This window comes from Ischnura elegans, chromosome 6 (assembly GCF_921293095.1).
Source record: "Ischnura elegans chromosome 6, ioIscEleg1.1, whole genome shotgun sequence".
NCBI lineage: Eukaryota > Metazoa > Arthropoda > Insecta > Odonata > Coenagrionidae > Ischnura > Ischnura elegans.
In genome coordinates, this window is record NC_060251.1 from 110,011,156 (window position 1) to 110,587,871 (window position 576,716).

A 576,716-nucleotide genomic window follows, 5' to 3' on the forward strand; every position below is an offset into this window, starting at 1 on the left:
TTGACCTAGGCAGTGGCAGCCTGTGACTTAGCCAGTGATTCTTGATTTTAAAACAAATCACTGGTCATTTTCAAATAAGGCGAGATAAACTATTCTTAAATTGACTGATTTGTTCAATTTTTGACTTAATATATCTATGTTTTAACTTAAAATATCAATTACATATTGATCACTGTCAAGCCCACTGGCCCAATGTCACTGGGCAAATCACGGTCTCACTGAGTAGTCACTGAATTCACTGTGTACATCACTGAAAAGTCACTGTATATTTTTGCCAGGGATAAGAAAAATAGTGCATGGGTATTTAGGTATCCTTGAACATTACTTCCACTCATTAGTGCAATCTAATTATGTCTTGATAAACTTTGAGGTGTACAGTTGACAGAATTTTGTTCGACAAAAATATTAAATAAGTAATCAACATTATTAATGAATACATTTCAATGACCCGTTGAACTTACCTTCTCCTCCGAGGTCTCCATCAATGATAACAAAGTCTTCAGGGCCGCTGGGTGCTTCCATCAATCGATCACTATCCCCAACTGACAACAGATGGTGATCGATCGATGGAATTGCCACTTCCAACTCTGGGATGGTGCTGTCTTTCGACGTGGATGGGCAAGGTCCTCCGCCTGTACCCATCCGACGTCGTGCTTCCTCTGCTAGCACCCTTTTCCTCCTCATTTTTATATTATCCCACGCCTTCCTCAATTGTCTACAGTTTCGCTAAATAAATGGAAAACAAAGAAACATTTCGTGAAAGATATAACGGCTAAGTAATACCAAATTATAAGTTACACGAATAAAATAAAACCGAAATACATCATAAGATAAGCACAGTTGAACTGATTTACATATATATTCCAGAACCGATCTCGAAAGCGTTATATATCAAAAACTATTTGATTATTAGATCATTCTATATGATGTCGACTTACCTGTCTTACACATCCGTGATTATTAAATTCTTCAGTTAATTTCTGCCAACATCTTGCCTTGCTCAAAACGGACTCCGCATCCGTGCGCTTGCACTCAATTACGTCCTTGTACTTGACCACCAAATTGCACAAAATTTCCTGCTCCTGCCTGGCCATCCGCTCCGACTTAGCCATTTCTGTTTATATTGTTGATATTGGCGGGTATATCCCCGGTCGCATTCGGTGTATCGCTACTGCGCATGTCTGCGAAATTACGATTCGAAAAATTTAACGTGGAACAATACTGGAAGACTGTCAACTCTGAAACCCGAAACATCGTCGACAACAATGCGTCATTTCCGCTGGCTCAAACCCCTCCTCCTATGAACCGAGCTGGAGGAGGGTTTTATGATATGATGCGATCGAGGGATCTCCTCGTCGAGCTAGGCCGGCTTCAAACGAGGCCCTCCTCAGCTCAAACTTCGAGGGGACTTTTATGATACGGGCCTTAAGATTGATGAGTTGGAAATAGGCGCTCCCCATCCTGTCAAGACGATTCCCTCAGACGCATTTGACTCTCGGAGAAATCATGACAGTGTATACATACATTTGCGCGCCGGTTGGGGATGGGGGCCCTCCTTCTGCAAAGACCCTAGATAGTTTCCCTAACCCCCGCTAAAGGAAGAAGGGGAGAGTAGCACTATATGCCATTGTAGTGACCCAGACCTTCCCTTAAAGCATAGCGTGGTCATGCGATACGTCTCCGCGCCACGTCATAATTGACATGCGAACAGGAGCAAGGGGACCACGGAGAGATGGCTCCGGTTCGTTCCAGGGAAACTTGATTTCTACTGCCCTTTTCTCTTGCTTCTTAATCTTTTTAAAAAAATGTCCCAAGCGCGGCGGTGAGTTAAGAGCGATGCGCTTATTTTTAATTTTTGGAATTGAGTGTTTGTACTTGCCAGTTGTACTGCTGAATATTTATGAATTCGTTGGATTATATCATCATGAGTAGCTGTAGTTTCCAGAGAAATCCGTTCCCGCAAAAATATAGATGAACTAACGAGTGACCTTGCTGCTATCCAAGCTTGGTGCGATGCTTGGCAGTTAGAATTAAATTGGAAAAAATTCGTCGTATTGAATTTCTGGAAGAAGAATAACTTCCTACAACGTAGCTATATAATTCGGGGTACCCAATTGGAGACTGTTGAATCCGTGAAATATCTAGGAATTAGATTCAATAATGATCTATCGTGGAATAAAAATATTCGAGAAATAACCCGTCAAGCTAATCGTAAAATGGGTTTTGTTAAAAGAATATTAGGAAAGTTCGACGACAAAGTGAGAGAAATTAGCTACTTTTCCCTCGTTAGGCCACATCTGGAATACGCTGCCAGTGTTTGGGACCCTCATGAAAAAGGCTTAATAACAGAGTTAGAACGCGTGCAAAGAAGAGCTGCAAGGTATGTGAAAGGTCGTTACGATAGTCTTATTAGTGTAACTGACCTCTTAGATAAACTCGGATGGGAATCTCTGTCGGACCATAGATTGAAAAATAGACTAAACCTTTTAGATAAATTCAAAAGCAGTGTCTTTTCTGATGGAGTTAACCACATCTTGCGGACGCCAACATATTACGGAAGATCAGATCAGATGTAAATAAAATAAGAGAGATAGATTGTAGAACAGACGGATTCAGAATGTCATTTTTCCACGATCAATAAGAGACTATAACGGCAGCGATAGAACTCATAAATAAATTGCATGACTTGTGGTGTAGCCAACTAAGCTCTGTAAAACTTAATGCATGTTTCTTAATTTTATTACTATTTCTAACATCATATAGTACCTAGTATAATTTGCTAGTATGCGTAACGTTTTTTGGGCTGTGTGGTGTGCATGTGGGAGTCCAATTGCATGTTGCACGCTGGTGATTGATCACCCCCTGCCAAACACCCCAGTGGTGGCTCGCACGTATTAAGTAGATGTAGATAATGAGTAGATATTTCGGATGAAATATTTAGTAATACCAGGGTTGTTTCAAAAGTAAGGTTCCCAACTCTTTAACTTTGCCGCATGTGGTGCTAGGAAAAATCTGGCTACACTGCCGTGTTCGCCGGATCCTCTACCACCGATTCAAACAATTAGCGTGGCTCTGCGACGCTCATTGCCGGCCTGACAGCCAAACGTGATGGCCTCCGTCATCTCCGTCACCTCAAGGTGCGAAATTCGTGCGGTTATCCGATTTTTGCTCGCAAGAAGGTGAACACATGTGGATTTTCATCGACAATTAATTGAAGTGTCTGGGAAACATGCTTGAGCGTTCAGTATGCCCGATATTGGTGCAGGGAGTTTGCCGACGGCCGCACGGACGTCCACGACGAACAACTAAGCGGGAGGCCGTCGATCTCCGGCGAAGTTGCGGCGAAAATTGAGAAAATCCTGCTTGAAGATCGGCAAATCACCATTCGGCAACTGGCTGTTCAAATTCCTAAGATTTCTGAAGCTTCAATTGACAGAATTTTTAATGATAAGCTAGGTAGGGCGAGTAGTTGCGAGAGGAAGTTTTCAAGATTTTGAACGGGTTGGCGGCCGACTTCTTTGAGGCCGGAATGCAAAAGTGAATTACGACAAAAAATGCATAGAAAAAATGGCGACTCTGTAGAAAAATAGCTGAATGATCAAAGATTCCATTGGTGTAATCGTTTTTTCGAATAAAAATTTCCTTGTGTCTAAAAAAATGTGGGAGTCTTATTTTTGAAACAACCCTCGTAGCTTATTTCCCCTTGAAATCCAGATAGATCTGTGACACGATTGGCTTTTTGTTAAAAACATTAAACCTGCGCGGTGGGTGACGAAAAATGTAATATTCGACTGCAAAATCCTCCGCAGCTATATTTGTAGCCGAGACTTAAGATTGATGACTCGGTAAGAGGCGCGACGCCGTTCTGTCAAGACGATTCCCTCAGCCCTATTTGCTCCTCGGAGAAAACTCCCGAAGTCAGAAGAAGGGCCGGGCGGGACGCACTATACGCCATACAGCAGTGATCCCTCACACCCCCTGCCATGCATATCGTGGTCATGCGATACGTCTCAGAGGGCCACGTCATAATTGACATATGAAGAGGAGAGTCAGTGGATCGTGTCGACACAGGGGGAAATCGCAGAAAGCTTTCTCTTACTGCGACGACTCGAGCAGGGGGGCGGGGGGATGACTCTTCTCTCCCGAGGAGGTCTCCCAGTCATTCGAAGGGGTGCTTTTTGTGTGAGTTTTACTGCTCTCCCGAATGCATGCTGACGTTTAATGCAGTCTCAGGTAATGGATGGGTAATGGGGATGACAACCGTGGAGGGATGCTCGTCTACTAAATACCCTGCATGGCACCTCTAGCGTAACAAGGATTTTATATTTTCCCGGTGAATGGTGGCTGTGAAGGTTTTAGGGGTGAATATGGTAGAGAAGATCAACTATTATTAGCGATTTAGAAACATGTTCATGTGCTCACTCTTGATATGGCCCACCGGACGAGGCAATCCATTTCTGCCCATGCACAGTGGGTTAGAATCGAAAAAAGCTGGCCAAAACCTCAAAAACGATTTTTTTGAGCTAGGAAGTTGAAACTTTGCATACAAATAATTCTTCGAGGAGGTGGTTTTTCCAAGAGACCGCTGTGGTAATGTCATTAATGTAAAGAAGTGGCAAAATAGGACCTCATCTCTTTCTTGTTCATGGACTTCAAGTTGTCCAACGCAGTTCTGTTCCTTTTGATCATACTGTTGTATTTGTTCTTCTCCAAAGTTCTTCTTAAAAGTTGTGCTGGTTCACTTAAAATTTCGTATATTAAAGTAGCTAGATTCTTAACACCGAAATTAAGTAATGTTTTCACATAATTCCTTTTTATCCAAATGGCTTCACCTCTACATTTCAAACCAGAATGTCAGGATTTGAAGGATTGTGTTTTGTCTTCTCTGCATGAGGCCTAGGCTGGAAGCTTTTTGACCACGTGACCAATTTCCACCTGTCCGTATTAATTATGAGATCAAAATCAGTGATTGTGGAATCCTGTGACACCATTTCTTGAATTGAAGCGCTAAGCTTTTAATTCACGGCGAAAATTCATTTATTGCTTACTTAGAACCTTGCTTGATTTGGATGTATCTTACAATACCTACTTGAAATGTCTCGGGCGAAATGTCTACGCATTGGAAGAAAAACGCTTGGCTGAATTACATAATCCGTCGTAATTCGACGAATTCAGAATTTGAATAGCAGGTGGAGTTCTGAGTTTTTATTACTTTCAGCAAGATATTACTTGGAATTAAGCTTTACCTTCTATTGTGCTTCTGTCAAAATTTTGGGATGTTTCAATTGTTTTATTCGGTTCCTGATTTTATTGGCTAAAAACTTGCTTATATTTATTCTGATTTCCTGAAAATTCTATAAATTCAGCGTATTAATCATTAATCTTTCATTATTTAAACTTTCTTGGTTGTGGTTATACCAGGCCACTCAATGGTTTTCCTATTCTGGTCGTGTATTCAGAGGCCTGGCGTATTTTTCCCTCCACGTACACGAAAATTTCAGTTGAGTGGGACATTTTTGACGGTTCTACTCCAAATGTTTGGCCACCACCCCACCGCGGTCTTCTTCTGTTTTCGCTCAGAATACGTCGGGAGTCGCATTACTTTGATTCGGGAGTTTTTGTGTGTGGCGCGCGTCGTCTTTGTTTGGGCCTAAACAAACAAGGTGTCGCCCGTCACTAAGGGACGCCTTCAACTGTTTGCTGATGGGGAAAAGGCCCAAATGGGTAGAACCACGGATTTAAATGGGATTTGCTCGCGTCCCTCATTTGCGCGGAGCTCGCGGGGATTTCGCAGTTCTTGCTGAAAAAACACCTCTTAACTAAACTGGAAATTTGGAAAACTCCTTTTGTGGCCATTTTCTTACCTAAGTTATATTTGAAAGCCTAAAGCATTAGAGAATTAAATACGACCATAATCTGTTTTGATTGCCATTCGCAGTACGAGTTGATTTCGTTCAGAAACTGAAAAATTGTCAATGTTATATCAAATTTTTGTGTGGAATGATTGTTATAACTTACACCTAAATCTCTTTTCCTACAACAAACTCTTATCTAGATGTTTTTAATTCCTATAACTAAGCTTTTAAATATCGGCTGAACACTATTTTTTCTCTCAAAACATTGATGTAAGTGTTGGAAAATCATCTCGTTTTTCATGTTGAAGGACTCCTAGGAAAAATGAGATCTATTCAAAGTGAATGACTAAAAATCCTTACCATATCCTATCACTAAAAAGATCATTCCGTTCTATTCTCGCTGATTTCAGCGGCAGCGTATACAACTGTAGTAGATGTCAGCAAACTTTATTTAGACAATTTTGAACAATGACTGCAGGGTAACGACCCCATTCCTCCCGCAGAAGGCTGATTTATATTTCCACTTTTTCTGTTATGAACTCCGTTTTAAAGAATTTCCGTAGCGCGTAGATTAAGTCGGAGCAATCCCACATCCTTTTTTTTTCGAATATTAGGCACAGTACTTTTATCAAACGCAAGAAATGGCATGGACAAGTTAGGAATCTCATTTGTAAAATTATCAATTACATAATTTTAATTCAGCAGCCCTAATAGGGTAGTTTCCTTCCTCAAAGAAAACGAAAGGCATTGATTGCGATTAGTTACCCACAATTAGTGTAATCATAATATGCAAATTATTTGGTTTTAAAAATACCGGTTTAGACGAATGGCAATTGTCAATTTTATCCTCATTTGAAAGAGGCGAGATTGGCACCCATGCGATGCCACTCCACGTGACGTCACAGGGACCTAGTTTCTATACGAGTAGATAGGAGTTTTACATCGTCTGAGATTACCAAAGCATGCATGAGGCACATAGCTCTGGGAAACATGTCTTAATAATCACCAATTAAAACTGCCTAAGGTCGGAAAGTTTCCTTCGTTTGATAGGGTATTTATTAATAATCCTTAGTTAATCCAAGCGCTACCAGCTAGCAGGGTACTCTGCTACCTGCCTGCATCGTATCAGCGCTCAAACCCTCGCCCCAAGGTCACCTCACACGCTGACAGTGGGAAACAGAACGACGTAACACGGAGTTTTCCCGTCATTCATACTTAGCCGTCGCGTTTTCGCGCGCTTGAAAATTTTCACTTTTCATTTAATCGCGAAAAATAGATATCGTCATTTAAAAATCTAAAAGCGTGGAATACGTACTCCAGGAGTGATAATCTTTCCATTTACGTAATAAAAAAATATTAGGAATCCACCCTATTGGCCTTGGTGTTTTGAGAAGCACAATCTTCTAAGTAGCTTTAAAAAGTGTTTTTATCCTAAAATACTTCATTTTATTGCCGGAAATTTGATGTGTCTGCTTAGTGGCGGATCTATTGGGGGGGGGGGCCTAAGGAGGCTATAGCCTTGGACATGCACTAGATAGAATGATATTTTTTTGTTTGGACCCGCATTACTTCTGGGAGTTCACCCCATACTTAGCCCTCCCCCCCTTGTCCCTATCCTGGATTCACTGCTGTGTCTATCACGTGCCCTGCATTTTAAAGCTTGAGAAACTCAGGGACTTGAATAAAGCTATGCTGCCGCAAAAACTGCGCTTTGATTAATTGAATCTTTGCCAAGACGGTGAATTAAATGTCATTTTTTATTTTTAATGAGGGGAAAACATCTGAATTGGTGAGAAAATGGATTTATCAATTTGCTAAGAATGTGCAGTTTCCTCTAGTTTCTTCTGTAACTGGTGATACCCTTTTTGCGTCTATGTAATACATTCCTTGAGAAACATCCATTAATTAATATCTGCAGTGAAACTTTTTTGGGGAATGTTGGTTCCTTGAGCGTTTCCAGTATGTAAAGCATTTGAAATTCCTCTCGTAAGTGTCAGTAATTGAATTGCTTCTTTGCTTTGAAGGCCCAACAAAGTCCACGAGTTCTCAAACTTCGTTGCAGGAGTTGAAACTATTCCTATCCCATTCATCTGCGAAACTGAAGACTTGAACTCCGCGATCTTGCAGAATTAATTATACCGTGAAGCATAAAGCCCTTTATATTGTCTCTGTCGTATACTTTGTTGAATCATTTACCTAAGATTATTTGATTATTTCAAGCAATTCCAAGTACTCCCTATCGTAAACGCTAAAGGTTAGTACATATGTATCGTTTTTCTGTGACAAAACGTAAGACTTTAATGTTCTCGACTGATATTCAAGAAGAACCGGCATGGATGAACTTTCTACGATGAAGTTTAGTTTACTCTTCTTTGTTTTCGTAAGGAACAAATTCAAAATTAATACTGTATAGAGGAAACTAGAAGCATTCATTTTCCATATGTAGGTGGTATGTTTGGGTGGTGAATTGAGTTTGGAATATTTCTATTGAAAACAGAACAGTGATGACCGGTAGCTCCTTGATCAGAACTTTTGGCTGTATTACGTTTGAAGGCATAGCCTATCATTTAATCGGACAGGAATATGCCAAATACATCTACATCTACATAATACCCTGCGAGCCACCTCTAGGGTGTTTGGCAAGGGGTGATCAATCACCAGCAGGCAGCATGCATTTGGACTCTCACATGCACACCACACCGTCCAAAAACGTTACGTATAATAACAAATTATACTACCACATGCTGTCAGAAATAATAAAATTGAGAAAGATGCAATAAGTTTAACATAGGTTAGGAGGCAACACTACAAGTCATCTAATCTATTTATGAGTTCTATCGTTGCCATTATAATCCCTTATTGATCGTGGAAAAAAATACATTCTGAATCTGTCTGTTCTACAATCTATCCCTCTTATTTTATTTATATGATCTGATCTTCCGAAGTATGTTGGCGTCCGTAAGATATGGCTAACTACGTTATAAAAGACACTGCTCTTGAATTTATCTAAAAGGTTTAGTCTACGGTCCGACAGAGATTCCCATCCGAGTTTATCTAAGAGGTCAGTTACACTAACAAGACTATCGTAACGACCTTTCACATACCTGGCAGCTCTTCTTTGCACGCGTTCTAACTCTGTTATTAAGCCTTTTTCATTTCATGCATAACGAACCGGTTAAAGTGTTATCTCCTAAAAAAATTAAACCCTTAGTGGCCATTCCAAATTTGAGTTGGTATATTGAAGATATATTTGCTTTCGTCTAACGAACTCAAGCCTCAACCTGAAGTTAACCTCGACGGTTAAGTCATTTGCATTTGGCGTATAGGCTTCAGCGTATCACATCCAACTTACCGGGTCATGAAATATTTTGAGAATTTGTTAAGAAATAACCTCGTAGCTATTTCCACGCAGGGCCTCAAGGACAAAAATGGAATCTATGACTGAAAGCCAGGTGCAGCGGCAACAAAGCTTTCATTGTGACCTTTTGCTGTTCTAAATTTTACTTAATCTATGCAAGAAATGATTTATTAATGTAATTAACCTGAGGCCTTATAAAACATTAAGCTGACATAACATTCAAGTCAATGTTATCAATTCTTTATTTGCCGCATGGCCTTTCTCTTGGGGCTTCGTTTCTAGTTTTTCTTCTATTACATCCTTCAGAAATCAATAGTGCCACCGGGTGTCAGTTCTTCTTTTCTTAATAGAGTTCCATTCCGTATCTTCTTCCGCTCTTCTATATAATTCTTCGAACCTTATTTTATCCGTCATTTCATATACAGGTAAAAGTCCGGAGATCCGTCCATCTTCAGAATTCTCCTCCAGCGCCAGGATTCCAAAGCTTCTTTTTTGTCTACTTTTCTGATGGTTCATGCTTCTGATCCATCTGGTCACCTTAACACTAGAATGTCCGGCTGGGTCAAATTGACCCAGTCAGAGTATATTTATGTTGGTAATTTTGAAGCGAAGAAAAATTTTAAGACTCATATTTCGTGACTTTTAATTACTTAGTTTGGTTTCCACTGTGCAAAAGTTAGGCCTGATGTTATTATTTTTTCTATTTTTTCTCATCACTTACACCTGCCGTGCCCGGATGGGTCATTTTGACCCAGACCATCAAATTTATTTTAAGCCTTTCTAATGATCCTTGGTATTCATTGTAACTGTGTGTTTTATGCTGAATTTTTTGTCAAAATATAATTGTAAATTTTTTTAGTCCTGACGCCATTGATATTTGATATACCTCCCAAAACACATCAGAGGAAAATTGTTGGTATTCACAAAGTTGTGGAAGGTAGTTTCCCATAACACCATAGAGATTGTTGAACAACTAAAATTTTAACAATTTTCGTCTAACTAAATAATCTACTGCCTTCCAAAATGCTTTATAAACAATATTAACAAAAATAGTGGGAAGAAATAAAATATTTTAAGTAAATTATGCAAACCTGGTAACATTGGGTCAAATTGACCCACTCGGGCATAAAAGGGTGTAAGGATTGATCGGGCATGATAGTGTTAAGGGATCTTACGTTCCATATTCCTAATCTGCATCTGTCATTTCTGCCCGTTGTTCTCTTCCCAGTTGTTCCAACCCCGAGATCTGATTGTGGGATTTCATTACCGCGGGAATACATTATCGGGGAGAAAGCCATCAAGTCATATTTATAGTGAGTGCAGGGTAGCATCCTCTCTGGAGGCTAATGTGGTGATATCCCTTTGCCTTCCACATAGTATTGCTTCGACCGATTCCGTGAAATTCTTTGTCACTCGAAACTATGACTTTTGAAACCGGATGGATCTTCTTCGTGTGCGCCATCAATGCATTCTGCTGCGACTTCTGCATCTCAGAAGTGGGGTCATTTCGCGTAGTATGTAATTGTTTGTGGCGAAAGCCATAAATTTTTTCTGCCTTTTTGCTCGTACCTGCGACCAACGAAATGGCATTCGAATTCGCTACAACTAGTCTACCTCGATTGGCCAAATAAATTGAAGAGAAATATTATACGAAAAGATAGGTAGTTTTTATTCGCTTTTACTGGTAGATCATTATTACTTCATGCTAACATTTTCCACTGGCTAATGCCTACATTAACATAACATTGAATTAAGTCGGTAAAAAGGCAAATTTCCAAATTTCTCATTCTAAGAACATACAAAATTAACCTGAGGCCTAATAAAACATTAAGCTGACTTAAATTACGAGTCAATGATATCAATTCTTTATTTGTCGTGTGGCCTTTCTCTTGGGGCTTCGTTTCTAGTTTTTCTTCTATTACATCCTTCAGAAATCCATAGTGCCTCAGGGTGTCATACATGCTTTGGGGAGCGGGTGGGTGGATGAATCATATTGACACCACACGGAGTTACAAAGTAAAGAAGTAAATTTCAAGAAAGTTCGTCATCCCTCTTTCAAAATTTTATGCATAGCTCATGATGTTTCTAAATATTTACGCTCATGAAAGCCCTTTTGTGAAGAGTGAATGAGCCTTTCGTCGGAGCGAATATTTTTTTTTACAACTAGAAACCTCTTATTTTGAATAAACACATGGGTATATATACTTGGCTAGATTTTCTCTGTAAAAGTGTAACCGGAGCACCAGCCTGTCTTTAAACGGCCACTAATGAGCACATCCGAGAGAGAATTGTCGATGAGATTCTTTTTATTTTCCTCCTCACTCTACCATAAATCAGTTCCAGAAAATTACGTGCCGTGAATTTTAACGAGGAGAAAAGGCCAATTAAAGCCCTAAATAATTCCAGAGAATGAATCAATGAAGCCGTAAACACTTCGCTTTTTGCTTTCCACCGCTCATGAATCAGCTTTTAAGCACTTTTGTGCTGTCGGTGGGAGGGGATCGCGATATTGGTGTCCAACGGCCACTTTCCCAATTACCAAGGCTCGGATCAAAACCCCATTGAATAAAATAGATACATATATATATATACATGCCGACAGACGAATTGGATCCCAGCGCGCGGACTGGGAATTTGCAGGTCATGCGGTATGACGCGACAATTGTTTAATCAACTTTTATTTCAACTTTGTCGGAATTGTATTGACTCTCGTGTAATTCTCGTCGTAACAGAGTGAGCTGTTTTCGAGGCTCGCATTTCGAGGAATCGATGCCATCCGTATGAAATGTTGCTGGCATTTCGCCTTTCCAAAATGTTTAATCGTTTTTGTATGACAGAGTCATTTTAGCAAATATTGTTTTTGGCTATGCCTATATAAATTTTATTATGCATTAAATTCGTAGCATTAACTTCATGTGTCATTGCGTTAGGTTAGTGATTGATTGTGTCAACCTGATGATAGTTAATTAATGTATAAAGGCCGTTTTACACGGGGCACGGAATTGCGCAGGTTAATGCAGCATTAATTTCTAAAATGGCGTGGAATTGCGCGAATGCATGAACGGAAATAGAACAGGGGCTATTTTGCCGTCTCGCATCCACGCATTCTCGCATGTGTTCCAGCAATTCACCGCTTTACACGAGGCCATTTTGATTGCGCCTTCGCACGTGCGTCAGATTGCGCAATTCCGTACACCGTGTTCAATGGCCTTAATTGGCAAAAATGTTCTATGTTTCATGTTAATTTTATCGGGTTGATTGTTAGTAATATCTATAAAGCGGAGCGCTTGACCAATAAAAGTGTTCACAAATTTATCGCCACTTTACATGGATAATTTTTCTCACCAAATGATTTATCCTACGAGCAGCCTAGTAAATTTAAGTATTAAAACTGCCATATAAGAGTAATGGCGTTGATGCTCAATGCATCGCGATTTATCGAGCGCAAGTATAATTTAGGAATTAAAAAAATGTCAATCATGAAGTTTTCTCGTATATTACATACGGAGCAATAAATTGCTTCATGATTTGAATTCATCGCAGTGGCTTGTATAATGTTAACTGATACCTAGCAATAAAAAGAATAACCTAACCTATTGCTCTCAGAGCGTACAGATGACCAATAGAAAGGTAAAGGTGGACCTTCCACAAAAAATGGTAATTCTTTGGCACCGTTGAGTTATGCTATAGACTTTCACGAGAATTATTCCATAAAAATGCATTTAGAAAATTAAACTATTAATAATACGTGTCAGCATTACTTGAAATGATTGACCCCGAAATGGATTCGTAAAATTGCTGAATTGGTTGATTCGTGGAGTTGCTTGTGTGAGCACCCAGCGATTCCCGTCAAATTGAATAAAAATGCAATTAAGGAAAGAAAAAATTTGTTCCAAATTGGGGTGGCTGAGAGAAATAAAAAATTTCAAGTATTCCATGAGTGTTTATCTTTCGTAATTCGCTACAAAAAAGGTTACCCGGTATTTGCTTAGAGCGATGTGTATGAAGCATGAGACGCAGAGAAAACTGATGAGTAGAGAGAACGATTTCAGTTGGAAATAACATTTTCCGATGGTGAAATGTTTCATTGACTCGTTGGCATCACGAATTCTGCTGCTTTTTGCGCTGCTTTGCGATTATTACGCTGATTTTTGAGCCGAGTAAACTTGACTGACCATCTAAAGGCTCCAGTATTTTTTAATTCGCAATGATGCAGTTGATACTAGCTTACAGTGTGTTAAAGACAACTGAATTACATTAGCACTGGCTGCATTTACCAATCGTTTTAGTTACCATTTGGGTTGTTCATTCCGTCAAAAATCATGGAAAACAGGAACTATATCTTATCGTAAGACTCAGCCTTGCTGTAACTTAGCTGTGTAATTATGAAGAATATTTTTCAATAGTTTCAGCTAAATATTTATGTCGATAATTTGAAAACGCACTTGTTTCAGTTTTCGGCAACATTTATATTTCGATTAACCTCGTTGTAACGGCTACTCATTTGGTGGTTTAAAGGCGAAGTATGTTCAATTTCTGACTAGGATGAATTTTAATGATTTGCTTTTGTGGACTTCATTGTTTTCGTGAAGGCAGCTCTCCCACAGGTTTTTTAAATTATTTTTAAGTAAAAATTAGTAATTTTAGCATTATTTATTTTGATAGTCTCGTACAGTAGTTGCTAATAAAAATTAGTTAATATTTTATTGACCAATATTCATACTTTTTTGTAGTCTGAGAAGAATCATCCGATTTTTTGTCACAACGGTCGTTATGTCTAGCTGAAATATGGGCGTACTATTTAGTGTTTATGTAACTCCGTAGTTAGGTCGAACTAGTTCCTTTTACTTAGTTTCATATAATACGTTATAAAAATAATCTGTGTTGTGAGTTAATTCAATGCACTGACTTGGTACGCTGATAGATAGCAGAAATATTAGAAAAAAATTATGAATTCCGTTATCAATGATTATTCATTGCATATTACTGGTAAAAATAAATTCATGGTGTCCTGCAGGCACATAATAATTTCCAATTTTCTCCATTTTGGTTTGAATGAGATCTAATTCCAGACATCGACCCTAATAATGAGTGAAATTACTGCTATTGAGCAAATACTATACGTATGAGGTTGATACGTAGGAATAATACGAAAATACCCAGAAATATATCGTTAGTCAACAAGCCAGTTTATCATAGTAACTTTTTTCCTAGCTTTTTGAATCCGAACTCATGGCGTATTTGTTTTCATGATTACATACGTACCTACGACCAATGTAGGTAATGATCGACTGAAGACTGCAATTTGTTACTGGTGTCCTAGCGACAGACTTACAAAAAGCATCGATAACAATTGATTACGTCACAACGTACTCCCACAAAGAACAATTTTAGAAATTCTTCACTGATATATGCGAATGTAAAAGGCCTTTCACTAAATGATATTACTAAGAGTAAGACTTCTAGATAATTTCCGAATGATTTAATATGTATTCTGATATAGTTTCGAGTATTTATATGAATGCGACTCATTCAGTGCGTCTTCTCATTCAGCGATAATTCTGGCATTCTTTGTTGAAATGTATACAAGTCATCTCCCTTTCGCAGGAAAACTTCCCTCTTAAATGATCGTCTTTTCTTCGACTATGTATGTTTTGATTATTCTAGAATCACAATCATACCGAGAGAAATAAGTCCAGTAGTGAATTGCGGATATTTGTTTGTTAATCTAATTCATTGGAGATTAAAGTAATTTTAGGTGACTTATTTGAAGATTTCAGATTTAAATATTTTGAAAAAATATGCGCATAAATAATTTTTATCCCCCGCACAGAAATTAATAAAGAGCAACTGATGATAGCAAAAATTGTCAAATGTGATTAGGCCATGGAGCAGTTTATATATTATGGGAATACTTATGGCAAAATATAGCGCAGCAAGAAAAATCACATTTTTAAACATTACAAAAAAGGGAAAATATAGGGATGAAAAGACAAAGCCTGCGTCTTATCTATATTTTGATCATGGATCATTTTTTCCTGCTGAATTCTTCCTTTCGCGTTCTGTTCCATGCCCAATGGTTTACTGTGCTCCAGCATAAGCTGCCATAGCGGGTAGAACCATCAGAAAATGAAACTTCAACTTTTAGCATAAAAAAGTTCCTCTTTCTCTTTTTCCACATCACCTTCTCCATTTTCCTCCACCACAAAATCACAAACTCCGTCAGCCTTTCCTCGTCCGCTTCCCTCATCGCCCACGCTTTCGCTCCTCAAGGTACTCGAGGTACGTTTATATCTACATCTACATCATTATAATACCCTGCGAGCCACCTCTGGGGTGTTTGGCAGGGGGTGACAAATCACCAACATGCAGCGTGCAAGAGGACCGCCACATGCACACCGCACGGTCATAGAAACATTACGCACACTAGCAAAATATACATGCTTATTCATAAAAAAATTGCTAATGGTTAGTAATTCCTAGAGAAAATACATGCAAGGTTAGAACTATGAAAAAACATGCAATGAGTGATCCTAGCGAGCGACGCCATTAATCCTATCAATTGAGACAACGTTGCTATCCCTAATAGTTCGAGGGAAGAATGACATTTTAAATCTCTCTGTTTTGCAGTCTATTTCTTTTATTTTATTCTCATGATCGCGTCTACTATAGTGCGATGGTAAACGAAGGATATGATTCACGTCGTCTAAGAAAATATCTTCTTCGAATTTCCTTAGTAGGCAAGTTAAGCCTACACTTTGATCTACGCTCCTGTAAAGATTCCCATCCTAACTCGTGCAACATACTTGAAACGCTGCACTTTATGTCGTAACAACTCATCACAAATCTGGCCGCCCTGTGCTGTACTCGATTGATTTCAGCCATTAGTCCTATCTCGTAAGGGTCCCACACGCTAGCATGTTGCTTTACGCTAGCACGCTAGCATATATATGTTGCATTTGCTAAATTTTAATCTGTTGAGCGTCCGTTCATTTTGCTGTATCTGGCATTATGTGATTGGCGTGCCAAATGAGCGTGCACCTGGCCACGCGTGCTCTTAACGTCCTATCCCGTTCCGCCCTGCAGCCGACGCACGTCCAAACAGTCTGCGAGCGTGCGCGCGTGTTTGTTTGTTTGTTTTCTCGACGACAGAGGGACCGCTCGCTCTGTGCATGGATGAGAAAACAAGGGCGCTAGTGTACGGAGAGAAAGATGCATGGCTGACTCTCGATCAGGGTTACATTTCGGCCTCAAGAACGTGCAACGACTCCTTTTAGGTATAAATCCTTCATGAAAAGCTCAGGTGTTTCCTCTAATTAACATTTGTGAAAATGTGACTTTGTGAAAATACGAAACGAGAAAAGAAAATTAACTTCCAGCATTCCACGCTACTATTCCCGACAATGATTTCGACATAATTTTTAGTTTATTTCATAATAATCTTAAGTTTATTTCATATATATATTAATACTATTATGATTGTCAAGGCAATGCCTTATACCTAGTATCGTGATTCCTTGATAAAAACACAAATGGCAATTTCATCACTATTTAATTTAGCACTTAACGACCGACCAATGGTTTCGACACTTTGTGTCATTTTCAAGGTAATCCAACCAACACTCTCTCGGTATTTATACCCAGACCAAGGTAGGAGGTGGGGGAATATGGAATTGAAGTGAGGGGAGTGCGAGGGGGATGAGTTAAAGTGAACAAATGAATGAAGGCCGAAACCAGAAGACATACAACAAGAGGAGCGTGAGTGAAGGTCAGGGTTTTGACGTCATTGAGAAGCTTAACTTTAACAAAGGTGAGTCAGTACAATATAAAACATCATTACAAAGTCCATCCGGGCTATTGGAAATTAAAGATTTTTCCATGATATACCATTTGTGTTTTAATCATGGATATAGCAATATTCCTCTAAATTAAGCCTGAATCGATTTTATATAGTATCATGAGAAATCATCACCAAGGTAATCCTTTGTAAAAATGATAATTCACAGTGACGGCGTGTGAAACCATCGTGAAGGATGGATTAGTTTCGTGTCATTTACTGAGGTAATGAGTTAATATTCGTTTTCTATGAAGGTTCTCATTCACAACGGAGCAAATCAAATCGTATTTGATGTATGACATGCCATGCACATTTTTCATTTTAAATTCTCTCTCTTTAAATTCTTGCACACTTCAGAAAAATAGCGTTCGCGAATTCTTCTGAAGTGTGCGATTAGTTACTGGTGTCTTAGCCACAGATTTACAAAAAGCATCGATCACAATAGAGGATATGAGAAGTCAAAGGGTACAAGTGATTTTTTTCTCAACAAAGTTAGGTATACGAGTGAGTCTCAGTTCTATGCTGACATAGTATGGAAAATCAAATGCACTACGAAACATCTAATTGATCTCTTTTGTTTTCTATACCCAATATCTGTACCTAACTGTGTGTAGAAAAAAGAAATCACCCGTACCCCTTGGCTTCCAACCCACTGAATTGATTACGTTACAATGTATTCCCTTCAACGAGCAATTTTAGAAATTCTTCGCTGATAGATGTGAATTTAGAAGGCCTTTCACTCAATGATATTTGAGCAAAGTGATATTTTGCCCTCGTGAGTTGATAAAAATCCAACATTTTAGGGCAGAGGCTCCCAACCTTTTTTCCTCCCGTACGTACGTGCATAATTTATATTGTACCCCCAAAAATGTAACGTGCACATTTAATGACATAAATGCACAATGGGTAGGTGACAATTTTAGCTCTAAATAATTTTGTAAATTGTTTTAAAATCCCCATGTGTTATGAATGTATATTTCCTGGTTAAGAGATAAATAGTTCCTGGCTTCCGCCATTACCGATTATTTTCGGCGTACCACCGACTGGTTCGTCACCTACCCCCAAGGTATACGCGTGCCACCGGTAGGAAGGTTTTAGAAGATCGAAAATGTGATCTGTGCAATAAGTGTAGAAATACATTAAGAAATATAGTGTCTATTTATAGTTTTTATATTATTATTATATCATCTATATCATGATATTTATAGCAAATATTTATTAAAAGTGCCTTCCTTTTGCCAATTCTGGTCCGTATTTGGAGAAGTAAGTTTCTCTCCACTAAAAGAGATAACGTGAAGAAAGGTAACTTTCGCAAAGAAACGAAAAACGATGCTAAAAGATGCGACATGTCTTCCAGCTGCCATTAAAGATTTAAGTACCCGAAATACCTCGTTGATGCATTTAATAATGCCAAGCCATTCTGTATGAGTTACGCGAGAAATTATCCTCACCTGGTGTGCTTATGCCTTTAAGTGTTTAATCTCCTTACGGCTCAGTCAAGTCGTGCAGAATGAATCATTAAGATTGTTATGATTGAAAATTGTGAAAAGAACACGTCTACAAGATGAAGTACATTGAAGAAGAAGTGACCGATTAGTCATAGGACACAGCGAAGTAGAGTTCCCGAATAGAGGTTCCCGCTTCCCCTGTGCTGCACCTTCAACATGAAATAGAATACGCTATTAACTAGTCATGAATAAAATGATTTAGCATATCTTGTCTTTTATCTAAGCCGTCGAGGGATTAAACGCCTACGAGTATATGCACATCAGATGGGGATCATTTCTCTCGTAAAACCACTTCAAATATTATTGTCTATGATGCATTTATTTTTTCGAGTAGGACGACCTTTTGCTCAATTTACAGAGTTTTCTCGTATTTCTACTCTCTTTTTTTTGCGGATTAGGTATCGTAATATTTCACGAGACCCTTTGCTGCAGACACCACTTCAACTTTTCCGTGTAGCACGGCCACCCATCTGTAGACATTGCAACTACACGAGATGTACTTAGCGGGAATGTTTGGAAAATGTTTCACGAGAAATACCAAGTTTTTTCCGCCAAAACTGCCCGTGAAAAAAAAGGTGTTGCATTACTTCTTGAACTCATCTCGTATGTGTCACAACGGGAATTTAATTGATCGTTGCTAGTAAATTGAGAATAAATATTCTTGTATCCCAAACTAATTTTAGTTTTTCAATATTTGCAGGTCTAAGCTTTTCAAATACAAAAACCAGCATTGTTGTGAGATCAATTGGTACCACGAAATGTCAACTAGATGAACTGAAAATTACCAAAACGAGCGTCTATCACAGACTATATTTACTTTTCATTGGCGAAATTTAGTTTAAAAACGAACTTATGTTACCAACAGTGAATTTAGTGTGAGTTGCGGAACAAATGAGGAAATGCGTGCCAACTTGTTCCATTAGAATAAGTTAATTAATTCACCAATCATTGGTAAACATGGGGCTTTGATGACTGCATTTGCATGTCTAGTGGATTTAACGTTCAAAGTTTACGACGCCAAAAAAAATTAATCAATTTCCGACATCCTTTGTGGAGAACTGTGGCGTCAGTTAGGAAGGAATGGAGGAAGAAAAGGTCGCCTTTGACGCTATCTTGATACTGACTGATATGAATTCAAGAGATTGCGGAATCCTCGGCGTCAGCGCAAAAGTTCACGCAGGCTTGCGAGGCAGAAGACGAGAGGCAGCAGTAGCATCTGCTCCCAAACTTTTCCCCGTTGACCCAAAATTCAAGTTTTCCTTCACGGAAACCCCGTCGAGTCGTCTCTCGCGGTGCAGCCGCGGGGGCAACGCGAATTTTGGGAACAAAGCGATTCCTGTGCTGCGGGGATCTCCAAGGATTCAAATGCAGACGTGAATATCTCTCTCTCTCGCATCTAGAACGACCTGTGACGTGGGATTACCCAAAAAGGAAGAAAAAAATGAAGCAGGCGACAAAGGAGAACGGTGGTGGCTCGAGACAGTGGCTAGAACAAGCGAATGTTCAGCTGAGGACACAGTTTAAAAAGTGCAATACTTCCGTATCCTTGGAAAGAAAGATTAAATTACGGTTAATGAAATGGAAAATGCCTTAGAAAACTTTTCAAACTAAATCCATTAACGCCTAGTGGTAACATTTAGTATCGGCTGGTAGTGCAATTCACAAGGCGCCTTCATTGTCATTTATTGTCATTCATTTGCGTTTCACAGAGTTTCAAATTGATAAGCAATTTTTTGTTACATTTTCCAAAATTTTGATATATTAAATCTAAACTAAACAGCTAAAAAGCTATTTTAAAACTTAACCTTATGTTGTACTAAACTATTTACTGCCGTTTTAAAATTGAGAATTTTCCATTGGCAAAAAAATTTTAATTCAAAAACGTTGGGCCTATTAGATATTCTGCTGTGCTACATGGATGACTATACATAGAAAATAAATCGGGTGGCAAAACATCAATTTACAATACTTCTCTTCCCGCATTCCATTTCGCGTATTTTTAATCAACACTATATTTTAATAGCTATGTTTCTAGCTTCATCGGGCGTTATGAGAGGCGTTTAACGATAGAAGGAGTCAAACTGCATATCACCTAATCTAACGCGAGGAAAATATTTCCTAAAAACGGGCAGTGATTGATTTTTCTTTTAGCGGCAAATCAGGGCATCACAGGCATTCATAGGCGCTTGCAAAATGCCTTTCGTGATCTCAGTCGATTCACATTATACACTGCGTAGCGACTCAGAATAATATGAAGCCGAAAAATGGCTCCAGAGTAGGATAGGAGTCCAACAATAATTAATCGTTCAAGATGAATTCTCCCATAATTTAAAGATTTACGTTACGTTTGGTGGGGCTACGCTACGCTAATAGCGTTTAAGTAAAAGACATAGTCCTAGAAACTCTGAAGTTCCCCAAATTAAAATTATAAATATATAATATAATAGAATAAATAAAATTATAATATCGGATGTTTTTTTTTCTTCATGTGGCTAAAAATCCACATGTCGTAGTGTGCGTGAAAATTTTGTCTGTAAGGCTGGGTTTCAGGGCTTGATATTATAAAGGAAAGTGTACTTATGCATGGAAAAGGTATCGAAATAATCTGACGAATATTCAGCGATCAGTCTTATCCAGCGATATTTGGTGGATCAAGAAGTTTAACTATACATGCGTGTTAACCCCATGTTCAACTTTAAGCGCTAAATCCTAGGCTTCACAAAATTAAGACCTCCGAATTGAATGTATCTTTTATATAATCTAATATTTGTATAATTCAAAGAAGTGATTGGTAGTATATCGTTAATTAGTAGAATACCAATTTTTCTTGATTACCTATCACCGAAACTATGCGTTACATGAATACTATAATTTACCTACTAATTTTATCTGACTATGGTCAACTGGGGTAACTTTGGCCCAGAGTCGTAAAAAGATTCATAATTCTGTATTTTACCATTTCCATTGAGCTTATCAACTTAGTTTTTGCAGCAGTTGACAGGTAGCAGACCTGGCTTCACTCCTGAATTGGCTTGAGCTTTAGTTCCGAGGAACAGAAAGAATTTTTAACGTTAACTTTAACGTTAACGTTATATACATTGGTACATTGCAATATAATATGAATTATCCTAGCAGAAATGTTGTATATTTTATTTTTCATTTTTACCCGAATAAAATGAATTCACAGGTTAAAATCAAGGTAATCTTGAAAGCAGTATTCTAATAGATATTTTGTGTTGGTCATCTTTACTCCAACTCATGGTTTAGAACTAGATTTTTATGATGTTATTAGATTCGGCCAAATTTACCTCAATTCATGATAACTTTGGCAAAATATTAAAAAAAAATGAATCCTTGTTTTTAAAATATGTGTATGTTAGTTAGAGAAGAGATAGCTTCAAAAACAGCCTGTAATTGAAGGTACATGAATTTTTAATAATTTTAACCACTTTATATGCATTTTTTATCAATTTTAAAATTAAAAAAAGATTTTTCATTTCCAAGAACTCATGAAAAGTTGGGCCTAGGTTACCCCAGTTGACGGTAATTCTTTTTTCTATTCACGTCTTCTCTTGCCTTGTTTCTTTTCCTCTTTCCTCTCTCCCCAACCTCTCCTTCCCTTCTTTATTCCAACTGTCTTGAGCACACCACAGCAGCACCGCTTGCGACGACATCTACCCGTGACGGTTGGCCTACTCGATGACAACGCCGCATTCATGCGCGACACCTCCACGAAGCTGCCCGTCATCCAACCCCCCCGTAAACTCAGAGGCGCCACCTTCAGGCGAAGAAAGAAGGCTTGCCGGCGGGAGGCCAACTTCTTCCTACCGATCTCATTTGACACATCCACCTCGCCTCCCTTGAGGCCAATCCTTTCATACCAACCCCGCAGTGCTTCCCTCTTCTTCTTTTTGGAAATCAAGAACAGTTGCCGCGCGCAATTAGGTCTGTTGTGAATGTGGTCATCGTATAGCCTTCCTTTTCCCATTTTCGTCTCCAACTTCCCTTGGGGAGAAGCGTTTCGCCCGCAGGGACCACGAAGCCCCCGGATACAATCCCATCAAAACCCAAAAGCAGTGCCTCCCTTTGTTCATCACGTCACTCACACTCCAGATGTTTCTGCAGCATCCTGCTGTGCTCGCCACGAGTGTCACTCTTTCATTATGCGATTGCCGTGCCCGTGTTGTGGGGAACACATAAGTTTCTGCGATTTTTGTGTTAATCCTGTATCTAAATGTCAATGAAATTCTGAGTCATTAGGTGCAAAATTAATTCTTTTGCCACTAATAGTTACGCCTATCGGTACCATATTGTACCACCAAAATATTTTGCATCATAAATATTAGGGTCACATCAAATGACCATACTTTATATGGTATAAAAATGTTATAAAAATCATAATTACATAGTAAAACTTTTGTATTAACAGTACATAAGGCGAAAGTAAAGAAAGTTGAAATGCTTGCTCTAAAAATTCCGTTTTTTGTGGGCTAGTTAATTCTCAATTTTCAAAACGGCTCCAAATGCGTTAATTACAGCTTTAAAATAGCAAACTTTTCGGAAAAATTTTAATGCAAATATTTTTATTAATTTAAAACTCTCAAAAACCCTAACAAATTACGATAGATGACAGAAAAGTTACGTTTAGCACTGCACTACCAGCTGGCACCATTTGGTTCCGCTAGGCGTTAACGGGTTAAGGCAGGGGCGCAGCTAGGAATTAAGGCTGGGGGGGTTTAGATGCAACTAATACCGGGGTGTGTGGGGGTATAGAATACCCACCAGGATAAGCGGTAGGTATGAGATTAATAAATTGTGGAATTTAAGATAAATGGTTCAAAATGGTGAGTTTTATAGCTTTTTGAGGGATAATTTATTAATCCTTACACTATTCTATTAGTAATATCAATCCCATTAAGTAAAATGGATTAAAATTAAAAATTTCTCTGAGCTCTGGGGGGGGTGGGGTTTATCCCCCAAAACCCCCCCTCGCTGCGCCACTGCCTTAAGGAAGTCAGTTCGAATGCTTACCTTACCACTATCGTGAAGAAAGTGATTGATGAGAAAAATTTTATTTATTTATTTTCACTACCCAGCCCAGTGACCTCACTAACAATGCAGTGAGGTCTCATGAAAAGGGGATTTATAAATAAAAAGCACGATATGGACGATCGCAAACACCGATAGGTGGATTAGGATCACTTACCCACGCTGGACTCGCCGAAAACGGGCGGTATGGTGAATTAATAATAATAATAATAATAGCTTTATGGGCCTTTTACATCGGGATTTCTCAACGCGTTAACAATTATACATGAACAAAAATAGCCGTAGCCATGCACAAAAATAGCCCTATAGTAACAACCTACCCAGCGGGACTTGAACCCACGATATCTTGTGTTTTGCAAGCGAGGACTTTACCCTATCGCCACTGCCGACAAGCCGATTGATTGTTATTTGAAGTTAGCCCAAAGTAGAAACTGTAATTAAAAATTTATTTTCCACATCATGATAACTTTAATTTATACGAAGGATGTAAGGGAAAACATAATTTCTTTTTTAGACTATTTTTTCGAATTTGAATCGGAAGAATTGATAAAAAGGAGATGAAAACCATTTCTAAGTGGTTAATTGATTTCTTTAAATAAGATATTTGTTACCTTTTTTTCCATTTTGAGGAAGAACTTCAGAAATTGAGAGTTATCTCCCTCCAATTTTCAGTTTGACGTAATATATTAATTATAAATATCGAGTGGTTATTTATCTTATATTAATTTGCTTTCATTTATTAAAATATGAATGAAATAGACCGATAAGTACGAATTATGAAATGAATAAATTCTTCTGAAGAGCTAAACTTCTGGATTTCACAAGAATATCTCGGCCATACTTTATAAAACTCTTTTCCTCAAAAGAATTTCCTTTCTTTTTCAAAAGAATTCATCAGTTTCTTGAGGCTATAAGAAGGAACCTAAACAACTATTTAGACCGAAGATACGCAGATACGCTCCCATGATAGCTCAGGAAGCTACTTTGGTAATTAATGACTTTAATCTCAAAACTCTGAACATGAAGGAAAAACTGGCGTGAAAGCAAATGGAATCTTTTTAATAATTCAAAGGCATAACTTAATATTGGGATATTAAGTTTTTTTGGATATTTAAAACCAAGGGCATCATGATGACATGTTCTTCTATTCAAGCACGTTTATCGAAGGCTAATGACTTCATGATGCTAATATTTGAATTTTTACGTTGCTTAAATGTTTTGTAGGTATTTCCTTCAAATTTAGCTTAAATCGATGGCTATGGATATTGTATTACGCTTTAAAACTTTAATGAAATAAGTTTAAAACTTAAATCACATTGTTAATGGTTGGATACGTAGCGATCAAATTTGGCGAAACTATTTTTAACATCTCCTGCTGGTGCCGAACAATCAACAATATTATTTCACGCCATTTCATAAATTTCAGGATTGGTGAATTTATAACACTTGCTTTTTCAATTCCATGAGAATTATTTTCTCCACTCATCGATTTTTGATTTTTAAAACTGTAGGAAGAAATATAGAAATAAATGAAAAGTACCCACTCAAATAAAAAACGCTATTTCGTTTCGCGGTGTCAATAATAAAAAATATGCAATTTAAAGGAATATGATATTACAAATCCAATGTTAAAAATGTTATAAAATAGTTTTCAGTTGAAATATGAAACTTTCGTTTTGATAAATTTAAAGATTCTTTGAAACAAAAATATAGCTACAAGATGGCAACATGCATTTTTCTTTTTTATTTGTATTTATTTTGAATACATAGGAAGGAGGACGAGAGAAGAATGGAGGCGTTCGAGATGTGTGTGTAGAAAAGAATGGAGGAGGTGAATAAGGTGGTTTCCTATTATTTTTTTATTGTCTAAGTCGAAAGATTATTACTCCTGGAGTGCGCATTTAACGCTCTTAGATTTTCGAATGACGATATGTATTTTCCGCGATTAAACGAAAAGTGAAATTTTTCAAGCACGTAAAAACGCGACGGCTAAGTAGGAATGCTGGGAAAACACCGTGTGATGTATTTCTGGTTCCCCCTGCGCCGTGTGAGGTAACCTTGGGGCGAGTCTTGAGTGCTGATACGACGCAGGATGCTAGCGCTTGGCTTAAATAAGGATTATTAATACCTTATCAAACGAAGAAAACTTTCCGACATTAGCCAGTTTTAATAGGTGATTATTAAGACATGTTTCCCTGAGCTCTGTACCTCATGCATACATTGGTAATCTAAGACGATGTAAAACTCCTATCTACTCGTATATAAACTAGGTACCTGTGACGTCACGTGGAGTGGCATCGCATGGGCGCCAATATGGCCTTTTTCAAATGAGGTTAAAATTGACCATTAACATTCGTCTAAACCGGTATTTCTAAAACCAAATAATTTGTATATTATGAATGCACTAATTTTGGGTATGGAATCGCAACCAATGCATTTCGTTTTCTTTGATGAAGGAAACTACCCTATTGGACGGAGAGGATCAGGAACATCGAAATGGTGCACATGGTGGGTGGGGAGAGGTATCTTCTAGATGAGATACCGAAGAGACAGAAGGTACGAATGGAGCGAGTAATAAGCGGGGAGGGGATTTTGTAAATATTGTTAGAGGGTAGAATGGTGGGTAAACGAGGGAGAGGAAGGAAAAAAATAAGTAGGATTTTTGAGTATGATACTATGTAAATATTCCATGGAATCCTACCTTAATCGGTAGAATACTTTAATAATAATAATAAGATACTGAATATAAGCTATCTGGAAGGAATATGATAGCGGCTATACCTGGGCAGTGCCTGTACTGACTTACTCCTTCGGAATTTAAAATGGTCTGACACGCATCTAAATGAGCTGGACCAACTGACTAGGAGACTTTTGAATAATTTCCGATGTTTACATGATAAGGCTTCAGTAATCATGTTATAAATCCCAAGAAATGAAGGAGGTAGAGGCCTAATAAATTTTCTTCGTCAATGCCGATCTCAGGAACAGTCAATGAAATCCTCCTTAAAATCATCAAAAGTTGAATTAATGAAAGAGGTAATAAAGGCTAACGTGGGATACACACCATTGAATTTTGGAGAGAACCAAAATCGGATCCAAATACCAGACTTAAACCAACAAAAGCAGGAATGGAAGTCTAAAATCTTGCATGGAAAGTTCCCAACAGTCATACAGGAGGATTGGGTTGACAGAAACGCATCTCTGAAATGGCTCCAAAATGGCTATTTATACCCGGAGACTGAAGGGTTTGGATGGCAATTCAAGACAGGGTTAAATACGAACTCACAACTATGACAAAAACATATTAAAACTTGAAATTGCAGATAAATGTAGAAAATTTGGGAAAACGGGTGAATCCATTGAACACATAACTTCGGGGTTCTTAGCTCTTGCTGGTAATGACTATCTCAATATGCACAACCAGTTGGCCAAAATTATCCACCAAAACCTAGCAACTACCTATGGACTTAAAAAAATACTCCACCATGTTACAAATACCATCCACCCGCCGTACTAGAGACAAATTCACACATTTTATACTGGGACAGACCGATACTCACAGATAAAACCATATATTACAATTGGCCTGATATTTTATTGATCCACAAATTACAGCAAAGAGCAAACATAGTCGATAGCAGTGCCACTAAATCACAATGTTGAGACTACGGAAAGAGAGAAAACACAAAAATATCAGAATTTGGCCGGTGAAATAAAATATTTGGAAGTTGAAATACGTCAGCATTCACCCACTGATAATCTCTGCGGAGGGAGTCTTGCCTAAAAGATTCAAAAACGAAGTCGAAGACCTGAGAATTAAAAAAAAAAATGATTAACCTCGGGCAAAAAGCTGTTTTACTACAGACCTGCCAGATCGTGAGAAGATTCCTGGGTCGGGCATGATCGGACAGTGTAGGATAGGGTGAATTCTCTTCCTTAACATCCGAGCCTAATCCTAATTTGCCCTAAGGATAGGTGAATATTACCGTTTGGTATAACCAGCTGAGAAAGTGCATGAAATAATAATAATATTAACAAGGAAAAAGGCTGTAATAATTTCAACTTATCATATCACGAGAAAATTTCCCGACGCAATTCAATAGTAGTGTTACCTTGGTGAGAACCCGTGCTCTTTACACTAAAACAACTCAGTGAAAACTGAAGAAAATTTTAAGGGAAAAAATAATAATAATAAGTCAATTTTATTATAGTGTATTACGAAAATTTAAGTAATACGTTGTTCAAGAAACAAATATTTTCTCGGAAATGACCCAGAAACTTCCTTAATGCCAGTTGGCTTTGATAATGGCTAGTCACTGTTCAGTGGTCACTGGTCAGTTCAAATAGTAAGCACACAAAGGTGAAATGTAACATCATCAGGAAATACAACCATCTGCTTCCTCAATTGTTTTGTATTTCGAGCGTCGGCTCAATCAATATGACATTTACGTGAAAATGATTTCTTCTTAATGCCACGCAACAGATTCTGCGTTCTCTGATCTCATTCATACGGAAATTTCGTCTTTGACTGCTTTCACATGATTGGATAGTCGGGAGGTATTTTCCGGAAGCTGATATACAGAGTGTTTGGATCTGGAGGAGGAGGAATCTGCAATACTTCAGGAGGTGTTAAGGGAGACAATTTGAAGTACTTTTAACCCATAAACATGAGACCGCAACCCCTAAGTTACTAAGCTAAGGCAACGCTAGCATTTTTAGGATCTATCTGCATTTACATTGAAAACGCTTTTTCTTGCATATTTAGACTTTTTGACATTTTATTTAATTCGTATTTTTAAGGACATTAATTTTTAAGGGTAGACGAAAATATGGTGTTGCAATCGTCTGAAACAATTAATTTTTAAGCATAAACAAATGAGAGATTTTAGCGAATATCAATAAAACGATTTCGCAATCTATACGATTCTGAGATTGTTTCGAGCTATTATTATCGCATATTTTCGTCTAACCTCAATTATTTACTGTCCTTAAAAATCCCGAGTATTATATGAAATGTCGAAAAGTCTGGAAACCCAAGAAAAAACGTTTTCATTGTAACCGGAATGTGCATCGGAAAACGTTTTTGCAGTTACTATGGAGTTGTACCCCATTTTTATGGACAAAAGATACTAAAATATTGTCTTTCCAACCACCTTCTGAAGTATTGCAGATTCATCCTATTATGTAACCAAATATGAATTCTTAACTGTTTTGCATCTAGATATTCCTCTGATATGTTCTAATATAATTTTTTTGCGAATAATTGCTTCCACTCTTGTGATATTTCTTTCCCCCCTTTGAAATATTAAGATCAAAAGAGGATACGATAACAGATTATCCTGAATTCATGATATGAATTCATGAATTCAAATATTTTTAGCAGGCATCCTTTTCAGCCAAAAGAACCTTGTAGTATACACCTCGAAAATGCTTTCAACATTTCTGCACAATCCATGGAGCATTATCAAAGAACAAAGGTATATCAGTTGATTTTGCGTGCTGTAAAATCAGTTCTGGTGGTTCAATCGTGAGTGTGGCTGTTCTTTGATAGATCTTCAGAGCATCCTTATTTTCCATTTCGTGCCTTATTCGTACATTTCGATAATGGCTGATTGTGATATCACGCATTGCTTTATCATTTCATTTTTGAATCTCATTTGTCGATGATAATACGCGTTGTTCCTCATATTATTTCCCTATGCTGGCTGCCGAACCCGGCCAAAGACCTCTCTTTTGGAGAGAAACCCCCAATTTGTGCGTCGTCGCGACTCGATACACCTCGGGACTCGAAGAAAAAAGAACGCTTGGGATCTTGGAGACGTTTTTTCTCTTCGCATTGTTGTGGGAAAGGAATATTTGAGGGGGAGGTTGGGAGGGGGAAGGTTTTCAAGGGTTGTGGGGAGTTATTTTGGCGATCATTAAAAGGATCCAATCTTTTTTTTTCCCCTTCCGCCCTTCAGCGAAACTGACTTGGTCGTCGTCGATGCGACTTCCTTCCCATAATCTTAATGGTGCTCCTCTTATTTCAAATGTATTTCGGTTTTCCGCGACTCACTCATCAAGTTCCTTGATACCTGCTGCGTCCTTTTGTCAGGTTGTGTTCAAATTTCACATCATTAACCGTTGTAAGTACAAACATTGAATATTTGAGGCGTGACTGAGTGAAATTGAAGAATAAAAGTAAGAAATACAAATTTAAAATCGTATTAACATGGAAATAAATAGAAACTTCCCGGTTTGTTCTTGTTATGTATTCAGATTTTTATCTGCTACAAAAAAAATTTCATATTCTGTTGATTAGGTATTTCATATTATATTATTTTAGAATTTTTTCGGTTAGGCTACCACCTTAACTGAAAGATATGTTTTTATTATCATTATCTCTTTGGTAAGTTTTATTTCAATTTACTGTATTACGTCAAGGGTTATGTATTTTAATGGTGATTATGAATTATGGTACCGTTGAGCTGAAATGTGAAGTTAAAGTAACGTGGAGTTTTTTATTATTTTATTTAAAAACTATATTTGCAATCAGTTGACACCAGCGTTGATCCACGAGATATCTCTCTCCTCCTCTAATTCCTCTGGACCTCTAATTCTTAATCTGATCCCGCCGATTTATTTTCTTTTTTACACTTGTATTTTCAAATAGGTGTGTACATTGGCGCCAACTCCATGGAGCCTGAGGGGGCCCGAGCCCCCTCAAAAATTCGTTGTGGTGTGAGGAAAAAATGTGTAAGGCTTGTCGATTTTCCCCGGAGTGTCCAGATATCGAGATTCGTGTTATCAGGGTTCCAATGCTGATCCTATGACTCTTTTAAAATGCTTAAAAAACTTAAAACTCACCACTTGTTAAATTTCCCGGGGTAAGATCCACGGTTTTGGCCCCCCCAATACTTTTTTGTAAGTCGGAATCCCTGGGTGTGTACCATAGATCATGTTAGCTCAACTTAAGTTTGTTGGTGGCACACTAAAAATCTATATTCTATCCAACTTTTAAAAGAAGCTGTATCACCATAGTGAAACCTACTCATTTCCCTATAACTCCTAGATGTGAGCTATTAGCAACTGACATTTCGTCGTGCAGGTGATACTTTAACGCACTTTAAATCATGTACCAAAATTCCATGATACAGCGATTTTAGGCAATGGCGCACCCAGGATCAAAACTAGGGGGGGGGGAAACCATGGCTGTTCAAGTTGTAGGTAAGATTCAAGCATGGAAAAGGTGAATGAAATCAACATTTTAAGGAAACTGTAACAGATATTTATTAGTTTTTAAAATTATTTGCTTGAAAAAAGTATTATTTTCCTTAAAGACATTGCTATTTTGGCTTCTGGGGGGGAAGAAGTGTCAAGTGTTCGTGAGCCAACACAGTTCTGGGGAAAGATAACTTGTACCTTTGGTGACATTTTTTCAGATATACCTGGAGTTGGTTATGAGAGGAAGAAAATAGCTTGACAACAGTCCATGTAAATCATTGTAGATTTTCGTGGTGGAATGAAAGCAAAAACGTTTCTCGAGGTTGGCTCTGGTTTTTTAGTAGCGGAGACGTTACGAGAAATGACTTGTTTTTCATCATAGGAGATGTTCTCCCTGCTCTTTCAGAATTCATATTTATTCAAAGTTTTTTATTTCCGATGGGGAATGGGCATTCAGCTAGGTAAAAACAGGAGATTTATGGAGAAACAGGGAAATTTATGCAATAGATGCAAGACTGATGAAATAAGTAGTCACGAGTAGTAAAGAAAGTCAGGAAAATATTCCAGCTGCTAGTGGGACTCACCAGCCTTTTGGGTGGTTTATGACCACCCATTGTTGGGAATAAAAAACGTTTACCATAGTAACGTTAATACAAGGTAGACCGTTGCACAACTAGTGGTAATTTTATTGGAGTATATTTACAATTTTTTATCAACTGGTGTGTACGAATAGCTTAGTAGCCAAGGAAGCCCTGAGTTCTGTTTATTTTCACAATAATAGCGTAATTGTATTTCCCTCCGATCAATCGACCTCATAATGGAACTGGTGAGGATATCAAAGTCATTCGACATTATTTTAGGCTTAGAAGTAGTCGTGCAACCTACTTTTTATTCAGCCATAGGATGTGTGAGGAAAATAATAATATTTACGCAGTATAAACATGAAAATGCTTAGTCAGCTTCTTAACCTAAATTTTTCTTTGATAAATTTCTGGAATTAATTGCAATAGGAATTACTTTACGTCTTCGTTATTTTTTTAGTTCTAGAAATGCAGCTGGAAAATTAGATATTGAACGGTCACTATCGCAGGAAGTAATAACTGGTAATTAATGTATCACATCACTGGGATGATAAGGGACAGAGTGGCCGGAATCAGTATTAGTCTGTAACGAGTGGAGCCGAGGATTGGCGACTAATGAAATAAGTAGTTTCGAGGCATCAACTGTGATTTCAGCTGCAAAGTGGAATACATGTCTAGCCACTGCCATCTTCTTCTATCAAGTAACGAACGATCTTGGAATAACGCTGATGAACGATTCATTTTTAGAAACGTAGATGCCATTAAAAAACATCACATAGTACGTATGCGTTAGTCTTTGCGTTAACAATTCCCTACCTCGCTCTTCAAAGGACACACTTGCGATGAGTATAATCAACTGGCATGGAACCTTTCAGGGTTACCTTTGCCATCCCTTTGCCTTTGAGAAAAAAATTATCGAGCATATACAAAGATTCGAATCGTGGCTTGTCTTTTACTTTTTGTGTGCGATGCGATGGCAAATGAAAGGAAGTCTAAGAACGGTACTTTGATATCGTCTCTTCCGTAGAATCATTCCCCTTTTCCTCTCCTTCCCCATAGCACATAATTCCACCTCGATCGCCTCCCCCTCTTTGAATTCCGATTGCGAGAGGGTGGTCTGGGGGGAAATTATGCCGTGGTTTGACTCTCTCCCAAGGGGCGGTTCGGAATATGAGGGGCAGGCGAAGAATGGAAGGATTGCATAATGGCTGTGGAAGGGAAAGAGGGTATAAGGAGTGCGGGGAATGAGACTAGTGTACAATGGTGGGAGGGGAACAGCCGTGGAAAAAGGAGGAGGATGGATGAAGCGGTCGCAGCTTCGATTTCAGCTACAAAGTGGGACTTGTCTATCAACATCTTCAGCCAAAAATCGAGTGATCTTGCAATATTGCCAAGGAATACAGTCGACTCTTGGGATTTTGAGCAATGAATTCATAAAATGTAACATCATATGATTCAACTCTGATTTGTTTGGTCTTCGTGATATTCACCCTAACGGCAAGCTTCTTATAAAGAAAAAGAAGTGAGGAACCATAAGATATTATATTGATAATGACAATAGATTTTTTCATGACGGATTTGCTGATTACAGCCTTACCTTATAAGAAGATTTTTATGCGTTGAAAAATAAAATGAGATCTTTTAACCCTTCAACCAATGTGTTTTGAAGAATTTATGTCATTCCTAAAATATTATTCCTAGAAATTACATTTGTATTGGATATTTATCTATTCTCTCTCAGCCATTTTTATTGCACACATTTCCATCTCTAGACAAATTCAATAATCATAATGCTAATCCACCTTTCTCAAATCAATTTTTCTACATTCATCACTATCTGATGGGATTACAAGCAAAAATGCAGTTCGAATGATATGCAGGCAATTTTGAAAAAAGATAAGACTTCATATTATGAGCATTATACTTTTGGAAATTTGTTACATAAAAAGTTCTTTTCAACTGACAGTTACCCTCTAAATATGAACTATATTGTGTGATGTGACCAAAATAAACGAGAAGGTTTTTATTTTGGCTAAGGAGTACTACTTATGAGTTAAATGTGGAGGGGAAAGGATAGAAGGGTAAAGCGAAGTGGGATGGGGTGAGTAGGAAGGGTTTGCAATGCGCAGAGGGGAGCGAAGGACGGATTGAGGAGTCACGAGATGGAAGCTTAAGCTGCAAAGTGGAACGCTATTTTGGCCATAGGGTAGTTTCCTTCATCAAATAAAACGAAAGGCATTGAATGCGATTCGTTACCCGCCATTGATGTACTCATAATATACAAATTATTTGGTTTTAGAAATACCGGTTTAGACGAATGGCAATGGTCAATTTTATCCTCATTTGAAAAAGGCCAGATTGGCGCCCATGCGATGCCACTCCACGTGACGTCACAGGTTATATACGAGTTTATATACGAGTAGATAGGAGTTTTACATCGTCTTAGATTACCAATGTATGCATGAGGTACAGAGCTCAGGGAAACATGTCTTAATAATCACCTATTAAAACTGGCTAATGTCGGAAAGTTTTCTTCGTTTGATAAGGTATTAATAATCCTTATTTAAGCCAAGCGCTACTAGCTAGCAGGTACTCTGCTACCTGCTAGCAGCCTACATCGTATCACCGCTCAAAGCCTCCCCCCAAGGTCACCTCACACGCCGACAGCGGGAACCAGAATGACGTCACGCGGAGTTTTCCCAGCATTCATACTTAGCCGTCGCGTTTTCACGCGCTTGAAAATTTTCTCTTTTCATTTAATCGCAAAAAATAGATATCGTCATTAAAAAATCTAAAAGCGTGAAATACGTACTCCAGGAGTAATAATCTTTCGATTTAGGCAATAAAAAATAATAGGAAACCACCCTATTATAATTTTCAGCTATCAATTAAAGAGTGTTAATAGAATCACTAAAAGGGCGCTTTCCTTTTCTCTCATTCCCACTAGAGGAATATATAACATACAGCAATATTACGTATACGACTACACGTAAAATAATCTATTTTGACATAAAATTTAGCTTCATCAACACCATTCCACTATCTTTATGACCTATGTATATCTTTTCCAATGATGGTGTCCTCCAGAACGACAGTCACGTGGTACTATTTTTAACACTCATCTCTTGGAATCTCCCAAGCATTTTATGCGTCGTTAATACGGGATGATATTTTCGGAATACCATCTTATCTTTTGTTCCACCAATACTAAGAGCTAAGTTGCCATTAAAATAACTTTATAAGGTGCAATACATGCGTGACTATTTAAATTTGAAACAAATGTTTTCTCACCATTAGGAAATTTTCCTATCTTTTTTAATCTCTAATTTTATTTTTAAATTGTTTTTTTTAGGCTGTAAATATTCCATAATTGTGGAGTTTTAAATATGCGAGCGGTGTTCAAAGGTACTTGGGGCGGAGCGAGACACAGATCCTCATGAATGTTCATGTTAATGATGATTACCGCGCTTCCCCGCCGCGGGTGCTTTTGGGTACCGTGAATATGGGGCTTAATGGAGGAATCACATGGCCTCATCGTCGTTCTGAATGGTTAAGCGGGCCTCGATTGGATCGGGGGAAAAGGGGGATCAACAAGGGGTGATCGCAGAAGTGCTGCTCCTCCCCTGATGCGGCCCAAGGGGGAACTACTTTGACACGGGAACACTGCGGGGAATATCTAAGGGAGTGATGGAAGAGAACGTTGAACATGCAAGTCTTCAACATATCAACATGGACTCTTTTTCTATTTTTTTACTATCGCCGATCCATTGTGGTAGTATTTACTATTTTCGCGCCACAGGAGTTAGAAAAACTTAGAAGAATCAACTTTTAAAAAAATTAGTGGACTGTATTGTACACGTAAATTAAATGTACAAGTTGACTCGACAGAAACATGAGTATCTGCAACAATCTGCGCTCCTTGGTTACCACCAATAGGATTCAAACAAATCAAGTGACAAACGGAAAGTTTGCTCCATCCAAGGACAGAGAAAGGGGCGCAGTATAAATGTCTTGACGCCAACACTTATAGAAGAAAGATACCTGAATATAGTAATACTCCGATACGTCGCCTTCTTTTGAGCTTTTCGCGGCGAAAACTTGAAGTCCTCAACCCTTTCTGAAATAAGTTGATGATGTCACGAGCTCCTGCCGAGAGTTCGTCGCCGTAACTCAGCTACTCCTCAGCCTGCTTGCTTGGTTCACTGTTGTTTACACTGTTGTGAGCGATTCCTTACCTTATTGATAGATTCTCCCTGAACGAGAATAAGAACCAGAGCTATAATGACGTCACCCATTAATGACAGGTGGGCGGTAACTTTTGTTCTTTTTTTGTTTCAAACTTATAAAACAATACATCTGCATACTTACGCGCAAGCAGCCTCAAAAGGTGCGTGGCGGCAGGTGTTAGAAGGCCAGCGCGTTTTACCCCTCGGGTTTATTTATTTTTGGTTTTGTTTCTACATTTCGCTCCCGGGAAAGTATTGAAATTTTACTGGTTATGACTTTCGTTATGTTTTGATTGCCATCCCCGGTTTAAGGGGCCTCGCTAGGGCTGCTTTCGTTCAGTAATCACACATATTCACTCACACACACTCAACCAACACTTACTACGCGGGCTAAACTCTGGGAAAATTTCTCGGAATCGAGCGTTTCTCGGCAAAGTCACCTAGGACATGGGTGATGCGTTTTTTAAAATATTTTTACCGGTTTTGGAAACCAATATTCCCTTCTCGACGCAGCTGAGGGTGTAAGCTTCACTTCAACACAAAGTTGAGTTGAGCTATTGATACCAACATGGAAAAGAACTTGAGTGATTTGTGAGCTGGTATAGTTAGGTAAGAGTAGATCTCACCCCAATTTAGCCTCAGGAATATGAAATTCACACACTCAGAGTCAGGGGGGGGATTCATTTCCCTGTAGAACCTCACTTTTTCACGATTTCTGTATGGGAGGAGTTGGACACCTTAACTGGCTATTGATACCAATATGGAAAAGAAAAGAGTATGAGTAGCAACGCAAGATTATCCTTTTTTAGTTATGACCTTCAATCTCAATACCAGACAATGTTTGTCTAACTACATCCGTATGGAAATTGGACGCAAATGTCAATTGAAATGTTTGGATGCAGCGCCAATGCTCAGTGAGGCAGTTTGTTTGTTGAAAGGGATCAAAAGAAGGAGAGATATGCAAATGTTGATTACAAAATATGGCTGCGTCGTACGCAATGCACCTCGTCAATAATTTTTATTTCTGCTTCACCGTTCAAGGGCACATATTTTCGGCGAGAAATGGGTTTTAACTTTCGTACTACCGGCTCCAGAAACAAATAGAACGAACTTCAGAAACTCTCTCGCTTGTATTGGCATAAAATTCCCGTTAAACTATCAGGTATTGATGGAGTCCTTTCAATTCTCCAAAAAAGCAAAATGAAACTCTTGGCCGGAAAACGAAAGCATTTTTGGAGTTGTAAAATGTTTTTATTTACTTTTTTAGTGCTGTGACTAGTAAACAGTGGGAATATTCGCTGGGGTAGTGGCACACTACGGGTAAAAACCGGAGACATGGGAATACAGTAATGTATCTGATCAGGATAGCATCTTTTGAGGCATGTTACTGGTAGAAAGAGTTAAAGGATAAATGAACAGAAAAGGTGAGTATTGAGGGAGTGTTACATTGATTAGAAGAAGGGAAGAAACCATGGAGAACTATAAGCCAGAGATATCTACCTCGCGGTGGATAACCCATCTTATGGAGGCCCTGTGACTGAGTGTGAAATGTAATAGATGCAAAGAAAAAGTCCCCCTAAGTAGAGAAGAAGGAAAAATATTTGAATCAGACGAAGGAAACAAGAAAGAAGTACATTTAGAAAGGATCCGGCTTGGGAGCGATAAAAGGGGAGGACTGCACTATATCAGTATTAGGACTTGAGCACTACAAAAGAATGGTGCCGCGCGCTCAGTGGGAATAGTCCCCTTTGCTAAAAATGTCCTGGGCTTTATTTTTATGTCACACCATGTTACTTGAGTTTTAACTAATAGTTAGACAATTAATTTTTTGAAGGCGAAATTTGAGACGCGGAAGAAATTTTTCCTGTTTTCCATTCATGCAGGCATGGAATGAAATGAAAATCTAACGTGTTGAAGATGGTGTGAAGTCAAAATTAGTAATGTAAAATACAAGACTCGAAGCACTGCGTCTGAAAAGGGGCGAATATGAAATGGTGGGAACCAATGAGTCGGGCCCAAATCAGTTAAATTGTAAAGAGGAAGAAGGTCGACGTAAGAGCCACGAAAGAGGAGAAGAGTGAGGGTGATTGTCTGAAACTGGAGATCCGATTCTCTCCATTTTCTCTCTCTCTCTCAATTTCTCACTAAGAAGATGATGGCGGTGTGGAGGGTGTAAAGGAAGAAGCAGGAGAATTGTGTACGAGGGAAAGACGGTCTTATGAGAGAGCGGGAGGGTGGTTTTGGGGGCTACAAGTGCTTGCCTGGGAGGGAGACAAGTAAGAGGGATTATGTGTGGGGGTTGGAGATTATTTGGGGCCTCTTTTTGAGGGGTCACGGGGGTGCGGAGAAAGGGCAAGAAGGCAGGGGTCGAATCGAGGAATAAAAGAACGAAGGTCGAACGGAGGAGGGTGGAGTGGAGGGAATGGAATGGGCCGATTAGAAGACAGACTACTATAAAGAATCCTCACAAGGAATAAGGAAAGAGGCGATAAAAGAAATGATTCTCTGAGTATCTTCATGTGGCGAAAATTGCTAAAAGGGTAAGAGGCTAAAAAAATCAAGAGATTGGATCATTCATGCATTCCTTCTTGTTATGTTCTCCGATTCATTCGATGGCTCAATCATTTCTTCATACTGCTTCAAACTATGTATTGGGAAAGATATTCCTTTTAAATTGAAATTCACCCTGTTTCACTAAAATGAATTTTCCATACGTCCGCAACGTATGCTTATTCTGTTGAAATGCCATTCATTCCATAAGGATATGTTTTAATGTGAAATCATCATCATTAGTCAATAATCCTAAGATTGGTTTGACGCAGCTATCCATTCCTCTATCATATCCGCTAGCTTTTTCATAGCGAGGTATTTTTTACATCCTTTTTCAATTGTCCCATGTATTTCATTCGGAGCCGTTTCTTCCCTTTCACCTGTCCTTCTACATTATTATCATAGGATGTCATGCCTCATAATGTGGCCAGCTGAACTGCCCCACCTTCTCCCTGAGGTTTATAGAAGACTTCTCTTTTCTCCCACACTTCTTAGCAGTCCTTCAATACTAACTGGGTCGATCCATTCTATCTTCACCATTCCTTTGAAATAATCTAGAAAGTGCTTTTTTCTCTTAGTTCATAAATGTCCTCCATATCAACAAGCATTTAATCAATCGACTTTTCAAAAATATGACAAAATTTCTCTGTAGTATTCGGTTAACAAATTTTGCTGTCATTTAATGACTATGTTGTTCTGTCGGTTTGGATATGAAATACTTAGAGAGTGAGCGTCCCACTATTGGCAGGGACAATTTACATTGGAGTGCTCCACAGGCAATAACACATAAGGCAGTGCTAATCGAAAGAGTCAATTTTGAAAGATTTTAGAAGAATAGGGTGGTTTTCTATCATTTTTTTATTGTCTAAATCGAAAGATTATTACTCCTGGAGTACGTATTTCACGCTTTTAGATTTTTAAATGACGATATCTATTTTTCGCGATTAAATGAAAAGTGAACATTTTCAAGCGCGCGAAAACGCGACGGCTAATTATGAATGCCGAGAAAACTCCGTGTGACGTCGTTCTGGCTCCCGCTGCCGCAAGTGAGGTGACCTTGGGGCGAGGCTTTGAGCACTGATACGACGCAGGATGCTAGCAGGTAGCAGAGTACCATGCTAGCTGGTAGCTCTTGGCTTAAATAAGGATTATTAATGCCCTGTCAAACGAAGGAAACTTTCCGGCCTTAGGCAGTTTTAATAGGTGATTATTGAGACATGTTTCCCTGAGCTCTGTGCTTCATGCATGCATTGGTAATCTTAGACGATGTAAAACTTTTATCTACTCGTGTAGAAACTAGGTCCCTGTGACGTCACGTGGAGTGGCATCGTAGGGGCGCCAATCTGGCCTTTTTCAAATGAGGATAAAATTGACCATTGCCATTCGTCTAAACCGATATTTCTAAAACCAAATAATTTGCATATTATCAATACACTAATGGTGGGTAACGTATCGCATTCAATGCCTTTCGTTTTATTTGACGAAGGAAGCTACCCTATTATTAAGCCTTTGGAGCAAATATATCCCATAATTCTTCGCAAGAGTAACTTTTTCTCACTCGCATACATTTATATCAGTCTGATAATCTCTAGGAGTGCGATTTACTCTCATTTCTACAACTACCGCAATATCGTTAACATAGGATTTAAGATGGGTGACGGAGAGCGAAATCAAATTGTTTCCTCTTTGTTCCTTTAAGAAAATAATATGTAAGTAATAAAATATCGATTCTATGTTCTGGTTGAAAGAGCTTTTTAATGGGTTCATGCATTTGAGTGACCCTAAGTAATAGCATTTAACGCATGTCTTCCGAGGTTTACAGGTGCTCATGTGTAAATTGATGCTGTTGCTCTTGATTCGTATGAAATATTTAAGCGTTCCTAAAATTTGTCGGACGAACAATAATTCCTGTGGATAATTCCAATTCTTAGCGATGATATAACATTGGAAACCGGCAATACATCACTATCCCTTGATACAAATTTCTGTGGTCACCTTCAATTTCACATCAAAAAGAGCAAGGCTAAAACACTTGTATTCATACATTTCTTGACAAGTACAAATTAATCAATATATTATATAGGTTTTGATAACTACAGTTTCAAAAATTTTTCGTGAATTACGACTTTAGCGAAACTGCGAAAATACTTTATGGCGTAAGCAGATACTTTTTGCCTGACGAAGCCGTAAGATGGCGAAAAGTGTCAAGCAGAATGAAGAAATGAACGAATGAATGTCGGCCCTGGCGGCTGTGTGGTAATGTTCTCGCCTGCCAAGCAAGAGGTTGCCGGTTCGAGTCTATTGGAGTTCTGGGAGATTGCTAGGGCTTGGATGTTATTGTACATTTAATGGTCAACTTGTTAAACACCGATGAGTGAAGGTCAATATGTGCCGTTTGTGGTGGTATGGGAATAAGTACACAATAAAAATTCTGTTTTGATCATACGTTTACACTTTGTTCAGATTAATTAAGATCATACTTGATTCATATGTGCTGGGCTGTACTCGCCTTCAAATGAATAATGCCGTCATAAAAATAAGGTCTGTGTCACAAAAAAAGAAATCCTTTGCACGCCAGCCAACCCATCCATATGGATCTCGTTGCGTAGGCAATGCATCGGTTCGCGGCGACAAATATTAGTCTAATTGCGCATTCATGAAAATTGCTGGGACGGAACGCAGATGGGAGCGGGCAGAGGTCCGAGGCATTTGTGAGTGCTTGTGTACACACTGGGGGGAGGGGGTTGGAGCAGAGGTTTTGTGGCAAGGGGAGGGGAAGAATTGTTTCTTTTTTTTTATTCTGCTCTCCCCCGCCGAAGAAGAACAGCCGGGGTGGAGTGTCCCTGAGGTCTCCCCGTGCGTGGAGGGGATGGAAGGAGACGAAGGGTGAATTTTTTTAATCAATTCCTCCCTTTCCAAGACGCGGGCAACCCCTATTCCTCCCCTATTCCACCCCTTCTTTCCTTTTTTCTGCCATTTATCCGCTTCAAGGTTTTTCCTTTTAATTTCGAAATTCGCCCTTTTTTTGCCCGTTCGCTCTCGTATTCCTCCTCCCTCTCTCTTTTTTTCCCCTTTAAAAAGTAAGAAGAGAGAGAATTCGGATACATATATTTGCGTATATCTAACTGCGAAACTCTCCCTCTCTCTCTCTGTCCGCGCCCTTGAATTCCCTCATTTCTTTCTTTCTCTCCTTTCTCCCTTTTTTCTCTGTAATCTCAGACCCGTTATTTTTTGTTTGTTCCTCGAGGTCTCTCTTTGCGTCCTCAGTTTCTATCCGCTCCCTCAGATTTTAGCCTTGACTTTATAGTTCGGTGAAAGTTCCCTCGGTTGCGGTCGGTCGATGAGGGCTGGTGAAAGCAAGTATTGAGATTCCCATCTCATTTTTCCCTGCAATTGGATCGTATTCGCGTGAATGCCGGCCTCGGTGGCGGCGGGGTAACGTTCTCGCCTGCCAAACAAGAGGTCGCGGGTTCGAGTCCCGCCTGGGTAGGTGTCCCCGGTCCAGGGCATGGTCGTTTGTGTACGTTTACTTGTTACATTGGTTGAACACCCCGGTGTAAAATGGCCAATAAGAGCTGTATCCGGTGGTTTAAGAATAAAATTTTAAAAAATAAAAAAAAATTAAATAAATAGTGTGTAGCCAGATATGTAAAGAACTTATGTGTGCTATTTTGCATTTATAGTTGGGGAAATTATCTACATAATACCCCGCAAGCCGCCTAAAAGGCGTGTGGCGGAGGTGTTAGGACATAATCCGTTTACAGCTTAAAAAAAAAAAAAAAAATTAAGTGCTCTAACAAAGTTGGGACTAGCGTTTATTACAGTCCTTTATGGTTCGGGGGAAAAACGAATTCCCATATCCATCCGTTCGAAAAAAAATCTCTCTCAATTTATCGCTTCTATCGGACCTGGACATATAGTGTGGCTCTAATATTATGTTCTCTGTGTCGCTCTGAAAGACATTCATTCTCAATTGTTCAAGCAATCTAAGCCTAGCGCGCAGCCTCCGAGTCTCCAGCGGCTCCCAGCCTAATTCGCTTAACATCTGGGTAAAAAGCCAAATTATAACCAACCCTGACATCATATTACAGCCCGAGATATTTTAATTAATGTTATTACAACTATTAGTCTAAGTTACTGTTAGTGTACAACTATTGATTTTACTCGTTGCATCCAGTTCCTAACTTTAGCGCCGATGGCTTAATATAATTATAGGGGTTTAAAGCAATCCTTTTTAACAATTTTAAATTTTTGTTTAACATGATTTGCCATCACCTCCTGAAAAGACCAATATCTTCATATTTATGCATCGTAAACTTCAGAGTTGTCTTCATGTCTTGCTAAATTTCTTATTTTATAGCCGCCAGTGAAGCATAATAAAGCAGTTTTCCATGCTGTGAAATTCCTTGTAAACTAAAAAAAAAAAATTCACAGAAATTTCAAACTGCCACCACGTGCTGGATTATTTTTACGAATAAAATTCTTTGGTGCAAAAGCGTTATTATTATTCTCTATTTTTATCTGTTTTCTTGGAATGAAATTTCGTAATCAGTCCTAGACATTAGTAGATAGGCTTTAAATGTTCGGTAGGCATCACTCGGAACATAATGCAATTGAAACCTTAGCATGAATGTGTATTGCACAAAATAAATAAAGCTGTAAAGGCTGTTTTCTATCGTCATTGCCTTTTTTAACTCGTACGCTGAAGAGATAGTAAAGGGGTCTTGGGATGAGTTGGAAGGAGGGGATTAAGTGGAAGGAACGATGTTTAAATCAGTGACGTTCGCGGGTGATCAAGTGATTAGCCAGACGGAAAGGGGGCTGTAGGCTTTAGTGGATGAGTCAAACAAGCGCTGCGAGGAGTATGGCATGAGTATTAATGAAAAGAAGGCCAAAGTAATGCCATTTTGTCGCTAGTTGGAATGTGAGACTCAAGGTAAAAATGTATTTTTAACTGGATGTATTCTTATCGTGGATATTACCCACCCTTTTTTCCCGAAAAAAAGAATACGTAGAGCAATTTAACTGTTTGGGAAGCACTCCAAAGGAAAATGGATACAGAAGTGAGGATGTCCAGAAAAGAATGTTGTTAGCAAAGGAGGTGTTCATGAACAGGAAGGAGCTCGTGAGAGGTTCGCTGTGTAAGAATTTAAAGATAAGGTTATTGAAGAGTCTGATCTGGAGTGTAGCACTTTAGGATGCAGAAACGCGGACCTTTGGGATGGAGGACGAGAGAAGACTCAAGGAATTCGAGATGTGAGTGTGGCGAAGAATGGAGAAGGTGAAGTGGACGGAGAGGAACGAAGTGCCGGGCATGGTGGTTGAGGCGAGGCAGCGTCTAGACGATACTACGGAGGAGACAGAGGATATGGATGAAGCGAATACTGAGCGGGGATGGGATGTGAAAACAGTGTCAGATGGTTTGAATGTTAGGTAAACGAGGGAGAGGAAGGAAGATAATAGGATTGGTAGATAGAATGAAGTGGTGTAAGCCTTATTATAATTTAATAGGGAAGTCCATTAAGGCATTGGAGATACCAAGAATACTTTGTGAATACTTCATGGAAACCAAGAATCGTTGAATACTTTAGTAATAATAATGAAAAGTAGTAATTAATAAAATTTAGTGTAATTTATGACCTTAAATGGAAAACTTTATGTACTCCGGTTTTCTCACAATCCGTAATATTTTAAGGAGACATTATAAAGCGGAGAGAAGTACTCAACACTGAAAATGATGGAGGAATTCATTTCCCTATTCCCCAGAGTATTCTAATCATATCTACCCGCATATTTTAATGAGATAGTATAATACTCTGAGTAATGCAACAGTCATCGCTGACGCAGGTTTTTGTCTTTCATATTTAGCAATATGAAAACCCCCCTCGTCTGCGTTCAGATCCATTTTCTGAGGTTGCATTTGACATCAAGTGAGTCACGTTTCCATTCCGACTTCATTTCAATCCGACTCATCAAAGTGACTCCTCCATCCTTAAAACACTGTCTGCTTTTTTGTTCCCGCAGCTCGAGACTTCATCCTAGACGCTGCTTTACCCATTTTCTTCTTTTTTTTTTTACTGCGAATGCATTATTTTCCGCAAAAATACTGGTGAGATAAATAGAATCCTGCTACCTTTTGCTCTAAATGTGTGCCATGCGATGTTCTATTCTTCATATAAATTGAAATTATGGAATAAATACCACGTTCAAGTGATCTGGTAGTTGGCATATGAAAATACCAAGTGTTGAAATGACAAAATTCTGTATCATTGTTTTCATCAATACTTCCAGGAATCCCTATTATTCTGAGGTAACCATGAGAAATGGATATTTACTTTACTTGGGAAACTTTCAACTGCGTATATAAATTTTCTAGTCTCATTTGGAAAAAATGAGAAAAAAATGAACAGGGAAGATAAAAGAGGTTGTGAATGGAGGAAGATAATACAAAAAACTTTGAAGGAAAGGAATAAGGGGGATGTAGAAACAGAGTTTGCGGATTCAATGAAAAGTGATAGGCCTTATTGCGAGATTGAAAATGAAATAAAACTTTGAAATGGGGAATAATTAGTCAACTAGGTGACTCATATTGCAAGTGACTCACCTTCATCGATAGATGAAAGATTACTTGTAGTAATGATATCTAATTGTTTTATTGATAGTAAAATAAGAATTTCATTGCCAGTTTGAGAGCTTTCATTTTATAGGTATCTGAGTCTAAAACTTATTTAAATGGAAGCCAATTTCTTTTACGAATGTCGATGGCTGCAAACCCATATGTACAAATATGGAAGAAAATTTACGCACTCTTTAGTTTACGTGAATAATGTTTGCTGTATTTCTCCAAATCACTGGACTGGAGTTAAGGTTGGTGGAGACAACGAATTCATGTTTAAGGTTTGATTGATCTAGCTGGCATTTTAACGTAAATGACAGCCCTTAGAATTTTTATGAATAACGTTAAACTTCTAATATTATTGGGAACAACAATTTTTTGAGAGCATGGGCTGAAATATCACCTAAATTTAGGCATGGATGCATGTTAAATAAAATAATGGGTTCATTCTATAATTTATTTTGCTATCGATTGTGAAAGAGTTTTAAAGACTAAGAAATATTTATTCCTTTTTTCGATACGCTACACAGTGGGCTGAAATGGAAAAGAGCTGACCGAAATCTATTTGCTGCAATGCTGTTTTGAGCATGGAATTTCAAACTTTTTTATTTTCTGTGAATATCGCATGCTTTGAGGCGTGTCATTTTTCATAGGTTGCATCTTTTTACAAAATATATGCCCTCAAAGTAGACAAATTTCCGCAAAAATTGCCCGTCTTTCATTGTTTTTTCGAAAATCAGCATTTCAAACTTTGCACCTTTTGCAGTGTTGCAATGCAAGCAAAAATTCACCGTATGTTTTAAAGATTTGTGTAAGTGAATCTTCACAATTTTTAACGATTTAGTAGTTGTATTTGTGACCACAATGCACAATGGTGGACCAAGCATTTCGTCCAACTTTTGTGTTTACGCAGGATTATAAAAATGGGTCACCAAGTTAACTCAAAATTCGCAACACATTAACGGCGAGGCCCCTGACTCTATTCGCGGCGAAATATTGACCTGCTGCTCTCCGCCTCACGAAGCGTTTGATTCGTTGTAGCCAAAATTTTCCCACAATTGTTGGTTCTCCGTGAGCGAGTACATTAATCAGACCTCTAATAACGTCATCAACTCATGCAATCGGGCTACAATGTTCACGTCTGTTTCACACGGGCTGAACGATGAAGGTTATTTTTCTTTATGATAATATTTTTATCGTTCGAATAATTTTTATAAATTAAAATTTGCGATTTAACGACGCAATTGGATTGGTATTGAAAATTATGGCGGTAAAATTTGACATGTGGCAATCGGAGGTTTGATGGCAGTTAATAGATCCAGCCATTACGTTTTATCGCAATTCGTTCTTCACTGTCTTCACCCCATTTCCCCATGATCGGATTCTTCTTAAAGGGTGCCTTATCTCTAAGGTGGCCTTTTCAAAGGTTGCCTCTGCTGGGGACTCGAAGGAGCAGAGAAGAATGGATTGACGGTCCTTTTCGTAGTCTCCTTGGCGCTACGACGTGACATTTCACCCCCCTCCCTCCCCTGGGGAGGAGGGTAAGAAACATTTCCCCCACCCCCTGGCGTTCGCCCGGGCTTTACGAACCGGAAAATCACAGCCAACCTACTCCTCCTCAGCTCCAAATACGCGCTCATGCATTTAACGCGCACGAAATTTGCGATTCGTTCTCATAATCTCTCTCTTTCTTCCTTCGCCTTATTTTCTTTTTCCTTTTTATCATCATCATTTACTTACCTATTCATTCTTCTCCTCGAAGTACATGAGGTCCCCTAGGGAGGTCGTTAAGGTCGCTTCTCGAATGGAAATGATGGAGGAATCTTATTCTCCGACGTTTTCTCCGCTCGTCTGCGCAGATGCAACTGCGCAGGTCTTCCCCCACTTCCCCACGTGGCCTCCCCCCCCCAGGACCCACCCCCTAGCAACCTTCCCCCTTCTGCCCCCCTGACGACGTCTCCGCGTATGTTAACTACTTCCCAGTCCATTGTTAGCCGTGGATCCGGAATAGGGTTCCATGTCCCTTCATCAATGCCAAGTTCTCTTTTTCAGCAGGGCCGGTCATGCGGACACACGAGGATCCGCTCTAGCCCCCCCTGGCAGCCGCCCCCGTACCACCCCATTGGACCACCCCAGGGCCCCACTCTCGCTACACTATCTCCCTTCCTCCTCTTTGTAATCTTCCTCCACCGCCTCTTTTCTTCTACCATATCCCTATTCTCCATCTTTTTAACCCCTTCAATGGTGTCGTAAAAAAACAAGATCTATATGTATTTTTTAACCATGAATAAGTAGTCATGCATATTGTAGGCATCACGATGAAATTATTATTTCTTTTTTTCACTAGCGTTTCATGAGTACATATATTCCCATATGGATGGAAGAAAATTCCCGAAATAAGAAAATACCCATTTCCGAGGCATCAGCAAAATTAACGTTATTTCAATAAATGATCCTCATTTAAAAAAATATCGTTGTCTCATGAAGTATATTGTCGAGGCTGTGAGCTACCGAAAATCATTGTATTGTTCACTACTGCAAAAATTACTTTGTCGTTCGGCTCACAAAATCATTAATACCGTGGCTGGCTTTCCTCCGCTAGGCCAATCCCTGCAGCCCTTCTATCGCTATTCGGCCTTCCTCCTTTGCGCCTGCAATCTTCATCTTCTTCCTGGTCCGTCTCTTCCTTCCTTGCTTTCTCCATCTTACCTTCACCATTCACCATACAGGTTTAATGAACTTGGGTAAATAAATATGTGTCGTGTAACGCGGAGATATTTAAACAATTACTGGTTGCAATGAGTGGGGATTTTTCATGTACTAGAGAGTTTGCATGTGGGCGGGATATTTTTTGTTTCGACGATTTATAAAACTTTCATTATTAAGAAGATATTTTTTATACCCGGGGTCAAGTGGCGATTCATTTTTCACTTAACCTTGGAATAAATGTCTCTGTGTGTTTTTTTGCATGATTTCTGTCCTAATCTTAAGTATTTTCCAGGATATGGGTGCTTATTAGTATAAAAATTAAAATTTACTGGGCTTTACCTGTAGCTGGATTGTGAAATTAAATCTACTCCATGAGTCCATATGAGTGTATTTTATCCGCCACAGATCACTGCTATTCTTTTTATCTTGGAACTAATCGTCCTTGCCTGCTCCTTCGTCTAATCCTCGGAATACATACTGCGGGATTCAATTTGAACTTTTCCTTTACTCTTATGAATATGATTCCTTGGAACAATCATGCAACTTGTAGGGTAGTTTCCTTCATCAAAGAAATCGAAAGGTATTGATTGCGACTCGTTACCCACCATTAGTGTATTCATAATATACAAATTATTTGGTTTTACAAATCCCAGTTCAGACGAATGGCAATGGTCAATTTTAACCGCATTTGAAAAATGCCACATTGGCGCCCATGCGATGCCACTCCACATGTCGTCACAGGGACCTAGTTTCTATACGAGTAGATAGGAATTTTACATTGTCCGAGTTTACTAATGCATTCATTAGGCACAGAGCTCAGGGAAACATATCTTAATAATCACTTATTATGACTGTCGATGGACACACGGACTTTTCCCATCACTCATACTTAGTCGTCGCGTTTTCACGCGCTTGAAAATTTTCATTTTTCATTTAATCACTCAAAATAGATATCCTCATTTTAAAAACCTAAAAGCGTGAAATACGTACTCCAGGAGTGATAATATTTCTATTTAGGCAATAAAAAATAATGGGAAACCACCCAATTGTAAATATTTCAATTGTTGAAACTGTCAACCAGCCTACATCATTAGCAGAACCTTACGCTATCTACTTGGCCCCTCGACTGTAGTTCCTCACACACTGGTTTCTTCAATTTCTTCCTCCCTCTACGAGTAAACCAATCCATACTGGCCACAAGTTAGCGTGACGCATACGAATATCACAATGGACCGCAATCGAAGAAGTGTCCCGCCGAGCGAAAGGAATAGTTGGTTCTTGATAGAAATGGTGCCCATGGAGTGAAGTAATTTTCTTTCCCCGCGCCGTGGATGTAGGGCAATCCGGCTATTTTGTGTCTGGGGGAAGGGAATGAAGAGAATGGATCAGTAGCGCGCCCATTCATCGCCATTCATGGACGAAACATTCAGGGGAAGGAAAGGATTGGAAAAGGTATCCCAGATTACAAATCCTGCTGCTTATCGTATTTTTTACATTCATCTTCATTCACTCTCCACAGAAAGGAATATGTTCACGGTGCAGGAAGACGATGTGATTTCACTTTATTTCATCTGTCTGAATCTGAATTTTGAATTATTGTGGAGAGATATCTTCCGTGATATGGTCCTAAAGATATGTATCATTTAAGGTGGCTTGCGAGTGCAGCATTCTTATTGAACGACTGTTGCCCATACATTTTCGTTTGGAAGGCCACTCCAGTCGTGAGAAAGCTTGCTGAAGTAGAAGGAAAATGTTTTGCTTCCAAGATGATCAAGCGGAGAAAAGTATTAATATATTTTCATTCCATGGCATATAACCATCAGATTCACCCTGCTTTTTGTAAAAGGAAGCTCATGATCTCCTTGATTTTCGTTTGAATGGCGCCTCATTCTCTGATCAAGTTCATAAAAAACCGATAACTTATTTTTAGTGAAATTATTCCAAAGGTGAAACGAATTGACTAAATTCCAAACGATGTTCTAATTCCATCGAGTCGAGTGTATCTATTTAAATATGTACGTATTTACTCTGGAATATTTGAACTTTTATCCACCGATCAATTATCCAACGACAAAAATTCAAATATTTCGTCAAAGTTTCAAAAACTTTTAATTTTCACAAACTTTTCTTCGAGTTCGAGCCGAACTTCGAGTTTTAAACTTCCAGAATAATCATTTTTATGAATTCCGGAGCTATAACCTAGTACTACGAGAGGGGTGCAGCGTATATAAAGACTTCCTTCGGAAACCAGGGTGGTTATCTTTAAACTAATTGGTAACTATTCAGATGGGCACAAATTTTCATGTTGTGCCAGTTTTGTTTCACTAACATTGGCGGCATCTTATGGGAATGGATGTAGGTATGCGATTTTCGAATCTAATCCTATTTATTTTCTCATTGTTAATGGAGATTCCACGCAATATCTATTGCCTAGCTCATCCTAAAGTAAGGTAGCGTATTGTAATGCTTAGTGTGCCAAATTGAATTATAAAAAGGTCAACGCTCGTTAATTCTCCTCTGGGCCTGTTCTACCGTGATACATGAAAGAAAAGGAACTATTCGACAGAGCAAGCGTTATGGCATAAAAATAAAGTTATTTCTTTGCGATAGACTGAATTTAATCCAGTCTATCATTTATTTCGCCATTTCTGAACGCCCACTGCATGGTTATTGTAATGCTCCTTCCCTTCATTTGCTCCATTTTGCACCCACCCCTTATTCATGAGTCGAATCAACCCCATCCCTATCCAGAAAATAGAGTCATCGTCATTTCTTCCGCCTCTCTCTCTCTCTCTCCAAAAGCACCCCGCCCACGCAACAATACGCACTGGATCACGCATTCATATTCTCATGCATCTCGCTACCCCACCCACCCTCCCAACGGGGGGGGGAGGGGTGCGGGGTCCCCCCGTTATGCCCCCAAGGGGCCTTGAATCCAGATCCAGACATTAATTCGTGTCCTTCGGAGAAGGCAGTCTTTTCAGTCATCGTGGTTTAGGGGGTGAATGTAGCTTGATCATCAATTTGATATCTCGGCCAGACCTTTTGCCTTTTTCCACCCGCTTGATGAGTGCGGCTGGAAATATTCCCAAAATGATGGAAAGTGCGGTACTGATGAAAATTCTCTCATTCAAACACATTCTCTCGCAATAATGAACGAAAAAGATGACTTTGGAACCTCCGTTATTAAAAGTGTAGGAGCTGTGCCCTAAGGTTTTTGATTATTCATTTTTATTTTTGGCAGTCGCATGAATGGCTCATAATGAGGCATTGCGTATGTTGAAAATGGCGGTCTTTTACTAAGCCAACCCTAAATGCTGTAAAGTTCCACAGTCCGCAAGAGAACTAAAAATAAAATTTATATTTGATGCGATGTCTGAAAAATGTTAATCAAATGAACAACAAGAAAACTGCTTCCTTAAAAATTCTTTGCATTCCTAGACGACGCCCTGTATTAATAATTTTTCTCGAGTTACGGCAATGAAAGCGTAAAATTAATTTCCCACGTAATTTTTTATCAAAATCTGTTCTATTTCGTAATAATTTCAATGTTATTAATTTTTTGTGCCATTTTTCCCGGAAAATACTCCGCATTTAAAAAAAAATCCTTTTTCCCTAACGCAACTATACATTGAGATTCATCTCACTGTAGGATATTATGTCATTTTAAATGAATACCTAGTAGCCATAGTGATAGTATAAGATATAACTGTGAAGAAGAAGGAGCTATGAACAATGAAGTAGGTAAGAGATTCACGATAGAATTTTTTTAAACTATTCTGTAACATTAATAGATTTTAATTAATTTTGATTCCCAAATTTTAATATTTTAGTGTGCCGAATAAAAGGTGTTTGGTCGCTTAAACAATAACTTCTTTACGATCCTGTTTCTGTCGACGCGATGCTGGGAGTGGAATAGATCGGCAGTTAATGGAGGAAAGTTATGACAAATAACTAATCTCAACTTCGCCTATTTTATATTGAGCACTATGGGTTAGGTGAAAGTCATTTTTTATAGAAAAATCTTATATATCTATTTTAAATATTACATATGATCGAATTTGATGTATTTTCACATCTGGCCGGTACTTTAATTTTTAGTAAGAGATGCCTTAGGAAATCGTAAAATCAGTTATGATATCATATTTTGTTAGTTATTGCTGTCGTGCTCAGTAAATATTTTAAGTAAACATTTCCTGCACCTTCCAAGTTAATGTTACGCGGTACTGTTTCCAGTATTACCTCAAGCCTGCCGCCAGATGCCTGTTACATTATCTAATAAATAATGTCAATAAAATACTGTTCTGCGTATTAGGAAGGATAAACTTGATTTAATAATCAGCTTTGTTTGCCGAAAACATCCTATTTGTTTGCCAAGTAATTAAAACTCATTTTTTTGGCAGACGTTATCCTACTAGTTTTCAAAAACAGTTCTTGGCTTCGCCTGTTTTAGAATATGTAAAACAAGACATTAATTAATAAATTGGCTAGCGATGAAGAAAATGATGTCACAGTTAATAATTCCCATGAAAAAAGGTACCTTAACTGCGCTAGAAGTTTAGGGCTTCCTCAATTGCAATTTCTTTGTGCAATTGCCTCAATATGAAAATTCGAAAGAAAGAAGTTGAGTGGATGGCGGAAGTAAAGGCTTAAGGAAAGTCATCGTAGTCTTCTCTCAATCTTTTTAAATGAAAGAGAAGTTAGGGAGACCACGCTACATCCTTTGGGTGCGTTCCAAATATTTAATATCCGCTCAAGTTGAGTTATTGTCGACCACTTCATCTTAATTCCGTAATTCCAGAAGAGGAGCAGTCGTGTCCACAACCGGGCCAACTTTTCGGGAGAGAATAGATATTGCTCGGAGGGTGAAAGGAAGTGGGAGTTGCGTATTACTCGCCGGACGCTAATAAGCGGTTTAAGTCCCGGCCAAGGAGCTTGTTTGCAGATTGGCTTTGTGGGGCGGCAGCGGTTTGAAATTGCCTCAAGGACTTGGGAGAGAAGAACAGAGAAGTTGACTCCGGGCCTTGTCTGCGGCCAGTGGCGGCCTCCGTATGGGAAGAGTAGGCTCTCCCTTCGTAAGAGACTGGGGTTGAATGGCGTCCCTTAAGAAAGAGTTTCGAGGAGAAAAGTGTCCCGATAAGACGCCAGTTAGTAGCTCCTCCCTGGGGCAGCAGAAAAAACTCACCAAGAAAACTGTTGAGCATTATGACTTTTAGTGTCAAAACGGAATAAAATATATCCAGTCTGGCTTTTTATAAAATATGAGAATGAAGGCATGTGGAATATACAATCCAAGTCTAACCTCGAGCGAAAATCGATTACTTTCCCTTGTTTTTCCTTAGATGGGCAGAAGCTGATTGTCTTGTTGCTTCCCTAAAGCCTTCTCAGAACGAATATGGCGGCAATTATAGGGTTAAAAAAATCACGTAAAAATGAATCTACCGCCGTTGAATAACTGTAAAGAACGCGAATCGGGCAGTCATTTATATTTTTTTTAAATATCCCTTCGGTGACATTGTAGACAAGGGATGAACAAGACCCCTTCAGGAAAGTATGTCAATAATAGTTTTCGTATAAGACTTAGGTCTTCCATAAAAATGTAAAACGCTTCCTAGAGAAAAATTGAGTTCTGCAGCAAATTTTGAATTTTAAAATTAGAAGGAAAAAATTCCAAAGTGACTTTGATTACTAATTATAGCTAGTAACCTTGAGTTGAATTCACTCCTACCTTCTTCCTAAGAGAGGAGCCTGCTGTTTTTCTCGGCGAACATTTGGAACGAGAGATTAAACGACTTCCTTAAAGCACTCAGATCCTTGGTGACTTTTAAGTGAAAAAACGGTTAAATCTGAATCAACTACCGCCAAGCAATCGCAAAGAATACGATTGTTTTTCCCATGAGGGAAGATACACAATGCGGTACAGGATGGACCCGTAATGACCGAAAATATTAAGACTTAAAGAATCAAAAAGAAATTTCATTTATTGAAATTTATTTATTTTTTAAATAAATTAGCCTGGATTATGTCTAATAAAGCTTTACAGAAGGGTTTGAGTATGATCATTTTTTTGTGTTTGGTGGAATACCAAGATATAATTTTTTAATATATTTTTTATAGCCTTTTTAATATATTCTTTGGAGCGCGCTGACTGATAGAACATATTAATTTACTGGCGGAAAATTCATGTAATTTAAATATTCCCCTGCAGAAACATTGTCACGAGGAGGAAATCTGGATCACGTTGGCCCAACATAATGACTGAAGCCAAACGCGAAAAATACTTTACATCACGTGAGATTTGCGACGAAATAAAATTTAAGTTCTGACATGTTGCAAAACTGTGCTTATACTCATTACTATTGTTCATGCTCATAGTTTTCTCGTCAGGAATATATTACGTTTAGGAGTCGATATAACCTAGCCTTAAAGCGGTTCAATTTCACCTTTTAATTCAATTTACTTTATATACTTTCATTGTGCTAGGGAAGGTAAAATTTCTTTCCAACTTCCACGTTTTTTCCTGCAATAATTCTTTTTCCTTAAAATAAAAACTATTTTGCGATGACATTAATCTTTCTTAATGCTGCATATAATGAATGATGGAAGATTTAAATCGTGTTATGAAACTTTTCCTTGAGAAGTATCTGGTCTCAAATATCTCTTTGCTAATTTTCATAGGACATGGTTCAAAATATTATTTCCCGGTCTTATATTTTTTATAGTCAACCAGTAGCTATAAATGCGCCAATAGCTTCAGAAATGTCCTTTTGGGTTCCTGGTTTACAAAGTTTAATCGGAACAAACTGAAATTCCCGGCAAGCCAAGGAAGTCTTGGGAAAGTATTGTCAATATGAGTCAAATGGATTGAAAAGACACTTTACTGCGTCATAGATGCCTATGAAGTATGGGGATGATGAAAATAAATGAAAATTGCCTTGCCCCGTTACTGTACGTCCGGTGAATTTCACACATGTTGTATTTCATGTCCGGAATCTTTTCCACAAATTCAATGTAAGTCTTTGTTAATCATGCTTTCATCATTGTATTAGGTCATTTTATCGATAAAAATGGACATATGCATTTTTAAATGTAAATGTTTTTGCCAATAAATATGGTAAGTAACCATTACAGAAAAATGGAATTTTACCTTTATTTTGATAAAATTCCTAAACCTTAAGTAAAAATCTTTGAGAAAATATAATTATATTTAGAATGGATTCTTGGTTGAGATGCCGCTTTTAAATTGGCAATTTAGCTATCTCTAAAGTTTTCTCAGATAAAAAGTAAATATTGAGGAGGTAAAATACTACGATACTCATTGCGCATTTAGTTGTCCCGTGGTATTTCTTATGTTAGCATTCGTTTTAGGTTTGTGCGACAGTCTGTGATCGTTATAATGACACGGCCATCCCGTTGTGACTCACAATGCGCTTTTTTTCTAACATGGCAATAATAGCCACGGCCTTAGTAATGGTATTGCTGGTGATTACCCTATTCTATCTATTTGAATAATCACCTCATTTCCTTATCCTGCCGTTTTTTAGTCACAATCACTGAAAAGCACCACTTAATTATCGAAATAATAGGAATCATAACAGGAATATTTCTATAATATTGAAATTACAATGGCAAATCATAGTAAAGTCAAATCAATCATATTCATATGTAACCAAATAATGTCTCCATGCCTAAAAACATGGCCAGCTTGACTCTAAAATTTTAAATTACAATACTGATATTCCTTGTTAAAGTATGGAAACTTCTGGGCAAAATGAAATTATTTTCTTCCGCGTCAGGTTGTTGGTTGATTGACAACAGTTTCGCTGGCTGTCCTGCCAGCGTCTTCAAGGACAGCCAGCGAAACTGTTGTCAATCAACCAACAACCTGACGCGGAAGAAAACCCTGGAGACATGCAGAGATCAGACCATCGCCGCGGAAACCTACGATCTAAAAATGAAATTAATTTATAAATTAATGCTAACGATGTTATCAATAACTCTGCCAACTTTTTCCCCTGTTACAGTGCTCCTATGCAAAAATGTGGCAAAGGGACGTACTGTAGTAACGCCAAGATACGCTACTGATCGCTTTCCGACTCTATTTCTCATTTCGATTCCCCCATTCGGCTTGAGTGATAGACTGCGCGTAGAAAAATGAGACGATGAACTCGTCTCTGATTGAAAATCCGCATTTTGTTCTAGCATAGCCTGAAGGGAGCAGTGGTTAGCTTAGCGATGATCATGGCGGTGGTGGACAATGCGCGGTGCGTTGGATCGTTGTTGTGAGAGGGTGGTTGAGCGTCTCATGGGGATTATGTCAGCGTTGGCGTCAAGCATCTGAGACCGATGACGTGGAAAACGCAGTGAAAAGTGGGAGGGAACGCTTTTTCAGTCGGTCCGTTTGTATACGCTTCCCTCCTTTGCGAGCGACTGCAGTGCGTCGGCGAGGGAGAATAGAAAACAAAACCCAATCAGTTCACGCTGTCCTGGTCGCGTGGAAACATGACCGGAGCAATCAAGGCTTTTGGTTTGGGTTTCAATGGCAGCCAATGGGGATAAACCCCAAATCGCTATCCATTTGAATAATTCGGGGGAGGTAAGAATATGAAAATAGGGGTAAGACGAAAATAAAATTCTCCCTCATTCAGCCATTTTATTGTCAGTAAGTACGTAAGAAAACGCGAAAATTAAACATATCGGCCTTTTTTCATGAATTGACGTAGTCGTTATAGTCGTGGCAATTATTTAGGTTATCGGTTTTAATACACGTATTTCCCGAATATCGATATATCAATGCCAGTATTCACCATACATGATGCCTGTTTGCCTATAAATATGACGTAATAAATACCTTAAATAAGCCATGTATCATGACTCCACGACAATTTGGTGGTGAAATGTAAGGGATTGTATTATTCAGTGAACGATTTTTTAGGATAAATGCGAAAAAATTAAAATGGGTACAAAATGAAAAATAAAGGTCTCTTTATTTTTCAAACTCTTAATCTCAATCGATGAATTAAAAATTGCGGTGAATGAGCTTTCCATTCCTCCGACATTTGTTCCCCCTGTCCCAATCACATGGATACGTGACCGGAGGAATCAAGGCTTTTGGTTTTTGGGTTCAATGGTCAATCAATTCAACCCTTCTTCGTCTTCGTTCGAAAGGTTGCCGTGAGTAGCATTTGGTGGGGATTAAGCCCAACTCTATTCGCGCTGTCTTTCGCCTCCGCGGGGGCGTTAGCTCGTGTGGCGGCGGCGGTCAGATTCATCCCCGTGGGAAATCCCTCCTTCCCCATCGCTAAACACGTGCACACTCAACGCCTCGGGAAATGTGCTAACGAGCGCACTTCTCAAAGGACACCTTAATTACCCTTCTGCCATCACGCTTTGCCGACCTCCGACTAAGCTTGCCATCGCCCTGAGTTCTAATCGTACCACGAAGAGGGATTCGCCCCTCCGGAAGTTCGTGTTTAGTTAGTTTATTTATTCCCCGGTTTTGGTTCAATGCAACTCCATATTTTTCCACACTTATGACTTTCCAGATAAATTTTGATTATTTTAGATTTATTAGTACGATAAAGCTATAAAGTCACCATCCAGAAATATAGTTGAGAAATAGTTTTTTATGGTTCTATTTACTTATGTATTTATTTATATAACGCCACAAAAAGCACCAAGGCCTTTAAATTGGGTTTATTAACAAAATACATTATATAAATATAATTAAAAACATATATAAAAATAATCTCATAAATAACAATCATTTTCAAGGCATACAATACATACAAAAGGTGGGTGTTAAAAAGATAGTCTTTTCAGTTGTTTGCTAAAATTGGTGCGGGAGGCAAAGTGGTCAAGAGAAGTATTGGCTATTTACAGGAGAACAAAAGAAAAATATACCTCGTTATAGTTTCATAAATATATCATTATGGTGTTTACTTTTTTGGAGTGAAAGTTCACCTAGTCTTTAAGTCCAAATTTCATAAATTCTAAGTATATCGGTAAATATTTCCATAGGAAACGAATGAAACACGGCCTTCACTATGTGGCTGAAAATCCAAAAGTATATTAAATCTTTGGCTTCCTATATTGTTCTAATGGGACTGTGTTATGTTCCTAAATTCATTTATGTATTTATAGTAGGTCAAGCAATAGCAAAACGTATAAAAAGAGAAGCAATAAATAAGATTGGTAATTTCAAAGTAATATGAACTATTCGCAACAAAAAGGACATTTTATTTCCGGAATGAGTTATTTCCAAAACAATCACGACATTATATTTTGTCGTTGTTTTCTTTGATTTGAAGTACGACGGAGTGGATTGTGCTTGAGGTTTGAACTCTCCTTTGTTCTTTCCCTCGGTTTAGACGTGGTGACCCAGTTCAACCAGTTTACTACCATACAAGAATGTGAATTCACCCTCAACGCTTAATGAGCGCTCTGGGTTTAGGTCATTGGGATGTGAGTGACGGACCGAAATTGTCATTTTCCTGAGGATAGCATTTTTTACCGCCTCACAAATTCCTAAATTTTAACGAGGACGCATTCGCTGACCAACAATTGCACGATTAGATTGCTGGACGCAGAGAGAGAGAGGCCTTGGGCGGTAAATGCGCCTGCATGCTATACGACCCTCGCTACGGCCAACTTGACGGATGCCCATAAGCGCCAGGATAAATGGCGAGGACATGCATCTTGCTGCCGAACGCTTGATGGCCGCCCTTCACGAACGTATCGCAGCCCTGGAACAGAGAACAGGGATAACCTCTACCCCGATTTCAGCTTACCAGCCAAGCATGCTACAATAGGATGGCTGCTAAGGATACGGGAAAATATTTTTACGCCATATCATTCATGGAAGTTGCCAGTTGGATATAAAAATGAGGTTGACTAAGCTGAGCTGAAAAATGAGCTTAGCCTCATAATGCTGACCCGTGCCTCAATGGGGACAAATTTTAGGAAAATATATTGATGAATGGTAAATCCCCCGTTAAAAAAAACTTAAACACTGATTTATTGTGAATGCCATAACTCTACAGCCCTCTTAATAATTACTATGGGGCTAGGAATTCCATTCCAATCCTTAGATTCTAGTTGGCCAATCTACTTAAATTTGATAACATTTCTCTCTTTCCTTTTCACTTATACCATCAATCACTTAGTTCATATTTCGGTTTTTTTAATTTGAAGGCGATCGTTCAATCAAAGTTCGTTTGGTAGAAGTTTGTAATAATGTTTATAAAAGAATAATAATTAATAAGAACAATGTTTGGAAAAGAATCCAGCCTTTATCCCGACTCAAACTCGACTAGGTTGCTATTTAATTTGGCAAAAGGTGAAAAGTGGACTGTATAGGAATATAATGCCGCCGAATGTTACTTGCGAAAATTCGGAGGCATCAATGCCATGGCGAGCTGGCGCGTGGTCTCTGAGGCAGGTTCTCCTGGATGCTCGAAGCATACACGTACCTTTTTACTACTTGCCAACTACTATTGATGATTTCAAATATGATAACCAACGAAATGATTACGATGTGGATTCACCAAATGGATCCAACCGACAAAATGTGCGATCCGGTTAGCCGAATGCGGCCCGAATGACCAAAAAATGCTCATTATTCAAAAGGTGAAAAGTGGACTGTATAGGAATATCAAGGGAGCTGCACAGAAGAGGCCAAATTCTTTCTCATAGAAGGCTAATTTCTGTTGCCTTTTCGGTCGCATTTTAATCAGTTTCCAAATATGTCCGCGGCGCGGTGATGAGTGCAATGCGATCCACTTTTTCCCCAATATTTTGCAGTATAATGTTTACAATGGCGAGGAATAGCATTGGGCTTTTATGAATTTGATAGGTCACTTTATCATGTATGTAAATTTCGATTAACACCACTAATTATGCCTTATTTTACCCTGAAGCTCGGATCACTTTGTCCATCAGCAATGCGAGTGGCGACTTTTGAAAACTATTTAAATGTGCGGTGGTTGACAACACATTTGTAGGCGAGTTGAGGATCATCTTTTGTAATATTCCTGAGGAATATAATGCCGACAGGTGGTGCACTTTGTTTTACTTTTGTTTTTTTTTGTGTGTGTTCGCCGTAAGAAAAAAAAGTAAAACAAAATGCACCACTCGGCGGCAAATACGAAAAAGAAGTTTACCGAACAGTTGCTTTTTCCGTTACTGCTAACCGTTCTCTAAAACACCCTTTTCACTGTTCATGAAGGCACTGCACAATTGCGGCGTACTCGGTACAGTAGGTATGATCATCAAGAGGCATTTTGAACTGCAGCTTACTCGAGCAAGTGCGTTGTGGGTACAACAGACGGCGGTTTCGAACCGTTCGAAACAACTAATATTTGAACTGATATTTAAAATATCAGTTCATTCGAACCGTTCGAAATATTAGATCAAATATTAGTTTCCTCGGGGCGTTCAGTTGGGATATCGCGTTCATTTTGATTTCGTATTTTGAACATTTGTGGATTTGTGGATACATCTCCAAAAATGTTGTTTAAAACGCGATTCATGAACTTAAGAAACAGTTAAAGTCTTTGGACTTAGTTTTTTCAGGTGCATCATCTAACTAGGAGTTTAATCGTTTCTTAAGTTCATGAATCGCGTTTTAAACAATATTTTTGGAGATGCATCCACATTTCACATCACATCGCACTTAAAAAAATTCATCTTAGGCGCCAAAAACTAAGTCTATAGCTAAAAAAGAGTATATGATGACAATATAAAATGTGTACATTGTATCCACTATTTATGTTTTTCTTAGGTTGGTCGTACAGATATTTACTTTTAACTGGTTTAATCTATATTTTACCCTGCGTCGCTTAAGAGTTCTCAACTGTGGATAGTGGGAATGGCATGGAACGCCAGCTGATGGCTCGTGCCAAGAAGGAGAATTTGTTTTTCAACAAAAGGAGCACGTTTCCTCCCCTCCGCAATACTTTGTAGCAAAGGATAGTAACTGCACTGAGGCGGCGTGTCAGAAAGTATGTACTCAAAACATTTATATAGAATCGCTAGCTGTGCAAAAGTCAAAGTTTCTTATAAAAGGAGCATTTTAAAACTTTTCTGGCGCTAGATATGCGAATAACGAGAACGGTTACGTTAGTGTCGATTAAACAAATTTCTGGTAATGCCTTGGAAATTTTCAACCCGGAGCAGCTGTGAGCAGTACCTACTATTGTCAGTTGTACAGATTTTCAGATTTTTCAGATGATATTGTCAGATTTTTTTATTAGCTGTATTTATCCTGTTATACTTTTTAGTATATATTTTACATTCTAAGTATTTGACGCCACGAGATAAGTGTTTTTTTAAAGAAACTACAAATAATTACACTGTATTTGCCATTGCTGCGTACCTACATTAAGATTTCCTATTCATGCTTTTTCAAGTGCTCATATTTTAAAGGTGAGGAGAGCTTTGCATCCCTACGTCATTGGCCATTTTTTTGGCCATAGTTTAATTGGCCATTAGTGTAAGAAAAAACTTTTCTTCGGATTGCTCATTAGGAGCACCATCTAATGCAGATTACAATAAATCCTAATTAAATTAACTTTAAATTCTCTATTTTGAGTTCATACACGTTGAATTCGCGAATATTTTTATATTTTACGTCAACATAAATTAAATTTACTATTTGGCTACTAAGCATTTTTATTTTGATGATGGTGAGGGAAATTTTTCGTTTGCTGCGCAATCTAATGCAGATTATGAGAACACGGTCGGAATAGATTATGGCTTAACACGGTCTTAATTTCATATTGACTTAATATAATGCACGATCCCTATGGTGAAAATGCAGTTACCTCTAATTAGTTGCGAAGGCGTGAGGAAAGACGCGCGGAGCCGGTCATGAGAAAATAATTTGTAATTAGGAGCAAGAAGTGGTTCCCAGCGAGTTTGAAGAGATGCAAAAAAAAGATTTTTATTCGCTGCACTCTTTCCTCGCAGCTGCGCAGCGGGGGAAACTAATTAAGATTGCAACTTTAGCCGAAAAAACTGAGTTAGATCATTAGCCTAGTTTTAGGCTTTAACTACCTCTCACGTGTCTACCGCCTTTGAAGGCCCTGGCAACGCACCACCAGCCTTCCACCTCAGCGCCTCCGACGATGGATCACGAATATTTCGTCGCACCGCCGAGCAGATGTGCGTCCCTGCAGTCAGTGAATGATTAATGGCGAACGTGCGAATATCATTATCCCTACGTCTCTGCTCCTCCTCCTGCTTCGGCATCTCTTCAGTCCTCCGTAAATTTCGTCATCAACTCTCTTCCCGATATGGTATGTAGAGAAGGCGATCAACAGCTAAGGTCATTCACTCCACGAAGGAAGGGGAGGGAAAGAAGTGTGGAGAGAAACCCGGCGTAGGCATTACACTGCTCTTAACAAAGGGGCGCCAAAAGGACCAAGGCTTAACGTCCCATTCGACGGACGGTGTGCTGTACGTGAAGTGCCCACCACAAAGCAAAGCGCTGAAGCGTGCACTATCTAAAAAAAAACTCTCCGCCGACGCCGGGATTTGCACCCGGACTCTCAAGGTGGGAGGTTAGCGTGATAGATACCACACAGACCCGCTACCTTATCAATCGCCAAATAATAATGAACATACCCTTGAAATTTATTATCTCTTTTTTACATTTCTTGATCATCTATGATAGACTAAATTCAATAGGTAATTGATAATAAGCTATAAAGGAGAACTATTTTTACGATAGTATTCCTTGTATCGATCACGCTATTTAACCTTATATTTAATGTGAAATGAATACCTTTCACTCTATAACCTCCATTCTTTATGTATTTAGTCTATTTTTTCATTGAATATTAATAACGGCATAATCAAAATGGATAATTAAAAATTGCCATTTCAGCAATCATTTCGTAACAATTGCGATTATGCTATATTTATATACACTTCATTTTACATGTTTAATTGATGTTTTTTTGGCGAATCAAACACAACCTGCGTTTACAATGGTATTTGTTGCAATCACCTTTTTATTCTTGCACTGTAGCCTTATTACTTTGCCTTTCTCCCTGCTGTTGTGAATCCATAAACGTTTCATGATGCGTGCGCATATTATTCAAAGTGCAGGTGCATGTTTAATTTATTAATAACTATTATTTTTCATGATCCCGCTATTGCCGATTGTCACGAAAAATTATATTTTTACTTGAGTTTACTGTTTCAGTAAAAGAAATACATTACAAGATTCCTTTTTATGCATTTATTTCATCAAATTAACCCTTAACCCTGGACGTGCAATTCTCGTTACACTACCAGTGACGTGCGGTCTGGGAGACCGCAATAAAACAAAAATTCATGTAACGTTGCAAAGTCATATTTATTGCTTAGTTTAATGTTTCTTTGAATTCTCAACTATTATAAAACTTATATTTAATATTATTCAATCCAAATGCGAACCAATACTTCGAGTCAAAATTGTAAATTGAAACGATATCAAAAAACTGATATCAAAAACACTTGAGTCGTTGTTATTATCGTACTTTTTTAATTAAATACTTTATTATCCACGTTATTCAACAAAATATTATTCCTTACAAATGACTTTGTATTATTATTCCTGAATAATCACTAGGAATTGTTTTTATCAACTTTTCGAATTATTTCCACCAGCGTTACGTTTAATGGTTTTTCCTATTTACTGACGTGAGGTCTCACAGACCGCTGCTAAAATTAAGTTGAAAATTTTCAGAAATAAATTATGAGAGTGATAAATTTTTAAGAGTGCTAAGTCCTTATTTTACAAAATTAAGACGCTCACGAGTATTATAGATATTTTGAAATAGCAATTTTGAAAATATTTTTGAATAATAATTTTAGAAACGCCTCCCTCAGACCGCACGTCACCGGTTAAGGGTTATGTATAAGTAAGTTAAATTTATTTAATAAGCTATGAATATTTGGAGCTTTCAGCGGGCGGGTCATGAGTGTACTCGATAATCCCTTTCCCTTGTACAGATTCCCTGATTCTTCACTTCACCTCCCTGTGCATCTCGTCAATCGACGCGTCCTCTCCGCTCATCTAGCTTTAAACGTACGCCCTAGTCTGTATCCTCTTGCTTTTCCTACCCTCTGAATATTATGACGTCACTTCTTATCTCCTTACCTCCCATTCTTACGACCGTTATTCTCCAGTATTACAATTTTCTTCTACGTCTCGATTTGCCGCCGACGTATAGCAATAATTTGTTATAACAAATTCCATGAGGGCCGTGGCATCAATTTTTGGTGTCCTAAAAAAAGGCTGGTGTCCTAACACCCCTTGCCACACGCCTTTTAGGAGCCATGCGGGGTATTATGTAGATGTAGATGAATTTCAGGTGTACTAATTGAACGAGCGGCAACGTTATCATCCATTTTTCTGATAACTGAAACATACGAAGTGAAACGCTTGTGCTTCATCATCCCGATGTTTCATTGTTAATATCCCAAGTAATAATTGTGGCACAATAGCAATAGGAAAACTTGCCCAAGAATAACAGAACAAAATAAAGTGACGATGAGCGGCTGAATACTCCCCCAAAACAAATTTTACAGCATGCGCTCAGCGTATTTCCCAATTCCTTACGGTTGTTTAGACACCTATGACGTCGAGCCTGGCCTCGGCAACGTTCGGGTCTCTTCGCGCAGTGGTCGGCACAGAGGAATTTTTCCCGATTTTAAAGTCAATTTTTTAATTTCTTTTGATGATGGATGGATAAACTTTAGGAATTTTTGCGAGCTAATGTATCCACTTTATTTATTCAAAATAGTTTTTAGAGCAATCGACGACCCATGCAAGTTCCCCATTCTTAATATCAACACCGATTAATCATTTCAAAGCGACACATTGCTATCTTTTGCCCTAGCTGTGTTTGTATTGAATATTTTTAATGATCAAATCCTGTGTTTAACGTGCCAGCTAAATGTTTATTTCAAAAATGTATTATTCGGTCATTTGTTCTCGTCACAACTACATGAGAATTCTCGATTTATGCAATTAAGATAAAAAACCGTATCTGCCTCATTATCAAACGCTATCGAAATGGCTCACTCAACCAACTCCTTCCGAAACCATGTAAAAACCTACAAAAAAGAATAAAATTAATCTATTTAACCAGGAAATTCCCATTGCTTTTTCATGGGCTTTTATTGTTCAATGTAAAATTAATCTATAAATTATATTTTTTAAATGGCTAACTCCAGCTATCATCATAAGCATGAAGAGATTCACTGTGACCCAGTAGCGTCTGTAACTCGAAATTCACTTCGTAAATAAACGAATTAAATAGCATATTTGCTGAATTTACTAGATTTTCCATTTCATGTCCCTACGATAATAAATAAATATATCGCTAAGCGGAACATTCGTAGTAGAACATTTTAAAATTGTAGAAATAATTCTTTACAATACACATTTTCTATATTCCAGGTGCTAATTTACTGATTAACATCATATATTTATGTTTGTTTTATGGTTTTATTTCTATTCGTTATCATTCACTCTTTTCGGTTTGTTTCTTTGCTATATTCCTTCAAAAATGATTTTTTCTATTGTTTAAGTACCTAAAAAGCAGTGTCACTGACCAATAATCACTGTATTCGAGCTGATATTATTTTTAAAATTGTAGGTCATGTTTTAGTAACCTTTAAGTGCCTTTAACTAAAAAAGAACTAAAGAAAACTAAGTTTTATGTTTTTGAACATATTAAGTAGGATAATTCATGTTTATGTGCGCGTTACAATGTGATTTTTAGCATAATCACAGGTACACAGTCGATAATGATTAATGCAGTGATATAGCCGTTCTATTATCAGTTACGGGATATATATATTTATCGTTGAGGTTGCTATAATGGAGGAGCAATTGAAAAGAGATAAAAACGCCTTTAAAAAGCTGTTCCTTTGTGATCTATGCGTAACGCCCCCTCCGACCCTCCCACTTCTGCCTATCTAACCCTCCCCCACATCCTCCCTATGCTCCTCTGGGACCACCGTGACAACCCACCCTCCCCCTCCCTCGTCTGTCTCCCGCCAGGGGGAACAAATTGGCGTTTCTAATGAGAGCACGGGACGCTCCAATGAGTGGGAGACAGTGGCAAGGGGGGTTGAGGTGAGGTGAGGGGTGGTTAGGGGGGGTTGGTCTTGTCTCCGTGGGTGGCCCATCTACATCCTCCTCACCCCCAAATGCCTTTTTCCGCATTTTCCCTCATTTATTCCGTTCGACTCGCCCTTCCAATTCCACCGTGAACCACGTTCGTCAAGCCAATATTTCCTCGAAAAATTTTAAATAGCTAATTTTTTCCTTCCAAAGGAGACTGGTAATATGACTCGTAAATACCATTCCTACCTAGACTATTTCAAGAGTGATAAATAAATGGAGTTACTAAAATAAATAGTGCCCTAGCGAGAGGAAACAATTGTCGATTTTAAACCTTCCCCCTAAGTTTAGTGAGCATTCATTTTTTGTGGATTGTTATCTCTTCTCAACCTCTATAATAAAGTGTTCCTTTTGAGACATAGGTCTTCAAACGAAAACAACAACGGCACAACAACGTCTAGAAAATTTATTGCTCTACCTCAATGAATAATGAAAAACCTTCTAATGAAATATTGTGAAAAGGTAGATGATCAAATATTTTAGCTCAAAGTAAATGCGAGTAATATTATAAAATTGAACTTTATTTATGTAAATATGGTAAGCTGTATTTTATGAACATTTTGAGTGGTATATAAATGCACATACTGTAATTCAAATATCTTTGTTCTTTATTTTTGTTTTTCTCTCTACTTTTTATTATTAAAAATTAATACAGGTAATTGCAATTACTTTTATTTAACTTCATTCTGACTTCTGTTTTTCATTTCCAGCTGTTGATATTTTATGAAACATAGACCATATCTTCAAATAACCTTCTAGTCGAATGATGTTCTGTACCTGGAATTTGGTGTTTTCATACCGAAAATTAGTTTCCGGTCAAAGTTTTTTTATGCCTTGATCTAAATAATATTTTCAATTGATCGTTTCTGCTGGGAAATTCAATTTTTTCATTAATGGGACGTCTGTGGTTCAAAGCTTTTATCGAAGTCGTGTTATGGTATTGATACTCCCAATTGCTTCTGAGAATTCCAAAGGAATCCAAAATTAATTTGTAACAATATAATATGGAAGGAGATAGCTAATAGCTTAAATATATTTTAACAATTAAACTGATGCAGATTCAAGGTGGAAGGCAATAACGAGTGAAAGAGCGTGTCAGTAGAGTCAAAGTAAATGCGTTCAATTGTTATTCCTTCGTTTTCTATTTCCTCGTTTGCCTTGATAATCGAAATGAATCACTTCAATTTTGTTAGCTCACGATTCTAGGTCATCTTCCGGCCCATTATACTTCTTTTTCCGCTTTCTCTCTCATTTACTCCATTCGACTCGCCCTTCCCAATTCCACCGTAACCGTTAACAACATTTTTCAAGGCAATGTTTTCTCAAAAACAGTTAAAAGATACTTTTTCTTCAAAGAAGACCCCTAGATGATTCCTAAATAAAATATTATTTCATACCCCTCCAAGAGTAATGAATAGATACGTTTACTAGTCACATAATCCTAATCCAGGATTTTGGAGCGATAGTTGTCGAGGGGTCCAAACCTTCACGATATGATTTGGTGATACAGCCCTTGGTGAATCCCATCCAAATGCCCCCCCTCCCCCCCCCCCCGTCTGAAATGTATTCTCCGTCCAAATTAATTTCTCCCCCTCTCTAAAAATCATTCTGGCTACAGTCTTGGCCCGATATGTTTGGCATTGTATGTTAACATTTATACCTATTTTAGCCATTTAAACCATGTGAAAATTTAACAAAGTTGTTGACGTGAATGTAATAGTGAGCAATCAGTTGATAGACGCTGAAGGTTGATGGTTGGTTTATCTGGATTAAATGTTGCAAACAATATTCTTTGAACGTCTGTGACGTATTCATGATATTTCAAATTCACCTCCTTTTCTTAATAACTCCTGATCTTCTGATCCTCTATCTTTATGATTGTAATGCGGTGGAAAGCGGGCGAAAAAAACTGTAATTAACAGGCACATGACTTCATAAGGGCTCCACGTCTTTCCATTTTTCCTCTGATTTTAATGATGGATATCAATCTCACTGCTTTCAATTTGTGCATCTTAGGATTTTTTGACCTTACGCACGCATTAAATATATCTATCTCGACTCTTTACGGGTTTCGATGCTCTCATGTAAATTGTGTAATGCAAGCTTTTATCAAGGTAACATTTGTATGAGGTGACCTACAACTTAGACCAGTTACTATGATGATCGCTAACGTTTATTGTTACACCAAAATTTTAGCTGTATCTGCCACAAGGAATTATTATTTATTTTTATTTTGGTTTCCTGCGGTGCCTTTTACCCATATCCCCGCTGAAGAAAGTTGCTACTTGGTGTAAGAAACTCCTAGGATTATTATCGTGTACGTATCATTGAGTACCAGTCAACGTTATTCGTCATATCTGCAGTAATTTCTCTTCAAAGAATGACCCCTCTTCCCTTTCTTTTACCTCTCATCTCTTATTTAATAACCCTAAAAATGAAATTTCCAAAACTTTGGCAAATAATTTTTAATAAATAGAAACCTAATGAGTTTATATTGACATATAACCTTGTACCATGCACTCGTTTTAGTTAAAAGTGGTTAAAATGTTCATATTTAATCTAGCCAACTGAAAAGTTAACGTACCTTAAGTGAAAAACGGCAGACGAAAAGTGTAAGTCCTTCCATTGTCACCATAAGAGGCCGCGGGCCTTTTGCGGAGGGTTTGGGGTCGCAGGGCCCCCCCAACGAGCAAAATCGAGTATTAACAAACGAGCCAGATATCAAGAACAAAATAAATATATTAAGACTATTGGTCCCATCTTAAAAACGTTATCATGAAGAGTGATGAGAAAATTCTTCCAAACCGCTTTCGTCATACGGCTCATAAGTACTTTGCATGCGTGTCCCCAGAACTACCTGCTGAATATCGTTTCATGAACCTCATAGTCATCTGCTCGGGTGAAAATCTGTATCAAGATTGGAGTAAAGGAGACCCAGTATCCATATATTTGGCATAAAAGTAATCAGTTTGTATTTTTGGAGTGTTGTTAGAATGTTATTTCCGGACTAAACCATGATAATATTAAGTTATAATGCATATAACTACTCCATTATTCACTCTATTCGAAATCTATTATTCAAGTAATTGATTAATCTATTAATTAAGGTACGACAAATCGACAAACCTGATAACAGTGCACTTATCACTCGTGGAGAACATGGTCGCCTTCCTTAAGTTCAATGCTTAAAAGCTGCGATGGAAAATGTGGTAAATAAATGATCAATTATTCTTTATAATTTTACTTAAGATTTCTACATTGCTAATAACAATCGAGAAACGGTAAAAGGCTAAATTTTAATGCTTTCAGATAAGCCATAAGGGTTCGTGTGGAAAAATAAACAGGTGACCAGCAACCTGTGACGTCACGGCCTTTTCAGTCAATAGTGCGAAGTTTTCCTGTTACACAGACGGAGCAGCGTCTGAAATAGATTCCTGCATTCCAAATTCAACGTGAGAGGAGAGAATTCTTGGGCTAAAGTGCCTTTCCCGTTTCCTGGGAGAAGAAGATTTAGAATGGGTCCCCATATAAGTTCTCTTGCCATTCCAATGCAGCTGCAAATCTTGCACAGAAAAGGGTGGCTGTGAATTAAATGTGAATGAGACAGCAAAGAGTACCAATTTCACATGTTTTATTTCAACATGTAAGTTAGCATACAAGTCTAAAGTTGAAATGGAATAACATTTAATGGAGTAGAATTTTGTTTCTGTAGGGCGTACTTAAGGAAATTGCTTCAAAATAATTGGTTAGGAAACAAAAAATGTCATTTTATTTCTCTGACGCATATAGCTGATTACCTAATAAATTATCTAGCGGATATTTTCTGAATGAAGATTATTGAAAAATTATGAAAACTACGTCCTAAATTTAATTGAATTAATTGGTTTGATTTAGCTTAGCTATAATTTGAGTTATATAGCATTTAAATTACTAAATAATATCGATGCGTTTAAAGTATTCGATAATGCACTGTGAAAAAGTCATATCGATTTTATTAAAATCGAATGCTTATTTAATTTCCAGGAAAGTAGGTGTATGCATAAATTATTTTCATTGAAAAGCATTAAAATTAGGTCTTACGCTACTTTGAATATTTTTCCTGCCTTAAATTTGAGCTAAAATTTGCACTACAACCTACCATTATGATATATTTCATTTGATATTTCCAAGTTGGATGAACTTATATTATTTCATTTTACTCTACACTCAAAGCTATGCTAACGACAGAGTACCTACAACTCTATACAATCCGCTGCTGAAAATTTTAATTTTCAAATATGAGCGGAAGAATTCTGATGCCTATGATTTTAGGCACCTACATTATTGCAATATCCTTTTCGTTGCTTTTCCATTCAGAGTTATTTTCGGAGGAACGATCTGCCGAATTAACCAAATTACTTTTGAATCACTCAGAAGGCCATTTAAAATGCCCGTTTCGTCCCAATGATCGGATTGCGTCAATATTCGCCTCTAAACCTCGCCACCAAATTGAAGCAAAGAGATTAAGCTCACTAATCGGCTAAATGACACGTGGATACACCCCTTAACTGAAATGCAATTTTTTATCCTTCAACTATCGACATATAATTTTTGAATTTCTTTTCGCCACAAGGATTCAAGGAAGTAGTTTAGGTAGAAAGGTAGGTAGGAAGGAGTTTGAAGACGGATTTGCGGTGTTTGTACACTTTATTTTTGCGACATGTTTCAAAAAGGACTTTTTACTAGCTCTTTTCCTTTCCAACATTCCCCTATTACACTATGCTAAATTGTATTTCTTTGACCAATATGAAGATGGAGATATTATCGTTGAAGCAAGAAAAAATTCAGCAGGAACTATATTCTGAGCGTTGTTCATTTGGCATTGAGACATGGACGACGATAGTGGCCGAGAGTTTACGTTCGAAGCTTCTTAAATGCAGTGTCGCATAAGAATAGTGGAAGTGAAATTAGGAAACATAATAATGATACACTTTTGTATGTTTCACAGAAGTTTTAATAACCGACCCAGGTTTCGACAGTATACTATGTCATTATCAAGGTGAATATACACAAATTTGCGATCTTATATATACCTTAGGGAGGAGGGGTTAAGACAGGGAGGAGGTGGTAACCACCCCTCCCTAAGGTATATATAAGATCGCAAATTTGTGTATATTCACCTTGATTATGACATAGTATACTGTCGAAACCTGGGTCGGTTATTAAAACTTCTGTGAAACATACAAAAGTATATCTTTATTATGTTTCCTGTCACCAAGTTCCACCAAGTATCGCCGTCCAGTCTTAAGTTGAGGTGAAATTAATCGGTCATGTGGGAATTTGGGAAATTCTAAGAAGAGTAGGAAAGAAGATACGTCCATGAAAAGAAACCAAAATTAGTCACATTATGAGACACGATAGTCTAATGATAGTAATTGTTGAAGGGCAAGTAGTAAGGTATAAGGCAGGTACAGCTGAATAAGGCTTCGAATGAGATAAATAGTACAGGTGATGAAGGAGGTAAAACAGTTGATTGACATGTTTTAAATGGTTGGCTGATGGGATAACTGAGTGGAGAGCTGCCTCAAACAAATGTTCGGATTGATTCTAACGCCATGCTGTGGCCAGTTTGATAGTCTATCAAAATGGTTTGGTCATTATTATCGAAATTTTCAATGTTCCATTTGAACCGGAAAGTTTGATAAATTTCATCGGATTAAAAATAAGTCACATACAGGTGTATTCCACGTGTCGCACTGGAGATTGCCCCGACGTTTCGCGACCGACTGCTGGTCACTTTTGGCTCGTATAATGAACGATGTAGAAACCCGTATAGAAGAGCACAAGCGTCTGGGTTACCCTTCAAAGTCAGCCGTAGCGTAGCACGAAGCCACCGGACATGCGATCGACTTCGAAAAATCAAGAGTCATCGCGAAGATAAAACATTTTTATGCCCGACTCATCCGCGAGGCCATAGAAATAAAGAAGAACAACTATAATAGAGATACCGGATTAGGAATCAGCAGTACTTGGAACCCAGTCATCCGCAACATTTCGTTATCTTCCCCCTCCAGTCCTAACTCCCCACACCCTCCGTCCACCCCTCCCACCTGAAATATAAAAAAAAGGCAGCAAAAACCAATCCCAGCATTATTCCCTTGAAAACGTGACCAGCAGTCGGTCGCGAAACATCGGGGCAATCTCCATTACGACCCGCGGCATACACCCGTATGTGACTTATTTTTAATCATCATATGCCGCGAAATCTTCAATCAAGAAATTTCATCGGAATTTGATATTTCTTACGAACTTTTTTTCAGTGTTGGCATTGGGGTTTATAAAACTTAATGCAATGGTAATCGCGGAATATCACTGTGCTGTATTTCATTACGCCTTCTGAACGGTATAGTCAAGTAGGACACCTTTTCAACTGGAATACCCTAGTCCGGGGTGTAAAGTGCTTGCATTTTACGCAAGAGTTGGTCGAATGTAACTCCCCTGTTGATAGTCGCGCCGTAGATTGGGTTTTTTCCGCCACAGATAAAAAGGACGCTCGAAAGGTAGAATGTAAAATGGGTGTGGGGGAAAGAGGTGTTAGCGATAGAGGAGTGTGGACGACCTCTGCTACCTATCGGCGAGGAAAGGAACCATGGGGTAAGCATGGGGGGGGGGGGGGGAGTTGTTGCCGCAAGCGTCTCCAAGGCAGCAAAGGGAGAGGGATTGTTATGGAAATCGAAGGATTTGCATGCATCGAATAGGACCCCTTACCCCCTCCCAAGGAATTCTCGCCGCCCTTACATTTTAAGAGCCTCCCGAGTTCACCTTTCGTCCTGTTTACGAACCTTTTTCCGCCTCCAGTCGTACATAAACACGTCAAATGTCAAGACGTCGAAGGCGCAAATGAATGGGGGGAGAGGTGTGGGGTGGGGTGGCCGTGATAAGAGATTCCAGGGCATCGAAGTCTTTTCCAAGCGACTGTCTCCCTCCCAATCCAGCACTCACATTTGCCTCCTTTCGTTAGACCCCTTTTAATCCCTTGTCTTTCCTTTCGAATGAATTTGACTCGAGCGGCGGATGACGCGTTTTGATGAAGAAGGAGAGGCTGTCATGGACCAGGAAATGGATTTTGAAGGTTCCCCTTTCGTTTCAATCGTCAAAACGTTTCTACAGAGCGTTACTATTTTATGTACGATAACAGATTCGAACAATAGGGTAGTTTCCTTCAACAAAGAAAACGGAAGGCATTGATTGCGATTCGTTATCCACCATTAGTTTATTCATAATATACATACAAAATATTTGGTTTTAGAAACCCCAGTTTAGACGAATGGCAATGGTCAATTTTATCCTCATTTGAAAAAGGCCAGATTGGCGCCCATGCGATGCCACTCCGCGTGACGTCACAGGGACCTAGTTGCTATACGAGTAGATAGGAGTTTTACATCGTCTGAGATTACAAATGCATGCATGAGGCACAGAGCTCAGGGAAACATTTCTTAATAATCACCTATTAAAACATGTAAGGTTGGAAAGTTTTCTTCGTTCGATAAGGTATTAATATTTAAGTCAAGCACTACCAGCTAGCAGGGTACTCTGCTACCTGCAAGCATCCTGCTTCGTATCAGCGCTCAAAGCCTTGCCCCTAGGTCACCTCACTTTCAGCAGCGGGAACCAGAACGACGTCACACGGATTTTCCCAGCATTCATACTTACCCGTCGCGTTTTCACGCGCTTGAAAATTTTCACTTTTTATTTAATCGCGAAAAATAGATATCGTGATTTAATAATATCTAAAAGCTTGAAATACGTACTCCAGGGGGGTGTTTCAGAGTCTCGTAGGATTGGCGGCGTCGGAAACGGATTCATTCCGAGTCGATCGGGAACCTATCCTACGCTCGTCTTCCGTGCGTTTCACACATACTATCGGAAAGCGTTCCGCTTTTGGTATGACGTCAACAGTCATCCTCCTCCGGGAAACGAGAAAACGTCACAATTTTCAAGTGACAAGTGAGCAGCGAAAATAACCTCCCGCAAGATTTGATACTTCACAAGGTAGGCGAAAGGTATATACGGGCATAAATACGTGCTAATTGATACATTGTCACATAATTGACGCTGTTGCCGGGTAAAATAATTTTAGAATTGTTCGTATGTAGTTTTTTTTAACGTAATACCCTGTCGTTTTGAGCAAATTACGGGAATGAAGGAAAATTTGGAACGAGTTTGTTCTGTCATTCTCGTGAGAGCATAGTTGATTGTTTTTTAGAACTAAACTACAGGCAGTCACGAAATCCATAATTGTTTCCAACAACATATGGTTTACTTACTCAATTGTTTAACCAAATTGTCATATTTTCATTCAGTATCTCAATTAAATATGAATATTGATCATCATAAATGATGTTGTGGCCTTCATGATATGCCGTAAACGTCTTACAAATTTTCCGTGAAAGTGGAGCTACGCTGGAAGAAAATACAGTGATTACATTAGGTTGAATAGTGTCCATTAATAGTAATGGCTCGAGTTACGTACGCTAAAATGACGCAAAATAATTTTGTTAGTTTGTTATCTGTTTTGCACGTTATCGGTTATTTCTATAACACCATTTTATTTGGTACGAAAATGACAAATTGTTGCTATTGATGCACCTTGAAATACATCCTCTAAATTATATTTCAGTGAGCGATAATTCCACAAAGAAAAAAATATTCGCTGCAAAAGGGAATCGAACACACAATCTTAATCAATCAATCCTCGCTGCCCTCGCTGCATACTGCCTTAACCCGTTGCGCCACCGTCAATTGTTGATAGAAGGCTGAAATTTGTAACGTATAAATAAAAGGATGGCATGAAGGAGCTTCGGTATAGTTGTTATTGTGGCTATTCCTGTTATGCTTGAACTAATATTTCGTATTAAAATGAATATTTAGAATGTACATGGAATGTACTGATACCATGTACCCCATGTACCATGGAATCAACTGAATTAGGTACATAACCACGTCTAATTTCGATGTGACTACGATGCCAAGTCATACACACAATCATTTCAAACTATACAAATTGTTATACTTCCTAACCCACGGACACGTATTCAATGCATTATGCTACCTGCATATTTGTAAGTCATTACGCCATGCATTCCAACTTGTTTCACGTTCTTTTTGCCAAATTACTCGTCCAAATAACAACGCAAACGAACTTGTGCCGTCAGTGATACAGTCTGCCTATTTATCGCCTAATTTACACGAGAATTAAAGTCACTTGCACTTATATTACTCTATCATAATATCCACATACATCAGCACTCATGAAATAAAGTGGTATGATTTTATTATAGCCAAATACTTAATAAAAAACAGCAATATAACATATCTCCACTCGCCACCGGAATGAGTTTCCGGCACCTCTAGCCCACTCGACTTCTATCCGATAGGAAAGCCGGCCTTGAGTCGATAGGAAGCCAGTCTGAAACGCACGGATTGCCTGGCCGATAGTAAGTGACGCAGAATCCGCGTCAAGTCTCCCGATCCGCTCGGAAAGGGAGACTCTGAAACACCCCCCAGGTGTAATAATCTTTCGATTTAGGCAATAAAAAAATAATAGGAAACCGCCCTATTATAGAATGATGATATTCAAAGCCATTATTGATACTCAGTTGTACCTACTTATATTTCGTTAGAATATTTAGTTTACTACGTTAGTTTACCTACTAGAAGTTTACTACTTCGTTTTTTCTCTACGAATCAGTGCTAAGGGGTCTCCTTTTAATGAATTTATGTATTTAATTTAGAACGCTTTTTCTACATAGTCATCCATGCGACGATAGAAGACTGGACGCATTCAAGATGTGGGTATGGAAGAGAGTGTTGAAGGAGAAGTGGACGTAGAGAAATAGAAACGACGAAGAGCTGGGCATGGTGGGTGAGGAGAGGCTTCTAGATGAGATATGGAGGATACAGAAGGTATGGGTGGATCAAGTACTGAACTGGGAGGGGATATTTAAAAAATGATCGGGGCAAGGATGAAAAACTTATTTGGCCACATTATGAGGCATCATATCGTGATGAAAATAGTCTTAGAATGAAAAAATAGGAGAGAAAAAGGGTAGGTGACGGCCCTAAAATGTTTCGTGGGACAGATTATATTGTAAAGGGTGTAAACGAGAAGAAATGCGTCACTGTGCTATGGCTAGTGGATAGGAGAGAGGAATGAAGAGCTACGTCAAACAAGTTTTTGGATTGTTGAAGTTGCTTCGGGTTTCCCACCGAATGAGGCTCTCCATCTCTGCCGACGTTTCGATGATCGTGTCGTCCATCGTCATCAGGGCCAAGCGGGTTTTAAAGTTCACATCTGACATTCCCTAGCTTTATTCGTGTTAAAATACATCGTTGGGAAGAATTGCATCGATTATTATATACTGGAAAAAGTACTCTGGTCACAGAAGTATTCTAATTTAGATTATTTAACTTCATTAGCTTGGATCTTAGCACCAAAGTGTGAATGAGGAACAGTTTATCCCTCCGTTGGTCCCATTGAAATGTAACGATCCCACTGCACTTCCTGGCCAAGCCCTTATGACGATGGACGACACGACCATCGAAACGTCGGCAGAGATGCAGAACCTCATCCGGTGGGAAACCCGATGCAACTTCAACATCATCATACGCCAGGAAAACCTCAGATCTTTCTTCAAGTCTTTGAATTGTTGACTTATGATTCCGATGAATGTACAGGATGTAAGATAAGCAACTTAAGGGGCAGTAAAGAATGGGATGTATAGAATGAATGGGATTAGTCCTTAGGCTAGAATAGGTTGAAATTGAAACTTTGGTTGGTACCTGAGAGTTTCGTCTGCGGATGTGAAAATTCCTTCCGCCCCTCCCGCTCGGGAGTCCGTGGTTCAAATCCGAGTGGAGTCCATTTGGGGCACGTCCGCCTTAATGCGAGTTCCCATGCACCGTCAGCACTTCCCCGTGGAACCGCAGTGGCACTGCGGTGACGCCGAATTCAACTCCCTTCCGTTCTATTATGCAAATTTCACTCAGCGCTGGAATTGCCGCATTTGGAATCGCACCGACAACCACTAAAGTCTCTTTTTCAGTTTCTTTTTCAGGAAAATATTTTTTTTTCGAAATAGTTCGCGGGCGATAGTGAATAGGAACTGTTCATGCAAGGAATTGATGGGTTTTATGTTGTTTTTTTATTTTTTTTGACCTATTGAATGACGATTATAACTATGCTTGTGTATTAGAAAATTTCAAATAAATTTAGGTATTTCTACGTTAAATCTACGTAATCAGTATTTAAAATATTGAATAGGAGGATGTCCCATTTGAGCGTGCAATTTTGTATGAATGTGTCCTGTTGAGAAGCTTGCAATGAAAAATAATAGATTCAAAGTAATGAAATTCAAATAGGTATGTGCTAAAATTTCAGAAACGGGTTACAGTACCGTTGTGCCAGCAGATGGCGGTTGCTTGTGGCTTAGCGAGGAGGAAGTTCCGGGGGTTCCGGACGATCCCCCTTCCGAAATATAAAAACACAATAAATTTGCTTCATAAAAGAAAACAAAATATTGAAAAATCACAAATTTAAAAACTATTTCTATAGAAAAATGAAGTTTTTTCGATTATAAAAGTCTTATTAGTTAAAAATCCTCTACTTAGTACCCTGTTTTTCGAAAAAATTCCCCTGGTTTTGAACCCCCTCCAAACGAAATTCCTGGCTACTCCATTGACCGTTGAACCTATCTAGATCATGGCACAAGTGTATTGAAATCAGTGGTGGTTTTGTATTGAAAGTGTGGGTCCAAACGGGTTATTTTCATTTTGAATCTGTCTAGAAACCACAAAATAATGATAATAAATAATAAAGAAATTACATATTATGAAAATATATTGTGTAAAGCATCTATAAACCTTAGGGTGGCATAATGTGCTAATGTGAAAAATTGTCCGTGGTGTGGCGATTGGAAATATGCGAAATTTTATTCGAAATATTGGAAATTATGAGCATATGGCAGAAGTAGCTAGGAAACCTGCGAAGTATCTTCAGCAGAAGTGGCTAGGAAACCTGCGAAGTATCTTCATCTAGAGACTAACCATTCAGCCATGGGCGTGTGGAGGTAGGTGTTAATTGTAAAAATAAATTATTGATGGCAAGAATTGATTACCAAAGATTTTAGCGTTAACAGTAATTTGATTACTTTTACTTCATTGCAGCACATCACCGGTAATATTGGTCGTTTGAATACTCATGTATTAGGTTAATTTTCTTAGATTTCTACGAACAGATACGAGCACACAGCTCCCGTTAATGCGAGAGAAAGGATGGAAGACGTGAAGGATATCTTGGCGGCGGTTGACCGAGAGGGACTGATCTTCGTGCACCTCCGCACCATTTGGGGTGTGAGGTGGGTAGGATGAGGGGGTGCAATTGGTGGTGCGCGGTGGTTGCTCTTCACCCTCTGCTTCTAATCCTTCCTTCCCTGCCCTTTCCTTTTATTTCGTGGTCGGGGGCCCCGTGGAAAATTGGGTGGTCACCATGGGAACCCTTCGCATCTGTCGGGTGTCACTCCTCGCCCCCCCCCCCCACCCCTTTCACCCCGTGAATCCAGCCCCCTTATCCCTAATCCCTCTCCCCTCCCGCCCCTTCCTTTATTTGCATTTCGGATCCAGTTTCCATGGATGCGTTAGTGGATCCTAATGGCACGCACGGAGCTACGGGAGCGCCTTTTTCCCTCACTATCCTCTTGCTTCTTTTTTTTTTTTTGCTTTCCGACGTAATCTAGTTTCCCTATCCTCCCTGCCTTCAACTCTCCTACTGCCATATCTTCCTAGGCTCTTTCCCTATCAATTCACTCCCTTTCCCTTCAATAGGGAAGGCTTCGCAGCAGGTTTTTTTTATAATTCCCACGCATAATTTTAAAGTATTTTGTGGCTGTATGTGATGGCTTTCTATCTCATGCGTTTTTTAAATGCTAACTCACATATTGCTGAAGCCTACACAAGTATTAATATGTAATGTGTTGGTTTCCGTTCCCATTACTTATTCTAAAAATAATGTTTACGTTGTTGCCAATATATGACATTCAAGTAAATATTATGTTGCCATATGTAATTAATGATACTTGATGATGCCATATTATCAGCCGCATTTGAAATGAATTGTGCAATTTTTTTAAATATAAATTTTATTATTCCAGTACCTCATCAGTGTGTTATTCGCAGAATGTATGTCAATATTCATTGATGAAGCCGTAAAATAGTTGCATAGCTCCAATTTATCGTTTATTACAATTACAAGTTGCCTTTTGTTTAATGGTAGAAAGGATATAACTGAAGACACGAAGGGGGAGGAATGGCAACGATCTTTTCGTTCAAAGAATTGCAATTATGTTTGGAAAATTGCAAGCCATTTCTAATAGTCTACATGGGTATCAGAATTTATATGCTGGAATTGGTTACCCAATTAAAATAGGTATAGAATATTAGAAAGTCTTTGATTTTTAGTGATGCCATTCCACAAGATTTCGGCCGAAACACTATATTCGGTCGAAAAAATTTCCCTAACTGTATATAAAAAAAGTCGAAAATCGTGTTAGTTAGAACACTTATAACTCGAGAACGGCTGCACCGATTTTAGTGATATTAGGCTCTTTGGATTCGTCTCAGCCCCGGATAACATATAGGACATTAAAAAATAGGAAAAGTTCATAAAAAAATTCAAATTTATCTTATTGTTCGAGATGTTTCTAGGAGTTGATTGTTAAGGCGGTCAAAAAAATTAGATTTTTTTCGTTTTTACTAATGTATTGAATGATCTTTTTAACAATATTAAAAAAATTTAAATGTTCAAACATGTTAAAAATATCAAAGTAATATTAAAATAGTATTAAAATAATTGAATTAGAGGTAAGCTCACCTGAAATTGAGTTGTCAACAAACACATAACTACCGTGTGTGTAAACAAATCTTCAAGCAATTGTTGATTATCAGTAATGTCCGTGTATTCTGCATGAATTCAAATCTTTTAACTTTGTAATAAACGAAGACGAAGTCACCAACTATCTATCTGAATATTTAAAGTCCGTGGACGCACCTGGCTTACCACGGCACGATTTACAGCTAAAGGTAGGCTCTGTGTTCATGATCTTTCGAAACCTAAACCAACCAAAACTATCCAACGGAACGTGTTTGGTTATTTAAAAAACTGATAATGAAAGTGATTCACGCCACTATACTCAAAGGAAAATTCAAAGATGAGGAAGTTCTCAATCCGAAGATTCCATGATCCCAACTTATATGCCCTTTTGAGCTTAAACGTATTCAATTTCCAATTCGTATTGCATTCGTGATAACGATTAACAAATCGCATGGTCAGTTTTTCAGTTTTTGTGATGTTTGTTCTCATGTGCCAGTGAAAACCCATGATTTTCTCATGGTATATAATATGTGGTATGTTTACGAGTCGGTAAACCATCCGCTGTATTTCTTCCTTCGCTTCAAGGGCGCAGCTAATACTGGCGGGTCTGTAGCGTTTAGAAAACTCGCCAAGGTAAGCGAGAGGTGTGGGGGCCCTCCCCAGACTTTTTTAGGATAAAATGTTCAAAATGGTAGGTTTTGCAGCTGTGTGAACAGTTAAATATTTTGTGACTCATCCGTCCCCCTAATATTAATAACAAAATGTTTTATAAAAAGATTCTCTGAGCTTTTGGGGGGGTTTTAACCCCCAAAAACCCCCCTCGCTGCGTCCCTGCTTCGCTTCGCTATTTTTATTTAGCTTCATTCGCTTTATCCTGCGCCTGATAACAAAACAAAAACTGTTGTTTATCAGAAGGCGCTTGACGCAAGACATTAAACCCGAATGTGTGGGGCACACCGTGGTGCGTTTACGCATGCAGCACGTTTACGCAGTGCATTTTTTCTAAACAGAGATACTATAACTGGCGCGCCTTAAGTCATTTGATACGAATGCTGCTTAATAGGGGCTTTTCTTAGACTATTTTCAGCATCAGTCAAGCGTCGGTCTAGAGCTGCGTTAACCTGCTTCGTGAACGAGCCAAGTTTACGCTGCGGACTTAGACCTAAAAACATTTTTTTACGGTTAATAACACTAATAGCCAACAACTGAATGCGCATAATTTTTATTTCATCAATATTTTCTCATTTAATTTATAATAAATCAAATATGATTAAAACGATACAGCCGCTCTTTATTTATAAATGGTACAACTAAACTACAAGTTCATTGAATGTTAGGCGGTACGAAGTTCGCCGGGTCAGCTAGTTATTATCATAAAACAGTAAATTACGCGGCTTCTTAGATATAAGGCCCGGTTGATAGATAAAAATAACGAAAAAAATTTACGTCATTAAAATGAAAAAGCGTCACAGGTCTAGAGCGTTTTATAGATAGCTTAACGCGTAGTGGACGTCATATATCACTATTCTGAGAAATGTCAACCACATATATATTCTAAAAAATTGGTAATGCTGTTCCTCAGCTGTCTTGATGCCTTTCATTGAGTTTCCTTGGCGATAATATGTGTTTGTTCCTTCAGAGATGTCTTCGTGCATCATTCACGGTGAGAAAAGAAGAGTGGAGATTAGATAGAGTTAGAAAAAAAATTGGATATGAGGCTTGATGCAATTGATTGCGGCAATTTGCACTCAAGTAATTGCACGCTATTTCAAAATCGATCAAACAATACACTAATTTTTGAGTTAATTATGTTTGGATATGTTTCGTCTATAGCTAAGTAGGTGGGGGGTATTAGGACAGTAGCCGTAGAAAAATAAAAAGGAAATGGTCCTACGAAGTTCCTCCTAGCATTCATTAAAGTCCTTTACTGCTCAGAGGAAAAACAAAGTCCCATACCAAGCCGTTGGGAAAATATCTCTCTTAATTTAACGTTTTTGTCGGGCCTGGACATATAGTGTGTCTCTAAGATGATGTTCTCCGTGTTCCTCTGAATGATATTCATCCTCAATTGCTCAAGCAATCTAACTTAGCTCAGATTAAAAATGTTGATGCTGTAGCAATTCTTTAGCCTTTCCATCATTTTCCTTACGGTTGAATGTCAACGGGAGTGCTAAATCCTCGTTCAGAACTTCCCCCGTTAGATCCCACGTGATCGTCTTTTCCTTCGATTATTCATGTGAGAGACTACGTTTTAGTGGTTGGGAGGGCTTATATGACCTATTTTGGAACCCACGTGAAAAATTCCTAAAAACCGAAACATATCCGTAAAGTAATTAATTAATCGTAGCGGGCGTAACTTGGTGGAAATCCATAATCGCAGGAATAGAAGGATCAACAGCTTTGCTATTTCCACATAGTAATTTATTGACACCGACCATGGTTTCTTTACAGAGTAACATTATCAAGGTGAAAAATTCAGGCAAATGGATAGTATATATAGCAGAAGGTTGGGTAGGGAAAATTACCGGGAGCCGTTGGTTAAGAAGGAGGTAAGGGTTGGGGTTGGAGCTGGGTTTGGCGTCACTGTGGGTGGGGTGGGTGGAGGGGTGGACTAGTACTCCTTTTTCTACTACTTTCTTTACTCCATGTTTAGTACTCTTCCTCCCCTCCACCCACCCCACCCACAGTGACGCCAAACCCAGCTCCAACCCCAACCCTTACCTCCTTCTTAACCAACGGCTCCCGGTAATTTTCCCTACCCAACCTTCTGCTATATATACTATCCATTTGCCTGCATTTTCACCTTGATAATGTTACTCTGTAACGAAACCATGATCGGTGTCAATAAATTACTATATGGAAATAGCAAAGTTTTTGATCCTTCTATTCCTGCGATATCCGTAAAGGTTCCGGCCGTTTCTCTGTCTCGTCTGAGCAGCAGTGGCAAGGGTACCCCGTTAGTCTCCGCCACCGCCTCTCTTCCTCTGGGCCGAGCGATGCGCGCATATGCATGATGCATAATGTGGCGGGAAGGAAGGACTTTTTCTTCTCTTGTTCCCCAGAATCCCTTTTTCCCGTACGGGGAATCCGATGGGATTCCGCCGCCCCTTAATGCGGCCCTGAGTGAGTTATGAGCGCCGGCGCCTCACCTGTCTGTCGACTTCCATTTTCCCCACTTTTACCCCTGTCCGCTCCTCTCTCTCTCTCTCTCTCCGCTGCGGATGAGGAAATGGAGCTGATCGCCTCTTCCCTCCTCGTGCGCCGGATATTTTCCCTAGGTTTTTGCTGACAGGTTCGCTGAGATCTCGTTTCCCCGTCCCTCTAAGAGCGCGGCATAAAATCTGATCACCGAGCATGCTATACGTCTGTCTGTGGGCTTAGATCTTGGATCATATTGGCAGAGCATCATTCTATTCTCTCAGTGGCGTGTTTTTCTTAGGCACGGTTTGCGTACTGATCTGGGGGTCGCTGCCAAATGTTTTATCAGATCGTTCACTATCGTAGACCTTTCTGATCGAGATGACGTTATTGCGTAGAAATACAGGGTGTCTCACTTTTTTCTTGACCACCCGAAATAACTTTTTGTCCAGATGTAAATTCAAACATGTGTCAAGCAATGTCCATTAGCCGTCAGGGGGACATTAATTAGCATGGTTTCCTTCCTTGTAGCTTTGTTATTTACAAAGATATGAACAGCGGTATTTCTTGCGTAAATGGCATCATTTATTTTTTATTGGGCAATTCATTCCCTCCATTTAAAAAACGCATACCGCTGTTCATATCATTGTAAATAACAAAGCTACAAAGAAGGAAATCATGCTAATTAATGTCCCCCTGACGCCTAATGACCATTTGCTTGATACATTTTTGAATTTACATCTGGATAAAAAGTCACTTCGGGTGGTCAAGATAAATGGAACACCCTGTATATCATGCGTATAGAAAGTAAATATATATAAAATAAATATATAGATAAGATTCAAATAATTCGTTTTAGGAAACAGTAACTGATAAACTTTTGAGAATGTAGAATAAACGAGGAAATAAAAATATAAATGTCATCATTAGTAGAATTCAAAATAAGTAGACCTCTCATTTACTCACTCGATAGATTAGTTAAGTCATCATCATTCAAGTGATTTTCTATTATTTTCCGACTTGTACGTTGAAAAAGGGAAGACAATGGGCTGTGCTTGTATTTTTCTGGTCCGGATTAGCATTGAGAATTAGAAAGAAAACCGATTTTCTCACGAACATACGGTGACAATTCTTCTGTCACTTCCAAACGAGCGTTCGAAAATATACCTACTTCGATTGTTCGATAATTTTGGGAGTAATTTTGATTTATCGCGGAATAAAAGTAGACCGTTATCAGTGAAGTAGATAACTTGCTATAATGCTAAAGGTGTGCCAAATCTAACCAATTACTTATTCTAAAGTCTTTGGTAGGAGGTGGAAAACTAGCGTTTGGAACCGAAACCATGATTTTTACCATCATTTTGTCGTTAGATTCAGATATCCAGCGTCATGTCTATTTTGAAAATGTTAATTTTTATTTCATAGTTTGTATTTTATCAACAAAACTTCATTAGAGTGTAATAATTAACGTCGATGTTGAGCTGACTCATAAAATAATAATTACCGAACAAATCAAATTGTCATTTTCCACTTGCTTTCAAATCATAAGGATGGTCCCTACGCACCGTGATCTATTGCTGACCTTACTCTTCGAAATCAAACGAAGGCAATTATGTGATCGTTACGTCGCGTCGTTGACCCAGATCAAGGCGCGTATTGCCCCACTCCTCCGGTCAATCAGTGCTGCGCCTTGTCTCTCTTCAACTTTCGATTGCTTCGAGAGGGCATTAAATAACAAGGGAGGGGACAATCTGAAACACGTGTCTCACGATCGTCTTTTTTTCTGTCTTTCGCTGCTCAATTGTCACGCTGGGTGGATTTCCTCTTTTAGTACCCTTTTTCCCCGACAATCCCGTCCTTGAACCCCTCTTCCGATGTGTCATACCCTGAGGGACAAATCGAACCCCCCTCAGTGCATGTCCCAGATTGAGCGCTTGAATGAAGACAGGATACAAGCAAGCCCAGAAGCTTGGGCTGGGTTCACGATTCTCTCATTCGCTGAAGTGCCTGTCCGAGGTGGGAATGATTCCACTCTCCAATTTTAAGCCAGTCCCTTTATTTCTCTGACGCTCTCTTTCCCCATTTAATTTTTAATACACCCCAAGTTTTATCTCTTAGCCTTCATTCTTTTATAGTAGGTAATGCACTCCTAAGGTTGATATACTGCTTCTTTCTATTTTCCCTTCACAAACTAGCAGCGTTTTAGTTTCCTGATGTTCTTTTTTATTCTATTCCCCATCTGTCCATCGTACGTATGCCTAAGCCTTCATCGTTTCATTTCCCTGCAATCTTAATATTGCTTTACTTCAAACCCTTAATTAATCCATTTCAACTGCCGGCTCTATTAGTTCGCGAATTTTCTTCTTCCTTTGCCTGTGGTAGCATACCCCAACTGCTCCTTCCAAGGACTTCATTTATACATTGTAGCAATTCTGGAGTTTATACTCCATATCCTAATTTGGGCTCTGATTCGGATGACATCACAGAATTATCCAATCACGGCTATTGTCGCGTAGGGGCGTAGTTAAGAATTAAGGCTAGGGGGGTTTTATACTCAACTAATATTTAAGAGTGTGGGAGGTATTGCATACCCGCCAGGGTAATCGGGAATTGCGGGGCCATCCCCAAGAAAAATTTTAAGATTAATGGTTCAAAATGGTGAGTTTTACGGCTTTCTGGGGGAATATTTGATTAATCCTAAATCTATTCTATAAGTAATACTATTACAATTCAGTAAAATTAAACTTAAAAATTTCTCTGAGCTATGGGGGGGGGGGTTTCTCCTCCTAAACCCCCCCCCCCCCTCGCTGCGCCACTGTTGTCGCGGTGGGCGAGGAGAGCCAGCTTCTAGATGAGATGCGGAGGAAACAAAAAGTATGGATGGAGAATAGCTCTGAGCGAGGAGGGGATGTTGATAAAATGAGTTAGAGGAAGAATGTTGGATAAACGAGGGAGAGGAAGGGATGGGAAAAGGCATTTTAAATAGAACGAAAGGTAATGCTCCGTATTGTGTATAGGGTGGTTTCCTATTGTTTTTTTATTGCCTAAATCGAACGTTTATTGGGAATGCTTGGAGTACTTATTTCACGGTTTTAGATTTTTAAATGGCGATATCTATTTTTCTAGATAAAATAAAAAGTGAAAATTTTCAAGAGCGCGAAAACGCGACGGCTAAATATGAATGCTGGGAAAGGTCCGTGTGACGTATTTCTGGTTCCAGCTGCCGCAAGTGAGGTGACCTTGGGGCGAGGCTTTGAGCGCTGATACGACGCAGAGTGCTAGCAGATAGCAGGGTACCCTGCTAGCTGGTAGCGCTTGGCTTAAATAAGGAATATTAATACCTTATCAAACGAGGGAAACTTTCCAACCTTAGGTAGTTTTAATAGGAGATTATTAAGACATGTTTCCCAGAGCTCTGTGCCTCATGCATGCATTGGTAATCTCAGGCGATGTAAAACTCCTATCTACTCGTATAGAAACTAGGTCTCTGTGACATCAAGTGGAGTGGCATCGCTTGGGCGTCCATCTGGCCATTTTCAAATGAGGATAAAATTGACCATTGCCATTCATCTAAACCGGTATTTCTAAAACCAAATAATTTGTATACCATGAATACACTAATGGTGGGTAACGAATAAACTCCTATAGGAGTTATACGTCGTCTGAGGTTACCATTGCATGCATGAGGCGCAGAGCTCAGGGAAACATGTCTTAACAATCACTTATTAAAACTGGCTAAGGTCGGAAAGTTTTCCTCGCTTGATTAGTTATTAATAATCCTTATTTAAGCCAAGCGCTACCAGCCAGCAGGGTACTAGGCTAGCCGCTAGCAGCCTGCGTCGTATCAGCGCTAAGCTTCGCCTCAAGGTCACCTCGCAGGGCGGGAGGGGGAACCAGAAATACGTCACGCGGAGAGACTTCCCGACATTCATACTTAAGCGTCGCGTTTTCGCGCGCTTGAAATTTTTCACTTTTCCTTTAATCGCGAAAAATAGATATCGTCATTTAAAAATCTAAAAGCGTGAAATACGTACTCCAGGAGTAATAATTTTTCGATTTAGGGAATAAAAAAATAATAGGAAACCACCCTATTAATGTTTTCGTTCCTTCCCACCGATCACTCCGATTATGGCAGAAAAATGACCGTTTCACGCAATCGCTTACCGAGATAGCTCCAAGGATCCCATCCCTTTTTCCAACACTCCCTTTTCACGTCGCCGAAACCATCAATGGTACGTACTTTCTTTCGGACAATCAGAAAGCACAGCAGGTGACAGCGATTGTAACGCCACGCTTGGCTATTAATGGAACGACAGTTGTAAATGCGGAAAGAGACGGAGTAAGCGATGCAAAAAGGGAAGGTGATTAAGGGCGGTGTGGGGTGCGGTGTCGGCTGGGGCTAATGAAGGGGCCCACCTTACCGGGAGAACCCCCGCCCCCGGGCAAATTTTAGAAAATGGCATGAAATGGATTTTGACGACATTCTGGCTATAAAATTAGATCAATTTTAAAAATATATAGCAGTTTCGTGCGAGGAAAATTCTATGAAAAGTGAGAAATTCGCAGCTTAAATAATTTATCAAGCTGAACCGGAGAATGCCGTACAGCCTAATTATCATTGAACAGTTTAGTTTCACTATTTATAAATCAAAATAGGCTGTACTGATATTTTTTGATTTGTTATAACAAATTAAGAAAAAATGTCATGAAACTACAAAAATAAACATTTTAATGGCTAGTGTAGCATTTTTTGGTGTACCCCCCTAACATTTCTGGCACATCCCCCGGAAATTCGTCCGGAAATCCTGCGAACTTTTCCCTCAGGCGAGTGCGACGTGTAACGTAACCCATACATTGTAATCTGATATTTTTTCTCGTTGACCTAATTGGGCTCTCAACTATCCAGAAACTCAGCTGCGGCGATATCCGGTTTCCCTAGGTATCTATAGACTTTGGGAAGAGAGAAAAAATGGCTAGGCGTGGGACAGGAGAGAGGGAGGTAGAGAGAAGAGACGCGACCAGCGCCCCAGCACATGCTGGCTGCTTCATGATAGAGTTTTGGTGGGGTACCCCTGACCTTGGGGCCCTCGGCGATCGCCGACTAGCCGACCTGGCCAGACCGCCCCTGAGTCGGTGATTAAAAAACTAATGGGTCGAGGGACCCTTATTTCGTTCCGATAAAACCTATCAGTTGAGTTATCACTCTAAGGGACGGAGAGAATGATCGTATGATTCTGGCTTTCTGGGATTCGTGGGATTCAGGCTCTGATATATTTGGTCAGAAAGGAAAACATTTTTCCAGCAGGACAATATTGGCGGTACAAATTTTGTTGGGATGCTGTTTTCCCCTCATAGAACATGCTATAGTAGAGTAGATTCCCGTTAATTGGGGAATATCGGGACTGGTGCACTTTGCCCCAATTACACTAACTATCCTGTATATGGGCATAAATAAGGTTGAAAGGATAGTAGAAGACTAAAGAATGTTTATAATGCAACATAGGTAAGTTTGTTAAACTATTAATTTTATTAATAAATCAGCGAGTTTGGTTAATTTATTATCATTTAAGTAATTGCAACAATTTAGTTAAAAATATTTTTCACAGCCTCGGGCGACGCTGAATGAATGTCTTTAACTAAGTCCTATGAAAGAGAAGTCATGTCCTCTTGCGGATAGTATAACTACGAGAGCTTTCAAAATAGAGCAAGAATAGGATCGTTTGTAAAAAATAAGAGTAAATCAAAGGAGAAAAATATAAAAAATAGTATTCTGAAAACAAAAAAATTTAATGTCGTCGCGAGTATAGAGTCTATGTCGCCGACTCATGTCCCAATAAAGCGGCATGCAGTACCAATTAAGCGGAAAATGCTCTGGGATATTCTTCTATTGGGTTCTGTTCTTCAAGATCTGCCCCAATTAAGCGGCTGCCCCAAGTAACCGGTGGACTCATTAAACGGAATATACTGTATATTATGTTTTTTACATCCATACTTCACTCACTTCCTTAACTTGCTACTTTCTCTCTTCATCGTATTCGCCCCTATTTGTCCCCCTTTTCTGACGTGAGATATTCAAAATTTCTTTTTCGGCGCGAGGGGGCGTCATGCGTCAATTCGCCGGCACGCGGCTGCCCTCGCCTTTCGGATGAGCAACTCGAGGGCTCTCGAGGCGTCGCCGCCGCGGGAGGGCGCGCGGGTTCGCATGCCCGATGCTCATTTGTCATCCCTCCCCCTCTCCGTCGATGCTAGTGCCGCGGGCGCCCGTTTCGGAGCCACCGTCGTCTTGCTCGCCTGCCCCAATTAGCGGATTCCCCGAACACGGCCACCTCCAAAGACTCACGCGCTCAAGTGTCCCTTTTGATCCGTTCCATCTACCCAACCCATGTCACACCTCTAGCCGACACCTTTGGGGGGGGGGATTCACCTTAAACAAATCTACATACGGAACAATGTCCTATGGTTGGCACCGACCTCCCAGTTGTTGGTACTACGTAATAAACCGTGCGATATTAATATTATAACGGAATTGCAACGTTGCAAATTGTAAAGGGATTTTACGTAACGTGAATCAGACATTCTTTTCACCATTCGAAAAGTGACTGCGGACCGTATCAACATTTGCTACATTTTCTTCGGAGAAATTGGAGGTTTCCAAAGTGGTAAATTAAGTACTTAACTTCATTTGTATATTTTATTATCCATACCAATACATTGACTTTTATGAAACATAGATATTCGTATTGATTGTAATTCCTTAATGACTATGTTTTTGACTTAGCGTCTGTCAACGAAATGACATGGGTTTCCAAATCTTGGAATTCTCAATAACTACGGCTACATACGTATCCTCCACCAACCATGCAAGCCCCCTAAATAGACCTGTGACGGAAGATGTTACGAAACCTGCTGAGAGTACAGAAAAAGGAAATATTCTAACGAAATTATGCCTTGCATTTAAGAGTCTTTTATCGTGCGGGGGTAAAACGAATTCCCATACCTATCCAATGGGAAAAATATCTCTCTTGACCCATCGTTTCCGTCGTACCTGGAATTAAACGGAGAAGGTAGTTTTCATTCCTATAGATAATTTAAAAATGTTTACTTTAACCGCCTTGGTCCTGGGGTATATATTGTATACAAAACGTCGACGATTGAATTTTATACCGCTTGGCTAAGTGAATAGGGTAGTTTCCTCCATCAAAGAAAACGAAGGGCATTGATTGCGATTCGTTACCCACCATTAGTGTATTCATAATATACTAATTATTTGGTTTTAGAAATCCCAGTTTAGACGACTGGCAATGGTCAATTTTATCCTCATTTGAAAAAGGCCATATTGGCGCCCATGCGATGCCACTCCACGTGACATCACAGGGACCTAGTTTCCATACAAGTAGATAGGAGTTTTACATCGTCTGAGATTACCAATGCATGCATGAGGCACAGAGCTCAGGGAAACATGTCTTCATAATCACCTGTTAAAGCTGCCTATGGTCGGAAAGTTTCCTTATGATAAGGCATTAATAATCCTTATTTAAGCCATGCGCTACCTGCTAGCCTCCTGCGTCGTATCAGCGTTCAAGTCTCGCCCCAAGGTCACCTCACAAGGCGACAGCGGGAACCAGAACGACGTCACACGGAGTTTTCCCGGCATTCATACTTAGCCGTCGCGTTTTCGCGCGCTTGAAAATTTTCAATTTTCATTTTATCGCGAAAAATAGATATCGTCATTTAAAAATCTAAAAGCGTGAAATACGTTATCCAGTAGTAATAATTTTTCGATTTAGACAATAAAAAAATAATAGGAAACCACCCTATTGTCGTTGTTGCAATTAATTCAGTGCTTCCTGACAGATGACAGCAACATACACAAGTATATGTCGCAAAAGTTGCTAATGTTGTTTGTTTGATTAACAAAAAAAAAATGAAATTCAGAGAAAAAATAACGATAAATATAATACTGAGGAAATTGAAACGATCACTCATCCACAGTTGTTTAAAACAAATTAACTGTCAATCATTTCACTTAGGAGTCTCAAACTGTCCTGATGTTGCATTGAAGATGCAATAATTCATTCGGAGAAATATTTATTCGTATTTTAGAAGTGTTGAGAATGTTTTGGGTTAATTGAAAATTTTTATATCGTATTTTTGGTAGCCTCGTCAAGGGATTCCATGAAGTTGACTGCTACAAGCAAACTTAACTCGTGGTTTCGTTTTTTGTCCTTTGTCTTTGCTCTGCTTCCGCAATACATTTCAGTATGTAGTTGCTCATTTCTCTTGCCTGTAAAAGAATATGTACAGGGCTAGTGTACGGAATGTAACGTCATACTACATTACTGATATTGACTTCGATCTCTTGGTTAATACTCACTGATTAGTTATATTCCCTGGTTATGGAAACTATCTTAAGGTCCTTATAATAATCCCATGAAATCGCTGAGTTTCTCATTACCCAAAACGAAATAGGCGTTTCTAAATTAACAAACATCCAATTTTCCAATATGTTGCTGATTATTTTGCAAATTTATGGTACATTGGATCTAGGATATTAGTTCTTTAAAACAGCTAATATTTTTCTCATGTTACCTGGAATAATAGAATTAGAGCATTCAATCGTCACTTTGGTTGACGTTCATTGAATCAATCACAATACATTGAAATAATCCGGTGGAAAAGGTCAATATAGGATTTTTTAGGCTTTTTTTCAAATGCCCGTGTACGTTATGCTTAAATTACTCTAGATGTTTTTCTTGTTTCATGGTTGAACTGGAAGAGAGTTCAGGGATAAATATATATTGGAGGTATAGGATCAATTTTCGTTTTCGACTCAGGGCCCCCAGCATTGGAGCGACTCTCGTTATAATGAAGTGGGTTGGGTGGGCATGGGAGCGTGGTTGCTAGGGTGAACGTTGTTTATAAATAAAAATAGTGAATGGACGGGTGAGTCGCCTGCTTTGACGGTCCTCTCCCACGACGCGTGGTTCCTGAGTGTCGCCCGATTGGAAATGTAAAATAACAAGGAGGGTGGCTTCGCTCGAGGAATGCCTTTGAAGGTCCGTGATTCATGGGAAAGAGCGAAGAATGGCTGTTATCCGGCACGGCTCAAGTGGAATGTCCTTTAAGAGCGAAGAGGCGACGTCAAATTAGATTTTGGCGCGATTCCAACCCTGATTTTGCCAATATATTCAAATGTGAATCACCAAAAGTTCTTACTCGGCATGAGGGGATGTTGAAATGAATAACTAAGCCGCAGACCTCTGCAAAAAAAGTAAATTAAATATCTGCTGGGAAATGAGGTATTTCAGTTCTTGTTACAAGCTTCATAAGTAGGTCTGCCGCAGTTAAATATGATAAAAAGGGCGTGTCCAGTAATTCAGGCCAATTAGTATACTTTTTTTCTTTTGTTATCTAAATTATATTTCGCCTCATTAATTTTATTGACGTTTGACTTAAAGTTGATGAAATGATTTATTATTTCTACGTATTGGCCCATATGATATTGAGTTAGGCGCCATAAAATCATGGGTGGGCTAAATATGTACTTCTCTTCAAGGAGTAGATGTAGTTATTGTATTAATGCTGAACTTATTTTTTTAAATAATTCTGAGAGAAGAAATTGAATTTTTCTTCAAATATTTACGACTGCCACATTAGCCTTGTTTCGGTTAAGATCACTGCTTATCAAACTATTCTTTTACATTCCCAAAAACCATGAAAGTCAAGAGGTCATTGATTCTTTTTATTTAAAATTATAGTGAATGAAACATTGCGGAAGTAAATTAAGGAGTGTTTGTCTAAATTTGTTCCCCATCACTTTCCGCAAATGAAACTCGTAGCCTGGATTGCAGTTTCCAATTGAATTTTTAAGTAACTGTCAAGAAATCGAGGAATCATTGATTTTTTTACTGAAAATTGATGTCCAAATGATTTAAGTAAACTTTTAAGTCTTTAGCGCAAATTTACCGCAATTTTTCTACGTTACCTAAGGGAAAATTTTTATTAATTTATTTCTATACTCTCTTGTTTGTTTATTTCATTTTATTGACCAATGATAGAAAATGATTTTTTTTTCAAATATTGAATTCACCCGTGGAAGACGCAGAGATAAGGACGAGTAATTGCAATATCTGGGAGTTGAAATGACTAGCTGGAGGAGAAGAAAAATGTGGGGCTGCGGTAGGCCATTCATAGGATTGAAGTTAAACGCATTCAATTTCCTTTTGAGCTTAAACGCATTCAATTTCCAATTCGTTTTGCATTCGTGATAACGATTAACAAATCGCATGGTCAGTCTGTCAGTTTTTGTGATGTTTGTGCGCATGTGCTAATAAAAACCCATGATTTTCTCATGGTTAATTAAACGTGGAATGTTAACGAGTCGGTAAACCATCCGCTGTATTTTTTTCCTTCATTTCAAGGGCGCAGCTAGGAAATAAGGATAGGGTCGTTTTAGGCGCAGCTAATACTACGAGTCTGTAGGGTATAGAAAACTCGCTAAGGTAAGCGAGAGGTATGGGGCCCCTCTCCCAGACATTTTTTTGAGATAAATGGTTCAAAATAGTGGGTTTTGCGGCTATGTGAATAGTTACATATGTTTTGTTTGTTACTCATCCGTCCCCCTAATATTAGTAACAAATTTTTCTATAAAAAATTCTCTGAGCTGTTGGGGGGGTCTTATCCCTCAAAAACCCCCCTTGCTGCGTCACTGCTTCGATTTTCAATATTTATTTAGCCTCATCCGCTTTATCTTGCGCCTGATAACAAAACAAAAACTGTTGTTTATCAGGAGGTGCTTGGCGCAAGACATTAAACCCGAATGTGTAGGGCACACCGTGGTGCGTTTACGCAGTGCATTTTTTCCAAATAGAGATACTATAACTGGCGCGTCTAAAGTCATTTAATACGAATGCTGCTTCATAGGGGCTTTTCTTACACGATTTTGAGCATCAGTCAAGCGTCGGTCTGGCGTTGTGTTAACCTGCCCCGTGAACGAGCCAAGTTTACGCTACGGACTAGGACCTAAAAACTTTTTTACGGTTAATGACACAGATAGCCAGCAACTGAATCCGTATAATTTTTATTTCATTAACTGCTTTATAAAACCACAATGCCCAAAATTGCTTAAGCTAAAACGTAAGGAAATTCATTGAAAAAAATCCGCGTAAACGTGCTCCGATCCACCCAATATAGATTCAATAAAGAAAATGTTTTTCTGACATGCAAGTTTGATACTCATTTACGCAGATAGTGTAACTAAACTGTAAGTTCATTGATTGTTAGGCGGTACGAAGTTAGCCGGGTCAGCTAGTTACCTGATATAAGGTAAATATTTGCCATGCTAAAATTATTATCTGTTCTGGTTTCATAGAATCTTTTTTGCACCTTCCAAAATATTCTGGCAAATGTACACTCGCTTTCAAAAGCCGGTCCACATACGCGGCGCAGCCGTCACCACAATGTTCCGACCTTATCGTATTGCTTACGCGTTCCTCGCCCACTCCCCTGATTTGACTTGATCAGGTTGAGAGAATGGTACAAATTGACTATTTTACCCTCGCAAAGAGCCCGAAGCACGATTTTAGAGGCATGAAGGCCCCTTGAATACGCCCGCCCCTCAGCCAAACAATTACACCATCGAAGAATGCCGAGAAGAATTTAAGGTTTTTCCGGCGAGTAATCCATCTCGTGGATTAACCACAAGAAGACCAAGGTTATGCGGTTTTGTAAAGCCTCACGAGAGAGGAATGTTAGACTTAAAATAAAGGTGGGTGGTGAAAAACTTGAGGAGGTTGAGCAGTTCAACTATTTAGGCAGTACGTTAGAGGAAAACGGATTCAGTAGCAGGGACATTAGGAAGACAATTGCATTAGCAAAGGAGGCGTTCATGAACAGGAAGGAGCTTCTGAGAGGATCGTTATATAAGAATTTAAAGAAAAGGTTAGTGAAGAGTTTGATCTGGAGTGTCGCGCTTTACAGTGCAGAAACGTGGACACTTAGGAAGGAGGACGAGAGAAGACTGGAGGCATTCGAAATGTGGGTGTGGCGAAGAATGGAGAAGGTGAAGTGGACGGAGAGGAAAAGGAACGACGAAGTCCTGGACATGGTGGGTGATCAGAGGCAGCTTTTAGATGAGATACGAAGGAGACAGAAGGTATGGATGGAGCGAGTACTTAGCGAGGATGGGATATTGAAAACAGTGTTGGAGGGAAGAATGTTAGTTAAACGAGGGAGGGGAAGGAAAAGAATAGGATTTTTAGATAGAATGAAAGGAAGTAGGTCTTATTGTGCATTAAAGAGGGAAGTGCATGATGTAAGGAGAGGCTACCGGAATTATTCTTAAGCACTCCGTGGAAACCTACCTTAATCGGTTGAATACTTTAATAATAAAAAAATCCATCCCGTGAGGAAGAGAGAGGAACATCGGAGTCGCCTGGTAAACCTATGCAGGGCAAATAGTACAAATAATTTTTTCGGAGTATTTCGTGGATAATAATCCAATAATATTCCCCTGCATCTTATTGTGAAAAACACGTAAATACATACGCCAATGTTGATATTATCGTTTGCTTCATGCCTACCTTCCGTGATTGCGTTCACCTGTGTCGGCGGCGAAAGATCTTAAGTAATTTTTCAATGTTTTTGAGTGAAATATCGGTTGCTCCTTAAGTTTGAGTTTATTCAGAATACAAGTAGTGCCTGCATTTTGAAACCCTAAACCTACTGACATACTGAAAATTGATAATTCGAAGAGTTATTTTAAGGACCGATAAGGAATTTTTTTACGAGACAAGATAAGTTTTGCATTATATTTTTCAGATGAGCAAACTGTTTGAATTGCATTGTAGAAAAAAATTAATTTTTCACTGGAAGAAGTTATTTATGGGCCTTGAGAAAAATGGCAAGTTTTTAAACCACAACGCGTCTTCGGAAGTTGTGTCCATTTGTTACTTCAGAATACTCGAACTCGTACTTTTCAATATTTTTAATAAAAATAGTGTGAACAAGCTCAAATCTCTCCTCCAAGGAGAACACTTCTTTATTTCATTTACTCTCCGTCCATCTCACCTTTTCCGTTCTTTTTTATGCTCACATCGCAGAAGCATTCATTATTTTCTTGCCCCTGTTACTTCGTCGTCTAAGTTTCCACACCGTCAAACGATGCATCCTAAGCAGTATCTTTGGTTGGTGATGAATATAGTTTGTATTAATTGTGCAGAAACAGTCATCAGGTACCCAACACGATATATTTTTATCGTATGAAAATTATGGATAGGTAGAATTGTGTTTGTAGACATATGGTCAGTATTTGTTCACCCATAAGACTAAATCAGGGTATTCGTTACGTGAGTGCAAGTTCTATTATTGCAGTGAAACCACTAACATATAAAAATATGGAGGCCAATTACAACGGATTCTCGCAGAAAAAAGAAACGGAAAAGGGAAAACACTTAGTTGGAGATCTCAATGAAAAGAGTAAAGATAAAATACACACTAAATGTGCCTGAAACTGGCAATAAATTCGCAAACGAGTCATGTAATTAATGTTTCCAATGTTTTTTAATTATTGAAAATATATTTATGATAATTATTTAAACATCAAAACTTTCGATGAACATGAAAATGTTATTAATTATAATTAACCCACATTTTCATGTTCAATAATTCACAATAATTATTTACTGATACCCGGAGTATACAAGCAATATTTAAATTTGTGGATAGGGAAATGTAGGTAACGACTGAAATAAATAACGTGCCGAAGTAAGCATAATTATTTAGCGTACATTAGTATTTTTTTATTTACGTGTGATGATACAGGCAGAAAACTGTAGTATATAACATATATTCAAAGTAAATGCTCTTGAAATTATGAATGCGCCTATCCCAGCGCCGTTAAAGAGTGTTCAAAGTACTTAAAAATAGAGTAATATGCATTGATGGTGATTACTAAGCATGTGTTAAAGACATAATGCATAGAGCTATTTTGTTGGCAACTTTTGGAATTCGCTTTCAGACGTAAATTCCCATTTTCGTTTCTAATATCCTCCTCAGTCCCGGGAAATACCTACCGTTATTTTTCGTATGAATTTCTTGTTTTCTGGACAATTAGCTATTAACCAACAACATTACCGATTTCTGTGAATCACGCTTCTGAAAGATGCTGTCGTCTATCAGGAAGCGCTAAACTAGCTGCAATAACGACATTTCACTTCGCCTACAGGGAAAAAATTCAAACATCGATGTATTGTATACATACAATACACCTGGACCGAGGGGGATATATGCGTTGCCACACAGATACGTCTCGGTATTTTTTAGTACAAGCCAGACAACTCAGACCATCTACCTCCGACTACTATCTGGGTGAGAAGGAGGGAACTCATGCTTTGCCTTTTGTTCTGGCGCCGGGAGTCAGAGAGGTCTCGAAGAATTTAAGGATAGTGAATAGGTAATGCCTCGGTAAAGCTTACGCGGACGACGAGAGTTAGTCAAACTGACCTTTTCAAGGCACAGAAGACAAAGGCAATACCCGAAGTTCGAGCGCAGCGGAAAACGTAATAGCTCGCGCTGCCCGTGGGGACCGACCTTAGAAAGTGACTGCACAACTCGGTATTATTGAGTATGATTATTCGCCGTCTTCTTTAAAAATAATTTAGCTATCTTTCAGCTGTCTAATATCCGTATACATTCTAAGCTTCTTTTTAAGATTTTTACTATCTGCCATACCTGAATTCATCAGTGAAGTACTTGATTGACTCTAATGATTGATGTATCGAATTTATCCTGAATTCGTATAATGCATTCGCACATTGGAGGGTGCGAAAACTTGGAAGCAGAGGAAAGGAGACGAACCAATTTTCGATGGAAGTCTAGCGCGCTGCCTCCGAATATCTAGCGGCTCCCAAACTAATTTGTTTAACATGTTTGTAATGCTTTCTCCACGATCGTAGCTGTTGCAATGACTCGCGCAGCTTTCCTTCGTATTTTGTGCTCACGGATTAAGTCTTTTTACCCAGGATCCCATATGTTCACTACACATTCAAGGTGTGGCCGCATGAGTAAGAAACAGCACCACTCATTTATTTTTCATCCGGAATTCTTCCCACAATTTGCTTAACGAATGCTAGTTTCTTTAGAGCGATGCCACAAATATTTCTTATGTGTGTTTCGAACGATGGGTTCAAATTGATCGTAATTCCAAGGAGGAGCTTACCGCCGCATTATCGTAAGTTATGAGGAGCTTGGGAGCCTCGTGGGTTGAGCCTTTGATCTTTGATCGATGATGATTTGTTGAAATGGACATCCCCAAATCTAAGTCATCGAAGTGAGAGTGACAGGAATAAAAAATTGGTCCACTCACTTTCAACGCATAAATTTCACGCCCCTGGCTAGGGCGAGCTCTATCCTACCTATCCAAACCGAAAATCATTGAATTACTGATAAACTTAATCGTGTCAGACGAAACATGATGGAACTCCTTCATGATGAATCAAAAAAAGGAAAGAAAATGGCAGGTTCAAATGGCAGGTATCAAAAGTGGCTGATGATGATACCATGTATTCGACACCGGTCGCAGTATTTATTAAATTGTGGAACCAGCCATTGTCTTTCCTTTTTTGATACATTGAATTACTGAGTCAGTGTATGTAATTATTACAGCATTGTGTTCCAATTTGCATTTTAGTTTGCTCTCTCTTAACTGTTGAAGTATGCCTTTCCAAATTTATGTTTGTTCTCATTTTGAGCGTAATTGCTGCATTTACATCTAAATCAGGGTCGCTCTTATAAAAAACATTTAATGAAATTTTAGTGATTCAAGGTAAAAATATGTAATTTTTACGCCGCATTCTCTTTTAAACCAAGGAAATATTTTTAAAACTGACATCGGTATTCATGTGGTATGGTGGTATTTTTATTCAACATCATGTTATGTTCATAGATTAAATTTGTCGGTGTACCTCCCATGAGTCGCTTAAACCACACGATGCTCCCCATTCCTCAATCTCATCTTTGGCACCCCCCTTCATACACCAGCCACTGAAGGAAATCACTCGGCCACCCTCACCGCAAACACGGAAGAGCGCGCCTATTCCGCTCTCCTCTCCTCCATTTCCTTTCCATCCTTATCCTTCACTTATTCCTCGCGTTTTTTTTGCGCCGCAAAGAAGAGAAGAGAACAAAAAACGGAAGGAAGAGGTCTCTGGGAAGATTGGGAAGGCATTTTGAAAAAGGGGTGGTGGGGAAAACACTCCCAGGCAAAAGGAAATATGGGAGCGTATTTATCCTCCACTTCCACGATGAACCGAAGAAAAAACTCTTGGCATGGAAAAATACGCCGAAGCGGTGCGATCGTCAAATTTATTATTATCATATATATTTTTTGCTCTCTCCTCCGCTCACCCCTCCCCCTTCTCGACTGCCACTTTTAAATGCCTCCCCGGATGAAGAATTTATTCATCCCTCTCTGCTGCCACAAAAGGGCGTCTCCCTTCGCGACAGAATCGGAGAGGGAGGGAATTGTTGGTGCGAGCCCGGAGGAATGTGAATATTCGGGAGGAGACGTCCCCATCATTTGCGCACGGCAGATTAGCATCTTCAGGCGCCGCAAACTCCAAAAATACGCAAACGGAATCGTCGTTTGAATGGTGAGTGCACAAACTCAGAGGAGTTGCAGGTATGGGCCCCTGTGTATTTGCTCATCTTCTTTATATATAAACGGGAATATAAATATAGAGGAAATTAAATATAATAAATATTCCATGTTCGAGCACATCGTAGAAACACGCATATTAAACGAAACACGTACGAAATAAATTTGTGGCAGGGCCCTGAATAAGCTAGGAGTCGTTAAGTGTATTGTGGGAAGATTATCGGATAAAAAAGTAAACGAAAGGTGCTATTTTGTACTTGTGTGACCTTGAATGTGCAGCGAACATATGGAATCCGGCGCAGAAAGACAGATCCGTGAAAACTATGTGACTCGCCACAGCCTGAAATGGGCGTAAAGAAAGCTTCACACCGGTTTTAATCGAATTAGGCTGGAAACCGCTGGAGACTTAGAGGCTGCGCGCTAGGCTTCGATTACTAGTAATATTAAAAAAAAATATTTTTAGAGCGACACTGAGAACATCATCTTAGAATGGAAAAATGGATATTTGAGCTTCTACGGCCTCAATGGATTACAGAAGAAAAGGAATATCTCAAATGGCCGTATAGAATATATCTATACGGCCATTTGAGATATTCCTTTTCTTCTGTAATCATCTTAGAACCCTACTGAACCCACCTGAAGATGTAATTACGTGACGAAACCCGGGTCGTGCCCATATTATTTTATGATAGTGAACCTAACAAGTTTTATTCCTTTATTTCAAATGAGAAACCTACTATTTGTTTCTGTAAACAATAATTTAAGGAAGACATATTTGCCTAACGGATAGGAATGGTAATTAGTTTTTTCCCCAATCAATAAAGGACATTTATTAATGCTAGTTGGAACTTCATTTGAGTATTTCCTTTGTTGAGTTTAGTCTGGGGTGATATCCACCCTCACCTATCTAACTCATTCCTTGGAATGAATCACTGAATTAGTGAGTGATCCAATAATAATTTCAATATTGTGCTAGTTTTAAATGCATTCTTGGATTAATACGACAGATGACATCGGCAAAGTGCCATTTAACCTTAATTTTATGCCTAAATTATTTATAGAGTATGAAGTGTCTCATTTCCTTCCTGCTAGCCGGAGTAATAGGGAGACATGGTTGTATACTAGCTTTCAAAATACCCATATCCATCTCTTTTCCTGCACTGTCTTGTGATGGCTGCTTCAGGGACTCCGTATCCTTCGCGCAGAGGCGTCTAACGCTTGTCCCGTCGACCGGATGCCCATCTGATGGTGACGCGAGTGGTTTTGAAATGAGGAATGCCTGAGTATGCGGCGCCTGACGCTGTCTTGGGAATCCAAACAGATTGCTCCGCTTCCATATCCGCCTTCTTTTACAGCCTTTTCCATGCTGTACTCCCCACCATTTCCTCATCCCGGCGTATCAATGGCGCTTTTCTAAGCGTAGCGAATGGGCGAGATTCAAAGTATTATTCCACCCCCCTCCTCCGTTCGATAGGCACTTCCGTCTTGCTTCCGAGCGAGATGTAACCGGTCCATTTTCCGGTTCGAATGATGGCAAAAAAAAGAGAAGGAATAATATTCCAGTTCCTTGAGGTATCTTATGAAAGCAGTTTTTTTCTCGCCCGAAAAGGGATTGGATTGATATTCGAAGGTTGGATGAGGGGCGTGCGATTCGTAACCAGTGAGCCTTTATACGTTGGATGGATGTGATGGTAATGGCCCAATGGAGGAGGGAATATGCTCAAGAAAAAAACCGTTGAAAAAGGGAGTTCAGGTCGGGCTCATGGATATTTAGCTGGGTAATATTACTGCTATTATTTTCACTTTTTTTACGAATCCGAAGCTGGCAAGAGTGGTTGTCTGTAACGTTTCAACGAGTTGTCTTGGTTTAAAGCAAGCAAAAGCTCAATCTCTCACAATTTTAAAACTCGTCCTGTTTTGACCGCTAAATATCTCATAATTTTGGTGACTAATTTGATATTTTGAAATATATTCATTGCATTTTTTTCTTCTGCATTTAAGCAGAACTTATTTCATTGATCATGGTTTATCAAGATATGGCAGGGCTAAGAAATGTAGGTCGTGTCGCCATATCACCATTATTATGTAGATTTATATCGAAATAGGTTTTCAGGATAGTAGAAAAAAATATATACAATTTTAATTTAGAATTTTATCGATTTTTTAACTTATTTTTCCGTGTTTTCCAAGGCCAAAATACGTGTGGACCGCAGGCTTTCATGAAAACTAAAGACATATTAGTTTTCAGCTGAAGTGGAGGTTTAACACCATGTTACACTTCCTTCCCCTCTTCCGAGGCCAATGCTATGGGAGACAATTATTTGTCAGTCGTCCTCCGTCCCTGGAAACGCAATATGGGGAGGGTGGCGCCCGGGTGGCGCCTCAGGGAGGCACGCAGTGGCGCCAATTTCTCACCAAACTCGGTCCAACTGTGGCTCGGGGGTGCGAAAAATTCGATTGTCATATTTTTCCCGCTCCACCCCTTCCCTTTGTCTCTTTCGGAAACTGTGGTTTTAACGAGGAAACAGATGGAGGCAGATGCCTTGGGGGCGGAAACGTGACCAATTTGCTTCGTTAAACTCTCTCCAATCAGCCACTGCACCTGAATAATCCCGCAAAGCTTTCAGTCCCTTCCATGAAAGAGGGATTCGACATCAAAATGTATTTTCTCCGCTTTTTTCCACCTCCAGATTTATATATTTTGCGGAGAATAACCAGGGCCACCGAAAAGTGACTTTTAAGCTGGATATATCCACATCACCGATGAATGCAATGGGCTAATTAACAATTTTTGTAAACTTTCGCTTGTGATTGAGATTAAAATATAGAGAGACGCGTACATTTCCGTTTTTCGAGCAGTCGCCTACCTCTCGAGCTACTCGCCGCATAACCGACGGGCTTATCCCTTTAGCAAGTAAATCGATGACGTCAAGAACTCTTGTCGAGCAGAAAAATTCAATGTAAAAACTTTTTCATAAAATTAAGACACCCATTATATGTGGTTATTGCTTAAATAATGCTGCTATCTATAAGGTAAGTACAATATTTTACTTGGTTGTAACATTGATGGTGGTTCCATAGGTATAGAAACAAGTGCAGTTGCAGTAGTGTAGGAGAAATAATTCCATCTCCTCGCCTTTGTTAGATTGATTCCTTGTATGCAAAATTAAAAAAAGCAAATTGTAATGCGGTCATTGCCTACATAGTTAAATCAACAATTGCGGCTTGCGGTGTGTCCATGGCGATTATCTACTGCGCTCAAAGTTGAACCGCTTCGACTTCTCTGATAGATCGAATCAAGACCCAAATCGATTCGTGCTCCCTTCGCAGTCGATGTTCACACGACTAACTGTGGAGCCTAATTTGTCGACTGTTTTAGCTGTCAGCTTCAACTTGCAAACGCAGCTTTACAAGTCTATCGCAATAAATATAGATTTTGCACTAGACTTGAACTTGCAAACTCAGCTTTCGTGACGGTTGAAATCGACTCTCCCATTAATCTGCAATGGTATGAGGTCAAAGATCTGATTGGTCCCAAAGTGGCCTATATTCACCGGATTTGCGGTTTTGTTTCCTGGGAAAACGATTTTTGGAATCTGCGAATTTGTATATTTTTCCTGTTGTCCAATTATAATTATTGTTCAATTATTCGAGGACGCACGGCAGCGGTCGCTGTTACGTTGCATGGGCACAAAGAGACTTGGTACAAAATGGTATGGTATGGTATTTGGAGGAGGCGACCGACAGCTGAGGTCATTTGCGCCATGAGGGAAGGGTGTGGAAGGAAGGGTGGAGAGAAACCCGGCGTCGGCATTAGCCTGCTCTTGACGTAAGGCGCCAAGGGGACCACGGCTAACGTCCCATCCGACGGACGGAGTGTTGCGCTTGAAATGTCTCCACACAACATTCAAGCAGGGATCGGGCAGTCTCTGAAAATTCTCTGTCACTGCCGGGATTTGAGCCCGAGCCCGCCAGGTGGAAAGCCAACACTCTAGCCACCACACCAACCCGATCCCCTTCGACAAAATTACACGCATTCCGACGGCATGGCTGCAATTAATTTGAACAAATGTGGATGCGAAATGTGGGTAATTTCTCGTATTGCTATGCAACTATTATTTATTTCGATTTTCCTTTTTTTAACTTAATGGCTCTGGAATAATCACTTAGTTATGTCTGACATGAAAATTGAGCTGTTAGCGGAAAAATTGAGCAAATATTCTCCCATCTAAGTATTAAGGTCGTAGCTGATGGGGGGTAGTTCATTTCGCTGGAAATGCTCAATGAATTGGCTATGCGCGCTAAATTGAATGCGGAAGTATATTTATGGCAGTGAAAAATTTTTGTGCGTAGATGATGTACTGTTGTGACAATGCGACGACTCACCATTATCCAAAAATCTTCTAAAATCGTAGTACAATATTAAAACTAGCATTTTACATTTAGACCAGGGGCTTAGCGATCTCTTGAGTAAGATTGAATTTAAAAGGTTGTCGAATACAAATAGTTTGAAAATGGCTGACTGATTGATCCCAAAGTAACTAATGGTCGTTTTATATGCAGGGATGCCGACTTACAAAAAATATTGGGGGGGCCCAAACCGAGGATCTTGCCCCGGGAAATTTTGTAAGTAGTGAGGTTTCAGTTTTGTAAGTATTTTAGAAGAGTGATATGATCAACATTAGAACCCTGATAACCGCAGAGTCCAGATATCTCTATATCTTTAAAATCTAGTTATTTATGGTCTGAAAATAATAACTATCTCGATATCTGGACACTTCGGGGAAAATCGACAAGCCTGACCAATTTTTTCCTCAGACCCATTAAGAAATTTTGAGGTGGCTCGAGGCCCCATGGATTTGGCGCCACTGTTTATATGTCTGAATTCAATCCTTTCACAAGAATATCGCTTCTCAACTTGATACACTTCGGTGAATAGGAGTACACAAATTAAACACTCTTACTCCTCAAATTGACTCTGTCGCACTGTTTATTGATAGAAATTTCAATAGATATAAAAGTGTGCAAGGATAGGTTGCGATCATTAGAGTTACGAGATACTAATTTGCGAAATCACAGTATTATCGAACAATAATATCACAGTGGCACTTCTACTATTTGGAGTGTTAAAGAAATTGGTTCGTAGTGCGTTGTAGGTGTCAATAAATATTTTGTGGTAACATAGGTGTACTATTCATGGTGAAAAGCTCTTTCATTTAATTCAACCTCTTCTGCGAGCAAGCTGATTTCGACACATTTCAACCAATCGGTGTTGTGCTGGAACTCAAGTCGGTAATACGTCCTCATGGATATTGCTAACTCCAAGTTAAGCCTAAAGTGATTAAAAATATTTCCAAAAGTTAATCGCTTATACTTGTGGTATTGTCGAATGTATTCATTGATCTATTCTCAGCCATATATGTGCCTACATATGAAACCACAATATACTTTTTTTTGGATCCTTAAAAATTGCGCGTGTCTTCTCTCCTGATACGGGTTGAAGAAACGGATTACCCAATGCAGGCACTAAGTCATAAAAATACATTTCGGAGGGGAGCGGGAGCGAGATATTCTAATAAAAGCCTACAATTCCCTTCAAATAGACCATTATTGGTACTGAGAACTCTACGCAAATTGTTGAAATATGCATTCGTAAACAGTAAGAGTTAAATTATATAAATGTCTGAATTTGAGTTTAGTCAGTGGCCCACGATATTTTTCGGAGAGCTGGAAAAATTTCGGGGGGTGCTTTAAAGCGCCTGTGGTACCCTCCCTGGCTACGTGCCTGGCCTGAGGGCCCGCCCGTCCAGAGGGTCGCCGTTCGATCATGACGTAACAAAGGACAAACTTCTCTTCCCCCGCTGAGCGCATCCCTATCTGCCGCCCGCAGTGGCCATTTCCCTCTGAATCTCAATCCTCTCCCCCTCCTCACCCTCCCCATCCCCCCCAACGGAATACGAAGGCTCACGTTCGCCGGACACAGCGTGGCTCGGGCCGTCCCGTCTGTGCCCCCAGGGCGGCGGGGCGAGGCTGGGGGATGGGAGGGAGGGGGTGGACTTGTGTGCCGTCTCACTCCCAAATTGTGCCAATTACTCAAAGCCCCTCCCTCGCTTCTTCTCCCTCTCCCCCTTCCTCTCCTCAAATTTACCCCCTTACCCTCACACCTCCCCCGACAACAATGGGAAACTATGGCGAAATATCGGAAGCGAATAGAAAACATATCCAACATGGAACCGTATTAAGCTTTGTTTTGTGGAATCACCTGATAACCATTTTGCACTGAAAATATAATTATTATTTTTTTTCCTTTTCTTGACCTCGTTTATTTCATGTTAAAATAGTTCTTGGAGCGTAGGTCAACGTATGTTATGCAAAAAAGTTTTAGCCAACGTTTCCTTTTATTTTAAACTAGCATCAGGGCTTAACTTTGTACATATTTAAACGATTTTACATATTTATTTATCAATATCAATAAATTTCTAAAATCTTTTAAATATGTACAAAGTTAAGCACTGATGATAATTTAAAATAAACAGAAACGTTGGCTAAAACTTTTTTGTATAACATACGATGACCTACACTCCAAGAACTATTTCAACATGAACTAAAAATATATTAAAATATTCACACTAAACATCGCTAAATATGTCTTGGTTGAAGATTTCGCGGCTCATGGAGTTTATAGGAAACGTCGGGGCAATCTCGTAAACATCGCTAAATATGAATTAATATACGAGGTGCATTAAGTTCAACGGCCTCTGATTTTTTTCTCCAGACTGGAAACAAATAGGAACATCTGTATCGTTTTAAAATGAGCCTGCTCTCTTTGTCAATACGTGACAGAGATGGCTGAACTGCACGACAGATAGAACTCTTTAGGAAGCCTCTAGAATGAGAACTGTTTCGTATACTTGAAATGACGACGTTTTCCAGACACGAACAGCGTGCGATCATTCGTTTTCTTGAATTTACATGGTGTGACACCATTTTAAATCCATCGACAGTTGAACATTTGGTTGAAGACGTTGAAGACATTTGGTGATAAGGTTATGGATGTGTCGAAAGTGCGTCCAAGGGTGCTACATTGTAATGAAGGTAGAACATCGAGTGGCAACAAAACCTTGACAACCTCGTGTTCAACACAGACCCCTAAAACAAGGCTTCGCCGCGTCCATGAAATCATGGCGTCAACATTGTAAAAAATGCGTCCGTCTGTAGGGAGATAACGTCGAGAAGTAACGCGTTTCATATTTTTCGTGTGAGACGCAAGTTTGAATAAAATCGGAGGCCTTAGAACTTGAACGCATCTCGTACAGGATGGAGAAAAACTGCGTCATGAAATTTCAAGCCTAGAGAGCTGATGCCGTTGTGAACCAAAATTACCAATAATGTTTTGGTGAAAATCGAACCATCTTTAAACTACAGAAACCTTGAGCCAAGATATCCGTCGCGAGTTTGCCCAGTTGCTGTATGCTCAGAAAAACTTATGACATGAATACTTTGCCTGCCGGGGATCGTTGGAGACAGGTGAAGTTTGTTTTGTTCATCTACATCTACATAATACCCTGCGATCCACCTCTGGGTGTTTGGCAGGGGGTGATCAATCACCAGCATGCAATTGGACTCCCACATGCACACCACACGGTCCAAAAAGCGTCACGTATACTAATAAATTATACTACCATATGCTGTTAGAAATAATAATAAAATGAAGAAACATGCATTAAGTTTTACATAGGTTAGTAGTCTACACCACAAGACATGCAATCTATTTATGAGTTCTATCGCTGCCGTTATAGTCTCTTATTGATCGTGGGAAAAATTACATCCTGAATCTGTTTGTTCTACCATCTATCTCTCTTATTTTATTTATATGATCTGATCCTCCGTAGTATGTTGGCGTCCGCAAGATATGGTCAACTTCGTCAGAAAAGACACTGCCCTTGAATTTATCTAAGAGGTTAAGTCTACTTTTCAATCTACTATCCGACAGAGATTCCCATCCGAGTTTATCTAAGAGGTCATTTACACTAACAAGACTATCGTAACGACCTTATACGTACCTGGCAGCTCTTCTTTGCACGCGATCTAACTCTGTTATTAAGCCTTTTTCATGAGGGTCCCAAACACTGGCAGCGTATTCTAAATGGGGTCTAGCTGTGTAGCTAGTGTAGCTCTCTACGGTGCGGAAACGTGGACACTGAAGAAAGAAGATGAGAGAAGATTGGAAGCATTCGAGATGTGGGTATGGAGAAGAATGGAGAGTGTGAAATGGACGGAGAGGAAAAGGAACGACGAAGTGCGGGACATGGTGGGTGAGGAGAGGCAGCTTTTAGATGGGATACGGAGGAGACAGAAGGTATGGATGGAGTTAGTGCTTAGCGGGGAGGGGATGTTGAAAATGATGTTAGAGGGTAGAATGTTAGGGAAACGAGGGAGGGGAAGCAAAAGAATAGGATTTTTAGATAGATTGAAAGATATTAGGCCTTACAGTGAATTAAAGAAGGCAGTGCTGGAAGGAAAGGGAGGCTCCCAAATCACTTCTTGAACACTCCATTGAAACCTACCTTAATCGGTAGAATACTACAATAATAAATAATGTATATCATACGTATTTTCCGTATCGGTGGTGGTGGGATAAAGTCTTCTTCATGGTGAAACAAAACCCAGTAGTTACGGTTCCACAAAATTTTTAGTATTAGCTGTCAACTAGTTTCGACGTCTATACCGTCATTATCGAGACAAGCAGAAATATAGCATACAACGTCCAGCCTTGTATTTCCGACAACAGTGCGAGGGAGGAAGGGGGGACCCAAATGAGGAAGGGAGGGGAGGGCATGTTAGAGATATAAAGTCTTCGCCTGCTCGATTGTATCCCGTCTGAGTTAGTTACTTCCATCCAGGGCATGGGTTTTCCTGTTTTCATAGTTACTAATTGGTGCGATTCTCGATGTAAAGTACAATGCGAGCTGCTTTAGAGGTATGTGGAAATAAATAAATTGATCAACTGACCATAATTTCGGCATCAAAACAAGTCATAATCTAGGTCACATAATTTCACGCTAACGTGTCATTTTTTAATTAGTGTGTTCTTATAACGAAACCATGGTCAGGTAAGTGCAATATACATCGAATGTGGAAAGTATTTCTTTTTTTAATATTATATGGATATAGGGACCGAAATCATGGGGAAATATTCTAGTAAAAAGCTGTCCCGCAAAAGGATGGCGTGGCAGGTCCGAGCAGTTGTCGAAATATTCTACCTTCCTGATTTCATGCGGCGAAATGTGATGTTTAGAACTCATGTGCTTGGCACTCGGGAAAATGCGAAACGAACAACTGCATGCATGATATAAGCCTGTGAAGGAAATATCGCAAACGGAAGTATGCTGAAATATTCGTGCAGTCAAATAATCATGCTTAAGACTGGGCTCACTGCACCGAAGAAAAATTTCGACTTCACTATCGCTCCAAAATTGTGCCAATTACTCCCCCTTACCCTTCTTCACTTCCTCTTGCCATCCCCAGCAACAATGAAAAACTCTGCCCGTATTTAGGACGCACAGTGGTCCCAAATAAAAAATAAATCTGGCCACTATCACAATTTTTTACTTTTAACTAAGAAGTTCATAACTGAATTCGTGTTATGCAGAATATGACCTGCAGAATTGCGTATCTGATTTTAGGTGCCACGGATTGTTGTGTTGGCCTGCGTAACTCTTCAAAATCAATGGGAGACCGCCTTTTTCGTTGATAAGTCGGGTAACATAACATCATCACTGGTCAGCTATCCTAGGATTGGTTTGACGCAGCTCTCCACTCAGTTCTCTTATCAGCTAATCTTTTCACACCTACGTATTTATTCTCTTTCACATCCTTCCTTACTGGTTCCATTTATTTTGTTCGAGGGCTTCCTTTTCCGTTCTTGCCTTCCACTTGTCTCTCGACGATTGTCTTCATCAGGCCATCATGTTTCAAGATGTGGACAATAAGGTTATTCCGTCTTCTTGTTAAGGTTTTCATGAGGTTTCTTTTCTCTCCTACTCTTCTTAGGACTTCTTCGTTACTAACTCGGTCGATCCATTTGGTTTTCATTATTCTTCTGTAGCACCACATTTGGAAGGCCTCTATCCTTGCTTTCTCCGCTGCGGCCATGCCTCACTTCCGTATAGGAGCATACTCCAAATGTAGGTTCTTTTAAATTGTTTCTTTACTTCTATATTTAAGTTACATAACGACGCCATTAATTTTAGAAAGAATTTTTCCATTTGGACCGCTCTGCATCGGATCCGATTGTTTGCAGTTTCATTGCATATCGGATTGAATCGAGTTGGCCGTGTCTTCGGCAGCATGTGGTCGTTTACACAATTGAGCGAACAGTATCTATAGTGAGGATCTTTATCATGAAACGACTGAAATTCCAAGTTCAGTATTTTTCATTCGAGATCGCATATTGAATAAGATTTATGGGAATTATTGTCTTCAATGAGTGCATAAAGCCATGATTTTAATTTCGATCGGCACAGCTCGCTCAAAAAACTATAATTCGTCACTCGTGAGAGTATAAATAACAACAAACACATGAGTGGAGATATTTAGATAAATAAAAGATCGTAGCACTTTTCCACAGAATTTCTTACTGCGTTCAACGCGTAACGGGGGTTAACCCATTTTTACTCTTTTCAACCCCCCACGTTTTCTTTGGTTTTTCCCACGTGTAATTTTTTACAGTTATGACTAGAGTCCTCCTTCCAACGTGGGTTCCCCGCATCCCGTAGCTGTATCTTTTCCCACTGTCTCCACTCTGCACGCCCGTTCCCACCCCCTTCTTGAAAGATGTCAAATTTTCCCCAACCTCCTTTCTCAAGGGTAAAAAGGTGATTTTCAAATGCTTTGCAGTGTCTTGTACCAGAAGATGGCTCAGTGAGCCGAAATGCGTTGTACGCAGTAAAACATTATGCGGTAAAGTGCTAAGATCTTTTATTTATTTAAATATGTCCAACTTCTACCAATTGAAGCCTGAATCTGTTGAACTGACTTGAGTATATACATAAGAGAATTACTTGAAAAGATAGAGTAGTAAGACATAGAGTAGCAAGATACTGTTCTCCAAATTGTGACTTTGGCGAGGAAGAATGGAAAAAAGCTGATGGATGCAGAGGAAAAAATAAAAGAAGGAAAAAGTAAACTGCGTAATCGGATAGAATATTGAAGGTATTATAAAAAATCCTTGACACGAGGGACTCTTTTTTTCTTCAGGAAAATACAAGAGAAATAAGAGTTATGGATAGAGAAAAGAAAGGTAAGCGTAATGGGAAGAGATGAGGGAAATTGAGCGCGAGTTTATTCCTCCGTCTATAAATGCTGATATCACAGAGTAGAGCTATAATTGAACCTAGGTTAGCCAGTAATTACCGTGAAATACGAGTAGAATTTTGGCATTACGTATTTGATTAATTTCTAAATCCTGGAGATAAATCTTGTAGATAAGCGTCTGATATCGGGTAATAACGTCCATTAATGCTTAATCGAGTTAAAAGGTATTATAAAATTAGGTTAAGCCTTCCTACAAATGCCTGTATTGTGCGCGCAGCGTACTATCTGAATGTAAAAATCTTTCTGAGTCACATATCCCAAGCTATTGAAGTCTTTGTCTCAGTGTTCGCGTAGGTATATCTTTAATCTCACAATCTTGGAATGATTGATGCTGTAATTACGAAATTAATACTTTCCTGTGATGCTCAGCAGTCCTTTCCTATTTTATTCACTTTGAGACTGAACGTCATCTATAGATGACGCGCCGGACTCCGCCCAGATCCGAGCATCATCAATAGATGACGGCTGACTACGCTACTAAAAATATTCGGATCAGGGTAAAGTTAAAATTTTAACCTTCCGGCTGAAAGTGTTAAGATATTCTCTATTTTACCCTTATTCTTTATGACTTTAATCAACATAACCGTTATATTCCATAAGTGGCACTATGAGGCACATTTGGAGAATGATAGTCAATATTCATTATGAAATTATAAAAAAAATTTGTATTTTTGGCAGAAATTTATAATTATTCCATTATGAATTTTCTATAATCTTCTTGAACTTCTTGAACACTCCATGGAAACCTACCTTAATCGGTAGAATTCAATAATAATAATAAAAGATGAATCCACCACCAGTACCACACCCGGTGGGAATCCCGAGAAATTTTTCTTCAATCTATACGCCGGGAAAACCTAAACGTTTTTCATCGTACGCTTGTATTTGGGAGTGAATATCCATGGAGAAAAGATTTGCCGATGACATAGCCGTTATAGCAGAAACAGAGAAGGATTTGAAAAATATTCTGGTTAATATCGGTAGGGTAATGAGTAGATATCAGTTGAAAATAAGCACAAAGAAAACCAAGATCTTAGTATGCAGCAGAAGAGAAGAAGTCAAGACCAACATTAAAATAGGGAGGCAAAAACTGATGGAGGTGGATGAATTCTGTTATTTGGGAAGCAAGATAACTAGTGACGGGAGAAACAAGAAAGAAATTATCAGCAGAATAGCCCAGGCGAAGAGAGCAATCCACCAAAAGAGAGACCAGCTTACAGCGGGAAACTTAAATATGGAAGTAAAGAAACAATTTATAAGAACCTGCATCTGGAGTATGCTCCTATACGGAAGTGAGGCATGGACAATGACCGCAGCGGAGAAAGCAAGGATAGAGGCCTTCGAAATGTGGTGCTACAGAAGAATGATGAAAATCAAATGGATCGACCGAATTAGTAACGAGGAAGTCCTGTGAAGAATAGTAGAGAAGAGAAGTGTCATGAAAACCTTAACAAGAAGACGGAACAACTTTATAAGCCACATCTTGAGACATGATGGCCTGATGAAGGCAATCGTCGAGGGATAAGTGAAAGGCAATAACGGAAAAGGAATACCTAGAACAAAGTATATGGAACAAGTAAAGAAGGATGTGAAAGAGAAGAAATACGTAGGTGTAAAAAGATTAGCTGACAAGAGAACTGAGTGGAGAGCTGCGTCAAACCAATCCTAGGATTGTTGACCAGTGATGATGATGATGCTTGTATTGCAGAAATCTAAACTATTTAAGGCAGAAATCTAAACTACGTTTCCGTAGTTTAGATTTCTGCCTTACAGGCGTGGCATATCGCGATTTTTTGTAGAACCTTTACTTTGAACAAGTGACCAGGGAACAACCAGGTTTGGCCGCCATTTATCTCAGGAACCGGATCTTATTGGCATCGATTCTGGTCACGGTTTCAACGGTTCTTGAGGACGAAGGACGAAACCGACGCATCCCTAACTTTATTATTTACATACACTAATAAAAGATGAATCCTAGAAAAGCCATGTGTCAAACTAAAAAAACGTGGTTATGTATGAGCTTCTGTTGCTTGTTGTTTTCTTGGGGGGGAGGTCTTTTTCCATTATGATATGCGTGGGTATTTTTTTCATCGCTCATTTTTTAACGTGGCGCCTCATTCCTCCGCCGTCATTTTTTCTCTCATGGATTCTCTCCTGCTCTTTTTTATACAACTCTAAACAATCCCTTTGAATGGAAGAAAATGAGTCCTCGCCCCCTCGATCACCCACCCCACCATTTTCATCCCCCCCACCTCCTCCCCACCCCTTCCTCCCCCCCCCCTGAACCAAAGCGCCCCACCCCTCCAAAGGGACACCCCCTTTCCACCCTCTTTGTGCCATTTTAATCCGCCCGCACCCATTGTCTACTCCTCCCTCTCAGCATAATGCCTTCCAACCCCCTCTCCCTCAGTCTCTCTCCACCCTCGCGATATTATTAAAGCGACATCTCCCTATTCCAACACTTGCACGCACTCCTGATTGCGGAGATATTGATGCATAAAGAGAAGACACCCATCGTGCGATACATGGATACGGGGGTGCGAATGCCGAATTTTAGCGCTTAGTTCCGGGTGAAACGCGCTGTTATTCGCGGCATGGTTAGACATACTCTAATGGTGCAGTTCCCTAAATAGTTTTTTTTATCCTCAAGCCATCAGAATGCTAATAACCGTGCTTTAGGATGTCGAAAACTCTGAGGTACACTGGGAAGATCGAAAAAAATGAAACCATAAGGAGAAGAAAATTTGAAGAATGAGATAGAAGAAGAAAGCATAAGAAAATAGTATTGATTGGTAGTAAAGGACATTTTATTGGTTGAAGAAAATTAAGTTGAGTTGCAACTATCCTTCGCATTTCAAACATTAATTTTTTAATAATATTAAATTTATTCCTACCATAATATTAGACAATTAGAAAGTATTACAGGTATTTGATTGGAATAAAGGTAACCCATTAGGAAAAAAACTCGCCGTTGGGGTCACCGAGTCCGAGCCACCTTCTCAAAAATAGAATTCACTTGCAAAGAAGAAATCCAGTTGCTATTTTCATCGATATAAATACCCAGATATGTTATATGGATTACTTTTATTATTAAAGCAAAGACAATTTATGTCGAATGCATTACCTGTACATAAACACTTATCTTATTTTCCTGGAAAATGTACCGATCCAAAAACCTTTAGGCTGCAAAAATTGAGCGTAAAACAGTCGAAGAAATATGAACGTGCTACTACTCGTAGAGCTCAGTTAAGCCTTGATGCGCTGTTGTATTAAATGCAATTTCTTTGATATATTAAAAGACAGGATGAATTTTACCTGTCGTGATTAATGCTGGTACGCAATCGCAATTTTTATCACAAATTCATTTAATCAGGAGTTTGGGTCCATAATCAAGACTTTTATGTAAGTTGCATGTAATACTGTTACTTCCATCCTGTATCCGTGTGACTTTGTGGATTCTGTCTTGAATTTATGATGTTACCGTGTTGATTATGCTGAAAATAAAATCTATAAAACGTCGGCCAAATTGCCTTTTTTATTAATTTTTAAGAAGGACCTAAAACCTGTTAAAATAATATTTAAAATAAGAGGTCCAAATATCTGCCAGCCTAATTTTCATCATGATCTTACATCAATTAATTATTTTTTTAAATGGTACATGCAAATGATGGTACGAAATGAATAATAGTGGGTATAGTATAATTAAATCAGAGTGGGCCAGATCATAGGAATCACAGGTATGCCATGTTCCTTGTGAACTTTTAACTGCTTTCCATAGAGGAGGAGATTCTTTAGTAGAATTATTTTTTGGATGAATACATTTCATTAACATTTTATGTGCAGGTAGGTGCGGACCTCAAACATTATTTTATGATTCTAGAGAAAACTGCTGCAGAAGTTTTGCTTGAGTTAGTATTGTTTGTGAATCTACCTGACATACAGCAGCGCCTTATTAAATTTTCTTATCTTCTAATGGTGTTCACGCACCTATTTCACTCATTGCATGACGTTGTAACACATTTAGCAAACGATGAAATATTGCATAGTAACACCATATTCCCCCAGCATTCCATACCCAAAAATGACTTCTTTTTCGTACAATTACTCGCATGAGAGTAAAAATTACTAAAGAAAGACATGAATTTTGCCACAAAATGATCGTTATGGTGGATCAAGGTAGATGCATCCAGTGACACACCTTGCAGCTGACCTGAATGCTAAAGTTTGATATCCGGTCAAGTGAAATGATTCATGTTGGTGGAATTTCATCCGATGGTGCATTATCAAAGTTTTAAAGCCGCTTTCAAAGGAAACATAAAGATATGCGTAACTTTTTGTCCTGAATGATTATACCAAATATGCTTGCTTCTTTTTTCTTTATCATGTTGTGGTATTTGATAAATCGCAATATCGCGCATCCTTCGCTTCTCCTTATTTCCACCCCACCGAAGGAATCTCTTCCCACACCCCCTCCTGCAATTCTGAGGAGCAAGCAAGCAAGCACCCCCTTTTGCACATCCCCGCAATCATTCAACCCCCTATCAAACAAAGCAGGAACACATTCACCCTCCCTCCCTATGCATATATAAGATCCCTTTCCCCGCAACAATCCGCTGCATCGCGCTCCTCGCCTCCTTCCTCGGTGGAAATCCTCGTTGCGTTGCTCTGCCACTCGAACCGGGAGCAGCGACACGGCCCGTCAAAAGGGAGAGGCATGAAGGGGGTGAGAAGCACCCCGATTCGAGAAGAGAGAGGCCTTAAGTAGGAAATGAAAGTGGTTTCGGCGGTATTATTATGGATATATTATACGGAGGGTGAACGGAGGCCATATATACGTAGATAGTGGCACTGCGATGGGGTTTAAGACCGGTCGAGGGTGTGAAATTCGTCAGGTATTGTCCTCGACTGCTTTGTGAATCCCAGATAATGCCACGCTGCGAGTTGATTGCGTGCAAGGCTGCGTAAAGGGACTCTGGGGGCGCGGAAAATCCTCGCTCGCGCATAAATTCCATCAGGAGCGAAGAAAGCAAACAATAACATTTTTGCATTGATGAGAGGGGCACAAGTACTCGTCTTTCTCATTACATTCTTGCGTTCGAATTCCGGTATCAAATTAATTAAGAGACTTGTGAACGTTGTGAATGTTCTTAGAAAACACATACATCCTGGTTTCGTCACGATTCGAGTTTATAACGTCACTTGCAATGACGCTTCGATTGTGAAATTTCGCACACGTAAGAAAATGCGTCGTGGATGTCGTAGCGGTTACTAATTGGCCTCAAGTTTGGTGACCTCAATACCTTTGGGTAATTAGGCACCAATTTGAGGTACATTTTCGTTTTATATTCCATGCATTGCCTTGTGCTGATGCTTCAGCTATATCTTTGACGAATAAGATCAAGTATTATATGAATGCTTTTATGAATTCATAAGTACACCAAACGAGTGAGCAATAGACTGCATATTTTTTGATGCATCACGTTTAAAATTAGAAAACCGCTTCAAATACATTTAAATACAGTATTGGCTTTGCATTAAGTTGAAAATACTATCTTAAAATGATGTTTAATTTAATTTCAATAATTACGAGGGTCGTTCAATAAATAATGCCCCATATTTTTATTATCAGAGCATATCTATTGTTAAGAGCCATAATTTGGTGACAATATGCATCGACATGTCTTGCCCGTATTTTATTTTTCTACGTAGTCCCCATTATGTTTTATGGCCAAGCGCCAACACTTTTAGGGAACATGTATTCCATGATGATGAAAGCTCTTATCTTGTAGGCCGAGCGTGGCTGATCATGGAGCTCTGTTTCTGCATCTCCTCAGGCTGTAACTTTCTATACCTATCGCCCAACTGTACTGCTACCAACTGCAGTATCGCTACACTGCACACAAATATTTATGGATGTTCACCATGGTTTCTTTTTCTGCACACTAGAATGCAATAACAGCACGCTGCTACTAACTTGAGCCAGATGTAGACGCAATTTTGATGCTACATTACGGTTCTTCCATCTGCTGGAACGGTGCCAAACCTCACCAGCGCAGAGAAGAAACATCAAATATGAAGCGCCAACTGTGAAGACATTGACGTATGTCTATCAATAGATTTTTAGAAAAATATGGGACATAACTTATTGAAAAACCCTTGTGTCTCACCAAAATTATATAGTGAAATATATTTAAAATAAATTTGGCATATCTCATATTTTATTTTACAGCTTACAATTTATACTGAAATAAACGGTCGAAAGAAGTAAACTATGAAAAAATTATAGAGTTATATACCTCTTAATTATGCTCAGAATGTGACCATAACTGACGTATATATGCGCAAAACCACCCGAGAGTAAAAGTGAGCGTCACGAACGAAAGAAATCCACTGTTTTAAGGACGCTTACCGAAGCTATACGATACATATAAATTTTTGACCATTGACATTGAAGCACCTTTATAGCTTTCCTATTTCCTTCATATTCTTTATGCTGTAGCAATGATTGGAATTATTTCCTAGTAATCACTATTCTTATTCCTCAATCATACTTTTAACCCATTGATGCATTCATCAGTAACCCCCAGCAGTTTATTATTGTTTCAGTTCCTTAACGTAGCCGCAATTCTTCGCAACTGCTAACTTGATTTTTCAGTTCCATGACAACAGCGTAGCTTACCCAAATTTCGTAGGTCTTTCGGATTCTTATGGTAGACGTAGAGATGCAGTTGTACAGACCAGTTCATATGTCTAACCCATTTGTGTGACGTCTTTTCTTTTTGGCAAAAGTGATAATCACTTCTACTTTCAAAAACATGTTTCTATAGTTTTAAAACTCCTACAACCAACAGTGAATTATTTTCGGGAACACCAATAGGGAAAACCTTGGCTTTTCATCTTTTTCATAGTTTATCTAACAAAATTGAAAATGTGGAAGTGTTATGGAACAGTTAGATACTTCAAATTCCTCCAGGCTCGAACTTAGGCCAAACTGGAAATGTTCACGATAATATTTATATTTTCATTTCATCCCCTGCATTTGTATCTATTGTATTGATTTATCATGTTTGACACAAGTGCTATAAGGAGTGACATGAAAGCTTTGGCCATTCAAAGACTTTAATTCCCTTTTTTCAATGTTGATATGCTGCGAAGAATAATATTAAGATATAGGTGACACCATGTAAATTATATACGAAATTTACAGGCCTACAGATCCTGTATCTGTCAATTTATATATAATGGATCGGCCCAGTACTCTTAACAAACAATTGCACTGTCAAAATTTTGGGATTAGAAGTATTACTAACAATTTTTCTTCAAAGTAAGAAATTGGACATAAAGAACTCGTATAGTGACTGGTATTTTAAACAATCAGTGGGTGTTTGCTTTATTTTCAGAAAACAATTTCTTTCTCAGTAAATTGATTGATTGTTTACAGTTTATTGCATTGGTAGGTCGAAATGCGTCATTGAAACATTGCCATTTCGAAGTCTTGCAATTACCACGCTAACGTTTCGGTTATTTCTGATTGAAGACGTCGAAGCTCTGATGTAGCTTTTAGTATTTCGAATTTCTTTTCTTCCACATCCCTTGATGCAATTAATCACGATTTGAGGACCGAGTTCTTTATACTCAACCGTTTGTCATTATACGGGATCTTATTCCCAGAGACCTAATGTGCTATATCACTATTATAACTTAGTATCTTCCTCCTCATTTTCCAGCAAAATCGGCGTTTTTAGGACGTCGTGGGCTTGCCTATCTTTTGCTTTTAAAAAAATCGTTTTACTGTTTCACTTGAAATGAAAAGGGTGGAGAATGACAAAGGAAATCAATTGATTTCAGAAAAGGGAACTTCGTGTAGTGCGTGCTCGATCAAAGAAATCGGATAGTCTATGAAAATCCTCGAAGCAATCAAATTTATGTTCTGTTTGTGGCTTGAACACTCCTCTTACCCCCTCCGAAATTCCCTTTGTTCTCTCTCTCCCCCCTTGCCTCCCTCCTCATGCGGGCGATTCCGACGAATGGAGTGGGGGTGGGTGGGGGGCTCATGGGGGAACACATCCCCTTCTTAAAACTCCTCCCTCTCCGTACACACGCACTACATGCAATCCGTGGGATGTTAACTGTCCTAGCAGTCTTCGCCCCTCTTACCGAAACTCTAACTATCTCTCTGGTGTACTCACTTCAGCGTACATATATAATCGCTATATATTCGTTTCCTGTCCCTTCCCACGCCTTTTCCCACAATTTAGAATTTGATGATTGTTTCCACATAGGAATACTTGCCTCCCTCCCACCCTCCGCCTCACCGCTACAATTGAAAACTTTAGAACAATCATGCATATGGCTACACCAAGCTTTCAACCCGCCTGGTCTTAACAGGGCCCACTAATCTTTATAGCCCTCTCCTCTTTCCCCTCCCCCATTCTCCACCCGCTCCCTACCACCTTCTTATCCTAATCTCCTCATCCTCTGGTCATCCTCTGTCATCCTCAGGCCCGTATCATAAAAGTCCCCTCGAAGCCGGCCTCCACCTCATTGTCGTCAGAAGGAGGAGATGCGATATCATAAAACCGACCTCAACCTCAAAAACGTCGAATTTTGAGGCCAGCCTCGGCTCAAACTTTGAGGTTAGATTATTGTCGGCTCAAAGCGTTTGAGGTGACTTCCGCCATTGCGAGAAGATGATGATTATTCATCCATGATTATTAAACTCTTCCGTTATTTTCTGCCAACATCTTGCCTTGCTTAAAACGGACTCCGCATCCGAGCGCTTACACTCAATTACGTCCTTGTACTTGACCATGAACATACATACATGAATGTTCATGTACTGTACTTGACCACCAAATTGCACAAAATTTCCTGCCCCTGCCTGGCCATGCGCTCCGACTTACAAGGGGAATACACGACCTTCGGGTGGCCGATTGAGCTCAAATTTTCTGATTCGGTAGATCACGGCTATCAATTTAATATGCCGAAGCAAGAAGACGCCGAAGCAAAACGGGTCTACGGTACATATTCGGTATTTCCTTGCCTTTCATTCAAGGCAGCGGTGGCCCAGTGGTAACGGTGGTTGACTGTGGATGTAAGGACGGCGAGTTCGATCCTCCCTCACGGTACTTTTTTTATTTTACTAAATTCTTCGTTTGCAAGTTTCGGGATACTACTCGAACAAACGGAGATCGCGTTCTTTCCTCCGCCGCATCGACTGCCCTGTATTTTTGACGGTATACACGCGTCATTCACGCTTACGAATAATTTTCTCAATTAAACTCCCAATGAAAGCATAATCCGTGGGTGGGTAATAGGGTGGATTTCCCTCCCAATTAATAATTTAAATGTCATTATTCTGACCCCACCCCTACAGAAGACAATTTACACTCGCAATACCCTAATATACCTATAGCCTCGCCATCCTTTTACATCCACAGCCAACCACCGTTACCACTGGGCTACCGCTGCCTTGTATAAGGTAAGGAAATACCGGATATATATCGTAGACCCGTTTTTTACGATTTTTAATTGCTTTTTTCTCGAAAAGTTTTGAGAAGTGCGTCGCCTTGCTTCGGCATATTTAGTTGATAGCCGTGATCTACCGAATCAGAAAATTTGAGCTCAATCGGCCACCCGAAGGTCGTGTATTCCCCTTGTTAGCCATTTCTGTTTCTATTGTGATATTGGCGGGTATATCCCCGGCCGCATTCGATATATCGCTACTGCGCATGTCTGCGCAAATACGATTCGAAAAAATGAACATGGAACAATGCTGGAAGACTGTCAACTCTGAAACCAGAAACATCGTCCTCAACAATGCGTCATTTCCGCTGGCTCAAACCCCTCCTCCTATGAGCCGAGCTGGAGGAGACTTTTATGATATGACGCGGTCGAGGGATCTCCTCGTCGAGCTAGGCCGGCTTCAAACGAGGCCATCCTCAACTTCAACTTCGAGGGGACTTATATGATACGGGCCTCAGTCCTCCTCCTTACTCCCTACTTGTCTCCTTCCAGATGAAGACCTAAACGGGTCGAAAATTCGAAACCTCGCGTGTGAGTGTCCTTTTATTTGTGTTTAAGTTTTTTGTTGCCTCTCATGGCATTTTCTTATATTTATATCACCTCTGGTGTCCTTCAAATGTAACATATATATAGTGACGATTTGTGAATTATTACTTCAACTCATATTGTATCTGTAAATTAATTCTCTTATTGCCACCGAAATGTGATGGTGCTAGCGAAAAGGGCCAACATAAATTCAAACCTTTATGGAAAAAAACACAATATGAATTTAAATATCAGTTTAATGAAACAGAAAATTGTCTCCAATCACCGTAAGGAAGGGATCACATCGCAGGTACAAAGCAAAACACCGTTTCAGGATTGAGGACGTAGGGCTCACTTACCTGTTCCTTCAATGTTTTCTTATTTTATCAAAAGGGCTAATTTTTCGGTTATATTACTCTAATGCATAGGATCAAGCACAATCGAGTTGATACATCGCACAATAGCTCTAACAAGAGGGTGAATGTCTTCATGCTGTAAAACGTGATAGTCAATCAAAACAAACTGGCGATTTTCCGCCGTTTATTAAGTTTTCCTTTTTTAATTTCTCTTTGATTCACGACCCGTTTGGGAATTCGGGAAAACTCTAAGAGATGGGGTTAGTTTACTGGACTGGTTCTTTATAGGACGTGTTTCTTCAAAGATACGTTGCCGTTGCGGAGAAAAATTCGTGATCTCTCATGTAAGCCAGGTTGAATGGTGTATCCCTCAATATGCATTGGGTAATAGTGATTTAATGCTCATATGTAATATCCATGCTTAAAATGGGATTAGGATTAGACGACTTGTTTTCATAATAATATAATTTTTATTCATCGGGCGAAATGAGTCCTTTTGAAGTCCTTTCTCACAATTACCTTTTTTAAGATTCATATGCATCCTGGCCTGTGAGGTGAAAAACCCAAGCAGGAGGGATTCAAATCCGCGATCACTGAGTTAGCTGGCAAGAACATCACCACGCCGGGCGACCATATTGTGCGACATATTGATTTGGAAATTTGAAATTGGAATTCTTGGAATAAGGATGTGAGAGACTCGATCCCGGGTCCCCTACTCAAAAGACGACGATCTTTATTTTATTTTTATTTTATTTTCAAACTACCGGTTACAGCTCTTATTGGCCATTTTACACCGGGGTGTTCAACAAATGCAACAAGTAAACATACACAAACAACCATGCCCTGGACCGGGGAAACTCGAACTCGCGACCTCTTGTTTGGCAGGCGAGAACGTTACCCCGCCGCCACCATCTTCGAACTGCATTGCGCCGGAGCATGAATGCTGGGATGGTTGTGGAACATGGTTGTTGGGATCTTGCAGAATGGGAAGAGTACGAGGCACAATTGAAAGAACTTAAACAGAAACGTTGGGTTATTCCAAGATGTGTGCTTGCTGGGTCCCCCATATGCTGACTGACGGACGCATGCAGCAACGCCTTGACTGTGATCGCAAATTTCTTCAACAAGGAGAAGTTGTTGGTCTATATCGTCACCGGAGTTGAAGCGTGGGTATTTCATTATATCCCCGAAACAAAACTCTTGGGTGGCAAACGCTTCAAGAGCGACGATGAAGTCCGTGCAGAGGTCACACACTTCCTCAACGGGTTGGCGGGAGACTTCTTCGACTTAGGGATAGAAAAGCTGGAGCACTGTCTTTAAAAGTGAGTCGAAAAAATTGGAGACTACGTTGAAAAGTAAGCAAAAGTGTAAGCTTTTGAACGATGTGAAAATAAATATCAATAAAAAAAGTTTTGTATTTGTAAAAAATATGGGAACCTTACTTTTGGTGCAACCCTCCAGTGGCGTCGACTCCATGGGGCCTGAGGGGGCCCGAGCCCCCTCAAAAATTAGATTTGGGTGTGAGGAAAAAATGTGCCACGCTTGTTGATCTTCCCCGTAGTGTCCAGATATCGATATTCGAGTTATGAAGGTTCTAATGTTGATCATGTGACTCTTCTAAAATTCTTAAAAAACTTTAAACTGACTACTTATAATATTTTCCGGGGCAAGATCCCCGGTTTTGGCCCCCCCCAATATTTTTTGTAAGTCGGCGTCCATGCAACCCTCGTACGATGGAGCAGCCCCGTAAATACTCTCCGTATTCCACATATTATATGGACATTCACATACATATGTTCGTCGTCCCCCTGTTTCTGTCTGTTCCAGTTGCTGCACTCATGCAGGGAAGGCAAGATGGGCCGAGGAACCCACACGCACCGTGCAGCGGTGAAGGAGAACACGCACACCACCCCATACATACATACGACAAACCGCCGACGCACGGAACTCTTTCGGGGAAGATAGAAAATGGACTGCAATCAAACCCTCCGAGCGTCACTCAGCCCCAAATCTTTTGTGCTCGCGGATATATATTTTTTGCTCCGACGCACGCATTTTCATCCCTCTCTCATCATTATTCCCTCATCCTTCTCCAGTTCACTCTACCCTTACCATCTCCTCTTTTTTTCCGAGGGCTTTGAAACGTGAAAAAAAAAGAAAAACGCGAAGAAGCAATGAAGAGTCTCCGTTCTGCGATGTCTCCTTTTTTTTATTTTCCGTTTGCTCTTTTTATTTGTGGTGCGAGAACTTCCCTCCCCCGATATTTTTACTCTGCGCACGAATCTCTACGTGTATGCTCTCATACAGCATATCTTGCCCGCATTGGAGGCTCCTATGATGACGTACAAAGAGTTTATCCGATCCGCGCCGTGTTGGCCATACAGTTCCCGTTTGCTATCAATGCAGAATGGTTTGCATAGTTACAGGCCACAACTGATCTCACCAATTTTCGCTTTCTGCTAGAAAAGTCTCACTTTGAAATAACTTGATATTTTGCGATGTTGCCCACGATATATTATATAAATAAAGTTAACCACGTGCTAATAGTAATGATTTTAGTTAAATGGCAAATTGAAATATTTCCAATTCAGTGGAATTTTGATGAATTACTCATCATCATATAAATGAGTAATTCTTCAAATGAGTATAAATGAGTAATTGATCAAACTTCCACCATTTCGTACCTCAAATCACACTAGGTAATAGTAATGATATTTACTGTCCTGATAATATCTTATGCACCATCCAATAGTGAATAACTCATAATGAACAGCATGAATATAAATGATCATATGTACTTAATTATGCTACAACAGTTTGCACTAAATATTCCTTCTATTAATGATTGTGAGTGGAAGTGGAGTCTTTACTCAGTTTCACAGTCAGTATAATTCATTGGGATAATCAATGGATCTTAGTCAGCAAATATCTTTTCAATTTGAGTTTAAACATATGATTGCTGTATATCATTACTAAAGGTGCAATACAAATGGCATTTCATTATGTCGCACTTGCTCCATCTCCTCCATTTTACTCGCTTCCCTTCCCATTCAGTCTTTGAAACGAAGAAAAATAGAAGTCTCCGTCCTCCGATATCTCCTCCTTTTTTATTATTTTGCATTTACTCTTTTTATTCGTGGTGCGAGGACTTCCCCAATTCCTCCCCCCGGTATTTTTACAATACGCACGAATCTCTACATGAATGCACGCATTCCGCCATCTTGCGTACAATTGTAGCTCCTGTGACAAAGAAAAAAGGGTTTGTCCCATCCGCTTAGAGTAAGCATGGCGTAGGTATCCATTTTCATGTACTTGTTCGCCAAGATATTTTTTTCTCCGTTTTTTCGATCTAACGCCTACATCTCGAGTTATGCGCGGCGAAAAGTAGACAGTATCCCAAAGTAGTTTATGTCGTCACACGCTTCCTCGCATCGTTTTCGCGTAGTTCGCTGTTGTTCACATTCTTGTGAGCGATTGATTCCGTCACTGAAATCTTCTCCCGGAACCAGTAAATTGAACTGGACTCTTGGCGTCACCAACTCATCGAAATTGGGCGGCAACTCTCTATTTTTTTTATCTCAAAATTAGGGAGTAATTGAGAACAACTGAGGAAGAAATTCCTTTTGTCGTAACTTATTTTTTCCTTCCTACTACCGAAATATCTATATGAATTGTTATTTCAGGTATGACTGTAAGGTCCAATGTCACATTAACATCAATTTAAAATGGGTTACAAAGTTTCGGGCAACATCTCATCTCAAAAGTTTTTACTCACTGTTTGAGAAATCTTACTTTTAAATCTTTTCATATTTTTAAGATTTTGCTGGTCATATCATAAGAAAATTTCAATGTCAGTGTTTGCCAACAGTGTTCGCATTAGTGACGGCCAATTTTTACAAAATTTCATTGCTTTGGTGAATATTCCGCGGAAGAGATCACTCATGTAAGGGAGAGTTGCCTAAATCGTACCGCTTCTCAAATCGCACCAACAACCTAAAAACCAATGTATTAGATATATATGCAATTTAATGGCTGCATTTGGAATTTCCTGTATCACCAAGCACATCACACTTCAATTGTGCCCACTAGTGTAGTGACAAGTCAGGAGCGTAGGTATTAAGAAAAGAAATGTCTCTTCTGTTACTTATTTCGTCTTTCACTAGAATATTAAAAACAAACAAGTAGTTTTACACATTTTAGCTACATGTCATATTTTTAAGTCTATTGTGTTTCATTTAGTGCAATTAACAGCGTGGTATGATTACGTTTTCAGGCAGCGGAAATAATTTCATGTAAAATTAAAGTCCCTCCCTAATCGCTCCACGTCTCTCTGTACCTGTGCGAAGTAAGAAGTCTGTTGAAGGAAAAGTTATCTATACAATAGAAATAATATAGAAGATAGTTTGCCAGTTTCTTCTCAAAATATCCTAAAAATATTAAGATAAAAGCATATTTTTTTAAAGCGAGTAATCGATAAAAACCGGCCGAGCGGGCGGTGCTATGCGTCGTTGCTTGCTATGTCCACTGCATTGAGAATCTAGAGAGCACATGATAATGATGAAGGAAGTTTTAACGAGGAGAATAGTTCTGACGCAGTGGAGAAGGTGATATGGGCAATGGCTGGACGAAATATCGCTTAAGAGAGTCTCTGATTAACTCATCAAACTCGTTAGTTTGAAATCTAAGGCTCAAAGTTTCAAATTATCAAATAGAAAATAACCTTCCCATAAGGTGAAGTTTTCTCTTCCTAGTTATTCTGTATTACCGAGTATTTATACGAGTATGACCACATTCGCAGAAATTAATCCTTCAATGAGTAATTCATTACTCGAGGCAACACTAAAAAGTGAAACGTTCCCGTGAAAGTGGGGTACCTAATAATTGTTTCTCTTCCCACTTCGTCATATTCCGCTTTAATCATCACATTTCCAAATTAAATCCGTATGACTACGTTTTTGCGTTCTATCATATTTGTAGTTGCTTCTGTGGAATGCGCTTGACGTCACTGATCATATCGATGGCTAAGTTCTAACAACACGTATCTCAAAAATTTGGCCGGTTAGAGACAGGTATCTTAAAGGAAAATACCAGCTGAAAATACCAGCATAGAAGTAAGGAAACAATTCATCAGATGCTACATATGGAGTATGTTTATCTATGGAAGCGAGGCTTGGACGTTGACGCAGCAGAGAAGTCAAGAGTGGAAGCATTCGAAATGTGGTGCTACCGAAGAATGATGAAGATAAAATGGATTGACCGTGTGAGTAACGAGGAAGTGCTTAGAAGAGTGGGAGAAAAGAGAAACCTCCTAAAAACCTTATGCAGAAGGAGGGACAACTTAGTTGGCCACATTTTGAGGCACGATGGTCTGATGAAGACAATCGTTGAAGGACAAGTGGAAGGGAAAAAGGGCAAGGGATGGCCCCGAATGAGTTATATAGGACAGGTTATAAAGGATGTAAAAGAGAAGAAATATGTAGCTATGAAGAGATTAGCGGATAGGAGAGAGAAATGGAGAGCTGCGTCAAACCAATCTTAGGATTGTTGACTAATGATGGTGATGATGATCTTAAAGGAAGTGTAATGACACTTAAATGATTAAATTCAAGCAAAAAACAACTCTTAGTTTGCAAATGTATGCTTCTTTTTCAGTTTTATGAATTTTTAGTTTTTAATTTTTGTGTGAAACGAGAAATATAAATCGTTTCTTTTGCTCTCCTGAAAATTTGCTATTTTTTAGATACGTGTTGTTAGAACTTAGCCATCGATATAGGTTTCTGTGCTGCCATCTCCCTTCCTTTATTCGGAATGACTCATGGTAGTGAGTCGTTACTCCCTTACCGTAGACGATTACATATTGAACCTCCAACTAATTCCCGTACATGGCTAAGTCTGTGACGTCATCCGAGTTTGAGCCTAAATTTGGCAAAACAGAAAATTCTTCCCCGACGAAGACGGTGCATGCGCTATTTGGTTCATTTGGCAGAAGGGACTAAAAGGAGCTGATGTAGGGGGTTAATTGGGGGGGTCGGTCAGTGAGCAGGGGGCGGTAATGGGGGCGAATGGGGGATGGCATGTGGTTTTTGGCGAATCAGAGGCTGAAGGGTGTCAGGGGATGAAGAGGGATAATGAGCGAGAGAAGTGGAAAGTATATCATCCATCCATCCCTCTTTCGTGTGATTGCCTCTCGCAATGTTTGCTGAGTGTGCGAATCACCGCCAGGAGGCAGTTCGGGCGTCACTGTGGAAACGAAGGGGATGGGGCGATGGAGACAGCCCCTGAGGCTGAGATAAAGAGTTGGTTGTTGTGGGCTTTTTGGAGGGGGGGGGGTTGATATTTGACCCCCTTTGGTAGGGCACCGGGGAGATGTCACCCTGGATGAGTCAGTGTCCGCGTGATTGGAAGGGAGGCGTGCGAAAAGTGTGACCAGGCTCATTTCGCGAATTAATAGGGTAGTTTCCTTCTTCAAAGAAAACGAAATGCATTGATTGCGATTCGTTACCCACCATTAGTGTATTCATAGTATACAAATTATTTGGTTTTAGAAATCCCAGTTAAGACGAATGGCAACGTTCAATTTTAACCTAATTTGAAAAAGGCCAGATTGGCGCCCATTCGATTCCACTCCACGTGACGTCACAGGGACCTAGTTTCTACACGAGTAGATACGGTATGGTATTTGGAGGAGGCGACCGACAGCTGAAGGCATTTGTGCTCTGATGGAAGTTTAGGTAAGGAAGGGTGGAGAGAAACCCGGCGTCGGCATTAGCCTACCCTTAATGAGATGCGCCAAGGGGATCACGGCTTAACGTCCCATCCGACGGACGGAGTGTTGCGCTTGAAATGTCCTCCAAAAATTATTCAAGCGGGGATCGGGCAGTCTCTGAAAATTCTCTGCCACCGCCGGGATTTTAACCCGAGTCCAAGGGATGGGAATCCAACATTCTAGCCACCACACCAACCCGATCCCCCGAAGTCTAGATAAAGGGAATGAAGCAATAGCGTTCGCTCAGACGCAGCAGTGGGATGGGATGGGAAGGTTTAGGGAGGTGGAAATCCTTTGAATAAGGAATCGGAGGCCGTGAGAAGGGTGGAGTGGACAATGGCGCCGTTGGGAAGGTAGTTTCGTGGGAGAGGGAAAGTAATTTAGGCCGTAATGCAAACCTCCGGGGCAGTATTTGCATACGACGGATAGAGGGAGACCCTTTGAATCTCAAGGACTGTAGGTCGGACGAAGCCCTGCATATATACATGTACCACGCGCCTATGTATCGCACCACACACACGCGTGGACAATGTTTATATACTTATATGCTAGGGAGGCGTGTGTGTGTATTTTGCACAGGATGAAAGAACGACACTTGGGCTTCGAATTTCCCATTTATAGCGTCCCCGGGATTCAATTATCTCCGCATATTCCTTAAATGAATGCCAACAAAGCGTCCGTGAAATTTCTAGCGTCGGGAGGGAGGATCAACTATCCCAGGCTATATCATCCTTCCCCTCAACCCCTTCATCCGCGCAAACCCTTTGGCTTGTTTATCCCTGGCGGGATGATAAATAATGCGGATCGAGGACTTTCAGATTAATCAGTTAAGTGACGTCTGCACTTCCAAAGAGTAAACTGCAGCAGAATGCGGAGAATAAGATTGATTTTGTTTAGAGAGTTTCGTAAATAAAATGCAGTCCCATTTTGTACTATCGTTTTGCATTGAAATCTGTCGAAAAAATGATTTTTTTGGAGTGTGGGCCTCTAATAATACTAAAAAGTTGCGTTGTCATTCTAATTAACGAATATTAATTTTTTTAATCCTAAGATAGGTCTTTTTTTTGCGAAGAGCCATCAACCACAAGAAAAATTTAAAAAAAATATATATATGTATTTCAATTTGCACTCTTGGCGCACTGGTATCGATTTATTGCTTGTTCGCAGCGTATAATAACTTTATTTCAGATGTTTAATGAGAGAAAAAATCATAGTTGAACTAAAAATGCTACCATTCGAGTAGTGAGATTTAGTCACATATCTTCCAATTTCAAAGGTTGTTTTCATAAATTTCCTTAAGTCAGTTTGGAGAGACGCAGATTTTGAGTGGTACAACAACAGTAACACTCCTTGATATTGCGTGATATATCTAAGATAATGCACGAGTCTAGATTAATGATGCATTAACACTTGACGAGGAGGCTCTTCAAAGCCTCCTTTTCTAACTCGTTCATGGACGCGCTGCTTTTATATTTAAGAATTATTTCATAGAAACGTAGGGAGATTAGTTAAGTTGAGTATGATAGAGATCAGAAAATTAATAGGATCCTCATAATAGTAACTGCTGTGTCACTATTGGTTTTATCTTTATATTATATTTAGAGCGCCAGGTACGTAGTTAAGTCGATGCATTAAACCAGTATTCAGCTCAGAATATGAAGCTTCAACATATAAATAGACGTATTAATTCCAAAATAAATAAGCTATTATACCTGAACGGAGAAACGCCATAGCTTCAGAAAGTAATAAAAAGTGAAGCATAGCCCATCGATCAAATATAATGTTAGAGGGGAAATTTTTCGCCTACTTCCTTTAGAACTAGTGAAAGCATTTACGATGACAAAAGTTTTTCCTCAATTTATCGGTGGTTGGTTGCCGTCACTTACAAAAATTTAATTCAGCGTGAGTCCAGTCGATATCATGAATATATGTGCGATTAATATTGGAATATCCTTGCAGCTTGCTCTAAAAAAACTATCGATGTAAATTGAGTTGAAGCCAAAGGTCTGTGGCTCGATTTCCGGTCCAGGGGAATTTTTTCTCATGGCAATTCTTGTAAATTGAGTTGAATAATAAGGCAATAATGACTTTTTTACCGACTTGAATTCACTGCAAGTTCACGAACCTCGGGCCGAATCCTGTAATGAACTGTTCTCTTTTAGATACTCCTTCACGGTGAACTGCAAGCGTGACCTTTTTTGATGAAAACATTTTTCTTACAATTTATTTTAAACTTATCACGCTGAAGACTATTCTGGAACGAATTAAGGATCGCATTATCCGGAATAATGAGCAAGTTTGGATGTAAGGTACTCATGCACATACTACCCCCGTCTCGTTACAGGTGTGGAGGGGGTAATGGGACAAAATCTAACTACCAGGAAAAATAGGTGCTCGTTGGGGTGATTTGGGTTCTAAGTTCCACCTGTTAATTACTATTGTTTGGGGGACAATGATTTTATTTACCTATCTGTTAGGCAGACTTTCTCTATTAATTTATCATTTCTATCACACTTGGATATGCAGTGAGGGTCCATTACGATGTTCTGGAGAGCCGCTAGAGACTCGAAGGCTGCGCGCCAAGCAGATGATGCTTGAGCAATTAAGAATACATACCTTTCACAATGTCCATGATATCAGAACCCCTCTATATTTCCAGGTCCGACACAAATGATAAATTAAGATAGATGTTTTTTCGAACGGGCGGGTATGGGAATTCGTTTGTCTCCGAATAAAAAGGACTTTAATAAATGCTTTGCGGTACTTCGTAAGAGCATTTTCTGTTTACGAGCGTGCTGCGCCCGCTCCCAGCGGGCTTCCCCCGCTCTTTTCAATGCAGGTCCACAGAGGGATAGGTGCGTTTCTAATTTTAAAATGTAGGAAAAAAGGCAGGGTCTTATGTACAAATTTAATAGGAATGTTCATGTACAAATTGAAGTCAGCGAACCCCTTTAAACACAACATTGGAAGTAATTACACTATCCACTATTAAACGCGCATGATGGCTCATACTTACGTATCAATAGGAGACTTGAATGTGGAATCAGCCGCATTTTGATAAAAGTTATTTAAAGAATGCAAAATATTGTTGCAAATGAACAAATGTATCAGTTTGTGCGCCGTTAAAGTCAGGAATACTTATCGGTTTTTTATTATTATTTAAAAACCAATTTTAGGAAACGATAGCAATATTTAGGAAGTAAGATATGCCGTCGCATGTTCTCTGATAAATTCTGTGCATTGTGGTACCTCATTTGTAGAGTTTTGGTTGCGTATAAGTTGAGAAAAAGGCATCTATACAGTAGAAATAATATAGAAGATTCGTTGACGGCTGGTGTCCTAACACCTCCTATTAGGACGGCCTGCGGGGTAGTATGCACTACGTGTGGATTAATGAAGGCCTAGCACATAGCCTCCCAGTTTCTCGCAGTTCCCAGGCATATTCACATGAAAGCTATGTTACGCTCTTTCCCCGCTTATATCACGTCAGTATGTCTGCTCCATAAATGGACGATGTAATACAAGTTTTCGAAGAGATGGAGATCATTTGAGCGGCATTTTGAGGTTCTGATGTTTCAAGTATGATTACCACTGCTGCCACTGTCAGCCACATTTCGAAAAATATCTGAATTTTGATTTTTGCGGCATTGTTGTGAACCATTGAATTAGTTACTGAGTGTCGTCTGCGTCTTCAGGACAAGGTCAGGCACTGAAACAGTGGCGCTGACTGCATGGGGCCTGAGGGGGCCCGAGCCCCTTAAAAATTCGTTATGGGTGTGAGAAAAAAAATTTGTCAGGCTTGTGGATTTTCCCCGGAGTGTCCAGATATCGAGATTCGAGTTACCAGGGTTCTAATGTTGATCATATTACTCTTCTAAAATGCTTAAAAAAACTTAAAACTCACTACTTACAAAATTTCCCGGTGCAAGATCCCCGGTTTGGGCCCTCCCAATATTTTTTGTAAGTCGGCATCCTTGTCTACTATCACGGCATTTATCAATTTTAGGCGGCGGAAACAACGAAGTGCTGTAAACGGAGGGCGAGGGGAGAAACCTCTGGACGAGATACGGAGAAAACAGAAGGTACGGATGGAACAGTGGCGCCAACTGCATGGGGCCTAAGGAGGCCAGAGACCTGTCAAAAATTCGTTATGGGTGTGAGGAAAAAATGTGTCAGGCTTGTCGATATTCCCCGGAGTGTACAGATATCGATATTCGTGTTATTAGGGATCTAATGTCGATCATATGACTCTTCTAAAATGCTTAAAAAAACTTAAAACTCACTATTTATAAAATTTCCCGGGGCAAGATCCTCGGTTTGGGTCCCCCCAATAATTTTTGTAAGTCGGCATCCCTGCACTAAAACGAATATATTCTCCAACAGAAAAGTAGGAGAAACATTACCATCACCACGATATGAACGCGGATGACCCCCGAGCATCAATCAGAGATCACCACTATCATCAGGAGTCAGCGAGACAAAGATTGTATCGACACATTTCTCCACTCAATTCTGAAATCAGCTTATCATTTAATACTTACATAACTACCATTTTTTCAACCTTCATCACCTGCCCTGTGCATATCATCCGAGGCCTTTCTCTGCCATCTTTGTCTTCCAGGTGTTCTTTAACGATTACTTTCGTCATGCCACATGATGTGGTCCATTGAGTAGCCCCGTGTCCTTAACAAGGCTTCCTAAAAATTATCTTCTCTCTTAGTCCTCTAAAACACTTCGGTACAACTCATACTATTTATTATTTGAGTATCATTATTATTCTATAAAACCACTTTAAGAAAGTCTCAAACCTCGATTTCTCTGCTCTTTGATCCATTGATATTTCAATTTAATTCAGGATTTGTGCTAAGGAAGAAATTTGGAGAATTTTATTTAAATTTTTACTACAGTAATTCGGCGCAGTGAATTCTGAGGCAGGCATACTGTGGAATATTCTCCTCTTATTCTTGTGGGCCTTAAAGGTGTAGGAAGAGCCCAAGGGTTGATTTCTGCCGACTTCATTCCCTCAATGTCAGTCACGGTCGTAACTGCGCCCTGGAAATATCGGATTAAATCTACCCTTTGACCCTGTGGTAAAGCCAAGATCTATTCCTATTTCGGCAGGGGAGCCCGAGAACCGTTAAGGCTTGACGAAAGATATTATGCTTTCGGCTCTCCCGGAGAATGGACTGAATAAAGTTTTCTCGGGTCTTCATCCGGGTGAGTCCATTTTCTACAAGTCTTCAAGGTCCGCAACGTTCCTCGTCATCGTGGAATGATTCCCTGATGACGATGAACGTGTTGCACTTTGAAACGTTAGAGAATATGTACACTCTCACCTGGCTGAAGACCCGAGAAAACGTTACTCCGTTAAGGCGTTTTAATGCTATGCATTTTTCCCCGCGGGTAGATGTGAGAACACATTCACCATCAAAATTTCAACGTGTAAACACTCAAAATAGCTTAAAAGCAAGAATGCGTCTCCAGGAAATAGCCCTTGTTTTAAAATCGTGCCTTTTTCCTAGCATTTGTCCGGCCACGTACTTGCGCGGGTAAATTCGTGCGAACACGGCTTCGGTGGGTATGAATGGCATACCCATACTGCTAGCCCTTGAGCTTGGGCGAATCCTCTGCCGTTCTAAATAGGGACGGAGAAACGGTTTTGAAAAAAAAGGAGACATTTTAATGCGGGGAAGAAAAAGACGCCCTTTTTTCAGAAATGCGCAGCGCTCTCTTAAAGCCCCCCGCTCACCGCTGAGGGCGTTTGGCTCTTTAGAAGTCTCCCTTTTCACGAGAGAGAGCGGCGGCGGCGCTCTCTTTTGGCAGGGAAGGGAAACATCCCGGACTCGGGTGAGCTTTCTTGAGTCTTTGTGGGAGCGCGGTGTGAAGGGCCGTTCTGTCGGCAGCCCGGCCGCTCACCACCATATCATAGTAGTACGTGTGTATATGGTGGTGGAAGCGAAGAAGAAGATATACTTGGGGTTGAGCGGGGCGTTTTGTCTGCGGCCTTAGAAGTCCTCACCGAGACAATGGAGCGACCGGGCCCCTCAACAAAGCACTAGTATCAACAATGGATGACTCCATCCCCCGCCTCTCTCCCTTCCCCAACAATGGGCCTCCCACCCCTTTCCCTTCCACCCCCTTACATTATTCCAACTTTACCCTCCCCCTTTCACATTTCGTGGTTCTTCACGAAAAATTTTTCACCCCGTCACCATACGATGCACTCGGGACGTGTTCATGAATATGAAAGATTTCAATCTCGGTAGTTTTTGTTTTCAATTGGGAAATGCCTTGGCAGCAAAAATATTATCAGTGCGTTAAGATGAATATGGTCTACCCTCCGTTACTGTTTACTTGTTCTCCGCGTTGTCATCAGTATAGCCAAGTTAAATCATGAACTGAATATTCCATTTGCCACCAGGTGATATAGATATTTTCTTTGTGATACCCAGTGTGTGTGGAGTATTTCAACGACACTAAATAACTATCCAAATCGGGTTTCTATTGTTCTAATTACACCAGTGTTATCTGTGTATATATATTTATGTGCCGCTAGATTATATGGAATTCATACAGATTTTCCTTCCCAGGAGAAGTCTTTCCGCAGCAATTCGCACTCTATCAAGTTGGTTTCAATATATGTCTCCCATTCTGATGAGAAGTCAAATCAATCATTCCATCGAAACTTGAAGTTTTTGCTTGGTGGAAGTGCTCCATTTCGTAACGAAAACACTTCTTTCCTATTCGTACTTCGTTACACGTATTAACGAAATGCCTTCTATTGCTAATATCAAATGAATGGAATATGGTTTCCCGTAGCGCATGCGATATATTTTCGCATTCATTATTGCGTCTGTAAATTTAAAACTGAATTTTTACGTGTTTAATACGCGGTGCAACGAGCCCTTAAAAGTGCAGCATTCATTATGTTCCCACCTGCCCTTCAGCACACACTTATTCGGCATTTTGAATCTGCGTGCGACTCTGCGTGTCATCGTACATTAGCCCATTAAAATGAGAATTTACTGGTAATAACGGGCACGAAAATATCTCTAAATACTTTGGCAGACTGAGCATTAGAAAAAATTGTTCATTCTCTGATTCAATTCCACCAGGAATTCTTAGATACGCCCTATTCTAAAACGGGCTCTATTTGTTTTCTTTATGCATAGGATTATATTTATGGTCACCCTTCAAATAACAGTCCATCTCATAATGGAGGCTTTTCATAATAATAATTATCTATTATTGAGTTTCATGGGCATACTAGTATTTGTTTACTGTTGGTGTGATTCCGATCTTACTATTACATTTAAATCAACCTACTACCGCGCAAGCCGCCCAAAAGGCGTGTGGCAGGGGGTGTCAGGACACTAGCTGTTTACACATTAAAAAAATGCGAAATTACAATTAGATTTATTAAAGTCCCTTATGGATCGAATGGTAAAACGAGTTCCCATATATACTGCTAACTGCAGAGAGGTATGGTGTACCATTTGGCTAACTTTTCTGGAGAGAAATAGAGAACCTAGTAAACCCATATGCACCACGTGTATTAATTGTTTAATATTTTTGTTTTATATGACTGGGCATTTGGAACTTGCATGTACACTAATAAGTTAAGTAAAATATTTTAAGATAGTTGACTAGAGATTTTTTTCGTGTTGAGGACATGTTTCTTTTCTGTCGTATACAAGATTGCTTTAGGACATTTCATGGAGAACAATTAGTATACAAACAAATAATTTTGTAGAAATTTATTTGAATGAGGAAAAAAATTGTTTGACTACATTATTTCAGTTTTAATACTCTTTGGATGCTATTGCCGTTCGCCATGACGAAATTAGCTCCCAAAAGCTCCATTTTTATTCTTGTGCATATATCTTTGTTTCATTGAGATATTCCAGTTTTTATGTTAATAATTGGAAGCACTGTTGAATAGGCTTTTTTGGTAAGAGCCCGTATCAACTGTTATGCCTTCCTAAGTATGAAATAATCCATTGTCAAGACGGCAATGTTCTGTTGCACTGCACCGTGTGGTGCTCCTCGGATGAAATAGCCATTTCTCTGTGTTTTGATGTAAAAAAAGGCTTTTTTTCTTTTTTGTTTTGTAATAATCTTTGTGATTTTTTATGTGCCAGTTCAACATTGTATGTACACACTTTTTAAGCCATCTTACCGCTAATACCCACATGATAGATACAAGTTGTACATTCCTTAGTTGAGAGACGAAAATAGCGAGCTGTCTGAGGAAATGGGTGTCTTAGACAGGAATACAAGCGATACAGGATGCAAATCAGGTGAAGTGGATGTTAGTTCACGCGTCTGCCACAGCTAGCAGGCAGCTGTTTATCGCTGGAAGGGAACTAGTCCAGGACTACAAGACATGGAAGGCCTTGTCACGCTAATAATACCGCGCGGACGAGTTTCCTTCTTGTAGCAAACGTTGAGTCTTGCACCTAGCAACAACTAATATAAAAAAAATAAAAATCGTCCTACTTGGACATGATGCCTTTCTGCAGTTAGCGATTCATATCCATCCGTTCGGCTTAATATCTCTCTTCTGTCGGAACTGTTATAAGCATATCTAATACGTGTTCTCAGTGTCGCTATTAAATATATCCATTCTCAATTGTTATAGCATTCTAAGCCTTCGAGTCTCCAGCGACTCCCAGCCTAATTCGCTTAACATCTGGGTAACGCTGTCTCTACGACTGTAACAAAAAGTTAGTAAAGTTCATTCAGGAAATTAGGAGCGTAATGGTAGGATTCAGTTACAAAAATTAATTCGCTAGGTGATGAAGGTGATTGGAAATGAATGTTATTCCAGTGAAATAAATCCAGAGTAAATCCAGTTTTAATGACATTAATTGCTTTTAAGTCCCCAGTCGGTGATTCAACTTACTCAGCGTAAATTTCAATTAGCGAAACAGAGTTGAAAATTGCTGAAACCGAGTTGCTTTTCTCTCTTTATTTAAGTCATTTCGTATTTACTCAATTTTCACGAATGGTTTACAGCATATTTCCTGTTCCAGTCGAACTTATAATAACACTTACTTCAGAGGACTGCATTATTCAATTCGGCCGATATTTATTTACATTTTCTGGTTGGAGTTTGAATTTATTTGTATCACTAAAGATAGCTCTGCTGTCATTCCCAACAGCTTTATCGCAGAACGATTCAGTCGTGATGAATGTCTTCCTTTTCTAATTCTCGTTAAAAAAATTGAGGGCGGCACATTGATTTGATATGCGCCAATATTCCGAATGATCGCATTAATGCGATGCGGTTGCTTCATTTTGTTTCCGACATCAGCATTGTTCCTTCCTCTTATCTCTTCCATTAAGAAGCTCCCCTCCGGCTTTTACCCATTTCTTTCTTTCGTCAGAACTGTTTTCCCGGCGCACATAAAGAGATGAAGGGCTAATGTAAACATTAGATGGACTCATCCTGCAAGACAAGGGAACGAGGCTGAGGAAAATCGAGGACCGCCCGCCAGCCAGCCCTCGGCACATTGTCCCAGGGCTGGCGATGGGTGGAAGTGGGGAGCGAGTCTCTAATGCCTTCATTCCTTTTGTTTTTCGCCTTGGTCTCGGCGGGGGAGGGAAAACTCGAGGAAATTAATTTAATCCGGAAATCGGCCCGAGTAATCTCTTCCCCTTTCCCCGCCGTCATAAACGCGGCACATGCGCCGAATTCACCCCCCTCAGCAACGGACTTTCCTAAAAAAATAAAACCTCCCCTTTGGCTCATAAAAAAAAGCTGAAAAATCCTCACACCCCTCCACAAATCCTCCCCAAAGCAGCCATTTCTCTCTCACTCTCCTTCCAAGCAACTCACATTCTCTTGTCTCTGCACCTTTATCCGTAGGAAGAACTCCAAATAAAATTAAAATAAATGCTTCTCCCTCGAAGGCCCCACCAAAAGGCAAGCATTATTATGGGATTTGTGTTATATTACCAGATTTAATACCTTGCATCTTTAATGGTACTTACTCTGTACTGTAGAGTATGGCCATCTCTCATAATGATCCGTCAGGAATAGTACCCATGAGCTAAGTGGCAGTAATGAAAATCATGTGAAGAAAATGTTTAGTAAAATATATTTTTCCTTCTAAACATGCGATTAAAAATGTTTACATTAGTTACTTTGGGCAAGCAAGTAAATTAATTTCTATACTTAACGTAATACACGTAGGACAACAGCCATAGAACTGTAGATCAACCGTAGGCCTTGTTACAGCTGGTGTTTCAGGAAACTGTGAATAACGTTTAGATTGGAGGCAAGGTGAAAATGACTCGAAAGCACTTATTATTAACAGTGTTTGGTTAAGGAGCGGATTTTGAAACTATCAATTGCTTTTATTTCCGAACATTAACTATCACACTGTTAATATGGCTGAAAGTAAATTCCCAAGTGCTATTATTTCTTTGAAATTCTGCTTCAGTGAACGCTATGTACAGGGAAAAATACCACTCGGTTAACCTATCTTGGTAATAATTAGTATGCAAATATAAATAATAATTTTAACGACTTGTTTTTCAGAAATTTTCTGCTGAGTCTCTGTGATAAAAAACTATCAATTTTCGATTCGAAACAAGCAACGACTATACCCACTTCTAACATGTCAAAAAAAGTTAGGTACTTAATTTGTGTAAATCCTCTATAATTTCCTATAAATCCTTGTTAAAACTTTAACAAAGAGCAATCCATTTCTCGATTGATTTATAATTTATAGGCTCATGATTTTGTGTGGAGTGATATTCATGTTTAGGAGCTACAAGTTGTAACTCGGCCTACTAATGGATACCTCTGCTTTGGCATATCAGGACCTCTGTTTCCGTCTCTGTTCTCAGTTTTTCATTACATAAATTATTGACCTCGTATCCTGTATAAGGTGTGGAATCTGGTCATTTGGTGACGATTTTGTGGAGGTGGGGTGGAGAAATGAAGAGTAATGTATTGAGTTATGCGAGAAGAATACTAAAATATCTCTGATGCGGGGCACCATAGGCCAGATAAGGACTCGGTGGATAGGGTATGTCATAAGGCAAAGCAATTAATTTATTGATATAATGGAGAGAACATTTAAAATAAAAGTCACCCGAGGAAGATAAAAGAATGAATGTAATATTTCAATCAGGCCGTTTGAACGGCGATGATATTCACATGAATTGTTGCGGGAAAAAAATATGCCTGGATCGTAAATCGAATCACGAACCTTGGGCTTCATAAAAGTCCTTTACTCCGCACGTTGCCATCTTGGATGGTCCGCAAGGCCCCAACAATCACAAGGGCCTAGTACCATGAACATTGGTACAATTTCCATGGGAATTCAGTCATCTGGATAGCGTAGTGGCGCGGAAATTTTGTTGAAATTCATTTCCATAGAGGTGAGTATTTAGGGGAGTTAAAGAATGACTCGAGGAAAAGAATACTAGATAACTGAAAGAGCTACCTTGGGAAAAAGTAAAGTTCGTAGCACACTCATCTAAATGTATGTGCTACTATTATGAATGAATAAATGATATAGTATACGAATCATACATGAAATGGTCTCATACCTGAGAATAGATACAACGCACAGAGTTTATATATCAATGGAAAAGGGAAGGTAATGCCACAAGTTGAGGTTTTCTGAATTGGTAGTCATCTGCTCTTCAGTTATTATCCTTCAGGGACAGTAACCTGCAGCTGAGTGGCAATAATGAAGCCAGTATAAAATTATTACTTCTTGAGTTTTACGGAAAAAATATTTCTGCTCTAAAATACGAATGACATTTTCGTAAAATTTGTTATTTTGTACTGCATGTTTCTTTCTTTATTGTTAACTTTAAATATATACATAGGTGAATCCGAGTAACACCTTTGAGAGTGTGCGAGAAAGCTCCAAATATCATCAAATAACATCCATATTGAGGAGAATGTGAACATGAGGAGACAAACAGATATAATGCTAAGGGTTCGGTTTAAGAATTTAATTTTGTATTTCCATTCCTGGGTATTAGCTGGCACAGCATTTCTTAGTATTGAAGTGAAATTTCAGGGGCTTTATTCCCTTAATAATTTTGCTTCAGTGACAGCTGTGTCTTGAATTTTGAAGTGGCAGCACCTATATCAGGGCAATAGATGTGTCTTCTTCCTTCGCATGAGTTCATAAATTTCAATCTGGAGCATTCACGTTTCATTTCTTCCGAATTTTTGCAAGCGACGCACTCTTTGCGGATGGAAAAATGCTTCACTCTCTCTCTCTCTGTATTGCTTTAAAAAGACGAGATTTAATGCTTGGAAGGAGTCTCGCCCCTCGAACAAAAAAAAAGACGTTTCAACCTCCCGTCGATGGAGCACTTCAAGGAAAGCGGTGCGTGCTCCTTCTCTCCTTCCATTCCGTTCCCCTCCATTTCCTCACTCGACGATCATCCCCCAACCCCTCCTGAAACTGCTAAATCATCCCTCTTCTCCTCCTTCTTTCGCCACAAACGGATTTCTCGTCATCCCCATCCGGCAAACACCCGCCCTCGTGTGCCCTCTTCAAGTGGGGGAGGGAGGGTTGCATCCCCTCCCTTCCCCCCCCCCCCCCCCGGTGTGTCCTGGGGGTGGTGGGCGGGGTCCCGATCCACCCCCTCCCTCCCAAAAATCCTTCTCGCGCCTCCAACCCCCTTGGAACATCATCATCCCCTGGTCTCTCCATCATCCCTCCTCGTCTGCGGTGGTGAGCCGCATTAAGTCTCATAAAAAGTATATTCATCGGAATCCATCGACCACCCGCCGAGATGGGACGCCCCTGCGAGATGAGTATAGTTCCTCCAACCGACGCCGGCTGGTTACAGAATTCTCCCTTGGGGACAATTTAATGAAAAAGCTGTGGACAGAGGCTATGGTTACCGTTCTATACATGATAATATACGTATGCTGTGGACTTTCAGCTTCATGTTGGGACTTAAAATAATTAATAATCATATACACTAGATGGATTCAGTCTCAGTTTAGTAACGTTTTACGCGACCAAACTTGAATTACAATGAATTACAATTGAACAGAGTGGCGATAACTCCTTAATTTTCTGTACATGGCAATTTCACTAGATTAGTCACGTGGGAATGACTATTCTAGTGTAATAGCCAACGCGTTTAGTACAAGACGTACCAACTAGCAGGTGATATGCACGTAGTAGTAACAGTACTTCACAACTGCGCTTGGGATTCTAGGGCGGAATTGATGAATGATTACTCGAAAGGCGAACTTATGAAATCCAAGCTAGAAATTTTTTGGGAGATCAATAAATTTTTAGTTCCAGCTTAATATGAGTGAAGATTAATATTGCACTCCAGGTTTTCCAGATTACCAGCTGGACTCATTTCATCCGAAGTCGTTTGCCCCCATCCTTCTCGTCTAGTTTTTATCTTCTCAAGTTTTTGCCTAGTAGTAATAATGGGAAGTCAACTGAAAGAGAATATTCATCGGAATCTGTGGCCCGTCCGCCGACATGCGCGTCTGGTGAAACGTGCATACAATCATCCGTCCAACGCCAGCTAGTTACATAATTCACCCTCGGTATATAATGCTTATATTGAATTTGACAGATACTAAACCCTATTGAACTCGAGAGAGGAATTAAAAATATAATTTTTGGGTGGATAAAATAGATAATTTGCGTTATAATATCATGATAAAATGGACTTTTTGGTATTCAGTGAAATCTGAGTTAGTGACATTGTTTTTACAGTTTGGTAAGCTTCCTCTGTGTGTGGTCACTCGTCCAAATTGTTATCTGGTTGGATAAAGAACTTACCATAGGTAAATACAATAATATAACTATACAATAGTCATTGATAGCCGTTTGGTGACTAGATGGTTGTATAGAATGTATAATTATACGATATTCGGTACGAAAAGGAGGCTTCTCATCTTCCGAGTTTGCATAATATTTTTCAGCTGATCACAAGCCTCTTGCGATCTTGTAAATAGCCACTCTAATATACTTGCTATCACTAAAAGTACCCGTCGTACTGCCGAGCAGCCTATCCGAGGAAGTACCTTACACGTACTTTTTAGATGTCAGGGCGACACTCGGCAACTATTACTCCTAAGAAGTCTGAGTGAATCCAGCTTTAGGCAGCTTGCTGGAGGTTCAATTCAGTTTTGCATGCAGGTGAATTGCAGAATGAATAAAAATGTTTTCGAGATTTTTTTGGTTACCAGTTACGTACCTTGTCTGATGTCTTGTGTCTCTATCCTTCCGACGTCGTTTGCATCTTCGCACATCTGTTATGAGCAGCAATTTTGTCCCATAAAAAGGATATTTATTGGAATTTGTGGCCCATCCGTAATCTCAAAACACCAAAGGAATTCCGTTTAATGAGAATTTAACTTCCCGCGTTGCATGTTTATTGTGACCTAATTTTGATTTCAATTGTTCATTGTCCATGGGAAAAAATCCTTTACCAATCAGTCTGACAGTTTATCAACCCTAAATAATCATGAAATGAGTTAGCAAGGATGTTTGGGCGGACTCTCGTGTTTTATTAATATTAATGTACCATTGTACAAAATAATTGTTTTTTTCCCTCTAAATGGCAATAATAACATACCGGGTGTTTATAAATGAATATCGGGGTTTAAACGCTTTATAATATTTATTACATTTTACTTACAGTTATAAATTATATGTCAAATGAAAGTGTAACTCAAATAGTTTTGTTTTTTAGCAGCAATACACATGTGCGTGAAATGTATCCGCTAGAAAGAGTTGCTCTTTCATTTGGCATATAATTTATAACTGTAAGTATTATGTAATCTTCTATATTATTCCTACTGTTTAGATACCTTTTTCTCAACTTATACGCAACCAAACTCTACAAATGAGGTACCAAAATGCACAGAATTTATCAGAAAACATGCGACGGCATATCTTACTTCCTAAATATTGCTATTGTTTCCTAAAATTAGTATTTAAAGAATTAAAAAAAAAAACAAAAAAAAAACAAAAACCGGTAAATATACCTGACGTTAACAGCGCAAAAACTGATAAATTTGTTAATTTGCAACAATATCTCGCATTCTTTAAATAACTTTATCAAAATGCGGCTGATTCCACATTCAATTCTCCTGTTGATACGTAAGTATGAGTCATCATGTGCGTTTAACAAAGGATAGTGTAATTACTTCCATTGTTGTGTTTAAAGAGGACCTCTGACCTCAATTTGTACATTAACATTCCAATTAAATTTGTACATAAGACCCTGCCTTTTTTTTCTACATTTTAAAATTAGAAACGCGCCTATCCCTCTGTGGACCTGCATTGAAAAGAGCGGGGGAAGGCCGCTGGGAGCGGGCGCAGCACGCTCGTAAATATTATAAAGCGTTAGCACACTGATATTCATTTATAAACACCCTATATAATCGAGAGTAGGGATATTCCTCTTCTCATGGTCATGTGATGTACTCCTTCCTCTATAGCTGTAACTTTGATACAAGACGAATTTTCGCACAATTTGATACAAGAGTCGTCCTCAAGGGCATTCAAACACGTTTCAGCCTCAGTCTTGCTTCCTCACGGCTCTCCCATTGCGCTCTGAGGAAGAAGCGACCCTTTTGTTCGTCCCGTCGCTAAACTGTTAACATCCGAGCCCATTGCCTCTCCCACGCACAGCACCCCTCTTCCCACCCGACAACCATCCCCTTCCTTCACCAGTGTTCCAACCAAGGGGACTGCATAGAGGAGGCCCAATTCCATCCTAGAGAAGGTTGATTTCTGTTGTCACTTCGGTCGCATTTTAATCGGTTTTCAAAAATGTCCGCACCGTGGCTATGAGTGTAGAGCGAACCACTTCTTCCCAATATTTTGAATTATAATGTTTGTAATTACGAGTAATAGCATTGTAAAGTCATAAATTATATAAATCACATCATCATGAATATGCATTTCAATAAATACCCCTAATTATACCTTATTTCCCCGAGAAATTCGGATCAATATGTCCGTCAGCGACGCGAGTGGCGGCTTTTGTAAACCCATTTAAATGCGCGGTGGGTGACAACACATTTAGCGGCCGACTTGGAGATCCTCTTGTGCAATATTCGTGGTTCCAACTTACGCGCGATCACCTTCAAGAGAGAACCGAACACTACGATAGCAGTGCGAAGTCATTTATCCCTCATCTACCTCAGCAATGTTATCATGAAATTTGGAAAATAACTGTATATTTGACTATGCGAAGCATTTTACCCGCTTCTATTACATTGATTTAATAATACTTAGCATTTTTAAAGCTCTTATTAGCACCAAGACATACAGATATGAAGCATCCCTCGAATAGTTGCTAAATATTTATTTTGTGCCAATTAAAATTAAGAATCTACTACCACTCCCGTTCCCAAGAGTGGTCTAAATTTCCAGAAATGCAAACAGGTATGGACATCATGATGAAAAAATATTCATCATAAAATTGCTTTCCGTAATATTATGTAGGAAAACTGCTCATCTTTATGTAGTATTGACGAAAGCAAGGAATTTGCCTTGATATATCATACTGCAGGTCAATATTTAATCCCAAGTGCCTGTACGACGCGGACGTTTTCAACGAATACAAACGATTAAATTCTCTGTCCCACTCAGAGCTTCAAACACAAATTTGTCCTTATTAAGGCCATTTTAATAGATAAAAACACAGCATTTTGGTAGGTATTTTGCGTCAGCTCAGTAAAATAAATATAACCACCTTTCAAAACATATTTTGAACGCTTTTGAGTGATCTTGAAACTATTATCGAGAAAGAGCCCCTCTTAAAATGAAATATCAATGTATTCATTTTTCACTTATTTTGTCCCAAAATGGCCAAGTGCTCTTCTTAATGCTTCTTTATTTCCCTTATGAGTTATTTTTTATTTTAAATTAAAAATATTCGTCTTTGAATACTTTTAGTAATTTTTCACCTAATATAAATATCATTTCTTGTAGAGATGTGCGATGTACCTTATGCCTTAAGTGTGATGGACTTCGGTGATATCTGAAGGTAAAAGTCATAAATTCAAAATATCTATCTTATTCTATTACTCCAAATTGATTCCTATATCGGTTCGAAAATTGATGAAATTGATGGTTAGAAGCGTGACTATGTGAAAGCGATTCAATATGAAAAATGAAAAAGAAGAAACTTCGTGCTTTCACATGAAATATGAGAAGTACCTCATGAGGAGTGCCATATTGCCTTCTCAGTATTTGAATCGAAATTTCATAGTAAAGTAAAAATTGGACGCAAACAGATTTCTGAATGAAGCGTAAATTCACTTCCATAGTTTTTTGATAGACTCATAAAACTGAAAAGAAGGAGCACTGGCATTAGGTGAAAATTTGATTTCAGACGTGCGATACTGCTTCCAATGACTGACTCACTGCGCACTTGTTTTTTATCGACTGGAATTCAGTTTCCCGTATTTTCCATCCGTCGGGGCCACTCCCCTTTTCGGCGTCATTCTCTTCTGGACCATTTCCCCCGACGCTGACGCCTTTATAGATTGATTCTTCCACCACCCCCACCCCCTCCTCTATATTGTTTTAACGACTTGTGGGGGATTCAGGGAGGGTTCATCATAACCCCCTCTCGCCCCTCCTGTGACTTTCTTGAGGGAGGAAGACGAAAAAAAAGACTTTGGGCTATACGAGGAGAGGGGTGCATGCCGGGACGGGCCGCGCCCAATGCGTTTCTTTTATTTTATTTTTCAACTTTATCGTCCCGTCTTCCATCGCAACCGTTATTATGGAAACCTCCTCCTCCGCTCTCTTCTTGCCAAACCTCAAAACATCTCCACCGCCTGCCATACTCCCTCCCCCGCTCTATCCTCTCCCCTTCCACTCTCCCCTGGGAACAGGCATGATCCAATGATGAAGGATGTAGTAAGGATGCTGTTACGAATGGCTCCGTGGAAGAGAGTGTGATGATTTACCCGCGGAAGCAAATAAAACATACACAGAGCTTGTATCGGTCTGGGAATTTATGGAAATGTCAAGGAAATAAAAATCGAGAGATCCTTCCCCTCTTGAAATTGCGTGTTCACGTATTTTTATTTACTACCACGTATGTACTAGGCTACCACATGTGGTATTTTCGATTACTTCGACCCTACCATGGGGAACAGATAATAAATATGTGCGACACAGCCCTTAAGGAGCTAGGATTCGTCAGGCGTGTTGGGGAATGATTTTCGGATGATGGAGTTTACTCCTGAAGGTGAAATTTCGCACTCGTCCGGCCACTCCTTAAATGTGGGGCGATCATATGGGATCCGGTGTAGGAAATTTTAATATGTGATTTAAATAAAATGTACTATGTAATGCTGAGCGATTCATCAATTCGATTGCTACGATCGTACATAAAAATAAACAGACGTATAGCGTATTAGGCTGGGAACCGCTAGAGACTTGGAGGCTGCGCGGCACGCCTAGATTGCTGGAGGAATTGAGAATAGGTATCTTTAAGGGTGACACGGAGAGTATCATATGAGTGGGTTGGAAGCCAAGGGGTACAAGTGATTTCTCTTTTCTATACAGAGTTAGGTACGGAAATTAGGTAAAGGAAACGAACGATATCAATTAGGTACTTAGTAGTGCATTTGATTTTCCACTCGATATCAGCACAGAACAGAAACTCACTCGTTTCCCTTGGCAACCAGGTTTTTTTGCATTTATTGTAACAATTAACTTTACCTAAATCTGCTGAGAAAAAAATCACTTGTACTCCTCGTCTTCCAACCCATTCATTTGAGAATCCCGCTCTATTTACAGTTCCGACAGATTCGATAAATTACGAATGATACTTTTCCGAACGGATGGGTATGGGAATTCGCTTCCATCTCGAAAAATGAAGGACTTTTTTTAATTAATTTCGCCTGAGCATTTCCTTTTTATTTGTCGACGGGTGGTGTCCTGATTGCCACTCAAAAATTGTGACGGCTTGTGCGGCAGTATTTAAATAAGCTCATTGAAATTTCGATGGTGTTCATATCGCTTTGTGCAATGCTATCTTGATTCATTAACGTGGTAACGGGGTGGTTTCCTATTATTTTTTATTGCTTAAATCAAAAGATTATTACTCCTGGAGTGCGCATTTCACGCTCTTAGATTTTCGAATGACGATAACTATTTTTCGCGATTAAACGAAAAGTGAAAAATTTCAAGCGCGCGAAAACGCGACGGCTGAGTGGGAATGATGGGAAAAAGTCCGTGTGACATATTTCTGGTTCCAGCTGTCGGCGTGTGAGTTGACCTTTGGGCGAGATTTTAGCGCTAATACGACGCAGGCTGCTAGCAAGTAGCTGAGTACCCTGCTAGCAAGTAGCGCTTGGCTTAAATAAGGACTACTATTCCCCTATCAAACGAAGGAAACTTTCCGAACTTAGTTAATTTTAATGTGTGATTATTTAGAGATGTTTCCCTGAGCTCTGTGCCTCATGCATGCATTAGTAATCTCAGACAATGTAAAACTCCTATCTACTCGTATAGAAACTAGGTGCCTGTGACGTCACGTGGAGTGGAATCGCATTGGCGCTAATCTGGACCTTTTCAAATGAGGTTAACCGTTGTCATTCGTCTAAACTGGGATTTCTAAAACCAAATAATTTGTATAATATTAATTCACAAATGGTGGGTAAGGAATCGCAATCAATGCCTTTCGTTTTCTTTGATGATGGAAACTACCCTATTTTGCAACTGCTCGATCAAAAAAAATCATGTGATTACATATATTTTCATTATTATTTTCACTCATTCAAGTTCAAGCTGAAGGTTGGTTTCGATCGGTGAGGTTAGAGATAATCCGCACTGAGCCAAAGTTGTGTAAATTGCACATCGGGGTGGGTTAGCCAGTCCATTTCCCTGGACCACCTCGAACTTTGAGGACTTTTGTATGGGTGTGTCCGAAGTCTTCACCAGAGATCTGAACCCGGAACTTATTGAAAGGCAGCCAAGCAATCTATCCACCAGGATACCGTACTGTGACATTTTTTATACCTGTGCCTCTCAAATCGTCAACATGTGACTAACTTAGTTTGAATTCAATTTCTTCTTGTGCTAATAACTCAATAAGAAGGGTCGCCAATGGAGGGTCGCCGACCTCGGTGGCGGCGGGGTAACGTCCTCGCCTGCCAAACAATAGGTTTGAGTCCCGCCAGGGTAGATTTCCCCTGGCCAGGGCATGGTTGTTTGTGTACATTTAGTTGTTAAATTTATTGAATACCCCGATATAAAATGGCCGATATGAGCAGTATTCGGTGGTTTGAGAATATAATAAGTAAAATAAAATAAATAAAGAAGTGCAATAATAGGTCTGAGTTTTCTTGTGTTTTTCTATGCCATGAGGTGGAATAGGCCCCCAAGCTTTAAGCACCTTTATTTTTATGGAGTGAGCTCTATCCTCACCTATCCAAGCCAACCTTAGGAATGAATCACAGAGAGACTGATGGAGTAGGTAAGAGCCGACCCTTGCCAATTGTATCCTGTATGCAAAATACTTTCCTAAATGGAAAGACAAAGGTAACAGTTACATATGTGAGAAGTAGCCAAATGTTTCAGGACCCATCTCTGGACTCGACTTGGATTTAACGAATGAAATTCAGTTTCCCGGAAAAGGGGGAAATTTAATATCAGTCGATAAAACCACGCACGCATCGATTCATTGGTAGCGATATCTTAAGTCTATAATCAATGATTCACCTGATACTCGGACTCCTTGTTGAAGTTACATGAATTCCTACTCTGTCTCATAAACCTATAAAAGTGAATTTACTTTCATAGAACTGTGTGCGTACAACATATGTACATTAACACGGTCTTTTGATTCAAATGATAGTAAGATAATGTGGCACTTTTCATCAACTATTCATACGGATATTGTATTCAAATTTTAGTGCTTATTCGAAAGATATTTTGCATTTTACCCCATGAAATACACGTACTGAAATGGTTTGCAGGGAAGACTGTAGTTTGAGATGAATTGCGGAATAGTGTAATGGACCCTCGAAAACAAGTCAGTGAAGCCACGAAAATGAATCAGCGGAACGGGAGTACACATAATTACCACGCATGTGCCAGATTCGTCAAAGAATAAGAATAGAAAAGAAACACTCAATTACTAGAGCGCAAATTATGTGCATGTTATTATTATTCACTATGTATTTACGGTCATATTTTTTAGTGATTCGTCCTCTTAATATGATTTCCTATCAAAGATCGTCCATATTCCCTTTCTTGCTAATGTTCATGCATGACGAGAGCATGGGGTTGGAGGGGGTTGGTGGCATCGCTGGGGTTGGAAAAGGGACGCGCCCTTAGTAATAGGTGTAGGGAGAGGTGTCCTCCCCTCCTTCAATGGTAATGCTGCTATCTTTCTGCTCCGATGAGTTTTTTCCCTTTATTTTAACCTCCTGAGGAACTTCCGATGGTTAGATGCGTCGCCCAATACTGCGTGAGAGGGGAGTGGAGGTTGTAAGTGCCGATAAACGTGGCGTCGCGGCGGTGGAGGAATACTATCGGAAGTTTTTCTTCTTTTATATTCAATGGGTGAGGAAGCCATTAGTCCACGCGAGGGTGGAGGGAGAAGATGGAATGAACACCTCGGAAGTCTCACCCAGTGAACTCTTTGTACCCTTCTATGCTGTAGACAATGGGTCTCCAACTAAGGCTCTCTCATGCAGCCCGTTGAAATATTCATCTACATCTACATAATACCCCGCAAGCCGCCTAAAAGGCGTGTGGCAGGGGGTGTTAGGACACCAGCCGTTTACAGCTATTTAAAAAAAAAAAAAAGAAGTGCTCTAACGAGGTTGGGACAAGCGTTTATTAAAGTCCTTTATTGTTCGGGGGAAAAACGAATTCTTATATCTATCCGTTCGGCTAAAAATCTCTCTTAATTTATCGCTTCTGTCGGACCTGGAAATATAGTGTGGCTCTAAGATTATGTTCTCTGTGTCGCTCTTAAATATATCCATTCTTAATTGTTCAAGCAATCTAAGCCTAGCGCGCAGCCTCCGAGTCTCCAACGGCTCCCAGCCTAATTCGCTTAACATCTGGGTAACACTGTCTGTACGCCCGTAGCGGTTTTTGACGAAACGCGCAGCCTTCCTTTGTATCTTATTCAGCTCGCAGATTAAGTCTTTCTGTACTGGATCCCATACACTCGCTGCATATTCAAGGTGCGGTCGGACGAGAGCGAAATAGCACCTTTCTTTTACTTTCTCATCCGAAAATCTTCCCACAATACGCTTGACGAATCCTAATTTCTTCAGGGCTATACCGCAAATATTCTTTATATGAGTTCCCCACGTGAGGTTCGAGGTTATCGTAACTCCCAGGTACTTCACTTCGTCTGTTGCCTTTATGTTAATGCCATCCACTGCATAAACATTGTTAGTGTTGGGCGAATTCCGCAAAAAATGTACCGCCATGCATTTGCTCAGATTAAGTTCGAGTCCCCACTCTTGACTCCACAAATGAACGTTGTTTAAGTCCGATGATAGATTTCCATAGTCAGAGTGATCACTAATTTCGCGATAGATGACAGCGTCGTCAGCAAATAAACGTATTTTACTGCTAATGCGGGAGCACAGATCGTTAATGTATATAATGAACAACAGGGGGCCGATTACGCTACCTTGTGGAACACCTGATGTAACTTTTACAACATCAGAGCTAATTCCGTCAAGAACTACTTTTTGTTTACGATCTCTGAGGAAGTCGCGTATCCAGTTTACAACTGTTTCGTTTAATCCGCATGACTGTAATTTGTATAAAAGTTTGTTGTGAGGTACAGTGTCGAAAGCTTTCTTAAAATCTAGAAATAGTGCGTCAACTTGTCTTTTCGATTCACCAGATTTTATAACGTCGTGAAGAAAGAGCGCGAGCTGTGTTTCGCAGGATCTATTTTTTCGGAATCCGTGCTGACAGTCATGGAGGAAGTTACGTCTGTCCAAGAAAGTCATGATATTACTAACAACGATATGTTCAAGTATCTTGCCTATAATTGATGTTAGGGAAATTGGACGGTAGTTGCCTGGGTCATTTCTGTTTCCCTTTTTGAAAATGGGTGTAACACTTGCAATTTTCCAGTCGGGCGGTAACTTCCCTTCGGAGAGTGACTTCTTGAATATGATCTCTAAGTAAGGCGCGATCTGTGGAGCTAACTCTTTGAGGACACGCGCGGGTATTCCCTCCGGACCCGGAGATTTACTATTCTTAATCGATTGTAGTTGTTTAGTTATCCCATCACGTTTTATACATATTTCTTCCATCAAATCCTCAGTATATGGGATGTCTAAATTGAATTGAGTATCGCCAGTAGTGTATACACTTTCGAAGTGGGCATTTAAAGTGTTAGCTTTGTCAATATTTTCGGTGACAAGTTTACCATCTTTATCAAATAACGAATCTACGGTTGAATGTTTTCCCTGAAGCTCTTTCGCGTACGACCAAAAGGATTTCGGATTTTCTTCGAGTAATTCACCAAGTACTTTTTTCTTAAACTTTCGCATTGCAGTTCGCATTGATTTCTTGGTTATTGAGCGTTGAGCAGCGTAACTTTCTTTAGCTTCAAGTTCCTTCGATTTATTACGAGACGTGATGGACTTTCTGTACAAGTTGTATAGTTTTCTCTGTTTCCTAAGTTCTCTTCTGACATCGTTGTTGTACCAGCGAGGTTCCTTATTATCACATTTCAGTTTTTGCGGAATATGTTCGTTGATTCCTTGGCGCAGAATTTCTAAGAAACGTGTCCATATTACATCTGTGCTTTGGTCCTTTGATGTAACAACGAATTTTTTGTAGGAGTCATTAAGCATCTCGCCAAATTTAGTGAAGTTACATTTATCGAATAGGTAAATATTGCGTTTTGGTTTTACGGCTGACACCACATCAACTTTTAACGTTGCAAAGATTACTCTGTGGTCGCTTATACCGTCAATAATATCGACTTGTTTTATCAACTTAGGATCGCTTACTGCTAAAAGGTCTAATAGCTTGTTTCCTCTCGTAGGTTTGTCAACTACTTGGGCGAGAGAGTGATTTGCAAGTATGTTGAGTAATACCTCGCCGATTTCTTTATTCCTTGAATTCGGTTTTACAGTGTAAGTATCCCAGTTTATGGATGGAAGATTAAAATCTCCCCCGATTACTATTACACCTTTACTGTCTCTCTGAGTAAATGCGGATATTTGATTTTCTAGAAGGTACATAATATCGACTTCGGAGTTCGGCGGTCTATAAAAAGAGCAAACATGAATACTCCTTTTGTTTCGTTGTTTAATTGTACACCATACGCTTTCAATTTCGTTGTCAATTATTTCGTGGGCGGCGCTTTGTAAATGGGATTTAACTGCAATAAAAACTCCGCCACCTGTTCTATTGCGTCGATCGCATCTGTAAATTTTATATTCTGGAGGAAAAACTTCGCTGTCGCTTATATCTTCCGTAAGCCAGCTCTCTGTCCCCATGACCACGTCTGCGTCCTGAAAAATATGCTCGATTTCGGCGCGCTTGTTTTTTACGCTACGGCAATTAACTACAACAAGGTTAATGTCATATATTGTAGTTAGAGTTTCGGTTGGTTCTTTTCTAGGCTTTTGTATACTCAGCGGGAGAATTTTATTGGCAGTACTAATAATATTTGATATTTTTTCTTTCTCTGGAGCACGCGTTTTGGGAATAATGACGCTATTGTCCGGCGTTAACGCTTCTAAGCTTACTTTCTTGTATATTTCGCATTGCGGATTTCCTCGGAGGCTACGTTCAATTAAATCTTTGATAACCCCGCTAGATGACCTACCCTCTAGTCTAAAAAATACCTACAGTGCTCAAAAATCCTACGAGCCACCCGTTCCGACGCCTCTTTGGAATAATGCACCCCAGACGAATTGAGGGGAGCCCGGCACGATCTAAGCACCGGCCGAAGATCCACGAACTCTGCCCCAATGCTCACACAGAGTTCCCACAACCTCTTGTTGATCCAGGAAATCCTGTCCCAAACTCGAGGGCCGCAGTCCGTCCGTGGAACAATGCTACAGATGGACAGTCGCATATCAACACCAGTGCCCCTCCGAACGCGTTCCACTTCCGAGCTTAGATCCCTGAAGGAATTTAAGATCTCATCAGCTCTGCGTTCGGAGGCATCATTAGTGCCGACATGGGCCACCACCCGCAGTCTAGAACAGCCCGTGTCCTTCACCGCTGCTTTTACCGCCGCCGTAGTGTGGGATACAAGACCTCCTGGGATACACCAGGAAGAGACCCGTTGGTCCGCTCCGTCTCTCCTTGCCCTCTTCTCCAACTGGGGGAAAATCCGCCGGACGTTGGAACTCCCTAACAGAACTATTTTATCAGCAGAAAATAATTACGGAAATCAACGAACGAACTCCAAGATCAGTCATCGATATTTCCAATATTTTGTAGTATAGTATTTTAAATTTCTGTGAATAACCCTGAAAAGCTATTAATTTGACATAAATTATTAGGCTATTAACTTGTATATAACATTTTTAGTAAAATTTATGGTCAAAAATCCTGATTGTAGTTTATTTCTCCATGCAATATGGGTCACTATGAATGAAAGCGACGCTATTAGCCACGTATGTAAACTCATTTACATGCGCAGCAAGGTGATAACAAAAGTAGAGGCCGACTTGAGGATCCTCTTTTGTAATATTTGTGCCGCAAGCAATTAAGGAAAGAATAAATAAAATTCGTCATTCAGCCTGCATTTATGAAAAAATATCGCTTACGCACACTATTTTCTAATGAACGGTTGGTGTCCGAACACCCCCGGCCGTATGGCTATTGAGACGTCTTGAGGGGATTGTTTGTAGATGCATGAGAAATACCAATTAATAAATGTAATGGTAGCATGGAAGAAAAACTAGTTAATCAAAGCTTTACCAATAGTTTCCGTTCAACGCCTAATATCTACATTTTATACAATACAATGTAATGAAATTAACATTTCCTGTTAACATAAACTAATTCACCACTTCCACTCCAGTTGTTCCATTCGTAGAATCGGTCAATCAGCGATAGTTAATGATAATTAAGTTCCAAACAACATGAAATATCCATCGATGTCACCGAGTCTCCAAGCCTTCGCGGCGCGGAGTAGGGACGTGAAGCGCGATCGAAAAATTGCGTTCATTTTTGCAGCTGCAAACTTTTTCACAAGATTTTTGCTTTATAATCTTAAGCTATCTTCAATTAGTACTCTCAGTAAAAATTGGAGAACTATTATTTCTTAAACTAAAGATAATGTCTACTTGATGTCAGGTTTTGCCATAGAAATCGAGCCGCCATTTTGCGACATTATGCCACATCGTTATCAACCAAAATATTAAAAATAATGGAAAATGTAGATAAAGTACCATATTACTGGAATATACTGTTTTTTACTTCATTAAAATCCTTCCAAAACTCTACGAGCAGCTTAACTTCCAAGTTTTTCGAAGAAAAATGAGATCGGGCGTGTTTTTGGAAATTTGGTCATTTTTGGTTCTCTGTATCTTAGCAACGGATGAGATCTATGAAAAACAAGTTATTGTTTCATGATTATCAATTATGTTTTAGAATACACTTCAAGTTTCAAGTCCCTACCTCAAAAAACGCCATTTTGGACTTTTTTCCGGCTTTTTCCGATTTCGGTCCACTGTGCTACGCATGAAGTTATGATCCACCGAATCACAGGCGAAGTTATGTTATGAAGTTATGATCCACCGAATCACAGCAAGGCGTATTCACAACGTCGGTTGTGAAGGAGAATATGAGAGATCGGAAATCTTTATTATTATGATTAGCAGCAGAGACCATTGAATAGTTCATTCTTATTCTTAAGCTGAGGTTAGTTTCAGGGCTTCAGACATAGGTCCGATGAAATAATGTGCAAATTTTACTCTCATCTATATATTTGACTAGTGGAGTAGGTTACTGATACGGAAGGCTTAAAAAAGAAACCTCTTCGGTATAGCTTCAAAATATATATTTGAGTTATGAAAATGAGAAAAAGTATATCCATAGTTATTTCACATATTTTCGCTCATAAAGGTGAGATCTGTCGAATGATCTGAAACTTAGCTTACTCGGTAGGTTACACCAAACGCTAACGTTGAAAAATCTGGAATAGGATCTGATTATCGGATGGAAATGAGGGAATTTTCTCAGGCGATATTGGCTTTATTTCCGTGGTGATCGTAAGATATCCTTTCGAATGATTATTATAGTGCGAAGAGACGATGTGGAGTACAGGATATCTCCTCTTTCCAAACCCCTGATTTTTCACGCTCGGTTTTGAAGGCCAATACACTCTTATTTCCACCTCAGATGCGCGTCAACATATTCGCGTCTTCGTCGCACTTGTTCAAATCCTGATCCGTGAAATCCAATGGCTATCATCCCTCCGATTTCCTCTCAAAAGCAGTTTTTCTCTCGTAAAATATTATGTCCATTCTTACTCCCAATTCAACTGCTTTTTCCCCAACATTTCTCGGTAGATGCAGAAAAATATTGAATTACTTCTTGATGATCTTTTTATGACAATCCATATCCATTCGGAATTCTGATGAGGCCAAAAATGTTGATTTCCTTAATTTCTGTCTTCATGCGGATCAACTGCGTCAAAACAATGGACTGGGATGCTTCGTCTGCAATTAATCCTAATATATCATGGATTTTATTGAAAGATGGTATTTTACTGGCTTTCAGGTGGCTCGAATATGAGTATCAGTTTGGGAGAGTTTATTTAGCTGTCAATGTGTTGGGAAAACGTAACGTGTATAAATTCGAATCATTACAACTCTCTTGAATTTACTTCGTTTTAAAGTTAAATTAGTAGCTGGTGTTTGCAGAATATTTCACTCTTCATATATTTATTATTCACACAATAATAGATGTTTATCTTTTTATTACGCTGGTAATTTTGAGAATTATCTATTTCGTTTCATCACAAGATTTTAGGTGTCATAACTTCAATATTAGACCTCACAGGATTATACGTTTGCTTACATCCATACATTGCTTAAATTTCAAATAGGAAAATATATTTTAATAAATGATGATGTGTACTCCGAAAATGCACTCCATGGTAATTAAAAACTGCAAAATTGTTCCTACAAGCGTGGTAAATCTAATCAAGTATCTAAACAATGCTGCAATGAAATCCTTCAATATTTCTTTCCAGAAATGATTAGTTACTACGAAAATAAACTATTCTTTGCATATTAGAAGTAAGAAACACGATTTGAAGGCGGGATCCTAAAATCATCAGCCAATCGCTGTCCACAATGTCACCTCTCTCATTTACTGTAAAAATGGTACCTGGCCATTTCTACATGTTTCCCACTTGCCAAAAATGTACGGGTATCGTTTTAAAGGAAACTATTATAGTAACAGGTTTATGCAGACAATTTCACTCTTCATATATTTATTATTTACATGATAATTGATTTGAATATTTTTCATTATATCGGTAATTTGAGTATTAACTATTTCATTTCATCGCAAGATTTTAGGCGTCATAACTAAAATAGTAGACCTCAGAGGCTTTTTCCTTTTTCTCAAATCCGCACATTCCTTAAGGTTCAAATCGGACAATATATTTTAATGAATGATACTCTTTACTCGGAAAATCTTGCTGCATTCCATGGCAATTCAAAACTGCAAAATTTATTTTACAATCATCGTAAATATTATTAAATATCTTAACTATGCTATAATGAAATCCTTGGATAATTCTTTCCGGAAATAATTATTTGCGACGAAAAGAAACTATTCTTTGCGTGTTAGAAGTAATCAACATGATTGGAACGCGGGATCCTAAAATAAGCTGCCAAGAGCTTTATCCACAATGTCTCATCTCTCATTTACTGTAAAAATGTTACCTGGCTATGACTACATGTTTCCCACTTGCCAAAAATGTACAGGTATTTGAAGATGTTCGCTCCTCTCTCCCCCTCTGGTCGTCATTATCGGTTGAGATCTGTTGAGAACGACCTTAGCAGGCTTTGAGAGGCCTTCCACTCAAACTTCGGGTGAAGGAGGCGAGGGGCGGGTGCCAAACCCTTGGATTGCCAACGGAGCAGACCCCCTCAAATCCTCCTCGACTTAAGTCTTGAGCCTGCCTCACTGCCGATGAGGCGGCGAAGGAGGATTAGGCCAAAGGAGGATCAGACGCCGTATCACACACCCACCCACCATCACAGTGGGGAGGATGGCACGTTTCAAATGGTGAACGGAAATCACGCCAACACTTTATTCCGTCCCTAACGAGTGATAGCTCCAATGATGGCGTACTAAGTACCTCTCCATTATTTCCTCTCGACTTATTATTTATTACTCGACTCTCCAGGGATAGAAGTCCCATCCCTTTTCCCATCAGTCGGCGCGTAATTTGATCCGTCGCTTTAACCACCGCTGGTACAGTCTTTCAGCCAATCAGATATCACGGCCGCTAATAATGATTGTGACGCCACGCTTGGCTTTTAAGTCAATTACCACGAATATTACAAAAGAGGATCCTCAAGTCAGCCTCTAAATATGCTTTAAGATTGGAGTAATAAATTTAAGTTTGGAGCAATAAATTCGTTCATTCATGCTGTCAGCCACCGCGCATACGAATGGGTTTACAAAAGTCGCCACTCGCGTCGCTGACAGACAAATTGATTCGAGTTTCACGGGGAAATAGGGTATAATTGGGGGGGTCAACAAAATTTGCACTAATGATGATGTCACTTATGAAATTCATAGCTCTTCAAAGCTATTCCTCGCAATGACAAACATTATGCCACAAAATATTGGAATAAAGTGGACCACATTACATTCATCAAAGCGCCGCGGTTATTTTTGGAAACCGATCAACATGGAACCGAAGTGGCAGCAGGAATCAGCCTTGTATGGAATAGCATCGGGCCTCCTATATGCAGTCCTCTTAAGAATGACGGTTGTAAATACGGAAATTGACGGAATTAACAATGGAAAAAGCGACGGTGGGAATGACCGTATGTTCCAGAAGATGATGGGCCGAGTGATCGCTGTTTTCGTTCCTGAAAACTTATCGCAGGAGCCGTCACTCTGAGAGATGAAAAATTATCAAGCGATACAGCTTTTACATAACGTCGCGAGGAATTTAGCGTGAAATCAATCACAAATAGAGCAAGAATTAAACGGCTTCGTTGAGCATCGCAAACCATAAGGGCACGCAAAAGAGATTTATGCACTTGATAACCCCATGAGAACCAACTTTCAGGTTGAGAAAAGGGACTGTGGGGCTTTCGCTTAAACCGGAAAATGCCATTCACCCTGCCGCTGCGGTCGGGGCCAAAAATCGGGCAGTTAGCCGAAGCCGTTATTGACTTCCTGGGAGCTTGCAGAGATTTGAGAATGCCAAGGCGAGAGATAGGCAGATAGAGGGAGGAGGGGACTGGAGGATTATGGGTGAAAGAGGGGGATGTGAGGGAGGGTTTCTTCAAGGGGGTGAGATGGGCTCATTGTTGGAGGGTGCCGAGGAAGTGGAGAGAGGGTGGGGGAAGCGAGGGAGTTGATTCCGGTGTGGAAAGAGTGGAGTCAGCAGAAAAGACGGCAGTATCTCTTGAGGAAGTAGCAATGGCGTGCAGCAAGTGTGAAAAGGACTTTTTGATACTGCTGACCTTCAATTTTTCGCCCTTTCGCGGTCATTGATATAGCCACTTGGAACACTCATCACCAAAATCATGAAGGTAATGAATAGCGAATATTATCTGACGCATAAGTTACTCTCTGCCACGAGAAGTCGCATCGATTAGCCATTTACTACTCCAGGATTAAGCAGTGAGTGCTTTGGGTAACCTAATTCAGCGTGGAATAAATCGTAAATGGGAGTGAAGGAAATAAATGGACTTCTTGGTGCGGGAAGCGACTTCTCTCTGAACTGAGCTGGAATATGTAGTCTTTCTATCGTAACCATAATAAACAGTACATGAATAGTAAGATATTATGCAAAATTTTGGGATTGATATTAATAAAATAACGCTAAACAACTGAAATAGGTTTCGTCTACCCAAACAGTGAAAGAAAATGGTCTGATACAGGATTGTAAAATAATGATAATCTGTTTAAAAATGCAAATAAAAAAATATGATACGTGAAATGAAAATTAAAAATATGATCGCGTTATTAAAATTGAAAGCAAAATGTGCTTACATAGACAAAATTTACTTGACCAGCAGCTGTTAATGGAAAACGAAACGCATGGGGAGTGACTAGGTAAGATATTTCAGGAATAGGAAGTGGAAGGGGTGTTTGTCGTGGTTGGAGGTTGAGAAGGAAGTGGGCGTCTTTTGGGAGGAGGTGGAAGGGAGAGAGGAGGGGGGTTTACGGGAGAAATCGATCTTCATAACAGGCTTCACGATTTTTTTATTCCAAGTTGATAATTTAGAATATCGACGGCTAAGTTCTAAGCACACGTATCTCAAAAATAGCAGATTTTCTGGAGAACAAAAAAACGATTAATATTTGTTACATGCACACTGAAATCAAAAAGCAATAGTTCATAAAATTGAAAAAGAAGCATTCATTTGCAAACAAAGAGTTTTTATTTTATTTTTTTAATGTTATTACGCTTTGTAGAATAAATAGTAAATCAAAGCGAGTTGATGCGGCAGAAAATGACTTTTCTTTGAGGTGAGCAAGAATGTGGAGACATACTACACTAACGTTATGCGCCCCATAGCTCATAGCGCATTATTATTATTCATGTAATCAATAGTAAACCGTGTAGGACGTTATGAGTTGAGACTTTTCAGGAAGTGGAAATGGGAGGATAAAGAAGCAGTGTGTTTGTCGTGATTGGAGGTTAAGAAGGGCCTGGGGGAATCTTTGGGATGGGAGGAGGGTGGGAGGAAGAGGCGATGGGGGTTTTGTGTACGTCTTGAGCCGCTGCGGGCAGAGGTACTACTTGCATTGGGTCTCTTGAGAAATCAGTCGAATGGCGCCGAGAGCTTAAGCGGCCTCCTGTGTCGTGTGCGCGCCTACTCCTTCCTGGTTCCGCAGCCGATTCGCGCAATTTGTGCGCCATTCAATCAGGGGGGGCTTTCATCATCGAGAGCGTCTCTTCTTGCCGTCAAAACGCATCGCAGTGTGAGGGAAGGGGAAAAGGCGATAATAGAGACTCGATAAGGAGGGCATATGCGGGCTGAAGGTGGAGTGTAGCACGATATTCAAAAAGGCGTTCTTGCCCCAAGGAAGCATTTTTATCCGCTTAGAGCGACCTACTTCATTTTACAACACCATAGTTTTACTTACTATTAAAAAAATACTTACTTATTTGTCGTAAAAAATATTGAAAGTTAGAGGGAAATATTTTTTTACACTTAATAGAAATTTTTATGAGGCTACAATTGCCCGTAGTGTAGAGGAACGTCCGTTCAATTTTATTAGGCTCAACTGTGTGGAAATTAATGCTCGAAAATGAAAAGGAGACTTCGTTGATTTCCACTGATTTATTTCGTCCAAACGACATGTTTCGAACCATAGAGGTCATTATCAAGTACAGGTTTTTTTGTACTTGATAATGACCTCTATGGTTCGAAACATGTCGTATACGGGCGACATAAATTAGTGGAAATCAACGAAGTCTCCTTTTCATTTTAGAGGAACGTCAATCCTCGCAATAAGTTGTTCTTTGAGGATCCTTTCCATGTCACAATTTGTAAACTATTGCAACACTATATGCTCCAAGTTCACTTTAAAGATATCAATGGGAGTCTCGTCTGAGCTTCGTAAGTACCTACCTTCAGTAAACAGTGGCTTTTAGGTCTGTTTTGAATTTATTTGTTTATGCAAAATAATTTAACTAAGCAAAACCTCTTTTTAAAAACTTATTCTATGAATGTATACTAAATATTTTTAGTTCAATTTATATGTGTATCATTTCCTAGAATTTGAGATAAAAATCCGTATTGCTTGGTGAAATTGTCTATGCTTATACTTACTTGTTATTCGTTTCATTGAAATTGCATGTTGGGGAATATGACGTATAATTAAGTTATCTGCACCGGGTAAAAGATACGTTGGTGGAGGGCCATGCTGTTGAAGTAATGCTTCTTTCGAGTTCCACCCCTCATTTATCTATTATATCGGATTTCGCCGGCGATGCGGTCGATTACTTCAGGTGAGTGGTGAGACAATGATTATCAAAAATTAAAGGAAGGCAGATTTCGCACTTCACATTTGCTGAATCTATCCGCGGCAGGGTGCCACCAGTCCACGTGAGACTACTAACAGACGAATTTTATGCAAACTTACCTTTAAGATAGTTGGGGGTAGATAAAATCAAGACGAACCCCGCAAACGTTAACGCAAGCTGTTTTTCTTCCTCCAATTTTTCATTTTACGGACTTATAGAGGGATTTTAATGTTTAAGAGAGAAATTTTGTTTACAGAATAGGGTGGTTTCTTATTATTTTTTTATTGTATAAATCAAAAGATTATTACTCCTGGAGTACGTATTTCATACTTTTAGATTTTTCGCGATTAAATGAAAAGTGATAATTTTCAAGCGAGCGAAAATGCGACGGCTTAGTATGAATGATGGGAAAACACCGAGTGACGTCGTTCTCGTTTCCGCTGCCGCAAGTGAGGTAACCTTGGGGCGAGGCTCTGAGCGCTGATACGACGCAGGATGCTATCAGGTAGCAGAGTACCATGGTAGCTGGTAGCGCTTGGCTTAAATAAGGATTATTAATACCTTATCAAACGAAGGAAACTTTCCGAGCTTAGGCAGTTTTAATAGATGATTATTAAGACATATTTCCCTGAGATCTATGCCTCATTGGTGCATTGGTAATCTCAGACGATGTAAAACTCCTATCTACTCGTATAGAAACTAGGTCCCTGTGACGTCACGTGGAGTGGAGACGCATGGGCGCCAATCTGGCATTTTTCAAATGAGGTTAAAATTGACCATTGCCATTCGTCTAAACTGGAATTTCTTAAACCAAATAATTTATATATAATGAATACACTAATGGTGGGCAATGAATCGCAATCAATGCCTTTCGTTTTCTTTGATTAAGGAAACTACCCTATTGGTTCTCCCGCCTAGTGTTAACTGTGAAGTGACTGCAACGTAACTCGACGAATGGCCTACGCTTTGAAATTTCTTGACCTCCGCGCTGAAAAAATAGATTTTGGTTTAAAATAAGACGGATTCAATGTGACAACCCTGCAACAAAGCAACAATCACAGCAATGGATGCAGCAAATGTCACCTAGCAAACAGAAAATTCAAGCGATGCTTCAACAATCGAAAATTTACAGTGCCGTGTTTTGAAATCCAAAAGGTGTGTTGCTTGTGGATCTCAAGTTTCTTGTGGGGGCAACGATAAATGCAGCAGCAAGTGTCACTAAGCCGATTGTGCGGAGTTATTCAAAACAAAAGAAGAAACATGATGACCTATGGAAGTGTTCTGATCCATGGAAATGCTCTTCCTCTAAGCGCTGGTGCAGACCAACTCCTTCCTGAGCGATTGCACTGGCACCTTTACTATGACCGTCCGTGCAATTCTGAACTAGCGCTTTTTGACTTCCATTTTTCGCTGGAGTGAGAATGTGGCTAGAAGGGAAGCATTTTCAAACGGATGATGAGCTTTAGGATTGCGGTAAAATTTATCAAAGCCAGTCGCAGAAACGTACTATGAAGAAGGTATCGTGAAATATGTCCAGACCTACTTATAGACCTAAAATAGACCTACTTTTTCTAGAAAAAATCAATCGGGGCTCTAATTAGGTCACAGGGGTGGTCTCCACCGATGTCAAAGGGGTGGCAAAAGAGCAGCTATGCTGCACAAGTGTCAAATAATAGGTTTTCAAGGGTGGTCAAGTCAATGATACACTCCACTTACCGAAATTTTGAATTTGTTGACCTCCAGCGATTATAATTGCCTACATTAGAATAAAACCACGCTTGGTGTTAGCTTGGTGGAGGCTTGATGCTTATTCATGGATGGAACTCTCAAGGATGGAGCGTAAATTATTTGGCCTATAGAGCCTAAGGGAGGCTTATTGCAGTCGTTCATTAGGTTAACTGTTATGAGCTCTGCTGTTTGCAGAGGTACCCAAGCTATGAATCCTTCGTGGGATTAGAGCAAACGGTATGCCATTATCATATCCGTTAATGAAAGCGGCTACCTTTATTTGAAATTATGTTCTTAATGAAATATATCTCACTTATTTTTTTATGTTATTAGTCAGGTTATATTGATCGTACGTGAAATAAGTGGTGCTTCAGACAAACATTAACGAAAAAAATGCTCACGACCATTCGATGTACTCTGAAGTATTTATGATTTTATTCGTTTCAGCTTAACATGAAAAACATACCCTTCATATAATTAAACAAAAACAGCTAGAAATACACCAAGAAAAATAAAATAACCAAACAAGCCATAAAGTATTCCTTCATTTATAATAAAATAAATAAAACTTTTAACTATTTTTTTGTGTTACGGTTGGTAGCGTAGGATGAGTGGAAAAGATTGTTTATTGCTTAAGGAAATAGTTCTCGGGTTTTGTACCGGTTACCGGCAGTTAGACATTAGGCACCGACACGTTGTCTCTATGGCCAAATGTTCCAGCCCTCGCCATCATAAGGGTAAGTCAGAACGTCAAAATACTATTCGGAAAATGCCATCTGCGTTACATATGCCTTACACATAACCTTGCGCATATTACAGTAAATGTGTGGGTTTCACCCCCGTACTCATTGATTTAACACCAATGATAGTTTGGATAGGTCGTGAGAGAAGAGGTTATATTCAGCTAAGGCATAGACATATGATTAAAAATGTTTGGAGTAGATCATACGATACTGTTCCATGGATCTACTAGCTCTCCCGCGAATTTTATTTTGTGGTGTCCGAAGACTTCACTGGGGGTTTGAACCTGGGACTCTTCGTTCGATTCCCTTTGCTATGTAAGTTAAGTTTTCTACTTTATTGAGATAATAATATAAACTTATCGTCTTCATATTATTACATCCGAGAGGAAAAATGATTTTAAACAGTTGAAATTTCAGCATTTCAAGAAGTAACACAGCTAACTCAGTTACTAAAAATAAATTTGTGAACACATTTTGGGGTAGTAACCGCGACAGTGATGACACTGTTCTGTCGCTAATTATGTCCTTCTTTTGTAATCTGAAACAAGACTTTGTTTAGCTTCCCTATATAGGTCTGCATTTGCGTTTCGAATGTTAGGTTCTGGGAACATGCAGATTAATGAAACCTTACCCTGTACGGTACCTATTATTGAGGTCTCTCGTATTCTACAACTTTTCCAACACCTTAAATCATTAATTATTTGCACTATCTTCAAAAATATTTGTATTATTCAGTCCTCTAAATCATGGTGAACTCTGTCTCAATGCTAAATAAATCTCTTTAAATATCGTTGATACGGCTTTTTGGCAGTCGATGAGTCAATATTGATTTCTCTGAGCTTGAATAAAAATTCATGAAACTGAAGTAATTTCATCGCCCCTGGCTCATAATACACTACACGAAAAAATGAAGGGTGTCAAAGGATTTAGTCCAAATATCCTCGTCAGCGCTCACGAAAAAAGCTATGAATACGTACGAGAAAATTCAGGTATTTAGTCCATAAAATTTCTTTCTGTAATTGAGTTAAATACTTTCCATTCAGATATCTCTGGAAAGGGTTTCATAAAAAAAACAAGGGAAAAGGAAAGTGATTCGGTGAGTTATAAAAAAAATGAGAAGTTTTTGGCACGGAAATGGGATAAAGATTATGGTCTAGTAAAAAAAGGCGGAATAGGTTATAAAAAGAAAAAAAAGTGAGTGAGGAAAAGTTGGAATTTGGGAGTTATAGAGGCGTGGGAGGAAGAGAGGAAGTGGAGGATTGGTGAAAGCGATGATAACGTGATAATATCGCTGAATCGGCATTGGAGAAACAAAAGGTTGGAGGCCTAATGGAGCGGACGAAGAATTGCATGAATCTTTTTCTGCTGGAAGGAGAGGAGAGGAAGCGATAATGGAGAAAAAGAGTAGTGGGAAAGGCAGGGAGAAGTTCTTGCTGGCTCAGTAATTGTTGGGTGGTGGTCCGCGGTATATATCGGCGAAGGCTGTCGACGGCAAGAGTTATTTGATTGAGATACCCACCGCTATTTCTTGGATGAGTGGATTTTTTGCCTTGGAAAAAGCCTACTCATAGGGTTCCCCGTCACTAATTCTGAGTTCCACGGACCAATGCTTAACTCTTAACCAGTGACGTGCAATTCTTTTTACACTACCAGTGACGTGCGGTCTGGGGGACCGCTATAAAAAAATTCGTAAAACGTTGCAAAGTCATTTTTATTGTTTATTTTAATGTTTTTTTGACTTATCGACGAATATAAAACTATTCAGAAATAAATAATAAGAACGTTAAATTTTAAGAGTGCCATGTCCTCATTATACAAAATTATGACGCTCACGATTATTTTCGATATTTTGAAATAGCAATTTTGAAAATATTCATAATTTTAGAAACGCAGCGGTCTCTCAGACAGCACGTCACCGGTTAAGGGTCAAAGTGATGTAATGAAGTATGCACAAGGTGAATGATTTTTTTCTTGGTAAGGTGGATTTTTGGCACATTTAAGTGATGTGGTATTAGATTTCGCGAACGCAATGGACGAACGAATTCATGGGAAGAAATTAACAGTGGGCAGCATCAATGATAAGTTGATATCATTTTGGACTTAAAATATTGTAATTTGTTTATTTTTTATCGTTAACTTCGAGAATATTCCCGTATCAAGGTGAAATGTTTGTATTTTATTTTTAAGGAAATTCGCGAATTCACCCGCAAATCATAAGCATCTTGTGCGGTAAAGTCCAAACATTTCCACTGAGCTGAATAACGCCTCTGTTGTTCAACCGATTCAAAATTTCTGCGTACGAATTCCTGTGAAGAAGTATGATTTTTTCTCTGTATAATTTGCAGGCGTAATTAATATCTTAAACTCGGCATTTTTCCTCCCATCGTATTGTATTTCTTCATAAAATATGGCGTATGAGAGAAAATAGCCGTCACACAGTTATATATTTTATTTATTTCATTTTTGAAACATCAATAATGACTCTTCTGCTCGTCCATTCTATTGCTTTTAATTCATACTTTTCAGCTTTAGAAAATTATTGGAGCGTTGATTACAAGTATCTTGTGTATATACCTTTATACCTATTTTTTTCCTTCCCCGACGTTATATAGCATATGACAGTGCCTTAGCACCCGATCCATCTCTTGTCTGCAAGTCCAAATGCTTTGGCCTCCCACCCAATGTCACACAACCCCCAGAGAACTGCATGGAATAGATTCGCAGCACCTTTTATGGGCACATAACTCATGCGCTGCTCCCTTTCGGCGCCTGAAAGCAGGAAGGGTTGTAGGGGGTGTTTGTTAGGGGTTTGGCCGGTTAGTGCGTGGGGTTGTTCCTCCCTCCAAGAATCCTCGGGCCACGTGCACACTCAGCGACTCCATTCAGCATCTCCTTCCCTTCGCAATGGCTGCCAACTGTGAGGTGGTTGGGGGATTTTTTTGTGCGTGTGTGTGGTCGCGATAAAGGGGAAGAGATTCCAAAGGAAGAAAGGAAAGAAGATGAATACAGTCGCTAGCCCGTTTTTTTGCGGCCGGAAGTTTAGGGGGTGGGGGGAAGGGAAGGGTTATTTGGGACTCGTGCAAAAGGGTACCGCATAAAAAAAGGACCCTTTTCGGGGCCTAAGTGATAATAAGTCTTTGCGGTCGCTAAACGGGGGTGGGGGAGGGGGAGACGGGAGAGAGGGTTGGGGGGAAGTGTGTGCGTGTGTACCTAGGGCGAACGCACGCACAACTGGTGCGGAATAGAGGGCGTACCTCAGAGCATGGTTTCAGTGCCACCTCTGTTTTTTCTTCCATACAATCTTTTAATTAAGATAACGCGGGGTAAGGAAGTCATTTGAATCATGGTTTTCATCAATGGAGGGGGTATGCTCCACGCGGGGGAAGGAGGTGTAGAGATGCTCCACTCCCGTCTTCCTTTGAGGGTCAATTTTTTTGCGACCTGGGAGCAAAAGTGATTCGGACTGCAGTTTCAAGTGCGATAAAAAAAGCGCAAGATTTTAAGTGCTCAGGTTTGTGGGCATACTGCGTTTTACCGATGACAAAGCAGTTGCAGCAGGGAAAGAGGAGAAAATCCTATGGAAAAAATAATGGCTGGATATCAGTTTAAAATCAAGGCGAATAAACCAAAAGTATTGGTCTGTAGACCAACCTGATACTAGAACACCATAAACATGAGAAGTTGGAAGCTTCGACGATCGTAAAAAGATTAAATGTATCAATTTTTGTCTCTATAAACAAATTGAAGATTTTTTTGAGGATGACCTTTACACAGCATTGCCTCTCTTGCATGTATTCATATTTAAAATGGGTTTTATTATGGAAACATCATTGATGAAGTAGGTAAATATAATAAATTTGAAGGCTCATGTATTTAATATCGGTGATTATCGTCTCCTCACACCGCTCATTGCTATAAATATCTCATTTTTGTAACGATTTGTGGTTTCCGATATTTGCAATGTAGGGGTCAATCATTTCACCGCCTCATGAGCCGTGTTTATCTAGAAACCAATGCGGCATGACCACTTTAGTTACTTACCTGACTTCACGTAATTACAGTGTAAGTGCGTTGCAATTATGTTTAATGCAGAAATTAGAGTTTTCATTTGCTATTGCGACATGAGTTATATTTTTAGGCTATTTGAAAGTTTTTATGTACATTTTTAAAGATATGAAAGACCTCGTATTGAGTTCTAATCCTCACATATTGCTCTCATTGGTGGCTTTAATATATGTATCAAGTGGATTTTCGAGAACGTATCCATGATTGGCGGGATCCCTCTACATCCTTTCCACGGGCCAAAGAAGCGGAGAGTCAATCCCAGGGAAAAGAGAGAGCCTTATTTAATGCAGAGGGGTGGGGGTAATACGTGTGCATTAGGGGCAATATAGCTTCGGTCATCCCTTTGTGGGGATTTTGGCGATATTCTCTTCTTTTATGCTTGGATATTTATTTTAGGGATCAGGGAGACATTGGAGGGGGCTGAAGTGGAGAGACTTATATTCTGGAGAGAGAGAGAGAGGGGGTTTAGAGCAAGGGGTTGAATGCAGGGTTAGGGTGAATAGGAGACGTAGTGTAGGGTGGGGATGTAATTAAACGTGGCGAAACGAGTTGAAGGCCCTCTAGGATTGAGAGCGAGGGGAGGAATGGTTGGCTCATTCGCAATTTTTATTTTGTTGCTGATTGTGACGTTGAAAAAGAAATAAACGCATGTTTATCCGGTTTTAGATACATTTCCTACTTATTGAGCTTAATTCGTTCAATTGTATTAGGCTCAGCTATGTGGAAGTTAATAGTCGAAAATGAAAAGGAGACTTCGTTGATTTCCACTAATTTATTTTGTCCGTACGACATGTTTCGAACTATAGAGGTCATTATCAAGTCAAGGACTCTATGGTTCATTCATTCATCCATAGAGGTCATTATCAAGTCCTCGACTGTGGAAATCGACGAAGTCTGCTTTTCATTTTCGACTACTTATTGAGCTATTCGCGACGAAACATCGAGGGCTTTAACCCTTTCGGAAATAAGTTGATGACGTCAGGAACCCATGCCGAGCCAAACATCACTTCTAAAATACTCCATCTCGGCCGACGTTTCGATGAACGAGTTGTTAATGCATGATGCCCTGATGACGATGGCCAACTCGTTCATTGAAACGTCGGCAGAGATGGAGTTGGAGAACCTGACCCGGTGGAATGCCCGAATAACCTTCCTCGATTCGATGCACCGGGAAAACCTGCGATCATTCTTCACTTCTCAACTACTTCTCGTTCATTGGCATCGGTCTCGCACGTTGTCTTAATTCATGCGCTGTAGTAAGCAATTGTTTCCTTCAAATGAAACATTATCCCTTAACGACAAAATGAAACAGTACATTAACGGAGTCACCGACTCATGAAAAACGGGAGGAAATTTTGCTCATTCCTTTTTTTAATATATCGAGAGAAGGGCGTAGTGGGTATAAATTGTTTTGCGGTCAACTTAAGAACATACGTTGATGACGTCACGAACTCATGCCGTGCGCGTCACCGCTTCTCAGGTACTCTGCAGTCTCGCGCATACATCTCGTGCGGTTCATTGTCGTTGCCATTCGCTCTTGTGAACGGTTCCTTGACTCGAGGAGCGGCTAACCCGGGACGAGACAATGAACCAGAACCGTAATGACGTCGGCAGCTCATGAAAAGTGAGAGGCGAATTCATTCTAAAAAAATATATTAAGAAATATTGATCTTCCTCATCATCATCATCATCAATATTCATCAATCATAAGATAGGCTTGACGCAGCTCTCCACTCAATTCAGTTACTCAATTCTCAGTTCAATTACTCAATTCAGCGACCAGCAGCGGTCGGGAAACGTTGGGTCCACCCAAGAATTGACGCGGCGACATAGCCCAAAAGTTTTTATTCATAATGGGTTCTTACCGTCCCCTCCCCTCTTTTCATATATAGACTCCCTTCAAGAGCATATCCACAACTGCAACAAATATTACTCGCAAGCCGCCTCGATGGTCTTGTGGCTGGAGATTCACTAAAACCATCCGCTAACAATTAAATAGGCCCACAAAAAATTTTGTTTGAAAACTTTTTTTATTTTAATAGCTGATCTTTATAGATTTTTATGTGCCAAATCCAAACCTGGCCTTAGTTTTTTTGTATCACCCATAGTTTACAAGCAATATGTATTTAATATTTAGTCTAATACCCCTATACGGTATACAGGGAAATCAATGAAACACTGTGCTACATCATAAAATTGTTTGTATTTACTGTTCACTACATCGTGATAAAATTGTTTGTATTTACTACAGCGTGATAATACAGGGTTCACTTCTCAACTGGAATTGGTCTACATTTTCTTTCCCTTTTTTCCTTGTGGCCTCTTGGTTAACTTTTCGGTACCAACAGTAGTCCCCATTATCTTCGTTCATTAGACCTACTTTTGCAACTTTATTATAACTATAAAAAAGCTGTTAAATTCTAAAAATATTGCTTGATTTCATTAATTTAACTGTAAAATGTGAATAAGTAGTGGGTGACACAACTTTAAAACCATCCATCATATTTGGATTCAGCAACTTTAAAAACATAAGAATAAGGTATTTTCAGTAAAAAAGTTTTTTCATTGTTGGCCTGTGTTATAGAAAGAAAAGGGCACGCACTTACTGATTCTTACTTAGCATTTATTAGTCCTTGATCGTTCCTATTCCTCTTAAATCTATCCCAAAATACATCTCTTAACTTATCGTTTCTATCGATCCTAGGGATGTAGTGAGGCTCTAAGATGTTATTCTTCGCGTCGCTCTGATACGCATCTATTCTTAATTACTCAAACAGTGTAATGCTAGCGCGTTGCCTCCGAAACTTTAGCGGCTCCCAGCCTAATTCGTTTAAAAGGTATGTAGTGCTCTTAGGAGCTTTAACGAGTCGTGCTGCTTTCCTTTGTATTTTATTCATTTAACTGATTATGCCTTTCTGCGCCGGATCCTATATGCTCGCAACGTTTACTGTCCGAAAGGATTGGAGTTGTACTACTTAAAGCGACACAGTAAGTTCTCGCGGTGGAATCTTTAGCGTAGCCAGGCTGATGGGAGGCCAATTGATTCCCGCACTTATCCTTGCCTGGTCTCAACTCTACGATTGGATCAAGTGCATCAAACCTTTTTTTACTTAAGTAAAATACTAGGGCGTTTACACAATACATGTGTATTGATAGAAACACATGCAGTTTTCCACGCGGAAACTTGAAACGTGGAAAATTGCATGTTTCTTTCAATATGGAAAAATTCCACTCTATCGCGCTTAATCTGGCGCTTTCTCAGCGTATGTAGTAAACAAAACACTCTCGGGTACTCCTTTGAGTGATTTCTTCGATCACTGCTAATTTCACGATGCCCAACTCAGGGCTGAAGTGTCTTAAGAAGTCATGATAACGCTCGAATCGGGCGTAGAAACGTTGGAAGTGATGAAAAATATCACCAGCTGGAGAACCCGAAAGAATAGATATCTGAAAGCGAACTCAGCAATGTGAAAAAAATTTTCCTAACGTTTCCTAAAAAAAATATCAAACCGTTTTAGATGGCTAATGGTGGTGAAAGATTTCTATTTGTAAAATAAACATTAACGATAAATAGTAGATTGACATAAATATGATTTAGGGTACTAGCTTTGAGAAATATCTCTGTCTTTCGGCCATTCCTGAATTCTTTCTTTCCCTCTTAAATAAGCCACGCTAATGACTCTACAATGAAAATAAATCTTCCTCATCGACTGCTTTTCACAGTCAAAGAAAATTAGCAAGTTATTAAGTTTAAAGTCATCACATCATGCCCAAATATTCTCATAATTCAATTAGTGACGACCGCTTCAGCATAATTGTCCTCGGAGGGGCTTCATCAGCAGGAGCTTCAGTTTTTACGCGACGGGAAGAGACAATATACGAAAGGTTAACGATGCAAATTCGGTGATTTCCCATCAATCCTCCCATCCATTCACATTATTAACGGGGCCAACTTCGAAGAATAAGTCTCCAACTGTCTCTAAAGCGTTTTCTTCCCGCGGTGACTTTCTCATCTCCTTTTAATCTCTAAAGACTTATTTAATCCATTAAAAAAGAGGCCCTCAGTCATTCACGCCCCTACCTACAGGCCAAATTAAACAGACCAAACGCCAAACCCTTTTAACCTTAATTGCCCGCAAGAGCATTAGGGGGAGAACAATGAAAAGGGGCGGACGATTTGGGATAATTCCGCTCCTTAGACTCACGCCGAATATTTGAATGAAATTTGAAACGGGCGTCGCAGAAGCCGAGTAAAATGAACACGTCCCAGCCATTCTCACGTCGTTAAAAGCGCTCTTCATTTGACGCCCCAACTGCGCCCCGTTGTGGCGAGTAATTAGAAGAGATTTGAGGCCTTTGCCGCTCCCGCAGACGACCGCACCCGCGGCTAAGGTCAAACAATCCGCGCCTCGAACAATCGCCCTGCAGCAGCAGGAACACCCTGCGGGATTGCCGAGTTTCATAACTTTGCGCGTGACTTAAGCCCCATCAGGATTCGATGCTTGGCGATCCAATGAGCCAGTTAAGACCTGCTGTGGGTTACTGCAGGAATTTATCGATCTTTGATCCACCTGAGCGCTCTGAGGGATTAATTCCAGGGCAGTAGGCTAGTGGGGCTAGCACGACGACGACTCCTCTCGCCGAAAATTTATACCCGGGGATCCTATTCGTATTGAAATGAGGAGATATGTAGATCTCGTACTTTTTAATGAATCACTTATCATGGAACAATGATGGCTAATAAAATGAGAATGCTTTATTATTCCGACTTTTCGGACCCTTAACCATTGACGTGAAATATTTGATACACTACCAGTGGCGTGCGGTCTGAGAGACCGCAATAAAATAAAAATTCGTAAAACGTTGCGAAGTCATTTTTATTGCTTAGTTTACTGCTTCTTTGACTTCTCAACTATTATAAAACTTATATTCAATATTATGCATTCCAAATGCGAACCAACTTTTTCAGTAAAAATTGTTATTTGAAACAGGATCAAAAAACTGATATTAAAAAAATACTTGAGTTATTATTTTTACTATGGTGCTTTTCTCAATTAGGTACTTAATTATCCACGTTATGCAACTAAAAATGCTTCCTTTTAAATTGTTAATTATTGTTATTATTCTTGAAAAATCACTAGGAATTGTTTTAACAACTTTTTTAATCATTTCCACCAGCATTACGTTTATTGGAAATCCAATTTAGTGACGTGAGGTCTCACAGACCGCTACTCAACTTCAGTTGCGAATTTTCAGAAATAAATAATAAGAACGTTAAATTTTAAGAGTGCCGCGTCCTTATTATACAAAATTATAACGCTCACGAGGATTATGGATATTTGTTAATATTTTCTTCATTAGGCCTTTAATGATGAATTATGAATGGGGAAAACAAATTCGGAAACTTGACCAGAAAATGTACTTCATCGCCCTTTCAAATCAGAGTTTGTGTATTTGATACGGCAAAGATGTACTTTGTCAATTGCTTGCGAGCTAACTATTCGGATCTCTGAATGCTTCGTTAAATGCTTTCCCTTTTTCTTTCGAGTGAATACTGAATTTCTCCCAACCATGCACAACAAACGACTGTTTTGATCAGACACGTTTCATTAATTGAAATATCAGAATAAATAGTATAGATATTTAATGCTTGTGCGCTTCATGCATGAAAACTATGCGCTTCATTATACTTATAGTATATACTTGCAATATTTAATGAACAAACGCGTAGAGTTTGTCGATAAATCGACGCAAATGTTGGGAATTCATCCAGAAAAATCGGTAAGAATTGAGTAATATTGCTATTTAAATAAATTAGTGCATGTTGTGTAAATTCTTCGATGATATCACGTAATAAAAAACCAATATTTTCTGCTTTTGCGTTATATCATCATGGTACGGTATTTGGAGGAGGCAAAAGACAGCTGAGGCAATTTGCGCCATGAGGAGAGAGTAGGTAAGGGATATAATCAAAAAACATTACATTTTCAATGTAGAATTAAAAGATTTCTTTTCATAAATATTTGAAAGTATAATTACTATAATTACAGCTTCAATGTAATTATATACACTTAAGCTATTCAAACATAATTAAACTAAAATAATCAATAAAAAAATATAATAATTAAATTTTAACTTAATTCAATTGAAGAAGTTGAACAATAATTGAATTTTGACGAAAGAAACGAAATAATCCCTGGCCTCCAAAAAATTCATATCATCCTTGATCAAAACTCTTAATTAATCCTCTACCAAGCTTTAGGAAAGTTGGACTCACACCGCGAGTTATAATATAAGGTATAAACCATATACTACCAGCAAAAAACGTTAATAAAAGTCAATTCATTGTTAATGAATTTTCATTATAAGAGATTAAAGTTAAAGTATAACCAATAAAAGCTCCTACCAAAAGGAGAGAAACACTGCGTCTGCGGTAGCATGCTCTTAACATCAGGAAACTAGGGGAACACAGTTTAACTTTCTTTCCGACGAACACTGTGCTTTCCTTGAAATGCCCTACACAAAATACTGAAGCAGGGATCGGGCAAATCCAGAAAAATCTCTTTCCCCCGCCGGGGATGTAACTCGGGCCCATGTGGGCGTAAGTCAACACTTAAGACACCTCACCGTTCCCCAAAATATAAAATTGTGAGTGAAATAGGGAACATGCACAATTTTTTACTCTAGTAGAATGAGAAGGTACCTCATCATCATCACTGTTCAACAATCCTAGGATTGGTTTGACGCAGCTCTCCACTCAGTTCTCCTATCAGCTAATCTCTTCACACCTACGTATTTCTTCTCTTTCAAATCCTTCTTTACTTGTTCCAAATATTTCGCTCGAGGTCTTCCTTTCCCGTTCTTGCCTTTCCCTCAACGATTGTCTTCATCAGGCCATCATGTGTCAAGATGTGGCCTATAAGGTTATTCCGTCTTCTTGTTAAGGTTTTCATGAGGCTTCTCTTCTCTCCTACTCTCCTTAGGACTTCCTCGTTACTAACTCGGTCTATCCATTTGATTTTCATCATTCTTCTGTGGCACCACATATCGAAGGCCTCTATCCTTGCTTTCTCCGCTGCGGTCATTGTCCATGCCTCACTTCCGTATAGGAGCATAATCCAAATGTAGGTTCTTATAAATTATTTCTTTACTTCCATATTTAAGTTTCCCGCTGTAAGCAGGTCTCTCTTTTGGTGGAATTCTCTCTTCGCCTGAGCTATTCTGCTGATCATTTCTTTCTTACTTCTCCTTACCTAAAAGAAGGTCCCTACCTAATATTAACCTATTGGGTCGGAATACAATACTCTAGCCACTACACTAATCCGATCCCCGTGGCAATAATTATCATTATTTTTGATGTTGCACCTGCTAGATCATATATTTTAAAACATTTGAGAAACGCATTTCTCCTAATTGTATTGTTTGTCGCTGAAAACGAGCAAAATCTCTCAACGACTGCACATACAAATCCATGCAAAAAAAAAATGATGAGTGTTAATGAAATTTAAGTGAACCGATTCCCGTTATTAGTTTCGGAATGTAAAATCGTGATGGTGTCCAGCAACGCATTTTGCTGAAGTGAACCCCCGTAGTATCATTTAAAAGTAATTTTTATTTTTAACCATTGTTTGTATTTTAGTTTTTTTCGCATTTTATTTTTTCTGTAGTGGTGTGTTGTACATATTTACTAGCTTGGCAGGGACTTACAGCTGCCCCCAGATATTTATATAGAAAATGTTTTCTTACGATAGCTCTGAAAAAAGAAGAGTTGTATGTTGTTGAAAAATAGCTCCCAGCTTAGCAATATTTATATTGATCTTAGGGTATGGTTATTATCGGTGCATTAAAACAAAATTTATGTGATGGATCATGAATGGCTTTAAAGAGCGTCGGAATGCGCTATTGTCTTGGAGGCTGTGATGCGTGTACGAATTTAACAGTGGAAGGGTGTGGTTGCGATAGCGATCAAGTCCGTTTCACCCTCGGGATGTCTGCGACGAGGGAGGATCTTGAACGATAAGGACTGGTCATTGTATTCAAAAACAAGTGAAGCAGAGGGAGCGAGGTGTGCCCAATGGTAACCATAGCAATCGAAATTGCATTAAGTACCTTTAAAAGATTTTAGCCATTTGTTTTACTAGATACGATAGAATTCCTGACTTTGAATTGGAAGAGAGCACAAGGATATCCAGTAATACTAAACGAACGCAATGATAACGGGACCGTATTAAAAATGTTGCATATTTTTTTAAGAGTCTGGGGGGGGGGCACGTGCCCCCGTGCCCCCCCCCCCTAGATCCGCCTATGGTCAGTGCATCTTCAAATGGTTATAGAATGTATCAGCAACCAGCAAATGTTCTATTTCTGGCAGTCGAGTGTTGTAAGGGCCAAGGGCAATCAATTGCAATTATACCGATGGATATAATTGGGTGGTTTCCTTCATCAAAGAAAACGAAAGGCATTGATTGCGATTCATTGCCCACCATTAGTGTATTCATTATATATAAATTATTTGGTTTTAGAAATCCCAGTTTAGACGAATGGCAATGGTCAATTTTAACCTCATTTGAAAAATGCCAGATTGGCGCCCATGCGTCTCCACTCCACGTGACGTCACAGGGACCTAGTTTCTATACGAGTAGATAGGAGTTTTACATCGTCTGATATTACTAATGCATGCATGTGGTACAGAGCTCAGGGAAACATGCCTTAATAATCACCCATTAAAATTACCTATGTTCGGAAAGTTTCCTTCGTTTGATAGGGTAATAATAATCCTTATTTAAGACAAGCGCTACCTGCTAGCAAGGTATTCTGCTACCTGCCAGCAGCCTGCGTCGTATCAGCGCTCAAAGCCTCGCCCCAAGGTCACCTCACTTGCGGCAGCGGTAACCAGAACGACGTCCACATGGGGTTTTCCCAGCATTCATACTTAGCCGTTGCGTTTTCGCACGCTCGAAAATTTTCACTTTTCATTTAATCGCGAAAAATAGATATCGTCATTCAAAAATCTAAAGGCGTGAAATGCGTACTCCAGGAGTAATAATCTTTCGATTTAGGCAATAAAATAATAATAGGAAGCCACCCTATTGAAATTATAATTTGTACCAGGGCAGCGAAGTGCCCTGCGCTGTGGCCCAGGAAGCCAATGGTTAGTGGTTCGAATTCTCAATCCACGGGATATATTTTGTCGTGATAATTCATGGGAATTTCACCGCCGTTCATGCAGCAGGAATGAAGTATTACGCATTGTTTTTATTGTCAAGCGGATTTTTTTTCGCCTCATTTTCCTGTTCCTTCTACTTTTAATACAACCCCTATCGCAGAAAGAGAGGAAACTAACGCCAATATGTCAATATTTATTTTTCAGCATGGACTTTAGAACTTGATGTTAATGTGAACTTATGTCGATCCACCCAGTGCGACCTAATACAGAACACAAATATCCGCAGCTTCCAGCCATTTCACTCTTTCGTACTGTCCTTGTCTTACATCCATGTGTAGGCACACTCCAAGATAGACTCTCAGGAATTTCCTCTAAACCGCATTGCATATTCCGTCATTTACTGTGAGTCTCTTCTTCAATAGAATGGCTTTCTTTCGTAGCCTTTCTTTCTTTAGAAGGGACGGGCCTCATTGTTGAGATTTAGCCTCCACCCTCGCGAATGTTGAAGACCTGGGCTTTGAATCACGACAGGAACAATCACGAAATCGCAACCCCTCGCGGGCGTGCCACTAGAGGCGTCAGTGATACGTCTCAGGGGCGGAGGTTTGACGTCACTCCCGCCAGCAAGTGGGCAAATGGGTTGGCTTGATAAGAAGGAGGAGGGGCAGGAGGTGCGAGGCACCACCGAGGTTAATCACGGATATCGATACTCTCTCCTCTCATTATCCTGTCGCCCCGCGGTGGCGCATCGAAGCGGTGGGAAGGTCACTTAATCATGTCACTATCGAGAAGTCCACGCCCGGAAGCGAAGGACGCACCATCTGGTGCCGAAAATCGAATCACACCGAGGCCCGAAAAGTGTTGAGCCCCTATTGGCCCTCCATTTAGCGATTTTTGTCATTGTTAAACGATTCGGGGCACCAAGGATAAAGGCCTGTTTCCTCTGCCATAAGTCCTCCCCTCCCACATATGTATCGGGTTCGGTTATTGGGACACAGGGCTAGTAGTCGACTCAAGGGGAAGGCCTGAAATATTTAATCAGTAATAAATGAAAAAATAATATTTATTCAACCCTGGACCTTATAATAAACACATAGGCAACAAAAATCGTGGTAGTAAAAATAAATAGAAATGGAAATATGACGAATATATGTACTGGCGGAATGAGTTTGTAGAGTAGACAGTTCATCTACTCGAGTAGCATATAAGTGAATAATAACAGTTGGGGTCATGAGAATCAAGAAAGGAATTCAATTGAAGGAGAGTTTCATAGTTGATAATGGTATTAGTATTGCGACTAGTAAGAATTTTCTAAATATTATTGCATGAAGTTTGCTGACGCATGGGTGTGAGAGAAAGACAGTAATGAGGAGTGAAATGGCCTGATGAGTTGCATAGATTTGGATATGGTTGAATGTGACAAGCGCTGGTTGGATGGATATGAAAAATGGCGAGCAACCTCATAAGTCCCTCCGACTACAATAAGTAATAAATGCAGTAGCGGGTGTGGGTGCTCAACTGTGCATATTCGTCGCTATGTATATTTAAGAGCACTTCCCTACTCCACTCATCAGTTATTTGACGATGGCAGTCTTCCAGGTTGTAAGTGATATTTCAGGAATGCAGCACTAATTTAGCATAGAAACCTTCAGCCATAAGCAGGGATGCCTACTTACAAAAATTATTGGGGGGGCCCGAACCGGGGAACCTGCCCCGGGAAATTTTATAAGTAGCGAGTTTTAAGTTTTTTAAGCATTTTAGAAGAGCCACATGATGAACATTAGAACCCTGATAACTCGAATCTCGGTATCTGGACACTCCAGGGAAAATCGACAAGCCTGACACATTTTTTCATCACACCCATTACGAATTTTTGAGGGGGGCTCGGGCCCCCTAAGGCCCCATGGAGTCGGCACCCATGGCCATAATTAGACGCAATCGAAAAATCTTCCAGTAATAATTGGAACGGTTGATTAATCATCAATATCAATGACCAAGATGGTCATCTGAATAGCCGCTGAGTTACTTACGATGACTCATCACTTCCGCTCCACCTGTCTCTTTTCCTGACGCATGACTCGTATAACACTTTCCCTACGCCTTGAAAATTTCAGAGTATGTATTCTACATACTCGTGAAAAGTTGCCTTATTACATGTGAAAACAATAACTATTTTCTCTGAGTTAAAAATTCCTATATAATATGTAGGTATGCATATTTTGATAAAATACTAATTTTAATCATGTATGCAATTTATAAATACACTGAAAACATCTATTGAAAATTTCTACTGTATAAAAGGTGAAAGCCGAGCATTTTAATCTATCTATATAGGTAAAAGAAAGTCGAAAATCGTGTTAGTTAGAACACTTATAACTCGAGAACGGCTGCACCGATTTTAATGATATTAGGTTCTTTGGATTCGTCTCAGCCCCGGATAACATATAGGACATTAAAAAAAATTATAATTTCACAAAAAAGTTCATCTCTTTCTTAGGGATATGTTTTTAGTAGTTAGTAACGCAACAACAATTAATAAGTCGGTCAAAACTACAAATTAAATTATTTGTTTTGTTTTTACCAATTAAATAACTGAACTTCGTAGCAATATAACATTTTAATTACTAAATATATTCAAAATATTAAAATTGTATTTAAAAAATGTAATTCGAGCTAGTAGGAAATAAATAAGGCAAAGAAAGGAAATAAATATAGGTAATAGAAAAACACAGCGTACTTTTATTTTTTTTAAATCCTAACATAAGGAGTGGTGCGGCAATCGCAATCGCTGAAATTCAGCTTCATCTCTATTACTCCTCTGTTATTCCTGGTATTATTCCTTCATTCAGCTGCGACGCCATAAGGAAGGTTTTTGGAATCCAGTTAATTGACTTACTGAAAATCGTTTAAGACGAAGCGAAATAACTCTCTCCCGCTCACCTGTGATCATTACACGATGAGTGTAAGATAGTTTCATTTACATAGCATGACTTCTTAGTAATTAGTGTGTTTATTTATTTTTCACTCAAAGTAATGAAGGTGAAGCAGGGTACTTTTACGTATCTTATTTAAAATTTATTCTTAGCGTTATTTTCCTTCAGCGGAGGACGTCAGTGATCACCACATCTACATCTACACAATACCCCGCAAGCCGCCTAAAAGGCGTGTGGCAGGTGGTGTTAGGAAACCAGCCGTTTACAGCTAGAAAAAATTGAAGGGCTATAACGAAGTTGGGACTAGCGTTTATTAAAGTCCTTTATGGCTCGGGGGAAAAACGAATTCCCATATCTATCCCTTTGGCATAACATCTCTCTTAATTTATCGCTTCTTTCGGACCTGGAACTATAGTGTGGCTCTATTATTATGTTATTTGTGTTGCTCTTAAAGATATCCATTCTCAATTGTTCAAGCAATCCAAGCCTAGCGTGCGGCCTCCGAGTCTCCAGTGGCTCCCAGCCCAATAAGCTTAAAATTTGAGTAACGCTATATGTACGCCCGTAGCAGTTTTTGACGAACCTTGCAGCCTTCCTTTGTATTTTATTCAGATCGCGGATTGTCTTTCTGCACCGCATCCCATACGCTCGCTGCATATTCAAGGTACGGTCGGACGAGAGCGAAATAGGACCTTTCTTTTACTTTCTCATCCGAAAATCTTCCCACAGTACGCTTGACGAATCCTAATTTCTTCAGGGCTATGCCGCAAATATTCTTCATATGTGTTCCCCACGTGAGGTTCGAAGCAGTACTTGCACGAAGCACTATTTGCAGCGCATGTCATTGCGATGTTTGAATTCCGATCTTGAAGGGCATGGACTTACATGGAGTAACATACCGCAAGAGAGGAAATCAAATTCGTTCAGGCGCATATGTGGCGCCACTCCATTCGTGATGGGACTTCTTGCAGCCACAGTACTTCCGGTCGAGCGGAGGTGATGCGTCCTCTTAAAAATTGGACCCTTTCATGTGCGAGAAGAGAAATTACTTGCTACTCAGGCCAACAATGAAAAACCTTTTTACTGAATATAGGTACCTTATTCTTATGTTTTTAAAGTTGCTGAATCCAAATATGATGGTTTTAAAGTTGTGTCACCCACCATTTATTCACATTTTAAAGTTAAATTTATGAAATCAAGCAATATTTTTAGAATCCAACAGCTTTTTTATAGTTATAATAAAATTGAAAAAGTAGGTCTAATGAACGATGGTAATGGGGGATAATGTTGGTACTTCAAAAGAAGCTTCAAGGAAAAAAGGGAAAGAAAATGTAGACCAATTCCAGATGACAAGTGAACCCTGTATTATCACGCTGTAGTAAATACAAACAATTTTATGATGTAACACAAGTGTTTCATCGATTTTCCTGTATACCTTATAGGGGTATTAGACTCAATATTAAAATACATATTGCTTGGAAACTATGGGTGATACAAAAAACTAAGGCCAGGTTTGGATTCGGCACATCAAAATCTATAAATATCAGCTATTAAAATAAAAAAAAGTTTTCAAACAAAATTTTTTTGTTGGCCTGTGTTATCGCTTGGCTAAAATCACTGCCTACATCACGAATATTTTATTAAAAAACAGCCGTAAATGGGGTGCCTTGTGGAATACGTAACAGAAAGAGTTCCAACTCCGACTGAGGCTAACGGCACGTTAATATTGGAGCCTCAGTGTTTTTGGCTATATCTACACAAGAAAAATTTGTTAAAATACCTAAAATTGTATTACTGAATGATTGAACGCAAGAGACAAGGGCACTGCATCATAGAGGAGGCCCAATTCCAATTCGAATATTAGGCTGGATTCTGTGGCCACTTCGGTCGCATTTTAATTGGATTTCAAAAATGTCCGCGGCGCGGTGATGAGTGCAATGCGATCCACGTTTTTTCCAATATTTCCCAGTATTATGTTGTGAAATTGCGAGGAATAGGATTGAGCTTTTATAAATGCGATAGGAGAAATAATCATGCATATAAATTTTGGTTTACACCCTTAATTATACCTTATTTCCTCGTGAAACTCGGATCACTTCGTCCGTCAGCGTCGCGAGTGGTGACTTTTGTAAACCCATTCAAATGCGCGGTGGGTGAAAACGCATTTAGAGACTGACTTAAAGACTTTTTAATGTTCGTGGCAAGAGAATACAGGCACGGTAGCGTTTATCAGTTGTGGTGACTTCGGTCGCATACAAGGAATAAAGTGCTCGTCTTCCATAACGAAGGTTGTGGGTTCGAATCTTATCTGGGTAGGTTGTCCCTGACGAATATATGGACGAATTATCCTCGACTACAGCTGAGTCTGAACAAATTTTCGCATTTAACCGCGTCGGGCGGTTGGACATTCACGCACATAACTTGATAGGAGAGACGGGGTGGTAAATTGGGGCAGGATTTTTCAATTGATAACTAAATTTGACACTTTATTTTATAATGTGGTACAAAACACTTCGTGAAGAATAGTGAAAAAACAAAGTTTTTCTCTACATTATGTTAAAAATACGTGAAAAATAGGATATTTTAATTGTTTAAACATAAGTAATAAAATTATCGCTATAATAAAAACTTTTACTACAAATGATTCTAAAAATGTTCATTTGTATTATGTAGTGATTTAAATTTAGGCAATTTTAAACATAACGCAACGGTAGCAAAAAACCTTCAGTCAATTTTTTCAAAAAATGGGAAAAAAATTTTGAGATCATTTTTCATTAAATTGACAGTCTCCTGCTTTAAAAAAAATGAGTTGTAAATAAAATTATTTCAGTAATGTGGTCACTGATCATTCTTTAATGTGAAAATATAATAGTTTTTTCCAAATTAAAAAGTGAAAAAAAAATCATTTTTGGTCAGCTTTTTTCGATTTCAGTCCACTTAAAAGGACTTAAAAGCGCTGCTTACGGGGTGATGAAGATGATTAATGTTGAAGAACGCAGAAATGAGAAAAAAAACTATTCAAAAAACTATGATGAATAAATACACCAACGGCTCACCCGAGCGCGTAACTGCGTACCAAGCCACTAGCTCCTGCAGTACTATGATATATGTTAAGAGGACCTAGCCTACCTGAAGACCCAGTCTTGGAGGGTACTGTTATGTATTGGATTTTCGCACCTTTTCAGTGGATGAGGCAGGTTTTAAATTGCCTAAGCAATTTTATTTATATTGAATTACTCTAATGGAAAACTTTGAAACAATTGAAGATGAGGGGAACTAAATATAATTCATCTGTTAATGGATGGTACCGCAGCAATGGGCATAAAAGTTTTAAAAACTTTTAAAAGGTGAAGCAATTACAACTCTAGTCGGCCTCTCTATTTCTCCTCCAACGAATTGTTAACTCCAATGAGTCCAAAAGAAAGTTACACGGGAAGTAAGGATGACCCACTTAAAGTCCCCTTTATGAGGGAAACATTGATTCTCGTAAAGAAAAGTGAGTTTATGGGATACGCGATAATTTCGTTCCATCCCTGGGCGACAGGGTAGTCACATGATTCCCAATTCAATTCAGACAGTACAAATATGACGTTTTCTCCGATCTTATCTTATCCGTTCATGAGGTTCTTGTTTGATATCGCTGTTCTTCGCGCCCGACTCTAATGAAACGCGAAAGTGGAGTGGTGTGAGGACATTACAGCCATAGCAATGCCTACTCCGTAACGAAAAACCCATTCGCAGCCATGTTCGAGTCTCGCCTTCCAGGCAATGAAGCCGGTTAACAAGGGGCGTATATCCGCACGGCGTGGAGCTGGCCTTGTTCGAAAGCATTTACCGAAAAGCCCTTTATTATTGTTATCATCTGATCGAGAGGGTAGGTATTCGATTGTGTTTTGTTTTCAGTTCCCGCCCATTCCAGGGGAGGCGCCCTCGCCTGGGGACTTTTTAATATACCCATCCCCGTGGAAGCCTTTCTCTTGCTGCCACCGCGTATCTGGCGGGTGAGAGATGTTATCTCGGCGAGTCCGATTATCCCGAAACTGGCCGCGACCCATCCGCTGTGTGCCCAACGGCGAACATCCTCCTTAATTGGAACGGAAGGAAAGAACATCTTCCTCGGCTCGAATGGAATTCGAGATCGCCATAATGTGATCCAGCCATAGGAGAGAGATTCTTTTTGTGAAACCGAGTATCTCCGGCTTGAATCTCCATTCTTAGCACGCTTTATGGACACCCATAAGCGACCTCCTACTTGGAACTCTCTCTTCGCCCACCTACCAACCCACCTGCTGCTGCGCCGAGCATGTGTTATCCTCGAGTTGAGATAATACATCGTGTGTACAGTTTGAATTAGTGAATAAAAAGGGAGAAAACGAAATGAAAAAGTTACCATCTCGTTCGTTTGAAGCGAGCATATGGCAGCGGGGGTCTTTGAAATTTATTTGCTCCTACATCGCTTTATTTACTTAATAGACCCATTACGGAGCTTTGAAAATTCCGTTTTTTTCGTCGAGCTGAAAAAGAGATCCGAGCCATAAAACGTGTCTCGCGATGTCGGAACGATCAAAGGACACGTTAAAGCATCTTTCTAGTTAATAGTCGGCGGGTACAGCTCTAATTGGAAGGACGACCGCTGCTCTATTAATTAAATTGTAGAATTTAATATTTTCGTAGAATATGCCATTACAAATAATCTTTTAATAAGAATATTTTACATTAGTTTATTTCGCGTGAACTTTGTTTAAAATATCCAAAATGAGTGATGGAGATAAATTCTTGAAATATTTTGATATTATGTGTCATTACGGGTCATAATTCTATCTGATGTAATACCCTTACATTTTTACTCCGAACACTTTTTTTCACTTTGTCGTTATTACTTCTTGTGGGATTCGAGAGAAATATTTTTATGCTAGGATAAATAGTAAAGCCAGAGCACTCATATTTTTAATAATTTTGTGTTAGTTAGGTTTTCCATCAAATACACTGAAATGGATTCTGCGAAAAAAAAGAATCCTCATTTGCCTCACTAGGTTAATTAAGCTAAAAGTTAATTATAGTATTTACTCCCTTGTCATTTTTCATTTCTAGAGTACTTATCACAGTAGCGTTTTATTCTTCTCACTTTACTCTCAGTCCATTTGAGATTATTGGATTCAAACTTGGTTATATTTTCATCTCGTCTGAACTTTCTTTTTATCTAATGAATATATTCAGGAGCTGTGAGTTTTTTTTGGGAAGGTTAAGCCTACTGTATTATTCTGAGTTTTTTTCAGTTATTTTTATGATTGAGCATGGCTGTGTTTGACATTTGACAGCAAAGTCCAAGTCGGCATTTCATGACGTTTTGGTGTTATTTTGCATGGAGAATAAACCTTTTAATAGGGTAGTTTCCTTCATCAAAGAAAACGAAAGGCATTGATTGCGATTCGTTATGTATTCATAATATACAATTTATTTGGTTTCAGAAATCACAGTTCAGACGAATGGCAATGGCCAATTTCATCCTCATTTGAAAAAAGCCATATTGGTGCCCATGCGATACCACTCCACGTCACGTCACAGGGACCTAGTTTCTATACGAGTAGATAGGAATTTTAATTGTCTGAGGTTACCAATGCATGCATGAGTCACAGAGCTCAGGGAAACATGTCTTAATAATCACCATTTAAACTGCCTATGGTCGGAAACTTTCCTTGGTTTGATAGGGTATTAATAACCCTTGTTTAAGCCAAGCGCTACCTGCTAGCAGGGTACTCTGCTACCTGCTAGCAGCCTACATCACAGCGGCGCACATATCGTCGCCCCAAGGTCACCTCACTTGCGGCAGTGGGAACCAGACTGACGTCACACGGGGTTTTTACCAGCATTCATACTTAGCCGTCGCGTTTTCGCGCGCTTGAAAATTTTCACTTTTCATTTAATCGCTAAAAATAGATATCGTCATTTAAAAATCTAAAAGTGTGAAATGTGTACTCCAGGAGTAGCTAAAATTCTTTCGATTTAGTCAATAAAAAATAATAGGAAACCACCCTATTAATATGGAGAGTAAGGGGGAAGATGTACGTTTCAAGATGTATGATTGAACCGTCTGAGAAAACAATTAATCTGAGATGCTAGGCGTAAAGAATTACCTCAAAGAGCAGTCATTCTAGCTATTATCATCGAATTTATTCTGGAAATACCAGGTTGAAAATACCCCTTCCTATTACTAGGGTAATTAGAAGTCAATAAGATCGGAGCTTTCCGATGGAAAATGGGTTGGAAGCTCTTCAAATGAAAGAACTTCATAGTCGCAGTTGTCATAAAATTTTCATACCATCAACGGATATCTGGCACGAATTCTGTAATCATATAATGCTAACCACAAGATTGGAAAGCTCATTTACACACTGATTTGTTTTCTTTTTGAAGAAATTTTTCTGCAAGGATCCAGTGACATAGTTACACATTAAGACATTTCTCGGCGTTCTCAACTGAGCCATTGGACCTCAACAGTTCGTTATCAGGTTCTATGTAATTAGATCGACCATCACATTTTCTGTTGTAACCATATGAAAAATTCTAAATTTAAATACTAAGAATTGAACCCGAGTCAAAAGTGTGTTACTGGCTTCTGGACGCTGTAATGAGGTAAAGTTTATGGATTGCATGTTGGCTTTGAGGCTTAATCATAAGGTTGGTAGACGAATGGTCTCGGATTTTACATCTCAAGTGAAACCCATTATAAAAGTCCTAACATTGCGAATAGAATACGGGATTTACTCCCCGGCATCTTGCATTTGTGATGTTCATTTATTTAGCTTTGTATGGAGTGAACTCCACCCTCACCTATCCTATGTGAACTAATTCAGTTAGACTCATCAATTCACGTAATTTATCCACTGCGCAGGACGTATCCCGTTGCCGTCTCAACATTTTCAAGTGCATTCACTATTTCTGTGGCCTAAAAAAAAACGCATCGATCCTGGTAATTATGTTCTATGGAAAATCATTCGCAATATCTAATATGCACCTTGTTACTGATAATTCAAAGTCTAACGATGTTAGACTTTGAATTAACAAAGTAAAAATCGGTAGCAAAGTCGTGTCGTTAACAATGCTTGGCACATTATTCGAAGTGAAGCTTTAAGGATTGAGTGTATGAGAAGTGTTTTGAATATTTTACTACTAAAAATTAATTGACTGGACCGATTGTTAGACAGATTATGGTATTAATGCCGCCTAAAGTGAGGAATAAACCGATGATTTCAAGTTCACTGCCCATAATATCCTTCATAATAATCCTAGACAGCTGTCTGTGTACTATTGAATAGAGGAAAACTTAAATTAGTGTCAATAAGATGGTTTTTGCCACAGTGCGAGTATGAGAAGAGAGTTATTTCATTTACTACTCTCCTAGTTTCCTCTATTTCAATCTTAATTCCTTTGGATTTTCAACTTCGTTTTGTTCAATGCATTTTATTCCACTGAAATTTATTTTCCTGTGCTTTATTTTCACTTGCAATTCAATTTTTTTCATTCTCTACATCCAGTTTTTTTAATATTCATTTATTTGAGTTTTATTCTCTCGAAGTACTTCCTCAGGCTTTCAATTCAGCGCTTTGACTACATTTCATTATCCCATATCGTTGCTTTCAGCGGTATTCTGTGATAAAATTGATGGCAATAGTTAAATTGTATTGTTGGGAGGGGTAAAAAGAAAATGGGATTATTGTACGGAATGAAAGAGTTTGGACTCTATTGTGAATGGAAGACAGACGTCGTAAATGGGAATTGAATTGATAAGTGATTGTTAAAGATACATAATTACTCATGGTCAAAATGCAGCAAACGATGATAAATGACGGAGTGAGAAGCCGAGGGGTACCCACAGGTGATTTTTTTTCTAAAAAGAGTTAGGGACAGAAATTGATCAAAGAAATGTACAGAAACTTGGCGGCCAAGGGATACGGGTGAATATCTTCTCTGTGCATACATGGAGTAAAAAATAAAATGCATTATAGCCCGGTCAAAATAGACATTGACCCTTGTATAAATTCCCAACAAGTTGAAAATTTACAGGAACGTTAGTAATACCATTCTAATGAAATCCTGAAAAGTCCCCATCGATCCCGTGTATGCAAAAAGTTTTATTCAATGTCAAAGTTCACAAAAAGAGTTTTTTGCATTTTGTCGGCAAAAAGTAATTTTTACGATAAAAATTTCTCACACTAAAATTGTAGATCAAGAAATTATCAACAAAATTTTAACCATACTTTTTTCTCTAAGATTTACCATTTCTGAGAAAAAGTAATTCGAAAGTTAGCTGGAGCTGTATTCTCCATATTTTTATGACTATATTGTTGCGCTCTCAGAACATTATTGGACAACTCCAGCTAACTTTCGAATGGCTTTTTTTCAGAAGTTGTGAATCTTACAGAAAAAAATATGATGACGATTTTGTAGATAAGTTCTTCATCTAGAATTTTAGTATGAGTAATTTTTATCGTAATACTTACTGTTTGCCCACAAAATGAAAAAAAAACATTTTTGTGACCTTTGACCTTGAATAAATTTTTTTGCATACACGGGATCGATGGGGACTTTTCAGGATTTCATTAGAGTGGTATTACTAACGTTCCTGTAAATTTTCAGCTTGTTGGTAATTTATGCAAGAGAACCCCTATTTTTTAGGCTAATTTGACCGGGCTATTACTAAATATCTTGTTTGTCTTCTTTACGTTATTTTTGCTCCCAACTCTATTTAGAAAAAAAAACACTAATACTCCTTGGTTTCTAACCCCTTCGAATGATATTGTTATTATTTTGAATTCTTACTCTTGATAGGAAATTCTTCAACATAGTTCTTTTTCTACTAGATATCACCGCAGACATGGCGCTGGTCAAGCAACCTGTCCGACATGAGAAATTTGCATCGCGATATCTTTTGTCCTGCACCAATTTGGACCTGCTCCAGAATTACCCGGCCGCCGCAAAAGCGACCAATCATTACATCCTTTCCGTTCTCTCTTCCTTTGTTCCTCTCTCCCGCCAATCTATCACGCCACGACTCCGCTTCGATAGCAGAGGGCGTTCGTTACTCACCCAAGAGAGGCACTTCCTACCTATCTGGACTGCTTGCTTCCTTGGCTCCCCGCCAGCCGCTTGTAACTCGCGCCCAGCCCGCTAGGTGGCGAGGGCTCCGACGTAATCTCTTGTCCGCGAGGAGGCGAGACGTTGTGTCGCAGAGGAAGGGATGTTGAGTGTGGGGGTGAGTTTCCTAGCATCCCCCATTAGCCTAATGGCCTAAAGCGATGGTGTCGCATTACTACTATGCGGGTCCCATAGACGGCTAGCGCTGTGTGGAGGGATTACTATCTTCGATTTAATTCCTCTGATAAAGGATCTTCCGCGGTGTCTCGTATTCTTCCGTTATCTCTACTCCGGTATTGAGTGACATTTTCCATGTAATTTATTGTATTTGTAGGCACCCAGGTTAACATTAGCTCTCTCAGTAGGTTTTCGCAAGTTTTTCACGTCCCCCTTCTTGTGTGGGCGTTTTCCTGCAGAGGGTTTTTTCCAATAAGGACGACAGTCAATATCCTTAGGTTTTTCCCACGTTCACTAGCGTCTTTTTACGCTTGGTCAATGGTAACTTTGTTAACTTATAATTTTATATGTTGATTGAAAATGGAACTTCAATTTCTTTTTACGTAATTTCTCTGCATGTAATTTCATGAGCAACTTGACAATGTATTTAACCGCATATACATCATGTTTGACGAGGGGTTAGATGGAAGATGGGACTTTCTAGTCCCATCTTCCATCAGTCGTTCAAGTCGTGTATCTACGTGAGATTAATTCAATTCGAACCTTTTGAATTGCCACCCTCTTATTTCAGCTGGGAGTGACTACAAATTGCCACCGTAAATATTGAGTGGCAAATACCATTTTTTTACTAAAGCAATTTGCATGAATCGAATTTTAACCTGATTTCGCAATCACTACACAAGATTTAAAATTAATCCACTACGTTTATAATGTATTAGGTTGTATTAGAATGTAGGATGTTTAAATAAAAATGCGTTCACTCTCTTCTTTTTCCATTCTTCCCACCTAAGTATCCCTCGACGATTGTCTTCATCAGCCCATCATGTCTCGTTCGAACTATAAAAATCGTACACTCTTCAATCTAGTTTTCTTTTCGTCGAAAACGTTAGTCATCAGCTCAATGGTGTCACAGGAAACCCAATACGTATTAAATGCGCCATAAGCTAAAACTTAAGTCGTATCACCAGATTTTAATTGCTTAGGAAATTAATTTTCTTTGGATACACGGCTTAAGAGATTTTATAATCTAGTAAAAAATAATATTGTAAAAAATCGGTGAGTACAGGATTGATTTCTTCGTTCCCCTTTTTCAACTCATCGGCTTTTTTTTCCTGTTTTACGTAATTGCTTTCTCTCACTGCTCTGATCTATATACCGTCACTTTATGAGACGAGCGTTGCTGGAGCCGTCATTTAGTCGATTGTAACAGTTGTGCCGCGGGTTAAGCTGTGAGTCTAGGTTCGTCGGAATTATCGGGCGCCAGTACGGGATGCTGAACAAGAGAGAAAAATTATTCCGCCCGTACTTGGAAATATACCAACTGTATGTAAATACTGTATATATAACTGTACTGTATATACTATATACTATACACTATACTATACTGACTATATACTATACTGTATATATACTGTATATAACAACAAATGTAGGGGAAAGTAATTCCCTCAGTAAGTTGGGAGGATCGCGCTAGTGATCAAACCACTCCCTTTTCATCACCGAGAATATGGGGAAGGGAATTGGGATTTTAAAAATAAGGTATACACTGGACTTTAACTCACTTAACTTCTGGTATTAGTCTCGCCAAAAAAAAACAACGCTATCAAAAATTAATATCTCGCTGACTGGAGCAATCCTCGCCCTAATGCCGGGTCTACACTAGTAACTTAAGTGACTACTGAAGTTGGCTCTCTATTTAAGGTGGTAGTGTAGGTGTCACCAGCTTCATTTAAGTACACCTCCACTTAAGTCATCTTAGAACCCAACTTAAATTGCGTAGGCAACTGTTTCCGCACGGTTGAAGCTCTTCAAGTGTTGTAAATGGCACATAATACCCATCTCACTCCTGAATCATCCCGTTGATTATGTTGTAAGTTTTGCTGTATTCTATGATGCGGATATTGAGCGTTCTATTTCGTTAGTTAATTTCTAGTGTTGGGGTTATTAAATCGACGAATTTATTTTGTGGAGTTTCTCATCTTATTGTTGGTTTTATTTCCGTGAAAACTAATTACTATGCCTGTTGCTCACGGTGAAACTCGATTTATAAGACTTAGAAACGTTTTAAGGAATTTTAAGACTGACAATGAGACGACGGCAGAAGATCCGGTGAAACAGTTAAATTTCCATGGTGTCATAATCGAAAATAACGTAAACGAATGCACTCAGTAACATCCCACACACTGTTTTGAAACCATTGCATAGGGCTTCAATTTTAGTCCAAGGGATGCCGAGGGGGATAAGATATGGCGATTTCATTGGACGTCGGAGGAATTAAAGGTTGAAATTTAACATCAATGGTTTTAATAAAGCAGTGGAATTTGAATAGCAATAAGTGTTTTCGTTTACGTAATGAATATGTCATTCCACGAAGTCACGCTTAGTAATTCTAAATTCCTCTGGCTCCATCACCTCTCGCCATATAGCGTTCCCTCAGGAACTGAAATCGGTATTTCCTTTTAACCTTCTAAATCCAAAATGGTTAATTCACGGAGTTTGGAAGTTTATTTCAAATAACAGTCGCTTTGGATCAAAGAATCACTGATTGCTCTCCTAGACCTTCATCTGTCAACATAACTGTTTCCCGATGTAGACAATCACGGTGCTGAAGTCGACTTAAAGCTCAAGTGTAGCTACCGCACCAAATTTAAGATTATATTTAAGAGAAGTCACTTAAGTTAAGTCTGAAGTGTAGACAAGGCATAACGTCTCCTCGGAACGACTACCTTCCCTTCTGCCTCACTGTCTCACCTTCTGTTCACCGCCTGGTGCGCCACCTCCGCGGTCGGGGGTGGAATACAATGAGGACAAAAGAAAATCGGCGAGCGCAGTAGTGTTAGGACAGGCAGCCGTCACACGATCACGCGGAATTTTGTTCCGTGATTGGCTATATCGCCTTTCATACCTAATATTCCAAGTCTTCATTTATCATGATGTAATTGTATCTCGGCTAATTATTTACGTGAACCCTTCTCGGGATTTTCGCCTGTTTAAGCCGATTTATATCACCAACGTTTCAACGAACGACACGTTCGTCTTCATCAGGGTAAATTAAATTTTGGTCATATTCAACGATTTAAACCGGTGGAAATCCGGAAATACTAATTTATTATCAATATTCATCAATTTATTATTTACATGCAGCAATTTACTGCATGTTTCCTTCCGTTCTCTCTCGCAGGCCGAGGGGATTGCACACATTTATGATACCACGCCTTGTCCTGAAAACTCTATCATCATCTTCATCATCATCATCATCACTGGTCAACCATCCTATGTTTGGTCTGACGTAGCTCTCCCATCAATTCTTCTGTGGTTTTTTTTGTCATGCCTAAGTATTTCACATCCTTCTTTCACATCCCCCTTTCACATCCTTCTTTACTTGTTCCATATATTTTATTCCAGGTCTTCTCTTTCAATTCTTCCAATATAACTATCCCTTTTCGATAGTCTTCATCATGTCTCAAGGCATGGACGATTTGTTTGTTCCATCTTCTTATCAAGGTTTGCACGAGACCTCTCTCCTTTCCTTATCTTGTTTAGACTTCCTTAATACTCGGTCTATCCATTTGAACCTCATCATTCTTCTGTAGCACCACATTTCGAAAGCCTTTACCCTTGATTATTGATTTGAATCGCCTCCCGGTGTCGAGTGCCACACCTCCCGCTCCATTGGTGCGATGGTCAGTTTTTTTCGCACCTCGTTCGCGTGAGTGCTTCAATTCAGCAGAGGAATATGCTCCAAATGCAAGTTCTGATAATTTGTTGCTTTACTTCTTAGCTTAAATTTACTGAAATGAATACATCATGGTGGTATGCTCTCTACATAAGAGAAGAGTTGATATTTTATGCAAAAATCATCGAACAAAACGGAAATACGCCCAACAGGAATAGTTTCGTAATTAAGTGGCCGTGAATGCATTTGCATTTCTGTTTCCCCAAGAGTAGGGGTACTGGGAAGGAATATCTTTTTTGACAAAGTTGTAGTCCGTGTAAATAAGCTCAGATTCCAGAGAAATTCCGTTTAAGTATTTTATTGTCGCATTTCCCGGTTTGAGCCAGTATTTTGCCTCAATTCTATGCAACATCAATTTCGTTTTATGTTTTATTATTTTTTCGGAGAACTGATACTTTAAAATAACTGTCGTAAACCACATATAAAGTTACTATTTTTATTAAATTATTCTACCAGTTAAGGGGCTAGGTTTCCATGGAGCATTTGGATGTCTTCCCCTTTCAAATCACGATAAGGCCAACTCCCTTTCATTCCGTCCATTGAGTCTATTTTCTTCCTATCCGTTCACTTCACTTTCCCCGCAAATATGATATCTGAGTCTAGTAAGGGCCCATTTGGAGGATGCTGCTAGTGTGTGGAACCACTTTGAAGTAGGGCTGACAGCTGTAATCAATCATAATCAGTATAGTAAAGCAAACATAGCCTGAAAGTACCTAGTGAATTTGAATAAGATTTGTTTCTCCGACGACGTGTAAAATTTATCCTTCGTTTACTGTCGATCTGTGCGAAACGGTTTCACGGGAAGAAATTACAGGGAATAAACAGCCAATCGGAGGGATTTGGAATTTCATTATATCCACGTAATATCAGGATGGGAACGGGGCTCTTATTTTAAATTAAATAAAAGGCTTCCCTTGAAAAAAACGACTCATATTATGTTTATCTTTTTCATTGGTTCTAACCTCCCACGGATTGATGTTATGCTTTACCGTTGGCGAATTTTACCTTTGAATGAATTTGCATTTTATATTATAGTGAGTAATATGTTTATGACCGGGGGCAGTGCATGTTGGCATACTCTTGCATGCTGGTGATTGGTCACCCCCTGCCAAATACCCTAGAGGTGGCTCGCAGGGTATTATCAGCCGGTATTATGCAGATGTAGATGGTTCGAGGGTAGAATGACATTTTAAATCTCTTTGTTTTTATGTCTTTTTTCTTTGCCTTTTTCCCATGATCCTTTCTAGCATAATTCGACAACTATGAGTGCTCCTCAGCTTAATTTATCAGTTCCCAGGATTATATTGAAGTTGAGGAGTGCAACGTTGTCCTCTTAACTTAGCTACACCGCAGTCATCTTGAGCGCTCTATTATTTCATTTCTATCGTTTAAATTTCCTCTGACAAGTGAGTGCGAGGACTGTGGCCCCAATTTCGATGAGGCTAGACTCCCTTGCCGTTTGCTTGTGTTCAATATAGATATAAGTCATTATTTTTCCAACAATTTGACAGCCAAAATACACGCTCCCAAGCTAATTCACATTTTCAAGCCACCAGCACAATAGCATCTTTCGATAAATCCATGGTGTAATATGATTAGATGCAGATAAAGCATCCCAGTCCATTGCTTTGATGCAGTCAATCCGTATAAAGACAGAAATTAAGGAAATCAATGTTTTTATCCTAATCAGAATTTCAAATGGATATGGATTGTCATAAAAAGTTCTCTCAAGAATTAATGCAATATTTTTCTGCATTTACCGAGAAATATTGACCAAAAAGCAGTTGAATTGGGAATAACAATGAAGATAATATTTTACGAGAGGAAAAACTCCTTTTGAAAGGAAATCGGAGGGCTGATAGCCATTGGATTTCACGGATATAGGTTTGAATCGGTGGGATGAAGACGCGAATATGTTGACGTGCAGATGAGGTGGAAATGGAGTGTTGTGAGCTTTGAAAGTGAGCGTAAAAAATCAGGGGTTTGGGAAGTGGAGCTATCCTACCCTTCACATCGTCTCTTCTCTCCATAGTAACGGTTTGAAAGCACCACCACGGAAATAAAGCCATTATCACCTGAGAAAATATCCTCATTTCCATTTATTAAACAGATCCTATTCCATATTTTTTGCAACTTGAAGCATTTGTTGTAGCCTACCGAGTTCGCTAAGTTTCAATTTCTATGGAGATCAGTTTTCTCAATTAAAATATTTTAATTTATCATATTTAACCCATTTGCGCCCAGAATACTTTCTGCTTGCGATTGCGAAGATATTTAGGTACGTTGATCCTATGATCGTCTGTCGCATTCCATTGAAATATTTTGGTGACACTCGTACTTGATTCCTCAGAAAGAGCCGTAGCTATATAGATAGACTAGATGGAAATGGGGTCAGAATCTAATGTTCTTAAATTTCTACAAGTGACCTTGATAGAATAGATGAATCTTCTGGGTAAGGATATTTTTGGATGAAGAAAAGTTAAAATAATCTCTACAATGCCATTTTCTAACATTAATTTCAATGATACTTGCATTTAATTTACCGGCAGCAGGCGCCCATGTTGAATTACCACTTCGCACCCGTCCCTTTTCGTCCATGGGTTCATTTTGACCAGCTCAAAAAATAAACTAATCAGTTTATTAAGTTTTTTCAAGCTTCAGTGTCATATTGGTGACATTTTGCTAGCAAAAAGAAGTGCGGTTTTTCTTCAACAGTCTCATGTCCTCAGAATGGTAAGATGTAGCCATTTGGCTGCGGTGGGCAGAAATGGGTTAAAAAGCGAAGGGCCAGAGATGCGTAAATTTTTAGGAGCCACGCTCGACAAAAAATTACTTTGGAACCAACGAATCACCAACTCCATAGGAAAGACCAAAGCCGCAGCAGCAGCTCTTGGCCCTCTGCTGCAGAAAAATTCAAAATTATCTCTGAAAACCAAAATCACTCTTTACAAAACCATGCTGAAACCACTTCTGGCACATGCATCTCCGGTCTGGCTGATGGCTTCGAAGACACACCTCACAAAAATCCAGAAAACTGAAAACGTCCTCCTAAGAAAAATACTCGGCGCTCCATGGTTCATCAGAAACAAGGACGTACGAAAGGACCTTCACATAACACCTATCCTTCACGATTTAAAAGAAAATTTAACCCATTTCAAGAAATCCCTCAGCCGCACCGGAAATGAAAAATTTGCCAACCTCTGGAACTATACACTAAATTCAACCCTTAAATACCGAACTCCTAACTCTGCATTCCTCCCAAATCATATCCCCTCCCCTTAAATAATCACACCACCAGATATACTAAAATGACATAACGAAAAATCACACCAGAAACGAATTTTCCTGAAACACACTGGAAACAGCCAGTAGGCTGGGACTAGTGGCCACAATTAAAACCAGAAATTTCGGCGAGGCGAGATGCGTAGCAAGTGAGATACGAGGCGAACGCAGAATGCCGCCTGCGATCTTTAGCCTGTTCATTCATTCACCTGGCCGGACACTTCCCGTTTTGCCCGACCTTCGCCGTGGGATGCACTCGGCGAGGTGCCGCGTTCGACCGCCTGAATGGCGGGGATTCCCCGCTCGCGAACTGCGATGGGCCCTTTTGACCCGCTGGTGTCGTTTGCCGCACCTCCACAAGTGTGACGGTCAGTTTCCGTCGTGCCTCGGTCGCGTGAGTTCGCTTCCTTGCCGTCAATGCCATCTGATGGTCTGCCTTGATTAATTTTCGTGTCTCTACGAAAACGGTGCCTGCGAAAAAGTGTGTTCTTCTAATTAGTAATCAATCGTGTCGTCTTTCATTTCGCTTATTTTCTTCGGCATGGAATGAAGGGGGGGCGTCGTAGTGCACTGCTCATCGCAGTAGTCGCATCCACCGAAAAAGAGATCCTAGTTTCCTTTTGAGCTCGCTGAGTTCCTGGTGTCTTGGTGAACATTTCACGTGTTCTATTAACGCTACTCCGAAGACAGTGGAAAAGTCGAGAACCGAGATATGTGTGGAAGTGTGTACGATGTAACACAGTGACAAACGGGAGAGGCTTTTGCTGGTGTTAAGCCATTGCAAGTGATCACGATTCCAGGTAATTTAACAACCCAATACAGAAATCCCTGTGCTTGCGTACCAGTGCTCAATTTCCTGAACTACCTATATCCTGTCATTTTATCTCTTTTGCTACCCCGACATCGTATTAGGCGGTATTCCAAGATATTCTTAATGCTGTGCCTGACTGCAAACAATCGACATGTTTGGTCTTCCTGGGAACACCATTACAGCGAAAGGATTCAGTGGATTTGCAAGCTTAAACTCGGCAGCCTTCTTTTATTTCGATTGGTGATCTTGGTGAGTACTTACTTTTCTATTCCACCTTGTGTTCGTGAGGGTCTTAGCTCGAGTTATTGATTCTCAGGATTGTTTTTGTATTTATAATCGCTGCGATTTTGAAAGGCTGAAAACCTCGAAACAACTCGAAAATGAAAAGGAGACTTCGTTGATTTCCACTTATTTATTTTGTCCGCACGACATGTTTCGAACCGTAGAGGTCATTATCAAGTACAAAAATTGAAAGGTAAGCAAATATATATACTCTTTGATGGGGATGGGGGAGAGAGTGGAAGGAGTGGGTGTCAGGAGGGGGAGGGGAAGGTGTTGACATCTATGGTTCGAAACATGTCGTACGGACAAAATAAATTAGTGGAAATCAACTAAGTCTCCTTTTCATTTTCAATTATTAACTTCCACATAGTTGAACCTAATACAATTGAACGACTCAAAACAACTATTTCCACTTTTTAGTCAATTGAAAAAAATTCTTCCACTAACGGTATCCAACAGCAACAGAACGCTGAATAATTGCTTGCATAAACTAAGGTACTAGGGTCAGCTTTATGAGCCGATATAAATCACTTATCGTCTCACGAGCAAGTCAGAGCTTGAGTTTCGTGTTCATAAATTTGAATCACAAAACCTAGATGGTATGGTAACGTTCCTGCGTCTAATTTTAATTATGATGTTCTTAGTATGACCATGAAGAACTGTTTCAGTTTTGTTTACGACAACAACGTTTACATAGGCGGATCTAGGGGGTGGGCACGGGGGCACGTGCCCCCCCCCCCCAGATCCTTAAAAAATATGCAAGATTTTTCATACGGTTCCATTATCATTGCGTTCGTTTTGTATTACGAGGTATCCTTGTGCCCCCCCAGACCAAATTGCTGGATTCGACCTTGCTTGTGCCCCCCCCCCCCCCCCAGAAAGAAATCCTGGATCCGACCCTGAACGTTTATATTCCAGTCGCAACAAATATTATTCCAATGATAACGACATTACCACCATTAGAGAATTCACCAAAAGTTCATGATTTTTGTTTGAAGTAATTTTTTCGAATGAAGTTTTTCCATTCAATTAATATTGTCCACTTTACTGCTCCCATAACTTTGCCAAAGAATTGGCTCTTTGAATTTCCGTAACCATGAAATTGGATGTTTTCGCATCAGAGATAAATGGACTCCAATGACGTTTCACCAATCCCCATGATAATTCGTACAGTTTTGTATTTTTTTGAAGGAGTAGGATTATATGCTGTATTTATTAATTAATTGTTCTTCAGAGTCCAATAAATTATGCCATACACTCTGTTGGAGGCTTGCACTTACGTCGTAGATGTAGAATCCCTACCACACCAGTTTGTCCTTGTGTTAAGGGCTCATCTACATCTACATAATACTCCGCAAGGCGCCTAAAAGGCGTGTGTTTTAGGCAAGGTTGGGTTTTGGGCATCGATTTTATTTTTGCTTTTGAAAAGTACTTTCACTGGCATTACATGACTTGTTTTTTTTCTTCGCATGTGTGACTAAAAATGTGTATATGCTCTTGTTATTTTATTTTACTATCCGCGTTTGTCTCGGGTTCATGTTTTCAGCTGAAAAAAAAACTCAAATTTTCGCCAACATTATCTACAGAATGTTTCCTTGACTACCAGTCATGTTTGTGATGATGAATCATGTCAGTAATTGGTAAGGTAGCCTGAAATGTGAAACTATTTCTGCATTAATTACTTTAATGTTAATAACTATTTTCTTAATCATATTCGTCTTCGAACACTGCATCGTGATTAATAAGGGAAGAAAAACGTATGCCGGGTGCTGTTTCTTCAGAATAAACGTCTTGAAAAGTATAAATATCGACTCATGTCTTAGTTTGTGGAACTCGATCATAGCGGTAAAAAAACAATCACTGATGTGTTCCTCACCTGGGATTTTAACTTAAAAGGGATCAATACTTCGATTACTGACCATCATTTTTAAGGTAAGAAGTGAGCGCACTAGTGCATGTATATCTCATGAGTGTTAGGGAATTATTCTGCAGTAGGGATAAAAGCTGGTGAAGAATAAAAAACCGAGGGATCTGTATGACGCAAACCAAGGTAGCCAAATATCTATAAGTCAAAGCAAACTTAAAAGCATGGTAAATGGCAAATAAGGTACAAATGTTGGGCGGAGGAGGAGGGGGTAATGGAACGAAGCAATTCAGAAAATGGCATCCACTCCATTTCTCTGCATTGCGTTGAATCGTATTTATTTTTTTTGGAATTCCGCTCAAATTTACCGTTAGCACACGATTAGTAACTTGATATTTCATCTAATCCTAAGGCCATGCCGGCAAAGATGTAGTGTAAGTTTAGTACCTATAAAATAGTTTCCAGGTGAAAGCGTTTTTAAGTCAACGATTGGGAACATCATGCATAGATTGCGATGGAGATGTTTTTTTTACCCCTTAGAAAGTACACATAACTAGGTCAAGATTCGTGCGTGGGAGTTGCTCATGCTGAAACACTCCTTACCTACTCGTTATCCGCTGCTGATAACCTGTTCGGTTCCTCATGGACACCGTCTCATTTATTGAGTATTGTTTCATGCCCATTGGCTGCTGTCGAATGTAATCGTGATTTTCCGATATGGAAAGATTTAGTGAATTGCTCTCAGGGTCGACCCCGCAGGGTCCTGCTCTGCATCTATTCGCTTCGTGGTGAAGTCGCACATGCATCGCGCTCTCTGAGCTAAGCGCTAATCCATGTCTTCCGTGCACATTCGCCTCTCGCCGCCGTGTTTATGGGAAGTGGCGATGTTTCCCCGCGATAAGGACCTCAATTGATTCAACACCTTTTACGCGTACAGTGCTGTACCTTGTTCCTTCTGACCGATATTTATGGGCAGCATGCAAAAACAAAGCCGAGACTAAAGCATATTTTATACCAACAACACCTCCCAGCATTATCCGTGACGCCTACAAAATATCCGTCCCTCGAAAGGCCGTGATGTTAGATGGAGTGATTTCATATTAAAATTATCGTAAAAAAAACTTGCTCTTAATCCGGCTTTATGGTGATGTCCTTTCACATCAGTATTTTTTCTCCTTACGTAACGGTGCAGTTGTAGTGTGCAATAGTTTCTTTTGATAATGAGCTGAAAATAATTTATTATCTCGTTACAAAGTGGGATTATCAATAGAGATAGCCATCCTAATGTCTGGCATGTAGTTCATACATGTATTTGCCTTACGACGATACTAATTTACTGACAGTCGCAGTAGAAAATGATTCAAGTAATTTCCATTGCTGAGAAAACCCCACTACCAGTGGTTAATTGACGCAGGGATTAGGTTTTCTTTGCTTGCTAATGAAGACAGATGACGTAACGTCTGTGCGAGTGTAAGGAGGCCTCCATAATTTCGAAGTTAGAATTATGTTGGAATGAACCTAATAGAATATAGCATTGATTTATCATAGTATATGGCTAGGGATGGAAAAGTATTGAATATACGTTTGATTTAGGCGATACTTTAAGCATACATAAATATGTTGTACCAAAATTTACGTCTACGGGTGAATTTAATGTAGAATAACTATTTATCAGTGAGCGTGGAGTTCAAATTTTTACTTTCGATTGCTAAAATGTAACGATTACTCGTATGAGCTATGGAGTAGATTAAGAGTAAAAATTAATTTAAAAACATCTATCGATAACAAGGAAAATTTTAACAAAGATATAGGTGATTGAACGATCGACGGCCGTGTAACAGATTAAAGAAAATAAATTCCCCAAGGCCGTACTGTTTGCTGGGCAAAAAGGTGTTGAGGTGGGAGAGAATGGAGATCATTCTTGGGCACTTGCAACCCATTCCGTGTGTTTGACGGTCACTGTCGTACGTATGGATGGACGGATCCGGGATTTTTTTCGGATTCGGATCGGATCCTTGATTTTCGGAGCCGTATCTTTCGCATCGGACATTTTACGATCCAAATGCATTTTCCAATTCCTGCAATTAAACGAAGTAATTATTGAAGTTTATTCTGGGTGCGTACAATCGTCGGAATGCTTTTTAGATTTTCATACATTTTTTTATATTTTTATAAATTAAAAATCATTTTTATAGGCTTTCAAGTTGTTTTTTTAAACATCCTTACATGCTCAGGACGTAAACTGTTACGCTTGGGTTTGGAAATGAAAATAGGAAAAATCTTCGGATAAACCACTGACCAGTGGCGTAGGGCAAGAATCGCATGCGACGGAAAATTCGAAGAGGGAATCGGAAATATTTCCACACTTATTGCATTCACTGAAGCTATTATTTAAAATTTCGTATACAGATCCGATGACTTCCGCGACTTTGGATCCGATGTATCCGACGAAGGGCAATATCCGCGGATATTTGAATCCGAGGTATCCGATCCGACCATCCCTAGTCGTAAGCGATAGCTTAACAAACCTGTGTGTGTGTGAGTGCGTCTGTCCCACGCGGGCATTTGTTCCTTAGAACAAATCCGCGAGGTGCGTGAGTGTGAGCGTGTTCTTTCCTAGTTTTATATTTTTTCATGGTGAGAAAATACCAAGGACCGCTCCACAAACTTTTATTTATTTGCTGTCAATTAGTTTCAACGTCTATGCCGTCATCATCGAGACAAACAGTCTTGCTAATTACTGTATAGACTGCTTGGCTTGATGATGACGGTTGAATATAGTTGACAGCAATTGAAAAAAAGTTTGTGGAAGAGTACTTGATTTTTGTGTTACCATGAACATTTCATCGTTCTATCAAGTAACGCCCAAATCAGTTGATTTTATTTATATTTTTGTCTACTTCTTTGGTGTGAGTGGGTCACTGGCGTAAGCGGAAGGTTCGCAAACCTGATTGCGTGTGTCATAGAGAACTACGCAGAAGTTTGTTCCTTTGAGAAAATCCACGAGGAGCGTGAGTGTGACCGTGATTTTCCTAGTTTTATATTTTTTTCAACTTCTTTGGCGTGAGTGGGTCACGGGCGTAAGCGGAAGCTTCGCAAACCTGAGTTTGTGTGTGTGATTGATACCTACGCGGAAATTTGTTCCTTAGAGAAAATCTGATAGGATCAAAATTAGTCGTATGCACCCTTTGTTGATGAATCCTAAACTATCCGGTCCCGAGATTATGTTTGATTTTCTCATAGCTGATATTCCCAATGGTTGGCACGCCGCCATATGCATGTTGAATTTGTCAGAGAGAAATACTAAAATAATATCGGAGAGAATCAATGAAGGCAAGGAGTAATTAATTTGCTTTAGAAGTTATGCAATGTCATCCAAGCGTATGTATCAATCCAAGGTCGATTATTTAGCGCTGCATAAATATCACTTTGCGGTAAAAATGAAAATAGATTTACGTCAGAATTCGAGCCATTGCAGTGCGAGCCCAAACGTCATATGGCGAGTAATGCAGTGGAAGGTTTAATGTCTTGCAACTAATATTACAATGGAGTTGCTCAGTAGTTGTCCTGCTGTCTACGGCGCATTAAAACGGACTTACTAATGTCACCAGTTGCGTTGCTAACGGCAGAGCAAAATGAACGAAAAAAATCTACAATAAAGGTTGGCAACCATGATGTCTATTCGAGATGGTATGTTCATCGAACACATCATTTTTCATTGCCATTCATCGCGAGTGCAACTACCGAATTTCAAACACTAAGAATAAAGGGAATGATCCGCACACGTCGCCGCGCTTAGGGCGCCTACGAAAATCGATGAAAATACACATTATGTGACGAATTCAAGATTGTTAAAAATATTTCCGAAATCAAATGAACGGATATTAGATTTGCTACAGAATTCTATACATTAACACAGAGAAAACAATATCATAAAATGTTTTACGATGATTTGCTTGAGTAATGAGTAAGTATTCCCATTATTAATTCTAAATAAAAATTTTGTTAATTTACTTTACTTATTGCTAATAGTCAAGAAATTGCGTTGGTTATTTACAATATCTCGCATGTTGGATTTTAAACTTATACATCGTGACTTATATGGTGTAAACTTCAGATGATTTGGGGTTTTTCTTCTATTTATAATTTTAATAGTTCAGGAAGGCTTTTCGGTAGCTTGCTTTATTTCGTGATTAATCTGTAATCAAGGGGAATGCTATTTAAATGCCAAATTACGTCAATCAAATAAAGACTGGATTCCTACGGGGAATAATGTCTTCATTTAATTAAATTGGTTGAGAGATTAATGCTTTTGGACGTACTTCATTTAAATCTCCACGTTGATATCCGTTGTTGAATTCAATATCAATTATCGATGCCGGAACGGGCATATTTGGCGTTGGGAATAACTTTTGTTTCAATCTGGAAATGAGACGAATGTGGAATCGTAACACACCAGTTCCCGAGGTGATTATGTGTTACCCCCCCAATAGTATGCGCATTATGAACTTTGCCATTATATCTTTCAACTCATCCCTTATTGAATTCTCTCTGTTAATTATAGCCCCATATAAATCGGACCTCACATATGAACTAATGAACGACTTCAAATCCATGATGGGAGATACGTGCCTGTTAATCTTTAATCTTCAGTAATCTCCTAGATCATTGGGTAACCTTGAAAAATGAATTGAAATTGTACAATTATTTTTTTCTCCTTATCTTGACTTCGTTTAATTCATGTTAAAATATTTCTTGGAGTGTAGGTCAACGTATGTTATGCAAAAAATTTATAGCCAACGTTTATGTTTATTTAAAACCATCATTAGGGCTTAAATTTGTAAATATTTATTTATATATTTATCTGGTTTATTTATTTATCAGGTTATTTAGTCTGGTTTATCAATAAATATGTACAAAGTTAAGCCCTGATGATGGTTTAAAATAAACAAAAACGTTGGCTATACTCCAAGAAATATTTCAACTTGAAATTGTACTAAATCTATCATTGATCAACTCAAAAAATTATTAAATTTACCGCGAGGGTGGCTCTTCCGAATTTTTCATCACGTATACAGCATTGGAAAGCGTCATCGATGATGTTCAATGTCGAGGAGTGAACTTCGCTTTGAACATCGAATGTTATTAAATACCGTTATGGACCACTAAGTATGCTCCATCTGTATATGTGGCCTTTAGCAGGGTTGCTTGGCATTCAGAAGGGGCACGCACTATTGTTTGCGTCGACTCATCTGCTCGATTGTTGAGGATGACTGCCCACGCACTCCTACGACTTACGGTGGTATTTCAAATTATCCCTTCCTCCAGCGTTCTGCTTCGCGGATTTTAGTTCCACGATCGGCCGATTGGAGGAGTCATTACTTCCCCACTCACAACTCAAAATTGCCTTCCTCCCGAAATGAGGGGGCCCGTTTTTACTCGGACCGTAATCCACCGCTTGATTTGCGGTTTTCAAGACTATTTCAACCGTACGATGAGAGGATAGCTTATGCCGATATTAGTCATCGTTTACCCCAAATTAGCCCCCGTGAGTTACATTTAGAGGTGGAATTTCTTATTTTATCATCGATGGTGAATTAAGACTGGTTTAAAGAAGCCAATTAGATTGATTTCGAGTAAAACTTTTGAGAGAGACGTTAAGAGCGCACATACTACCCGTGAATTGGTCGTACCTTGCCTCTATTTTGGTGGTGAATCTTTAAATATCGAATTGTTTTGAAATTTTCATGTTAAGAAAAATAGAACTTTTCCAATGGTATCCTATGCCTCTAAAATGCAATCGAGAAAATAGTGAGGTGATATTAAACTAAATTCTATTGATAATTCTGTGTAATTACGTTATTTTCACTTCATGTCTGGTCCCAGAATGATTGTATTTATTCCTTTAGCTGTTGTAAAATGTATTGAACCAGTGATGAAGTGAAGTATTTCTGGAAATTTTCTAGTGACTTTAAATTTTATAATTCGTTAAAAATCTGTCAGATTAAGCCTGAAACAGCTCTCTGTTCCGTGAAAATTTTTCAAAATTGTTATTGAGGAATAAAAACAAGGTTTTGCGTGAAATAAAAAAAGACTAAAATCCAGGCCGTCCGCAGGGTGTATCTTGAATATGGCTAAAATCTGTTATCATCTCTTGGTGGACATTGCTTCTATACGAAAGCGTGGCAAGAAAAATGATCGCAGCGGAGAAGTTAAGGGTTTGTGTACCTTCAAAATGTGATTCTACGGAAGAATGATGAAGATCAAAAGGATCGATCGAGTTAGTAATGAGTAAGTGCTAAGAAGAATGGGAGAGAAGCCTCATAAAAAATTAGACAAGAAGACGTAAAAACCTTATAGGCCACATCTTGAGACATGATGGCCTGATGAAGACAATCGTCGAGGGACAAGTGGATAGCAAGAACGGAAAAGGAAGATCTCGAATGAAATATATGTGGAACATGTGAAGAAAGATTCGAAAGAGAGGAAATACGTAGGTGTGAAAATATTAGCTGATAGGAGAATTGAATGGAGAGCTGCGTCAAACCAATCCTAGGATTGTTGACCAGTGAAGATGATGATGAGGAAAACTGCGTTTTCTAGACACCCGGACTCCAACATCTATATCATAGTGTATCGTTTCTGTTTGGCGTGGTGATATAGTGAGATTTCATAGTGCTGAAATACGCCTGACCTTAATTTTTCAACCAATCCAAAACAAGAACTAACGTCCGAGGCAGTAGCGGTACCATTCCTTATCCATGCAAAAATTACGCAACATCATTTTTTGATCCATAGCAGTTCTTAATGGGTCTCGCAATTTTTTATTTGTTCTTAATTAGTTTAAAAGACGTTGATTTTTTCATATTTAATGAGAATCATTTCGTGTAATACTTATCTTCATCTCTCTCTATTCGTTACGGCATTCTAAGTGGAAAAGGAAGCCTCTGGGTAAAGTACCAGCGTGATAAGTTATGGTTTTTTATTCTTTGGAGACAAACATCAGTGGCCAATAGTGTTTTATGGTGCGGACAAGTTACGTTTCTGATCTCACCATCGATCATTCCTCTCCCTTTAATTGCTTCGTCCAAGAGCATACCCTCCCCTTGTCCACCTCATATTACTCCTAATTTCCAACCCCTTCTAATGAAAGCGGCTTCTTTCTGTGCGCCTTCTGTCGTGAGCGGCATGAAGGAATTCTCCCTCTCACAGTCACCGCAATCCAACGCGTTCTTTCCTTTTCGTCCCCAGTTCCGCTGCTACAACAATCCCTCGCCTTGCTTGCTATTCGGGAATCCGGACCAGGGAGACGCCAACTATCGGCCGAATTCGAAAGTAGAGCTTCGAGGGAACCAACGCATTGCAACGGAGGCTAGGCATATGCCGCAGGTCGATCAAGTGTTGGTATTGTTAGTTAATTTCTGATTTTCTTAATTTTTTGTTGACATTAAGCTATCATTACGTCGTAATATGTATATTTTATCCATTTATATTGTGTATGAGGATTTTAAGTTGCTTTTAATTGCTACAATGCGTCACTGTACTGTGACGTAGGTTATACTGAAACCACGTTGCGAAGTGATAGGCATTGTAAGGTGTATTCAGTTTTCTCTGGATAAATTTTTAGTATCAAGCTTTGATAACTTCGTAAGTAATGTATTTTATGCATTTGTATATAAGTGTGAGGTTCTTGAATTGATTTTGACCACTGCAATTTATCATTGCCCTTGACGCTAAACCACGACGATTGGAAACCACGTTGAGAAATCATTGGCATTGTTGGGTATATTGAGTTTTCTCTAATTATTTTGTTATTCCTGTGATAACGTTGTAAGTAATGTATGTTATACATTTATTATTATCGTTGAGATATATTGATTGCTTTAATCGCTGCAATGCATCTTTTCCTGTGGCGGTGGTAGTAAAGGAAACCACGTTGAGAAATCATTGGCAATATTGGTGTATTCACTTTTCCGTTGTTATTTTGTTGGTATCAAGCCATCATAACGTCGCAAGTAATATATTTAATGTATTTATATTTGTGTTTAAGGTTTATTGAATTTGTTGTAGTCCCTACAATTCCTCCTTTCCTCTGACGCAGCCAATTTAGGTTTCAAGCATTTTTGATAACCAACGTATTACACTTTTTCATTTCTACCCTGCTGAGATTAGTGTTATTTATCAGAGCCTCGCTTTTAGATTCGTAAAGAATCCATAAAGCATCTCCGTCGGCGAATAGTGGACGTTTCCTTAAATGTTATTCTGAAATTTTTTAGTGAGTTAGTTTTTTGTTCATTTCAGACCGAACAGGTGACCGAGGTGGAAGAATCGATTACAATTTTCACTACCCAAACTATTTTCGCTAATTTTTATTTTGCTCTTTCTCATGTACACGGTTACTTTAGCTTGAAGCCAGCATGCAGCAACCGGCGACATTTTCCCCCAGGAAAAACAATTCCAATCGGTTTTGTTGTGTGCCTCAATGCTCATCAAAAGCCAGGAGGGATATTACCGCTCGCTTTCATGAGTTCCCGAAGGATGGAGAGACTGCTGTAATTCAGAACATCTGGGGCGAGAGAGAGAGAGAGTTAACCGGCGTAAGGCGTGGATTCATCGACTCAAAATTGGGAATACTGTGACTAAGAGCATGGTCGTATGCTCCAAGCATTTTTTAAGGAGTGATTACATACTTCCAGGTAATTAAATGTGTTCAAATTATTCTTCATTATCATAACTGTATCAGTTATTGCCATGAGAAAGTAAAGGGTGCGTGATTGTTCAGGTCTAAAAAGTTAATTATATTCTTTGTTCTTTTTACAGATGTACCGGCGAAGCAGAGGCATCTGAAAAAATCGGCAATCCCTTCCTTAAATCTGCCCATTGGATCTACTCATGACCTGACAGTTAAAAAGCCCTCTCGTCAGAGACCTCTTCAATCTTTGAAGGTGAATTTCATTTCATTTTTTGGTCCGTTCTAGCTCCAAATTGGCATCACTATTTTTTCACTGTATTTGTCTTTGGCTTTTCTTGAGACTCGTATATATGTCCAAGTGCTTAAGTTTGTATTTAAAAGACCATCTAAATATGGTCCATTGCCATTGCGTATCTAATTTGGGATAATGATTTTATAAATTGAGGAGACACTCAATTGCACTGGATATAGGATTATACGGAGGATTATGTGCTGACAAAATGGAATTATTTGAAGCATTCATCAACACTTAATGTAATTATAATTTAAATGGTGGACTACCTCCAAGTTCTATGCATAGGGTTTAAGGAACTGAGATTTTTAGCTTAAAATATTCAAGTTTTACATGATGGCATTTTTGTAATATTTCCATTTCCCCCTTTCCTTTGTAATAGACTCTTGTTGAGCACCATGACATTGGCTGCGGAGGTGATGTTGAAGGGGAGACAGAAGAGCATCCTGTGATATCACCTGAGGAGCATGAGGCTGCCCAAGTCCTGGTTTCTTTGGGAGAAACCTTCCCTGCTGTTAAGGCTTCCATTGAGGTCCAGGCAACCCCAGAGACAAGAGAATTTGGGTGTCAGGTCTCAAGTGGGGAATTTAAGAGGTCATTCACAGATATAATTGCGACTCCTAAAACTCTAATAACATTTACAGGCATAGACACATTTTTTAAACTTTTTTGTATTGTCAATATTTTTTCTCTGAAATGTCCAGAGAGTAATCGCTCAAGTTTCAGCAACCAGGAGAAGGTTGTAATGACGTTGATGAAGCTGAAACTTAACTGGTCGTATGCAGTCCTCTCGGTGCTTTTTGGCTGTACAGCAACAACTTGTAAGAACATTATATGTACCTCTCTCCCACCTCTGGCCAGCATACTTCAGTGTGGGATTGTTTGGCCCTCCAAGGAAAACATTCTAATAAATATGCCCAAATGTTTTGATAAATTTAGAAAGGTTCGCGTAATCCTTGATTGCACGGAGGTATACTTGTCAAAATTTAAGTGTTTGAAGTGCCGTATCCTGTCGTACTCTCAATATAAAGGGCAGCACACAATTAAGTACCTGGTAGGTGTCACCCCTGGGGGTATAATAAGTTTTGTGAGTGCTGGATATGGAGGCAGAGCTTCCGACAGGAAAATATTTGAAGAGAGCAACATCCTCAATTTGTTAGAGCCCTATGTGGATGAGATAATGGTAGATAAAGGGTTCCTTATTAAATCTTTGTGTGAGGAACAAGGGATAGGGGTGATCCATCCTCCATTTCTGAGAAAAAAGAGTGTGTTCTCTAAGGCAGAAGCTGTGCAAACAGCTGAAATAGCGAAAGCTAGAGTGCATGTAGAGAGAGTCATTGAGAGACTTAAAAAATTTAAAATAATGAGTGATGGCTTTCCTATGTCAATGGTTAAATATAGTGATGAGATAATTAAAATAATAAGTGGGCTTACCAACTTCTCAAGGCCTATACTTTCAGAAGAAAGATTCAGAAAGGTATAACTATTTCTATTAAAGAATTAATTCTACCCTTATTGTCAAACAACCTTATTCAATTTGTAGCCAAGCCTGTATCTTATGAATATATTTTGTGTGAATAAAAGTGTTTAATCATACTCAAATGGATGTTTTCATTCCCTTAATGTCTGCTGCATGACTGGCCTCAGCTCTTTCTACCTTTAATGCTTTGTTTTCACAGGTTTTGCTTACTCGTGATTAACTAAGTACAGACAGAATTATTTAGCAGAAATTTTGTCATGAAAGAGGCCTATTTCAAGGGGTTGGCATACTGGGAATTTGAATATAATGAAGCTACTATATATTAGGGAAGAGACTTGTACATATGGAGGTGGGTAATGTAAAGAAAGTTTGTGGTGTTATATTTGTAAATGCAACGGCAGTGAAAACTTTAATCAGTGACTTAATTTCAGGATTGACCTAATGTGATAATGTTAAGGCTTTTTTCACTTACCATAAACAAAGTTCCATAACGAACCATAAGATACAAAAGGTATTCACTTTCCCTTCGCTTCATTTTTCTCCTCTCGATATCCTACTAATTCAAGCTGTTGGCTAACTCAAAAGGAAAATTATAATAAATGAAGAAATGGGTCAATTATTTTTTTCATACGATAAGGGGTACTAATATTGTGTGTGTTGGTACTATTGAGACCAACTGTTAAGACTACCTTTTGGTAATGATTTGATGAGTTTTTCCTGGATACACACAATTACTTATACCACTTTTTTATATAAGAGCGCGACCCAGGTTTCAATGAATAATCAACATCATCAGGCGCTAAACAACTAGCGCATGATGATGATTATTCATTGAAACCCGGGTCACGCTCTTATATAAAAAAGTGGTATAAGTAATTGTGTATATCCAGGAAAAACTCATAATGGAATACCACAAGGTTAACCAAGAGTTAGTGAATTATGATGATTTGATGATTTACTTGCCACATGCACTTATGAATTTTTTTCTTGAGCTCTTAATATCTTCAATCTATTAAATTTTTTAATATATGTAAGGAGCAGCGGATAGGTTTGAGGGATACGAACCGCGTGTGTCCATCTTCGTTAACAGCAATGTCAATGGCATTGCAGATGGCTCCTTTGCGTCAACCCACGTAAAACTTCGATAAGCTATCCAACTCGTGCGAAAGAGTTCTCAAACAAACTCGGGAGAGAAATGAAATGGAAAAAGCCTTGAAAGACGGAAAAATGAGAAGTCTCTGGACTCCTAAATGTATCTATGCAAAGGCACCTGACTTCAAAGGATTTTTATTAACCCTTAACCGGTGACGTGCTGTCTGAGAGACCGCTGCGTTTCTAAAATTATGAATATTTTCAAAATTAAGATTTCAAAATATCTATGATCCTCGTGAGCGTCATAGTTTTGTATAAGGAGGACATAGCACTCTTAAAATTTAACGGTTTTATAATTTAATTCTGAAAATTCGCAACTGAATTTGAGTAGCGGTCTGTGAGACCTCACGTCACCAAATTGGAAAAACCATTAAACGTAATGCTGATGGAAATAATTCAAAAAGTTGCTAAAAACAAATTCCAAGTGATTTTTCAAGAATAATAATTATATTACAATTTTTAAGGAAGCATTTTTAGTTTATAACGTGGATAATTGAGTAGTTAATTAAAAAAAGTACTATAGTAAAAAATAACTCAAGTATTTTATATCAGTTTTTGAATCCTTTTTCAAATAAAAATGTTTACTGAAAAGTTGGTTCGTATTGGAAATGCATCATATTATAAGTATTATAATAGTTGAGAAGTCAAAGAAACATTTAATTAAGCAATAAAAATGACTTTGCAACGTTTTATGAATTTTTGTTTTGTTGCGGTCTCCCAGACCGCACGTTACTGGTAGTGTAACAAGAATTGCACGTCACTGGTTAAGGGTTAATGGCGGTTGAGACCACCTCTTTACACTCCATCTACCTGTAGTATTCAGCTGCAATGCCGGCGAAACTTGCCTGCGAAGATGTACACACGCGCTGCATATCCCGTAAGCCTCTCCGCTGAATAGGGTGGTTTCCTGTTATTTTTTATTGCCTATATCGGAAGATTATTACTCCTGGAGTACGTATTTCACGCTTTTAGATTTTTAAATGACGATATCTATTTTTCGCGATTAAATGACAAGTGAAAATTTTCAAGCGCGCGAAAACGCGACGGGTAAGGAAATCTCTCCGTGTGACGTATTTCTGGTTCCCCCTCCCGTCTTGTGAGGTGACCTTGATAGAGACTCTGAGCGCTGATAGGACGCAGGATGCTAGAGGGTAGCTGAGTACCTTGCTGGCTGGTAGCGCTTGGCTTAAAAAAGGTTTATTAATACCTTATCAAACGAAGAAAACTTTCCGACCTTAGCCAGTTTTAATAGGTGATTATTAAGACATGTTTCCCTGAGCCCTGCGCCTCATGCATGCATTGGTAATCTCAGACGATGTATAACTCCTATCTTCTCCTATAGAAACTAGGTCCCTGTGACGTCACGTGGAGTGGCATCGCATGGGCGCCAATCTGGCCCTTTTCAAATGAGGATAAAAATGGACCATGGCCATTCGTCTAAACCGGTATTTCTAAAACGAAATAATTTGTATATTATGAATACAGTAATGGTGGGTAACGAATCGCAATCAATGCCTTTCGGTTTCTTAGATGAAGGAAACTACCCTATTGTCACCACTCCTAGAAAGCCTACAAAAGGGCCTACAAGGAGCAGCATAGCCAAAAGTGTGTAAAAGATGAAGCGACATATTAATGCTTTATTGTTCTTATACCAATGAAAAATTCTCAAACGCACCTTGGAAAATTTGTCGGAGGTCACAGACACAATCAGAATTTAATTCATGTCTCATGGAGAGCTGCACTTTATTTGCGGCACCATCTGTACCTTTTTTGCCATTCTTATCAGGCATACCGTTCCAGTTCATAATACTTTGCTCCTTCGACCATTACACGGAGTCCACCCTCGAACAGTCATTCCTTGGGGCCTTCCATTCCGAGCCAAACCCCTCGTTCTGGTCCCATCTCACGTCTCCCACCTCATCTGGTACTTATGTTCCTCCTGAGTACTTCCTCTCCAATTAACCTCGCCAGGGGGAAAACCCTTTATTGAGAGGAACCCGTTCCATTTGCTGCCTCTTCCTCCCCACCCCTCACTTCAAATTCCACCCTCTCATCCCCCGCGCCTTGCCCTCATCCCACATCTGATATATCCAACGCGACTTCCTCTCAGCTTAATCTTTGATGTTGCTGCAGTCAACGGATCTGGTTGGTGGTGACTTACGTTAACGAATAGGGTGCTTTCCAATTATTTTTTTATTTCCTGAATCGAAAGATTATTACTCCTTGAGTACGTATTTTACGCTTTTGATCTTTAAATGACGATATCTATTTTTCGCGATTAAATGAAAAGTGGACATTTTCAAGCGCGCGAAAACGTGACGGCTAAGTATGAATGCTGGGAAAACTCCGTGTGACGTCGTTCTGGTTCCCCCTGCGCCGAGTGAGGTGACCTTGGGGCGAGCCTTGAGCGCTGATACGACGCAGGCTGCTAGCAGGTAGCTGAGTTCCCTGCTAGCACTTAGCGCTTGGCTTAAATAAGGATTATTAATACCTTATCAAACGAAGGAAACTTTCCGACCTTAGGCAGTTTTAATAGGTGATTATTGAGACTTTCTTTTCTTTCTTTCTTCTCGGGAAACTCCCTCCCCTCATCTCCACTTGCTTTGGCCACATCAGCTTACTTGCAGAGATAGAATGAACAGACTATAAGCTTTTATTGCCCTGAAATTCACCCGTTCTCTCTTCGGCTTGCGGCGGAATGTAATGAATGTGGTGAGCCTTAAATTGTCAAGTCCATTAAGCCTCTCTGGGGATTACTCATGATTTGCATAATATTAGACGACGGTTCCGGACGTGGTGTTTTATTTCCCCGCGCCGCCACAGTGAGTGTAGCCTCCGAAATGGCCGAGGATCTCTCCTATCCCAGTCCAATTTTATAACATTGGAAGAGACCCTGTGGAGAGGAGATGGATGACGAGGATGGCATTTACATGATCTGTAGAAATGTCTTTGTTCTCGACGGGCCTTGGGCCATCCGTTTCTTTAAAGTATACCCATTGGAAGGCTCCAATTTCCTCTGGTGGACTTAGCCTTCGAACTGTTGTTTCCACTTCATTCGTGTGGAATATCAAGAATAAGCGTTTTTGTATGGACATAGATTGCACTCTTTTCATCTCTGCGAATCTGCAGTTTTTAATCAACTGCCTGCGAGCTATTTGTACATGATCATGGTTGGTGTCACCATTTGATCATGGTTGCTGCCATCATATATCATCAGCCCATTCAGGGGCGCAGCCAAGAATCAAGGCTAAGGGGGGCTTTGGGCGCAACTAACACTGGGGGGTCTGGCAGTGTGGAATACCCGCCAGGGTAAGCGGGAGGTGCGGGGGTCCTGCCCAAGAAATTTTTTCAGAATAATGGCACTAAATGGTGAGTTTTACGGCTTTCTGAGAGATATTTTATTGATCCTTACATTCTATAAGCAATATTAATCAAATTAAGTGAAATGGATTAAACTTAAAAATTTCTCTAAGCTCTGGAGGGGGGGGGTTATCCCCTAAAGCCCCCCTCGCTGCGCCACTGAGCCCATTGGCCGCTTGGCTGCTGCGCTTCAATAGGGTAGTTTACTTCATCAAAGAAAACGAAAGGCATTGATTGCGATTCGTTACCCACCATTAGTGTATTCATAATATACAAATTATTTGGTTTTAGAAATCCCAGTTCAGACGAATGGCAATGGTCAATTTTATCCTCATTTCAAAAATGCCAGATTGGCGCCCATGCGATGCCACTCCACATGACGTCACGGGGACCTAGTTTCCAATCGAGTAGGTAGGAGTTTTACATTGTCTGAGATTACCAATGCATGCATGAGGCACAGAGCTCAGGGAAACATGTCGTAATAATCACCTATTAAAACTGGCTAAGGTCGGAAAGTTTCCTTCGTTTCGTAGGGGAATAATAATCCTTATTTATGCTAAGCGCTACCTGCTAGCAGGGCACTCAGCTACCTGATAGCAACCTGCACCTCAGCGGCGCACACATCCTCGCCCCAAGGTCACCTCACTTTGCGGCAACAGGAACCAGAAATACGTCACACGGACTTTTCCCATCATTCCTACTTAGCCGTCGACTTTTCGCGCGCTTGAAAAGTTTTCATTTTCATTTAATCGCGAAAAATAGATATCGTCATTCGAATATCTAAGAGCGTGAAATGGCACTCCAGGAGTAATAATCTTTCGATTTAGGCAATAAAAAAATAATAGGAAACCACCCTATTCGCTACATATCTCTCCCATCCTCTAATCCTTTCATATTTTCGTATGACTTCTCTATCTTTTCCTTCGCAACTTGTCCCGTTTAACTCATTCGATGTCGTCCTCTGTCCTTTTTTGCGTCCACTTGTCCTTCAAATATCGTATTAATCAAGCAATCATCCCTCACGACGTGGCCGATTTAGCTGTCCCGTCTTCCTATTAGTGTGTTCAGAAGGTGTTGGCTTAGGGTGTTGTTTTCTCGCACGCTTATCCAAACTTCTTCATGTTCATAGTTTCCTAGTTACTTGGTGTGGAGTGGGAATAGGTGGCGTTTTAGCGTATTGAAATATGTATTAGGATTACATTTTGCCTAGGGTATCATTACTTCTAAGCTATAACTGATAACTTCAGACTTTACTTAGTGAAACCTCTCCATATTGGAAGTAAAAAAAATACAACTTTGTAAGGTTCACTATTATTTTAATATGGCAATACCCGGGTTTCGTAACGTGGTTACAACGTCAGGTCATCATCCTGAAGATGTAACAACGTTACGAAACCCGGTTCGTTCCCATTTTAAAATAATAGAGAACCTTACTAAGTTTTATTTTTTTCTTACTTCTAAGCATTAATGTTGCGTAAGATTTTAATTATTGGGAAAATAAGTAATATAATGTCTTGTGTCACACCGTTTTCACGGTCAATAGTCCTAATAATTATTACATAGTTTGGTATAAGTATATGTCCTTCCGGGTAAAATCTTGTAATTCAGAAGGCGACCTCTACCTTATTAGCTAGTGCGCTGACATTTTCAGAATAGCACAAAACTGGATTGCATTGCGATGTTGTTACACTTTTACCATCATAGAATTAGTGTCTCGAGTAATATTCAGAAATAAAAATTAAATATGGTGATTAATTCCTAAAATGGCCACCAAAATCCAATGGAAGTGCCTCAATCATTTCAGTTACAATGAGCTCTCTTCAGAACACTGGTATGTCAGCGCCCGCCGCTGCGCAGTTGCAGAGTCCTCTGGATGGCTGTTTTCTACACTACTCCCTCACAGGGTCGAGTCGTTCCATACACTTCCACTATGGGAATTGAGAAATCCGCCATTTTAGTTCGTCCGTCTCTACAGATTCTTATGAGGGAAAGTGATATGAACCCAGTTTTTTCATAAATGCGCGATTCCCGTCGCATATTCGGAAATTATAAATTATAATTTATTCGGTCTTGATGTAGTAGGAAGATTTTACTATCAATTTGTGAATTTTAATCCTGAAAAATAACAAATAATCGCGCTTCAGACAAGTTTTGATTCTTTTCACAGGACGTTTTTCTGGATATGAAACTCTCAATTTTACGTCTGAAACAGGGCAAATTATTTCCGAAACTACTATTCTTGCTCCCAGGGCTACTATATAGCGATGCGTTCTTGTCAAAGGAATAATTTCAGATTTTGAAAAGTCCAATATCAGCTGTGAGAGAATTGTTATCTTTAGATCGGATGAATTTTCGCATGTAATATCCGAGTAAACTTCCATGAAAACGGCACAATGGATATTATCCGAGGAGTTTGAGGACGAGTCTGGTCAATTTTAAGTGCCGAAAAATCGGAAATATTATCCTTCCCGAAAATTAGCCAAGAAAAACTGGAAACCACAAGCTGACATACAGTTTATGTACTTTTCACAAGAGTTGCAGATCATAAAATATATCATCGAAGGAGGTATGTAAAGGAAAAAAATCACATTTTTCCAAAGTATATAATGTACACACGCCACAAATGTTACACTATGTAGTGTATTATCAACAATCCAGAGGACTCTGCGCAGTTGTTACAGTGGGCGACCCCTGAGCGGGGGATCCCGGAATGAGGGCCTCTTGTGCAGCCGTTTTTACCATCATATTCAATATTGCTCTCCGTTTTCAAAAAAGGTTACCTTTCCCACCATTAATAATTTTCAACTTAATTAAAACCCATCAGGAAGTAGTATTGTATGTTTTGCGATGTACCTGCGCTTTCAAACGAAAAACCTTTTCACATTAACTAGTTGTTTAATTTAAACTCCAAATTAACTATGTGATTGTATAAACAGGTTGGAAAAAGGTTTTTATTTCAACGAGATAGACAGAATCCTGAATGTTAAATACCGAAAATTCCCTAATTGGACATTTTTAACGCATTATTCAAAAGATATTTCAAAATTAAAGATAATTAATTTCGTATTTTATCGTTAATTTGACTTCAATATGCATTTTAAAATTAAATAAAGGGATTGGAGTACATACTAAGTATATTTAAAAATCACATTCATAATTAATACTTGTTCATTTCGCTGTTTCCAATCGTAATTAGCTCATTTATAAATGAAAATAAAATCCTATATTTAAATTCGAGGCATATAATGATTAAACTCAATTTTTTTGTACAAATATCTACTTACTAGTCCATATTGAGTGCACTTGACCATTACTCCTGGCTTATAATATTTTAGAGTTTAAAATCGTTGCTGGAATGTTGGTTTTTGAAAACTATAAATAGATGTTTTAAATCCTCTTGTCGGTTATAGATCGTTTATTCAATGGCGCCAGAAGAACCACCTCTAATAATATATTCACTGAAATGCAATTCGAGGTTTTTACCCCTAATGAATTAAATTTAGCTTTGATTTATAAGACTTAATATTGAAGCGTGTTTTCTACTAATGATTTAATGGTATCGTTTAATGATTTCAACAAGCTGCCTAGTCTTGTATTTCATTAAACAATGCTTTGAGCTTCGAAATTCGAGTCGCCACAGGGTATGATAGTGGCGCCGTTGCTTGTAGGTGTAAAATTCGCAGGCTAATAGCTTAAACAGGGGCGAGCTCAACCCATCTCCGTCTAAAGCAACTCTAGGGGAGGAGCACTGAGTACTGAGCGATTGATAACTAATTGTAGCGTTCTTGCAGATTTTTAGTTTCGTTGCAATGCGGTGGCAAGTGTGAAAGATTTTTTTAAATTGCTGTTCTGTCATCCAGGCTTCTTTGAGGGTGTAAAGAGAAATGATTTCCCCACAGACAACCATCAAGCTTTCTATTTATCAGAGGTCATTTCCTAGCGGCTTGCGAATGGCAGAAAGAGGGACTAATCCTTCAAAGGCTAAAAGTCTTTCTCCTCCACATTCATCTCGAAGGAGCGTGTTCCTTTTCCCGATTCCAACGCTCTCTTCCGGATATTTTCTTTATTCTCACCCTCACACGAGGACACTTCCCTAGCTTGGAAACAGATTCGCTTTTCGTCACTCATGGGTGGTGTTTCCACCCTCGCAATTCCATCGCCATGGCAGCAACGGCGGAAGGGTCGCCTATTCCCTGCTAGTAGCCTCAATGCGAATCCATCCTTTCACACCGCCCTCTTTTCATCGCGGAAAGCTTTAATTTCTGCAGAGAGGAGGACGAATTATGTTTCGGAATAAATTTTTATTCCTCTCAAGGTGAAAAATGGCATCCTTGGGAGGAAAAGAGACCGTCAAACGGAATAAAGACTTAACCGGATTGAACGTGGAGCGTCTGAAAGACTCGCTTCCCTTTTCATATTTCCGCCTCACGAGTGCACACATAAATAATGTTTATCTCTGCTGCGGATGTGTGTCTGGTAGTCTTTGCACCATGGTGGTACATGGAGTACTGTACTCTTCGCTCTCTGTAACAACCCATCGGTGGGTTGATAGTGTTTTTAATTTAAAAGTGGTTTTTGTGATACCAGTATGTATGAGGAATAACTCATAAATCACCCGTTACAGTACTAATGCGAGACAGTGCATTTTTCGTTTGAGTGATCGCAGTGTCACCATAAGTTAAAGAAGCACTCAGATCCGCAATAGTGAATTTCTTTCAAGAAGCCTAAACAAATTTTAACCTGGAGAAATGAGAATAGAAAAGGAGATTGCGTAATTAGAGACCTGCTTCATAATCTAACTGAAGTAGAGAAATCGCGACAATTGGAGATGCAGTTGTGTCGACTGATGGAAAATATTGAAAGGAATGTGTAGGAATACATTTTCTTGATAAATACCTGTATATGTGAAAAAGTGACTTTGAGTAGACAGTGGAAACGAGACTCCAAGGCGGGCTCGCAAGGTTACACTCCTGGGGCAGGGACCGTAAGCTCGAGGTTTTCTCCTCTGCACCCAGAAGGGGAAGGACGGGAAGGAACAAGGAAGGAGGCGCCGCCGCGATAGGAGCCCGACGACGCCTCCTGGGATTGGATAGGGAAGGAAGGGAAGGGACGAGGAATCCCGCACCGTCACAAAGGCGGGCGGGTCCTACTATTAGCGGAACCAAGCATAAGCAATTAATGTGCCAGCGATTTTAGTGCATTTTCCTATGAGGAAGAAAATCCATTGATCAAATCGCTAGATGCTTTGAGTAGACAGGGGTTTCAACAGGTATGAAAAGAAGATAATTAAAACCCCTCCGAGCGCGAATCGGAAAAATGAAAAGTATTATTTGCGTCCGTCGCCCGCGTCGTCGTCATGTTGGCTTCTTTGTCGGTCGCATATGAAAGGGTCTCAAATTGATAACATCTAAGCACCCTAACTTCTCCCTCTCAAAGGCTCGGTTGGATGTGTCACACATCGCGTTCTTCCGGGGGTAGCTGGCTGCGTAAAGGAGGAAGACGTCGGTATTGCATTTTCCACCTCTAAGAATATATATATTAAATTAATTGTTTTTATTACTCCTAAATAGAAAAAGAACAGGATATAATCGATTAAATACAACAGAGTTACTATAGTTGGCCATTAAGGAGAACCTGTTTTATGGCTACCATCATTTATAAAAGGTCCTGCTAACATAGAAACATTTAGACACAGCATTTGAATTTAAGTAGGTACATACATGTATCACAAGGTATTACATCAAAGAAAAATATCCTCCATACTTTGCATTCTAAACAACCAAGACTGTATATTTTTCATAATTTAGTTATTATTTTTTGATTTCAGACATGACTCACATAATAGATTATACACTTATGGGCCTATAAACAAGAAACAACGTTTATAGAGCGTAAGGTTAGGTCTAGGTAAAGAAATACGTGATCTTCGGAGGGTGAAGGAAGGAGGGTTGTATAATAATAACCCCGTATTTCCACTTCTCATGAAAAATCGACGCAAAACCTTGTAAATAAAAAGATGTCTTAAAGGGAGCAAAGTTATGCTACAATATAAAGGAAAGGAACTTCCAAGACGGCTCTTTTTTTAAATCACTCTAAACTCAACTCTTTACCATTTTTTATATACCATGTTGCACATCTACGTGCAAAAGAGGAACTGCAGTAAATGTTACATGAGCTAATACAAAGTTATCACGGATACTCATCTAATGACTCAGTCACAAGTAGGGCTCATTCATACGAAAACAACTTGTCGAAATGTAATTGTTGTTTAGCAATCGAACGGTTTCAGGATTAGTTTTGTGAAATTTCTCTAATGACTCAGTCACAAGTAGGGCTCATTCATACGAAAACAACTTGTCGAAATGTAATTGTTGTTTAGCAATCGAACGGTTTCAGGATTAGTTTTGTGAAATTTCTCCATGATTGAAAAAGGTCAAAGTTTGTGAGTGTAGCTAGGTAAGAAAATTTATTTGATTAAAGAAGTTTGATGGTAACATAACGTGTTGAAAATTGGGTCGCAATAATTCTTCTTTTGTGGCAAAATTCGCAAAGTTAGTCTTTTTTCCATCATTTTAATGTGTAGTTTTTACCGGAGAGGGTCGGATCCAAAAACTACTCTGCATCATCAAAAAACGTCTCAATATGAATTGGGCAAAAATTACAGAGAATAAAAATTGAAAACCAAGTATTATATCACTCATGTATGAGTGATATAATACTTGAGTGTATGTAACGGCAAGTAAATAAAAAATTGCAAAACATAAGTTCTATAATAGTGCTAATGGGACACCTAATACTCCCGTAACTAAAAAACCGTGCTTTTGAACGGTAACTGAAAGAAAAGTGAATATTTGGAGTTCAGGATGTGGTGAAAATAGTCGTTTTGTCCTTATTGTGATTAAATCTTAGATTATGCAGCCTTTTTAGATTTAGAGTCTATCTTTTACCGAAGGATATTATGTCCTGTCCTTTTTCCGTTCTTTACCATCAGTTGACACAACTGTATCTCCGACTGTCACGGTTACTCTACTTTAGTTAGATTATAATGCAGTGATCTAATAAAACTCTGAATCCCCAACAATGGAAACATTCTCCGAATAACCACCAAAAATGTGCGGAGAATGGGTAATAGAAAATTTGTATTTTTCACTTAATTCTGGTATTTGCACCTTGGTAGTATATTTAGTACCGTACTTTTCGCTCTCTGTAACAACCCATCGATAGTGTTGATAGTGTTTTAAATTTAAAAGTGGTTTTTGTGATACCAGTATGCAAGAGGAACAACTCATAAATCACCCTTTACAATACTAATGCGAGGCAGAGCATTTTCAGTTTGAGTGATCGAAGTGTCACCAAGAGTCACCACCATGTTCATCCACAGGGGATCTTCTCATGCTCAGAAGATCCCCTAAGGATAAACAGCATGTCACTGCTCGAGACTCCGGCAGATATGAAGAACATCAAACGGTGGAAAACCCGAGAAACTATTCCGCACCTGATACGCCGGGAAAACCTAAAATCATACATCGAGTACACGAGAGTTTTACATCGTCTGAGATTACCAATGCATGCATGAGGCACAGAGCTCAGGGAAACATGTCTTAATAATCAACAATTAAAATTGCCTCTGGTCGGTAAGTTTCCTTCGTTTGATAGGGTATTAATAATACCTATTTAAGCCAAGCGGGCTGCAGGCTGCTAGCAAGGTACTCTGCTACCTGCGAGCAGTCTGCATCGTATCGGGGTATCGGCGCTCATAGCCTCGCACCAAGGTGGACTCACACGGCGGCAACCGGAACCAGAATGACGTCACACGTGCTTTTCCCAGCATACATACTTAGCCGTCGTGTTTTCGCGCGCTTGAAAATTTTTAACTTTTCATTTAATCGCGAAAAATAGATATCGTCATTTAAAAATGTAAAAGCGTTAAATATGTACTCCAGGAGTAATAATCTTTCGATTTAGGCCTTTAAAAATAAGGAAACCACCCCATTAGCGATGATTAAGAGCTTTAGTTAAAATGGAGTTGACAATGGTAATCACTAATTCCATCACACTAGAAATTTCATCTGGAAATGTTTGCGCAAAAAACGCTTTTTGGTGAATGATACAATGGTAAACAAGTATCTTTTGATTTATGTTTCTTGAAAAACAGCAACAAACCCTTTTCTTACGCCGGCCATACTTTTTGCCCCATCTGTTGAAATCGACACAATTTTATCGGGGGGAATATGATGTTTATCCATACACTCGATTACATCATTTACGATATCATTTCCCCTCGTCTGACCTTTGAGTGGCTAGAATCGTAAAAGTTTTTCTTTAGGGCCTGAATGAGACATAAATCTTACAAAAAGTGAAACTTGCGCTTTATAATCTATGTCACCAGACTCGTCAACTGCAATTGATAAAACCGTAACCAATTTCATATCTTCGATTTGCTGGGTGGTTATATTCGAACACATTTTAATAGTTCTTTCTTTAATGGTTTTGGCAGACAATGGTAACTCTTTTATTCTTTTCAGAAGATCTGCTTTGCTCTTAAAATCCCGATACAGCTCTTCGGATGCATTTATTCCTAAAACTATTTTTTATGTATTCGCTGTCTGTGTACGGTTTCCTCCTCTCAGCAATCTCTTGGCTAAAAACAAAACTTGACATATAAATATTGCTGGGAGATTGAAACCAGTAATTAAACACAGAAGTTGATGACTCTTGACTATTCTGAATTTCCTCAACTGCTTTCTTCCTTGCATCACCGGTAGGATATTTAGTGCCAAATGACGCGTGCTTTCTTGTAAAGTGTCTCTCTAAATTTGACTTCTCGTTATGCGCGAATTTCTCTTTACAATTAAGGCATGACGGAGGTCCATTCAAGTTTTAAATAAACGCAATATTCTCGGTCCACTCAACTTCAAATTTGCGGTTTCGTCTTCCGTTTTTCTTTTCTTTTTTTGGTAGACATGTTAATTGGGGTGCCTATAGAAGTTATCGAAAAATCAATTACAAATTTTGTACCGGAACCACAAACACATATAGCACGTGTAATAAAATCGTATCCAAATGCCTGTATGATGCGCAGCTAGATTGAAAAATACAACATTTTTTTTTAATAAGACAGGACAACGCCAGACACGGTAGATAAGACAAAACTGTTCACGCTGAAACTGCTGGTCTGTGATGCCAATTTGTACCCCCATTACTTTAGAAAACGTATCCGCGCGCGTGCTTGTGGTACCTCTGTATCACACCGGAGTATACAACATGCGAACAGTTTCAGCCGGTAGCTTGAACATGCTTTGCGCATACGTTTACGAAAACTAATAAAAGTAAACTCGGTGTTCGTTACGTATTTTTGCAACAATATAAAATTTTTATTACCGATCTATCTTTTAACTTAAACAAAAAATTATACATGTTCTCAATTAATAAGGGAATTTTAATTTATTTATATACAATGTAGTATTTAATTTTTTACTTACCAAGCTTTTTTTAATGCAAATATTATTGCGCCTTCCGTGGTTGTTTGGCCAGAGCCGCACTTAGGGAGCCAAAGATATAGCTATAACTGGAAGGACAGCCAGCGAAACTGTTGTCTATAAACAAGCTGACGCAGAAGAAACCCCAGAAGAAATGCAGAGATCAGACCATCGCCGCGAAAACCTACGTTCTAGAATTAATTTTCCTTTATCCACAAGAGGATTATACCGTCTATTAAGTTTTTGGTGGGGTGTGAAACGACGTGTAGCAGTCTCAACGGACAGTATACTAGAGCCTGATACTACAATGAGCCTATTTAAGTCCATTCCGTTGATTTATTTTTTGTTAGGAACGCATAAAGCAGACCATTTTTTAATTACTTCCTTGTTTTTGTGTTCAGATTGTAAGGATAGGAAATAGACAAAGGATAGAGAGAATAATAGCTGAGTGAAGAGGAGAATAGGCGAGTATTTTTTCTTTCACGGAGTTAGCTCCTCTTTTGAGGGTGTGGTAGGGGGAGAGGAATGAGGAGGAAAGGGAAGCTGTTCGACAAAGAAAAAGAGGAAAGCAGTCTGAGGCGTGTGGCAGGGGGTGATCTGGGGGGGGGGGGAGGGAGGTTAGAGGTTAGTCCCGGAATGATACGAATGAGTCTGAACACGCGAAAAATGCGGCCGGCAAGAAGAAAAAGGAAGTTTTTTTTGGTGAGGGTGGGGGAGAGGAAGAGTTTCCTTTTTTCATCCTCAGCGGCGCTCCAGGCACGAGTTGTAGGCAAGGGGTGGGAGGTTTTTAGAAGGAGTGGATGGGGGGTGGTTTCCGTGGAGGGTGGGTAGAAAGGGGGAGATATTCTTCTTTCTTTTTTTTTGTTCGTTGTGTTCCTGTGTGCTCGAGCCGCCGCCATTCCTTTTATTGTTTTGCTCCTTCCGTAGGATGGATGGTGTGTGACTGGGCTTTGTTGGTGGACTATGGCTCAGAGACCCTCTCTCCTATCGACACGTAGGATGTTTAGTGACTCCACCTTATAATAATTATTATATCTGCTTAAATGCTTAGTTGGTCAATAATTCCGGTTTCGATATGAAAATATTCTTCAAAATCTAAACATAGTTAGTATCAGGGGCGGAGCTAGGAATTAAGGCTAGGGGAGGTTTTAGGAGCAACTAGACCTAAGGTGTGTGGTATACCCGCCAGGATAAGCGGGAGGTGTGAGGCCCCCCCCTCAGAAATTGTTTAAGATAAATGGTTCAAAATGGAGAGTTTTATAACTTTCTTAGGGATATTTTATTAGTCCTTACACTCTTCTATAAGTCCATTAATCAAATTAAGTAAAATGGATTAAACTTAAAAGTTTCTCTAAGCTCTGGGGGGGGGGATTTATCCCCCAAATCCCCCCCTCGCTGCGTCACTGGTTAGTATAACATAAAGGATACTACATACATAGTTTATTTGTATAGATTTTGATTATTTATTAAGTAATTCAATGTATTTCAAGAGATAAATTGTACATTTTCGTTAAATAATAAATTTTTACAGGTGAAAAAGAAATTCATAAGTGACTACAAGATAAAAATAAGACAGATTGGTATGCTCTTCCTTATGGCGCTAAATAATATATTTTAATTGCATAAAGTTGCGTAATATAAAACTTACTAACGATTCACATGATTGTAATTGTGATCAGCTCGCTGTGAAATTCATAATGTATCCAAGTAGTTCGGGAAAACTCTAAGAGATGGCGGTGGAGTAAAATACCTTTGCAACACTTGTTCCTTCCGATATACATCGTCGGAAGTGCAAAGTAGGCTTGGTAATTTTAACTTTTTTCCGTATTCAATTTTTTAGTTGCTATTGCTATTCAAGGAAATGACTGCGGAAAAAAAATTCAGCGGCATAGCTGCACTAAGAAATCGGAATTTATTCCACTTAGAGCTATTAACATCACAGTTGGGGATGTAATGCAGTGGAATGTATCAATTGTAGTTATAGAAATCAGATCACTCACACGTAACAGAAAGGAATATTTCCTCCTCCTCCACCTGTCTCCAGAACAACCCATTTCCTCCAACTTTTTGTACTTGAATTATTTTGTCCTGATTTGTAAAGTATGCGAAAATTTATGTCTCTCCATGTAGTGAGTGAAAACCAACTACATTTTGACAAAATTATAAACGTGGTGCTTCACGCTAGAGGTTTAATTTCTTTCGGGTATCTATCTGGGCGATAAAATACATATGGACCAAAAGGGTAGTTTCTTTCATCAAAGAAAACCAAAGGCATTGATTGCGATTGGTTACCCACCATTAGTGCATTCATAATATACAAATTATTTGGTTTTAGAAATCCCAGTTTAGACGAATGCCAATTGTAAATTTTAACCCCATTTGAAAAAGTCCAGATTGGCGCCCATGCGATGCCACTCCACGTGACGTCAGCGGGACCTAGTTTCTATAGGAGTTGATAGGAGTTTTACATCGACTGAGAATACCAATGCATGCATGAGGCACAGAGCTCAGGGAAACGTCTCTTAATAATCACCTATTAAAACTGCCTAATGTCGGAAAGTTTTCTTCGCATGATAAGGTATTAATAATCGTTATTTAAGCCAAGCGCTACCTGCTAGCAGGGTACTCTGCTACCTGCTAGCATCCTCCATCGTATCAGCGCTCAAAGCTTCGCCCCAAGGTCACCTCACTTGCGGCAGTGAGAACCAGAACGACGCGACGTCACACGGAGTATTTCCATCATTCCTACTTCGCCGTCGCGTTTTCGCGCGCTTGAAATTTTTCACTTTTCATTTAATCGTGAAAAATAGATATCGCCATTTAAAAATCTAAAAGTGTGAAATACGCACTCCAGGAGTAATAATCTTTCGATTCAGGCATTAAAAAAATAATAGGAAACCACCCTTTCCAGGTGCGCCTCTTTTTTCATCCTCATTGAGTGAGTCTCCTCGGGGAACATGATGGATCTCTCGTAAAGTTTGACGAGGTGGATTCTCTCACCCGGAAAAAATCTCGAAAGAATTCGATACAGTTAATTTTTTAGGGAATAATAGTTCACAATGAACGGTGGAAGTGCAAATATGGGTGCAATAAATTGACTATAATTACAGTCTTCTCTAACCTACCGCCTTATTTTCCTTGCCAGTTTACTTTCTTCATGCAATGTGGCCAACCAAAATGATCTCTTTGGGCCACCTTGAAAGTGCATTGTTACTCCACGGGGAGCATTTTATGAATTTACATCCCAATTTGTTACAAATTAATGCACAAAAAATATTTTTTATGCGTGGGTTAGTTTTCACTGCTATGGGTCAAAATAAAATATATTACTCAGAGAGAATATAGTGGCTCAATTTAATGGGAGCGTGTGGTTTCAAGAGCCCTTTTATGCTCGATACTTCATGCACTTTAACACTAGAATGCCCGGCTGGATCAATTTGACCCAAAAAAGAATATTTATGTTGATCAATTTGAAAGGAAGAAAAATTTTAGACTCATATTTGGTGACTTTTAATTATTTAGCATGGTTTACCACTGTGCAAAAGTTAGGCCTGATATTATTATTTTTTCTATTTTCCCTCCCCACTTACACCTGCCATGCCCGGATGGCTTATTTTGACCCAGACTATCAAATCCATTGGAAGCCTTTCTACTGCTCCTTTGTATACAATGTAACGGTGTGTTTTATGATGATTTTTTCTCAAAATGTTACTGTAATTTTTTATTCAACCCGATACCATTGAAATTCATTGTAACTCCCAAACCCTTCAGAAAGGTAAGTGATAGGTATTCACAAATTTATTGAAGCTAGTTTCCCATAACAGAAATTTATTGAAGCTTGTTTCCCATAACACAATAGAAATTGTTGAAAAACTACAATTTTAATATTTTTCGTCTAATTGAGTTTTCTACTACCCTACAAAATGCTTTATAAACAATTTTAATAAATAAACTGGGAATGAATTAAGTATTTTGAGTAAAATATGCAAACATGGTCATAATGGGCCAAATTTACCCACTCGGTCATAATAGGGTGTAAGGATTGGCCGGGCATGCTAGTGTTAAATAAATTTTAATGGCACTTTTCATCGTAAAATCATGAATACTACATTCACTGTTACTACATACTGTTCATTTCTTTATTCACTGCTTCAACACAATGGTTCTTGTGGATTGGTGAAGGTAGACCGATTCCCGAATTAAGTCTAGGACGAAGTACAATCACGCAATCAGAAGCGCTACCCAATAGACCACCTGGCCATCCATAATTATATAGAATACGAGCGACACGGAGAACATCATAATAGATCCAGGTTCGACTGAAGCGATAAATTAAGATATATATTTTGCCGAACGGATAGGTGCAACAAATCGTTTTTCCTTCGAGCAATAAAGGGCTTCAATAAATGCTAGGCGAAACTTTTTTCGTGCATTCACTTTTTTTCCTTAACGGCTGCTTCCCCAACGCTACCGCCACACGTCATTTGAGGCGCCTTGCGGGGTAGCACTTAAATTTTGGAATATATTTTGTAAAAGTGCGACAGGTCTTGCGAGCCAAAATGATGAAACTGCTTTGAAAATTATGAATTGATGAAAGCGTCCACGACATGCCGGTTGGTCTAAAACTTAGGTTGGAAACATTTGCGCTTAGCTTTGAAGAGTTAAAGTTTTTTGGTTAGAGGTGGACTAGGGGTTTATTGTCTTTCTCTCTTTTTCGTTTCTTCTCCTCCATTCCTTTTATTGTTCCGCTGTGTGCAGGGGTGGGGGTGGGGCCGTTTCATTTTCTCCTTCTGGGGGGTAGACGGGGGATGGAATGGCGGTTTGAGGGGGATGGGAGGGGGAGGTCTAAAAATCCGTGCGCGGTGTCTCTTCCATCGCTTGGCGCTGCAGTCACTGCGATCCAATCCGATGCCATTCCGGCCTCTCCTTCCTTTGATGACCTGACTGAGGAATGTCATTGTGGGAGGATTCGCGGGGTGGTTAGCCCGGAATTGTAGGGGGTGGGAGGAGGAGACGGCATTGTTGGAGTTCTCCTCTGTTATAAGCACCCCTCATCCCGCTTCGTCCGTGGCAGAAGGCCCTCATCTCGGTTGCAACACAAAAGGAGACGAGCGAGACGTAAACACATTGGACTCCACTGCGGTCCTGGGGTCAACAATCCGCCTCCCTTACTACATGCCTTTATGCCCCTTGATTTCATAAACCGCGGTATTAATTCCTTCCTCGAGCTGCTCTTTCTCTTTCCCCGGTTTTTGTTTTTTTATACTTTTTTTCGATTATGAATCGACGATCCTCTTTCTTGCTCGCGTCTTTCAGGTTACCAGTAGTTAGAGAGAGCGAGTAGTGGAAGGGATTAAACGAAAAAAAACTATATTTCTTTAGTATTTGAAATCGATCAAATCGCATTTATTCAAGTCTTATTCTTTTTCTTCTTTCTCTTCAGCTGTTCTCGTGAGGGGTTCCTCACTAGTCGCCTCCTAATCACTAGATCCTGCATTGTGCATATTTCAGTGTATATTTTCCCCAGGTTGTTATCCCTCATTTTTTTAACAAAAACTTACGCTATTGGAAACAAATTCTATAGCAGTTGCAAAAGTTTTCTAAATGTCGCAGATAATATTTTGTCGCAACCACAAAGATAAATGCAGGAAGATTAAATAGGTGCAGGATTCAGACGGCGCTATAGATTTGTGTGAATGAAGCATGAAACATGTTTCTTGTAGTAATCTGAGAAATGAGATGAGAAAATCTGTATTTAAAGTAAGTGGCTATGCTCCAAAAATGTAGCGCTGCGTAAATTAAATTAGCCATGTAGGAGGCATTTTCCTCGTGTGCACGGATGAATCACGCTTAGAAGCGGAGCAGTGACTCTCTCGGGCCAAACTCCATTTCATTCGAGAGACAAAGATAGAGAGGGCAAGCGAGGGTGTCAAAGAGGGTGGCGTGGGCACATGACTCATGCTGTTGCTCCTCGGAGTCGTCGCAGCTGTCAAATTATTCTCGTCGAGTGGTAAAAACCCCTTTAAGGGACCTCTTAGCGGAAGAAAGAGAAGAGGCCGACTGGCGACTGACTCGGTTGGGAATGCACCGTTGAGTGTCGCTGTGACCGATTTAGATTGTGGAGGTGGAGAATGCACGGCGTGGAAGTGGGGGGGCGGTGGGGGTGAAATATTCGGCGGGGGTGGGAGGGGGCGAGGAGATCGCGAAAAAGACGCCAGGGGTAGCTTCGATTACACAGGCCAACAAAAAAATTTTGTTTGAAAACTTTTTTTTATTTTAATAGCTGATCTTTATTAATTTTGATGTGACGAATCCAAACCTGGCCTTAGTTTTTTGTATCACCCATAGTTTCCAAGCAATATGTATTTAATAATTAGTCTAATACCCCTATACGGTATACAGGGAAATCAATGAAACACTATGTTACATGATAAAATAGTTTATATTTACTGCTCACTACATCGTGATAAAATTGTTTGTATTTACTATTACGTGATAAAACAGGGTTCACTTGTCAACTGGAATTGGTCTACATTTTCTTTCCCTTTTTTCCTTGAAGCTTCTTGTGTGGCTTTTACTGCGATGAATCGCTTGCTGAACTTCTCGGCGAAGTACCAACAGTAATCCCCATTATCTTCGTTCATTAGACCCACTTTTTCAATTTTATTATAACTATTAAAAAGCTGTTTAATTCTAAAAATATTGCTTGATTTCATAAATTTAACTGTAAAATTGAATAAATGGTGGGTGATACAACTTTAAAACCATCATATTTGGATTAAGCAACTTTAAAAGCATAAGAATAAGGTATTTTCAGTAAAAACGTTTTTCCATTGTTGGCCTGTGTTATTTTCTCTCGCAACTGTGAATGCGGAGCGGAATGAGAAGGGCTTGGAAGGAGTTGAAAGTTTTATTCCGTCGTTGTTACTGACAAATTATTTAAATGATTTAATTAGCACGAGAGTATATTAACATCTTTATAGAATAGGGAGCATTAATTTAAGTATTTTACCGATTAAGGTAGGTTTGCATGGAGCATTTTAAGAAGTATTCTTGCAGCCTCCCCTCCCTTCACGGACTTACCTCTTCAATTTATAATATGGCCCACTCCCTTTTATTCTATATTAAAATCCTATTCTCCTCCTTCCTCTACCTCGTTTTCCCAATATTCCACCCTCTAAAACTGTTTTAAATATCCCCTTCCCGCTCAGCACTCGCTCCGTCTATACCTTCTGTCTCCTCGATATCTCATCCGGAAGCTGCCCCTTTCTCACCCATCATGTCCTGCAAATCGTCCTTCCTACACCTCTCCGTCCAGCGTGCATGGATATTGTTTACCCTGCTACTATGTCTTATTCGATAGCAAATTTTCTAACGGATCCGAACATGTGGGTCAAAACTCTCTCAGTATGCCACAAATGTCATTGCATGCTAATGAAAAGCTTCTGGAAAATCGCATGAAGTCACGTGACCCGTAACGCCTTTTCCGTATCGGTCCGCCCTAGTCTAATTATAAATGAACATTGCCCGCTTTTTAACAAAATTGCCCGCCTTAATTCAATAAAATTGCCGAATTTATTTTAACCCCTCAAGCGCGGCAGGCATTTAATTAAATCCCATCTCAGCGGCCGGATGAGATTTAAAAATCTTCGCCTTTTTGGTATACTATCATTCAATAATTTATATCTTTCATAATATACGATCAGTATCGTTGAAAATTTTTGTAAACTTGCGTATTATAATGCGCTACTATATAATAATTTTTCGAGCGATTGAAAAAAATATTTATTGTTTTATGTATCTCTTTTTATGAACTAATGAATAAATTTTCAATGTTGAAAGATTTTTATTTGGTTTCGAATAAGCTACGAGATCTCTAACATTCCATGCATTTAAAAAATACAATTACATGATGTAATTTAGTTATTTGGGGTTGAAAATTTCATAATAGATTGGATACTTTCGATAGGATTACCCGTTTCGCCTACTTGAAAATTTACCACTCCGCCCACTTCTCTGACTTTGTTCCATTATTACCGTATCATTTCATATAGGTAATCACATGCTAATGTTTCAAACGTCAATATCCAAATATTCAAATGATTTACCTTAGAAAATCTGCTCTGACATGATTTGAAGCAATCCAAACATAATCCCACTGCACATTTTTCACAACAGTACACGCAAACTCTTCATTTCCCATGTTACGCACAAACTGCACACCTCCTTTGAGACTTTGATTTCTTCCCAGCTGCAGGAATTGTCTTTAGGAAATCAATTTTTGTGAGTCTTGGTACTAAATTGTGCAATGAGTGACGGCCAAGTCCAAACAGTTCGTATGACGTTGGATATTTCAAAAATATTATCTCGCCCTAATGGCACGCGAAATGATAAGTCAAATTTTTATACGTGTTTTTCCTGTGAACAACATATGAATTTAGGACTGCCTCATTCAATAGTCTCCTAAATAACTTATACATCAATTGTAATGGCGTTTTCTTTCCATTACGTACGAATGTAATAACAGGTCCTTGAAATTCACCCCACCAATGATTTTACTATAGCCTAACACACAAACAGACTTCCGAGTCTCTTTTATGCCTTTCAATACTATTCCCATTTCGTAGGATCCCCAATTATAAAAAAATACCACACACAGGAAGTACACCCGATGAGAATTTCAGCACACTGCCTGAACGAACACCACACAGCATGAATGACTCTGGTGGACTGGGTGGACTGAGGCTCGTGGTTTAGAAGCTCCCTCAAGAGACGAGAAAATATCTCGAAGGGGCCCTGGTATACGCTGACTGTTTAGATGGAATCTTATCTTCGTTGATTACTGTCCAGAAAAAAAAAATTAAAAAAAAATGCAGAGCGAAGCACATGGCCCCTTCGCCTAGGACGCTTAGGACTAACGAGGCGGACCAAACACACTTGGGGCTCGAGGTGACGACAAACAAGGAGAAGACGGAGAGATGGCATTGAGTTTAGAAGATACCGTATCTCAAGCTAAAGTAGCTGACCCTTCTAGACGTCTCTCAAGCAGAATAGGCGGAAGTTTTCATGATAGAACAGCTGAAATAGGGCGATGAGTTTTTGGACCGAAGTCGTCAAGGCGCTGGTTGAAAATGGAATTTTATCGAAGCATTTTTTAAAAATCTTGATGGCATAAAACCGCTATGAATATTTTATTAGAAAGGAAAAACATTTCTTCAAAAGATAGAGTTATTAGTTTAAATTTAACATACAATATCTGGCGGAGAAAAAATATTATAAACAGTAGGTCAGGAAGCGTACTGGGTACGCATGACGGCGGCATACGAAATTTAAAGGGCGCGTACTGGGTACGCATGACGGCGTTGAGGGGTTAATCAGTTCAGCGGTATTGTTCGCATCTGTTGGCTGATGTGTTCTTTAGGATTGGTATCGTGATTAGAGATGCGTAAAAATCGCAAATGCGATGTGCGCAAATAAATGCGAAATAGATGCGATGACTGAAATTATGTGATATTTTTAGGCTAATTTGCCTTTTCATCGGCAAAATTCGTACATTTTGTGCCGAGCGCAGTTTAAATGCTCCACCGACACTCACCGCTTAAAGCATGTGAGCGACTGACCAGGTGCTAGTTGGCTGGGACTCTACGTGGCTGCGAACTACACGTGGGCGCGGGCATGCTACACCTCCGCCACTATATGTCTTATTCATTAATTTATTATTGTTCTACAATATAATTATTAAAATATTCTGTATTTTGTCATCACTACATTTTATCGTCACCTATCTCATTATGAAAATAAAAAATAGACGCTACAAAATGCGATTAACAGTTATTGAAAGTGCGATAAAATAAAAATGAAAGTGCGATTTTCACTTATCTCTAATCATGATACACTTTTGGTAGTCTGAGGGAATGGCACCTGTTTCGTAAAGCTCACTCACTAGTTGATATAGTGCATTATGTATTTCCTCTCCGGCCATCTTCGAGAGTTCTGCTGGTGTGTCATCTGTGCCAGGCGCTTTATAATTCTTGAGTTTTGATAGTGCTTCCTCAAATTCTCCCGTCAGTATGCTGTCTTCTTCATCTTCTTGCATGGCTTCACCTTCGTTCTCTATCACTGTGCTTGTACCAACTGTCATATGTCCATGATATAACTCCTCGATATATTGATTCCACCTTTTTCCCAATTCATCTTGTTCATAAATTATGTTGCCATTTTCGTTAATTTAATAAAATTGCCGAATTTAGTTTCATCAGTTCACGGGTAGCTTTTATTATATTTTAATAAAGTATGTTCTAATTAATTGTATTAATCGATGCACACCGAGGTGAGATTAGGTAGACGCCCCCAAGTCAACTTAATTAGATGCGAATGAATTATCCTGTTGCAGATATTTGCATAAGTAGTCACTCCAAGTGCATTTTTCTTCGTAGAGGGATCCCATGTATATAACGCTGATAATAAATGAATCTATATTTCATCCTTTTGATGCTGGCGAGGATGTTTGAAAGATATGGACCGTACTTGGAGAGCGAAACCGACAGATAAGGCCATTTTTGCCATGAGAGGAATGGTCATCTTCATCACTGGTCAACAATCCTAGGACTGGTTTGACGCAGCTCTCCACTCAGTCCTCCTATCAGCTAATCTTTTCACACCTACGTATTTCTTCTCTTTCATATCCTTCTTTACGTGTTCCATATATTTTGTTCGAGGTCCTCCTTTTCCGTTCTTGCCTTCCACTTGTCCCTCGACGATTGTTTTCATCAGGTCATCATTTCTTAAGATGTGGCCTATAAGATTGTTCCGTCTTCTTGTTAAGGTTTTCATGAGGCTTCTCTTCTCTCCTACTCTTCTTAGGGCTTACTCGTTTTTAACTCGGTGGATCCATTTGATCTTCATCATTCTTCTGTGGCACCACATTTCGGAGGCCTTTATCCTTGCTTTCTCCGCTTCGGTCATTGTCCACACCTCACTTCTGTAAAGGAGCATACTCCAGATGTAGGTTCTTATGAATTGTTTCTTTAGAAAGGGAAATGGTAGTGAGAAACTTGCTTCGGCATTACCGTTTTCTTAACGAAAGTCGCCAAGGGAACTGGCCTCGACGTCCTATCAAACGGACGGAGTCCTAAAACTTCACCCCTCAACCAGGGATCGGGCAGTCTCTGAAAATATATCAGCCATTTCACGGAGTTGAACTCATTGATTGAATATTTTTCAAAAACATGTTAATTTAAAAAGAGCAATGAAATTTTAACTTCGTTACGTTGCGTTGGTGCTTGGGGGTTTGGGGATAATTAAACGGACGCACGGAATCCAATTCCCTCAACTTCAGACACATAAACTTGAAAATTATTCTTCCCCTATTATCCGCTCCACTTCCTCTTGGCATGTTCTTTGTGTTTTACAAGATGTCATACTTATTATAATATTGACTCGTGCCTTTAAAAAATATGCATTTCAATTTTTTCATGGGAACGAAATCATGCTTTGTAGAATATGCATTGTTCATTTGAACGTTTTAAATATAATAAGTAATTATAATAGGGCGACTTTCATCCCTGTAAAGATCGCTGAGACCAAAAATTTCAGAATTACATGCTTTTTTGGTAAAGTCTGCTTATATCTTTGCTAGTTATTGCCACGTGATGTTTTTTCTTCTGGAAAAGAACTCGCATTAATTCTTTGGAACGTATAACTAAAATGCCTTCAACGCTCAGCTTTAACTCAGGCCTTATGCTTACTTTTGTTTAACGCATTATAACCCAATGTTGCTTCTAAGCAACATCAAAAATGTATAAATGTCCTGTCCTATTCAATAAATAATAAAACTACGCATAATTTTGTGGTGTTAATTGTAATAATTTAGCTACCATGATATTTATGATTGAGTGCAAAAATTTTCAAGTTTTCATAATGAAAAGTCTTGATATTTGAAATCTCCCAAAAGTAGCTCTGGATTAGAAAGGCTTAATAGCTCTGATATACGTGTCTTACAAAGTTGTAACTAGAGTTGTGCGAGGCATTTTCAATGCTGAGTTATCGTGAATGGAGAAGAATAAAAAATTTATTCCGTGTGTCGCGGTGTGTTGCATTGGTTTTTTGGAGAGGGGTGAGGGGGCAAACGCACCGGAATGCTCTCTTCCCCCCCACCCCCCGCCACCCGTCAAAGTGTCACTCACTACAACCCCCCTTCAACCCCCAATGCCAACTCACCCCCTCCCCCTTCCACGGGAACACGTCACGCGTCAATCTCCTCGGTTGGAAGGGAGGGGCGCGTGTTATCGCCGAGACGCGTCCAGATCCGGTCGTCATGGCAACCCATCCCTCTCTCTCTCTCCCTCTCTTATTCCGTCTTCCTTTCCATTTTCTTCTTCCGTATTCGGGGCGGGCGAGTGGAAGTTTTAATTTCCGGCATCCAAGGGTGGGGAGAGGGGGTGATGGAGGGGAGGGGGCGAAAGTTGGAAGCAAGATATGTTGCATTGTGAGTCTGGGAAGCGAAAAGATTCACGGTCAGGAAAGGAGAGACCAGGGGTATCAATCCAACCCCTCTCACAAATTTCACCCTCATGTACCCCTCTTCTTCTCCTCCCAAGTTTCCCAAATCCGTCGAAAGAGGGATAAACTTTTGGAGTGGCGCGATTTTTCGCATATAACGTAGATATATATATATACAGCAATGCCTTCGAAAATTGTGAGGAATGCTAAGTTTTGAGCTAAATATTCGTTAGCAAAATATTTAGGCATTTTAACTCGTATCTCCTCTTTATGTATGCCAGAAATATGATTATAAATAATTAAGCCTTTACAGAATTTTTCTGCAAAAAAAGTGGCGGAATTTTGCACATTTGACTAATTTCCTCCCTTTAATTATGAGTAAATATATTTAAGGCTTGTTTTTTGTCTTGGAATAAAAGTAGAGAAAAAGATACCAGTGCTCGCCTTTGCATATGACGTAGTTTTGCTTGCGGAAAATAAGGAAGACTGATAATGAAGGAAATTCTGCTAAAAGAAACCCGTAAGGTTGGACTGATAATCAATGACGATAAGACCAAATTTATGTCCTTTGGTCGAAACCATGATAACTCGAGCAACATTACAATTGAGGATTACATTTTTGAAGGAGTGAATGAATTTAAATACCTTGGTGCCATAATCAGCTCAAACAATAGTGAAGCATGTAGATACAGAACAGAATTATCGACAAAAGAACGGAAAAGAAGTTAATTGTCTTCGAAAATAAAGTGTTATTTTGGTCCAACAAGAGAGAACGGAACCTGGAGAATAAAATACAATAGGGAAATCAGGAACCTTTACAACTCGCCAGACGTAGCAGCCGAAGCCAAGAGCCTCAGATTGCGATGGGCAGGGCACATAATGCAAAGAGAGCAAGAGGCCCTCTTAAAACAAGTCTGGGCAGAAAACGCTAATGGAAGACGATCTCCAGGAAGACCGAGGAAAAGATGGAAGGATGAGGTGCTGATTGATATGGGGAAAATGGGAGTCAGCGAGGCGGATGCAGAAGTTAGAAAGAGTAGGGAGGCAGACAGTTGGCGAAGCTAAATATCAATTGCGGTATCAATGGCCATGGGAGTGTTTTTTGTCTTTGGCCACTCAATTACATTTTAATTTATACCTTATAGTGATTATTAATGTGTTTTTGTAAAATTATCATTTTTGTGCGAGGTAGTATTGACATTTTGTCAGAAAATTATGGCGCTTCGTGCGACTCTTGGAGCTCCTCTCTCAATTAAGCATGAAAGCATTAAACTAATCTTAAAATATTATGCATTTCAAATTTTCACTGACCGATGGCTATTGCTTATCAAGGATCGGTATTTATCATAGAACATTGATGACGCTAATTACAATTTTTTATTCAAGTACCTATATCACCGGTTGAGGAAGGTTTACATGGAGCATTTGAGAATCATTCAGGCCATCTTCACCCCCATCATAGATTGCCCCCTTCAAAGCGCAACGCCTAGCCTCCCCTATTTCACTCTTGTCTGTAAATCATATTCTCTCCTTCCTCCCCCTACCCCGCTTACCTAGCATCAGACTATTCAACAGTCCTTTCTTTAACGATAACAACCCTGTCATAACCTCCTTCCTGTTTATGAATGCCTCCTTAGCTAACGCAATACTATTCCTGATATCATTACTGCTGTATCCATTTTCTTTTAATGCTCCACCCGAATTGTTGAATTATTCTACCTGATCAAGCTTTTCCCCACCTACTTTTACATTGAACTTCCCATTCCTATCTCGCGTTGCTTTACAAAACGGGATAAGCTTGGTCTTCTTATGAAAAAAGATAGAATAGTTATTATAGTCTCATTAAATTGTGGATTGTATATTTTCTTTAGAACCGTAGACATTTTTTTTAATTTGAAGATTTTATTTCTATTTTAATTTTTTTGCTATAAAATTATTATTTGTAAATAGTTTCGTCATAAGAAGTGGCTTATGGTTGATTCGTGAAAACTCCTTAACTGAAAAAAAATCGAGACTTTCGAAAAACATTAAATATACCTATCTCAAACCGTATTTAAGAAATGTTAGTCCCGTACGGCATTTGTTCATATGATACTGATTGCCTGTATTGTTAGAGTATATATACATTGAAAGTAATCCTTGAATCAATTCTGTAACCCCGCTCATATCTCAGGATACTTTCCGCAGACAACCCTCGCGACATCCAACAAATGGTTGGACAATGATTTATTTCTCTTGCTGGTTCGCTTCTTACTCTTGTTGTCCTATCTTATGCGGAAGATTAAAATCTAAAACTAAATAAAACAACACGTGAAGAAGTCATTTGCCTCTAAACATAACGGGATGAATTTCCTCTTTAAAAAATGAAAGCATGCATGACACTACTTGCTACAAATGAGTCGTCAACCGTTTACTTAGCTAAGTATATGAGTAATATACGAGAAATTAATTTAAGGAATGTTCAGATGTAATTGACCATAAATATCTGAAAACGTAGCTCTTCTCATCCTTCTCGACAACGACCGACAGTCGTTTACAGATTCTTGTCACTAAGTTTCTTTATTAGCCCATAGATTACTTTGTTTCGACCAGTATTTTCCTTCCGTCGTCCTCCAGATAACAGCACTGTGTCAGCAGTTTTTGTAGTAAAACGGAAAAAGTATTTCAATACCGTTTTAGTCACTTTTCAATTATTATAATCCTTCAAAACGTACAAGAATTTCTAACTTTCGAATTTCTTTTTATTTATAACAACATTTTTTGTGTGTTATAGCTTTATTGACAGATAACCTTGATGAGTAGTTCGCAATTTTTAACTCTGCATGAATTTGTTAGTATGCGCAACGTTTTTTGTACCATGTGGTTTGCATGTGGGAATCCTGTTGCATGCTAGTGATTGATTACCCCCTGACAAACACTTTAGAGGTGGCTCGCGGGGTGTTAAGTTGATGTAGATTTAGATAGATGTTTTGTCACCCAACAAGCATTTAACGGAAACAATTGATGTAACAGTGCCGGGCACGGCGATCCGAATTTTACTAAAAAATATCGGAATTACAAATTTACATCGGAAATGAAATAACGCCTCATAGATGCCTCTATGGTATTCATAACTTTTTAAGGTTATTTCTGGCGAGCCCTAATGCATTGATGGAGATTTAGGTAAAAAGGTTTTCTCAGGACTCCTCTAAGCAGTGCGAACACTTTTGAAGACCAATTAGAGATGAATTGGCTCTAAGAATCAGACTTCTACAAGACGAACTCAGGCCACGTGCAGTGGGCTTGCACCTATCCATCGTGCTTAGCACGCTATTCTTAAAACGAACATTTTATAGGAGAAACACATCAAAAATATGCATGAATGGGATGAGGTTATTTCGGTCATAAATTCAATCTTCCATGGAAACACTCAGACTTCTACATGTAGGTGGAAATAGTTGCGGAGTGATATGGAAAGATCACAAAGGACCATATCTTCACAGCCTCCGGTTTCCGTGGCTCCTGAGAATCTCGCTGGTAATCGTTTGGAAAAAAAACAATCAATTTCCGCACGCCATTTTAAGCGTTTGGACCCAAGGGGTCGCCAATTCAACATCTGGCTCCGCCTCCAACAATCACTCCTGCGTCAAGTCGCTCCAAATTCTTGGAGCACACCTCTTGATTCCACCTTGAGTTCCCCTCGCTCAATTTCCAGCTTGACTCCGCGCAAATGTCGCGAAATGAAGGGAAAGAGGCATTAGCAGAGCGTGCGGGCGCAAACGAGGGCCGCGGACCAAGCCAACTTCGGACGTGACAAGCGAAGTTTCTCCGAATCCCCTCCCTTGGATTTCATTTCCTCCAACACCTTCGACGAAGAGAACGAAAATGTTTTCATGGAAAATTTCATCCGAAGTTAGGAGGAGGCCGAGAGAGTCCTGACTGCGGGAAGATAACCAACCGCCCCTATTCATAATTTGGCGGAGATGTGATGCGAAATTCAAACTTTGTCATTCGAGCTGGTTCTCCTCAAGAGATGGAAAGTTTTCAGATTTCAACACTCATTTTATTCATCAAGCAATCTTCTAAGTCTTTTCAGTCCCTTTCCAATCAAATTCCAGGGAAAGTGTTCCCTTACTCTTACCGCCCCAGTTAATGTTCACATTGCTATATCCTTTTTAAGTATACTTATGTATTTTCTCCGCTACGAGTGTCTAAGGTCTTTATAGCGGGGAATTATAAGGAACGATAACGAACATCACAAACACCCATGCCCTGGGTTGGGGCAATCTATCGAGGCGGGACTCGAACCCTCGAACTTCGGTTTGACAGAGAAATTTACCCCGTCGCCACCGAGGCTGGCGACATTGTTTTTTTATTCAAATCTAATATCATTAAGAAAAAAAATATTTTTAAAATATTTTATAGTCAAATCATCCGTCAAATAGGTACCCGGTAGTTTTATTTTAATACGCTTAATAAAAGGATAGATTTTATGCAGGGGTAAATAATTTGTTGTAGACGATCGCCGAAGAAGTGTCAGGAACTTCATTTCCAGTGTTTTTTCTTCTCTCGTATGAATCTTTTTGTCGCCAGAATATCAACAGTAGAAGTATGTGTTAGACTTTTACTTCAATAGTACTATTTATTTATTTATTTATTTAAGGAGTTGCTCACATACAGCATTTCTGCCAATTTATAGTGACGCAGTAACAAACATAAAATTTTAACATAAAAAAATCTGAATAAAGAGCATAGGCATAAGATAGTAGAGAACAAAATAGAAGGCACGAAGAAAGGGAGGTGTAGAACGAGGTTTATTTATTAGCCGAGGAATCAATAATTATGTCATAAGTACTCAAAAACTACTTTTCTTTAGCGTGTCACCGGAAGCTCGTTCACAAATCTCGGTGCTTAGTTGAATTCGTGAAAAACAGCGTTAGCTTTGGAAAATATACATATATTTGGCGCCTACGATCACCAATAATTAATACGTACCCGCCCACCCGCAAATTTCCTGGATGTATTTCCTGCAGGATAAGTCCTGGAATCTTAGTCTTTCCATTACATATTTTGAATTTGCTATTAATGCGCGAAGTTGAACATCTTTCGCACATTTCAGTTTATGATTCCTCACAAGCATACTCCATCTTTAGTACTATGCTGGAGAAATGTATGAGGTTTCGTCTCATGTGAGAAAAATTCAACCGTCCCTTTCTTGATGATTTCAGCGTTTTCAACAGCACCGCATTAAAATGTCTTGCAAGATCATGTGCATCATTTACGTGGAAACGATAGCCCAAGAGACGAACTTTCACCAATCAACTGATATGCGACGGACGCATGGCAGTTCGCCATGTGATGGCGACAAGGATTGCAGTGTTTTGCAGCAGAGTTTGAAGGTGTGAGCATTATGCATTACGCATTATGAAAGTGTGAGCTAAGTTTCTTTCACTAAAGATCGTCGATCCAACGTGCATTTTCTGAACCATAATCATCTCAGGAGATGTTTGAAAATTTACGTGTCAAAAACTCGATCGTTCGACATCTAGTTGTCATTAAAAACTGAATTCAGCCATCCTTGAAACATTAAATTAGGTACCTTGTGATTAAGTTTCCGTAATTATCATTATAATAAATAAATAATTCCTCATTGGTGCTGTTTGAGGTAGTAATCGAATTCCGCGTATGACAAACTTTATTCAAGTAACCCAAAAAATGCTGCCTCAGGAGGTTGTTTACGACTTCAATTCATTTTTGACGTCTGCGCGGCGTCCCGCTCGGAATGAGTTCGCGACGTCATCAACAAATCTGCGGAAGGGTTGAGCCCGTTCACTTATGGTCGCTTTTGGTAATTCGAGGGGTAGGCGGTAGCAGTTGTAACGAAATAGCGGAAAAATACGAGTTTGATCATATTTCAGTCTATTTTTAACACAAATTGATTAAAATGTCTTATAAGCCCACACAGTATGTATCATAATTTAAAATTTAAATGAATAAATAACATATTTTAATGGTATATTTTACATGTATTTCGCCCCGCATGTCATTACTTAAGTGTGTTTTATGAAGAAGATTTTTCGGGTGTCCCATCGGGAACATGGTTAGATTTCCGTCGACGTTTCGGGGGCGTAGTCTGCCATCGTCCAGGGTGCATCCGTGTTCCGCGCATTTTATGACCGTCAGCAAGTGTAAGAAAAATGATCCGCATTCTGCAAGTGACCTAGTTGTACGCTTTGTTGATAAAATTTCGGGAAGTGCGAGGACTAAGTAAGTAAAAAGGCCTACTTTTCCCTCATGAGATCTCATTTAGAGTACGCTGCTGGTGCGGTGTATGGAATTCTCATTAGATATGCCTAATCAACGAGCTGTAGCACTCGCAGTTCGTTTTTTGTTTGGTCACTTATGTCTAATGAATGCCTCAGCCGGCTAACAAGTACATTTGCAAAAATAAAGATATGTTTTTGCCTATGGATACCAGGCATGCATTACTGCTATCCATATATATCCACTTAAGATCAGAGAGACGTCTTATTTCCGTTGGCACATGAGTAATATGCTAAGTTAAAGCACGCTCACGATCCGGGAAGTTGGGGAGGTGGTAATGTGTGGAGTGCGGATAGTCTCGGTCAAGACCGCTTTGGGCACTGTGGGGAAAACAGGCAAACAGGCATATCTACCAATGCAGGTATGAGCTGCATGCTCGTAACATGTGTGGTCCGACCGCACCTTGAATATGCAGCGAGCGTATGTGATCCGGCGCAGAAAGACTTAATCCGCAAACTGAACAAAATACGAAGGAAGGCTGCGCGGTTCGTCAAATACCGCTGCGGGCGTACAGACAGTGTTACCCAGATATTAAGCGAATTAGGCTGGGAGCCGATTGAGACTCGAAGGCTGCGCGCTAGGCTTAGATTGCTTGAATAATTGAGAATGGATATCTTTAAGAGCGACACGGGGAACATAATATTAGAGCCACACTATATTTCCAGGTCCGACAGAAGCAATGAATTAAGAAAGATGTTTTGCCGAACGGATAGACATGGGAATTTCTTTTTCCCCTGTCCCTACTTAGTCCCACTTAGTCCCTGCTGTACTTAGTCCCAACTTCGTTAGAGCACTTCATTTTTTATGTGTATATGTCTGGTGTCCTAAGACCCCCTGCCACACGCCTTTTGGGCGGCTTGAGGAGTATTATAGAGATGTAGATGTGCGGGATTCGAATGAGTCTACGCTACGCTATGCTGTGTTAGGTAACTGCTTAGCAGTTATTCACTCCATGTTCAGCCGTTGCTGGTAATCGACGCATTGGCGTTATTTGTTGACTGTGGCGTTATTGTGTTAAGTGGCTATATTTTTTATTTTATTGCTTTGGGCGTGTAATTGCTGTTTTGGATCTTGGGTATTTGAAGTGTGGATTGTCTTTGTAGTTCCATAGTGGAGTCAGTAAAGTGTTTTGGGTTTTGTCGAGTGAATGTTGGAATGATTTTGCCATGTCATTGAGGCATTGTGTCATTGTTTTTATTTTTATGTTTTCGTGAATGTAAGTGTTTCGGAATCGCCCTCAGGGTGTCCAAATGAAAGATTGCACATCACGGCCGGTGGGAAACACAATAAATATTTCTATCATAATTTCCTAGAAAGGCCTTGAGAAACTGTGAAGTTGTATTCGAGTGAGTTGTATTCGTCAGTCTGGTTATGAATACGTAGAAGTTCGTCCATTCGCTTAGATTTGTAATCAGAGCAATGACCATTCGACACGTGGACTGGACGCCGGGCCGTAGTCGACTCTCCTTCTCTGCTTTGCGTACCGTCGGGAGTGCGGCCCGCGGAGAAACATCATCTGCCAAACACACACGCGACCTCCTTTCACACGCCTCCACCCGTCACCGTTATTTCGTTGTAAAAAATGTCCTCTTCCTCCATTCCAATTCACTCCCCCGGAGGCAAACATGAGCGTGGTCGTCCGCCTAGCCCTCCCAATCACACAAATGGACTCTAATAATAATGGAAAGGATTTGCCTTCTCTCTCTCTTTCTCTCTCCGCGTCCCGCTGTGAGCTCGGAGAGGAAGAATGATGCGCGGAAACGAAATGCGGGAAAGTCCGAAAGACGGACGCCGCGACGCCGCGCCGGAAGACAGACGAGGGGCCTGGGGGAGGGACTGCGGAAAATTTTTCATTGATAAACGAATAAAGTCGCATCGCCTTAATGTGGCCATTTAGTACTGCTAAAATATGCTTTAAAAGATATGACTGCATCATTAGAATTTAATATGCTCATCATCATCATGGGGAACATATATCATCAGTAACGTCAGTGATGCAGATTAAACGAAACAGTTGTAAACTGGATACGCGACTTTTCCAGAGATCGTAATCAAAAAGTAGTTCTTGATGGAATTTGCTCTGATGTTGTAAAAGTTACATCAGGTGTTACACAAGGAAGCGTAATCGGCCCCCTGTTGTTCCTTATACACATTAATGATCTCTGCTCCCGCATTAGCAGTAAAATACGTTTATTTGCTGACGACGCTGTCATCTATCGCGAAATTAGTGATCACTCCGACTGTGAAATTCAATCATCTAACTTAAACAACGTTCATTTGGGGAGCCAAGATTTGCAGCATAGCCCTGAAGAAATTAGGATTCGCCAATCGTATTTTGGGAAAATTTTCGGATGAGAAAGTAAAAGAAAGGTTTTATTTCACACTTGTCCGATCGCACCTTGAATATGCAGCGAGCGTATGGGATCCGGCGCAGAAAGACTTAATCCGCTAACTGAATGAAACACAAAGGAAGGCTGCGCGTTTCGTCAAAAACTGCCTCGGGCGTACGCAGACAACGTTACCAATATGGAAAGAGAATTAGGCTTGGAGTCGCTGGAGAGTCGGAGGCTGCGCGCTAGGCTTAGATTGCTTGAACAATTTAGAATGGATATCTTTGAGATATCCACTCTAAATTGACACAGAGTACATAATATTATAGCCACACTATATTTCCAGGTCCGATAGAAGCGAAAATTAAGAGAAATATTTTGCCGAACGGATAGATATGGGAATTCGTTTTTTCCCCGAACCATAAAGGACATTAATAAACGCTAGTCCCAACTTCGTTAGAGCACTAAATTTTTTTTATAGCTGTAAAAGACTGATGTCCTAACACCCCCTGCCACACGCCTTTTAGGCGGCTTGCGGGGTATTATGTAGATGTATATCATCTCTGGTCAGCAATCCTAAGAGTGATTTGACACAGCTCTCCACTCAACTCATATATCGATTGTATATTCTCACCTATTCATTTCTTCTCTTTCACATCCATCTTAACCTGTTTCATATGTTTTTCAATTCGAGATTTCCCTTATCCATTCTGACATCTAATAGGGTAGTTTCCTTCATCAAAGAAAACGATAGGCATTAGATAGGTTAGAATTGAGATTCGTTACCCACCATTAGTGTATTCATAATATAAAAATTGTTTTGTTATAGAAATCCCGGTTTAGACAATATTTATAGTTGCAGGCTCAACTTTGTGGAAGTTCATTTCCAATGAGTAAAAGCGAACAAAACTTTGCTTTAATCCTCCAATTTAAAACAAAGTGGATTTCTTTTAATCCACCAATTTAAAGTAATTGGTGGATTAAAACAAATTTTTGTTCGTTTTTACTCACCGGTTTAGACGAATGGCAATGGTCAATTTTATTCTCATTTGAAAAAGGCCAGTTTGGCGCCCATGCGATGCCACTCCACATGACGTCACAGGGACCTAGTTTCTAATCGAGTATTTAGGAGTTTTACATCGTCTGAGATTACCAATGCATGCATGAGGCACAGAGCTCAGGGAAACATGTCTCAATAATCACCTATTAAAACTGGCTAAGGTCGGAAAGTTTCCTTCGTTTGATAAGGTATTAATATTCCTTATTTAAGCCTAGCGCTACCCGCTAGCAGAGTACTCTGCTACCTGCTACCATCCTGCATCGTATCAGCACGAAAAGCCTCGCCCCAAGGTCACCTCACACGGCGACAGCGGGAACCAGAACGACGTCACACGGGGTTTTCCCATCATTCGTACTTAGCCGTCGCGTTTTCGCGCGCTTGAAAATTTTCACTTTTCATTTAATAGCGAAAAATAGATATCCTCAATTAAAAATCTGAAAGCGTTAAATGCGTACTCCAGGACTAATAATCTTTCGATTTAGACAGTAAAAAATAATAGGAAACCACCCTATTGTCCCTCAGCGTTTGTCTTCATCAGGCTATTATGTCTAAAGCTATGGCCGATTACGTTATTTCGTCGTCTTATCAAGTTTTCCACCAGACATGTCTCCTACTCTTCTTAGCACTTCCTCATTACTTATTCGGTCAATCCAATTGATTCTCATCATCCATCTGTGGCACCGCATATCGATAGCCTCCAGTCTCATTTTTTTCACTGCTGCCCTTGTACTTGCGCATGCTCCGCATTGCAGGTATGACAGACTTCCGTATATTAATGTTCGCCTGGGCTATTCTGATGATGATTTCTCCCTTGCTTCTTTCGTCGCTAGTTAGCCTCCGAAAAAGTAGAAGTCATTCATTCCTTCCAGTTTTCTCCCTTAGTTAATATTAATATTGTCTTTCTTCCTTGTGTTATAAACTGTAATACCTTCTCATCGAAACAGATTGAATATGTGCATTGAAATTCTCCCTCCGACGTGACCTTCCTATTTCATATTATGTTTTCCGGGATTCAACCGCGATGTTTGACAAGAGATGACGACGCTTCCACCAGAGATCCCGCCAGTACCCTCAGTCCTGGAGTTTAGTATTTAGCACACTGGGCCTATAGACATACATAAGTCCAAGCCCGTATAATTAAGTCCGGAAATAATGACAGCATTGCAAGTATGTATTTTTTTCCAATTAATTACTCCTAAAACATCCTCTCTACTACCACATAATATTTCAATGTAATTTTAGCGCGGGAAATTTACAGTTTTACTACGAGATAAATTTAAAATCTAAAATTAATTAATTAAATTCACATGCTACCACTACTATACACTCATTCATACATGTTCCGTTATGATATCTTTTTATTTTCACCGTTAATTGTAGTACCGATTTACAAAGCATGCACTACTTAACCTCATAAATATTGCTTAATTTTGGAAAACCTCATATGTTTCTCTGAGTCACCCATAATATTTTTTGTTTAACTAAACTCTAGGATTATTTGACTTCTAAATTTTCGACGTTGTTTTTTTACATATCTTAATTTCTTCCTCAATTTATTCTCTGGTCCAATATATTACCTTCCCTAATTTATTTTGGATTCGAATACTGTAATTAAGGTATTAGGTGGATATTATTAACATTTTTTGCCTCAATAGGTGCGAATTAATTAAAATTAGGTTTTTTCTTTTCTCTTCTACGAGCGAAACAGAAACCTGTGTGTCTTATCGGAGAAGTTGAAAGCGGCCGACATCGCCTTTGAAGTTTCTCTCTCTCTTCTGTCAGTACCCCTTCTTCTCTTCTTCCCATTCTCTCTCTCACTTCCATCCCTTTCTTTCTCCTTCCCCTTCCCTGAATATTGGAATCCGTTGCTGAAATTGCATTCCTCCTGCTCCCTATAGTTGTCACCTCTATCAGCTACTATATGGAAACAAAAAATGTATGACTCTCGTGTAATATTTATCTATTATTTTTCAAATTTCGAGTGTTACCATCCTTAATTAGCCACTCATGGTGGCTATGGTGACTATCAATATTCCTAAGGATGGCTTAAGGGCGTTATTATTATAAAAATACTTTTTAAAAAAAGGCCAAGAGGGGAGGGATCATTACAATATGACAAAATTTTTTTAATCAAAATTGTTTTCAAGCAGACTATGGGATAACTTTTGCGTCCATGATAAAAAGAACACAATGGTAATTTCCACACTTTTAATGTCACAACTCAGCAACCGACCATGGTTTCAACACGTAAGTGTCATTTTCAAGGAGAAAAAACCCAGTACTCTCTCGGTATATATACCCCTTGGCCTGGGTATATATACCGAGAGAGTACTGGATTTTTCACCTTAAAAATGACACTTACGTGTTGAAACCATGGTCGGTTGCTGAGTTGTGACATTAAAAGTGTGGAAAATACCATTGTGTTCTTCTTTTTATCATGGACATAAAGAAATTCCACAAAATCGAGCCGGATACGATTTTATAACTTTTGCGTGTTGGTAACTATTATGGATTCAGAAAGTTGGAAAAACGATACCCCATGGGATGCTAAAATTGAATCCCACAGTCAACCAAAACTGAAATAAAGGAGAAACCAAACGACGAGAACTGTAATACTTAGTTTTTCATCGAAGTGGAAAGAGATGCCGAATGTAATATTTGCGTGAAATCCTAAGCTTGTAACTTAGATCACTTTGGTTTTCGAAAATAAATCACTCCTATAACTCGTGTAAATATATCCTAATTAGTAAAATTTATTTGTCTAATTGAAGAGAGAATAATAATGTAAGAATGAGAACAGACGGAGAGGACGAGTGATATATGTACTTTGTCTCCTTTGTTGGTAAACGGCTGAATTAGGTTTCCCAAAAGTAGTATTTCTCCGACAGTGGCTTGGTAGACACGAGCTCCGACTTCTGCGCCAGAGCGTGGATTTGAACATGTTGTTCGGCAAATCGAGTCTGAGAATCACTTTGGAAGAAGACGCCTTTGTAGCTACAGTGGCAGAATACCTGTCCGGCAATCGGGAGATTCGATTTCGAATCCCGGCTAAGCCAATTGATTCTTTTCATGGTGAGATTCATCCTTGGTGTGCATGACTTTGCATCCGTTAGCCTGAAGACGTTTAATTGTACTTTTTCCATGCTTTTAGTGGTATTGGTATGCGAAGATCGGTTTAACGCAGTAGTCCACCGAGTCTCAATTCAGCTGATAGATACGTCCGAGCTTTCGTAATTATTCTGTTTTGCCCACGCACGGGTTCTACTACGAGTAATACTAGGTAGCTCAATACCTGTCCTATATATACGTGTTATTTTTCAATACATAATTTAATTTACAAATTGGCAGTGACGTCATGGCAAAATTAGCAGTCCCGGAACGCCGTTTCCTTAACTTTATTTATAAGTGAAATTACTCTGTTGTTTTATTAATTACAAGTTATTGTTTAAATTTTATTGCACTTTTTTGTTACGAATCTATTTATTAGAAATTTTGTGGCAACAAAATTGATAAAAGTGTTATTTGACAACTATGTCTTTTGTTAATCAGTGCCGGAACGGCGTTCCGGCTAGTTCCGTCACCATGACACCACGTTATATTAATTTCCCAATTAATGGTATTGGCAGCTTTTATAGGCTGTTTTGTATCGGAAAATTTCAGTTCCTCATTTATTGTACCATATCGTGGATAGACCAGCATAAACATGTTTGTGCAATCGAAATATCATAATGTATTTTTTTTGCACGCATTTCATGATTGTATTCAAAATATCTTTCACTATTGGTTATAAATCTTAAATTATGTAGCATAACTTTGACGTCTTCGTTCGTCCCCTTAATAGTGTGCCTTGACCAGAGAATAGCGGAAGGAAATATAAATCAAATTTATTTTGTACTCTTGAAAGTGAACTGAAGAAATCAACACTCCTTGGCTATCAAGCTGTTGATAAGCATCTGTAAATACAAATTTTTAAGTATATACACTTTAATGAATTGTCATTGCATATCTCTTGATATGCAACAACCTGACTTGTATTAGTAGTGCCATGACCTACATAATTTATCATCTGTGTCATTTATGAATGGGTTGGAAGCAAAGGGGTACAAGTGATTTCTTTTTTCTACGCAGAGTTAGGTAAAACAGAAATTAGGTAAAGAAAACAAACGAGATCAATTAGATACTAAGTAGTGCATTTTATTTTCCACTCGATGTCAGCATAAAACAGAGACTCACTAGTTTCCCTTGGCAACCAGGTGTTTGTGTATTTATTCTAAGAATTAATTTTACCTAACTCTGTTGAGAAAAAATCACTTCTACCCCCTGGCTTCCAACCCAATCATATTTAATTTGAGTCTTCGTTACCTGCTCTTTCCTTCCGCTTGCCCTCAAAAGACATCTATTATGTCTCATGATGTGGGCCGATTAATTTTTGTCGTCTTCTACATGTTTTCCAAGGATTTCCCCCCTGATTTTTGCTGTACTTTCCCATTGATTGCACGACCAATCCATTTTGTCTCGACCATCCTTTTACAGTGATCGTCAAAGTGCATCTAAATGGATGAAGAATCAGAGTGCATCGAATGCCTTAACGGTTAACTACAACACAACTATATGCACTGCAGTCACATTCATGTTGACAGTGGGTAATTTCAGAGGAATTATATTATTTTGTTCCGATTTAAATGCCATTCGCGTAGCGAGTTGCGTGAGGGAGCATTTAATCATTTTCATTTCCAAATTCAATCGCAATTGCGCCAAAATTGCCGTTTCTCATCAAAGGGATGAGCGCATTTAAAAATTGCATGCATAATTTGCGATTGAAAATTTGCGTTTGGCAAGTGAAACCGGATGAAATTAGACCGTTTGTGGGATTTATCTCTTGGGTCACGTGACCGCATTGAATTTCGACTGTCAATTATCCGAGTTTAATTTACCCAATAATTTTTCGGTAATAGCTTTGGATTCCCCACGTGATACTTAATTCTGTTATTCATTTGTCTGGCGATTAATTACCTATAAGCCACTCGAATGGGGAATGCAAAATGATAAGCTTGCGGTACCTGAGCGTATTTTCTGATTTGGAGCCAAGCGACTGGAATGGGGTGTTTGCATAGATTTTTTTAGCGATATATGCGGAAACTTCACTTCATCCTAGATACAGAAATGCTATTTAAACTTAGATTTAGGGTAATTTTGGCCATTTCTGGCAGCGTTAAAAATTACCCGGTTTGAACGTCCGCGAAAACAAGAAAAATGAACATGGCCGCCTGTGACGTCACGTGCCCGTAACTTCGAGTACTTTCCGTACGGGTATGCTGTAGTTAATAGTTACGCGCTCTCTTGAACGAAAGTTAGAGATAAACTGTGCGCAATGTCGGCATATAAATGATGTTTTGTATCAGAGTGTACAAATACAAGCAGCAGGAACCCTAGCAAAGTGTTTTTCGCGGTTCCGAAGGAAGAGAAACGGAGGAAGAAATGGTTTAGAGCTGCAAGAAGGGACTTCAATGTCTCTCTGGAATCAACCCTTTATTGCTGCGAGGACCATTTTGAGGTATTTTAATATTTATTACTGACGCTTATTGAATAGATACTAATGTATGTATATGACACGTAAACTATTCATGATGAAGAGCCTTTAACATCTGCTGAATGAATCCATTAATCGTACAAAATAGCCAACGTAATGAAATGGAAAATAGATGCTTCCAAAAAACTGCAATTCAAAGGATGTAAATTGTTGACGAAGAAAACCTTGGAAGAAGCATCTAGTAGATCAGAAGTAAACATTTTGAGCTATGATTTTGGTATGTACAGTTAAAAATATATACCTAATGCTTTTGTTTATAGATGGAGGACGACATGGGAAATTTCATGAGGTGCAAAATGGTAGGAGGGCATAAGCTATTGAAAAAATGTGCTTTTCCCCACGTATTTGGCTGCCAGGAAGATCGGTAGAGAGCATTTGCGTCAACCACCCGAAAATTACCCATGAAGAGGACTCAGCAGAGATTAATAGGAGACGCACTGAGTGTAAGTTATACATATGCATCCCTCCCTAGGCTGGCTCTAAAGATATTTGTACCCTCAATGTGAATTGATGAATATTACAGTCTTATTATGGGAACTCTTTATAGGTACCTACTTTAAGTGTAGACTGCATTGTTTATATTTGCCCTTTAAATAAATTAATATTTTAATAAATGAATAAAATAAATGATAATCACTAAATAGAAACAGTTACAGAGACATAAATGTGTTCTACATGTATAGATTGACTAATATATGATATGCTGCCACATCATAGGCGGATCCAGGGGGGGCACGGGGGCACCTGCCCCCCCAGACCCTTAAAAATGTGCTAGATTTTTAATACGGTCCCATTATCATTTCGTTCGTTTTGTATGACGAGGTATCCTTGTCCCCCCCCCCTGAACACAATCCTGGATCCGCCCCTGTGCAACATTGAAGCCTAATAGCAACAGAACAGTTAATATTTCTGAAAAATATTTCATATTAAAATGTGGCATCCATACTCTTGGCTTCTAACTATTGGCTATACTTGGCTTCGAACCCCATCATATCTGAAATAAAATGGGCAAAATAATAAGCTTGAAAGTGAAATAAAATGTTGTTAATCATATATTTAATTCTATACTTATATGCCCAGTAGGAGTTTGAATATTTTCATATAAGCTCAAGTGATTATTGAAAATTTGAAGTGAAGAGTTTGGTGCTGCTCAGGTACTCAAATTTAAAAAAAAAATCAACTTGGTACTATGGAGATAAGGGTCTCGTTAAATGTATGTCAGTTACTTGCAAATTATTGCCTGAATTATACAACTCATAAAACATATGCTTTTCTTTTAGGTTGATAAACATATCCCTCCCCATGTAACCAGTCATGATTTGGATGAGAAGTCAGTGGACATTGACCTAGACTGCTCTGAAGCTCATGAGGGTGGAAATGCTGCATCCAACTATGAGCCATTGACTCTTACTAAGACATTTAGTGATGCTAGTGTCCAAACTTCTGTTTCTCACAGGAGTAAGGGCTTTAATTGCAATATGACAAAAAAGGAAGTACTTAACATTACCACATCACCCATCAAGTTACAGAGAGATGTGTCGACATCTCCACTGAAGAGAATAGGTGGGGCTGTGGATGAAGAGGAATTGGAGTCTGTCACAACAACTGAGGGTGTGGAAAATGGCAGTGGGAGTGAATATGAGCCATGATCATCTGAGAGTGATGAGTCTGCTCATGAATTTCAGGACCCTGATGCAATTCTCTCTTGTGTAAATAGGAAATCCAAAATGTATATAGGCGTGCCAGATGAGTGGTTTCCTCATGCAATGTCTTTGATAATGAAATACACTAAACTTGGCCAGAGATACATTGTATTTACTCTCATGAAAATCAAGGTAAATGATTCTTTTGAAAGGCTCGTGGATCAATTTTGCATATCATGTGGCCATGCATGTAAAATTTTTAACAGAACTGTGCCAATCCTGGCACACATATTGAAGGAACTATCTATTGCCTTATAGGGTGACTATAAAAAGGCAGCTTCCCATACCTTTCATTGTACTATGGAGATGAAATCATCAGGTAACTTACCGAAGTGCCTTCGTTCCTCTAACTTCCGGAATGCTGAAGCAGTCATTTACCTTCAATTACTCCGCCACCATTAATACATCTACTTTTGGTAGATTATTTGTATTTCCTTTATCAAAATTTACCTCTAATGCCATGTTTTCGACAATTTTCCCAGTCGCAATGAGGCCTCATACCGGTAACTACGGGCAAGTGACGTCACCAACCGTATCTTCTCCCGCTGATTTCCTTGACATTTTAGCGATTTTATTATTCATTTAATAATATATTTCTCCATTTTACTGCATTGAAACCTATGTTTTCTTCATCTACTTCCTTTCCTCTGTACGATGAAGAAATATTTAAGCGCAAAAGATTTTTATGCAAACACCCCATTGCAACGAGTAAAGGCAACATTTTTGCTTGAGTCACATAATCTCTCTCTGGCCTGACTGTATTGTTCTTGCTGTTACAAACATATTCTCACACGGTTGTTTTTAATGTCGAGTACGTATTTTACACATTTCTTGGTTTTCTATGCCCTATTATTCAAACAACAGTTAAAAAGGAAATAAATTCCTTACTTTAGAGAAAGAGTGCATTGCGATGCAATTTTTGCATCATGATAAATTACATTCTATCGCATCATTGATAAGCTAAAAGCGGGTCTATTACAGTGAAACACTAATGCGGGGAACTGGCACTAGTGTGAGTGATACGTTATACTAAATTCTGCATAATAGGTGTTAGAGGCACAAATTTTTGGCTATGCCATAGTTTTATTAAGGAATATGGCTATATTACAAGGGCTGAAGTTTCAATTTTAAATTCGTTGTAATGGTTCTTGCAACGATGAAGAAAAGGGTATTTTCAAATCCCCATAGCATAATGAGCACCTTAATGTCGTATGAAATCAGTTCGTTTGTAGTTTCCATTTGCAGTTTATTTTTTATCATGGGTATGCCTTAAGGTCCATCCATTTTACCAACCGTTTTGTTTAGACCTAATACATAATATGGGATAACTTTTCTGAACTTCTTCTCCGCCATTTACATAGCTCTTCCTCTTAAATAACAACATATAGGACAAGTTCACTGTAGGTAGAAAATAACGAACATGGGTTAATTACGTATAAAAATAAATAGCTAACCTTTATATAATAAATAGCTAATAACACAACTTTTCCATGAAGTTCCCTATTAGGTATACGGAGCTAACCCTTCCAAAATGAGTGCTAAAGCTATCTTCACATTATTTACCCAACTCGTAAACGGTCGAACAGATTGGGCGATAACATTAGCGGATAGTGATGGATCCTCTGTACAAGTATCATTACGCAAATCGTATGGATATTGTCGGCATCATATTGTGGGTACAACTGAATTCGTCGATTGTCATTCGTTTTATTCCGCTCCGAAGAGTCAGGTGTAATAACCGGTGATCATTTCAATATCATTTATGATAACATTATAATGGCGCTTTGCGGAATATCCTCTACAGGTGTTTATTAAATCATGTATTTTCGAGCTGCTCCTTCAGTGAAAATGCGATATAGTTATGTGGCATTATACATCAGGTTTTCTGCTGTTTCTATTCTGATACCCGCGATAAGTACCTACGTTAAAAATAACGACTAATTTCAAATTTACGGCTAGCTATCAGAAAAAAAGACCAACAAAAGCTGTGTTGTTACTCCAGGCCTTTCGATAGTGTAGCATTACGAAAAGAATAGGATTTTTGATAGAATGAAAGAGAGTAGGCCTTATTGGTACTTATCCTAAATTCCCAATTATAATGCTCAGTCTTGCATAACGTGTACCTAGGTCAACCTTTGGCTTTTATTCGCATGTCTCCAAATTTTTAAGTATAATATTCACTCATGTACAGTCACTTTCAAAAGTCGGTCCACATAGCCGGCGTAGCCGTCTCTGTTATTCTCCGAAGTCGGCCTTCGCGTATTGCTTACGTGTTCCTTGTCCACTGGGGATCGATTTGACTTGATCGTGTTGTGCAAATGGTGCAAATTGACTACTTCAACCCTCGCTAAGAGCCCCAAGCACAATTCAGAGCTAGCAAGGCCCCGTGAACCCCACCCTCCGCAGCCAAACAAATCCACAATCGAAGAAAGCAGAGAAGAAGTTAAGGATTTTTTCCGGCAAGTAACCCATCGTGTGAGAAAGAGAGAGAAACATATGAGTCGTTTGGTAAATTTATACAGCACATATAGTTCAAATAAAATTTTCTGAGCATTTCGAACATCCTACTACAATATTTTTTTCTCCACATCGTCTTGTGAAAAATACGTAAAGATATAATACGCCAATGTTAATACTGTCGTTTGCGTCACGGTTACTGCCCATGCTCGCGTTCACCCGTGTCGGCGGCGAAGGATTTTCAGTCATTATTCAATGTTTACAAGTGAAATAGCAGTTACTCCCTAAATTTAAGTTTATTCGAAATAAGAGTGGTGCCTACATTTTGAATACCGAAAGTTACTCCCATCCTGTAAATAGAAAATAAGACCTTTCTATTTAAAGTATTTTATTTTTTTGCCTGAAAAAAACTACCGGTAAAGCAATTATTTTATGAGAGAAGATAATTTTTGCTTTATATTTTTCTGATGTGCAATAGGATTGCCTTGAATTTCTTTTAAGATAAATATAATTTTTAACTGACGGAAGTCGGGAGATATTTACGGGAATTGAGGAACATGGCAGGTGTGTTAGAAAGCAAGAATTGTCAGGACTAGAGTGTGTGTTATAAAGTATATTTGATGGTCATTAAAATTATCATGATAATGTTGGATTAAATGGAAGATTTAGCGAATTACCCCTCCCAACCAGAACTTACCACTTTAATTAACAGTGAAGTCCATTCGCAGTAGGCCCTTTCATTCTATTCATGCCCTAACTTTCATCATTCGCAATCCCCCTTACCTCAAATCTCACCACTATGGATAGCCCTTCTTCATTTCTTTTCCTCTCCGTGCATTTCACCTTTTCCGTTGTTTTTATGCTCTCATCTCGGATGCCTTCATTCTTTTCTTGTCCCTCTTTCGTCGTCGTCTAAGTTTCCGCACCGTAAAGCGCTACATCTCAAGCTTTATATTTTAGTAGCTAATATATATCGTTCGCATTAATTGCGCAGGTGCAGGTGGTTAGGATGGAGATCAGTTTTCCCTTTGTAAATCGTATCAGATTACTTTCTGTATTGGTTTACATTCGCAGACGCGTTGATGTATTGAGTGGAACCGAATTTTCTTTTTGAAAAACGTATCAGATTACTTTTCCTTGTTGGCTCACAATCCCGGAACTCTTGGAATAGTGGACGACCATGTTTTCCTTCAAATGGTGTCATATTACCTTTCCATATCGGATATTATTTTTGGAGACGCAGACAGGTGGAAGGTTATATCGTAAGACTTACGAGGTCAAAGCATTCCAAACTTCAAAGATGTTCAACCAAAGAGCGCTTATTTTTGTCCATTCCTTCCCCATCCCAGTTGAGAATCTTGACTGAACTCTCCCCCCAATCAAAATATTTATATCACCGTCTTATCTTTGATGGATGTTGCCTGTCAATCTTTAATTGCTGTGTTTTCTTGAAATTTTAGGGGAGACTGGGGTAATGACAGTCACCAAAGGGAAAATGAGATAAAGCTTCACTTTGTTTTAAATTTGGAACGCAATCGTGCGTATTCGCTTACATATAGTATATTTTACCTATTGCAGACCCCTATTGAGTCCTAATTAACCCTAGCTAATGATAAAATTAAAAGCATTGCAAAAACCAGCTTTGACCGGTATAATCCTTCCCTGGGGTAATGGCAGTCGGTAATGTTATGTTCCACTAAATGGTTGTAAAATTAGAAATATGAGGATTTTCGATGGCACAGTTACGTTAAAATGAAATATTTATGTTTATTATATTAAATATTTCCGCATTTAATAAATTACAACAAAGTAAATGGAAGAATGGACATAATATGAAGTCAATGATTTGAAAAGATATATTTCCATGGCAAAAAAGGGGCTGAAAATTTTAGAAGCACTGCCAATATGCTTACATAAGTTGATGAGCTTTTGGAAGCTTAAGTTAATTTTACATTCCGGAGCACATGTTACATAAATACCCCTCAGGAGTGTTCCATCTAGAACATTCTTGATTGGCCATAATGCACAAGTAGTGCACCGATACCACATTTCTCCATCTTTTCCTGTGTGTTCGCAACAGAAAGAGGTCTCTTTACCCATTTCCGTTAAATGTAACTCACTTTCTGATTCGTCTTCACAAATCTTTTTCTCGTTAATAGAATTGTCCGAGTCAGATTCAAATAGTTTCCTGCTCATTTCTTTTGCTTCTCTTCTTGTGTTTTTCTTTTAGAAATATCAGCCGTTTTCTCATGACTTTTTATTGAAGATCTCTGCTACACGCTACTACCTTTATTAGTTTTCCTTGTTATTTTCTGGACTTCTAAAGCATAAAATAAAAATATATAAGAGTACTAATGGGGTAATATCGGTTAGTTGCCAAAGCGGCTGCCTTTACCCCAGCCACATGCTTTCATTCAACGGCTAAAAAAATATATATCAGTGCTTAAAACCTTAATAAAACGCTATGTGGTAGAACAATATGGCTTACCTTGTTATTGCGAGGTCAGTCTCGTCCTATGAAAAGTAAACGGTAAGAGCTGATAGTGGGTTAAAGTATTGTCTTTCCTGTAAGGCGAAACGTCAAAACAGTCTTTCTTACACAATAGGCAATTTACGGTTGGCAAGATGGGGAGCACTCCAGAGGTATATCCAAGTGTGGTGAGCTGACAGCACCAATCAGTTTGACTCTGAGTTTTCAACTTAACGAGTAATCATAGTGACCGACTGCAGTGATCCGAAAATGGAAGATTTCCATTTCCAAAATATGCATACGCATGTTGTTGTGTTACGTCTCAGAATAGCCACCGTCCTATGACAAACTATGCCTGGGGATTTGTACTCTTTTCACTTTCAAGAACGGCTAAACTTCCTTTTCCCCTTCCTCACTCACCAGTGGTCAGTCAGCAATGTAGCCGTCAGTTGGAGTCGAAGCGCGGGCCGTATGGCCCGTGCGACCGAAGCGCCTCGCTATCCACCTGTGTCATCACCAGCAGCTCCTCTCCTTCCCGAGACTTTGGTAATATCCTATATTTTGGCTATTATAGACGCTCAAATTCATCATCACTTTGTGTATATTCATTGAATTTATTGGGTAACTGGGATTTTAAAGGGAAATTGACTTTGGGTTAAAAACATTAAATACTTGTGTGTGATTATTCACTTCCCGACACCAAGGGCAAGAACCCACACGCAATTCAAAGCGTACGACCCGCGACTTTGAGGTGGCGGGTCGATCGCATTACACGACATTACCCGCTGACCGCCATTACCCCAGTCTCCCCTGATCATATATGCTCGATTTTTTAGGATGACATATTCATTGTGTTTACGGAGTTCTCATAACTAAATTCAAATGGCGGAATTCCTGAGCTTCACTGGATTCCATGTCAATAGCCAAGAAATTTAATAATTGTAACAACGGATCAGGTGAATCCGTTGTGGAAGGCTGGTCAGACTGAAATCATTCCACCACCACTGTCTATCTGTCTCCGTCCTTGTCTTTAAGCCATTTGGTAATGCTATAATGATAGCAATGCTAATTATTTTGCGCTCAATTTGATTTTAAGTACATTATACTATTTTAATTTGTCACTGGACCGTAGGCTACGTGAAGGTCTTGTTTTTTTGAGTTGCTAAATGATTTTTTCGCGCAAAAAATCTTTATGTCCGTATATGACTGCATTATTCTCGATTACAGTGGCGCCGACTCCATGGGGCTTGAGGGGGCCCGAGCCCCCTCAAAAATTCGTTATGGGTGCGAGGAAAAAATTTGTCAGGCTTGTTGATTTTCCCCGGAGTGTCCAGATATCGAGATTCATATTATCAGGGTTCTAATGTTGATCATATAACTCTTGTAAAATGCTTAAAAAACTTAAAACTCACTACCTATAAAATTTCCCGGGCCAAGATCCCCGGTTGGGCCCCCCCAATATTTTTCGTAAGTCGGCGTCCCTGCTCGATTAGAGTTTAAAACATTCAATTATCTCCTCAGAAGGAGCATGGAGGTTTTTGGTATGACATTTAATCGTGTAAAATGAGTTAGCGGTGAAATCCGTACTCCGTGCGAGGTAAGTTCGTTGCTCACCTTTATGAAACTTAGATGGGAGCGAGTGGAGCACGCAATGTGCAGAAACGGAGGAGGATATTCGGTCGAGGAGGATGGGGTGGGCAATTTCCTACCACTCTCCTGCTATTATGGAGAGAGGGAGGAGGAGTGGGAATTATTCCGGCCAGTAAAAGCGAAGGAGAGGAAAGAAGGAGAGAGAGAGAGAGTTTTCTTGACGCGTGCGGGCCGCCATTAATCCTTCCCGGCATGCCTCGCTCTTTCCCATTTCCTCCTACTTCCGCTCCTCCCCACACCCCTTCCCTTCTCTCTTCATTTCTGCGAGAAGCAAATCCACTTCTATTCGCTCCACATTTCACTCTTACGTCTTATCTCTCACCATCCTCTGTTGCATTTTCGTACTATTCGTGTCAAAAATAAGTGTACCAATCGTCAAAAGTCTGCGAACCTCGGTATCAAAAATAAATATTCCAAGTATAAAAAATATGTGAAAATTGAGTCAAAAAGAAATTTTCCATTTGTCAAAAATGCGTGAACCTTGTGTCAAAATATGTGAAATTATTGTAAAAAAATATGCTGTCTCCCGCTGGGAACGTCGTCAGGAACCTGAAGATGTAAATATTTACTAAGTTATGAATTAGAAGGTGATTCAAGAAACATAAGAGGAAATAAAATTTAAGAAATGATGGCAGTTGTTGAACGAAACGTTGAGTTTTAATATTGAGCACGCAGACGTACACCCGGAAATGGATTTAATAGTACATATTTATTCATATTTTGGGAAATGGAAATGGTCCATTTCTGGGTCGCTGCAGTTCAAACTTCCTCGAATCACATATAATGCATAGAGATACCTGAAAATCGCACTTTCATTTTTATTTTATCGCACTTTCAATAACTGTTTATCGCATTTTGTAGCGTCTATTTTTTTATTTTCATAATGAGGTAGATGACGATAAAATGTAGTGAAGCACAGTTATATGACCAAATACAGAATATTTTAAATAATTATGTTGTAGAACAATAATAAATTAAGAAATCCAATCTATATACAGCCCTTGTGGTGACTGACTGACTGATGGATACAAATTCCTGACAACTTCTAGAAGTGCTGGAGAGCTGAAATTTGGCACGCGTGCGAGGAACCTGAAATGATCCGGAGGAAAAATCCGAAAACCGGAAGTTTCCGCCACGTGTCGTCGCTAGGACGACAAAATGGCCGAAATCGCGCTTTTTCCGGGGACCGTCTTTCGGTTTTAATTTTACTGCACTCGAACCGTGCGTGCCACTTGGATATTTAACACATTTTTTGAAAGCTGATAAACGTGTGCACGTAATATTGTAACATTATCAGTTTCTTTTTAAGAAATTTGCAGCCAAAATGGCGTCCAAAAATTGGTTTTTCGAAATAAATTTCATACCTTCCGCTCCCCTCGACTTAATTTAAGGTGTATGATAACGAAAATGATTATTATATATGCTCATAACATCTTCTACGAAATGTAGTTAACAATTTTCTTTCGTCGGCCTTTGTTACTCTGAAAAAAAATAAAATATTCCGAAAATCACCGAAAATAACGATTTCCGAAAGATTAACACAGGATTTTTCAATTTTAACCCGACCGATATCTTTCAAACCTTGTAGTTTGATACAACTATGCATTATCTTTCAGAAAACATAAACATTTAATAAATGATTTAATGAATTTAACCGCGAAAAAATAAAAATGGTGGGCACTACCAACTTTTTTTGGGGTTTGGTTTGCTTTTTATTGTACTACTTTCGAAATATGGGTGTCATAGGGCATAGTTCCGTTAGATATCACAGTAAATGAATATGACCATATAATATCGTCATCTTTAAACCCCCCGAAACCCCCTAAGAAAATTAAAATTTGCATATAAGTAGCCTTTTCGGGTATTTTTCGTCACAATTTCGCCGCTTTCCCAAGCTTTACCAGTCATCGCTACGGAATTGATGTGGTCGTTTGATGACCCCTGGTAGTAAAAACCTATAAACCCCCGGTAAACCCACATACACCCCAAAAAAAATTGTTTCACATAAGTCTACCTTTATGGATCTTTTCGTGACTATTCCTATGCCCCCAACGGAATTTATGTGAACGGATGGTGACCGCAGGGAGTACACAGTTATAAACCCCCGGTATCCCCCTGAAATTCTCCCAAATGTAAAATGTGCCATTAGGTCTCCTATTTGGGAACTTCTCGCGAGCATTACGCCGCACTACCCGTCCCCTCTGAGCTCTAGATCCGGAATATTTGGTGAGGGCGAGCCACTGTAAACCATACGGGAAAAAAGATCAGAAAACCCCTGGAACCTCCTGGAACATAGCCGAAAAAAAATAAAAATATTTCAAAGTCGCCTTTCCGAGTAGTTTTCGTCACAATTTAACCGGTGCCCCTACCACCTATTAAAACCCCCGATAAACCCGTAAAACTCTCAAAATATTTCTAATAAATCGCCTCTCCATGTAAAAGAATCGTCAGACCACTGTTTTGGACCCCTAGGACTTATCGGCACCGAATTTATGAGAACGATTTGTGACCACTGGCTTAACTCAAGTATAAAACCCCCAGTATTCCGTTGGAACCCCCCGCAAAAAAATGAAAAACTTGCCATTAAGTCTTCTTTTATGGGTGCTTGTCGCCACTATTACTCCGCATTGCACTACCCTTTACAATCATCGCTACGTGATCACTGTGGACGATTGGTGACCGCATGCATAACACATTAAAACACCCGAATCCCCCTGGGCACCCCTATCGGTGGAGAAGAGAATTAATGAGGACTAAGCGGAGCAGCCGCGGGGGGCTCCTCAACCCCAAGGCGGCGAAGCCGCCCCACAACGAGGAACGCCAAAGCCGTTCCAAGGAGTAACTGGAGTAGGCAAGGAGGAGCTTCAGTAACCCTCGGGCGGCGAAGCCGCCCCGACGTTCAAGCGGCGCAGCCGCTGTAGACTCCCCCCATCTCAACTCACACTCAACCCCTGGGCGGCGAAGCCGCCCTTCAGCGAGGAACGGCGAGGCCGTTTCGAGGAATGAGTGGGGCGCCTCCCTAACCCCTGGCCCCTTGCTGAGGTGAGATTATTCGAACTTTAAAAGGCTTCGAGCGACCACAAATGTAGACGGCGAAGCCAGAACCGGGGTTTTTAAGGGGCAGAGCCCCTTAACGAGCGCGCGGAGCGTGCGAGTAAGACATATAGAGGCGGAGGCGTAGCTTGCCCGCGCCAACTTGTAGTTCGCGGCCACGCTGAGTCCCAGCCAACTAGCAGCTGGCCAGTCGCTCACATGCTTTAAGCGGTGAGTATCGGCGGAACATTTAAACTGCGCTTGGCACGAAATGTACGAATTTTTCCGTTGAAAAAACAAATTTGCGTGTAAATATCACAAAATTTCAGTCATCGCATCTATGTCGCATTTATTTGCGCGCATCGCATATATACCGTGTTTGGGACCCTCATGAAAAAGGCTTAATAACAGAGTTAGAACGCGTGCCAAGAAGAGCTGCCAGGTATGTGAAAGGTCGTTACGATAGTCTTATTAGTGTAACTGACCTCTTAGATAAACTCGGATGGGAATCTCTGTCGGACCGTAGATTGGAAAATAGACTAAACCTTTTAGATAAATTCAAAAGCAGTGTCTTTTCTGACGAAGTTAGCCATATCTTACGGACGCCAACATACTACGGAATATCAAATCATATAAATAAAATAAGAGAGATAGAATGTAGAACAGATAGATTCAGAATGTCATTTTTTCCACGATCTATAAGAGATTATAACGGCAGCGAAAGAACTCATAAATAGATTGCATGACTTGTGGTGTAGCCAGCTAACCTCTGTAAAACTTAATGCATGTTTCTTAATTTTACTATTATTTCTAACGGCATACAGTAGTATAATTTGTTAGTATGCGTGACGTTTTTTGTAGTGTGTGGTGTGCATGAGGGAGTCCAATTGCATGCTGCATGCTGGTGATTGATCACCCCCTGCCAAACACCCTAGAGGTGGCTCGCAGGGTATTATATAGATGTAGACTCGCACGCTCCGCGCGCTCGTTAAGGGGCTCTGCCCCTTAAAAACCCCGGTTCTGGCTTCGCCGTCTACATTTGTGGTCGCTCGAAGCCTTTTAAAGTTCGAATAATCTCACCTCAGCAAGGGGCCAGGGGTTAGGGAGGCGCCCCACTCATTCCTCGAAACGGCCTCGCCGTTCCTCGCTGAAGGGCGGCTTCGCCGCCCAGGGGTTGAGTGTGAGTTGAGATGGGGGGAGTCTACAGCGGCTGCGCCGCTTGAACGTCGGGGCGGCTTCGCCGCCCGAGGGTTACTGAAGCTCCTCCTTGCCTACTCCAGTTACTCCTTGGAACGGCTTTGGCGTTCCTCGTTGTGGGGCGGCTTCGCCGCCTTGGGGTTGAGGAGCCCCCCGCGGCTGCTCCGCTTAGTCCTCATTAATTCTCTTCTCCACCGATAGGGGTGCCCAGGGGGATTCGGGTGTTTTAATGTGTTATGCATGCGGTCACCAATCGTCCACAGTGATCACGTAGCGATGATTGTAAAGGGTAGTGCAATGCGGAGTAATAGTGGCGACAAGCACCCATAAAAGAAGACTTAATGGCAAGTTTTTCATTTTTTTGCGGGGGGTTCCAACGGAATACTGGGGGTTTTATACTTGAGTTAAGCCAGTGGTCACAAATCGTTCTCATAAATTCGGTGCCGATAAGTCCTAGGGGTCCAAAACAGTGGTCTGACGATTCTTTTACATAGAGAGGCGATTTATTAGAAATATTTTGAGAGTTTTACGGGTTTATCGGGGGTTTTAATAGGTGGTAGGGGCACCGGTTAAATTGTGACGAAAACTACTCGGAAAGGCGACTTTGAAATATTTTTATTTTTTTTCGGCTATGTTCCAGGAGGTTCCAGGGGTTTTCTGATCTTTTTTCCCGTATGGTTTACAGTGGCTCGCCCTCACCAAATATTCCGGATCTAGAGCTCAGAGGGGACGGGTAGTGCGGCGTAATGCTCGCGAGAAGTTCCCAAATAGGAGACCTAATGGCACATTTTACATTTGGGAGAATTTCAGGGGGATACCGGGGGTTTATACGTGTGTACTCCCTGCGGTCACCATCCGTTCACATAAATTCCGTTGGGGGCATAGGAATAGTCACGAAAAGATCCATAAAGGTAGACTTATGTGAAACAATTTTTTTTGGGGTGTATGTGGGTTTACCGGGGGTTTATAGGTTTTTACTACCAGGGGTCATCAAACGACCACATCAATTCCGTAGCGATGACTGGTAAAGCTTGGGAAAGCGGCGAAATTGTGACGAAAAATACCCGAAAAGGCTACTTATATGCAAATTTTAATTTTCTTAGGGGGTTTCGGGGGGTTTAAAGATGACGATATTATATGGTCATATTCATTTACTGTGATATCTAACGGAACTATGCCCTATGACACCCATATTTCGAAAGTAGTACAATAAAAAGCAAACCAAACCCCAAAAAAAGTTGGTAGTGCCCACCATTTTTATTTTTTCGCGGTTAAATTCATTAAATCATTTATTAAATGTTTATGTTTTCTGAAAGATAATGCATAGTTGTGTCAAACTACAAGGTTTGAAAGATATCGGTCGGGTTAAAATTGAAAAATCCTGTGTTAATCTTTCGGAAATCGTTATTTTCGGTGATTTTCGGAATATTTTATTTTTTTTCAGAGTAACAAAGGCCGACGAAAGAAAATTGTTAACTACATTTCGTAGAAGATGTTATGAGCATATATAATAATCATTTTCGTTATCATACACCTTAAATTAAGTCGAGGGGAGCGGAAGGTATGAAATTTATTTCGAAAAACCAATTTTTGGACGCCATTTTGGCTGCAAATTTCTTAAAAAGAAACTGATAATGTTACAATATTACGTGCACACGTTTATCAGCTTTCAAAAAATGTGTTAAATATCCAAGTGCCACGCACGGTTCGAGTGCAGTAAAATTAAAACCGAAAGACGGTCCCCGGAAAAAGCGCGATTTCGGCCATTTTGTCGTCCTAGCGACGACACGTGGCGGAAACTTCCGGTTTTCGGATTTTTCCTCCGGATCATTTCAGGTTCCTCGCACGCGTGCCAAATTTCAGCTCTCCAGCACTTCTAGAAGTTGTCAGGAATTTGTATCCATCAGTCAGTCAGTCACCACAAGGGCTGTATATAGATTGGATATATCGCATTTGCGATTTTCACGCATCTCCAATAATGCATAATCCTCCCTTAGTCGAGGAATAGTCTTTGTGAAAATTATTTTTAAAAACAGTCTAGCGGGGAACCGTGTGTTCGTCGACCCCGCCCAAGTTGCCTCATTAAACTGGCCGCCACGATGCCTCGCGAAGCAGTCCGACGGGCGTGGAATACGGCGTGGGCGTGGATGAACCCGCTTCGACCCCTCCTTTGAGACGCCACCCCCTTCCGGTCACTCCTACCCCACCCTCCCCTCTCCATGGGAACGCCCACGCGAACGGACTCGCGACTGGGAGGCACTGGGTTCGTGTCGTGACTCACCGTTTTTCCCCTGGACGTCTGACTCGACCCGCTGCGGTTCGAGGGAAGGGGGAAGGAAGGCGTGCGTATTGTGGCCGGCAACTGTTCTCCCCACCACACGTGAAAAAGAAGCAAAGGAAGGCGAGGTTTTGTTTCCTCTCTTTTAATTCACTGCCATCGCCCGTGGGAACGATGCATCATCTTGGTTGTGCTCGCTGGATGTTCCTTATCTAGATGTGCACCCACCCAAAACGAGCTTTGGTCAGGACATGCACCGTACTTCTTTTTTTAATACAGCGATAGCAAAAATCAACTCCAGGGGCCGTAATATAGCCTTTATGATAAATACCTATGAGGCAAGTGTTTCGTGAAAGGACATTGAAGAGCCAAGATATTTTTTTTTTTTGTAAATATTTTTGTTGTCCTAATAGACATCTAAGATCAAATTTTTAAGGCTGGGAGACCTCATTGTTAACACCAATTGGCATAAGAAAAGTATGGGATGGCACTACGCAAGCTTTTACAGGATTCGAAAAAGTTGTAATCCAATCAAATTTCTTTGAGGAAGCGTATCAGTGGCGGCGACTCCATGGGGCCTGAGAGGGCCGGAGCCCCCTCGAAAATTCGTAATGGGTGTGAGGAAAAAATGTTTCAGGCTTGTTCATTTTCCCCAGAGTGTCCAGATATCGATATTCGAGTTATCAGGGTTATAATATTGATCATATAGCTCTTCTAAAATGCTTAAAAATCTTGAAACTCACTACTTAAAAAATTTTCCGGGACAAGATCCCCGGTTTGGGCACCCCCCAATATTTTTTGTAAGTCGGCATCCCTGCTCATGGTCTCTGTAGGGGATAAACTCATGTAGAAATTGGTAAATAGTAAATTTAGAAAGTAAATATTAATAATTATGTGGAGAAATTATGGAATTAGCCACCTAATCTTAGATTTGAAGACAAGATTTAACGCATGCTTCTGAGTTTCTGTCGGGTATTAATATACTAGCAGTGATCAATATTGACTTGGGTAGTTATACTCCTGATTTAGATATCGTATTGTAGGAAACCTCTAGTTAATTGAATAGAGGCCGAAATAAAGTCCATCTGTGCAGAAAATCCTAAAAGTCACTTACATGGTGTAAGGCAGGGAGTGACTTCCAGCCAGCAGGCAGTAAGCTAAAGAAAATATTGTTACGGATAAAATTATGTGAAGGTTTAGGCAAGGAAGCGGCTGCTTATGGTATCACCCCAAGATTTGATCGTTTCATCTTCTGTAATAGAAAGCTTTGGTGCAAGAAAAACTAATGGCTATTCCTAATCGATTTTAAGGTCAGAACAAAATTTACTAGATTAGCCAACATTGTAAAATTGAGAAATATCAACTTTTCAGGGTACAAAGAGTATGAGGGTTCTGGGCGAACCCTTCGAGGATACAACACACCGGGGCCGGGAACCATGCCCGTGGCTTATATGCCAGATCACCCGGGGAGGGGGAGGAGAGGAAGGGAAAAGGAAAGAGGCGCCGCCGCGATAGGAGCCCGACGACGCCTCTGGGAAAGGATAGGAGTGGAAGGAACGGGACGTGGGAAACACCTCAGCGCTATAGAAGCGAAGATGGCCGTAGTACCAGCGAAACCAAGCAAAGCTATTAATGTTCTAACGACTTTGGAGAATCATTCTATGAGGAAGAATAATCCAACAATTTTAGGGTACAATTGGTCAATTTCACTCGTCCCTGAGTAGGAAATACGTATTTCCAGATCCCTCAGATTTTTAATCTATTGAATTATTTTTTCAGCCGACAGTTTTGGTACCTAGAAATTTTTATTTTTCATATTTAATTCTGTGGTACTAGAATATTTTCTATGCAAATGGAGCTCTTTTCGTCAATTCCATTTCTTTTAGATGGATGATTGCCATCGAACCCGGGAAGACTAAACCTTCCCCAGGTAAATCAGGCCAGTGCCTAAATTTCTTCTTCATTATTGCATCCAAGTTCTGGCATTCATCACCGCCCTCGATAATGTGCTTCTCCACATCGGAATAATTTAAGAGGAAATTGTCAAGCTAACCGTAAAATGGGTTTTGTTAAAAGAATATTAGGAAAGTGTGACGACAAAGTGAGAGAAATTAGCTACTTTTCCCTCGTTAAACCCCATTTAGAATACGCTGCCAGTGCTTGGGATCCTCATGAAATAGGCTTAAAAACAGAGTTATAACGCGTGCAGAAGAGCTGCCAGGTTCGTGAAAAGTCGTTACGAGTCGTTTTTTGTACCATGTGATACGCATGTGGGTATCCATTTACATTATGCATGCTGGTGATTGATCACCCCCCTACCAAACACCCAGAGGTGACTCGCATGGTATTATATACATGTAGATGTACCAATATTAAAAACGTAGCACTCTTTTTTTTTAATGTAAGAATGTACGCGCTGATTAATTTGATCTTTGTTTGATTCTTTGAATAAACTCACTCTTGTTTTTATGCTATGCTCTTTTCATCCTGATTGTATTTTGAGCAGAATATTACTTTCCTTAAGTTTTTGCTCCCATGAGTTTCCGAGAGCATCAATAAACCATTCATTCATTCATCAGTGTCGCCTACGCACATACGTTCCGGAGTATTCCGATAAATATCCTCCCCCACCTCTACCATTTTGAAGAGTAAAAATTCTCACTGCCACACTCTCTGACGTGTTCTCCTTCCTCCTTAAGCGACCCCTACTAACCCTTCAAAGGGCAAAACCCTTCCAGCGACCCCGTCAACCGTTTCCCCCGCGAATTTATTTCCACTCGTTTCCTTGTGCGACGGTTTATGAGGCGAGGTGGCAAAGGCCTTACGTCTTCCGCGAACAAAGCTCCAGCCCATCCCATCTGCTTATCTCTCTCTCCATTCCCGTATTCCACTCAAACTCCCTCTCTCCTTGAAGCGCGTTATGACTCGTGTAACTCCCTCGATTTAGAGGCCTGGTATACCCGTCAGTGTGTGAACGTGCTCAGAGAGTACATGCATGCATAAATAGGGGTGGGCGCGGTACATCCGAGTGAACATTTCTAGTTCCGCAGGGCGCGTACCTCATTCGGCGAAGGAAACGATATAAGTTGGGGAATTTTTCATTCTGCCCTCTCATTCTCCATCCACCGTCTGCTCTGTAGTATTGCCCAACTCACGCAAGAGTCGTTTTCTCTCTCTTCGCTATTCATGCGAGTCAATTCATGAAAATGCTTCTATTTCGTTTCATCTCCCTGCTATGACCACTCGTGTTACAATAGCGGATTCTCCAAATTGCTACTAAATGCGCTCACACCCTCCGCGCATTTAAATGTGCTTGCCTAAGTCGCCACTCACGTCGCTAACGGTAGAGCGATCTTTACTTTACGGATGAATGTGCTAGAGCGAACAATACCGAAATGAGCATTTTTATTGCAGCTAGATGGATAGAAGAGTATGCAAATGCCATTACTATCTCAGGTGCTGATTTCCAACGCTTAAATTCAGATGATCAGAGAAGCCAACATGATTTAGATACTGGGTGGCGAAAGACGTCAAATACTTGGATTCTTCGTACTAAACTTCTTACTCGATACCTCCACTGGACTAAAGCTCAACAATCGCCCGCCGAATCACATCCGCTCATCTAGTACTACTGGAGGAGTGGATTTTGTTCGGTGGGCAATTGTTGAGCGTTTGTGGAGTGGAGGTATCGTCCTGGTAAATTGTTTTTTTAAACTACCAAACCTGCTAAATAATGTTGCATTCATTGCTATCAAAGCCAGGTGGCAAAGCTCGGTAAGGTTAAGATTGCTTGAATAATTAAGAACGGGATTCGGTAATCACATCACTTTCTGAGTGGCATTGTCTTGGAACCGCCGTATATTTCCAGTTCCGACCGAAATGATAAAATTAGAGATAAATTTTGCCGAATGGTTTGGTGTAGGGAGTAGTTTTTCCGTGGAACGCTAAATGAATTTAAGAAATTCTTGATAGAACTTGATGGTCAAATCACTTCAAAGGGCACATTTTTTGTGGTCTAGTGTCCTAACACACCCTGAGACACGCTTAATGAAGTGTTTTGCGGGGTTATAGGTCGATTCAGGCCTCGTTTCGCAATATTTCCATGACGAACGTTATATTCCCGACTGGCGTCCCGCAGCGGAGAGTAGCAATTACCTTCCCCGTCCCTCTCCCCTTCCGCCCATAATAATCCTCCCCCGCCCCCTCCGCAAGCCCTGCCCGCGGCCGTTGGAAGTAACCGCTCGTTAAGAAGAGGAAACTCTTTGTGAAAGCTGCGACTCCGTCTTACTCCCTTAACGACCCCCTTGTTCGATATTCCTCCATTTACGAGCGGGGTGCAATACCAAATACCCCCCCTCATCCTACAGTGATCCGCCCAGTTAGCCAGCGTAAACAAGAGAAGAACGATTTTACATTTTTTCCCGGGCATGTGGACTACATTGAATGAGCTCCATTTTGTATCAAAGAGGCATTAATTCTGCCGCGACTTCGCTTACTTATTTGCATCAAATCCAAAAATAATCAAGAAAACCTTTTACCTTGGGTATTTCGAAATGTTCCTCGACGAGGTAAATAATATAAAAATACCCCAGTTTGGGCAGAATCACAGGACACAAAAAAGATAAAAAACCCTCACAGTACTAAATTTTCGGTGGCACATTACCACCTTCCTCAGAGTTAGGTAGGAGACGCCTCCTACCTAATTTTTAATTACCAGTATTTTGATGTTTATTACCTTGGATATATGTATAAACATAGGGTTCAATCATTGAGTGCATTAGTGAAACATCTAGATCATATAAATAAAATAAGAGAGATAGATTGCAGAACAGACAGATTCCGAATGTCATTTTTTCCACGATCGATAAGAGTTTAAAACGGCAGCAATAGAACTCTTAAACATATTGCATGACTTGTAGTGTTGCTCACTAACCTATGTAAAACTTAATGCATGTTTCTGAATTTCTATTCTATATTCTATTTCTAACAGCATATAGTAGTATAGTTTGCTATTATACGGGACGTTCTTTGGACGGTGTGGTGTGCATGTGGGAGTCCAAATGCATGCTGCATGCTGGTGATTGATCACCCCCTGCCAAACACCCTAGAGGTGGCTCGTAGGGTATTATGTAGATGTAGATGAACACTAAAACACAAGTTAAATAAACTCAGATTTCAGGTATTATATGAGTCAGATGACCGCTTCATTCGCTCTTTTTGCATTGTTGGGAGGGGCGGGAGAAGGAGGAGGGACTTAGAGAGGCGGTCGTATATGATAAAAATTGGTGATGCTATATCCACAGGAGTTTTGGTGGAATTGTAGGTAAGGGATCTCTGAGTCACAGATTAGACTCCGTTGGTGGTGAGGAAGTGGGGTTGTTTGTAGATGTATATTTTAGATTTTTGCTGTAAACTTTAATTTTTTTGATGCTTACGATGAATTTTAATAGTTACCAACTATCTCTTTTTCCTAGAACTTCATAAATTGTGTTTCTGTTCTGTAGATCACTTAGTAATTTTTATTTTTGCTATTTGACCCTTTCTACGGTACTTACAAGACATGGATTACTCGATGTATAGAAGAGTCCTCTTTGAATCAAATCAATTGTACTGGTTAATGTTTTATCTTCGCTCAAATACAGATTACACGGCTTGATACTATATCAATTTGTAAACGTTACTCTGCATAAAATTGCTGATCTTCGCAAATCTAGCCGATGTGTTATACATTCCTTTCATTTCTGAGTCGACCCCTGCATATTAAGGGATGCATAAGTCAGTGTAAAACTCCGTTGAAGAGGCTTTCCTGGAGTCATTGTGCTTACCTCGCAAGCTCAAATCGTGCGTGTTCTGTCTTTCAATGGTGGGCATATATGACGTCACCTCGCGGAACAGATAGCGCCCTGGCGGGGATACGCGAAACACAGTGATTACGGGCAATACTCGATAACGAGCGGCAATTTCGCCTCCGACCCCACCCCTAATAATTCCCCATAATCCCGCGGGGTAAGTGGGGCGCTGGTGTCCCCTCCCCCTCCGCGCAGCCTTGCGTCTTCCTCCTTCCCCCCACACCCCACCCTCGTATTAACCCTTTCCTATCGGAAACGAAAACCCCATTCCATCTACTTTTGCGAAGCTGGGCTTTTCCATTACCACACGCGGCCACTCGCTGACTCCCTGGTGGTCACCAAGGGAACCAAAGTCTAGGAGAAGAAAACATCGCATGAATCCAGCTGAAAATTATTTCATGGCCATTTGAATCTGTGTCCGGAAAAATATTTTATTTGTTGAGATTATACATAATTTAATGATCACGTCAAAAAATACGCATGTAGATAAGCTGGACAATTTGCGGGATATGAAAACCTCTATATATGATGCCTTTTCATCATGCATAGTTGAAGATGGTGTTGCAGCCTCCTTTCGCATTATGTCATATTTAATACTTGGTATAACTGTGAAAGCATATTCCTTCATAGTTTTTCATATCGTATTAGTTATAGTCATTACTGTTATAAAAGGCATTAATGTGAGTTTACTTCACTGTGATTCTACAACTACATTTCTCCCACCTCTCCAAATCAGATTTAACATGTATTTCTACAGTATGTATTCATTCACTAAGAAATCAGAGGATTGAACTAAACTACACTTTTTAATATTCATATTTTCAAATGCCAATAGCAATGGATTTGTATTTATCCAAGAAAACAGAGAAATACCTTATAAAGACAAATTTGGTCTTTTCAACGACGAAATAATTAAATTGATGATTTTTTCGGGTTAATACCACTCCTTTTTGTTGGACGACAGTTTCAGCTTGGTGGAGGTTGGTTATAGTCGACGCGGCATTTACCCGAAAAATAATCATCAATTTAATCACCGCGGAATGCTCCGAAACTACAAATTACTTATCTTAGTTAGTGCTATAAATTCCAGCAGTCTTGAACAAACAAGCAATGCCGCCCTTAGTACTAGTCCCGCAAGCGGTGATATACGAGTAAAAATTAAATACACAGGCCAACAATGAAAAAATTTTTTACTGAAATTACCTTATTCTTATATTTTTTAAGTTGCTGAATCCAAATGTGATGCGTAAAAAGTTGTATCACCCACCATTTATTCACATTTTAAAGTTAAATTTATGAAATCGTGCAATATTTTAGGAATTTAATAGATTTTTTTATTGTTAAAATAAAATTAAAAAAGGAGGTCTAATGAACGAAGATAATGGGGCATTACTGTTGGTACTTCACCGAGAGGTTCAGCAAGCGATTCATCGTAGAAAAAGCTATACAAGAAGCTCCAAGAAAAAAGGGAAAGAAAATGTAGACCAATTCCAGTTGACAAGTGAACCCTGTATTATCACGCTACATTACTATTGTGAGTAATTTAACAGTAAAATCAAACAATTTTATGATGTAACACAGTGTTTCATTGATTTACCTACATACCGTATAGGGGTATTAGACTAAATATTGAAATACATATTGCTTGGAAACTATGGATGATTAAAAAAAACTAAGGCCAGTTTTGGATCCGGCACATTAAAATCTATAAAGATCAGCTATTAAAATAAAAATAGCTTTCAAAGAAAAATTTTGTCCGGCCTGTAACGTGGACCTTCGTACTCCAAGATGATAATTTCTTATCTGTTTTTGATTATTTTCGGTAATGCATATAACGTTATTGAGAGGTTTGCAAGGAATATTCGCTCATGACCAAAGCTGTAGATCCATGAATCACCGGTTCCAACTCTGACCTTAGGACACCCCAAACACTAAAATCTTCAGAGACTGAGGTAATACCTATACTATTCGGCTGACGATGGCGGGCTAATAAAGCCATAGAAAAGTTCGTATATTTACTCTCATCCAATCTCACAACTCCATGAGCGTATAATCATACAATAAAGACTCACAAACGAGGAAAGAAAGGGCTAGAGACGCACAAAATAAAATGAACAAGGACAACGCTACTGCAGTAGATGGAAAATGCCAGAGCCTTTCCATAGTATTTTTATGAGGAGTTTTTATCCAATATTTATAATTTGGTGCTCACTATCACTTTTCTCCCATTTAAATTTATCGCTTTCCTGTAGACGATTTCTTTCAGTTGTCAATAAAATTGTTATTTTTTAAAATCTTGAAATAGACTACTCAAAATAAGGCCTCCGTGATCATGAGCGAGTGCCCTTCGTTATACCATTCCATCCGAATGCACCCTCCTCCTAAAAGCCGCGAACCCTCTCTGTCCCTGTCCGCTTGGCCATCGCAATTCGGATTTCATTTGTCCGCCCCAATATGGGGTCCCATCTCGCCATCAAGGCACAAACAATGGCTCTACTAAGGAGAGCAAACGTCATCACAAGCGCTAATAATATCGGCCACAATGCTTACGCCAACGCCACTACGGACGTCGCACGAATCACGGTTGCAGCAAATGGCAATGTAATACATGATAAATCCCCCGCGTGGTCACCATGTGTTAACTCAAGGATTTGCGTTCTATACACCATGGATGACATTCGCAATAAAAAAAACATTTTCCTTTGCCTAAATTCCAACCCGCATCTCCTTTTTGCCGGTAAGGGATGCTGACAGTAGCACTGGCGTACTTTACCGGCAATCGGGAGATCCAGGTTCGAATCCCAACAAAGGCAAGTGATTTTTTTTCATGTTTTCGAATTTAATCTCTGGTGTATGCATGTACCTTTTCCCCCTTGCGGGTGAATGCGAGTTCGTGCGTGCGTGTAATGAAGTTACTTGCATCATGCGGTGATTTGTAATTTAGCTTCAATTTTATGAATCCATGAAAATCCGTGAAAATGATCTTGGTGGCGATGGGGTACAGTCGTTGATTTCCAATCCGAAGGTCGCGACTTGAAGTTCCCCTTGGGTTGATTCACGGCATGGATTTTCGAGATCCGTCATTATTATTTGAACATATATTACAACGGACCATTTTCCGTAACTGTGGGTAGGAATTTTACTCAACGAAGATTTGAAAGCAATAAGCCGCAAGAACATGAATATACAACCACTGCCACTTCCCCAAATTATTTTCACTCTGTGAACAAATCCCCTGAGAAACATTGGGGATAACGTAGATAAATAAATAATTTTAATAAATTTATTCGATAAAAAAACAGTATGAAAATTGTCATGAATCGTATTTATAGATTGTGTTAATGATAAAAATACATGTTTTACAATTGCAATGTAAAAATTAGGATAATTTCAGATTAAAACCACTCCAGACTGCACCGCAATTACCACGATTATGAAACCTTAAAGAGAAGAAGGCAAGACTAACATTAAAACAGGGAAGCAAAAACTGAGAGGTGGATGAATATAGTTATTTGGGAAGCAAGATAACTAGTTACGGGAGAATTAAGAAAGAAATTATCAGCAGATTAGCTCAGGCGAAGAGAGCATTCCATCAAAAGAGAGACCTAATTACAGCGGGAAACTTAAATATGGAAGTAAAGAAACAATTTATAAGAACCTACATTTGGAGTATGCTCCTATACGGAAGTGGGGCATGGACAATGACCGCAGCGGAGAAAGCAAGGATTTGCCTTCGAATTGTGGTTCTACAGAAGAATGATGAAAATCAAATGGATCGACCGAGTTAGTTACGAAGAAGTCCAAAGAAGCGTAGGGGTGAAGAGAAGCGTCATGAAAACATTAACAAGATGACGGAACAACCTTATAGGCCACATCTTGAGACACGATGGCCTGATGGAGACAATCGTCGAGGGACAAGTGGAAGGCAAAAACGGAAAAGTAAGACCTCGAGCAAAATATATGGAACAAGTAAAGAAGGATGTGAAAGAGAAGAAATACGTAGGTGTGAAAAGATTAGCTGATAGGAGAACTGAGTGGAGAGCTGCTTGACGTGAATCGTATTTCGTCATCTATCGTCTCGTTATCTATCGTCGTCGTCGTCGTTAGTAGTACCCTCGTCAGCTCTAGAAAAAAATTATAGAATCTTTTATTTTTTTTATGTAACGTCGGCTAACTTAGATTTTCATACCCGCTTGCAAAGCCGATAGAAATGTATTCATTATACTCGCCGGGAAAGTGCTCATCACATAATTTATTTTTGTTTGTTTATTTATTCATTTTTTATCGAATTATTCACAGAAATCATAGATGCAAAGGATTTTGTTTGCCTCATTAATTTGGCTCCAAAGAATTGAAATCCACGCGAATCAGATCTCAGAGAAGTTTAATGACTGAGATTTGTGGTGATTTTACAAATGTAACTGCGACGGGCACGCACACCCCGTCGCTCTCGTGTCTACCCTCAGACTGCCCCGAATTCCGGCGCTCGTGTCGTCAGGGCACAGGTCACCTCCAAATAAATACACAATATGACACACAATCATTATAATGCACTTGCAGGCTAAGGCCACGATTAGGTGAGAGGATTAACCAGTGTGAGGCTGTGTGTGTTTAGCTACGATATAATATTCGGGGAATATCCTTTAGCGGGTGCTAGGTGGCACCAACGCATCATTTTCGCTTAAAATAGCGGTGGCCGGGTGGAGGGGGTGAGAGGTCAGCTGTCAATTACAGCGCCTCGTCGTCTGGGACGTCTCCATGTCAAGTGGTTTTTGTTCGGGATCATCGCCGCGTGAAATTCATCGCTTTTAATTCAATCTTTTCCCTCGCGAGGGCGACTCCTCTGTCATGATCACAGGACGGGGTGTGTTTGGGTCCGAGGTTAATGGCCACTGCGTAATGAAGTCCATTCTAGCCGTTCATCCCCGTATCAAAGGCACGGCAACCTCTCCAGCGGATGGAACAGAGCGCTCAGACCCGCCCCCGTCACCATGGCGATATGCCATGACAGGTCCCTCCTGCACAATAGCGCGAAATATATACTGGAAATCTGCATTCCTTTTTTTACTTTCCCTCATAGACTGTTGAATGCTTTTATATGTTGTAAGTCTTAAGCCTTGAACAAAACTGTGGAGATTGCTTGTGAGCAAGTGTACAAACTAAATTCATTGGAATAGCATATTAATTAATTTCTTTAAGTTTATTAGTGTAAACGTAATGCATAAAATTGTCTCCGTATCGTTTATTTTTGCTTCCGAATGTGAAAGTGTGAAAATTAAAGATGCCTTTAATCATATGATTGTATTTTCTATTATTAACTTAGCTATAAAGTAAGTCGTGGGAAGGAAAAATGGACACTCTCAACTAATTAAAGGAAGATCTTGCTTAAAGTACATAGACAATATTTTCTATTCTCAACCAACCACCATGGGAGGTATACTGCTTTTTTCTCCCCGCTATGTCAAGGTGAATGATTCAGAAAAAAATGCTAAGCAAAAAGTTAAAATGCGTTCTGAAAAATTGCCTTAAAGACATGTAGTAAAAGCGTTGGGAATTCTGGTCGATTCAATATTAACTCTTCTGCACTCCCGTGCGAAAGATCCACAGAGAAAAAATCATTCGCCTTGACCGGGTTCGAATCCCGGTCAAGGCGAATGATTTTTTCTCTGTGGATCTTTCGCACGATTGTGCATTGCGGGTGACTCCCGTAAAAGTTATCACCGCGGCTAGTCCCGGTATACTTTAAACTCTTCTGCACTCGTTTTATTGCTCAAAAATTGTTTGGAAAATAAGCACAATCTCAAAGATAAAAAACCAGTGAGGGGATTGACGAAAGCCTAACGATGGTAAGACAGGCCTAGATGCGGAAAATAATAGTTCTTTGGAACCAATGAGTTTCTACGGAAATTATGCTGAATATAAGTTCAGTGCAGTTTCCACATGTGGTGTTGAACTTTCCAAACATGTGCAACTTGGAGAATGAATATCCCGTTTAATCCTACACACTCCTCAAACGCATCTTTTACTTTGATACCATGAATTAGGAGCTTCGGTCCCTCGTAATTCTTTCCCCCTCAAAATTTTTCCCTTGTGGCGACTACCCTCTGTACCTTGTGGTGATAAACTGTGCCACGTAATTTGATGGTCGACAGCGCACCATTTTTAAACTTAGGAACTTAGAGGCAAGCGCTCCGATATGCCGCGAGTTTGCGCTGTCGTCGGATGCCCTGGACAACTCTTGACTTCAAATGTTTTGTCCGCCAGAGACCACGGTGTATCCAAGGCAACCGGTAACAGGGAAAGCTTGCGGCCAATCAGAGCGCTTTGCAGAGTTTCGGTAGCTTAACCCCTTGCACTGTTATGACGAGTCTAGCTCGTCATGAACTTTCGACGCCAAACCGCGCAATGACGAGTGTATCTCGTCATCGGATTTTCACATTTTAGCACTATTTAGAGGAACAGTATAATTATTTTGAAAGCTTAACAATGTTAAAACATACAGAGTATACACAATTAATTCATATTTCATGAAACATGATGCATTGGAAGGATTAAAATGATTTTATTGGACTAGCGATAGCTGTGTTATTCATGTTTAATAATCACATTTTATTTCACGGTTCTACGTTGATTACAAATCACAAAATATCATTTCATTACCAACCATTGAAAAAGGGCCACAGAAAACACAAAGAGGGAATAGGAGCTCGATATTCAGAAAATCAATCGAATAGGGTAGTTTCCTTCAATAAAGAAAACGAAATGAATTGATTGCGATTCCTTACCCACCATTAGTGTATTCATAATAAACAAATTATTTGGTTTTAGAAATCCCAGTTTGGACGAATGGCCACGGTCAATTTTAACCTCATTTGAAAAAGGCCAGATTGGCGCCCATACGATTCCATTCCACGTGACGTCACAGGGACCTAGTTTTCATACGAGTAGATTGGAGTTTTACATCGTCTGAGATTACCAATCTATGCATGAGACACAGAGCTCAGGGAAACATCTCTTAATGATCACACATTAAAAAACCTAAGTCCAGAAAGTTTCCTACGTTTGATAGGGGAATAATAATCTTTATTTAAGCTAAGCACTACCTGCTAGCAGGGTACTCAGCTACCTGTTAGCAGCCTGCGTCGTAGAAGCGCTCAAAGCCTCGCCACAAGGTCACCTCACACGCCGACAGCTGGAACCAGAAATACGTCACACGGACTTTTCCCATCATTCCTACTTAGCCGTCGCGTTTTCGCGCGCTTGAAATTTTTCACTTTTCGTTTAATCGCGAAAAACAGATATCGTCATTCGAAAATCTAAGAGCGTGAAATGCGCACTCCAGGAGTAATCATCTTTCTATTTAGGCAATAAAAAAATAATAGGAAACCACCCTATTGGAAGGGGTTAAAAATGGTTCGTGTTCGACCCTGACATCACCAGTAACTTTGGTTCCTGCTGGCATCAGCTACCTATGGTTAAAATTTCGAGACACAATTCTTCTCTACCCTGCATATCTGTTGAGGAGAGCTCTAGCCTCACTCACACGATGAAGCTATGGATGTATTTTAAGCCATGTGCTGCATGACATGGGTTTTGTTGAGGAGTGGGGGTGGGTATCACGCGTCTGCGAAATCAGAGAGAGAATGGAGGTCTTCTGCTGATTAGTGCCCACCCACGGACCACACCCCCGCCGTTGTGGCGCCACTCCATAGAGGGCGCCGCCGCCGCTTATGCGTCGAGAGAGTGAGTATTCATCGTCCTCTCAATTGCGTCCCTGTCATCCGCCATCAAGCCCCTCGCGCCAATCCGACTCAATCGAGCGCCCCTTGTTTGGTGCAGACGAAGAGCTCATTTCTCCTCTAACGCCCTCAAATACACTCGCAGTGGTGATATGACCACGGCGCGCGGCGGTGGCGGGTCGCTGTGGACACCCACCACGCAGTCATTATCATCCCATGACAACAACACGCGCGAATGAAAGCACGCTTCACAAGTACCCTCTTTGGTCCAATCACTTGTGTTGCTTAGTGATGGGAAAACGAAAAAAATAGGGGCCAATCGATAGGACAAAAAAATGTTTGCATGGGATGATATAGGTTATCAAAATGTACAAGTGGCACAATATACATGTGTTTTGTATGTGATTTTCAGGGACGCATTCCAGAGCATCGCTAAAAGTCGCGATGGTAACGTGAGTTTTAAGCAATTAACACGTCTCAAACTAATTAATCGCCCAATAGGGTAGTTTCCTTCATCAAAGAAAACGAAAGGCATTGATTGCGATTCGTTACCCACCATTAGTGTATTCATAATATACAAATTATTTGATTTTAGAAATCCCAGTTTAGACGGCAATGGCCAATTTTAACCGCATTTGAAAAAGGCCAGATTGGCGCCCATGCGATAAAAATCCTTCAATTTAAGTCTTACGGTAACTATTTGAACGGAAGAATGCAATGATGAGCAAAGGAAAGTTTTGAGGAATGATGAAAGTTTTGGAAAAATTTATGTTATTCTGTCACTAAAGTTAGGATCATCTAACAAAAGCAATCTAGCATGAAATAAGATAAATGATTCTCATTTTAATTATTTGCAACTAATTCTTACGTGGATGAAATTTATTCTATCTAAGCCTCAGTATATTCTGATGATTTTGAATCAATAGTATGTAAACTTATGAGTCAGCCTAAGTACCGTAGTAGCATTTCTCCACGAGGTAGCCGAAAGCGGCTAGAGTTTTGTCCTTGATTAACCTTTGTCACACGTGTATTTGCGTTCCTTTAGGGAAAGTGAAGGTTTCAATGGAGCTCTGAATCCATTTAAATGTGAATAGCTTTTAGTTTCATTGGTAAATAAAAATATTTTCATCGTACTCTACAGTTATTTGCTTTTAAAGAGCAATCGTGAGCTAACCAAATGATAATATTTCTATGTGACTTGCTTATAAAATGAAATACGTGTTCACTGACTGACTGATACATTCAGAAGAAAAAAATACTCTCATTTGTTTGAAAAATATATTCAAATAATTCCTTGGTGCCACTGTAGGATGTCATTTAATCGTGACAATTGTGACATTTTCTCTCATTTGGTACTATGGGCTATATTTTGTGATATGTATCGCTTAATTTTGATAAAATTTCTTTTATGACCACCCCTAACGTACGGAGAAATGAAGTAAAGCCTAGGCGGACTCATATAAACCCAATTTCTGCCTAGTGACAAGACAGGACAATTAAGCATCCAAAACGGCATGAGTCTTCATTTTCCACCATTCCATCATTGAGCCTGTCCTTGACAGGAAATGGTGCATGACGAAGGAATGTAATGAGATGAACACTTCTCATTAGTTCGCCGGGTAGGAACAAAAAAGGAATGTAATATTCTCAAATTAATTGAGTGAATGTGGACGTACGCTTCTATTTAATCGTTGCGTCACGATGGCACACCATACGGAAACCTTGTTTCAAATTAAATCTCTTTTGTTGTGCACAATGGCATATTTTGTTCCATGATTCTTCCTCTCTCTCTTTAGGCAATATATGGCCTTACACCGGAAAACAATGCTGCAATGATGAATTCCTGGATACCGTGCCAATTTGTGAGCTTCGCAATTAGTGTAGTATTTAATATGGAGATAATGAGAACGAAATGACAAATTCTTGGGTAATCGTATTTGTGTTTGCTCTCCTTTGGATACTCAATGGGAAAATAGAATTGTCTGTTTTTCCTGCTAAGTATTTTTGCCACTTTTAAGTGTGTACTGGAGATTTTAAGGTGGAATTCCTGTCATACGATTATTCCTGCTATTAATACGTACAGTAGTTTCGCATGAAATACTCAACGGTCAGAAATTTCATTTTAATTATACATCAGGCATGGGATTAAAAAAGGGATGTATATACCCTGTGGAGCTTGTTAGCCTAGGGTTGAAACCTAGTGAAGAGGATTTTGGTCAAACATTTTTAAAATCAAATATTATTGTGGCAAAAATGAGGAAATACTGATTGAATGCAAAAACTTCTCCAAAGTTTTCCCTTCGTATAGTTACTAATGTGTAATAATAATTTTTTTTATGCAAAGAAAATTATAATCTTCGACATATACGCTGGTCATGATTATGTCTGGTGTTTTGTTGGTTCTGCAGGTATTTTTTGGATAAATAATCTTGAATATATTAATAGATGAAAATTCGCATGAAAGATAATCCACTGTAAAAACTCCGTTACTCACTTCTAATTGACACAAATACTTTGAAGGTAAAACCACATAGCAACTGGGTGTCATTCAATAATTAAAGTAAAATGAAAGACTATACTTTGTTAGGTTCACAAAGATATTTGAAAAAACAAGACCTGGGTTCCATAACATAGTTACATCGTCTGGTGTTAAGTTACGAAACCCTGGTCGTGCTTTTTCAAATTTATTATTGAACCTAAAAAAATTATTCTTTGATATTCCATAATGGAAAGTTTTCACTCTATTGAGCCTGAAGTTATCAGTAAAATAATTAAAGTATTCACATTTTCTTTCGTTTGGTTCTGTGGGCTACATTTTCGAACCATATGCCGAACTTAGAATGCAAAAAAGGTGTTTCATGACCTTCCCAAAAAGAATATCGTTGTTCTTTACTGAATACCTGACAAACCTGCGGCAGAGCCGTTGTAAATGATATTTCATAATTATATCAAATAGTCTGGCGGCTCATCCAAAGCGAAATTCCGAGACGGAGAAGGAGGTAAAGGCGGAAGAACGGGTCTCTCCGTCGTCGCACACTGTGTCATTTGACGTCGGCGTCTTTTGAGATCTGCCGCCCCATCAACCATCGTCGAAGAGCTCCCCCTCAAGTCCCATCCTCCCCAATCAGTCGGTCGTAATCAAGGGGCGACTCTTCAATGAGCCATTAGCGCGCTCATGAGTGGGGAGTGACCGCACAGCCCCCAACCGCCCTCCAATCCACTTCAGACGGAATGGTTTAATGTTCTCCCGCCAACATAATAAGGACATGGGTGGAGATGTAGTTCATGTCTTTAGAGGGCGTAACGTCATCAAAGATGGCTTCTCCCTTTGTCTCTCTCCGTAGAAGGGGTTAAAGCAGTGGCTGCTCGTGAGTCAAATGCTGGGAGGGGCACACTCCACCGGGGAGATCAAAATATTTTTATATTTTTAGTATTTTAGTGAGTTTTTCAGGCAATCTAGAGACCAATAATACACAAAACAATCACTAAAACCAAAACACTAACATTAAATATCTCGATTAACTCAACTACAACTAGGGCAACATTAAAACAATTTACATATAATAAGTCAACTGGTCACCGAAACAAGCTATCCTGCGACACTGCAACACCAAGATTATACGGCCGGCGCAGCGATGTCAACTCACTCGTTTTGCGCATGCTCGGGCGGCGAGCATGTTGCCTACAAGAACATTTTTATATTTAAACCATTGAATGGTAGTATTTACCACGTATATTGTATTAGCTACTTCAAAAACAGATAGTGACGGGATGAATGGTCGTGCTACCATTTGGATGTTTCCTAGAATTTTCCATTTTTGTCGAAAGGATAAACTCAGTGGAGAGATTGTAAATGGTACACATTGAAATCTTCTTTAGCCGGTGATTCCTATACTCAATATTTCCTCCTTATCACTTAATGGAGGTCTCTTATAAATATACTAGTGCTATATCCCCTTTCGTTTTTTACGCGATTCCTGTTTTTCTAGAAGACTAATAATATTAAATCATAAATAGGCATGATTTTCCTTACTTTCCCCCCATTCATGTTTTCAGAAAAAAATTAATCTGTGAATGATACTATTCTGAAAATATATCTTCCATAATCATGCACTTTGAATATTCTTTAACATTCTTTGTTTACTCTTCCGGCAGGTATAACACAAAAGCGCATTTTTGGTTCAAATGGAAATGACTATGTACTATGAGGTTGATTTACTCAAAACGTATTTTCTGGACTCGTGTACTTTGGATCAACTAATATTGATAAAAGTCAAAGGAGAAATCAGTGAAAGGAGTAGACTTTGGAGTAAGAACCGTAATGAACCAAATTGGATTTTGAAATAGCATTTGATGTTGTAAATGAAGAGCGGACATCCTTCTGCTCACGTATTCTTTTTATTCGGCAGAAAAAAAAAGCATATTTACCTCTCCATATCGGATGTAAATGGAAGACGAATTGTCTAATTAATATTCCGAGGGCACCTCTTTTCTTCTTCTGCTATATAATCGTCGTTCTGCTAAAGGTGAGGCATTATGAATCGTCAATCATGAAAGGCAAATCGGGCGATCGCAAACTGATGGCCCAAATGGAAATTGATACGTGCCCCGAAATCGGAATGGCGGGACGCTTGCTTAAGAATTCCGCCCGTAGCCAACGTATCCCGGCCAAACGCTCGTAATTCCACCCCGAAATGGACCCGACCCGTCTAATTAGCGAAAACGCAGAGAGGTGGACCATTGAGAGGACCAATAGCTCGACTTTAATGCAGCTTTGACTTTGGCGAAGATCGTGGCGTACCGCTCGTTGCCGTGTTGTTTCAGGAAATTAACGTTCGCTTGAAAATTGTCCTCTTTGCCTTTTCTATTGCGCAGGAATTGCATTTGCGAAAGCCATCCTTTCGATTCCAATTAAAACGCGTTCCTTTTATCGCAATGCGACATTATTTTTTTTTCTTTCGCGAATGCACCGCAAAAAGCTATCAAACGAACGAGAGTGTGCAAAGGAACAAAAAGAAGAGGATCGAGACTTAATCTAATTTCACGCATATTGACCGTAAATTCGATATTAGCTTAGCCAAATACCAAAGCGTCATTTTGCGCTTATTTTGGCGCTAGCAGTGAAATTGAATTAAGCCATGCTTTCGTTAAACTTTTTTTATCGCCCCATTAATTATTTTGCTAACAGTGGATTACTTACTGAGTAACCAATTCTCAAATTTATGAGTGCTAAAGAAATACAGCCAATTGGCTCAGCACCGATTTATTTTTGCTTCCGAATGTGAAAATTAAAGATGTCTGCAAACATATCGTTTGTATCAGTAACTTAGGTGTTAAGAAAGTTGTGGATAGTAAAATTAGGTTTTCTCAATTATTTCAAGGAGTGTCTTGCTAAAAGCAATGGAAATTACTTGCTGCTCTTATCCTATACGGAGATACGCTACTTTTATTTCCCTGATATTTATACGAAGTGAATGGCTCAGAAAAAAATGCCTTACAAAAAGTTAAGGTATGTTATGAAAAAACATCGGAAAAATATATTCTAAAAACGTTGTAATTTTAGGAGATTCAAACATTAACTCTTCTATACTCGTTTTATGGCTCAAAATTTGTTTGAAAAATAAGCAAATTCTAAAATAGCAAAACCATAGTTAAAATAATATGGGGAGTGATGGAAATCTAACGACGATTATTTTGCCCTAGATCAAGAAAATTGTAGTTCTTTTGAAACGATGAATTTCAATGAAAATCATGCTGACGAATAAGGCCAGTGAAGTATTTACTTGTGGTTTGAAGGTTCCCAACCATGTGCAAGTTGGAGAAATATTACTCTGAATAAATATCACGTTAAATCCTGTTGACTTCTCAAAACGGATGATTTGATTTTGTGCCATTCATTGTTATATCGTATATACGCCATTACTATTTGCTGGAGGCTATTAATTTTAACTACAGGATTCAGTCGAAAAATGATGACTAATGAACTGAAAATATAATTTTCTTAAATCAAGAGGAACCCCCTAAATCTAGCAGTTGACTCCTCTTTAATAGGCGCCCAGAATATTTTTTACGAGGCGTCAGTCTAGAACAGTAGCCTCAAGAGAGTTCAGTTAAGAGTATCTCTTAACATAGAAATGTACAATCTATCCGGAACTGAAGAATGCCCGCGTGCAATACAAGTTTAAATAATACTTACAATGAGGGTACTCTTTGAACCCAGCAAATCGTAGTCTGCGAACGTTTTAGTTATGACTCATGGAGATCAGAAAATTATCTAAAATCTAGAACCACCTGCTACTAAAAGTTAATATCGGTGATAGGAATATTGATGTCTTAAAATAAGATAACTCTTTTCATTTTTTTTTTTTTTTGTTCAGAGGGCTTGTGTGTAATGGTCAGAGGACTGGTGAGGACTGGACTGGTGAGTGAAAGGAGATTTTGGCAGTGGACGATTCGAAGACTTCGTGTACCTCTGCTAATTTTTATAAACTTCACCCGAAAAAAAATTTAATGGTTGATTTGGCTCCCAAATTGCTTGTGTTAAGCATTACAGACTACTTGGCTGAAACCCGAGAAAACCTTTCTCTGAACCAAGGTTGTCTATTAGGGAACTTTCCACTTTCCGCACAACTCAAGAATTAAGCCTTTGGCATGGAGTAATGGAGTTGGGTCCACATGCCAACCTCAATATTCGTCCGAGAGAGTGAGCTGCGAGCGACCTTCAAGTCTTCAGCGTTGCCTTTGAGGTGGTTTCTTCATCCGTGATGAAAGTAAAACAAACGCGCTGCAGTACGGAATGAGTTCACGGTTGTGTGGGCAGCGAGAATGGACCTTGTGGCTAAGAGATGGACCAGCGCACCCAATGAACAGGAAACATCTTTCGGTTGCCAAGGCGATTAGCCCCTCCGAGTTTCGCCATTTCATTATTGGGCCGCCCGCGAAGGAATCCTATCCGAGTGACTTCCACCCCTTTCCCATATTGGGAAGCAAATTCCTTTTACCCTTGGTGGGAAGGGAAGTCTTCCTTCCAGGCGATCCATTTTCAGATATTCGGGGAATCTTTTCGGCGGACCTCACCGCGCCACAATTGAAGCATTCATTGCGAAATGGTAAAAATGTTGAGGGGTGAAATATGAGACCTTGGGGGTAAAATGACCGGTCTAGACTTATAAAAATTTACAACTCGGAGATAACAGAAAATTCTCTAAAATCGGCTTTAAGAATGTATCCAACTTTATTAAAGATTTTTCTTCTCTTGCGAGGCATTTTAGCAGTAATGGGAAAAGCATTGAAAAAAATGTAGCATCATACTGTCCAATTTGTAATTAAATGCAATCAAAAATTACTCTTTGAAAAAGTAATCAACAGGATTACAATTACTTTGAATTTTGCTCCTTTACATGATGAAATCGCTGTCAATATAGTCTAAAAGAGAGAGTACTTGCATGAAAACCATCATTTTATTTTTATGCAATGCCTCAGCATAAAATTAATGTTTGACGTTGACAAATTAGGTATAAATAAATGTGCTAGCAAAAGTTTACACTTGTGGATGAGGTTCATCTACGTCTACATAATACCCTAAAAGGCGTGTGGCAGGGAGTGTTAGGACACCTGCCGTATACATATAAAAATGAAGTGCTCTAACGAAGTTGGGACTAGCGTTTATTAAAGTCCTTTATGGTTCGGGGGAAAAACGAATTCCCATATCCATCCGTTCGGCATAACATCTCTCTTAATTTATCGCTTTTATCGGACCTGGAAATATAGTGTGGCTCTAATATTATGTTCTCTGTGTCGCTCTTAAAGATATCCATTCTTAATTGTTCAGGAAATCTAAGCCTAGCGCGCAGCCTCCGAGTCTCAAGCGGCTCCCAGCCTATAATTAATAGTAGCGGGCGTAATATGGTGGAAATCCATAATCGCAGGAGTAGAAGGATTAACAACTTTGCTATTTCCACATAGTCATTTATTGAGACCGGCCATGGTTTCGTTACAGAATTAAGATATCAAGGGCATTATCAACATTATCAAGGTGCCCTTGATATGTTACTCTGTAACGAAATAATGGTCGGTATCAATAAATTACAATGTGGAAATAACAAAGTTGTTGATCCTTCTATTCCTGCGGCTCCGAGCCTAATTCGCTTAACTTCTGAGTAATGCTGTCTGACAGGTGTAAAAATGTAGCTGGGACTGCCTCTGGAACAGCTTGCGGGAATCGGGTTGGTGTGGTGGCTAGAGCGTTGGCTTCCCACCCCGTGGGCTCAGGTTCAAAGCCCGGCGGTCGCAGAGAATTTTCAGAGACTCCTCGATCCCTGCTTGAATGTTGTGTGGAGGACATTTCCAGCGCAACACTCCGTCCGTCGGATGGGACGTTAAGCCGTGGTCCCCTTGGCGCCTTTCGCTAGGAGTAGGCTAACGCCGACGCCGGGTTTCTCTCTACCCTTCCTTACCTACCCTTCCCCCATGGCACAAATGACCAAAGCTGTCAGTCGCCTCCTCCAAATGCCAAACCATACCTGGAACAGCTTGCGTGGAATTCATTTGTTCACTTTTCATTAGTAAAATGTGCGATAGCTCTCACGAACTTGGGGTGGATTACTAGTAAAAATCACTTCTCTAAAATGCATCAATAACAGTAAAAAATCACCAAAAACACTGGAGTATGCATTTCACGATCTTAGGTTTTCCAATGACGATATGTATTTTCCGCGATTAAACGAAAGTGAAAAATTTCAAGCGCGCGAAAACGCAACGGGTAAGTAGGAATGCCGGGAAAAATCCGTGTGACGTATTTCTGGCGCCAGCTATCGCCCTGTGAGGTGACCTTGGGGCGAGGCTTTGAGTGCTGATACGACGCAGGATGCTAGCAGGTAGCAGAGTACCCTACTAGCAGGTAGCGCTTGGGTTAAATAAGGATTATTATTCCCCTATCAAACGAAGGAAACTTTCCGAACCTAGGTAAGTTTAATAGGTGATTATTAAGAGATGTTTCCCTTAGCTGTGTGCCTCATGCATGCATTGGTAACCTCAGACGATGTAAAACTCCTATCTACTCATATAGAAACTAGGTCCCTGTGACGTCACGTGGAGTGGCATTGATTGGGCGCCAATCTGGTCTTTTTCAAATGAGGATAAAATTGACCACTGCCATTCGTCCAAACCGGGGTTTCTAAAACCAAATAATTTGTATATTATGTATACAGTAATGGTGGGTAAGGTATCGCAATAAATGCATTTCGTTTTCTTTGATGAAGGAAACTACCCTAAAGGCGCAATTCAGGGGACTAATCTGTATCCAGTATAATAAATCACTGTACGGAACGCTAATACCTCCCACCATAACGGAACGCTCTTGAGAAGCATCAATTAATATTTTTATCGTATTTCCCAAAAAGGGGAAGGTTTTCCCTTCGGAGACAAATAGAAGTAGTGAGAACAATGGATGGGAAAGGTAAGGTTGAGAAAAATGAGCTAACTGTATAATCACGAAAGCGGGTATATGTAAATTCAAATGTGAAGGGGAGACACCTGTTCGCTGCTCAACAATGACTCCCCCTCCCTCTCCTGCCTCCTAGCTCCTAATACAAAAAATATACCATAACTCATCGCCAGCATCTATTATTATGCGTGCTTCGGTGGGATCACACGATTACCGCTTTAGTAGGTTTATCCATAATCCGGACGCGTTTTTGTGCCATGTCACACAGATATTTTTGCTAAAACATCATTCATTTGCCGTGGAAGATCTTCGGGAAATAATATGGCACAAGCGTGTCTTCAGATAAATTACTACATCTTTCCTCTCTTTCCTAACTATCTCAATTTATTATTTCTATTTCAATGTTCTCCATTATATCAGGAAAGATATAACTGGAAAGGTTTTTCACTTCCATTCCAACAGTGTTTTTTACGTGACACCATAACGAGGACTACTTTTCGTCTGGCTCCTACCCTTCGACCTATCTGTCATGGGTGGCCCTACCGGGTATAATTGAGAATTAATCCCGCCAGTGCAGCTCTAGGGGTCATAGGAATGCGCAAGCCTTTCCTCCGCGACAAGGTTATACCCCATGAGAAATAAATAAAAAAGGAATATTGTTCTTTATTTTGAACATAAGTGGGAATTCCACTGAAAAGGGGGATACTGTCAGAATATTTCGAAATTACTCTATGCAAACCTGACATAACCGGTAGAATACTTTTATAACAATTACAAAATAATCAAAGCCTTTCCCTTGCGAATTTTTAACGGTTTGATTCGTCGTAAATGAAAGATTTATTGATAAATGAAAGATCAAATTGATGAAATGAAGGGTAATATTTTCAAGTGTGATACATGACTTGAAAGAGTCGCAGTGGGTCGTGCAGTGAATAAGATTTTGCGGTGGAACTTGCATGATCTCTTTCAGTTATGATGGATCGGTTCCTCCACCTCTCACCTGAGACTACCGGTTAAAAATCTTTGTATTAAGCATATTGGCCTCACAACCATCTTCGTTTGTAAGTTCGAATTCGTGATTCCCTTGCACACCCTCTCTCGGCATCTACACCCTATTCACCCCTTCCCTCTCTGATCTCCCTGTATTTAAGGAATAGGGTGGTTTCCTATTATTTTTTTACTGCCTATATCGAAAGATTGTTACTCCTGGAGTAAGTATTTCACGCTTTTAGATTTTTAAATGACAATAGATATTTGCGAAATAGATATTTTGCGAAACAGATAGATTAAGGAAACGACTTGTTAATGCTTGGTGGGACTCAATTGCTAAATAAGTCAACAGTGGACCTCTATTTTTTGTAAACGACTGAAGTCGAAACAACCTCTGCCTCACGCCTTATAAGGCGGTTGTAGGGATAGAATGTAGATTTTATTGATCACTTTTCATGAATATGAAACATTCATCGATTGAAATAGCATAGTCGTTTCGTTTTTATGACCTAAATTTGCTTGAATTCAGTAAATTCATCGTTATATGTCATTTCAGCATTCCGTTGCAATTTGCCAAAAGGCCTTATCTTTACTCATTATTCTTGCTCAATATTCCGCTCTATGACGGGAGGTTTTTAAGCGTATTTTCGCCATAAATTGGTTTCCAAAAGGATGAGACCGAGATGAAGTCTCTGTCTACAGGTACACTGTTTTTTAATCTTTCTTTTTTCTTTTAAAAAGAGAGAGGAAAAGAGTGAAAGGGAAGACATTTTCAACGCGGCTGACTCATTTTTTAGTCCTCTTGAGTAGGAACGTTGAGTTGGGTGCATTGTCCATTTCTCGTCCCTCGTCTCCATGGCGACGTAAATCACCAATCGCCGGGACAAATAGTGTTTCGCATCCGTCTCCTCTATCTCCCCATCCCTCTATTCAACCCCCTTTTGTCTTCCGTCGAACGTTTATCGAGGAGAAAAAGGGTTTTCGGGGTGGAATAGCGTGCGCAGATTGGAGCGTCGCTTTTTTCAATCGCTACCTTCATCTCTCCGATAGTCGCTACCTCGATTGTCTCCGGCAAATTGTTTGCGTTCCGTCATGAATGGTCAAGCTTAATTAAAAACAAAGAAGATGAGATGGGAGCTAGGGCATCATTCGAAAATTCATGACAACGACACACACGGAGGAGATTGAAAAAAAAACTGTAATTTGGTTTCTTTAGCAGCCTTCGTCACATAGGTGAGGCGCGATATAGATAATTTTTTCATGTTCAGAAAACTGCTAATGATTTGTATTTGGATCATAATATACTAATTACCTCATATTCACTGCTAGTGATTTTTCTTAGACTTTTTACGGTAATAGGAATTATTTATTATTTTTTTGTGATTTGGAAAACTCTTCATTTCAAAAATTTTATGGTAATTAATTATTAAGAATTTCAGTACTTAAAATAAATTTAATTTAGCCATTTAGCATAAGTTTAGTTTTCCTGAGATTAGCTCGAGTGCATGTTCCATTAATATAATAAATCATGTTAACACATTCTATGCACCATTTGTTTCAGCTGCCTCACGGCCTTAATTGAGGCAAGTTCTCTGGTATGTGAAACCTTACACGTGGTAAAAACTTCATGGATAATAAGTTAAAATAAGTTCACATATCGCCGCTCCACCAAATTACGAATATCATTAGTAGATAAGAAATTTTGCTACGCATATTATGATCCAAATACAAATAAATCAAGATGATAACGCTAATGAATGCGGAAAATGGAGATTTTTAAGCTGTTAATTAGCCAGGCAAGTTTAATTGAGGATTAAAACTGAGGTTATCATTGCAATGAAAATATACAGATACTTAGGGAACATAAGGTTCTGTCAATTTACGAACTTGTGTTGGAGGTGTCGCTGACATAGATACTCCCTTATCCCAATTTAGGAAAGTTTCTGCTCGTTCAGCAGGTACAAAATAGGGAGGTTTCCTATTATTTTTTTTATTGCTTAAATCGAAAGATTATTACTCCTGGAGTACGCATTTCACGCTTTTATAATTTTAAATGACAATATCCATATTTCGCGATTAAATGAAAAGTGAAAAATTTCAAGCGCGCGAAAACGCGAGTGCTAAGTATAAATGATGGGAAAACCCCGTGTGACGTCATTCTGGTCCCCGCTGTCGCCGTGTGAGGTGACCTTGGGGCGAGAATATTGTGCTCCGATGCGATGCTGGCTGCTAGCAGGTAGCAGAGTACCCTGCAAGCAGGTAGCGCTTGGCTAAAATAAGGATCATTAATACCTTATCAAACGATGGAAACTTTCCGACCTTAGCCAGTTTTAATAGGTGATTATTAAAACATGTTTCCCTGAGCTCTGTGCCTCATGCATGCATTGCTAATCTCAGAAGATGTAAAGCTCCTATCTACTCGTATAGAAACTAGGTCCCTGGTGACGTCACGTGGAGTGGCATCGCATGGGCACCAATCTGGCCTTTTTCAAATGCAGTTAAAATTGACCGTTGCCATTCGTCTGAACTGGGAATTCGAAAACCAAATAATTTGTATATTATGAATACATAAATGGTGGGTAATGAATGGCAATCAATGCTTTTCGTTTTCTTTGATGAAGGAAACTACCGTATTTGAAATACTCTTCGGAAATTACTGGGAAATACACTCCGTAAACTCTTTCCCTCATTAAGGATGAAGCTCTGGGACTTCAGATGAGGAATTTGACTACCTAGTAATGCGTAACTATTTTATAGGAGACTATTATCGTTCGCAACAAACATACAAGATTGTGTATGTTTGTGATCGTCCCTCAGGTGCTGTGTAAACCTTTCCCATACACGGGACAAGTTTATACGTTTAACTCCGGTTAAAATTATATTTTTTCGGTACTGCTAATAGTTAATTTTTTAACCATGCAGGAGCCTTGCCCCTTTTTAGAACGCGAGTACTCGTGCTGAGCCTATCAGACTCTATTTTCTTTTAGAGGTCGTAACCTATGAAAGTCTATTATTTTTCTTCTTTTGTTTGTTTAAATAATATTATAAATACTAAAGCGGTCCATTTCATTAAAATCAAGACCTTTTACTTCTGAATAAATATTTAATTATTGTGTTAACTCTTGCGAACTTGTAATTATAGCAGGAAGAGCAGCAATTCAAAATATGAAGCATTTACGAGGAGTAGAGTTTAAGAAGTTAACCATAAAAGCTTACATCGAGTCTATACAGGCAATAAGCGAAAAAGAAGAGACTAAGAGTGAGTAATAAAAATGTAACGCGAGCACTCGCGTAGAGCCTGAGGGGCTCAGACCACGTGCATTTGATGCAAAAGTATCACATTCCAACCCGATGATAGATCATTGGGACATGCCGCGCAGGTATAACGTTACCAAAAGAGTAAGGAAATGGTAGAGAAAATCTGAGCGCATTTTTGAGAATTGGTCAAGAACTATTAAGAAAATATTAACAATGTGAGCCTCTCAGACTCTACGCAACTTCCGCAGGGTTAATAAACCAGAAAGTAAGCAAGAAACTGCTATGTATTGTTGAGTGCTTCTTGTTTAAAAAATTCGATTCAGTAGGAATAGGAAAATCAGAAAGCTAAATATTATTGAACGTGTTTCTATCTCCTCAATCGTTGGCCACTCTGTTAACGATTGCTTCCCATTGCTCTAGAAACTGCAGGAAACCCTTTGATACTGAGCTGATCGCGGGCTGCCGTTCCCACTGGGATCATAGGAGGTGGTCTCGAGGCATTAATGAGCAGAAGACACGTTTAGGAATAATTAATGATTTCGTGATTGGTGCAAGTCGTAAAACGCTGGTCGTCCAAACACGGTGAACAGGTAGGTGGGAGCGAGGAAGAGCGTTGGCGTCGTATATCGCGTGTCTCTTGTTATTTCCGAATCGCCGTTCCGTCCTTTTGTCCAGTCTCCTCCGTCCGACGCGCCGTCACGCCGTGCGTTATTCATGCGTCGTCTCGCTTTCCCTCTCACCAATCAATGGCTTTCACTATTAATGCGTTCCTCATCGACCGCTGCTTCCGTACGCCAATATCCCAGCCTCGCCCCGAATGCACTCCCTTCCCTCATTTCGTTGGCGATGTTGTGTCCGCTGGACGATCGTATATTGTCTTACTTTATTCCGAATACGCGTACTTCTGTAATTGTCGGACGGAGCCTGACTCTGGGTAACATTCATCCCACTCAACTGAGGCACGATCAAGTCTTGTTTCCGTTTTTTTCTCTCCTTACGAAGGCTGTTCAATGAGGTAGGTAATTCTTTTAATGGTTGCCGATCGCGATAGAGCTTGAAAAATAAAGAAACTTGTATACTTTGGTTTTTTTTACCCATCGCCTAATCCTCAAAGTATTCGCTGCGAAATATCGATGGGCTCATCCCTTTCGCTGTAAAAGTTATTGACATCACTGGCTCTTGCCGAGCGGTAATGATTCCCGTCACGGTTCTAGTATCTCTGAACGACTTATTGAACGAGAACTTAAATGGAGTCACTTACTCATATGTATACAAATTCCAGTCATACCTGCAAAAAAAAACAGTAGTAAACTTGACCCGCGACTGTCTGAGTGATTATGAGTCAAGAGTAACTACACCAGAGCTAATTCCACCAAGGTCTAAAGTGACATAAGGTGTCCATCAAGGACGCGTAATAGGCCCTTTTTATGTTTACATGAATGACCTCTGCTCCCGAATTAGCAGGATTTTAATAAATGCTTGGCGGAACTTCGTTAGAGCCTTTCCTTTTTATGTTTTAACGGCTGGTATCCTGCAAAAAACCGCTACTTGCCTATTGTGGCGGATTGCGGAGTAATATGTAAATATACGACTCTAGAAAAATGGACGGTAACTTTCATATTTCTTTATTTTAAAGTAATGAGAAATTATCTGAGCGAGGAAGATTTTTTTCGTCTTAACTTGTCTTTACCATCCATCTGCCGAATCATTTAATTAAATTGGGATTTAAGGTGAAGTTTTAAGGTCAGAATGAACGACACCTTTTGGGAAGGGAAACAGGACGAAGTGCTCCATTTTAACTACCTTAGAGGGTAAAGTGCTTTATTAATGATAATCCGCACACAGAACTCTATTATTTCATCAGGCTCCTTTCTCTGATATTGCTATGAAGAATGCTATACGCAGAATTAAAGTAATTTTAAACATTTTAAGTAGTAGCTGATACTCGTATTTATCTAAATATTTCCTAAAATGTTCGATGAAAAAGCTCTCACATGTTGTTTTCAATGAAATAAAAACTCATTGGCACTGTGCACTACACCTCGCAGTCGTACTAGCAAAGCTTTTGCACGAATTAGGCTGGAAGTCGCTATAGAGACTCGGAGGTTTCGTGCCAGGCATACTCATCGAGATATTAAGAACAGATAACTTCCAGAGTAACACGAAAAAAATGCCTTCGTAGAAATGCACTATGATACTAAGTTTGAAAGTCAAAATCAAATAAGAAGGATATTTTTCCGGAATGATACGGCTAAATATTCCTACCATCAATTAGGAAGAGATTTGACTGTATTCATGTCGTTCTACCAACTCCTCCCCTCATTTACTTAGAGTTGGTACATTATTATTACAGTATTCTACCGATTAAGGTAGGTTTCCATGGAGTACTAAAGAAGTGATCTGGGAGCCTCCCTTTCCTTCCAGCGCTACCTTCTTCAATTCACTGTAAGGCCTACTCCCTTACAATTTAACTAAAAATCCTATTCTTTTCCTTCCCCTCCCTCGTTTCCCTTACATTCTACCCTCTAACACCATTTTCAACATCCCCTCCCCGCTAAGTATTTGCTCCATCCATACCTTCTGTCTCTTCCGTAACTCATCTAAAAGCTGCCTCTCCTCGCCAACCATATCCGGCACTTCGTCGTTCCTTTTCCTCTCCGTCCATTTCACCATCTCCATTCTTCTCCACACCCACATCTCGAATGCCTCCAATCTTCTCTCGTCGTCTTTACTCAATGTCCACTTTTCCGCAAATTGGTACATATTAAGGTAAAATTCCTATTACACCAGCACCTACCGCCACATGCCTACTAACGCTATAAACGAGACACATGTGTAGATATGGAAAAACTGAAGTGCGAGGAGAAAGAAGACAAGGTGAAGACAACCTCTTCATTTCGATCGAGGCCAAAGGTGATCGACGACTCGACCATCAAAACGTCAGCAACAGTGGGTAACCTGACTCTGTTGCAAAGCCGACAGAAATAAATCGAAGACGAAGTTATTTAAAGAATACGAGATGTTGTTGCAAATGGACAAATGTATCAGTTTGTGCGCCGTTAACGTCAGGAATATTTACCGTTTTTTTTTGTTTTTTTTTTTTTTAATATTTAACAATCAATTTTAGGAAACGATAGCAATATTTAGGAAGTAAGATATGCCGTCGCATGTTCACTGATAAATTCTGTGCATTTTGGTACCTCATTTGTAGAGTTTGGTTGCGTATAAGTTGAGAAAAAGGTATCTATACAGTAGAAATAATATAGAAGATTTTCGATGTATTTCCGATTACGCATATCGATGTATCGCCTCTCCTTTCTCTTAATCATCCATTGACGCTGAACAATAGCTTCGTTTTATATTGTACATTGTATATTGAGCAATCGAACCCCATTGTGCGACAATTAGATTTAGAATGTTCGTCTTGAATTATTATGCCATATTTCTCCACCTATAATATCCAAAACTGGAGGAACATGACACCAAATTTCCCCAGTATTCACTTTCCTCTTATTACTGACGGTCATCATGTTTATTTCTAGGTTACTATTTCTATTATTGCTGCGAAATGCGGATCCTGTGAACAATGCAAGCTAATGAAGGGAAATTTCATTATATCTGTAATGACTCCATTCATTACGGAATCTTTGTAGAAAGTTAGTAAATATAGCGCGCTAAAATTTTAATAATAATCTGTAAGTTATTGGAAAGCAAATGCGTGGGTGCGGTACACCGTAGCGTTATTCATTAATTGAATTTCGATAAAGTAGAAGAAAACAAAGCGCAGAGATTCACTTTCACTCCGAACGCACGTAAGTTGTATTGTAACGCTTTCCGTAACTCTTATTCATTCGTTTGCGATGCATTCGCTGCTGATCACTTGTTTCTTCCCTTTTTGTTTTTTTACTCACTCATTGTCAGTGCGAACTCCGCAATTGCTGGGCGTAGTCCGCCTCCGGAGACAGACGAATTCTCCGATACTACCCTCCACAACAATTGAGGCACAAAATTTCTCCGCTTTTATTCCATCCCTCGTACACTTCTCATCGCTGGTAGTTTCATTTTTTTTCACCATGTTACTACTCTCTCTGAGATTTTCACAGAAATCGAATCCTAAACTGAAATGCTCCATCTCGAAATGAAATTTATTTTTCTTATAGATTTATACAGACTGTTCCACAGGTCGTGTGTCATTTTTGACCTCTAATTTTAGTAACCTTGCATTGAGAAATATAAATGAAAATTGGCATACTTACGGGGAAAGGTCCTAAGCTTTGATAAGTTTAAGCAACATTTTACAATTTTCACCTTTTGACCTCACAATGTGGGTCCAAACCTGCCGGTGGCGCCGGGGTAAAGTCCCCGACTGCTAACTTAGAGGTCGCGGGTTCGAATCACGCCTGGGTGACTTGACCACCATCAAGGGCATGGATGTTTGTGAATGTCAATTAATTTAATTGTAAGGGAAGACAATGCTGTCCTAAATTCTTTTGAATAATAAAGACAAACCAAAACATTTAATGTACCTTAAGGGGTTTCAAAGTAAAAATAATGGAGATATAAAAAAGACTTAAAATCTTAGGTTTTCAGACACGAGAAGACCGAAAGTAACACTTTTATTTACGAAAATTCAACCGTTGACCCAGTTTGGTCACCGTCAAGGTGATTATGGTGGCAAGGTTTGTAAATTACAGAAACTTCGAGCCAAGCGCTCCGATTGGCCGCGAGTTTGACCTGTTGCCGGATCCTCTGGACAACTCATGACTTCGAATGTTTTTCTGCCGGAGATAACGATGAATCCAAGGCATCCGGTGACAGGGCAAAATTGCGGTCAACCGCAGCGCTCGGTTCAAAGTTTCTGTAGTTTAAAAAATGGTGCGTTTTAAAATCTAAACATCATTTGTATTTTTGGATCCTACGGGCATTAGCGATACAGGGTTAAAATTCTGTGACACAATTTTTCCCCACACTGCATATTCGTCATCATAATAGCTAGCTAACAATCACGAGATTAGTTTGAGGCAACTCTCCACTCAATTCTCCCGTCGGTAAATATTTTCTCACCTACGTATTTCTACTCATTTACAGCCTTACTAACCCCTTCCAATTCGATTAATTTTCCGAATATCGTACTCCTATTCTCTATTTATTTTTTATTTGGTTCTCTTTTAAATGGTTGGTAATTAAAAGATATTTTGTAATTTGTAATCAACGTAGACCCGTGAAATAAAATGTGATTATTAAACATGGAGAATACATTCGTGCGTAGGTTTCCGCGGCGTTGTTCACGATGACTGCTAATTTCCGGGTTCTCCAGCCGCGTCTGTCGTTTATGGTTGACTACAGTTTCGGAAGCCATCCTTCTTCCGTCTTCAGGTCGAAGGTGAGAAGTTTTCATTTTTTGCCGTCTTATATAGCACTGGCCGATCTCCTCCTGTGCGCTGATTGGTCAGAACTCTCTTCCAAACGTTGCTGATTGGGTAGCCGTTGTCCCTGTTAATATTTTGTCTTTTGTGAATTTCAATTGCTTCCCTGATTTGCCTTGGGTAGTAGCGACTCTCTTTTGCCACTATCTTCGCTTTTTCGAATTCAATGTTATGGCCGGCCTCACTCCAAACATGCTCTGCAATTGCTGACAAGTGCAGTTGTTTTTTATTGGTAGCTCTCACATGCTCCTTCATCCTTGTCGCCATTCCTCGGCATGTTTCGCCAACATATGATTTTCCGCAGGAGCATGGCACTGTGTACACGCCTTCGCATAGTGCCTGCGGGATACGATCTTTTGGTCCAGGTACAATGTTTTGTATCTTGGTCACGCAATTGAACCTTGTGACCACGTCGTGCTTCCTTAGTATCCTACCAATACATTCTGACACTCCTGCTATGAATGGAATTGTAAGCCGTGCCGCAGGTTTGGCCAATTCCTCCTCCTCTGTGGCCTGGCGTTCTTCAGATGGTCGTGAGTGCATCTTTTTGACCCTAGCGGCCCTTTGAATTAGCAGTCATGGAGAATACAGCTATCGCTACTCGAATAAAATCATTTTCATCCTTCCAATGCCTCATTTTTCATGAAATATGAATCATTTATGTATATCATGTATGTTTTAACATTTTTTAGCGTTCAAAATAATTATATTGTTCCTCTAAAAAGTACTAAAGTTATGAACATCCGATTACGAGATACACTCGTCATTGCGCGGCTTAGCGTCGAAAGTGCATGACGAGCTGGACTCGTCATTACAGCGCAAGAGGTTAAGTGGCACTATATTGTTGTGTTTTTCCATTAATAGAGGTTGAAATATGTGCCTGAATTGCTCTCAATTAGTAAAATTCATGGTACCAAATAACTCATTCTCAAACTCCTCTCAGTTCAGGTAACCCTTTTCTCGCTTAGGTTACTTTGTACTATGAAACTGATATGAAATACGGGTGTTCATACATTACAAAACATACAACACTATACTGGAGTGGTTTGCTAGTTTATAACCTGGTATTCTATTTTTGTCTTCCCTCCAATTTCCGGTGGATAGTAGTTACATATCGTGGAAAAAATTTATAATTTATAGGTTTATATTCCTAGATTTGATGAAAAAATATGGGTGGCTCTCTATTTGTTTATAATTTAATAGATGGTTATACTTACCTCTAATACTAAAATTATTAACATGAATGCGGTGCGGTTCAGAAAATTTTTACCTGCACTTATCAGCTATTTACCAAGAAAATTTGTAGGAGTTAGTGTGCATCTAAGGTTAATTTAGGAGAAAATTTAACCTGTTAAGTTATAAAACAATAATACTTGGCCTTCTTTAAGGTATTTTAAACTTGAAAGTAACATTCCAAAAATTTAATAGAACTTAAAAGTAATGATGAATCAACTTATGGTGCGATGATAGAGAAATATACATTCTCTTTTTTTATTTATTACTATTGGAGTCGGTACCTCATTTCGTTTTTACTCTCTTATAAAGAGCTGAGCCGAGTCCTCCATGAGCCGAGCGTGAACACATGATCCGAGACCTCCATTATAAGTAATTTCCTCATCCATATTTTTTATTTACTTTAGACTTACGTCTTGTAGTAATCCTGAAGAGCTCAGTGTCTAATGAGTCTGCGTGAAACAAGAGATTGGCATCTACTAGTTTATTAAAATGTACAAATATTACATCCACTCTATTGAATATGATTTTTAACATTTATACACAAGGAGGAATCTTTGCTTTCTTTTTCTACTGATAGTTATGTGTGTAACTGTTTCGTTTTGTATTATCTTAAAGAGGATCCATAAATTTCAGCCTTCGCTTTCACCGGCTAACTCCAAAAGCCCACAGCTGCGTCATAATTAGTCCCCTCATCTACGCTATTGTTTTTTTTTTGAAAGTACGTCTAGTATTATGTCTGGAGAGCGCTGTCTCTTAATGAATTCGTAAAACAAGAGGTGTTTCCCCAACTTTATAAAATGTGAAAGCTTAACATTTCCTCTACCGAATTAGATTTTAAAGTAAAAAATATGGATGGAAGAATCTGGATGTTCCTTTTATTTCGGCAAGTATCGGGGTATCTCCTTTCATTCTTACAATCTTAAAGAGGGACTATAAATGTCCCCCTACGCTTTCGCCGCCCAACTCGGGAGCCGAGAACTGCATTTTAAATAATTCCCCAATCCGAGCTATTATTGCTTTAACTCCCACTCGGCTCTCGCGTGGATCTATAACTAACCACTTCCACCGCTTCCGTCACGAAGCGCACGCAACACGCCCCGACCCACTCGTGCGTTTGCCTCTCCGAGTGTTGTTGGGGGGGGGGGGGGTGTCCCTTTTAAGAATGAGACTTCCTTTCGAAGAGAGCACTCGAGAAAAGAAGCAGCGAGCGCGCTGTGTGGTCTCTTCCCACCCACCTAAGCCGCGCCCTCCGCACTTCCCCACGATTGTTTCTTCATAATTTACGCGCCACGCCACTCGTTTGTTTCTTCTCCTCCCCCCTCCCACTCCAAACATAGAGGAATCCGTTCCGTATTAAGTTTGATCCATTTAGTCGCTATGGGTGCATTTTAATCGACGTCTTGGAGCAAAGGGATAGAACGATCAATTCTTTCAGAATATTACCAAGAGAGTATTTTCAATCACGAGGAACAGCATTGAACATAAAAGAATAGGGTGGTTTCCCATTATTTTGTAATGCCTAAATCGAATGGTTATTACTCCTGGAGTACGTATTTCACACTTTTAGATTTTTAAATGACGATATCTATTTTTCGGGATTAAAAGATTAGTGAAAATTTTCAAGCGCGCGAAAACACGACGGATAAGTATAAATGCTGGGAAAAACCCGTGTGACGTCGCTCTGGGGCCGTATTCTGTAACTCCAAACCGATCGGTGCGGCACCGATTCGTCGGGTGCGACGTCACACCGACTCCCGGTATGAAGTCGTGCGATTCTGTACGAACCCAATCGGTGCGGCACCGACGAGAGGACGGGAGATCGTCGGTAGCCGTACCGACAGCAAAAAGGTGTCGGTACTGCCACCGACTAGCGGGTTTCATGAACTTCCCCGGTGCGCATTGTACGTTTTATTTTGTTTTTACCTCATCACCGAGTAAATAATGAGGTTTTCTGCAATGTTATCTTTTTCTGCCCCTTAGAATACGCCTCTATAATTCACTGTGTCATCATCTATATTGATTACCTTGACAGAATTATAACATATTGGTTAATAAACATGAGGTTTGCTAACATATAATGACTTTCTCTCATTTATCTTACCACTTTCACTCGCTTGTAATATGCTTTATTTCTCTCTATCATCATTTATTTGCTCCTTTGACATATAAAAGATATTTTTGATTACATATGAGTTTTGCCGCAATGTTATCACTTTATCTCACTCTGAATAGGCGACTATTATTTCACTCAATCATAATTTGGCGTTTCTCTCGGCATAGAAATAAGATCTTTTTATTTAAGTATGAAGTTTGCCACAACGGTATCAGTTTCTTTCATTTGTAACAGGTAACTATATTTCATTTAATCGTCAGCAATCGATTCCCTTGACGATAAAAGAAGATATTTGTTAATAAGTATGAGGTTATCCGCAATATTATCATTTTCTCTCACTTGGAATGCGCAACTTAAACATATGTATTTCACCCAATCACAATTTCTTTTCTTCCTCGTCATTACACTCCTTTTAATTACATGTGTACCGTGTTGAGGGTACCAAGCTCCATAATTTATAACAATTTCCTAACTTGTTCCTCTAATATGACATTTACATTTGCTTTTGAATCCTACGTTCACGTTTCATGGTATGTTATTTTCGTCTGCTACGGTGCCAATGGCATAACCCTCCGTTGATAACATTTAGACGGAACTTACTTAATGGCAACTATATTACCAAATCATGAATAAATAGCAATATATACGGAACCAATATTTAAAAAAAGAAACTACGATCTCAAGGATAGTTTCAATAATTCATTCCAGCAACAACAATCTCCATCACATACAAACTTTATTGTGATGTTGTAATACTGTTTCCCTCGATTCTGTAGGTACAGCATTACTACCACACATTATATAAGCATTGTTAACAGCTTATCCAGTATCTAGCAATAAGTCGTAATTTCCGCAAATAAAAAGATTGAGAATGATGACAACAAACTGTGCCAATGAGTCTTCACTTGTTTTTACCCTTCTTTCATTGGTGGATACACGTGAAACTTCGGATATATTCGGATTTTCCCTGTTTGGGAAGGAGAGGGAACCGTACCGACTGGTTTGAAACCGACGACCTTACAGAATCGCTGAAAGTGTCGTCGTCGGTGCGGAATCCGTTGTCGGTACGGTTTGATGCCCAGTCGGTGGGCTTGAAAGGGAAACCGACCGGTGCGGCACCGACGAAATACAGAATACGGCCCCTGGTTCCCGCTGCCGCAAGTGAGGTGACCTTGGGGCGAGGCTTAGAGCGCTGATACGACGCAGGATGCTAGAAGGTAGCAGAGTACCCTGATAGCAGGTAGCGCTTGGCATAAATAAGGATTATTAATACCTTATCAAGCGAAGGAAACTTTCCGACCATAGGCAGTTTTAATAGGTGATTATTAAGAGACGTTTCCCTGAGTTCTGTGCCTCATGCATGCATTGGTAATATCAGACGATCTAAAACTCCTATCTACTCGTATAAAAACTAGGTCCCTGTGACGTCACGTGGAGTGGCATCGCATGGGCGCCAATCTGGCCGTTTTCATATGCGGCTAAAATTGAGCATTGCCATTCGTCTAAACTGGGATTTCTAAAACCAAATGATTTGTATATTATGAATACACTAATGTTGGGTAAAGAATCGCCAGCAATGCCTTTCTTTGATGAAGGAAACTATCCTATTGGATTGCACCTTTTTTATTTTAATTGGTCATGTTTGGGCTACTGTATCTCAGTAATGCCTCGCATTTGTTTAAAATGACTGCATGTATGAAATGAATGTGCAAATCAATAATGGATGTCATGCTATGGGTATTTGTGAATAGTTCAAAGTTTATATCTCAAGACAAGCCATTTTGGACTTCAGTCTGGCTTTTTCCAATTTCTGACCGCTGTGCTGCGCAGGGGTAAGAGTGGTGCGATCCATTCATTTTTGATATTTCCGATATTGTATTTGAAATCATGTGGAACACATCCCACCGTGACGAATGTGTATTTCGGATTAGCGATTCTACTAACAACCTATTTCTCCGTGAAATTTGGATGGCTCTGCCCGTCAGCGACAAGAGTGAGGACTCTTGGAAATCACGGAGGGTGACAATGCATTTAGTGGTAGGATATAAAATCTTATTTTCTATTGCAATATTGATGTCCTCTCATTCCGTCCTCGAATGCTCATGATTTAGAAGGCTCTTGATGCCAGCCCATGGTTCTACTTTCTTATTTTCTATTTAATGTCTATGGTATTTTAGAGGTTCTATATCTAGCTGTTATCTATAATAGGAGAGGAGAGAAGGGAAGAATGTTATATGCAATCATCCTCGAAAATATTTTAAAGAAAAGTGGAGCCGTCAAATGAAAAAATATGAGAAGATTTTTTGTCCTAAAATTATCAGCGAATTATGCACGCCTCAGTTAAGTTTTTCTTGTTATAGCTGCATGAAAATCTGGAAATTCGCTCAATCACACAGGATATCATTAACGCTATGGTACTGAGAGCGATCCTACCAAATATAAAAATTTTACTCGTATTTCATATCAGTAATTTCATCCATTGTCAAAATCAGATGATGTTAGCAGGACTGTGGCTTACACTGGGAAGGTCACCTGTCCAGGAAGTGTGTTATATGATAAATGATAGTTCTATGTAATAAACATTTTATAGAACCATCATTTAGCTCGTTCATTTTAAGCCAAGGGAAATTCTATTTCGGTGCCACTACTAAGTTATTTCCTGGTTTTTATCTAAGAGTTTCGTTAACTCGATTCTCGGGCGTGAAATTGAAATGCAATGGAACTCCCAAATTCTATTTTAGCCTACGATGAAGTAACGCTCTTGGTGGAAAATCGTACTTAGTTAGGTAATCTGGTGGTTGAGAATGGTCTTTTCCGGAACAGGCGGCTACTCTGTCTCCTCTCTCTGTCGCTTCTGCCATCTGCGCGTGATTAGAATGATTCGCGAACGACCCGGACGAACGAAATCAGTTATTGGGTGGCCGTTTTGACGCGCGCTGGTGTGACAAAACCCTATGGCGATTCCCTGGACTCTATACGCACGTATACCTATATAAAATCCCTTCCGAAATCCGCATGTATGCGTATACTATATATATCCCATTTCCTCTCTCCGTTAGATGGGATTTCCCACCCCACCCAACAATGCAACCCCTGCTCCTCGCGACCACCGTTGTCCATCCCAAATCGAATCTCTCTTCGGATTGCAAACCTCGTCCATGGCTTTCCTTTTTTTCCGTCGTTGTTTGCGGCATCCATTAATTCGCCATCAATAGTCAATACGGTTTCCTCGGGATGCTGTCCGTCTGGACCAGTTTTCTCTCTCTCTGAATATCTTCTTCCTCTCTCCCTCCACGCGTGTTCCAATCTCCCACTCAAATACCCAATTCCCTGCCTTCATTCTCATCTTTTACGATGTTTTCACACAAATCTAGCCCTAAAATTGCGTTCAAAACAACTTTTATATGACGTGGCGTGACTTCGATGTTGGAATTGCGTCCCTTGAATTTTGCATATCTAAATACTGCGAAACGCATTACACAGTATAACTCGATAAAAAATTGCAAAAGGTTGGGTTAAAAAGTTTATTTCAGGCAATTTCTCCGATATTTCAAACCCGAGAGTAGTCTAAAAACTGTTGTCATGATATCGGCCCTGGATGCTATTGCAGAATATGTTTCTCATTGGTCTAGTCATGGTAATCTATGCTGTGCCAAGTTATCTGACGGTAAAAGTGTTTTTCAATTGGATTGGGGACAGTTATACTCCATACGTTTTCGACAAAATAAGAATTTGAGCATTAGTTTCCTAAAAATAAATGTCATAAGCAGCGACCAAACGCTGGTTGATATAATGGCGTAGCGTTTCATGTTCAAAACAAATACGTGAGATTGGAAAGCAAGAAAAACTACACATGTTTTAACTCTTGAGCAGAAATACTGAAATGACTGAGTAGGTTACTGAATATATGCGTAATCAGTCCGGAATATGCCGTGTATGTACTTCCCTGTTCCACTTTGCCGATGAATTTCCCCGTCATTATGACCATCGAATGTGCCATTAATGCTATTAATTATATCTACGAGGCCCCCAAACCTTTCCTACTTATGAGAACGGTACGCCTCCCCTAAAAATGACACGAAAGTTGCTAGAAAAGTTATTTTTCCTGATTTTTGTCTCATGAATGGTGTGCAACGGGATCATCGAACTTTCACAACCTACGAGAGAGACGTTCAATGGACACGGTTTCGTCCAAAAAAGTATTTATGTAGAATATATTAGCTATATTATCTCCCCATTTGAATGGAATTTTACGTTAGATAAAATAATATGACTTGCAATGGCCAAATTATGAGCTGCTTAAATGAATTTTTTCTTGCTTGCCGTATGCAGCATTTTCGAAAAGCAAATAAAGCTCTCAGACAGCTTTCGCGAAATCTCGCTAACATTTTAAAACGACGAATTCAATTATGCAACAGGTGTCAATGGAAACAATTATTTGATTTTATGAACCAAACTTTCATTTTCCTTAAGATTGAAGATTTTACGGAAGGATTGGGAGAGAAACACGGAGACTAATCAACTTGAAAGGGCACTGTGGAATATTATTTTACAACATATGATTGAGCATGTTACGAAATGATAAATTGCAATGATTCAATGCAATATTACCATTTTATTATTGGTATTCGTCCGGGTTATGGTATGTTTGCATCGAGCATTTTGCAGATTCTCCGGAGTGCATCTCCTCCACCATGGAATTCCCTCTTCAACTCACATTAAGACCTACTCCCTTTCATCAAATCCAAAAATACTAATCTCTTCCTCACCCCACTCCGCTTAATAAATGTTCTCTCTTCTTATGTAGTTTTTTAAAATCCTCTCCCGTCATATGACTTGCTTCATCCAGACCCTCTGTCAGTGGTAAATAAGTTGAAGGAAGAAATGAAGGAAACATTACCCAGGAAAACCGATACCGGTACATGGAGTCGGTTAGAGAAAATACAGCTGGATAAAAAGAACTCCAGGGTAGTGAAATAATTAGCATGGGTGGGGAGATATAAAGGCGCTGCAACAATGTGGATCATATCAATCCCAGAATCGTAATAATGTGCACACAGTGGAATGTATTATAATGAACGCTGTGTTCACTCGGCATAAAGTTGGGCAATACGCATTAATAGGGTCGTTTCCTTCATCAATGAAAACAAAATGCATTGATTGCGATTTGTTACCCACCATTACTGTATTCATAATATACAAATTATTTGCGTTTAGAAATACAGTTTAGACGAATGGCAACGGTCAGTTTTAACCTCATTTCAGAAAGGATTCCATTCCACGTAACGTCACAGGGACCTAGTTTCTATACGAGTAGATAGCAGTTTTACATTGTCTGAGATTACGAATCCATGCAAGAGGCACACAGCTCAGGGAAACATCTCTTAATAATCACACATTAAAAATACCTAAGTTCAGAAAGTTTCCTACGTTTGATAGGGGAATAATAATCCTTATTTAAGCCAAGCGCTATCTGCTAGCAGGGTACTCAGCTACCTGATAGCAGCCTGCGTCGTATCAGCGCTCAAAGTCTCGCCCCAAGGTCACCTCACACGCCGACAGCTGGAACCAGAAATACGTCACGCGGACTTTTCCCATCATTCCTACTTAGCCGTCGCGTTTTCGCGCGCTTGAAATTTTTCACTTTTCATTTAAACGCGAAAAATAGATATCGTCATTCGAAAATCTAAGAGCGTGAAATGCGCATCTTTCGATTTAGGCAATAAAATATAATAGGAAACCACCCTATTCTTGTACGAGTGTGGAAATTTCGGGATGGGGGGTAGTGGGGAGTGCTGATGCTCACCCAATGTCCCCTCGCTGGCTACGTGTCAAACCTTGTGTGGAGGACGTATTGTGAATTTTTTTTACGATCGAAACCTTGTCCTTATGGAATGAACTTCTGTTTTTTTTCCGGAAATCCACGGGCGTGTACCGTTTCGAGGGAATGCGTCGTCGATTCCTGTCGTCCAGCGTCACTCGATTAAGCGTGATTTAGGCCGTGTCATGCGTCGCACCTTTTCCCTCCGTCCGTCTGCGGATTCGCCGGACCGTTCCCATCAACCCCTGCGAGAGAGAGCTCCCATTTCCTGCCCACACAAATCCAACAAACACTCCAACACCCAGCACCCAATATCGTCGCAGGGAGAGACACAATCCGTCCAATTCGGATGGACTCTGAAGCTGCCCGTCGCGGGAATATCAAGCGGAACGAGAATGGAGCAAAAAAATTGGTAGTAGTGATTAAAAAAAAGGAAGGGAAGCAGTTGTATGGGGACGGAGTGATACAAAAAATGGGTGCACTGTCGGTCGGGACGAACGGGGACCGAAAACGAAAACAAGGCCGGACAAAGAAGAGGGCGAACTTATCCAGAATTTCAATTAACTCACACGGCGGCGGCACAGTCCCTCCAATACCATCGTGTGCTGCCCCTCCGAACGGAATGCTTTTATTAGTTCTTTTTTCGCGCGTGGGAGGCGCTGCTGCGCGACGCAATCTGTTGCTGCGGACGGGCAAGAGGCTTCCAGCGCGCCAAGGAGGCATTTGTCGGTCGCCGGACAGCCGTGAAGGCCTCGGTCCGTGTCTCATCAGGTAGGAACAGAGGGACGAGGCCTGAAATGGCGAACAAACTGCATGCTCGGCTTGACAGAGCAAATTACTAAATCCATTATGAGAAGAATAGGAAGAGAGATTTAATTAGTTTTAATAATGGTAATGGAAAACTCCAATTCCAAATATACACTTTTTTCGCAGAAAAGTTTCTCGGGTTTGCTACTGGCTGATGTCGTCCATGTCTCCCGACGTTTCGATCCGCGACTTGCTGATCATCCTCAGGGGATCTTCCGAATTTTCTTCTTTATTTTATTTAAATACGTATTTTATTTTTTTTCTGATTGCATTTGACATAATGTCCATGAAAATATTTTGTCTCATCATTGTTCGCTGTAAACACGGCGTATCAAAATAATGTCGAGATACCGGGTCTCAACGAAGTCAGTCACGTCACAGTCATTCGGAAGATCCCCTGAGGATGATCAGCAAGTCGCGGATCGAAACGTCGGGAGACATGGACGACATCAACCGGTGGAAAACCCGAGAAACTTTTCTGCAACTGATACGCCGGGAAAACCTAAGATCACACATTTTTATTTATTATAGACTATTTTTATTATTTCCCGCAATACGATAACAATACCTGAGCCAAGAAACTCACCTTTATTTGTGGTATTACGAAGCAGGAAACGAAAATTCACTCTATGAATTCCATGAAATCAATACAATCTTAATTTCCAAACGTGGTTTTGGGCATACAGTTTCGAACAACTCAACAAAGGTACTTAGTCATTCCTCTTGAATGTCATCGCAGCGCTTTCTTCGGAGGCCTCCGCTACTACTGACGGAGTTTGGGCGTCTATCGGAGGAACGGTGGTAATCGTAGGAGCCAGATGTTTCCGGTGGATACAGACATGGTCACGTATTAAAGGAGGCCATGATTTTCAAAGTGTCAAGCGGTGAGTCAAACATGACTGACTTCGTTGAGACCCAGTATCTCGACATTATTTTGATACGCCGTGTTTACAGCGAACTATAATAAGACAAAATATTTTCATGGACATAATTTCAAATGCAATCAGAAAACAAATAAAATACGTATTTAAATAAAGTAAAAATGAAAACAATGTCCCCATTCATGAATTCAAAAATTACGTCAAAATTTTCACGAATAATCAATAGGGGATGTAATTTCAAAAATCCAATGATAAGAGGCCCGCCCGGGGTTAAGCGTTTTCCCTGTAAAAGAGTGGGGTTATCAAATTCCCGCGAAAAAACTGTTTATAGCAAAATCCATCACATTCATTCCCAGATCGCTTTTATTCTGTTTTTAACTTCAGTGGAGGCGTTGGTATTGTAGACATTGGTAGCTATTACTGCCGATTTTGAGGAAGAACAGGTCTTGTGAAGGTCACTGAGGTGGTCCTCTCATTGTTGTCTACCGAGTTAACGGCACCGAACCATTTAGGACAGCTGTTTAGATGACGAGCATGCCTCACGATCAATTGGTCGATCGTGGTTGAAGTTATTTACGAGAGAAAAATAAACATGGAATTCGCTGTTATTCTTTAGGGAGCCATAAAGTTTAAATAAGTAGGGTGAAAACTACCCCAAATATTACTTCGCGCAATAATTCTTTTTTTTTTGCGCCTAAACATAGCATAAGGGGTAGTTAGGTCCATGCTTTGATGTTAAAGAGAATAATTCAATCTGTCAGGACATATTTCTTTATGGAAGACAATTAATGCATTGTAATGTTAAAAACACTGTGGGGATTGAGATAAGTGTTGCATCTACAAGTTGTATTTTATAAATTCATGAAAAATGTGTAGATCGTCATTTCGGGTGAATAAAAATTCATCCTCTGCCAAAGTTTCTGCGTTTAATTAATTCCATTTTGAGGCCTCATTGGTAGAATCGTATGAAGGTACAGCACCTACATCTCATTGTTTGTTTAACAAAATTGATGCAATTTGAAGAGGGATAATCACCTTTGACTTTGTTGTATAGATATATCATTATTGCTACTTCGTATTTGGATGAAGGGTTCCTCGGAATTCCTCCAATAGTTTGTGGAATAAATAAAGCAATAGAATCAAAAAAAAAAATAATATTGGCATGGTGTCCAATAAAACCATTGAAAAAAGACATCTATGAGTCAGCATGAACTACATTCAAACGATATTCAATTATGTATATGAAAACAGGGCAACTGAATGTCGGTATGTGCAATGATAAACACCGACATAAATCATTTAAAAAACAAAAAGACGTAAGTATACAGAAATTTTCACGTAAATGAATATTTATCACATAACTTTTGCATAGGAAATCTTTTACAGCCATAGTAATATCACAACGTATAGCAGTTATAATTAATTATAATTTAAGGGGAGTAAAAAAATTAGTATTAAGCAGAATTATAATTTAACTATGTATGCCGGTCTGAGTGTGGTTTGCACACGAGGCAAAGATATGCGATAGGAACTTCGAAGCCACCGACATAATATTAAAACAAACGTCTGAGTGTTTCCATGGAAGATTGAATTTATGACCGAAATAATCTCATCCCATTCATGCCTATTTTCCTTTTATTCCTGCTATAAAATGTTTGTTTTAAGACTGTCGTGTTATGTGTGATGAATAGGTGCAAGCCCACTGCACGTGGTCTGAGTTCGTCTTGTAGAAGTCTGATTCTTAGAGCCAATTCGTCTCTAATCGGTCTTCATAAGTGTTTGCACTGCTTAGAGGAGTCCAGAGAAAAACGTTTTTCCTAAATCTCCATCAATGCACTCAATTAGCGCTCGCCAGAAATAGCCTTGAAAAGTTATGAATACCATAGAGACATTTATGAGGCGTTATATGATTTCCGATATAAATTTGTAATTCCGATATTTTTTTAGTGAAATTCGGATCGCTGAGCCCGTCATTGCTACTTCAACTGTCTCCGTTAATGCCCGTTGGGTGACAAAACAGCTATCTACATCTTCATCTACATAATACCCCGTGAGCCATCTCTGGGGTGTTTGGCAGGGGGTGATCAATCACCAGGATGCATCATATAATAGGATTCCCACTTTCATGCTACATGGAACAAAAAACGTTATGCATGCTAACAAAATATACCTACTACCGCATTCATTCAAAGGCAAAACTTCCCAACTACTCATTATGTAACGTTTTCTGCCAAGCCAGGTAGCTAATAGAGCTAGAACTCACGAAAAGCTGTTAAAAATAATAAGATAATTCAGAAACATGCATTGAGGTATACATAAGTTAGTAAGCTACACTACAAGTCATCTAATCTATTTTTGAGTTCTGTCGCTGCCAGTATAATCTCTTATTGATCGTGGGAAAATATATATTCTGAATCTGTCTGTTCTACAGTCTTTCTCTCTCTTATTTTATTTATATTATCTGGTCTACCGTAGTGTGTTGGCGTTAGTAAGATATGGCTAACTTCGTTAGAAAAGACACTGCTCTTGAATTTATCTAATAGGTTTAGTCTATTTTTCAGTCTAAGGCATGAGAGAGATTCCCATCCCAGTTTATCTACGAGGTCGGTTACACTAACAAGACTATCGTAACGACATTTCACGTACCTGGCAGCTCTTCTTTGCACACATTCTCTGTTTTTAAGACTAGTTAATGAGGGTCCCAAACACTGGCAGCGTGTTCTAAATAGGGTCTAACGAGGGAGAATTAGTTAATTTCTCTCACTTTGTCGTTGCACTTTCCTGATATTCTTTTAACAAAACCCATTTTACGATTAGCTATACCTGTTATTTCGGCTTATTAAAACAACTTGTTTGTTTCCACACTTTTATTTTCACCGACCATGGTTTCGGCAACTGGTGCCGTTGTGAAGGACACAATGACACCTTGACAATGGCACAAGTTGCCGAAACCATGGTCGGTGAAAATAAAATGGTGTGGAAACAGACAAGTTGTTTTAATTAGTTGAATATCAAAGATTTCCACCGCATCACGCCGGACACTGTATCTTTTATACCTGTTATTTCCCGAAGAGCTTCGACGAGCGATAGCACGAGAGCTTCGAAGGGACAAGACCTATACGCGTGCAATGGGCCAAGCATGCGCGCGGCAATATTCATTTATTTCTTCCCACGCACATAAACACACGCACAGCATGCGAAATGAAGCTATTCTATACGCTGCCGCTCCAAAGGCAGCTCTTTTCTGGACGGTTTCTAAATCTGTTTTTAAGCTTATTACATGAGGTTTCCAAACACTGGCAGCGTATTCTAAATCGAGTCTAACGAGGGCGTAGCAGCTAATCTATCTCACCTTGTCGTCGCACTTTCGTAATATTCTTTTAACAAAACCTAATTTAAGGTTAAATTGACCTGTTACTTCCCGAATATGTTTGATCCGCGATATATCATTCTTGAGTCTAACTCATAGATATTTCACGAAATCACCTGTCTCTGAATGATATAGCTATGTGGTGGGGAGTTATTTTTTCCATAAGTTCATTACTACGCATTTTTTCAAAATTTTATTCTAACTGCCATGTATCTATGGAACATATGGGGCCCAAATGGTGTCTCCATGCTTCGTGGTTTCACCGCGTGGATTTTCTTTGCGACGACAGTTTCAGACTTAGGGTTGGATGAAATGGTAGCTTCACGAGTATATTTTCTCCCAACTCGGGAGAATAAGAAGTTACAGACTTAGGCCTCAGAAGACGCCGGTTAGAATACCGGAGAAACTGTCGTCACAAAGAAAATCCACGCGGTGAAACCCAGAAGCATGGAGACATCATCTAGACAACGCCGCGGAAAACTACGCATCAACTATATGGGACTCAAGTGGTTAATTCTCCATTGTTGTAATATTCTTAATTTTGCGAATCCAGGAGGCTACTGGTAAATGGTTATCAAATCCACCGCTCACATAAAGCGCCCTTTTCTGACGAATACCCCACATTCGAGAAACAGGTACACTTTCTGGTCTATGTCATCTGACAGCCTGGATTTGCATGTGGATGCTGCATTCCTCCCTCTGACGGTCACCAACCCCCGCTTCCTATAATGACAAGCAGTTTGCTTAGGGGGTAGTTTTCGTGCCAAGGTGCGAAGGGGGGGGAGGGGTCAGCAGGGGGGTTGAGTGTGCGATATAAATGCGGAATCAAGTGGACGTGGGATTCATCGGAAACGCATTTCAAACCACCGCACTCACCGGTGCATCGATTTAGGCATTAAACTCAGACTCTGCCGCCCCTTACCCATCAACCCCCGCGCGCCGCGTCAATCGCCACCCTCCACCCCTGCAACAAAAACCACCACCTCCTACCCCCCACCCCCTTAACGGCGTTAACGACAGCTTCTAATATTTGAAATTCAAATTGCTCGCTTTGTTGGGAAATGCGTCCATTATCGCTTGCATCCACCCCCATTCCTTTTATTTCTCCCTAGGAATTCGAGGGCGTCATAGAGGGGAATGAGGGCGGGACATATCCAAAAGCAATTACCTACAGCAGCAGCAGCGTCCTCATCTACGGCTCCGCTTCGAACTCGACCGCGTCCCGCGGGGAATGTACGCGAGTTGCACAAAGGGCAGCGCCCTCCTCGTAAGCTTTAAAAAATATTTTGAAAAATAAACCGTTACCAAGGAGATAGATTATGCGTGTGTGATCATCTAAAAATTAGACAGCACGCGATTACGCATACGATTGAATATTACGGTATACTTTATTTCCGAACGCATAAGGTATTTCAAATAGATCATATCTCAGGGAAAATAGAAGGCCCACAACGAAAACAAATTGGAATAAATATAATTTGAATAAGGAATTTCACCCATATTTTGGTTTACATATAATTCAAATCGCACATTGCCTTTGCATTCTTTTAAGTTCGCGGATTAAGACTTTCTGCGCCGGATTACATGTGCTCGCTACATATTCAAGCTGCACAAAAGGCAGGGCACTCCTCGTATGCTTTAAAAAAATATTTTGAAAAATAATCCGTTACCAAGGAGATGAATTATGCGTGTGTGACCATCTAACAATTAGATAGCAAGGCTACTGCAGTGAGCCCACAATAATTTGCGACGCTGCACAGAGGTCTCTGAATTCGGAAAAAGGTGGAAAAAATATTAAAGTTTTTTTTGGTAGAAATTTGAAACGAAGCGAAAATACATCGAAATGATTTAAAACTTGGATTTATATATGTCATACATTTTACTTTTATACGTCATTGCGCATAAATGCTTGCCGTTTCTGAGATGCAGCAGCCCAAATGTGGCCAATTTTTCATATACTCCCAAATTTCATTTATCTTCGAAAATATTTCTATTTTAGTAAGTGGCGTTGCGGTGGTTTGATTTTTATGTAACAAAAAAACACAATATCTCTTTGACTCGGTAGTTTACTCATTATATTCATGACTTTTGAATATTATAGCACGCTGGGTAGATGCAAGCGAGATGTTATGGAGACTGATGAAAATCAAATGGATATGACGAGTGAGAGACTATGAATTCACAAGAAGAGTAGGATGGAAGAGTAAATGAAAACATTAAGTAGAAGATGGTAAAAAAATAGTCGGACACACCCATCTGAAAAAGATGAAGGCAACAGGGTGGTTTCCTATTATAAATTTATTGCCTAAATCGAAAGATTATTACTCCTGGAGTACGTATTTCACGCTTTAAGATTTTTAAATGACGATATCTATTTTTCGCGATTAAAGGAAAAGTGAAAATTTTCAAGCGCGCGAAAACGCGACGGCTAAGTATCAATGCTGGGAAAAATCCGTGTGACGTCGTTCTGGTTACCGCTGCCGCAAGTGAGGTGACTTTGGGGCGCGGCTTTGAGCGCTGATACGATGCAGGCTGCTAGCAGGTAGCGCTTGGCTTAAATAAGGATTATTTAAACCCTATCAAACGAAGGAAACTTTCCGACCTTAGGCAGTTTTAATAGGTGATTATTAAGACATGTTTCCCTGAGCTCAGTGCCTCATTCATGCATTGGTAATCTCAGACGATACAAAACTCCTATCTACTCGTATAGAAACTAGGTCCCTGTGACGTTATGTGGAGTGGCATCGCATGGGCGCCAATCTGGCCTTTTTCAAATGCGGTTAAAATGGACCATTGCCATTCGTCTGAACTGTAATTTCTAAAACCAAATAATTTGTATATTATGAATACACTAATGGTGGGTAACGAATCGCAATTAATGCCTTTCGTTTTCTATGATGAAGGAAACTATCCTGTTTTTGAGGGATGAGTGATTGACATGAACGGAAAAGGATGACTTCGAATGAAATATTCAAACAACAGAAAATAGAATTGGGAAGTAACCTAGTACTTTTAATAAGGTAACGATTATTTTCATTTTATTTTCACTTGTGATCGTAAAATTTAAAAAAATATAATTAAATAATATTTCGAATCTTTTCATTGCTTTCTGAAAGTAATCATTGCTCTTCGGCCCGTACCTTACCGGAGCTCATGGTACCAAACTACCGTGCCGTGTGCACGATTGCATTCCAACGCGCTTAACTTAACCAAGTTCGTGTAATGAGCGCTTTAGCGGTTGTCCAAACGGTAAGGGGGGATGGGAAAATGAATATGTCGGTAAATAAAAAAAATTATTTGCTTGGATGCAAAATTCGATTTTTTGTATCCTATTTCCGTTGTTGTGAATTCTTAGTTAAACGAAGTTCATCCAACTGTAGTGCATAATTTTAGTGGAATATTGCGCATCTTTTTTCGAATTGGGATGGACTATCAAGATTGTTTTTCTTGAAAATGATATAGTAACGTCGTCGTAACCAGTGTATCACTAAGCATTTGCTGTGTGAATTACATTCCACATTTAGTAGTTCCTCAAAGTAAATCAGCAAACGTAAAACAGTTCCTCAACTTTAGGTTTCTCATCTTCCGAAGAGTGAGGCGTATAGTTGAGAGTGTGCTTGACGAAGGCGTTAATTGAGGAGACATTTGAATCACATTTGAGACGCTTTGGGACGTCCTTAGATTTTTATCCTGAACCATTTGAAATAACAAATAAGCATGTATTTCTGGGCGTGAGTTTCATAAATAATTTTGTTACCACTGAATAATTTTAGGGTTCCAATCAATGTGAAAGGCGGGGATATATAGGTGTTTTTCAGAACATTCCCTGATACTAAAATGAGTTTTACATATCGAATTGATTCTATGTCTTTTGCTAGTTTTTTTTTCAGAGGACCTCTGATATTGTGCATTACTTTCTTTGTATCAGTCAGTTATCCCATTGATTGTGTACAATACATAAAAATTGTTGTTCCGGGAAAACAGAATGAAATGAGTTCTGTTTTCGAATCCCAAGGATGTCAAATTAATATTTCGCATCAAAATTTTCTTTGGCATTACATTTGAACGTAGGAGTTATTTGCGTCGGTTAAGTGTATTTTGTGAAATAGTACGTAACGTGTTTTGATTCCACCATATCATAGAGAGAGAGGGAGATTTGGAAATGAACATCCAAATATGATTTCGGCGCGCTCTTCCACGGCGTCGATTGAACCAAGTCCCACTGAGGCCGTTCCTCATGGGACTGTGTGGACAGCGATGCTCCGCACTAAAAAAAGTGAGATAAAAAATAGACACATCGAAAAAAGCGATAGATTCCGTGAACATACGGATGTCAAAATCAGATATTCTGCGCTAACCCTTAACCAGTGATGTGCAATTCTTGCTACACTACCAGTGACGTGCGGTCTGGAGGACCGCAATAAAAAAAATTCGTAAAACGTTGCAAAGTCATTTTTATTGTTTAGCTTAATTTTTCTTTGACTTCTCAACGATTATAAAACTTATATTCAATATTATGCATTCCAAATACGAACCAATTATTTCAGTAAAAATTGTTATTTGAAACAGGATCAAAAAACTGATATCAAAAACACTTGAGTTATTTTTTTACTACGGTACTATTTTTAACTAAGTACTTAATTATCCACGTAATGCAAATAAAAATGTTTCCTTAAAATTTATAATATAATTATTATTCTTGAAAAATCACTAGGAAATATGTTTAACAACTTTTTGATTCGTTTCCACCAGCATTACGTTTATTGGGTTTCCAATTTAGTGACGTGAGGTCTCACAGACCCCTATTCAAATTCAGTTGCAACTTTTCAGAAATAAATAATAAGAACGTTAAATTTTAAGTGTGCCATATCCTTATTATACAAAAGTATGACGCTCGCGATTATTTTTGATATTTTGAAATAGCAATTTTGAAAATATTCACAATTTTAGAAACGCAGCGGTCTCTCAGACCAAACGACACCGGTTAAGGGCTAAGTTGTGCAGCCAGATGACAGGTGCAGAAGAAAAACGGCGAGCCGTGATCATTTGTACCTACAGGAAATCATCCGCCAAATTTGAAAACTTTTTATATCGCGGGCGATCAGTGATTTCGCTATCGGCGATGAAAAATGGATTGGTTATGCTTTTACGACCCGTTTGATGTAGGTGCTTCCGCGAAAGAGGACATCGCATGTTCAATAGGAAGAAAACAAAACAAGCTCGGTTTTCAAGCGAGCATTCGCTCAGGTAATGGGGCCGTGGGTCGAGTTTTGGTCAGAATCGAATGCGAAATGAAATCCAACTTGGAGATTTCCATCCCCGTAGTTTGATGGTGGAAATAAGTACTCAGAATCTTTCAATCAATGCTATCGGTTGACCTCTGACTTCAACTTAGGGAAGTATACCGTCCAATCATTAACTATAAATAATTCAGTTGCTTTCCTATCAGTCATTGGAAAATATTTTTAAACTAATAGAACCCTTCGCTCCTTACTTATTGTTTTCACGCTTGAACGAACGGTGAGTTTTCTTGAACAGAATTTATATGTAAAATTTCTCCTTTGTCCTGAAGACTGCATGCAAATGGATTGCATGTAGTCATTTTATAGTCATACCCTATAGATTTTGCCGATTTACTGCCCTCTAAGGGCAAAAATTTCGTGCATTTTGCAATCAACTATAAAATATTATACTTTTCGAATTTTGACCCTCCCCCCCCCCCTAAATTGCATTTGAGCGAGGGGGTAAGGGGTTCACCTAGAGGTCTCAAATTTTTCATGCCTTATTTTTAATCGGTCCCACAACTTTTTTTCATTGGGCCAGATGGATTTGAAAAAAATCGATTTTTCCGATCCGCCCTAATGTAGAAGCTTGTTCGATATCAGCCTACTGCGTGGTGGAAATCCTAATCGTTGCCTAGCGGGTGAAAAGAATCTTGCCGAATATTTGATTTCCCCCCATCTCCCCTCAACTCGTCCGACCCCTCCCGTAACAGATTCCACCACCCTCGCTCACCCCCTGATATGCCAAGTGACCATCTGACAAAACCCCTACTCTTTGGAAGCCCCGTTCGGCCGAGTTCCATCACACTCTGTCGCCCGCCGTCAACCACCAGACGCGACCCACCCTCCCCACGGAAATCTCACCCTCATTCCACCATTATCGCCTCACCCCCCACCGTCCCTCTGAGCCTCAGCGAGCGCACGGAATGTAACAACTACCCTTGAATATCCATGACATGTTCCATGCATTTGAAAAAGTGTATGCCGCGCGATTTCAGTTTTTCAAACTTGAGTTAAATTTGATTAATACAAACGCGTAAATTTTTAACGGGAAGTAAATGGAGGTAGTAGATAAAGTTGCAAAAATGGATTCCGCATATTTAGAGATAATAAAATAATTTTAAATCGAAACTTTAGGCTTCTACGTGGTAGCAATGCCCGTCAGATTGTAGTAACGGTCAGAGAATGTACTGAAAACGTTTTCGCGAAATTGGAGTAATTAATGTCACACTCAGTCAATTTTATTTATCGTGAAATTTCTTGAGGGTGTACCCGTGGTCATTTTTGATTCTTCACTTTTTCTCATTAAGCATACTTGTGTGTTTCTTTTGGCAAAAGTTCTAGGCTCTAGTACACTTACTTCGTACAAAAAAACAATCAATTACGAGTAAAAATGACCACTGATTGAATAAGATTGTCCACTCTAGATTCCACCTGGCAACTGTCGAATATTGCAGTAAAAATGTGAAATAATTGAGTCATAGAAATTGCTTATTACGATTTTACTTGGGATACGTGGGTACATACGTACTTATAACTGCTGTACCAGCGCAAGGGTTGGCATATTTTGTACTCATCATGCTACAATATGAGAGTGGATGAACGTAAATAAGCTAATCATGGTACTCAGGGACTCGATTTACCTGTAGGCCTACTTAAATCAGTGAAATCAGCATAGGAATCGTCTATTATGAGCAAGTAACGATTCATATTTCACTGTAAGGAGTAAGTTACAAGTAAAAATGTCATTTTGTAAAAGGTAATCGTTACAAGTAATCCGATTAATTTACTCGATTACTGCCAGCACTGGAGGAGGCCAATATGGATTGTTGAGGTTTCAGTTTCCGTCGCTTGGGAGAGCAACTGTGCTTTCTCCGACCAATCCATCGCAGTCCCTGCTGGGGATTCTTGTCCGTGTTTGTGTGTCGTCGCCGGGAACACGACCGCTCGCGACGTAGTTTGCGTGGATGGTTACACGGCCGTGATGACATAGCTCGCAGCCCCGCCCCCCCCCCCCATCCTCCCAAAGGGGCATTCGATGCTCGTTTACACGGCCACCGAGCTTGCAGGCTCCGCCGCCACTTTCCCACGTCTGCAATGCACGACGATGCACGACATGGCCCGTGCTTGCTGGGACGGCGGCTGACTGAGGGGGGCAGGCGGGCGGGAATCTGGTGCAGTACTTGGGAGTTAGAATAGGGTGGCTTCCTATTATTTTTTATTGCCTAAATCGAAAGATTATTACTCCTGGAGTACGCATTTCACGCTTCTATATTTTTAAATGTCGATGTCAAATTTTCGCGATTAAATGAAAACTGAACATTTTCAAGCGCGCGAAAACGCGACGGTTACGTATGAATGCTGGGAAAAGCCCGTGCGTCGTCATTCTGGTTCCGGCTGCCGCCGTGTCAGGCCACCTTGTTGCGAGGCTATGAGAGCCGCAACGATGCAGGTTACTAGCAGGGAGCAGAGTACCCTGCTAGCTGGTAGCGGTTGGCTTAAATAAGGATTATTAATACCCTATCAAACTAAGGAAACTATCCGACCTTGGGTAGTTTTATTAGGTGATTATTAAGAGATTTTTCCTTGAGATCTGTGCTTCATGCATGTATTGGTACTCTCAGACGATGTAAAACTCCTATCTACTCGTATAAGTCAAAACGTGCAGCATTTCCAGTATGTTAGACGAGTTAAGTTGTGAATCTTTACAGGATCGTAGATCGATGTATAGTCTTAACTTACTTATGAAATTCGAAGAAGATGTTTTCTCAGACGACGTGAATCATTTCCTTCGTTTATTATCGTACTGTGACAGACGTAATCATGAGATGAATGTAAAAGAAACATACTGCAAAACAGAGAGATTTAAAATGTCATTCTTCCCTCGTACTATTAAGGATAGTAACTCTGTCTCAATTGATATGATTATCACTCGCTAGGATGATTCATTGCATTATTTTTTTTCCTTTCCTTTTCCTTATGTTCTAACCTTGCATGGATTTGATCTAGGAATTACTAACCATTATCAAGTTTTTTTTAATGAATAATCATGCATATTTTGCTAGTATGCGTATAATTTCTATGACCATGCGGTGTGCATGTGGCGGTCCTCTTGCATGCAGGTTGTTGGTGATTGGTCACCCCCTGCCAAACACCCTAGAGGTGGCTCGCAGGGTATTATGCAGATGTATAATCTTCGCCGGGATCCAAGGGCCTCATCTCCCCGCGTTATGAAATTATGCTCACTGGACGGTGACTGGTGAGCTAGTGTTTCCTGTATGATCTTAGGTTTCCAGTTGCGGAAAACCCGAGAAACTTTTCTGCTAGTGTTTTCTGCATTCAAAATTATTGTGACTCGATTATTCTTCTCAATTGTACACGATGTTGTTGTGTCTTTTAACCTATTTATTCAACTGATCTGATAACTAGTCAACAACTTTTTCTTACCCTTGACAACCCTTTGCTTATTTATAAACTTCAACACTTAATGTTGTTGATTTAAATTAACATTTCGTTAAAACAATTACTCGAACTCACTTCTTTATTCTTCTTAATTATGCACGATGTTGTTGTGTCTTTTAACATATTTATTCAATTGCACTGGTAACTAGTCAACAACTTTTTCTTACCCTTGACAACCCAATCTTATTTTTAAACTTCAACACTGAATGTTGTTGATTTAAATCACCACATTCTTAAAATAATTACTATTCTCTTCAATAAAAATGCTAACCTCCAGATGCCTCTGCTCCTTCCTGGAATTTTGATCCCTATGTTTTGTGGTAGCCAAGTGGGTAGAGCGTTTGGCTTCTGATCGAGGGGTCCCCGGTTCGAATCCCGAGTGAAGCCTTGAGACACCCACACAACAATATTTTCGAAGAGCGAGGTGTTCCAGGGAAAGAAAATGGACCTCTTAGCCTGAAAGTGTGCAGTTCACACGCCTGTGTAGTAGTAGTATTAGACGGTGCAGTCTCCGATGAGGTTAGAGTCACTTCTGGCGTTCCTCAGGGTAGTGTCATTGGCCCACTCCTATTCCTTCTATATATAAACGACATTGGCGAAGTAGTACACAGTAAGTTACGATTATTTGTAGACGGCGCTGTAGTTTACAGTGAAATCCGTTCCAGCAAAGATATAGATGAACTAACTAATGACCTTGCTGCTATCCAAGCTTGGTGCGATGCTTGGCAGTTAGAATTAAATTTGGAAAAATGCGTCGTAATGAATTTCTGGAAGAAGAATAACTGCCTACAGCGTACCTATATCATTCGGGGCACCCAATTAAAGGCAGTTGAATCCGTGAAATGTCTAGGGGTTAGACTCAATAATGATCTATCATGGAATAAACATATTCGAGAAATAACCGGTCAAGCTAATCGTAAAATGGGTATTGTTAAAAGAATATTAGGAAAGTGCGACGACAAAGTGAGAGAAATAAGCTACTTTTCCCTCGTTAGACCACATTTGGAATACGCTGCCAGTGTTTGGGACCCTCATGAAAAAGGCTTAATAACAGAGTTAGAACGCGTGCGAAGAAGAGCTGCCAGGAATGTGAAAGGTCGTTACGATAGTCTTGTTAGTGTAACTGACCTTTTAAATAAACTCGGATGGGAATCTCTGTCGGACCGAAGATTGAAAAATAGACAAAACCTTTTAGATAAATTCAAGAGCAGTGTCTTTTCTGACGAAGTAAACCATATCTTGCGGACGCCAACGTACTACGGAAGATCAGATCATATAAATAAAATAAGAGAGATAGATTGTAGAACAGACAGATTCCGAATGTCATTTTTTCCACGATCAATAAGAGATTATAACGGCAGCAATAGAACTCGTAAATAGATTGCATGACTTGTAGTGTAGCCTACTAACCTATGTAAAACTTAATGCATGTTCCTTAATTTCTATTCAATATTCTATTTCTAACAGCATATAGAATAGTTTGTTATTATACGGGATGTTTTTTGGACGGTGTGGTGTGCATGTGGGAGTCCAAATGCATGCTGGTGATTGATCACCCCCTGCCAAACACCCTAGAGGTGGCTCGCAGGGTATTATGTAGATGTAGATAGATGTAGATGTGACTTACTTCGTGGTGAGCTCTACTATCGTGGAGAGTTCACTTCATGGAATGGTGGCATGATAGATTCAAGAATAAACTTTGTTACATTCATACAAAAGAAATTATCAGCAGAATAGCTCAGGCGAAGAGAGCATTCCACCAAAAGAGAGACCTGCTTACAGCGGGAAACTTAAATATGGAAGTAAAGAAAATTTATGAGAACCTGCATCTGGAGTATGCTCCTATACGGAAGTGAGGCATGGACAATGACCGCAGCGGAGAAAGCAAGGCTAGAAGCCTTCGAAATGTGGTGCTACAGAAGAATGATGAAAATCAAATGGATCGACCGAGTTAGTAACGAGAAAGTCCTATGAAGAGTAGTAGAGAAGAGAAGTGTCATGAAAACCTTAACAAGAAGACGGAACAACTTTATAGGCCACATCTTGAGACATGATGGCCTGATGAAGGCAATCGTCGAGAGATAAGTGAAAGGCAAGAACGGAAAAGGAAGACCTCGAACAAAATATATGGAACAAGTAAAGAGAGATGTGAAAGGGAAGAAATACGTAGGTGTGAAAAGATTTGCTGATAGGAGACATGAGTGGAGAGCTGCGTCAAACCAATCCTAGGATTGTTGACCAGTGATGAGGATGACATTCATTCACAGTATTTATTAAAAACTCCATCTTTCCAGATCATTATCAAGAGGTAACAGAACCTTTTTTGTTGATTGAACATAGACCACTTGGTTCCTCGGTCCCACCAGCAAAATTCCACAACGAGGAGCGAGGCCTTGATCTCTTGATAATGACCTGATAAAGTAGAAACCGGTAGTTTTTTCGTAATTACTGTGCGGAATATAACAAACTTTATTCTTGAATGTATCGATCACTACAAATACCTATCCGAACCAACTTTCGGATTCAAATTTTTCCATTTGTTTTCGGCCATCATTTCATCTCCTCGCCGCCTCATAGTCATCGTAATGTTTTTTTTCTACCTAGTATTCCTTCTACCAATTGTTCATTAAACTTGTTATAATTCTTTTTCTTAGAAATACTTTCAGATGGAAGGTTCCTGTTCATTTTTTAAATTTGAATGTTTTACATTTCTAATAAGAATGACTTTACCTCGGGTGACTGTAATTTATTCAGCGGCACATCACCGATTCAGTGTGTAACCAAATGGAATGCCGTGTACTGTCGCGGGTTCGAGTCCCGCCTGGGTAGGTAACCCCTACTCAGGGAATGGTTGTATGTGATAGTCCTTGTTTCATGTTATATCCCTGTTGTAAAAGGCCTAAAATGAGCTATTTTCGGGGCCATGAAAATAAATAATAAAAAAATAAATAAATAAAATTTACGCTTACTCCTCGAGGGCTATTTTAAAATAACATAGTGATTAATCGGTATAATTCGTTTATGACTGCCTTTTGTAAGGCTTCACTGATCTTTACCGCTTTGTTTCGCTATGTTAAGAAACCGTTCGATTTTATTCTAAATGTTTTGCGAAGATAATGTCTTTTCATTTTTACCACAAAATAACTTCATTCCTAATGGGAATGACTTTATCAAGGACTGACTAGTAATGCATGCAGTAGCAAATTACCAATTTAATATTTTACCAACAGAATGCAATTGGAGCAATTCCGTTCGGCGAGCAGCGCCTACTCCTTCAGGGGCCCTTCTACTCGCCCTGTCCCTCCGCTGGGGCTGAACCCTTTCGCACGCACCCCACAAACAGCCCCCCCCCCTTTCGTGCTCTTTGCTCGGCAAACAAGGAATCAAGCGTCCCATTGTCGCGCGCCAAACAACGCGCACCTCGACAAACCGATCCCTCCCGCTTTTATCTCCAGTGCGCCCAACGAATTATATGTACAGCTCATCCACTCAACCCCCAACCCTCTCCCGAAATACTGAAACGTATCCCTAAACCCTTTGCTCCCCCAATCACTCTACGGCGGCGTCAGCGGAAGTTCGATCCTGAACACGTCATCGGCTGACCGGCAAACCACCTTCTTCGCATCTCTAGTGGCAAAGTTAACACGTAGCGCACGGATGACGAAGATTCTCGTCTTCCATATTATTTCTACTGTATAGATCCCTTTTTCTCAACTTATACGCAACCAAACTCTACAAATGAGGTACCAAAATGCACAAAATTTATTAGAGAACATGCGACGGCATATCTTACTTCCTAAATATTGCTATTGTTTCCTAAAATTGGTTTTTAAATAATGAAAAAAACGGTAAATATGCCTGACGTTAACGGCACACAAACTGATACATGTATTCATTTACAACAATATCTCGCGTTCTTTAAATAACTTTTATCAAAATGCGGCTGATTCCACATTCAAGTCTCCTGTTGATACGTAAGTATGAGTCATCATGTGCGTTTAACAGAGGATAGTGTAATTACTTCCAATGTTGTTTTTAAAGAGATCCTCTGACCTCATATTGTACATGAACATTCAAATTAAATTTGTACATAAGACCCTGCCTTTTTTTCTACGTTTTAAAATTAGAAACGCGCCTATTCCTCTGTGGACCTGCATTGAAAAGAGCGGGGGAAGCCCGCTGGGAGCGGGCGCAGCACGCTCGTCATTTAGGCTTAACTTATACAATGTAAAAGCAAGCCACAGTTATTTGGTAGTACGTATTCAATTGCTGTTCATTACTTATTGTGAATGGACGTATCGTAATATTTAATTAGGTAAAGTTGCATTTTAAACATTATATTTTCATTAGTTAAATGAGACATTGCATTGTTTCCCCGGGAGCTATTCAAACACGACGTATTTCGTCGTTATAATAACATAATCACGTGCAAAATTTGCCTTAGAGTTCCCCCTTCTATGTGCTCTAATGCTCTAAGTCACAAAATGCATTTGTTTAATGTTGTTGTAACAACGGAACGTGTCACGTTCGCATAAATCCCGGGGAAATATTGCAATGTTTAATTTAACTAATATTGAGAGCTTCCGCGTACCATATTAGCTTTTTAACCATGTTTAAACCAAAGGCATTTCGCATAAAATTAAGCGTATTTTCAATCTTAATCTTTTACCCAGATACGTCGGTACTCTACATTCCCGGCACGCAACGTGTTAGCCGCTTTCTGAGTGCCTAAGAACTCATATTGCAGGTACTCGGGAAATGTTTAATGCTCTGATCAATTTTACACATCTTACTCCCCGATTCCCACCATTATAAATACAAATATATTAAATTCATGAAAAACTTCAAACGCTAATACGACTTTAGCCTCCACTTTGTGGAATTTGCTTATATTCATGATTATATATTCGTATTTTTTCTCTAAACTATAGTATTTGTTCAACATTTTTCATCGCTAAGCGGTAAAAAGTGGTTAAAAAACCAGTCTCTACGCCCTCTAGTTTTGAGGTCATCATCGTAGGGAATTATCCATTGAGCTGGTGAAAAACTACTATCATTGCCGGCCTCGGTGGCGGTGGGGTAAATTCCTCGCCTGCCAATCCGTAGGTCGTGGGTTCGAATACCGCATGGGTAGGTGATCCAGGTAACCAGGGCATGGATGTTTCTGTTGTACTTTTTCAACGTTGAAAACCCGTTGTAAAGGCCGCAATGTGCTTTTTAAGGCAAAGTTAGAATTAAATGAAATAATTATATGATAAAATAGAAACACTGATACAAACTTCTTCTGTATCTTACTTAAATATTTATTTGCTTATAATAACAGAATGTTTTAAATGGTAATGATTGGAGAATTAGTCACTGTAGTTCTAAAGCTTTGTCTCGTCTGATACTCACAAGAGCTGATACGTACGCATGATTCATTAGTCTTTAAGGTATTTGTTTTTGGAAATCGCCGCTGTGATAGCAAGTAGTAAATCTCTGCTGCATCAACCATAAATGGGTGGTATACAAAATCTCTACTGATGAAAATAATTCACCCTAACGTTCGAACCGGACCCCCCATGTTCCCTGCAATTTTAGCAATCTCACCCTCCATTATTTCCAAACATTACCAATCATTTTAATAATGAAAGACACTTTGTTTCTTCCACAAGTTTATAAAAATATCTATTTTATTACCGCTTTCGGCTATTGCACCATTATCAAATACCCGAATAATAATAGGGTGGTTTCCTGTAATTTTTTTATTGCCTAAATCGAAAGATTATTACTCCTGGAGTACGCATTTCACGTTCTTAGATTTTTAAATGACGATATCTATTTTTCGCGAATGAATGATGGGTGAAAATTTTCAAATTTTCAAAAATTTCCTATCTACTCGTATAGCAACTAGGTCCCTGTGACGTCACGTGGAGTGGCATCGCATGGGCGCCAATCTGGCCTTTTTCAAATGAGGATAAAAATTGACCATTGTCATTCATCTAAACCGGTATTTCTAAAACCAAATAATATGTATATTATGAATACACTAATTGTGGGCAAGGAATCGCAATCAATGCCTTTCGTTTTCTTTGATGAAGGAAACTACTCTATTGGGTGGAATAGCCGAAACTGGTGATAAAATAGAAATTTTTATAAAGTGTGGAATATACAAAGTGTCATTCATTACTAATATGGAGCCCTTCCACCACGTACGTGCTTCAAGTTTTGATTTAATTTCCAATCATTTTTACCAGAGATAGACCGAGATCTTGGACTGCTTCAGTTTTCTTTTCACCCTAGCGGTTGATGTTGTCCAATGATTCAAATTTAAATAACTACAGGTTCCTTGCAATTATATGCATTAAGCACGAATCAAAATGTTAATAGGTGTGTAAGCGTTCTTTCAAACTCTCCATGCAATCCAAGAGGAAATATTTATGCATTTTAAGCTCACATTCAAATTAGTAATGATAATAAAACTCGCTATTTGCTAATATTACTGCTATTCATCAAAGAAATATATTATAGTTCATTTTACAAAAAAAAATTTAATTATATAATACATTTTTAGGAAAACATGGATAGCGAAAGAACATTGATTGAAAGATTTTCTAATTTATATTAATATTTTTAGCCGTTTAGTTTGAAGGTCAAACCCCTCTTTCTCTAAATAGGGAGTACTTTTAAAAATTAATGTATATATAACCGCTTATTGGTCACCAGTGAAGGGAGTCTTGGGGCGCTGTGGACCAGCGGCAGCATATTAGATGTACTTATTTCATAAACTTATTTCTTATATTTTGGAAATTTCGATTTACTAAAAAAATTGCCAAGAGTGGCCCGATTGCAAAAGAATGCATAAAATATAACAAAGAGAATCGGAACAATCGGTACGAAAATGTAAAAAAAATTCTACTTTTGATTTTTATCAGAGACGTGAGATAGTGCCAAGTTTGTGAAGACATTCGAGGATAGAGAAATGGGATGGACTATCGGAGGAAGGGCATTGAAGAATGAGGGGAGGTGGAAAAAAAGTGATCGTTGAAATAATGACGATAAAATGGGAAAAAGTGAGAAAATAATGTGGAGTAGCAGGGAGAGGGTGGACTTAGTGAAAGTTAGAAAAGAAATGAGTTCAGGACTGTCGGGAGAAAGAAAGGAGTTGAGGATGTTGTAGATTAACTTGAGGTAACTTTTAAGGCCTAGAAATATATTTTTATGGATGGCGATGAAATTGATAATGGTGTTAGTGGGTATATCGTGGATGTGGGGGACTTAATATTTCACTATATATACTTATAAAAAGTTGATTATAGATTCATAGGCAGAAAAATTTGATGGAGTTGACACCGCCCTAATGGGAAAGCTATGAATTTCCATGGAGAGTATACCAATTGTTGAAAAATGTCAACAATTAGTATGCACAACAACAAAAGTGCCTCTGGATATTTATTGTCTAAGTATAGGATTAAAGAGGGATATGGCTTTAGTTTTAAACTTTTGGATTTTCTTGGAGAAATGAAGTTTACTATCAATGAAAACTGCAATATTCTTCACTGAAGAGTGGCGGTTCAAGGATATATGACACATGAACATACCTTTTCCTCGACTAACTGCGTACATTTATACACTTTTATTGCATTCAAACGAATGGAATAGACGTATAGCATAAGCAGACAGACGCACGTTCGATTTTTTTAAGAGCTCATCACATTCATTCACAAAATGAACTCCCTTTGCCACATGCACTGTATGAGACCGCTCAAAGTACATATGTACATCGGTTACAGAGCGACTAGTATGTCCAAATGGCTAAAGATACGATCCTATTCTCTAACTACATTTTACTAGTTCGCCAAACTTTTTACGCTCTCAATTTTTGTGCAAGCTCTTCGGACTTATTTTCATCGGATTTTTCTGCTGAAAGTGGAGGTTTTGTAAAAAAAATTGCTACTTTTTTTCCTGATCCGAAACTTCTGGCCTCTGAAAAATATAACCGAAAATGCTCATAAAAATATCGGCTGGCTTTGGTTATAATCCCTGCATATTTAAAAGGGCAGCCTTTTGCGGTTTACGAAAAATATCCGTGGATAAAAACGAGTCTCATGTGGCTGGTGCTGGTGGGATCATACTGGGTGCTGGTCGGTGCTGGCGGGATATACTGAGCATGAATCTATTCTTAAGCTCGTTAATGTGGATTGCATGGTCTCGCAATATTTGAATGAACTAGTGCTAAATGTTGCCCTAATCATCGTATAAAAACGTGGAATGCATCGTGGTACCTAGAATTATTAGAAAGTAAATCATCTAACTCACTGATTTGATGGTTAAAATATCACAGTGATTGAATTATAAAGGCATATGAGGAAATATTCATATCTAGCAAGGTGAATTTCTCCTGCCTGAGTCAGATTTATTTGTCTCCCCACGGTTTTTAATCGCATAATTGTTGCAATATTGATGCATCTATTTTTATGACAGAGTATTGAAACCTCGCGGGAATCAAATCACGGGTGTTTGTGCAAAAATTTAAATATATATTTTTTTGATGATTGGGAACAACGTGAGCATAATTTTGTGACGAGATAGAATTATATGTTTATTTGAGTAAACGGAATGTTTCGAATTTTCGCGTGACTACTTTCGCTTGACCTCAATTTCCTATTGATCTCGATTAATATGGGTGGGCATTAGCCGTGTGAATCAGACTTACATTCCTACTAAGTTTTTCACTGGTAATTTAAGTCAGAAATCACCCATTACGTGCATTTGAAATGCTAAAGTATTTTATAAAATTCGTCATCGGTCAATGTTTATTCCGTGGCAGAAGCATTAGATTAGTATTTCCTTTAATCTTTATTTAGATTTTCTACCGTTTCCACGTCAGTTTCCATCATATTCACGTGATGGTATTCATAGGATGACAATGCACTTTTAAAGTGGGTGATATTGTTGATAGTAGTGCAATTTCTCTACTGCGTAATTATTACTCTACCAGAACCTCCATGGCACTTGTTATGCATGTGTGATTGTGGCTCACTATCCTCATAATTTTAAATTGTTTTTAGTCCGTAGGTAAGGGTCAATTATACTGCGAAGAGAATTTATCAAGGTGGAAAAATGGTTGAAAATGAACGTAATATTAGAGATAATCTAGGTATTGGCATGTGGAGCGGAGAGCTCGTACGACTGTGGCGGGAAGGTTCTCTTATGCTGATGGGGGAAATAATATCTGGAATTGAGGGCGATGTAATAGGGTAGTTTCCTCCATCGAAGAAAACGAAAGGCATTGATTGCGATTCGTTACCCACCATTTGTGTATTCATAATATACAAATTATTTGGTTTTACAAATCCCAGTTTAGACGAATGGCAATGGTCAATTTTATCCTCCTTTGCAAAAGGCCAGATTAGCGCCCATGCGATGCCACTCCACGTGACGTCACAGGGACCTAGTTTCTGCACGAGTAGATAGGAGTTTTACATCGTTTGAGATTACCAATGCATGCATGAGGCATAGAGCTCTGGGAACCGTCTCTTAATAATCACTCATTAAAACTGGCTAAGGTCGGAAAGTTTCCTTCGTTTGATAAGGTATTAATAATCCTTATTTAAGCCAAGCGCTACCTACTAGCAGGGTACTCTGCTACCTGCTAGCAGCCTGCATCGCCGCGGCGCACAAGGCCCCAAGGCCACCTCACAATGCGGCAGCGGGAACCAGACTGACGTCACACGAGCTTTTCCCATCATTCGTACTTAGCCGCCGCGTTTTCGCGGGCTGGAAAATTTTCACTTTTCATTTATTCGCCAAAAATAGATATAGTCATTTAAAAATCTAAAAGCGTGAAATGCGTACTCCAAGAGTAATAATCTTTCGATCCAAGCAATAAAAAAATAATAGGAAACCACCCTATTGGGCAATTTTTAATGAGACTGAAGTCGGCGACGCGAGAGACTGGTGAGAGATGAAGAAGATGAAAATTCATCTGCGGGTGCCTCACGGAGCTTTGGGTTTATATTTGAGCATTTTTGCAAAGAAAGTCGCACCAATGCATTGGGTTGCGAGATCTGTTGGCACAGACATTGACCATATTAGGGAGCGATGTATATCTGCCGGTAGAACGTTGGATGTAAAGTATGAATGCAATGCATGTGTACTGATGATATCATTGAACTGGTGAAGTAGAATCTGAATTCTGAACCTAGATCTGAATTAGACATTGCTTTCGATTTTATTGCTTGGATGTGGTTGCCGAAATGAAGTTTTTGGTATCCGAGAATTCCTAGATCTTGGGAGATAACGCACGATTAAGGACCATTGAATCACTTGCATATTCAATGTTCATTGGAGCTTTCTATCACACATGCCTTCATTGTGCTGACTGTCGGAATAACATTAAATTAAATATTTTACTCTGTCAGCACTGAACTCCAGCATGTTAAGAGTCGTATAGTGCTCCTTGATACATAAATATCCTTTTATAAATAAGCACAAAGGGTCTGCTGGAGGTTTCTGTACTTGAAAAAGGTCTCATACTCTTTGATATACTTTTTATGCTTGAGATCAGTCGTGGCAATCTGCTTCAGCTGGTACATTCAAATGCATACAAGTCAACTATTTATGATCAAACCGCTTATAAAACTCCCTTGGTAATTGAAAATGCACACTAATGATACTCCATTAAAAGCTTCCACTTCAGAATAAATATTATATACGAACGGGGAAACTCCCGCATGAGTCCATTGAGCATTTAAGATAATCTATTGCGTCCGCGGTGAAATTGAGTCCACTCCACGATGAATATCGAGTGGAAGAGGAGGAAAAAAGCAACGAATCGAGGGTTGTTAGGAAAAAAATGCGATGAGTTGCAGATCGATCGATGGATGGACTTATAGCCATGACGCGTGATTGCGCTGAATGCGCGAGGATCGAAAAACGGATTGTAGGGAGGCATGTTTTTCCATCTCGCGGACATAATGACAGGCGCATGTATAATTGTGTGTGCATGTTGCATAGAAACATGTTATGCGGTCGCGGCAGACATGCTGATCAAAGCGCTTCGCTAATCCTCGCCGAGATCACTGGGTGCGTGCGTGTAGGCGGAGGTACACTGAAGGGAGACAAGAGATTTTTCATTTGCGCCACGCGGATAGCAGAGGGTTTGGGGGGGGGGGGTGGAAGGGGGTTGTTTCAGGGCAAGAGGGGGTTGCGGGGTTGATGAGGGAAGGGGATAGAGTTTCAGGGGGGCGAGGGGGTGCTTACTAGTGGATGAGTTCGTTTAGAGTGGCGATCCGCAAAATTAATCCCAATAAAACGTTCCTTATTGAACGCTGACACATCGCCCGCCGCTTGAAGGGGGTTGCGCTGTCGGGATGGGTTGGCAGACGGGGTGGAAGAGAGGGTTGGATTGGATGCAGGGTATCAGTTTGAAGGCGGCGCCTATTTATATTGGGGAAATTTGTTTTCAGGAAGGGTTGGTTTGTTGGGAAATGCAAAGTGGAGAAGGGATACTGTAGTAGTTATGCTGTGCATTCTGCACGATTTGATCTGCCATCATCTTCAGCAAATATTGCGAACTCGCTCGCATCAATGCTTTCTGTTATGGGTGGAAATATTTGACAGAAGGGATAATTGCATTAGCCTAAGCTATTGTTTCCATGGCATTAGTTCTGTTGAAACAGTTGACAGGAGCATTTATCCTCCTGGTGGAGGAGGGGAGAAACAGCACAAGACGCTCCATATATTTCATAAAATAAAGCATATAAATATTGCATAAAAATCAACCTTATTAGTTTGGCCGACTAACTGAAATTGCTGAGCTATTATAAAATTATGGGTCGCAAATTTTTGGGTAAAGTTTGAGAGCTTCAAATTAATATTGCTGAAGATCTTCAAATATTTTTTTATATAAGGGCGGTATCCAAATTTTAAATCCTTTATCAAAGTTTGTTTTATTTTTTAATTGTTATACTATCGTAGGTTCCGAAGTCTAACATCACGATTCTATTTGATGCTATCAACACTGCCTTGAGGTGAGCAATGCCGAGGATATACACGTATTGTATTTTATATGTGAAGCAGTTATTAAAAGCACTTCGCAAAGAATTATATTTCCGCGTTTGAAAAGAATTATTTTGCCTTGACCGTATGGATGATTACATTTTGAGGCCATGTTTTGCCATCCCATCGAAGACTGAAATCAGATACGATTAGTTATCCGTATGTGATACTCCCAAACCGAAAATGCAACGGATGTTTAGCTAATATTTTGTGGTTATTACTAATCTCATTGCGTGGGTAACTACTTCATCAACCCCTTAGGAATTATGCCCGAAATCGCTGTTACCACAGTCTTTCCTCATCCAATGTATAGAGCCTTCTGCATGCAATGCCAGTCGGAAAATTACGCTGTATTAATGCCATATCATTATTCTTTTGCTTACTGGTAATTTACTTTTAAAAGCCCTCCCAGCTTCTTCCGTGTTCAAAAAATTCCCATGGAAACCTAGGCTATAGAATTTAAATATGCATTTTCATGTATCCCGAAAAGAACTCGGTACTTGAGGCTCCTAGAGATAATATTTTTCTACATATTTTATCGTCTATTACAGCCTCATAATTCTTTCGCCCGCGGTTGATGTACATCCACATTCCTTACCATTATATGACGTCTTTCAGTATGTCTGCACAACCTCGGTATAACCGTGTAGTACACTCTTTCTAATTTTTATTGCTTCAATCTATGCTGATATTTGTCTGGGTAATACATAATTCTCCGCACTCACTCCTGCAAAAGAGAAACTCTCTTGTGATCACCGGGACCAAAGTGTTTTAGTTCGCTATTACTCATTTTGAGGAGGGAATTTCATATAAACTTGTTTCATGCCATTCCCATGAATGTATGTGAAGTCCTCGAATGCAGTGAAATACAAATTTTACCCTATAAACATGTCAAGTTTTAAATTTGTTTTGATAATTTTAAGCTTAAAGGGAATAAGCTTGAATTTATAACTAACTGTATTTTATATTAACGTTACAGTAAATATGTTACATTTAATATTTAAAAAAAACAATTACTGAGAAACAATCAAGTGTCATGCATAATAAAAAAATCCACTACCCTGACTAAAGCCCCTCATAAATTTTGTTTGGGAATGTAGTTGGTGACCTCGCCTCGCCGGAATTTCTGTTTTCTTTTGTTTAATAGTCCCAGCCTTCTGGCTGTCTCCAGTGTGTTTCTGAAATATTAGTTTCTGGTGGGTTTTTTCATTATGTTATGTTAGTGTTTCGGTTGATGTGATTATTTAGGGGGAGGGGATATGATTTGGGAGGAATGCAGAGTTAGGAGTTCGGTATTTAAGGGTTGAATTTAGTGTATAGTTCCATAGGTTGGCTATTTTTTCATTTCCGGTGCGGCTGAGGGATTTCTTGAAATGGGTTAAATTTTCTTTCAAATCGTGGAGGATAGGTGTTATGTGAAGGTCCTTTCGTATGTCCTTGCTTCTGATGAACCATGGAGCGCCGAGTATTTTTCTTAGGAGGACGATTTCAGTTCTCTGGATTTTTGTGAGGTGTGTCTTCGAAGCCATCAGCCAGACTGGAGATGGTATGCCAGAAGTGGTTTCAGCATGGTTTTGTTAAGAGCAACTTTGGTTTTCAAAGATAATTTTGACTTTTTCTGCAACAGAGGGCCAAGAGCTCCTGCTGCGGCTTTGGTCTTCCCTATGGAGTTGGTGATTTGTTGGTTCCAAAGTAATTTTTTGTCGAGTTTGACTCCTAAAAATTTAGTTGCTTCCTGTATTTTAATTTCTTTGTTGCCGTAATACATTGGGTTTCCGGTGTCTGCTTTTGGTCTACGACTGAATGTCATAAGGACACATTTGCTGTCAGCTTCCAGGTGTCTGCCCATTCTTCATAGGTGTTGATTTGGCGCTGTAGCAGTTCGGCCGTTGATCTAGGGTTTGAATCTTGGGCTATGAAAGTGGTATCATCAGCGTATAGTACAGCGTCATTGCCGGGGATTAAGGGAAGGTCATTTACATAGAGGTTGAAGAGGGTGGGAGAAAGGATGGCTTGTAGTTGGTGACTTTTGAGGTAGGCATCTATTTATTGCTTTCCATGTAGAAGGGTCCATTATGCTACGACTCTTGATCTGTAAGGCAGTTGTCATCATCATTATTAGCTAATAATCGTAAGATTAGTTTGACGCAACTCTTCATCCCGCTCCCCTATCCGATAGCTTTTTCATAGCGACGTATTTCTTCTCTTTTACATCCTTTATAACCTGTCCTATGTAACTCATTAGGGGCCGTACCTTACTCTTATTCCCTTCCACCTGTCCTTCTACGATTGTTTTCATTCGACCATAATGCCTCATAATGTGGCCAACTAAGTTTTCCAGTCTTCTCCTTAAGGTGTTTAGAAGACTCCTCTTTTCTCCCACTTTTCTTAGTACTACCTCGTTACTTACAATGTCGATTCATTTTATCTTCATCATTCTTCGGCAGCACCACATTTAAAATGCTTACACTCTTGACTTCTCTGCTGCTGTCAACGTCCAAGCCTCTCTCCAATAGGGTAGTTTCCTTCATCTAAGAAAACGAAAGGCATTCATTGCGATTCGTTACCCACCATTAGTGTGTTCATAATATACAAATTATTTGGTTTTATAATTCCCTGTTTAGACGAATGGCAATGGTCTATTTTACCCGTCTGTGAAAAAGGCCAGATTGGCGCCGATGCGATGCCACTCCACGTGTCGTCACAGGGACCTAGTTTCTATACGAGTACATAGGAGTTTTACATTGTCTGAGATTACCAATGCATGCATGAGGCACAGAGCTCTGGGAATCGTCTCTTAATAATCACCTATTAAAACTGCCTATTGTCCGAAAGTTTCCTTCGTTTGATAACGTATTTATAATCCTTATTTAAGCCAAGCGCTACCTGCTAGCAGGGTACTCTGCTACTTGCTAGCATCCTGTGTCGTATCAGCGCTCAGGGCCTCGCCCTAAGGTCACCTCACTTGCGGCAGCGGGAGCCAGAACGACGTCACACGGAGTGTTCCCAGCATTCATACTTAGTCGTCGCGTTTTCGCGCGCTTGAAAATTTTCACTTTTCATTTAATCGCCAAAAATAGACATCGTTACTTAAAAATCTAAAAACGTGAAATATGTACTCCAGGAGTAATAATCTTTCGAGTTAGGTAATAAAAAAATAATGGGAAACCACCTTGCTGAAATAGAAATTGAGGAGGAAAGTTTTCATTAATGACTGGAAGCAAATTATTTTATATCCTTCCGTATGAAGGCAGTCTTCTTTAATTCTTGAGAGTAAAATGTGGTGAAAAGTTGAGCTTGCGATGAGAATAAAAAAGTGTTTCATGAGAGATGAGGGCTATCATCATATTTCATTCCATGCAGACATAAATGGAGCCATTTTGAATGCAGTCAGACAGGTCATCTGTGTATTTGGCTGCATAATATTGCATTTTTCCGCAATCAAAACAAAAAGTTTTCGTGGTCAGTCTGAGGATATCGTCTGGTGAAAACAATTGAGGCGATCTCGTTGTGGCGATCAAGGAATAAGTGGGGGGAGATGAGGAGAAAGAAGACAAATTAGGCGTTTTGAAATTACTCCATCGGCATCCTCGGGGCATTTAAAAAATGCTTTCAGACTGATTGAATCTCGAAAACCTGCGGAAAAAAAGGATGTAGGAGAAAGAGCGATCGGGCGTGCTCTTAATAAACTTAACTGCGGCGTTGGCTCGCCGAGGGATCTCCACTCAGACGTCTGCATCTTCCTCCTCCTTCCCCGTGGACCACAGCGTCGCTTAGCAACCACCCCAAACCCCAACGCAGACGCTGGACCTTCCCTGTGATCACTCATCTGATCTCGGAGCGAGGCTCAATCAAGGGGCAATCACTTGCTGCCTTAATTCATTCCCCTTGTCTAATAGGCCTCTTCCCTCCTTCAACCGACTCCTCCTAGCAAACCCCTTCACCCCTAGCCCATCTGAAATCTCTTAATGTCTCTGATTAACCCCATATCACCTCATACGCCCTATACCTCGGACAAAAACTTATCTTAAATATTTTATTATCCCTGGCTGTAATCTCAAAAATTCCCTGTCTTCATCTTGAAAGAAATCATTTTCTCTACTTATTTTCAAAGAAATAAACTATATTATGCATATTGATGCGTAGTTTTCCGCGGCGTTGTCTAGATGATGTCTCCATGCTTCCGGGTTTCACCGCGTGGATTTTTCTTTGCGACGACAGTTTCTCCGGTATTCCAACCAGCTTCTTCAGGTCGATGTCGGAATTCAATTTTTGGTGACTTATATATCGCATTAATTTTCCACGGCTCGTGAAAAAAACGCGCGGCTTCCACAACTCGTGGAAGAGGGTCATACGAGGAAAAAAAAGGTGGACCAATCAGGATTCAGCATGAAAAATTGGCGCCAAGAATGCACTAAATAAGTCACCAAAAATTGAATCCCGACATCGACCTGAAGACGCCGTTGGAATTGGCCGTTGACGAAGTTGGAATACCGGAGAAACTGTCGTCGCGAAGAAAATCCACGCGGTGAAACCCAGAAGCATGGAGACATCATTAAGCATTTTATTTAATACGAACTCCCTCGATAATAAACAAGGTCGGTTTATTCCAACGTGCATGGATTATCTCTCATTTCAATCTTTTGACAACCGTCAATTTTAAGTCACTCTAGTAAATTAAATTTACTTGAATGGGATATCATTTGCAATTTTCCGGTAAATTTTTGTTTTATCTTTCACTTCCTCCTGATTATTTTCGTATCATCGTATTATGCACTCGGTGTTATTTTACTTTGGTGTTATATATTTGCTTCCTATTGCCAAGAGACTTATGCCAGGTATATTTTTATCTTTATTACTCGAATGGAAAGTATTATTGTTTTATTTGCTCTTATGGGGAAACCCACGGCACAAATAAACTTTATAATTTTATTCATCCAGTCTCACTCCTCATATTGCCACCAGCAATATCATTATTTCTTTGTTAAAATTTGAAATTCTTAGATCCAAATATTTAAAAATTGCCTTAAAAACATAAGAAAAAGCTATTGCCTAAAAATAAATAAGAAATGCAAATATTAGCGGAGAATCATCCAAGTATAGCTTCAGAATATTTCAGAAGAAAAAATTCTTGGCAAAATACAGGGAATTTACCAGTAAATTGAAATGATCGATACTTAAAGAATTTACGATAGAAATGGGATGGATCTCCTATAAAGTAACAAATGAACGTATGAAGAGGAGGGCTGAAGACAGAGTTTTTTGGAAGTCATGGCTACATCAGCAAGACAACCATTGCATGGTGAGGGAAGAGAACATTTCATCATTAATTATATTTTTTTTAGATTTACGCTTCACCAAACTTTATTCTTCTCATGCATTCATGCCAAACTATTCTCGCTTGTATCTTAGGACCACCCTGTAACATTTCCAGGTTCGATGAAGATATTTTTCCTGCCGGATAGTTAGATTCGTTTTTCTCCCGAAGAATAAAGGGCTTTAATAAACCCTAAGTGTAAATCGGCAGTCAAGTATCTCCAACTTGCTGTGTTTCTTTTTTTTTCTAGTAACGGCTGGTGTCCTCAGATCCCCGCCATTTGCTTCTAGAGGCAGTTGCGGGGAATTATTTAGATGTAGAAACTAAAGATAAAAATTTATTTGCCACCCAATTTTCATGATATGGTGACGTCGTTAGAGTTTCAAAACATTGACTCGTTCAGAGAGAAAATGGAAATGAAGGAAGGAGTCGCTGGCAAGTGTTTTAAAAACAACGAGTCACACGAGACGAGGAGCAGCTGAGGCGTTGTTACCAGCACGATAAGAGTTGGTGACGTCAGCATCACATTTGCAAACGGATTCAATCCGTTGGTTTTTCGCTTCGGATAGCTCGGAAAGCAGGTGCCAAATTGAAAAACGGATCGCATTGATTTTTGCATCACAGACGGCAATATAAAAGAAAGTGCACGAGTCTATTTGACGATGAACGAGACAAATTATGACCGGTCGATAGAAAGCACTTGGGGTAAGGATTGGTGGAGGGTAGGGAACAAGAGGACTGCATAGAGGAGGCCCAATTCCATCGCAAAGAAGGCTGATATCTGTTGTCACTTCCGTCGCACTTCAATCGGTTTCAAAAATGTCCGTGGCGCGGTGATGAGTGCAATGCGATCCAATTTTTTCTGATATTTTGTAGTACAATGCTTGTAATTTTGAGGAATACCATTGAAAAGTTATGAATTGGATAAATAATATCATCATGAAAGTAAATTTCGATGGACACCCCTAATCATACCTTATTTCCCCGTGAAACTTGGATCAATTTGTCCGTCAGCGACACGAGTGGCGACTTCTGTAAACCCATTTAAATGCACGGTGACTGAAAACACATTTTGAGGCCGACTTAAGGATCATCTATTGTAATATTCGTAGTGGGTACTTCGGTCATAACATATATCGAGCGTCTCAGTTGTAAAATGGGATTGTTTAACGTAGCTTCCGTGCGATTAGTGAAATAATGCACCATTGCTGTGCACTTGGGTTCGAAGAAAATCGCTCATGGTCAATTCATTTCTTTTTTTTTTACTCGGAAGCCTGCTTTCAATAATGTTATTTCCGTATCGCAACACGAAGCATTTTTGCGATACACATGTAGGTACTTGGTTTGCTCATAAGTTGCAAAGTGATATTATTGACTCATATTCTTACTATTTAAGCCTAATTTTAAGAATAGGATTGCTTTATTAGTTGAAAATTTTGCACTCTGCGGATTAGGAAAGGTAAGTCTTAACAGGAAGCTGTACGTCACAGAGATAAGAATTGATAGTTCTCTTTCTGGGAGAGGTAAAAGAAAATTTTATCAACATCGTGCTTTTCGGGAGCCTCTGGTTATAGATGACCTGTATACAGTTGAGTAACTCCGGAGGAGGAGACATTTCCCTCCCAGGCTAGCCTTATCTGTATTTCAACGGTTCTTTTCCAAAAGTATTTATCAGCCCTTTTGCACTTGCGTCACCAACCATACAGTAGGGGATATAAGGAGACGGTAGTGACGCGTGGTACTTCATCATCATCATCACTGGTCAACAATCCTAGGATTGGTTTGACGCAGCTCTCCACTCAGTTCTCCTATCAGCTAATCTTTTCACACCTACGTACTTCTTCTCTTTCACATCCTTCTTTACTTGTTCCATATATTTTGTTCGAGGCCTACCTTTTCCGTTCTTGCCTTCCACTTGTCCCTCGACGATTGTCTTAATCAGGCCATCATGTCTCAAGATGTGGCCTATAAGGTTGTTCCGTCTTCTTGTCAAGGTTTTCATGAGGCTTCTCTTCTCTCCTACTTCTTAGGACTTCCTCGTTACTAACTCGGTCGATCCATTTGATTTTTATCATTCTTCTGTAGCACCACATTTCGAAGGCCTCTATCCTTGCTTTCTCCGCAGCGGTCATTGTCCATGCCTCACTTCCGTATAGGGGCATACTCCAAACGTAGGTTCTTATAAATTGTTTCTTTACTTCCATATTTAAGTTTCCCGCTGTAAGTAGGTCTCTCTTTTGGTGGAATTCTCTCTTCGCCTGGGCTATTCTGCCGACAATTTCTTTCTTATTTCCCCCGTCACTAGTTATCTTGCTTCCCAAATAACCTAATTCATCTACCTCCATCAGGTTTTGCTTCCCTATTTTAATGTTAGTCTTGACTTCTTCTCTTCTGCTGCATACTAATCTTCATACCAATCTTATATTGGTATCATTCTGCTCAGCACTCCTGGGCTCTTCAGATTATGATTCGCTTCGGGTTCCACATTGCCAAGGGACTTATTCCCTGTAAAAGCCTCCTGTGTTGAGGCCGTAAATCCCGTTACAGGACCGCGTTCTTTTGTTCCTTCGGAAGAACATCTTCGGTTTGGCCGGTTCCGGCGCAGGGTCTTCTGTATTTGTCCCAGGGCCGGACAGGGAATTCTGCTATCCGTCGCAGCTCCGGAAACTTTGATTCCGCGACCTCCTGGAAAAATTTCTTCGTCTGGGAACGAAGAGTCTCCTCCAGCGGCTCCATCCGCGCAAACGGCCATAGGGCGTCATTATGCGGTGTCCATCCGAGACAAAGGGCAACTCGAAGCGATTTTCTCTCTGCTACTTCCAGGATATGCCGAGCAGATTTGCTTGCAACACCAATCCATGCTGGTGCTGCGTATGAAATAATGGGCCGGATTATAGCCTTATGAAGATGCACTCTTCTGTGTTGCGGGTGATTAACGTTTCCAAGCATTGGTGATAACTGATGCCTCCGTACTCTCACGATGGCTGCTTAGCGGCGGGCGTGGAGACGATAGTAAGTGTTTGAACTATTGGTTGTGTACCCCACATGGGGGAGATTCGAAAACAGCTGACGATGGACTATAGCACTGCAAAGTTGGATTGAATAGGGTGGTTTCCTATTATTTTTTTATTGCCTAAATGGAAAGATTATTACTCCTGGAGTACGTATTTAACGCTTTTAGATTTTTTAATGACGATATCTATTTTTCGCGATTAATTGAAAAGTGAACATTTTCAAGCGCGCGAAAACGCGACGGCTAAGTATGAATGCTGGGAAAACTCCGCGTGACGTCATTCAGGTTCCTCCTGTTGCAGTGTGACATGACCTTGGGGTGAGGCTCTGAGCGCTGATACCATGCAGGCTGCTAGCAGGCAGCAGAGTACCCTGCTATCAGGTAGCACTTGGCTTAAATAAGGATTATTAATACCCTATCAAACGAAGGAAACTACCCGACCTTAGGCAGTTTTAATTGGTGATTATTAAGACATGTTTCCCTGAGCTCTGTGCCACATGCATGCATTGGTAATCTCAGACGATATAATACTCCTATCTACTCGTACAGAAACTAGGTCCCTGTGACGTCACGTGGAGTGGCATCGCATGGGCGCCAAGATGGACTTTTTCAAATGTGGTTAAAATTGACCATTGGCATTCGTCTAAACCGGCATTTCTAAAACCAAATAATGTGTATATTATGAATACACTAATGGTGGGTAACGAATCGCAATCAATACCTTTCGATTTCTTTGATGAAGGAAGCTACCCTATTCTGAGACCGGCTTTTCTTGATGCCTCCTCTTAATTCATTCCGTCGTGTACTTCCTCTTCCCTCCTTCACCCGACCATCCTTCAATTCCAGTCCGTCTCCTAGACAACCCTTCTCCCCCAACTCTCTCCCTCTGAAATCTCTCCTGATTAACCCCCTTCCATTCTGACTCACTCCATCCAAACGAGATATTCTCCTTTTGCCCCTCGTGAGTTCGCAGCCCTTCGGACCCGAAACCGCCTTTCGCATCCGCCCACATCACCACTTGACCGCACAAGCGGATTGCGATAGCCTCGGCAGAGGACGCCGCCGCCTGATTGGCCGGCCCTGGATCTCTTCGGCCGCACGGCGAGGACGCTCCCTTGTCCCTTCCGGAGAAAGGCCAGGGGTGGCCGCAGACGAGGCCTCAGGCTCCGATGCTCATCTTTCGTGTTTTTTGTGATCAAAGAGATTCCAGCGAGAAACCCAATTTTTATCAATATCCTGATATATCCCTTGCCTCCTATAGTTAAATCAATAAATGTGTTCTCTACTGTACTGAATTTTCAAACATAAACGCTGAAAATATTAAATATCTCTCTTTAAGGTCCAAAGTTCTCTATGTTTTTACGCCCAAACAAAAATTATTAATTATTTTTTTCCTTATCTTGACCTCGTTTAATTCATATTAAAATATTTCTTGGAGTGTAGGTCAATGTATGTTATGCGAAAAAGTTTTAGTTAACGTTTCTGTTTATTTTAAACGATCATCAGGGCTTAACTTTGTACACATTTATTGATATCATTTAATTAATCTTAATTTGTCTTTAATTTATCAATAAAGATGTACAAAATTAAACCCTGATGATAGTTTAAAATAAACAGAATTGTTGGCTAAAACTTTTTTGCATAACATACATTGACCTACACTCCAAGAACTATTTTAATATGCAAAAATTATTGGCATTGATTCCATTCAGGGCTATAGAACGATCTATATGTGTTATAAGAAATTCCAAAGCATAAAATGGCAAACCGGAGAAAAAATAAAATAAGCCATAACGTCCTCTACTATGGACATTTTAGCCTACAGAACCAGAGTTAGCAAAGGCACATTGTTGAGAGAGACTCTATGAAGATGGCGTTTCCGTACTCGAGAAGGTTTGCGTTTAAAATGTAAAACGACAGATCAGAGATACGTATGTTAACATTTTCTTTAGAAATCGCCATAAGCTCTTCTGGGGTGTCGAGTAAAAGAATTGATGTTATAAATAAAATTGGATTAACAGGAATAGTCATATTTGTCATCTAAAATAAAATTATTTTGCAAAAATAAAATCAGTCGCTTCGGTACGTGATATTTGGTTTTATAAGGATAGAAATGATGTAATCGAAGGACAAAATATGACTTTGCTATAAAATTAATAATTTCGAGCAGCAGAATTGCAGAGAATATTAATTTTATTACGTATTCATCCACTTTTTTGTATATTTAGACGATTATTTGGTTTATCACTTGATTCATGTCATATGTAAAATAATTATGAAAAGGTAAAACAATATGAGAAAGGTTTCGATGGATATTTTAATCGAGTATGTTTCTGTGGCGAAACTTCTTCAATTCCGTAACTTCCGTGGTATTTGGAGTGGACGAATTAAAGTCATTTACTGCATAGGGAAGACTCTAGAGGAGGAACGGAGAGAAAACCGGCGTCTGCAAAGCTAAACGCGCCGGAGGAACCACGAATTAACACCCCATCCGGTGGACTGAACGCTGTATGTTAATGGTCCGCCACAAAATTTTCAAACAGGGATCGGGTATACTCAGAAATTTGTCTACTACCGACGGGATTATAACCCGGTCCCGCGGGGTGTGACTCCAGCATTCCGTTACTTTTTATCACGGTTAAATGTTTATGCTTGCTTACATCCGTAGCCGTGTAAGCCCATGATAGTTACTGGCCTCGCCACAGACCCAATATGTCTACCATTATTTATATTTCTTCTCTTCTTACAACAGTTAGTGAGTGGTATCTCCACCGCAGTCTTGGTCTTCTTAGAGGCCTTCTACCGATGGGTCTAACATTAAAAATCTTCAACATGCTGGTGTTGTCCATTCTAAATATGTCGCCCAGCTATTTTAAACGTTTTCTTTTTAGTTTTGAAGCCTAAATAATATATATGATTGACGGAAGTTAATATTTTCTTCAGAAACTGATTTAAACAGTTGTGCTAAAAGGTCAGACATTGGCAATTTTAGTGAATTTTATTTTAATTTAATAAATTGAAATTGATGGGTATCTATGATCTTTATTAGCTTAGTGAAAATTAATTAAAATACTATTACCATAATAATAATAATAGCAAAAAAATGTATGTCAAAATACTTGTCTATTCTTTTTAATTAATTTTTCAATTTAATTCTTATTCATTTTTATCTTGTCATTGCAAAAAATTGTAATGACCGTTCATGCCTTTCAGAATCAAGTTAATGCAATAATATTCATTCACAGCCCTGAAGAAGGTGAAAAAATATACTGAAACGTTGACCAAAAAGTCTGCTTTTAATTCTTAAAGACCTACTATACGAAACACTAATCAACTTTAAATTTTAGGACTAGAGAAACATCTAGTATAAATATTGAAATATAATTAAATTGATCGCTTTCAAGAAAAATACTACTTAAAAATATGGATTGTGTGAAATATTTAAGTGAGAACTAGATTTAACTTTCACTAAATGACTAAAAATTTCACTCGTGCAGGGATGAGATTTTAATGCCACAATTTTTGAATCGGTATATTTTCGGTCAACTTATTTCGGAAAACTTGATGACTCGCTCAGCCCTGATATCTGACATAATGAATTTGATTGGCCATGAAGGCATAAAATGGATAATATAAGATTTCGCTTTTTCTAGGCGAACTATGCTAACAAATAATTCTCGGTTTTCTAGCCGGGTGAGAAACTTTTTGGCAGAATACTCTTCAATCGTCCTCAGAGCAGTAATGGATTACAGAGTTCCCTGCTTGTTATAAAGCTAGAGTTACGACTTGAGTTGTACTTCTACAGCCTGATTTCATTCGCTTCTCTAAGCAGACCATCCCAATACATGAGTGCTTTAGAGACCACACAAGGGATGAAAGCCGTTAATTTTGAAAAAATCCTTCCTACATAGAGGAATAAAGGAGTGGAACGACCTACCTGAGGTTATTTTTAAGATCTTCTCTGCAAATGCGAAAATTTTTAGGGAGAAGTGTGCATCACTTATTGATTAATTACATAGTGGCTTAAAAGAAAGAGTGTGAAATTGGGTCAATGTTCATTTTTAGTTGTATTATAGTGGAATTAATGTATTTAATGGATTGTTTGAAATTGATTTATTGGGACAATGTTAAATTCTTAGTTGTATGAGATAAGAATTAGTGTATTATTCTTACCATGGGTGTCTATTCTGATTCTAAACTTTGTCTTAGATAGACTTGGTATGTACACATTTGTTATTCATGTACATCTAATGCTGCCACCAGGCAATAGCCTACTTGCAGCAATGTATAATAATAATAAAAATAATAATTCCAAAAATAACTGAGAGGAGGAGACAGATATGGCACCAATGGAAGCCTGTTCCATTGAAACTTCAGCAAAAAAGTTTCCCTCTCTGCTAGACACCCGATAATTATTTATTAATTAGATGGCTAGTTTTCCACTTGGAGTAGCTTATTTTTTTCCTGGCTTCAGTTCATTTTTTTCGCAGCCATATTCGCTCCCGAATCCTGTTTCCCTTGGATCAACCCAAACTCGTCCTAACCCCTCTTCGCCACCGAACCCTCGCAATGCATATGTTTGCTTTGGAGAATAATTGGTATCGATCGTGGGCCACCCACCACAGCCACCAATGGTTTAACTCTTCATTTGCTACGCCACCTATCCCCCACCCCTATCCCACCCTCAGGGGGTGAATCCATCCCTGGCGGTCAAAAACCACGTTTCTCACCCTCTCTTGGGCAGCATCCAGCCAACACCCTCGCCGGTCCCATCAGTATTTCCTAAACCCCCTACACCCTCTCTGCCGTGTTGGAATAATCCCTCTTCGTTTGCGAAAACAGCTGGGCACTTTTTACTTACTTATTCTTTCCTCTTGTTATAATAATTTCAGTTTCATTCAATTGAACTAAGAATAATTGAGTATTTTTTTTCCTTCTCATGACCGCCTTGTTTAGTGTAGATCCAATGTCTTGGAGCATATGTTATGAAGAATTTCTAATCAATTTTTTTTCCAGCGTGTTGGTATATTTCAAATGATTGGTATATTCATTCATAGGCCTGATGAAGGTATTTGCATATACGGAAACTTTGGTAAAAATTTGCTTTTAAAATTCTTCAAGACATATATTCAAAGAAGCTGAATCAAATCTAAGAATAAATATGAGAACTAGAGGGAATCAATACTCGACTTCATCTTTTCATAGACCGGCGTGAAACCCTCTGAGCCCGTGCGACCGTGTGGCCTAACGGATAAGGCGTCGGACTTCGGATCCGAAGATTGCAGGTTCGAATCCTGTCACGGTCGAATATTTTTGCTGACTTCGGTGGTGGCGGTGGTGGGGTAAATTTCTCGCATTGCTTATCCGAAGGCCGATTATAGCCTGAGTATATTACCCCCATCCAGGACATGTGACAACATCGCTCAGGTGTTTGCGATCCTTCTACGTTATCTTTTGATTTCCCCGATACAAAGACCTTTAAAGAGCCGTTTTCGGGAAGGTCAAGATAAATTAATAAATTAATGAATATTCGTCCAAATCAATGAGTGTCGATTTTATTTCATCAGTATATCTGTGTAAGCGGATGATTATTTTTTTAATTCAATATGGATATTTTTACTATCGTGAGTGACAAATAATTCCTCATTATAGCAACTTCTGAAAAAGGTAGGGACGGAAATGGGTAGTGACCTTGGTCTTCATGCCATATTGCTCGCACCAATTTTCAAAGGCCACCTATGTTTGCATCCCTTTCGCTGTCTGCTTACTGTAGTCTATTCACTTTATGCCTGCGGGTGAGCTTTCATGAGAAACCGGACACTCTCGGGTGGCTTCGCTGATAGGGGAGGGGTAGTACCAAGAGAGAGAGGAGGAGCGAACTCAACGTTGTCAAATGTAGATAGCCGTCTTACTTTGTCACTGAAAACGTGTGAGTCAAAGGTGGACACAGGTATTTTGACCCCAGCGCCGAGACAATATACCTACTCATTGGGGATAATCCTCCCACAGAAGCTCGTGGAAGGCATACTTAGTTACAAGCAAGGAGAATGCGTGAGGTTTGGCAACACTGCTCCAAGAGCAGATTCACGATGTTCAGTCGGCGGAGGTCTGAGAGCGACTCACTGAGACCACGCCCACTGTTTTTTGATTGGCAAAGGCAAAGTCACATGTCTAGAAACTTTCCTTCCCCTCACCTCCATATGCTTTGGCCACACCAGCTCACCCGCAGAGATGAAATGAACAGAGCATAACACATGTGGCATAGAAAATAATATTGACACTAACCGCTCATGTGCGTAAATTTTTATCGGCAAACTTTATTTATTTCTTTCCAGGGTATGCTCTCATGTCCGCTAAAGGCTGATTTCACTCTCTTCGCACAAGCACCAGATCTCTGCCTCTGCAGCTCTGACGTTTCTCCTCGCCGTAATCTGCCGCTGGGAAAGATTCATGTTTTCGGAAGGTATTCCGGTCTCGTGCAAACAGAGCGGTTTCCCGCAAGTCGTCTCGCCTCCTGCTCCGTCGTGGTGTGGGACTCCTTCGAAGGAGGAAGGTGAGTGTACCTGCACATTTCTCATATCTCTTCCACTCTGCCGGGTCTTCTCTTCAAATATTAGCGATTGCGGAGGAAAAGAAGACTCGCTTCCTCGTCGTCGGTCGCCGAGTTTGAACAGAGAGACGATTGCGGCCGCAAATCCTTGGAAGCATCGTCGAATCGACTTGCACTGTAATTCCCTCGGATAATCGTGCTCTCTTGTGGAAGAAATATGTACTTCGCGATATAAATCGTGAAAGTAGGTTAGTAGGATAGTAATGGCTACTATAGATGTGGATTAGCATTTGATTCTCGTCCCAAGATTATCTGAAATCGATCGCAATTTGTTTTCCCAGATTTGTGAAAACTAGGATTTTCTTTAATACTCAATCAAATTTTTTTATCTTACATAACAAAGAAAAGTCAAGCAGCTTGGTAAAAAAAAGTTACCTGGTTCTCAAAATTAACTAGAATTTTTGATATTTTTCCACGCTTATGGGACTTTGAATAAGAAAAATGGTTATATTCTTTAAAACTCTTGTGAGGGGTTGGGGAATACTATTTTAAGGTACCTACGTTATTGTATTGCCTTAACTTTAATAATGATTCGTTTTATAGCATCTAGATATGAATTATACTATGTAGTGGAGTGCTATTGGAATACCTGCTAACGAATGTGTAAGATAATAATCTTGAATACATCGGTTATTTTTTCGGATTTGAAGGGACTGATATTTCTCTTATAGCGAAACGTAAATCATATTGAGGAACGAGAACCAGAATTTTCGCTGGCGTAAATGATGGTTTGTTACTGAATTTTTAGAATCCAGTTATTGAATTTCAGAGCAGTGGCCAACGATTGAGAAGGAAAAAGGCTCTAGATAAAAGATTTTTATTTTAGTATTTTATTCTTCTCCCGAATTCATCCAACGATAAATTTTTGCGTGCCTAATTGAAGAAAGTAGTTAATTGTTGATGGTAACCCTTCACAGTACATTTAAGCATGCACTGCTAATAAATACAATGTTTATTTAGTACACCAAGCTTATTAGTCGATATACCTTCCTTAAAAACCTTGTCGAGTTACTATTTTGACTGTTTTAGTTCCTTTTCCGCATACATATTACATATTAAAAAAAAATAGGTGCATCAATGTAAAATATTTGAAACAATGAGATTTTTATGTTCATGCAAAAATTTTTTTTTCAAGTTAAGATTACATATAAAAATATGTTTCGATGTCTTTCAATTTTGTTGTAAATTCCCCCTCCTGACCCTTCAGGTTACTTTTGTTGCGTCTATAAAGTGGGAAACTGACTCATTGATTGTGTGATTGATACAAATTAGCAGGCCAAACTGTGATAGGTGTAGGTATATGGAATATTGGACGTAAAAGTAAAAAAAAATTCATCGGGAGGAAAAATCTGAAAAGTTGAAAAAGTCGATTAGTTTTCGAGATATATCGACTTGGATTAACATGGGAGCCTTATGGGACTACGACTTTTTCGCTTTAATTTTGTACTTTTAAACGTTCGAGGAACATGATATTCAATGGACATGGATAAGATTTTTTTGTCGATTTTTTGGTGTGGTTGCCATAGCGACGAATTGATATTTAGTATTTTTTATTACTGTTTGAATGCTCTCAATGCTTTTCTTATGGAAAAACTTTAGGAATTTTTTTGACCAACTTCCAATAATCGTACGACAAATTCCTTTGCCAAAAAGTTAGATAATTCTTCGGTTAATTTTTTGGCTATCTTGAAATTTTCGTACGTCAAAACAATTCCGAGGAATAAACGATTTCGATTTTCCATTGTAGAGGTGGTCGAATTTTCAATCTTGGATTTCGGCGTTGAGACATGTGCCATATGAAAATTTGGAATCTCCAAGAAAAACCGTTAGAGGGTTCTCCGAACCCTCACGTTTGAGCTCACTTTCGCCGTATCCCTCTTGGTTAATTAATAATTAAATACCGAAAAATGTCCTGCAAGCGAAAAATCATTGTCGCCATTTTTTTGTGGAGCATACAATCTTGAATATCTTAGCAACCGTTTAAGCTAGAGAAATGAAATTTTCAGAGTAATACTTTTATCACAATGGTCAACTTTTGCAATGATGACCATTTCGCTCGATCGATTCATGTGCGAGTTATATCGATACCAATCTCCTTGGTTACGCTTAAATCGCTAATAACTTTTTTCTAAATCAAGGCATGAATGTGAAAGTCATATATAATACTACTGTTAATGTCTTTTCTTCGACAAAAGTTAAATCAAGCGAATCGAGCGATTACAGTCGAAGTTATGATCGATAAAAGGTTGCATTCGATTGAGCCATTTTTCAGACCTATTTACATAGTTACGGGGATAAAAATTGTAAAAATATGTAAAGGAAGAAATGAATTATGCGTACACATAAATTATTTAGATGAGTAATGTTTCCTAACGAAGATATATCAATATGAATTTATATCTTTTTGTATTAGGTCCCCGTAAGAAATACACGCATCGCCCTATATACGTCACCAATATAAGAACATAGGCGAAATTTTGAAAGCGGGGATAGTAGAGAAGAGAGGGATAAGGGTATGGCCATCGAATGGAGGGGTTATCAATAGGATGCGAATTTTTCAATACAAGTGGCAGTAAGGTCGAATGTACGATTCGGTTTTTATAGCAAATACGCAAATTGGCATAAAATGATAAGTGTATACGTTGGACCAATGAAATTTAGTGAATTGGTACATCATGGTATTCCTCACAATGCGCAATGGAAACATGTTTTGTATATAGTCTCACGCTCGATATATATCCAATCTACTTTTTCATAAAATATATCGAATTGCTATAGCATATAGGATTTTACATCTAAGGACATAGTAGAACAGGAAATATATAGTAGATACCCATAGACCAGAAAAAAAACCAAAAATATTGCGAATTTTAAAGTACAGATGTCAGTATGATCGAAAAGTCGATTCGATTATTATAGCAAATACGTTAATTGGCATAACTTCAATTGTGTTTCCGTTGGACCAATGAAATTTGGTGAATGGGTACATCTTTGTATTCCTCACACTGCCCAATGGAATTTTTTTTTGTATGTAGTCTCACGCTCGATATATATCGAATATAATTTTTATTAAAATATATCGAATTGCTATAACACATAGGATTTTACATCCAAGGACATAGTTGACCAGGAATTATATAGTAGATACCCATAGACTGTAAGTTAAACAAAAAGCAATGCGGATTTTAAAGTACAGATGTCAGTATGATCGAAGAATCGATTCGATTATTTTAGCAAATACGTTAATTGGCATAACTTCAATAGTGTTTCCGTTTGACCAATGAAATTTGGTGAATGGGTACATCTTTGTATTCCTCACAATGTCCAATGGAAATTTGTTTTGTATGTAGTCTCACGCTCGATATATATCGAATATAATTTTTATTAAAATATATCGAATTGCTGTAACACATAGGATTTTACATCCAAGGACATAGTTGACCAGGAATTATATAGTAGATGACCATAGACTGGATATAAAAAAAATGTCATTGCGGATTTTACATTACAGATGCCAGTATAATCGAAGGATCGAATCGATTATTGTTAGCAAATACGCAAATTGGCATAACTGGATTAGTATATACGTTGGACCAATGAAAATTGGTGAATGGGTACATCTTGGTATTCCTCACATTGCCCAATGGAAATATTTTTTGCATGTAGTCTCACATTCGATATATATCGAATCTGCTTTTTCACAATATATATCGAATAGCTATAACATATAGGATTTTACACCCATGGGCATTCTTGACCAGGAATTATATAGTAGATGACCATAGACTGGATATAAAAAAAATGTCATTGCGGATTTTACATTAGAGATGTCAGTATAATCGAAAGATCGAATCGATTATTGTAGCAAATACGCAAATTGGCATAACTGGATTAGTATATACGTTGGACCAATGAAAATTGGTGAATGGGTACATCTTGGTATTCCTCACATTGCCCAATGGAAATATTTTTTGCATGTAGTCTCACATTCGATACATATCGAATCTGCTTTTTCACAAATTATATCGAATAGCTATAACATTTAGGATTTTACACCCACGGGCATTGTTGACCAGCAGTTATATAGAAGATGACCATAGCGTGGAAATAAAATCAATATCGTTGCGGATTTTACTGTACAGATGTCAGTATAATCGAAAGATCGATTCGATAGTTATAGCAAATGCTGAAATTAGCATATTTTGATTAGTATATTCGTTGCACCAATGAAATTTTGTTAATGGGTACATCTTGGGATTCTTCACAATGCCCAATTGAAATATTGTTTGTGTTTAGTCTCACGTTCGATATATATCGAATCTACTTTTTCTTAAAATATATCGAATTGCTATAACATATTGGATTTTACATCCAAGGACATAGTTGACCAGGAAATATAGAGAAGATTTCTATTAACTGGAATCCACGGCCTTGCGGATATTACAGTGCAGATTGCAGTTTTATCGAAAGATCGATTCGATAATTGTAGCAAATACGCGAAACGGCATAACATGATTAGTATTTACGTTGGACCAATGACACTTGGTGATTGGGTACTTCTTGGTCTTCCTCACAATGCCCAATGGAAATATGCTTTGCGTGTTGTCTCACGATCTATATATATTGAATATGCTTTTTCTTAAAATATATCGAATCGTTATTACATACAGGATTTTCTATCCACGTACATAGTTGACCAGGAATTTTAGGTTTGATGATCGACGACTGGAACAGGATTGCGAATTTTCAATACACGTGTCAGTATACTTGATAATTCGATACGATAATGATAGCAAACATGCCAAAGCTATTTTTTGAAATTGGAATATCTTGAGAATAACTATTTTTTAGTACCAAAGAAATTTGGGGAATCGTTACAATTTAGTATTTTACACACTGCATTATGGACATATGTTTTGCGAGTGGTATGTATATCTTTATATATTTATCTAAGGAATCTGCGTTTCATTTTCAAGTTTCGCTTATCACAACGCTTTTGGGCTTTAAGAGTTGAAAAATATCCACAAAATCAGCACTGTCTTGAAATTTTAAAAACCTTATTCCAATTATGTCTTAGTGCTAAACTTAGCCTATTCAAATAATGAACTATCCGTCAAATGAAATCATAATGAAAATAACAAATAATTATAAAAGTAAACAATTAAGTTCCTTACCCTTTCAAAAACCGGCAGGGAAATTTTTGAATATTTTAAACACTTATGGACACAATACTCGACAACACGTGACACAACAATGTTCCCACCCTCCTAATTACCCGCTTGAAGAATTCAAGCACCCAATCTACTCGTTAACGTCCCTATAATAGCTGCGATTTGATTCACTGATTGTGTGATTGATACAAATTAGTAGCCAAACTGGTGATGGGTGTGGGTATATGGAATATTGTACGTAAAAGTAAAAAAAAATTCATCGGGAGGAAAAATCTGAAAAGTTGAAAAAGTCGATTTGTTCTCGAGATATATCGACTTGAATTAACATGGGAGCCTTATGGGACTAAAATTTTTTAGGTTTTTTTCGGTATTTATAAATGCGTCAGGAACATGAGATACCCTGGACGAAAACTAGATTTTTTGGTTGATTTTTCAGTGTGGTTGTCATTGCGATGAATTAATATTTAGTATTTTTTATGATTTTTTGAAAGTGCCCCATGCTTTTCTTATGGCACTACGTTAGGATTTTTTTTGACCAACTTGCAATCATCACAGGACAAATTCCTTGAAACGCAAGATACTAGATTTTTTGGTTGATTTTTTGGCTATCTCGGAATTTTCATATGTCGAAACAATTCCGAGGAATAAACGATTTCGACTTTCCATTGTAGAGGTGGTCGATTTTTCAATCTTGGATTTCGGCGTTGAGACATGTGCCATGTGAAAATTTGGAATCTCCTAGAAAAACCGTGAAAGGGTTCTTCGAACCCTCACGTTTGAGCTCACTTTCTCCGTATCCCTCTTGGTTAATTAATAATTAAATTCCGAAAAATGTCCTGCACGCGAAAAATCATTGTCGCCATTTTTTTGTGGAGCATACAATCTTGAATATCTTAGCAACCATTTCAGCTAGATGAATGAAAATTTCAGGGTAACAGGTTTATTAAAAAGGTCAACTTTTTCAATGATTGTCATTCCGCTCGATCGATTCACGTGCGAGTTATATCGATACCAATCTCCTTGGATACGCTTACATCGCTAATAACTTTTTTGTTAATAAAGTTTTGAACATGAAAGTCATACACTATATAACTACTAATGTCATTTATCCGACAAAAGTTAAATCAAGCGGATCGATTGATTAGACTCGAAGTTATGATCGATACAAGGTTGTATTCGACTGAGCCATTTTTTGGGCTTATTTACATAGTTACGGGGATAAAAATTTTAACAATATGTAAGGAAAAGAATGAATTATGCGCACACAGAAATTATTAAGATGAATTATGTTTCCGAATGAAAATACATCCATTTGAATTTATACCTTTTTGCATTAGGCCCCCGTAAGAAATACACGCATCCCGTCCAATTACGTCACCAATATAAGAACATAGGCTACAATTATTACGGAGGCTTCCGCGGTTAGTTATATGGTGCTGGTTTTTCGGGTTTACACCGCGTTGATACATGTTTTGCGGACGACAGTTTCGGGCGCGTTCCAGCTCCCGTCTTCATAGGCTACATTTTGAAAGCGGGGATATTAGAGATGGCAGGGATAAGGGAGTGACCATAGAAGGGATATCATTAGGATTGCGGATTTTACAGTACAGATGTCAGCAGTGTCTAATGTACGATTCGATTAGTATAGCAAATACGCAAATTGGCATAACTTGATAAGTATATACGTTGGACCAATGAAACTTGGTAAGCTGGTACATCTTGGTATTCCTCACGATACTCTATGGTAGTATGTTTTGTATTCAGTCTCACGTTCGATATATATCGAATCTACTTTTTCTTAAAATATGTCGAATTGCTATAACATATAGGATTTTACATCTAGGGACATAGTTGACCAGGAATTTTAAAGAAGTTACCCATACACTGGATGTTAAACCAATAGCATTGCGGATTATACAGTACAGATGTCAGTATGATCGAAAAATCGATTCAATTATTATAGCAGATACACAAATTGGTATAACTTGAAAAGTATACCCGTTGGACCAATGAAATTTGGCAAATGTGCACATCTTGGTATTCTTCACAATGCCCAACAGAAATATTTTTTGTATGTTGCCTAACGTGCGATATATATCGAATATGCTTTTTCTTCAAATATATCGAACTGCTATAACAAATAGGATATTACATCCAAGGGCATAGTTGACCAGGTTTTATAGAGTAGATACCCATAGACAGAAAGTTAAACCAATACCATTGCGGATTTAACAGTACAGATGTCATTACGATGGAAAAATCGATTCGATTATTATAGCAAATACGTAAATTGGCATAACTTCAATACTATAACCGCTGGACCAATGAAATTTCGTGAATGGGTAAATCCTGGTATTCCTCACAATGGCCAATGGAAATATGTTTTGTATGTAGTCTCACGTTCGATATATATCGAATCTACTTTTTCTTAAAAGATATCGAATTGCTATAACATATAGGATTTTACATCTAGGGACATAGTTGACCAGGAATTTTAAAGAAGTTACCCATACACTGGATTTTAAACCAATAGCATTGCGGATTTTACAGTACAGATGTCAGTATGATCGAAAAATCGATTCGATTATTATAGCAAATACGTAAATGTGCATAAATTCAATAGATTTACCGTTGGATCAATGAAATTTGGTGTATTGGGTACATATTGGTATTCCTCACGATGCCCAATGAAAATTTGTTTTGTACGTAGTCTCACATTCGATATATATCGAATCTACTTTTTCTTAAAATGTATCGAATTGCTATAACATGTAGGATTCTACATCCAAGGACATAGTTTACTAGGGATTAAATAGTAGATACCCATTGACTGGATTTTAAACCAATAGCATTGCGGATTTTACAGTACAGATGTCAGTATGATCGAAAAATCGATTCGATTACTATAGCAAATACGTAAATGGGCATAACTTTAATAGATTTACCGTTGGATCAATGAAATTTGGTGATTGGGTACATATTGGTATTCCTCACGATGCCCAATGAAAATTTGTTTTGTACGTAGTCTCACATTCGATATATATCGAATCTACTTTTTCTTAAAATGTATCGAATTGCTATAACATGTAGGATTTTACATCCAAGGACATAGTTTACTAGGGATTAAAAAGTAGATACCCATTGACTGGATTTTAAACCAATAGCCTTGCGGATTTTACAGTACAGATGTCAGTATGATCGAAAAATCGAATCGATTATTATAGCAAATACGTAAATGGGCATAACTTCAATAGATTTACCGTTGGATCAATGAAATTTGGTGATTGGGTACATATTGATATTCCTCACGATGCCCAATGAAAATTTGTTTTGAACGTAGTCTCACATTCGATATATATCGAATCTACTTTTTCTTAAAATGTATCGAATTGCTATAACATGTAGGATTTTACATCCAAGGACATAGTTTACTAGGGATTAAATAGTAGATACCTATTGACTGGATTTTAAAGCAATAGCCTTGCGGATTTTACAGTACAGATGTCAGTATGATCGAAAAATCGATTCGATTATTATAGCATATACACAAATTGGTATAACTTGAAAAGTATACCCGTTGGACCAATGAAATTTGATGAATGTGCACATCTTGGTAATCCTCACACTGCCCAACAGAAATATGCTTTGTATGTTGTCTAACGTGCGATATATATCGAATAAGCTTTTTCTTCAAATATATCGAACCGCTATAACATATAGGATTTTACATCCAAGGGCATAGTTGGCAAGGTATTGTATAGTAGATACACAGACTGAAAATTATACCAATAGCATTGCGGATTTTACAGTACAGATGGCAGTGTAATCGCAAGATCGATTCGATTGTTCTATCAAATACGCAAATTTGCAAAACTTGATTAGTTTATACGTTGGACCAATGAAATTTCGCAAATGGGTACATCTTGGTATTCCTCACAATGCCCAAATGAAACATATTTTGTGTATTGTCTCACGTTCGGTATTAATCGAATCTACTTTTTCTTAAAATATATCGTATTGCTATAACATATAGGATTTTACATCCAAGGACATAGTTGACCAATATGATTATGTGGAAGATAGCCATAGACTGTAAGTTAAATCAATAGCATTGCGGATTCAACAATACAAATGCCAGTATATTCGAAGAATGGATTCGATTATTATAACAAATACATAACATTGGCACAAGTTGAATAGTGTATCCGTTGGACAAATTAAATTTGGTGCTTGGTACATCTTGGTATTCCTCACAATTCCCAAAGGTAATATGTTTTGCATGTAGTCTCACGATTGATGCATATCGAATATGCTTTTTCTTAAAATATATGGAATCGTTATAACATATGATTTTGCATGCACGTACATAGTCGACCAGGAATTTTAGTGTTGATGATCAAAGATTGGAAGGTAAATCAATCGGGTTGCGTATTTTCAATGCACGTGTCAGTATACTTGATAATTCGATACGATTATGATAGCAAATATGCCAAATCTTTTTTGCAAATTGGAATAACTATTTTTTAAGACCAAAGAAATTAGAGGAATCGTTACAATTCAGTATTTTACAAACTGCATTATGGACATTCGTTTTGCAAGTGGAATATCTTTATATATTTTTCTAAAGAATCTGCGTTGTATTTTCAAGAGTGGCTTATCACAACGCTTATGGACTTTAACAGTTGAAAAATAACCACATAATCAACACTCTCTTGAAATTTTTAAAACCTTATTCCGATTATGTGTCAATGGTTAACTTAATGGATCAAAGAATCAATTATCCGTCAAATAAAATCATATTGAAAATAACAAATATTTCTAGCAGTGAAAAATTTAGTTCCTTACCCTTTCAAAAAACGGCGGGGAAATTTTTGAATATTATACCACTTATGGGCACATGACTCGAAAATATGTGACACAACTATGTTTCCACCCCCCCTAATTACACGCTTGATGAATTCAAGCGCCCAATCGACTCGTTAACGTCCCTATAATAGCTGCGATTTGATTCACTGATTGGGTGATTGATACAAATTAGCAGCCCAAACTGTGATAGGTGTAGGTACATGGAATATTGGACGTGAAAGTAAAAAAAAATTCATCGGGAGGAAAAATCTGAAAAGTTGAAAAAGTCGATTAGTTTTCGAGATATATCGACTTGAATTAACATGGGAGCCTTATGGGACTACAACTTTTTCGCTTTAATTTTGTACTTTTAAACGTCCGAGGAACATGATATTCAATGGACATGGACTAGATTTTTTGGTCGATTTTTTGGTGTGGTTGCCATACCGACGAATTGATATTTAGTATTTTTTATTACTGTTTGAATGCTCTCAATGCTTTTCTTATGGGAAAACTTTGGGAATTTTTTTGACCTACTTGCAATAATTGCACGACAAATTCCTTTGCCAAAAAGTTAGAGAATTCTTTGGTTAATTTTTTGGCTATCTTAAAATTTTCGTACGTCGAAACAATTCCGAGGAATAAACGATTTCGATTTTACATTGTCGAGATGGGCGAATTTTCAAACTCGGATTTCGGCGTTGAGACATGTGCCATATGAAAATTTGGAATCTCCAAGAAAAACCGTTAGAGGGTTCTCCGAACCCTCACGTTTGAGCTTACTTTCGCCGTATCCCTCTTGGTTAATTCATAATTAAATTCCGAAAAATGTCCTGCAAGCGAAAAATCATTGTCGCCATATTTTTGTGGAACATACAATCTTGAATATCTTAGCAACCGTTCCAGCTACATGAATGAAATTTTTAGGGTAATACTTTTATCAAAATGGCCAACTTTTGCAATGATGACCATTTCGCTCGATCGATTCATGTGCGAGTTATATCGATACCAATCTCCTTGGTTACGCTTAAATCGCTAATAACTTTTTTCTAAATCAAGGCATGAATGTGAAAGTTATATATAATACTACTGTTAATGTCTTTTCTTCGACAAAAGTTAAATCAAGCGAATCGAGCGATTACAGTCGAAGTTATGATCGATAAAAGGTTGCATTCGATTCAGCCATTTTTCAGACTTATTTACATAGTTACGGGGATAAAAATTATAAAAATATGTAAGGGAAGAAATGAATTATGCGTACACATAAATTATATAGATGAGTATTGTTTCCTAACGAAGATATATCAATATGAATTTATATCTTTTTGTATTAGGTACCCGTAAGAAATACACGCATCGCCCTATATACGTCACCAATATAAGAACATAGGCAAAATTTTGAAAGCGGGGATAGTAGAGAAGAGAGGGATAAGGGTATGGCCATCGAATGGAGGGGTTATCAATAGGATGCAAATATTTCAATATGGGTGGCTGTATAGTCGAATGTACGATTCGATTTTTATAGCAAATACGCAAATTGGCATAAAATGATAAGTGTATACGTTGGACCAATGAAATTTGGTGAATGGGTACATCTTTGTATTCCTCACAATGCCCAATGGAAATTTGTTTTGTATGTAGTCTCACGCTCGATATATATCGAATATAATTTTTATTAAAATATATCGAATTGCTATAACACATAGGATTTTACATCCAAGGACATAGTTGACCAGGAATTATATAGTAGATACCCATGGACTGTATGTTAAACCAAAAGCAATGCGGATTTTAAAGTACAGATGTCAGTATGATTGAAGAATCGATTCGATTATTCTAGCAAATACGTTAATTGGCATAACTTCAATTCTGTTTCCGTTGGACCAATGAAATTTGGTGAATGGGTACATCTTTGTATTCCTCACAATGCCCAAAGGAAATTTGTTTTGTATGTAGTCTCACGCTCGATATATATCAAATATAATTTTTATTAAAATATATCGAATTGCTATAACACATAGGATTTTACATCCAAGGACATAGTTGACCAGGAATTATATAGTAGATACCCATGGACTGTATGTTAAACCAAAAGCAATGCGGATTTTAAAGTACAGATGTCAGTATGATCGAAGAATCGATTCGATTATTCTAGCAAATACGTTAATTGGCATACCTTCAATTCTGTTGCCGTTGGACCAATGAAATTTGGTGAATGGGTACATCATTGTATTCCTCACAATGCCCAATGGAAATTTGTTTTGTATGTAGTCTCACGCTCGATATATATCGAACATATATTTTATTAAAATATATCGAATTGCTATAACACATAGGATTTTACATCCAAGGACATAGTTGACCAGGAATTATATAGTAGATACCCATGGACTGTATGTGAAACCAAAAGCAATGCGGATTTTAAAGTACAGATGTCAGTATGATCGAAAAATCGATTCGATTATTATAGCAAATACGTTAATTGGCATAACTTCAATTCTGTTTCCGTTGGACCAATGAAATTTGGTGAATGGGTACATCTTTTTATTCCTCACAATACCCAATGAAAATATGTTTTGCATGTAGCCTCACATTCGATATATATCGAATCTGCTTTTTCACAATTTATATCGAATAGCTATAACATATAGGATTTTACACCCACGGGCATTGTTGACCAGGAATTATAAAGTAGATGACCATAGACTGGATATAAAAAAATGTCATTGCGGATTTTACATTACAGACGTCAGTATAATCGAAAGATCGAATCAATTGTTGTAGCAAATACGCAAATTAGCAAAACTGGATTAGTATATACGTTGGTCCAATGAAAATTGGTGAATGGGTACACCTTGGTATTCCTCACATTGCCCAATGGAAATATGTTTTGCATGTAGTCTCACATTCGATAAATATCGAATCTGCTTTTTCACAAATTATATCGAATAGCTATAACATTTAGGATTTTACACCCACGGGCATTGTTGACCAGCAATAATATAGAAGATGACCATAGCGTGGAAATAAAATCAATATCGTTGCGGATTTTACAGTACAGATGTCAGTATAGTCGAAAGTACAATTCGATAGTTATAGCAAATGCTGAAATTAGCATATTTTGATTAGTATATACGTTGCACCAATGAAATTTTGTGAATGGTTATATTTTGGGATTCCTCACAATGCCCAATTGAAATATTGTTTGTGTATAGTCTCACGTTCGATATATATCGAATCTACTTTTTCTTAAAATATATCGAATTGCTGTAACATATAGGATTTTACATCCAAGGACATAGTTGACCAGGAAATATAGAGATGATTTCTATTAACTGGAATTAAAATCCACGACATTGCGGATATTACAGTGCAGATTGCAGTTGTATCGAAAGATCGATTCCATAATTGTAGCAAATACGCGAATTGGCATAACATGATTAGTATTTACGTTGGACCAATGACACTTGGTAAATGGGTACATCTTGGTATTCCTCACAATGCCAAATTGAAATCTTTTTTTTTATAGTCTCACGTTCGATAGAAATCGAATTTACTTTTTCTTAAAATATATCGAATTGCTATTACATATAGGATTTTACATCCAAGGACATAGTTGACCAGGAATTATGTAGTAGATACCCACAGACTAGAAGTTAAACCAATAGCATTGCGGATTAAACAGTACAGATGTCAGTATAATTGATAAATCGATTTCATTATTTTAGCAAATATTTAAATTGGCATAACTTGATTAGTGTATCCGTTGGACCAAAGAAATTTGGTGAATGGGTACATCTTGGTCTTCCTCACAATGCCCAATGGAAATATGCTTTGCGTGTAGTCTCACGATCTATATATTTTGAATATGCTTTTTCTTAAAATATATCGAATCGTTATTACATACAGGATTTTCTATCCACGTACATAGTTGACCAGGAATTTTAGGGTTGATGATCAAAGACTGGAACAGGATTGCGAATTTTCAATACACGTGTCAGTATACTTGATAATTCGATACGATAATGATAGCAAATATGCCAAAGCTATTTTTTTCAAATTGGAATATCTTGAGAATAACTATTTTTTAGTACCAAAGAAATTTGGGGAATCGTTACAATTTAGTATTTTACACACTGCATTATGGACATATGTTTTGCGAGTGGTACATCTTTATATATTTATCTAAGGAATCTGCGTTTCATTTTCAAGTTTCGCTTATCACAACGCTTTTGGACTTTAAGAGTTGAAAAATAACCACAAAACATCACTGTCTTGAAATTTTAAAAACCTTATTCCAATTATGTCTCAGTGCTAAACTTAGCCTATTCAAATAATGAACTATCCGTCAAATGAAATCATATGGAAAATAACAAATAATTTTAAAAGTAAACAATTAAGTTCCTTACCCTTTCAAAAACCGGCAGGGAAATTTTTGAATATTTTTAACACTTATGGACACAATGCTCGACAACACGTGACACAACAATGTTCCCACCCTCCTAATTACCCGCTTGAAGAATTCAAGCACCCAATCTACTCGTTGGATAATATAAAGTGGGAAAGTAATTGATTGATTGGGTGATTGACACAAATTAGTAGCCCAAACTGTGATATTTGTGGGTATATGGAATATTGGACGTGAAAATAAAAAAATATTCATCGGGAGGAAAAATCTGAAAAGTTGAAAAAGTCGATTAGTTTTCGAGATATATCGACTTGGATTAACATGGGAGCCTTATGGGACTACGAATTTATCGCTTTTATTTTGTACTTTTAAACGTCCGAGGAACATAATACTCAATGGACAAGGACTAGATTTTTTGGTCGATTTTTTGGTGTGGTTGCCAAAGCGACGAATTGATATTTAGTATTTTTTATTACTGTTTGAATGCTCTCAATGCTTTTCTTATGGGAAAAATTTAGGAATTTTTTTGACCAACTTCCAATAATCGTACGACAAATTCCTTTGCCAAAAAGTTAGATAATTCTTTGGTTAATTTTTTGGCTATCTTGGAATTTTCGTACGTCGAAACAATTCCGAGGAATAAACGATTTCGATTTAACATTGTCGTGATGGGCGAATTTTCAAACTCGGATTTCAGCCTTGAAACATGTGCCATATGAAAATTTGGACTCTTTAGGAAAAACCGTTAGAGGGTTCTCCGAACCCTCACGTTTGAGCTCACTTTCTCCGTATCCCTCTTGGGTTATTCATAATTAAATTCCGAAAAATGTCCTGCACGCGAAAAATCATTGTCGCCATTTTTTTGTGGAGCATGCAATCTTGAATATCTTAGCAACCGTTTAAGCTAGAGAAATGAAATTTTCAGAGTAATACTTTTATCAAAATGGTCAACTTTTGCAATGATGACCATTTCGCTCGATCGATTCATGTGCGAGTTATATCGATACCAATCTCCTTGGTTACGCTTAAATCGCTAATAACTCTTTTCTAAATCAAGGCATGAATGTGAAAGTCATATATAATACTACTGTTAATGTCTTCTCTTCGACAAAAGTTAAATCAAGCGAATCGAGCGATTACAGTCGAAGTTATGATCGATAAAAGGTTGCATTCGATTGAGCCATTTTTCAGACCTATTTACATAGTTACGGGGATAAAAATTATAAAAATATGTAAGGGAAGAAATAAATTATGCGTACACATAAATTATTTAGATGAGTATTGTTTCCTAACGAAGATATATCAATATGAATTTATATCTTTTTGTATTAGGTCCCCGTAAGAAATACACGCATCGCCCTACATACGTCACCAATATAAGAACATAGGGGAAATTTTGAAAGCGGGGATAGTAGAGAAGAGAGGGATAAGGTAATGGCCATCGCATGGAGGGGTTATCAATAGGATGCGAATTTTTCAATACAGGTGGCAATATAGTCGAATGTACGATTCGATTTTTATAGCAAATACGGAAATTGGCATAAAATGATAAGTGTACACGTTGGACCAATGAAATTTCGTGAATTGGTACATCATGGTATTCCTCACAATGCGCAATGGAAACATGTTTTGTATATAGTCTCACGCTCGATATATATCGAATCTACTTTTTCCCAAAATATATCGAATTGCTATAGCATATAGGATTTTACATATAAGGACATAGTAGACAAGGAAATACATAGTAGATACCCATATCCCAGAAATTAAACCAAAAACATTGCGAATTTCAAAGTACAGATGTCAGTATGATCGAAAAGTCGATTCGATTATTATAGCAAATATGTTAATTGGCATAACGTCATTTGTGTTTCCGTTTGACCAATGAAATTTTGTGAATGGGTACATCTTTGTATTCCTCACAATGCCCAATGAAAATATGTTTTGCATGTAGTCTCACATTCGATATATATCGAATCTGCTTTTTCACAATTTATATCGAATAGCTATAACATATAAGGATTTACACTCACGGGCATTGTTGACCAGGATTTATATAGTAGATGACCATAGACTGGATATAAAAAAAATGTCATTGCGAATTTTACATTACAGATGTCAGTATAATCGAAAGATCGAATAGATTATTTTAGCAAATACGCAAATTGGCATAACTGGATTAGTAAATACGTTGGACCAATGAAAATTGGTGAATGGGTACATCTTGGTATTCCTCACATTGCCAAATGGAAATATTGTTTATGTTTAGTCTCACGTTCGATATATATCGAATCTACTTTTTCTTAAAATATATCGAATTGCTATAACATATAGGATTTTACTCCCACGGGCATTGTTGACCAGCAATTATATAGAAGATGACCATAGACTGGATATTAAAAAAATGTCATTGCGGATTTTACATTACAGATGTCAGTATAATCGAAAGATCGAATCGATTATTTTAGCAAATTCGCAAATTGGCATAAGTGGATTAGTAAATACGTTGGACCAATGAAAATTGGTGAATGGGTACATCTTGGTATTTCTCACATTGCCCCATGGAAATATGTTTTGCATGTAGTCTCACATTCGATACATATCGAATCTGCTTTTTCACAAATTATACCGAATAGCTATAACATTTAGGATTTTACACCCACGGGAATTGTTGATCAGCAATTATATAGAAGATGACCATATCGTGGAAATAAAATCGATATATATTTGCGGATTTTACAGTACAGATGTCAGTATAATCGAAAGATCGATTCGATAGTTATAGCAAATGCTGAAATTAGCATATTTTGATTATTATATACGTTGCACAAATGAAATTTTGTGAATGGGTACATCTTGGTATTCCTCACAATGCCCAATTGAAATATTGTTTATGTTTAGTCTCACGTTCGATATATATCGAATCTACTTTTTCTTAAAATATATCGAATGGCTATAACATATAGGATTTTACATCCAAGGACATAGTTGACCAGGAAATATAGAGAAGATTTCTATTAACTGGAATTAAAATCCACGGCATTGCGGATATTACAGTGCAGATTGCAGTTTTATCGAAAGATCGATTCCATAATTGTAGCAAATACGCGAATTGGCATAACATGATTAGTATTTACGTTGGACCAATGACACTTGGTAAATGGGTACATCTTGGTATTCCTCACAATGCCCAATTGAAATATTTTTTGTTTATAGTCTCACGTTCGATATAAATCGAATTCACTTTTTCTTAAAATATATCGAATTGCTATTACATGTAGGATTTTACATCCAAGGACATAGTTGACCAGGAATTCTGTAGTAGATACCCATACACAGGAAGTTAAACCAATAGCATCGCGGATTTAACAGTACAGATGTCAGTATAAATGAAAAATCGATTTGATTATTTTAGCAAATATTTAAATTGGCATAACTTGATTATTGTATCCGTTTGACCAATGAAATTTGGTGAATGGGTACATCTTGGTCTTCCTCACAATGCCCAATGGAAATATGCTTTGCGTGTAGTCTCACGATCTATATATATTGAATATGCTTTTTCTTAAAATATATCGAATCGTTATTACATACAGGATTTTCTATCCACGTACATAGTTGACCAGGAAATTTAGGGTTGATAATCGAAGACGGGAACAGGATTACGAATTTTCAAAACAGTATACTTGATAATTCGATACGATAATGATAGCAAATATGCCAAAGCTATTTTTTTTCAAATTGGAATATCTTGAGAATAACTATTTTTTAGTACCAAAGAAATTTGGGGAATCGTTACAATTTAGTATTTTACACACTGCATTATGGACATATGTTTTGCGAGTGGTATATCTTTATATATTTATCTAACGTATCTGCGTTTCATTTTCAAGTTTCGCTTATCACAACGCTTTTGGACTTTAAGAGTTGAAAAATAACCACAAAATCATGACTGCCTTGAAATTTTAAAAACCTTATTCAAATTATGTCTCAGTGCTAAACTTAGCTTATTCAAATAATGAACTATGTGTCAATTGAAATCATATTGAAAATAACAAATAATTTTAAAAATAAACAATTAAGTGTCTTACCCTTTCAAAAACCGGCAGGGAAATTTTTGAATATTTTAAACACTTATGGACACAATGCTCGACAACACGTGACACAACAAAGTTCCCACCCTCCTAATTACCCGCTTGAAGAATTCAAGCACCCAATCGACTCGTTAGCATATATAAAGTGGGAAACTAATTAATTGATTGTGTGATTGACACAAATTAGTAGCCCAAACTGTGATAGGTGTGGGTATATGGAATATTGGACGTAAAAGTAAAAAAATATTCATCGGGAGGAAAAATCTGAAAAGTTGAAAAAGTCGATTAGTTTTCGAGATATATCGACTTGAATTAACATTGGAGCCTTATGGGACTACAACTTTTTCGCTTTTATTTTGTACTTTTAAACTTCCGAGGAACATGATATTCAATGGACATGGACTAGATTTTTTGGTCGATTTTTTGGTGTGGTTGCCATAGCGACGAATTGATATTTAGTATTTTTTTATTACTGTTTGAATGCTCTCAATGCTTTTCTTATGGGAAAACTTTGGGAATTTTTTTGACCAACTTGCAATAATCGTAGGAAAATTTCCTTTGCCAAAAAGTTAGATAATTCTTTGGTTAATTTTTTGGCTATCTTGGAATTTTCGTACGTCGAAACAATTCCGAGGAATAAACGATTTCGATTTAACATTGTCGTGATGGGCGAATTTTCAAACTCGGATTTCAGCCTTGAGACATGTGCCATATGAAAATTTGGACTCTTTAGGAAAAACCGTTAGAGGGTTCTCCGAACCCTCACGTTTGAGCTTACTTTCGCCGTAACCCTCTTGGTTAATTCATAATTAAATTCCGAAAAATGTCCTGCACGCGAAAAATCATTGTCGCCATTTTTTTGTGGAGCATGCAATCTTGAATATCTTAGCAACCGTTTAAGCTAGAGAAATGAAATTTTCAGAGTAATACTTTTATCACAATGGTCAACTTTTGCAATGATGACCATTTCGCTCGATCGATTCATGTGCGAGTTATATCGATACCAATCTCCTTGGTTACGCTTTAAACGCTAATAACTTTTTTTTTAATCAAGTTATAAATATGAAAGTCATATGTAATACTACTGTTAATGTCTTTTTTTCGACAAAAGTTAAATCAAGCGAATCGAGCGATTACAGTCGAAGTTATGATCGATGAAAGGTTGCATTCGATTGAGCCATTTTTCAGACCTATTTACATAGTTACGGGGATAAAAATTATAAAAATATGTAAGGGAAGAAATGAATTATGCGTACACATAAATTATTTAGATGAGTATTGTTTCCTAACGAAGATATATCAATATGAATTTATATCTTTTTGTATTAGGTCCCCGTAAGAAATACACGCATCGCCCTATATACGTCACCAATATAAGAACATAGGCGAAATTTTGAAAGCGGGGATAGTAGAGAAGAGAGGGATAAGGGTATGGCCATCGAATGGAGGGGTTATTAATAGGATGCGAATTTTTCAATACAGGTGGCAGTATAGTCGAATGTACGATTCGATTTTTATAGCAAATACGCAAATTGGCATAAAATGATAAGTGTATACGTTGGACCAATGAAATTTAGTGAATTAGTACATCATGGTATTCCTCACAATGCGCAATGGAAACATGTTTTGTATATAGTCTCACGCTCGATATATATCGAATCTACTTTTTCTTAAAATATATCGAATTGCTATAGCATATAGGATTTTACATCTAAGGACATAGTAGACCAGGAAATATATAGTAAATACCCATAGACCAGAAATTAAACCAAAAACATTGCGAATTTTTAAGTACAGATGTCAGTATGATCGAAAAGTCGATTCGATTTTTATAGCAAATACGTTAATTGGCATAACTTCAATTGTGTTTCCGTTGGACCAATGAAATTTGGTGAATGGGTACATCTTTTTATTCCTCACCATGCCCAATGGAAATTTGTTTTGTATGTAGTCTCACGCTCGATATATATCGAATATAATTTTTATTAAAATATATCGAATTGCTATAACACATAGGATTTTACATCCAAGGACATATTTGACCAGGAATTATATAGAAGATACCCATTGACTGTAAGTTAAACCAAAAGCAATGCGGATTTTAAAGTACAGATGTCAGTATGATCGAAGAATCGATTCGATTATTCTAGCAAATACGTTAATTGGCATAACTTCAATAGTGTTTCCGTTTGACCAATGAAATGTGTTGAATGGGTACATCTTTTTATTCCTCACAATGTCCAATGAAAATATGTTTTGCATGTAGTCTCACATTCGATATATATCGAATCTGCTTTTTCACAATTTATATCGAATAGCTATAACATATAGGATTTTACACCCATGGGCATTCTTGACCAGGAATTATATAGTAGATACCATAGACTGGATACTAAAAAAATGTCATTGCGGATTTTACATTACAGATGTCAGTATAATCGAAAGATCGAATCGATTATTGTAGCAAATACGCAAATTGGCATAACTGGATTAGTATATACGTTGGACCAATGAAAATTGGTGAATGGGTACATCTTGGTATTCCTCACATTGCCCAATGGAAATATATTTTGCATGTAGTCTCACATTCGATACATATCGAATCTGCTTTTTCACAAATTATATCGAATAGCTATAACATTTAGGATTTTACACCCACGGGCATTGTTGACCAGCAATTATATAGAAGATGACCATAGCGTGGAAATAAAATCAATATCGTTGCGGTTTTTACAGTGCAGATGTCAGTATAATCGAAAGATCGATTCGATAGTTATAGCAAATGCTGAAATTAGCATATTTTGATTAGTATATACGTTGCACCAATGACATTTTGTGAATGGGTACATCTTGGGATTCCTCACAATGCCGAATTGAAATATTGTTTGCGTTTAGTCTCACGTTCGATATATATCGAATCTACTTTTTCTTAAAATATGTCAAATTTCTATAACATATAGGATTTTACATCCAAGGACATAGTTGACCAGGAAATATAGAGAAGATTTCTATTAACTGGAATTAAAATCTACGGCATTGCGGATATTACAGTGCAGATAGCAGTTTTATCGAAAGATCGATTCGATAATTGTAGCAAATACGCGAATTGGCATAACATGATCAGTATTTACGTTGGACCAATGAAAATTGGTGAATGGGTAAATCTTGGTCTTCCTCACAATGCCCAATGGAAATATGCTTTGCGTGTAGTCTCACGATCTATATATATTGAATATGCTTTTTCTTTAAATATATCGAATCGTTATTACATACAGGATTTTCTATCCACGTACATAGTTGACCAGGAATTTTAGGGTTGATGATCGAAGACTGGAACAGGATTGCGAATTTTCAATACACGTGTCATTTACTTGATAATTCGATTCGATAATGATAGCAAATATACCAAAGCTATTTTTTTCAAATTGGAATATCTTGAGATTAACTATTTTTTAGTGCCAAAGAAATTTGGGGAATCGTTACAATTTAGTATTTTACACACTGCATTATGGACATATGTTTTGCGAGTGGTACATCTTTATACATTTATCTAAGGAATCTGCGTTTCATTTTCAAGTTTCGCATATCACAACGCTTTTGGACTTTAAGAGTTGAAAAATAACCACAAAATCATCACTGTCTTGAAATTTTAAAAACCTTATTCCAATTATGTCTCAGTGCTAAACTTAGCCTATTCAAATAATGAACTATCCGTCAAATGAAATCATATTGAAAATAACAAATAATTTTAAAAGTAAACAATTAAGTTCCTTGCCCTTTCAAAAACCGGCAGGGAAATTTTTGAATATTTTAAACACTTATGGACACAATACTCGACAACACGTGACACAACAATGTTCCCACCCTCCTAATTACCCGCTTGAAGAATTCAAGCACCCAATCGACTCGTTGGATATATAATAGCTGCAAAACGATTGATCACTGACTCATTGATACAAATTCACAGCCCAAACTACCGGGTCGATCGAGTTGAAATTTTCGGTGGCAAATTTTAAAAAAAATTCATCGGGAGGAAAAATCTCAAAATTCCGAAAAGTGCGATACTTTTCGATATATATCGAGTTGAATTAACATGGACCCCTTATGGGACTAAAACTGTTTCCTTAATTACGACATAACTAGGCGTCTCAGGGTAATCGTCTCTCACTGACGTAAACTAGATTTTTTGGTCAATTTTTTGATACCTTGGTTTTTCGTCGATCTCTATCGATCACTGTCGAAATAATTTTTAAAAATCGACAATGCTTTTCTTATGGACCAAATTTGGAATTTTTTTTGACCCACATGCAAAAGTAGTTGGACGTTTGCCGCTTAATACATTGTTTCTTATTTTTAGCCTGATTTTTCGGCTATCTCGGAATTTTCGTATGTCGAATAGATTCCGAGTTATTAGCATTATCGAAATAACATTGTCGAGATAGGACGATCGATAAATATCGATTTGAGAGCTGGCGCTTCAAAATTAGGCTATTCAGCTCAAAAAAGCATGCCTACAAACGTACCTTCGGTACGTCCAGGTTTTCATTTTTATTTAGATTTCGTAATATTTAACGAGTTATTTCATTCCGAATTTTTCCCAAATTATTTTCTTGAGCCCGCGGCTGTCGCCGCCATTCCTCTCCGCCAAACGGGCGGTGGTCGGTGCCCGTAAGATATACACGCATTTCCCTATCTCATACGTGCATGTATACGGATGAAATTTGGAGAGGGCTAACATGGTTATGATTCCAGTAAAGCCTCACCGCCTAACTTTTTTGAGTATTGATTTTTTCATTACGTAAATGGTATCGCATATGCAACAGTCATTTGTTATATATAGGGATTTCCCATTGACATTGGCCATAGGCTTAGAAGGTGAATTTACTGCAATGGTGTAACGGAAAAGAGCATAACTTCCAAAGTATTTCACCTAGGCCAATGAAATTTGGCGAATAGGTACATCATTGTATTATTTTAATGACCATATAAAATTTAGTCCAAATATGTCCATCACTTTCGATATATATCGAACCTACGTTTTCTTTAATTCTATCGAATGTTAATAACTATTTGAAATACATATCTTGAGAGTTACTTATGCCGGCATAACATGTGAACCGACCAACCAATGGAAAAAAAACAAATGACATGCGTATTTCCGAGAACCTATGTCAGTATAATCGAATTTTCGATTCGATTATTATAACTAAAATGAATATTGAGATAACTTGATAAGTATTTGAGGTAGATGAATGAAATTTGGTAAATTGGTACATATTGGTATTCCTCATAATGCAATGGGGAAATATGTTTTGCATGTAGTCCCATATTCGATATATATCGAATCTGCGTTTTCTGAAAATATATCGAATTGCTATAACACATACGATTCGGCATCCACGGGCATATGTGCGATGGTAAGAATTAGTGGATGACCAAAGAATGAATTTCGAATCAATAGCTATGAGCATTTTGCCGTTAAGATGTCAGTGTTATCGAACGTTCGATTCGATTATAATAAGAAATAGGAATATGGACATAACTTGAGAAGTATTTCACGTAGATGAATGAAGTTTGGTAAATGGGTAGATATTGGTATTTGGCATAATGCACAGGGGATATACGTTTTGTATATCGTCTTACATTCGATATATATCGAATCTGCGTTTTCTTCAAATGTATCGAATTGCTATACTACGTTAAAATTAAGCAGCCAAGGGCATAGTTTTGATGGTAATAGATTGTGGATGACCATATAATGAAAATCGAATCAATAGCTATGAGCATTTTTCCGTACAGATGTCAGTGTAATCGAACGTTCGATTCGATTATAATAAGAAATAGGAATATGGACAAAACTTGAGAACTATTTCACTTAGATGAATGAAATTTGGTAAATGGGTACATATTGGCATTTGGTATAATGCACAGGGGATATAAGTTTTGTATGTCGTCTCACATTCGATATATATCGAATCTGCGTTTTCTTCAAATGTATCGAATTGCTATACCATGAAAAATTAAGCATCCACGGGTATAGTTGTTATAGTATTAGATAGTGAATGACCATAGCATGAATTTTGAATCCATAGCTACGAGAATTTTGCCGTATAGATGTCAGTGTAATCGAAGTTTGATTCGATTATTATATGAAATACGAATATTGACATAACTTGAGAAGTATTTGAAGTTGATGAATGAAATTTGGTAAATGGGTACATATTGGTAGTCAACAAAACGGGCAGGGGAAATACGTTTGTTATGTCGTCTAACGTTCGATATATATCGAATCTACATTTTCTTAAAATGTATCGAATTGCTATAACACATACGATTTGGCATCCACGGGCATATGCGCGATGGTAACAGATAATGGATGACCATAGATTGAATTTCGAATCAATAGCTTTGAGAATTTTGCCGCACATATGTCAGTGTAATCGAACGTTCGATTCGATTATAATTAGAAATAGGAATATTGACATAACTTGAGAAGTGTTTAAGGTAGATGAATGAAATTTGGTAAATGGGTACATATTTGTATTTGGCATAATGAACAGGGGATATACGTTTTGTATGTCGTCTCACATTCGATATATATCGAACCTGCGTTTTCTTCAAATGTATCGAATTGCTATACTACGTAAAAATTAAGCATCCACGGGCATAGTTGTGATTGAAATAGATAGTGGATCACCATAGAATGAAATTCGAAGCAATAAATATGAGAATTTTACCATACAGATGTCATTATAATCGAAGTTCGATTCGATTATTATATGAAATACGAATATTGACATAATTTAAGAATTATTTGAGATATATGAATGAAATTTTGTGAATGGGTACATATTGGTATTCCTCATAACGCACAGGGGAAATACGTTTCGTTTGTCGTCTCACATTCGATATATATCGAATCCGCTTTTCATTAAAATATATCGAATTGCTATATCACATAGTATTTAGCATCCACGGGCATAGTTGTGATGGTAATAGATATTTGATGACCATAGAACGCAACTTTAATCAATAGCAATGAGTATTTCACTGTACCGATGTCAGTATATTCGTAAGTTCGATTCGATTAATATCGCAAATACGAATATTGATATAACTTTATAAGTATTTCAGGTAGATCAAGGAAATTTGGTAAATGGGTACATATTGGTATTTCTCATTATGCCAAGGGGAAATACGTTTTGTATGTAGCCTTACATTCGATATATATCGAATCTTCATTTCCTTAAAATGTATCGATTTGCTATACCACGTAGGTTTTGGCATCCACGGGCATAGTTGAGAAGGTGAGAGATAGTGGATGACCATAGAGTGAATATTAATCAATATCTCTGAGCATTTTACTTTTAGTATGTAAGTATATTCGAAATATCGATTCGATTATTAATACAAATACGAATATTGACATAACTTGAAAAGAATTTTAGGTAAATGAATAAAATTTGGTAAATGAGTAAATATTGGTAATCTTCAAAATGCACATAGGACATATGTTTTGTATTTAGTCTCTCATTCGATATATATCGAAAATGGTATTACTTAAGGTGTATCACATTGCTTTACAACTTAATATTTTGTATCCACGGGCATATTCGAGAATGTTTATAGATAATGGATGAATAGAATGAATTTGTATGGATATTTTGATGAAAGTATGAATAGATTTGTGTATTTTTCAATACAGATGTCACTTTATTCATAAGTTCGATTTGATTATTGTAGCAAATATGCAAATTGACATATCTACATAACTAATTCAGTTAGAGGTATGAAATTTCGTGTGTGAGTACATATTAGTATTCCACTTGCTGTCAAATAGAAATAAATGAAGACAGTGGCCTAAGTTCTTATAAATATCAAATATGAGTTTTCATAAAATTAATCAAATGGCTTTACCTTTGACATGGCGAATTTTTCGAACTTTTCCACATCTTATGGACCCAAGACACAACTACTTATGACACCACTATATCTCCTTACCCACCACGACACGCTTGAAGAATTCAAGCATTATATACTCGTTAACGTCCCTATAATAGCTGCAAACTAATTCACTGATTGGGTGATTGATACAAATTAGCAGCCCAAACTGTAATATTTGTGGGTATATGGAATATTGGACGTAAAAGTAAAAAAAAATTCATCGGGAGGAAAAATCTGAAATCTTAAAAAAGTCGATTACTTTCCGAGATATATCGACTTGAATTAACATGGGAGCCTTATGGGACTACAACTTTTTCACTTTTATTATGTATTGTTAAATATGTGAGAAACATGAGATTCCCTTGACATAAACTAAATTTTTTAGTTGATTTTTTTGTATGGTTGTCATTGCGATGAATTGATATTTAGTATTTTTTAGGATTTTTTGAAAGTGCCCCATGCTTTTCTTATGGCACTACGTTAGGATTTTTTTTGACCAACTTGCAATCATCGCAAGACAAATTCCTTGAAACGCAAGATACTAGATTTTTTGGTTGATTTTTTGGCTATCTCGGAATTTTCATATGTCGAAACAATTCCGAGGAATAAACGATTTCGATTTTCCATTGTAGAGGTGGTCGAATTTTCAATCTTGGATTTCGGCGTTGAGACATGTGCCATATGAAAATTTGGAATCTCCAAGAAAAACCGTTAGAGGGTTCTCCGAACCCTCACGTTTGAGCTTACTTTCGCCGTATCCCTCTTGGTTAATTAATAATTAAATTCCGAAAAATGTCCTGCAAGCGAAAAATCATTGTCGCCATTTTTTTGTGGAGCATGCAATCTTGAATATCTTAGCAACCGTTTAAGCTAGAGGAATGAAATTTTCAGAAAAATAATATTATTAAAATGGTCAACTTTTGCAATGATGACCATTCCGCTCGATCGATTCATGTGCGAGTTATATCGATACGAATCTCCTTGGATACGCTTTAATCGCTAATAACTTTTTTATTAATCAAGTTTTGAACATGAATGTCATATAAAATACGACTGAAAATGTCATTCATCCGACAAAAGTTAAATCAGGCGAATCGATTGATTAGACTCGAAGTTATGATCGATACAAGGTTGTATTCGATTGAGCCATTTTTTGGGCTTATTTACATAGTTACGGAAATAAAAATTTTAACAATATGTAGGGAAAAAAATGAATTATGCGCACACATAAATTATTTAGATGAATTATGTTTCCTAATGAAGATACATCGATTTGAATTTATATCTTTTTGTATTAGGCCCCCGTAAGAAATACACGCATCCCGTCTGTCTACGTCACCAATATAAGAACATAGGCTAAATTTTGAAAGCAGGGATATTAGAGAAGGCAGGGATAAGGGAGTGACCATAGAAAGGATATCAATAGGATTGCGGATTTTACAGTACAGATGTCAGCAGTGTCTAAAGTACGATTCGATTAGTATAGCAAATACGCAAATTGGCATAACTTGATAAGTGTGTACGTTGGACCAATGAAACTTGGTAAACAATTACATCTTGGTATTCCTCACGATGCACAACAGAAATATGTTTTGTATGTAGTCTAACGTGCGATATATATCGAATATGATTTTTCTTCAAATATATCGAATTGCTATAACATGTAGGATTTAACATTCAAGGACATAGTTTACTAGGGATTAAATAGTAGATACCCATATACTGGATTTAAAACCAATAGCATTGCGGATTTTACAGTACAGATGTCAGTATGATCGAAAAATCGATTCGATTATTATAGCAAATACGTAAATGGGCATAACTTCCATAGATTTACCGTTGGATCAATGAAAATTGGTGATTGGGTACATATTAGTATTCCTCACGATGCCCAGTGAAAATTTGTTTTGTACGTAGTCTCACATTCGATATATATCGAATCTACTTTTTCTTAAAATGTATCGAATTGCTATAACATGTAGGATTTTACATCCAAGGACAAAGTTTACTAGGGATTAAATAGTAGATACCCATTGACTGGATTTTAAACCAATAGCCTTGCGGATTTTACAGTACAGATGTCAGTATGATCGAAAAATCGATTCGATTATTATAGCAAATACGTAAATGGGCATAACTTCAATAGATTTACCGTTGGATCAATGAAATTTGGTGATTGGGTACATATTGGTATTCCTCACGATGCCCAATGAAAATTTGTTTTGTACGTAGTCTCACATTCGATATATATTGAATCTACTTTTTCTTTAAATGTATCGAATTGCTATTACATGTAGGATTTTACATCCAAGGACATAGTTTACTAGGGATTAAATAGTAGATACCCATTGACTGGATTTTAAACCAATAGCCTTGCGGATTTTACAGTACAGATGTCAGTATGATCGAAAAATCGATTCGATTATTATAGCAAATACGTAAATGGGCATAACTTCAATAGATTTACCGTTGGATCAATGAAATTTGGTGATTGGGTACATATTGGTATTCCTCACGATGCCCAATGAAAATTTATTTTGTAAGTAGTCTCACATTCGATATATATCGAATCTACTTTTTCTTAAAATATATCGAATTGCTATAACATGTAGGATTTTACATCCAAGGACATAGTTAACTAAGGATTAAATAGTAGATACCCATAGACTGGATTTTAAACCTATAGGATTGCGGACTTTACCGTACAGATGTAAGTATGATCGAAAAATCGATTCGATTATTATAGCAAATACGTAAATGGGCATAACTTCAAAAGATTTACCGTTGGATCAATGAAATTTGGTGAATGGGTACATATTGGTATTCCTCACAATGCCCAATGAAAATTTGTTCTGTACGTAGTCTCACATTCGATATATATCGAATCTACGTTTTCTTAAAGTATATCGAATTGCTATAACATGTAGGATTTTACATCCACAGGCATAGTTGACCAGGTATTAAATAGTAGATACCCATAGACTGAAAATTAAACCAATTGGATTGCGGACTTTACCGTACAGATGTCAGTATGATCGAAAAATCGATTCGATTATTATAGCATATACACAAATTGGTATAACTTGAAAAGTATACCCGTTGGACCAATGAAATTTGGCGAATGTGCACATCTTGGTAATCCTCACACTGCCCAACAGAAATATGCTTTGTATGTTGTCTAACGTGCGATATATATCGAAAATGCTTTTTCTTCGAATATATCGAACCGCTATAACATATAGGATTTTACATCCAAGGGCATAGTTGGCCAGGTATTGTATAGTAGACACACAGACTTAAAATTAAACCAATAGCATTGCGGATTTTACAGTACAGATGGCAGTGTAATCGCAAGATCGATTCGATTATTCTATCAAATACGCAAATTTGCAAAACTTGATTAGTTTATACGTTGGACCAATGAAATTTGGCAAATGGGTACATCTTGGTATTCCTCACAATGCCCAAATGAAACATATTTTGTGTATAGTCTCACGTTCGGTATTAATCGAATCTACTTTTTCTTAAAATATATCGTATTGCTATAACATATAGGATTTTACATCAAAGGACATAGTTGACCAATATAATTATGTGGAAGATAGCCATAGACTGTAAGTTAAATCAATTGCATTGCGGATTCAACAATACAAATGCCAGTATAATCGAAGAATGGATTCGATTATTATAACAAATACATAACATTGGCACAAGTGGAATAGTGTATCCGTTGGACCAATTAAATTTGGTGCTTGGTACATCTTGGTATTCCTCACAATTCCCAAAGGTTATATGTTTTGCATGTAGTCTCACGATTGATGCATATCGAATATGCTTTTTCTTAAAATATATCGAATCGTTATAACATAGGATTTTGCATGCACGTACATAGTCGACCAGGAATTTTAGTGTTGATGATCAAAGAATGGAAGGTAAATCAATCGGATTGCGTATTTTCAATGCACGTGTCAGTATACTTGATAATTCGATACGATTATGATAGCAAATATGCCAAATCTTTTTTGCAAATTGGAATATCTTGAGAATAACTATTTTTTAAGACCAAAGAAATTAGAGGAATCGTTACAATTCAGTATTTTACAAACTGCATTATGGACATTCGTTTTGCAAGTGGAATATCTTTATATATTTATCTAAAGAATCTGCGTTGTATTTTCAAGAGTGGCTTATCACAATGCTTATGAACTTTAACAGTTGAAAAATAACCACATAATCAACACTCTCTTGAAATTTTTAAAACCTTATTCCGATTATGTGTCAATGGTTAACTTAATGGATCAAAGAATCAATTATCCGTCAAATAAAATCACATTGAAAATAACAAATATTTCCAACAGTGAAAAATTTATTTCCTTACCCTTTCAAAAAACGGCGGGGAAATTTTTGAATATTAAACCACTTATGGGCACATGACTCGAAAATATGTGACACAACTATGTTTCCACTCCCCCAAAATTACCCGCTTGATGAATTCAAGCGCCCAATCGACTCGTTGTTACATATATAAAAGCTGCAAATCGATTAACCATTGACTGATTCATACAAATTCACAGCCCAAACTACCGGGCCGATCGAGATGAAATTTTCGGTGGTAAAACTAAAAAAAAATTCATCGGGAGGAAAAATCTCAAAATTCCAAAAAGTGCGATACTTTTCGATATAAATCGACTTGAATTAACATGGCAGCCTTATGGGACTAAAACTCTTTCCTTATTTACGACATAACAAGGCTTCTCAGGGTAATCGTCTCCCATTGACGTAAACTAGATTTTTTGCTCGATTTTTTAGTACCTTCGTTTTTCGTCAAACTCTTTCGATCACTGTCGAAATAATTTTTGAAAATCGACAATGCTTTTCTTATGGACCAACTTTGGAATTTTTTTTGACCCACTTGCAAAAGTAGTAGGACCGTCGCCGCCTAATACAATTTTTCTAATTTTTTACCTGATTTTTTTGCTATCTCGGAATTTTCGTAAGTCGAATAGATTCCGAGTTATTAGCATTATCGAAATAACATTGTCGAGATAGGACGATAGATAAATATCGATTTGAGAGCTGGCGCTTCAAAATTAGGCTATTCAGCTCAAAAAAGCATGCCTACAAACGTACCTCCGGTACGTCCAGGTTTTCAATTTTATTTAGATTTCGTAATATTTAACGAGTTATTTCATTCCGAATTTTTCCCAAATTATTTTCTTGAGCCCTCGGCAATCGCCGCCATTCCTCTCCGCCAAACGGGCGGTGGTCGGTGCCCGTAAGATATACACGCATTTCCCTATCTCATACGTGCATGTATACGGATGAAATTTGGAGAGGGCTAACATGGTTATGATCCCAGTAAAGCCTCACCGCCTAACTTTTTTGAGTATTGATTTTTTCATTACGTATTCGGTATCGCATATGCAACAGTCATTTGTTATATATAGGGATTTCCCATTGACATTGGCCATAGGCTTAGAAGGTGAATTTACTGCAATGGTGTAACGGAAAAGAGCATAACTTCCAAAGTATTTCACCTAGGCCAATGAAATTAGGCGAATAGGTACATCATTGTATTATTATTATGACCATATAAAATTTAGTCCAATACTGTCCATCACTTTCGATATATATCGAACCTACGTTTTCTTGAATTCTATCGAATGTTAATAACTATTTGAAATACATATCTTGAGAGATACTTATGCCGGCATTACATGTGAAACGACCAACCAATGGAAAAAAAACAAATGACATGCGTATTTCCGAGAACCTATGTCAGTACAATCGAATTTTCGATTCGATTATTATAACTAAAATGAATATTGAGATACCCTGATAAGTATTTTAGGTAGGTCAATGAAATTTGGTAAATTGGTACATATTGGTGTTCCTCTTAATGCAATGGGGAAATATATTTTGCATGTAGTCCCATATTCGATATATATCGAATCTGCGTTTTCTTAAAATATATCGAATTGCTAAAAAACGTACGATTCGACATCCACGGGCATATGTGCGACGGTAACAGATAGTGGATGACCATAGAATGAATTTTGAATCAATAGCTATGAGCATTTTGCCGTACAGATGTCAGTGTAATTGAATGTTCGATTCGATTATAATAAGAAATAGGAATGTTGACATAACTTTAAAAGTATTTCAGGTAGATTGATGAAATTTGGTAAATGGGTACAGATTGGAATTCGGCATAATGCACAGGGGATATACGTTTTGTATGTCGACTCACATTCGATATATATCGAATCTGCGTTTTCTTCAAATGTATCGAAATGCTATAGTACGTAAAAATTAAGCATCCGAGGGCATAATTGTGATGGTAAAAGATAGTGGATGACCATAGAATGAAATTCGAATCAATAGCTATGATTTTTTTTACCACACAGATGTCAGTATAATCGAAGTTCAATTCGATTATTATGTGAAATACGAATATTGGCATAACTTGAGAAGTATTTCAGGTAGATGAATGAAATTTTGTAAATGGGTACAGATTGGTATTTGGCATAATGCACAGGGGATATACGTTTTGTATGTTGGCTCACATTCGATATATATCGAATCTGCGATTTCTTCAAATGTATCGAATTGCTATACTACGTAAAAATTAAGCATCCACGGGCATAGTTGTGATGGAAATAGATAGTGGATGACAATAAAATGAAATTTGAATCAATACCTATGAGCATTTTTCCGTACAGATGTCATAGTAATCGAACGTTCGATTCGATTATAATAAGAAATAGGAATGTTGACATAACTTTAGAAGTATTTCAGGTAGATGGATGAAATTTGGTACATGGGTACAGATTGGTGTTTGGCATACTGCACAGGAGATATACGTTTTGTATGTTGGCTCACATTCGATATATATCGAATATGCGTTTTCTTCAAATGTATCGAATTGCTATACTACGTAAAAATTAAGCATCCACGGGCATAGTTGTGATGGAAATAGATAGTGTATGACCATAGAATGAAATTCAAATCAATAGCAATGAGATTTTTACCATACAGATGTCAGTATAATCGAAGTTCAATTCGATTATTATATGAAATACGAATATTGGCATAACTTGAGAATAATTTGAGGTAGATGAATTAAATTTGGTGAATGGGTACATATTGGTATTCCACTAACGCACAGGGGAAATACGTTTTGTATGTCGTCTCACATTCGATATATATCGAATCCGCTTTTCATTAAAATATATCGAATTGCTATATCACATAGAATTTAGCATCCACGGGCATAGTTGTGATGGTAATAGATATTTGATGACCATAGAACGAATTGTAAATCAAAAGCAATGAGTATTTCACTGTACCGATGTCAGTATAATCGTAAGTTCGATTCGATTATTACGGCAAATACCTTAATTGATATAACTTGATAAGTATTTCAGGTAGATCAAAGAAATTTGGTATATGGGTAAATATTGCTATACTTCTTAATCCAAAGGTGAAAAATGTTTTGTATGTAGTCTTACAATCGATATATATCGAATCTGCGTTTCCTTTAAATGTATTGATTTGCTATACCACGTAGGTTTTAGCATCCACGGGCATAGTTGAGAGGTGAGAGATAGTGAATGACCGTAGAATGAATATATACAATATCTATGAGGATTTTACTTTATATATGTAAGTTTATTTGAAATTTCGATTCGATTATTATAACAAATACGAATATTGACATAACTTGAAAAGTATTTAAGGTCGATGAATGAAATTTGGTAAATGAGTAAATATTGGTATTCCTCATAATGCACATAGGAAACATGTTTTGTATTTAGTCTCTCATTCGAAATATATCGAATCTGCGATTACTTAAAATGTATCAAATTGCTTTAAAACATAATATTTAGTGTCCACGGGCATATTTGAGAAGGTTTACAGATAATGGATGAAAAGAATGAATCCGTATGGATTTAATGATGATAGTATGAATAGATTTGTGTATTTTTCAATACTGATGTCACATCAACTATATGTTCGATTCGATTATTGTAGAAAATATGCAAATTGACATATCTTCATAACTATTTCAGTTACAGGTATGAAATTTCGTGTGTGAGTACATTTAAGTATTCCACTTGCTGTCAAATAGAATTTAATGAAGGCAATGGGCTAAGTTCAACTAATATCAAATATGAGTTTTCATAAAATTAATCGAATGGCTTTACCTTTTATATGGTGAATTTTTCGAACTTTTTACCAACTTATGGACCCAGGACCAGGCCACCATTCACACCACCATATCTCCTTACCCACCACGACACGCTTGATATATTCAAGCGCATATCGACTCGTTGGATATATAATAGCTGCATTCGGATTAACCATTGACTCATTGATACAAATTCACAGCCTTAACTACCGGGCCGATCGAGATGAAATTTTCGGTGGTAAAATTAAAAAAAAATTCATCGGGAGGAAAAATCTCAAAATTCCGAAAAGTGCGATATTTTTCGATATATATCGAGTTGAATTAACATGGCAGCCTTATGGGACTAAAACTATTTCCTTAATAACGTCGTAACTAAGCGTCTTAGGGTAATCGTCTCCCACTGACGTAAACTAGATTTTTTGGTCGATTTTTTGATTCCTTTGTGTTTCGACGATCTCTTTCGATCACTGTCGAAATAATTTTTGAAAATCGACAATGCTTTTCTTATGGACCAAATTTGGAATTTTTTTTTACCCACTTTCAAATGTAGTAGGACCGTCGCCGCCTAATACAATTTAACTAATTTTTTACCTGATTTTATGGCTATCTCGGAATTTTCGTATGTCGAATAGATTCCGAGTTATTAGCATTATCGAAATAACATTGTCGAGATAGGACGATCGATAAATATCGATTTGGGAGCTGGCGCTTCAAAATTAGGCTATTCAGCTCAAAAAAGCATGCCTACAAACGTACCTCCGGTACGTCCAGGTTTTCATTTTTATTTAGATTTCGTAATATTTAACGAGTTATTTCGTTCCGAATTTTTTCCAAATTATTTTCTTGAGCCCGCGGCCATCGCCGCCATTCCTCTCCGCCAAACGGGCGGTGGTCGGTGCCCGTAAGATATACACGCATTTCCCTATCTCATACGTGCATGTATACGGATGAAATTTGGAGACGGCTAACATAGGACTATTCCCAGTAAAGCCTCACCGCCCAACTTTTTAAGTATTGATTTTTTCATTACGTAATTGGTATCGCATATGCAACAGTCATTTGTTATGTATACGGATTTTGCATTGACATGGGCCCATGTCTTAGAACGTGACTTTACTGCTATGGTGAAACGGAAATGAGCATAACATCCAAAGTACTCCACCTAGCCCTATGAAATTCGGCCAGTAGGTACATCATAGTATTTCAAATATTACTATATAAAATAGAGACCGTAAATGGACATCACTTTCGATATATATCGAAACTACGTTATCTTGAATTTTATCGAATGCTACTAACTTTTTGGAATACTCATCTCCGGGTGTTGTTGTGCCGGCATAACATGTGATACGACCAATCAATGGAGAATAAAAACAAATGACATGCGTATTTCATAGAACCGGACTCAGTAAAGTCGAATATTCGATTCGATTATTATAACTAAAATGAATATTGAGATAACTTATTAATTATTTGTGGTAGAAGAATGAAATTTGGTAAATTGGTACATATTGGTATTCCTCATAATGCAATGGGGAAATATGTTTTGCATGTAGTCCCATATTCGATATATATCGAATCTGCGTTTTCTTAAAATATATCGAATTGCTATAACATATACGATTCGGCATCCTCGGGCATATGTAGGATGGTAATAGATAGTGGATGACCATAGAATGAATTTCGAATCAATAGCTATGAGAATTTTGCCGTACAGATGTCAGTGTAATCGAACGTTCGATTCGATAATAATAAGAAATAGGAATATTGACATAACCTGAGAAGTATTTGAGGTAGAAGAATGAAATTTGGTAACTGATTACATATTGGTATTTGGCATAATGTACAGGGCATACACGTTTTGTATGTCGTCTCACATTCGATATATATCGAATCTGCGTTTTCTTAAAATATATCGAATTGCTATACTACGTAATAATTAAGCATCCACGGGCATAGTTGTGATGGTAATAGATAGTGGATGACCATAAAATGAAATTCGAATCCATATCTATGAGATTTTTACCATACAGATGTCAGTATAATCGAAGTTCAATTCGATTTTTATATGAAATACGAATATTTACATTACTTGAGAAGTATTTCAGGTAGATGAATGAAATTTGGTAACTGAGTACATATTGGTATTTGGAATAATGCACAGGGGATATACGTTTTGAATGTCGTCTCACATTCGATATATATCGAATCTGCGTTTTCTTCAAATGTATCGAATTGCTATACTATGTAAAAATTGAGCATCCACGGGCAAAGTTGTGATGGTAAGAGATATTGGATGACCATAACATGAAATTAGAATCAATATCTATGAGATTTTTATCATACAGATGTAAGTATAATCGAAGTTCAATTCGATTATTATATGAAATTCGAACATTAATATAACTTGAGAATTATTAGGGGTAGATGAATGAAATTTGGTGAATGGGTTTATATTGGTATTCCACATAACGCACAGGGGAATTACGTTTTGTATGTCGTCTCACATTCGATATATATCGAATCCGCTATCCATTAAAATATATCGAATTGCTATATCACATAGAATTTAGCATCCATGGGCATAGTTGTGATGGTAATAGATATTTGATGACCATAGAACGAAACTCTAATCGATATCGATGAGTATTTCACTGTACAGATGTCAGTATAGTCGTAAGTTCGATTCGATTATTACGGTAAATACGTACATTGATATAACTTGATATGTAATTCAGGTAGATCAAAGAAATTTGGCAAATGGGTACCTATTGGTGTTTCTCTTAATGTAAAGGGGAAAAACGTTCTGTATATAGTCTCACATTCGATATATATCGAATCTGCGTTTTCTTTAAATGTATCGAATTCCTATACTACGTAGGTTTTAGCATACACGGGCATAGTTGAGTAGGTAAAAGATAGTGTATGACTATAGAATAAATCTCTAATCAATACCTTTGAGTATTTTACCGTACAGATGTCAGTATATTCGAAAGATCGATTCGAATATTATCACAAATACGTATATTGACATAACTTCATAAGTATTTGAGGTAGTGGAATGAAATTTGGTAAATGAGTACTAATTGGTATTCCTCATTATGCACATGGGAAATATTTTTTTATGTAGTCTCTCATTCGATATATATTGAATCCGCGTTTCCTTAAAATGAATCAAATTGCTATAGCACATAATATTTAGTATCCAGGGGCATAGTTGAGGTTTATAGATAGTGGATGAATAGAATGAATCGGTATGGATAATATGATGAATGTATGACTAGATTAACGTATTTTGCAAACAGATGTCACTTTATTCATAAGTTCGACTCAGTTATTGTAGCAAATATTCAAGTTGACATATCTTCATGACTATTTAAATTAGATCAATGAAATTTGGAATATGATTTTTTATTAATATTCCTCTTACTGCCAAGTAGAAAAATAAGGAAGATAATTGGCTAACTTTTGATTAGCATCGAATTTCCATTTTCATAAAATATATCAAATTGCTTTAACTTAACGTGATTGATTTTTCCAAGTTTTCAACAACTTATGGACCCAAGACCAAACTACTTATGACACAACGATACGCACTATACCCTTCACTAACACGCTTGAAGAATTCAAGCATTATATACTCGTTGCATATATAAAAGCTGCAAAACGATTGATGACTTATTGATTGACACAAATTCACAGCCCAAACTACCGGGTCGATCGAGTTGAAATTTTCGGTGGGAAAACTAAAAAAAAATTCATCGGGAGAATAAATCTGAAAATTCCAAAAAGTGCGATACTTTTCGATATATATCGAGTTGAATTAACATGGCAGCCTTATGGGACTAAAACTATTTCCTTAATTACGCCATAACTAGGCGTCTTAGGGTAATCGTCTCCCCTTGACGTATACTAGATTTTTTGGTCGATTTTTTGATTCCTTGGTTTTTCGACGATCTCTTTCGATCACTGTCGAAATAATTTTTGAAAATCGACAATGCTTTTCTTATGGACTAAATTTGGAATTTTTTTTGACCCACTTGCAAAAGTAGTAGGACCGTCGCCGCCTAATAAAATTTATCTTATTTTTTACCTGATTTTTTGGCTATCTCGGAATTTTCGTATGTCGAATAGATTCCGAGTTATTAGCATTATCGAAATAACATTGTCGAGATAGGACGATCGATAAATGTCGATTTGAGAGCTGGCGCTTCAAAATTAGGCTATTCAGCTCAAAAAAGCATGCCTACAAACGTACTTCGGTACGTCCAGGTTTTCATTTTTATTTAGATTTCGTAATATTTAACGAGTTATTTCATTTCGAAATTTTCCCAAATTATTTTCTTGAGCCCGCGGCAATCGCCGCCATTCTTCCCCGCCAAACGGGCGGTGGTCGGTCTCCGGAAGAAATACACGCATTTCCCTATCCCATTCATGTATTTAGGCGGGTGAAATTTGCGGAGGGCTGACAGGACTATACCCAGTAAAGCCTCACGGCATAACTTTTTAAAGTATTGATTTTTTCATTACGAAACCAGTATCGCATAGGCGACAATCATTTGTTATGTATACGGATTTTGCATTGACATGGGCCCATGCTTTAGAAGGTGACTTTGCTGCTATGGTGAAACGGAAATGCGCATAACTTCCAAAGTATTTCACCTAAGCCTATGAAATTTGGCGAAACGGTACATCATTGTATTGTGCATTTGACTATATAAAATGTAGTCCAGTACTGGTCATTACTTTCAATATATATCGAAACTACGTTTTCTTGGATTTTATCGGATGCTAATAACTTATTGGAATACTCATCTCCGGGGATAGTTGTGCCGGCATAACATGTGAACCGACCAACCAATGGCAAAAAAAACAAATGACATGCGTATTTCCGAGAACCTATGTCAGTATAATCGAATTATTTGATTCGATTATTTTAACTAATATGAATATTGAGATAACTTGACAAGTTTTTGTGGTAGATGAACGAAATTTGGTAAATTGGTACATATTGGTATTCCTCATATTGGAATGTGGAAATATGTTTTGCATGTAGTCCCATATTCGATATATATCGAATCTGCGTTTTCTTAAAATATATCGAATTGCTATAACACATACGATTCGGCATCCACGGGCATATGTGCGATAATAAGAGATATTAGATGACCAAAGAATGAATTTAAAATCAAAAGCTATGAGCATTTTGCCGTACAGATGTCAGTGTAATCGAATGTTCGATTCGATTATTATAAGAAATAGGAATATGGACATAACTTGAGTAGTATTTCACGTAGATGAATGAAATTTGGTAAATGGGTAGATATTGGTATTTGGCATAATGCACAGGGGATATACGTTTTGTATGTCGTCTCACATTCGATATATATCGAATCTGCGTTTTCTTAAAATATATCGAATTGCTATAACACATACGATTTGGCATCCACGGGCATATGCGCGATGGTAATAGATAATGGATGACCATAGATTGAATTTCGAATCAATAGCTTTGAGCATTTTGCCGCACATATGTCAGTGTAATCGAACGTTCGATTCGATTATAATAAGAAATAGGAATATTGACATAACTTGAGAAGTGTTTGAGGTAGATGAATGAAATTTGGTAAATGGGTACATATTGGTATTTGGCATAATGAACAGGGGATATACGTTTTGTATGTCGTCTCACAATCGATATATATCGAACCTGCGTTTTCTTCAAATGTATCGAATTGCTATACTACGTAAAAATTAAGCATCCACGGGCATAGTTGTGATTGAAATAGATAGTGGATCACCATAGAATGAAATTCGAAGAAATAAATATGAGAATTTTACCATACAGATGTCTTTATAATCGAAGTTCGATTTGATTATTATATGAAATACTAATATTGATATAACTTGAGAATTATTTGAGATACATGAATGAAATTTGGTGAATGGGTACATATTGGTATTCCTCATAACGCACAGGGGAAATACACTCTGTATGTCGCGTCACATTCGATATATATCGAATCCGCTTTTCATTAAAATATATCGAATTGCTATATCACATAGTATTTAGCATCCATGGGCATAGTTGTGATGGTAATAGATATTTGATGACCATAGAACGCAACTTTAATCAATAGCAATGAGTATTTCACTGTACCGATGTCAGTATAATCGTAAGTTCGATTCGATTAAAATCGCAAATACGAATATTGATATAACTTGATAAGCATTTCAGGTAGATCAAAGAAATTTGGTAAATGGGTACATATTGGTATTTCTCATTATGCCAAGGGGAAATACGTTTTGCATGTAGCCTCACATTCGATATATATCGAATCTTCGTTTCCTTAAAATGTATCGATTTGCTATACCACGTAGGTTTTGGCATCCACGGGCATAGTTGAGAAGGTGAGAGATAGTGAATGACCGTAGAATGAATATTAATCAATATCTCTGATCATTTTTCTTTATGTATGTAAGTATATTCGAAATATCGATTCGATTATTATAACAAATAGGAATATTGACATAACTTGAAAAGTATTTGAGGTAGATGAATGAAATTTGGTAAATGAGTAAATATTGGTATTCTTCGAAATGCACATAGGACAGATGTTTTGTATTTAGTCTCTCATTCGATATATATCGAAAATGCGATTACTTAAGGTGTATCACATTGCTTTACAACATAATATTTTGTATCCACGGGCATATTCGAGAAGGTTTATAGATAATGGATGAATAGAATGAATTTGTATGGATATTTTGATGAAAGTATGAATAGATTTGTGTATTTTTAGATACAGATGTCACTTTATTCAAAAGTTCGATTCGATTATTGTAGCAAATATGCAAATTGACATATCTTAATAACTATTTCAGTTAGAGGTATGAAATTTCGTGTGTGAGTACATATTAGTATTCCACTTGCTGTCAAATAGAAATAAATGAAGACTATGGGCTAAGTTCCAATTAATATCAAATATGAGTTTTCATAAAATTAATCGACTGGCTTTACCTTTGACATGGTGAATTTCTCATACTTTTCAACAACTTATGGACCCAGGACCAGGCCACCATTCACACCACCATATCTCCTTACCCACCTCGACACGCTTGAAGAATTCAAGCATTATATACTCGTTACATATATTAAAGCTGCAATGTCATTGATCACTTATTCATTGATACAAATTCGCAGCCCAAACTGCCGGGCCGATCGAGATGAAATTTCCGGTAGTAAAACTAAAAAAAAATTCATCGGGAGAAAAAATCTGAAAATTCCAAAAAGTGCGATACTTTTCGATATATATCGAGTTGAATTAACATGGCAGCCTTATGGGACTAAAAATCTTTCCTTAATATCGTCGCGAATAAAAGGCCCAGAGACATGTTCTCCCATTGACGTAAACTAGATTTTTTGGTCGATTTTGTGATACCTTGGTTTTCCATCGATCTCTCTCGATCACGGTCGAAATAATTTTTGAAAATCGACAATGCTTTTCTTATGGACCATCTTTGGAATTTTTTTTGACCCACTTGCAAAAGTAGTAGGACCGTCGCCGCCTAATACAATTTATCTTATTTTTTACCTGATTTTTTGGCTATCTCGGAATTTTCGTATGTCGAATAAATTTCGAGTTATTAGCATTATCGAAATAACATTGTCGAGATAGGACGATCGATAAATATCGATTTGAGAGCTGGCGCTTCAAAATTAGGCTATTCAGCTCAAAAAAGCATGCCTACAAACGTACCTCCGGTACGTCCAGGTTTTCATTTTTATTTAGATTTCGTAATATTTAACGAGTTATTTCATTCCGAATTTTTCCCAAATTATTTTCTTGAGCCCGCGGCCATCGCCGCCATTCCTCTCCGCCAAACGGGCGGTGGTCGGTGCCCGTAAGATATACACGCATTTCCCTATCTCATACGTGCATGTATACGGATGAAATTTGGAGACGGCTAACATAGGACTATTCCCAGTAAAGCCTCACCGCCCAACTTTTTAAGTATTGATTTTTTCATTACGTAATTGGTATCGCCTATGCAACAGTCATTTGTTATGTATACGGATTATGCATTGACATGGGCCCATATCTTAGAACGTGACTTTACTGCTATGGTGAAACGGAAATGAGCATAACATCCAAAGTACTCCACCTAGGCCTATGAAATTCGGCCAGTAGGTACATCATAGTATTCCAAATATTACTATATAAAATAGAGAACGTAAATGGACATCACTTTCGATATATATCGAAACTACGTTATCTTGAATTTTATCGAATGCTACTAACTTTTTGGAATACTCATCTCCGGGTGTTGTTGTGCCGGCATAACATGTGATACGACCAACCAATGGAGAATATAAACAAATGACATGCGTATTTCAGATATCCGGACTCAGTAAAATCGAATATTCGATTCGATTATTATAACTAAAATGAATATTGAGATAACTTATTAAGTATTTGTGGTAGAAGAATGAAATTTAGTAAATTGGTACATATTGGTATTCCTCATAATGCAATGGGGAAAAATGTTTTGCATGTAGTCCCATATTCGATATATATCGAATCTGCGTTTTCTTAAAATATATCGAATTGCTATAACACATACGATTCGGCATCCTTGGGCAAATGTGCGATGGTAATAGATAGTGGATGACCATAGAATGAATTTCGAATCAATAGCTATGAGAATTTTGCCGTACAGATGTCAGTTTAATCGAACGTTCGATTCGATAATAATAAGAAATAGGAATATTGACATAACCTGAGAAGTATTTGAGGTAGAAGAATGAAATTTGGTAACTGATTACATATTGGTATTTGGCATAATGTACAGGGGATACACGTTTTGTATGTCGTCTCACATTCGATATATATCGAATCTGCGTTTTCTTAAAATATATCGAATTGCTATACTACGTAAAAATTAAGCATCCACGGGCATAGTTGTGATGGTAATAGATAGTGGATGACCATAAAATGAAAATCGAATCCATATCTATGAGATTTTTACCATACAGATGTCAGTATAATCGAAGTTCAATTCGATTATTATATGAAATACGAATATTTACATAACTTGAGAAGTATTTCAGGTAGATGAATGAAATTTGGTAACTGAGTACATATTGGTATTTGGCATAATGCACAGGGGATATACGTTTTGTATGTCGTCTCACATTCGATATATATCGAATCTGCGTTTTCTTAAAATATATCGAATTGCTATACTATGTAAAAATTGAGCATCCACGGGCAAAGTTGTGATGGTAAGAGATATCGGATGACCATAACATGAAATTGGAATCAATATCTATGAGATTTTTATCATACAGATGTCAGTATAATCGAAGTTCAATTCGATTATTATATGAAATTCGAATATTAATATAACTTGAGAATTATTAGGGGTAGATGAATGAAATTTGGTGAATGGGTTTATATTGGTATTCCACATAACGCACAGGGGAATTACGTTTTGTATGTCGTCTCACATTCGATATATATCGAATCCGCTTTCCATTAAAATATATCGAATTGCTATATCATATATAATTTAGCATCCATGGGCATAGTTGTGATGGTAATAGATATTTGATGACCATAGAACGAAACTCTAATCGATATCGATGAGTATTTCACTGTACAGATGTCAGTATAGCCGTAAGTTCGATTCGATTATTACGGTAATACGTACATTGATATAACTTGATATGTAATTCAGGTAGATCTAAGAAATTTGGCAAATGGGTACCTATTGGTGTTTCTCTTAATGCAAAGGGGAAAAACGTTCTGTATATAGTCTCACATTCGATATATATCGAATCTGCGTTTTCTTTAAATTTATCGAATTGCTATACTACGTAGGTTTTAGCATACACGGGCATAGTTGAGTAGGTAAAAGATAGTGTATGACTATAGAATGAATCTCTAATCAATACCTTTGAGTATTTTACCGTACAGATGTCAGTATATTCGAAAGATCGATTCGAATATTATCACAAATACGAATATTGACATTACTTCATAAGTATTTGAGGTAGTGGAATGAAATTTGGTAAATGAGTACTAATTGGTATTCCTCATTATGCACATGGGAAATATTTTTTATGTAGTCTCTCATTCGATATATATTGAATCCGCGTTTCCTTAAAATGAATCAAATTGCTATAGCACATAATATTTAGTATCCAGGGGCATAGTTGAGGTTTATAGATAGTGGATGAATAGAATGAATCGGAATGGATAATATGATGAATGTATGACTAGATTAACGTATTTTGCAAACAGATGTCGCTTTATTCATAAGTTCGACTCGGTTATTGTAGCAAATATTCAAGTTGACATATCATCATGACTATTTAAATTAGATCAATGAAATTTGGAATATGATTTTTTATTAATATTCCTCTTACTGCCAAGTAGAAAAATAAGGAAGATAATTGGCTAACTTTTGATTAGCATCGAATATCAATTTTCATAAAATATATCAAATTGCTTTAACTTAACGTGATAGATTTTTCCAAGTTTTCAACAACTTATGGACCCAAGACCAAACTACTTATGACACAACGATACACACTATACCCTTCACTAACACGCTTGAAGAATTCAAGCGATAAAATACTCGTTACATATATTAAAGCTGCAATGTCATTGATGACTTATTGATTGATACAAATTCACAGCCCAAACTACCGGGCCGATCGAGATGAAATTTTCGGTGGTGAAACTAAAAAAAAATTCATCGGGAGGAAAAATCTCAAATTTCCGAAAAGTGCGATACATTTCGATATATATCGAGTTTAATTAACATGGCAGCCTTATGGGACTAAAACTATTTCCTTAATTACGCCATAACTAGGCGTCTCAGGGTAATCGTCTCCCACTGACGTAAACTAGATTTTTTGGCTGATTTTTTGACACCTTACTCTTTCGTCGATCTCTTTCGATCACTGTCGAAATAATTTTTGAAAATCGACAATGCTTTTCTTATGGACCAACTTTGGAATTTTTTTTGACCCACTTGCAAAAGTAGTAGGACCGTCGCCGCCTAATACAATTTATCTAATTTTTTACCTGATTTTTTGGCCATCTCGGAATTTTCGTATGTCGAATAGATTCCGAGTTATTAGCATTATCGAAATAACATTGTCGAGATAGGACGATCGATAAATATCGATTTGAGAGCTGGCGCTTCAAAATTAGGCTATTCAGCTCAAAAAAGCATGCCTACAAACGTACCTCCGGTACGTCCAGGTTTTCATTTTTATTTAGATTTCGTAATATTTAACGAGTTATTTCATTCCGAAATTTTCCCAAATTATTTTCTTGAGCCCGCGGCAATCGCCGCCATTCCTCTCCGCCAAACGGGCGGTGGTCGGTCTCCGGAAGAAATACACGCATTTCCCTATCCCATTCATGTATTTAGGCGGGTGAAATTTGCGGAGGGCTGACAGGACTATACCCAGTAAAGCCTCACGGCATAACTTTTTAAAGTATTGATTTTTTCCTTACGAAACCAGTATCGCATAGGCGACACTCATTTGTTATGTATACGGATTTTGCATTGACATGGGCCCTTGCTTTAGAAGGTGACTTTGCTGCTATGGTGAAACGGAAATGCGCATAACTTCCAAAGTATTTCACCTAAGCCTATAAAATTTGGCGAAACGGTACATCATTGTATTGTGCATTTGACCATATAAAATGTAGTCCAGTACTGGTCATAACTTTCGATATATATCGAAACTACGTTTTCTTGGATTTTATCGAAAGCTAATAACTTATTGGAATACTCATCTCCGGGGATAGTTGTGCCGGCATAACATGTGAACCGACCAACCAATGGAAAAAAAACAAATGACATGCGTATTTCCGAGAACCTATGTAAGTGTAATCGAATTATTCGATTCGATTATTTTAACTAATATGAATATTAAGATAACTTGACAAGTTTTTGCGGTAGATGAATGAAATTTGGTAAATTGGTACATATTGGTATTCCTCATAATGGAATGTGGAAATATGTTTTGCATGTAGTCCCATATTCGATATATATCGAATCTGCGTTTTCTTAAAATATATCGAATTTCTATAATATAAGGGATTTAACATCCACGGGCAAAGTTGAGGGGGAATATTATAAAGTAAGACCACAGAAGGTAATTTGAATCAGTATCATTGCGCATTTTACTGTACAGGTGTCAGTATAATCGAAAGTTCGATTCGATTATTACAGCAAATACGAATATTGATATAACTTAATAAGTATTACTGTAAGACCAATGAAATTCAATGAATTGATACATCTTGGTATTACACATAATGATATGTGTATATATTTTTACTATATAGTCTCATATTCGATATATATCGAATCTGCGTTTTCTTAAAATATATCGAATTGCTATAATATAAGGGATTTAACATCCACGGGCAAAGTTGAGGGGGAATATTATAAAGTAAGACCACAGAAGGTAATTTGAATCAGTATCATTGCGTATTTTACTGTACAGGTGTCAGTATAATCGAAAGTTCGATTCGATTATTACAGCAAATACGAATATTGATATAACTTAATAAGTATTACTGTTAGACCAATGAAATTTGGTGAATTGATACATCATGGTATTACACATAATTTGTTGTGTAAATATGTTTACTATGTAGCCTCACATTCGATATATATCGAATCTGCGTTATCTTAAAATATATCGAATTGCTATCATGCATGGGATTTAACATCCACGGGCAAAGTTGAGGAGGAATATTATAGTGTAAGACCAAAGAATGAAATTTAAATCAATAGCGTTGCGCATTTTACTGTAATTGCGTCAGTACAATCGATAGTTCGATTCGATTATTATAGCAAATACGAATCTTGACATAACTTGATGAATATTCAAGGTAGATGAATGAAATTTGGTAAATGGGTACATATTGGTATTCGTCATAATGCACAGGGGTGTTATGTTTTGTTTGTAGTATCACATTCGATATATATCGAATCTGTGTTTCCTTAAAATATATCGAATTGCTATACCACATAGAATTTAGCATCCACGGGCATAATTGATTTTCTTTTATAATTCGATTTCGTAATAGTAAATGAATTTTTTCATTTTGAAATTTTCCTAAATTATTTTATTGGGTCCCCGGCATTCGTCACCATTCCTCCCCGCCAAATCGGCGGTGGTCGGTCCCCGGAAGAAATACACGCATTTCCCTATCTCATTCATGCATGACGGCGGGTGAAATTTGCGGAGGGCTAACATAGGACTATACCCAGTAAAGCCTCAGGGCATTACTTTTTAAAGTATTGATTTTTTCATTACGAAATCCGTATCGCATAGGAGACACTCATTTCTTATGTATACGGATTTTGCATTGACATGGGCCCATGTCTTAGAACGTGACTTTACTGCTATGGTGAAACGGAAATGAGCATAACTTCCAAAGTATTTCACCTAGGCCTATAAAATTTGGCCAGTAGGTACATCATTGTATTCTAAATATTACTATATACAATATAGTCCGAAGATGGCCATCAATTTCGATAAATATCGAAACTACATTTTCCTGAATTTACACGAATGCTAATAACTTTTTGGAATACTTATCACGGGGGAAAGTTGTGCCAGCATAACATGTGAAACGACCAACATATGGAAAATAAACCAATTGACTTGCGTATTTAAGAGTATCAGTGTAAGTATAATCGAAAGTTCGCTTCGATTAATTTAACTAAGACAAATATTGACATAACTTGAGGAGTATTTGAGGTAGATGAATGAAAATTGGTAAATGGATATCTATTAGCATTCCTTATAATTCCCAATGCAAATATATTTTGCGTGTAGTCCCACATTCGATACATATCGAATCTGCGTTTTCTTAAAATATATCGAATTGCTATAACACATAGGATTTAGCATCCACGGGAAAGTTTGCGATGGTAATAGATTGTGGATGACCATGGAATGAAATTCGAATCAATACCTATGAGATTGGTACCGTACAGATGTCAGTATAATCGAAATGTCGATTCGATTATTATAAGAAATATGAATATTGACATAACTTGAGAATTATTTGAGGTATATGAATGAAATTTGGTAAATGGGTACATATTCGTATTCCACATAACGCACAGTGGAAATATGTTTTGTATGTCGTGTCACATTCGATATATATCGAATTCAATTTTCCCTAAAATATATCGAATAGCTATATCACATAGAATTTAGCATCCACCGGCATAGTTGTGATGGTAATAGATAGTGGATGACCTTAGAATGAAATTCGAATCAATAGCTATGGGATTTTTACCGTACAGATGTCAGTATAATCGAAATTTCGATTCGATTATTATACGAAATACGAATATTGACATAACTTGAGAATTATTTGAGGTATGTGAATGAAATTTTGTAAATGGGAATATATATTGGTTTAACACATAACGCACAGGGGAAATGCGTTTTGTTTTTCGTCTCACATTCGATATATATCGAATCAGCATTTTCTTAAAAATGTATCGAAATGCTATAATACATAGTATTTAGCGTCCACGGGTTTAGTTTTGATGGTGATGGATAGTGGATGACCAGAGGAAGAAGCTCTATTACATTGCTATGAGCATTGTACTGTACAGATGTCAGTATAATCGAAAGTTCGATTCGATTATTATAACAAAAACGAATATTGGCATAACTTGATAAGTATTTGAGGCAGATGAATGAAATTTGGTAAATAGCTACATATTGGTATTCCTCATAATGCACATGGAAAATACGTTTTGTACGTAGACTCACATTCGATATATATCGAATCTCGGTTTCCTTAAAATGTATCGAATTGCTATACGCCGTAGAATTTTGCATCCACGGGCATGTTTGAGAAGGGTATAGATATACGATGAAAACAATTATGAGAAATGGGTAACATAATTAAAATGCGAATAGATATTCGTATTTTTCAAAACAGATGTTACTTTATTTATAAGTTCTCCTCGGTTATTGTAGGAAATATTCAAAATCACATATCTACATGACTTTTTCAGTTAAAGCAATGAAATTTGGAGTGTGTTCATATTAGTGGTCCACTTACTTTTAATCATAAATGATTAAGATAATGCGCGGACTCTCGATTCACATCGAAAATAAGTTTTCATAAAATTTGCCCAATTGCTTTAACTTGACGCGGTGGAATTTTCTAACTTTTTACCAACTTATGGACCCAGGACTAGGCTACAATTGACACCACCATATCTTCTACCCTTTACACACCTGCTTGATATATTCAAGCATCATCGACTCGTTACATATATAAAAGCTGCAATGTCATTGATCACTTATTCATTGATACAAATTCACAGCCTTAACTACCGGGCCGATCGAGGTGAAATTTTCGGTGGTAAAACTAAAAAAATATTCATCGGGAGGAAAAATCTCAAAATTCCAAAAAGTGCGATACTTTTCGATATATATCGAGTTGAATTAACATGGCAGCCTTATGGGACTAAAACTCTTTCCTTAATAACGACTTAACTAGGCGTCTTAGGGTAATCGCCTCCCACTGACGTAAACTAGATTTTTTGGTCGATTTTTCGATACCTTAGATTTTCGTCGATCTCTTTCGATCATTGTCGAAATAATTTTTAAAAATCGACAATGCTTTTCTTATGGACCAACTTTGGAATTTTTTTTGACCAACTTGCAAAAGTAGTTGGACGTTCGCCGCCTAATACATTGTTTCTAATTTTTAGCCTGATTTTTTGGCTATCTCGGAATTTTCGTATGTAGAATAGATTCCGAGTTATTAGCATTATCGAAATAACATTGTCGAGATAGGACGATCGATAAATATCGATTTGAGAGCTGGCGCTTCAAAATTAGGCTATTCAGCTCAAAAAAGCATGCCTACAAACGTACCTCAGGTACGTCCAGGTTTTCATTTTTATTTAGATTTCGTAATATTTAACGAGTTATTTCATTCCGAAATTTTCCCAAATTATTTTCTTGAGCCCCCGGCAATCGCCGCCATTCCTCCCCGCCAAGCGGGCGGTGGTCGGTCTCCGGAAGAAATACACGCATTTCCCTATCCCATTCATGTATTTAGGCGGGTGAAATTTGCGGAGGGCTGACAGGACTATACCCAGTAAAGCCTCACGGCATAACTTTTTTAAGTATTGATTTTTTCATTACGTAAATGGTATCGCATATGCAACAGTCATTTGTTATGTATACGGATTTCCCATTGACATTGGCCATAGGCTTAGAAGGTGAATTTACTGCAATGGCGTAACGGAAAAGAGCATAACTTCCAAAGTATTTCACCTAGGCCAATGAAATTTGGCGAATAGGTACATCATTGTATTATTATTATGACCATATAAAATTTAGTCCAATAATGTCTATCACTTTCGATATATATCGAACCTACGTTTTCTTTAATTCTATCGAATGTTAATAACTATTTGAAATACATATCTTGAGAGTTACTTATGCCGGCATTACATGTGAAACGACCAACCAATGGAAAAAAAACAAATGACATGCGTATTTCCGAGAACCTATGTCAGTACAATCGAATGTTCGATTCGATTATTATAACTAAAATGAATATTGAGATACCCTGATAAGTATTTTAGGTAGGTCAATGAAATTTGGTAAATTGGTACATATTGGTGTTCCTCTTAATGCAATGGGGAAATATGTTTTGCATGTAGTCCCATATTCGATATATATCGAATCTGCGTTTTCTTAAAATATATCGAATTGCTAAAAAACGTACGATTCGACATCCACGGGCATATGTGCGACGGTAACAGATAGTGGATGACCATAGAATGAATTTTGAATCAATAGCTATGAGCATTTTGCCGTACAGATGTCAGTGTAATCGAACGTTCGATTCGATTATATTAAGAAATAGGAATGTTGACATAACTTAAAAAGTATTTCAGGTAGATGGATGAAATTTAGTAAATGGGTACAGATTAGAATTCGGCATTATGCACAGGGGATATACGTTTTGCATGTCGACTCACATTCGATATATATCGAATCTGCGTTTTCTTCAAATGTATCGAACTGCTATAGTACGTAAAAATTAAGCATCCGAGGGCATAATTGTGATGGTAAAAGATAGTGTATGACCATAGAATGAAATTTGAATCAATAGCAATGATTTTTTTACCACACAGATGTCAGTATAATCGAAGTTCAATTCGATTATTATGTGAAATACGAATATTGGCATAACTTGAGAAGTATTTCAGGTAGATGAATGAAATTTTGTAAATGGGAACAGATTGGTAGTGTGCATAATGCACAGGGGATATACGTTTTGTATGTTGGCTCACATTCGATACATATCGAATCTGCGTTTTCTTCAAATGTATCGAATTGCTATACTACGGAAAAATTAAGCATCCACGGGCATAGTTGTGATGGAAATAGATAGTGGATGACAATAGAATGAAATTTGAATCAATACCTATGAGCATTTTTCCGTACAGATGTCAGAGTAATCGAACGTTCGATTCGATTATAATAAGAAATAGGAATGTTGACATAACTTTAGAAGTATTTCAGGTAGGTGGATGGAATTTGGTACATGGGTACAGATTGGTATTTGGCATACTGCACAGGAGATATACGTTTTGTATGTTGGCTCACATTCGATATATATCGAATCTGCGTTTTCTTCAAATGTATCGAATTGCTATACTACGTAAAAATTAAGCATCCACGGGCATAGTTGTGATAGAAATAGATAGTGTATGACCATAGAATGAAATTTGAATCAATAGCTATGAGAGTTTTACCATACAGATGTCAGTATAATCGAAGTTCAATTCGATTATTATATGAAATACGAATATTGACATAACTTGAGAATAATTTGAGGTAGATGAATGAAATTTGGTGAATGGGTACATATTGGTATTCCCCTAACGCACAGGGGAAATACGTTTTGTATGTCGTCTCACATTCGATATATATCGAATCCGCTTTTCATTAAAATATATCGAATTGCTATATCGCATAGAATTTAGCATCCACGGGCATAGTTGTGATGGTAATAGATATTTGATGACCATAAAACGAATTTTAAATCAAAAGCAATGAGTATTTCACTGTACCGATGTCAGTATAATCGTAAGTTCGATTCGATTATTACGGCAAATACCTTAATTGATATAACTTGATAAGTATTTCAGGTAGATCAAAGATATTTGGTAAATGGGTAAATATTGCTATTCTTCTTAATCCAATGGTGAAAAATGTTTTGTATGTAGTCTTACAATCGATATATATCGAATCTGCATTTCCTTTAAATGTATTGATTTGCTATACCACGTAGGTTTTAGCATCCACGGGCATAGTTGAGAGGTGAGAGATAGTGAATGACCGTAGAATGAATATATACAATATCTATGAGGATTTTACTTTATATATGTAAGTTTATTTGAAATTTCGATTCGATTATTATAACAAATACGAATATTGACATAACTTGAAAAGTATTTAAGGTCGATGAATGAAATTTGGTAAATGAGTAAATATTGATATTCCTCATAATGCACATAGGAAACATGTTTTGTATTTAGTCTCTCATTCGATATATATCGAATCTGCGATTACTTAAAAAGTATCAAATTGCTTTAAAACATAATATTTAGTGTCCACGGGCATATTTGAGAAGGTTTACAGATAATGGATGAAAAGAATGAATCCGTATGGATTTAATGATGATAGTATGAATAGATTTGTGTATTTTTCAAAACTGATGTCACATCAACTATATGTTCGATTCGATTATTGTAGAAAATATGCAAATTGACATATCTTCATAACTATTTCAGTTATAGGTATGAAATTTCGTGTGTGAGTACATTTTAGTATTCCACTTGCTGTCAAATAGAATTTAAAGAAGGCAATGGGCTAAGTTCAACTAATATCAAATATGAGTTTTCATAAAATTAATCGAATGGCTTTACCTTTTATATGGTGAATTTTTCGAACTTTTTACCAACTTATGGACCCAGGACCAGGCCACCAATCACACTACCATATCTCCTTACCCACCACGACACGCTTGATATATTCAAGCGCATATCGACTCGTTAGATATATAAAAGCTGCAAAGTGATTGATGACTGACTGATTGATACAAATTCACAGCCCAAACTGCCGAATCGATCGAGATGAAATTTTCGGTGGTAAAACTAAAAACATTTTCATCGGGAGAATAAATCTGAAACTTCAAAAAAGTGCGATACTTTTCGATATATATCGACTTGAATTAACATGGCAGCCTTATGGGACTAAAACTGTTTCCTTAATTACGACATAACTAGGCGTCTCAGGGTAATCTTCTCCCATTGACGTAAACTAGATTTTTTGGTCGATTTTTTGGTGTTTTAGTTTTTCCTCGATCTTTTTCGATCACTGTCGAAATAATTTTTTAAAATCGACAATGCTTTTCTTATGGACCAACTTTGGAATTTTTTTTGACCCACTTGCAAAGGTAGTTGGACGTTTGCCGCCTAATACATTGTTTCTAATTTTTAGCCTGATTTTTCGGCTATCTCGGAATTTTTGTATGTCGAATAGATTCCGAGTTATTAGCATTATCGAAATAACATTGTCGAGATAGGACGATCGATAAATTTCGATTTGAGAGCTGGCGCTTCAAAATTAGGCTATTCAGCTCAAAAAAGCATGCCTACAAACGTACCTTCGGTACGTCCAGGTTTTCATTTTTATTTAGATTTCGTAATATTTATCGAGTTATTTCATTCCGAATTTTTCCCAAATTATTTTCTTGAGCCCTCGGCAATCGCCGCCATTCCTCGCCGCCAAACTGGCGGTGGTCGGTCTCCGGAAGAAATACACGCATTTCCCTATCCCATTAATGTATTTAGGCGGGTGAAATTTGCGGAGGGCTAACATAGGACTATACCCAGTAAAGCCTCACGGCATAACTTTTTAAAGTATTGATTTTTTCATTACGTATTCGGTATCGCATATGCAACAGTCATTTGTTATATATACGGATTTCCCATTGACATTGGCCATAGGCTTAGAAGGTGAATTTACTGCAATGGTGAAATGGAATAGAGCATAACTTCCAAAGTATTTCACCTAGACCTATGAAATTTGGCAGATAGGTACATCATTGTATTTTTATTATGACCATATAAAATTAAGTCCAATAATGGCCATCAATTTCGATATATATCGAATCTGCGTTTTCTTAAAATATATCGAATTGCTATAACACATACGATTCGGCATCCACGGTCATATGTGCGATGGTAATAGATAGTGGATGACCATAGAATGAATTTCCAATCAATAGCTATGAGTATTTTTCCGTACAGATGTCAGTGTAATCGAACTTTCGATTCGATTATTATACGAAATAGGATTATTGACATAACTTGAGAAGTATTTCAGGTAGATGAATGAAATTTGGTAAATAGGTACATATTGGTATTTGGTATAATTCACAGGGGATAAACGTTTTGTATGTTGTCTCAAATTCGATATATATCGAATCTGCGTTTTCTTCAAATGTATCGAATTGCTATACTACGTAAAATTAAGCATCCACGGGCTTAGTTGTGATGGTAATAGATATCGGATGACCATAGAACGAAATTTGAATCAAAAGCTATGAGATTTTTACCATACAGATGTCAGTATAATCGAAGTTCAATTCGATTATTATATGGAATACGAATATTGACATAACTTGAGAATTATTTGGGGTAGATGAATGAAATTTGGTAAATGGGTACATATTGGTATTCCACATAACGCAGAGGCGAAATACGTTTTGTATGTCGTCTAACATTCGATATATATCGAATCGGCGTTTTCTTATAAATGTATCGAAATGCTATAACACAGGATTTAGCATCCACGGGTTTAGTTGTGATGGTGATGGATAGTGGATCACCATATGATGAAACTCTAACACATTGATATGAGCATTGTACTATACAGATGTCAGTATAATCGAAAGTTTGAATCGATTATTATAACAAATACGAATATTGGGATTACTTGATAAGTATTTGAGGCAGATGAATGAAATTTGGTAAATAGGTACATATTGGCATTCCTCATAATGCACAGGGGAAATACGTATTGTACGTCGTTTCACATTCGATATTTATCGAAGCAGCGTTTCCTAAAAATATATCGAATTGCTATATCACATACAATTTAGCAACCACGGGCATAGTTGTGATGGTGATAGATAATTTATGACCAAAGAACGAAACTCTATTCAATAGCGATGAGTATTTTATTGTAACGATGTCAGTTTTTTCGTAAGTTCGATTTGATTATTACAGCAAATACGTATGTTGATATAACTTGGTAAGTGTTTCAGGTAGATCAAAGAAAGTTGGTTAATGGGTACATATTAGTATTTCTCATAACGCAAAGGGGAAATACGTTTTGTATGTAGTCTCACATTCGATATATATCGAATCTGTGTTTCCATAAAATGTGTCGATTTGCTATACCGCGTAGGTTTTAGCATTTACGGACATAGTTGTGAAGGTGAGAGATAGTGGATGACCATAGAATGAATATAAATCAATATCTATGAGCATTTTACTTTATATAAGTTAGTATATTTGAAATATCAATTCGATTATTATAACATATACGAATATTGACATAACTTGAAAAGTATTTGAGGTAGATGAATGAAATTTGGAAAATGAGTAAACATTGGTATTGTCATTATGCACCTATGATATATGTTTTGTATTCAGTCTCTCATTTGATATATATCGAATCTGCGATTACGTAAATGTATCAAATTGCTTTACAACATAATATTTAGTATCCGCGGGCATATTTTTAGTAGGTTCATAGATAATGGATGAATAGAATGAATCATTATGGATATAATGATGAAAGTATGAATAGATTTGCGTATTTTTCAATACAGATGTCACATTATTCATAAGTTCGATTCGATTATTGTAGAAAATATGCAAATGGACATGTGTTCATAACTATTTCAGTTAGAGGTATGAAATTTCGTGTGCGAGTACATATTAGCGTTCCACTTGCTGTCAAATAGAAAATAATGAAGACAATGGGCTAAGTTCCAATTAATATAAAATATGACCTTTCATAAAATTAATCCAATGACTTTACCTTTGACATGGTAAATTTTACCAACTTTTCAACAACTTATGGACCCAAGACACAACTACTTATGACACCACCATATCTCCTTACCCACCACGACACGCTTGAAGAATTCAAGCGATAAAATACTCGTTAGATATATAAAAGCTGCAAATCGATTGATGACTGACTGATTCATCATAATTCCCAGCCCAATCTGCCGAATCGATCGAGATGAAATTTTCGGTGGTAAAATTAAAAAAAAATTCATCGGGAGGAAAAATCTCAAAATCCCGAAAAGTGCGATACATTTCGATATATATCGAGTTGAATTAACATTGCAGCCTTATGGGACTAGAACTATTTCCTTAATTACGACTAAACTTGGCGTCTCAGGGTAATCGTCTCCCATTGACGTAAACTAAATTTTTTGGTCGATTTTTTGATGCCTTCGTTTTTCGTCGAACTCTTTCGATCACTGTCGAAATAATTTTTGAAAATCGACAATGCTTTTCTTATGGACCAACTTTGGAATTTTTTTTTACCCACTTTCAAAAGTGGTTGGACATTCGCCGCCTAATACAATTTATTTAATTTTTTACCTGATTTTTTGGCTATCTCGGAATTTTCGTATGTCGAATAGATTCCGAGTTATTAGCATTATCGAAATAACATTGTCGAGATAGGACGATCGATAAATATCGATTTGAGAGCTGGCGCTTCAAAATTAGGCTACTCAGCTCAAAAAAGCATGCCTACAAACGTACCTTCTGTACGTCCAGGTTTTCATTTTTATTTAGATTTCGTAATATTTAACGAGTTATTTCATTCCGAAATTTTCCCAAATTATTTTCTTGAGCCCCCGGCATCCGCCGCCATTCCTCCCCGCCAAGCGGGCGGTGGTCGGTCTCCGGAAGAAATACACGCATTTCCCTATCCCATTCATGTATTTAGGCGGGTGAAATTTGCGGAGGGCTGACAGGACTATACCCAGTAAAGCCTCACGGCATAACTTTTTAAAGTATTGATTTTTTCATTACGAAACCAGAATCGCATAGGCGACACTCATTTGTTATGTATACGGATTTTGCATTGACATGGGCCCATGCTTTAGAAGGTTACTTTGCTGCTACGGTGAAACGGAAATGCGCATAACTTCCAAAGTATTTCACCTAAGCCTATGAAATTTGGCGAAACGGTACATCATTGTATTGTGCATTTGACCATATAAAACGTAGTCCAGTACTGGTCATTACTTTCGATATATATCGAAACTACGTTTTCTTGGATTTTATCGAAAGCTAATAACTTATTGGAATACTCATCTCCGGGGATAGTTGTGCCGGCATAACATGTGAACCGACCAACCAATGGAAAAAAAACAAATGACATGCGTATTTCCGAGAACCTATGTCAGTATAATCGAATTATTCGATTCGATTATTTTAACTAATATGAATATTGAGATAACTTGACAAGTTTTTGTGGTAGATGAATGAAATTTGGTAAATTGGTACATATTGGTATTCCTCATAATGGAATGTGGAAATATGTTTTGCATGTAGTCCCATATTCGATATATATCGAATCTGCGTTTTCTTAAAATATATCGAATTGCTATAACACATACGATTCGGCATCCACGGGCATATGTGCGATAATAATAGATATTAGATGACCAAAGAATGAATTTAAAATCAAAAGCTATGAGCATTTCGCCGTACAGATGTCAGTGTAATCGAATGTTCGATTCGATTATAATAAGGAATAGGAATATGGACATAACTCGAGTAGTATTTCACGTAGATGAATGAAATTTGGTAAATGGGTAGATATTGGTATTTGGCATAATGCACAGGGGATATACGTTTTGTATGTCGTCTCACATTCGATATATATCGAATCGGCGTTTTCTTAAAATATATCGAATTGCTAAACTACGTAAAATTAAGCATCCAAGGGCATAGTTGTGATGCTAATAGATTGTGGATGACCATAGAATTAAATTCGAAACAAAAGCTATGAGCATTTTGCCGTACAGATGTCAGTGCAATCGAACGTTCGATTCGATTATAATAAGAAATAGGAATATTGACATAACTTGAGAAGTATTTGAAGTGGATGAATGAAAATTGGTATCTGGGTACATATTGGTATTTAGCATAATTCATAGGGTATAAATATTTTTTATGTCGTCTCACAGTCGATATATATCGAATCTGCGTTTTCTTCAAATGTTTCGAATTGCTATACTGCGTAGAAATTAAGCATCCACGGGCATAGTTGTGATGGTAGTAGATAGTGGATGACCATAGAATGATTTCCGAATTATTGCCATTAGATTTTTACCATACAGATGTCAGTATAATTGAAGTTCAATTCGATTATTGTATAGAATACGAATATTGACATAACTTGAGAAATATTTTAGGAAGATGAATGAAATTTGGTAAATGGGTACATTTTGGTAATTCACATAACGCACAGGGGAAATAAGCTTTGTATGTCGTCTCACATTCGATATATATCGAATCCGCTTTTCATTAAAATGTATCGAATTGCTATATCACATAATATTTAGTATCCACGGGCAAAGTTGAGAAGGTCATATACAGTTGATGAAAAGAATGAATGGAAATGTATAATATGATGAAAGTAAAAATAGATTTGCTTTTTCCTCAATACAGATGTCACTTTATTCATTAGTTCGAATCGATTATGGTAGCAAATATTAAAATTGACATATTTCCCTAACTATTTCAGTTAGAGGTATGAAATTTCAGGTGTGAATACATATTAGTATATTACTTACTGTTGAATAGTAAATAATGAAGATAATTGGCTTACTTAAAAGTTATATCAAATATGCGTTTTCATAAAATATATCGTATAACTTTAACTTGGTGTGATGGAATTTTCTAAGTTTTTACTAACTTATGGACCCCGGACTAGGCTACTTCAGACACTACTCTACCTCCATACCCTTCACTAACACGCTTGAAGAATTCAAGCGCCAATATACTCGTTACATATATAAAAGCTGCATTCGGATTGATGACTTATTCATTGATACAAATTCACAGCCCAAACTGCCGGGGCGATCGAGATGAAATTTTCGGTGGTGAAACTAAAAAAATATTCATCGGGAGAATAAATCTGAAAATTCAAAAAAGTACGATACTTTTCGATATATATCGAGTTGAATTAACATGGCAGCCTTATGGGACTAAAACTATTTCCTTAATAACGACATAACTAGGCGTCTCAGGGTAATCGTCTCCCATTGACGTAAACTAGATTTTTTGGGCGATTTTTTGATACCTTTGTTTTTCGTCGATCTCTTTCGATCACTGTCGAAATAATTTTTGAAAAACGACAATGCTTTTCTTATGGACCAACTTTAGAATTTTTTTTGACCCACTTGCAAAAATAGTAGGACCGTCGCCGCCTAATACAATTTATCTAATTTTTTACCTGATTTCTTGGCTATCTCGGAATTTTCGTGTGTCTAATAGATTCCGAGTTATTAGCATTATCGAAATAACATTGTCGAGATAGGACGATCGATAAATATCGATTTGAGAGCTGGCGCTTCAAAATTAGGCTATTCAGCTCAAAAAAGCATACCTACAAACGTACCTCCGGTACGTCCAGGTTTTCATTTTTATTTAGATTTCGTAATATTTAACGAGTTATTTCATTCCGAATTTTTCCCAAATTATTTTCTTGAGCCCGCGGCAATCGCCGCCATTCCTCTCCGCCAAGCGGGCGGTGGTCGGTCTCCGGAAGAAATACACGCATTTCCCTATCCCATTCATGCATTTAGGCGGGTGATATTTGCGGAGGGCTGACAGAACTATACCCAGTAAAGCCTCACGGCATAACTTTTTAAAGTATTGATTTTTTCATTATGAAACCAGTATCGCATAGGCGACACTCATTTGTTATGTGTACAGATTTTGCATTGACATGGGCCCATGCCTTACAAGGTGACTTTGCTGCTAAGGTAAAACGGAAATGAGCATAACATCCACAGTATTTCACCTAGGCCTATGAAATTTGGCAGATAGGTACATCATTGTATTGTTATTATGACCATATAAACTTTAGTCCAATAATGGCCATCACTTTCGATATATATCGAACCTACGTTTTCTTTAATTCTATCGAATGTTAATAACTTATTGGAATACTCATCTACGAAGGAAATTAGTGCCGGCATTACATGTAAAAACGACCAACCAATTGAAAAAAAACAGATGACATGGATATTTCAGAGTACCGGTGTCAGTAATATTGAATTTTCGATTCGATTATTATAACTAAAATGAATATTGAAATAACTTTTTAAGTATTTGCGATAGATGAATGAAATTTGGTAAATTGGTACATATTGGTATTGCTCATAATTCAATGGGGAAATTTGTTTTGTATGTAGTCCCATATTCGATATATATCGAATCTGCGTTTTCTTAAAATATATCGAATTCCTATAACACATACGATTCGGCATCCACGGGCATATGTGCGATGGTAATAGATAGTGGATGACCATAGAATGATTTTCGAATCAATAGCTATGAGCATTTTGCCGTACAGATTTCAGTGTTATCGAACGTTCGATTCGATTATAATAAGAAATAGGAATATGGACATAACTTGGGAAGTATTTGAGGTAGATCAATGAAATTTGGTAAATGGGTAGATATTGGAATTTGGCATCATGCACAGGGGATATACGTTTTGCATTTTGTCTCGCATTCGATATATATCGAATCTGCGTTTTCTGAAAATATATCGAATTGCTATAACACATACGATTCGGCATCCACGGGCATATGTGCGATGGTAAGAGATAGTGGATGACCAAAGAATGAATTTCGAATCAATAGCTATGAGCATTTTGCCGTAAAGATGTCAGTGTTATCGAACGTTCGATTCGATTATAATAAGAAATAGGAATATGGACATAACTTGAGAAGTATTTCACGTAGATGAATGAAGTTTGGTAAATGGGTACATATTGGTATTTGGCATAATGCAAAGGGGATATACGTTTTGTATGTCGTCTCACATTCGATATATATCGAATCTGCGTTTTCTTCAAATGTATCGAATTGCTATACTACGTTAAAATTAAGCAGCCAAGGGCATAGTTTTGATGGTAATAGATTGTGGATGACCATAGAATGAAAATCGTATCAATAGCTATAAGATTTTTACCATACAGTTGTCAGTATAATCGAAGTTCAATTCGATTATTATATGAAATACGAATATTGACATTACTTGAGAAGTATTTCAGGTAGATGAATGAAATTTGGTAAATGGGTACATATTGGTATTTGGCATAATGCACAGGGGATATACGTTTTGTATGTCGTCTCAAATTCGATATATATCGAATCTTCGTTTTCTTCAAATGTATCGAAAACTATACTACGTAGTATTACGCATCCACGGGCATAGTTGTGATGGTAGTAGATGGTGGATGACCATAGAATGAAATTCGAATAAATAGCTATGAGCATTTTGCCGTACAGATGTCATTATAATCGAACGTTCGATTCGATTATAATAAGAAACAGGAATATTGACATAACTTGAGAAGTGTTTCAGGTAGAGGAATGAAATTTGGTAAATGGGTACATATTGGTATTTGGCATAATGCACAGGGGATATACGTTTTGTATGTCATTTCACATTCGATATATATCGAATATGCGTTTCCTTCAAATGTATCGAATTGCTATAACACATACGATTTGGCATCCACGGGCATATGTGCTATGGTAATAGATAGTGGATGACAAAAGAATCAAATTCGAATCAATAGCTATGAGCATTTTGCCGTACAGATGTCATTATAATCGAACGTTCGATTCGATTATTATAAAAAACAGGGATATTGATATAACTTGAGAAGTATTTCAGGTAGATTAATGAAATTTGGTAAATGGATACATATTGGTATTTGGCATAATGCAAAGGGGATACACGTTTTTTATGTCATTTCACATTCGATATATATCGAATATGCGTTTCCTTCAAATGTATCGAATTGCTATACTACGTTATTTTTAAGCATCCACGGGCATAGTTGTGATAGTAATAGATAGTGGATGACCATAGAATGAAATTCGAATCAATAGCTATGAGATTTTTACCATACAGTTGTCAGTATAATGGAAGTTCAATTCGATTATTATATGAAATACGAGTATTGACATAACTTGAGAATTATTTGAGGTAGATGAATGAAATTTGGTAAATAGGTACATAATGGTATTTGGCATAATGCACAGGGGATACACGTTTTTTATGTCGTCTCACATTCGATATATATCGAATCCCCTTTCCCTAAAAGTATATCGTATTGCTTTATCACATAGATATTACCATGCACGGGCATATTGGTAATGGTAATAGATATTTGATGACCATATAACGAAACTCTAATCAATAGCAATGAGTATTTTACTGTACAGATGTCAGTATAATAGTAAGTTCGATTCGATTAATACAGTAAATACGAATATTGATATAACTTGATAAGTATTTCAGGTAGATCAAAGAAATTTGGTAAATGGGTACATATTTGTGTTTCTCATAAGGCAAAGGGGAAATACGTTTTGTATGTAGTCTCACATTAGATATATATCGAATCTGCGTTTCCTTAGAATGTATCAAATTTCTATACCACATAATATTTAGTATCCACGGGCATAGTTGAGAAGGTTTATAGATAGTGGTTGAATAGAATGAATCACTATGGATATTTTGATGAAAGTTTTGACTAGATTTACGTATTTGTCAATACAGATGTCACTTTATTCATAAGTTCGTTTCGGTTATTTTAGCAAATATTCAAATTGACATATCTTCATATGTATTTAAGGTAGACCAATTAAATTTGGAATGTGAGTACTTATTATTATTTCACTTACTTCTAAATAGAAAAATAATGCAGCTTATGGGGTAACTGTCGATTACCATCGAGTATCCGTTTTGATAAAATATATTAAATTGCTTTAACTTGACGTGGTGAATCTTTCGAACTTTTCAACAACTTATGGACCCAAGACCAAACTACTTATGACACAACGATACACACTATACCCTTCACTAACAAGCTTGATATTTTCAAGCGCATATCGACTCGTTGGATATATAATAGCTGCATTCGGATTAACCATTGACTCATTGATACAAATTCACAGCCCAAACTACCGGGCCGATCGAGATGAAATTTTCGGTGGTGAAACTAAAAAAAAATTCATCGGGAGGAAAAATCTCAAAATTCCGAAAAGTGCGATACATTTCGATATATATCGAGTTGAATTAACATGGCAGCCTTATGGGAATAAAACTATTTCCTTAATTATGCCATAACTAGACGTCTCAGGGTAATCGTCTCCCACTGACGTAAACTAGATTTTTTGGCTGATTTTTTGACACCTTACTGTTTCGTCGATCTCTTTCGATCACTGTCGAAATAATTTTTAAAAATCGACAATGCTTTTCTTATGGACCAACTTTGGAATTTTTTTTGACCCACTTGCAAAAGAAGTAGGACCGTCGCCGCCAAATACAATTTATATAATTTTTTACCTGATTTTTTGGCTATCTCGGAATTTTCGTTTCTCGAATAGATTCCGAGTTATAAGCATTATCGAAATAACATTGTCGAGATAGGACGATCGATAAATATCGATTTGAGAGCTGGCGCTTCAAAATTAGGCTATTCAGCTCAAAAAAGCATGCCTACAAACGTACCTCCGGTACGTCCAGGTTTTCATTTTTATTTAGATTTCGTAATATTTAACGAGTAATTTCATTCCGAATTTTTCCCAAATTATTTTCTTGAGCCCGCGGCAATCGCCGCCATTCCTCTCCGCCAAGCGGGCGGTGGTCGGTCTCCGGAAGAAATACACGCATTTCCCTATCCCATTCATGTATTTAGGCGGGTGAAATTTGCGGAGGGCTGACAGAACTATACCCAGTAAAGCCTCACGGCATAACTTTTTAAAGTATTGATTTTTTTTCATTATGAAACCAGTATCGCATAGGCGACACTCATTTGTTATGTATACGGATTTTGCATTGACATGGGCCCATGCTTTAGAAGGTGACTTTGCTGCTATGGTGAAACGGAAATGCGCATAACTTCCAAAGTATTTCACCTAAGCCTATGAAATTAGGCGAAACGGTACATCATTGTATTGTGCATTTGACCATATAAGATGTAGTCCAGTACTGGTCATTACTTTCGATATATATCGAAACTACGTTTTCTTGGATTTTATCGAATGCTAATAACTTATTGGAATACTCAACTCCGGGGATAGTTGTGCCGGCATAACATGTGAACCGACCAACCAATGGAAAAAAACAAATGACATGCGTATTTCCGAGAACCTATGTCAGTATAATCGAATTATTCGATTCGATCATTTTAACTAAAATGAATATTGAGATAACTTGACAAGTTTTTGTTGTAGATGAATGAAATTTGGTAAATTGGTACATATTGGTATTCCTCATAATGGAATGTGGAAATATGTTTTACATGTAGTCCCATATTCGATATATATCGAATCTGCGTTTTCTTAAAATATATCGAATTGCTATAACACATACGATTCGGCATCCACGGGCATATGTGCGATGAAAAGAGATATTGGATGACCAAGGAATGAATTTCAAATCAAAAGTTATGAGCATTTTGCCGTACAGATGTCAGTGTAATCGAATGTTCGATTCGATTATAATAAGAAATAGGAATATGGACATAACTTGAGTAGTATTTCACGTAGATGAATGAAATTTGGTAAATGGGTACATATTGGTATTTGGCATAATGCACAGGGGATATACGTTTTGTATGTCGTCTCACATTCGATATATATCGAATCTGCGTTTTCTTGAAATATATCGAATTGATATACTACTTAAAAATTAAGCATCCAAGGGCATAGCTGTGATGGTAATACATTGTGGATGACCATAGAATGAAATTCGAAACAATAGCTATGAGCATTTTGCCGTACAGATGTCAGTGCAATCGAACGTTCGATTCGATTATAATAAGAAATAGGAATATTGACATAACTTGAGAAGTATTTCAGGTGGATGAATGAAAATTGGTATCTGGGTACATATTGGTATTTAGCATAATTCATAGGGTATAAACATTTTGTATGTCGTCTCACAGTCGATATATATCGAATCTGCGTTTTCTTCAAATGTATCGAATTGCTATACTGCGTAGAAATTAAGCATCCACGGGCATAGTTGTGATGGTAGTAGATAGTGGATGACCATAGAATGATTTCCGAATTATTGGCATGAGATTTTTACCATACAGATGTCAGTATAATCGAAGTTCAATTCGATTATAATATGGAATACGAATATTGACATAACTTGAGAAATATTTGAGGAAGTTGAATGAAATTTGGTAAATGGGTACATATTGGTTATTCACATAACGCACGGGGGAAATACGCTTTGTATGTCGTCTCACATTCGATATATATCGAATCCACTTTTCATTAAAATGTATCGAATTGCTATATCACATAATATTTAGTATCCACTGGCAAAGTTGAGAAGGTCATATACAGTTGATGAAAAGAATGAATGGAAATGTATAATATGATGAAAGTATGAATAGATTTGTTTTTTCTCAATACAGATGTCACTTTATTCATTAGTTCGAATCGATTATGGTAGCAAATATTAAAATTGACACATCTTCATAAGTATTTAAGGTAGACCAATTAAATTTGGAATGTGAGTACTTATTATTATTTCACTTACTGCTAAATAGAAAAATAATGCAGCTAATGGGCCAACTTTCGATTACCATCGAGTATCCGTTTTGATAAAATATATTAAATTGCTTTAATTTGACGTGGTGAATCTTTCGAACTTTTCAACAACTTATGGACCCAAGAACAAACTACTTATGACACAACGATACACACTATACCCTTCACTAACACGCTTGAAGAATTCAAGCATTATATACTCGTTAGATATATAAAAGCTGCAGATTGATTGTTGACTTATTGATTGATACAAATTCACAGCCCAAACTACCGGGCCGATCGAGATGAAATTTTCGGTGGTAAAATTAAAAAAAAATTCATCGGGAGGAAAAATCTCAAAATTCCGAAAAGTTCGACACTTTTCGATATATATCGAGTTGAATTAACATGGCAGGCTTATGGGACTAAAACTCTTTCCTTAATTACGACATGACTAGGCGTCTCAGGGTAATCGTCTCCCATTGACGTAAACTAGATTTTTTGGTCGATTTTTTGGTACCTTCGTTTTTCGTCGAACTCTTTCGATCACTGTCGAAATAATTTTTGAAAATCGACAATGCTTTTCTTATGGACCAACTTTGGTATTTTTTTTGACCCACTTGCAAAAGTAGTTGGACGTTCGCCGCTTAATACATTGTTTCTAATTTTTAGCCTGATTTTTCGGCTATCTCGGAATTTTCGTATATTGATAACATTTCGAGTTATTAGCATTATCGAAATAACATGGTCGAGATAGGACAATCGAAAAATTTCGATTTGAGAGCTGGCGAACGAAAATTAAGCTATCTAGCTCGCGAAGTTGTTGGCACAAGCCTAACTATTCGTTAGACTTTGGGTTTTCTTTTTTAATTCGGTTTCGTAATAGTATATGATATTTTTCATTTTGAAATTTACCCAAATTATTTTTTTTAGCCCCCGGCAATCGCCGCCATTCCTACCCGCCAAACGGGCGGTGGTCGGTGCCCGTAAGATATACACGCATTTCCTCATCTCATTCATGCATGACGGCGGTCGAAATTTGCGGAGGGCTGACATTGGACTATACCCAGTAAAGCCTCACGGCATAAATTTTTAAAGTATTGATTTTTTCATTACGAAACCAGTATCGCATAGGCGACACTCATTTGTTATGTATACGAATTTTGCATTGACATGGGCCCATGCTTTAGAAGGTGACTTTACTGCTAAGGTGAACCGGAAATGAGCATAACTTCCAAAGTATTTCATCTAGGCCTATGAAATTTGGCGAATAGGTACATCATTGTATTGTTAATATGACCATATTAAATTTAGTCCAGTAAGTGCCATAACATTCGATATATATCGAAACTACGTTTTCTTGAATTTTATCGAATGCTACTATCTTATTGGAATAATCATCACCGGGGATAGTTGTGCCAGGATAACATGTGAAACGACCAACCAATGAAAAAAAAACAAATGACATGCGTATTTCAGACCACCGGAGTCAGTATAGTCGAATTTTCGATTCGATTATTATAACTAAAATGAATATTGAGATAACTTGATAAGTATTTGTGGTAGATGAATGAAATTTGGTAAATTGGTACATATTGGTATTCCTCATAATGCAATGGGGAAATATGTTTTGCATGTAGTCCCATTTTCGATATATATCGAATCTGCGTTTTCTTAAAATATATCGAATTGCTATAACACATATGATTCGGCATCCACGGGCATATGTGCGATGGTAATAGATAGTGGATGACCATAGAATGAATTTCCAATCAATAGCTATGAGTATTTTGCCGTACAGATGTCAGTGTAATCGAACTTTCGATTCGATTATTATACTAAATAGGATTATTGACATAACTTGAGAAGCATTTCAGGTAGATGAATGAAATTTGGTAAAAAGGTACATATTGGTTTTTGGCATAATTCGCAGGGGATAAACGTGTTGTATGTCGTCTCAAATTCGATATATATCGAATCTGCGTTTTCTTCAAATGTATCGAATTGCTATACTACGTAAAATTAAGCATCCACGGGCTTAGTTGTGATGGTAATAGATAGCGGATGACCATAGAATGAAATTTGAATCAAAATCTATGAGATTTTTACCATACAGATGTCAGTATAATCGATATTCAATTCGATTATTATATGAAATACGAATATTGACATAACTTGAGAATTATTTGGGTTAGATGAATGAAATTTGGTAAATGGGTGCATATTGGTATTCCACCTAATGCAATGGGGAGATATGTTTTGTATGTAGTCTCACATTCGATATATATCGAAAATTCATTTTCTTAAAATATATCGAATTGCTTTAATGTACAGGATTTAATATCCACGGGGAAAGTTGAAGGCGAATAATATAGTGAATGCCAGTATAATGGAATATGAATCAATAAAATTGCGCATTTTACCATACAGGTGTCAGTTTAATCGATAGTTCGATTACATTATTATACCAAATACTTAAATTGTCGTAACTTGATAAGTATTTCCACTGGAGCAATGAAATTTTACGAATGGGTAAATATTGATATACCTTATAGTATCCTATGCAAATATGTTTTGCATGTAGTCCCTTATTCGATATATATCGATTCTGCGTTTTCTTAAAATATATCGAATTGCTATAACACATACGATTCGGCATCCACGGGCATATGTGCGATGGTATCAGATAGTGGATGACCATAGAATGAGTTTCGAATCAATAGCTATGAGCATTTTGCAATACAGATGCCAGTGTAATCGAACGTTCGATTCGATTATTATAAGAAATATGAATATTGACATAACTTGAGAAGTATTTCAGGTAGACGAATGAAATTTGGTAAATGGGTACAGATTGGTATTCGGCATAATGCACAGGGGATATACGTTTTGTATGTCGTCTCACATTCGATATATATCGAATCTGCGTTTCCTTAAAATTTATCGAATAGCTATATCACATAAATTTTTGCATCCATGGGCAGAGTTGTGGTGGTAATAGATATTATATGACCATAGAACGAACTTTAATCAAGTGCGATGAGTATTTTACTGTGAAGATGTCAGTATAATCGTAAGTTCGATTCGATTATTACAGAAAATACGTATATTGATATAACTTGAGAATGTTTTGAGGTAGATGAATGAAATTTGGTAAATGGGTACATATTGGTATTCCATCAAACGCACTGGGGAAATACGTTTTGTATGTCTACTGACTTTCGATATATATCGAATTCACTTTTCCTTTAAATATATTGAAAACCTATATCACATAGAATTTAGCATCCACGGGCAAAGTTGTGATGGTAATAGATGTTTGATGACCATAGATCGAAACTCTCATCAATAGCGATGAGTATTTCACTGTACAGATGTCAGTATAATCGTAAGTTAGATTCGATTATTACGGCAAATACGTATATTAATATAACTAGATAAGTATTTCAGGTAGATCAAAGAAATTTGGTAAATGGGTACATATTGGTATTCCTCCTAATGCACATATGAAATATGTTTAGTATGTAATCTCTCTTTCGACATATATCGAATCTGCGTTTCCTTAAAATGTATCGAATTGCTATACCACGTAGAATTTAGCAGCCACGAGCATAGTTTAGAATGTTATAGATAGTGGATGCATAGAATGAATAGAAATGAGTAACATACTGAAAATATGAAATCATTTGCCTATTTTTATGTACAGATGTAACTTAACGCATAAGTTCGATTGCATTATTGTAGCAAATAATGAAATTGACATATCTTCATAACTATTTCGGTAAGAACAATGATATTTGTAGTGTGGGTACGTGTTTGTATGCCACTTACTTCCCAATATAAAACAATGAAGATAATGGGCTAACTGTTGATTTATATCGATAATGCGTTTTCATAATTGATGTCGAATTACTTCAACTTGACATGGTGGAATTTTCGAAGTTTTTACCAACTTATGGACCACGGACTAGGATTCTTGTGACACTACACTATCTCCACACCCTTCACTAACACGCTTGAAGAATTCAAGCATTATATACTCGTTGGATATAATAAAGCTGCAAAACGATTGATGACTTATTGATTGACACAAATTCACAGCCCAAACTACCGGGCCGATCGAGTTGAAATTTTCGGTGGTGAAACTAAAAAAAAGTTCATCGGGAGGAAAAATCTCAAAATTCTGAAAAGTGCGATACTTTTCGATATATATCGATTTCAATTAACATGGCAGCCTTATGGGACTAAAAATATTTCCTAAATATCATCGTAAATAAAAGTTTCAGAGACATCTTCTCCCATTGACGCAAACTAGATTTTTTGTTCGATTTTTTGGTACCTTCGTTTTTCGTCGAACTCTTTCGATCACTGTCGAAATAATTTTTGAAAATCGACAATGCTTTTCTTATGGACCAACTTTGGAATTTTTTTTGACCAACTTGCTAATGTAGTTGGACGTTTGCCACCTAATAATTTGTTTCTAATTTTTAGCCTGATTTTTCGGCTATCTCGGAATTTTCGTATATTGATAACATTTCGAGTTATTAGCATTATCGAAATAACATTGTCGAGATAGGACGATCGATAAATTTCGATTTGAGAGCTGGCGCTTCAAAATTAGGCTATTCAGCTCAAAAAAGCATGCCTACAAACGTACCTCCGGTACGTCCAGGTTTTCATTTTTATTTAGATTTCGTAATATTTAACGAGTTATTTCATTCCGAATTTTTCCCAAATTATTTTCTTGAGCCCGCGGCAATCGCCGCCATTCCTCTCCGCCAAACGGGCGGTGGTCGGTGCCCGTAAGATATACACGCATTTCCCTATCTCATACGTGCATGTATACGGATGAAATTTGGAGAGGGCTAACATGGTTATGATCCCAGTAAAGCCTCACCGCCTAACTTTTTTGAGTATTGATTTTTTCATTACGTATTCGGTATCGCATATTCAACAGTCATTTGTTATATATAGGGATTTCCCATTGACATTGGCCATAGGCTTAGAAGGTGAATTTACTGCAATGGTGTAACGGAAAAGAGCATAACTTCCAAAGTATTTTACCTAGGCCAATGAAATTTGGCGAATAGGTACATCATTGTATTATTATTCTGACCATATAAAATTAAGTCCAATAATGTCTATCACTTTCGATATATATCGAACCTACGTTTTCTTTAATTCTATCGAATGTTAATAACTATTTGAAATACATATCTTGAGAGTTACTTATGCCGGCATAACATGTGAAGCGACCAACCAATGGAAAAAAAAACAAATGACATGCGTATTTCCGAGAACCTATGTCAGTATAATCGAATTTTCGATTCGATTATTATAACTAAAATGAATATTGAGATAACTTGATAAGTATTTGAGGTAGATGAATGAAATTTGGTAAATTGGTACATATTGGTTTTGCTCATAATTCAATGGGGAAATTTGTTTTGTATGTAGTCCCATATTCGATATATATCGAATCTGCGTTTTCTTAAAATATATCGAATTCCTATAACACATACGATTCGGCATCCACGGGGATATGTGCGATGGTAATAGATAGTGGATGACCATAGAATGATTTTCGAATCAATAGCTATGAGCATTTTGCCGTACATATGTCAGTGTAATCGAACGTTCGATTCGATTAAAATAAGAAATAGGAATATTGACATACCTTGAGAAGTATTTCAGGTAGATGAATGAAATTTTGTAAATGGGTACAGATTGGTATTTGGCATAATGCACAGGGGATATACGTTTTGTATGTTGGTTCACATTCGATATATATCGAATCTGCGTTTTCTTCAAATGTATCGAATTGCTATACTACGTAAAAAGTAAGCATCCACGGGCATAGTTGTGATGGAAATAGATAGTGGATGACAATAGAATGAAATTTGAATCAATACCTATGAGCATTTTTCCGTACAGATGTCAGAGTAATCGAACGTTCGATTCGATTATAATAAGAAATAGGAATATTGACATAACTTGAGAAGTGTTTGAGGTAGATGAATGAAATTTGGTAAATGGGTACATATTGGTATTTGGCGTAATGAACAGGGGATATACGTTTTGTATGTCGTCTCACAATCGATATATATCGAACCTGCGTTTTCTTCAAATGTATCGAATTGCTATACTACGTAAAAATTAAGCATCCACGGGCATAGTTGTGATTGAAATAGATAGTGGATCACCATAGAATGAAATTCGAAGAAATTAATATGAGAATTTTACCATACAGATGTCAATATAATCGAAGTTCGATTCGATTATTATATGAAATACGAATATTGACATAACTTGAGAATTATTTGAGATACATGAATGAAATTTGGTGAATGGGTACATATTGGTATTCTTCATAACGCACAGGGGAAATACGTTTCGTATGTCGTCTCACATTCGATATATATCGAATCCGCTTTTTATTAAAATATATCGAATTGCTATATCACATAGTATTTAGCATCCACGGGCTTAGTTGTGATGGTAATAGATATTTGATGACCATAGAACGCAACTTTAATCAATAGCAATGAGTATTTCACTGTACCGATGTCAGTATAATCGTAAGTTCGATTCGATTAATATCGCAAATACGAATATTGATATAACTTGATAAGTATTTCAGGTAGATCAAAGAAATTTGGTAAATGGGTACATATTGGTATTTCTCATTATGCCAAGGGGAAATACGTTTTGTATGTAGCCTCACATTCGATATATATCGAATCTTCGTTTCCTTAAAATGTATCGATTTGCTATACCACGTAGGTTTTGGCATCCACGGGCATAGTTGAGAGGGTGAGAGATAGTGGATGACCATAGAATGAATATTAATCAATATCTCTGAGCATTTTACTTTATGTATGTAAGTATATTCGAAATATCGATTCGATTATTATACCAAATACGAATATTGACATAACTTGAAAAGTATTTGAGGTAGATGAATGAAATTTGGTAAATGAGTAAATATTGGTATTCTTCAAAATGCACATAGGAAATGTGTTTTGTATTTAGTCTCTAATTCGATATATATCGAAAATGCGATTACTTAAGGTGTATCACATTGCTTTACAACATAATATTTTGTATCCACGGGCATATTCGAGAAGGTTTATAGATAATGGATGAATAGAATGAATTTGTATGGATATTTTGATGAAAGTATGAATAGATTTGTGTATTTTTCAATACAGATGTCACTTTATTCATAAGTTCGATCCGATTATTGTAGAAAATATGCAAATTGAATATCTGCATAACTATTTCAGTTAGAGGTATGAAATTTAGTGTGTCAGTACATATTAGTATTCCACTTGCTGTCAAATAGAAATTAATGAAGACTATGGGCTAAGTTCCAATTAATATCAAATATGAGTTTTCATAAAATTAATCGTCTGGCTTTACCTTTGACATGGTGAATTTCTCATACTTTTCAACAACTTATGGACCCAGGACCAGGCCACCATTCACACCACCATATCTCCTTACCCACCACGACACGCTTGAAGAATTCAAGCGCCAATATACTCGTTAGATATATAAAAGCTGCAAATCGATTGATGACTGACTGATTCATCATAATTCCCAGCCCAAACTGCCGAATCGATCGAGATGAAATTTTCGGTGGTAAAACTAAAAAAATATTCATCGGGAGAATAAATCTGAAAATTCAAAAAAGTTCGATACTTTTCGATATATATCGAGTTGAATTAACATGGCAGCCTTATGGGACTAAAACTTTTTCCTTAATATCGTCATAACTAAGCGTCTCAGGGCAATCGCCTCCCCCTGACGTAAACTAGATTTTTTGGTCGATTTTTTAGTACCTTCGATTTTCGTCGATCTCTTTCGATCATTGTCGAAATAATTTTTAAAAATCGACAATGCTTTTCTTATGGACCAACTTTGGAATTTTCTTTGACCCACTAGAATAAATAGTACGTCGTTCGCCGCCTAATACGTTGATTTTAATTTTTTACCTGATTTTATGGCTATCATGGAATTTTCGTATGTCGAATAGATTCCGAGTTATTAGCATTATCGAAATAACATTGTCGAGATAGGACGATCGATAAATATCGATTTGAGAGCTGGCGCTTCAAAATTAGGCTATTCAGCTCAAAAAAGTATGCCTACAAACGTACCTCCGGTACGTCCAGGTTTTCATTTTTATTTAGATTTCGTGATATTTAACGAGTTATTTCATTCCGAATTTTTCCCAAATTATTTTCTTGAGCCCGCGGCAATCGCCGCCATTCCTCTCCGCCAAACGGGCGGTGGTCGGTGCCCGTAAGATATACACGCATTTCCCTATCTCATACGTGCATGTATACGGATGAAATTTGGAGAGGGCTAACATGGTTATGATCCCAGTAAAGCCTCACCGCCTAACTTTTTTGAGTATTGATTTTTTCATTACGTATTCGGTATCGCATATGCAACAGTCATTTGTTATATATACGGATTTCCCATTGACATCGGCCAAAGGCTTAGAAGGTGAATTTACTGCAATGGTGTAATTGAAAAGAGCATAACTTCCAAAGTATTTCACCTAGGCCTATGAAATTTGGCAGATAGGTACATCATTGTATTGTTATTATGACCATATAAAATTTAGTCCAATAATGGCCATCACGTTCGATATATATCGAACCTACGTTTTCTTTAATTCTATCGAATGTTAATAACTTATTGGAATACTCATCTACGAAGGAAATTAGTGCCGGCATTACATGTAAAAACTACCAACCAATTGAAAAAAAACAGATGACATGGATATTTCAGAGTACCGGAGTCAGTAATATCGAATTTTCGATTCGATTATTATAACTAAAACGAATATTGAGATAACTTTTTAAGTATTTGCGATAGATGAATGAAATTTGGTAAATTGGTACATATTGGTATTGCTCATAATTCAATGGGGAAATTTGTTTTGTATGTAGTCCCATATTCGATATATATCGAATCTGCGTTTTCTTAAAATATATCGAATTCCTATAACACATACGATTCGGCATCCACGGGCATATGTGCGATGGTAATAGATAGTGGATGACCATAGAATGATTTTCGAATCAATAGCTATGAGCATTTTGCCGTAGAGATTTCAGTGTTATCGAACGTTCGATTCGATTATAATAAGAAATAGGATTATTGACATAACTTGAGAAGTGTTTGAGGTAGATGAATGAAATTTGGTAAATGGGTAGATATTGGAATTTGGCATCATGCACAGGGGATATACGTTTTGCATTTGGTCTCGCATTCGATATATATCGAATCTGCGTTTTCTTAAAATATATCGAATTGCTATAACACATACGATTTGGCATCCACGGCCATATGCGCGATGGTAATAGATAATGGATGACCATAGATTGAATTTCGAATCAATAGCTTTGAGTATTTTGCCGCATATATGTCAGTGTAATCGAACGTTCGATTCGATTATAATAAGAAATAGGAATATTGACATAACTTGAGAAGTGTTTGAGGTAGATGAATGAAATTTGGTAAATGGGTACATATTGGTATTTGGCATAATGAACAGGGGATATACGTTTTGTATGTCGTCTCACAATCGATATATATCGAACCTGCGTTGTCTTCAAATGTATCGAATTGCTATACTACGTAAAAATTAAGCATCCACGGGCATAGTTGTGATTGAAATAGATAGTGGATCACCATAGAATTAAATACGAAGAAATAAATATGAGAATTTTACCATACAGATGTCATTATAATCGAAGTTCGATTCGATTATTATATGAAATACGAATATTGACGTAACTTGAGAATTATTTGAGATACATGAATGAAATTTGGTGAATGGGTACATATTGGTATTCCTCATAAGGCACAGGGGAAATACGTTTTGTATGTCGTCTCACATTCGATATATATCGAATCCGCTTTTCATTAAAATATATCGAATTGCTATATCACATAGTATTTAGCATCCACGGGCATAGTTGTGATGGTAATAGATATTTGATGACCATAGAACGCAACTTTAATCAATAGCAATGAGTATTTCACTGTACCGATGTCAGTATAATCGTAAGTTCGACTCGATTAATATCGCAAATAGGAATATTGATATAACTTGATAAGTATTTCAGGTAGATCAAAGAAATTTGGTAAATGGGTACATATTGGTATTTCTCATTATGCCAAGGGGAAATACGTTTTGTATGTAGCATCACATTCGATATATATCGAATCTGCGTTTTCTTCAAATGTATCGAATTGCTATACTACGTTAAAATTAAGCAGCCAAGGGCATAGTTTTGATGGTAATAGATTGTGGATGACCATAGAATGAAAATGGAATCAATAGGTATGAGATTTTTACCATACAGTTGTCAGTATAATCGAAGTTCAATTCGATTATTATATGAAATACGAATATTGACATTACTTGAGAAGTATTTCAGGTAGATGAATGAAATTTGGTGAATGGGTACATATTGGTATTTCTCATAACGCACAGGGGAAATACGTTTTGTATGTCGTCTCACATTCGATATATATCGAATCCGCTTTTCATTAAAATATATCGAATTGCTATATCACACAGTATTTAGCATCCACGGGCATAGTTGTGATGGTAATAGATATTTGATGTCCATAGAACGCAACTTCAATCAATAGCAATGAGTATTTCACTGTACCGATGTCAGTATAATCGTAAGTTCGATTCGATTATTACGGCAAATACGTTAATTGATATAACTTGATAAGTATTTCAGGTAGATCAAAGAAATTTGGTAAATGGGTACAAATTGGTATTCTTCTTAATCCAATAGTGAAAGTTGTTTTGTATGTAGTCTAACATTCGATATATATCGAATCTGCGTTTCCTTAAAATGTATCGATTTGCTATACCACGTAGGTTTTAGCATCCACGGGCATAGTTGAGAAGGTGAGAGATAGTGAATGACCATAGAATGAATACTAATCAATATCTATGAGCATTTTACATTATATATGTAAGTTTATTCGAAATATCGATTCGATTACTATAACAAATACGAATATTGACATAACTTGAAAAGCATTTGAAGTTGATGAATGAAATTTGGTAAATAAGTAAATATTGGTATTCCTCATAATAAAATTAGGAAAGATGTTTTGTATTTAGTCTCTCATTCGATATATATCGAATCTGCGATTACTTAAAATGTATCAAATTGCTTTACATCATAATATTTAGTATCCACGGGCATATTCGAGAATGTTTATAGATAATGGATGAATAGAATGAATTTGTATGGATATTTTGATGAAAGTATGAATAGATTTGTGTATTTTTCAATACAGATGTCACTTTATTCATAAGTTCGATTCGATTATTGTAGCAAATATGCAAATTGACATATCTTCATAACTATTTCAGTTAGAGGTATGAAATTTCGTGTGTGAGTACATATTAGTATTCCACTTGCTGTCAAATAGAAATTTATGAAGACTATGGGCTAAGTTCAAATTAATATGAAATATGAGTTTTCATTAAATTAATCGACTGGCTTTACCTTTGACACGGTGAATTTCTCCAATTTTTCAACAACTTATGGACCCAAGACACAACTACTTATGACACCACCATATCTCCTTACCCACCACGACACGCTTGAAGAATTCAAGCATTATATACTCGTTACATATATAAAAGCTGCAGATTGATTGTTGACTTATTGATTGATACAAATTCACAGCCCAAACTACCGGGTCGATCGAGATGAAATTTTCGGTGGTAAAAGTAAAAAAAAATTCATCGGGAGGAAAAATCTCAAAATCCCGAAAAGTGCGATACTTTTCGATATATATCGACTTGAATTAACATGGCAGCCTTATGGGACTAAAACTCTTTCCTTAATTACGACTAAACTTGGCGTCTCGGGGTAATCGTCTCCCATTGACGTAAACTAGATTTTTAGGTCGATTTTTTGATACCTTCGTTATTCGTCGAACTCTTTCGATCACTGTCGAAATAATTTTTGAAAATCGACAATGCTTTTCTTATGGACCAACTTTGGAATTTTTTTTGACCCACTTGCAAAAATAGTAGGACTGTCGCCGCCAAATACAATTTATCTAATTTTTTACCTGATTTTTCGGCTATCTCGGAATTTTCGTATGTCGAATAGATTCCGAGTTATTAGCATTATCGAAATAACATTGTCGAGATAGGACGATCGATAAATATCGATTTGAGAGCTGGCGCTTCAAAATTAGGCTATTCAGCTCAAAAAAGCATGCCTACAAACGTACCTTCGGTACGTCCAGGTTTTCATTTTTATTTAGATTTCGTAATATTTAACGAGTTATTTCATTCCGAAATTTTCCCAAATTATTTTCTTGAGCCCGCGGCAATCGCCGCCATTCCTCTCCGCCAAACGGGCGGTGGACGGTCTCCGGAAGAAATACACGCATTTCCCTATCCCATTCATGTATTTAGGCGGGTGAAATTTGCGGAGGGCTGACAGGACTATACCCAGTAAAGCCTCACGGCATAACTTTTTAAAGTATTGATTTTTTCATTACGAACCAGTATCGCATAGGCGACACTCATTTGTTATGTATACGGATTTTGCATTGACATGGGCACATGCTTTAGAAGGTGACTTTGCTGCTATGGTGAAACGGAAATGCGCATAACTTCCAAAGTATTTCACCTAAGCCTATAAAATTTGGCGAAACGGTACATCATTGTATTGTGCATTTGACCATATAAAATGTAGTCCAGTACTGGTCATTACTTTCGATATATATCGAAACTACGTTTTCTTTAATTCTATCGAATGTTAATAACTATTTGAAATACATATCTTGAGAGTTACTTATGCCGGCATAACATGTGAAACGACCAACCAATGGAAAAAAAACAAATGACATGCGTATTTCCGAAAACCAATGTCAGTATAATCGAATTTTCGATTCGATTATTATAACTAAATTGTATATTGAGATAACTTGATAAGTATTTGCGGTAGATGAATGAAAAATGGTAAATTGGTACATATTGGTATTGCTCATAATTCAATGGGTAAATTTGTTTTGTATGTAGTCCCATATTCGATATATATCGAATCTGCGTTTTCTTAAAATATATCGAATTGCTATAACACATACGATTCGGCATCCACGGGCATATGTACAATGGTAATAGTTAGTGGATGACCATAGAATGATTTTCGAATCAATAGCTATGAGCATTTTGCCGTACAGATTTCAGTGTTATCGAACGTTCGATTCGATTATCATAAGAAGTAGGAATATTGACATAACTTGGGAAGTATTTGAGGTAGATGAATGAAATTTGGTAAATGGGTAGATATTGGTATTTGGCATCATGCAGAGGGGATATGAGTTTTGTATTTTGTCTCACATTCGATATATATCAAATCTGCGTTTTCTTAAAATATATCGAATTGCTGTATCACATAGTATTTAGCATCCACGGTTATAGCTGTGATGGTAATAGATATTTGATGACCATAGAACGCAACTTTAATCAATAGCAATGAGTATTTCACTGTACCGATGTCAGTATTATCGTAAGATCGATTCGATTATTACGGCAAATACGTTAATTGAGATAACTTGATAAGTATTTCAGGTAGATCAAAGAAATTTGGTAAATGGATACATATTGGTATTCTTCTTAATCCAGTAGTGAAAAATGTTTTGTATGTAGTCTAACATTCGATATATATCGAATCTGCGTTTCCTTAAAATGTATCGATTTGCTATACCACGTAGGTTTTAGCATCCACGGGCATAGTTGAGAAGGTGAGAGATAGTGAATGACCATAGAATGAATATTAATCAATATCTATGAGCATTTTACATTATATATGTAAGTTTATTCGAAATATCGATTCGAATACTATAACAATTACGAATATTGACATAACTTGAAAAGTATTTGAAGTAGATGAATGAAATTTGGTAAATGAGTAAATATTGGTATTCCTCATAATGCAATTAGGAAATATGTTTTGTATTTAGTCTCTCATTCGATATTTATCGAATCTGCGATTACTTAAAATGTATCAAATTGTTTTACATCATAATATTTAGTATCCAAGGGCATATTTGAGAAGGTTTATAGATAATAGATGAATGTAATGAATCCGTATGGATATTGTGATGAAAGTATGAATAGATTTGCGTATTTTTCAATACAGATGTCACATTAATCATAACTTCGTATCGATTATTGTAGCAAATATGCAAATTGACATATCTTCATAACTTTTTCAGTTAGAGGTATGAAATTTCGTGTGTGACTACATATTAGTATTCCACTTGCTGTCAAATAGAAATTATTGAAGACAATGGGCTTAGTTCCAATTAATATCAAATATGAGTTTTCATAAAATTAATCGACTGGCTTTACCTTTGACATGGTGAATTTCTCCAACTTTTCAACAACTTATGGACCCAAGAGACAACTACTTATGACACCAACATATCTCCTTGCCCACCACGACACGCTTGAAGAATTCAAGCATTATATACTCGTTACATATATAAAAGCTGCAAATTCATTGATGACTGATTCATTGATACAAATTCACAGCCTAAACTACCGGGTCGATCGAGTTGAAATTTTCGGTGGTAAAATTAAAAAAAAATTCATCGGGAGGAAAAATCTCAAAATTCCGAAAAGTGCGATACTTTTCGATATATATCGACTTGAATTAACATGGCAGCCTTATGGGACTAAAACTATTTCCTTAATAACGACTTAACTAGGCGTCTTAGGGTAATCGCCTCCAACTGACGTAAACTAGATTTTTTGGTCGATTTTTTGATACCTTAGATTGTCGTTTATCTCTTTCGATCATTGTCGAAATAATTTTTAAAAATCGACAATGCTTTTCTTATGGACCAACTTTGGAATTTTTTTTGACCAACTTGCAAAAGTAGTTGGACGTTCGCCGCCTAATACATTGTTTCTAATTTTTAGCCTGATTTTTTGGCTATCTCGGAATTTTCGTTTGTCGAATAGATTCCGAGTTATTAGCATTATCGAAATAACATTGTCGAGATAGGACGATCGATAAATATCGATTTGAGAGCTGGCGCTTCAAAATTAGGCTATTCAGCTCAAAAAAGCATGCCTACAAACGTACCTCCGGTACGTCCAGGTTTTCATTTTTATTTAGATTTCGTCATATTTAACGAGTTATTTCATTCCGAAATTTTCCCAAATTATTTTCTTGAGCCCGCGGCAATCGCTGCCATTCCTCCCCGCCAAGCGGGCGGTGGTCGGTCTCCGGAAGAAATACACGCATTTCCCTATCCCAATCATGTATTTAGGCGGGTGAAATTTGCGGAGGGCTGACAGGACTATACCCAGTAAAGCCTCACGGCATAACTTTTTAAAGTATTGATTTTTTCATTACGAAACCAGTATCGCATAGGCGACACTCATTTGTTATGTATACGGATTTTGCATTGACATGGGCCCATGCTTTAGAAGGTGACTTTGCTGCTATGGTGAAACGGAAATGCGCATAACTTCCAAAGTATTTCACCTAAGCCTATGAAATTTGGCGAAACGGTACATCATTGTATTGTGCATTTGACCATATAAAATGTAGTCCAGTACTGGTCATTACTTTCGATATATATCGAAACTACGTTTTCTTGGATTTTATCGAAAGCTAATAACTTATTGGAATACTCATCTCCGGGGATAGTTGTGCCGGCATAACATGTGAACCGACCAACCAATGGAAAAAAAACAAATGACATGCGTATTTCCGAGAACCTATGTCAGTATAATCGAATTATTCGATTCGATTATTTTAACTAATATGAATATTGAGATAACTTGACAAGTTTTTGTGGTAGATGAATGAAATTTGGTAAATTGGTACATATTGGTATTCCTCATAATGGAATGTGGAAATATGTTTTGCATGTAGTCCCATATTCGATATATATCGAATCTGCGTTTTCTTAAAATATATCGAATTGTTATAACACATACGATTCGGCATCTACTGGCATATGTGCAATGGTAATAGATAGTGGATGACCATACAATGAATTTCGAATCAATAGCTATGAGCATTTTGCCGTACAGATGTCAGTCTAATCGAACGTTCGATTCGATTATAATAAGTAATTGGAATATTGACATAACTTGACAAGTATTTGAGGTAGACAAATGAAATTTGGTAAATGGGTACATATTGGTATTTGGCATAATACAAGGGGGATAAAAGCTATGTATGTCGCCTCACATTCGATTTATATCGAATCTGCGTTTTCTTCAAATGCATCGAATTGCTATACTACGTAAAATTAAGCATTCACGGGCATAGTTGTGATAGTAATAGATAGTGGATGACGATAGAATGAAATTCGAATCAAGAGATATGAGATTTTTACCATACAGATGTCAGTATAATCGAAGTTTAATTCGATTATTATATGAAATACGAGTTTTGACATAACGTGAGAAGTATTTCAGGTAGATGAATGAAATTTGGTAAATAAGTACATATTGGTATTTGACATAATGCACAGGGTTCATACCTTTTGTATGTTGCCTCACATTCGATATATATCGAATCTGCGTTTTCTTCAAATGTATCGAATTGCTATACTACGTAAAATTAAGCATCCACGGGCATAGTTGTGATGGTAATAGATAGTGGATGACCATAGAATGAAATTCGAATCAAAAGGTATGAGCATTTTGCCGTACAGATGTCAGTGTTATCGAACGTTCGATTCGATTATAATAAGAAATAGGAGTATTGACATAACTTGAGAAGTATTGCAGGTAGATGAATGAAATTTGGTAAATGGGTACATATTGGTTTTTGGCATAATGCACAGGGGTATAACGTTTTGTATTTCGTCTCACATTCGATATATATCGAATCTGCGTTTTCTTAAAATATATCGAATTGCTATAACACATACGAATCGGCATCCACGGAAATATGTGCGATGGTAGTAGATAGTGGATGACAATAGAATGAAATTCGAATCAAAAGGTATGAGCATTTAGCCGTACAGAAGTCAGTGTTATCGAACGTTCGATTCGATTATAATAAGAAATAGGAGTATTGACATAACTTGAGAGGTATTGCAGGTAGATGAATGAAATTTGGTAAATGGGTACATATTGGTAATTGGCATAATTCACAGTGGATATACGTTTTGTGTATCGTCTCACATTCGATATATATCGAATCTGCGTTTTCTTCAAATGTATCGAATTGCTATACTACGTATAAAATAAGCATCCACGGGCATAGTTGTGATAGTAATAGATAGTGGATGACCATAGAATGAAATTCAAAGCCATAGCTATGAGATTTTTACCAAACAGTTGTCAGTATAACCGAAGTTCAATTCGATTATTATATGAAATACGAGTATTGACATAACTTGAGAATTATTTGAGGGATATGAATGAAATTTGGTAAATAGGTACATGATGGTATTTGGCATAATGCACAGGGGATATACGTTTAGTATGTAGTCTCACATTCGATGTATATCGTATCTGCGTTTCCCTTAAATGTATCAAATTTCTATACCACATAATAAATAGTATCCACGGGCATAGTTGAGAAGGTTTATAGGTAGTAAATGAATAGAATGAATCGCTATGGATATGTTGATGAAAGTATGACTAGATTTGCGTATTTTTCAATACAGATGTCACTTTTTTCATAAGTTCGTTTCGGTTATTGTAGCAAATATTCAAATTGACATATCTTGACAACTATTTAAGGTAGACCAATGAAATTTGGAATGTGAGTACTTATTATTATTCCACTTTCTGCTAAATAGTAAAATAATGAAGCTAATGGGCTAACTTTCGATTAACATTGAGTATCCGTTTTGATGAAATATATCAAAGATCTTTAACTTGACGTGGTGGATCTCTCGAACTTTTCAACTACTTATGAACCCAAGACACAACTACTTATGACACTACTCTAACTATATACCCTTCACTAACACGCTTGAAGAATTCAAGCATTATATACTCGTACGCTATTTAAAGCTGCAAATCGATTGATGACTTATTCATTGATACAAATTCACAGCCCAAACTACCGGGCCGATCGAGATGAAATTTTTGGTGGTAAAAGTAAAAAAAAATTCATCGGGAGGAAAAATCTCAAAATCCCGAAAAGTGCGATACTTTTCGAAATATATCGAGTTGAATTAACATGGCAGCCTTATGGGACTAAAACTCTTTCCATAATTACGACTAAACTTGGCGTCTCAGGGTAATCTTCTCCCATTGACGTAAACAAGATTTTTTGGTCGATTTTTTGGTACCTTCGTTTTTCGTCGAACTCTTTCGATCACTGTCGAAATAATTTTTGAAAATCGACAATGCTTTTCTTATGGACCAACTTTGGAATTTTTTTTGACCCACTTGCAAAAGTAGTAGGACCGTCGCCGGCTAATACAATTTATCTAATTTTTTACCTGATTTTTTGGCTATCTGTGAATTTTCGTATGTCGAATAGATTCCGAGTTATTAGCATTATCGAAATAACATTGTCGAGATAGGACGAAATATAAATATCGATTTGAGAGCTGGCGCTTCAAAATTAGGCTATTCAGCTAAAAAAAGCATGCCTACAAACGTACCTTCGGTACGTCCAGGTTTTCATTTTTATTTAGATTTCGTAATATTTAACGAGTTATTTCATTCCGAATTTTTCCCAAATTATTTTCTTGAGCCCGCGGCAATCGCCGCCATTCCTCTCCGCCAAACGGACGGTTGTCGGTGCCCGTAAGTTATACACGCATTTCCCTATCTCATACGTGCATGTATACGGATGAAATTTGGAGAGGGCTAACATGGTTATGATCCCAGTAAACCCTCACCGCCTAATTTTTTTGAGTATTGATTTTTTCATTACGTATTCGGTATCGCATATGCAACAGTCATTTGTTATATATAGGGATTTCCCATTGACATTGGCCATAGGCTTAGAAGGTGAATTTACTGCAATGGTGTAACGGAAAAGAGCATAACTTCCAAAGTATTTCACCTAGGCCAATGAAATTTGGCGAATAGGTACATCATTGTATTATAATTATGACCATATAAAATTTAATCCAATAATGTCCATCACTTTCGATATATATCGAACCTACGTTTTCTTTAATTCTATCGAATGTTAATAACTATTTGAAATACATATCTTGAGAGTTACTTATACTGGCATAACATTTGAAACGACCAACCAATGGAAAAAAAACAAATGACATGCGTATTTCCGAGAACCTATGTCAGTATAATCGAATTTTCGATTCGATTATTATAACTAAAATGAATATTGAGATAACTTGATAAGTATTTGAGGTAGATGAATGAAATTTGGTATATTGGTACATATTGGTATTCCTCATAATGCAATGGGGAAATATGTTTTGCATGTAGTCCCATATTCGATATGTATCGAATCTGCGTTTTCTGAAAATATATCGAATTGCTATAACACATACGATTCGGCATCCACGGGCATATGTGCGATGGTAAGAGATAGTGGATGACCAAAGAATGAATTCCGAATCAATAGCTATGAGCATTTTGCCGTAAAGATGTCAGTGTTATCGAACGTTCGATTCGATTATAATAAGAAATAGGCATATTGACATAACTTGAGAAGTATTTGAAGTAGATGAATGAAAATTGGTAAATGGGTACATATTGGTATTTGGCATAATGCACTGGGGATATACATTTAATATGTGGTCTCACATTCGATATATATCGAATCTGCGTTTTCTTAAAATATATCGAATTGCTATAATACATGGGATTTAACATCGACGGGCAAAGTTGAGCAGGAATATTATAGTGTAAGACCACATAATGAAATTTGAATCAGTAGCGTTGCGCATTTTACTATTATTGTGTGAGTATAATCGAAAGTTCGATTCGATTATTATAGGAAATACGTATATTGACATAACATAGTAGAAATTTGAGGTAAATGAATGAAATTTGAATAATGGGTACATATTGGTATTCCTCATAACGCAGAGGGGAAAAATGTTCTGTGTGTAGTCTCACATTCGATATATATCGAATCAACCTTTCCTTAAAATATATCGAATTGCTATAACAGATACGTTTTAGCATCAACGGGCATAGTTGTGATGGTAAAAGATAGTGGATGACGATATTATGAAATTCCAATCAGTAGCTATGAGATATGTGCCGTACAGATGTCAGTATTATCGAATGTTCGATTCGATTATTATAACAAACACGAATATTGAAATAACTTGAGAAATATTTGACGTAGATGAATGAAATTTTGTAAATGGGTAAATATTGATATTTCACTTGATGCAAAGTGCAAATACATGTTGCATGTGGTATAACATTCGATATATATCGAATCTTCGTTTCCTTAGAATATATCGAATTGCTGTAGCACTTACAATTTGGCATCCACAGGCATAGTTGAATTGGTAAAAGATAGTGTATATCTTTTGAATTAAATTGTAACCGAAAGCTATGAGCATTATGCTGTGCCGTTGACAGTATAATCGAAATTTTGATTCGTTTATTATAACAAACACGAATATTGAAATAACTTGATAGGTATTTGAGGCAGATGAATAAGATTTGGTAAATAGCTTAATAAAGGTAATCCTCATAATGCAAAGGGGGAAAAAGTTTTTTTTATGTAGTCTCACCTTCGATATATATCGAATCTGCGTTTCCTTAAAATGTATCGTATTGCTATACCACGTAGAAATTAGCGTCCACGAGCATAGTTTAGAAGGTTATTGATAGTGGATGGATAAAATGATTAGAAATGGGTGACATAATGAAAATATGAAATGATTTGCGTATTTTTTACACAGATGTATCTTTACTCATAAGTTCGATTCCATTGTTGTAGCAAATAATCAAATTGACATATCTTCATAACTATTTCAGCTAGAACAATGATATTTTGAGTGTGGGTACGTGTTAGTATTCCACTTACCTCCCAATAGAAATCAATGAAGATAATGGGCTTACTGTCGATATATATATAATCTGAGTTTTCATAATTTACGTCCAATAACTTCAATTTGACGTGGTGGAATTTTTGAACTTTTTACCAACTTATGGACCGAGGACTAGGCTACATATGACACCATATTATCTCTTTACCTTTTGAGTACACGCTTGAAGAATTCAAGCGCCAATATACTCGTTAGATATATAAAAGCTGCAAATCGATTGATGACTGACTGATTCATCATAATTCCCAGCCCAAACTGCCGAATCGATCGAGATGAAATTTTCGGTGGTAAAACTAAAAAAATATTCATCGGGAGAATAAATCTGAAAATTCAAAAAAGTTCGATACTTTTCGATATATATCGAGTTGAATTAACATGGCAGCCTTATGGGACTAAAACTTTTTCCTTAATATCGTCATAACTAAGCGTCTCAGGGCAATCGCCTCCCCCTGACGTAAACTAGATTTTTTGGTCGATTTTTTAGTACCTTCGATTTTCGTCGATCTCTTTCGATCATTGTCGAAATAATTTTTAAAAATCGACAATGCTTTTCTTATGGACCAACTTTGGAATTTTCTTTGACCCACTAGAATAAATAGTACGTCGTTCGCCGCCTAATACGTTGATTTTAATTTTTTACCTGATTTTATGGCTATCATGGAATTTTCGTATGTCGAATAGATTCCGAGTTATTAGCATTATCGAAATAACATTGTCGAGATAGGACGATCGATAAATATCGATTTGAGAGCTGGCGCTTCAAAATTAGGCTATTCAGCTCAAAAAAGTATGCCTACAAACGTACCTCCGGTACGTCCAGGTTTTCATTTTTATTTAGATTTCGTGATATTTAACGAGTTATTTCATTCCGAATTTTTCCCAAATTATTTTCTTGAGCCCGCGGCAATCGCCGCCATTCCTCTCCGCCAAACGGGCGGTGGTCGGTGCCCGTAAGATATACACGCATTTCCCTATCTCATACGTGCATGTATACGGATGAAATTTGGAGAGGGCTAACATGGTTATGATCCCAGTAAAGCCTCACCGCCTAACTTTTTTGAGTATTGATTTTTTCATTACGTATTCGGTATCGCATATGCAACAGTCATTTGTTATATATACGGATTTCCCATTGACATCGGCCAAAGGCTTAGAAGGTGAATTTACTGCAATGGTGTAATTGAAAAGAGCATAACTTCCAAAGTATTTCACCTAGGCCTATGAAATTTGGCAGATAGGTACATCATTGTATTGTTATTATGATTATATAAAATTTAGTCCAATAATGGCCATCACGTTCGATATATATCGAACCTACGTTTTCTTTAATTCTATCGAATGTTAATAACTTATTGGAATACTCATCTACGAAGGAAATTAGTGCCGGCATTACATGTAAAAACTACCAACCAATTGAAAAAAAACAGATGACATGGATATTTCAGAGTACCGGAGTCAGTAATATCGAATTTTCGATTCGATTATTATAACTAAAACGAATATTGAGATAACTTTTTAAGTATTTGCGATAGATGAATGAAATTTGGTAAATTGGTACATATTGGTATTGCTCATAATTCAATGGGGAAATTTGTTTTGTATGTAGTCCCATATTCGATATATATCGAATCTGCGTTTTCTTAAAATATATCGAATTCCTATAACACATACGATTCGGCATCCACGGGCATATGTGCGATGGTAATAGATAGTGGATGACCATAGAATGATTTTCGAATCAATAGCTATGAGCATTTTGCCGTAGAGATTTCAGTGTTATCGAACGTTCGATTCGATTATAATAAGAAATAGGATTATTGACATAACTTGAGAAGTGTTTGAGGTAGATGAATGAAATTTGGTAAATGGGTAGATATTGGAATTTGGCATCATGCACAGGGGATATACGTTTTGCATTTGGTCTCGCATTCGATATATATCGAATCTGCGTTTTCTTAAAATATATCGAATTGCTATAACACATACGATTTGGCATCCACGGCCATATGCGCGATGGTAATAGATAATGGATGACCATAGATTGAATTTCGAATCAATAGCTTTGAGTATTTTGCCGCATATATGTCAGTGTAATCGAACGTTCGATTCGATTATAATAAGAAATAGGAATATTGACATAACTTGAGAAGTGTTTGAGGTAGATGAATGAAATTTGGTAAATGGGTACATATTGGTATTTGGCATAATGAACAGGGGATATACGTTTTGTATGTCGTCTCACAATCGATATATATCGAACCTGCGTTGTCTTCAAATGTATCGAATTGCTATACTACGTAAAAATTAAGCATCCACGGGCATAGTTGTGATTGAAATAGATAGTGGATCACCATAGAATTAAATACGAAGAAATAAATATGAGAATTTTACCATACAGATGTCATTATAATCGAAGTTCGATTCGATTATTATATGAAATACGAATATTGACGTAACTTGAGAATTATTTGAGATACATGAATGAAATTTGGTGAATGGGTACATATTGGTATTCCTCATAAGGCACAGGGGAAATACGTTTTGTATGTCGTCTCACATTCGATATATATCGAATCCGCTTTTCATTAAAATATATCGAATTGCTATATCACATAGTATTTAGCATCCACGGGCATAGTTGTGATGGTAATAGATATTTGATGACCATAGAACGCAACTTTAATCAATAGCAATGAGTATTTCACTGTACCGATGTCAGTATAATCGTAAGTTCGACTCGATTAATATCGCAAATAGGAATATTGATATAACTTGATAAGTATTTCAGGTAGATCAAAGAAATTTGGTAAATGGGTACATATTGGTATTTCTCATTATGCCAAGGGGAAATACGTTTTGTATGTAGCATCACATTCGATATATATCGAATCTGCGTTTTCTTCAAATGTATCGAATTGCTATACTACGTTAAAATTAAGCAGCCAAGGGCATAGTTTTGATGGTAATAGATTGTGGATGACCATAGAATGAAAATGGAATCAATAGGTATGAGATTTTTACCATACAGTTGTCAGTATAATCGAAGTTCAATTCGATTATTATATGAAATACGAATATTGACATTACTTGAGAAGTATTTCAGGTAGATGAATGAAATTTGGTGAATGGGTACATATTGGTATTTCTCATAACGCACAGGGGAAATACGTTTTGTATGTCGTCTCACATTCGATATATATCGAATCCGCTTTTCATTAAAATATATCGAATTGCTATATCACACAGTATTTAGCATCCACGGGCATAGTTGTGATGGTAATAGATATTTGATGTCCATAGAACGCAACTTCAATCAATAGCAATGAGTATTTCACTGTACCGATGTCAGTATAATCGTAAGTTCGATTCGATTATTACGGCAAATACGTTAATTGATATAACTTGATAAGTATTTCAGGTAGATCAAAGAAATTTGGTAAATGGGTACAAATTGGTATTCTTCTTAATCCAATAGTGAAAGTTGTTTTGTATGTAGTCTAACATTCGATATATATCGAATCTGCGTTTCCTTAAAATGTATCGATTTGCTATACCACGTAGGTTTTAGCATCCACGGGCATAGTTGAGAAGGTGAGAGATAGTGAATGACCATAGAATGAATACTAATCAATATCTATGAGCATTTTACATTATATATGTAAGTTTATTCGAAATATCGATTCGATTACTATAACAAATACGAATATTGACATAACTTGAAAAGCATTTGAAGTTGATGAATGAAATTTGGTAAATAAGTAAATATTGGTATTCCTCATAATAAAATTAGGAAAGATGTTTTGTATTTAGTCTCTCATTCGATATATATCGAATCTGCGATTACTTAAAATGTATCAAATTGCTTTACATCATAATATTTAGTATCCACGGGCATATTCGAGAATGTTTATAGATAATGGATGAATAGAATGAATTTGTATGGATATTTTGATGAAAGTATGAATAGATTTGTGTATTTTTCAATACAGATGTCACTTTATTCATAAGTTCGATTCGATTATTGTAGCAAATATGCAAATTGACATATCTTCATAACTATTTCAGTTAGAGGTATGAAATTTCGTGTGTGAGTACATATTAGTATTCCACTTGCTGTCAAATAGAAATTTATGAAGACTATGGGCTAAGTTCAAATTAATATGAAATATGAGTTTTCATTAAATTAATCGACTGGCTTTACCTTTGACACGGTGAATTTCTCCAATTTTTCAACAACTTATGGACCCAAGACACAACTACTTATGACACCACCATATCTCCTTACCCACCACGACACGCTTGAAGAATTCAAGCATTATATACTCGTTACATATATAAAAGCTGCAAATTCATTGTTAGATATATAAAAGCTGCAGATTGATTGTTGACTTATTGATTGATACAAATTCACAGCCTTAACTACCGGGCCGATCGAGATGAAATTTTCGGTGGTAAAATTAAAAAAAAATTCATCGGGAGGAAAAATCTCAAAATTCCGAAAAGTGCGATATTTTTCGATATATATCGAGTTGAATTAACATGGCAGCCTTATGGGACTAAAACTATTTCCTTAATATCGTCGTGAATAAGTGTCTCAGGGAATTCGTCTCCCATTGACGTAAAGTAGAATTTTTGGTCGATTTTTTGGTACCTTAGTTTTTCGTCGATCTCTTTCGATCACTGTCGAAATAATTTTTGAAAATCGACAATGCTTTTCTTATGGACCAACTTTGGAATTTTTTTTGACCCACTTGCAAAAGTAGTTGGACGTTCGCCGCCTAATACAATTTGTCTAATTTTTTACCTGATTTTTTTGCTATCTCGGAATATTCGTATGTCGAATAGATTCCGAGTTATAAGCATTATCGAAATAACATTGTCGAGATAGGACGATCGATAAATATCGATTTGAGAGCTGGCGCTTCAAAAATAGACTATTCAGCTCAAAAAAGCATGCCTACAAACGTACCTCCGGTACGTCCAGGTTTTCATTTTTATTTAGATTTCGTAATATTTAACGAGTTATTTCATTCCGAATTTTTCACAAATTATTTTCTTGAGCCCGCGGCAATCGCCGCCATTCCTCTCCGCCAAACGGGCGGTGGTCGGTGCCCGTAAGATATACACGCATTTCCCTATCTCATACGTGCATGTATACGGATGAAATTTGGAGAGGGCTAACATGGTTATGATCCCAGTAAAGCCTCACCGCCTAACTTTTTTGAGTATTGATTTTTTCATTACGTATTCGGTATCGCATATGCAACAGTCATTTGTAATATATAGGGATTTCCCATTGACATTGGCCATAGGCTTAGAAGGTGAATTTACTGCAATGGTGTAATGGAAAAGAGCATAACTTCCAAAGCATTTCACCTAGGCCTATGAAATTTGGCAGATAGGTACATCATTGTATTGTTATTATGATTATATAAAATTTAGTCCAATAATCGCCATCCCTTTCGATATATATCGAACCTACGTTTTCTTGAATTCTATCGAATGTTAATAACTTATTGGAATACTTATCTCCGGGGGAAAGTTGTGCCGGCATTACATGTAAAAACGACCAACCAATTGAAAAAAAAAACAGATGACATGGATATTACAGAGAACCGGTATCAGTATAATCGATTTTCGATTCGATTATTATAACTAAAATGAATATTGAGATAACTTTATAAGTATTTGCGGTAGATGAATGAAATTTGGTAAATTGGTACATATTGGTATTGCTCATAATTCAATGGGGAAATTTGTTTTGTATGTAGTCCCTTTTTCGATATATATCGAATCTGCGTTTTCTTAAAATATATCGAATTGCTATAACACATACGATTCGGCATCCACGGGCATATTTGCGATGGTAATAGATAGTGGATGACCATAGAATGGTTTTCGAATCAATAGCTATGAGCGTTTTGCCGTACAGATTTCAGTGTTATCGAACGTTCGATTCGATTATAATAAGAAATAGGAATATTCACATAACTTGGGAAGTATTTGAGGTAGATGAATGAAATTTGGTAAATCGGTAGATATTGGTATTTGGCATAATGCACAGGGGATATACGTTTTGTATTTTGTCTCACATTCGATATATATCGAATCTGCGTTTTCTTAAAATATATCGAATTGCTAAAACACATACGATTTGGCATCCACGGGCATATGCGCGATGGTAACAGATAATGGATGACCATAGATGGAATTTCGAATCAATAGCTTTGAGCATTTTCCCGCACATATGTCAGTGTAATCGAACGTTCGATTCGATTATAACATGAGATAGGAATATTGACATAACTTGGGATGTATTTGAGGTAGATGAATGAAATTTGGTAAATGGGTAGATATTGGTATTTGGCATCATGCACAGGGGATATACGTTTTGTATTTTGTCTCAAATTCGATATATATCGAATCTGCGTTTTCTTAAAATATATCGAATTGCTATAACACATACGATTTGGCATCCACGGGCATATGCGCGATGGTAATAGATAATGGATGACCATAGAATGAATTTAGAATCAATAGCTTTGAGCATTTTGCCACACATATGTCAGTATAATCGAACGTTCGATTCGATTATAACAAGAAATAGTAATATTGACATAACTTGAGAAGTGTTTGAGGTAGATGAATGAAATTTGGTAAATGGGTACATATTGGTATTTGGCATAATGAACAGGGGATAAACGTTTTGTATGTCGTCTCACATTCGATATATATCGTACCTGCGTTTTCTGCAAATGTATCGAATTGCTATACTACGTAAAAATTAAGCATCCACGGGCATAGTTGTGATTGAAATAGATAGTGGATCACCATAGAATGAAATTCGAAGAAATAAATATGAGAATTTTACAATACAGATGTCATTATAATCGAAGTTCGATTCGATTATTATATGAAATACGAATATTGACATAACTTGAGAATTTTTTGAGATAAATGAATGAAATTTGGTGAATGGGTACATTTTGGTATTCCTCATAACGCACAGGGGAAAAATGTTTTGTATGTCGTCTCAAATTCGATATATATCGAATCCGCTTTTCATTAAAATATATCGAATTGCTATATCACATAGTATTTAGCATCCACGGGCAAAGTTTTGATGGTAATAGATATTTGATGACCATAGAACGCAACTTTAATCAATAGCAATGAGTATTTCACTGTACCGATGTCAGTATAATCGTAAGTTCGATTCGATTAATATCGCAAATACGAATATTGATATAACTTGATAAGTATTTCAGGTAGATCAAAGAAATTTGGTAAATGGGTACATATTGGTATTTCTTATTATACCAAGGGAAAATACGTTTTGTGTGTAGCCTCACATTCGATATATATCGAATCTTCGTTTCCTTAAAATGTATCGATTTGCTATACCACGTAGGTTTTGGCATCCACGGGCATAGTTGAGAAGGTGAGAGATAGTGGATGACCATAGAATGAATATTAATGAATGTCTCTTAGCATTTTACTTTTAGTATGCAAGTATATTCGAAATATCGATTCGATTATTATAACAAATACGAATATTGACATAACTTGAAAAGTATTTGAGGTAGATGAATGAAATTTGGTAAATGAGTAAATATTGGTATTCTTCAAAATGCACATAGGACATATGTTTTGTTTTTAGTCTCTCATTCGATATATATCGAAAATGCGATTACTTAAGGCGTATCACATTGCTTTACAACATAAAATTTTGTGTCCACGGGCATATTCGAGAAGGTTTATAGATAATGGATGAATAGAATGAATTTGTATGGATATTTTGATGAAAGTATGAATAGATTTGTGTATTTTTCAATACAGATGTCACTTTATTCATAAGTTCGATTCGATTATTGTAGCAAATATGCAAATTGACATATCTTCATAACTATTTCAGTTAGAGGTATGAAATTTCGTGTGTGAGTACATATTAGTATTCCACTTGCTGTCAAATAGAAATAAATGAAGACTATGGGCTAAGTTCCAATCAATGTCAAATATGAGTTTTCATAAAATTAATCGACTGGCTTTACCTTTGACATGGTGAAATTTTCGAACTTTACAACAACTTATGGACCCAAGACACAACTACTTATGACACCACCATATCTCCTTACCCACCACGACACGCTTGAAGAATTCAAGCATTATATACTCGTTGGATATATTAAAGCTGCATTCGGATTGATGACTTATTGATTGATACAAATTCACAGCCCAAACTACCGGGTCGATCGAGTTGAAATTTTCGGTGGTAAAATTAAAAAAAAATTCATCGGGAGAAAAAATCTCAAAATCCCAAAAAGTGCGATACTTTTCGATATATATCGACTTGAATTAACATGGCAGCCTTATGGGACTAAAACTCTTTCCTTAATTACGACATAACTAGGCATCTCAGGGTAATCGTCTCCCACTGACGTAAACTAGATTTTTTGGTCGATTTTTTGGTACCGTCGTAATTCGTCGAACTCTTTCGATCACTGTCGAAATAATTTTTGAAAATCGACAATGCTTTTCTTATGGACCAACTTTGGAATTTTTTTTGACCCACTTGCAAAAGTAGTAGGACCGTCGCCGCCAAATACAATTTATATCATTTTTTACCTGATTTTTTGGCTATCTCGGAATTTTCGTATGTCGAATAGATTCCGAGTTATTAGCATTATCGAAATAACATTGTCGAGATAGGACGATCGATAAATATCGATTTTAGAGCTGGCGCTTCAAAATTAGGCTATTCAGCTCAAAAAAGCATTCCTACAAACGTACCTTCGGTACGTCCAGGTTTTCATTTTTATTTAGATTTCGTAATATTTAACGAGTTATTTCATTCCGAATTTTTCCCAAATTATTTTCTTGAGCCCGCGGCATTCGCCGCCATTCCTCTCCGCCAAACAGGCGGTGGTCGGTCTCCGGAAGAAATACACGCATTTCCCTATCCCATTCATGTATCTAGGCGGGTGAAATTTGCGTAGGGCTGACAGGACTATACCCAGTAAAGCCTCACGGCATAACTTTATACAGTATTGATTTTTTCATTACGAAACCAGTATCGCATAGGCGACACTCATTTGTTATGTATACGGATTTTGCATTGACATGGGCCCATGCTTTAGAAGGTGACTTTGCTGCTATGGTGAAACGGAAATGCGCATAACTTCCAAAGTATTTCACCGAAGCCTATGAAATTTGGCGAAACGGTACATCATTGTATTGTGCATTTGACCATATTAAATGTAGTCCAGTATTGGTCATTACTTTCGATATATATCGAAACTACGTTTTCTTGGATTTTATCGAATGCTAATAACTTATTGGAATACTCATCTCCGGGGATAGTTGTGCCGGCATAACATGTGAACCGACCAACCAATGGAAAAAAACAAATGACATGCGTATTCCTGAGAACCTATGTCAGTATAATCGAATCATTCGATTCGATTATTTTAACTAAAATGAATATTGAGATAACTTGACAAGTATTTGTGGTAGATTAATGAAATTTGGTAAATTGGTACATATTGGTATTCCTCATAATGGAATGTGGAAATATGTTTTGCATGTAGTCCCATATTCGATATATATCGAATCTGCGTTTTCTTAAAATATATCGAATTGCTATAACACATTCGATTCGGCATCCACGGGCATATGTGCGATGGTAACAGATAGTGGATGACCATAGAATGAGTTTCGAATCAATATCTATGAGCATTTTGCCGTACAGATGTCAGTGTAATCGAATGTTCGATTCGATTATAATAAGAAATAGGAATATGGACATAACTTGAGTAGTATTTCACGTAGATGAATAAAATTTGGTAAATGGGTACATATTGGTATTTGGCATAATTCACAGGGGATATACGTTTTGTATTTTGTTTCACATTCGATATATATCGAATCTGCGTTTTCTTAAAATATATCGAATTGCTATAATACATACGATTTGACATCCACGGGCATATGCGCGATGGTAATAGATAATGCATGACCATAGTTTGAATTTCGAATCAATACCTTTGAGCATTTGGCCGCACATATGTCAGTGTAATCGAACGTTCGATTCGATTATAATAAGAAATAGGAATATTGACATAACATGAGAAGTGTTTGAGGTAGATGAATGAAATTTGGTAAATGGGTACATATTGGTATTTGGCATAATGAACAGGGGATATACGTTTTGTATGTCGTCTCACAATCGATATATATCGAACCTGCGTTTTCTTCAAACGTATCGAATTGCTATACTACGTAAAAATTAAGCATCCACGGGCATAGTTGTGATTGAAATAGATAGTGGATCACCATAGAATGAAATTCGAAGAAATAAATATGAGAATTTTACCATACAGATGTCATTATAATCGAAGTTCGATTCGATTATTATATGAAATACGAATATTGACATAACTTGAGAATTATTTGAGATACATGAATGAAATTTGGTGAATGGGTACATATTGGTATTCCTCATAACGCACAGGGGAAATACGTTTTGTATATCGTCTCACATTCGATATATTTCGAATCCGCTTTTCATTAAAATATATCGAATTGCTATATCACATAGTATTTAGCATCCACGGGCATAGTTGTGATGGTAATAGATATTTGATGACCATAGAACGCAACTTTTATCAATAGCAATGAGTATTTCACTGTACCGATGTCAGTATAGTCGTAAGTTCGATTCGATTAATATCGCAAATACGAATATTGATAAAACTTGATAAGTATTTCAGGTAGATCAAAAAAATTTGGTAAATGGGTACATATTGGTATTTTTCATTATGCCAAGGGGAAATACGTTTTGTATGTAGCCTCACATTCGATATATATCGAATCTTCGTTTCCTTAAAATGTATCGATTTGCTATACCACGTAGGTTTTGGCATCCACGGGCATAGTTGAGAAGGTGAGAGATAGTGGATGACCATAGAATGAATATTAATCAATATATCTGAGCATTTTACTTTATATATGTAAGTATATTCGAAATATCGATTCGATTATTATAACAAATACGAATATTGACATAACTTGAAAAGTATTTGAGGTAGATGAATGAAATTTGGTAAATGAGTAAATATTGGTATTCTACAAAATGCACATAGGACATATGTTTTGTATTTAGTCTCTCATTCGATATATATCGAAAATATGTTTACTTAAGGTGTATCACATTGCTTTACAACATAATATTTTGTATCCACGGGCATATTCGAGAAGGTTTATAGATAATGGATGAATAGAATGAATTTGTATGGATATTTTGATGAAAGTATGAATAGATTTGTGTATTTTTCAATACAGATGTCACTTTATTCATAAGTTCGATTCGATTATTGTAGCAAATATGCAAATTGACATATCTTAATAACTATTTCAGTTAGAGGTATGAAATTTCGTTTGTGAGTACATATTAGTATTTCACTTGCTGTCAAATAGAAATTAATGAAGACTATGGGCTAAGTTCCAATTAATATCAAATATGAGTTTTCATAAAATTAATCGACTGGCTTTACCTTTGACATGGTGAATTTCTCCAACTTTTCAACAACTTATGGACCCAAGACACAACTACTTATGACACCACCATATCTCCTTACCCACCACGACACGCTTGAAGAATTCAAGCATTATATACTCGTTACATATATAAAAGCTGCAATTTTATTGACTGACTGACTCATTGATACAAATTCACAGCCCAAACTGACGAATCGATCGAGATGAAATTTTCGGTGGTAAAACTAAAAAAATATTCATCGGGAGGAAAAATCTCAAAATTCCGAAAAGTGCGATACTTTTCGATATATATCGAGTTGAATTAACATGGCAGCCTTATGGGACTAAAACTGTTTCCTTAATTACGACATAACTACGCGTCTCAGGGTAATCGTCTCCCATTGACGTAAACTAGATTTTTTGGTCGATTTTTCGATACCTTAGATTTTCGTCGATCTCTTTCGATCATTGTCGAAATAATTTTTAAAAATCGACAATGCTTTTCTTATGGACCAACTTTGGAATTTTTTTTTACCCACTTGCAAAAATAGTACGTTGTTCGCCGCCTAATACGTTGATTCTTATTTTTTACCTGATTTTTTGGCTTTATCGGAACTAACGTATGTCGAATAGATTCCGAGTTATTAGCATTATCGAAATAACATTGTCGAGATAGGACGATCGATAAATATCGATTTGAGAGCTGGCGCTTCAAAATTAGGCTATTCAGCTCAAAAAAGCATGCCTACAAACGTACCTTAGGTACGTCCAGGTTTTCATTTTTATTTAGATTTCGTAATATTTAACGAGTTATTTCATTCCGAATTTTTCCCAAATTATTTTTCTTGAGCCCGCGGCAATCGCCGCCATTCCTCTCCGCCAAACGGGCGGTGGTCGGTGCCCGTAAGATATACACGCATTTCCCTATCACATTCATGTATTTAGGCGGGTGAAATTTGCGGAGGGATAACATAGGACTATACCCAGTAAAGCCTCGCGGCATAACTTTTTAAAGTATTGATTTTTTCATTACGTAACCGGTATCGCATAGGCGACACTCATTTGTTATGTATACGGATTTTGCATTGACATGGGCCCATGCTTTAGAAGGTGACTTTGCTGCTATGGTGAAACGGAAATGCGCATAACTTCCAAAGTATTTCACCTAAGCCTATAAAATTTGGCGAAACGGTACATCATTGTATTGTGCATTTGATCATATAAAATGTAGTCCAGTACTGGTCATTTCTTTCGATATATATCGAAACTACGTTTCCTTGGATTTTATCGAAAGCTAATAACTTATTGGAATACTCATCTCCGGGGAAAGTTGTGCCGGCATAACATGTGAACCGACCAACCAATGGAAAAAAAACAGATGACATGGATATTTCCGAGAACCTATGTCAGTATAATCGAATTATTCGATTCGATTATTTTAACTAATATGAATATTGAGATAACTTGACAAGTTTTTGTGGTAGATGAATGAAATTTGGTAAATTGGTACATATTGGTATTCCTCATAATGGAATGTGGAAATATGTTTTGCATGTAGTCCCATATTCGATATATATCGAATCTGCGTTTTCTTAAAATATATCGAATTGCTATAATATAAGGGATTTAACATCCACGGGCAAAGTTGAGGGGGAATATTATAAAGTAAGACCACAGAAGGTAATTTTAATCAGTATCATTGCGCATTTTACTGTACAGGTGTCAGTATAATCGAAAGTTCGATTCGATTATTACAGCAAATACGAATATTGATATAACTTAATAAGTATTACTGTTAGACCAATGACATTTGGTGAATTGATACATCATGGTATTACACATAATTTGTTGTGTAAATATGTTTACTATGTAGCCTCACATTCGATATATATCGAATCTGCGTTATCTTAAAATATATCGAATTGCTATCATGCATGGGATTTAACATCCACGGGCAAAGTTGAGGAGGAATATTATAGTGTAAGACCAAAGAATGAAATTTAAATCAATAGCGTTGCGCATTTTACTGTAATTGTGTCAGTACAATCGATAGTTCGATTCGATTATTATAGCAAATACGAATCTTGACATAACTTGATGAATATTCAAGGTAGATGAATGAAATTTGGTAAATGGGTACATATTGGTATTCGTCATAATGCACAGGGGTGTTATGTTTTGTTTGTAGTATCACATTCGATATATATCGAATCTGTGTTTCCTTAAAATATATCGAATTGCTATACCACATAGAATTTAGCATCCACGGGCAAAATTGATTTTCTTTTATAATTCGGTTTCGTAATAGTAAATGAATTTTTTCATTTTGAAATTTTCCTAAATTATTTTATTGGGTCCCCGGCATTCGTCACCATTCCTCCCCGCCAAATCGGCGGTGGTCGGTCCCCGGAAGAAGTACACGCATTTCCCTATCTCATTCATGCATGACGGCGGGTGAAATTTGCGGAGGGCTAACATAGGACTATACCCAGTAAAGCCTCAGGGCATTACTTTTTAAAGTATTGATTTTTTCATTACGAAATCCGTATCGCATAGGAGACACTCATTTGTTATGTATACGGATTTTGCATTGACATGGGCCCATGTCTTAGAACGTGACTTTACTGCTATGGTGAAACGGAAATGAGCTTAACTTCCAAAGTATTTCACCTAGGCCTATGAAATTTGGCCAGTAGGTACATCATTGTATTCTAAATATTACTATATAAAATATAGTCCGGAGATGGCCATCAATTTCGATATATATCAAAACTACATTTTCCTGAATTTACACGAATGCTAATAACTTTTTGGAATACTTATCACGGGGGAAAGTTGTGCCAGCATAACATGGGAAACGACCAACATATGGAAAATAAACCAATTGACTTGCGTATTTAAGAGTACCAGTGTAAGTATAATCGAAAGTTCGCTTCGATTAATTTAACTAAGACTAATATTGACATAACTTGAGGAGTATTTGAGGTAGATGAATGAAAATTGGTGAATGGATATCTATTGGCATTCCTTATAATTCCCAATGCAAATATGTTTTGCGTGTAGTCCCACATTCGATACATATCGAATCTGCGTTTTCTTAAGATATATCGAATTGCTATAACACATAGGATTTAGCATCCACGGGAAAGTTTGCGATGGTAATAGATAGTGGATGACCATGGAATGAAATTCGAATCAATACCTATGAGATTGGTACCGTACAGATGTCAGTATAATCGAAATGTCGATTCGATTATTATAAGAAATATGAATATTGACATAACTTGAGAATTATTTGAGGTATATGAATGAAATTTGGTAAATGGGTACATATTCGTATTCCACATAACGCACAGTGGAAATATGTTTTGTATGTCGTGTCACATTCGATATATATCGAATTCACTTTTCCCTAAAATATATCGAATGGCTATATCACATAGAATTTAGCATCCACCGGCATAGTTGTGATGGTAATAGATAGTGGATGACCATATAATGAAATTCGAATCAATAGCTATGGGATTTTTACCGTACAGATGTCAGTATAATCGAAATTTCGATTCGATTATTATACGAAATACGAATATTGACATAACTTGAGAATTATTTGAGGTATGTGAATGAAATTTTGTAAATAGGAATATATATTGGTATTACACATAACGCACAGGGGAAATGCGTTTTGTTTTTCGTCACACATTCGATATATATCGAATCAGCATTTTCTTAAAAATGTATCGAAATGCTATAATACATAGGATTTAGCGTCCACGGGTTTAGTTTTGATGGTGATGGATAGTGGATGACCAGAGGAAGAAGCTCTATTACATTGCTATGAGCATTGTACTGTACAGATGTCAGTATAATCGAAAGTTCGATTCGATTATTATAACAAAAACGAATATTGGCATAACTTGATAAGTATTTGAGGCAGATGAATGAAATTTGGTAAATAGCTACATATTGGTATTCCTCATAATGCACATGGAAAATACGTTTTGTACGTAGACTCACATTCGATATATATTGAATCTCGGTTTCCTTAAAATGTATCGAATTGCTATACGCCGTAGAATTTTGCATCCACGGGCATGATTGAGAAGGGTATAGATATACGATGAAAACAATTATGAGAAATGGGTAACATAATTAAAATGCGAATAGATATTCGTATTTTTCAAAACAGATGTTACTTTATTTATAAGTTCTCCTCGGTTATTGTAGGAAATATTCAAAATCACATATCTACATGACTTTTTCAGTCAAAGCAATGAAATTTGGAGTGTGTTCATATTAGTGGTCCACTTACTTTTAATCATAAATGATTAAGATAATGCGCGGACTCTCGATTCACATCGAAAATAAGTTTTCATAAAATTTGCCCAATTGCTTTAACTTGACGCGGTGGAATATTCTAACTTTTTACCAACTTATGGACCCAGGACTAGGCTACAATTGACACCACCATATCTTCTACCCTTTACACACCTGCTTGATATATTCAAGCATCATCGACTCGTTGGATATATAATAGCTGCATTCTTATTAACAATTGACTCATTGATACAAATTCACAGCCCAAACTACCGGGCCGATCGAGATGAAATTTTCGATGGTGAAATTAAAAAAAAATTCATCGGGAGGAAAAATCTCAAAATTCCGAAAAGTGCGATACTTTTCGATATATATCGAGTTGAATTAACATGGCAGCCTTATGGGACTAAAACTATTTCCCTAATAACGTCGCAAAAAAAACTCCTAGAGACATTATCTCCCATTGACGTAAACAAGATTTTTTGGTTGATTTTTTGATATCTTATTTTTTCGTCGATCTCTTTCGATCACTGTCGAAATAATTTTTGAAAATCAACAATGCTTTTCTTATGGACCAAATTTGGAATTTTTTTTTACCCACTTGCCAAAGTAGTTGGACTTTCGCCGCCTAATACGTTTTTTCTAATTTTTTACCTGATTTTTTGGCTATCTCGGAAAATTCGTATGTCGATTACATTCCGAGTTATTAGCATTATCGAAATAACATTGTCGAGATAGGACGATCGATAAATATCGATTTGAGAGCTGGCGCTTCAAAATTAGGCTATTCAGCTCAAAAAAGCATGCCTACAAACGTACCTTCGGTACGTCCAGGTTTTCATTTTTATTTAGATTTCGTAATATTTAACGAGTTATTTCATTCCGAATTTTTCCCAAATTATTTTCTTGAGCCCGCGGCAATCGCCGCCATTCCTCTCCGCCAAACGGGCGGTGGTCGGTGCCCGTAAGATATACACGCATTTCCCTATCTCATACGTGCATGAATACGGATGAAATTTGGAGAGGGCTAACATGGTTATGATCCCAGTAAAGCCTCACCGCCTAACTTTTTTGAGTATTGATTTTTTCATTACGTATTCGGTATCGCATATGCAACAGTCATTTGTTATATATACGGTTTTCCCATTGACATTGGCCATAGGCTTAGAAGGTGAATTTACTGCAATGGTGTAACGGAAAATAGCATAACTTCCAAAGCATTTCACCTAGGCCAATGAAATTTGGCGAATAGGTACATCATTGTATTATTATTAATACCATATAAAACTTAGTCCAATTATGTCCATCATTTTCGATATATATCGAACCTACGTTTTCTTTAATTCTATCGAATGTTAATAACTATTTGAAATACATATCTTGAGAGTTACTTATGCCGGCATAACATGTGAAACGACCAACCAATGGAAAAAAAACAAATGACATGCGTATTTCCGAGAACCTATGTCAGTATAATCGAATTTTCGATTCGATTATTATAACTAAAATGAATATTGAGATAACTTGATAAGTATTTGAGGTAGATGAATGAAATTTGGTAAATTGGTACATATTGGTATTCCTCATAATGCAATGGGGGTATATGTTTTGCATGTAGTCCCATATTCGATATATATCGAATCTGCGTTTTCTGAAAATATATCGAATTGCTATAACACATACGATTCGGCATCCACGGGCATATGTGCGATGGTAAGAGATAGTGGATGACCAAAGAATGAATTTTGAATCAATAGCTATGAGCATTTTGCCGTAAAGATGTCAGTGTTATCGAACGTTCGATTCGATTATAATAAGAAATAGAAATATGGACATAACTTGAGAAGTATTTCACGTAGATGAATGAAGTTTGGTAAATGGGTACATATTGGTATTTGGCATAATGCACAGGGGAGACACGTTTTGTATGTCGTCTCACATTCGATATATATCGAATCTGCGTTTTCTTCAAATGTATCGAATTGATATACTACGTTAAAATTAAGCAGCCAAGGGCATAGTTTTGATGGTGATAGATTGTGGATGACCATAGAATGAAAATCGAATCAATAGCTATGAGCATTTTGCCGTACAGATGTCAGTGTAATCGAAGTTCAATTCGATTATTATATGAAATACGAATATTGACATAACTTGAGAAATATTTGAGGTAATGAATGAAATTTGGTGAATGGGTACATGTTGGTATTCCTCATAATGCTCAGGGGGAATATATTTTGTAAGTTGAGTTACATTCGATATATATCGAATCTACGATCGCTTAAAATATATCGAATTGCTATACCAGGTAGAATTTATCATCCACGGGCAACGTTGAGAAAGTAATAGATAGTGGATGAAAGGAATGAATAGAAATGGAGAACATAATAAAAGTATGAATTCATTTGCTTATTTTTCAATATAGATGTCACTCTCATCACAAGTTCGTTTCGATATTAGTAGAAAATATTCAAATTGACATATCTTCATAACTATTTCAGTTACACCAATGAAATTTGGAGTGTGTGTACATATTAGTATTCGGCTTACTTCCCAATCTAATTTATTGAAAATAACAGCCTAACTATCGATTTATATCGAATATAAATTTTCATAAAATATTTCCAATTGCTATAACCTGACGTCGTCGAATTTTCAAACATTTCACCAACTTATGGACCCAGGACTAGGCAACTTCTGACACTACTCGATCTCAATACCCTTCACTAACACGCTTGATATATTCAAGCGTATATCGACTCGTTAGATATATAAAAGCTGCAAATCGATTGATGACTGACTGATTCATCATAATTCCCAGCCCAAACTGCCGAATCGATCGAGATGAAATTTTCGGTGGTAAAACTAAAAAAATATTCATCGGGAGAATAAATCTGAAAATTCAAAAAAGTTCGATACTTTTCGATATATATCGAGTTGAATTAACATGGCAGCCTTATGGGACTAAAACTTTTTCCTTAATATCGTCATAACTAAGCGTCTCAGGGCAATCGCCTCCCCCTGACGTAAACTAGATTTTTTGGTCGATTTTTTAGTACCTTCGATTTTCGTCGATCTCTTTCGATCATTGTCGAAATAATTTTTAAAAATCGACAATGCTTTTCTTATGGACCAACTTTGGAATTTTCTTTGACCCACTAGAATAAATAGTACGTCGTTCGCCGCCTAATACGTTGATTTTAATTTTTTACCTGATTTTTTGGTTATCTCGGAATGTTCGTATGTCGAATAGATTCCGAGTTATTAGCATTATCGAAATAACATTGTCGAGATAGGACGATCGATAAATATCGATTTGAGAGCTGGCGCTTCAAAATTAGGCTATTCAGCTCAAAAAAGCATGCCTACAAACGTACCTTCGGTACGTCCAGGTTTTCATTTTTATTTAGATTTCGTAATATTTAACGAGTTATTTCATTCCGAATTTTTCCCAAATTATTTTCTTGAGCCCGCGGCAATCGCCGCCATTCCTCGCCGCCAAACGGGCGGTGGTCGGTGCCCGTATGATGTACACGCATTTCCCTATCTCATACGTGCATTTATACGGATGAAATTTGGAGAGGGCTAACATGGTTATGATCCCAGTAAAGCCTCACCGCCTAACTTTTTTGAGTATTGATTTTTTCATTACGTATTCGGTATCGCATATGCAACAGTCATTTGTTATATATACGGATTTCCCTTTGACATTGGCCATAGGCTTAGAAGGTGAATTTACTGCAATGGTGTAATGGAAAAGAGCATAACTTCCAAAGTATTTCACCTAGGCCTATGAAATTTGGCAGATAGGTACATCATTGTATTGTTATTATGACCATATAAAATATAGTCCAATAATGGCCATCTATTTCGATATATATCGAACCTACGTTTTCTTTATTTCTATCGAATGTTAATAACTTATTGGAATACTCATCTACGATGGAAATTAGTGCCGGCATTACATGTAAAAACGACCAACCAATTGAAAAAAAACAGATGACATGGATATTTCCGAGAACCTTTGTCAGTATAATCGAATTATTCGATTCGATTATTTTAACTAAAATGAATATTGAGATAACTTGACAAGTTTTTGTGGTAGATGAATGAAATTTGGTAAATTGGTTCATATTGGTATTCCTCATAATGGAATGTGGAAATATGTTTTGCATGTAGTCCCATATTCGATATATATCGAATCTGCGTTTTCTTAAAATATATCGAATTGCTATAACACATACGATTCGGCATCCACGGGCATATGTGCGATAATAAGAGATATTAGATGACCAAAGAATGAATTTAAAATCCAAAGCTATGAGCATTTTGCCGTACAGATGTCAGTGTAATCGAAAGTTCGATTCGATTATAATAAGAAATAGGAATATGGACATAACTTGAGTAGTATTTCACGTAGATGAATGAAATTTGGTAAATGGGTAGATATTGGTATTTGGCATAATGCACAGGGGATATACGTTTTGTATGTCGTCTCACATTCGATATATATCGAATCTGCGTTTTCTTAAAATATATCGAATTGCTATACTACGTAAAATTAAGCATCCGAGGGCATAGTTGTGATGCTAATAGATTTTGGATGACCATAGAATTAAATTCGAAACAAAAGCTATGAGCATTTTGCGGTACAGATGTCAGTGCAATCGAACGTTCGATTCGATTATAATAAAAAATAGGAATATTGACATAACTTGAGAAGTATTTGAAGTGGATGAATGAAAATTGGTATCTGGATACATATTGGTATTTAGCATAATTCATAGGGTATAAACATTTTGTATGTCGTCTCACAGTCGATATATATCGAATCTTCGTTTTCTTCAAATGTTTCGAATTGCTATACTGCGTAGAAATTAAGCATCCACGGGCATAGTTGTGATGGTAGTAGATAGTGGATGACCATAGAATGAAATTCTAATCAATAGCTATGAGATTTTTACCATACAGTTGTCAGTATAATCGAAGTTCAATTCGATTATTATATGAAATACGAGTATTGACATAACTTGAGAATTATTTGAGATAGATGAATGAAATTTGGTAAATAGGTACATAATGGTATTTGGCATAATGCACAGGGGATACATGTTTTTTATGTCGTCTCACATTCGATATATATCGAATCTCCTTTCCCTAAAAATATATCGTATTGCTTTATCACATAGATATTACCATCCACGGGCATATTGGTAATGGTAATAGATATTTGATGACCATATAACGAAACTCTAATCAATAGCAATGAGTATATTACTGTACAGATGTCAGTATAATAGTAAGTTCGATTCGATTAAGACAGTAAATACGAATATTGATATAACTTGATAAGTATTTCAGGTAGATCAAAGAAATTTGGTAAATGGGTACATATATGTATTTCTCATAAGGCAAAGGGGAAATACGTTTTGTAAGTAGTCTCACATTAGATACATATCGAATCTGCGTTTCCTTAGAATGTATCAAATTTCTATACCACATAATATTTAGTATCCACGGGCATAGTTGAGAAGGTTTATAGATAGTGGTTGAAAAGAATGAATCACTATGGATATTTTGATGAAAGTTTTGATTAGATTTACGTATTTTTCAATACAGATGTCACTTTATTCATAAGTTCGTTTCGGTTATTTTAGCAAATATTCAAATTGACATATCTTCATAAGTATTTAAGGTAGACCAATTAAATTTGGAATGTGAGTACTTATTATTATTTCACTTACTGCTAAATAGAAAAATAATGCAGCTTATGGGCCAACTTTCGATTACCATCGAGTATCCGTTTTGATATAATATATTAAATTGCTTTAACTTGACGTGGTGAATCTTTCGAACTTTTCAACAACTTATGGACCCAAGACCAAACTACTTATGACACAACGATACACACTATACCCTTCACTAACACGCTTGAAGAATTCAAGCATTATATACTCGTTAACGTCCCTATAATAGCTGCAAACTAATTCACTGATTGTGTGATTGATACAAATTAGCAGCCCAAACTGTGATATGTGTGGGTATATCGAATATTGGACGAAAAAGTAAAAAAATATTCATCGGGAGGAAAAATCTGAAAACTTAAAAAAGTCGATTAGTTTTCGAGATATATCGACTTGAATTAACATGGGAGGCTTATGGGACTAAAACTTTTTCACTTTTATTATGTATTTCTAAATATGTGAGGAACATGAGATTCCCTTGACATAAACTAGATTTTTTAGTTGATTTTTCGGTGTGGTTGTCATTGCGATAAATTGATATTTAGTATTTTTTATGATTTTTTGAAAGTGCCCCATGCTTTTCTTATGGCACTGCGTTAGGATTTTTTTTGACCAACTTGCAATCATCACAGGACAAATTCCTTGAAACGCAAGATACTAGATTTTTTGGTTGATTTTTTGGCTATCTCGATATTTTCATATGTCGAAACAATTCCGAGGAATAAACGATTTCGACTTTCAATTGTAGAGGTGGTCGAATTTTCAATCTTGGATTTCGGCGTTGAGACATGTGCCATATGAAAATTTGGAATCTTTAAGAAAAACCGTTAGAGGGTTCTCCGAACCCTCACGTTTGAGCTTACTTTCGCCGTAACCCTCTTGGGTTATTCATAATTAAATTCCGAAAAATGTCCTGCAAGCGAAAAATCATTGTCGCCATTTTTTTGTGGAGCATGCAATCTTGAATATCTTAGCAACCGTTTAAGCTAGAGGAATGAAATTTTCAGAGTAATAATATTATTAAAATGGTCAACTTTTGCAATGATGACCATTCCGCTCGATCGATTCATGTGCGAGTTATATCGATACGAATCTCCTTGGATACGCTTTAATCGCTAATAACTTTATTATTAATCAAGTTTTGAACATGAATATCATACAAAATACGACTGAAAATGTCATTCATCCGACAAAAGTTAAATCAGGTAAATCGATTGATTAGACTCGAAGTTATGATCGATACAAGGTTGTATTCGATTGAGCCATTTTTTGGGCTTATTTACATAGTTACGGAGATAAAAATTTTAACAATACGTAAGGGAAGGAATGATATATGCGCACAAATAAATTATTTAGATGAATTATGTTTCCTAATGAAAATACATCCATTTGAATTTATATCTTTTTGTATTAGGCCCCCGTAAGAAATACACGCATCCCGTCCAATTACGTCACCAATATAAGAACATAGGCTAAATTTTGAAAGCGGGGATATTAGAGAAGGCAGGGATAAGGGAGTGACCATAGAAGGGATATCAATAGGATTGCGGATTTTACAGTACAGATGTCAGCAGTGTCTAAAGTACGATTCGATTAGTATAGCAAATACGCAAATTGGCATAACTTGATAAGTGTGTACGTTGGACCAATGAAACTTGGTAAACAGGTACATCATGGTATTCCTCACGATACTCTATGGTAGTATGTTTTGTATTCAGTCTCACGTTCGATATACATCGAATCTACTTTTTCTTAAAATATATCGAATTGCTATAACATGTAGGATTTAACATTCAAGGACATAGTTTACTAGGGATTAAATAGTAGATACCCATAGACTGGATTTAAATTCAATAGCATTGCGGATTTTACAGTACAGATGTCAGTATGATCGAAAAATCGATTCGATTATTATAGCAAATACGTAAATGGGCATAACTTCCATAGATTTACCGTTGGATCAATGAAATTTGGTAATTGGGTACATATTGGTATTCCTCACGATGCCCAATGAAAATTTGTTTTGTACGTAGTCTCACATTCGATATATATCGAATCTACTTTTTCTTAAAATGTATCAAATTGCTATAACATGTAGGATTTTACATCCAAGGACATAGTTTACTAGGGATTAAATAGTAGATACCCATTGACTGGATTTAAAACCAATAGCATTGCGGATTTTACAGTACAGATGTCAGTATGATCGAAAAATCGATTCGATTATTATAGCAAATACGTAAATGGGCATAACTTCAATAGATTTACCGTTGGATCAATGAAATTTGGTGATTGGGTACATATTGGAATTCCTCACGATGCCCAATGAAAATTTGTTTTGTACGTAGTCTCACATTTGATATATATCGAATCTACTTTTTCTTAAAATGTATCGAATAGCTATAACATGTAGGATTTTACATCCAAGGACATAGTTTACTAGGGATTAAATAGTAGATACCCATTGACTGGATTTTAAACCAATAGCCTTGCGGATTTTACAGTACAGATGTAAGTATGATCGAAAAATCGATTCGATTATTATAGCAAATACGTAAATGGGCATAACTTCAATAGATTTACCGTTGGATCAATGAAATTTGGTGAATGGGTACATATTGGTATTCCTCACGATGCCCAATGAAAATTTGTTTTGTACGTAGTCTCACATTCGATATATATCGAATCTACTTTTTCTTAAAATGTATCGAATTGCTATAACATGTAGGATTTTACATCCAAGGACATAGTTTACTAGGGATTAAATAGTAGATACCCATTGACTGGATTTTAAACCAATAGCCTTGCGGATTTTACAGTACAGATGTCAGTATGATCGAAAAATCGATTCGATTATTATAGCAAATACGTAAATGGGCATAACTTCAATAGATTTACCGTTGGATCAATAAAATTTGGTGAATGGGTACATATTGGTATTCCTCACAATGCCCAATGAAAATTTGTTCTGTACATAGTCTCACATTCGATATATATCGAATCTACTTTTTCTTAGAGTATATCGAATTGCTAATACATGTAGGATTTTACATCCACAGGCATAGTTGACCAGGTATTAAATAGTAGATTACCATAGACTGAAAATTAAACCAATAGGATTGCGGACTTTACCGTACAGATGTCAGTATGATCGAAAAATCGAAACGATTATTATAGCATATACACAAATTGGTATAACTTGAAAAGTATACCCGTTGGACCAATGAAATTTGGCGAATGTGCACATCTTGGTAATCCTCACACTGCCCAACAGAAATATGCTTTGTATGTTGTCTAACGTGCGATATATATCGAATATGCTTTTTCTTCAAATATATCGAACCGCTATAACATATAGGATTTTACATCCAAGGGCATAGTTAGCCAGGTATTGTATAGTAGATACACAGACTGAAAATTAAACCAATAGCATTGCGGATTTTACAGTACAGATGGCAGTGTAATCGCAAGATCGATTCGATTATTCTATCAAATACGCAAATTTGCAAAACTTGATTAGTTTATACGTTGCACCAATGAAATTTGGCAAATGGGTACATCTTGGTATTCCTCACAATGCCCAAATGAAACATATTTTGTGTATAGTCTCACGTTCGGTATTAATCGAATCTACTTTTTCTTAAAATATATCGTATTGCTATAACATATAGGATTTTACATCCAAGGACATAGTTGACCAATATAATTATGTGGAAGATAGCCATAGACTGTAAGTTAAATCAATAGCATTGCGGATTCAACGATACAAATGCCAGTATAATCGAAGAATGGATTCGATTATTATAACAGATACATAACATTGGCATAAGTTGAATAGTGTATCCGTTGGACCAATTAAATTTGGTGCTTGGTACATCTTGGTATTCCTCACAATTCCCAAAGGTAATATGTTTTGCATGTAGTCTCACGATTGATGCATATCGAATATGCTTTTTCTTAAAATATATCGAATCGTTATAACATAGGATTTTGCATGCACGTACATAGTCGACCAGGAATTTTAGTGTTGATGATCAAAGATTGGAAGGTAAATCAATCGGATTGCGTATTTTCAATGCACGTGTCAGTATACTTGATAATTCGATACGATTATGATAGCAAATATGCCAAATCTTTTTTGCAAATTGGAATATCTTGAGAATAACTATTTTTTAAGACCAAAGAAATTAGAGGAATCGTTACAATTCAGTATTTTACAAACTGCCATATGGACATTCGTTTTGCAAGTGGAATATCTTTATATATTTATCTAAAGAATCTGCGTTGTATTTTCAAGAGTGGCTTATCACAATGCTTATGGACTTTAACAGTTGAAAAATAACCACATAATCAACACTCTCTTGAAATTTTTAAAACCTTATTCCGATTATGTGTCAATGGTTAACTTAATGGATCAAAGAATCAATTATCCGTCAAATAAAATCACATTGAAAACAACAAATATTTCTAACAGTGAAAAATTTAGTTCCTTACCCTTTCAAAAAACGGCGGGGAAATTTTTGAATATTATACCACTTATGGGCACATGACTCGAAAATATGTGACACAACTATGTTTCCACCCCCCCTAATTACCCGCTTGATGAATTCAAGCGCCCAATCGACTCGTTACATATATAAAAGCTGCAAAACGATTGATCACTTATTGATTGATACAAATTCACAGCCCAAACTACCGGGTCGATCGAGATGAAATTTTCGGTGGTAAAATTAAAAAAAAATTCATCGGGAGGAAAAATCTCAAAATTCCGAAAAGTGCGATACTTTTCGATATATATCGAGTTGAATTAACATGGCAGCCTTATGGGACTAAAACGTTTTCCTTAATATCGTCATAACTAAGCGTCTCAGGGCAATCGCCTCCCCCTGACGTAAAATAGATTTTTTGGTCGATTTTTTGGTACCGTCGTTATTCGTCGAACTCTTTCGATCACTGTCGAAATAATTTTTAAAAATCGACAATGCTTTTCTTATGGACCAACTTTGGAATTTTTTTTGACCCACTTGCAAAAGTAGTAGGACTGTCGCCGCAAAATACAATTTATCTAATTTTTTACCTGATTTTTTGGCTATCTCGGAATTTTCGTATGTCGATTACATTCCGAGTTATTTGCATTATCGAAATAACATTGTCGAGATAGGACGATCGATAAATATCGATTTGAGAGCTGGCGCTTCAAAATTAGGCTATTCAGCTCAAAAAAGCATGCCTACAAACGTACCTCCGGTACGTCCAGGTTTTCATTTTTATTTAGATTTCGTAATATTTAACGAGTTATTTCATTCCGAATTTTTCCCAAATTATTTTCTTGAGCCCGCGGATATCGCCGCCATTCCTCTCCGCCAAACGGGCGGTGGTCGGTGCCCGTAAGATATACACGCATTTCCCTATCTCATACGTGCATGTATACGGATGAAATTTGGAGAGGGCTAACATGGTTATGATCCCAGTAAAGCCTCACCGCCTAACTTTTTTGAGTATTGATTTTTTCATTACGTATTCGGTATCGCATATGCAACAGTCATTTGTTATGTATAGGGATTTCCCATTGACATTGGCCATAGGCTTAGAAGGTGAATTTACTGCAATGGTGTAACGGAAAAGAGCATAACTTCCAAAGTATTTCACCTAGGCCAATGAAATTTGGCGAATAGGTACATCATTGTATTATTATTATGACAATATAAAATTTAGTCCAATAATGTCCATCACTTTCGATATATATCGAACCTACGTTTTCTTTAATTCTATCGAATGTTAATAACTATTTGAAATACATATCTTCAGAGTTACTTATGCCGGCATAACATTTGAAACGACCAACCAATGGAAAAAAAACAAATTACATGCGTATTTCCGAGAACCTATGTCAGTATAATCGAATTTTCGATTCGATTATTATAACTAAAATGAATATTGAGATAACTTGATAAGTATTTGAGGTAGATGAATGAAATTTGGTAAATTGGTACATATTGGTATTCCTCATAATGCCATGGGGAAATATGTTTTGCATGTAGTCCCATATTCGATATATATCGAATCTGCGTTTTCTTAAAATATATCGAATTGCTATAACACATACGATTCGGCATCCACGGTCATATGTGCGATGGTAATAGATAGTGGATGACCATAGAATGATTTTCGAATCAATAGCTATGAGCATTTTGCCGTACAGATTTCAAGGTTATCGAACGTTCGATTCGATTATAATAAGAAATAGGAATATTGACATAACTTGGGAGGTATTTGAGGTAGATGAATGAAATTTGGTAAATGGGTAGATATTGGTATTTGGCATCATGCACAGGGGATATACGTTTTGTATTTTGTCTCACATTCGATATATATCGAATCTGCGTTTTCTTAAAATATATCGAATTGCTATAACACATACGATTTGGCATCCACGGGCATATGCGCGATGGTAACAGATAATGGATGACCATAGATGGAATTTCAAATCAATAGCTTTGAGCATTTTGCCGCACATTTGTCAGTGTAATCGAACGTTCGATTCGATTATAATAAGAAATAGGAATATTGACATAACTTGAGAAGTGTTTGAGGTAGATGAATGAAATTTGGTAAATGGGTACATATTGGTATTTGGCATAATGAACAGGGGATATACGTTTTGTATGTCGTCTCACATTCGATATATATCGAACCTGCGTTTTCTTCAAATGTATCGAATTGCTATACTAAGTAAAAATTACGCATCCACGGGCATAATTGTGATTGAAATAGATAGTGGATCACCATAGAATGAAATTGGAAGAAATAACTATGAGAATTTTACCATACAGATGTCATTATAATCGAAGTTCGATTCGATTATTATATGAAATACGAATATTGACATAACTTGATAATTATTTGAGATACATGAATGAAATTTGGTGAATGGGTACATATTGGTATTCCTCATAACGCAGAGGGGAAATACGTTTGGTATGTCGTCTCACATTCGATATATATCGAATCCGCTTTTCATTAAAATATATCGAATTGCTATATCACATAGTATTTAGCATATACGGGCATAGTTATGATGGTAATAGATATTTGATGACCATAGAACGCAACTTTAATCAATAGCAATGAGTATTTCACTGTACCGATATCAGTATAATCGTAAGTTCGATTCGATTATTACGGTTTTTACGTTAATTGATATAACTTTTTATAAATTATATACTTATACTCATAAGTTCGATTCGATTATTGTAGCAAATATGCAAATTGACATATCTTCATAACTATTTCAGTTAGAGGTATGAAATTTCGTTTGTTAGTACATATAAGTATTTCACTTGCTGTCAAATTGAAATTAATGAAGACTATTGGCTATGTTCCAATTAATATCAAATATGAGTTTTCATAAAATTAATCGACTGGCTTTACCTTTGACAAGGTGAATTTCTCCAACTTTTCAACAACTTATGGATCCAAGACCAGGCTACCTACAACACAACCATATCTCCTTACCCACCACGACACGCTTGAAGAATTCAAGCATTATATACTCGTTGGATATAATAAAGCTGCAAAGTGATTGATGACTGACTGATTGATACAAATTCACAGCCCAAACTGCCGAATCGATCGAGATGAAATTTTCGGTGGTGAAACTAAAAAAATATTCATCGGGAGAATAAATCTGAAAATTCAAAAAAGTTCGATACATTTCGATATATATCGAGTTGAATTAACATGGCAGCCTTATGGGACTAAAACCTTTTCCTTAATATCGTCATAACTAAGCATCTCAGGGCAATCGCCTCCCCCTGACGTAAACTAGATTTATTGGTCGATTTTTAATCACCTTCGTTTTTCGTCGATCTCTTTCGATCATTGTCGAAATAATTTTTAAAAATCGACAATGCTTTTCTTATGGACCAACTTTGGAATTTTATTTTACCCACTTTCAAAAGTGGTTGGACATTCGCCGCCTAATACATTTTATCTAATTTTTTACCTGATTTTTTGGCTATCTCGGAATTTTCGTATGTCGAATAGATTCCGAGTTATTAGCATTATCGAAATAACATTGTCGAGATAGGACGATCGATAAATATCGATTTGAGAGCTGGCGCTTCAAAATTAGGCTATTCAGCTCAAAAAAGCATGCCTACAAACGTACCTTCGGTACGTCCAGGTTTTCATTTTTATTTAGATTTCGTAATATTTAACGAGTTATTTCATTCCGAATTTTTCCCAAATTATTTTCTTGAGCCCGCGGCAATCGCCGCCATTCCTCTCCGCCAAACGGGCGGTGGTCGGTCTCCGGAAGAAATACACGCATTTCCCTATCCCATTCATGCATTTAGGCGGGTGAAATTTGCGGAGGGCTGACAGAACTATACCCAGTAAAGCCTCACGGCATAACTTTTTAAAGTATTGATTTTTTCATTATGAAACCAGTATCGCATAGGCGACACTCATTTGTTATGTATACGGATTTTGCATTGACATGGGCCCATGCTTTAGAAGGTGACTTTGCTGCTATGGTGAAACGGAAATGCGCATAACTTCCAAAGTATTTCACCTAAGCCTATGAAATTTGGTGAAACGGCACATCATTGTATTGTGCATTTGACCATGTAAAATGTAGTCCAGTACTGGTCATTACTTTCGATATATATCGAAACTACGTTTTCTTGGATTTTATCGAATGCTAATAACTTATTGGAATACTCAACTCCGGGGATAATTGTGCCGGCATAACATGTGAACCGACCAACCAATGGAAAAAAAACAAATGACATGCGTATTTCCGAGAACCTATGTCAGTATAATCGAATTATTCGATTCGATCATTTTAACTAAAATGAATATTGAGATAACTTGACAAGTTTTTGTGGTAGATGAATGAAATTTGGCAAATTGGTACATATTGGTATTCCTCATAATGGAATGTGGAAATATGTTTTGCATGTAGTCCCATATTCGATATATATCGAATCTGCGTTTTCTTAAAATATATCGAATTGCTATAACACATACGATTCGGCATCCACGGGCATATGTGCGATGAAAAGAGATATTGGATGACCAAAGAATGAATTTCAAATGAAAAGCTATGAGCATTTTGCCGTACAGATGTCAGTGTAATCGAATGTTCGATTCGATTATAATAAGAAATAGGAATATGGACATAACTTGAGTAGTATTTCACGTAGATGAATGAAATTTGGTAAATGGGTACATATTGGTATTTGGCATAATGCACAGGGGATATACGTTTTGTATGTCGTCTCACATTCGATATATATCGAATCTGCGTTTTCTTGAAATATATCGAATTGATATACTACGTAAAAATTAAGCATCCAAGGGCATAGTTGTGATGGTAATAGATTGTGGATGACCATAGAATGAAATTCGAAACAATAGCTATGAGCATTTTGCCGTACAGATGTCAGTGCAATCGAACGTTCGATTCGATTATAATAAGAAATAGGAACATTGACATAACTTGAGAAGTATTTCAGGTGGATGAATGAAAATTGGTATCTGGGTACATATTGGTATTTAGCATAATTCACAGGGGATAAACGTTTTGTATGTCGCTTCAAATTCGATATATATCGAATCTGCGTTTTCTTGAAATATATCGAATTGCTATATCACATAGTATTTAGCATCCACGGGCATAGTTGTGATGGTAATAGATTGTGGATGACCATAGAATGAAATTCCAAACAATAGCTATGAGCATTTTGCCGTACAGATGTCAGTGCAATCGAACGTTCGATTCGATTATAATAAGAAATAGGAATATTGACATAACTTGAGAAGTGTTTGAGGTAGATGAATGAAATTTGGTAAATGGGTACATATTGGTATTTGGCATAATGAACAGGGGATATACGTTTTGTATGTCGTCTCACAATCGATATATATCGAACCTGCGTTTTCTTCAAATGTATCGAATTGCTATACTACGTAAAATTAAGCATCCACGGGCTTAGTTGTGATGGTAATAGATAGCGGATGACCATAGAATGAAATTTGAATCAGAAGCTATGAGATTTTTACCATACATATGTCAGTATAATCGAAGTTCAATTCGATTATTATATGGAATACGAATATTGACATAACTTGAGAAATATTTGAGGAAGATGAATGAAATTTGGTAAATGGGTACATATTGGTAATTCACATAACGCAGAGGGGAAATACGCTTTGTATGTCGTCTCACATTCGATATATATCGAATCCGCTTTTCATTAAAATGTATCGAATTGCTATATCACATAATACTTAGTATCCACGGGCAAAGTTGAGAAGGTCATATACAGTTGATGAAAAGAATGAATGGAAATGTATAATATGATGAAAGTATGAATAGATTTGCTTTTTTCTCAATACAGATGTCACTTTATTCATTAGTTCGAATCGATTATGGTAGCAAATATTAAAATTGACATATTTCCTTAACTATTCCAGTTAGAGGTATGAAATTTCAGGTGTGAATAGATATTAGTATTTCACTTACTGTTGAATAGAAATTAATGAAGATAATTGGCTTACTTTAAATTTATATCAAATATGCGTTTTCATAAAATATATCGTATAACTTTAACTTGGTGTGATGGAATTTTCTAATTTTTTACTAACTTATGGACCCCGGACTAGGCTACTTCTGACACTACTCTACCTCCATACCTTTCACTAACACGCTTGAAGAATTCAAGCATTATATACTCGTTACATATATAAAAGCTGCAATGTCATTGATCACTTATTCATTGATACAAATTCGCAGCCCAAACTGCCGGGCCGATCGAGATGAAATTTTCGGTGGTAAAACTAAAAAAAAATTCATCGGGAGGAAAAATCTGAAAATTCCAAAAAGTGCGATACTTTTCGATATATATCGAATTGAATTAACATGGCAGCCTTATGGGTTTAAAACTCTTTCCTTAATATCGTCGCGAACAAAAAGCCCAGAGACATCTTCTCCTTTTGACGTAAACTAGATTTTTTGGTCGATTTTTTGATACCTTAGTTTTCAATCGATCTCTCTCGATCACGGTCGAAATAATTTTTGAAAATCGACAATGCTTTTCTTATGGACCAACTTTGGAATTTTTTTTGACCCACTTGCAAAAGTAGTAGGACCGTCGCCGCCTAATACAATTTATCTAATTTTTTACCTGATTTTTTGGCTATCTCGGAATTTTCGTATGTCGAATATATTCCGAGTTATTAGCATTATCGAAATAACATTGTCGAGATAGGACGATCGATAAATATCGATTTGAGAGCTGGCGCTTCAAAATTAGGCTATTCAGCTCAAAAAAGCATGCCTACAAACGTACCTCCGGTACGTCCAGGTTTTCATTTTTAATTAGGTTTCGTAATATTTAATGAATTATTTCGTTCCGAAATTTTCCCAAATTATTTTATTGAGCCCGCGGCAATCGCCGCCATTCCTCGCCGCCAAACGGGCGGTGGTCGGTCTCCGGAAGAATTACACGTATTTCCCTATCCCATTAATGTATTTAGGCGGGTGAAATTTGCGGAGGGCTAACATAGGTCTATACCCAGTAAAGCCTCACGGCATAACTTTTTAAAGTATTGATTTTTTCATTACGTATTCGGTATCGCATGTACAACAGTCATTTGTTATATATACGGATTTCCCATTGACATTGGCCATAGGCTTAGAAGGTGAATTTACTGCAATGGTGTAATAGAAAAGAGCATAACTTCCAAAGTATTTCACCTAGGCCTATGAAATTTGGCAGATAGGTACATCATTGTATTGTTATTATGACCACATAAAATTTAGCCCAATAATCGCCATCACTTTCGATATATATCGAACCAACGTTTTCTTTAATTCTATCGAATGTTAATAACTTATTGGAATACTCATCTCCGGGGGAAAGTTGTGCCGGCATTACATGTAAAAACGACCAACCAATTGAAAAAAAAAAGATGACATGGATATTACAGAGAACCGGTGTCAGCATAATCGATTTTCGATTCGATTATTATAACTAAAATGAATATTGAGATAACTTTATAAGTATTTGCGGTAGATGAATGAAATTTGGGAAATTGGTACATATTGGTATTGCTCATAATTTAATGGGGAAATTTGTTTTGTATGTAGTCCCTTATTCGATATATATCGAATCTGCGTTTTCCTAAAATATATCGAATTGCTATAACACATACGATTCGGCATCCAGGGGCATATGTGCGATGTTAATAGATAGTGGATGACCATAGAATGATTTTCGAATCAATAGCTATGAGCATTTTGCCGCTTATATGTCAGTGTAATCGAACGTTCGATTCGATTATAACAAGAAATAGGAATATTGACATAAGTTGGGATGTATTTGAGGTAGATGAATGAAATTTGGTAAATGGGTAGATATTGGTATTTGGCATCATGCAAAGGAGATATACGTTTTGTATTTTGTCTCACATTCGATATATATCGAATCTGCGTTTTCTTAAAATATATCGAATTGCTATAACACATACGATTTGGCATCCACGGGCATATGCGCGATGGTAATAGATAATGGATGACCATAGAATGAATTTCGAATCAATAGCTTTGAGCATTTTGCCACTTATATGTCAGTTAAATCGAACGTTCGATTCGATTATAACAAGAAATAGTAATATTGACATAACTTGAGAAGTGTTTGAGGTAGATGAATGAAATTTGGTAAATGGGTACATATTGGTATTTGGCATAATGAACAGGGGATATACGTTTTGTATGTCGTCTCACATTCGATATATATCGAACCTGCGTTTTCTGCAAATGTATCGAATTGCTATACTACGTAAAAATTATGCATCCACGGGCATAGTTGTGATTGAAATAGATAGTGGATCACCATAGAATGAAATTCGAAGAAATAAATATGAGAATTTTACCATACAGATGTCATTATAATCGAAGTTCGATTCGATTATTATATGAAATACGAATATTGACATAACTTGATAATTATTTGAGAAACATGAATGAAATTTGGGGAATGGGTACATATTGGTATTCCTCATAACGCACAGGGGAAATACGTTTTGTATGTCGTCTCACATTCGATATATATCGAATCCGCTTTTCATTAAAATATATCGAATTGCTATATCACATAGTATTTAGCATCCACGGGCATAGTTGTGATGGTAATAGATATTTGATGACCATAGAACGCAACTTTAATCAATAGCAATGAGTATTTCACTGTACCGATGTCAGTTTAATCGTAAGTTCGATTCGATTAATATCGCAAATACGAATATTGATATAACTTGATAAGTATTTCCGGTAGATCAAAGAAATTTGGTAAATGGGTACATATTGGTATTTATCATTATGCCAAGGGGAAATACGTTTTGTATGTAGCCTCTAATTCGATATATATCGAATCTTCGTTTCCTTAAAATGTATCGATTTGCTATACCACGTAGGTTTTGGCATCCACGGGCATAGTTGAGAATGTGAGAGATAGTGGATGATCATAGCATGAATATTAATCAATATCTCTGAGCATTTTACTTTATGTATGTAAGTATATTGGAAATATCGATTGGATTATTATAACAAATACGAATATTGACATAACTTGAAAAGTATTTGAGGTAGATGAATGAAATTTGGTAAATGAGTAAATATTGGTATTCTTCAAAATGCACATAGGACATATGTTTTGTATTTAGTCTCTCATTCGATATATATCGAAAATGCGATTACTTAAGGTGTATCACATTGCTTTACAACATAATATTTTGTATCCACGGGCATATTCGAGAAGGTTTATAGATAATGGATGAATAGAATGAATCGGTATGGATATTTTGATGAAGGTATGAATAGATTTGTGTATTTTTCAATACAGATGTCACTTTATTCATAAGTTCGATTCGATTATTGTTAAAAATATGCAAATTGACATATCTTAATAACTATTTCAGTTAGAGGTATGAAATTTCGTGTGTGAGTACATATTAGTATTCCACTTGCTGTCAAATAGAAATTAATGAAGACTATGTGCTAAGTTCCCATTAATATCAAATATGAGTTTTCATAAAATTAATCGACTGGCTTTACCTTTGACATGGTGAATTTCTCATACTTTTCAACAACTTATGGACACAGGACCAGGCCATCATTCACACCACCATATCTCCTTACCCACCACGACACGCTTGAAGAATTCAAGCATTATATACTCGTTGGATATATAATAGCTGCATTCTTATTAACAATTGACTCATTGATACAAATTCACAGCCCAAACTACCGGGCCGATCGAGATGAAATTTTCGATGGTGAAATTAAAAAAAAATTCATCGGGAGGAAAAATCTCAAAATTCCGAAAAGTGCGATACTTTTCGATATATATCGAGTTGAATTAACATGGCAGCCTTATGGGACTAAAACTATTTCCCTAATAACGTCGCAAAAAAAACTCCTAGAGACATTATCTCCCATTGACGTAAACAAGATTTTTTGGTTGATTTTTTGATATCTTATTTTTTCGTCGATCTCTTTCGATCACTGTCGAAATAATTTTTGAAAATCAACAATGCTTTTCTTATGGACCAAATTTGGAATTTTTTTTTACCCACTTGCCAAAGTAGTTGGACTTTCGCCGCCTAATACGTTTTTTCTAATTTTTTACCTGATTTTTTGGCTATCTCGGAAAATTCGTATGTCGATTACATTCCGAGTTATTAGCATTATCGAAATAACATTGTCGAGATAGGACGATCGATAAATATCGATTTGAGAGCTGGCGCTTCAAAATTAGGCTATTCAGCTCAAAAAAGCATGCCTACAAACGTACCTTCGGTACGTCCAGGTTTTCATTTTTATTTAGATTTCGTAATATTTAACGAGTTATTTCATTCCGAATTTTTCCCAAATTATTTTCTTGAGCCCGCGGCAATCGCCGCCATTCCTCTCCGCCAAACGGGCGGTGGTCGGTGCCCGTAAGATATACACGCATTTCCCTATCTCATACGTGCATGAATACGGATGAAATTTGGAGAGGGCTAACATGGTTATGATCCCAGTAAAGCCTCACCGCCTAACTTTTTTGAGTATTGATTTTTTCATTACGTATTCGGTATCGCATATGCAACAGTCATTTGTTATATATACGGTTTTCCCATTGACATTGGCCATAGGCTTAGAAGGTGAATTTACTGCAATGGTGTAACGGAAAATAGCATAACTTCCAAAGCATTTCACCTAGGCCAATGAAATTTGGCGAATAGGTACATCATTGTATTATTATTAATACCATATAAAACTTAGTCCAATTATGTCCATCATTTTCGATATATATCGAACCTACGTTTTCTTTAATTCTATCGAATGTTAATAACTATTTGAAATACATATCTTGAGAGTTACTTATGCCGGCATAACATGTGAAACGACCAACCAATGGAAAAAAAACAAATGACATGCGTATTTCCGAGAACCTATGTCAGTATAATCGAATTTTCGATTCGATTATTATAACTAAAATGAATATTGAGATAACTTGATAAGTATTTGAGGTAGATGAATGAAATTTGGTAAATTGGTACATATTGGTATTCCTCATAATGCAATGGGGGTATATGTTTTGCATGTAGTCCCATATTCGATATATATCGAATCTGCGTTTTCTGAAAATATATCGAATTGCTATAACACATACGATTCGGCATCCACGGGCATATGTGCGATGGTAAGAGATAGTGGATGACCAAAGAATGAATTTTGAATCAATAGCTATGAGCATTTTGCCGTAAAGATGTCAGTGTTATCGAACGTTCGATTCGATTATAATAAGAAATAGAAATATGGACATAACTTGAGAAGTATTTCACGTAGATGAATGAAGTTTGGTAAATGGGTACATATTGGTATTTGGCATAATGCACAGGGGAGACACGTTTTGTATGTCGTCTCACATTCGATATATATCGAATCTGCGTTTTCTTCAAATGTATCGAATTGATATACTACGTTAAAATTAAGCAGCCAAGGGCATAGTTTTGATGGTGATAGATTGTGGATGACCATAGAATGAAAATCGAATCAATAGCTATGAGCATTTTGCCGTACAGATGTCAGTGTAATCGAAGTTCAATTCGATTATTATATGAAATACGAATATTGACATAACTTGAGAAATATTTGAGGTAATGAATGAAATTTGGTGAATGGGTACATGTTGGTATTCCTCATAATGCTCAGGGGGAATATATTTTGTAAGTTGAGTTACATTCGATATATATCGAATCTACGATCGCTTAAAATATATCGAATTGCTATACCAGGTAGAATTTATCATCCACGGGCAACGTTGAGAAAGTAATAGATAGTGGATGAAAGGAATGAATAGAAATGGAGAACATAATAAAAGTATGAATTCATTTGCTTATTTTTCAATATAGATGTCACTCTCATCACAAGTTCGTTTCGATATTAGTAGAAAATATTCAAATTGACATATCTTCATAACTATTTCAGTTACACCAATGAAATTTGGAGTGTGTGTACATATTAGTATTCGGCTTACTTCCCAATCTAATTTATTGAAAATAACAGCCTAACTATCGATTTATATCGAATATAAATTTTCATAAAATATTTCCAATTGCTATAACCTGACGTCGTCGAATTTTCAAACATTTCACCAACTTATGGACCCAGGACTAGGCAACTTCTGACACTACTCGATCTCAATACCCTTCACTAACACGCTTGATATATTCAAGCGTATATCGACTCGTTTACATATATAAAAGCTGCAAATTGGTTTATCACTGACTGATTGATACAAATTCACAGCCCAAACTGCCGGGTCGATCGAGTTGAAATTTTCGGTGGTTAAACTAAAAAATAATTCATCGGGAGGAAAAATCTCAAAATTCCGAAAAGTGCGATACTTTTCGATATATATCGAGTTGAATTAACATGGCAGCCTTATGGGACTAAAACTATTTCCTTAATTATGCCATAACTAGGCGTCTTGGGGTATTCGTCTCCCACTGACGTAAACTAGATTTTTTGGTCAATTTGTTGATACCTTAACTTTTTGCGTATCTTACTCGATCACTGTCGAAATAATTTTTAAAAATCGACAATGCTTTTCTTATGGACCAACTTTGGAATTTATTTTGACCCACTTGCAAAAGTGGTAGGACCGTCGCCGCCTAATACAATTTGTCTTATTTTTTACCTGATTTTTTGGCTATCTCGGAATTTTCGTATGTCGAATAGATTCCGAGTTATTAGCATTATCGAAATAACATTGTCGAGATAGGACGATCGATAAATATCGATTTGAGAGCTGGCGCTTCAAAATTAGGCTATTCAGCTCAAAAAAGCATGCCTACAAACGTACCTCCGGTACGTCCAGGTTTTCATTTTTATTTAGATTTCGTAATATTTAACGAGTTATTTCATTCCGAATTTTTCCCAAATTATTTTCTTGAGCCCGCGGCAATCGCCGCCATTCCTCTCCGCCAAAAAGGGCGGTGGTCGGTGCCCGTAAGATATACACGCATTTCCCTATCTCATACGTGCATGCATACGGATGAAATTTGGAGAGGGCTAACATGGTTATGATCCCAGTAAAGCCTCACCGCCTAACTTTTTTGAGTATTGATTTTTTCATTACGTATTCGGTATCGCATATGCAACAGTCATTTGTTATATATAGGGATTTCCCATTGACATTGGCCATAGGCTTAGAAGGTGAATTTACTGCAATGGTGTAACGGAAAAGAGCATAACTTCCAAAGTATTTCACCTAGGCCAATAAAATTTGGCGAATAGGTACATCATTGTATTATTATTATGACTATTTAAAATTTAGTCCAATAATGTCCATCACTTTCGATATATATCGAACCTACGTTTTCTTTAATTCTATCGAATGTTAATAACTATTTGAAATACACATCTTGAGAGTTACTTATGCCGGCATTGCATGTGAAACGACCAACCAATGGAAAAAAAAACAAATGACATGCGTATTTCCGAGAACCTATGTCAGTACAATCGAATTTTCGATTCGATTATTATAACTAAAATGAATATTGAGATACCCTGATAAGTATTTTAGGTAGGTCAATGAAATTTGGTAAATTGGTACATATTGGTGTTCCTCTTAATGCAATGGGGAAATATGTTTTGCATGTAGTCCCATATTCGATATATATCGAATCTGCGTTTTCTTAAAATATATCGAATTGCTAAAAAACGTACGATTCGACATCCACGGGCATATGTGCGACGGTAAATGATAGTGGATGACCATAGAATGAATTTTGAATCAATAGCTATGAGAATTTTGCCGTACAGATGTCAGTGTAATCGAACGTTCGATTCGATTATAATAAGAAATAGGAATGTTGACATAACTTTAAAAGTATTTCAGGTAGATGGATGAAATTTGGTAAATGGGTACAGATTGGAATTCGGCATAATGCACAGGGGATATACGTTTTGTATGTCGACTCACATTCGATATATATCGAATCTGCGTTTTCTTCAAATGTATCTAATTGCTATAGTACGTAAAAATTAAGAATCCGAGGGCATAATTGTGATGGTAAAAGATAGTGGATGACCATAGAATGAAATTCGAATCAATAGCTATGATTTTTTTATTACACAGATGTCAGTATAATCGAAGTTCAATTCGATTATTATGTGAAATACGAATATTGGCATAACTTGAGAAGTATTTCAGGTAGATGAATGAAATTTTGTAAATGGGTACAGATTGGTATTTGGCATAATGCACAGGGGATATACGTTTTGTATGTTGGCTCACATTCGATATATATCGAATCTGCGTTTTCTTCAAATGTATCGAATTGCTATACTACGTAAAAATTAAGCATCCACGGGCATAGTTGTGATGGAAATAGATAGTGGATGACAATAGAATGAAATTTGAATCAATACCTATGAGCATTTTTCCGTACAGATGTCAGAGTAATCGAACGTTCGATTCGATTATAATAAGAAATAGGAATGTTGACATAACTTTAGAAGTATTTCAGGTAGATGGATGAAATTTGGTACATGGGTACAGATTGGTATTTGGCATACTGCACTGGAGATATACGTTTTGTATGTTGGCTCACATTCGATATATATCGAATCTGCGTTTCCTTCAAATGTATCGAATTGCTATACTACGTAAAAATTAAGCATCCACGGGCATAGTTGTGATTGAAATAGATAGTGTATGACCATAGAATGAAATTCGAATCAATAGCTATGAGATTTTTACCATACAGATGTCAGTATAATCGAAGTTCAATTCGATTATTATATGAAATACGAATATTGACATAACTTGAGAATAATTTGAGGTAGATGAATGAAATTTGGTGAATGGGTACATATTGGTATTCCACTAACGCACAGGGGAAATACGTTTTGTATGTCGTCTCACATTCGATATATATCGAATCCGCTTTTCATTAAAATATATCGAATTGCTATATCACATAGAATTTAGCATCCACGGGCATAGTTGTGATGGTAATAGATATTTGATGACCATAGAACGAATTTAAAATCAAAAGCAATGAGTATTTCACTGTACCGATGTCAGTATAATCGTAAGTTCGATTCGATTATTACGGCAAATACCTTAATAGATATAACTTGATAAGTATTTCAGGTAGATCAAAGAAATTTGGTAAATGGGTAAATATTGCTATTCTTCTTAATCCAAAGGTGAAAAATGTTTTGTATGTAGTCTTACAATCGATATATATCGAATCTGCGTTTCCTTTAAATGTATTGATTTGCTATACCACGTAGGTTTTAGCATCCACGGGCATAGTTGAGAGGATAGAGATAGTGAATGACCGTAGAATGAATATATACAATATCTATGAGGATTTTACTTTATATATGTTAGTTTATTTGAAATTTCGATTCGATTATTATAACAAATACGAATATTGACATAACTTGAAAAGTATTTAGGGTCGATGAATGATATTTGGTAAATGAGTAAATATTGGTGTTCAACATAATGCACATAGGAAACATGTTTTGTATTTAGTCTCTCATTCGATATATATCGAATCTGCGATTACTTAAAATGTATCAAATTGCTTTAAAACATAATATTTAGTGTCCACGGGCATATTTGAGAAGGTTTACAGATAATGGATGAAAAGAATGAATCCGTATGGATTTAATGATGATAGTATGAATAGATTTGTGTATTTTTCAAAACTGATGTCACATCAACTATATGTTCGATTCGATTATTGTAGAAAATATGCAAATTGACATATCTTCATAACTATTTCAGTTATAGGTATGAAATTTCGTGTGTGAGTACATTTTAGTATTCCATTTGCTGTCAAATAGAATTTAATGAAGGCAATGGGCTAAGTTCAACTAATATCAAATATGAGTTTTCATAAAATTAATCGAATGGCTTTACCTTTTATATGGTGAATTTTTCGAACTTTTTACCAACTTATGGACCCAGGACCAGGCCACCATTCACACCACCATATCTCCTTACCCACCACGACACGCTTGAAGAATTCAAGCGCCAATATACTCGTTACATATATTAAAGCTGCAATGTCATTGATCACTTATTCATTGATACAAATTCGCAGCCCAAACTGCCGGGCCGATCGAGTTGAAATTTTCGGTGGTAAAACTAAAAAAAAATTCATCGGGAGGAAAAATCTCAAAATTCCAAAAAGTGCGATACTTTTCGATATATATCGAGTTGAATTAACATGGCAGCCTTATGGGACTAAAACTATTTCCTTAATAACGACTTAACTAGGCGTCTTAGGGTAATCGCCTCCAACTGACGTAAACTAGATTTTTTGGTCAATTTTTCGATACCTTAGATTTTCGTCGATCTCTTTCGATCATTGTCGAAATAATTTTTAAAAATCGACAATGCTTTTCTTATGGACCAACTTTGGAATTTTTTTTGACCAACTTGCAAAAGTAGTTGGACGTTCGCCGCCTAATACATTGTTTCTAATTTTTAGCCTGATTTTTTGGCTATCTCGGAATTTTCGTTTGTCGAATAGATTCCGAGTTATTAGCATTATCGAAATAACATTGTCGAGATAGGACGATCGATAAATATCGATTTGAGAGCTGGCGCTTCAAAATTAGGCTATTCAGCTCAAAAAAGCATGCCTACAAACGTACCTCCGGTACGTCCAGGTTTTCATTTTTATTTAGATTTCGTAATATTTAACGAGTTATTTCATTCCGAATTTTTCCCAAATTATTTTCTTGAGCCCGCGGCATTCGCCGCCATTCCTCTCCGCCAAACGGGCGGTGGTCGGTGCCCGTAGGATATACACGCATTTCCCTATCTCATACGTGCATGTATACGGATGAAATTTGGAGAGGGCTAACATGGTTATGATTCCAGTAAAGCCTCACCGTCTAACTTTTTTGAGCATTGATTTTTTCATTACGTATTCGGTATCGCATATGCAACAGTCATTTGTTATATATACGGTTTTCCCTTTGACATTGGCCATAGGCTTAGAAGGTGAATTTACTGCAATGGTGTAATGGAAAAGAGCATAACTTCCAAAGTATTTCACCTAGGCCTATGAAATTTGGCAGATAGGTACATCATTGTATTGTTATTATGACCATATAAAATTTAGTCCAATAATGGCCATCACTTTCGATATATATCGAACCTACGTTTTCTTTAATTCTATCGAATGTTAATAACTTATTGGAATACTCATCTCCGGGGGAAAGTTGTGCCGGCATTACATGTAAAAACGACCAACCAATTGAAAAAAAAAATTAACATGGATATTTCAGAGAACCGGTGTCAATATTATCGAAATTTCGATTCGATTATTATAACTAAAATGAATATTGAGATAACTTTATAAGTATTTGCGGTAGATGAATGAAATTTGGTAAATTGGTATATATTGGTATTGTGCATAATACAATGTGGAAATTTGTTTTGTATGTAGTCCCATATTCGATATATATCGAATCTGCCATTTCTTAAAATATATCGATTTGCTATAACTCATACGATTCGGCATCCACGGGCATATGTGCGATGGTAATAGATAGTGGATGACCATAGAATGATTTTCGAATCAATAGCTATCAGCATTTTGCCGTACTGATTTCAGTGTTATCGAACGTTCGATTCGATTATAATAAGAAATAGGAAAATTGACATAACTTGGGAAGTATTTGAGGTAGATGAATGAAATCTGGTAAATGGGTAGATATTGATATTTGGCATCATGCACAGGGGATATACGTTTTGTATTTTGTCTCACATTCGATATATATCGAATCTGCGTTTTCTTAAAATATATCGAATTGCTATAATACATATGATTTGGCATCCACGGGCATATCCGCGATGGAAATAGATAATGGATGACCATAGATTCAATTTCGAATCAATACCTTTGAGCATTTTGCCGCACATACGTCAGTGTAATCGAACGTTCGATTCGATTATAATAAGAAATAGGAATATTGACATAACTTGAGAAGTGTTTGAGGTAAATGAATGAAATTTGATAAATGGGTACATATTGGTATTTGGCATAATGAACAGGGGATATACGTTTTGTATGTCGTCTCACATTCGATATATATCGAACCTGCGTTTTCTTCAAATATATCGAATTGCTATAATACATACGATTTGGCATCCACGGGCATATGCGCGATGGAAATAGATAGTGAATCACCATAGAATGAAATTCGAAGAAATAAATATGAGAATTTTACCATACAGATGTCATTATAATCGAAGTTCGATTCGATTATTATATGAAATACGAATACTGACATAACTTGACAGTTATTTGAGATACATGAATGAAATTTGGTGAATGGGTACATATTGGTATTCCTCATAAGGCACAGGGGAAATACGTTTTGTATGTCGTCTCACATTCGATATATATCGAATCCGCTTTTCATTAAAATATATCGAATTGCTATATCACATAGTATTTAGCATCCACGGGCATAGTTGTGATGGTAATAGATATTTGATGACCATAGAACGCAACTTTTATCAATAGCAATGAGTATTTCACTGTACCAATGTCAGTATAATCGTAAGTTCGATTCGATTAATATCGCAAATTCGAATATTGATATAACTTGATAAGTATTTCAGGTACATCAAAGAAATTTAGTAAATGGGTACATATTGGTATTTCTCATTATGCCAAGGGGAAATACATTTTTTATGTAGCCTCACATTCGATATATATCGAATCTTCGTTTCCTTAAAATGTTTCGATTTGCTATACCACGTAGGTTTTGGCATCCACGGGCGTAGTTGAGAAGGTGAGAGATAGTGGATGACAATAGAATGAATATTAATCAATATCTCTGAGCATTTTACTTTATGTATGTAAGTATATTCGAAATATCGATTCGATTATTATAACAAATACGAATATTGACATAACTTGAAAAGTATTTGACGTAGATGAATGAAATTTGGTAAATGAGTAAATATTGGTATTCTTCAAAATGCACATAGGAATTGTGTTTTGTATTTAGTCTCTCATTCGATATATATCGAAAATGCGATTACTTAAGGTGTATCACATTGCTTTAAACATAATATTTTGTATCAACGGGCATATTCGAGAATGTTTATAGATAATGGATGAATAGAATGAATTTGTATGGATATTTTGATGAAAGTATGAATAGATTTGTTTATTTTTTAATACAGATGTCACTTTATTCATAAGTTCGATTCGATTATTGTAGCAAATATGCAAATTGACATATCTTCATAACTATTTCAGTTAGAGGTATGAAGCTTCGTGAGTGAGTACATATTAGTATTCCACTTGCTGTCAAATAGAAATTAATGAAGACTATGGGCTAAGTTCCAACTAATATCGAATATGAGTTTTCATAAAATTAATCGACTGGCTTTACCTTTGACATGGTGAATTTCTCCAACTTTTCAACAAGTTATGGACCCAAGACACAACTACTTATGACACAACGATACACACTATACCCTTCACTAACACGCTTGAAGAATTCAAGCATTATATACTCGTTGGATATATTAAAGCTGCAATGTCATTGATGACTTATTGATTGATACAAATTCACAGCCCAAACTACCGGGCCGATCGTGATGAAATTTTCGGTGGTAAAACTAAAAAAAAATTCATCGGGAGGAAAAATCTCAAAATCCCGAAAAGTGCGATACTTTTCGATATATATCGACTTGAATTAACATGGCAGCCTTACGGGACTAAAATTATTTCCTTAATTACGCCATAACTAGGCGTCTCAGGGTAATCGTCTCCCACTGACGTAAACTAGATTTTTTGGCTGATTTTTTTACACCTTACTGTTTCGTCGATCTCTTTCGATCACTGTCGAAATAATTTTTGAAAATCGACAATGCTTTTCTTATGGACCAACTTTGGAATTTTTTTTGACTCACTTCCAAAGGTAGTTGGACGTTCGCCGCCTAATACAATTTATCTTATTTTTTACCTGATTTTATGGCTATCTCGGAATTTTCATATGTCGAATAGATTCCGAGTTATTAGCATTATCGAAATAACATTGTCGAGATAGGACGATCGATAAATATCGATTTGAGAGCTGGCGCTTCAAAATTAGGCTATTCAGCTCAAAAAAGCATGCCTACAAACGTACCTCCGGTACGTCCAGGTTTTCATTTTTATTTAGATTTCGTAATATTTAACGAGTTATTTCATTCCGAAATTTTCCCAAATTATTTTCTTGAGCCCGCGGCAATCGCCGCCATTCCTCTCCGCCAAACGGGCGGTGGTCCGTCTCCGGAAGAAATACACGCATTTCCCTATCCCATTCATGTATTTAGGCGGGTGAAATTTGCGGAGGGCTGACAGGACTATACCCAGTAAAGCCTCACGGCATAACTTTTTAAAGTATTGTTTTTTTCATTACGAAACCAGTATCGCATAGGCGACACTCATTTGTTATGTATACGGATTTTGCATTGACATGGGCCCATGCTTTAGAAGGTGACTTTGCTGCTATGGTGAAAAGGAAATGCGCATAACTTCCAAAGTATTTCACCTAAGCCTATCATATTTGGCGAAACGGTACATCATTGTATTGTGCATTTGACCATATAAAATGTAGTCCAGTAATGGTCATTACTTTCGATATATATCGAAACTACGTTTTATTTAATTCTATCGAATGTTAAAAACTATTTGAAATACATATCTTGAGAGTTACTTATGCCGGCATAACATGTGAAACGACCAACCAACGGAAAAAAAACAAATGACATGCGTATTTCCGAGAACCTATGTCAGTATAATCGAATTTTCGATTCGATTATTATAACTAAAATGAATATTGAGATAACTTGATAAGTATTTGCGGTAGATGAATGAAAATTGGTAAATTGGTACATATTGGTATTGCTCATAATTCAATGGGTAAATTTGTTTCGTATGTAGTCCCATATTCGATATATATCGAATCTGCGTTTTCTTAAAATATATCGAATTGCTATAACACATACGATTCGGCATCCACGGGCATATGTGCGATGGTAATAGTTAGAGGATGACCATAGAATGATTTTCGAATCAATAGCTATGAGCATTTTGCCGTACAGATTTCAGTGTTATCGAACGTTCGATTCGATTATAATAAGAAGTACGAATATTGACATAACTTGGGAAGTATTTGAGGTAGATGAATGAAATTTGGTAAATGGGTAGATATTGGTATTTGGCATCATGCACAGGGGATATACGTTTTGTATTTTGTCTCACATTCGATATATATCGAATCTGCGTTTTCTTAAAATATATCGAATTGCTATAACACATACGATTTGGCATCCACGGGCATATGCGCGATGGTAATAGATAATGCATGACCATAGATTGAATTTCGAATCAATAGCTTTGAGCATTTTGCCGCACATATGTCAGTGTAATCGAACGTTCGATTCGATTATAATAAGAAATAGGAATATTGACATAACTTGAGAAATGTTTGAGGTAGATGGATGAAATTTGGTAAATGGGTACATATTGGTATTTGGCATAATGAACAGGGGATATACGTTTTGTATGTCGTCTCACATTCGATATATATCGAACCTGCGTTTTCTTCAAATGTATCGAATTGCTATACTACGTAAAAATTAAGCATCCATGGGCATAGTTGTGATTGAAATAGATAGTGGATCACCATATAATGAAATTCAAAGAAATAAATATCGGAATTTTACCATACAGTTGTCATTATAATCGAAGTTCGATTCGATTATTATATGAAATACGAATATTGACATAACTTGAGAATTATTTGAGATACATGAATGAAATTTGGTGAATGGGTACATATTGGTATTCCTCATAACGCACAGTGGAAATACGTTTTGTATGTCGTCTCACATTCGATATATATCGAATCCGCTTTTCATTAAAATATATCGAATTGCTATATCACATAGTATTTAGCATCCACGGTTAAAGCTGTGATGGTAATAGATATTTGATGACCATAGAACGCAACTTTAATCAATAGCAATGAGTATTTCACTGTACCGATGTCAGTATTATCGTAAGATCGATTCGATTATTACGGCAAATACGTTAATTGATATAACTTGATAAGTATTTCAGGTAGATCAAAGAAATTTGGTAAATGGATACATATTGGTATTCTTCTTAATCCAGTTGTGAAAAATGTTTTGCATGTAGTCTAACATTCGATATATATCGAATCTGCGTTTCCTTAAAATGTATCGATTTGCTATACCACGTAGGTTTTAGCATCCACGGGCATAGTTGAGAAGGTGAGAGATAGTGAATGACCATAGAATGAATATTAATCAATATCTATGAGCATTTTACATTATATATGTAAGTTTATTTGAAATATCGATTCGATTACTATAACAAATACGAATATTGACATAACTTCAAAAGTATTTGAAGTAGATGAATGAAATTTGGTAAATGAGTAAATATTGGTATTCCTCATAATGCAGTTAGGAAATATGTTTTGTATTTAGTCTCTCATTCGATATTTATCGAATCTGCGATTACTTAAAATGTATCAAATTGCTTTACATCATAATATTTAGTATCCAAGGCCATACTTGAGAATGTTTATAGATAATAGATGAATGTAATGAATCCGTATGGATATAATGATGAAGGTATGAATAGATTTGCGTATTTTTCAATACAGATGTCACATTAATCATAAGTTCGATTCGATTATTGTAGCAAATATGCAAATTGACATATCTTCATAACTTTTTCAGTTAGAGGTATGAAATTTCGTGTGTGAGTACATATTAGTATTCCACTTGCTGTCAAATAGAAATTAATGAAGACAATGGGCTAAGTTCCAATAAATATCAAATAAGAGTGTTCATAAAATTAATCGAACGGCTTTACCTTTGACATGGTGAATTTTTCGAACTTTTCAACAACTTATGGACCCAAGACAAAAACTCTTATGACACCACCATATCTCCTTACCCACCACCACACGCTTGAAGAATTCAAGCATTATATACTCGTTACATATATAAAAGCTGCAATTTGACTGTTGACTGATTCATTGATACAAATTCACAGCCTTAACTACCGGGCCGATCGAGATGAAATTTTCGGTGGTAAAACTAAAAAAAAACTCATCGGGAGGAAAAATCTCAAAATTCCGAAAAGTGCGATACATTTCGATATATATCGAGTTGAATTAACATGGCAGCCTTATGGGACTAAAACTATTTCCTTAATTTTGCCAAAACTAGGCGTCTTGGGGTATTTGTCTCCCACTGACGTAAACTAGATTTTTTGATCGATTTTTTGATACCTTAGTTTTTCGTCGATCTCTTTCGATCACTGTCGAAATAATTTTTAAAAATCGACAATGCTTTTCTTATGGACCAACTTTGGAATTTTTTTTTACCCACTTTCAAAAGTGGTTGGACATTCGCCGCCTAATACAATTTATCTAATTTTTTACCTGATTTTTTGGCTATCTCGGAATTTTCGTATTTCGAATAGATTCCGAGTTATTAGCATTATCGAAATAACATTGTCGAGATAGGACGATCGATAAATATCGATTTGAGAGCTGGCGCTTCAAAATTAGGCTATTCAGCTCAAAAAAGCATGCCTACAAACGTACCTTTGGTACGTCCAGGTTTTCATTTTTATTTAGATTTCGTAATATTTAACGAGTTATTTCATTCCGAAATTTTCCCAAATTATTTTCTTGAGCCCGCGGCAATCGCCGCCATTCCTCCCCGCCAAGCGGGCGGTGGTCGGTCTCCGGAAGAAATACACGCATTTCCCTATCCCATTCATGTATTTAGGCGGGTGAAATTTGCGGAGGGCTGACAGGTTTATACCCAGTAAAGCCTCACGGCATAACTTTTTAAAGTATTGATTTTTTCATTACGAAACCAGTATCGCATAGGCGACACTCATTTGTTATGTATACGGATTTTGCATTGACATGGGCCTATGCTTTAGAAGGTAACTTTGCTGCTATGGTGAAACGGAAATGCGCATAACTTCCAAAGTATTTCACCTAAGCCTATGAAATTTGGCGAAATGGTACATCATTGTATTGTGCATTTGACCATATAAAATGTAGTCCAGTACTGGTCATTACTTTCGATATATATCGAAACTACGTTTTCTTGGATTTTATCGAAAGCTAATAACTTATTGGAATACTCATCTCCGGGGATAGTTGTGCCGGTATAACATGTGAACCGACCAACCAATGGATAAAAACAAATGACATGCGTATTTCCGAGAACCTATGTCAGTATAATCGAAATATTCGATTCGTTATTTTAACTAATATGAATATTGAGATAACTTGACAAGTTTTTGTGGTAGATGAATGAAATTTGGTAAATTGGTACATATTGGTATTCCTCATAATGGAATGTGGAAATATGTTTTGCATGTAGTCCCATATTCGATATATATCGAATCTGCGTTTTCTTAAAATATATCGAATTGCTATAACACATACGATTCGGCATCCACGGGCATATATGCGATAATAAGAGATATTTGATGACCAAAGAATGAATTTAAAATCAAAAGCTATGAGCATTTTGCCGTACAGATGTCAGTGTAATCGAATGTTCGATTCGATTATAATAAGAAATAGGAATATGGACATAACTTGAGTAGTATTTCACGTAGATGAATGAAATTTGGTAAATGGGTAGATATTGGTATTTGACATAATGCACAGGGGATATACGTTTTGTATGTCGTCTCACATTCGATATATATCGAATCTGCGTTTTCTTAAAATATATCGAATTGCTATACTACGTAAAATTAAGCATCCAAGGGCATAGTTGTGATGCTAATAGATTGTGGATGACCATAGAATTAAATTCGAAACAAAAACTATGAGCATTTTGCCGTACAGATGTCAGTGCAATCGAACGTTCGATTCGATTATAATAAGAAATAGGAATATTGACATAACTTGAGAAGTGTTTAAGGTAGATGGATGAAATTTGGTAAATGGGTTCATATTGGTATTTGGCATAATGAACAGGGGATATACGTTTTGTATGTCGTCTCACATTCGATATGTATCGAATCTGCGTTTTCTTTAAATGTCTGACTGACTCATTGATACAAATTCACAGCCTTAACTACCGGGCCGATCGAGTTGAAATTTTCAGTGGTTAAATTAAAAAAAAATTCATCGGAGGGAAAAATCTCAAAATTCCAAAAAGTGCGATACTTTTCGATATATATCGAGTTGAATTAACATGGCAGCCTTATGGGACTAAAACTGTTTCCTTAATTACGACATAACTAGGCGTCTCAGGGTAATCGTCTCCCATTGACGTAAACTAGATTTTTTGGTCGATTTTTTGGTACCTTCGTTCTTCGTCGAACTCTTTCGATCACTGTCGAAATAATTTTTGAAAATCGACAATGCTTTTCTTATGGACCAACTTTGGAATTTTTTTTGACCCACTTGCAAAAGTAGTAGGACCGTCGCCGCCTAATACAATTTATCTGATTTTTTACCTGATTTTTTGGCTATCTCGGAATTTTCGTATATCGAATAGATTCTGAGTTATTAGCATTATCGAAATAACATTGTCGAGATAGGACGATCGATAAATATCGATTTGAGAGCTGGCGCTTCAAAATTAGGCTATTCAGCTCAAAAAAGCATGCCCTTTAGGTTTTCATTTTTATTTAGATTTCGTAATATTTAACGAGTTATTTCATTCCGAATTTTTCCCAAATTATTTTCTTGAGCCCGCGGCAATCGCCGCCATTCCTCTCCGCCAAACGGGCGGTGGTCGGTGCCCGTAAGATATACACGCATTTCCCTATCTCATACGTGCATGTATACGGATGAAATTTGGAGAGGGCTAACATGGTTATGATCCCAGTAAAGCCTCACCGCCTAACTTTTTTGAGTATTGATATTTTCATTACGTATTCGGTATCGCATATGCAACAGTCATTTGTTATATATAGGGATTTCCCATTGACATTGGCCATAGGCTTAGAAGGTGAATTTACTGCAATGGTGTAACGGAAAAGATCATAACTTCCAAAATATTTCACCTAGGCCAATGAAATTTTGCGAATAGGCACATCATTGTATTATTATTATGACCATATAAAATTAAGTCCAATAATGTCCATCACTTTCGATAAATATCGAACCTACGTTTTCTTTAATTCTATCGAATGTTAATAACTATTTGAAATACATATCTTGAGAGTTACTTATGCCGGCATAACATTTGAAACGACCAACCAATGGAAAAAAAACAAATGACATGCGTATTTCCGAGTACCTATGTCAGTATAATCGAATTATTCGATTCGATTATTTTAACTAAAATGAATATTGAGATAACTTGATAAGTATTTGAGGTAGATGAATGAAATTTGGTAAATTGGTACATATTGGTATTCCTCATAATGCAATGGGGAAATATGTTTTGCATGTAGTCCCATATTCGATATATATCGAATCTGCGTTTTCTGAAAATATATCGAATTGCTATAACACATACGATTCGGCATCCACGGGCATATGTGCGATGGTATGAGATAGTGGATGACCAAGGAATGAATTTCGAATCAATACCTATGAGCATTTTGCCGTAAAGATGTCAGTGTTATCGAACGTTCGATTCGATTATAATAAGAAATAGGAATATGGACATAACTTGAGAAGTATTTCACGTAGATGAATGAAGTTTGGTAAATGGGTACATATTGGTATTTGGCATCATGCACAGGGGATATACGTTTTGTATATCGTCTCACATTCGATATATATCGAATCTGCGTTTTCTTCAAATGTATCGAATTGCTATACTACGTTAAAATTAAGCAGCCAAGGGCATAGTTTTGATGGTAATAGATTGTGGATGACCATAGAATGAAAATCGAATCAATAGCTATGAGCATTTTGCCGTACAGATGTCAGTGTAATCGAAGTTCAATTCGATTATTATATGAAATACGAATATTGACATAACTTGAGAAATATTTGAGGTAATGAATGAAATTTGGTGAATGGGTACATGTTGGTATTCCTCATAATGCTCAGGGGGAATATATTTTGTAAGTTGAGTTACATTCGATATATATCGAATCTACGATTGCTTAAAATATATCGAATTGCTATACCAGGTAGAATTTAGCATCCACGGGCAAAGTTGAAAAAATAATAGTTAGTGGATGAAAAGAATTAATAGAAATGGAGAACATAATAAAAGTATGAATTCATTTATGTATTTTTCAATATAGATGTCACTCTCATCACAAGTTCGTTTCGATATTTGTAGAAAATATTCAAATTGACATATCTTCATAACTATTTCAGTTACACCAATGAAATTTGGAGTGTGTGTACATATTAGTATTCGGCTTACTTCCTAATCGAATATTATGAAATTAACAGGCTAACTATCGATTTATATCGAATATAAATTTTCATAAAATATGTCCAATTGCTATAACCTGACGTGGTCGAATTTTCAAATATTTTACCAACTAATGGACCCAGGACTAGGCAACTTCTGACACTACTCGATCTCAATACCCTTCACAAACACGCTTGATATATTCAAGCGCATATCGACTCGTTTACATATATAAAAGCTGCAAAACGATTGATCACTTATTGATTGACACAAATTCACAGCCCAAACTACCGGGTCGATCAAGTTGAAATTTTCGGTGGGAAAACTAAAAAAAAATTCATCGGGAGAATAAATCTGAAAATTCCAAAAAGTGCGATACTTTTCGATATATATCGAATTGAATTAACATGGCAGCCTTATGGGACTAAAACTGTTTCCTTAATTATGCCATAACTAGGCGTCTTGGGGTATTCGTCTCCCACCTACGTAAACTAGATTTTTTGGTCGATTTTTTTATACCTTAACTTTTTGCGTATCTTACTCGATCACTGTCGAAATAATTTTTAAAAATCGACAATGCTTTTCTTATGGACCAACTTTGGAATTTATTTTGACCCACTTGCAAAAGTAGTAGGACCGTCGCCGCCTAATACAATTTGTCTAATTTTTTACCTGATTTTTTTGCTATCTCTGAATTTTCGTATGTCGAATAGATTCCGAGTTATTAGCATTATCGAAATAACATTGTCGAGATAGGACGATCGATAAATATCGATTTGAGAGCTGGCGCTTCAAAATTAGGCTATTCAGCTCAAAAAAGCATGCCTACAAACGTACCTTCGGTACGTCCAGGTTTTCATTTTTATTTAGATTTCGTAATATTTAACGAGTTATTTCATTCCGAATTTTTCCCAAATTATTTTCTTGAGCCCGCGGCAATCGCCGCCATTCCTCGCCGCCAAACGGGCGGTGGTCGGTCTACGAAAGAATTACACGCATTTCCCTATCCCATTAATGTATTTAGGCGGGTGAATTTTTGCGGAGGGCTAACATAGGGCTATACCCAGTAAAGCCTCACGGCATAACTTTTTAAAGTATTGATTTTTTCATTACGTATTCGGTATCGCATATGCAACAGTCATTTGTTATATATACGGATTTCCCTTTGACATTGGCCATAGGCTTAGAAGGTGAATTTACTGCAATGGTGTAATGGAAAACAGCATAACTTCCTAAGTATTTCACCTAGGCCTATGAAATTTGGCAGATAGGTACATCATTGTATTGTTATTATGACCATATAAAATTTAGTCCAATAATGGCCATCACTTTCGATATATATCGAACCTACGTTATCTTTAATTCTATCGAATGTTAATAATTTATTGGAATACTCATCTACGAAGGAAATTAGTGCCGGCATTACATGTAAAAACGACCAACCAATTGAAAAAAAACAGATGACATTGATATTTCAGAGTACCGGTGTCAGTAATATCGAATTTTCGATTCGATTATTATAACTTAAATGAATATTGAGATAACTTTTTAAGTATTTGCGATAGATGAATGAAATTTGGTAAATTGGTACATATTGGTATTGCTCATAATTCAATGGGGAAATTTGTTTTGTATGTAGTCCCATATTCGATATATATCGAATCTGCGTTTTCTTAAAATATATCGAATTCCTATAACACATACGATTCGGCATCCACGGGCATATGTGCGATGGTAATAGATAGTGGATGACCATAGAATGATTTTCGAATCAATTGCTATGAGCATTTTGCCGTACAGATTTCAGTGTTATCGAACGTTCGATTCGATTATAATAAGAAATAGGAATATTGACATAACTTGGGAAGTATTTGAGGTAGATGAATGAAATTTGGTAAATGGGTAGATATTGGAATTTGGCATCATGCACAGGGGATATACGTTTTGCATTTTGTCTCGCATTCGATATATATCGAATCTGCGTTTTCTTAAAATATATCGAATTGCTATAACACATACGATTTGGCATCCACGGGCATATTGCCGGGTCTACACTAGTAACTTAAGTGACTACTTAAGTTGGCTCTGTACTTAAGTGGGTAGTGTAGGTGTCACCAGCTTCACTTAAGTACACCTCCACTTAAGTCATCTTAGAACCCAACTTAAATTGCGTTGGCAACTGTTTCCGCACGGTTGAAGCTCTTCAAGTGTTGTAAATGGCACATAATACCCATCTCACTTCTAAATCATCCCGTTGATTATGTTCTAAGTTGTGCTGTATTGTATGATGTGGTTATTGAGCGTTCTATTTCGTTAGTTAATTTCTAGTGTTGGGGATATTAATTCGACGAATTTATTTTGTAGTGTTTCTCATCTTATTGTTGGTTTTATTTCCGTGAAAACTAATTGCTATGCCTGTTGCTCACGGTGAAACTCGATTTATAAAACTTAGAAACGTTTTAAGGAATTTTAAGACTGACGATGAGACGACGGCAGAGGATCCGGTAAAACAGTTTATTTTCCATGGTGTCATAATCGAAAATAACGTAAACGAATGCACTCAGTAACTTCCCACACACTGTTATTGAAACTATTGCATAGGGCTTTAATGTTAGTCCTAGGGATGCCGAGGGAGATAAGATGTGGCGATTTCATTGGACGTGGGAGGAATTAATGGTTGAAATTAAGCATCAATGGTTTTAATAAAGCAGTGGAATTTGACTAGCAATAAGTGTTTTTGTTTACGTTATGAATATGTCATTCCACGAAGTCACGCTTAGTAGTTCTAAATTCCTCTGGCTCCATCACCTCTCGCCATATAGCGTTCCCTCAGGAACTGAAATCGGTCTTTCCTTTTAACCTTCTGAATCCAAAATGGTTAATTCACGGAGTTTGGAAGTTTATTTCAAATAACAGTCGCTTTGGATCAAAGAATCACTAATTGCTCTCCTAGACCTTCATCTGTCAACATAACTGTTTCCCGATATAGACAATCACGGTGCTGAAGTCGACTTAAAGCTCAAGTGTAGCTACCGCACCACATTTAAGATTATATTTAAGTGAAGTCACTTAAGTTAAGTGTGTAGTGTAGACAAGGCATATGCGCGATGGTAATAGATAATGGATGACCATAGATTGAATTTCAAATCAATAGCTTTGAGCATTTTGCCGCACATATGTCAGTGTAATCGAACGTTCGATTCGATTATAATAAGAAATAGGAATGTTGACATAACTTTAAAAGTATTTCAGGTAGATGGATGAAATTTGGTAAATGGGTACAGATTGGAATTCGGCATAATGCACAGGGGATATACGTTTTGTATGTCGACTCACATTCGATATATATCGAATCTGCGTTTTCTTCAAATGTATGGAATTGCTATAGTACGTAAATATTAAGCATCCGAGGGCATAATTGTGATGGTAAAAGATAATGGATGACCATAGAATGAAATTCGAATCAATAGCTATGATTTTTTTACCACACAGATGTCAGTATAATCGAAGTTCAATTCGATTATTATGTGAAATACGAATATTGGCATAACTTGAGAAGTATTTCAGGTAGATGAATGAAATTATGTAAATGGGTACAGATTGGTATTTGGCATAATGCACAGGGGATATACGTTTTGTATGTTGGCTCACATTCGATATATATCGAATCTGCGTTTTCTTCAAATGTATCGAATTGCTATACTACGTATAAATTAAGCATCCACGGGCATAGTTGTGATGGAAATAGATAGTGGATGACAATAGAATGAAATTTGAATCAATACCGATGAGCATTTTTCCGTACAGATGTCAGAGTAATCGAACGTTCGATTCGATTATAATAAGAAATAGGAATGTTGACATAACTTTAGAAGTATTTCAGGTAGATGGATGAAATTTGGTACATGGGTACAGATTGGTATTTGGCATACTGCACAGGAGATATACGTTTTGTATGTGGGCTCACATTCGATATATATCGAATCTGCGTTTTCTTCAAATGTATCGAATTGCTATACTACGTAAAAATTAAGCATCCACGGGCATAGTTGTGATGGAAATAGATAGTGTATGACCATAGAATGAAATTCGAATCAATAGCTATGAGATTTTTACCATACAGATGTCAGTATAATCGAAGTTCAATTCGATTATTATATGAAATACGAATATTGACATTCCTTGAGAATAATTTGAGGTAGATGAATGAAATTTGGAATATGGGTACATATTGGTATTCCACTAACGCACAGGGGAAATACGTTTTGTATGTCGTCTCACATTCGATATATATCGAATCCGCTTTTCATTAAAATATATCGAATTGCTATATCACATAGAATTTAGCATCCACGGGCATAGTTGTGATGGTAATAGATATTTGATGACCATAGAACGAATTTTAAATCAAAAGCAATGAGTATTTCACTGTACCGATGTAAGTATAATCGTAAGTTCGATTCGATTATTACGGCAAATACCTTAATTGATATAACTTGATAAGTATTTCAGGTAGATCAAAAGAAATTTGGTAAATGGGTAAATATTGCTATTCTTCTTAATCCAAAGGTGAAAAATGTTTTGTATGTAGTCTTTCAATCGATATATATCGAATCTGCGTTTCCTTTATATGTATTGATTTGCTATACCACGTAGGTTTTAGCATCCACGGGCATAGTTGAGAGGTGAGAGATAGTGAATGACCGTAGAATGAATATATACAATATCTATGAGGATTTTACTTTATATATGTAAGTTTATTTGAAATTTCGATTCGATTATTATAACAAATACGAATATTGACATAACTTGAAAAGTATTTAAGGTCGATGAATGAAATTTGGTAAATGAGTAAATATTGGTATTCCTCATAATGCACATAGGAAACATGTTTTGTATTTAGTCTCTCATTCGATATATATCGAATCTGCGATTACTTAAAATGTATTAAATAGCTTTAAAACATAATATTTAGTGTCCACGGGCATATTTGAGAAGGTTTACAGATAATGGATGAAAAGAATGAATCCGTATGGATTTAATGATGATAGTATGAATAGATTTGTGCATTTTTCAAAACGGATGTCACATCAACTATATGTTCGATTCGATTATTGTAGAAAATATGCAAATTGACATATCTTCATAGCTATTTCAGTTATAGGTATGAAATTTCGTGTGTGAGTACATTTTAGTATTCCACTTGCTGTCAAATAAAATTTAATGAAGGCAATGGGCTAAGTTCAACTAATATCAAATATGAGTTTTCATAAAATTAATCGAATGGCTTTACCTTTTATATGGTGAATTTTTCGAACTTTTTACCAACTTATGGACCCAGGACCAGGCCACCATTCACACCACCATATCTCCTTACCCACCACGACACGCTTGATATATTCAAGCGCATATCTATTATATATTTAAAGCGTTATATCAAGCGTTATATATATAAAGCTGGAAATTCATTAAAAATGCGTGATTGACCATAATTAGCAGCCCAAACTACCGGGCCGATCGAGCTGAGATTTTTTGTGGTAAAACTAAAAAAATATTCATCGGGAGAAAAAATCTGAAAATGACAAAAAGTGCGATACTTTTCGAGATATATCGATCTACTTTAACATGGGCTCTTATGGAAAAAAAATAAATTCGCGATATGACCCACTTTAAATCGCCGCACGCGGACGAGATCCAAATGGGAAACATTAGTTTTTTGGCCGATTTTTTTGGTATGGGTTAGAAGCTTCCAAGTCGAGCCGATTTCGAGATATCGATTTACACGCGTTCTTATGTGATTTCGATTTGAGAGCTGGCGAACAAAACTTAAGCTATATAGCTCGCGAAGATGTTGGCACAAGCCTACCTACTCGGTAGACTTTGGGTTTTCTTTTTTAATTAGGTATTGTAATAGTTAATGAATTATTTCATTTTGAAATTTTCCCAAATTATTTTTTTGGCTTCCCGGCAATCGCCGCCATTCCTCCCCGCCAAACGGCTTGAGGTCGGACTCGGTAAGAAAAACGCGCATCGCCTTATATGAGGGAGCATGGCAGTAGACGGGAGAAATACGATAAGTATGGGACGATACCCAATCAACCATCGCGGTCTATTCTTCGAAATGCATTGCTCTTTTGTTTTCAAATTATTATCTTAGGCCTCATGCACCATGGGTGGGTATATGAGTTTGATATAAGGGCCGCCATTGCCTGTTCGCCCAACCTATGCTGCCATTGAAAAACGCGAATTTGCACTACTTGGTTGGTATTACAGGTAGACCAATGAAATTTGCAGGAATGGTACATCTTGGTATTCTTTACGGAGCAATGTTAAACATACTACTGCTGGTGGGCTCACCTTCGATATATATCGAATCTACGTTTTATTGTATTTTATCGAATGCTAATAAGTACTTGGAATATTCATAAATGGGGACAGATGTGCCGGCCTAATATTGAGAAAGACCAAGAAATGGAATACCAACCAATGAAATTGCGTATTTCAGAGTTCCGGGGTCAGCATAATCGAAAGTTCGATACCATTATTATACCAAATACGTAAAGTAGCATAACTTCTTAAATATTTTTGATAGACCGATAAAATTTGGTTATTTGGTACATCATAGTATTCCTCATAATTCATTGTAAAAATATAATTTGTATGTAGTCTCATATTCGATATATATCGATTCTGCGTTTTCTTAAAATGTATCGAATTGCTACACCACATAGTATGTAGCATCGAAGGGGTAAGTTGAGGTGGTATTAAATAGTTGATGATCGTAAAAAGAATTCTGAATCATTAGAGTTGCGCATTTCACCATACAGGTGTCAGTGTAATTGAAAGTTCGATTCGATTATTATACCAAATAAGTAAATTGGCATAACTTGATAAGTATTTTCGTTACACCAACGAAATTTGGTAAATGAGTACATCTTGGTATTTGTCATGAATTACACTGGGAATACGTACTGTATGTAGTCTCACATTCGATATATATCGAATCTGCGTTTTCCAAAAATATATCGAATTGCTATAATACTTAGGATTTAACATCCACGGGCATAGTTGAGAAGGTAATAGATAGTGTACGACCATAGAATGAAATTCTAATCAATAGCTATGAGCATTTTACTGTACAGATGTCAGAATAATCGAATGTTCGATTCAATTATTATAACAAATACGAATGTTGACATAACTTGATAAGTATTTGAGGTAGATGAATGAAATTTGGTAAATGAGTACATATAGGTATTCCTCATAATGCACAGGGGAAATATGTTTACTATGTAGTCTCACATTCGATATATATCGAATCTGCTTTTACCTAAAATATATCGAATTGCTATAACACATAGAATTTAGCATCCACGGACATAGTTGAGAAGATAGTAGATAGTGTACGACCATAGACTGAAATTCTAATCAATAGTTATGGGCATTTTACTGTGCAGGTGTCAGTATAATCGAAAGTTCGATTCGATTATTTTACTAAATACGTAAATTGCCATAACTTAATAAGTATTACTGTTAGACCAATGAAATTTAGAGAATTGATACATCTTGGTATTACACATATTGTGTTGTGTAAATATGTTTACTATGTAGTCTCATATTCGATATATATCGAATCTGCGTTTTCTTAAAATATATCGAATTGCTATAATACATGGGATTTAACATCCACGGGCATAGTAGAGAAGGAAATACATAGTATACGACCATAGAATGAAATTCTAATCAATAGTTATGGGCATTTTACTGTGCAGATGTCAGTATATTTGAAAGTTCGATTCGATTATTTTACTAAATACGTAAATTGCCATAACTTAATAAGTATTACTGTTAGACCAATGAAATTTGGTGAATTGATACATCTTGGTGTTACATATAATGTGTTGTGTAAATATGTTTACTATGTAGTCTCATATTCGATATATATCGAATCTGCGTTTTCTTAAAATATATCGAATTGCTATAATACATGGGATTTAACATCCACGGGCATAGTTGAGAAGGAAATAGATAGTGTTCGACCATAGAATGAAATTCAAATCAATAGCTATGAGCATTTTACTGTACAGGTGTCAGTATAATCGAAAGTTCGATTCGATTATTACAATAAATACGAATATTGACATAACATGATAAGTATTTCAGGTAGATGAATGATATTTGGTAAATGGGTGCATATTGGTATTCCTCATAATGCACAGGGGAAATATGTTCACTATGTAGTCTCACATTCGATATATATCGAATCTGCTTTTACCTAAAATATATCGAATTGCTATACCACATAGAATTTAGCATCCACGGGCATAGTTGAGAAGGAAATAGATAGTGGATGACCATAGAATGAAATTATATCCAAAAGCTATGAGCAATTTACTGTACAGATGCCAGTATATAATCGAAAGTTCGATTAAATCATTGTAAGTTATACCAATATTGACATAACATGATAAGTATTTGAGGTAGATGAACGAAATTTGGAAAATGGGTACATATTGGTATTCCTCATTATGCACAGGGGAAATATGTTTTGTATATTGCGTCAAATTCGATATATATCGAATCTGCGTTTCCTTAAAATATAACGAATTGCCATACCGCATAGAATTTAGCATCCACGGGCATAGTTGAGAAATTAGTTGATAGTCGATGAATAGAATGAATAGAAATGTATAACCTAATAAAAATATGAATAGATTTTTGTATTTTTCAAAATAGATGTTACTTTTTTTAAGTTCGATTCGATTACTGTAGAAAATATTCAAAACGACATATCTTCATAACTATTTCAGTTAGACCAATGAAATTTGAAGTGTGTGTGCATATTAGTATTCCTCTTACTTCCCAATAAAAATTAATGAAGAGAATGGACCACCTTTAGATTTATATCGAATATGCGTTTTCATAAAATATGTCGAATTGCTTTAACATTACGTGGTGAAAATTTCGAACTTTTTACCAACTTATGGACCCAGGACTAGGCTACAATTGACACCACCATATCTTCTACCCTTTACACACCCGCTTGAAGAATTCAAGCACCCAATCGACTCGTTTACATATATAAAAGCTGCAAAACGATTGATCACTTATTGATTGACACAAATTCACAGCCCAAACTACCGGGCCGATCGAGATGAAATTTTCGGTGGTAAAATTAAAATAAAATTCATCGGGAGGAAAAATCTCAAAATTCCGAAAAGTGCGATACTTTTCGATATATATCGAGTTGAATTAACATGGCAGCCTTATGGGACTAAAACTTTTTCCTTAATTACGACATAACTAGGCGTCTCAGGGTAATCGTCTCCCATTGACGTAAACTAGATTTTTTGGTCGATTTTTTGGTGTTTTAGTTTTTCCTCGATCTTTTTCGATCACTGTCAAAATAATTTTTGAAAATCGACAATGCTTTTCTTATGGACCAACTTTGGAATTTTTTTGGACCCACTTGCAAAAGTAGTTGGACCGTCGCCGCCTAATACAATTTATCTAATTTTTTACCTGATTTTTTGGCTATCTCGGAATTTTCGTATGTCAAATCGATTCCGAGTTATTAGCATTATCGAAATAACATGGTCGAGATAGGACGATCGATAAATATCGATTTGAGAGCTGGCGCTTCAAAATTAGGCTATTCAGCTCAAAAAAGCATGCCTACAAACGTACCTTCGGTACGTCCAGGTTTTCATTTTTATTTAGATTTCGTAATATTTAACGAGTTATTTCATTCCGAATTTCTCCCAAATTATTTTCTTGAGCCCGCGGCAATCGCCGCCATTCCTCTCCGCCAAACGGGCGGTGGTCGGTGCCCGTAAGATATACACGCATTTCCCTATCTCATACGTGCATGTATACGGATGAAATTTGGAGAGGGCTAACATGGTTATGATCCCAGTAAAGCCTCACCGCCTAACTTTTTTGAGTATTGATTTTTTCATTACGTATTCGGTATCGCATATGCAACAGTCATTTGTTATATATAGGGATTTCCCATTGACATTGGCCATAGGCTCAGAAGGTGAATTTACTGCAATGGTGTAACGGAAAAGAGCATAACTTCCAAAGTATTTCACCTAGGCCAATGAAATTTGGCGAATAGGTACATCATTGTATTATTATTATGACCATATAAAATTTAGTCCAATAATGTCCATCACTTTCGATATATATCGAACCTACGTTTTCTTTAATTCTATCGAATGTTAATAACTATTTGAAATACATATCTTGAGAGTTACTTATGCCGGCATTACATGTGAAACGACCAACCAATAGAAAAAAAAAACAAATGACATGCGTATTTCCGAGAACCTATGTCAGTACAATCGAATTTTCGATTCGATTATTATAACTAAAATGAATATTGAGATACCCTGATAAGTATTTTAGGTAGGTCAATGAAATTTGTTAAATTGGTACATATTGGTGTTCCTCTTAATGCAATGGGGAAATATGTTTTGCATGTAGTCCCATATTCGATATATATCGAATCTGCGTTTTCTTAAAATATATCGAATTGCTAAAAAACGTACGATTCGACATCCACGGGCATATGTGCGACGGTAACAGATAGTGGATGACCATAGAATGAATTTTGAATCAATAGTTATGAGCATTTTGCCGTACAGATGTCAGTGTAATCGAACGTTCGATTCGATTATAATAAGAAATAGGAATGTTGACATAACTTTAAAAGTATTTCAGGTAGATGGATGAAATTTGGTAAATGGGTACAGATTGGAATTCGGCATAATGCACAGGGGATATACGTTTTGTATGTCGACTCACATTCGATATATATCGAATCTGCGTTTTCTTCAAATGTATCGAATTGCTATAGTACGTAAAAATTAAGCATCCGAGGGCATAATATTGATGGTAAAAGATAGTGGATGACCAAAGAATGAAATTCGAATCAATAGCTATGATTTTTTTACCACACAGATGTCAGTATAATCGAAGTTCAATTCGATTATTATGTGAAATACGAATATTGGCATAACTTGAGAAGTATTATAGGTAGATAAATGAAATTTTGTAAATGGGTACAGATTGGTATTTGGCATAATGCACAGGGGATATTCGTTTTGTATGTTGGCTCACATTCGATATATATCGAATCTGCGTTTTCTTCAAATGTATCGAATTGCTATACTACGTAAAAATTAAGCATCCACGGGCATAGTTGTGATGGAAATAGATAGTGGATGACAATAGAATGAAATTTGAATCAATACCTATGAGCAATTTTCCGTACAGATGTCAGAGTAATCGAACGTTCGATTCGATTATAATAAAAAATAGGAATGTTGACATAACTTTAGAAGTATTTCAGGTAGATGGATGAAATTTGGTACATGGGTACAGATTGGTATTTGGCATACTTCACAGGAGATAAACGTTTTGTATGTTGGCTCACATTCGATATATATCGAATCTGCGTTTTCTTCAAATGTATCGAATTGCTATACTACGTAAAAATTAAGCATCCACGGGCATAGTTGTGATGGAAATAGATAGTGTATGACCATAGAATGAAATTCGAATCAATAGCTATGATATTTTTACCATACAGATGTCAGTATAATCGAAGTTCAATTCGATTATTATATGAAATACGAATATTGACATAACTTGAGAATAATTTGAGGTAGATGAATGAAATTTGGTGAATGGGTACATATTGGTATTCCACTAACGCACAGGGGAAATACGTTTTGTATGTCGTCTCACATTCGATATATATCGAATCCGCTTTTCATTAAAATATATCGAATTGCTATATCACATAGAATTTAGCATCCACGGGCATAGTTGTGATGGTAATAGATATTTGATGACCATAGAACGAATTTTAAATCAAAAGCAATGAGTATTTCACTGTACCGATGTCAGTATAATCGTAAGTTCGATTCGATTATTACGGCAAATACCTTAATTGATATAACTTGATAAGTATTTCAGGTAGATCAAAGAAATTTGGTAAATGGGTAAATATTGCTATTCTTCTTTATCCAAAGGTGAAAAATGTTTTGTATGTAGTCTTACAATCGATATATATTGAATCTGCGTTTCCTTAAAATGTATCGATTTGCTATACCACGTAGGTTTTAGCATCCACGGGCATAGTTGAGAGGTGAGAGATAGTGAATGACCGTAGAATGAATATATACAATATCTATGAGGATTTTACTTTATATATGTAAGTTTATTTGAAATTTCGATTCGATTATTATAACAAATACGAATATTGACATAACTTGAAAAGTATTTAAGGTCGATTAATGAAATTCGGTAAATGAGTAAATATTGGTATTCCTTATAATGCACATAGGAAACATGTTTTGTATTTAGTCTCTCATTCGATATATATATCGAATCTGCGATTACTTTAAATGTATCAAATTGCTTTAAAACATAATATTTAGTGTCCACGGGCATATTTGAGAAGGTTTACAGATAATTGATGAAAAGAATGAATCCGTATGGATTTAATGATGATAGTATGAATAGATTTGTGTATTTTTCAAAACTGATGTCACATCAACTATATGTTCGATTCGATTATTGTAGAAAATATGCAAATTGACATATCTTCATAACTATTTCAGTTATAGGTATGAAATTTCGTGTGTGAGTACATTTTAGTATTCCACTTGCTGTCAAATAGAATTTAATGAAGGCAATGGGCTAAGTTCAACTAATATCAAATATGAGTTTTCATAAAATTAATCGAATGGCTTTACCTTTTATATGGTGAATTTTTCGAACTTTTTACCAACCTATTGACCCAGGACCAGGCCACCATTCACACCACCATATCTCCTTACCCACCACGACACGCTTGATATATTCAAGCGCATATCGACTCGTTACATATATTAAAGCTGCAATGTCATTGATCACTTATTCATTGATACAAATTCGCAGCCCAAACTGCCGGGCCGATCGAGATGAAATTTCCGGTAGTAAAACTAAAAAAAAATTCATCGGGAGAAAAAATCTGAAAATTCCAAAAAGTGCGATACTTTTCGATATATATCGAGTTGAATTAACATGGCAGCCTTATGGGACTAAAACTCTTTCCTTAATATCGTCGCGAATAAAAGGCCCAGAGACATGTTCTCCCATTGACGCAAACTAGATTTTTTGGTCAATTTTTTGATACCTTGGTTTTCCATCGATCTCTCTCGATCACGGTCGAAATAATTTTTGAAAATCGACAATGCTTTTCTTAAGAACCAACTTTGGAATTTTTTTTGACCCACTTGCAAAAGTAGTAGGACCGTCGCCGCCTGATACAGTTTATCTTATTTTTTACCTGATTTTTTGGCTATCTCGGAATTTTCGTATGTCGAATAAATTCCGAGTTATTAGCATTATCGAAATAACATTGTCGAGATAGGACGATCGATAAATATCGATTTGAGAGCTGGCGCTTCAAAATTAGGCTATTCAGCTCAAAAAAGCATGCCTACAAACGTACCTCCGGTACGTCCAGGTTTTCATTTTTATTTAGATTTCGTAATATTTAACGAGTTATTTCATTCCGAATTTTTCCCAAATTATTTTCTTGAGCCCGCGGCCATCGCCGCCATTCCTCTCCGCCAAACGGGCGGTGGTCGGTGCCCGTAAGATATACACGCATTTCCCTATCTCATACGTGCATGTATACGGATGAAATTTGGAGACGGCTAACATAGGACTATTCCCAGTAAAGCCTCACCGCCCAACTTTTTAAGTATTGATTTTTTCATTACGTAATTGGTATCGCCTATGAAACAGTCATTTGTTATGTATACGGATTATGCATTGACATGGGCCCATATCTTAGAACGTGACTTTACTGCTATGGTGAAACGGAAATGAGCATAACATCCAAAGTACTCCACCTAGGCCTATGAAATTCGGCCAGTAGGTACATCATAGTATTCCAAATATTACTATATAAAATAGAGAACGTAAATGGACATCACTTTCGATATATATCGAAACTACGTTATCGTGAATTTTATCGAATGCTACTAACTTTTTGGAATACTCATCTCCGGGTGTTGTAGTGCCGGCATAACATGTGATACGACCAACCAATGGAGAATTTAAACAAATGACATGCGTATTTCAGATAACCGTTCTCAGTAAAATCGAATATTCGATTCGATTATTATAACTAAAATGAATATTGAGATAACTTATTAAGTATTTGTGGTAGAAGAATGAAATTTAGTAAATTGGTACATATTGGTATTCCTCATAATGCAATGGGGAAAAATGTTTTGCATGTAGTCCCATATTCGATATATATCGAATCTGCGTTTTCTTAAAATATATCGAATTGCTATAACACATACGATTCGGCATCCTTGGGCAAATGTGCGATGGTAATAGATAGTGGATGACCATAGAATGAATTCCGAATCAATAGCTATGAGAATTTTGCCGTACAGATGTCAGTTTAATCGAACGTTCGATTCGATAATAATAAGAAATAGGAATATTGACATAACCTGAGAAGTATTTGAGGTAGAAGAATGAAATTTGGTAACTGATTACATATTGGTATTTGGCATAATGTACAGGGGATACACGTTTTGTATGTCGTCTCACATTCGATATATATCGAATCTGCGTTTTCTTAAAATATATCGAATTGCTATACTACGTAAAAATTAAGCATCCACGGGCATAGTTGTGATGGTAATAGATAGTGGATGACCATAAAATGAAAATCGAATCCATATCTATGAGATTTTTACCATACAGATGTCAGTATAATCGAAGTTCAATTCGATTATTATATGAAATACGAATATTTACATAACTTGAGAAGTATTTCAGGTAGATGAATGAAATTTGGTAACTGAGTACATATTGGTATTTGGCATAATGCACAGGGGATATACGTTTTGTATGTCGTCTCACATTCGATATATATCGAATCTGCGTTTTCTTAAAATATATCGAATTGCTATACTATGTAAAAATTGAGCATCCACGGGCAAAGTTGTGATGGTAAGAGATATCGGATGACCATAACATGAAATTGGAATCAATATCTATGAGATTTTTATCATACAGATGTCAGTATAATCGAAGTTCAATTCGATTATTATATGAAATTCGAATATTAATATAACTTGAGAATTATGAGGGGTAGATGAATGAAATTTGGTGAATGGGTTTATATTGGTATTCCACATAACGCACAGGGGAATTACGTTTTGTATGTCGTCTCACATTCGATATATATCGAATCCGCTTTCCATTAAAATATATCGAATTGCTATATCATATATAATTTAGCATCCATGGGCATAGTTGTGATGGTAATAGATATTTGATGACCATAGAACGAAACTCTAATCGATATCGATGAGTATTTCACTGTACAGATGTCAGTATAGTCGTAAGTTCGATTCGATTATTACGGTAATACGTACATTGATATAACTTGATATGTAATTCAGGTAGATCAAAGAAATTTGGCAAATGGGTACCTATTGGTGTTTCTCTTAATGCAATGGGGAAAAACGTTCTGTATATAGTCTCACATTCGATATATATCGAATCTGCGTTTTCTTTAAATGTATCGAATTGCTATACTACGTAGGTTTTAGCATACACGGGCATAGTTGAGTAGGTAAAAGATAGTGTATGACTATAGAATGAATCTCTAATCAATACCTTTGAGTATTTTACCGTACAGATGTCAGTATATTCGAAAGATCGATTCGAATATTATCTCAAATACGAATATTGACATAACTTCATAAGTATTTGAGGTAGTGGAATGAAATTTGGTAAATGAGTACTAATTGGTATTCCTCATTATGCACATGGGAAATATTTTTTATGTAGTCTCTCATTCGATATATATTGAATCCGCGTTTCCTTAAAATGAATCAAATTGCTATAGCACATAATATTTAGTATCCAGGGGCATAGTTGAGGTTTATAGATAGTGGATGAATAGAATGAATCGGAATGGATAATATGATGAATGTATGACTAGATTAACGTATTTAGCAAACAGATGTCACTTTATTCATAAGTTCGACTCGGTTATTGTAGCAAATATTCAAGTTGACATATCATCATGACTATTTAAATTAGATCAATGAAATTTGGAATATGATTTTTTATTAATATTCCTCTTACTGCCAAGTAGAAAAATAAGGAAGATAATTGGCTAACTTTTGATTAGCATCGAATATCAATTTTCATAAAATATATCAAATTGCTTTAACTTAACGTGATAGATTTTTCCAAGTTTTCAACAACTTATGGACCCAAGACCAAACTACTTATGACACAACGATACACACTATACCCTTCACTAACACGCTTGAAGAATTCAAGCGATAAAATACTCGTTACATATATTAAAGCTGCAATGTCATTGATCACTTATTCATTGATACAAATTCGCAGCCCAAACTGCCGGGCCGATCGAGTTGAAATTTTCGGTGGTAAAACTAAAAAAAAATTCATCGGGAGGAAAAATCTCAAAATTCCAAAAAGTGCGATACTTTTCGATATATATCGAGTTGAATTAACATGGCAGCCTTATGGGACTAAAACTATTTCCTTAATATCGTCGCGAATAAAAGGCCCAGAGACATCTTCTCCCACTGACGTAAACTAGATTTTCTGGTCGATTTTTTGATACCTTGGTTTTCCATCGATCTCTCTCGATCACGGTCGAAATAATTTTTGAAAATCGACAATGCTTTTCTTATGGACCAACTTTGGAATTTTTTTTGACCCACTTGCAAAAGTAGTAGGACCGTCGCCGCCTGATACAATTTATCTAATTTTTTACCTGATTTTTTGGCTATCTCGGAATTTTCGTATGTCGAATAGATTCCGAGTTATTAGCATTATCGAAATAACATTGTCGAGATAGGACGATCGATAAATATCGATTTGAGAGCTGGCGCTTCAAAATTAGGCTATTCAGCTCAAAAAAGCATGCCTACAAACGTACCTTCGGTACGTCCAGGTTTTCATTTTTATTTAGATTTCGTAATATTTAACGAGTTATTTCATTCCGAATTTTTCCCAAATTATTTTCTTGAGCCCGCGGCAATCGCCGCCATTCCTCCCCGCCAAGCGGGCGGTGGTCGGTCTCCGGAAGAAATACACGCATTTCCCTATCCCATTCATGTATTTAGGCGGGTGAAATTTGCGGAGGGCTGACAGGACTATACCCAGTAAAGCCTCACGGCATAACTTTTTTAAGTATTGATTTTTTCATTACGTAAATGGTATCGCATATGCAACAGTCATTTGTTATGTATACGGATTTCCCATTGACATTGGCCATAGGCTTAGAAGGTGAATTTTCTGCAATGGCGTAAAGGAAATGTGCATAACTTCGAAAGTATTTTGCCTAGGCCTATGAAATTTTCCAAATAGGTACATCATTATATTCCTAATATGACCGTATAAAATTTAGTCCTCTTATTGCCAACACTTTCGATATATATCGAAACTACTTTTTTTAGAATTTTATCGAATGCTAATTACTTATTAGAATACTCATCGCGGGAGATTGTTGTGCCAGTATAACATGTGAAACGACCAACCAATGGAAATAAAACAAATGACATCCGCATTTGAGAGCACCGATGTCAGTTTAATCGAATTCTCGATTCGATTATTATAACTAAAATGAATATTGAGATACCCTGATAAGTATTTTAGGTAGGTCAATGAAATTTGGTAAATTGGTACATATTGGTGTTCCTCTTAATGCAATGGGGAAATATGTTTTGCATGTAGTCCCATATTCGATATATATCGAATCTTCGTTTTCTTAAAATATATCGAATTGCTAAAAAACGTACGATTCGACATCCACGGGCATATGTGCGACGATAACAGATAGTGGATGAATATAGAATGAATTTTGAATCAATAGCTATGAGCATTTTGCCGTACAGATGTCAGTGTAATCGAACGTTCGATTCGATTATAATAAGAAATAGGAATGTTGACATAACTTTAAAAGTATTTCAGGTAGATGGATGAAATTTGGTAAATGGGTACAGATTGGAATTCGGCATAATGCACAGGGGATATACGTTTTGTATGTCGACTCACATTCGATATATATCGAATCTGCGTTTTCTTCAAATGTATCGAATTGCTATAGTACGTAAAAATTAAGCATCCGAGGGCATAATTGTGATGGTAAAAGATAGTGGATGACCATAGAATGAAATTCGAATCAATAGCTATGATTTTTTTACCACACAGATGTCAGTATAATCGAAGTTCAATTCGATTATTATGTGAAATACGAATATTGGCATAACTTGAGAAGTATTTCAGGTAGATGAATGAAATTTTGTAAATGGGTACAGATTGGTATTTGGCATAATGCACAGGGGATATACGTTTTGTATGTTGGCTCACATTCGATATATATCGAATCTGCGCTTTCTAAAAATGTATCGAATAGCTATACCACATAGGATTCAACATCCACGGGGAAAGTTGAGTAGGAAATATGTAGTGGATAACCATAGAATGAAATTTGAATGAAGAGCATTGCGCATTTTACTGTACAGGTGTCGGTATTATCGAAATTTCGATTCGATTATTATACCAAATAAGTAAATTGGCATAACTTGAGAAGTATTTTCGTTACACCAACCAAATTTGGTAAATAAGTACATTCTGGTATTCCTCATGATAAAAATTGAGAATACGTTATGTATGTAGTCTCACATTCGATATATATCGAATCTGCGTTTTCTTAAAATATATCGAATTGCTATACCACATAGGATTTAACATCCACGGGGAAAGTTGAGTAAGAAATATGTAGCGGATGAGCAGAGAAATGAATTTGAACCAATAAAAATGCACATTTCACTTTACAGGTGTCAGTTTAATCGAAAGTTCGATTCGATTATTATACCAAATAAGTATATTGGCATAACTTGATAAGTATTTTCGTTACACCAACGAAATTTGGTAAATGAGTACATCTTGGAATTCCTCATGATGCAAAGTGAGAATACGTACTGTTTGTAGTCTTACATTCGATATATATCGAATCTGCGTTTTCTTAAAATATATCGAATTGCTATACCACGTAGGATTCAACATCCACGGGGAAAGTTGAGTAGGAAATATGAAGTGGATGACCAGAGAATAACATTTGAATCAATAGCATTGCGCATTTTAATGTACAGGTGTCGGTATTATCGAAAGTTGGATTGAATTATTATACCAAATAAATAAATTGGTATAACCTGATAAGTATTTTCGTTACACAAAGGAAATTTTGTAAATGAGTATATCTTGGTATTCATCATGATGTACACTGGATAAACGTACTGTATGTAGTCTCAAATTCGATATATATCGAATCTGCCTTTTCTTAAAATATATCGAATTACTATACCACGTAGGATTTAACATCCACGGGGAAGGTTGAGTAGGGAATATATAGTGGATGGCCAGAGAATAAAATTTGAATCATTAAGAACGCGCATTTCACTGGAAAAGTGTGAGTTTAATCGAAAGTTCGATTAGATTATTATACCCAATAAGTAAATTGACATTAGTAGATAAGTATTTGAGGTAGATGAATGAAATTTAGTTAAAAGGTACATATTGGTATTCTACGTAATGCACATGGGAAATAGGTTTTCTATGTAGTCTAACATTCGATATTTATCGAATCTGCGTTGGTCCACGGGCATAGTTGAGAGGTGAGAGATAGTGAATGACCGTAGAATGAATATATACAATATCTATGAGGATTTTACTTTATATATGTAAGTTTATTTGAAATTTCGATTCGATTATTATAACAAATACGAATATTGACATAACTTGAAAAGTTTTTAAGGTCGATGAATGAAATTTGGTAAATGAGTAAATATTGGTATTCCTCATAATGCACATAGGAAACATGTTTCGTATTTAGTCTCTCATTCGAAATATATCGAATCTGCGATTACTTAAAATGTATCAAATTGCTTTAAAACATAATATTTAGTGTCCACGGGCATTTTTGAGAAGGTTTACAGATAATGGATGAAAAGAATGAATCCGTATGGATTTAATGATGATAGTATGAATAGATTTGTGTATTTTTCAAAACTGATGTCACATCAACTATATGTTCGATTCGATTATTGTAGAAAATATGCAAATTGACATATCTTCATAACTATTTCAGTTATAGGTATGAAATTTCGTGTGTGAGTACATTTTAGTATTCCACTTGCTGTCAAATAGAATTTAATGAAGGCAACGGGCTAAGTTCAACTAATATCAAATATGAGTTTTCATAAAATTAATCGAATGGATTTACCTTTTATATGGTGAATTTTTCCAACTTTTTACCAACTTATGGACCCAGGACCAGGCCACCATTCACACCACCATATCTCCTTACCCACCACGACACGCTTGATATATTCAAGCGCATATCGACTCGTTAACGTCCCTATAATAGCTGCGATTTGATTCACTGATTGGGTGATTGATACAAATTAGTAGCCCAAACTGTGATAGGTGTGGGTATATGGAATATTGGACGTAAAAATAAAAAAAAATTCATCGGGAGGAAAAATCTGAAATCTTTAAAAAGTCGATAACTTTTCGAGATATATCGACTTGAATTAACATGGGAGCCTTATGGGACTAAAATCTTTTAGGTTTTTTTCGGTATTTATAAATGCGTCAGGAACATGAGATTCCCTGGACGAAAACTAGATTTTTTGGTTGATTTTTCAGTGTGGTTGTCATTTCGATAAAATGATATTTAGTATTTTTTATGATTTTTTGAAAGTGCCCCATGCTTTTCTTATGGCACTACGTTAGGATTTTTTTTGACCAACTTGCAATCATCACAGGACAAATTCCTTGAAACGCAAGATACTAGATTTTTTGGTTGATTTTTTGGCTATCTCGAAATTTTCATATGTCGAAACAATTCCGAGGAATGAACGATTTCGACTTTCCATTGTAGAGGTGGTCGAATTTTCAATCTTGGATTTCGGCGTTGAGACATGTGCCATATGAAAATTTGGAATCTTTAAGAAAAACCGTGAAAGGGTTCTTCGAACCCTCACGTTTGAGCTCACTTTCTCCGTATCCCTCTTGGTTAATTAATAATTAAATTCCGAAAAATGTCCTGCAAGCGAAAAATCATTGTCGCCATTTTTTTGTGGAGCATGCAATCTTGAATATCTTAGCAACCGTTTAAGCTAGAGGAATGAAATTTTCAGAGTAATAATATTATTAAAATGGTCAACTTTTGCAATGAGGACCATTCCACTCGATCGATTCATGTGCGAGTTATATCGATACGAATCTCCTTGGATACGCTTTAATCGCTAATAACTTTTTTATTAATCAAGTTTTGAACATGAATGTCATACAAAATACGACTGAAAATGTCATTCATCCGACAAAAGTTAAATCAGGCGAATCGATTGATTAGACTCGAAGTTATGATCGATACAAGGTTGTATTCGATTGAGCCATTTTTTGGGCTTATTTACATAGTTACGGAAATAAAAATTTTAACAATATGTAAGGAAAAAAATGAATTATGCGCACACATAAATTATTTAGATGAATTATGTTTCCTACTGAAGATACATCGATTTGAATTTATATCTTTTTGTATTAGGCCCCCGTAAGAAATACACGCATCCCGTCCAATTACGTCACCAATATAAGAACATAGGCTAAATTTTGAAAGCGGGGATCAGCCCCCTCCAACTCCCGGCCGCTAGGTGGCCCAAAAGCTTCCGTGCGAGGGAATCGCCGATAGATGGTGCTAGTGGGTGTTTGCGCGTCCAGCATTACGAAATTGCATTGAACCAAATACAATACTTGATCGCTGGAACAACGAATTTAAAATGCCTTTAACTGAATTGAACACTAAGAAGCAATTTAATAGCCTTTTAATTTCATTGACAGCCAGTTAGAAAGTCCATGCACAAAAAACATTGCCTTTAGAAGAAATTGAAAATGAGATGTTGTCGTCTGCTAGCAGTCGTATTTTATTAGCTCTACTTCGTAAAAAAGAAGTTATTTGCGTCCTGATCATCATATATTTATCGCTAACGGCATACTGCCTGACATATAATTATCAAGGTATCGGTCCCCCAAAAAAAATTGGCGATACAGACAATCGAGTCGGCGTTTCCTCCTCCAAGGAACTCCAGCGCAATTATGCTGAATGGGGTAATAAGTTTTGGCTGCAGATATCTCCTTTAAACTCTCATTAGGTCACCTTAAACAGGCAATCCTAAACTGGTAGCTACGATGATACGGTTATCTCCGATTCAGAAATTACAAGATCCGCAATGAGAAAAACTGACCCAAAATTAATTACTGAAAGCTTCACATAACGACTCATATTAAGATTAGATTAAGACTTAATGGTTATTCTGAAATGGAAAATGTACGTTTGAGAACCCTAATTAAGACTTTAGGCACAACAAAAACACCTTGCTAAATTCTTAACCCAAGAAAGTCACAGAAATACACATCACAAGATCAACCGAAACAGCAACCAATGTAAAGGAAAAGGGGACGTCTGGGAACGGTAGTTGAAGGAAGTGATTGTTGTTAAATTTAAAATGCATTTATTCATGAAAGCACAAGCACTATCATTAACACTGTACAGACGAGCTTAAAGGATAAGGGCAAAGGTTGGAAGTGTGAAAAATGTAAATAAATCTCGAAGTTCATGAAGATTTGAGGGTTTTCCACGGTTGTGGCAGTATCACTTCCACCTAAAGATCTGGAGATGAATGACCGCCTAGAAATAGAAATTTTTCAAAATTAGGCAAAATTAAAAAAAATATATTTAAAAAATGAGTTGCAATCCTAGGTCGTATCAGTTATAAATGTGGAATGACAGTACTTTTACCACGAAAAATCTCCACAGTTAGCTAATAATGGCGTTACACGAGGTTATGTCACACCAAAAATGTGAGGCTTTGAGGCACGAGAAAAATATCAAAATGAAAGGGTGGGGCCAAATTTTCGATTGCAAATATCAAGAGCTAAATTCATCCTTTCAATTCTTAATATTACCACCATTTACTCTATTCTCATGACTTCCTTTTTTATTACAGATAGTAACCCCTGCCCCTTTTCAGCAAAAAATATCCTGACCACATTACTGTTGTTGCACTTTGTTTACAACTACAACAATTTCTAAACTGCAATGGCAGCAAATCCACAAAGTAAAAAAAAATATGAAATTAATTATATTTCAACATCCGTAGGCGGATCACCGTTAGTCCGTGTATATTATTGTACGCTAAACAACATCAATACTTGCATAAAATGAGCATGGATGCAAGCATAACTATCGCTAGGGCGCCATAAATATTATCCCACCAGATAACATAGAAGCTACCATTATAATTTCACTGTCATTAAGTCCTAAAACTAGAGTAGGATGCACATTAACACTTTCACCATGATCATAAAAACATAAATTCTCTGCACAACTGTATCTAATAGGAATGAAACAATGCAAGTTTTCAATTCGTGGTGGAGCGATATTTTTCCTCCTCTTTCTGTACTGACACAAAATTCTTCACTAAATATCTAAAGCCATCAATTAATTGCAAAGCGAGCTACGAAACCACCGAGGTTATGCAATTGTAATTAAGTACAATAACACAATTAGTAAAAACTGATGGAACTATGCCTCCACGGCAACATGGCATGATATTATTTCGGTATTATGTGAAAAACATGAACCATTGATTTCCCGCGAAGATAAAAATAAAAATTTCCGTAAATAAATATCGGATGCTTTGCCATATCCTCTTTAAAAACAAGAGAAAGGGTATGCATGGAAGAGTAAACAAAGCCGCCATTGCAGATACTGAGGTATTTCCGCTATCTATTTGCACCGCTAATTTATTCTTAGCGAATAACACATATTTTCAAATAAAAAACGAGGTCACTGGGATCTAAAACCACGAAAAAATTACCAAATTAACGATAACAGAGCCATAAAACAAACATCGGTAACCCACCGCATTTTGAGTACTTACCACTGCTTTGAAAAAACTTTTATTTTCAGCTCAGCATTCCTTCCTGGTTTTCCTGTATCTTGTAGAATTATTAGACACATATCAAAAGCGCGATGCACGAACCATCTTCAAATTCAATAGCTTTTTAGCAATATAACACATCTTCCAAGTGATGAGCTTCGCTGGTTCACCATTGAAATGAATGTAACAGCAACGCGATACTGGGCGCGCGACAGGCTCGCAGCGCCACTCTGTAACGAACTAAAAAAATTGAATAACGTGGGAGGATTTTGGGACAAGCCAACCAGCGGCGTAACAGCCGAGTTGGAGGGGGCTGGCGGGGATATTAGAGAAGGCAGGGATAAGGGAGTGACCATAGAAGGGATATCAATAGGATTGTGGATTTTACAGTACAGATGTCAGCAGTGTCTAAAGTACGATTCGATTAGTACAGCAAATACGCAAATTAGCATAACTTGATAAGTGTGTACGTTGGACCAATGAAACTTGGTAAACAGGTACATCTTGGTATTCCTCACGATACTCTATGGTAGTATGTTTTGTATTCAGTCTCACGTTCGATATATATCGAATCTACTTTTTCTTAAAATATATCGAATTGCTATAACATGTAGGATTTAACATTCAAGGACATAGTTTACTAGAGATTAAATAGTAGATACCCATAGACTGGATTTAAAACCAATAGCATTGCGGATTTTACAGTACAGATGTCAGTATGATCGAAAAATCGATTCGATTATTATAGCAAATACGTAAATGGGCATAACTTCCATAGATTTACCGTTGGATCAATGAAATTTGGTGATTGGGTACATATTGGTATTCCTCACGATGCCCAATGAAAATTTGTTTTGTACGTAGTCTCACATTCGATATATATCGAATCTACTTTTTCTTAAAATGTATCGAATTGCTATAACATGTAGGATTTTACATCCAAGGACATAGTTTACTAGGGATTAAATAGTAGATACCCATTGACTGGATTTTAAACCAATAGCCTTGCGGATTTTACAGTACAGATGTCAGTATGATCGAAAAATCGATTCGATTATTATAGCAAATACGTAAATGGGCATAACTTCAATAGATTTACCGTTGGATCAATGAAATTTGGTGATCGGGTACATATTGGTATTCCTCACGATGCCCAATGAAAATTTGTTTTGTACGTAGTCTCACATTCGATATATATCGAATCTACTTTTTCTTAAATTGTATCGAATTGCTATAACATGTAGGATTTTACATCCAAGGACATAGTTTACTAGGGATTAAATAGTAGATACCCATTGACTGGATTTTAAACCAATAGCCTTGCGGATTTTACAGTACAGATGTCAGTACGATCGAAAAATCGATTCGATTATTATAGCAAATACGTAAATGGGCATAACTTCAATAGATTTACCGTTGGATCAATGAAATTTGGTGATTGGGTACATATTGGTATTCCTCACGATGCCCAATGAAAATTTGTTTTGTACGTAGTCTCACATTCGATATATATCGAATCTACTTTTTCTTAAATGTATCGAATTGCTATAACATGTAGGATTTTACATCCAAGGACATAGTTTACTAGGGATTAAATAGTAGATACCCATTGACTGGATTTTAAACCAATAGCCTTGCGAATTTTACAGTACAGATGTCAGTATGATCGAAAAATCGATTCGATTATTATAGCAAATACGTAAATGGGCATAACTTCAATAGATTTACCGTTGGATCAATGTAATTTGGTGATTAAGTACATATTGGTATTCCTCACGATACCCAATGAAAATTTATTTTGTAAGTAGTCTCACATTCGATATATATCGAATCTACTTTTTCTTAAAGTATATCGAATTGCTATATCATGTAGGATTTTACATCCACAGGCATAGTTGACCAGGTATTAAATAGTAGATACCCATAGACTGAAAATTAAACCAATGGGATTGTGGACTTTACCGTACAGATGTCAGTATGATCGAAAAATCGATTCGATTATTATAGCATATACACAAATTGGTATAACTTGAAAAGTATACCCGTTGGACCAATGAAATTTGGCGAATGTGCACATCTTGGTAATCCTCACACTGCCCAACAGAAATATGCTTTGTATGTTGTCTAACGTACGATATATATCGAATATGCTTTTTCTTCAAATATATCGAACCGCTATAACATATAGGATTTTACATCCAAGGGCATAGTTGGCCAGGTATTGTATAGTAGACACACAGACTGAAAATAAAGGAATAGCATTGCGGATTTTACAGTACGGATGGCAGTGTAATCGCAAGATCGATTCGATTATTCTATCAAATACGCAAATTTGCAAAACTTGATTAGTTTATACGTTGGACCAATGAAATTTGGCAAATGGGTACATCTTGGTATTCCTCACAATGCCCAAATGAAACATATTTTGTGTATAGTCTCACGTTCGGTATTAATCGAATCTACTTTTTCTTAAAATATATCGTATTGCTATAACATATAGGATTTTACATCCAAGGACATAGTTGACCAATATAATTATGTGGAAGATAGCCATAGACTGTAAGTTAAATCAATTGCATTGCGGATTCAACAATACAAATGCCAGTATAATCGAAGAATGGATTCGATTATTATAACAAATACATAACATTGGCACAAGTTGAATAGTGTATCCGTTGGACCAATTAAATTTGGTGCTTGGTACATCTTGGTATTCCTCACAATTCCCAAAGGTAATATGTTTTGCATGTAGTCTCACGATTGATGCATATCGAATATGCTTTTTCTTAAAATATATCGAATCGTTATAACATAGGATTTTGCATGCACGTACATAGTCGACCAGGAATTTTAGTGTTGTTGATCAAAGATTGGAAGGTAAATCAATCGGATTGCGTATTTTCAATGCACGTGTCAGTATACTTGATAATTCGATACGATTATGATATCAAATATGCCAAATCTTTTTTGCAAAATCGAATATCTTGAGAATAACTATTTTTTAAGACCAAAGAAATTAGAGGAATCGTTACAATTCAGTATTTTACAAACTACATTATGGATATTTTTTTTGCAAGTGGAATATCTTTATATATTTATCTAAGGAATCTGCGTTGTATTTTCAAGAGTGGCTTATCACAATGCTTATGGACTTTAACAGTTGAAAAATAACCACATACTCAACACTCTCTTGAAATTTTTAAAACCTTATTCCGATTATGTGTCAATGGTTAACTTAATGGATCAAAGAATCAATTATCCGTCAAATAAAATCACATTGAAAATAACAAATATTTCTAACAGTGAAAAATTTAGTTCCTTACCCTTTCAAAATACGGCGGGGAAATTTTTGAATATTAAACCACTTATGGGCACATGACTCGAAAATATGTGACACAACTATGTTTCCACCCCCCCTAATTACCCGCTTGATGAATTCAAGCGCCCAATCAACTCGTTGGATATATAATAGCTGCAAAACGATTGATCACCGACTCATTGATACAAATTCACAGCCCAAACTACCGGGTCGATCGAGTTGAAATTTTCGGTGGCAAATTTAAAAAAAAATTCATCGGGAGGAAAAATCTCAAAATTCCGAAAAGTGCGATACATTTCGATATATATCGACTTGAATTAACATGGCAGCCTTATGGGACTAAAACTCTTTCCTTAATTACGACTTAACTAGGCGTCTCAGGGTAATCGTCTCGTACTGACGTAAACTAGATTTTTTGGTCGATTTTTTGGTACCTTCGTTTTTCGTCGAACTCTTTCGATTACTGTCGAAATAATTTTTGAAAATCGACAATGCTTTTCTTATGGACCAACTTTGGATTTTTTTTTGTCCCACTTGCAAAAGTAGTTGGACATTCGCCGCCTAAGACATTGTTTCTAATTTTTTACCTGATTTTTTTGCTATCTCGGAATTTTCGTATGTCGAATATATTCCGAGTTATTAGCATTATCGAAATAACATTGTCGAGATAGGACGATCGATAAATATCGATTTGAGAGCTGGCGCTTCAAAATTAGGCTATTCAGCTCAAAAAAGCATGCCTACAAACGTACCTCCGGTACGTCCAGGTTTTCATTTTTATTTAGATTTCGTAATATTTAACGAGTTATTTCATTCCGAATTTTTCCCAAATTATTTTCTTGAGCCCGCGGCAATCGCCGCCATTCCTCTCCGCCAAACGGGCGGTGGTCGGTGCCCGTAAGTAATACACGCATTTCCCTATCTCATACGTGCATGTATACGGATGAAATTTGGAGAGGGCTAACATGGTTATGATCCCAGTAAAGCCTCACCGCCTAACTTTTTTGAGTATTGATTTTTTCATTACGTATTCGGTATCGCATATGCAACAGTCATTTGTTATATATAGGGACTTCCCATTGACATTGGCCATAGGCTTAGAGGTGAATTTACTGCAATGGTGTAACGGAAAAGAGCATAACTTCCAAAGTATTTCACGTAGGCCAATGAAATTTGGCGAATAGGTACATTATTGTATTATTATTATGACCATATAAAATTTAGTCCAATAATGTCCATCTATTTCGATATATATCGAACCTACGTTTTCTTTAATTCTATCGAATGTTAATAACTATTTGAAATACATATCTTGAGAGTTACTTATGCCGTCATAACATGTGAAACGGCCAACCAATGGAAAAAAAAAACAAATGACATGCGTATTTCCGAGAACCTATGTCAGTATAATCGAATTTTCGATTCGATTATTATAACTAAAATGAATATTTAGATAACTTGATAAGTATTTGAGGTAGATGAATGAAATTTGGTAAATTGGTACATATTGGTATTGCTCATAATTCAATGGGGAAATTTGTTTTGTATGTAGTCCCTTATTCGATATATATCGAATCTGCGTTTTCTTAAAATATATCGAATTGCTATAACACATACGATTCGGCATCCACGGGCATATGTGCGATGGTAATAGATAGTGAATGACCATAGATTGATTTTCGAATCAATAGCTATGAGCATTTTGCCATACAGATTTCAGTGTTATCGAACTTTCGATTCGATTATTATACGAAATAGGATTTTTGACATAACTTGAGAAGTATTTCAGGTAGATGAATGAAATTTGGTAAATAGGTACATATTGGTAATTGGCATAATTCACATGGGATAAATGTTTTGTATGTCATCTCAAATTCGATATATATCGAATCTGCGTTTTCTTCGAATGTATCGAATTGCTATACTACGTAAAATTAAGCATCCACGGGCTTAGTTGTGATGGTAATAGATAGCGGATGACCATAGAATGAAATTTGAATCAAAAGCTATGAGATTTTTACCATACAGATGTCAGTATAATCGAAGTTATTTTCGATTATTATATGAAATACGAATATTGACATAACTTGAGAATTATTTGGGGTAAATGAATGAAATTTGGTAAATGGGTACATATTGGTATATGGCATAATGAACAGGGGATATACGTTTTGTATGTCGTCTCACATTCGATATATATCGAACCTGCGTTTTCTTTTAATGTATCGAATTGCTATACTACGTAAAAATTAAGCATACACGGGCATAGTTGTGATTGAAATAGATAGTGGATCACCATAGAATGAAATGAGAAGAAATAAATATGAGAATTTTACCATACAGATGTCATTATAATCGAAGTTCGATTCGATTATTATATGAAATACGAATATTGACATAACTTGAGAATTATTTGAGATACATGAATGAAATTTGGTGAATGGGTACATATTGGTATTCTTCATTACGCACAGGGGAAATACGTTTTGTATGTTGTCTCACATTCGATATATATCGAATCCGCTTTTCATTAAAATATATCGAATTGCTATATCACATAGTATTTAGCATCCACGGGCATAGTTGTGATGGTAATAGATATTTGATTACCATAGAACGCAACTTTAATCAATAGCAATGAGTATTTCACTGTACCGATGTCAGTATAATCGTAAGTTCGATTCGATTAATATCGCAAATACGAATATTGATATAACTTGATAAGTATTTCAGGTAGATCAAAGAAATTTGGTAAATGGGTACATATTGGTATTTCTCATTATGCCAAGGGGAAATACGTTTTGTATGTAGCCTAACATTCGATATATATCGAATCTTCGTTTCCTTAAAATGTATCGATTTGCTATCCCACGTAGGTTTTGGCATCCACGGGCATAGTTGAGAAGGTGAGAGATAGTGGATGACCATAGAATGAATATTAATCAATATCTCTGAGCATTTTACTTTATGTATGTATGTATATTCGAAATATCGATTCGATTATTATAACAAATACGAATATTGACATAACTTGAAAAGTATTTGAGGTAGATGAATGAAATTTGGTAAATGGGTAAATATTGGTATTCTTCAAAATGCACATAGGACATATGTTTTGTATTTAGTCTCTCATTCGATTTATATCGAAAATGAGATTACTTAAGGTGTATCACATTGCTTTACAACATAATATTTTGTATCCACGGGCATATTCGAGAAGGTTTATAGATAATGGATGAATAGAAAGAATTTGTATGGATATTTTGATGAAAGTTTGAATTGATTTGTGTATTTTTCAATACAGATGTCACTTTATTCATTAGTTCAATACGATTATTGTAGCAAATATGCAAATTGACATATCTTCATAACTATTTCAGTTAGAGGTATGAAATTTCGTGTGTGAGTACATATTAGTATTCCACTTGCTGTCAAATATAAATAAAAGAAGACAGTGGCCTAAGTTCTTATAAATATCAAATATGAGTTTTCATAAAATTAATCTAATGGCTTTACCTTTGACATTGCGAATATTCGAACTTTTCAACACCTTATGGACCCAAGAGACAACTACTTATGACACCACCATATCTCCTTACCCACCACGACACGCTTGAAGAATTCAAGCATTATATACTCGTTAACGTCCCTATAATAGCTGCGATTTGATTCACTGATTGTGTGATTGATACAAATTAGTAGCCAAACTGGTGATATGTGTGGGTATATGGAATATTGGACGTAAAAGTAAAAAAAAATTCATCGGAAGGAAAAATCTGAAATCTGTAAAAAGTCGATAACTTTTCGAGATATATCGACTTGAATTAACATGGGAGCCTTATGGGACTAAAATTTTTTAGGTTTTTTTCGGTATTTATAAATGCGTCAGGAACATGAGATTCCCTGGACGAAAACTAGATTTTTTGGTTGATTTTTCAGTGTGGTTGTCATTTCGATAAAATGATATTTAGTATTTTTTATGATTTTTTGAAAGTGCCCCATGCTTTTCTTATGGCACTACGTAAAGAATTTTTTTGACCAACTTGCAATCATCAGAGGACAAATTCCTTGAAACGCAAGATACTAGATTTTTTGGTTGATTTTTTGGCTATCTCGGAATTTTCATATGTCGAAACAATTCCGAGGAATAAACGATTTCGACTTTCCATTGTAGAGGTGGTCGAATTTTCAATATTGGATTTCGGCGTTGAGACATGTGCCATATGAAAATTTGGAATCTCCAAGAAAAACCGTTAGAGGGTTCTCCGAACCCTCACGTTTGAGCTTACTTTCGCCGTATCCCTCTTGGTTAATTAATAATTAAATTCCGAAAAATGTCCTGCAAGCGAAAAATCATTGTCGCCATTTTTTTGTGGAGCATGCAATCTTGAATATCTTAGCAACCGTTTAAGCTAGAGGAATGAAATTTTCAGAGTAATAATATTATTAAAATGGTCAACTTTTGCAATGATGACCATTCCGCTCGATTGATTCATGTGCGAGTTATATCGATACGAATCTCCTTGGATACGCTTTAATCGCTAATAAATTTTTTATTAATCAAGTTTTGAACATGAATGTCATACAAAATACGACTGAAAATGTCATTCATCCGACAAAAGTTAAATCAGGCGAATCGATTGATTAGACTCGAAGTTATGATCGATACAAGGTTGTATTCGATTGAGCCATTTTTTGGGCTTATTTACATAGTTACGGAAATAAAAATTTTAACAATATGTAAGGAAAAAAATTAATTATGCGCACACATAAATTATTTAGATGAATTATGTTTCCTACTGAAGATACATCGATTTGAATTTATATCTTTTTGTATTAGGCCCCCGTAAGAAATACACGCATCCCGTCCAATTACGTCACCAATATAAGAACATAGGCTTAATTTTGAAAGCGGGGATATTAGAGAAGGCAGGGATAAGGGAGTGACCATAGAAGGGATATCAATAGGATTGCGGATTTTACAGTACAGATGTCAGCAGTGTCTAAAGTACGATTCGATTAGTATAGCAAATACGCAAATTGGCATAACTTGATAAGTGTGTACGTTGGACCAATGAAACTTGGTAAACAGGTACATCTTGGTATTCCTCACGATACTCTATGGTAGTATGTTTTGTATTCAGTCTCACGTTCGATATATATCGAATCTACTTTTTCTTAAAATATATCGAATTGCTATAACATGTAGGATTTAACATTCAAGGACATAGTTTACTAGGGATTAAATAGTAGATACCCATAGAAGGATTTAAAACCAATAGCATTGCGGATTTTACAGTACAGATGTCAGTATGATCGAAAAATCGATTCGATTATTATAGCAAATACGTAAAAAGGCATAACTTCCATAGATTTACCGTTGGATCAATGAAATTTGGTGATTGGGTACATATTGGTATTCCTCACGATGCCCAATGAAAATTTGTTTTGTACGTAGTCTCACATTCGATATATATCGAATGTACTTTTTCTTAAAATGTATCGAATTGCTATAACATGTAGGATTTTACATCCAAGGACATAGTTTACTAGGGATTAAATAGTAGATACCCATTGACTGGATTTTAAACCAATAGCCTTGCGGATTTTACAGTACAGATGTCAGTATGATCGAAAAATCGATTCGATTATTATAGCAAATACGTAAATGGGCATAACTTCAATAGATTTACCGTTGGATCAATGAAATTTGGTGATTGGGTACATATTGGTATTCCTCACGATGCCCAATGAAAATTTGTTTTGTACGTAGTCTCACATTCGATATATATCGAATCTACTTTTTCTTAAAATGTATCGAATTGCTATAACATGTAGGATTTTACATCCAAGGACATAGTTTACTAGGGATTAAATAGTAGATACCCATTGACTGGATTTTAAACCAATAGCCTTGCGGATTTTACATTACAGATGTTAGTATGATCGAAAAATCGATTCGATTATTATAGCAAATACGTAAATGGGCATAACTTCAATAGATTTACCGTTGGATCAATGAAATTTGGTGATTGGGTACATATTGGTATTCCTCACGACGCCCAATGAAAATTTATTTTGTAAGTAGTCTCACATTCGATATATATCGAATCTACTTTTTCTTAAAATATATCGAATTGCTATAACATGTAGGATTTAACATCCAAGGACATAGTTGACTAAGGATTAAATAGTAGATACCCATAGACTGGATTTTAAAATATAGGATTGCGGACTTTACCGTACAGATGTAAGTATGATGGAAAAATCGATTCGATTATTAAAGCAAATACGTAAATGGGCATAACTTCAATAGATTTACCGTTGGATCAATGAAATTTGGTGAATGAGTACATATTGGTATTCCTCACAATGCCCAATGAAAATTTGTTCTGTACGTAGTCTCACATTCGATATATATCGAATCTATTTTTCTTAAAGTATATCGAATTGCTATAACATGTAGGATTATACATCCACAGGTATAGTTGACCAGGTATTAAATAGTAGATACCCATAGATTGAAACTTAAACCAATGGGATATCGGACTTTACCGTACAGATGTCAGTATGATCGAAAAATCGATTCGATTATTATAGCATATACGCAAATTGGTATAACTTGAAAAGTATACCCGTTGGACCAATGAAATTTGGCGAATGTGCACATCTTGGTATTCCTCACACTGCCCAACAGAAATATGCTTTGTATGTTGTCTAACGTGCGATATATATCGAATATGCTTTTTCTTCAAATATATCGAACCGCTATAACATATAGGATTTTACATCCAAGGGCATAGTTGGCCAGGTATTGTATAGTAGAAACACAGACTGAAAATTAAACCAATAGCATTGCGGATTTTACTGTACAGATGGCAGTGTAATCGCAAGATCGATTCGATTATTCTATCAAGTACGCAAATTTGCGAAACTTGATTATTTTATACGTTGGTTCAATGAAATTTGGCAAATGGGTACATGTTGGTATTCCTCACAATGCCCAAATGAAACATATTTTGTGTATAGTCTCACGTTCGGTATTAATCGAATCTACTTTTTCTCTTAATATATCGTATTGCTATAACAAATAGGATTTTACATCCAAGGACATAGTTGACCAATATAATTATGTGGAAGATAGCCATGGACTGTAAGTAAAATCAATAGCATTGCGGATTCAACAATACAAATGCCAGTATAATCGAAGAATGGATTCGATTATTATAACAAATACATAACATTGGCACAAGTTGAATAGTGTATCCGTTGGACCAATGAAATTTGGTGCTTGGTACATCTTGGTATTCCTCACAATTCCCAAAGGTAATATGTTTTGCATGTAGTCTCACGATTGATGCATATCGAATATGCTTTTTCTTAAAATATATCGAATCGTTATAACATAGGATTTTGCATGCACGTACATAGTCGACCAGGAATTTTAGTGTTGATGATCAAAGATTGGAAGGTAAATCAATCGGATTGCGTGTTTTCAATGCACGTGTCAGTATACTTGATAATTCGATACGATTATGATAGCAAATATGCCAAATCTTTTTTGCAAAATGGAATATCTTGAGAATAACTATTTTTTAAGACCAAAGAAATTAGAGGAATCCTTACAATTCAGTATTTTACAAACTGCATTATGGACATTCGTTTTGCAAGTGGAATATCTTTATATATTTATCTAAAGAATCTGCGTTGTATTTTCAAGAGTGGCTTATCACAATGCTTATGAACTTTAACAGTTGAAAAATAACCACATAATCAACACTTTCTTGAAATTTTTAAAACCTTATTCCGATTATGTGTCAATGGTTAACTTAATGGATCAAAGAATCAATTATCCGTCGAATAAAATCACATTGAAAATAACAAATATTTCTAACAGTGATAAATTTAGTTCCTTACCCTTTCAAAAAACGGCGGGGAAATTTTTGAATATTAAACCACTTATGGGCACATGACTCGAAAATATGTGACACAACTATGTTTCCACCCCCCCTAATTACCCGCTTGAAGAATTCAAGCGCCCAATCGACTCGTTGGATATATAATAGCTGCATTCGGATTAACCATTGACTCATTGATACAAATTCACAGCCCAAACTACCGGGCCGATCGAGATGAAATTTTCGGTGGTGAAACTAAAAAAAAATTCATCGGGAGGAAAAATCTCAAAATTCCGAAAAGTGCGATACATTTCGATATATATCGAGTTGAATTAACATGGCAGCCTTATGGGAATAAAACTATTTCCTTAATTATGCCATAACTAGACGTCTCAGGGTAATCGTCTCCCACTGACGTAAACTAGATTTTTTGGCTGATTTTTTGACACCTTACTGTTTCGTCGATCTCTTTCGATCACTGTCGAAATAATTTTTAAAAATCGACAATGCTTTTCTTATGGACCAACTTTGGAATTTTTTTTGACCCACTTGCAAAAGAAGTAGGACCGTCGCCGCCAAATACAATTTATATAATTTTTTACCTGATTTTTTGGCTATCTCGGAATTTTCGTTTCTCGAATAGATTCCGAGTTATAAGCATTATCGAAATAACATTGTCGAGATAGGACGATCGATAAATATCGATTTGAGAGCTGGCGCTTCAAAATTAGGCTATTCAGCTCAAAAAAGCATGCCTACAAACGTACCTCCGGTACGTCCAGGTTTTCATTTTTATTTAGATTTCGTAATATTTAACGAGTAATTTCATTCCGAATTTTTCCCAAATTATTTTCTTGAGCCCGCGGCAATCGCCGCCATTCCTCTCCGCCAAGCGGGCGGTGGTCGGTCTCCGGAAGAAATACACGCATTTCCCTATCCCATTCATGTATTTAGGCGGGTGAAATTTGCGGAGGGCTGACAGAACTATACCCAGTAAAGCCTCACGGCATAACTTTTTAAAGTATTGATTTTTTTTCATTATGAAACCAGTATCGCATAGGCGACACTCATTTGTTATGTATACGGATTTTGCATTGACATGGGCCCATGCTTTAGAAGGTGACTTTGCTGCTATGGTGAAACGGAAATGCGCATAACTTCCAAAGTATTTCACCTAAGCCTATGAAATTAGGCGAAACGGTACATCATTGTATTGTGCATTTGACCATATAAGATGTAGTCCAGTACTGGTCATTACTTTCGATATATATCGAAACTACGTTTTCTTGGATTTTATCGAATGCTAATAACTTATTGGAATACTCAACTCCGGGGATAGTTGTGCCGGCATAACATGTGAACCGACCAACCAATGGAAAAAAACAAATGACATGCGTATTTCCGAGAACCTATGTCAGTATAATCGAATTATTCGATTCGATCATTTTAACTAAAATGAATATTGAGATAACTTGACAAGTTTTTGTTGTAGATGAATGAAATTTGGTAAATTGGTACATATTGGTATTCCTCATAATGGAATGTGGAAATATGTTTTACATGTAGTCCCATATTCGATATATATCGAATCTGCGTTTTCTTAAAATATATCGAATTGCTATAACACATACGATTCGGCATCCACGGGCATATGTGCGATGAAAAGAGATATTGGATGACCAAGGAATGAATTTCAAATCAAAAGTTATGAGCATTTTGCCGTACAGATGTCAGTGTAATCGAATGTTCGATTCGATTATAATAAGAAATAGGAATATGGACATAACTTGAGTAGTATTTCACGTAGATGAATGAAATTTGGTAAATGGGTACATATTGGTATTTGGCATAATGCACAGGGGATATACGTTTTGTATGTCGTCTCACATTCGATATATATCGAATCTGCGTTTTCTTGAAATATATCGAATTGATATACTACTTAAAAATTAAGCATCCAAGGGCATAGCTGTGATGGTAATACATTGTGGATGACCATAGAATGAAATTCGAAACAATAGCTATGAGCATTTTGCCGTACAGATGTCAGTGCAATCGAACGTTCGATTCGATTATAATAAGAAATAGGAATATTGACATAACTTGAGAAGTATTTCAGGTGGATGAATGAAAATTGGTATCTGGGTACATATTGGTATTTAGCATAATTCATAGGGTATAAACATTTTGTATGTCGTCTCACAGTCGATATATATCGAATCTGCGTTTTCTTCAAATGTATCGAATTGCTATACTGCGTAGAAATTAAGCATCCACGGGCATAGTTGTGATGGTAGTAGATAGTGGATGACCATAGAATGATTTCCGAATTATTGGCATGAGATTTTTACCATACAGATGTCAGTATAATCGAAGTTCAATTCGATTATAATATGGAATACGAATATTGACATAACTTGAGAAATATTTGAGGAAGTTGAATGAAATTTGGTAAATGGGTACATATTGGTTATTCACATAACGCACGGGGGAAATACGCTTTGTATGTCGTCTCACATTCGATATATATCGAATCCACTTTTCATTAAAATGTATCGAATTGCTATATCACATAATATTTAGTATCCACTGGCAAAGTTGAGAAGGTCATATACAGTTGATGAAAAGAATGAATGGAAATGTATAATATGATGAAAGTATGAATAGATTTGTTTTTTCTCAATACAGATGTCACTTTATTCATTAGTTCGAATCGATTATGGTAGCAAATATTAAAATTGACACATCTTCATAAGTATTTAAGGTAGACCAATTAAATTTGGAATGTGAGTACTTATTATTATTTCACTTACTGCTAAATAGAAAAATAATGCAGCTAATGGGCCAACTTTCGATTACCATCGAGTATCCGTTTTGATAAAATATATTAAATTGCTTTAATTTGACGTGGTGAATCTTTCGAACTTTTCAACAACTTATGGACCCAAGAACAAACTACTTATGACACAACGATACACACTATACCCTTCACTAACACGCTTGAAGAATTCAAGCATTATATACTCGTTAGATATATAAAAGCTGCAAATCGATTGATGACTGACTGATTCATCATAATTCCCAGCCCAAACTGCCGAATCGATCGAGATGAAATTTTCGGTGGTAAAACTAAAAAAATATTCATCGGGAGAATAAATCTGAAAATTCAAAAAAGTTCGATACTTTTCGATATATATCGAGTTGAATTAACATGGCAGCCTTATGGGACTAAAACTTTTTCCTTAATATCGTCATAACTAAGCGTCTCAGGGCAATCGCCTCCCCCTGACGTAAACTAGATTTTTTGGTCGATTTTTTAGTACCTTCGATTTTCGTCGATCTCTTTCGATCATTGTCGAAATAATTTTTAAACATCGACAATGCTTTTCTTATGGACCAACTTTGGAATTTTCTTTGACCCACTAGAATAAATAGTACGTCGTTCGCCGCCTAATACGTTGATTTTAATTTTTTACCTGATTTTATGGCTATCATGGAATTTTCGTATGTCGAATAGATTCCGAGTTATTAGCATTATCGAAATAACATTGTCGAGATAGGACGATCGATAAATATCGATTTGAGAGCTGGCGCTTCAAAATTAGGCTATTCAGCTCAAAAAAGTATGCCTACAAACGTACCTCCGGTACGTCCAGGTTTTCATTTTTATTTAGATTTCGTGATATTTAACGAGTTATTTCATTCCGAATTTTTCCCAAATTATTTTCTTGAGCCCGCGGCAATCGCCGCCATTCCTCTCCGCCAAACGGGCGGTGGTCGGTGCCCGTAAGATATACACGCATTTCCCTATCTCATACGTGCATGTATACGGATGAAATTTGGAGAGGGCTAACATGGTTATGATCCCAGTAAAGCCTCACCGCCTAACTTTTTTGAGTATTGATTTTTTCATTACGTATTCGGTATCGCATATGCAACAGTCATTTGTTATATATACGGATTTCCCATTGACATCGGCCAAAGGCTTAGAAGGTGAATTTACTGCAATGGTGTAATTGAAAAGAGCATAACTTCCAAAGTATTTCACCTAGGCCTATGAAATTTGGCAGATAGGTACATCATTGTATTGTTATTATGACCATATAAAATTTAGTCCAATAATGGCCATCACGTTCGATATATATCGAACCTACGTTTTCTTTAATTCTATCGAATGTTAATAACTTATTGGAATACTCATCTACGAAGGAAATTAGTGCCGGAATTACATGTAAAAACTACCAACCAATTGAAAAAAAACAGATGACATGGATATTTCAGAGTACCGGAGTCAGTAATATCGAATTTTCGATTCGATTATTATAACTAAAACGAATATTGAGATAACTTTTTAAGTATTTGCGATAGATGAATGAAATTTGGTAAATTGGTACATATTGGTATTGCTCATAATTCAATGGGGAAATTTGTTTTGTATGTAGTCCCATATTCGATATATATCGAATCTGCGTTTTTTAAAATATATCGAATTCCTATAACACATACGATTCGGCATCCACGGGCATATGTGCGATGGTAATAGATAGTGGATGACCATAGAATGATTTTCGAATCAATAGCTATGAGCATTTTGCCGTAGAGATTTCAGTGTTATCGAACGTTCGATTCGATTATAATAAGAAATAGGATTATTGACATAACTTGAGAAGTGTTTGAGGTAGATGAATGAAATTTGGTAAATGGGTAGATATTGGAATTTGGCATCATGCACAGGGGATATACGTTTTGCATTTGGTCTCGCATTCGATATATATCGAATCTGCGTTTTCTTAAAATATATCGAATTGCTATAACACATACGATTTGGCATCCACGGCCATATGCGCGATGGTAATAGATAATGGATGACCATAGATTGAATTTCGAATCAATAGCTTTGAGTATTTTGCCGCATATATGTCAGTGTAATCGAACGTTCGATTCGATTATAATAAGAAATAGGAATATTGACATAACTTGAGAAGTGTTTGAGGTAGATGAATGAAATTTGGTAAATGGGTACATATTGGTATTTGGCATAATGAACAGGGGATATACGTTTTGTATGTCGTCTCACAATCGATATATATCGAACCTGCGTTGTCTTCAAATGTATCGAATTGCTATACTACGTAAAAATTAAGCATCCACGGGCATAGTTGTGATTGAAATAGATAGTGGATCACCATAGAATTAAATACGAAGAAATAAATATGAGAATTTTACCATACAGATGTCATTATAATCGAAGTTCGATTCGATTATTATATGAAATACGAATATTGACGTAACTTGAGAATTATTTGAGATACATGAATGAAATTTGGTGAATGGGTACATATTGGTATTCCTCATAAGGCACAGGGGAAATACGTTTTGTATGTCGTCTCACATTCGATATATATCGAATCCGCTTTTCATTAAAATATATCGAATTGCTATATCACATAGTATTTAGCATCCACGGGCATAGTTGTGATGGTAATAGATATTTGATGACCATAGAACGCAACTTTAATCAATAGCAATGAGTATTTCACTGTACCGATGTCAGTATAATCGTAAGTTCGACTCGATTAATATCGCAAATAGGAATATTGATATAACTTGATAAGTATTTCAGGTAGATCAAAGAAATTTGGTAAATGGGTACATATTGGTATTTCTCATTATGCCAAGGGGAAATACGTTTTGTATGTAGCATCACATTCGATATATATCGAATCTGCGTTTTCTTCAAATGTATCGAATTGCTATACTACGTTAAAATTAAGCAGCCAAGGGCATAGTTTTGATGGTAATAGATTGTGGATGACCATAGAATGAAAATGGAATCAATAGGTATGAGATTTTTACCATACAGTTGTCAGTATAATCGAAGTTCAATTCGATTATTATATGAAATACGAATATTGACATTACTTGAGAAGTATTTCAGGTAGATGAATGAAATTTGGTGAATGGGTACATATTGGTATTTCTCATAACGCACAGGGGAAATACGTTTTGTATGTCGTCTCACATTCGATATATATCGAATCCGCTTTTCATTAAAATATATCGAATTGCTATATCACACAGTATTTAGCATCCACGGGCATAGTTGTGATGGTAATAGATATTTGATGTCCATAGAACGCAACTTCAATCAATAGCAATGAGTATTTCACTGTACCGATGTCAGTATAATCGTAAGTTCGATTCGATTATTACGGCAAATACGTTAATTGATATAACTTGATAAGTATTTCAGGTAGATCAAAGAAATTTGGTAAATGGGTACAAATTGGTATTCTTCTTAATCCAATAGTGAAAGTTGTTTTGTATGTAGTCTAACATTCGATATATATCGAATCTGCGTTTCCTTAAAATGTATCGATTTGCTATACCACGTAGGTTTTAGCATCCACGGGCATAGTTGAGAAGGTGAGAGATAGTGAATGACCATAGAATGAATACTAATCAATATCTATGAGCATTTTACATTATATATGTAAGTTTATTCGAAATATCGATTCGATTACTATAACAAATACGAATATTGACATAACTTGAAAAGCATTTGAAGTTGATGAATGAAATTTGGTAAATAAGTAAATATTGGTATTCCTCATAATAAAATTAGGAAAGATGTTTTGTATTTAGTCTCTCATTCGATATATATCGAATCTGCGATTACTTAAAATGTATCAAATTGCTTTACATCATAATATTTAGTATCCACGGGCATATTCGAGAATGTTTATAGATAATGGATGAATAGAATGAATTTGTATGGATATTTTGATGAAAGTATGAATAGATTTGTGTATTTTTCAATACAGATGTCACTTTATTCATAAGTTCGATTCGATTATTGTAGCAAATATGCAAATTGACATATCTTCATAACTATTTCAGTTAGAGGTATGAAATTTCGTGTGTGAGTACATATTAGTATTCCACTTGCTGTCAAATAGAAATTTATGAAGACTATGGGCTAAGTTCAAATTAATATGAAATATGAGTTTTCATTAAATTAATCGACTGGCTTTACCTTTGACACGGTGAATTTCTCCAATTTTTCAACAACTTATGGACCCAAGACACAACTACTTATGACACCACCATATCTCCTTACCCACCACGACACGCTTGAAGAATTCAAGCATTATATACTCGTTACATATATAAAAGCTGCAAATCGATTGATGACTGACTGATTCATCATAATTCCCAGCCCAAACTGCCGGGTCGATCGAGATGAAATTTTCAGTGGTGAAACTAAAAAAAAATTCATCGGGAGGAAAAATCTCAAAATTCCGAAAAGTGCGATACTTTTCGATATATATCGAGCGTAATTAACATGGCAGCCTTATGGGACTAAAACTATTTCGTTAATATCGTCGCGAATAAAAGTTCAAGAGACATCTTCTCCCATTGACGTAAACTAGAATTTTTGGTCGATTTTTTGATACCTTAGTTTATCGTCGATCTCTATCGATCACTGTCGAAATAATTTTTAAAAATCGACAATGCTTTTCTTATGGACCAACTTTGGAATTTTTTTTGACCCACTTGCAAAAGTAGTAGGACCGTCGCCGCCTAATACAATTTATCTAATTTTTTACCTGATTTTTTGGCTATCTCGGAATTTTCGTATGTCGAATAGATTCCGAGTTATTAGCATTATCGAAATAACATTGTCGAGATAGGACGATCGATAAATATCGATTTGAGAGCTGGCGCTTCAAAATTAGGCTATTCAGCTCAAAAAAGCATGACTACAAACGTACCTTCGGTACGTCCAGGTTTTCATTTTTATTTAGATTTCGTAATATTTAACGAGTTATTTCATTCCGAATTTTTCCCAAATTATTTTCTTGACCCCGCGGCAATCGCCGCCATTCCTCTCCGCCAAACGGGCGGTGGTCGGTGCCCGTAAGATATACACGCATTTCCCTATCTCATACGTGCATGTATACGGATGAAATTTGGAGAGGGCTAACATGGTTATGATCCCAGTAAAGCCTCACCGCCTAACTTTTTTGAGTATTGATTTTTTCATTACGTATTCGGTATCGCATATGCAACAGTCATTTGTTATATATACGGATTTCCCATTGACAATGGCCGTAGGCTTAGAAGGTGAATTTACTGCAATGGTGTAATGGAAAAGAGCATAACTTCCAAAGTATTTCACCTAGGCCTATGAAATTTGGCAGATAGGTACATCATTGTATTTTTATTATGACCATATAAAATTTAGTCCAATAATGTCCATCACTTTCGATATATATCGAACCTACGTTTTCTTTAATTCTATCGAATGTTAATAATTTATTGGAATACTCATCTCTGGGGGAAAGTTGTGCCGGCATTACATGTATAAACGACCAACCAATTGAAAAAAAACAGATGACATGGATATTTCAGAGAACCGGTGTCAGTATAATCGAATTTTCGATTCGATTATTATAACTAAAATGAATATTGAGATAACTTTAAAGGTATTTGCGGTAGATGAATGAAATTTGGTAAATTGGTACATATTGGTATTGCTCATAATTCAATGGGGAAATTTGATTTGTATGTAGTCCCTTATTCGATATATATCGAATCTGCGTTTTCTAAAAATATATCGAATTGCTATAACACACACGATTCGGCATCCACGGGCATATGTGCGATGGTAATAGATAGTGGATGACCATAGAATGATTTTCGATTCAATAGCTATGAGCATTTTGCCGTTGAGATTTCAGTGTTATCGAACGTTCGATTCGATTATAATAAGAAATAGGAATATTGACATAACTTGGAAAGTATTTGAGGTAGATGAATGAAATTTGGAAAATGGGTAGATATTGGTATTTGGCATCATTCACAGGGGATATACGTTTTGTATTTTGTCTCACATTCGATATATATCGAATCTGCGTTTTCTTAAAATATATCGAATTGCTATAACACATACGATTTGGCATCCACGGGCATATGCGCGATGGTAATAGATAATGGATGACCAAAGATTGAATTTCGAATCAATAGCTTTGAGCATATGACCTTACAGATGTCAGTGTAATCGAACGTTCGATTCGATTATAATAAGAAATAGGAATATTGACATAACTTGGGAAGTATTTGAGGTAGATGAATGAAATTTGGAAAATGGGTAGATATTGGTATTTGGCATCATGCACAGGGGATATACGTTTTGTATTTTGTCTCACATTCGATATATATCGAATCTGCGTTTTCTTAAAATATATCGAATTGCTATAACACATACGATTTGGCATCCACGGGCATATGCGCGATGGTAATAGATAATGGATGACCATAGATTGAATTTCGAATCAATAGCTTTGAGCATATGACCTTACAGATGTCAGTGTAATCGAACGTTCGATTCGATTATAATAAGAAATAGGAATATTGACATAACTTGAGATGTATTTCAGGTAGACGAATGAAATTTGGTAAATGGGTAAAGATTGGTGTTTGGCATAATGCACAGGGGATATACGTTTTGTATGTCGTCTTACATTCGATATATATCGAACCCGCGTTTTCTTCAAATGTATCGAATTGCTATACTACGTAAAAATTAAGCATCCACGGGCATAGTTGTGATTGAAATAGATAGTGGATCACCATAGAATGAAATTCGAAGATATATATATGAGAATTTTACCATACAGATGTCATTATAATCGAAGTTCGATTCGATTATTATATGAAATACGAATATTGACATAACTTGAGAATTATTTGAGATACATGAATGAAATTTGGTAAATAGGTACATATTGGTATTCCTCATAACGCACAGGGGAAATACATTTCGTATGTCTTCTCACATTCGATATATATCGAATCCGCTTTTCATTAAAATATATCGAATTGCTATATCACATAATATTTAGTATCCACGGGCAAAGTCTAGAAGGTCATATACAGTTGATGAAAAGAATGAATGGAAATGTATAATATGATAAAGGATGAATAGATTTGTTTTTTCTCAATACAGATTCACTTTATTCATTAGTTCGAATCGATTATGGTAGCAAATATTAAAATTGACATATCTTCATAAGTATTTAAGGTAGACCAATCAAATTTGGAATGTGAGTACTTATTATTATTTCACTTACTGCTAAATAGAAAAATAATGCAGCTTATGGGCCAACTTTCGATTACCATCGAGTATCCATTTTGATAAAATATATTAAATTGCTTTAACTTGACGTGGTGAATCTTCCGAACTTTTCAACAACTTATGGACCCAAGACCAAACTACTTATGACACAACGATACACACTATACCCTTCACTAACACGCTTGAAGAATTCAAGCATTATATACTCGTTACATATATAAAAGCTGCAAATTCATTGATGACTGACTGATTCATCATAATTCCCAGCCAAAACTGCCGGGTCGATCGAGATGAAATTTTCGGTTGTAAAACTAAAAAAAAATTCATCGGGAGAAAAAATCTCAAAATTCCGAAAAGTGCGATACTTTTCGATATATATCGAGTTGAATTAACATGGCATCCTTACGGGACTAAAACTGTTTCCTTAATTACGACATAACTAAGCGTCTCAGGGTAATCATCTCCCACCAACGTAAACTAGATTTTTTGCTCCATTTTTTGATACCTTGGTTTTTCGTCGATCTCTTTCGATCACTGTCGAAATAATTTTTAAAAATCGACAATGCTTTTCTTATGGGCAAACTTTGGAATTTTTTTTTGACCCACTTGCAAAGGTAATTGGACGTTCGCCGCCTAATACATTGTTTCTAATTTTTAGCCTGATTTTTCGGCTATCTCGGAATTTTTGTATGTCGAATGGATTCCGAGTTATTAGCATTATCGAAATAACATTGTCGAGATAGGACGATCGATAATTATCGATTTGAGAGCTGGCGCTTCAAAATTAGGCTATTCAGCTCAAAAAAGCATGCCTACAAACGTACCTTCGGTACGTCCAGGTTTTCATTTTTATTTAGATTTCGTAATATTTAACGAGTTATTTCATTCCGAATTTTTCCCAAATTATTTTCTTGAGCCCGCGGCAATCGCCGCCATTCCTCTCCGCCAAACGGGCGGTGGTCGGTGCCCGTAAGATATACACGCATTTCCCTATCTCATACGTGCATGTATACGGATGAAATTTGGAGAGGGCTAACATGGTTATGATCCCAGTAAAGCCTCACCGCCTAACTTTTTTGAGTATTGATTTTTTCATTACGTATTCGGTATCGCATATGCAACAGTCATTTGTTATATATACGGATTTCCCTTTGACATTGGCCATAGGCTTAGAAGGTGAATTTACTGCAATGGTGTAATGGAAAAGAGCATAACTTCCAAAGTATTTCACCTAGGCCTATGAAATTTGACAGATAGGTACTATCATTTGCAAAAGTCTTGCAACAAATCGAGCGGCGCCACTTTCGCTCCATTGTCGATTTCTGGCCACCATTAAGATTGAATGATCACTATCTAGGTATGAATCTTCATGGTAGCTCGGGAACGACTCACGAACGGGTCATCGTGACACGGGAGTGAGACGTAGGAAGTCATTACGATGTTCAGTTGAGTAAACGAGCGTAGATGTTGCTAAATCGTCGCAGCGTTTGAGATTATTTTTGTACCCGTAGTTGACTGGAGTAGATAATTGAAAATATTTACCCGTTAAAAGAGTGGTGAGAGTTACCTATGACGCCTGGCTTCCAATGGTAAACCCCAAAAGGCCGGCTGGGGGCACAATTTCGCCATTAGGAACACGGAAATCAACTCGCTCGTAACCCTTTTTTTTAGGGATTCAACGTCGTTCAGGAGACTTTATATTAAGTTGTTGAAATATTTGTTCGATATAGAAGAATTAATAAATGAAAAAAAAATGAACTGGCAATTTTCCGAAAAAAAAACACGACTCTGTCGTCTCCACCAATTTAATTGATTGGCATTAAATAGTTCTTTACGTCAGCTAATAGGTCCTGCACCTCGTCTTGCCCTACATCTTTATCCCAACTTTACCAGCCAGGGATGAGGAAGTAGGTTACCTGGAGTAAAACTTGCAGGCCGTAAGTGATTCTCACGTACTTCCAAAATAGTGAAAATAGGGCCAATTTGTAGCCCTATCATATATACATGTTGATGCCACAATTTGCTTGAAGAAAATACGCACTAGAAAAATAGTTGATAAACACCTCAAGATAAGCCTTTCCTATATTTAAAAATAAGCGCCGTGGTGCGTGCACGATTAAGGATTACCATTACATAGGTTATTCCTAGGATTGTACTTAGTAGATCAGCTATAGTCTCACCTTCTGTCCCTTTCCAACAAAATTACTGTATTAAAAAAACACTGATTGTAGAATACTGAAGCCTAAGGTTTAAAAGTAAAATTCTTCTCCTAATTTATATCTTTTTCTATCTCTAAGAAAAGTTTCCGTCACTGCTCATTTACGAAACGAAAAAGGGTAAAATTGTTCTGAAAAACTTTACTGGAGAAATTAACTTGGTAGGAAATGGCGACAGGTTGATGACAAATAGGCAGCATACAACATAGGCGGGCAGCATAATCGCTGCAAAATATCATTCATAATTTTCTTTTTAATCAGATAAAATTGATCTATTTAAGAAATTACGTATATGGAACCTTAGATTACTACGATAGTTCTCATTCCAAAGGTTAATAATGTTGAGCAGTTACGGACCTGTAAAGGAAACCATATAGCACTAGGAATTACATTCACCAATGATTCTGATTGGAGTTCCTTCAAGAAAACGCAATTGATTCGTCCTATCGCGCTAACTACGCATGATTCCCGTCGCACGGTCATTTAAATTAGAAATTGTTGCAAAAAATGCTCAAATGCAACAGCTGGTACCCTCTTAACATAAATTTCAAAAATAAAAAAAACCTTAAAATACGGCTGTGCGGAGGATAAAAATTTTCGGCCTCGGGAAGGACTTGAACGCGGGCCCCTCCGATCAACAGCCCGACTGTTTATCCACTGAGCTATTTCTATCTCAAGGTCTCCAAGATGTAATTTTGAATATTTGTTGGTATTGTAACACTGAGCTCCTTCCTGTGCTTCTGCTACGGCTTCTCACTTGAACGAATTTGATCAAAATAATCACTTTCTCGGTATATTAGTCTTTTATTCGTTGATATGTTTATAACTTGAGCACGGAGGCTTTCGCATACTCTATGTTTCGGCTGGTTAGTATATACAATAGGAATATAATGATGTTGTCGCCTGCGACTTCGGTATGGTGTCGTCTTTTTAAGTTATTATTATTTGTTATTACGTTTCAAACTCGGTACTTGTATTTCTAATGAAGCAAGCGTATACATTCATTACAAACCGAAATTCTGTTAGGATTTGCTTACGTCCTTCTTACTCGACTTGAAAGGTTTTATGCATGGTACTAATATATCAGGTAGGTCGTTCCCGTGGACGAAAATGAGTCCGTTCTGCGCATGACGTCACGTGGAGAGCAGTTCGTGGCGGAGCGTTTAAAAGTAACTCAAGATTACGAAGACAACTTTCGCTCCGCATTCGAGATTTGCTTGGCAAACCTTTCTCTCTCGTAAGCAAAGTTAACCTGAGAGAATCTTGAAAAGCCATTTACACGGGGAACGTAATCGTATTATATGACGTGCGTACGAAGTCGCAGTCAAAATTGTGTTGCTTATAGCGATGAATTATTATAACTAATGCGAGAATGCATGGACGTGAAATGGCAAAATAACCCGCTCGAATTTCGTTAGTGAATTCAAGCAATTACGTGCCATAATGAGAAATTACAGTTTCAACCTGCGCAATTACGTCCCCCGTTCAATACGACCTTAAGTCATGACGTTTCGCATACATACTAAAAACTCTATGGCGGTTCAGGTGAAATGAAGCTGGAAAGAACAAAAGGTATACCAACTCGTACGGAATTATCTCAGAGAAGCTTCCTATTTCGAGACATGGGCGTACCCAGCGAGCCCCCCCCCCCCCCCCCCCCCCTCCCATAAAAGCAAAAATCGCAAATATCTTTTCAGGAAAATAATGTTTTCTCAAGCAAATAATTTGAAAAACCAATAAAGATCTGTTATAGTTTACGTGAATGTTGATTTAATTCACCTGGTTCATACTTAAAGCTTACCTACAACTTGAGCAGCCATGGCTTGTATCCCCCCACCTAATTTTGATCCTGGGAAAGCCCTTGAGTCATGTCCTTTGTACGGAGAATAAAATACCATTCCCGTTTACAGTCAATATCCTTTGGGCTTTGTTTGTTCTTCCTTATGGACCTTAAATCACTGATTTGCATGCTTTTTGTTCTGCGTTCCTAAAACTGTCTGAATCAGTTTCTGAAAGCATTGGCGCTCGTCAGGAACTGAATTCCTGAAGGCTGAGAGAAATGTGTTTACTTAGGTGCAGATGGCGGAAGAGGAAGGATATGCAAATTCTTTCAATTTTCTAGAAATGCACAGTGATGACTTGTTTTTTGTATTTCTGTGAAGTATTTTCAGTCAGAATTTTGAGAAAGTAAAATACTTAATTGTAACACTAATTTAAATGAAACATTCTGAATGTAAATATTAATAAATAGTAACCATGGCTTGCCCTCCTCAGCTTTGGTCCCAAGTTCGCCCTTACTTCGAGACCCAATGGAAACCCAAGAAGCAGCACAATATCCCAAGAAAATGTACAAAATCAGAAGCTACATCATATTTTACTGACTAGAATACCCACTCAATAGTTAATCATCTTTACAACTTTGATAATTGTAATAAATTCCTGTTGGCCATAGTGGCTTCATAGGTTTAACGTCTTTTGTAAGAGGGAATTTCTATAACAGGTTGACAGATGATGATAGATACTCCGTGACACAAAAAGAATGAAGGAAATAACTGTATTAATAATCTTGTCAATATTTTAAGCATCTGCAGGGGGGACGTGCCCCCATACCTCCCTTAATCCACCTACAATCGAAGCAGCATCTTCCTTGTCAACCGCACCCAAGTATATGCCATATTCATTCACTGTTTGGGGCACTTACCTTAATTTTTGCAATGCTGTACTCTGCTCATCTGAAATGTCTCATCATAAAATATGTGGAGGAAGTGATGTTTTACATTTTTATAAAAGCTACTTGGGTAAGTCAGCCTACTTACACCTAAGAGACCTAACAACTAATAAAATAAATAGAGGTAATAATATAGGTTACACTCGGCAGTGGCGTCACAATGGGGGGATGAGGGGATGCATACCCCAGAAAGCCTCAGAGAAATTAAAAAATTATTTGAAAATCTTGTCTGGATTGGATATATTATAACTGCATCTGCTAAAAGTTAAATTTTAAGTGCCAAATTGATGTAGAATGCATTTTCAGACAGGGAATTTTTCAAAAATTTTCCTGAAATTCCAGTTTCCTGGAGGGGTAGCCCCCACTTACCCCCCTTTTCCCCCCCCAAAGCTCCCTCATGCCCCCAAAGCATATTCCTAGTTACGCCACTGTACTCAGGAGTTCAAAAATACAATGATACTGGATTGACAGTTTTGATATTTTATTCACTGCACACAAATATTAGAATCAAAATTTACAAGATTAGTCAAATGAAAACCATTTAAAATACAGTAGAATCCCCCTTGTTGAGTAGCAATCCATAGTTTTTGACAATCATTTGAATCAATCATAGTGAAAAAACATTGTAAGGCAAAAAATCTTAAGCAGGAAAAATCTTTACAACCTTAAATGCGAAAACGCTAAATAAGGATAATATTCACATTGCTCCGACCGACAGTTTTGATATTTTCTTCACTGCACACAAATATTAGAATCAAAATTTACAAGATTAGTCAAATGAAAACCATTTAAAATACAGTAGAATCCCCCTTGTTGAGTAGCAATCCATAGTTTTTGACAATCATTTGAATCAATCATAGTGAAAAAACATTGTAAGGCAAAAAATCTTAAGCAGGAAAAATCTTTACAACCTTAAATGCGAAAACGCTAAATAAGGATAATATTCACATTGCTCCGACCGACAGTTTTGATATTTTCTTCACTGCACACAAATATTAGAATCAAAATTTACAAGATTAGTCAAATGAAAACCATTTAAAATACAGTAGAATCCCCCTTGTTGAGTAGCAATCCATAGTTTTTGACAATCATTTGAATCAATCATAGTGAAAAAACATTGTCAGGCAAAAAATCTTAAGCAGGAAAAATCTTTACAACCTTAAATGCGAAAACGCTAAATAAGGATAATATTCACATTGCTCCGACCGACAGTTTTGATATTTTCTTCACTGCACACAAATATTAGAATCAAAATTTACAAGATTAGTCAAATGAAAACCATTTAAAATACAGTAGAATCCCCCTTGTTGAGTAGCAATCCATAGTTTTTGACAATCATTTGAATCAATCATAGTGAAAAAACATTGTAAGGCAAAAAATCTTAAGCAGGAAAAATCTTTACAACCTTAAATGCGAAAACGCTAAATAAGGATAATATTCACATTGCTCCGACCGACAGTTTTGATATTTTCTTCACTGCACACAAATATTAGAATCAAAATTTACAAGATTAGTCAAATGAAAACCATTTAAAATACAGTAGAATCCCCCTTGTTGAGTAGCAATCCATAGTTTTTGACAATCATTTGAATCAATCATAGTGAAAAAACATTGTCAGGCAAAAAATCTTAAGCAGGAAAAATCTTTACAACCTTAAATGCGGAAACGTTAAATAAGGATAATATTATCATTGCTCGGATAGGAATGAATTAGGACCCCAAAAAATAAACAGTACATGCAGAAAAACATTGATTAAAAAAACCTTAAATCCAGATCCGACTGTATTATAACTTCACCTTCCTCAGCTTCTTCTTCAATGCCCTACCACTTTCATTGTCCTTCAGCATTCTATTCAAATATTTCAACCTTATGAAAGTCCTAGTTCTTACAAAACAAGAAATGACCTCTTCAGGCCACTTCGCATCAATATCAGCCATTATGCTCTTTGTAACATGGGAAAAAACATATGGACTCCTATTAATGTACTCCCCATGAAAATTCAAAAATTTTACATTTGCTGTTTTTAGAACTGTAAAAAACTCTTCCGTTGGGTGTACAAGCCCACCCAATGACACCATCCCTATCCAGTCATTTCCAGGGACTACATTTTTTGTCATGTCACGCAACCATGGATACTTAAATTTAAATCGTGAGGCAATATACCCAGCTATATACCTTAATGCATCCTCATCCACATCACCACAGGATATAATAGCACTATTCAACTCCTGCTCGTCATCAACAACCTGATCTATAAGATCACCATCTGGAATGAGTCCTTTCAATATATCTACCGTAATGCAGACCTCATCCTGCATTTTTGATAAGCCCTCTTCCTCCTCTGTTAAGGAAATGAGGCATTGCTCCTTGGAGGAATCAGTGGTGTTGGTGTTCACTGTAAACACAGCCTCAGAATGTTTCCCCATCACATAGGCACGAATCCTTTGCTTGAATGCAATAGCATTAGGGTGGTCATGTGCACTCCCTAAACCCCTAATGTAAGAGAAAAAACACTCCAGGCCATCCTGGTTCAACTTAGTAGTCAGGATGTATTTAACACCGTGGCGTTCACTGACATATTTGAACATATTCTTCAGGGATCTAATGTTAATTATGATCCCTTGCTGAAATGGCTGCAAGCCTTTAGAGCCTACAACCCTGCATGCTAGGATGCATCTCTCAACATTGTCCAGAATCTTGTCCTGGCGCTGCAAATCTGCCCCGTATGCATGCCGTGGTCCATGCTTATCATAAATTACTGATGAATTAAATACATCAAAAAAGTCATTTATAACCTTGATGAAGCATGATGCATCACTTACATCATTTAAAATACCATTGTGCTCCATATAGAGCAAAGCTGAGGCAACAGTGTTTGACAGAAGCTGGGTAGCCAACTTCACCTTTTGTCTCCTAAATGGAGAGGGGTGCAAATGCTCTTGAGTTATTTTTGGAATAAGATTAAGTTCCCCCTGCAGTGAGAGAAGTTTCTCCAAAACACTAACAGAAACAATTTTACCATTGCTCAAAATGAAACCCTTGTCGACCAAATGGTTCCTGAGCAATTTAATCAAGTGGGGAACATCCGAAAATATAAACACCTGTCTGTTGGGATCATGGGGGTTTTTGTAAGAAGTGCTACACATACTTACACCCAACTCTTTCCAAAGACCACGATTCGATGGACCCAAATCACTCACTTGGGCTACGACTTGGTAGCCATTCTGTTCCAGTGCCAATACAATAGAGAACAGTACCCTTTTTGTCATTGGCTGGTCAAAGTCGTAATAAATGGGTTGTTTCCACTTACCAAACAGGCTTCTCACCATTACAACTTGAGCCTGATCACAGGGGCCTACAACCTGCTCTGACTTCCTGTCAAAACACATTTCAGAGCTTATTTTCATTTCGTCAAATGAAATGACAGTAAGTCTCTCAAGGTCACTTAAGTGCCTACTCTTTATGTTCATTATAGCTAAAACACTCTTTTGGAGTCCACAATTGAAATCATACCTTGCAACCCATGATTTTAGGGTAGTGATACAGGGCAAGGGAAATTTCAGGTGGTTTCTCAAATATCGATATGCCTTAGCACTGACATACCTCAAGGAAATGGCAGCAGAGACATCTGCTTCACTCCAGACAATTCTTTTACCTGGATTAAGAATTGCCTTCACTTGCCCAGGTGAAAACAAGCCTGACAGTATCTTGTGAATTTTCTTTTCTTCTTTTTTCTTCTCTGCCTCCTGCATGTTTATTTTGTCTTGCAGCTCAGAATTTTTTCTTTCCAGCTCCACAATTGTTTTCATAAGTTCTCCCTTTTCAGACTCCAATTCAACAATCTTTTGTTGCAACTGCTGGAGTTCATTCTGCTTTTGCTGCTCGTTACATCCTCCTTCATTTTCCTCCAAGCATGTTTCTATGTCCGAGAGTCTGAAATGATGAATTTCGAAGATTAAAAATAGTTTGAAAATACACCACACTGTTCTCAATTGAATACAGGTTCATAAAAATAATATGAGAACAATACAATTTATGATACCACATCATTTTAATTTGATTAATTCCTAGATAAAGAAGGTGTAAGATAAAATAAGTAACGATGTAAAAGGGTGCACCATACTTACAAGTCGGGTTGCTCCTGTGGGATGTCCTCAAACAACAAAGAATCCACCAGCTTTCTTTTGGCCCTGTTGGTATGCCTTTCCCTTCTTGATGAGGACACACCTTTTTCCTCAGATAAGAAAGGTAACAAAAGGGTCGGGGTAGCATCATCCCTCAGCTTTCTACAATTTTTTGGCGAATAGCCTAGCAGAGTTTGTTGAAGGCTTTTGAAGAATGATGCTTCATCAAAATGAACCGAGCAAATTCGAGCTGAAAAGGGAATTTTTTTAAATAACACAATATGAATATAAATTACTTCAAAAAGTAACGAAGGATGTTTATAATAAATGCTTCCTATCGCAGTCATTAGAAGTTAAGATACTCATTATTTACCGGGGTAGTTCACCATATAAGGCTTCCTATCATCGTATTGCAAAATGAGAGGTCTACGTTACATCTATGTTGGAATACAAATAAGCCCAGTGATATTAACGAAAGAACATTACTAAATGTTGCTTTAGCAAAACATGATAATTTCTGGGCATAAGTTTTCAGACTCTGACGATCACACATGAAAAACTTTGAAGGGATGAAATACATTATATATTTTCATTTTTGCCCAAATTTCCAACTGTTAACAGCGTCCATCCACAATGCCTCACTTCAAATTGTATTTAACAACCAATTCAAAGATATAATACTTCATATGTGGGTCGTAGAGGACAGAACAACTAAAAACACATTAAACCCACCATCGCGAGAATAGTAATTGCCAATTGTCGGCTAAGAAGGACACTTTTCCATTAATGCCCGTGCTTTTCAAAAACAATTTTCGACCTCATACACGTCCGTTTCTGCGGTTACAATCGAGGATATCAACCAAATACTCAAAACTTAAAAAATGCATTAAAACAAGGACTCTCGCTTACTTACCCGTGTTTAAATTAAAACTGTCCTTTCGCCGGCATGCATTCACCCACTTCATCCTCGTGTTGTTTTCTCTAGGAAACCGAAAGAACTTGAAATTTCCATTTCTGCGGCTGTTGTTGCATCCAAAAACAGCACAGAAAGACATTTCGAATCAATAATCGCTGTTTTCACAACTATAAATCTCCTACTACACAGAGTAACACTCTCATACGTTTTCAACGCGGCCACTTTGCTTCACTTCGCTTGACTTTGCTCTCCACACTACGTCACACAATCGAAACCCACGAGTATCGATATGTGACAAGATGCGCAACGACCTACCTGATATATTAGTATCATGGTTTTATGAAATGAGCTGCAGTTCCACTGATGCCTTAAACATAAAACGTATGGCCAACAAACACATTTCCTAATACAATGTAACCTACTTAATGCAAGTAGATAATTCAATTAATAATGCTAAGTAAGTATCCTACATTATCCCGAATTCATCAGTGTATATGTAAATGATTGCATCTAAATAAGATAACTTAATCATCAACGACATAGCAGCTTAGAGTTATTATTCGCATTAACACTAATTCAGCAGTAGAACATATTATCAAACAATACCTGTTGAAATCCGACAATCATTAAAAATGGGACTTAAGGCTGGAATTAAGTTTTCCTCGTCATTCTTTGAATAAGTGGAAAGGAATACATCTTTACCGATTGACGGACGTCGGAGAACTCTGTTATTACTTACGCAACGATTAATGCCGATCAGCTTAACTATTTCATACTTTACGTGTTTGCTCAGATATTTATATGATTAAACACTGGGACTTTCAAAGCTGCCTCGTATCATATGCCGTATGTATTGTATTAAAACATCAACCCGAGTCGATAGATGTAAACAAAAGTCTACCATGTTCACAGTGAACGACTCGTGATTTCCAGCTCTCTGAAAAGAGCTGAGATCACTCAAAAAGAGCCAAGCTACCAACTTTTTAAAATCTCTCCGAGGAATTACCTTCGATCTTTCCTACTGCATTAATTGCTACAATGTGTTTGGGGGAATATCATGAACATTAATTTCACTTAAATGGAAGCGGTCAAATCCCGAGACTGAAAAGGATGACAAAATACCTCACCCACCCAATGACCCGTTCTCCATGCATTGAACCATGAAGACTAGTATTGGATTGTTGCATACACCCGAAAACCATACAATTTCCGGGCACAATCTTTGTGGAGCGGAAGTGGCGCCGCTCGATTTGTTGCAAGACTTTTGCAAATGATAGTACATCATTGTATTGTTATTATGACCATATAAAATTCAGTGCAAAAATGGCCATCACTTTCGATATATATCGAACCTACGTTTTCTTTAATTCTATCGAATGTTAATAACTTATTGGAATACTCATCTACGAAGGAAATTAGTGCCGGCATTACATGTAAAAACGAACAACCAATTGAAAAAAACAGATGACATGGATATTTCAGAGTACCGGTGTCAGTAATATCGAATTTTCGATTCGATTATTATAACTAAAATGAATATTGAGATAACTTTTTAAGTATTTGCGATAGATGAATGAAATTTGGTAAATTGGTACATATTGGTATTGCTCATAATTCAATGGGGAAATTTGTTTTGTATGTAGTCCCATATGCGATATATATCGAATCTGCGTTTTCTTAAAATATATCGAATTCCTATAACACATACGATTCGGCATCCACGGGCATATGTGCGATGGTAATAGATAGTGGATGACCATAGAATGATTTTCGAATCAATAGCTATGAGCATTTTGCCATACAGATTACAGTGTTATCGAACGTTCGATTCGATTATAATAAGAAATAGGAATATTGACATAACTTGGGAAGTATTTGAGGTAGATGAATGAAATTTGGTAAATGGGTAGATATTGGAATTAGGCATCATGCACAGGGGATAAACGTTTTGCATTTTGTCTCGCATTCGATATATATCGAATCTGCGTTTTCTTAAAATATATCGAATTGCTATAACACATACTATTTGGCATCCACGGGCATATGCGCGATGGTAATAGATAATGGATGACCATAGATTGAATTTCGAATCAATAGCTTTGAGCATTTTGCCGCACATATGTCAGTGTAATCGAACGTTCGATTCGATTATAATAAGAAATAGGAATATTGACATAACTTGAGAAGTGTTTGAGGTAGATGAATGAAATTTTGTAAATGGGTACATATTGGTATTTGGCATAATGAACAGGGGATATACGTTTTGTATGTCGTCTCACAATCGATATATATCGAACCTCCGTTTTCTTCAAATGTATCGAATTGCTATACTACGTAGAAATTAAGCATCCACGGGCTTAGTTGTGATTGAAATAGATAGTGGATCACCATAGAATGAAATTCGAAGAAATAAATATGAGAATTTTACCATACAGATGTCATTATAATCGAAGTTCGATTCGATTATTATATGAAATACGAATATTGACATAACTTGAGAATAATTTGAGATTCATGAATGAAATTTGGTGAATGGGTACATATTGGTATTCCTCATAAAGCACAGGGGAAATACGTTTTGTATGTCGTCTCACATTCGATATATATCGAATCTGCGTTTTCTTGAAATATATCGAATTGATATACTACGTAAAAATTAAGCATCCAAGGGCATAGTTGTGATGGTAATAGATTGTGGATGACCATAGAATGAAATTCGAAACAATAGCTATGAGCATTTTGCCGTACAGATGTCAGTGTAATCGAATGTTCGATTCGATTATAATAAGAAATAGGAATATGGACATAACTTGAGTAGTATTTCACGTAGATGAATGAAATTTGGTAAGTGGGTACATATTGGTATTTGGCATAATGCACAGGGGATATACGTTTTGTATGTCGTCTCACATTCGATATATATCGAATCTGCGTTATCTTGAAATATATCGAATTGATATACTACGTAAAAATTAAGCATCCAAGGGCATAGTTGTGATGGTAATAGATTGTGGATGACCATAGAATGAAATTCTAAACAATAGCTATGAGCATTTTGCCGTACAGATGTCAGTGCAATCGAACGTTCGATTCGATTATAATAAGAAATAGTAATATTGACATAACTTGAGAAGTATTTCAGGTGGATGAATGAAAATTGGTATCTGGGTACATATTGGTATTTAGCATAATTCGTAGGGTATAAACATTTTGTATGTCGTCTCACAGTCGATATATATCGAATCTGCGTTTTCTTCAAATGTATCGAATTGCTATACTGCGTAGAAATCAAGCATCCACGGGCATAGTTATGATGGTAGTAGATAGTGGATGACCATAGAATGATTTCCGAATTATTGCCATGAGATTTTTACCATACAGATGTCAGTATAATCTAAGTTCCATTCGATTATTATATGGAATACGAATATTGACATAACTTGAGAAATATTTGAGGAAGTTGTATGAAATTTGGTAAATGGATACATATTGGTAATTCACATAACTCACAGGGGAAATACGCTTTGTATGTCGTCTCACATTCGATATATATCGAATCCACTTTTTATTAAAATGTATCGAATTGCTATATCACATAATATTTAGTATCCACGGGCAAAGTTGAGAAGGTCATATACAGTTGATGAAAAGAATGAATGGAAATGTATAATATGATGAAAGTATGAATAGATTTGTTTTTTCTCAATACAGATGTCACTTTATTCATTAGTTCGAATCGATTATGGTAGCAAATATTAAAATTGACATATCTTCATAAGTATTTAAGGTAGACCAATTAAATTTGGAATGTGAGTACTTATTATTATTTCACTTACTGCTAAATAGAAAAATAATGCAGCTTATGGGCCAACTTTCGATTACCATCGAGTATCCGTTTTGATAAAATATATTAAATTGCTTTAACTTGACGTGGTGAATCTTTCGAACTTTTCAACAACTTATGGACCCAAGACCAAACTACTTATGACACAACGATACACACTATACCCTTCACTAACACGCTTGAAGAATTCAAGCATTATATACTCGTTAGATATATAAAAGCTGCAGATTGATTGTTGACTTATTGATTGATACAAATTCACAGCCCAAACTACCGGGCCGATCGAGATGAAATTTTCGGTTGTAGAACTAAAAAAAAATTCATCGGGAGGAAAAATCTCAAAATTCCAAAAAGTGCGATACTTTTCGATATATATCGAGTTGAATTAACATGGCAGCCTTATGGGACTAAAACTTTTTCCCTAACATCGTCATAACTAAGCGCCTCAGGGCAATCGCCTCCCCCTGACGTAAACTAGATTTTTTGGTCGATTTTTTAGTACCTTCGTTTTTCGTCGATCTCTTTCGATCATTGTCGAAATAATTTTTAAAAATCGACCATGCTTTTCTTATGGACCAACTTTGGAATTTTTTTTGACCCACTTGCAAAAATAGTACGTCGTTCGGCGCCTAATACGTTGATTCTTATTTTTTACCTGATTTTTTGGCTTTATCGGAACTAACGTATGTCGAATAGATTCCGAGTTATTAGCATTATCGAAATAACATTGTCGAGATAGGACGATCGATAAATATCGAATTGAGAGCTGGCGCTTCAAAATTAGGCTATTAAGCTCAAAAAAGCATGCCTACAAACGTACCTTCGGTACGTCCAGGTTTTCATTTTTATTTAGATTTCGTAATATTTAACGAGTTATTTCATTCCGAAATTTTCCCAAATTGTATTCTTGAGCCCACGGCAATCGCCGCCATTCCTCCCCGCCAAGCGGGCGGTGGTCGGTCTTCGGAAGAAATACACGCATTTCCCTATCCCATTCATGTATTTAGGCGGGTGAAATTTGCGGAGGGCTGACAGGACTATACCCAGTAAAGCCTCACGGCATAACTTTTTAAAGTATTGATTTTTTCATTACGAAACCAGTATCGCATAGGCGACACTCATTTGTTATGTATACGGATTTTGCATTGACATGGGCCCATGCTTTAGAAGGTGACTTTGCTGCTGAGGTGAAACGGAAATGCGCATAACTTCCAAAGTATTTCACCTAAGCCTATGAAATTTGGCGAAACGGTACATCATTGTATTGTGCATTTGACCATAAAAAATGTAGTCCAGTACTGGTCATAACTTTCGATATATATCGAAACTACGTTTTCTTGGATTTTATCGAAAGCTAATAACTTATTGGAATACTCATCTCCGGGGATAGTTGTGCCGGCATAACATGTGAACCGACAAACCAATGGAAAAAAACAAATGACATGCGTATTTCCGAGAATCTCCGAGTCAGTAAAATCGAATTATTCGATTCGATTATTTTAACTAATATGAATATTGAGAAAACTTGACAAGTTTTTGTGGTAGATGAATGAAATTTGGTAAATTGGTACATATTGGTATTCCTCATAATGGAATGTGGAAATATGTCTTGCATGTAGTCCCATATTCGATATATATCGAATCTGCGTTTTCTTAAAATATATCGAATTGCTATAACACATACGATTCGGCATCCACGGGCATATGTGCGATGGTAATAGATAGTGGATGACCATAGAATGATTTTCGAATCAATAGCTTTGAGCATTTTGCCGTACAGATTTCAGTGTTATCGAACGTTCGATTCGATTATAATAAGATTTAGGAATATTGACATAACTTGGGAAGTATTTGAGGTAGATGAATGAAATTTGGTAAATGGGTAGATATTGGTATTTGGCATCATGCACAGGGGATATACGTTTTGTATTTTGTCTCACCTTCGATATATATCGAATCTGCGTTTTCTTAAAATATATCGAATTGCTATAACACATACGATTTGGCATCCACGGGCATATGCGCGATGGTAATAGATAATGGATGACCATAGATTGAATTTCGAATCAATAGCTTTGAGCATTTTGTTGCACATATGTCAGTGTAATCGAACGTTCGATTCGATTATAATAAGAAATAGGAATATTGACCTTACTTGAGAAGTGTTTGAGGTAGATGAATGAAATTTGGTAAATGGGTACATATTGGTGTTTGGCATAATGAACAGGGGATAAACGTTTTGTATGTCGTCTTACAATCGATATATATCGAACCTGCGTTTTCTTCAAATGTATCGAATTGACATACTACGTAAAAATCAAGCATCCACGGGCATAGTTGTGATTGAAATAGATAGTGGATCACCATAGAATGAAATTCGAAGAAATAAATATGAGAATTTTACCATACAGATGTCATTATAATCGAAGTTTGATTCGATTATTATATTAAATACGAATATTGACATAACTTGAGAATTATTTGTGATACATGAATGAAATTTGGTGAATGGGTACATATTGGTATTCCTCATAACGCACAGATGAAATACGTTTTGTATGTCGTCTCACATTCGATATATATCGAATCCCCTTTTCATTAAAATATATCGAATTGCTATATCACATAGTATTTAGCATCCACGGGCAAAGTTGTGATGGTAATAGATATTTGATGACCATAGAACGCAACTTTATTCAATAGCAATGAGTATTTCACTGTACCGATGTCAGTATAATCGTAAGTTCGATTCGATTAATATCGCAAATACGAATATTGATATAACTTGATAAGTATTTCAGGTAGATCGAAGAAATTTGGTAAATGGGTACATATTGGTATTTCTTATTATGCCAAGGGGAAATACGTTTTGTATGTAGCCTCACATTCGTTATATATCGAATCTTCGTTTCCTTAAAATGTATCGATTTGCTATACCACGTAGGTTTTGGCATCCACGGGCATAGTTGAGAAGGTGATAGATAGTGGATGACCATAGAATGAATACCAATCAATATCTCTGAGCATTTTACTTTATGTATGTAAGTATATTCGAAATATCGATTCGATTATTATAACAAAGATGAATATTGACATAACTTGAAAAGTATTTGAGGTAGATGAATGAAATTTGGTAAATGAGTAAATATTGGTATTCTTCAAAATGCACATAGGACATATGTTTTGTATTTAGTCTCTCATTCGATATATATCGAAAATGCGATTATTTAAGGTGTATCACATTGCTTTACAAAATAATATTTTGTATCCACGGGCATATTCGAGAAGGTTTATAGACAATGGATGAATAGAATGAATTTGTATGGATATTTTGATGAAAGTATGAATAGATTTGTGTATTTTTCAATACAGATGTCACTTTATTCATAAGTTCGATTCGATTATTGTAGCAAATATGCAAATTGACATATCTTAATAACTATTTCAGTTAGAGGTATGAAATTTCGTGTGTGAGTACATATTAGTGTTCCGCTTGCTGTCAAATAGAAATTAATGAAGACTATGGGCTAAGTTCCAATTAATATCAAATATGAGTTTTCATAAAATTAATCGACTGGGTTTACCTTTGACATGGTAAATTTCTCCAACTTTTCAACAACTTATGGACCCAAGACACAACTACTTATGACACAACGATACACTCTATACCCTTCACTAACACGCTTGAAGAATTCAAGCGCCAATATACTCGTTACATATATTAAAGCTGCAATGTCATTGATCACTTATTCATTGATACAAATTCGCAGCCCAAACTGCCGGGCCGATCGAGATGAAATTTCCGGTAGTAAAACTAAAAAAAAATTCATCGGGAGAAAAAATCTGAAAATTCCAAAAAGTGCGATACTTTTCGATATATATCGAGTTGAATTAACATGGCAGCCTTAAGGGACTAAAACTCTTTCCTTAATATCGTCGCGAATAAAAGGCCCAGAGACATGTTCTCCCATTGACGCAAACTAGATTTTTTGGTCGATTTTTTGATACCTTGGTTTTCCATCGATCTCTCTCGATCGCGGTCGAAATAATTTTTGAAAATCGACAATGCTTTTCTTATGGACCAACTTTGGAATTTTTTTTGACCCACTTGCAAAAGTAGTAGGACCGTCGCCGCCTAATACAATTTATCTTATTTTTTACCTGATTTTTTGGCTATCTCGGAATTTTCGTATGTCGAATAAATTCCGAGTTATTAGCATTATCGAAATAACATTGTCGAGATAGGACGATCGATAAATATCGATTTGAGAGCTGGCGCTTCAAAATTAGGCTATTCAGCTCAAAAAAGCATGCCTACAAACGTACCTCCGGTACGTCCAGGTTTTCATTTTTATTTAGATTTCGTAATATTTAACGAGTTATTTCATTCCGAATTTTTCCCAAATTATTTTCTTGAGCCCGCGGCCATCGCCGCCATTCCTCTCCGCCAAACGGGCGGTGGTCGGTGCCCGTAAGATATACACGCATTTCCCTATCTCATACGTGCATGTATACTGATGAAATTTGGAGACGGCTAACATAGGACTATTCCCAGTAAAGCCTCACCGCCCAACTTTTTAAGTATTGATTTTTTCATTACGTAATTGGTATCGCCTATGCAACAGTCATTTGTTATGTATACGGATTATGCATTGACATGGGCCCATATCTTAGAACGTGACTTTACTGCTATGGTGAAACGGAAATGAGCATAACATCCAAAGTACTCCACCTAGGCCTATGAAATTCGGCCAGTAGGTACATCATAGTATTCCAAATATTACTATATAAAATAGAGAACGTAAATGGACATCACTTTCGATATATATCGAAACTACGTTATCTTGAATTTTATCGAATGCTACTAACTTTTTGGAATACTCATCTCCGGGTGTTGTAGTGCCGGCATAACATGTGATACGACCAACCAATGGAGAATTTAAACAAATGACATGCGTATTTCAGATAACCGGACTCAGTAAAATCGAATATTCGATTCGATTATTATAACTAAAATGAATATTGAGATAACTTATTAAGTATTTGTGGTAGAAGAATGAAATTTAGTAAATTGGTACATATTGGTATTCCTCATAATGCAATGGGGAAAAATGTTTTGCATGTAGTCCCATATTCGATATATATCGAATCTGCGTTTTCTTAAAATATATCGAATTGCTATAACACATACGATTCGGCATCCTTGGGCAAATGTGCGATGGTAATAGATAGTGGATGACCATAGAATGAATTCCGAATCAATAGCTATGAGAATTTTGCCGTACAGATGTCAGTTTAATCGAACGTTCGATTCGATAATAATAAGAAATAGGAATATTGACATAACCTGAGAAGTATTTGAGGTAGAAGAATGAAATTTGGTAACTGATTACATATTGGTATTTGGCATAATGTACAGGGGATACACGTTTTGTATGTCGTCTCACATTCGATATATATCGAATCTGCGTTTTCTTAAAATATATCGAATTGCTATACTACGTAAAAATTAAGCATCCACGGGCATAGTTGTGATGGTAATAGATAGTGGATGACCATAAAATGAAAATCGAATCCATATCTATGAGATTTTTACCATACAGATGTCAGTATAATCGAAGTTCAATTCGATTATTATATGAAATACGAATATTTACATAACTTGAGAAGTATTTCAGGTAGATGAATGAAATTTGGTAACTGAGTACATATTGGTATTTGGCATAATGCACAGGGGATATACGTTTTGTATGTCGTCTCACATTCGATATATATCGAATCTGCGTTTTCTTAAAATATATCGAATTGCTATACTATGTAAAAATTGAGCATCCACGGGCAAAGTTGTGATGGTAAGAGATATCGGATGACCATAACATGAAATTGGAATCAATATCTATGAGATTTTTATCATACAGATGTCAGTATAATCGAAGTTCAATTCGATTATTATATGAAATTCGAATATTTATATAACTTGAGAATTATGAGGGGTAGATGAATGAAATTTGGTGAATGGGTTTATATTGGTATTCCACATAACGCACAGGGGAATTACGTTTTGTATGTCGTCTCACATTCGATATATATCGAATCCGCTTTCCATTAAAATATATCGAATTGCTATATCATATATAATTTAGCATCCATGGGCATAGTTGTGATGGTAATAGATATTTGATGACCATAGAACGAAACTCTAATCGATATAAATGAGTATTTCACTGTACAGATGTCAGTATAGTCGTAATAGCACATAATATTTAGTATCCAGGGGCATAGTTGAGGTTTATAGATAGTGGATGAATAGAATGAATCGGTATGGATAATATGATGAATGTATGACTAGATTAACGTATTTTGCAAACAGATGTCACTTTATTCATAAGTTCGACTCGGTTATTGTAGCAAATATTCAAGTTGACATATCTTCATGACTATTTAAATTAGATCAATGAAATTTGGAATATGATTTATTGTTAATATTCCTCTAACTGCCAAGTAGAAAAATAAGGAAGATAATTGGCTAACTTTTGATTAGCTTCGACTATCCATTTTCATAAAATATATCAAATTGCTTTAACTTAACGTGATAGATTTTTCCAAGTTTTCAACAACTTATGGACCCAAGACCAAACTACTTATGACACAACGATACACACTATACCCTTCACTAACACGCTTGATATATTCAAGCGCATATCGACTCGTTACATATATAAAAGCTGCAATGTCATTGATCACTTATTGATTGATACAAATTCACAGCCTTAACTACCGGGCCGATCGAGTTGAAATTTTCGGTTGTAAAATTAAAAAAAAATTCATCGGGAGGAAAAATCTCAAAATTCGAAAAAGTGCGATACTTTTCGATATATATCGAGTTCAATTAACATAGCAGCCTTATGGGACTAAAACTCTTTCCCTAATAACGTCGCAAAAAAACCCCCTAGAGACATTATCTCCCATTGACGTAAACTAGATTTTTTGGTCGATTTTTTGATTTCTTGGTGTTTCGACGATCTCTTTCGATCACTGTCGAAATAATTTTTGAAAATCGACAATGCTTTTCTTATGGACCAACTTTGGAATTTATTTTGACCCACTTGCAAAAGTAGTAGGACCGTCGCCGCCTAATACAATTTATCTAATTTTTTACCTGATTTTTTGGCTATCTCGGAATTTTCGTATGTCGAATAGATTCCGAGTTATTAGCATTATCGAAATAACATTGTCGAGATAGGACGATAAATAAATATCGATTTGAGAGTTGGCGCTTCAAAATTAGGCTATTCAGCTCAAAAAAGCATGCCTACAAACGTACCTTCGGTACGTCCAGGTTTTCATTTTTAATTAGGTTTCGTAATATTTAATGAATTATTTCGTTCCGAAATTTTCCCAAATTATTTTCTTGAACCCCCGGCAATCGCCGCCATTCCTAGCCGCCAAACGGGCGGTGGTCGGTCTCCGGAAGAATTACACGCATTTCCCTATCCCATTAATGTATTTAGACGGGTGAAATTTGCGGAGGGCTAACATAGGTCTATACCCAGTAAAGCCTCACGGAAAAACTTTTTAAAGTATTGATTTTTTCATTACGTATTCGGTATCGCATATGCAACAGTCATTTGTTATATATACGGATTTCCCATTGACATTGGCCATAGGTTTAGAAGGTGAATTTACTGCAATGGTGTAATGGAAAAGAGCATAACTTCCAAAGTATTTCACCTAGGCCTATGAAATTTGGCAGGTAGGTACATCATTGTATTTTTATTATGACTATATAAAATTTAGTCCAATAATGGCCATAATTTTCGATATATATCGAACCTACGTTTTCTTAAATTCTATCGAATGTTAATAACTTATTGGAATACTCATCTCCGGGAGAAAGTTGTGCCGGTTTACATGTAAAAACGACCAATCAATTGAAAAAAAACAGATGACATGGATATTTCAGAGAGCCGGTGTCAGTATAATCGAATTTTCGATTCGATTATTATAACTAAAATGAATATTGAGATAACTTGATAAGTATTTGCGGTAGATGAATGAAATTTGGTAAATTGGTACTATTTGGTATTGCTCATAATTCAATGGGGAAATTTGTTTTGTATGTAGTCCCATATTCGATATATATCGAATCTGCGTTTTCTTAAAATATATCGAATTGCTATAACACATACGATTTGGCATCCACGGGCATATGTGCGATGGTAATAGATAGTGGATGACCATAGAATGATTTTCGAATCAATAGCTATGAGCATTTTGCCGTACAGATTTCAGTGTTATCGAACGTTCGATTCGATTATAATAAGAAATAGGAATATTGACATAACTTGGGAAGTATTTGAGGTAGATGAATGAAATTTGGTAAATGGGTAGATATTGGTATTTGGCATCATGCACAGGGGATATACGTTTTGTATTTTGTTTCACATTCGATATATATCGAATCTGCGTTTTCTTAAAATATATCGAATTGCTATAATACATACGATTTGACATCCACGGGCATATGCGCGATGGTAATAGATAATGCATGACCATAGATTGAATTTCGAATCAATAGCTTTGAGCATTTTGCCGCACATATGTCAATGTAATCGAACGTTCGATTCGATTATAATAAGAAATAGGGATATTGACATAACATGAGAAGTGTTTGAGGTAGATGAATGAAATTTGGTAAATGGATACATATTGGTATTTGTCATAATGAACAGGGGATATACGTTTTGTATGTCGTCTCACATTCGATATATATCGAACCTACGTTTTCTTCAAATGTATCGAATTGCTATACTACGTAAAAATTAAGCATCCACGGGCATAGTTGTGATTGAAATAGATAGTGGATCACCATAGAATGAAATTCGAAGAAATAAATATGAGAATTTTACCATACATATGTCATTATAATCGAAGTTCGATTCGATTATTATATGAAATACGAATATTGACATAACTTGAGAATTATTTGAGATACATGAATGAAATTTGGTGAATGGGTACATATTGGTATTCCTCATAACGCACAGGGGAAATACGTTTTGTATGTCGTCTCACATTCGATATATATCGAATACGCTTTTCATTAAAATATATCGAATTGCTATATCACATAGTATTTAGCATCCACGGGCATAGTTGTAATGGTAATAGATATTTGATGACCATAGAACGCAACTTCAATCAATAGCAATGAGTATTTCACTGTACCGATGTCAGTATAATCGTAAGTTCGATTCGATTATTACGGCAAATACGTTAATTGATATAACTTGATAAGTATTTCAGGTAGATCAAAGAAATTTGGTACATGGGTACATATTGGTATTCTTCTTAATCCAATAGTGAAATATGTTTTGTATGTAGTCTAACATTCGATATATATCGAATCTGCGTTTCCTTAAAATGTATCGATTTGCTATACCACGTAGGTTTTTGCATCCACGGGCATAGTTGAGAAGGTGAGAGATAGTGGATGACCATAGAATGAATATTAATCAATATCTATGAGCATTTTACATTATATATGTAAGTGTTTTCGAAATATCGATTCGATTACTATAACAAATACGAATATTGACATAACTTGAAAACTATTTGAAGTAGATGAATGAAATTTGGTAAATGAGTAAATATTGGTATTCCTCATAATGCAATTAGGAATGATGTTTTGTATTTAGTCTCTCATTCGATATATATCGAATCTGCGATTACTTAAAATGTATCAAATTGCTTTATATCATAATATTTAGTATCCAAGGGCATATTTGAGAAGGATTATAGATAACGGATGAATGTGATGAATCCGTATGGATATAATGATGAAAGTTTGAATAGATTTGCGTATTTTTCAACACAGATGTCGCATTAAGCATAAGTTCGATTCGATTATTGTAGCAAATATGCAAATTGACATATCTTCATAACTTTTTCAGTTAGAGGTATGAAATTTCGTGTGTGAGTACATATTAGTATTCCACTTGCTGTCAAATAGAAAATAATGAAGACAATGGGCTAAGTTACAATTAATATCAAATAAGAGTTTTCATAAAATTAATCGAACGGCTTTACCTTTGACATGGTGAATTTTTCGAACTTTTCAACAACTTATGGACCCAAGACCAAACTACTTAGGACACAACGATACACACTATACCCTCAACGACACGCTTGAAGAATTCAAGCATTATATACTCGTTGGATATATAATAGCTGCATTCGGATTAACCATTGACTCATTGATACAAATTCACAGACTTAACTACCGGGCCGATCGAGATGAAATTTTTGGTGGTAAAACTAAAAAAAAATTCATCGGGAGGAAAAATCTCAAAATCCCGAAAAGTGCGATACTTTTCGATATATATCGAGTTGAATTAACATGGCAGCCTTATGGGACTAAAACGTTTTCCTTAATATCGTCATAACTAAGTGTCTCAGGGCAATCCTCTCCCCCTTACGTAAATAAGATTTTTTGGTCGTTTTTTTGATACCTTAAATTTTTGCGTATCTTACTCGATCACTGTCGAAATAATTTTTAAAAATCGACAATGCTTTTCTTATGGGCAAACTTTGGAATTTTTTTTGACCCACTTGCAGATGTTGTTGGGCGTTCGCCGCCTAATAAGTTGTTTCTAATTTTTAGCCTGATTTTTTGGCTATCTCGGAATTTTTGTATGTCGAATAGATTCCGAGTTATTAGCATTATCGAAATAACATTGTCGAGATAGGACGATCGATAAATATCGATTTGAGAGCTGGCGCTTCAAAATTAGGCTATTCAGCTCAAAAAAGCATGCCTACAAACGTACCTCCGGTACGTCCAGGTTTTCATTTTTATTTAGATTTCGTAATATTTAACGAGTTATTTCATTCCGAATTTTTCCCAAATTATTTTCTTGAGCCCCCGGCAATCGCCGCCATTCCTCTCCGCCAAACGGGCGGTGGTCGGTGCCCGTAAGATATACACGCATTTCCCTATCTCATACGTGCATGTATACGGATGAAATTTGGAGAGGGCTAACATGGTTATGATCCCAGTAAAGCCTCACCGCCTACCTTTTTTGAGTATTGATTTTTTCATTACGTATTCGGTATCGCATATGCCACAGTCATTTGTTATATATAGGGATTTCCCATTGACATTGGCCATAGGCTTAGAAGGTGAATTTACTGCAATGGTGTAACGGAAAAGAGCATAACTTCCAAAGTATTTCACCTAGGCCAATGAAATTTGGCGAAAAGGTACATCATTGTATTATTATTATGACCATATAAAATTTAGTCCAGTAATGTCCATCACTTTCGATATATATCGAACCTACGTTTTCTTTAATTCTATCGAATGTTAATAACTATTTGTAATACATATCTTGAGAGTTACTTATGCCGGCATAACATGTGAACCGACCAACCAATGGAAAAAAAACAAATGACATGCGTATTTCCGAGAACTTTTGTCAGTATAATCGAATTATTCGATTCGATTATTTTAACTAAAATGAATATTGAGATAACTTCACAAGTTTTTGTGCTAGATGAATGAAATTAGGTAAATTGGTACATATTGGTATTCCTCACAATGTAATGTGGAAATATGTTTTGCATGTAGTCCCAAATTCGATATATATCGAATCTGCGTTTTCTTAAAATATATCAAATTATTATTACACATAGGATTCGGCATCCACGGGCATATGTGCGATGGTAACAGATAGTGGATGACCATAGAATGAATTTTGAATCAATAGCTATGAGCATTTTGCCGTACAGATGTCAGTGTAATCGAAAGTTCGATTCGATTATAATAAGAAATAGGAATATGGACATAACTTGAGTAGTATTTCACGTAGATAAATGAAATTTGGTAAATGGGTACATATTGGTATTTGGCATAATGCACAGGGGATATACGTTTTGTATGTCGTCTCACATTCGATATATATCGAATCTGCGTTTTCTTCAAATATATCGAATTACTATACTACGTAAAAATTAAACATACAAGGGCATAGTTGTGATGGTAATAGATTGTGGATGACCATAGAATGAAATTGGAAACAATAGCTATGAGCATTTTGCCGTACAGATGTCAGTGCAATCGAACGTTCGATTCGATTATAATAAGAAATAGGAATATTGACATAACTTGAGAAGTATTTGAGGTGGATGAATGAAAATTGGTATCTGGGTACATATTGGTATTCAGCATAATTCACAGGGGATAAACGTTTTGTATGCCGTCTCAAATTCGATATATATCGAATCTGCGTTTTCTTCAAATGTATCGAATTGCTATACTACGTAAAATTAAGCATCCACGGGCTTAGTTGTGATGGTAATAGATAGCGGATGACCATAGAATGAAATTTGAATCAGAAGCTATGAGATTTTTACCATACATATGTCAGTATAATCGAAGTTCAATTCGATTATTATATGAAATACGAATATTGTCATAACTTGAGAATTATTGGGGTAGATGAATGAAATTTGTTAAATGGGTACATATTGGTATTCCACATAACGCAGAGGCGGAATACGTTTTGTATGTCGTCTAACATTTGATATATATCGAATCTGCGTTTTCTTATAAATGTATCGAAATGCTATAACACAGCATTTAGCATCCACGGGTTTAGTTGTGATGGTGATGGATAGTGGATCACCATATGATGAAACTCTAATACATTGATATGAGCATTGTACTACACAGATGTTAGTATAATCGAAAGTTTGAATCGATTATTATAACATATACGAATATTGGGATTACTTGATAAGTATTTGAGGCAGATGAATGAAATTTGGTAAATAGGTACATATTGTTATTCCTCATAATGCACAGGGGAAATACGTATTGTACGTCCACTCACATTCGATATTTATCGAATCAGCGTTTCCTAAAAATATATCGAATTGCTATATCACATAGAATTTAGCAACCCCGGGCATAGTTGTGATGGTGATAGATAATTGATGACCAAAGAACGGAACTCTATTCAATAGCGATGAGTGTTTTATTGTAGAGATGTCAGTTTATTCGTAAGTTCGATTCGATTATTACAGCAAATACGTATATTGATATAACTTGGTAAGTGATTCAGGTAGATCAAAGAAAGTTGGTTAATGGGTACATATTGGTATTTCTCATAACGCAAAGGGGAAATACGTTTTGTATGTAGTCTCACATTCGATATATATCGAATCTGTGTTTCCATAAAATGTATCGATTTGCTATACCGCGTAGGTTTTAGCATTTACGGACATAGTTGTGAAAGTGAGAGATAGTGGATGACCATAGAATAAATATAATTCAATATCTATGAGCATTTTACTTTATATAAGTTAGTATATTCGAAATATCGATTAGATCATTATAACATATACGAATATTGGCATAACTTGAAAAGTATTTGAGGTAGATGAATGAAATTTGGAAAATGAGTAAACATTGGTATTCTCATTATGCACCTAAGAAATATGTTTTGTATTTAGTCTCTCATTCGATATATATCGAATCTGCGATTACGTAAATGTATCAAATTGCTTTACAACATAATATTTAGTATCCACGGGCATATTTTCAGAAGGTTCATAGATAATGGATGAATAGAATGAATCATTATGGATATAATGATGAAAGTATAAATAGATTTGCGTATTTTTCAATACAGATGTCACATTATTCAAAACTTTGATTCGATTATTGTAGAAAATATGCAAATTGACATATGTTCATAACTATTTCAGTTAGAGGTATGAAATTTCGTGTGTGAGTACATATTAGCGTTCCACTTGCTGTCAAATAGGTAATAATGAAGACAATGGGCTAAGTTCTAATTAATATAAAATATGAGCTTTCATAAAATAAATCGAATGATTTTACCTTTGACATGGTAAATTTTTCCAACTTTTAACAACTTATGGACCCAAGACACAACTACTTATGACACCACCATATCTCCTTACCCACCACGACACGCTTGAAGAATTCAAGCGCCAATATACTCGTTACATATATAAAAGCTGCAAATCGATTAACAATTGACTCATTGATACAAATTCACAGCCCAAACTACCAAGTCGATCGAGATGAAATTTTCGGTGATAAAACTAAAAAAATATTCATCGGGAGAATAAATCTGAAAATTCCAAAAAGTGCGATACTTTTCGATATATATCGAGTTGAATTAACATGGCAGCCTTATGGGACTAAAACTATTTCCTTAATTATGCCATAACTAGGCGTCTTGGGGTATTCGTCTCCCACTGACGTAAACAAGATTTTTTGGACGATTTTTTGGTACCTTAGTTTTTCGTCGATCTCTTTCGATCACTGTCGAAATAATTTTTAAAAATCGACAATGCTTTTCTTATGGACCAACTTTGGAATTTTTTTTTACCCACTTTTAAAAGTGGTTGGACATTCGCCGCCTAATACAATTCATCTAATTTTTTACCTGATTTTTTGGCTATCTCGGAATTTTCGTATGTCAAATAGATTCCGAGTTATTAGCATTATCGAAATAACATTGTCGAGATAGGACGATCGATAAATATCGATTTGAGAGCTGGCGCTTCAAAATTAGGCTATTCAGCTCAAAAAAGCATGCCTACAAACGTACCTTCGGTACGTCCAGGTTTTCATTTTTATTTAGATTTCGTAATATTTAACGAGTTATTTCATTCCGAATTTTTCCCAAATTATTTTCTTGAGCCCGCGGCAATCGCCGCCATTCCTCGCCGCCAAACGGGTGGTGGTCGGTCTCCGGAAGAAATACACGCATTTCCCTATCCCATTAATGTATTTAGGCGGGTGAAATTTGCGGAGGGCTAACATAGGTCTATACCCAGTAAAGCCTCACGGCATAACTTTTTAAAGTATTGATTTTTTCATTACGTATTCGGTATCGCATATGCAACAGTCATTTGTTATATATACGGATCTCCCATTGACATTGGCCATAGGCTTAGAAGGTGAATTTACTGCAATGGTGAAATGGAATAGAGCATAACTTCCAAAGTATTTCACCTAGGCCTATGAAATTTAGCAGATAGGTACATCATTGTATTTTTATTATGACCATATAAAATTAAGTCCAATAATGGCCATCACTTTCGATATATATCGAACCTACGTTTTCATTAATTCTATCGAATGTTAATAACTTATTGGAATAGTCATCTCCGGGGGAAAGTTGTGCCGGCATTACATGTAAAAACGACCAACCAATGGAAAAAAACAAATAACATGCGTATTTCCGAGAACCTATGTCAGTATAATCGAATTTTCGATTCGATTATTATAACTAAAATGAATATTGAGATAACTTTATAAGTATTTGCGGTAGATGAATGAAATTTGGTAAATTGGTACATATTGGTATTGCTCATAATTAAATGGGGAAATTTGTTTTGTATGTAGTCCCTTATTCGATATATATCGAATCTGCGTTTTCTTAAAATATATCGAATTGCTATAACACATACGATTCGGCATCCACGGGCATATGTGCGATGGTAATAGATAGTGGATGACCATAGAATGATTTTCGATTCAAAAGCTATGAGCATTTTTCCGTTGAGATGTCAGTGTTATCGAACGTTCGATTCGATTATAATAAGAAATAGGAATATTGACATTACTTGGGAAGTATTTGAGGTAGATGAATGAAATTTGGAAAATGGGTAGATATTGGTATTTGGCATCATGCACAGGGGTTATACGTTTTGTATTTTGCCTCACATTCGATATATATCGAATCTGCGTTTTCTTAAAATATATCGAATTGCTATAACACATACGATTTGGCATCCACGGGCATATGCGCGATGGTAATAGATAATGGATGACCATAGATTGAATTTCGAATCAATAGCTTTGAGCATATGACCTTACAGATGTCAGTGTAATCGAACGTTCGATTCGATTATAATAAGAAATAGGAATATTGACATAACTTGAGATGTATTTCAGGTAGACGAATGAAATTTGGTAAATTGGTAAAGATTGGTGTTTGGCATAATGCACAGGGGATATACGTTTTGTATGTCGTCTCACATTCGATATATATCGAACCCGCGTTTTCTTCAAATGTATCGAATTGCTATACTACGTAAACATTAAGCATCCACGGGCATAGTTGTGATTGAAATAGATAGTGGATCACCAAAGAATGAAATTCGAAGATAAAAATATGAGAATTTTACCAAACAGATGTCATTTTAATCGAAGTTCGATTCGATTATTATATGAAATACAAATATTGACATAACTTGAGAATTATTTGAGATACATGAATGAAATTTGGTAAATAGGTACATATTGGTATTCCTCATAACGCACAGGGAAAATACTTTTCGTATGTCGTCTCAAATTCGATATATATCGAATCCGTTTTTCATTAAAATATATCGAATTGCTATACCACATAGAATTTAGCATCCATGGGCATAGTTGTGATGGTAATAGATATTTGATGACCATAGAACGAAACTCTAATCGATAGCGATGAGTATTTCACTGTACAGATGTCAGTATAATCGTAAGTTCGATTCGACTATTACGGTAAATACGTATTTTGATATATCTTGATATGTTATTCAGGTAGATCAAAGAAATTTGGCAAATGGGTACCTATTGGTGTTCCTCTTAATACAAAGGGGAAAAACGTTCTGTATAAAGTCTAACATTCGATATATATCGAATCTGCGTTTCCTTAAAATGTATCGAATGGCTATACCACGTAGGTATTAGTATCCACGGGCATAGTTGAGAAGGTGATAGGTGGTGTATGACGATAGAATGAAATTCTAATCAATAGCTATGATCATTTTACTTTACACATGTAAGGATATTCGAAATATCGATTCGATTAATTTAACAAAAACGAATATTCACATAACTTGAAAAGTATTTGAGGTAGATGAATGAAATTTGGTAAATGAGTAAATATTGGTATTCCTCATAATGCACATAGGAAATATGTTTTGTATTTACTCTCTCATTCGATATATATCGAATCTGCGATTACTTTAAATGGATCAAATTGCTTTACAACATAATATTTTGTATCCACGGGCATATTTGATAAGGTTTATAGATAATGGATGAATAGAATGAATTGGTATGGATATTTTGATGAAAGTATGAATAGATTTGCGTATTTCTCAATACAGATGTCACTTTATTCACAAGTTCGATTCGATTATTATATCAAATATTCAAATTGACATATCTTCATAACTATTTCACTTGGAGGTATGAAATTTCGTGTTTGAGTAGATATTAGTATTCCACTTGATGACAAATAGAAATTAATGAAGACAATGGGCCAAGGTCCAATTAATATCAAATATGAATTTTCATAAAAGTAATCGAATGGCTTTACGTTTGACGTGGTGAATTTTTCGAACATTTGTACAACTTATGGACCCAAGACCAAACTACTTATGACACTACTCTAACTATATACCCTTCACTAACACGCTTGAAGAATTCAAGCATTATATACTCGTTACATATATAAAAGCTGCAATTTGACTGTTGACTGATTCATTGATACAAATTCACAGCCTTAACTACCGGGCCGATCGAGATGAAATTTTCGGTGGTAAAACTAAAAAAAAACTCATCGGGAGGAAAAATCTCAAAATTCCGAAAAGTGCGATACATTTCGATATATATCGAGTTGAATTAACATGGCAGCCTTATGGGACTAAAACTATTTCCTTAATTTTGCCAAAACTAGGCGTCTTGGGGTATTTGTCTCCCACTGACGTAAACTAGATTTTTTGATCGATTTTTTGATACCTTAGTTTTTCGTCGATCTCTTTCGATCACTGTCGAAATAATTTTTAAAAATCGACAATGCTTTTCTTATGGACCAACTTTGGAATTTTTTTTTACCCACTTTCAAAAGTGGTTGGACATTCGCCGCCTAATACAATTTATCTAATTTTTTACCTGATTTTTTGGCTATCTCGGAATTTTCGTATTTCGAATAGATTCCGAGTTATTAGCATTATCGAAATAACATTGTCGAGATAGGACGATCGATAAATATCGATTTGAGAGCTGGCGCTTCAAAATTAGGCTATTCAGCTCAAAAAAGCATGCCTACAAACGTACCTTCGGTACGTCCAGGTTTTCATTTTTATTTAGATTTCGTAATATTTAACGAGTTATTTCATTCCGAAATTTTCCCAAATTATTTTCTTGAGCCCGCGGCAATCGCCGCCATTCCTCCCCGCCAAGCGGGCGGTGGTCGGTCTCCGGAAGAAATACACGCATTTCCCTATCCCATTCATGTATTTAGGCGGGTGAAATTTGCGGAGGGCTGACAGGTTTATACCCAGTAAAGCCTCACGGCATAACTTTTTAAAGTATTGATTTTTTCATTACGAAACCAGTATCGCATAGGCGACACTCATTTGTTATGTATACGGATTTTGCATTGACATGGGCCTATGCTTTAGAAGGTAACTTTGCTGCTATGGTGAAACGGAAATGCGCATAACTTCCAAAGTATTTCACCTAAGCCTATGAAATTTGGCGAAATGGTACATCATTGTATTGTGCATTTGACCATATAAAATGTAGTCCAGTACTGGTCATTACTTTCGATATATATCGAAACTACGTTTTCTTGGATTTTATCGAAAGCTAATAACTTATTGGAATACTCATCTCCGGGGATAGTTGTGCCGGTATAACATGTGAACCGACCAACCAATGGATAAAAACAAATGACATGCGTATTTCCGAGAACCTATGTCAGTATAATCGAAATATTCGATTCGTTATTTTAACTAATATGAATATTGAGATAACTTGACAAGTTTTTGTGGTAGATGAATGAAATTTGGTAAATTGGTACATATTGGTATTCCTCATAATGGAATGTGGAAATATGTTTTGCATGTAGTCCCATATTCGATATATATCGAATCTGCGTTTTCTTAAAATATATCGAATTGCTATAACACATACGATTCGGCATCCACGGGCATATATGCGATAATAAGAGATATTTGATGACCAAAGAATGAATTTAAAATCAAAAGCTATGAGCATTTTGCCGTACAGATGTCAGTGTAATCGAATGTTCGATTCGATTATAATAAGAAATAGGAATATGGACATAACTTGAGTAGTATTTCACGTAGATGAATGAAATTTGGTAAATGGGTAGATATTGGTATTTGACATAATGCACAGGGGATATACGTTTTGTATGTCGTCTCACATTCGATATATATCGAATCTGCGTTTTCTTAAAATATATCGAATTGCTATACTACGTAAAATTAAGCATCCAAGGGCATAGTTGTGATGCTAATAGATTGTGGATGACCATAGAATTAAATTCGAAACAAAAACTATGAGCATTTTGCCGTACAGATGTCAGTGCAATCGAACGTTCGATTCGATTATAATAAGAAATAGGAATATTGACATAACTTGAGAAGTGTTTAAGGTAGATGGATGAAATTTGGTAAATGGGTTCATATTGGTATTTGGCATAATGAACAGGGGATATACGTTTTGTATGTCGTCTCACATTCGATATGTATCGAATCTGCGTTTTCTTTAAATGTCTGACTGACTCATTGATACAAATTCACAGCCTTAACTACCGGGCCGATCGAGTTGAAATTTTCAGTGGTTAAATTAAAAAAAAATTCATCGGAGGGAAAAATCTCAAAATTCCAAAAAGTGCGATACTTTTCGATATATATCGAGTTGAATTAACATGGCAGCCTTATGGGACTAAAACTGTTTCCTTAATTACGACATAACTAGGCGTCTCAGGGTAATCGTCTCCCATTGACGTAAACTAGATTTTTTGGTCGATTTTTTGGTACCTTCGTTCTTCGTCGAACTCTTTCGATCACTGTCGAAATAATTTTTGAAAATCGACAATGCTTTTCTTATGGACCAACTTTGGAATTTTTTTTGACCCACTTGCAAAAGTAGTAGGACCGTCGCCGCCTAATACAATTTATCTGATTTTTTACCTGATTTTTTGGCTATCTCGGAATTTTCGTATATCGAATAGATTCTGAGTTATTAGCATTATCGAAATAACATTGTCGAGATAGGACGATCGATAAATATCGATTTGAGAGCTGGCGCTTCAAAATTAGGCTATTCAGCTCAAAAAAGCATGCCCTTTAGGTTTTCATTTTTATTTAGATTTCGTAATATTTAACGAGTTATTTCATTCCGAATTTTTCCCAAATTATTTTCTTGAGCCCGCGGCAATCGCCGCCATTCCTCTCCGCCAAACGGGCGGTGGTCGGTGCCCGTAAGATATACACGCATTTCCCTATCTCATACGTGCATGTATACGGATGAAATTTGGAGAGGGCTAACATGGTTATGATCCCAGTAAAGCCTCACCGCCTAACTTTTTTGAGTATTGATATTTTCATTACGTATTCGGTATCGCATATGCAACAGTCATTTGTTATATATAGGGATTTCCCATTGACATTGGCCATAGGCTTAGAAGGTGAATTTACTGCAATGGTGTAACGGAAAAGATCATAACTTCCAAAATATTTCACCTAGGCCAATGAAATTTTGCGAATAGGCACATCATTGTATTATTATTATGACCATATAAAATTAAGTCCAATAATGTCCATCACTTTCGATAAATATCGAACCTACGTTTTCTTTAATTCTATCGAATGTTAATAACTATTTGAAATACATATCTTGAGAGTTACTTATGCCGGCATAACATTTGAAACGACCAACCAATGGAAAAAAAACAAATGACATGCGTATTTCCGAGTACCTATGTCAGTATAATCGAATTATTCGATTCGATTATTTTAACTAAAATGAATATTGAGATAACTTGATAAGTATTTGAGGTAGATGAATGAAATTTGGTAAATTGGTACATATTGGTATTCCTCATAATGCAATGGGGAAATATGTTTTGCATGTAGTCCCATATTCGATATATATCGAATCTGCGTTTTCTGAAAATATATCGAATTGCTATAACACATACGATTCGGCATCCACGGGCATATGTGCGATGGTATGAGATAGTGGATGACCAAGGAATGAATTTCGAATCAATACCTATGAGCATTTTGCCGTAAAGATGTCAGTGTTATCGAACGTTCGATTCGATTATAATAAGAAATAGGAATATGGACATAACTTGAGAAGTATTTCACGTAGATGAATGAAGTTTGGTAAATGGGTACATATTGGTATTTGGCATCATGCACAGGGGATATACGTTTTGTATATCGTCTCACATTCGATATATATCGAATCTGCGTTTTCTTCAAATGTATCGAATTGCTATACTACGTTAAAATTAAGCAGCCAAGGGCATAGTTTTGATGGTAATAGATTGTGGATGACCATAGAATGAAAATCGAATCAATAGCTATGAGCATTTTGCCGTACAGATGTCAGTGTAATCGAAGTTCAATTCGATTATTATATGAAATACGAATATTGACATAACTTGAGAAATATTTGAGGTAATGAATGAAATTTGGTGAATGGGTACATGTTGGTATTCCTCATAATGCTCAGGGGGAATATATTTTGTAAGTTGAGTTACATTCGATATATATCGAATCTACGATTGCTTAAAATATATCGAATTGCTATACCAGGTAGAATTTAGCATCCACGGGCAAAGTTGAAAAAATAATAGTTAGTGGATGAAAAGAATTAATAGAAATGGAGAACATAATAAAAGTATGAATTCATTTATGTATTTTTCAATATAGATGTCACTCTCATCACAAGTTCGTTTCGATATTTGTAGAAAATATTCAAATTGACATATCTTCATAACTATTTCAGTTACACCAATGAAATTTGGAGTGTGTGTACATATTAGTATTCGGCTTACTTCCTAATCGAATATTATGAAATTAACAGGCTAACTATCGATTTATATCGAATATAAATTTTCATAAAATATGTCCAATTGCTATAACCTGACGTGGTCGAATTTTCAAATATTTTACCAACTAATGGACCCAGGACTAGGCAACTTCTGACACTACTCGATCTCAATACCCTTCACAAACACGCTTGATATATTCAAGCGCATATCGACTCGTTATATATTTAAAGCTGGAAATTCATTAAAATTGCGTGATTGACCATAATTAGCAGCCCAAACTACCGGGCCGATCGAGCTGAGATTTTTTGTGGTAAAACTAAAAAAATATTCATCGGGAGAAAAAATCTGAAAATGCCAAAAAGTGCGATACTTTTCGAGATATATCGATCTACTTAAACATGGGCTATTATGGAAAAAAAATAAATTCGCGATATGACCTACTTTAAATCGCCGCACGCGGACGACATCCAAATGGGAAACATTAGTTTTTTGGCCGATTTTTTTGGCATGGGTTAGAAGCTTCCAAGTCGAGCCGATTTCGAGATATCGATTTACACGCGTTCTTATGTGATTTCGATTTGACAGCTGGCGAACGAAACTTAAGCTATGTAGCTCGCGAAGATGTTGGCACAAGCCTAACTATTCGTTAGACTTTGGGTTTTCTTTTTTAATTAGGTATCGTAATAGTTAATGAATTATTTCATTTTGAAATTTTCCCAAATTATTTTTTTGGCTTCCCGGCGATCGCCGCCATTCCTCCCCGCCAAACGGCAAGTGGTCGGACTCGGTAAGAAAAACTCGCATCGCCTTATAGGAGGGAGCCTGGCAGTAGACATTGGGAACTTGCATTGGGTATGTATACGGAGATTCTTAACCAAAGACCACGGTCCATTTTTCGAAATGCGTTTTTCTATTGTTTCCAAATTAATATCTGCTATCTCATGAATATGGATATGCATATGAATACAGGATGGGTAGGACCATTGGCTCTTAGGGTCCCCTATGCCGCCATTGAAAAAAGCAAATGAACATAACTCTGTTGGTGCTTAGGATAGACCAATGAAATTTGGCAAACGGGTACATCTTGGTATTCTCCATACAGCAATGTTTAAATGACTACTGTTGGTGAGTTAACGTCCGATATATATCGAATCTACGTTTTCTTGAATATTATCGAGGGCTAATAACTTTTTGGAATATCCATCGCTTGAGATGGTTGTGCCAGCATAACATGAAGAATGACATACTAATGGAATATAACCCAATAGAAATGCGTATTTCAGAGTACCGGTGTAAGTTTAATCGAATGTTCGATTCGATTATTTTACCAAATACGTAAATTGGCATAACTTGGTAAGTATATTTGTAAGGCCAACGAAACTTGGTAAACTGATGCATCTTGGTATTACTCACAACCTGTTGTGTAAATATGTTTGCTATGTAGTCACACAATCGATATATATCGAATCTGCGTTTTCTTAAAATATATCGAATTGCTATAATACATAGGATTTAACATCTACGGGCAAAGTTGAGAAGGAATATTATAGTGTAAGACCACAGAAGGTAATTTGAATAAGTACCTTTGCGCATTTTACTCAACAGGTGTCATTATAATCGAGAGTTCAATTCGATTATTATAGCAAATACGAATATTTGTATAACTTAATAAGTAATACTGTTAGACCAATGAAATTTAGTGAATTGATACATCTTGGTAATACACATAATGCATTGTGTAAATATGTTTACTATGTAGTCTTATATTCGATATATATCGAATCTGCGTTTTCTTAAAATATATCGAATTGCTATAATACATAGGATTTAACATCTACGAGCAAAGATGAGGAGGAATATTATAGTGTAAGACCACAGAAGGTAATTTGAATAAGTACCTTTGCGCATTTTACTCAACAGGTGTCATTATAATCGAGAGTTCGATTCGATTATTATAGCAAATACGAATATTTGTATAACTTAATAAGTAATACTGTTAGACCAATGAAATTTAGTGAATTGATACATCTTGGTAATACACATAATGCATTGTGTAAATATGTTTACTATGTAGTCTTATATTCGATATATATCGAATCTGCGTTAAAATATATCGAATTGCTATAATACATAGGATTTAACATGTACGGGCAAAGATGAGGAGGAATATTATAGCGTAAAACCACAGAAGGTTAATTAAATCAGTAGGATTGCGCATTTTACTGTACACGTGTCAGTATAATCGAAAATTCGATTCGATTATTAAAGCAAATACGAATATTGGTATAACTTAATAAGTATTACTGTTAGACCAATGAAATTTAGTGAACTGATACATATTGGTATTACACATAATGCATTGTGTAAATATGTTTACTATGTTGTCTCATATTCGATATATATCGAATCTGCGTTTTCTTAAAATATATCGAATTGCTATAATACATAGGATTTAACATCTACTGGCAAAGTTGAGGAGGAATATTATAGTGTAAGACCACAGAAGGTAATTAAATCAGTAGCATTGCGCATTTTACTGTACAGGTGTCAGTATAATCGAAAATTCGATTCGATTATTATAGCAAATACGAATATTGGTATAACTTAATAAGTATTACAGTTATACCAATGAAATTTAGTGAATTGATACATATTGGCATTACACATAATGCATTGAGTAAATTTGTTTACTATGTTGTCTCATATTCGATATATATCGAATCTGCGTTTTCTTAAAATATATCGAATTGCTATAATACGAGGGATTTAACATCCACGGTCAAAGTTTAGGGAGAATATTATAGTGTAAGACCACAGAAGGTTATTTGAATCAGTAGCATTGCGCATTTTACTGTACAGGTGTCGGTATTATCGAAATTTCGATTCGATTATTATACCAAATAAGTAAATTGGCAATTCTTGACATGTATTTATCGTTAACCAACCAAATTTGGAAAATAAGTACATTTTTGTATAATCCTCATGATGAACTTTGAGAATAGGTACTGTATGTAGTCTAAAATTCGATATATATCGAATCTTCGTTTTCTTAAAATACATCGAATTGCTAAATCACATAGGATTTAACACTCACGGGGAGAGTTGAGTAAGAAATATGTAGTGGATGAGCAAAGAATTGAATTTTTAACACTAGCAATGCACATTTCACTTTACAGGTGTAAGTTTAATCGAAAGTTCGATTCGATTATTATACCAAATAAGTATATTGGCATAACTTGATAAGTATTTTTGTTACACCAACGAAATTTGGTAAATGAGTACATCTTGGTATTCCTCATGATGTACAGTGGGAATACGTAAGGTATGTAGTCTCACATTCGATATATATCGAATCTGCGTTTTCTAAATATATATCGAATTGATATACCACATAGGATTTAACATCCACGGGGAAAGTTGAGTAGGAAATATGAGGTGGATGACTAGAGAATCAAATTTGAATGAATAGCAATGCGCATTTCACTTTACGGGTGTCAATTTAATCGAAAGTTCGGTTCGATTATTATACCAAATAAGTAAATTGGCATAACTTGATAAGTTTTTTCGTTACACCAACGAAATTCGGTAAATGAGTACATCTTGGTAATCCTCTCGACGTACATTGAGAATAGTTACTGTATGTAGTTTCACATTCGATATATATCGAATCTGCGTTTCCTTAAAATATATCGAATTGCTATAGCACGTAGAATTTAAAATCCATGGGCATACCTGATAAGGTAATAGATAGTGGATGACCATAGAATGAAACTCTAATCAATAGCTATGAGCATTTTACTGTACAGATGTCAGTATAATCGAAAGTTCAATTCGATTATTATAACAAATACGAATATTGACATAACTTGATAAGTGTTTGAGGTAGGTGAATGAAATTTGGTAAATGGGTACATATTGGTATTCCTCATAATGCACACGGTAAATATGTTGTCTATGAAGTCTCACATACGATAAATATCGAATCTGCGTTTCCTTAAAATATATCGAATTGCTATACCACATCATCACCATCGAAGGGCATAGTTGAGAAAGTAATAGATATTGGATCAATAGAATGAACAGAAATGGATAACATTATAAAAACATGAATAGAATTGCGTATTTTTCAATACAGATGTCACTTTATTCATTTGATTCCATTATTGTAACCAATATTCAAATATATATATTTTCATAACTATATCAGTTAGACCAATAAAATTTGGTATGTGAGTACATATTAGTATTCCACGTACTTTTCAATAGAAATCAATGCAGAGGATGGACTATCTTTCGATAAATATCGAATCTGCGCTATCATAAAATATATCGAATTGCTTTGACATTACGTGGTGGAATTTTAGAACTTTTCAAAAACGTATGGACACGAGACTCGAAACCACGTGACACAATTATGTTTTCTCTACCCTCTCCAACCCGCTTGAAAAATTCAAGCACCCATCCACTCGTTAACGTCCCTATAATAGCTGCGATTTGATTCACTGATTGGGTGATTGATACAAATTAGTAGCCAAACTGGTGATATGTGTGGGTATATGGAATATTGGACGTAAAAGAAAAAAAAAATTCATCGGGAGGAAAAATCTGAAATCTTAAAAAAGTCGATAACTTTTCGAGATATATCGACTTGAATTAACATGGGAGCCTTATGGGACTAAAAGTTTTTAGGTTTTTTTCGGTATTTATAAATGCGTCAGGAACATAAGATTCCCTGGACGAAAACTAGATTTTTTGGTTGATTTTTCACTGTGGTTGTCATTTCGATAAAATGATATTTAGTATTTTTTATGATTTTTTGAAAGTGCCCCATGCTTTTCTTATGGCACTACGTTAGGATTTTTTTTGACCAACTTGCAATCATCGCAGGACAAATTCCTTGAAACGCAAGATACTAGATTTTTTGGTTGATTTTTTAGCTATCTCGGAATTTTCATATGTCGAAACAATTCCGAGGAATAAACGATTTCGATTTTCCATTGTAGAGGTGGTCGAATTTTCAAACTTGGATTTCGGCGTTGAGACATGTGCCATATGAAAATTTGGAATCTCCAAGAAAAACCGTTAGAGGGTTCTCCGAACCCTCACGTTTGAGCTTACTTTCGCCGTATCCCTCTTGGTTAATTCATAATTAAATTCCGAAAAATGTCCTGCAAGCGAAAAATCATTGTCGCCATTTTTTTGTGGAGCATGCAATCTTGAATATCTAAGCAACCGTTTAAGCTAGAGGAATGAAATTTTCAGAGTAATAATATTATTAAAATGGTCAACTTTTGCAATGATGACCATTCCGCTCTATCGATTCATGTGCGAGTTATATCGATACGAATCTCCTTGGATACGCTTTAATCGCTAATAACTTTTTTATTAATCAAGTTTTGAACATATATGTCATATGAAATACGACTGAAAATGTCATTCATCCGACAAAAGTTAAATCAGGCGAATCGATTGATTAGACTCGAAGTTATGATCGATACAAGGTTGTATTCGATTGAGCCATTTTTTGGG

At 37.4% G+C, this 576,716-nt stretch overlaps 1 protein-coding gene and 1 non-coding gene across 2 annotated transcripts; both read left to right on the forward strand.

The window, feature by feature from the left end:
* The first annotated feature begins 207,302 nt into the window (after positions 1-207,302).
* LOC124161446 lies at positions 207,303-212,599 on the forward strand. Its single transcript, XM_046537767.1, has 5 exons — positions 207,303-207,717; positions 207,842-207,966; positions 208,388-208,583; positions 208,710-208,826; positions 212,424-212,599. The coding sequence occupies exons 1-5, from the start codon at positions 207,669-207,671 to the stop codon at positions 212,597-212,599; spliced, it is 663 nt and encodes a 220-aa protein (XP_046393723.1). The 5' UTR covers positions 207,303-207,668.
* Positions 212,600-347,332: 134,733 nt separating this feature from the next.
* Positions 347,333-347,405, forward strand: Trnar-ucg. The gene has a single exon. It is a non-coding gene; the product is annotated as a tRNA-Arg (tRNA).
* The last annotated feature ends 229,311 nt before the right edge of the window (positions 347,406-576,716 follow it).

What these genes read in the sequence shown, in the direction of transcription:
- LOC124161446 (XM_046537767.1), top strand. Translation starts at nt 207,669, where the DNA reads ATGGTCGTATGCTCCAAGCATTTTTTAAGGAGTGATTACATACTTCCA. An exon ending in GAGTGATTACATACTTCCAG is followed by an intron (nt 207,718 to 207,841) that starts GTAATTAAATGT and finishes TTCTTTTTACAG; the next exon opens with ATGTACCGGCGAAGCAGAGG. An exon ending in TGGCTGTACAGCAACAACTT is followed by an intron (nt 208,827 to 212,423) that starts GTAAGAACATTA and finishes CATTCTTATCAG; the next exon opens with GCATACCGTTCCAGTTCATA.